This window comes from Drosophila ananassae, chromosome 2L, assembly GCF_017639315.1.
Source record: "Drosophila ananassae strain 14024-0371.13 chromosome 2L, ASM1763931v2, whole genome shotgun sequence".
Classification (NCBI taxonomy): Eukaryota; Metazoa; Arthropoda; class Insecta; order Diptera; family Drosophilidae; genus Drosophila; species Drosophila ananassae.
The window spans coordinates 29,346,266-29,922,981 of NC_057927.1; the positions used below are offsets into that span (position 1 = coordinate 29,346,266).

The 576,716-nt window shown below is 40.4% G+C and overlaps 3 protein-coding genes and 2 long non-coding RNA genes across 8 annotated transcripts; 2 read left to right on the forward strand and 3 right to left on the reverse strand.

Annotated features, from left to right (window-relative positions):
- Positions 1-28,215: 28,215 nt before the first annotated feature.
- On the reverse strand, positions 28,216-78,163 carry LOC123258390. The gene is made up of 3 exons (XR_006508050.1): positions 77,984-78,163; positions 77,791-77,915; positions 28,216-28,349 (listed from the first exon to the last, which is right to left on the reverse strand). It is a non-coding gene; the product is annotated as an uncharacterized LOC123258390 (long non-coding RNA).
- On the reverse strand, positions 38,742-39,681 carry LOC6505766 (arginine-hydroxylase NDUFAF5, mitochondrial). Its single transcript, XM_001964305.3, has one exon. The coding sequence runs from the start codon at positions 39,652-39,654 to the stop codon at positions 38,758-38,760; it is 897 nt and encodes a 298-aa protein (XP_001964341.1). The 5' UTR covers positions 39,655-39,681; the 3' UTR covers positions 38,742-38,757.
- On the forward strand, positions 77,869-439,262 carry LOC6505749 (acetylcholine receptor subunit alpha-like). Its single transcript, XM_044718328.1, has 11 exons — positions 77,869-77,901; positions 77,998-78,042; positions 139,731-139,840; positions 194,042-194,222; positions 280,220-280,335; positions 297,696-297,864; positions 297,983-298,119; positions 298,182-298,325; positions 341,125-341,238; positions 359,864-360,107; positions 437,655-439,262. The coding sequence occupies exons 1-11, from the start codon at positions 77,884-77,886 to the stop codon at positions 437,850-437,852; spliced, it is 1,476 nt and encodes a 491-aa protein (XP_044574263.1). The 5' UTR covers positions 77,869-77,883; the 3' UTR covers positions 437,853-439,262.
- Positions 93,948-105,357, forward strand: LOC123258389. 4 transcript variants are annotated; one of them, XM_044718324.1, is made up of 4 exons: positions 93,948-99,977; positions 100,036-100,294; positions 100,555-101,932; positions 104,665-105,357. In XM_044718324.1, the coding sequence occupies exon 1, from the start codon at positions 94,360-94,362 to the stop codon at positions 96,964-96,966; it is 2,607 nt and encodes an 868-aa protein (XP_044574259.1). In that variant the 5' UTR covers positions 93,948-94,359; the 3' UTR covers positions 96,967-99,977; positions 100,036-100,294; positions 100,555-101,932; positions 104,665-105,357. The 4 variants fall into 4 exon arrangements, with proteins under 4 accessions (XP_044574259.1, XP_044574261.1, XP_044574262.1 ...); XM_044718326.1 differs by having other exon boundaries at positions 104,678-105,357; XM_044718327.1 differs by having other exon boundaries at positions 100,555-101,887; positions 104,678-105,357.
- On the reverse strand, positions 135,434-136,507 carry LOC116654537. Its single transcript, XR_004309768.2, has 3 exons — positions 135,836-136,507; positions 135,536-135,758; positions 135,434-135,471 (listed from the first exon to the last, which is right to left on the reverse strand). It is a non-coding gene; the product is annotated as an uncharacterized LOC116654537 (long non-coding RNA).
- Positions 439,263-576,716: the final 137,454 nt, after the last annotated feature.

Genomic DNA, 576,716 nt, shown 5'->3' on the forward strand with positions numbered 1-576,716 from the left:
GCAAAGCTAACTTTGTGTCTTAACCTTTATGGGGGAGGAAAACTGTTCATTCCAGTTTTCTCTTTCCAGAGACTATTTTACGAGACTGGAACAGCATCAGGAGGGTTGCAACCAATTCCATAACTTAGTTTCAAAAGGCAAATCATTGGTCGTGGTTTTTAAAGCTAACAATATTTTACTTTAAATATTATTATATTATTATATAATGAATATATAATTTTACAAAAGAGTGCTTTAAAATAATTATAAAATACCCAAATAATTGTGAAACTGTGAAATTAATCATTTTGCTCTCCTTATAAAAGTATCTTTGTTGAATGTAATTTTGTTTACTTATCGGCTATGCTAAAAAATATACATACAAATGAATTACATGGTGTGTGCGGTAAACGTTTACGTGCTTTTTCATTAATTGTATTTAATGGATTTTAAGTAGCAAAGTTTTTCATACGTTTAACTTACAATGACGATATCCATATAGTGTAAGGCTTGGTGTAGTTTTCTTTTATAAATTGAATTTCTGGACTCACCAATAAAAAACACTACAATTTTTTACAAATAGTTTTACTTAATAATCTAATACATAAAATTAATAAATAAAAAAAAATAAATAATCTTAAATTTTATTACATTGTAAATTTATGTACATATCAACGCATTTCAGTCAAAGTATCGTAAGTCACTTAATCATACTTTACAGTAGTTTTGAAGTCTTTTGGAAAAGTAATGAAAAATTAAAATTGATTCTTATTTTTTTCGTGAATAACAGCTTGGAATGCAAATATAAATTTCGGTAATACCTCGTTTAAATATTATGTACAAGGTTGAAATAATTATTTTTGTTTAAAAGAATATATTTTATGTAAAAAGTTAAAATAATTATTTTTATTTCAAAGAAGAATATTTTTAAAAGAATATTTTGTAATCCTATTTTGTAACAAAAATGTTTATTAAAAATTATAACTTTGAATATTGTTTTATTAAAGTTTTCATTCACATTATTTCAAGTCCTTACATAAGGGACCAAAAAATCTTGGTAGTAAAAATTTGACGTGAAATAAAATCAGTAAAAACACTGACACGAAAGCAGAAAATTAAAATTGAGTTTTATTTTGAACCAAAAATGTATCATATAACTCAACGATCGGAAATTATATACATTTATTGTTTATTAAGTTAGAAGTATGGGATCGACTCATCCGATCGACTAAATAAAAAAAAAAAATTACTATTCAAATTCAAGAGTTTTGTAATAAGTCGATTTCATCATCCCAGTCCACCATCCCGCTGGCACTGCTGGCCCTGTAAAAACTTTGTGCCGCCTGGCATCAGTTTCTGCTGTAATTTCTCGTAGGTCTAGTCTCCACTTCTGTTGCCACGATTGTCTTCCTGTATAGGACGAAATGAGGTCGTTCATGAGACAGAATGCGGCTTTCAAATATTTCGGTATAAATGAGCAATTGTCGGATATGTCCACTGTGGCACCACTTCCAGTGATGCTGGACCTCCAGACCCATTAATACAAACCTCCATTAAAATCACACAACAAAATAAGACCCCCGGTACCGACTGATGTTTTTATTAGTAAGTGCGACTCAAAAACCTTTACAGGAGATCCCACCATCAAGACACATATGAGATTAATATCTCGTTGCATTAAAAAATGCACTAAATTTAAATGCACTTATTCTAGACACTCGACATCTTTTAAGATACGTGTGCCCGTGTAGATGTTCATTATAGTCTTTGGTTAAAGCCGGAGATCTTTAGCTACGAAGTTTTTTCACGTAAGTGTGATGTGACTTTTGGATGTGATCGACCTCTGCGTAGGAGAGGAGGAGTGTCTAACCGACCACATTAGAAATTCTTTAGGACGGCTGCTGGTCATTTTCATTTCAGGTCCTGAAAGAATTACTCCGTTCAGAACTTTGCTCCTTTCTAATCCTTAGGATCCATATCTTCCCAATCTTCAGGTTTTAATCGAAACCAATACTTAAATTGATCTTAAGTCTCCACTTAAAACTTATAAAGTATGTTTCTACCATAAGGGTAACTTTATGAAACTAAATAAGTTAATTTTAGATTTTGATTGGTTTGATCTACTGGCATCTACGTTAGAAATTCTTTAGGTTGGCTGTTGGACTTATGTTTCGTTTCTGATCCTGATGGAATTACTCTTTCCAGAACTTTGCCCCTTTCTAACCCTGAGGATCCATATAATCCCACTCTTGAGGTTCCAATCGAAATCAATTGCTTAATTGACCTTAAGTCTACACTTAAATCTCAAAAAGTTCGTTACTTCCTTTATGAAATTAAATAAGTTTTTCGGAATTTGATTGATCTGATTTACTGGCATGCGAGGATATAAACATCGTATTACATAAATTTTATTAAACTTTGAACATATTTTTCGACTCTTGCGTGCCGTGAAAGTATCTGTTCGCCTTTTAAAGAAGCTTTTAAAGATGCCTCCAGTTTGCTTGCGCATATCGGTATCTTCCATTTCTCTTTCAGAGTTCTGCCTTCCTAAATAAGTTTTATTATGATATTATTTTTCATGTTAAAGATATTCAAAAGTTAATTTTTGGCAATGTCTCCTTCTTGTGAAGGGTATGATGGAAGTTAAGGTGTCCTTCCAAGGTTCACCTGATTAAAAGCAGTTGGTTCATTGTTTGACGTTGATTGGAATACAATTTATTTTTCGTGTCACTTAAGTTAACAATGGATTTGGTTCTTATTTCTTGAAAGTTCTTATAGTCTAAAATAGACTGACTTCCCAGAGTTGTGACCCTCCAGTCGTCAGTTCGATATCGGCCGATCTCCCACTCCAACTCTAAGTGTGGTGTCAGCGTGTGCGGTGTCGGCGTGTGTGGTGGCAGCGGGTGTGGTGTCAGCTATCCGGTGTCAAGAGTCAGCGTAAAGCTTAGGGTGTGTGTCAGCTTTCTCGCAACATTGTAGTCAGCGTGCATAGTTGCACACTTGTGACATAGTTGCACTCTTGCGACATATCCGGGTGTAGTTGAACCCACAACACTTGAATGTCAAGTATTGCTTATGCTGTGGATTCGGGTTTAAGAGTCTGGGGTGGAGTTCAAGGCGTAGAAGTAGTAGGGGGCGAATAATGCTGAGCAAAGGGGGGCTCGAATGTGCCGGGTGATAACTCCTCCCCCTCTAAAAGTCTGCGTCCCGCAGATCAATTGGCAGAACGGTGAGCTGTTGCCGACATCTTCTTTGGGTTTTCCAGGTCCTCGATTATAACCCTCATGGTTGGCATTCCTTTGGTGGAGGTCAACTTCATCCAGATGATAAATAGTATTGAGAAGACTACCATTGTTAGTGAAGCCTCCAAGACAAGGAATTATTTCCCGAGCTCTGCAGGATGATGGCCTCATCACTCTGTTTATTCCGTCCGCTGCTTGCTCCAGGTAATGTCTCGATATTGTGCTAACACGTTGGTCCGTCAGGGTTGCCGCGTCCTGGCTAGTGTCGTCTACTAGCTGCATCATTCTTGATAGGTTGATGACGTGTACCAGTTTGGACATTCCGTTGATCCGCCATACTGCTCCTTGTTGCAGGGGAACGACGGGTGCGCCGTATTTGAATATGCGCGCGGCTGATGTGAGGACGATGATTGTGAGGCTTGTGGAGCATCGCGATCGAGAAGGAAAGGAAGGCTTGTGTATATACTATTCGCGCTTATAATATCTGTGTGTATAATATTTGTGTATTCATGCTTATATTATTTGTGTACTACGGTTAATGTTTTTTGTATGCGTGTTATAATAGAGAAATGTTTTGTGTGTATGTTAAAAAATAGAGAGGTTCATAAGGCGCTCTTCAATTCCTCAAGTCTTCTTTATGTAAGATTTTCCCTGATCTAGTTTTTATCGTCACTCCGCGATTCTCTTGGACTTCCTCTGATCTGAAACGTTGTTTTTCTTTAGTTTTAATCTGCTTATTAGCGACGAAAACCTTATCCCCTGACTTGTACTGTTTAGATTTGGTCCTATTTTTATTTTGTCCTATATTATAGTCTGGCCATAGTCTGGTTTCGCTCGGGCCCCTAACGTCTTCAAGCGTTTTTTCCTTGAAGTTTGATAATCCATGATAATTGATGCGCAACGCGCGGTTTAAAAATAGGTCAACGGGCTTTTTTTATGTATGTAAATGTACGGGACCTCTGAGGACCCTGCGATGTTCCCTTTCTATTGCCTCAGAAATCTGCTCCGAATCGGACAAATCCTTTACCAATCTCTGCGTTATTTGAATTTTATACAGCTAAAATTCTCAAAGCATGTGGATTGGAAGGATGGGAGGTAAGTTTCGGCAATCTTTACTCCATTAATTATGGAGGGTTTTAAATATTTTCCGAGTATATTTACTAAATCGGACATAGTCTCGTCGTTAAATGGGATTAAGTGACGGACATAACCAACATGTGGGTGCTCACATGAGTACTCAAGCTGGTTTTCATTAAAATCCAGTTGATTCCTAACTGGTTGTGGTTGTTGATCGGTATATACTTTGATTGACCCTGCGCCGTAGAGATAAGATCTAAGATTATCTAATGCCCATACTATCGCGGGCATTTCGTTTTCTATGGTAGCGAAACTTTCCTCGGTTTCAGTTAGTGAACGAGAAATATACGCTATTGGTCGATCCTTGCCCTGCTTCGCTTGAAGTCAATGACCATGCGATACTGTTTTTCACCATTTGGCTTAGGTTTTTTTGGGACAATCCAGAGCGGAGAGTTATATGGGCTGACAGATGGTCTTATTATTCCTCCGTCTAAGAGTTCCTGTACTTGCCTTTCAACATCCCCCCTTCATGTTCGTGGGGTATGGGTAACTCCGAGTGAAAATGGGGTCTTGAGTACTAGCACGTATTTCGGCCTTAATAGTTGTATTCACCGCTTCCCCTGACGAAAGTAGTTCAAAAATTGATGCAAATTCTTTAAGTAGATTGTCCAGCGCTCGTTTGGTGTCGTCATCATGATCACCATCAATCAGGGCATGGACATTGGTGGAATATCTTGCCAGGATGGGTAGTTTGACACCAGGGGATATTAACAGGAGATCGTTTTTCCGATCATAAGGGCTTTCGCTTCCTTGAGAGTATCGTCACCGATGATACCGTCAAAGGAATTCAGGTCAGGGAGGACGTAGAAGGTGGTAATCGAGTCATTGCCGATGGGCTCAAAGAATCGTCCTACTAAGCAATGCGAGATTCTAACATTACCAGCAGCAGATTCAACGTAAAAGGGAGTAGGTAATGGGATGGAGCCGGCGGAGTTTTTTTGGCTAACAAAGTTCTTACTCGCGCCGGTGTCGATAAAAAACCTTAACTTGTTGCCATTTCTCGCGTTGTATTTTATGTATGGCACGCTGGATAGGCGTCCGTCATAAAATGTACCTCATCGCTAGCGTTCTCGTCGTCTGCCTTATGGTATGGGACATCATACTCGAGGCTCGTGTCGTGGGCGCTCACCGCTTCGTGTTCGTAAGTAGTCTGACAAGCAGAATTTTGCGTGTCGTTTTCAGGTATTGCCACCACGCTAGACGGAACCGCCGTCATGTGGTACAATCGTTGTGCCTTCCTGAAGGGATTCGAACCAGGCGAAGTATTTTGGGACCTATCATCGTTTCCACGGCGTACGCCAAAGCCGAACTGATAAGACTGGCCAGACCGGTTTGACTCCATCTTAATGGCTGGTCGTGGTCCTTGGAATCTATTAAAACCTCGCGAGTTACTGGATGAGCTATCGTTAAAGTTCATGCCCGCCGGTGCCCTTATTGGTGGTTGGAATGAAGACGGATACAGTGGGGATGCTATTCGAGGCGCATAGCGTGATGCGCTTGTTGGGTAACGGGGTTGAAAAAATGGGGTGAACCTATTCGTGTGTTCCAGACGTGCATTTCCCCTGACCGATACATTCTGCAGCTCTAGGCAAAAGGAATATGCCTCAGGTAAATTTTTTGGGCCCCGAATAATGAGTAACTTAGAGGCATCGCCGTTGAGCCCCCTTACGAAAACATCCAGCGCCTTGTCCCTATACATTTCAATTAGGGCGCTGGCCACGTTAGGCGCATTCTCTGATTGTTTTAATTTATTTAGAATCAAGGAAAAGTGATTATTGACCTCATTATAGAATTGTTCCAGAGTTCTACCTGCTTGGGTCAATTGGCTTAGTTGATATTCAAGGGTTCGGACGTCTCGCTTGTCGGCGTAGTGAAGCGAGAGAACCCGCTTAATTTCCGACCAATTATCATCGTCTACATTGTAAGAAGAAAGCGCCAAATCGGCGTCGCCTCTTATTTTCTGCCTAATATAGAGAATGATGGTCCTATACAAGGGCTTGCCTATAATGATCTCATAGTCATTAACAATGGCTTGCACCCTGTTAACCAAGGACACATATTTTCTGGGCTCCCCCTCAAAAGTCAGAAGTTCCTTCACACAATCTGGCAGAGTAGACGTTTATTTTAGTTCGTATTCGGTACGCGGACGAACCAAAGGAACGGGTTGGGTTACCGTAGGGTTACGTTTTTCGTGATCTTGCTCCAGCGTGGCTACCCTCATCCCGACTCTCTTAATATCTTATTTTACTTCTATAACCTAGTCTAATAGGGTCTTAAGGCTCTCGTCGAATTTTTGTAAGGTAGATTTGATTTCTTCCATTTCAAGAGGGAGGGAAAAATATTTTATTCGGAAAAAATATTATAGAAACTGTGCCAAGGGGCCACAAGAGAATGACGTGTAAAGTCTTATAAAAATAATAAGTAAGTAAATAATCCAATTCTTTAAATTCTTGCAATATAGTTTAGAATTTGTAATTTTAATGATTATGGTTATAATAAAAGATAATTTTCAATCTTTATTTGACTTGAGGAGAAAGGGAGGAAACGCTTTACTCACCCTTTACAAGCGTAAGTGTATCAATATTGTAGTGTTCGTGTTCGTCTTCTTTAAATTCTTCTGATGATGAGAAAAATAGAAACTTTTTTAAATATGTGGAATAACACAATACAATATTAATTAATTATAATAGGGTGTAAAGTGAACGTGTATTACGGGTGCTGCTTTGTTGCATATTTTGCATATTTTGTTATATTATTTTTATTCTTTCTGTTGCATACTTTTAATTTTTCTTTTGTGTTGCATACTTTTAATTTTTCTTTGCGTTTTTTAGTTTTGGGTTTTTTTGTGTTCTTTTTTATACCCTTGCAGAGGGTATTATAATTTTGGTCAAAAGTGTGCAACGCAGTGAAGGAGACATCTCCGACCCTATAAAGTATATATATTCTTGATCAGAATCACCTCCTGAGTCGATATGAGCATGTCCGTCTGTCCGTCTGTCTGTTTCTACGCAAACTAGTCTCTCAGTTTTAGAGCTATCGAGTTGAAACTATGCACTCACCCTTCTTTCCTTTGCAGGCAGTATATAAGTCGGAACGGCCGGGATCGGTCGACTATATCCTATAGCTGCCATATAACTGATTGATCGGAACTGCCATAACTTTGGTGTTTTTTAAGTTAGAGGGTTGGGACTTTCCAAATTCATTTGACCAATATATTTTATGTGCAACATTTCATAAGGATCGGCCGACTATATCCTATAGCTGTCATAGAACGATCGAAATTGGCATAACTTTAATGTTTTTTAAGTTAGAAAGATGGGATTTGGTACAGATTCTATTTTGGGAAAAACAATCTGCCAATTTTCATAAGGATCGGCCGACTATATACGATCCGCTATATATCTAATGATATAAGATGCGTGGCGCCACCTAGCGGACTGCGACTGAACTGCAAGGGTATATCAACTTCGGCTCCGCCCGAAGTTAGCTTTCCTTTCTTGTTTGTTTTTTACTTTGAGAAAAATCTTTGCTACTTTATTTTTCTTCTTTTCTCCTATTTTTACACTTTTACCTTTACTTTCCTTTTACTCTTTATTTTTTCTATTTTTTTTTTTTATATTTTGAGCAAAAATCTTTGCTACTTTATTTATATATTTTTATTTTTTCCTATCCATTTTTCCTTTTTTTTTTTTTTAATTTTGAGAAAAATTCTACGTTACTTTACTTGTGCAATTTTATACTTTTCTGTATTTATTTTTCCTTTTTTTGACAAAAAAAAAAAAATGTTCATTTCTTTACTTTTATACTTTTTCGTTTCCATTTTCTCTTTTCTCTTTTTTTTATGTTGAGAAAGATCTTTACACTTTTATACCTTTTTCTATTGATTTTTCTATTTTTCTTCCTTTTGTTTCGGGAACAAAATTTTTTTAACATCCTTAATACACTTAAGGTGTCACTTAACAAACTTAAGTTAAGGTGTCCTTCCATGGTTCACCTGATGAAAAGCAGTTGGTTGGTTGTTTGACGTTGATTGGAATACAATTTATTGTTCGTGCCACTTAAATTAACAATTGATTTGGTTCTTATTCCTTGAAAGTTGTTATTTAATGAAAGGGAAAGTTGTTTTTAATATAACGATCGGGAATATTTGGAGTAGAATCAGCTTGGTGGTTCGGTGGTCAAAAATAGACTGACTTCCCAGAGTTGTGACCCTCCAGTCGTCTGTTCGATATCGGCCGATCTCCCACTCCAACTCTAAGTGTGGTGTCAGCGTGTGCGGTATCGGCGTGTGTGGTGTCAGCGGGTGTGGTGTCAGCTATCCGGTGTCAAGAGTCAGCGTAAAACTTAGGGTGTGTGTCAGCTTTCTCGCAACATTCTAGTCAGCGTGCATAGTTGCACACTTGTGACATAGTTGCACTCTTGCGACATATCCGGGTGTAGTTGAACCCACAACACTTGAATGGGTATTGCTTATGCTGTGGATTCGGGTTTAAGAGGCTGGGGTCGAGTTCAAGGCGTAGTAGGGGGCGAATAATGCTGAGCAAGGGGGGGCTCGAATATGCCGGGTGATAACTTGGATATAAGGTATGAAACTGTGTTTTGCCCAGTGTTGGGTTTTCTGGTCAATATGTAGTTTGATATCTAGCTTCTGGGGTGCAACTAGGAAAGTGTGTGTCTTGCACTGGTCGAAGTGCCATCTTCTTTTTTGAGATGGCCCATAGTTAAGGCTGATTCAGATAGGATTTTCCTAAGCCTCACGAAGCTACGAGGCTTTCAATGTCCGAACAGAAAGTGTTCCATGAAGAGCGCTTCGCTTTTCAGATGATCGTTTTGTAATAATCCAGGGACACCTTATATTCGGTTCAAAGTTGTTTTTTGTTTCCGGCTTAGACCTTTTGAAAAAATTAAAAAGAGAGTCACCGTGTCATTTGAGCTCGCCTATTTTGTATGGTTAGAGTTGTAGTCACATCCTATTATTAGGCCTATGTTAATCCTTTCGCTATCTTGTACTAGCCTCTTTACTAGCTCATCTTGGGGTTCCGCCCTTTCGTAGGCCAAGTAGGACGACAGTACCCGGACTGGAGTTGTCTGTAACTCTACGGTAGCTGCCGCGTTGTCTGCATCGCTGTAATTATGAAAATATGCCCTTCCTCCTGCTAGCCATGGTTCCTGGACTAGGACTATATCGGCTCCATCTTCAGCCGGATGGAGCAGTAGCGCAGCTGGGGCTACCTTACAATGGTGGAGGTTTTATCTACAGAATCCGTAAGGACTTCTGACAGTTTCCCCTCCACCATTATGATTTCAGCCTTTTCTTCGTCGGAGAGGTATTCATCAATGACCGGACTCGCTGCCTTCCTGCGTCTTCGGATTGGTTCCGCCTTTTGAGATCGATTTGTAGACCTTTATAGTCACTGAACTGAAATCGAAGCTAAGCTCCCATGAGCAGCCTCTATAGGAGCTAAACTCTCCTTATTGATGATCAGGACTACCTGATTGGTTGGTTCTTCCATTTCCTCAACCTTCGTCACTCGTCAGTCCGTAGTGGAAAGATGTGGATTGTACAATGAGTTGTGCAATGGGATCCCTGATGGAGGCCGGGACCCAGATCCGGCCGGGGCTCTGTGGATCGCTCGTCATCACAGTCAACTTTCACACAGCCTTGGCACCACCCCACGTTTTTGCAGACTGGAAGGCCTATTCTTTGGTATTCGCTTCCCTTTCCCGCACCTGAAAGAGGCACTAGCGCCCTTGCACCAGGAGATATAATAATAGCATCACTACGTTATAGTGCAATTCCGCCCTATTCCCACGAAATATTTATATTTGCAAAATAAGTATAGACAATTTTTAACCCAATATTATGTTAAAATCGGACTTTTTCAATTATTGAAAAATTTATTTATTTTTAATTTATATTTAAACTAATTTAAACATTTAATAATCAGTATGGCTTTACATGTGTAGATGTATACTAATGTGGAAAAAATGTAGGGTGAAGTTGTTGTATAAAGCAATGTAACGCTACCAGCTTTTTTTATAGTTTTAATTAATAATCCAAGGGTTTACTGTTAAACTTTAAATTTTATTTGGGGCTAATTCAGGTCAACAAAATCAGTTCGCGGCTGCTCCAAAATACAAGTGCATAACTAAGAGCGTGCTCGCAGAAGCTCCACCAATGCTCATAAAGTGCATGCGCTACAAAGAACAACAAAGTACATGCAAAGTAGTATCTGGGAGTATCAAAGAAGATAGAACTCCTGATAACGATCAATTAGGGGACAACGGTGGCTAGTTACACTGAGAGAATTAATTAGTGAAAAATACTATAATTGATGCTAGCACAAGTCCCTACATTCTCCTCCAGTTGGGAATTTAGTTTTCAACACAAATCCGCAAGGTGATGGGACATCACCATCAGATATGGTTGCTCATGGTCCCAAGGTCTATAATTCTCATTTGCAGGCTGTCCTGTCCATCCAGATCCAAAGTCATCCAGCAAATGCTTTTTGGGAGCCAGACGCTAATTCAATTTCCATTTGAGATATGTCCAACACACAACGTAATTGCTGACTGCGATGCAGATTGAAGCCGACTGCAGAATCCAAATCCTGGGAGAAGACTTGGTAACGGCCATCTTGACATCGGCCTTAACCTTTAACCCCTTAACATCAGCCTTAAAGCCTATCGGTTTGGTCAGCATCAGAAGCAAGTTATCGGGATTGTTGTTCAGATTTCGTTCCAGTTTCAAACCACGAGAAACCGATTGGATGTCGAAGTCTAGCGGGGAAGCCTGACTGCATGGGCGACATTTTCCAACAGACCACCTTTAACCTTCATAACCGTTATGGTTGGTTTTGTCATTGACAGTGCACTGGGACCATTGGTGCCGTAGAGGCGAGTGGAATGTGCAGCTAACCTTGTGCTTGGGAGTGCTTGGCCATTCCCACCTAAATGTCAACACGCACATAAGCGGCAAACTGGGAAAACTTCCAGAATAAGTCAGTCTCAATTTTACTAAAACACACTAGATTTCACTTGAATACATATCCACTAGTCACTCTAACTCATCCTTGAGCGTGGTTAATTTATCACGCAAGCAAATTTCCAAAGGCTTCAGTACAATGTTCGTGAAATCCTCTTTCTGCCCTTTCTGGTAGGTCACCTCTGCTCTACTCCGAAGAAGTCTTTCCCTGCTTGCTAAAACCGAGGCACTAGGTACGTCTCCAGACTCCAATATGTTAGGGTGTAAGGCGATGGGATGCATCAACAACAAGTCGTCACGTAGCCTTTTATTTTCCAAAAAAGCCTATAACGATCGCAACAACGCCTAAATAATATTCCTTAATAACAGTTTGGCCGACTGAAAGGCATTAGTTTTGCACCACACCACGGTAATCGAACAATACTGTCATTATTACCTTTGTTGAGCTATCAGCGTTTTGATAGCGACCGAATTAATAAAGAATCCACAATTTAATTTCAATAATTTTATTGGGTCAATTTAACCCCAAAACAACGGCAGCGGCCGATCCCAACAATGCCGAATTACAAGTGCAAAAACCTAAGAGCTTGCGCAGAAGCTCCACCAAAGCTCCCAAACTACATGCGCTGCAAAAGAACAACAAAGCGCATGCGAATCTGGGAGAAACAAAGAATATGGAGCAGCTGATAACGGGCACTAATTGACCGCTGCGGCTGGTTACACTGAGAGAATAGAAATATAAATAATTATGATTTTTGATGCTGGCACAAGTCCCAACATCCTCCCCCCGTTGAATTCCATCTTTCAACAAAAAATCCTTAGGGGCATGGGGCAGCTTCATCACATAATATTGCTGATGATCTCAAGGTCCATAATTCTCAGTTGCAGGCTGCCGTGTCCATCCAGATCCAGAGAGCGCTCGAGCCAAGCGTCAACAGAGTGGCGAGAGTGGAAGGAAACATCTTTCCGAAATTGCGCGTAGGCGCACCTTTCGATTGCAGGATCGGGAGCCTTCACGGATGGAGCAGCAGCCACCTTGGCAGCTGCAAACGGCGGCAGCAGCGATGCGGACGACCTCCCCCCATTGGAAGGGTGCAGGCTAGAGTTCCGAATGGAGTCAGACCTGGGTGCTGACTTAATCGGCAACGGTGACAATAATCCAAATCCCGAGCCAGATGAGGGATTAAGTTCAGCAGCTTCAGAAAATCCATCGCAGACAACTGCCAGATGCGACGTTGAAATAGCGACCACGGGGGGAGAGGTGGATAGCAGGGGCACTGATGAGACGCAATTGGACACGTCCTGGCTATCGTGATCCTTGTTCAGGTTTCGCTCCAATTTAAAAACCTGAGAACCCGATTGGATGTCGCAGTCCAGCGGGTAATCCTGACTGCATGAGCGACGCTTTTCCAACAGGCGATCCTGCACCTTCACCACCGCTATGGTTGGTTCTGCCATTGACGAAGCAGTGGGACCATTGGGGCCGTCGAGACAAGTGGAGTGTGCAGGTACCCTCATGGAGTGCTTTGCCATTCCCACCTGAATGTCAAAGCGCACATCAGCGGCAAGCTGGGAGAACTTCCAGCATAATTCACTCCCGAATTCAACAGAGCTCAATCGCTCTAACTCATCCTGGAGTGTGGTAAATTTCTTGCGCAACGCAATTTCCAACGGCTCCAGTACCATGATGGTCAAATCTTCCTTCTGAACTGCAGCCTTGACCTTGTTATGCAGGGCTTCCATCTCCTGGTAGGTCACCTCTGCTCTTCGCCGCAAAAGCCTTTCCCTGCTTGCAGGAACCGAGGCCCTAGCTACATCTCCAGACTCCATTATGCAATTTGTTTTTGTGCAAGGTGCAATGCAATGGAAACAACAGCAACAAGTTTTCCTTTGCAAGGTTTCCTTTAAGCACTTTAATGATCACAAATCAATTAGAGCGCGATCACGTCGGGGTCACCAATGTTGAGCTATCAGCGTTTTGATAGCGACCGAATTAATAAAGAATCCACAATTTAATTTCAATAATTTTATTGGGTCAATTTAACCCCAAAACAACGGCAGCGGCCGATCCCAACAATGCCGAATTACAAGTGCAAAAACCTAAGAGCTTGCGCAGAAGCTCCACCAAAGCTCCCAAACTACATGCGCTACAAAAGAACAACAAAGCGCATGCGAATCTGGGAGAAACAAAGAATATGGAGCAGCTGATAACGGGCACTAATTGACCGCTGCGGCTGGTTACACTGAGAGAATAGAAATATAAATAATTATGATTTTTGATGCTGGCACAAGTCCCAACAACCTTGATCTTTGACCCTTGTCCTCTTTGAAGATTTTTTACTACATATAATAATTTTTTTGCAAAATGGTAGTATTTCAAAAGTCTATCTGTAACATTCTTAACGTTTCCTCAGCCGAGAATGTACTCCGCAAGCAACATATTATGACACTTCTGTGTTCAATTAAATCGCACATTGTAAAAATCGAAACATGCACCCTTGGTTGTTTGGAAAACACAAACGTAAATATATTACTGATAATGAAAAGATTTCGTCCGATAGAGATTGTTATCTCTATTTACCACATTCTTTACCTAAGCTTAGTGGTAGTGGTTTGAGGTGTGTAATGTGTAAATGATTAGTGACAATGCTTCAGCTACCAATATTATCCTTTCTCTCATTATCTTAAAGAGGAAGGACGTATTTTTTTTGTGCGCACTGGTTTTTTAAAATCTCTAATAAGCTTACTAATTCGCGGTCAAGTAGCGAATTAAACTTTCGGTGTTTATTCTATACACAATTTTAAAAACAAAATTTTGCACTTTTTAGATCCGAATCGCTTCGCGTGTGTATCACAATATATCACTGATTGGAGGTAAAATAATAATTTGATAAATTTTTCTTCCAAACATAGCTCTGCTCTGCTTCTTCATCTTTTACGGTGTTGCTTCTATTCTCGCTCTATAGAGATTCTTATCTCTATTCATTGAATTTTACTAACTCACACTAACCGCTCTCTTTAATCTTTGCTTTTCGTTTCTCTGGTACAGTGGTTCAAGGTTCCTCAATAATAAAACAAAAAAAATAATAAATTAATTATTTCATTTTTAATATTTTGTAATAAATTAATTATTTAACTTTTAATAATTATGGAATTTAAACTTGTCTTTGCGTTGAATTAGACAATCTCCTCTTCCCAGCCTACCATCCACTGCTGGCTGTGTGAAAACGTTTTACATGCTAAGTACGCCGGGTTCACGTAGGTCTGGTCTCCACTTTTGCAGTGACGGTTGTCGTGCTGTTGAAAGGATGATGAAATGAGATCGTTCATGAGGCAGATTAAAAGTGGATTCAAGGAGTTGATCAGCGGTTTTCGTAAAATCAATGACCCACTCTGTGCGCTCGGTACACAGTTTAGTAGTCTTAAACTACTAAATGAGTCTCCAAAGCGTAAGAAATCCTTTTTTAGTGATGTGCTTGTGGCGAATAATCTTCATCCTACACCCAAAAATTATGCAGCCGCTTATATCTCTGGAAACCGCAAGGGCCAGACCTGAGAAAAATTTGGCTCCTGAATATCTCAGAATAATGTCCTCTGTGGCAGCGCTTCAAGTAATACCACCGGACCCAATTCAAATTCAACCCCCCTTAAGAGTCCCCGAACAGGGTAATCAACCGTCCGGACCCCCGGTACGAACTGATGTTGCAGTATTAGTTACGGCGGCACCAATACCCTTGCAGGTGATCCCACCATCGAAACACATTTTTGTTTCCCGGCTTGCGATTGATTCTTCTGAGAATGATATCTCGGCTTACATCAAAGCCAAAACAAAAGTCGACAAAAAGGTGGTGGATATTATGGTGTTCTTCTGGTGTCTTCATTTGTTGTGATAGTTGTCGTTTTCGCAAAACTAATCACGAACTCTGTGCGCTTGATTCACAGTTAAGTAGTCTTGAGTCTCTAAAGCGGAAAAAATTCGATGATAGAAATGTGCTTGTGTTATCCTGATCAGCCAAACCAAATGTTCATCCAAGTGATCGGACCCCTTTCATAGACTCCAATTTCACTTCTGATGAAAAATCACAAGAGTTTCGTGGCTTAGAATTCTTTGCATTAAAATAATCTTGCGGATCAATATTTATACATATATTACATTTTATTATATACTAATGTGGTCTAATGTTGTTATTTTACCCATCAGTAATTGTTATGGTGCATTAACTATTTTGTCATGGTGACTTCACCGCGGGTAGGTTTAACATGTGACTTGGTCACAACTAGCCATGTTAGAAATTCGGTCGTCAGCTTAAGTTTTCCTCAAAAAGTTTGTTTCTTTCGTAAGGCTGAAGTAGCGAAACTTAATAGATTATTCGTAAAATTTAAATGATCCGATCTATTGGCATGTAAAGATATAATATTGCCTTACATAAATTTTATTACACTTAAACATGTATCTTTTTCTCCTCTTCTTCTCCTTCACAATTTTTTCAAACAACGTATTCACCAATCTCCATTTCGGTTCAGCGCGGTCAATCCTTGTCTTCCACGTCAAACTTGCCATTTTTAAACTTCGCAAACCATTCTCGATACTTTATTCTATGGAATGCGGTATTCTGTCATCAAATTGATCTAAAGGCGGTATTCTAGTATTCTTCTGATAATTTTACTCACTCACATTTTACTCACTTACTTTAGGCGATAAAGTCTCTAAGATTCTTCTTGGCAATTCAGGCTAGAGACAGGAGATGAGGAATTCGCCAAACATTTTAAAGATACTATCCATCCAAGGTGAGGTTTTTTGAAGGATAAGATGGCACGGACCTTGTTTTATTTGACCAACAGATAAGAGCTCGAAAAATGACTTAGCTCCAATTGAAATATGAATCTGCTAATGGTCAGATCTTTGGTAGGTCCCTATTTCGCGTGGATCCCGTTCTCCGTAGATCCGAGAAAGTAAATGTATTAAGTATTACGAGGAAGAGTGTTACACAGATAATGCGATAAGGATAAAAAGTTTTAAGTTATACGTAGAGCATACTGATAAGATATGGTAGAGACCATTGTAGTCCGAACATGATACCCTAAAGGGATCGAGCAACTACAACGGCTAAAGGGTAGAGGACGAAAGTTTCTACTCCTTCTACTAGGAACGTTAACATTTAAGCCTGTTAGTAAATGCTGGCTGTCTACATTACCATTAATAAGATTACATAGAAACTTATACTTATTATATAGAAGGTAAGTTGATTAACTCACTCACATAAAAGTCTACTATGGTAAGAGGGAGGGTGAAGATTTGCATCCGAATTAAGTCCCAATTTAGTAAGTTTTTTGTACGGATTCTATAGTATCTCGGTTTACTCCGTATTGAGAACTCCAGGTACACAATCCATACTTACCCATGTACGGGTCATTAAAATCTTTTGATCATCTTTTAACACTCTCGGTGACCTGAAATGCCTTGTTAGTTCCTAAGGCTTCACCAGAGAGGCAAGAAATTAAATCATTAAATTTTTCGATAACAGAAATGTTCACATCTTTGATTTCTAATGTCTCGAAATGACTTATACCATTTTTTGCGTTCGGATAATTTACTCTGAATTTTGGTAATGCCAAACGGGGAAATCGAGATCGAGTTGAGGCTGTCAAAATTGCACTAGCTGGACGGGACTCTTCAGCTGCATTGAAGGCAGTTATTGCCAAAAGAATTTTACAAATTTCAATAGACACAGAAAATTAAAAAAATTCCAATCAATTGCCTAATTTTAACCCAAATTGTACCATACAAAATTTGGTACAAAATAACTTTTTAATCCCCGAAGACGGATTATTGAAAAATACAATTGCCAATTAGACTGCAAAAAAAGGTGACTGACAGCTTCATTTTATGACTCGATACCATAAAGCAAAGCAGGTGATCAGAATAGATCAAAATCAGAATAGATGTCGATCAATTGGGTAGGGAAAAATGTTTTTAATGTTTAGATCTTGTTACGCTATTAATAGTTTTAAATAGCGGCCGATTCAATAAACAAGTCGCATAAACAAATGTTTATTTAATATTTATTAGGTTATGTTAATAAAAAATATTTATATTTATTAGGAGTTTAACCATTTTAAACCAATTTAACCGTAAAGTATTCAGCCGCTCAAATTAATGCCCAATATACAAGTAAAGAACAAAGCTTATTCCTCCAGCTAGCGTATTCCAGAAGCTTCTCCCTAACTAGAGGGTCATAATGGTCGAATCTTTGGTTTGCGCCCCAGGCTTAACCTTCTGGTGCAGCAACTCCATTTCCTGATAGTTCACCTCTGCTCGTCTCCGCAGCATTCTTTCCCTGCTTGCGGAAGCAGATCCTTTAGCTTCAACTCCAGACTCAACAATCCGCTGCGGCTAAACATATTATAATTATTGTCGACTCAGGCCGCGGCCACGGCATAGATTAGATCACTAAAATATATTAACTATAGTTTGTCTTATTTTTATTTATCTTATCGCTTTTGTTGGTCGCAAGCCGACTCTTCTCGGTCGTTTGGCTTCAACGGGCTTTATCTTTAGCATTAAGCTAGCAAGCTTTCGCTCAGCCAATGTTCAAAGGCGTGCTCATTCTTGTCTCTCTTTGTCTCATAAATTAGAGATTTTGTCTCACTCAATTTCATATGATCCCATAAATAATCAATATTATAACGTTCAAAAAATAATTAATTTCTTTTTATTACATATTTGGATAAAAAGTCATTTAAAAATCTCAATGACCAAACAATTATTTTAAATGGCCGCAGCCAAATAAGTAATGAAAACTTAGATATACCCTCACCATAATTAATATGGTAACATAACTGAATATAATGGGTATACGCCAAAATTAACTATCAAACTAAGAAAATTTAACACATACTATTTTAAGGATAAAACCGTACATATGTATATGTTACGAAAAATATCTTAATAATACAAAGTTAGTTTTCAAAAGAAGGCATGCACTCATTTCACTGGTACTTCTCAACTTCCACACACATAAATGCACTTGAATGTACTAACATATACATGTAATATATACAGTAGTAACGGCGCATTTATCGTCGTCTCTGCCGGCCCAGCTGTCCAGTATATAGATGTGTAAATGTACATCCCTTTTTTAATATAAACTGGCAGATAATTCAATAAAAATGACCCAAACGGAACAGACCTAAAACAAGGTAAATTTATTTTGCGGTTTACATTATAATAATCACTTCCAACCAACTTTTTATCGATTGCGACGGCCCGTTATCCTCAATTTTCAAAATCGATGTAAAGAATTCCGACATCATTTTGAGAGAATCTCAAAATTACTCGATGGCTTGGTCACCAGACCGGTGAACCATGGACACATCAACTACACGTCTTTTGTGACGGAACTTTGCAAGCACAAGATCCGTGTTTTCCTTTGATTACAATATCAATCCGGGAAAGTAAGCACGGCCCTATTGATACAACGGAGTCAAGTCCCACCCACTAAGTCAATAAAAAATCCTCGTATCAAACTCTAAGGGGCTCTGTTGGCTACCCAATTGGAAACTACAGAAATTTTGATCCACCGACATTCCCAGGTCCGTTAATTCCTCGACTTATGCATCAATCAACCTCTATTGAATTGAAGGGAACCCAACACGTTGGAAAACTTTCGTCTCCACGGCCTAATGGAGACATGTACCCCAGAGGAAAACCCAATCAATTGCGCCTCAAAAGGTTTTAAGCTTCAATAGTTAGCCTGGCATGATATCTGGTGGTTCGGAGCAAAATCAAGAAGAAAGAAGACATTCGACCAACGTCACATTACATGTTTGTTCAGTTAATAACTTACTAATCACCTCGAATTTATCACATACCGACTGTTATTCGTTCGATTCAAACATCGCTCAACGCCTGATTCACAGTTAATAGGGGATCTGCCTCAACATCGCGTTATTCCCTCTATTTCAAATATTTTACCTAACGGCCTCCAGGATTCATGGGCATCATACATTCAAGACTTGGTCAAATTTTAGTAAACAAGGCAATACATTTAGAAGCAGTCACAGGACTATCTACTCAATAATTCCTTTGGTTCTTAACGCTTCATCTGACATGGAGCTTTGGCATTGGGAGTACCCAATTTCATCGGAGCAGACAACTCTTTTTGCAACTTGCAAAAGAAATTTCGCAATTCCATGGTCGCGGAATACAATGAAACTTTAATCCACCTCACAATCCTAATTTTGGTGGACTGCACCCGGCTAACGTAAAGGCCTTTAAGACCTATCCGTATCATTCCTTCAAAACAACTGCAATGACCTATGAAGAACTGTCCAAGGTGCTCAACCAGACCGAATCATGTTTACTCACGTTCAATGTACTCGTTATCGCTATCCAAACAATATGTCTTCACTCACTCTCGGCCATTTCCCGATAGGAAGGCCTTTATTGGCCCCCCGGAGCCTTCTCTTTCAGAAGAGTTCATCAACGCACGCTACTGAGACAATACTGGCATCGATGGAACGCACTCTGTTTCTCACATCTGGGTATTTCCAGAAAATGGTCCACCAGGGGTGAATGTTGAATATCATTAATTTTTTTTAAATATTCTTACAAGTTTTTTTTCGAAAATATTGCCCTGTGCATTGTAAAATGAAAAAATGATTTTTAGCTACTTTAAAGGCAGTTTTATATTTAATTATTTCGCATAGAAAACATTTGATACGTTTCTAGTCGTAATAAGAGGGGTAAAATTAAACAAAAAAAAAAAAGTTGTTCAGTTAACAGATAATGAACAAATAAGATCATGGAAATTGCTGTACCGATCGGGGTGTATCGTTAATAATTGAAAAAAAATGCTAGATGTTGAAAACTGTCTGATTCTTTTGTGACATTAGCACGTCTGAAATGAGTCTCATAATGGATTTACATCCTGGATAAGGTACAGTATTTCGCGTCGCTTTACTAAAGACTGTCTCCGAATCCTACAAGAGATCACTTTCTGATTAACAGAATATAATGGGTAAACGCCAAAATGTGTATAAATCTAAAAATATATTTGATTGGTCATTGATATTTTTTAATGACGTTTTATCCAAATAATAACACTGAATTTATTTTTTTTAGAAACTTATAATTTTGTTTATTTATGGGCTCATTTGAAAGAGATAATGAGAAAGAGATAATGAGAATTTGAATGAGATAAAGTGAGCCCCAATATAGGGTGAGCGAAAGTTCGCTAGCTTAATGCTGATGATAGAGCCCGTTAAAGCCGAGCGGCCGAGAAGAGTCGGCTTGCAACCAACAATAGCGAAAAGATAATTGGTTATTGGACGGAATATCTTTCGACGGTTATTGAATCATTTCTGTAAAAGATGCACAGCGACATCATAATTCTCCTCCGAGATTTCCAAGAAACCAAGCCTTTAAAGCTGAGTCCCGAAGGCAAGATTGCAACCTCTGAAACTTTTTCACCTTACTTATATGAGGATTACTCAGCCCAGGACTTACTCAGTAAAACTCAGCCCACTCCGAATATCCTCCGCTAAAAGTAGGAAGAGGAAGAGGAGGTAAGGTTTAAAAAGTCCGACTGAGCGCTGGGTTCACCTGAATTCTGGAAACTCCGTTGGCAAGGGTGGAATCGGCAGCAATTCGAGCAGAGCACAACGACGTCTCATGCTCGATTTCTGCATGCATCATCGCTACAAGCTCAGAGACGGTCAATCGCAAGTTGCTGCTGATCTCCGAAATATTCAATTTTCAAGCTCCCCGTGGATGGCCTTGAAGTCCTCGTTCATGGCGACCAGCTGGGCATGACGCACATGGAGCATGGCATCCTCCACCTTGGACACTGGCTAGAGAGCTCCCTGGAATATATTCGTACTGGTTCTAGTTTATGTTCGTGAAATTTTTAATTTTATTTATTTATTTAATCACGTCGGGGTCACCAATATTTCAATGACGGTTCATCCAAATAATAGGTTAGGTTAGTTTAGGTCCGACGCTGGCGTTCACCTTTTGTGGAGGCAATCGCCACACTTAGATTGTATTCGGTCCATTGTGATACCGTCGGATCTAAAATATCCCTTATTCGCAAAAAAAAAAATGTTGGGACAGATTTGGCAGGCCAGCCGGTAGTAGCTGGGACGGAGTCCCAGTAGAGTTGGGTTTCTTTCTTGTTAGCTTCCCTGAGTTGGAGCTCTATTAGAACACCGGTACCCTCCAGTTCTCCCTGGAGCGGTGTGGTGATGTCTAGGCGCTCCAATTCGTCTACTATGCAGTTGCCTGATGGAAGTACAGTAGTCGATTAGTAGAATGGTGGAGGGGCCCTTGTTAAGGTGGCTCCATTGCTGGGTTTCCCTTAGCCTGATTGCCGCTACTTTCGCTTGTTCTATTCCAGCTACTCCTATTCCAGCTTCATTTGGATTTAGGGGTGCTCTCGGTGGATTTTTTCCAGCTTCTTAGGGACGTTTTTGAGGGCTGGCCACCATACAGTTTCTTCAATGCTGGAGTTCCAGTTTAGCTTCCTATCCAATATTAGCCCTAGGCATTTGGCACTATTGTTAAAGGAGAGCCTTTTATTGTTTAGTCTTCGTCGGTCGTCCGCGTGTGCCACTATCCTGCAGCCTTCCTTTTTTATCTTGAATAGAATCGAGGTGACAGCTATGGGGAGGGAAAAGGACTCCACCTTGCCGTATGCTACTGCTGCCGGCCCTTGTCAAAGAAGATGTGCTTAGTGAGGACGTCACTGTTCTGCAGGTTAGCAGCTGATCAATGAGTTCCATTAGGTGGTCTCTATTGGTCTAAAATCTATTGGGGTCGTATGCGATGGTTTACCCGCTTTGGGTGGTTGGGCCGCGATTTGAGCCACTGCTTTGCCTAGTGCAAGGAATCTTTTAAAGATATTTATGAGCCAATTTGTGGCAATGTCTCCTGCTTGTTGGATTTGGACAGGTATCGTCGGGACCGGCCAATTTGTTTTCTGGCCAATATTCAGTTTGAAGTTTGTTGGTGGGGTGCTTGTGTTTGGCGGTGCGTCCGCTACCGTGGTGCAGGGAAGCTAGGGATTCTTCACTTGTATTTGTCCAAGTGCCATCTGCTTTTTTGAGATAACCTAGAGTTGTGGATGATTGGGATAGAATTTTTCTAAGCTTCGCAGCTTGGGTTGTGTTTTCGATGTCCGAGTAAATGGAGTTCTATTGGGAGCGCTTCGCTTTACGCATGGTCTTTTTAGATGAGGAAAAAGAGATATTTTAGTTAGTTCAGAGTGTCTCCTCGTTTTTAATGCTCCCCGGCATTATTCCTATATTGAATAGGGCTTTCCTTGCCGTCTGGAGAGTTGCTAGCTCTGTAGACCACTAGGGTGTGAATTCTTGTGCTAGTTAAGACTTTCCACTTATGGATAGCCATTACTGTAATGGTGCTTGAGAGGATTTGGTAATACTTGGCCCAGTCGGTTTTTTTAGGGTTTTGAAAAACTGCTAGTTCTGTGTTTTTAAATTTAAGAGAGGTTTCTTTGTACTTGTGGTCGGAGAAAAAGTGTTTCTCTAGGACCTTCCATAGAGTTTGTGTTTTAATACATGCGTGAGGTCATAGAATTCTCAACGTAACAAGGGTGGGGTCATCTTCCTTATTGCACAGGAGGAGGTTTGATCTATGAATAAAATTGAAAAGAGACTCACCGCGGTCGTTCGTGTTGGAGCTCGCCCATAGTGACACAGTGATGAGCGTTGGAGTCGCACCCTATAAGGAGGCCTATGTTGAGCCATTCGCTGTCCTTTGCTAGCTTTTCTACCAGCTTGTCGGGGGTTCCAGCCTTTCATAGGTCATGCTGGACGGCAGTACCCGGATTGGAGTCTACTGTGACTTCACGGTAGGTGCCGCGTTGTCTGCATCGCTAGCAAGAATATGCTGAGGTGTTTTTTAGCTAATATGCAGGCTCTGATTTTACTTTCAGTGTTAGCTAATAGTAGCTTGTCGCTAGTCCGGAAACCCTACCTCATGCTATCCATGGTTCCTAGACAAGGACTATGTCGGCTCCATCCTCGGCTGATGGAGCAGCAGTGCAGCCAAAGTTTAACTTCCCGTGATCAGCCTCTATGGGAGCTAAACTGTCTTTATTTATAATGAAGACCGTCTGATTTGTCTGCGTCTCTATCTCTTCTAATTTCGCCATACGCCAGTGGCGAAGATGTGGGTTAATCTTTATAGCATTGTGAGTAACTAGCTTGGTTTTCTTAAGGAGGCCGGGATCCAGATCTTTGCTATGGGTCAACTTGGAACGTCTCGCCAGCGCAACAAGCTTGGCGTCCTCGTAGACCGCACCAAGCTTTTCTACCGCTTACATTGGTCGCAGACTATTACTTTTACGCTGCTTTGAAACCACCCGACGTCTTTACAGACAGGAAGGGGGCCTGGTTCCTTAGCCAGGAGCTCACTTTGCCGCCAGGGCTGCTTTTACCCATCTCCACTTGTACCTTGGGACTTTGCCGTCGGGGTTACCCTGTCGATAACCCCGAGTAGAATTCTGCGAAGGACCGTTTTGGCTGTGCGCGCAACCGCTTTGCCATTCGTCCTCCGAGCACATCCTGGGATCTCTCTCTTTTGGGATGTGGTTTTGGCTCCTGGGGATCTGGGTCTATCGGCATCTTGCCATATTGTGAAAGGACTCCTTTGGCGCTCTGACCCAGGACTCCTTTGGTGGTGGCGTTGGCCGCCCCGAATTTTGGGCGGCGGCCACCCGGACCCTGCCTCTCTTGCTTGACGGGACTGGTGGGTTCACTCGCCATCTGCACCGTATTCGCCAGTTGGCCAGACTCACTCGACATTGCCAGTGTATTAGGTTTATTAGCGATCTAATCTATGCCGTGGCAGCTGCAGGAAACCCGACACGTTGGAAGACTTTCGTCTCCAACCGAATTGGCTAGATTTTGGAGCAGAGTACGACGGTCTAATAAAGACATGTACCCCAGAGGAAAACCCAGCCGATGGCGCCTCAAAAGGTCTTAAGCTTCAATAGTTCGCTAGGCATCACATCTGGTGGTTCGGAGTAGATTCAATAAGAAAGAAAACATTCGACCAACGTCACATTACATCTTTGTCCAGTAAACAACTTACTAATCACCTCTTATTTATCACATACCGACCGAACTTACGGCATCCGCAAAGGTTTCGTATTGTGGGCGTAGTTCGAGTAGAATAATTACGAAAGGCTTTCCATCAAACTGTAAGGATGATGTAGAAAAGAGCCGTTTAAAAAGATATCAGCCGACCCCAGCCCATAAAATCGTTATCCAGACACAGCGCCCTGCCTTTGCCTTTTTAGACGCCCATCTACGGTCCAAAGCAGAGAAAACCGGATTAATTGATGATCTTTTCAGAACGCCTGCTTCACAGCCTCTGCCTTTACATCGCGTTATTCTCTCAATTTCATTTAGAAGCAGTTACAGGACTATCTACTCAATAGTTCCCGGGCTTTTAAAGGCTTTATCTGACATGGAGGTTTGTGCAAGCAGCCATTGAAGCGGCGTTGGGTGGAACCAATTTCATCGGAGCAGACAAATTCTTTTTGCATCTTGCAAAAGGAATTTCGCAATTCCATGGTCACGGAATACAATGAAACTTCAATCCACCTCACAATCCTAATTTTGGACATGCTAACCACTGCTGTGACCTATGAAGAACTGTCCAAGGTGCTCCACCAGACCGAATCATGTTTACTCACGTCCAATGTACCCGTTATCAGCAGATCCTTCTGCTGAAGAATTTGTCTAAGTTTCCTGATAGGAGGGCCTATATTGGCCCCCCGGAGCTTTCTCTTTCAGACAAGTCCATTAACGCACGCTTCGTCGACGGGTAACGGCTACTGAGACAATACTGGCATCGATGAAGCGCAGACTGGCTCACACATCTGGGCATTTGCGTCAACGCAGCCACACTGCTATGAGCAGTTCGGCTGTGATGCTGATACAGAATATATGTTATGTATTATCATAAAGGGATCGGACAACAATATACGCTTGAACTATACGGGAACTGGGAATAAAATAACCAGAATTATTGGATTCCAATCAATAAGTTATATGGCAACTATAGAAAGTAGTCGACCAATTCCGGCCGTATAAGATATCTTTTGAGAATACAGTTAGATCAATAAAATCAATTGGTCATTAAAAAGTTTAGAAATTAAAGACACATCTTTTTTCAATTCGTTCAATTCTCGGAGATTAATTTGTTCCAGATCGAAAAAGAAAGTTTTTAGTATACACTCCCGCGAATTGATTGGCGGCCAAGGCTCCAGAGAAAATTGATTTCTGTGGTGCCAGTTTTGCAGCAGCAGACGTGACCGAAAGGCTATAGGAGAAAGTTGCAAATTGTCTTGTGTTCGTAGCTGCGACCTGGCAGGCTTTTAAAATCGAAAAAACTTTGGCTGTGGAAACTGGTTACATGCAGGAAGAAGACCTTCAGTGATCATGTTGTGTTCACTAATAACAACAAAGAACGTTGCTTCAGAACTATTGGAGCCGTCCATTTAAAGCCACAGTTTTTTGGCGATAGCCATATATACATATATGTATATAAAAGAAAAAGTATATAATAAAAATAATTGCCCAGTTGAGCCACACCCAAACTAATAAAAAATATGTAATTCAAAAAATGATTTACATTTTCTACTCCTTTACTTTACTTTTTTAATAATACTGTTAATACTACTACTGGTTATAGATACAATAGCTGCCATAACTGAACTATCAAATATGCCAAAATTTAACGATTTTTCAGATGGAAGAATTTTATTTTTTACCCTTCATACCCCTTCTCAACAAAAATTATAAGGTCCAAATTGCAGAACTTAGTTAAGAAGACATTTAAGAACCGATAAAATACATATATTCTGGATCAGAATCACCTCCTGAGTCTACTTAAGCATTTCGTCTATCTGTCCGTCTGCCTGTTTTTAAGCAAACTAGTCTGCCCATTTTAAAACATCAACTTTAAACTTTGCAGACATCTTTTTTTGCTTTGCACGCAGTATTAATGCTAGAATTTATTTTCCATATTTCCATGATCAGAAATAAGAAATCTTTGTCGTTTTTATACCCTTAGTTTTTTGTCAAAAGTGTGCAACGCAGTGAAGGAGACATCTCCGACCCTATAAATTATTTATATTCTTGATTCTTATATTTTTTCTTTTAGCATATCCGTCCGTCTCTCTGCCTGTTTCTACGCAACCGAGTCTCTCAGTTTTAAAACTATCGAGTTGAAACTTTGCACACACCCTTCTTTTGTTTGCAGGTAGTATATAGGCCGGAACGCCTGGGATCGGTCGACAATATCCTATAACTGTCATATAACTCATTGATCGGAAATGCCATTACTTTGGTGTTTTGTAAGTTTGACCAAAATATCGGCAGACTATATCCTATGGCTGTCATAGGACTGAATGATCAAAATTGGCATAACTTTGTTGTTTTTTAAGTTAGATGGATGGGACTTTTTACGGATTGCATTTGAACAAATTAATCCGATATGCCAAATTTCATAAGGATCGGCGGAGTATATCCTATAGCTGCCATGCAACTGAACGATCGAAAATGACACAACCTTGCTATTGTAACGAACTGTTTTTGCTAATACTTGCTCGCAACAAATGCCGCGGCTAGCTCACAGAGTTTAGGGGAACGTTCCACCGAATTTATATATTCGATTGCCCGAGCCCAGAAATAACACAGGGTGCTTCGATTAACAAATATCAGCTTTATTTTCGATAAAGTTACATAAGGGTGAATCTCACCGGCTGCTTGGCTCAGCCGATCACCGCTCCGGGTTGGTGCCAATACACACGCCCTCCCAAAGCTTGCGCCCAGCATGACGTCTGGTCTTGGTGCCTGGCGCCGAAACGGCTCACGGTTCCCTCCGTTTGGACTCACGTGCTCCAGCTGCGGGGCCTGTGCTGCTCTTCTGTCGGCGCTGCTCGTCGTCGCCGCTGCTTCCTCGTCGTCGCCGCTCCTTTGGCTGCTTCTCCTTCGCGGGTGCCGTGGGCTTTCGGTATCCTTGGCTCACTGGGAATGCCCTTTCGCCGTGGCCGGCACCTAATCCGTGTTAGCAGACCGATAGGCTCATCTTCCAGGCATACGCCGGGGCAGGATGCGTTTCTCGCTGTCTGTCGGCCGGATCAGGGCACGATGGGCCTACCTACCCCCAGGACACGCCCCGGTTGCGTTCGCCAGGATCCATGGTAGACCAGAGGTTTTAGCGTCGCGTCTCCTTTAACTCCAGGTGATACGCTGTGCATACGCCCCAGCGCCTGGATCAGGATTCTATTGACTTTCCCGGGGTGCCCCTGCTTGGTTTCACTGTTGGGCTTGAGTTCCCGTGCTGGCTACCCCTCGCTTTACAGGATCACACCTGGTCTTAACGGTCAGGAATCGACAAGGCGTACGCCAGGCCGATCCGTCACTATCGCTATGACACTAGGATACCTGTCGTGTCCGGGAACAATCCAACCCGACTCGTTTTACCCTTGGGCTTCAGTTCCGCCGCGGATCCTTGATCCTTTTCCCACTTGCTCCTTGATTTTTACTATTTGACTGATTCGCGTACCGCCGCCGGACTTACCCACAGGGGATCCTTAAGCTTCTGATCGCAGATCCTTGCGCATTCGCTTTAAATCCCGCACTTGAGACGGTCGGACTTACCCACGGGGGGTCCTTCAGCAAATACTCCTAATTCCTCCAAGGACACTTTCCCGCTTGAATGTCAGACTTACTCACGGGGGTCTTTCACTCGACTCTTCCAGCTTCCCAAAAAGACTCGGTCCCGATTTGCTTCAGGGGCCCTCCTTATATAGTGCCAGAGGCGCCCGTTAATCCTTGCAAATCTCGTTTCCTGCCGTTAATCCTGCCGTATTTTTATTGTGCTGGTCATCGGTCTTCGTCCAGATACCCGGGGGGGCACGGCCCCACCCGGACATTCCAAATGCATTTATGTGTTTTTCTGCATCGGCCATCTATAAACGATCCAATACATATTAATATATACATTAATAATATAAGCTGCCACCTGGCTGCAAGGGTAAATCCACTTCGGCTTCGCCCGATGTTAGTTTTCCTTTCTTGTTTTTATAATTATTTAGATTAAAAAATTAAAATATTTTTACAATTTTTTTTTTATTTCAGATTCTAATATAAGAAAGATTAATAAATAAAATCTATGTGAATATGAAGCTGATTATGGAAATTTTACGACTGTTTTTAAGAAAGCAATCGTCAGGAGAAACTTTCAGAGCATGGATCTTATCAGCGCTAATGGTACATGGAGCAGTAGCGGGAAATCCAGACGCTAAGCGGCTTTATGATGACCTTTTAAGTAATTATAATAAATTGGTTCGTCCAGTAGTCAATACTACGGACGTCCTCAAAGTTTGCATAAAATTAAAACTTTCTCAGCTCATCGATGTGGTAAGTTTTAAAAAAACTAAAATTATAAGAAACCTAAATGAAAAAATAAACGTGCGCAAGGCAGTGAACGAGACATATCCGACCCCATAAAGTATATATTTTCTTGGTCAGGATCACCCCCTGAGTTGATATACGCATGTCCGTCTGTCTGTTTCTACGCAAACTAGTCTCTCATTTTTAAAGTTATCAGCTTGAAACTCCCGGAACGGCCGGGATTTGTCGACAATATGAATTGATTTGATGGAAAATGGCAGCGAGTTCCATAACACTGTTCGACCCAGCGGGGCTAGCAACTGGCACCGTCTCTTCTGCTATGCCTTTCGCATGAATTCCTGTACTTCCCCGATTTTCTTTCCGCTATATACATATGATAATATAAGCTGCTACCTAACTGCAAGAGTTTATCAACATCGGCTGCGCTCAAAGTTAGCTTTTCTTTCTTGTTTGACTTTAATTAAGTAAAATCGTTCTTGTTCGATTTTCAAGAGTGTCTGGCTTAAGTACATAATTTTTGGGTTTTCTCTGAATGAACACTCAGCAAAATCGGACGATACTTAGAGGATTAACAGTTTTATTTTTCCGATTTCCTACTGTGCTGTCGTTGAAAGTTTAATTTGTGGGTTAAAGAGATGAGTTACCGGGTATCCTACAGTGGAGAATCTTGAGTCGTGAATAGTCCTCTTTTCTTTTTTTAGTTTTTAGCTTTGTACTTCCAAATACATATTTTTGTAGTACCTAAATATATGAAACAATATGTAAATTAAGGACTGCAAATAAAAATTAATTAAAAATAGATCTGAAAAAAATTAAATCAATTCACATATGTATGTATTTGATTATGGCGGAGAGCAAGAAAAAATGTAATTAAAAAAACATTAATTAAATTATTAAAAAATTAAGGATTAAAAAAAAAATTGTGTGCGTGGAGTCCCTACGCGCGAAAGAAGTGAAACTTCTTAGCGATATTCCAAAAAATGCATATTATTTCGTATAAAAGAAAAATAGCGGGAGGGAAAGGATAAAAATAAGGCATCCCAATTAAGTCCCCTAAGCGCAAAAGTAAGGAAGTTTTTTTGTACAGATTCAATGTGATCTTGGTGTACTCCATATTGAGGACTCCAAACACACGATCCATACTCAAGAATCGGACGGACCAGTGATGTATATAACGTTTTAGTTATGTACGGGTCATTAAATTCTTTTGACCATCTTTTAATAAAACCAAGCACACCCATAGCTTTATTAACCATGGTAGATACATGGTCGGTAAATTTAAGTTTCAAATCTAATAGGACACCTAGATCGTTAACCTGAGTTAATCGTTCTAAGGCGTTCCCATAGAGAAAGTACATAGCCTGGTGAGGACTAGATCGGTAAAAAGACATAAGTTAACATTTCGATCCATTAAGCTTTAGGTTATTTGCTAAACACCAATTTTGAAGTTTATCCAAATCGGATTGAAGTCTAGACTGGGCGCTAGTGAATTTATACTGAAGGCATAGCTTAACGTCATCAGCGTACATAAGTACAAGTGAATTAGTTAAGGCAAGGGGCAAGTCGTTAATAAACAGAGTAAAAAGTAGGGGTCCAAGATGGCTTCCTTGGGGCACCCCCGATGTGGCGCGGACTAAACGCGAGGTAACATCTTTAAAGAAAACACGTTGGGTTCTTCCTGATAAGTAGCTCGAAATCCACATAAGAAGGTCAGTTGGGAAACCCAAAAGACTGAGTTTACTTATAAGAAGCGAATGGTTAACAGAGTCAAATGCTTTGCTGAAGTCAGTGTATATGACGTCTGTTTGTAAGCCATTCCGGAAGCCATCCGTGATAAAAGATGTTAGCTCCAATAAGTTGGTAGTGGTGGAGCGGCGCTTCATGAAGCCATGCTGGCACGGAGTTATTATTGAACTACATAGGTGTTGCAAATGTGGAGTGATAAGTTTTTCAAAAAGCTTTGGAATTGCTGACAATTTAGAGATGCCTCTATAATTAGCAGCGTCGGATTTTTTCCCTTTTTTATGCAGCGGAATAATGAAGGATTCCTTCCACATAAGGGGAAAGATCGAAGTTTCCAGCGAAAGATTAAAGAGTTTAACAAGCGGTTTGCACAGTGCCTCGGCGCAGTACTTCAGAACACATCCTGGTACTCCATCAGGGCCTGGCGAATACACGGGCTTAACATTAAGAAGATCCGATAACACACCACTTTGATCGAAAGATGGGCAAAATATAAGGTTGGCTGATTGGATATTATAAGTGTAAGGCTGAGCTAAACTGCTGCTAGGTGAATAGGTAGTTTGAAAAAACTGTGCAAAGAGATCGGCCATTCCCTGATCGGTGTTCGCATAAGAGTTCTCAAACGTAAGCAGAGGGGGAAAAGATACATGTTTACGCTTAGTGTTTACAAAGTTATAAAACTGCTTCGGATCCTGAGTAAACTGAATCCTGCAGCGGCGAATATAACTCCTATAACATTCTGCGTTATGCACGGTGAAATTGGACCGAGCTACTAAGTATCTTGAATAACTAACTGTACAGCCAGATAATCTATGTTTGTTTAAAAGTCTACTCATATTATTCTTTAAATTTATAAGGTGCCTTGTATACCAAGGCGGATACGTTGAAGCGGACGGATATTTCCACGGCACGCAAGCGTCGAAAAATATGTTCAAAGTGTAATAAAATTTTTGTAATGCGATGTTTATATCCTCGCATGCCAGTAAATCAGACCAATCAAATTCCAAAATTAACTTATTTAATTTCGTAAAGTCAGCCTTACGAAAGAAACGAACTTTCTGAGATTTAACTGTAGACCTAAGGTCAAAAAAGTAGTTATTTTCGATTGAAACCTCAAGAGTGGGATGATATGGATCCTCAGGGTTAGAAAGGGGCAAAGTTCTGGAAAGAGTAATTCCATCAGGATCAGAAACGAAACATAAGTCCAACAGCCGACCTAAAGAATTTCCAACGTGGTTAATTTGCCCGAGTGACATGTCAAACATGCCCTCAGGGAAGTCATGGTGGGAGTTAAGCTGTAAAGACGGTGAATTATCAACATTTGACCACATAAGTTCTGGGATATTAAAGTCACCCAGAGCTATCAGCTGGTCACCATCAGACAGACGATCGAAAACCAAACGAATAGCGGACAAATGTTGCCAGTATGTTGGCGGTTCGGACGAAGGTGGTATGTACGAACAGGTAACATACAAAGATTTATCGGACAAAGTGATTTTGATGCAAAGAAATTCAATGTTACCAAACTCTTGTGATTTTACCTCTTCAGAAGCGAATTTGGAGTCTACAGAAATTAGCACTCCTCCTCCCCTTCGCAAAGTTCTATCACATCTAAAAGTGGTGTACCTACTAGGAAAAACTTCGGAGCTTAAGATCTCCGGCTTTAACCAAGTTTCTGTAAATACTATAATGTGGGATGCAAAAAAAGAACTATCAGAATACAGTTTGGGAAGTTTACTACGTAACCCTCTTGTATTCTGATAGGTAAGTGTTAATAAAGATATTAGTTTTTTGAGATTGAGGAAGATGAGGTGGAAGGTTGATCAGTGGCCTTAACATGTGGGAGTTTTACACCCACAGGTTTGGTTGTCTTTTTTTTCACCGTACTTGGTTGATGTTCTTGGACGAAAATGTTCTCTGGCCAAAAGCTGGCGGAACAGATCGTCTTGAACATCTGCAAGGGCACACGTATTTTGAAAGATGACGTGTGCCTGGTGTAAGAATATTTGAATTTTGTAATATCCACCACCTTTATGTCGGCTTTTGCTTTGGCTTTGATGTAAGCCGAGATATCAATCTCCGAAGTATCAGGGGTAAGCCGGGAAACAAAAATGTGTTTCGATGGTGGGATCACCTGCAAGGGTTTTGGTGCCGCCGTAACTAATACTGCGGCATCAGTGCGTACCGGGGGTCCGGACGGTTTATTACCCTGTTTGGTGACTGTTACAGGAGTTTCAATTATTGGGTCTGGGATCACTTGAAGCGATGCCACAGAGGACATATCGGACAATTGCTCATTGATTCCGAGACATTCGGAAGCCGAATTTTTCTCAGGTCCGGCCCTTGGGGTGGCCAGAGATATAAGCGGCTGCATAGTTGTCGGCTGAGCAGGCTGAAGATTATTCGACCCGAGAACATCACTAAAAGCGGATTTCTTACGCTTTGGAGACTCATTTAGTAGTTGAAGGCTACTAAACTGAGTATCAAGCGCACAGAGTTGGTCATTGATTTTTCGAAAACCACTAATCAACTCCTTGAAACCGCTTTTAGTCTGCCTCATGAACGACCTCATTTCGTCCTGAACAGCACGAAAACCATCACAGCAAAAGTGGAGACCAGACCTACGCGAGATTGCATCCGAAACTGAGGCCGTGAACCCGGCACACTTAGCGTGTAAAACGTTTTCACAGAGCCAGCAATGGATGGTAGGCTGGGAAGACGAGATTGTCTTATTGCAAGACTTTAATGCACAGACCAATTTAAAATCCATAATTATTAAAAATTTAAACAATTAATTTATAAAAAATTATTTAAAATTAAATAATTAATTTATTAAAAATTAAATAATTAATTTATTAAAAATTATTAAAAAAATTAATAATTAATTTAAAAATATTATTTGATTTTATTAATGAGGAACCTTGAACCACTGTACCAAGGAAAAGAGAAGGGGAGATTAAAGAGAGTAAGATTTAAAGAAATAGAGATAAGAATCTCTATTGAGCGAGAGTAGAAGCAAAAGAATAGCAACAACACCATAGGAGATGAAGAAGCAGAGCAGGGCTATGTTTGGAAAGTAAATTAAATAAATGATTATTTTACCTCCAAATATATCACTGCACACGCGAAGCGATACGGATCTAAAAAATTGCAATTTGTTTTTATATCAGTAAAGAAATAAACACCGATTGTTTATAGAAAGCTTATTGCAAGTTTTACAAAAACGTAGTGCGCACAAAAAAAACACGTCCGTCCGCTTTAAGATAAATAGAGGAAGTGAGTGAATTAATTATGGGAAACACTTTAATAACAAAATACGAGATAAGAATAAGAAAAAGAATTTTCGACACATAGGACGCTTGATGCACTCACGCATAGGCACTAATATTAGTCTAGGCAGCTGTTACGCGCTAAGTGTATCGCCATAGCAGCGCATGCGCCTGGCGATACCTTACTCTCATTCACTCTCTCTCTCTCGCACTCTATCTTTCTCTTTTCCTCTTCTCCTTCCGAGTTGCGTTAAGCGTTCAACGCTATTCCCCCTCCACTGGAGCGTTAAACGTTTAACGCAACATTTTCCGGCGTCGTATAAGAAGTTTCACTTCAAAAATTAGTAATTATGATTTTAAAAATCAAAAATTTAAATTATCCCGGATTTATTGTAAAAGTCAAGAAAAAATAATATTTATTATAATTTATGATTGCTATTAAGCACGATTACTGTGAGGAATAGCGCTATTGCGATTACCAGGACGTACAGAAACACACATTTATTTGATGCAGTGATGAAAATCGGAGAAAACTTATTAGCTATTATGTTGTTTATAACAACAGAAAAAACTGGATAGATAACAACTAGATAGATAATTAGATAACAAAGTCTAACAGAATTATATGAAACTTTTCGTTGCGTTATGGAAACCCAAGATGACCTACCCTTACCGACCGTGCTCCTCCGAAAATTCTGGAGACAAACCAAGACAGAACGAGATTTTAGAAACAACAATAGAGAAATAAGCTACGAGAAGTTGGGTCAGGTGAAATGATATTTTTTGGAAAAAAAGGGTGCAATCGATTGCCCATCAAATGACGACAAATGACCATCAATATTTTGAAATGACCACCTCCCGTTTGGAAAATATTCAAAAATGAAAATTTTCGAAAAATTTTCGAAAATATTAAAATTTGACTTTTTGAATTTTTTTTTTTTAAATTGAAATAAACCAAAATTACCACCAATGGTCATCTTTTAGAATTTTGAAAAAACTTTTAGTTTTTGAAATATTTAAGTGTTCAGTTTAGCTCATTTTTTTCACAGGTAAACCAAATTAAAAAAAAAAAACTACTGAATTCGTTTTCCACTAGTGTGATAAACAATGACTATCTTTTGAAATTTTAAAATAACATTTACCTTTCGAGATACTTGACTCTCATAGTCTTAAAAATAAAAAAAATTAAAAATCCAAAAGATGACTTTCATGGCCCATAGCCTAAAACATATAAATTAAAAAAAAATTGATTTGTTTTCCACCATTGCCCATCCCTTAAAACTTAAAAAATTAACAAAAAACTATATGCCCACCATTGCCCACATCTTAAAACTTACATATTTTACAAAAAAAACTATGCCCTTCATTGCCCATCCCTTAAAAGTTAAAAATTTAACAAAAAAAATCATGCCCACCATTGCCCATATCATAAAACATAAACATTTAACAAAAAAATCATGACCATCATTGCCCATCCCTTAAAAGTTAAAAATTTTACAAAAAAATCTATGCTCAGCATGGCCCACATCTTAAAACTTAAAAATTTTACAAATAAATCTATTCTCAGCATGGCCAACAGCTAAAAACTTAAAAATTTTACAAATAAATCAATGTCCATCGCTTAAAACTTAAAAACTTAAATAATTTGTAGGTTCTTGCAATTTGAACATTGGAATTATAATATTAAGAAGGGTTATGTTAGGAAAAATACATCATCTAATTTGTATTGCTTAAAAAGTCTAACACGTAATTTTTGGAAAATTTTCAGCTTATACCTGTCATGGGGAAATCCAGAAAATGTACACACACAGTTCATAAAAGAAACGGTTACAGTAGTTTGGGAAAACACTTAAAACAAAAAAAGTTAAAAATCATGCAAAATACATATGTATGTATGTAATACCTATGGTACATTGAACCAGTACACCATAAAGTTTCAATTGCATAATTATAAGTTTGGAAAAAAGGGATCGTTTTGGGAAATGCATATAACCGCAAAATTACCGCATAACATATGCAAAATAAGTAATATATCAACAAAATTTCTTTAAGTGTATATCAGTAAATTTTGTAAACCGAAGCTGAAGCCTTTTGTATTGAAATTCGTAATCCAGCTGCAAATAGCCTCATTCCAATTTTTGTAAAAAACATAAACATTTAATTATTCCAATTCGGCTGAAAACAGCCTCATTTCAGATTTCCAATCTCTAAGAGTCACTTCAGATTGAAAAATAAAACAATATTTTGGTAAACAGAATCCCGACTCAAATCTTTCTCACTCCTTTTAAGTGAATTAAAACTAAACAGATCATACCATTCTTAAATGGGAACCCACTTCACAGGACTCGTATTTGTTGCCGTACATTTTTTCGCTTGCTTCGTAAAATCATAGTTTATAAGGGCATAACAAGGAAAATCTGTGACATATCCTCATCTGGGACATCTTGATTGGTTACATCTTTGGGTTTTGAACCCTTTCCAGTTAGGAAAACCCAAAAAAAATTTGCGGTAATATGCATTTCCCAAAACGATCCCTTTTTTCCAAACTTATAATTATGCAATTGAAACTTTATGGTGTACTGGTTCAATGTACCATAGGTATTACATACATATGTATTTTGCATGATTTTTAACTTTTTTTGTTTTAAGTGTTTTCCCAAACTACTGTAACCGTTTCTTTTATGAACTGTGTGTGTACATTTTCTGGATTTCCCCATGACAGGTATAAGCTGAAAATTTTCCAAAAATTACGTGTTAGACTTTTTAAGCAATACAAATTAGATGATGTATTTTTCCTAACATAACCCTTCTTAATATTATAATTCCAATGTTCAAATTGCAAGAACCTACAAATTATTTAAGTTTTTAAGTTTTAAGCGATGGACATTGATTTATTTGTAAAATTTTTAAGTTTTTAGCTGTTGGCCATGCTGAGAATAGATTTATTTGTAAAATTTTTAAGTTTTAAGATGTGGGCCATGCTGAGCATAGATTTTTTTGTAAAATTTTTAACTTTTAAGGGATGGGCAATGATGGTCATGATTTTTTTGTTAAATGTTTATGTTTTATGATATGGGCAATGGTGGGCATGATTTTTTTTGTTAAATTTTTAACTTTTAAGGGATGGGCAATGAAGGGCATAGTTTTTTTTGTAAAATATGTAAGTTTTAAGATGTGGGCCATGATGGGCATATAGTTTTTTGTTAATTTTTTAAGTTTTAAGGGATGGGCAATGATGAAAATTAATTTTTTTTTTTAATTTATATGTTTTAGGCTTTGGGCCATGAGTCCATGGGCCATGAGAGTCAAGTATCTCGAAAGGTAAATGTTATTTTAAAAGATGGTCATTGTTTATCACACTAGTGGAAAACGAATTCAGTAGTTTTTTTTGAAATTTTTTTTTTACCTGGCCAAAAAACGACCAAAACTAAAAACTTAAATATTTTAAAAACTAAAAGTTTTTTTAAAATTCTAAAAGATGACCATTTGTGGTCAATTGCGTTTATTTCGATATTGAACAAAAAAATTCAAAAAGTCGATTTTGAAATTTTTAAAAAATTTTTAACTATGTTCAATTTTAAATAATTTCAAAACGGTAGGTGGTCATTTGAAAATATTGATGGTCATTGTTTATCACACTATTGGAAAACGATTTCAGTAGTTTTTTTTTGAAATTTTGTTTTACCTGTGCAAAAAATGAGCTAAACTGAACACTTAAATATTTCAAAAACTAAAAGTTTTTTCAAAATTCTAAAAGATGACCATTGGTGGTCATTTTGGTTTATTTCGATTAAAAAAAAGAAATCAAAAAGTCAAATTTTAAAATTTTCGAAAATTTTCATTTTTGAATATTTTCCAAACGGGAGGTGGAAACAACTTCTGTAAAGCTTTACTAAACAAGCTGAACCTGCACTAGATACGTTTTGAACAAAGAAACAGTTTTAGATAGCCATGACTTTTTGAAAATATGAGATTAAAAACTCCAATTTAATTGAAGAAAATATTGTTGAACCACCTATATTAAATTCAATAAAATTATTTCGAGTTTTTCCTTAAATCCAAAATTAAAACATGGTATGATCTACTGATTTCAATAAGAAAATAAAAATCTTCCATAGAAAAATGTTTGGGGAAAAATCATAGAAGACCAAAAATTAATGTAGAAAATCTGAGATTTCAACTTTGGATGAGTATTCCAAAGATATGGTAACTGCTAGATACCATTTATTAATTTTAGTTGGTACACATACATTTCAAAAATGATATGGGTGATAAAATGACTGTAGGTGATAGAACCTATGTTTGTTCTGAACTAATTTCACCTGCTCCATAATCTTTAGGCTCCCCTGAACGTAAGTCCAAAACAAACATAGGTTCCATCACAGACAGTTTCCGCGTGCACCTAAGAGAAGAAATTGATCAAATTTTACCATATATTGAATTATGTAGGCCGTGTAATGGCGATGACCATCATTGTTTCTAGTATATATCATTTTTGAAATGTATGTGTACCAACTAAAATTAAAAAATGGTATCTAGCAGTTACCATATCTTTGGAATACTGATCCAAAGTTAAAATCTCCGATTTTCTCGTAAATTTTTTGTCTTCTATGATTTTTCCTATAAACATTTTTCTATGGAAGATTTTTATTTTCCTCTTGAAATCAGTAGATCATACCATATTTTAATTTTTGATTTAAGGGAAAACTCGAAATAATTTTATTGAATTTATTAGAGGTGGTTTTCGTCACAAACAAGATTTTCGTCAATTAAATTGGAGTTTTTAATCTCTTATTTTCAAAAAGTCATGGCTATCTAAAACTGTTTCTATTTTCAAAACGTATCGATTGCAGGTTCAGCTTGTTTAGTAAAGCTTTACAGAAATTTTAGATATCCATGATTTTTTTTTTTTTTTAAGTTACTCAGCAAAAGGAATTATGTTTATTTAAGTTTAATTTATGTTCAAGCAAGTTTCAAATAAAACTGTACAGCTCCTGCTCCTACAGGAGCTCCTAAAACTTGCGTACAGCTCCTGGTATATGGCACTCGCCGCCAGCATCGTCTCCCGACTAAGATGTACTGGCCTGTTGAAGGCGGCATTATTCTCGGCCATTCCTTTAAGATCCCACATTAACTCGAACATGCTGGGGTAACCGATAACCAGTTCGTCCGTATCTATGGTTAGCATTGTAAAGCCAGCGCGGTTGAGCAGAGAACCTATGTCCCGTATCTGGGTAAAGGGCGAGATGTGCGAGGAAATTCCTCCTTTTCGCTCCAACTCCGCCAGTTGAAGGGAACAGCACAGTTCGTACAGCGTGTCTCCTCCAAACATAGAAGCTATAAAGACTCCGTCAGGCTTTAGGCTGCGCTTAATGTTGGCAAAACAGCCGAGCAGGTCATTTACCCAATGTAGACTCAGACTGGAGATGACCAGGTCCAATGAGTTTTCCTCGAAATCTAAAGTTTCTTCATCCTTCACTAACTTCCGCATTTTGAGGCCAGGAGTGCCCTGGGCCTGCTCCAACATGGTGGCACTGGAGTCCGTCAGCGTCAGATGCTCCACGCTCTCTGCAAGAATGTGTTTCGACAGGTACCCACGACTGCATCCAATGTCAGCGGCTGCCTTAAACTCTCGTTTAATGTCGAATACTCGGTCCGCCAGTCGAAAGCCCACCTCTTCTTTTAGGTAATCATAAAGTCCAACATTTTCACTGAGGGCAGCACGCTCCTTTTGCAACCGCTTGGCATTTCTGTCAAAGATGTTTTGGGAGGTCTGTGTAAGCGAAGAAAGGGATCGCAGCTCACATCTGACCTTTAAGGTCGATAACTTAGTTAATTTTCTCAACATAATCCGGTGGAGATGTTTTTAATGCTGTAATAAGCCACCGGCATAGGCAAGTGAATGAAAATGTGATTTGGTCATTTGGTCATCATAATACACGACCTACATAATTCTATATATGGTAAAATTTGATCAATTTCTTCTCTTAGGTGTACAGCGGAAACTATGGGTGATAGAATCTATGTTTGTTCTGGACTTTGGTTCAGGGGAGCTTAAAGGTTATGGAGCAGGTGAAATTATGCGTGGAGATTTTTTGCTGTTGGCCTGTGTTTTTAACATGTACTCAATTTTATTTCTCCTTTGGTTTGTAAGTAATATATTTATAATATATACCGTTAAATTAATTTTAAATGAAGTACATTTACAACAGTAAATTACATCAGTATCAGTAAAATTCGAAAATTGGCTGTTGTTTCTCAGAAGGAGTTTCAGAATGAATTAATAGCTCTAACATAAATGAAACATTACCCGATTTTTTCGCCGAAGACAAAATGCAATAGGATAAAATAGGATAAAAAATACCTTTTAAAACAAAAAAGGGGAGTTAACTTCAGGCGAAGCCGAAGTTGCTACACCCTTGCATATTTATACTTATACATATTTATTTATATGTATTGTTGGCACCTAGTGCCAAGGCCTACTACCCTATAAGCACACTTAGTAATTTAATCCAATCGCATATTGATCAGCATTAGCTAAGCCGAAATGCATGTACAAGCTGTACATGAACAAACAATCTTAGTCAGCAGACTCAGAGGTAGGTGGGATTATCCTTAGTTTTAGCAGATTATTAGCATCTTATATAAGAATTGTTCTTCTGAAATAAAGATAGTTGCGAAATCAGAGTGAATCGTCTCGTTACTCAGTGTTTGAACCACGGCACTTAAAATCAACCTACTTCGAGTGATCCTGTGTAAAACGGTTCACAAGTAGGACTCTCTGAAAGCTATCTACTTCGCGCGTCATCCAGCCTACTGCGAGTAATCCTGTGTGAACGGATCACAAGTATAACCCGCGGCATACCAGTCTACTTCGAGTGTTGCTCCCGTGAAACGGACCACGGGTAGACCCCGCGTCATCCAACCTACTGCGAGTGGTTCCTATGTAAACGGACCACAAGTAAAACCCCCTGAATACCAGTCAACTTCGAGTGTTGCTCCCGTGAAACGGACCACGAGTAGACCCCGCGCTACCCAACCTACTTGGAGTGTTGCTCCCGTGAAACGGACCACAAGTAGGACCGACCGATGCGGAATCAGCCGAACCACCATACCATCTGTACTTGAGGAGAACCAGCACTGGACTTCAAGTACCCCATCATCAACTCCAGCCTGATCACATCAAGCACCTGGTCAACCGATCAGTCCCTTGCAGAATCCAGGTAATTTAGTTAGAACCTTAATACGTTCCTTTGACTACGACTCCAGGACCGACCGTTATGCCCGCGAGTTCAAGTTCGACGTAGTGGCCGCATAACGCTCTACGGACAAACACTGCCTATCTTTCTATGTTTTCCATGAAATGCTGCTCGCATAACTGCACATCAGTGGGAAATGCCCTTAGATTCCTCTTCAGTGTGTCTTATTTCCAAAATTTCTCGAGCTTCTTGGAATGCTTGGCTTTATCCATCGTGGATGCGTGGCTGCTTATGTCTTGATTCGTCTGTATGGTGGGTCCAAATTCACCGAGTAATGTTTCCGAATCCGTATCCGTGGGATCCGTATGTTTCCCAAGGAAACGTATGTCTGACGGAAGGTCTTTGGGGCGTTGAATTGTCTGAAAGGGTTGGTCCAAATGCACCACTGTAAGAATAAACGCAACCCCCTGTTTTTAAATCAGTGATTAATGATAAAAGATAGAACACTGCTTGGGCATTAGCTCGGTTAGTCCCTCCAATGCCTGTAATGTTGAGGTCGGACCGTGCTGATTGTAATACCAGTTGTTTCGCCAGTTCCTAGGAAATTAATTTCATTCGTAACACTTGTGGTTTTAGAGGTTGGCGTTGTGCCGATCGCTAGTTCGGTTTGGTGAATAATGTAACATTGTGTAATGTAACTTGATCTTCATGCAGTGGATGTGTGGTGTGGATATAGACTATTTGTGCAGGCTTAAAGTCTTTTTATTTTTTATGTCCTGTCGCTTGGAGTTATGCTGTGCATACAGCGTAATTTTCATCTGAATGTTCAATGGCATCGTTTTTTTGGTTTTAAAGTTTGATCTGCTTTGCTGCCAGGCTGCTCTGCTGAGGTCAGGCTTAGGTTTGATGGCCGGGAAAATGGGACCGATGTCCTGTGCAGGTGGACGGCTTTAGGTGTGTGTTGGTTGTAAATAAGTTTTCTACTATTTCTCTAAAAACACTTCAAGAAATCCGAATTTCTACCGCCTTCGAAAATCGAAAATACTGCAGTGCGATATACCTCGATGATCCCCAAGCGTTCTACAGAGTTTGCCTCATGTCTAAAATTAAAACATAGTGCCAGAACGTGCCATAAACGTACAAATTACTTGTGTCCAATCTATACAAAAGAAAGATTTTGGTGAGATGCAATGCAATAGTATTTGAGGATGTACATAATAGAAGCTGGAGACCTACATAATTCTATATATGGTAAAATTTGATCAATTTCTTCTCTTAGGTGTACAGCGGAAACTATGGGTGATAGAATCTATGTTTGTTCTGGACTTTGGTTCAGGGGAGCTTAAAGGTTATGGAGCAGGTGAAATTATGCGTGGAGATTTTTTGCTGTTGGCCTGTGTTTTTAACATGTACTCAATTTTATTTCTCCTTTGGTTTGTAAGTAATATATTTATAATATATACCGTTAAATTAATTTTAAATGAAGTACATTTACAACAGTAAATTACATCAGTATCAGTAAAATTCGAAAATTGGCTGTTGTTTCTCAGAAGGAGTTTCAGAATGAATTAATAGCTCTAACATAAATGAAACATTACCCGATTTTTTCGCCGAAGACAAAATGCAATAGGATAAAATAGGATAAAAAATACCTTTTAAAACAAAAAAGGGGAGTTAACTTCAGGCGAAGCCGAAGTTGATACACCCTTGATGTACATAATAGAAGCTGGAGATCCTCAAAAGAGATCCACACTCTTTGTACTCCACTCAGCTGACATCTCCATTTATAATATATTTGACTTATTACATCCACGTTCGCTGACGACACCACCGATGGTGGGTTAATTTTCCATCGTGTGACGCTATTGGCACATTTAGCACTTAACTCGGCGAATGTGGATTTTAACTATGACCAAATCAGAGACTGCGTGTGGGATATATTGACATGACGCGTAGCTGCCTGTCTCGATCCTTGCTACGCTTGCTTCTAACACCTGCATCCTATATATGAGTTTCAGTTGTCGTCCTTCGTATTATATTGATGGTGGTGTACAAGATTGATGTTTGGTTCTCCCCTATTTGATCTGAATAACTTTTTTCAGCCTTTAATATCTCTATGAGCTACTCTATACATTTTGCATACTGATCATCCAACACTCCGAAAAAATCATTTTCGATATTACCAACGATGTTCAGCGCCCCGCGTTTTTGTCGTTGATGGTGCATTAACTGGTCGGTATCTTGGATCTTGGCTACCTACTGTTCTAAGATGTATAATATTGTCGGACAGACCTTGTTGCGGCAAAAATGTGTTGGCTCGACCGACCAATAAGTATTGACAAAGTTTTTTAAAAAATAAACTTTTAAAAACTTTGTCTTTAGGAGGAGGAAATAGCCATAGCTCTGTATAAGCGTCTCTAGTCCAAAAATAGTAAATTGCAAATTCGAAATGCTTTAGATTGGTTGATGCTTTAGAATGCTAGATAAGAAAGTGGGGCCCTTTAATCCATTGAGAAGCCTTTGGAGCTCTTAAAAAATGTGTTGCTGAGTCTGCTTATTTTCTTTTGTTGCAACTTAGCGCCAATGATTAATGGTAGTGTTATCAACGATGCCACCAACTCGGTGCATGACGAAGGGTTGTAAATTGCGTGGGTCGATGTTTAGCCACTGAAGCGGCGCGAACTTGCATTTAGCGGCTCCTATATCGACATTGTTTTCCCTTTTTATACGAAGATATAAAACTGTGGCATAAAAGTATTCGATGGCGTCTACAAAGGTATGTAGATCAATTTGCTCTGGGTCTGGAAGCAAACTGGAGTAGTGACGGGGAAGTTAGAATTTAGTGGCTTGTAGAAAGATCCATTGCATCCAAAATTGAAGTAGCTCTTTGTGAAGTTCCAGTCTATGCCTGACCGCCACACATTTTGAAGTAGCGTCTTTAGGCCGATTGAGTAGCAAGAGAATGGGCCCAGTGGATCACAGACGGACACGAGTACCTGCAGGGTTTTTCGCTTGGTTGGTGTAGCGTTTCCATTCAGGACATTTCTTTTAAGTCTTGCGAACGTAAATATATACTTAAAAACGTCGTGTTTTGGATCCCAATACATACCGAGAATCTTTTCGGGTCCACCAAGCTATTTTGTGAATCCATTCGCATGAATATTCTTGACTACTGACTACTCGGAATCATCATTACAGGTTTGAGAGATGAGATCGTCCAAATAGTGTGCCTTGGTTATGGACTCGTATGCTCGAGGATTTTTGTCTTTGAATGCTTGAAGAGGACAAACAGAAGTGCTATGTTCATGCATGTATACGTGTGCTTCTTTGTTCGATCTGCGTTCGATCTTACCTAGCTTTTCTTTCTAGGGCAGCCACGCCTTTACCTCTGCCTTGATCCGCAAGAGTCTTTTCGTTTCTGTAAATACGTGATTAACTCGACCTAGCTGTTATCTGCAAGAAATCCGACGCTTTGATCCGTAGGTAACGAAGTTTTTCAGAACGAGGTTTTATAGAACGAAGTTTGTCTGTTAAGAGTAAACATTATATGGTTACACTTTTGCTCGATTATTTTAATGCGCCAATCGAACCAGAAGCAGAAATCAGCATTATCAGCGGGAAGAATGACCGACTGACCGAAGCAAGCAAAAACCAAGCAATGCATGAACAAGCAATCTGAGTTAGCAGACTCAGAGGTGGATGACCCTGGCATAAACATTAGTTTAGCACGTCCATAACATTGACCTTTCTTAGATTTAATTATTTATAATTTAGCATCTTATCTAAGAATTTTTCTTCTGAAACAAAGATAATTGCGAAATCAGAGTGAATCGTCTCATTACTCAGTTTCTGAACAACGGCACTTAAAATCAACCTACTTCGTGTGATCCTGTGTGAAACGGTTCACAAATAGGACTCTCTGAAAGCTATCTACTTCGCGTGGCTCCAGTGTAAACGGAGCAAGAGTAGAACTTTCATCATCGAACCTACTTCGAGTGGCTCGTGTGTAAACGGACCACAAGTAGAACCCGCGGCATACCAGTCTACTTTGAGTGTTGCTCCCGTGAAACGGACCACAGGTAGACCCCGCGTTACCCAACCTAATTCGTGACGCTCTACGGACGAACATGTATAAATAAATGTTCTAATAAACATGTTCGAAATAGCCCCAAGGGTCTTTAAAAAAAGCACGGTGGTATCATTTTCGATCATTTAGTTATGTGTCAGCTATAGGATATAGTCGGCTGACCTTTATAAAATTTGGTAGATCGAATTAGTGGATTCCATTTTTGCCCAAATGGAATCCGTAGAAAGAACCATCTATCTAACTTAACAAACATAGTAAACAAAGTTTTGGCATTTCCGATCAATCAATTATTTGGCAACTACAGGATGTAGTCGACCGATCTGTGTCGTAAATAAAAGAAGGATTTGTGCAAAGTTTGAAGTTGATAGCTGTAAAACCAAGAATGGAATATTGCTTATATGCTTATATTGATTCTCACTTTTATCCCATCGGGGTTGCCAGTCCTTCTGCAGCAATGGCAGCCCCTTCTTGAGCTTGTAGCTTACGGCTCTATAGAACTGCGATTGACTCCTGTCCGCGATCGCTTTGATGGACCAGCAACGCCGGTCCGCAAATAAAGTGTTAAGTGTCAAATTAAAAGAAATAAAAAAACATATCTATACATTGCGATTCATGGGTTAATACAGTAACAAAAAACTCCCTTTAAATACACAAACATATCGAGGACGTACTGGGAGTTGCTGGATCTCACTTAGAGTCCCTAACGCTCCTTAAAGCATCATCCACACACCTCCCCTCGCGGTGCCCCGCAAACATAGAGTCATTCGCACTCTAAACCCACCCATTCAGACATGCAACTTGCTCATTCACGATATGTGCCGCCGTTTCTTTCACATAATACCAATGAAGGGGCCAATTCGTTCCACGAAAGCGGATAGTGGTCACTCACGCCAGGACCCCCAGTACACTCCACTGAAATACACACACCCCAAATACACACACCATCCCAATACACACACTCTCATCGCTGCCTTATTTACAAGAGTAAATCCTGGGTAATCACCCATTCGGCCAGCGTCTCTCTTCGATCATAGTTTGGATGGCCAGGGGTTTGCTGGACATCTTACTAAACCAGAGGGGGGAGACGCGTTCGCTTTAATGCCAAGAATGACAGGTATGCTTCTCACCTGGAGTAGTGTAGTATTGAAGGTACGGATCTATGGACTCGGAAAAGATACAATACATACTGACTGTTGGGCTAAGCAGCCACCAGATAAGCCGATTAGAATATAGATAATTTGTTTAGCTGCAGCGGCATTTAATCTTCTCTTCTGTCTCCCAGTTTCGCACGCACTTTGTTGTCATTTGTAGCACATTTGGGCGGGAGCTTTGGAGCTTTTTCGCCAAAGCTCTTGTATATTCGGCATAGCTTGGATCGGCCCCTGCATTTGTCTTGGGGTTCAATTGACCATAATAAAAATTGAAATATGAATTGAACCTCGTCTATTTAATTCAGTCGCTATCAAAACGCTGATAGCGTAACACTGACAACAAATCACTTACCAAAAGTTCATTCTAACCCCACACATGCAGTCGTTAGATTTCACCAACAGTGCACTCCACGCCTGGGTCCCTCAAAACTACTGCGGTGTGACACATGCTGTCAGGGAACCTGAATTTTTGCATTTCGCCATAACGGACGTACGGTTTCTGCAATAGGGCCACGACCCAGCCCCTCTCGCACGTAACAGCGTACGAGCCCTGGCAATTAATTTTCAAAAGCCGAGATATATTAGTGTCTTGCCTTCTCTCGTGCCAAAACCGCTCTGTAAGCCGGGCAGGCCGCCGAGAACATGTTATGCCCCGATTTAGCTCCTTAAAACGACAATTTCGAAGTCTACCTGATTGGTGCACTTCGCCGCTACATGTGCAACTTGTCCGCATTGGCGACAAACACTCACTTGGAGCCCTACACTCCCCTGAACCTGGGACCTGCAGCGGCTAGTACCTTCTCGCCGACCTCCAGAGTCTTGCCTCTATTGTGCCTCTATCAGCTGCGGTCTTGAAGTCAACCACGGCCATCTCCTCCTTCTGGTGGTTTTCCCACAGCTCCTCCATGAACACCTCAGGCTCGATCGCGGCCTTGTTGCGCTCCACGCTGAGTTCGACTGGATTTAGCACGTTGGCAGCACCAAAGTTAAAAGCTTTATTGTTTTGCAAAAAACCACGTGGCGTATTTGCGCGACGGAAAATCTTAATTTTCCACGAAAATAGGTGAGCTACAGCAACCCAGTTCGGCCCAGGTCGCATACAAAACGTACTTTTAATTGTCTCGATAGGCAGCGTATCTCAGCTGACATGAATTTTTTCCACAGAGCGCACAGAAAAAACGTCCGTTCTCTCCAAGAATAGGAGCTCAAGGGTCTCAATATAATATTTGAATTTAGAGTGAGATGGTGACTGTCCGGCCCCTGGCCTCAGTGGACGTATTTTAATAAAGTAACTGCAATGGCCGGAGTAATGTTTGTGCTCTTTATTCAATAGATATAAACAGAACTGAATATTCATTATTCTTTATTTGGTCGGTAACCCTAACGCGCATAGCATAGTCTGCTAACAAATGCACTCGTGCATAAGCCACCACGCCTGGAACCAGTCGGCTATCCCCCAAAGTCGCATATGCTGACTCCGCAACTAGGCTCACTAGGAGAAAAAATACACTGACATTAAGTGCCTGTAAATTTCTACCAGAATAACTGTAATATTGTGGAAATAATAATCAGTTTAAGAAAATTGCCTGCAGAATAAAAATATTTTAATAAATGATGTTACCCTTAGTAATAAAAAACTTTCTTATTAAAAATAAATTATTTTATATATTTTTTGAAGAAACGAACAATTTAATTATTTTGGCATTGAAATAATAACAAAAAATTTTAATTAAAAATATTTCATTTTTCCCTTTTCCTTTTTATGGTATTTTTACCAGAGATTAAAGGAAAAAAATTGTGTGCGTGGAGTCCCTACGCGCGAAAGAAGTGAAACTTCTTAGCGATATTCCAAAAAATGCATATTATTTCGTATAAAAGAAAAATAGCGGGAGGGAAAGGATAAAAATAAGGTGGAGTGACCAACACTTTCTTCAATTCACATTTTATAAATTTATTATAAAGCAAAGTCCAAGTTCTGCTTTCTTTCGTGCTCGGTATTCACGATAATATTGTGCTCTGTTCCCTCCTCTTAAAACACCGGCTGCACTGTCTTTTTCCGCTGTAAAATCAATTCAAAATCAAACCATTAAAATTTTTGCCAATCCAATTGATATTAATTTCAAGATGATATGATCCACAAGGTGCATCTGTTATGGACAATTGAAATATTCAAGAGAAACGTACCACCACATAACCTGGAATCCGCTGTGTTATGCGTATTTTCACTGTCACTCATTTTATTGTTTGTTTGAATCACTATTCACTGTACTAATACTACAAGTAGTGCGTCAATATTATATAGAACACGAATTTTTTTTTTTTTTGCGCGGTTCCCACTGCATACGTACAGCCCACCTCCCGTCCAACCGACCGAGGGACGCTGCCGCGTAACGTACGGCTCGAATCGCGGGAATAGATCCGAGATAGATAAGCGAGGATTAGGAGAAAGATATTACGAGGAAAAGCGTTGCACAGATAAGGCGGTTAATATAAGCGATTTAAGATTGTTAGTAGGGCAAAGTGACAAGATGTGGTAGAGACCATTGTAGTCCGAACATAATACCCTGAACGGATCGTGTTGGGCATATGTCGAACTACAATGGCTGAGGAGCAGAGGACGAAAGTTTCTGGTCCTTCTACTAGGAATGTTAAAATTTAAGCGTGTTAGTAAATGCTGGCTGTCTATATTTCCATAAATAAGATTATATAAAAACATGACACCCAGCATCGTTCTACGATTAGTTAATGATGGTAAGTTGATTAGTAAAAGTCTACTATGATAAGAGGGGAGGTAAAGATTTGCATCCCAATTAAGTCTCCTAAGCGCAAAAGTAAGGAAGTTTTTTTGTACAGATTCAATGTGATCTTGGTGTACTCCATATTGAGGACTCCAAACACACGATCCATACTCAAGAATCGGACGGACCAGTGATGTATATAACGTTTTAGTTATGTACGGGTCATTAAATTCTTTTGACCATCTTTTAATAACCAAGCACACCCATAGCTTTATTAACCATGGTAGATACATGGTCGGTAAATTTAAGTTTCAAATCTAATAGGACACCTAGATCGTTAACCTGAGTTAATCGTTCTAAGGCGTTCCCATAGAGAAAGTACATAGCCTGGTGAGGACTAGATCGGTAAAAAGACATAAGTTTACATTTCGATCCATTAAGCTTTAGGTTATTTGCTAAACACCAATTTTGAAGTTTATCCAAATCGGATTGAAGTCTAGACTGGGCGCTAGTGAATTTATACTGAAGGCATAGCTTAACGTCATCAGCGTACATAAGTACAAGTGAATTAGTTAAGGCAAGGGGCAAGTCGTTAATAAACAGAGTAAAAAGTAGGGGTCCAAGATGGCTTCCTTGGGGCACCCCCGATGTGGCGCGGACTAAACGCGAGGTAACATCTTTAAAGAAAACACGTTGGGTTCTTCCTGATAAGTAGCTCGAAATCCACATAAGAAGGTCAGTTGGGAAACCCAAAAGACTGAGTTTACTTATAAGAAGCAAATGGTTAACAGAGTCAAATGCTTTGCTGAAGTCAGTGTATATGACGTCTGTTTGTAAGCCATTCCGGAAGCCATCCGTGATAAAAGATGTTAGCTCCAATAAGTTGGTAGTGGTGGAGCGGCGCTTCATGAAGCCATGCTGGCACGGAGTTATTATTGAACTACATAGGTGTTGCAAATGTGGAGTGATAAGTTTTTCAAAAAGCTTTGGAATTGCTGACAATTTAGAGATGCCTCTATAATTAGCAGCGTCGGATTTTTTCCCTTTTTTATGCAGCGGAATAATGAAGGATTCCTTCCACATAAGGGGAAAGATCGAAGTTTCCAGCGAAAGACTAAAGAGTTTAACAAGCGGTTTGCACAGTGCCTCGGCGCAGTACTTCAGAACACATCCTGGTACTCCATCAGGGCCTGGCGAATACACGGGCTTAACATTAAGAAGATCCGATAACACACCACTTTGATCGAAAGATGGGCAAAATATAAGGTTGGCTGATTGGATATTATAAGTGTAAGGCTGAGCTAAACTGCTGCTAGGTGAATAGGTAGTTTGAAAAAACTGTGCAAAGAGATCGGCCATTCCCTGATCGGTGTTCGCATAAGAGTTCTCAAACGTAAGCAGAGGGGGAAAAGATACATGTTTACGCTTAGTGTTTACAAAGTTATAAAACTGCTTCGGATCCTGAGTAAACTGAATCCTGCAGCGGCGAATATAACTCCTATAACATTCTGCGTTATGCACGGTGAAATTGGACCGAGCTACTAAGTATCTTGAATAACTAACTGTACAGCCAGATAATCTATGTTTGTTTAAAAGTCTACTCATATTATTCTTTAAATTTATAAGGTGCCTTGTATACCAAGGCGGATTCGTTGAAGCGGACGGATATTTCCACGGCACGCAAGCGTCGAAAAATATGTTCAAAGTGTAATAAAATTTTTGTAATGCGATGTTTATATCCTCGCATGCCAGTAAATCAGACCAATCAAATTCCAAAATTAACTTATTTAATTTCGTAAAGTCAGCCTTACGAAAGAAACGAACTTTCTGAGATTTAACTGTAGACCTAAGGTCAAAAAAGTAGTTATTTTCGATTGAAACCTCAAGAGTGGGATGATATGGATCCTCAGGGTTAGAAAGGGGCAAAGTTCTGGAAAGAGTAATTCCATCAGGATCAGAAACGAAACATAAGTCCAACAGCCGACCTAAAGAATTTCCAACGTGGTTAATTTGCCCGAGTGACATGTCAAACATGCCCTCAGGGAAGTCATGGTGGGAGTTAAGCTGTAAAGACGGTGAATTATCAACATTTGACCACATAAGTTCTGGGATATTAAAGTCACCCAGAGCTATCAGCTGGTCACCATCAGACAGACGATCGAAAACCAAACGAATAGCGGACAAATGTTGCCAGTATGTTGGCGGTTCGGACGAAGGTGGTATGTACGAACAGGTAACATACAAAGATTTATCGGACAAAGTGATTTTGATGCAAAGAAATTCAATGTTACCAAACTCTTGTGATTTTACCTCTTCAGAAGCGAATTTGGAGTCTACAGAAATTAGCACTCCTCCTCCCCTTCGCAAAGTTCTATCACATCTAAAAGTGGTGTACCTACTAGGAAAAACTTCGGAGCTTAAGATCTCCGGCTTTAACCAAGTTTCTGTAAATACTATAATGTGGGATGCAAAAAAAGAACTATCAGAATACAGTTTGGGAAGTTTACTTCGTAACCCTCTTGTATTCTGATAGGTAAGTGTTAATAAAGATATTAGTTTTTTGAGATTGAGGAAGATGAGGTGGAAGGTTGATCAGTGGCCTTAACATGTGGGAGTTTTACACCCACAGGTTTGGTTGTCTTTTTTTTCACCGTACTTGGTTGATGTTCTTGGACGAAAATGTTCTCTGGCCAAAAGCTGGCGGAACAGATCGTCTTGAACATCTGCAAGGGCACACGTATTTTGAAAGATGACGTGTGCCTGGTGTAAGAATATTTGAATTTTGTAATATCCACCACCTTTATGTCGGCTTTTGCTTTGGCTTTGATGTAAGCCGAGATATCAATCTCCGAAGTATCAGGGGTAAGCCGGGAAACAAAAATGTGTTTCGATGGTGGGATCACCTGCAAGGGTTTTGGTGCCGCCGTAACTAATACTGCGGCATCAGTGCGTACCGGGGGTCCGGACGGTTTATTACCCTGTTTGGTGACTGTTACAGGAGTTTCAATTATTGGGTCTGGGATCACTTGAAGCGATGCCACAGAGGACATATCGGACAATTGCTCATTGATTCCGAGACATTCGGAAGCCGAATTTTTCTCAGGTCCGGCCCTTGGGGTGGCCAGAGATATAAGCGGCTGCATAGTTGTCGGCTGAGCAGGCTGAAGATTATTCGACCCGAGAACATCACTAAAAGCGGATTTCTTACGCTTTGGAGACTCATTTAGTAGTTGAAGGCTACTAAACTGAGTATCAAGCGCACAGAGTTGGTCATTGATTTTTCGAAAACCACTAATCAACTCCTTGAAACCGCTTTTAGTCTGCCTCATGAACGACCTCATTTCGTCCTGAACAGCACGAAAACCATCACAGCAAAAGTGGAGACCAGACCTACGCGAGATTGCATCCGAAACTGAGGCCGTGAACCCGGCACACTTAGCGTGTAAAACGTTTTCACAGAGCCAGCAATGGATGGTAGGCTGGGAAGACGAGATTGTCTTATTGCAAGACTTTAATGCACAGACCAATTTAAAATCCATAATTATTAAAAATTTAAACAATTAATTTATAAAAAATTATTTAAAATTAAATAATTAATTTATTAAAAATTAAATAATTAATTTATTAAAAATTATTAAAAAAATTAATAATTAATTTAAAAATATTATTTGATTTTATTAATGAGGAACCTTGAACCACTGTACCAAGGAAAAGAGAAGGGGAGATTAAAGAGAGCAGTTAGTGCAAGTTAGTAAGATTTAAAGAAATAGAGATAAGAATCTCTATTGAGCGAGAGTAGAAGCAAAAGAATAGCAACAACACCTTAGGAGATGAAGAAGCAGAGCAGGGCTATGTTTGGAAAGTAAATTAAATAAATGATTATTTTACCTCCAAATATATCACTGCACACGCGAAGCGATACGGATCTAAAAAATTGCAATTTGTTTTTATATCAGTAAAGAAATAAACACCGATTGTTTATAGAAAGCTTATTGCAAGTTTTACAAAAACGTAGTGCGCACAAAAAAAACACGTCCGTCCGCTTTAAGATAAATAGAGGAAGTGAGTGAATTAATTATGGGAAACACTTTAATAACAAAATACGAGATAAGAATAAGAAAAAGAATTTTCGACACATAGGACGCTTGATGCACTCACGCATAGGCACTAATATTAGTCTAGGCAGCTGTGCTAAATGTAGTCTAGGCAACGCGCTACGTGTATCGCCATAGCAGCGCATGCGCCTGGCGATACCTTACTCTCATTCACTCTCTCTCTCTCGCACTCTATCTTTCTCTTTTCCTCTTCTCCTTCCGAGTTGCGTTAAGCGTTCAACGCTATTCCCCCTCCACTGGAGCGTTAAACGTTTAACGCAACATTTTCCGGCGTCGTATAAGAAGTTTCACTTCAAAAAATTATTACTGGGGATATAAAATAATTATAGGGAAATAAAACAGGAATTTCAGAGTAACGGCGAAGCTGCGGTAGCGCAGTAGGAACTGAGTTTTAAACTCAAATTAGCGCCGTTAATTGGCAGCTTCTAAAGGGCGTGTAGAAGCGGCTCAGATTGAAACATTAAAAAGAATTTCATTGCACATATTAAAATCTAGGAGTAGATTTAACGGAGAACTGGACAAATACGTTAAATTCAGATGAAAGCCATTGCCGATCAGTGACCTAACTCAAGTATTCCTCTAATTCTAGCAAACTTGTAGAAGTCCAAACTAGATCTAAAATCAGGGTACTATCAGATCAAGACAAAAAAGTCCTCGAACAAGAAAGGAAAGCTAGCTTCGGGCGAAGCCAAAGTTTATATACCCTTGCAGATAGGTAGCAGCTTATATTTTTATATATATATCAGATCGTCTATATATAGCTGGCCGATCCTATTGAGGATTTCGCCAAATCAATTACACGGTGCGACAGTGAAAAAACACTTGTGAAAGTGTTGTGAAACACTTGTCGATTTTGTTGAACAAAAAGGACAAAATTGTTACACCTGAAACTGAAGTTTTCGACTTTTATTCGTGTTTTTCGGATTTTGATGCCAGTTTTTTGGTACAACTTACAAAAATTCGGCCATTTTTGATACATATCAATGTTGTCTCATTCATTCTGAATAAAACGAGACAAATTTCATCAAAAAATAATGAAAATTGGTGAAGTTATAACGCTTTTCCCAAAAAAAATTCAACTCAACCTAGCGAGCGCTTCGGAGGAACAATGTGTATAAAAATAAGAGTATATTGCTTTCTTCTGACAAAAATTCTGTCATTTATGCCACATATTAATATTGTCTCATTAATACTGAATAAAACGAGACAAATTTCATCAAAAAATAATAAAAATTGTTGAAGTTATAACGCTTTTCCCAAAAAAAGTCAATAAAACCATGGGAGCACTATAAGAAGAAGAGCATATTCCTATCTTATACACACAGGTACTCCGGAGCGCTGGCAGGTACCGAAAAACTGGCATCGAAATCCGAAAAACACGAATAAAAGTCGAAAACTTCAGTTTCAGGTGTAACAATTTTGTCCTTTTTGTTCAACAAAATCGAAGATATCGTTTTTTTTCAAAAGCTACAACATTTAACTATTGAAAAACACCGAAAATTTTGAAATCGGTTGAAAAAAAACGCCTTCAGGAATTTTTAAGCGCAAAAAAGTCCCGAAAAACGGTTTTTTTTAAATAAATAAAAATTGGAGGGTTCCAAAAATATAAAAAAAAATATTTTTGAGTTCTCTTCGACCAGATTAACAACCTACACTATCTCGTTTCCCAAGTGTATTTCGTTTTTTTTTTTTGTCGCACAGTGTTATCTAATTAATATGTTTAAAACAGAACAAAGCATCTTTAAAATTAGCAAGGTTGTGTCATTTCCGATCGACCAGTTACATGGCAGCTATAGGATACAAACGGCTGATCCCTATATAATCAGACAGAATCAGATTCGGTTGCCCAAAATGGAATCCGCAAAAAGTCCCATGCAAAAACAACAAAGCTATGTTAGTTCCGATCATTCAGTTATATGACAGCTATAGATATAAACGACCAATCCCGGCCGTTCCGTCTTATATACCAAGTCGATAGCTTTAAAACTGAGAGACTAGTTTACCTGGAAACAGACAGACCTGATCAAGAATATATATACTTATAGAGTCGGAGGTAGGTGTCTCCTTCACTGCGTTGCACACTTTTAACCAAAATTATCCCTCTGCAAGGGTATAAAAATGCCTTTCTCTATAAATGGAGGAAAATACGAATTTTTTCGGCTTCTCAAATGCAAATACCTTTTAATCTATCTACCGATGCATCCAGTTATGTCACAAAACGGTAGACCAATGACAATGATTTCTCGCACGTATTACGCTTCGAACGAAAGGGAATTCGAATCCATATGGCACCGATATGGCACACATAAAATTCGAATTCGGGGCACTAGCCCCTTATCAACGCACAGAAAAACCTCAAAATTGGTTCAATCCTGGAGGATTCACGGAAAGGTTTTTTTAATATACGGAAGCAATATATAATTTTAAGAACAAAGACAAAACTCTCGAAAGATTTAAGGCCAATAATGCGATCTCCCAAGAACCAACATGATTGAATTCCCAGCAATGAAGTTTTGACACTTTAAAAACTTTATTATTGATATTTTCGAGGTCTTTCGTGAACTGTCGTGGATCCATATTAAAACTAAATAATGCGTTCCTCAATGCAAAGATTATGCGACCATGAAACAGCTTTCAATTCAGATACCATAATTTTCTTGTTGAAATGTCAGTAGGGCAAAAATAAAATCAATGAATCAGTGAATTTATACTATTATATACTATACTGTACTGTACTATATACTATACTATAATGTTGGAATGTTGGAATGTTGGAAACATGTTCTCTTGCCATAAGCTGGCGGAACAAATCGACTTCAAATTTTGCAAGGGTACACGTATTTTGACAGATGATGTGTGCCTGGTGTATGAAAATTAAAATTTTGTAATATCCACCACCTTTTGTTTTGGGTTTTGTTTTGGCTTTGATGTAAGCCGGAATATCAATCTCAGAAGTATCAGGGGCAAACAGGGAAACAAAAAAGGTGTTTCGATGGTGGGATCACCTGCAAGGGTTTTGGTGCCGCCGTAACTAATACTGCAGCATCAGTTCGTACCGGTGGTCCGGATGGTTGATTACCCTGTTCGGTGACTCTTAAGGGGGTTTGAATTGTTGGGTCTGGTGGTATTACTTGATGCGATGCCACAGAGGACATATCGGACAATTGCTCATTTATTCTTAGATATTCGGGAGCCGAATTTTTCTCAGGTCCGGCCCTTGGGATGGCCAGAGATATAAGCGGCTGCATAATTTTCGGCTGAGTAGGCTGAAGATTATTCGCCACAAGCACATCACTAAAAGAGGATTTCTTACGCTTTGGAGATTCATTTAGTAGTTGAAGACTACTAAACTGTGTATCGAGCCCATAGAGTTGGTCATTGATTTTACGAAACCCACTAATCAACTCCTTGAATCCACTTTTAATCTGCCTCATGAACGATCTCATTTCATCATCCTTTCAACAGCACGACAACCGTCATTGCAAAAGTGGAGACCAGACCTACGTGAAATAGCATCCGAAACTGAGACCGTGAACCCGGCACACTTAGCGTGTAAAACGACTTCAAAGAGAATCTGGCTCTTATGTTATTACAAGTCTTCAACGCACAGACAAGTTTAAATTTCAGAACTATTAATGAATTAATTTATCAATATTTTTTTGTTTTTATTATTGACCGGATCTATAAAATGCAAAAGTTGGTTTTAATAATTGTAATAAAATAACAAGAAAGGAAAGCTAACTTCGGGCGGAGCCGAAGTTTATATACCCTTGCGGTTGATTCGCTATCCGCTAGGTGGCGACACGCATCTTATAATATATATTATATTATATAGCGGATCGTATATGGTCGTCCAATACTTATGAAATTTGGCATATCGAATCGAATGGCCCATAGAGGAATCCCATCCTTCTAACTTGACCAAGTTATGGCATTTCCGATCAATCAGTTGTATGGCAGCTATAGGATATAGTCGGCCGTTCCGAATTATATATTGTCTGCAAAGGAAAGAAGGGTGTGTGCCAAGTTTCAACTCAATAGCTTTATAATTGCGAGACTAGTTTATAGACTCAGGAGGTGATCCTGATCAAGAATATATGTACTTTATAGGGTCGGAGATGTTTCCTTTTTGGCGTTTCACACTTTTGACCAAAATTATAACACCCTCTGCAAGGGTATAAAAAATATATTTGGCGACACATGGCGATATTTTTTCTTAACCAAGTACGGTAAAGAAAAAATTACCTAACCTTTGGGAGAGAAACTGTTAGCCTCAAAAAACTAATATCGTCACTAACATTTACCTATCAGAACACTAGAGGGTTATGTAGTAAACTTCCCAAACTGTATTTTGATAGTTCTTCCTTTGCATCTCACATTATAGTCATTACAAAACTTTGTTAAAGCCGGAGATCTTAAGCTCCGTAGTTTTTCCAAGTAGGTACACCACTTTTAGATGTGAAAGAACTTCAACCGAGTCAAAACATGTCAATACATGAGTTAACACCCAATATGTCAAACACTAGATAATATTAATAAAACGCAAAGTCCAAGCACATAAGTTCTCAATAACAACTGCAAAAGAGCTTACATCAACGCATTGAGTGCACCGTGCACCGCATGCAATATGATGCCGTGGCACCAATAAGGGTCACACGGATCGAAAGACACGTGCGCTGAGTAAGCATTGATTATGCTTGCGATCGTGGGAAAGCCAAAAGAAAGAAAACACCCAAATATTTGGCAAAGCTCACTGAACTTAATGGCAAGTGCATCCACCAACAACACAATGCACTTGCATTGACCAATCAGCAATGAAGATATGGACTTAAGCTACAGCAACAGCATCAGCTACCAATGACATCGAGGGACGCCAGCAGCAGCAGCAACCGGGACCGAGATCGCGGCAGCGATGGAGCAACGCATAGGTGTAATTATTAATTATAAGAATCATAATTGTCAGTTCTAATCCGATACTCAAATAAACAAAATGTGAAAAAGATTAATTTCTTTTTTTTAAAGAATATTAATAAAATATTTTTAACTGGCGCCCGAGCAGGGACCTGGTGAAAAACCGCGAAAGGATACAAGTTCCGAATCTCGTTCAGATCGGTAAAAAAATCCCGACGTTCGGCTATATCTTCAACTAATTAAGAAAACTCCAAACACCGCGATTCGGAAGTGCAAAAGTGCCGTTAAAAAAGAAACGCTACAACGCACTCCTAAAGGAATTGTACCTAGCGGAAAAACCAGGCTCCAACTTTTATCGCCGTGATCCCTTCAGTACCCGTTCAGAGGGAACGTGATCCAGGTATAGAGGAGGCTCCGTAGTAGACCCACACACAGGAGGAATCGTTGCTGCGTGGGACAAAAAGGAATCAGCCGAACCTATCGTCACGATAGCACGCCGAAATGATTTTAATGTAAGCTAGTTAAGAAATATTTGAAAACATAAAAATCCATAAGAAACCATGAGTAAAACACGAACAAAAAATTAATAGTTCAAATCAAAAGTAAGAGGAAAACCTCATCAAGAAATTAAACAAAAAAAAAAAAAAAACATTTTAAGAATAATATTAAAAAGGATATAAAAATTAAGTTTAAGGAAATCCCAATCAAATCATACAAATTAATAACATATGCTCCAATTGAAACCTTACGAAGATCTAAACTAGAATTTTTAGAAAAAATTAAATATAATTCGTTTGACATCCAAACAACTAACCTCATTAAAATGACTGAACAGGACTTAGTAGATAGGATGGGAAATCTTGCAGGACCTTCGTCCTCTGTAAGGACGAGTTCGAAACTACTGACGAAAAAAGACATTGAAGAGAAAATTTGAGACATACTTCAAGAGAACCTAGCTGGGTTAGTAAAGGAAATCATTAACCCAAATAAGGACTTTTCAAACTTTTCAGACCAAATAATTAAAAGGGAACTAGCCCACAATATTGGCGAGTTAGATAAACTACCGGACATAATGCGGACACTTAGAGATTTTTCTGGAAACAAGACCGAATATTCGTCTTGGAAGAAAAGTGTAGAAAGGGTTTTAAAAATTTATGACAGTAAAAAGGGAGAATATCAGTTGTATGCACTTAACCAAGAAAGCAACTCGATAGTCGAATTCTATCAAGCCGTATACCAACAACTTTCTTTGATTTTGAACCAAATTGGGAATCTTGAGGCATCTCAGGAAAGTATACAGGCACTAACAGCACTGTATAGAGAGAAAGCACTGGATACATTTGTAAGAGGCCTGAACGGCAATCTTTCCCAACTTCTGGCTATTAAAAACCCCACGACTTAGGACATGCATTACATCTTTGCAATCTAATAGAGAATCAGAACACTAGGAATGGCCAAACACCAAAAAACATTTACCCCAGAAGAGATAACTTAGTACCCACTAAAGGGTATCCGCCACAAGCCCTACCCCGAATGACCAAACCAAATTTTCAACCAAATCTGTACTATTACCCAAGCCAAGTAAAAAAACCCGCAATCCCACCAAGGGTATTTGAAACAACACCAAACCGACCTAACCCACTCAACCAAACTCAGACAAATCAACCAGGAGCGCAAGCTTTCTTTAACCCCAACCCACCCCCCAGACCCCAACCAAAGCCAACACCCATGGATGTAGACCAGTCTATTCGTTCACGCCACGTTAACTATATGAATAGACCTCAAGACAACAATTTTGTAGGGAAACGACCCCTGAGCAACACAAATGTTCAAAATACTAATAAAATGCAACGCCAGTTCAATATACAACCAGAGGTAGATGAGAAACAAGAATATTTTCAGTCACCGGAAGAGAATGGAATAAACGAGCTGGATGAAGAAGCTTCATGGCAAGCGGAATCCGAACAACAGGAATCCATTCATATGTCAGAATTATATTTTTTAGAATAAACCTTTCCTCCTTACCCTATTTTAAGGTAACTATCGGGAACGGCAAAACTCTAAAATTCTTAATTGACACCGGCTCAAACCAAAATTACATTCAAGCGAAACTAGTACCAAGCCCTAAACCCAATAGTAACAACTTTACAGTAAGTTCAGTAGGAGGGAATAACGAAATAAAACAACATACAATAGTTAAACTTCCCAACATATCAGATACCCCACTAAAATTCTTTCTATTAGATACACTGAAAACCTTCCATGGAATTCTAGGTAACGACACTATGAAACAAGAAAGGAAAGCTAACTTCGGGCGGAGTCGAAGTTGATATACCCTTGCAGTTCAGTCGCAGTCCGCTAGGTGGCGCCACGCATCTTATATTATTAGATATATAGAAGATCGTATATAGTCGGCCGATCCTTATGAAATTTGGCAAATCAGATTATTTTGTCCAAAATAGAATCTGTACCAAGTCCCATCTTTCTAACTTAAAAAACACCAAAGTTATGCCAATTCCGATCGTTCTATGACAGCTATAGGATATAGTCGGCCGATCCTTATGAAATTTTGTACATAAGATATGTTGATCAAATATAACATGTTTGGAAAGTCCCGACCTCTATCTTAAAAAACAACGAAGTTATGGCATTTCCGATCAATCAGTTATATGGCAGCTATAGGATATAGTCGACCGATCCCGCCGGTTCCGACTTATATACTGCCTGCAAAGGAAAGAAGGGTGTGTGCAAAGTTTCAACTCGATAGCTTTAAAACTGAGAGACTAGTTTGCGTAGAAACAGACAGACAGACAGACAGACGGACAGACGGACAGACGGGCATGCTCATATCGACTCAGGAGGTGATCCTGATCAAGAATATATATACTTTATAGGGTCGGAGATGTCTCCTTCACTGCGTTGCACACTTTTGACCAAAATTATAATACCCTCTGCAAGGGTATAAAAACTAGGGGCAATAATAGATGTTAAAAATGATATTCTGCTGTTAGAAAATAATAGGAAAATTAAAATCCATCAATTAGAGGCACAAGCCGTAAACAAGATCGGACCAACAGACGAACATATGACAGAAACTCAAAGAGAAATAATCAAAAAATTTATCAACACCCATAAAAACCTTTTTGCCGATCCTGAAACGAAACTAACTTACACTACCAGAGTTGTAGGTGAAATTAGGACTTCCTCCGATACCCCTGTCTACGGAAAGCACTACCCATATCCGGCATCGCTTAGGCAAGAAGTAGAACAACAAATTCAAGAAATGCTGCAGGATGGCATTATTAGACCCTCACGGTCACCCTATAATGCACCAGTTTGGGTAGTCCCGAAAAAAACCGACTCTAATGAAAAACAAAAATACAGGCTAGTTATTGATTACAGAAAGCTCAATGAGGTAACAATATCCGATCGGTACCCCATTCCTGAAATAGGCGAAATAATCGCACAATTAGGAAACAACAGATTCTTCTCAGTACTAGACTTAAAAAGTGCATTTCATCAAATACCACTTAAAGAGTCAGACATGGAAAAAACTGCATTCGCAGTAAATGGAGGCAAATACGAATTTACCAGATTACCATTTGGATTAAAAAATTCACCAGCCATATTTCAAAGAGCTTTAGATGACATTTTGCGAGAACACATAGGGAAAATCTGTTATGTGTACGTCGATGACATCATCGTTTTCAGCAAAACAGAAAACGACCATGCCGAAAACTTGAACAAAGTGTTTCTAACATTACAAAAAGCCAATATGAGGATACAAATCGACAAATGCCACTTTTTCAAAAAAGAAGTTGATTTTCTGGGATACACGATTTCAGAAGAGGGAGTTAAAACCAACTTCGAAAAAATCAAGACAATTAAAAACTTCCCAATACCTAAAACACTAAAGGAACTTCGATCATTTCTAGGAATGACAGGCTATTATAGGAAATTATAATAGGAAAAACAAAAATACAGGCTAGTTATTTTTTTTTTTATTAAACTTTGCTTTTATTTATTGGATCTTCTCTTAATTTTGAGACTAACAATAAGTTTTCAATTCTTAACATTAACATTTAACTAACAGTAGACTAAGACTGCATTCTGGTTGCACGTTCCTCAAGACGGTCGCTGGGTGGGTAGGTCATTCCGACGAAGTCGTGATTGGTTACTCAACCTTGTTAGACCTCTCGCCAGGTGGTTAGGGTGCGACAATAGCTTGCTAAAGTACTTTTCCTTCTGTTCTGCGATCACATCTTTGACTGGAAGAATGTTTAAGTCGCGATGTATGTTTTCGTTGCGAACGTACCAAGGTGCCCCGGTGATTGTTCTCAAGATCTTCGACTGAGCTCGCTGGACTATGTCAATATTGCTATTGCTGGCATTCCCCCATAACTGGGAGCCGTACATCCATATAGGTTTAAGTACCGAGTTATACAGCAGGACTTTATATTCAAGGCAAAGGGGAGACCGAGCGTTGATAAGCCAATGAAGGCTGCTGGCTTTTAGCTTTAGGTGGGTTCTTTTAGCTTCTATGTGCCGACGCCATGTGAGTCTTCTATCGAGGTGTACTCCTAGATATGTTACCTCGTTTGCTTGCGGGAGTAGGGTGTTGTTTAGCGTAAGGGGCGGGCAGTTTTGCCTATTCAAGGTGAACGTAACGTGCTTGCATTTTTGTTCGTTTACTTTAATTCGCCAGTCTGATAGCCATTTTTCAACATCCACCAGATGAAGAGCTAGCTGCGCAGTTGCTTGCATCGGGCATTTTGAGCGGCTAAGAATAGCTGTATCATCAGCAAACGTAGATGTTGTTAATCGTGTGCTTGTCGGGATGTCTGCTGTGTAGAGAACATATAATTTTGGTCCGAGTACGCTTCCTTGAGGAACTCCAGCTCCAACAGTGAATTCGTCAGATATATCAGTGTTGCACCTCACAGCGAATTTTCTGTCGTAGAGGTAAGACTCTAAAAGCTTGTGGGTATTACAAGGGAGCATTGTCTTGATTTTGTACATTAGACCTTCTAGCCAGACTCTATCAAATGCTTGAGAGACATCTAGAAATATTGCGGTACAGTACTCGCGTTTTTCGAATGCATTCCGAATTTCTGCTGTTATCCGGTTGACCTGCTCAATTGTACCGTGCTTTTCACGAAACCCAAACTGATGTGACGGGATTCCTTCCTGGATCCTTAGGTATGTGTTTATTCGAGTCAGAATGCATTTCTCAAAGAGTTTAGATAAGCATGAAAGTAGGCTTATAGGTCTATACGACGTGGGAATTGTGTGGTCTTTTCCCGGCTTTGCTATCATTATTATAATTGACTTTTTCCATCTCGCTGGAAAGTGGCCAAGTTTTGCGATGGCATTGAAGAGCTGGGTGATAGTGCAGACGGCGCAATATGGAAGCTCAATGATCATTTTGGGAGTTATGAGGTCGCAGCCTGGTGATTTTTTCGGATTTAGTTGGTTTTTGATGATATTAGCGATTTCGTTTGGGCGAAACTCGATTGGTTCATGTTGAAGCTGAGGCTCATATGGTAAAGTCGGCAGAGTAAAGGCACTAGTGGCCGGATTTGGTTGGAAGATATTTTTGAGGTGATTGGCAAACGTGCTGGCTCTGTCTGCATCGCTGCGCGCCCAGCCGCCTGTGGGATTTCTAATAGGCATCACTGTTTCTTTCGGTGAGCTTAGAGTTGGGTGAGCTCTCCATAGTGAGTGTTTTGTACTAGAAGTTGACAATTGCTCTATATAGCGGCGGTGGACATAAGCTTCTTCTTGCTGTAGGGCTTTAGTAAGTTGACGTGCGGCATGTCTAAAGCTTTGCTTAGTAGATGGCGATCTGTGGAATTGCCACTCGCGACGTGAACGCCGCTTTTCGAGGACGAGCTGTTCAATTTGTAGATTTGTCTTTTTATTACTTTGTGTATTTATAGTTTGCGATGTTGAGGCTCGAGCTGCAGAGACGAGTACAGACTCAAGTGAATTAACAAAGCTGTCTACGTTGGCTTCATCGTGGAGATGAGGACTTAGCTCAATGTGTGAGCTGATATATTTTCTGTACTTAACCCAATTGGTTTTCTGTGAGGTCAATTTTAATGGTTGTTCCAATGTTCCTGGATGTCGCAGTAGAATGAACAGGACAGGCGAGTGATCAGATGAAAGATCCGATAGGCAATTGGCGCTTATCAGATTTTTAGGGATGTTTTTGGTAATCGCAAAGTCTATTAAATCTGGTAGTTTCCTTGGGTCTGCCGGCCAGTATGTTGGTGTGCCAGAAGAAACATAGTCGAGCTTGTTCTTGGCTTTGATAATTGCATTATAGAGCTGCTTCCCTTTTGGAGTCACGAGACGGGATCCCCAGTGTGTGTGCTTGGCATTGTAGTCTCCTGCTGCTATGAAGTGGTCTCCAAGTGTGTTGAAAAACTGCATAAACTCATCTTCAGCTATATTGAAGCGAGGGGGGCAGTATACGGCGGCTAGTGTAAGTTGGTTGCCAGTATTTAGTTGTATATTTATAGATGTGGCCTGTAGGTAGTTTTTAGCAAATTTGTTTTGATAATGGTGCTTTATGCGGCTTCTGATTAGAATTCCAGTCCCACCATGTGCTTTACCATCTGGATGATTTGTTCCGTAGAATGAATATCCTCGTAGTTGAAAATTGTATTTGTTTGTGAGGTGTGTTTCCGAAAGCAGCATTACATCGATGTGATTGTCGAGTAGGAATTGAGCTAACTCAAGTTTATGTTGCGAAACGCCGTTAGCGTTCCACGTAGATATCCGTAGGAAAGCCATTATTTGGATTGTTGTGAAACCAGCATTTGAATCAATAGATTTTGGTTTCGCATTAAATCTTGCATAGTTGTGCGCATAAACGACATAAATTCCGTCAGGCTTTGTTGTAGGCTGCATATCATAGCTTCAAAGTTGCTTTTTGGCTGCTCTGTTGGTTGATGTTGCTGAGCCGTGTTCGGTTCTTGATATGCTGATTGCAGAAATGAGCTTCTTGAGGCAGGTGTCGCCGGTCCTGATTTTAAGGCGCTTGCGTATGTCACATTTTTGTCAACGTTAATGGGTCCTAGTGAGGATCTGGCTGCAGTCGAGAAGAAGACTTCAGGGTTTGATCTGGACGCCGTGAACTGTCCATTTTGGGTGCGGGCAGCTATTCCTTTCTGGTGGATGCGACTTTTCAGCTCCTTATAGACTGGGCATCCTCTATAATTAGCAGTGTGATTGCCACCGCAGTTGCCGCACTTTTTCGAGTTGCTGTCATCTTTGCTCGCTGGGCAGTGTGCGGAGTCATGAAGTTCTCCGCAAACTACACACACCGGGCGCAGTTTACAGTATGACCTTGTATGGCCATATTCCTGGCAGTTCGCACATTGTACCGGGCCATTGCGTTTGTGCGGTTCCTCAACTGTAATTCTGCGGTGCAGCAGGTACTGAAGATTGTATATTGGGTGCACTTCGTATTTCTTCAGGAGCTTGGTTTCTGGTTCAAGCTCAACCTTAAAGAGTGGCTGCGGCTTTCTATCCCTGTTAAGGATATTAAAGACTGTCTTGGCGCTAAAACCCTTCTCCTGTAGCGCCTTTTTTATCTCTGCAGGCGTTACTTCGGGCTCTATGCCCTTAAGTACGACTTGCAGGCCCTTGCTGCTTTTTAGCTGGTACGTGTAAAAGTTCTTTTTATTCTCGGTAAGATATTTTGATAATACTCTATAGTTATCTTCAGACTTCATTTGAACTTTTGTTTCTTGAATGTTGCCCTTTACAAGGGGTATTATGTGGAAGTTATCCTTACCAATAAGCTCAATAATTTTGTTGACAAGAACATTGGAACTTTTTTCGCGTATATAGATAGGCGGAGGTTTTGGCTTCCTTTTCCCAACTTCAGTGGATTCGACCGCCTCAACCTCATCGGCGTCTGCCAAGATTTTAAATCGGTTTGAGTTAATGGGCGTTTCTTTTGCTACTAGGCTAGCATTGCCACGGGTTATTTTGCGTTTGGAATTCAGGGGGCTCAGCTTCCTTTTGATTTGGATGTAGCGATCCATGCCAGTCTGCACAGCCGGCTTAATATAGTCATTGTTTTTGTTTTTGTTTTGGTTTTCGGGCAGCGCGGACGTATTACTATTTGCGCTGCTAGCTGATGACGTCGTTAAACGCGCTGTCGATACAGTTGCGGTTGTTGTTGTTGTTACTGTTGACGTTGTCAAAGAAATTGAGGTGCTAGTTACTGCACTCTTTGGCTGCAGAGACATCGATGGTATCGAGGGGGAGCAGGAACGCGCTCTCTCGCTCTCTACGTTTAAGAATTCGGTCAAGTTGGGGGTAATTGACCGAGCTTGATCGGAGCTTGCATGGTTTTCGGTTGCTTTAAAAGAGAAGTACGCGTTGTTTCTTTGTACTGAGAGCCGTCTCTCGTCTAGCTCACGTTGACGTTGTGTGCGAACGTCGTTTGAACTCATTGCAGTCGAGGTTGATTTAGTTTGAGTTTTAAGTGTTGTGTTTTATACTAATTAATTAATTAATTAATCAATATAAACATTAGCGATTTCATCGCAAAAAGCGTCTTTTCGCGTTATTGTAGATTTCTTAGAGCAGTCACTGCACTTTTATGATTTTATTGAATTTTTTTTTTTCCCGGAGCACAATAAAAAAAACACGTCTGCATGCGACGACTGCAATCGAAAGAAACTGAAACAGGCTAGTTATTGATTACAGAAAGCTCAATGAGGTAACAATATCCGATCGGTACCCCATTCCTGAAATAGGCGAAATAATCGCACAATTAGGAAACAACAGATTCTTCTCAGTACTAGACTTAAAAAGTGCATTTCATCAAATACCACTTAAAGAGTCAGACATGGAAAAAACTGCATTCGCAGTAAATGGAGGCAAATACGAATTTACCAGATTACCATTTGGATTAAAAAATTCACCAGCCATATTTCAAAGAGCTTTAGATGACATTTTGCGAGAACACATAGGGAAAATCTGTTATGTGTACGTCGATGACATCATCGTTTTCAGCAAAACAGAAAACGACCATGCCGAAAACTTGAACAAAGTGTTTCTAACATTACAAAAAGCCAATATGAGGATACAAATCGACAAATGCCACTTTTTCAAAAAAGAAGTTGATTTTCTGGGATACACGATTTCAGAAGAGGGAGTTAAAACCAACATCGAAAAAATCAAGACAATTAAAAACTTCCCAATACCTAAAACACTAAAGTAACTTCGATCATTTCTAGGAATGACAGGCTATTATAGGAGATTTATTAAAGATTATGCGAAGATTGCCAAACCTTTAACTGCCCTTTTAAGGGGAGAAGAAGGACGCGTATCCAAATACAAGTCAAGCAGAATAGCTATTAACCTAGACAAAGAAGCAACGGGTGCATTTGAACAACTTAAAAACACACTTATATCTAGGGATGTAACATTAGCGTACCCAGACTTCACGGAGGAATTCCAATCGACCACAGACGCATCAAATTTTGCCATAGGAGCCGTTTTAGAACAGAACCATAGACCAATAACATTCATATCCCGTACCCTCTCGAAAACCGAGGAAAATTACGCAACGAACGAAAGGGAAATGTTAGCCATCGTATGGGCTCTCCAAAGCTTAAGACATTATCTGTACGGATATTCGAAAGTGACAATTTATACAGACCACCAACCACTGACCTTTTCAAATAGTGCAAATAACCACAATGCCAAGCTAAAACGCTGGAGGGACATTATCGGCGAATACAGCCCAGAAATTAAATACAAGCCCGGTGTAGCTAACGTAGTAGCAGACGCCCTATCCAGAGCCCGACCAGAAGTTAATTCAATCCATTCAGACTCTACAATCCACAGCGACGAAAGTTCTTCACATAATCTAATATTCTCAGTAGAAGCCCCGATCAACGCATTTAAAAACCAAATTTTTTTATTAAAAGAAAACACTGATGCCTATAACTTCGAAATTCCATTTTCAACTTTTCATCGCCATATAATAAAAAAGATTTCTTACACAGAACAGGAAATCATTAATATACTCAGAGCCCGATTAGATCCCAGAATTATCAATGGTATCTACACTTCAGAAGAAATAATGGGAAAAATTCAAACTATTTATCCTACGCACTTCAAGTCTTACAAAGTTAGGTTTACTAGTAATCAAGTTGAAGACGTACCATCAGAAACAACCCAGAATCAGATCATTACATTAGAGCACAAAAGGGCACCCAGAGACGCAAAAGAAAACAAAATACAAATTCTTAAAAATACTGCTTCCCACAAGCTCAAAAGAAAATTCAGGCAATAGTCCAATCCTGTCAGACATGTAGAGAATCCAAATACGATAGACACCCACCGAAGGGGGCAATCCAACCAACTCCCATCCCTAAGTACCCAGGAGAAATCATCCACATAGACATTTATATTACAGAAAAAAATAATATTCTAACTGGTCTCGACAAGTTCTCAAAATACGCCTAAATCAAGATATTAAAATCAGGGGCCTCCGAGGACATTAAAGCGCCTTTGAGAGAAATGCTGATAGCATTCGGCATGCCCAAGTGGGTAGTAATGGACATCGAACGCGCTTTAAACTCTACAGCGATTCGATTCCTTTTAGAAGATCAACTTAAAATATCAGTCCATACAACAGCCCCATACGCTTCAACCAGTAATGGTCAGGTAGAACGATTTCATTCAACACTTTCAGAAATCATGAGATGCATTAAAAAGACAACGGGAGTATGACATTCGAAGACCTAATTTTCAAATCAGTCGAAGAATATAATGGGTCCATCCATTCAGTAATAAAGGAAAAACCAGTTGAGGTGTTTTTCAGGAGGTCCACTCCGAACACCACAGAGGACATAGAGAAACAGCGGACCGAAATCAGGGAAAAAATAAAAAAAAAAACAGGTAGCCGACATAGAATACCATAATCAGGATAAGATACAGCCAAAACAATATGAGGAGATACAATTCATGTAAAAATCGACAAAAGACTAGGTACCAAACTTACCCCACGCTATAAAAAAGAAACAGTCAAAGAAAATAATAACACTACAATAAAAACTCAATCCGTTAAAATAATACACAAGAATAACATCAGAAACTAACTCTCAGACTATTCATACCAACTTGCCTCAGCCTGTCCACGGTCCTTGATTATTCAAATTCACAAGTGATCTCACTTGAGACTGGACTTGCGGCCAAACAAGAGGGAACATTCAAAATCATCCATACATTCGACCTAAAAGAATACGACAATACATTTGACGAACTTAACAAAGGACTAAACAGCCTCACACCAACACACCATCTATACCCCTACCTGTCTTACGAATTAAATCAGATAAAACAAAACCTTCTCAAACTAAAAACAAGAAAGGAAAGCTAACTTCGGGCGGAGCCGAAGTTGATATACCCTTGCAGTTCAGTCGCAGTCCGCTAGGTGGCGCCACGCATCTTATATTATTAGATATATAGCAGATCGTATAAAGTCGGCCGATCCTTATGAAATTTAGCATATCGAATTATTTTGCCCAAACAGTGATCTGTACCAAGTCACATCTTTCTAACTTAAAAAACACCAAAGTTATGCCAATTTCGATCGTTCTATGACAGCTATAGGATATAGTCGGCCGATCCTTATGAAATTTTATATATAAGATATTTTGGTCAAATATAACATGTGTGGAAAGTCCCAACCCTCTAACTTAAAAAACACCAAAGTTATGGCATTTCCGATCAATCAGTTATATGGCAGCTATAGGATATAGTCGACCGATCCCGGCCGTTCCTACTTATATACTACCTGCAAAGGAAAGAAGGGTGTGTGCAAAGTTTCAACTCGATAGCTCCAAAACTGAGAGACTAGTTTGCGTAGAAACCGACAGACAGACGGACCGACGGACAGACGGACAGACGGACATGCTCATATCGACCCAGGAGGTGATCCTGATCAAGAATATATATACTTTATAGGGTCGGAGATGTCTCCTTCACTGCGTTGCACACTTTTGACCAAAATTATAATACCCTCTGCAAGGGTATAACAAGCAATAGACAAAAAAGAGCAATAGAAATCCTAGGATCCTAGGAGGCATGGAAATGGTTGGCAGGAACACCGGACCACCATGATCATGAAATACTAAAGAACAAAATAAACGGACAATTAGAAAATAATAATAAGCAGGTCATAATAAATAAAAAATTAAGTGAGAAAATTAATCAAATAAGTAACGTAACGAATGCCATTTTAAAAATAACTAAAAATTCAAACGAAATATTTAATGAAGAGGCAAATATCCTCAGATATAGAATTCAAATAATAAAAGAAATATCTAATATACTACATGCAATAACTTGGGCCAAAACAAATATTATAAACTCTTTTATATTCTCAACAATAGAAACCAATATTTTAGAACAAATTTTTAATAAAGGAAATAATCTGTTTATTAATATGGAAGAATTACTAGAATTTTCAAAAGTCAAACTTGCATCGAATAATAAAGCTCTTCTGTATATCATAAGTATCCCAATAATAAGTAATGAAATCTGTAGAACCCTATTAGTCAAAGCAGTAAAAAAAGCCCATATAATATATGACATAAAATATGAAAACTTGTTAGAATGTAAGAAGGAACTATTCGCGATATCAAAACCATGTGAATGTGTGTTAAGGATAAACTGTTAGACTTAAGCAACGACACTTGCGTAAGGGCTCTATTAAACCTAAGACCACCGGAATGCAAGGCAATCAACAGCCAACATGTGCCTAATTTTGAGGAATTACTACCAGGAACACTGATGCTGAACGACTTTAACGGAATGGTATCTTTGGACGGAAAGAACCTTAATCTTCAAGGATTCTTCATCATCCAGCACAGGAACTCCACGGTACAGATCGGCGAAAACATCTACAGAACGGAAGAGGTCATTGTGGTAGTCCCCGAACCTCCGCTATTCCAACTGTCAGCGGTAAACCCTAAAATTAACGAAGTCCTCTCCCTTCAATTAATCAAAGAATTAAACATAAATAACATTAAGATTCCGGAAAAAATTAAAGAAGATAAGACAATCGATGCTTCCGAGAATTATACGTCAGCCACTATACTGCTCATAATGATCGTAAGTCTGATCATAATGCTAGTTAGAAGGTGCATACCAAAAGAAGCCGCCCCGAAAACGACAAAAACACCGGCGGATTCAACCCCACCTAACCCTGTTCTCTTCTACGTTGCGAACGAGGACGCCCGCGTTTAAGGGGGGAAGAGTTAACACCCAAAATGTTAAACACTAGATAATATTAATAAAACGCTAAGTCCAAGCACATAAGTTCTCAATAACAACTGCAAAAGAGCTTACATAAACGCATTGAGTGCACCGTGCACCGCATGCAATATGATGCCGTGGCACCAATAAGGGTCACACGGATCGAAAGACACGTGCGCTGAGTAAGCATTGATTATGCTTGCGATCGTGGGAAAGCCAAAAGAAAGAAAACACCCAAATATTTGGCAAAGCTCACTGAACTTAATGGCAAGTGCATCCACCAACAACACAATGCACTTGCATTGACCAATCAGCAATGAAGATATGGACTTAAGCTACAGCAACAGCATCAGCTACCAATGACATCGAGGGACGCCAGCAGCAGCAGCAACCGGGACCGAGATCGCGGCAGCGATGGAGCAACGCATAGGTGTAATTATTAATTATAAGAATCATAATTGTCAGTTCTAATCCGATACTCAAATAAACAAAATGTGAAAAAGATTAATTTCTTTTTTTTAAAGAATATTAATAAAATCTTTTTAACTCATGTTATATGCAATATAGGTATACAAAATTACACAACAAAAAATAATCTTACTCGGCACGTGCAAGAAAATCAATATAACAAAGACACGTGCTGTGTTGAAAAAAAGGTGGGGATAAAAGAGAAGATTCTGTGGTCATATAGTCGAACAACTCGAGCCGACCTTTTTGTTTTTATACCCTTGCAGAGGGTATTATAATTTTGGTCAAAAGTGTGCAACGCAGTGAAGGAGACATCTCCGACCCTATAAAGTATATATATTCTTGATCAGGATCACCTCCTGAGTTGATATGAGCATGTCCGTCTGTCCGTCTGTCCGTCTGTCCGTCTGTCTGTCTGTCGGTTTCTACGCAAACTAGTCTCTCAGTTTTGGAGCTATCGAGTTGAAACTTTGCACACACCCTTCTTTCCTTTGCAGGTAGTATATAAGTCGGAACGGCCGGGATCGGTCGACTATATCCTATAGCTGCCATATAACTGATTGATCGGAAATGCCATAACTTTGGTGTTTTTTAAGTTAGAGGGTTGGGACTTTCCACACATGTTATATTTGACCAAAATATCTTATGTACAAAATTTCATTAGGATCGGCCGACTATATCCTATAGCTGTCATAGAACGATCGGAATTGGCATAACTTTGGTGTTTTTTAAGTTACAAAGATGGGACTTGGTACAGATTACTCTTTGGGCAAAATAATTCAATATGCCAAATTTCATAAGAATCGGCCGACTATATACGATCCGCTATATATTTAATAATATAAGATGCGTGGCGCCACCTAGCGGACTGCGACTGAACTGCAAGGGTATATCAACTTCGGCTCCGCCCGAAGTTAGCTTTCCTTTCTTGTTTATTTATATTTTTTTTTATTTATATATATATTGTTATACCCTTGCAGAGGGTATTATAATTTTGGTCAAAAGTGTGCAACGCAGTGAAGGAGACATCTCCGACCCTATAAAGTATATATATTCTTGATCAGGATCACCTCCTGAGTCGATATGAGCATGTCCGTCTGTCCGTCGGTCCGTCTGTCCGTCTGTCTGTTTCTACGCAAACTAGTCTCTCAGTTTTAAAGCTATCGAGTTGAAACTTTGCACACACCCTTCTTTCCTTTGCAGGCAGTATATAAGTCGGAACGGCCGGGATCGGTCGACTATATCCTATAGCTGCCATATAACTGATTGATCGGAAATGCCATAACTTTGGTGTTTTTTAAGTTAGAGGGTTGGGAGTTTCTACACATGTTATATTTGACCAAAATATCTTATGTACAAAATTTCGTAAGGATCGGCCGACTATATCCTATAGCTGTCATAGAACGATCGAAATTGGCATAACTTTGGTGTTTTTTAAGTTAGAAAGATGGGATTTGGTAGAGATTCTATTTTGGGAAAAACAATCTGATTTGTCGAATTTCATAAGGATCGGCCTATAGCTGCCATATAACTGATTGATCGGAAATGCTATAACTTCGTTGTTTTTCAAGTTAGAAGGATGGGACTTTCTGTGCATTCTAATTTGGGCCAACTTATATGATCTGCTAAATGTCATCAGGATCGGCCGTCTATATCCTATAGCTGTCATATAACTGATTGATCGGAAATGCTATAACTTCGTTGTTTTTCAAGTTAGAAGGATGGGAGTTTCAATGGATTCCTCTTTTGGCAAAATAATTCGATTTTCCAAGTTTCATAAGGATCGGCCAACTATATACGATCCGCTATATATCTAATAATATAAGATGCGTGGCGCCACCTAGGGGACTGCGACTCAACTGCAAGGGTATATAAACTTCGGCTCCGCCCGAAGTTAGCTTTCCTTTCTTGTTTTTTTTATATTTTATGCACCAACCGAAAGTTAACTGCGTGCATGACGCTTCGGTATTAACGTCGGCAGAGAAATTTCCTGTGCCCCTAGAATGAAGCCTTGCCGACTACTGATATATAGCATATGTATGTTAATTTATTTATACCATATGACATATAGCATATGCAACTAAAGTTATCTCTCTATTTATACCCTTGAAGAGGGAACCCTTATAATAACTTTGATAAATGCTACAACGCGGTAAAAGGAACATCTTCAACCCTAAAAAGTATATATTCCTGATTAGGATCACTTCCTGAGCCAATATAAGCACATCCGCCTGTCCGTCGGTCCGTGTGTTCGTCTGTCTGTTTCTCCTCAAGGTAGTCTCACAGTTTGAAAGCTGTCGACTTCAAACTTTGCACACATTCTTAACCATTCGCTGCTTATAAGTAAACTCAGTCTATTGGGATTCCCAACTGATCTACTCATCTGGAAGAACGCAACGTGTTTTCTTTAAAAATGTTACCTCGCCTTTAGTCGGCGTCACATCTGGGGTGCCCCAAGGAATCCATCTTGGACCCTTACTTTTAAGTCTAGACTTCAATCCGATTTGGATAAATTTCAAAATTGGTGTTTAGCAAATAACCTAAAGCTTAATGGATCGAAATGAAAACTCATGTCATTTTATCGATCTAGTCCTCACCAGGCTATGTAATTTCTCAATGGGAACGCCTCAGAACGATTAACTCAGGTTAACGATCAGGTGGGTGTCCTATTAGATTTGAAACTTAAATTTACCGACCATATATCTACCATGGTTAATAAAGCTATGGGTGTGCTGGCTTTATTAAATGGGAACTTAAATGGGAATATGGTCAAAAGAATTTAATGACTTATACATAATTTTATATACACTTTATATACATCATTGGCCCGTCCGATTCTTGAGTATGGATCGTGCGTCTAGAGTCCTGGAAACGTAGTACACCGAGCTCACATAGAATCTGTACAAAAAAACTTCCTGACTTTTGCCCTTAGGGGACTTAATTGGGATGCAAATCTTCACGTCCCCTCTTATCATAGTAGACTTTTATTAATCAACTTACCATCATTAACAAACCGTAGAACGATGCTGGGTGCCATGTTTCTATTTAATCATATATATGAAAATGTAGACAGCCAGCATTTTCTAACACGCTTAAATTTTAACGTTCCTAGTAGAAGGACTAAAAACCTACGTCCTCTCCTCAGCCATTGTTGTTCGACATATGCCCCACACGATCCGTTCAGGGTATTATGTTCGGACTACAATGGTCTCTACCACATCTTGTGACTTTGCTCTACTAACAATCTTTAATCCCTTATACTAAACACCTTATCTGTGCAACTCGTGATATCTTCCTTCCTACTCCTACTCTTTTCTTAAACTATCTCGGATCTATCCCCGCGATTCGAGCCGTATGTTACGCCGCAGCGTCCCTCGGTCAGTTAGTCGGGACTCCCGACTCGAGAGGTGGGCTGTACGTATGCATTATAGAAAGCCCGGCCAGGTTTTCCGGCGGTTGCTTGACCCGACATACTCCCCTGTTAAAAGATGAGATTTTAATCGAATCTTGATAGGGCAACAAGTAAAATTTGTTGATTGCCCGTCCTTAGCAGCGCCACCCGACACACTCTTGCCAGGGCCCACTCTTGCCAGTATTGGGCAGCTGGAAACGTGTCGATCCTAGAAGATCCAGGGTGCGCACTGGTGGCAACTGAAGATTGCCAGAAAGGGAGGCCCCAGCATAGCCCACGGATGAAGTTGAGTGTGCTGACATGCTCTTTAAGTTACTCTTCAACTTCCTTTGATCCTTCAAAATCGGATGGGCGAAGAAGTTCATCGTGGCGCTCATCTAAACGACTTTGGGGGTTCTAGTCGCGATGGTTCAGCTGCCATAAGGACCTTGACATTATCACGTCCTTCGCCTCTACAAACAACCTCCACATACTCGAAAAATAATCCACCTCAAAGTAGCAGATGAACTCACTGAGTCTGGTGAAAATGAGGATCTGCTACGCTGCTACGTCGAGCATCGCTGAACGAGAAACACCGTCGCTGGATGCGGAAGCCTCGAGAGAGGGGTTTTGGCCTTGGATACCAGTTGAAGAGTTGCCACCAAATTCAGCAGACTATGATGCATGAGTGCACACGCACGGCAGCTTGAAGCATTGTAATGTCACTTATACTGTGTGGCATCATCCACCTTCTGCAACAACAGTTGGGTTATAATGCTATAATGCAGCTAGCAATCAGCTCTGCCCATGCTTGCCAGGGCTTGCATATGCGAATTAAATTTATCCCAAAGCTCGTAAAGCCTTGTCGCCAATGCACATGACATGACCTTGAAAAATAAGCCGGCGATTTCTTCTGAGTTCCGCAACATCTAACTCAGACAGCGCTTTGTGCGTGCTCTTGAAATCCGCGACTTTGCCTACCATGCAGAGATGACGGACTCTGGAGAGCATAGATTTGCCAACGTCGGCATATGCACCAAACCCGGTAGGACGGCCTACTAGAAGGGTCTACTTTAATCCAGGTAACTCTGAATTTATGATTACAAACTCGTCCACATGCATGATCTGTGATGGCCATTCCCACATAATAAACTCTTGCCAAAGGTTTTTAAGTTTGCCGCCTGAGGATCATTTAGGTGATGTTAGGCGGCTGGACTTATGCCGTAAGATACTTGGATTTGGTCACCCATCTCGACATTGGAATGGTTCAAGCTGCCGTACGTGTGGACGCAGGCATCATAGTCTGCTGCATTTTGGTGGCAACTCTTCAGCTGGTATCCAAGGCCCAAACCCCTCTCCCGAGTTTACCCCATCCAGCGACGCTATTTCTCGTTCAGCGCTGCTTGATTCTGGCTCGCGGGTACTTTTAGTCACTTCCAGATTAGCAAACCAGCAGCGGACGATAAGGTCTCCGGTGTCTGTATCCGGTATAGGTTACACAGGGTTCTCTACGGATGGGTTTTCTTTGAAAGTCTGCTTGAAATCCCAATGCTCGGACTACTCGGCGCAGTTAACTGCGATCGTAGCTTTCAACATCACTGACCTTCAGCCCAATTTTTCATTGGATGCCAGCTCTTGTTGGATTCCCGCTAATGTAAAGCTAGCGGATCCTCATTTTCACCAGCTAGTTAATTTTCTAATTTGAGCTAGATTAATTTACAAGTTGCTTTGTGTGGGGAAAATTCATTTATCTCCTGGTTTGCCCTCCATCCAGAAAACTCGGTTTGGATGGGTTGTTTTTTTATGGAGGCGGAGGCCGAACTTTGTGCGGTTAAAAGGTAGTGCTTATACAATCAGGTTGTCAATTAAACATAACTCCGGGGTAATGGGCGGCTCGTTTTCACAACCTCTACGTCGTTTTCCTACCGTTTTCCTACCTAACCCTGTAGCAGCAACGATCGAAATGGCGCGTCGCAGGTCAAGGCATAGCTGACATCGTTCTGGTGAAGGACGAAAACTTGTCGCCAAGTGGCTCCAGGCAAGAGTACCGGAAATGGTCGTGGGAGATGACGGAGTATGTGGGGTGGCGCTAGTGAACACGGTGTCCGAAGCTACAAGGCGGGCAGTTAACAAATTGTGCTTTCTGCCCCTTCAAGATGCTGTGTAAAGCTCATCTTCCAACGGGGGAGTATGTCGGGTCGCCCACTCTTCGCGTCGCCCAATCTCGTGCATTTGATCGGCCACCTACATCTGTCATGCGCTTTCTTTGTCTCGCTCTTCCGCAGTATCTCTGTCGCTTCGCAGCATCAACATTGAGCCGCGCCCCCGTGTTTTACTTTACTTCTTCGGCCGGTCTTCAACCCTTTAAACCTACCAGAAATTTGTAATCATCATTTATTTACATATGGTATTTACATCTACCAGAAAACGCTCGGTAACTTAACCCACACTTTTAACCAAAATTATAATACACTCTGCAAAGTAATAAAACTGAATACGTGTAGTTAACATACCTATAAGTTTTAGTGCGAAATATTTTAACTTTAGCAAGGCTGAAATTGGAAGAGTAACTTACTTATGGAATACTCTTCGCCCCAACGTCGTAGCTATGAGACTTCAGATTTTACCTACCTGGGTCCCGCCTGATGAGGATAGAAATGTGTCACATCGATTTATAACTCAAACATTTTGTATCACTTTTTGTTTCGGTTGTAATCTTTAAAAATGGGTGTCTTTTTTACTGTAAGTTAATTTTCCTATAAATTGAAAAAAATGAATCCTCCAATAATAAGAAATATAAAAAATAAAATGACTCATTTATTACCTTTTTTGTTTCAGAATTTAAAAAATCAAATTATGACGACGAATCTTTGGGTCGAACAGGTACGTCCACTGGCATCCAATTTGACTTTTATATAAAATTTAGGTTCATTGTTTATATTGATCCTTCAAATGTGAAAGGAAAAAGTTAAGACAATAAATAAAAAAAGTTTTCGTCATAATGTAATGTATTAGTATTTAATTATAATTACACAGGCCAACAGCAAAAAATCTACACGCATAATTTCACCTGCTCCATAACCTTTAAGCTCCCCTGAACCAAAGTCCAGAACAAACATAGGTTCTATCACCCACCGTTTCCGCGGTACACTTAAGAGAAAAAATTGATCAAATTTTACTATATATTGAATTATGTAGGCCGTGTAATGGCGATGACCATCATTATTTCCAGTACATATCATTATTGAAATGTATGTGTACCAAGTAAAATTAAAAAATGGTATCTAGCAGTTACCATATCTTTGGAATACTCATCCAAAGTTGAAATCTCAGATTTTCTACATTAATTTTTGGTCTTCTATGATTTTTCCCCAAACATTTTTCTATGGAAGATTTTTATTTTCTTATTGAAATAAGTAGACCATACCATGTTTTAATTTTGGATTTAGGGAAAAACTCGAAATAATTTTATTGAATTTAATATAGGTGGCTAAACAATATTTTCTTCAATTAAATTGGAGTTTTTGAAAAGCGCAATTGATACTGCTTCACTACTGGATTGTTTGGTATTTTTGTCAATAACACAGGCCGACAATTTCCAACTTTTTTTTTCCTCCACGCATAATGTTATGTCAGGTGTGAAATATCCTAACCTACCATATAACTGATTGATTTGATTGAAAATGGCATAAGTTGTTTTTATTTGCACCAATATTGCACCGCTGAACCAAATTGAATTAGGCCGGCCGATATTAGCCTAGTCCGGGGTAAAAACATGCTTAATCACACTTAAAAGAGATATTAGTAAATCAGAATATTTACAACGGGGTAAATTACAAAACAATAAACATCGCTATTCTTTGCAAGGAACAACGCATTATATTTTAAACAAACATGACTCTCAACCTAGAATGGTACCGCATAGTTTTTTCTGATGAAAAGAAATGTAATCATGAAGTTCCAGGTGGATATTCTTAAAAAGTTACACAGGCGGTGTAATGAGCTACGTAGAGGTGGGCATGGGCTCGTGTTTTCGTCGTGGCACGCGTGCGCACGCGTGGCCACGCGTGTTCGTGTTGAAAATTAAAATTTAACACGCGTGCGTGCGTTTTCGTGCCGACCTTCCAAAACACGACAAAACACGAAGCATTAAAAATTTTGTATTTTCTAGAAATTTCGAGAAAAAAAAAATTTTTTGTAATGTAAATATTATTTTTCGTGTTGGGCCGTGTTGGCAAAATTTTTGGCCGTGCGTGTGCGTGCGTGCTAAAAAAACTAAGCTGTCGTGTCGTGTTGGGCCGTGTCGAAAAATTCAGCCCATGCCCACCTCTAGAGCTACGTGAAGTTGGGCCGGGTAAAATTATATTTTTTTAAAAATAGTGTGAAATCAGTGATTATCAAATGCTCATCAATATTGTCAAGCGCCCACCTCCCGTTTGGAAATTATTATTTTTGAAAAACTTTGCAAAATTTGTATAATTTGAATTTTTTAGTTCGATCATATTTTTTTAAACCGCATAATAGTGCAATAGAAAGTTTATGGTGTATTGGTTCTATGTAGGTATTACATAAACCTCTTAATATTATACTTGAAATATAATATCTTGCAATTAAATTGCATTAACATAGAAACTATTTAAATTTTTAAGTTTTAAGATTGGGCATCAATTTTTTTGTACAATTTTTCAAGATTTAAGGGATGCGCAATGATAGACACCTGGAGAATCGAGTATCTCAAGTATATCAAGTAGTAAATGTGATTTTAAAAATCTAAAAAATGGGGCAAGGGTAAAAGACGTGCTTGTTTTCATAAAAATGAATATATTCAACTTTAAATTATATCAAAACGGGCGGTGGGAGTTTAAAAATATTTATGAAAATTGTAACGTGAATCGTTTTTTTATAAAAAAAAGTGGTGGAAGGATCTGCACTCGCGGTCACGCTGTAAGTTTCCGGCTCTGGTACGATAACTTTAATTTTTCTATATAAGAGAGTGTGCGTGCTGCGACAGAGATATGTGATCTCAGCTAGAAATCAGAACCGGTATTTTAAGTCATTAAGTTCGGAGGAAAGATTATAAAACTGGATAGAAATTTGTTTCGAGTGATTCGAGGAAGGAGCACTGCTGTTGGTGTGATCCTTGTCTTTTTCCCCAACCCTACCATTGGCCACAGAAGAGTGACACTCTTGTGGCCTCTTTACTCCTCCTACACCCGAGGACTTATCGACGAAGTTAAATTTAAGCTATCATTTTATTCAGAATGTTTTCTTTTGTAGGCCTTAACAAACATAACTACAGTATTCCTAATATTTTATTACAAAGGTGCAAGGAAAAGCAAAACCATACTTGTTATATAATATAACTAATTCGAAAGAAAAACTTATTAACCTATTTATTAATTTTATTTGTCAAACTTAAACTATGTGGGTATTTATAGATTAGATTTAAGTGCAAAGATTTGTATACATAAAAGCATTACTAGAATTTTAGAAAAATTTATTTATTCATTTTTTTTTTCCAGTTTTCAATCTAGTGTTGTAAGAAGGGAGAATAACTGTTGAATTAATAAAAGAAAAAGGAAATTTAACCTTTGGGGAAAAACCACTATTCATTCAAATTCAAAAAAATTTGGATTCGCTTATGGCTAATAGCTTTCACATAAATATTTCTCTTTTCCTTTTAATCGGTATGGAAAATGTCTCTGTCACTTACATTTCTTTCTCCTCGGCGCAAAGGTCGACCTCTTGGCGTTGGTTGGCTGCGAAGACTGCAGAGATAGATTATCGCTTGATTCATTCACATTGAAATTTTCCATACATACACAGGGTGCGCCATCTAGACAGGACCTATTGAAATGTTTAATAACTCCGCCATTTTTCAGCCTATTTTAACAAGCCAGCCAGATTCTGAAACTTTAGCCTATGCCATTTTAGACATGGATCGACTTAAAAAAAAAAAATCGGGCTGAAATTGTAGCGCTGTACATCGAAAGCAATCGTTCAATTGTGAAAACTGTGCGTGCCTATCGTAAGAAATATGGGAGTGGCCTCGTTCGCCTCGTTCGCCGGATTTGACGGCACCGGACTTTTTTCGGTGGGGCTACTTGAAGAGTAAGGCGTATGTCAGCAAACCGAAGACTATTGAACAACTAAAAGCTAATATCAAAGCGGAAATTGCTGCTATTACGCCCGAAATGTTGCGAAAAGGCCAAAAAAGGGCCGCTTTTTGTATTTCTAATGAAGGCGGTCATTTGATCGATATTGTATTCTGAGTGAATTGTCAATAAATGGCATTAAATGGAGTTATTCAACATTTCATTAGGTCCTGTCTAGATGGCGCACCCTCTATATTTTTTTTGTTTATATAAAAGCGATCAGAGTTGCAATATTATTTTATTTTATTTAATTTTAGTATTTATTTTTTTTTTAAAACTAAGATTTTATGATTTTTTAACACTGAGCTTATTACAGCTCTCGACTCTCTCTCTCTTCACTTAACCCAACAAAAAAATTATAATTAAGTTTCGTTTTAACTAAAAAAAATTCATTAAACGACACAGTTCAATTGCTCTTTCATTTGAATTAAAAAAAAAAATCAAAATTTCACATACACAGCTGGCCAAAATAATAAGTACACAGGTATAGTGTTTATTTGTTTCGATATAACTCGATTTTTATGCAATGCACACCCGCCATTTTTTTTATATTGATAAGATACAATGTTACACAATTTCTAAAACAAGAATGAAATATGGGAACCTCGTGTATTCAATACTAAGCTTAATTTTCTGCTGGGTGGGCGATTTTGGTCTGGTCAAAATAATAAGTACACCTGTGTATTTGATAAATTTTAAAGGATTAAAGCTAGATTCGAGTTAAGATATGTAGGTTTTTATTATATCCTAGCATATTTAAGTGTATCCCAGGAAAAAAAAATTCTATAGTTGGGCAAAAAAAAGAGTTGTACTTCAGAAAAAAGAAAAATCGCTTTAATTCTGCAAAAGGAAGGATAGAATCTTCGGGAAATCGCTAAAAGACTTGGGCAGTCATTATGTTTGGTCCAGAATGCCCTAAAATTCAAGGTTCAATTCGAAACTCGAGGTCGGAAGAAGAAATCCTGTCAAACGACCGACACCCGAATCCTAAGTTTTTACTGCTCATCCATTGCTGCTCATATTGACCATGAAATATCGTCTAGATCAGTTCGTCGAAGACTTACTAATGCTGGCTTACAAGGACGCATAGCCAGAAAAGTTACTCTCCTTCGAGGGAGTAATTTAAAGATGAGGAAACAGTTAGCCCAAAATCATTTGGCATTATCTGGAACAGAGGGTTCCAAAAAGTGGAATAACGTCCTATGGAGCGACGAAACAAAAATAAATCTATTTGGTAACGACTCCAGAAAGAATGTACGACGACCCAAAGGCAAAGAATTCGACGCCCGGTACTCGAAATAAACCGTTAAACATGGAAGCGGAAACATTATGATTTGGGACTGTTTTTCTTTGCATAGAGTCGTCCCGATTCATCGGATTACCGATACTATGATCCGATTTGGGTATAAAAATATATTGTCTGACATAATGCTGAGGAAGACATGCCCTTGAGTTGGGTCTTTCTACAGGACAACGACCCAAAACACACATCAAAGCTGGTCAAGGCTTAGTTCACCGAAAACAAGGTGGACATTATGAAGTGGCCAAGTCAAACTGCAGACTTAAACCCAATAGAAAACCTACGGGGAGAGCTTAATCGTCGGATTGGCACAAACAAATTTCAAAATATAGAAGAATTGCAGCAAAGACAAGGTACGAGAGTTGTTTGGAGACGTGCCGTAAATTAAATGCATGCCGAAACGGATAACAAAAGTTATACAAAATATGGGGGGATATACTGGGTATTAGATAAGCATAAGATTACTATAAAAAGAAAAAAATTGAGAAAATGTTTTTTATTTTTAAGTTAGAGGCTTTGAAGAATTGCTGTACTTATTTTTTTGACCAACCCTTTTTTATGTTTTTTAGGTTTAATCGACAATAAATTCTACAGATTTCGTGAAATATTCTTATGTTAAGTATTTTTATAATCAACATTATGCCAGAAAACTAGAAGAAATTAGAATTGGTTCGTTACGGTTATCAAAAAAGATTTACGTGACATAGAAGAAATCTTATGAGCGTGTACTTATTATTTTGGCCAGCTGTGTATGTTTCCTTCATATACTTTTTTTTATTTCCAGCACACATCTTTCTTTTGAAACTTTTCTATACTTATTTTTTCCCTTTTTTTTGTTAGGGCATAACTACACTTAATTTCGGCAAAAACAAATAAAAAACAGTGCAATTGGACATTCGTCTCGCACCATAGCTTATTCATAATAACTTAAAATTTATTAAATTCTTTTTTTTTCGATTTTTCCTTAAGTTCTCTTTCAATCTTCACATTTTCTTTCAATATTCACCTTTTACACAATCTCAAATTTTTTCTTTAAAATTTTCGTATAATTTCGGCTTCTTGCCTTTCCTCTTTTTCAACACGTGTTCTCTTTCTCTCTTTTCACATTTCAGTCTTCTTCTTTAAAAAAAAAAACTTTGCTCGATTCCAATTCTGTCTTCCTTTCTTATCGCGCTCCGTCCTTTTTTTCACGCCGTTTCCTCTTTGCGCGGTTTACTTGATGAATTTGCTGTCTTCCTCACTTAGAACTCCCTCGCCGTTTTTGGCGATTCTCTTCTCTCCTAGTTATTCCTCTCTCCGGTTTCGGCCATTTCCAACGTCGTCGTGTAGCGTTTTCCCGTTCTCTCCTTGAAGACTCTCTCAAGCCCTGCACGAGCGGGACTCCGTAGAGGATACGTGCGAGCCGGCCCTGAGGTTAGCCGGGTAATTCTCCGTGTCGAGGCCCGCTTTTTCCCAATAAGTTGGGAGGAAAAAGCGTGGGCTCCTTTCGTCGACCGCTTCTCACTCTCCATCACGTTTCTGATGTCGCTCTCGTGGGGCCCTTTCGCCACGTGCTCCTAAGGGCCACTTCTTCCCTGCGGTTAAGGCATGCGAACTCGCGGCTCGTTCACGATCCCGCGGATTAGCAGTTTTCTTTTCCGCTCTGCCAAGTGCGACACTGAAATTGCGACCACTAAAAAAAAGGTTTTTTCGCTAACTCTCACTCTGCACGTCCGGCTCGACTCAGTCCCAAAATCGAAAAGACCAGCTGCCCTCTCCCGCGCTATTTGCTCTCCTCTCTTAGACAGACCAGACTAGATTAATTCTCGATCAGCTGGCCGAAGATTCGCCTAAGTGGTAACCCTCAATGAAAATAGGTTTTTTTTTCTGATTTATCGCTGATTAAATTTAAGTCATATTATATAATATTGTACAAAGTACCAGGCCAGCTGAACCCCCGCAATCCTGGGACTCGACGCGAATGCAGCATCCCCCATGTGGTTTAGCAAACTCCCTCGGAACCCCGAGGGACATGCTAACTACAACCGGGGTGAGCTGCTGTCTGAGTGGATGCTGGAGAATGGAGCCGTTGCCCTCAACCAGCCCAGCCCGGTGTTCACGTTCGTGCGCGTAGCGATATCGACGTGACAATTGCCAACGACGCAGCATCGATGTGGGCCACATTCGAGTGGAGAGTGGGAGTTGAGTGACCATAACATGATTACTGTTGTGGTTACTCCAACGACTACGCGCGCAGTTGAGAGCCTAGCTCCTGTGCCGTCCTGGAACATCTCCAATGCTCGCTGGCAGTTGTTCGAACAGGAGATGGTGAGTCGGGCAGCCGATATTCCGGAAGACTTCTCACAGTCGCCGTTGGATCAGCAAGTTTCGACCCTGCGCGGCATGGTCCACGATGCGTGTGACCTTGCAATGGGTAGGAGGACGCCGAGATCGCCTAGGAGAAGGTCGTCAGGTTGGTGGACCGCCAACCTGAACACGGCGAAACGCGAAGTGAGGAGACTTCGCCGCCGGCTTCAAAACGCTCGCCGTCGAGGAGACGACGATGCGGCTGAGCTAATGGTGGTCGCGCTGAGGCAAGCCTCAGACGATTACAAGAAGCTCATCCTAAGGGCGAAGGAGGACAGCTGGAGACGCTTCGTGGGAGAAAACGCACACGATCCCTGGGGGCGCGTCTACAAGATCTGCCGAGGACGCAGAAAGTGCACGGAGATTGGGTGCCTCCGCGTTGATGGCGAGCTGGTCACCGATTGGGGTGACTGTGCGCGTGTGCTCCTCCGTAACTTTTTCCCAGTTGCGGAGTCCGATGCACCGATTGCCGGAGCGGAGGAGGTCCCACCGGCCCTCGAGGAAGTAGAGGTTGATGCTTGTGTCGCCAGGTTGAAGAGCCGTCGCTCTCCCGGCATGAACAGCATCAATGGCACTATCTGCAAAGCAGTGTGGCGCGCCATACCTCAGTATCTGACGGCGCTTTATTTCCGTTGCATCCAGTCGGGTTACTTCCCCCGAGAGTGGAAGTGCCCACGTGTAGTGGCGCTACTCAAGGGGCCCGACAAGGATAGGTGCGAACCCTCGTCGTACCGTGGGATATGCCTGTTGCCAGTATTTGGCAAGGTGCTTGAGGCCATCATGGTTGATCGTGTGAGAGAAGTTCTTCCGGAAGGATGCAGATGGCAGTTCGGATTCCGCCAAGAACGATGTGTCGACGACGCTTGGAGGCACGTTAAGAGCAGTGTCGCTGCCAGCCAGATACGTGCTCGGCATCTTCGTCGACTTCAAGGGTGCGTTCGACAATGTCGAATGGAGTGCTGCACTGCGCCGGCTCGCCGACTTGGGATGCCGTGAGTTGAGCTTGTGGCAGAGCTTCTTGTCAGACAGAAGAGCAGAGATCCGAAGCAGTTCTGGGACTGTTAATGTTCCAGTAACTAGAGGCTGCCCTCAGGATGCCCTCAGGATACCTGCCGGTATGCCGTACAGTGTCAACCCTGGCACTGCAGGTGCTTGCTGGAGCCCCGCTTCTTGACTTGGCTGCTATGAAAATAGCCGTCAAGTACAAGTTGAAGCGTGGATACCCGTTGGAGGGGAACGACTGGCTCTATGGCGAGGACCTTTCAGGTCTGAGCTGGACGCAACAAGTCGCGCGGGTAGACGAATGCCTTCTGTCGGACTGGCAGAGCAGATGGGATGATGGTGATTCGCCTGGTCGGGTGACTCACAAGTTCATCCCAGGTGCAGGGTTCGTCTATCGGAATCCGGATTTCGGGTTCTCCATGCGCGCGGGATTCTTGCTGACAGGGCACGGGTCGTTCAATGCATTTCTGCATAGAAGAGCCCTTAGCGACACTGCTGCATGCTCATGTGGCGATCCTAATGAGGACTGGGAACACATTTTATGTGCTTGCCCCCTTTATGCAGACTTGCGAGACCTCGATGGACTCGGTTTGCAGCACGTTGGCGAAACCTGGACATTTGGAAGGATTTTGGAGAGCGGCGACAGGACCAGAAGACTCACGGAGTTTGCTGAGGAGGTGTTTCGGAGGAGGAGGGGCTTGCAGTAGCCCATTTTTCTCGCCGTGTGGTAGCGGCGTAGAATACTGCCACAGCTCCCCATAGCTTGTCGTAGGAGGCGACTAATATGGGAAGGTACCCCATCCGAGCTTGTCGGAGCTAAAGGGGTGGGTCACCGAGCCCACAAACTTCGGTACCACGGGTTGGATAGTGTCCAAGCACTACCATTTGAGGTAGGCCCCCTTGTGGGAGTATCGTGGTGGCTGTGGTTGATACCCAAATCGTGGGTAGAGTCCTCGGACTCGACGTGGAGTTGCGTTATACAACTCGGGCGCTGTGACCCATAGATCAGCAGAGGTGATAGATACACGTCGCTCCTCACCAAGGGGAAGTTTTCTGTCCGACTCGCAGATACTTAAATTGGTACCGGGCTAGTTGCTATGTATTTGCTATAGCTTCTATTCCGGGGCGTTGGCAGGCGTACTATCCGTGCCCGTGCACTATATGCCTACTCGTAGGTATATTCGAGTGCCGTGGTTGTAATCCCTTCAGTGTGGAACACGCCACGTTAAACAAGATCGGAGAGATCCGAGACACACCACCTGTACAAAGTACCTCTTTAATTTAAAGATCATGAAGAATAGAATCTTAAATAAACATAATGTTAATTGTTGGGCCGAGCAGCCACCACAAAATGCATGAAAAATAATTATAATACGCTTAGCTACAGCTGTTGCTATCAGCATGTATTCTTGTCTGATTTGTCTCCCACTTTCACATGCGCTTGTTGCATTTTATTGCATAATGGAGTCTGGAGTAGAGGTGGAGAACTATCGAGAGTCGGTGCCATCGATAGCCGGTTTTTTTCAAACCGTCGATAGTGCCATCGATTGTTACCGATACTATGGTCCGACATTAAAATTTTTTTTTTAAGTTTTCAAATATTTGAAATATTTCCAAACATGTGAAATCTTACTCCTTTTTGAGTTACTCTACTTATTGGGTGCAAAATCCTTTTCAGAGTCTGTGATGGTGAAATCGCATGTTTGCATTTCTGGACTTGGCGCAGTAGGCGTTGCGGAAAATTGTTAAATTTTTACACAAGCGAATGTTTAAATTATTTTAGCGATCTGAGACGCTATCGAAGTCACCATCGACACTATCGATTGCGGCTCGATAGCGGCCAACCATCGATAGTGTCGATAGCGCCATTGATAGTTCTTCACCTCTAGTCTGGAGCTGAGACTATTGGAGCTGCTGCCGCAACCCGGAAAAGGATGCTGCGGAGAAGAGCAGAGGTGACCTGGCAGGAGATGGAGACGCGGCATCGTAAGGTGAAGGCTGCGGCGCGGGATGAGGATTGCATTATGGCGCAACAAGAGTTGGAGGAGCTTAAATTAAGCTCGCAGCTGGCGACTGATGTGCAGGTCGACATTCAGGTGGAGGTTGCCAAGCGCTCCATGAGAATTGCTGCCCACTCCACACTTCTCGACGGTACCAGTGTATCGCCAATGCCATACAAGCCAGCCGTTGCCGATGCGAAATTTCAGCGAGTGGGCGGATTTCTGCGCCTTTTTAAGACCACGATTGGCAGCTATCCTCACCTAACGAAAATGGAAATGCTCCGGTGGCTCATTTTATGCCTGCGGGAGCCTTGGATACGGTGAGAGCTCTGGAAATTACTGACGCGAATATGCGGAATCAGCTGCCGAGATCCAAGGATGCTTGCTTATCCAGATAATCCTGCAGAAGTTGGATCCTGCCACAAGGCCAAATGGGAAGAAACTCTCGCCGGAAACAACGATAGCCATCTTGAGAGTCCATGGCACGATTCGTAGAGAAAATGTGTCGGACTCTCGAAAGCGTTGACTTTTCCTTGGCGGCGTATTCAAAAACTAACCAAGTGGGCCAAGGTAGATCGTTCAATAACCGATCTTCGTGCATGTTTTTAACCATGCTAGAGTGCATTTCTGACATTCAGTTCCAGTCTTGTTATTAAATAACTGGAATTCGCATCTGCTGTCAACATTGTATGTCGCTAAGTGATGAAAACAAATATGCTGCTCAATTTTTATAGTTGTGCATTTTTTAAATTCGTCCTTTTAAAATAAAACCAATACAACTATCTCTATGGGCATTGACAGCTATGATAGTTGTGTGAAGATCCAACCTTTCGATTCCCATATTGGAATGGGCATGATACTGAAGACATCCAATATCTCTGACGACACCAGTGGTATTGTTATTCGAAAAATGGCGGGAGTATCAGTTATACTGCCTTGGGCAAATATTATTTTGTAGAGCTGAAGGACATCAGTGGTAGCGACTAGCAAGATTTATTTGGGTGGCAAATGATTCCGAATTTGGTTAAGTTGATCTCGTAGCTGTGTATGTGATAATAAAGTTGGGCTGATTATTCTATGGCGAATATTAGTTATCATTAGTTATCTTACTCTGCATTCGCTGTAAACCATTTGCAAGAAGATTCATTAGTGTGGTGAGGATCATTAATGCTGGCTCCATGTTCGTCCGTAGAGCGTTATGCGGCAACTACGTCAAACTTGAACTCGCGGGAGTAGCCTTAGGTCCCGGAGTCGTAGTCAAAGACCGTAAATAGTCTGACTAAATTACCTGGATTCTGCAAGGGACTGCTCGGGTTGACCAGGCGCTTGCTGTGATCAGGCTGGAGTTAATGTGGGGTGCTTGAAGTCCTGGGCTGGTTTTCCTCAAGTACCGGTGGTATGGTGGTTCGGCTGATTCCTTATCGACCGGTCCTACTGGCGGTCCGTTTCACGGGAGCAACACTCGAAGTAGGTTAGGTAACGCGGGGTCTACTGGTGGTCCGTTTCACGGGAGCAACACTCGAAATAGACTGGTATGCCGCGGGATCTCATCGTGGTCCGTTTCACGGGAGCAGCACTCGAAGTGGTTATGTAATGCGGGGTCTACTTGTGGTCCGTTTCATGGGAGCAATACTTGAAGTAGACTGGTATGCCGCGGATTCTACTTGTGGCCCGTTTACCCTGGAGCCACGTGAATTAGATAGTTTATAGAGAGTCCTACTTTGTGAATCGTTTTACACAGGATCACATGAAGTAGGTCAATTTTAAGTGCCGTAGTTTCAGCACTGAGTAACGAGACTATTGACTCTGATCTCGCAACTATCTTTATTTCAGAAGAATCATTCTTATATAAGATGCTAAATTATACATACTTAAATCTACGGAAGGTCAATGTTGTGGACGTGCTCAAACTAATGTTAATGCCAGGGTCACCCACATCTGAGTCAGCTGACTCAGATTGCTTGTTTATGCATTGCTAGCACATGCTTGGGTTTAACTTGGGTTTTGGACAGTCGGTCATTCTTCTTGCTGATAATGCTGATTTCTGCTTCTGGCGCCGTCTACTAGTGCTGGGTTATTAGGTTGGATATTGTTTATGCTTATTGCTAATAGGCTAGTGGGTTTGTATATTGCTGCTGATGCATATTGATTGGATCAAATTACTAAGTGTGCAATAGGGTAGTAGGTCTTGGCACTAGGTGCCAACACTCCAAATGTGCGCCTTGAGGAAAGTATTCCTCGATGTTTATTTAAGAGGATCATCTGTTGTTCCAACGATCTGAAGCGGTTGTTGGTAGCCAAACTTCATTTTCGCACCAAATTGATGGTGGAGTCAACAATGGATGTCTGGTTCTAAAGCAGCTTTAGGAGGAAGTCTTCGTTACCCTTAACTTTTGTTATAGTTTTGGCCATATCTTCTGCGTCGAGTACACCAAATAATGAATTGGCTATAGTTCCAACAATATTAAACGGTGATCTACGTTGCCGCGAGTGATGCATTAGGTTATTTCCTGCCTCAAGCTCTGCAAACAGATTTTTAAAGTGGTCCAGAATGGAAGTTCATGCTGCTACGTTTGTCAATTTCTGGCACTAGTGTGCGAGCTCTGTTAATCCAACTGAAAGTACCTTCATATCATTCCAGTAGGGATCCAAGTCGTAATATATTATATTGTTATATTGTCTATTCTGAAACTACAATTCTTGTGGTTCTCGTGGTAAAATATTCCTGACTTGTAACTGAACTCCTATACTTTAATAGGCTTTGTCATCGCTAGTGGAAATAGCGCTAGAATTACAGGCATTGATGATTTTTTTTTTCTTTTTTGCTTTGTAAAGACTGCTCCGCCTCGACGGGTGTCGACTAATGGGCGCTTGTTGTTAATTTCTTCTGGGAACTGTGGAGCTTGCCGAGTCACTGGTCTCTTAAAAACTCCAGATGACGTTTTGATTTCCCCTACCCAAACGAGGTTGTCCGGTCCAGGATACGTTTTGAGAATTGTTTTCCTTTATAAGGACTAGCAATCTCTCTTTAATATTTGAAGATAGTTTGCCGCACGGGATGATTTTTGTATCAGGAGGAGCAGTTATTGGTTCTCCAATTAGGAAGTATCCTGGCGTTAAAGCTGATTCGTCAGTGGGGCCTGACATGGGAGTGTAGGACGTGAATTAAGGATCGCCTCGACCTCGCCGTTGCTGTAACTGATACTAGCAGCCGTTTTGCGAATTTCATAGGCCACCCAAGGACGGTGCTCTTGGGGGACTGAATTTGAAGTCTATTTTGTTGCAATGCTGAACTATGGTGTCCTTCGCTTTCGTTGAGAAAATTGTGGTTTCGATCTTTTTTAATTTATTGTTGGCTCTAATAAAATTTGTTGCATTTTCGCAATCCCATTCCCTCGACGTCCAAGAAACCGGCGGAGAGCGGCCAAAAAGGCGTCTGTTGTGAGATCGGATACCAACTCCAAATGAATTGCTTTCATGAAGAAACAACGGAACACTGCGATGTAGGCCTTTTCAGGACGTTTTCCTCGAATCTTGTGATGAATCCATATGGGGCCACAGAAAATTAATCCAGAGTTAAAGAACGGGCAAGCCCGCGTGACTCTCTCGAATTTCCGATAATTTGACTCATTAATTTGGGCGATTCTGTTACATCGCACGCAGCTGTGTACTATGCTTCTCGCTATTGTATTTTCATTGATGATCCAATATTGTTGCCGAGCAATGGCACGCAAGGCTTGGGCACCGCTATGAATGTTGGTCTCATGAAATTCTCTTAGGATCATTTTTACATTTGTGCCATTATAGGGGAGCATAACTGGATGTTTTGCGTCCTCGGATACGTTTGAATGTTCGAGTCTGCCTCCTACTCGAATTAACCCATCAGTTCTTAGCTCACCCAGAGATAGTGCCTTTATTGACGCTCTATTAGCCTTACAACAGAATCGCAGAATGTACGGAACAATCCGGTTTAATTTATAAAAGGAGTTTCTGTGCCTAGAGTTGCATACCTCCCTCCGAATGTGTTCGTCCATGCTGACGAATTTTGTTTTTTTGTTCTTAATTCGTCGAAATAATGGCTGGCATTTTTGTCCAGTCCTCCCTTGATTCATGTAAGAACGTAAGGGGTCCATAAAATCACATACTGTTGCTCGAGAGTTTGCTAGATGTTGTTCCTCTGGAAAGACGTCGGCTGCATTGTTGACGGATGATACGTGACGCCATTGAGACGGTTCCGTCACTTCTTGAATCTTGGCTATCCGATTTGCCACAAACATGTGGTAAGTGGAAGCCGTTGCATTAATAAACCCTATCATGACGGATGAATTCGTCCAAAGGAACCCAGCAACCTTGTCTTAAGATAAGCGTAAATCTTGTCTGGGACTGCTGCGCACAACTCTAGTCTGCGCAAGGATTGCTTCGCTGTGTGTGCCACTGTAGACTTGGAACATAGCAGTCTTACCGAGGCTTGCCTATTTTTGTACATTGCTCGTACGTATATTGGTGCGTCAAAGGCCCTTTCTGAGGCGTCCATGAAGGTGTGTAATTCTTGCGAGACTGGAACCTTTCTATCAAATATGTGTCTTCGAATTTTCAATTTATTTAGAAATTTCAGGTTAGAACAATAGTTTTTCCAGTCTGATTGAAGTTCTAAGGGCAATTCATCATCCCAAGCCATTTTCAATTCCCAGAGGTGTTGCATGAATATCTTTGCCTTGACGACAACTGACGCCAAACAAACCCATTGGGTCAAAGATTTGTGACGACCAGACCTTAGCTTTGCTGCGTTCGTCCGCAAAGTTGGTCTTTATTGGGCATCCATATGAGGCCGAGGGTTTAACAATGTATTGGTCCAAGGTCTCACCCAATTTTACATCGCTCATGGTATCCTCATTGGGTATTCCTTGCTGTAGTTTTGCATTATTTGAGCACCACTTTCGTAGTTTGAAACAGTATGGTAGTAATATTTTATTCACTTTGGATTTTAACTGCTTCTGCCACTGAGTCAGCACCCATCAATTTATCGTCTTCGTAGAAGTCATTGTCAAGCGCCGCAGTCCCCAACGGGTAGTTGTCCCGTGACCGGATTGCTAATATTAAGATTGCTTTAGATCCTCGGATAGATTGTTGCTCCAGACTAGAAGCTGATATTTTTAATTGGTATGATTTGGGGAAGAACAAAGGACACAAATCAAATTGATCTGTGATCCTGAGTCAAGCAGGGCTCAAAATCTAGCTACTTGTCAGTTCTCTGCCTGAACCACTACCTTTGCTGTTGCAAGAAGGTTGTAATTCTTGTTAGCCGCGGCACCGACAGTTTCGGAATGAAGGCTGTGGACTCCAGGTGTGGTCTGATGCTACTTCAAAAACTATGGCAGTCAGGCAAAGACTGGGATAGCTCTTCTTGAAGAGCTACTTCAGAAGAGCTACTATTTTGGATGCAATGGAAAATCGTCTTTCTACAAGCCACTAAATTGGAATTTCCCGGACACTACTTCAGTTTGCTACCAGACGCAGAGAAAATTGATCTACATACCTTTGTAAACGCTAGCGAATACGCTTTTGCCGCAGTTTCATATCTTTGTATAAAACGGGAAAACAATGTCAATACAGTAATAGTAGCCGCCAAATACAAGGTCGCGCTGCTGAAACCCGACCCCATTCCACGTATGAAACTCTTGGCAGCCGTTATGGGAGTTGGACTACCAAAAAAAATTAAAAACACGCGAGGTTTACGAATAGATAACTGCAGTTGGTGTTCCGATTCTAAGACTGTTCTTCAGTGGCTAAACATCGACCCACGCAATTTACAACCCTTCGTCATGCACCGAGTTGGTGAGATCGTTGATAACACTACCATTAATCAGTGGCGCTGAGTTCAAACAAAAGAAAATATAGCAGACTTAGCCAAAATTTTTGTAAGCTCCAAAGGCTTCTCGATAGATTAAAGAACCCCACTTTCTTATCTAGCCGGAGGTGAATGGTCAGAACCGGACGTGTCCTTCTGTTGAGGAACGGAATGCATTTGGGCAACTTTGTATCTATTCATGTTGCTGAGATTTAGGCAACATGAATCTTATTTTCCCTTAATCATATTGTAAGAAGTTCTATATACAAATAACCATGGCAACGCTGATCGACGCGCCGCCATTTTCTTATATACTTAATAATTTCCCTTTCTCACACATGTAAATCTATGTATGTATACCTAAGGCATCATTGTGCTGCGTCGCATTTAGTTTATTCAGTTATTTCTTAACCGTCAATCAATAAACACCACAAAATTCATATACAGTCCACTGAGAAGCAGTTTCATTTCTGACCATAGTAAACTTTTGGTCCTTCGAGCCGGATTGACTGGAGGAATAATTCACCACTACACGGAATATTGCCTTAAATGGAGGAATACAAGTTGCTGGTTGTAGGCCGCCGCAGACTGAAGGGTACGATCACGAGGATCGTGTCCTTAGCTGAGCGTTTACCTGCAACACAAACGAAGGATGGAATCGATGTCTTGTTGGATCGACTGGATTTGGCATGGAGCGAATTCGAGAAGATTGGCGACAAGATATCGCATCACGATGCGGTCGATGGGTACGTAGATCCAGCCAACGACTACGAGGAGTACGAAGGAAGGTACCTGAGGGCAAGGGAGTTACTTGTCTCAGGAAAGCGCTCACTGGAGCCACAAACAAGCACTCAAAGCAATGAGTCAATGCCAGGTAATGCAGATGCACTTTTCCGGTTACTACAACAACAACAACAGATGCTAGAACGAATGGCGGTTTCTGAAGCAGCAAGTACACCTATTTCACAAGATGACGCAATGAACGCGGTAGCAACGCATAATGAACTACCGAAAATTCAAATCAAACGTTTTTCGGGAGACTACAAGGAATGGTCAGCATTTTGGGATATCTATAAAAGCACTATCCATAAGAAGCGACAACTATCAGATACACAGAAGTTTCACTATTTAAAATCACTATTGACCGATGAAGCAGCGAATCTAATTGCACATTTGCCAATTACTGACAGCGCATATGAAACAGCAGTGTCGCGTTTAAACGAGAGGTACGACAGACCACGCCATATTGTGTTTTCACTATTGGAACAGTTCACAAAGCTACCGGAAACAACAAAGATTGATGTATCAGGGCTAAGGAAAGTGACTGATGGAGCAAACGAAATAGTTCGTGCATTGGACGCAATTGGGGAAAACACACGTGATTGCTGGATCATTTTTCTAATTTTGCAAAAAATGGATGCAGAAACACGTCGCAAATGGATCGAGGACAGCCGCGATCTAAACTCACCAACAACCAAGGATTTGTTCAAGTTCCTGGATACACGCTGTGAGGAGTTTGAACTCAGTCAACGACAAAGCATCGGGGATGGCAAGATCAAGCAAGTTGAAAAGGCGAGAAAACCTATGCATATTATGATGGCTGTCGAGAGAAGCAATGACGTCAAGGGCAACATGAACGGACCCAATCTGGTTGGATCTGCGGATTTTCTGGCGCTTAGTTGTGAACAACGAAGAGCAACGGCAAAAGAGAAATCGGTATGTTTTAACTGTTTGAAGCCTGGACACTTTACCAGGCAGTGTGAATCCAAATTCAACTGTAGGATATGCCATGCTCGGCATCATACTTTATTGCATGTACAACCGGCTGGAAACGCGCAAGGCTTTGCAGCAACCACGATCAATTCGCAGGATACGGCACAGACCGTGTCAACAGGAAGGGAGGACCAGCGTAATCAGGACGCTTCTCACACTACATCGGTGACAGTCAGTCACATCGCACGAGCATACGGCTCACAATCGGCTGCAGACGCACAAGGTTCTGTAGCAATTCCCAACAATTATGGGCGTCGCCAAAGCACGCTGCCGACTGCATTGGTATATGTCCAAAACGCAAATGGGATATATACAAGCTGCCGGCTACTATTCGACAGTGGATCTGAATTGTCGTACATTTCGGAACGTTGCATCAACGCACTTGGGCTAGCACGTTCATCATCACGAATTCTAGTGTCAGGAATTTCTGCCATCAAGGCTGAGGCAACCAGAGGGGTCACTCAGCTGCATCTCAAATCTAGAGTTTCGGACAACACTCTTAAGATTACCGCACACGTTCTAAGTAAGATCACATCTTCGCTGCAGAGACACAATGTCGATCCATCATCGCTCAATGTGTTGAATGGATTCCTGATGGCGGATACCAACTTCGCATCAGTGGCCCCGATAGACATTTTATTGGGGAGCGACTACGTTTGGGCCACCCTAACCGGCCAAAAGATGCACGACAACATGGGCAATCTTATTGCCATTTCTTCAATATTTGGATGGGTCACTACATCGGTTGGAGTTAATCATTCTCCAACAACTACAACTCTATTCTCCACATGCAACATTGACACTACACTACAACGATTTTGGGAGATAGAAGAAGTAAGCTGCTACGCACACAAGGATCCAGACGAAGACAAGGTGGAGAAACATTTCCTCGAAACTCACAAAAGGGATGACACTGGAAGGTATATAGTTGAGCTACCTTTCAAAATAGCAAACCCGAAATTTGCAGACACGCTCCAGGGAGCGCAATCCCGCTTCATGGCTGTAGAAAGACGACTACAGCACAATCAGGATTTACGAGAAAAGTACATCAAGTTTATGCAGGAATACATCAGTCTTGGCCATATGCACGAAATCAGAACACCAAGCTTCGATTCAGGCAATTTCTTCTATTTGCCGCATCATCCTATAGTTGGGCGAAAACTTAGGATCGTATTCGACGGGTCATTTAAAGACGCCAACGGAGTTGCACTAAATGACGTATTACACATTGGGCCTAGTATTCAACGCAATCTCTTTTCCGTATGCCTACGCTTCAGAATGTATTCTCCGCAGATATCGTTAAAATGTTTCGCCAAATTTGGGCCCCGATCATCAAAACTATCAACGTATTGTTTGGCGAGAGCATCCATCAGCGCCTCTTAAGCACTATCAATTAGACACTGTAACTTATGGAACCGCTTGTGCACCATACCTGGCTGTACGAGTGTTAGAACAACTGGCATATGATCACAAGGAGCAATATCCTACTGCATCGAAAATCCTTTTGGAGGATTTCTACGTAGACGATGTACTTACTGGATCGAACAACGAGAATGAGCTAATAGCTATTAGGAATGAGTTATTAGAACTCATGTCACACGCCAAATTGGAACTCGACAAGTGGGTGTCCAATTCATCAAGTATCTGCAGACGCGAATCCAGCACCGAACGAGAAGAAGAAGCAGTAAAAGTACTTGGAATTTACTGGAATTCAATCGACGATCAGCTGATGTACAAGACAGGCTTGACATCAAATCCGAATTGTACAAAAAGGCAAATCCTATCAGATGTTGCGCGTATCTTTAACCCTCTTGGCTTATTATCGCCGATTGTGGTTCAATTTAAAATCATGTTTCAACAGTTATGGCTATTGGACCTGGGCTGGGACACGAAGCTTCCACCAAACATTGCCGAACCATGGCTCAAGTGCAGAGCAGATCTCGACACGCTAAAAAAGCTGAGAGTATCACGATTTGTTCCCAACAGGGAGGACTCAATTGAACTACACGCCTTTTCCGACGCATCAACCAAGGCATATGCTGCTGCTGTTTACTGTAGGTTTCGACATGAAGACGGAACATATTCGGTTTCATTGGTGGCTGCCAAAACTAGGGTAGCACCACTGAAACAACAATCACTACCACGGCTGGAGCTTTGTGGAGCATTGCTGCTAAGTCGCCTGGTACGATCACTCAAGGATGGTTTACGACACAAGGATATACAAGTTTATGCATGGTGTGATTCAACAATTGTATTAGCCTGGTTATCATACCCACCATCGAAGATGAAAACATTTGTCGCAAATCGCACATCGGAAATTCTTGAAACGTTGCCACGACACGCCTGGCATCACGTAAGCTCAAAGGAAAACCCCGCAGATTGTGCATCGAGGGGAATGACGGCTACTCAGCTCATGGAATTTCACCTCTGGTGGAACGGACCAACTTGGCTACACGATGAAGATGAGTATACAGTCAAAATTCAAAACTCAGAACTCTCTTTGAATATTTCAGAAAGCCATGCACAAGGCGAATTGAAGACCACAGCCATGCTCACCTTGAAGGAGATGGACAATTCATTATCAGAATTTGACGAACTAGTCCATCGCGCCTCATCCTGGCGAAAGCTGGTACATACCGTGGGCTATGTTTTACGTTTTATTCAAAGACTGAGAGAACCACGAAAACGAGTCGAATCCACGATACTGTCATTTGAAGAAATCAAGGCAGCACAAGTAGTATGCCTGCGGAACGCACAGGCGTGCTTTGGAGATGACAGAAGGCTTCTACAAAGGGATCAACCACTGCGAAACAGGTCGCAGTTATTCAAGCTAACCCCGTACATTGGACAGGATGGTCTGCTACGAGTTGGAGGCCGTTTGAGGCAGTCCCAATTACCAGAAGAAGTCAAACACCCGATATTACTCCCTAAGGCACACCACATTACGAAGCTAATCCTGGAACACGATCACTGGGTAAACTTACATCCAGGCACATCTGCACTGTTTGTAATAGTTCGCCAACGATATTGGATAATTGGAGCACGCAACCTGATTAGAAAGGTCAACCACAACTGTATCAGATGCTTTCGTCAAAGACACCATACTACGAATCAACTCATGTCCGACTTGCCAAGTATCAGAATCACACAATCACTTCCCTTTGTCAATTCTTGATGTGATTACGCTGGACCAATTACTCTCAAGGATCGAAAGGGTCGCAACGCTAAGAAGTCAAAGGGATACATATGCCTCTTCGTGTGCCTCGTCACCTCGGCACTACACCTGGAACTAGCCACTGATCTCAGCACGAAGACATTTCTAGCCGCTCTGAGAAGATTCATGTCGCTCCGAGGAAAATGTGCACAAATCTACAGTGATAATGGCAGGAACTTTGTCGGAGCAAGGCGAGCATTGGACGAGATGCAACAACTTCTGGCATCTTCACAGCATAAGGATCGAGTCTCGCAGACATTGGCAGATGAAGGCACCTCACTGGGGAGGAAAGTGGGAGTCTTCCGTAAGATCAGTCAAGCTTCACCTGCGCCGCGTCATTGGCAACACTATCCTAACGTTTGAACAGATGCACACCCTATTAGCACAAATAAGTGCAGTGGTAAACTCAAGACCACTGTACTATACACCGGACACCGACGTCACATATCTGTCTCCAGCACACCTGTTCATAGGCAGATCATTCACAACAATTCCCGAAGGCGACATGAGCCACATACAGGAAAATCGACTGGACTACTGGCAGGGAGTTCAAGCACTATACCAAGGATTCTGGAAGCGCTGGCACCAGGAATACCTAACTACGCTACAGCATCGCCAAAAGTGGGGAACCCCGCAACCCAATGTGGAATTGGGATCAGTTGTTCTCATCAAGGATTCGAATACTCCGCCAGCAGCCTGGCCACTTGCAAGGGTCATCTCAACTCACACAGGAACAGATGGTAGAGTTCGTACTGTCAAATTGAAAACTACTTCAGGAGAAGCCCTATAACCAAGATCGCAGTTTTACCAAATTCAGAAACGATGTTTCAGGGCGGGCCGGGATGTTGAGGAACGGAATGCATTTGGGCAACTTTGAATCTATTCATGTTGCTGCGATTTAGGCAACATGAATCTTATTTTCCCTTAATCATATTGTAAGAAGTTCTATATACAAATAACTATGGCAACGCTGATCGACGCGCCGCCATTTTCTTATATACTTAATAATTTCCCTTTCTCACACATGTATGTATGTATACCTAAGGCATCATTGCGCTGCGTCGCATTTAGTTTATTCAGTTATTTCTTAACCGTCAATCAATAAACACCACAAAATTCATATACAGTCCACTGAGAAGCAGTTTCATTTCTGACCACCTTCTATGAACAAACAAACAAGGTTAAATTGCGTATGCATGTAGTTATAACAACCAATCTAAAGCATTCCGAATTTGCAGTTTACTATTATTCGGACTTTAGACTCTGTGTAGAGCTGTGGCTAATTTCCTCGTGTTGGAAAAACCAAAAGTCACACTGATTCACATACACATTGTGTGTGTAGGAAGGGGAAGAGCAATGTTGATCTCAGGGAGAGCCAAATCTCTCTCTCTCTAATTGTTCTTTCTCCTTTATGCTTTTTGAACGTTTTTTGTTTTTTTTTTGTATGCATATGCGTACGCTTACTTACTTCCTTAACGACAGCGAGAGCGTGCAGACGTAAAATAAATTAACTAAAATAACAATCAAAGTGTTTTTACTATTTGGACAATTTGGCTGGTGTATGGAAGTTATATTAACTCTGTTAATATAAACTTAACAAATCTCATAGGTTATGGGCCCAGTCACAATTTGCAACTAAGCGCTATAGTGGAATACTTTGATTGTTAACGAATAATAAAAGTGATATACATATAAAAATAAAAGTGAACAACGTACATATACATATATGTACATACATATGTATAACGACGCGCCAGGTTGGCGTACATTTTTTTTTGCTTTCAGTGTGAGTGCAGACTAGCAACAAAAAAAATTCTAAGAAGCGCATAACAATCGAACAGAAGAACAGTTATTCTCGTATGATGGAAAAAGGAAAGAGAAACATAACACCTTTTAACGGGGAAAAATATTCCATATGGAAATTTAGAGTCAGGGCTTTGTTGGAGGAAAACGATTTACTAAAAGTAATTGACGAGATACCAAGTGGTGATAGAAGTGACGAAGTGAAGCGAGCAGAGAGAAATGCAAAGAGTCTCATAATTGAATATTTGAGTGACTCTTTTTTAGTGTTTGCTAACAACGGGAACTCGGCTAAGGAGATTTTTGAGAATTTAGATAATATTTACGAGCGTAAAAGCCTGGCATCTCAACTTTCATTACGCAAACAACTATTGGCTTTAAAATTGAAAGGTGATTCTCCGCTAGTTAACCATTTTCGATTATTTGATGATTTGGTTACTGAGTTAGTTGCGGCGGGAGCCAAAATAGATGAAATGGACAAAGTGTCTCATTTGCTTTTAACACTCCCAACTAGCTATGATGGGGTAACAACAGCGATAGAAACTCTCTCTGAGCAAAGTTTAACACTAGCTTTCGTAAAGACTCGGCTCCTTGATCATGAAATCAAATTAAAAGGAGTTAGTAAGGACACAAGTGCAAAAGTGTTGCAGGCTATAGGCAATCGAGAGCCTAGGAATAGCACATACAAAAACAAAAAAACAAAATTTGTGAAGAAACAATTCCAGAAGAAGTTAATCCCTAAGCTAAAGTGTTTTCATTGCGGCAAATTAGGCCACATGAAAAAGGACTGTTTCTTCTTAAAAAGGCAGGCAGGGGGCAACCAGAATATTCATGTCCAAAGTAATGTCAGAGAGACACAAGCCCAGATGGCAACAGCAACGCAGCCAGAACGCTCGTTTGCATTCATGACGAACGTAGCTGTTAGAGAGAGACAGACTCAGATGGCAACCGCGCAGCCGGACTGTGTTTTTGCTTTTATGATGAAATTAGCTAATTCCAGTGAACAGACAGATGGCGTAGATTTCATATTAGATTCAGGGGCGTCAGATCACATAGTAAACGATATAACTTTATTTTCTGAGTACGAGAATGTAAACCCAAGTGTGGCGATTGAGATTGCAAAGCGTGGAGAATTTGTGTATGCTACTGCGAAAGGACTAGTTAGTCTTAACAATTCCGGAAACAACATTGCATTAAAAAATGTGCTATATTGCAAGGAAATCCCGCACAATTTACTATCCGTGAAGAAGATGCTAGACGCTGGAATGTCCGTCCAATTTAATCCGGATGGTATAAAAATAATCAAAGATGGTAACTTGGCATTTGAAGGTTTTTGTAAGTATAATGTACCGACTGTGAAATTTTATTTAAATAGTAAAGTATATACATCCAAAAGTTTAAATGATGCAGAGTATCGCTTGTGGCATGAAAGGTTAGGACATATTAGTGTAGGAAAATTCTTAGAAATTAAACGAAATAGCTTGTTTGAAGATGTTGAACTTATAAAAAACGTACAGCTAAACAAAAATGAAATATGTGAGGCGTGTATTAACGGAAAGCAATCTAGGCTAAAATTTGAGAAATTTAAAAACAAAGAAAATATTGACCGCCCATTGTTCGTAGTTCATTCTGACGTTTGTGGTCCAATTACGCCCTCAACTATTGATAATAAAAACTACTATGTAGTTTTTGTTGATCAGTTTACACATTACTGTGTGACATACTTAATAACTTATAAATCAGACGTGTTTTTTGTATTCAAAGACTTTGTGGCAAAAGGTGAGGCTCATTTCAACTTAAAATTGGTAAATCTATATATTGATAATGGCAGGGAATACCTCTCAAATGAAATGCGTGATTTTTGTGTAGAAAAAGGTATCAGCTATCATTTAACGGTTCCTCATACCCCACAATTAAATGGTGTTGCAGAACGGATGATTAGAACAATCACCGAAAAAGCTCGCTCTATGATTAACTGTACTAAACTTAATAAAAGTTTTTGGGGTGAAGCCGTTTTAACAGCAACTTATTTAGTTAATAGGTCCCCAAGTAGAGCTTTGGAAAATATAAGAAAAACACCATATGAGATGTGGCATAAAAAGAAGCCAATATTAAAATATTTGAAAGTATTTGGATCAACTGTATACGCACTAAATAAAGTGCGTAAGCGAAAATTTGATGAGAAATCTATTAAGACTTTACTCGTCGGGTATGAACCAAATGGCTATAAATTGTGGAATGAGGAATCAAGAAAATTCATGATAGCTAGAGATGTAGTGGTGGACGAAAAAGGCATAAAATCGATGACTTTAAATGAAAATGACTCTGTGGTAAAACATAATGATGTTAGCAGAAGTCATGATTCTCCAATTGAAGAGAATGAAGAGTTAGATTTTCCATCACAGGAAATGAATCAATCAATGGATTCAAAGTTTGGTGAAAACTCAAATGAAAATTCCACTTGTCTCAAGAATACCGATCCAGAAGTTGAAACTGGTGATAATATACAAGAAAATGAAAATCAACAAGTCAGACGCAGTGAGAGAAATAAAGATAAACCAAAATTATCATATAGATTTTTAGAAAAATGTCTTATGAATACCCAAATATGTTTAAGTGATATTCCCAATACTTATGAGGAAATTAAATTTCGTGATGACAGAGCCTTGTGGGAGGAAGCCATTCAAGATGAACTAAATTCGCACTTTTTAAATAAAACATGGTGCTTAGTGAACAGGCCTATGAATAAAAACATAGTAGATTGCAAGTGGGTTTTTAGTTTAAAGCAAGATGAAAATGGTAACTTACTAAAACATAAGGCAAGACTAGTAGCGAGGGGCTTCACCCAAGAGTATATGATGGATTATGATGAGACCTTTGCACCTGTTGCACGAATTTCTAGTTTCAGATTTCTTTTAGCATTTTCTAATCAATATAATTTACTGATCCATCATATGGATGTAAAAACAGCTTTTTTAAATGGAACTTTAAAGGAAGAAATTTACATGAAGGTTCCAAAAGGTTTAAACCAGTATGATGAAAATAAAGTATGCAAACTAAATAAAGCTATCTATGGCCTTAAGCAAGCTGCCAGATGCTGGTTTGAGGTTTTTGAAAATGCACTTAAAAATTTTGGATTTCAGAATCTAGAGGTAGACCGATGTATATATATTTTAAATAAGGGAAATATAAGTAAAAATATATATTTACTATTATATGTTGACGATGTGGTAATTGCTACCAGTAATTCCGAAAGCATGTCTAAATTTAAAGCTTTTCTTTCAAGCACATTTCAAATGACTGACTTATGTGAAATACGACATTTCCTTGGTATAAAAGTTGATCGAAAAGATGACCAAATTTGTCTCAGTCAATCTGCATATATTAAAAATGTTTTAAAGAAATTCAATATGCAAGATTGTAACCCAGTTAGTACCCCTCTTCCAAACAAACTAAATTATGAGGACTTGCAAGCTGAAGAATCATGTGAAGCACCATGTAGGAATTTAATTGGCTGTTTAATGTACATAATGTTGTGTACACGCCCGGACTTGAGTACATCGATAAGTATCTTAAGCCGGTATACTAATAATAATAACAAAGAATTATGGCAATATCTTAAACGAGTTTTAAGATATCTAAAGGGAACTGTTGACTTGAAGTTATCGTTCAAAAGGAGTCCTAAAGTAGATAATATCCTTATAGGATATGTCGATTCAGATTGGGCTGGAAACGAGACTGATAGGAGAAGTACGACAGGATATATATTTAAAATGTTTGGAAATTGTTCAATATCCTGGAATACTATGAAACAAAAATCAGTTGCTGCTTCATCTACCGAAGCTGAATATATGGCCTTATTTGAAGGTGTTAGAGAAGCATTATGGCTAAAGTCATTAATGAATGAAATGAAATTAAAATCTAATGGCCCAATAGATATTTTTGAAGACAACCAAGGTTGTATTAGCATAGCCAATAACCCTACCTGCCACAAGAGAACTAAGCACATAGATATTAAATATCATTTTACCAGGGAACAAATTGAAAACAAACTAATCTGTGTCAAGTATATTTCCACAGATTTCCAGTTGGCTGATATTTTAACGAAGCCGCTACCAACAGCTAGATTCACTGCACTGCGAAACCAACTGGGGCTTACTGGACTTGCACCCTGAACCTTTATATGAAGTTATTTTGTTTTCTTTTAACCAAGACAAACTGGATCTCTTGGCATATATATATATACATATATTTAACAATAATCAAACCAAAATAATTTTTAGTCTAACCACTGTTGTTTATAAAGAAGTGAATCTTGTTAATTTATGTTTTTTTTGATTGATCTGATTGGGTTTTACTGGGTTTCCCCAATTCCTTGCAGCAAATGCTGGATCAGAAAAGAAAGAGACCCCAGACAAGAAAAGAAAAAGAAAAGAAACAACAACAATTTGAATATGCACGCACTCGTCTGAAAAATATTATTTTTTGTTAATCCTTAATTTGTATCAGTGTAATTTTTGAGGTGGCGTGTTGGAAAAACCAAAAGTCACACTGATTCACATACACATTGTGTGTGTAGGAAGGGGAAGAGCAATGTTGATCTCAGGGAGAGCCAAATCTCTCTCTCTCTAATTGTTCTTTCTCCTTTATGCTTTTTGAACGTTTTTTGTATTTTTTTTGTATGCATATGCGTACGCTTACTTACTTCCTTAACGACAGCGAGAGCGTGCAGACGTAAAATAAATTAACTAAAATAACAATCAAAGTGTTTTTACTATTTGGACAATTTGGCTGGTGTATGGAAGTTATATTAACTCTGTTAATATAAACTTAACAAATCTCATACCTCGTATATATCGAGACGCTATATGCCTAATGCTGTGGCAACCCTTTGCCTAAACGTCTAAGCCCTGACATCGTTCGCTCAGCCAAGACATGGCTATTTAAACAGACGCAGTTCCGCTGTTACGCTGCCGAGATTACTTCCTTAAAATGCAGATCATGCATCAATAAATCCAGCCCGCTTATTTTTTGCGCGGTTCCCACTGCATACGTACAGCCCACCTCCCGTCCAACCGACCGAGGGACGCTGCCGCGTGACGTACGGCTCGAATCGCGGGAATAGATCCGAGATAGTTAAGCGAAAAGTAGGAGAAAGATATCACGAGGAAGAGTGTTGCACAGGTAAGGCGGTTAATATAAGCGATTTAAGATTGTTAGTAGAGCAAGGTGACAAGATGTGGTAGAGACCATTGTAGTCCGAACATAATAACCTGAACGGATCGTGTTGGGCGTATGTCGAACTACAATGGCTGAGGAGTAGAGGACGAAAGTTTCTAGTCCTTCTACTAGGAACGTTAAAATTTAAGCGTGTTAGTAAATGCTGGCTGTCTATATTTCCATAAATAAGATTGTATAGAAACATGACACCCAGCATCGTTCTACGGTTTGTTAATGAAACACGATCCATACTCAAGAATCGGACGGACGGAATGATGTATATAACGTTTTAGTTATGTACGGGTCATTAAATTCTTTTGACCATATTTTAATAAAACCAAGCACACCCATAGCTTGATTAACCATGGTAGATATACATATGGTCGGTAAATTTAAGTTTCAAATCTAATAGGACACCTAGATCGTTAACCTGAGTTAATCGTTCTAAGGCGTTCCCATAGAGAAAGTACATAGCCTGGTGAGGACTAGATCGGTAAAAAGGCATGAGTTTACATTAAATTAATTAAACACCAATTTTGAAGTTTATCCAAATCGGATTGAAGTCTAGACTGGGCGCTAGTGAATTTATACTGAAGGCATAGCTTAACGTCATCAGCGTACATAAGTACAAGTGAATTAGTTAAGGCAAGGGGCAAGTCGTTAATAAACAGTGTAAAAATTAGGCGTCCAAGATGGCTTCCTTGGGGCCCCCCAGATGTGGCGCGGACTAAACGCGAGGTTTACTTATAAGAAGCGAATGGTTAACAGAGTCAAATGCTTTACTGAAGTCAGTGTAAATGACGTCTGTTTGTAAGCCATTCCGGAAGCTATCCGTGATAAAAGATGTTAGCTCCAATAAATTGGTAGTGGTGGAGCGGCGCTTCATAAAGCCATGCTGGCACGGAGTTATTATTGAACTACATAGGTGTTGCAAATGTGGAGTGATTAGTTTTTCAAAAAGCTTTGGAATTGCTAACAATTTAGAGATGCCTCTATAATTAGCAGCGTCGGATTTTTTCCCTTTTTTATGCAGCGGAATAATGAAGGATTCCTTCCACATAAGGGGAAAGATCGAAGTTTCCAGCGATTGATTAAACAGTTTAACGAGCGGTTTGCACAGTGCCTCGGCGCAGTTCTTCAGAACACAGTCTGGTACTCCATCAGGGCCTGGCGAATACTCGGGCTTGACCTTAAGAAGATCCGATAACACACCACTTTGATCGAAAGATGGGCGAAATATATGATTGGCTGATTGGATATTATAAGTGTAAGGCTGAGCTGAGCTGCTGCTAGGTGAATACGTAGTTTGAAAAAACTGTGCAAAGAGATCGACCATTGCCTGATCAGTGTTCGCATAAGAGTTCTCAAACGTAAGCAGTGGGGGAAAGATACATGTTTACGCTTAGTGTTTACAAAGTTATAAAACTGCTTTGGATCCTGAGTAAACTGAATCCTGCAGCGGCGAATATAACTCCTATAACATTCTGCGTTATGCCCGGTGAAATTGGACCGAGCTACTAAGTATCTAGAATAACTAACTGAACAGCCAGATAATCTATGTTTATTCAAAAGTCTACTCATACTATTCTTTAAATTGATAAGATGCCTTGTATACCAAGGCGGATTCGCTGACGCGGACGGATATTTCCACGGCACACAAACGTCAAAAAATGGGTTTACTGTGAAATAAAATTTTTGTAATGCTAAGTATATATCATCGGCCAGTAAATCAGACCAATCAAATTCCGAAATTAACTTATTTAATTTCATAAAGTCAGCCTTACGAAAGAAACGAACTTTATGAGATTTAAGTGTAGACTTAAGGTCAATTAAGGAATTGTTTTCAATTGAAAGCTCAAGAGTGGGATGATATGGATCCTCAGGGTCAGAAAGGGGCAAAGTTCCATCAGGATCAGAAACGAAACATAAGTCCAGCAGCCGACATAAATAATTTCTAACGTGGTTAATTTGTCCGAGTGACATGTCAAACATGCCCACAGGGAAGTCGTGGTGGGAGTTAAGCTGTAAAGACGGTGAATTTTCAACATTTGACCACATTAGTTCTGGGATATTGAACCCAGAGCTATCAGCTGGTCACCATCAGACAGACGATGGAAAACCAAACGAATAGCGGACAAATGTTGCAAAGGAATTCAATGTCACCAAACTCTTGTGATTTTACCTCTTCAGAAGCGAGTTTGGAGTCTACAGAGATTAACACTCCTCCTCCTCTTCGCAGAGTTCTATCACATCTAAAAGTCTTGTACCTACTAGGAAAAACTTCGGAGCTTAAGAAATCCGGCTTTAACCAAGTTTCTGTAAATACAATAATGTGAGATGCAAAGAAAGAACTATCAGAATACAGTTTGGGAAGTTTACTAAGTAACCCTCTTGTATTCTGATAAGTGTTAGAGAAGACATTAGTTTTTTAAAACTCAGGAAGATGACCCACAGGTTTGGTCATTTTTTTTTCACCGTACTTGGCTGATGTTCTTGGACGAAAATATTCTCTGGCCAAAAGCTGGCGAAACAAATCGTCTTGAACATCTGCAAGGGCACACGTGTTTTGAAAGATGACGTGTGCCTGGTGTATGAATATTTAAATTTTGTAATGTCCACTACCTTTATGTCGGCTTTTGTTTTGGCTTTGATGTAAGCCGAGATATCAATCTCAGAAGTATCAGGGGCAAGCCGGAAAACAAAAATATGTTTCGATTGTGGGATCACCTGCAAGGGTTTTGGTGCCGCCGCAACTAGTACAGCGGCATCAGTACGTACCGGGGGTCCGGACGGTTGATTGCCCTGTTTGGTGACTGTTACGGGGGTTTGAATTATTGGGTCTGGGATCACTTTAAGCGATGCCACAGAGGACATATCGGACAATTGCTGATTAATTCTGATATATTCGGAAGCCGAATTTTCCTCAGGTCCGGCCTTGGAGTGGTCAGAGATATAAGCGGCTGCATAGTTGTCGGCTGAGCAGGCTGAAGATTATTCGCCACAAGCACATCACTAAAAGAGGATTTCTTACGCTTTAGAGACTCATTTAGTAGTTGAAGACTACTAAACTGTGTATCTAGCGCACAGAGTTGGTCATTGATTTTACGAAAACCACTAATCAACTCCTTGAATCCGCTTTTAGTCTGCCTCATGAACGATCTCATTTCGTCCTAAACAGCACGACAACGGTCACAGCAAAAGTGGAGACGAGACCTACGCGAGATTGCATCCGAAACTGAGGCCGTGAACCCGGCCCACTTAGCGTGTAAAACGTTTTCACAAAGCCAGCAGTGGATGGTAGGCTGGGAAGACGAGATTGTCTTATTGCAAGACTTCAATGCACAGACCAATTTAAATTCCATAATTATTAAAAATTTGAATAATTATTTTATTAGAAATTATCAAAATTTCAATAATTAATTTATTAATAATATTGATGAACCTTGTAACACTGTACCAGGGAAACGAAAGCGGGAGATTGAAGAGAGCGAGTTAGCAAAGAATAGAGATAAGAATCTCTATTGAGCGAGAAATAGGAGCAATAGAATAGAGGCAACACCGTAAGAGATGAAGAAGCAGAACAGGGCTATGTTTGGAAGAAAAATTTATAAAATTATTATTTTACCTCCAAATATATCACTGCACACGCGAAGCGATACGGATCTATAAATTGCAATTTCTTATTATTTTTATTTTTTTAAGTGAATAGAAATAAACAACGATTGTTTATGGAAATCTAATAAGCAAATTTTATGACAACGCAGTGCGCACAAAAAAAACACGTCCGTTCGCTTTGAGATAAAGAGAAGAATGAATGATCGCTATGAACGTCTAATTGGATGCATCAGGTGTCATACGTATGCAATGCAGATTGGACCAATTGAACCCATCAGATGACGCCATCATACTGCAAAAAAAAATCACAGATTACCTTCTTAATCGCCAAGGATTATCACGAAAAATCTCATCACATGCTCCATGAGGCAACAACTTATTTGATACAAAGCGATTTCTACATTCCACGTCTGCAAGGTCTTTTTAAGGAAGTCCGAAAGTGTTGGCAAAAAGGCAAAGTCGTAACTTACCTAAACACCAACAAATGGCCCCTCTACCAGCTGCAACACTCGCTTCCTTCAAGAGACCCTTTACGTATACCGGAATAGACTACTTTGGCCCGATTCTCATCAACGTTGGAAGGCACAAGGAAAAGTGTTGGGGAGTTCTGTTCACGTGCTGAATTTTAAGAGCAGTGAACTTAGAAGTGGCTCACAAGCTTGACGCTAGTTTCAGCATTATGTGCCTAAAAAACTTCATGGCACTTCGAGGAGCACCGAACGAAATTTACTTAGACAACGGCACTAATTTTGAAGCCACAGAAAAGGTAGTGAAGAAGGAAAATGGATTACCTTACCGAACCGAAAGAAATTTATTCAGGCAACGGCACTAATTTAGTGAAGGAGAAACTAAAAAGGATTAACTTGGATAATATAGCCATACTACATGACGAAACCAAATGTAAATTCAACTCTGCTCTGTTAAATCAGTCCTAAAATCGATCTTCCCAACAAATAACTTTAACGACGAAACTTTACGAACTGCTTTAATGTAAGCCTAAACTTCTTAATTTCCAGACCATTAACATTTGTTTCTCTAGATTCCAAAGACGAAGACGCTTTAACACCAAACCACCTACTCATAGAATCACCTAGCGGTTATAAGCCAATGTTAGAAGACAACCTGAGGCTGGAATGTTGCCGTCGATATTAAATACTGCTTCGATCCCTTCAATATGGTTCTATTACGCAAAAAGGGATTTTGGCATATATTTTGGCACACAACTGATCTACATTGTTACATTGCAACGGCAATCAACCGAGGAAAAAGACAATGATAGTAATCAACCGGGGAAAAAGACAACGTTTTTAATTTTTTTTTTCCAACTTCCACTAAATAAAAAATTTACTAAAGAATTTTTCAATGCTTATTGGTAGGTTGAGCCAACATATTGTGCAGCAGCAAGGTCTGCCCGACCCTATTCCACACCTTGGTAGCCAAGATCCAAGATACCGCCTAATCAATGCATCATCAACGACACAAATCCGGGGCGCTAAACATCGTTGGTAATATCGAAAATGGTCTCTTCGGAGTGCTGGATGATCAGTATGAAAAATGGATAGAGGTTATAGAGATTTTAAAGGCTGAAGAAGATAGAACACATGAAATAGGGGAGAACCAAACCGAAACCCTATTCGTCTGTACTACAAAGAAGTAAGTTTTTCTTTCCCAAGTATCTTGCTGGGCATCAAGGAGGCCTTGAGCGCTCGCCTCATCAACGGCTGGCTCTATAATAATTTGAGGGGCAATATTCTCCCTTTACATCTGTTCGTTCTTCGTTTCTGACCTTTGGGAGTGTTTTATTTGCTCTAAAGTGCTAGTAGCTGGATGCGCTCCGTCGGAGTCACCCAAATGTTAATCTTTAATGATTAAGTTTAAGCAAGGGGTACTTAAATTGATTGCTGATTTTTTATCGCAGCTTTTACTTGAACAAATTGGACTTGAAGAAATAAATAAATTCAGAATAGCTTTGTCTGAGACTGACTTTATTAATTAGAAAGTTTAATAAATAAAGCTAATTTGATACATGGATATTGCTCAGGTGAAAAATTAATGAAAATATAGCAAAAACGTTAAAATTATATGTTAACAATTCACAAGTGTAATATTTAGCAATATTTTGTTGATTTCATTAAATCGGAATGTCAACAGTTTTTGCTGCTGTTTTAGTTTGGTATTGCTGTAATGTTTGCTTCTTTAAGTTATCGTTCTTTATGTAGACACATAAAATAACTGGTTGTACATTTAGTTATTCAAGATACTTAGTAGCTCGGTCCAATTTCACTGTTCATAACGCAGGATGTTATAGTAGTTATTTTTGCAGCTGCCGGATTAAGTTTACTAAGGATCCGAAGTAGTTTTATTATTTTTTGTTATTATATTACTATTACTATATTTTTTGTTTTATTATAACTTTGTTAACACTAGGCATAAACATGTAACACTAACGTGTGAAAACTCGTATGCGAACATTGATCAGGCAATGGACGATCTCTTTGCACAGTTTTTTAAAACAACGTATTTACCCAGCACCATTCTAGCTCAGCCTTTTATTTTTCCCATCCTTCGATAAACATCGTTTATATCGGCTTTTCTTAAGGGTAGTTCTTAAGGGGTGGAGTTCCAGGTTGTGTCCTGAAAAACTGAGCCGAGGCACTGTAAAATCCTTTCCTTAAACTCTTTGTCGGGTCACGCAGCCGCCGGAAAGTCTGGCCGGCAATAATTTATTGAACTCGTGACTTCAAACTTCGTGACTTCGTCACTTTTTTTTATCTTTATGTCCCTATTCGCGTTGCCTGCTCTCGTACATTCGATCGGCCTGCATCTATCGTCATGCGTTGGCGCAGTCTCGCTTTCTCGCGGTATCTCTGGGTCGCTCCGCAGTATCAAGCGTTAAGCCGCGGAAGTAATATATATTATTGGTCCGTCCGATTCATGAGTACGGATCGTGTGTCTGGAGTCCCCAAAATGGAGTATTTATCATAGTAGACCCACCTCTTATCATAGTAGACTTTTATTAATCAACTTACCATCATTAACAAACCGTTTCTTTAAAATCTTATTTATGAAAATGTAGACAGTCAGAATTTTTACTAATACTCATAAATTTTAACGTTCCTAGTAGAAGGACTAGAAACTTTCGTCCTCTACTCTTCAGACATATGCCCAAAACGATCCGTTCAGCGTATTATGTTAGGCCTACAATGGTCTCTACCACATCTTGTCACTTTGATCCACCAACGATCTTAAATCCCTTATACTAAACGCCTTATCTGTGCAACAATCTTCCTCATGATATCTTACTCCTATTCTTCTTTTAACTTTCTCGAAAATGTCCCCGCGATTCTGTACGTTATGCGGCTACGTCCCTCGGTCGGTTGGACGAGAGGTGGGCTGTACGTATGCAGTAGGAACCGCGCGAAAATATTTTTATATACCTAGAATTTGCTCGAATACGCGTCGATTGGTACCTGAACCAACCCGATCGGAAAAAATTTCCCAAATGAAGATGTTTCTCAAATTTTTCTCCGGAAAATACTTCGATAGAAAGTACTTTCAAATACCACTTTCTTTAAGATCAAATTTCTAAATTGTAAGAAAAAAAATACACTGAAAACAAATTTCCAAAAAAATTGTTTTTAAAATTGGCTTTAACTATTCTATTCATATTGCATTTGGAGGTTAGCCCTCGAGATGACGCAACTTACCGCCGAGACCGCAAAATATCCCAAGAAATTTGCAGCTTCTGTTTTTCCCTGGAGGGTCTTTTCAGGCGACACGAGTGGTAGGCGATACGCATTTCCTAGCTTCATCTTCAAATTCGTAATGGACAGGGGATATATGAATACCGCTCTTTTTTTTGTGAGCTTGAACAATGTTAGGAGGCGATCAGTTAATATAAGACGTAAATAGTATTTGTTTTGATTTTTATGTAATCAAACATATATGGACGACTCTTTAAACACCAAACACCACAGCTATGCCAATTCCGATCGTTCTATGACAGCTATAGGATATAGTCGGCCGATCCTTATGAAATTTTGTAGATAAGATACTAATATAACATGTGTGGGAAGGCCCAACCCTCTAACTTAAAAACACACCAAAGTTATGCCATTTCCGATCAATCAGTTATATGGCAGCTATAGGATATAGTCGGCCGATCCCGGCTGTTGCGACTTATGTATATAAAAGGCAGTATCCTGCAAAAAAAAGAAGGATATGTGCAAAGTTTGAAATCGATAGCTTTAAAACTGAGACACTAGTTTGCGTAGAAACAGACAGATAGACGGATATGCTCATATCGACTCAGGAGCTAATCCTAATCTAGAATATATATAATTTATAGGGTTGGAAATGTCTTCTTCACTGTGTTGCACACTTTTGACCAAAATTGTCATACCCTCTGTAAGGGTACCACAAAAAAGGAAAGCTAACTTCGATCGGAGCCGAAGTTGATAACTTATATAATATTATTATATAGATAGCTTATATTATTATTATATATAATATATTAATTAATCATATATTTTCCGATCCTTAAGAGAATTTCACCATCAAATCCATTTTCTAATAAAAATGGTGAAAAACAGCCCCAAGCATCTTTAAAAATAGCAAGGTTGTGCCATTTTTGATCGTTCAGTTATATGGAAGCTATAAGATATAGTCGTATGATCCCTATGAAATTAGGCAATTGGGCTTACTTTGCCAAAACGAAATCTTTATCAAATCCTATTCAAATTACATCCGACTCTTGGAAAAACAAAAATAAACTATATAAACACTTATTAATATGTTTGTTCAGTTACCGAGCGTTTTCGGGAGCTATATTCAATGTTCTAAAGCTTGGTTTTAGTAAAAAACAAGCACAGTTCAATTTCATACAATTTATTTGAAATTTTTGGGTTTATACAAATGATATATGTATAGAAGTGACTGCGAGGGGGTAAAGACCGAATTAGAATACAAACGCGGGAGCGCGGCTCAACGCTTGATGCTGCGGAGCGATAGAGAGAACCCGGGAGAAAGCGAGACAAACGCTAGTGCATGACGGCAGATGCAGGTGGCCGATCGAATGCACGAGAGCGGGCGATGCGAACATAAGTATAAAAGAAAGTGACGTCACAAACTCAATAAATTATTGCCGGCCAAACTTCTTTCCGGCGGCTGCTTGACCCGACAATATTCATTTTGGGCAGATATTTTGGGCGTTAAAAGGTTTTTTATTTGATGAATATAATGAAAGCAAATTTGGTGGACTTGAAAGAATTCATTGAAAATTTTATACAATTATATGTCCAGTAAATATGCCAAAAAGTTAACATTAAAACAAGTAAAACTTGACCATCCGCACAAAAATTTTATCACATAATTTTTCCGATAGTTTCCTTTTAGGTCGGCCTAGAAGTTAAAAAAAAAGTTAAAATTGATTACCCACTATAAAGAGTAAAGTGTAAAGTTTTCAGCAATCCAACAACAAAAAATTCAGGGACATTTTCCAAGTTTAGCATCTTGTTAAAAAATTAAAAAAACGAATAATTTGGGCTAGGATAATAATTAGGTAAACGTAGTATGAGAGATCTTTTGATTATTAAAGGATTGGCATAAAAATACGTATTCTTTATCATCATTATCATCATATCATTAAGAGCTTGCTCAGAAGCTCTACCAATGAGCATACGCTTCAAATAACAATAAAGCGCATGCGAAACAGAGAAGAATACATGCTGATAACAACAACTGCAGCTATAAATATTATGATTATTTTTCATGCAATTTTTGGTGGTTGCTTGGCCCAACAAATTAAGAAGAGAATTAAATTCAGAACCAAATAAATATTCATGAGTGGTTCCCAAAGTGGTTCAGGTGGACCCCTAGGGGTCCAAGGGAGTCTCGACGGGGGTCTACGTTGGGTGTAACAAAAAATGGGGGTCTACACTTTTTTTCCAAAACTGTTGATTCGTCGTTGATTACGAAAATTGATAGTTATTTAGCTGCAGGGGGTCCACCGGATCCAGCAAAGTTTTGAAAGTGGTCTATGAGAGAAAAGAGTTTGGGAACCACTGGTCGAGACTAGAAATTTCCAATTCAAAATGATTAAAAAATGGTTAAAAACTGATAGTCATCCAATTCTGAATATATCCCATAATCCAAATTAAATGTTTGTTTTTACGTTTATATTTTTAAAGATAAAGTATTAAATAAGAATGGAGTAAAGGACGAATTAGCAAGGGCAGTGATTACCAACCCTCTCCTTCCAACCCGGAGAAAGAACTAGTAGGCATCCCATGTTGCAACTTAAATGCTGGAGTACTTTGACATGGCAGACCTTAGGAAATAGAGTGGTCCCCAACCCTGTAAAACTTTGCGCATGATCTGGGCCACTCGCTCTGGAAAAAAAATCCAGAACTTCTCATTTTCCTTAACACGCGCCAGTCTAGCGGTAAAGGCAATTATTAGGCACTGGCTGATAATCGCACACGCAGCCCGGCATTCAGTGCCTCCCAACGACTACTGCAGGTTCTGCAAGGGCATGGTGAAAGAGGAGTTGCGCACCTCCAATGACCCTGCTCGGCACTTTGGCTAAGCCGACGTAAGCTCTTTGGAGCCACTACATTAACCGACCTATCTGACCTCACAGAGATCTATCCACGCGGAGAGATCCGCGTAGCCTTCATCAGGAAATTCGGTTAAGATCCCGAGACGGTATAATTAGGATATGCACATTGTTGGATCCCTTGCCCTAGCGACAAGCACAAGGAGCCTTAGAAGGTGGCTCTTCTATGACCCCCGCATCACCGCCTTCACCTAACCTAACCTAAATAGTTTTTAATCTAATATTTGTAAAAAGTCATGGCTCTGTGAGGAGATTAAATCTCCCACACGCCAAGACAGGTGGAAAGAGGGGGCAGTCAAGCCGGCACGGTTGGGCGCACGGATAAAGGAGAAAGAGAAGATGGCGTGGAACGTAGCGGTTCCGGGTGGACCAGCGCGGCTGTGTTTAGAAAGTGCGAAAGGAAAGAAATGAGTTTAGAATACCGAAGGCATGAGGGGGCAGCAGCGGGGGCGGACAAACCAGCAAGACTACGCGCAGGAAATAAGGCGGCAAGCGCAGCCGCGCTCGAAAAACGTAGGAGAGTGCGGGGAACGTAGCGGCCCACGACGACGGCTGTGTTTAGAAAAATAATTTACAAGAATTAACGGGAGCCTCTGGCGCTATATAAGGAGGGCCACTGGAGCGAATCAAGGCCGAGTTTTCTAGGGAAGCTGAAAGTCATAACGCAAGGAAAAAACAAGGAGCAAGTGGGAAAAGGATCAAGGATCCGCGACAAAACTGACGCCTAGGGTAAATTAAGTCGGGTTGGTTTATTCCCGGACCCGAAAGGTATATTGAGAACGGAGTAATAGCGACGGATCGGTCTGGTGTATGACTTATGGATTCCTGACCGTTAGGACCAGGTATGATCCTGTAAAGCGGGGGTGACCAGCTCGGAAACTCAAGCCGCATATAAAACCAACCAGGGACACCCCGGACAAGTCAGGAGACTCCTGATCCAGGTGATCACCTGGAGTAAAGGAGGCGCGACACCAAACCTCTGGTCAGCCATCCTGCGGAGCGTAGGCACGTAGGTGTTTTGTGGCAAGTGGCAAACGGGGGTGTGTCCTGAGCGGTAGGAAGGCTCTTCGTGCCCTGATCCGGCCGCCAGGCTTTAAGGAAGCATATCCTGCCCGGCATATGCCAGGGAAGTGTGCCAACAACGGGAGCGGATCAACGGCGACATAAGCGAAAGGGCAGACTTAGTAAGCCAAGGGTAACGACGATCAAAGGTGCCATAGCAATAGGAGCAGCGACGATGAGGGGGGACAACAACGAGAGCGGATCAACGGCGACACCAACAACAGGAACAGAAGCAACAAAGGAAGCGGATCAACGGCAACGTCAACAACAGAAGCAGCAACAACAACGGGAGCAGCGACAGCTGTAGTTGAGGAGCAGCATAGGCCCCTAGGCAGTCACGTCGGATATATAAATTCAGTGGAACAACTCAAAAACTCTGTGAGCTAGCCGCGGCATACACACAAGTGAAACCATACAGAAAATCGTAAAAGCTCAAATACAAAACTCTGGACTATTAGACTGTTGAATTGTATAAATATAATAATCTAGAGTTACTTATATTTTAGCTAGTGTAAATAAGATATTCCGTATAGTATATAATATTATAATAAGCTATTGTGAATTAGACCTATAACGATTGTAATTAAGCTTTACTTTATCTTCATTAAAAGAGCTTGAAAGAATAAGATCAACTTTTCCTTAATAAAAACTCGAATCTCAACAAAAAACATAGACTCAGTGAAAGCCTGAGGAAGAACATCTGCATTAAAGTGAAGAGTGTTTGAAGGCATTTAATTAAATCGATCATCATAGTAAGCAAATACTCACATGCATTACAAAGGAACACGTGGATCCGAACAGATTAAAAAATTTTTGAAAAAAAAAGAAACGTGACAAAGACCAAGTGAAGAACTACAACTAAAAGCGAAAGAAATATAAAAGACAATAAAAAAAAACAGAACAGCTATAAAAGTGCTTTAGGAATTCAACACTGAATTCAAAAACCTAACCAATGCAAGGTGTTGCTATAAAAATTGAAAAAGACATAGACGAAAACAATACAGAAACTAAAAAGGCAATAACTATGGCTGCTCAAGCAAGAATTGAAGACACCCTAATACCCGTCTTCGATGGAACACAACTTCACAAGTTGGAAACTGAGATTGATGGTACTGCTGGAATACAAAGAATGCAAACAACAAGCAACAAGGATGAAGACCGATAAGGAAGCTGAAGCGGACTGGACTAAGAGAGACCTCAAAGCGAGGATGATGATTATGAGTACAGTCACTGACAGACAGTTGGAATACATAGGTGAATGCAAATCAGCCTATGAGATGATGAAAAAGTTTGATAGTATTTACACAACGAAATCAATGGCGCTCCAGATCATACAAAGAGGCAAAATAGAAGAAATAAAACTAAGAAATTATACAGAAGTGGACGACTTCTTTCTTGATTTTGAAAAGTCAATAAATGATTTTAAAGCAGCAGGTGGAGTTTTGGAAGAAGCAGAAAAATCTTCTAAAAGCATTGCCTCCGAACTACAGCTATATTGGTGATTTTATAGATATTGTACCAGAGCAACAAAGAACAGTTGAATATGTAAAAAGCAAAATAAAAGAGAAGAATATCAACAAAAGTGAGACGTCTAAAAGATCAAGCGTGAGTACATTCAACGCAAATGCTAAAGGAGTCTGTTTCAGATTTGGCAAATATGGACACCAACAAAAAAACTGCTATCTAAATCAAGGAAATCAAGCAAGCCAAAATGCTATTCAAACTGGACAAAACAGAGGTTTTTATCACAGCCTGAGCAGAGGAAAACGGGCAAATTTCCATGGCAGATCAAGAGGCTACAGCAGAGGCAGGGGATCTCACCGAGGATACGTGAACGATACATCAGGCAACGAATCGAGCGCAGCATGGTCTGTCGAGTTACATCATCCTGCAGCTAATGGACCAAGTGGACGTGACTTCAAGGACGCAAGAGAAAATGCTTATCAAGTAAATTGGATCAGTGGACAGTGGCTGTACGGACCATTTAATCAAAAGCGACAAATATTTCGTGAGTTATCAGGATCTAAAAATTGCTGTCGACGTTATGCTGCCAGATGGCAAAACTTTAAAAGCTACCAAAATTGGTAATATTGTTACGAGGCGTACGATGTAGCCACGAAGTATCGGGCCAATTTGAATTTGTCGGTGTTGTATAATTTAATTTGAATGCAGTCATGCCCAACACTAAATAGGAAAATAGTGTAAGAAAAGTTTCAAATGCCATTAGTAAATGTAAAGAGCGGCAAACCACAAGTGTAAGCAAGAAAAGCTTCTATTTTATAATTTTCTACATTTATAATTTTTAAATTTAAATAAAGATTTCAGCGTTTCGTTCATAAAAGTCGGCTTGATTTACGTGGAAGGCTCTAGGGACCTGGGAGTGTCCCAACATTCTGAAATACTTTGCCATCCGGAAAACCACGCTGCAAGAGTGCACGGCTTCTGGAAAGCATTCCTTTACCAAGGGTGTGAAAGGAGTGAGGACGTAGTATACAGGACTATCTGAATCAAGATCTGTTGACGCATTACCAGCCAGTGAAGAGTGGCGTCAAATTTCTGAAATGGATGATGAAATTAGAAATGAGTCTGGCGATTTAAATATTGGATTTGAAGACGGTTCATGGAGAAGCTCTGGGTGTAGTCTCACTGGACCGTTCGCAGGATTCGACAATGGAACATTGTCAGGACAAACAGTGACAAACTCAGGTCAGTTCGTGTCGCTTGAAGGTACAAGCACGCCAATAAGCACGAACCCAACAAATCACGTTGTGTCTCAACCACATGGTGAAATAGCTACACAGATGTTCGAGCATCACACGAACACGGGTATAGCTCGAAATGTTCATTGGGTAACAGCTCCTAATATGCAGGAAAGAACTGCGCGAAGTCGAATCCCGACCAGGGTTATCGGTCAAAGTATCTGTTGGGACTTGTGCCAGCATCAAAAATCATAATTATTTCTATTTCTATTCTCTCAGTGTAACCAGCCGCAGCGGTCCACTAATTGCCCGTTATCAGCTGCTCCATATTCTTTGTTTCTCCCAGATTCGCATGCGCTTTGTTGTTCTTTTGTAGCGCATGCAGTTTGGGAGCTTTGGTGGAGCTTCTGCGCAAGCTCTTAGGTTTTATTACTTGTAATTCGGCATTGTTTTGGACCGGCGGCGGAATTAGTTTTCGGGTTAAATTGACCCAATAAAAATATTAAAATCGAATTGTGGATTGTGTATTAATTCGGTCGCTATCAAAATTCTGATAGCCCAATAGTATCGATGCAGTGCAAGCAGCACCAACAATGAGCGCAGCCGGATTTATACCAAGCAATGCAACACAAACAGTTCCAATGTGGAATACGGCTGGATACATGGAAAATTATGTTGTACACACTGCACCTCCCAAGGGCGCGGCTGTATGCATATCGTATAGTGCTGCGCAGACGGCGCCACCTCAGAATGCCGCTATATGGATGGAAAACAACGCAACCAAATTTGGATTCCAAGGAAATTCAGCAGGATTTGTACCGTCAGCTGCTAGAATAGGTCTTACACCGAATGTCAATCCAAACACGGCGGGTTCAAACCCTTACAGTGCAGCATTTAATACTGGTGGAATAGGCGGTCACATGCCGCCGTTTTCGAATACTCAGTTCGTTCATGCAGGGTCATGTCATGACGCCAGCCCAAGTAGCGGCGCGACAAGTCATATCGCGAGAATTACCTGTATTTACTGGAAAGACGGAAGAGTGGCTGCTTTTTATAAGTAACTACGAACAATCGACGGAAAGATGTGGATTTAGCAATGAAAAAAATCTTATCAGACTTCAAAAGTGCCTTTAAGGAGCTGCTCTCGAAGCGGTACGAGGAAAACTCATGGTTCCAGCCATGGTACCATATGCGATCGGTACTCTAAGAATGTTGTATGGACGTTCAGAAATCGTACATGCTAGTTTACAACGTAAGCTGAAAGATGAGCCAGCAATCAAACCAAACAACCTGGAGTCTATAATACGACTAGCACTCGCTGTGCAGAATTATTGTGCCACAATGCTTTCAGTGGGGCTACAGGAGTACCTAAACGACTCTACCCTATTGAGTGAACTTGTTGCTAAGCTGTCCAGTGATCTAAAGCTGGATTGGGGCAGACATCGTTTAGCAGCAGGTGGGGGCAATCTAGTTACCTTCGACAATTGGCTCTTTGGCGTAGCAATGTGTGCTACAATGGTGACGCCGTACGATTACCAAACAACGGAAAAAGATAAAGGAAGCAGACATATTAAGGAGCGCTTGCTAGTGCACAATATAGCGGAAGGTTCTAGCAAGGACAAGCAGAAAATTGATGATCCAACAAAATCATTGTGCCCGGTATGTGACGGCGAGCACGATCTGTCTGAATGTGAAGGATTTTTGAGTATGACAATCAGGACTAGACTTGAAGTCATTAAGGCTAAACGACTATGTTTCTGCTGTTTTGGAAACCATACTGCTCGAAACTGCAGAGTGAAGAAGCCGTGTAATTTTGGTGGATGTAAATTACTGCACAATGAGCTTCTGCACTTCTGCCCTACGATAAAGCTCGACGTCGATTCGGAGGAACTCAAAAAGGAAGAAACAAAAGAGTCGGCACTGTTCTTTCATGGCAGATCGACAAAACGGGTACTGTTCCGTTATATACCCATAACCTTGTATAGTAAAACTAAAAGAGTGAATATTTTTGCTCTCCTGGACGAAGGATCCTCCTGTACTCTGAAGGAGCGACAATTAGCTGATGAGTTAGGCTTGGACGGACCTGAAGAGCAGCTTTGTTTGAAATGGACCGGTGATTTGACACAGACTGAAACCAAATCAAAGGTTGTCTGTACCAGTGTTTCCTCCGGTGATCACCCGCACTTAAGGTATGTGCTAACGTCGTTCTGAGAGAGGAAGTACTACGCGGGGCATTTGCGGATGTTGAAAACACGTTGAACTCAAGACCGTTGACATATATTCCCTTGGAATCTGAAAACTCCGACGCCTTGACGCCGAATCATTTCTTAGTTGGAAACTCAAGCGGTTTGCGTGAACGTGGAATGATGGAAGTCACTGGACATGGATTAGCAAAGCAGTTTCGAATCGCAGGACAATTGGCGGATCGCTTCTGGAAAAGATGGATTCGAGAATATCTACCCACGTTAACAAGAAGGACGAAATGGTTTCATCCGAACCCAACTCCGCTTGCAGAAGGTGACCTAGTTTTGGTCGTGGATGAGACGAGCAAGCGGAACACTTGGCCAAAAGGAGTCATTATGGATGTTAATTGTGCTAAGGATGGCCAAGTTCGGAGTGCTGTAGTACGTACTCCTGATGGACTCGTTACTCGACCTGCAGTAAAGTTGGCCAAATTGGACATCGTGAGAGATGGTAATTCTCGGCGTGGACACTCAGAAGAATTACGAGGTGGGGAATGTTAAGAGGCGTACGATGTAGCCACGAAGTAACGGGCCAATTTGAATTTGTCGGTGTTGTATAATTTAATTTGAATGCAGTCATGCCCAACACTAAATAGGAAAATAGTGTAAGAAAAGTTTCAAATGCCATTAGTAAATGTAAAGAGCGGCAAACCACAAGTGTAAGCAAGCTTCTATTTTATAATTTTCTACATTTATAATTTTTAAATTTAAATAAAGATTTCAGCGTTTCGTTCATAAAAGTCGTCTTGATTTACGTGGAAGGCTCTAGGGACCTGGGAGTGTCCCAGCAAATATCAAACTAACTTTTAAAACGTACTATAAAAATAAAACTGTAGAGTTAAAAAATGTTTACTATGTAAATGGAATTCAGGAGAATTTATTAAGCGTATCAAGAATAACGAAAAACAATATCATTGTTGCAAAAAACAGTAATGCAAAAATATATGATCGGCATAATGAATTAGTAGTCGTAGCTAATAAAGTAAACAACTTGTATGTGATAAAAGGTATTGAAAAAGATACTGGTAGTATTAAATAAGTCTATACAAATGTGTTAAAACTAACAAATAAAGAAAAATGGAAAAGGGCACTTGCCAATATAAACTTTAAATATTTAGATAAATTAGTTACGGAAAAATTATTAGAAGGTTTGCCAGATAAGCTAGAAAAAACTGAGATGAAGTGTGCGAATTGCTTACAATCTAAAGTGTCCAATAAATCATTTGAAAACAATAGAATAAAATCTAAAGAAATTCTCGAAATAATTCCTAAAGACTTAAATGGACCGCATACTACAGGCTATGGTGGAGAAAAATATTTTCTAACATTCGTAGATGATTATAGTAAGTGCACTAGGCTATATTATATCAAAAACAAGAAAGGAAAGCTAACTTCGGGCGGAGCCGAAGTTTATATACCCTTGCAGTTGAGTCGCAGTCCGCTAGGTGGCGCCACGCATCTTATATTATTAGGTATATAGCGGATCGTATATAGTTGGCCGATCCTTATGAAATTTGGCATATCGAATTATTTTGACAAAATAATTCGCATCCTTCTAACTTGAAAAACAACGAAATTATAGCATTTCCGATCAATCAGTTATATGGCAGCTATAGGATATAGTCGGCCGATCCTTATGAAACTCGACAAATCAGATTGTTTTTCCCAAATTAGAGTCTGTACCAAATCCTATCTTTCTAACTTAAAAAACACCAAAGTTATGCCAATTTCGATCGTTCTATGACATCTATAGGACATAGTAGGTCGATCCTTATGAAATTTTGTACATAAGATATTTTGGTCAAATATAACATGTGTGGAAAGTCCCAACCTTCTAACTATAAAAACGCCAATGTTATGGCATATCCGATCAATCAGTTATATGGCAGCGATAGGATATAGTCGACCGATCCCAGCCGTTCCGACTTATATACTGCCTGCAGAGGAAAGAAGGATGTGTGCAAAGTTTGAACTCTATAGCTTTAAAACTGAGAGACTAGTTAGCGTAGAAACGGACAGACGGACATGCTCATATCGACTCAGGAGGTGATCCTGATCAAGAATATATATACTTTATAGGGTCGGAGATGTCTCTTTCACTGCGTTGCACACTATTGACCAAAATTATAATACCCTCTGCAAGGGCATAATAAATCAGACACGGTAAATTGTTTCAAAGATTATATTAACTTCGTAGAAAATAAATTTAAAAATGTGTGAAAAAATTACAGTGTGATAACGGAAAGGAGTATTTAAGCTGCGACATTTACACTTTCACAAGGGATAAAGGAATAGAGTTACTAACTTATCCTCTATATGTACATGAACTAAATGGCGTAGCAGAAAGATATAACAGGTCAGCTATGGACATGGGCAGATGTCTTATGCGGGAAGCTAAAGTAAATAGGCAGTACTGGCTAGAAATTATGAAAGCAGTAGCCTATTTAAAGAACAGATCAATAGCCAACACACAAGAAAAACACCTTTCGAAATATTCTTCAGTATTAAGCCAAATGTTAAGAATATAAAAATCTACGGCAGCAGAGTATTTGCTAGAATACCAGAAGTTTTAAGAAAAAGCAAATGGGATGACAAAGCTAAGGTCGAAGTACTTGAAGGTTACAATGAAAACGGCTATCGAGTACTAATGAACAATAAAGTTATTAATGTTAGACATGTGGATATAATCGAAGACAAAACGGAATTAATTTGCTTAGAAAAATACGAGGAAGTATATAACAATGGTAAAGATAATGTTCTTAGTGAGACAGAATATGAAATATGTGAAGATGAGCAATCTGAAAAAGAAGCAAAGTCAGAAAACAAAAATCTGAATCAGAGTCAATCCAATTACGTAGATAATATTCAAACATTGAGAAAATCAAGTAGGAAAAAAATTCCGGTAGATAGATATGGTAGTCCAACAACCCATTACATATATGTTAATCATATCGATGCGAATGTTCCAAATACATTCCAGAAGGCGATAAGCTCTAAGAATAATGAAGACTGGATCAGAGCAATGGATTGTGAAATTAAAAGTCTGAATAAGAACGAAACTTGGATAGCTGTCGATAGACCTAAAAATAAAGAAGTCATTGATGTGAAGTGGGTTTTCAAAAGAAAAGGTGATGACACTTTCAAGGCTAGACTAGTAGTTAGAGGTTTTCAACAAAAAGAGCATATTGATAATGTATATTCGCCAGTAGGAAAAATTCAAACTTTAAAAACACTATTATCATACAGCTGTGTAAATAATTTATATATAGAACAAATGGACGTAGAAACAACTTTCCTAAATGGCAAAGTAAAAACCGAAGTCTATATAAACATGCCGCCAGGGTAAGAAATGAGTGAAGACAAAGTATATAAATTACAAAAGGCACTGTACGGTCTTAGAGAAAGCCCAAGAGCTTGGCATGATACGATAAATGAATTCTTAACAGGCCTAGGATTTATAAGAAGTAAGTACGATTATTGTTTATATGTAGATATTGCAGAAAAGGATCCAATTCACTTACTAGTTTTTGTAGATAACTTGTTAATTTGTTGCGAAGACTTGACCAAAATCGAAGAAGTAAAAGCTAGTTTAAAGAAAAGGTTTTCTATGAAAGACTTAGATAAAATTTCAAGCTATATTGGCATAGATGTAGACTATAATAATGAAAGAACTAAAATGACATTATGTCAAACGAATTATATAGAGTCTTTAGCGGAAAAATACATGTTAGAAAATTCAAGATTATACGATACACCCATGGAAACAAATTTAAAGTTAGAATTACTATACATAAGTATAGGCACACGACCGGACATACCATATAGTATGAATTATCTCAGCAGATTCCACAACGAAACTCATTTTAAATATACTTTAAGAGTATTTAAATATTTATATAGGACAAAAGACTTAAAACTGACTTATTGTGATAATTTAAATAATGATATTCTAGACTGTATGGTAGATTCTGATTTCGCAGGAGATTGTATTGATAGAAAATCAACGACGGGTTTTGTTATAAGGTTCCAAGGAAACGGTTTGTGCGGCTGTGTTTTTAGGGTTAATTTGAACCCCTATAATAAATTTAAAATCTGAACTAAAACCCTTCTATTTATTCGGATGCTATTAAAAACAATTAATAGCGTAACAATTGGATTAAACCAATAAGTATAATTATATTTGTAGGATATGCCTACTGTTGAGCTATCAGCGTTTTGATAGCGGCCAAATTAACAAGATGAGGTTCAATGTTTATATTAAATTTTGTATGGGTCAATTTAACCCCAAAACAAATTCCGCTGGCGATCCAAACCAATGCCGCATAACAAGTGCATAAAACCTAAGAGCTTGCGCAGAAGCTCCACCAAAGCTCCCAAAATGCATGCGCTACAAAAGAACAACAAAGCGCATGCGAAACTGGGAGACAAAAGAGAAGATTAAATGCCGCTGCAGATACAAATTTTATCAATATTAATTAGCCTATCTAGTGGCTGCTTAGCCCAACACTTACATTAATTTTTGCTTGAATATTTGGTAATTGAGATTTTTCAATGACGGTTCATTTAATTAATAACAAGAAGTTAATTACTTTTAGAACTTTGACGCATATGAAATGGAGTGAGGCAAAAGCTTCAATTTATTATGCGTGTGCAGTGAGATAAAGTGAGCCCGCATTAGAATATAGGCTGAGCGAAAGCTCTTAATGGTAACAATCAGCTTAATGGTAACAATAGCTTAAAGATAATAAAAACTATACTTATTATATTTTATTGATCTAATCTATGCCAAAGGCTGCTGGCTAACCCGATTTTTGATAGAATTGAAATTTCAGACTCATTTTGAATTCCGATTCGTGACATTGTCGTTAACCACTGGTTCGTACCGTTCGTAACATTGACCATCCCTAGACATAGCATCGTATATAAGAGTTGTTCTTCTTTAGAGTGAATCGTCTCGTTACTCAGTGTTAAGTTATGGCACTTAAAACCAACCTACTTCATACCAATGATTTCATACTTCGAGTGTGGCTCTATTTACGTAACCTACTTCGAGGGTTTCTCCGACTCCGTAACAACGACTCCGGGACCTCCCATTACGCCCGCGAGTTCAAGTTCGACGTAGTGACCGCATAATGCTCTACGGACGAGCAGCTTACTAACAATAACAAAAAGATTATACAATTTATTGTAAAAATATGAATCGAAATTGTAAAAAACATTATTCGTAAATCATTGAATTTTTTTAATAACATAAAAACAAACAACGTTTTAAATATATTACAGGTTGAAAACCTTACCCTTCTTGACGGGGGCTCAGAATTAATTTGGTATCCCTACTTGGTGACATATTATTATTATACTTTGTAGATTCCGATTTTGATTAACGATTATAATTAACCATGATTGAATCGCCTTAATGTATTATTCTATGGAGTTTTTATAAAATTCTATCATACAATATATTACTGCTTGGCATGATTTTTGTTTGTTTTTAAAGTTTTCCTGCCTAATGGAAGCTTTTCAGGCCGTTTTAAAATACATCCCAAAATTCAAATATTTTCTTTATAATTACCATCCCACTTCCTCTCTTTATCTTAAAGCGGACGGACGTGTTTTTTTTGTGCGCACTACGTTTTTGTAAAACTTGCAATAAGCTTTCTATAAACAATCGGTGTTTATTTCTTTACTGATATAAAAACAAATTGCAATTTTTTAGATCCGCATCGCTTCGCGTGTGCAGTGATATATTTGGAGGTGAAATAATTATTTATTTAATTTACTTTCCAAACATAGCCCTGCTCTGCTTCTTCATCTCCTACGGTGTTGTTGCTATTCTTTTGCTTTTACTCTCGCTCAATAGAGATTCTTATCTCTATTTCTTTAAATCTTACTAACTTGCACTAACTGCTCTCTTTAATCTCCCCTTCTCTTTTCCTTGGTACAGTGGTTCAAGGTTCCTCAGTAATAAAATCAAATAATATTTTTAAATTAATTATTTAATTTTTAATAATTTTGAATAAATTAATTATTTAATTTTAAATAATTTTTAATAAATTAATTATTTAAATTTTTAATAATTATGGATTTTAAATTGGTCTGTGCATTAAAGTCTTGCAATAATACAATCTCGTCTTCCCAGCCTACCATCCATTGCTGGCTCTGTGAAAACGTTTTATACGCTAATTGTGCCGGGTTCACGGCCTCAGTTTCGGATGCAATCTCGCGTAGGTCTGGTCTCCACTTTTGCTGTGATGGTTGTCGTGCTGTTCAGGACGAAATGAGGTCGTTCATGAGGCAGACTAAAAGCGGTTTCAAGGAGTTGATTAGTGGTTTTCGAAAAATCAATGACGAACTCTGTGCGCTTGATACACAGTTTAGTAGCCTTCAACTACTAAATGAGTCTCCTAAGCGTAAGAAATCCGCTTTTAGTGATGTGCTCGGGTCGAATAATCTTCAGCCTGCTCAGCCGACAACTATGCAGCCGCTTATATCTCTGGCCACCCCAAGGGCCGGACCTGAGAAAAATTCGGCTTCCGAATGTCTCGGAATCAATGAGCAATTGTCCGATATGTCCTCTGTGGCATCGCTTCAAGTGATCCCAGACCCAATAATTGAAACTCCTGTAACAGTCACCAAACAGGGTAATAAACCGTCCGGACCCCCGGTACGCACTGATGCCGCAGTATTAGTTACGGCGGCACCAAAACCCTTGCAGGTGATCCCACCATCGAAACACATTTTTGTTTCCCGGCTTGCCCCTGATACTTCGGAGATTGATATCTCGGCTTACATCAAAGCCAAAGCAAAAGCCGACAAAATGGTGGATATTACAAAATTCAAATATTCTTACACCAGGCACACGTCATCTTTCAAAATACGTGTGCCCTTGCAGATGTTCAAGACGATCTGTTCCGCCAGCTTTTGGCCAGAGAACATTTTCGTCCAAGAACATCAACCAAGTACGGTGAAAAAAAAGACAACCAAACCTGTGGATGTAAAACTCCCACATGTTAAGGCCACTGATCAACCTTCCACCTCATCTTCCTCAATCTCAAAAAACTAATGTCTTTATTAACACTTACCTATCAGAATACAAGAGGGTTACGAAGTAAACTTTCCAACTTGTATTCTGATAGTTCTTTTTTTGCATCACACATTATAGTATTTACAGAACTTGGTTAAAGCCGGAGATCTTAAGCTCCGAAGTTTTTCCTAGTAGGTACACCACTTTTAGATGTGATAGAACTTTGCGAAGGGGAGGAGGAGTGCTAATTTCTGTAGACTCCAAATTCGCTTCTGAAGAGGTAAAATCACAAGAGTTTGGTAACATTGAATTTCTTTGCATCAAAATCACTTTGTCCGATCAATCTTTGTATGTTACCTGTTCGTACATACCACCTTCGTCCGAACCGCCAACATACTGGCAACATTTGTCCGCTATTCGTTTGGTTTTCGATCGGCTGATAGCTCTGGGTGACTTAAATATCCCAGAACTTATGTGGTCAAATGTTGATAATTCACCGTCTTTACAGCTTAACTCCCACCATGACTTCCCTGAGGGCATGTTCGACATGTCACTCGGGCAAATTAACCACGTTAGAAATTCTTTAGGTCGGCTGTTGGACTTATGTTTCGTTTCTGATCCTGATGGAATTACTCTTTCCAGAACTTTGCCCCTTTCTAACCCTGAGGATCCATATCATCCCACTCTTGAGGTTTCAATCGAAAATAATTACTTTTTTGACCTTAAGTCTACAGTTAAATCTCAGAAAGTTCGTTTCTTTCGTAAGGCTGACTTTACGAAATTAAATAAGTTAATTTTGGAATTTGATTGGTCTGATTTACTGGCATGCGAGGATATAAACATCGCATTACAAAAATTTTATTACACTTTGAACATATTTTTCGACGCTTGCGTGCCGTGGAAATATCCGTCCGCTTCAACGTGGTATACAAGGCACCTTATAAATTTAAAGAATAATATGAGTAGACTTTTAAACAAACATATATTATCTGGCTGTACAGTTAGTTATTCAAGATACTTAGTAGCTCAGTCCAATTTCACCGTGCATAACGCAGAATGTTATAGGAGTTATATTCGCCGCTGCAGGATTCAGTTTACTCAGGATCCGAAGCAGTTTTATAACTTTGTAAACACTAAGCGTAAACATGTATCTTTTCCCCCTCTGCTTACGTTTGAGAACTCTTATGCGAACACCGATCAGGCAATCGGTGCACAGTTTTTTCAAACTACCTATTCACCTAGCAGCAGTTTAGCTCAGCCTTACACTTATAATATCCAATCAGCCAACCTTATATTTTGCCCATCTTTCGTTCAAAGTGGTGTGTTATCGGATCTTCTTAAGGTTAAGCCCGTGTATTCGCCAGGCCCTGATGGAGTACCAGGCTGTGTTCTGAAGTACTGCGCCGAGGCACTGTGCAAACCGCTTGTTAAACTCTTTAATCTATCGCTGGAAACTTCGATCTTTCCCCTTATGTGGAAGGAATCCTTCATTATTCCGCTGCATAAAAAAGGGAAAAAATCCGACGCTGCTAATTATAGAGGCATCTCTAAATTGTCAGCAATTCCAAAGCTTTTTGAAAAACTAATCACTCCACATTTGCAACACCTATGTAGTTCAATAATAACTCCGTGCCAGCATGGCTTCATGAAGCGCCGCTCCACCACTACCAACTTATTGGAGCTAACATCTTTTATCACGGATGGCTTCCGGAATGGCTTACAAAAAGACGTCATATACACTGACTTCAGTAAAGCATTTGACTCTGTTAACCATTCGCTTCTTATAAGTAAACTCAGTCTTTTGGGATTCCCAACTGATCTTCTTATGTGGATTTCGAGCTACTTATCAGGGAGAACCCAACGTGTTTTCTTTAAAGATGTTACCTCGCGTTTAGTCCGCGCCACATCGGGGGTGCCCCAAGGAAGCCATCTTGGACCCCTACTTTTTACTCTGTTTATTAACGACATGCCCCTTGCCTTAACTAATTCACTTGTACTTATGTACGCTGATGACGTTAAGCTATGCCTTCAGTATAAATTCTCTAGCGCCCAGTCTAGACTTCAATCCGATTTGGATAAACTTCAAAATTGGTGTTTAGCAAATAACCTAAAGCTTAATGGATCGAAATGTAAACTCATGTCTTTTTACCGATCTAGTCCTCACCAGGCTATGTACTTTCTCTATGGGAACGCCTTAGAACGATTAACTCAGGTTAACGATCTAGGTGTCCTATTAGATTTGAAACTTAAATTTACCGACCATGTATCTACCATGGTTTATAAAGCTACGGGTGTGCTTGGTTTTATTAAAAGATGGTCAAAAGAATTTAATGACCCGTACATAACTAAAACGTTATATACATCATTATATACATCTGGAGTCCTCAATATGGAGTACACCAAGATCACATTGAATCTGTACAAAAAAACTTCCTTACTTTTGCGCTTAGGGGACTTAATTGGGATGCAAATCTTTACCTCCCCTCTTATCATAGTAGACTTTTACTAATCAACTAACCATCATTAACAAATCGTAAAACGATGCTGGGTGTCATGTTTTTATATAATCTTATTTATGGAAATATAGACAGCCAGCATTTACTAACACGCTTAAATTTTAACATTCGTAGTAGAAGGACCAGAAACTTTCGTCCTCTGCTCCTCAGCCATTGTAGTTCGACATATGCCCAACACGATCCGTTCAGGGTATTATGTTCGGACTACAATGGTCTCTACCACATCTTGTCACTTTGCCCTACTAACAATCTTAAATCGCTTATATTAACCGCCTTATCTGTGCAACACTTTTCCTCGTAATATCTTTCTCCTAATCCTCGCTTATCTATCTCGGATCTATTCCCGCGATTCGAGCCGTACGTTACGCGGCAGCGTCCCTCGGTCGGTTGGACGGGAGGTGGGCTGTACGTATGCAGTGGGACCCGCGCAAAATAATTAAAACACAACGCAGTGCATTAGTAATGAGACACAGTTACCCTAGATTATCTTTTTGGGCTCGTCAATTTATTTGGTTTTACCACATAGCCATATTAATTATCCTTTTTATGTTTGGCGCGGCGCCCGCGGCAGATTCCAAACACTAACGTCCAATCTTCCCGCCCATCCGACTCCGTGGCGCTGCCACATAATGTGTAGAATCGCTGGTATAGATCCGAGAGTGAAGGAAGGAATGATTTACCTAAATTATAAATTGGTAGGTAGGGTGTTTTTTTAAAGAATGTAAGTTAGTATAGACCTCAAAGGGAAATATTAAAAAATTAGAAATTTTGTTTTTTATTATTGAAAACTCCAGACACACGATACTCAAGTATCGGATAATGCTAAAGGAAAATCTAAATCTCTTTTAAGGGGGTTCATCCAGAATGGCGGAATGTTTTTGTTTTTTATCGAGCCGTTTTTTAGTTGTGATACAATTGATGAAGTTTGATAGTACGACGGTTTAATCACGCCAACAAACATACCTTCCTCGATAGTTTCCTAAATTAAAGTATAGAAAATTCAGACATTAACTTTGCCAACAGCTTGGCTCCAGCATGTCCGACGGTTGAATCGCACCAACAAACATACTTTCCTCGATAGTTTCCTAAATTAAAAGATAGAAAATTCAGACATTAAACTTGCCAACAGCTTGGGTCCAGCAGTTTGTGTATAGCTATTTTCTTGAGAGGAGAAACTTACTTCGAGCACAGAAGTCGCCGGACTGCTTCGATGCCACATATAAGTTAACACGAGCAGAAAGTATTTGGGAAAAGTGCCGAGTTGCATACTGGATCCCGTGGACCGCACGCGTCCTCGGGAAAAGAGCTGACCTTGAATTCTAGGGGCAACTGTCTGCGGACAGTCTCGAGGATTTCCACAACGAGAGATCGTTGCTGACCGGATACGGAATGCTGACACTGCAATAAACCATCTTAAAGACATTCAAAGACAATCGCAGTACAAAATATTTTTTACATACAAACGTGTGAGAAAACAATACATAAAAAAAATAAAGTGCATAATAATTTAAAAAAATAAAAAGTTGCGTAAAAGATCAACTAAACGAAAACAATAAAGGAAAGCTAACTTCGGGCGGAGCTAAAGTTGATATACACGTGCAGTGAAAACAGTCCCAAGCATCTTTAAAAATAGCAAGGTTGTTGAATTTCCGATCGTTCAGTTAAATGGCAGTAACACCGTTTCGCAGAGATTATCCGTAGCTACAAAAAAACTTACAGGAGAAGAAGAATACGAACTGCCTATGGCTGGTAGGACCTCTGAAGCAAAGAACGGCCCTTGCATGTCAGATGTAGGAGCGCCGCCAAAGTGCAGCCGGCTGCACTCATGCGTAAGTGTTCTCGCCACAGACCAGGCTTTGTAGGGGAGTTTGTTATTATTGAAGATGAATTAACTTGGGGTAGGTGCGTATGAGGCCGTCAACAGCTCAAGGGTCTAAAATGTCTTGCTTATTTGCTTCAGGAAGCTAGCCATTGACTGCCGCGGTGGAACGCAATTCAATGCCGCAGCGTGCGCCTGGATCTCTTTTCAATTGGCCTGGGTAAGCAGGCCAAGCTTTTTCAACAATACTAACGCAAAAAAATGGGAAACAACGATTAAAAACTGGCAAAGAAGGCAATGACTGGAAGCAGGGCAACGTTGTATCTTATGTCCGTCAATTCTAACAACCGAACAGTTTCGAGGGCGGATTCCCGCAAACAGAAGCTCTGGCACTTCCCCCTTTTTTATTACACTTTTAAAGGGGTTAATGCCCAGCATCGTTGAAAACGATCGGAACTCCAGGCACTCTAAATAACCCACGCTAAAGGTAGGAAGTGGCAAAGAAGGCAATGACTGGAAGCTCCATCTGAATGAGGAGTCAAAATCTGGAGAAGATGAAGAATTTACTAGCGTAGAATGGGTGGGAAAAAAGAAGGAGCGCCGACTCCGCTTCTGTTTTATGATGAACCAAGCCTCTCTCGCTAAATCATTAAGCTTATAGCGCAGCTCGCTCTTGAACTCGGAAATATCCAGCTCCCACAGTTCCTCCTCAACAAACATTAGGGAAACCTGAAAACTGTCTAAATGTTCAAATAGTCCATATTCTATATTCCATATAATAGTCTCGCTTAAACTCTTAAACTGACGAATTTCTGGGGAAGCAGCTTCCACTGATTCCAGGAAAGGGTTTATTTAAGTATTTCTTTATTTAAGCGACGCAGAACTTTGTCGTATTTAATTATGCGCTAGTGCGCAAATTTTTTCGTCTCTATAGGTTACAATAATCGGTCAACGCACGGGTACAATAACAGACCAAAGAAACGCACAAAAGAATAGTTTTTAGTGTTCCAAAACTAATTTTTTTTTGCGTACAAGAAAAAAAATTTGGTATGCGTTTGCATTGTTTAAACGTTAAACGTTCTTAAATGTTATTATATTTTTTCACAGCGCTAGCTTAATTTCGTCGCAATTTTATTATGCACGATTTTCGGGAGATTTTTCACACATAATCACGTCGGGAAATAATGTTCATTATGGAAATAATGTTCAATGACTGAGCGTTTTCAGTTACAAGCTGAAAAATTTTGATCTTATAAAAAATAATAACAGCGAAAGCTCGATTCATACAACAAATTGGGTTTTATTTACGAAGATTTGTGGCTGATAGTAATTTGATGCATTCGTGCGGAAAGATGAGCGAGATAAGGAGAAACAAAGCGAACGAGACCAGGAGAAAGCGTTACCAACGGCGCCGAGATAGCGAAGAAACGGGGGTTGAAATAAATCGACTGAGTGCTATTTAAAGCCAGATTTTCCATCGGCAACATGAATCAACAATGCCCTTCCCTGGTCATTCGATAATTCTCGATGTATTGATATTATTTAGGGAAGCTTTGATATAGACACAACTTCTTAAAACTACACATTGAATCTAAAATTTACTTCTCTCACTCTCTTCATTGCGGACGGACGAGTGTGCGCTTGCGTTTTTAAAATTTTGTTGTTGACGACCCAAATTTAAATTTTGATCTGTTTCTGAGTTCAGTTCTGAGTTCCTATAGCTACCATATAACTGAACGATGGGAAATGACACAACCATGATATTTTTAAAGATGCTTGAGGCTGTTTTGAACATTTTTATTAGAAAATTGATTCGATGGTGAAATTCTCACAAGGATCGGCCAACTATAAACGATGCGTTATATGTGTAATAATATTATGGCCAACTATATACGATGCGCTATATGTATAATAATATTATATAAGCTACAACGGTACTGCAAGGGTATATCAAATTTGGCTTGACTGCTAGAAGAACTTAAATTGATATCAGTACATTTAGTGAAGAAAAAAAAAACTTTAAGACTGTTAAATTATTATTTATTTACTGGCAAATACACCTGAAAGAACAGAGTTGTTAGTCAATGATTTCATAGGCAAAACTCTACGAGCGTACTGACTTACAAGGAGAAGGTTTTGGAAATTGTCTTCAGTTTTCACTTGTCCCAAATACTCGTGAATTATTTAAAAAGAATCATTTAAAAAGAGGAATGTCAGGACCAGAAGACAATGCCACTGTCACTTCATAAATACCCTTCAGGACAACTTTAAATATATGACGTCGACAAGCTTTGTATAATAAATCACGGGATCCTTTCCAACATCACACAAGCACCAATAATGCAACCTTGAAAAAAAGTGGCAACTTTACCTTAATATCGTTCTTCTTATTAAAAATAATCGAGAAATGCCCAGCTAACATACCTGTATTTGATGCAGTTGTATTTGTACACATTGCTTCGACATCGCTCTGTGTTCGATTCTCCATTTATCAAGCATCTCTTTTACGGCCCAAGCCTGCACTTCACCTGAGCCATCATTATACTTAGGTTCTCCAAGCAGCTGATTTTCAAGGCCATAACCAGTGATAAGAACTGGCAATCCTTCCTCTATTGTAATGCTCAATTTCATCTTCTCCCGTCCCAGTGAACAGTTAGCCAAATTCTTGTTTCACTTTTTCAGCATTTTCAGTCCGAAGGCGAGTTTAAGCACGATGAAATTAACTCGTATTAACATTCACTTCTTTCATTCACTTCAATTTCATCTTCTCCCGTCCCAGTGAACAGTTAGCCAAATTCTTGTTTCACTTTATCAGCATTTTTAGTCCGAAGGCGAGTTTAAGCACGATGAAATGAACTCGTATTAATAGTCACTTCTTTCAGGTTAACATTTATGCAGATCCTGCAGCATTAACGAGAGCAGTGGACTTTCTCACACTTAGTTTGCATGCATGAATAATAACAACTTAGTTAGGTGTCAAAACGTTTCTTCTCGTTCTGTTATTTTTATGTGAATTGGAGTCTAAATCGAATTCATTACTTGGTATCTGTTGGTTGTGTTTACTTCGAAAGTCATCAGATTCATCTGTTTCTGAAAAACTCAGATGTTCAGTAATCCTTTCATTGATGACGAACTACATTAACTAAGTAAATGCCGTTGGACATACTGCGGTATATATTTTTATATTACATATGAATGAAAAGGCAGAAACGTGAAATATAATATAATTAATATAATATAAAATGTAATATATTAAAAAAAACGTGAAACTTCGAGTGCATTGAGAAAGGGTATTCGTTTTTCCAACAGATTTAAAACTTTGAAGGTTGATCCAACTTATCGAAGGTAAAAAAAAATTGTGTGCCTCGTTGTAATTCTTAATATTTCATTTTAAGAGACACCCTTATGGTGATGTAGATAAACAGCATCTACTTACTCGATTTAATTTTAACATTCCTAAAGAAGAACTAGAAACTATAGTCTTCTTAGGGTTTTATTTTCGAACTACAATGATCTCGATCGCTTTCCTCTCCTTTAAATCTAAAAGCAAAAATCCTTGATCCTTGCGCGGTTCCCACTGCACTGCCCACCTCCCGTCCAACCGACCGAGGGACGCTGCCGCGTAAAGTACTGCTCGAATCGCTGAAATAGATCCAAGATAGTTTAAGCGAAGAGTAGGATAAAGATATCACGAGGAAGAGTGTTGCACAGAATAGGCTGTTAATATAAGCGATTTAGTGGTTGCAAAGTGACAAGATGTGGTAGAGACCATTATAGTCAGACTATAATACCCTGAACGGATCGTGTTGGGCATATGTCGAACTACAATGGCTGAGGAGTAGAGGACGAAAGTTTCTAGTCCTTCTACTACGAACGTCAAAATTTACGCGTGTTAGTAGAAGCTGGTTGTCTTAATTTCCATAAATAAGATTATATAGAAACATGACACCCAGCATCGTTCTACGTTTTGTTAATGATGGTAAGTTGATTAGTAAAAGTCTACTATGATAAGAGGGGAGGTAAAGATTTGCATCCCAATTAAGTCCCCTAAGCGCAAAAGTAAGGAAGTTTTTTTGTACAGATTCAATGTGATCTTGGTGTACTCCGTATGGAGAGCTCCAGACACTCGATCCATACTCAAATATCGGACGGACCAATGATGTTTATAACGTGTTAGTTATGAACGGGTCATTAAATTCTTTTGACCATCTTTTAATAAAACCAAGCACATCAATAGCTTTACAAACCATGTTAGATGTATGGTCGGTAAATTTAAGGCTCAAATCTAATAGGACACCTAGATCGTTAACCTGAGTTAATCGTTAAAGCGTACCCATAGAGAAAGTACATAGCCTGGTGAGGACTAGATCGGTAAAAAGACATGAGTTTACATTTCGATCCATTAAGCTTTAGGTTATTTGCTAATCACCAATTTCGAAGTTTATACAAATCGGATTGAAGTCTAGACTGGTCGCTAGTGAATTAACGCATAGCTTACATAAGTACAAGTGAATTAGTTAGGGCGAAGGACAGGTCGTTAATAAACAGTGTAAAAAGTGGGGGTCCGAGATGCCTTCCTTGGGGCACCCCAGATGTGGCGCGGACTAAACGCGAGGTAAGATTTTTAAGAAGACACGTTGGGTTCTCCCAGATAAGTAGCTCGATCCAGATAAGAAGATCAGTTGGAAACCCCAAAAGGCTGAGTTTTCTTATAAGAAGCGAATGGTTAACAGAGTCAAATGCTTTACTGAAGTCAGTGTATATGACGTCTTTTTGTAAGCCATTCCGGAAGCCATCCGTGATAAAAGATGTTAGCTCCAATAAGTTGGTAGTGGTGGAGCGGCGCTTCATGAAGCCATGCTGGCACGGAGATATTATTGAACTACATAGTTGTTGTTAATGTGGAGTGATAATATTTTCATAAAGCTTTGGAATTGCTGACAATTTAGAGTTGCCTCTATAATTTGCAGCGTCGGATTTTTTCCCTTTTTTGTGCAGCGGAATAATGAAAGATTCCTTCCACATGAGGGAAAAGATGGAAGTTTCCAGCGATAGATGAAAGAGTTTAACGAGCGGTTTGCACAGAGCCTCGGCGCAGTTCTTCAGAACACATCCTGGTACCCTATCAGGGCCTGGCTTATACACGGGATTGATCTGTTGGTCTGCAGCCTAACGTACGGCTCGAATCGTATGCAGCGGCAGACGCGCAAAAAAAAGCTAATGGAATCTAGTCGATGTTTTTGTATACTGCTTGTTTCATACCCTTTCAAAAGGTATTACAATTTTGGTCCAAAGTGTGCAACGCAGTGAAGGAGAAATCTCCGACCCTATAAATTATATATACTCTTGATCAGGATCACATCCTGAATCGATATAAGCACGTCCGTCTGTCTGTTTCTCCGCAAACTAATCTCTCAGTTTTAGAGCAATCGAGTTGAAACTTTGCACACATCCTTCTTTTGTTTGAAGACAATATATAAGTCGGAATGGCCGGCATCGGTCGACTAATTGATTGATCGTGGCCAAAATAACTTATGTACAAAATATCATAAGGATCGGCCGATTATATCTTATAGCTGTCATAGAACGATCGGAATTGGCATAAATTTGGTGTTTTTTAAGTTAGAAAGATGGGATTTGGTACAGATTCTATTTTGGGAAAAACAATCTGATTTGTCGAATTTCATAAAGATCGGTCATATAACTGATTGATTGGAAATGCTATAACTTCGTTGTTTTTCAAGTTAGAAGGATGGGAAGGATGGGTTTCAATGGATTCCTCTTTTGTCAAAATAATTTGATATGCCAAATTTCATAAGGATCGGCCAACTATATACGATCCGCTATATACCTAATAATATAAGATGCGTGGCGCCATCTAGCGGACTGCGACTCAACTGCAAGGGTATATAAACTTCGGCTCCGCCCGAAGTTAGCTTTCCTTTCTTGTTAGTAAATTGATTCGATGGTGAAATTCATAAAAGGATTGGCCAACTATATACGATCCGATATATATATAATAAAGTAAGCTACTACATTATGTAGTAGTAGTATAACTGCAAGGGTATATAAACTTCGGTTCCTCCCGAAGTTAGCTTTCCTTTCTTGTGTTCTTTATTATTGTGTTATTGTGGGCGGTGTTATTTAATCCATCTAGCATTAAGTAGTTCATGGTAAAACTTAAACAAATAAAAAATGAGGAAAAGAAAACTGGACCACTACAAAGTTGCTGTTTTGGAAACATTTTAAAAATATTAATATATCTTATAATATTTTCAAATACAAATATAAATTCATATATACTTATAAATATTTACAGTCTTGGTATGACTACAAACTACGATGGGAACCAAAGGAATATGGTGGTGTCCACATGCTACACGTTCCTTCTGATCATATTTGGAGACCAGATATAGTTCTTTACAACAAGTAAGTAATTAAAGTAATGGAATTCAAAACTTTTGTATTTTAAGAATTTTAAGCTTTTATGTTAAGTAGGAAATTAATGGATTAAAAAATATTATATCTTTTAAAAACGTTAAAACTATTTTGTATAGATTAATTTGTATAAGAGTACCAGCAGTAGTCAGGATTATATAAATATATTTTTATACCACATAATGCATGCTATTTTTTGTGTATTCGATATCTACTCCAAATTTTTTTTTACATCCTTTTACATTTTACCCGTACTACGATATAAGTTTTTACAGTATACGAGTCTATTCGTCCGAAATTAGTAAATTACGTCTTTAAACTGCTATATAACTGATGCATATATATGAACTTTTCTCTTTTTACAGATAAGCCTTTAATATCTAAGAAGAGATTTTCTTTAGAACGTATATATTTTGGAACTTTATATATTTTAACAGAAATTTACTGGAATATGTAGCTGATATTAGAAGAGTTTGTAATTTTAAGAAAATTGGGGATGCTTTACTGCGGAGCTTATTTACATTGCTACTTGATCTAGGAATGTGCAAATACAAGAGACAAGCTTCGACAATTTTGATTGGTGCCCTGTTTATGAAGATACTCTGAAAAAAATGCAGTGAATGAACCGGTGAACAAGGGGTTCACAAATGCGTACTTATAATAAAAACTTAAAATAAAAACTTATAATAGATAGGCCCGTTTTGCTTCACAATCAGTAATTTCGACCGTACGCAAACCATGAGTTACACACCTAAAAGCAGTGCGGTCATAATATTGACTACAAGAGAGTACGATGGATTCTGCTCTGATACAGCCTATTCTGCCTATTGTCAGCGGACAATGCGCTGACATATTCCCTTTGGTAATTTTTAACGCCACAAAGTAGCTTGAATTTTAATTTTTGAGTTGTCAAGTAACTTTAAGTGTGGTCGGGTCCAAATAAAAGAAACAAATTATTTAAAAAAATAAATAAATTTTTTACCCAATGAAAAAGAACTTGTTAAGAGGAGCCCCTTATAATAATGGTGTTACTTCAATGAGTTCCGTTTAAAAACTGTTTTTATTTCATTCACTTCTCTTACAAGAAAGATACATAAAAGTCTTAAATCTATTTAAAACTACTTATCAACGAACTGCACTTTGACATGCTATGTAACCCTTTCTTAAGTGCTTCAAGTGCACCACATAAATATTTGTTTAGACTGCAGGAGAACGTTTTCAAACCATGCTGTTAATCACTTATTCCCATGGGTCCGATCTCTTGACATTCTATGATTGGAATTCGTATTGTCTTCAATGCTTGAACAGAACTGAAAAACCATGGTTCTGCAGCTACGAGAAGATGGGTCGGGTGAAATAATATTTTTTGGAAAAAAGGCTGCCCATCAAAAGACCATCAATATTTTGAAATGACCACCTCCCGTTTGGAAAATATTCAAAAGTGAAAATTTTCGAAAATTTTAAAATCTGACTTTTTGAATTTTTTTTTTTAATCGAAATAAACCAAATTGACCACCAATGGTCATCTTTTAGAATTTATAACTGCACCGATAGAACTTCAAAACTTTTTCTTTAAAAAGTTTAACATTACAAGGTGTCAACCCAGAAAATAGATTTCTGAAAAGGTTTGCGATTTGCTTAAAACTCGTAAATCTTGTCTCACCGCTTAAATTTCGAGCGGAATTGTTTTGAGATGAATAAATTCAGCTTGCGATTTATGTGTTACCGCAGATACTTTTGTGTTGATTACATGCGTTAGAAGTAATTATACAGTATTTTAATTTTCTTAATATTTTCGATGTTGGTTGTAAAGCCTTCTTCACCCTGCCTTCTTCTGAGATTGTATATCCCAGAAAACTTCAAACCATAAAATCGTGACACTTTTCGAGTTTTATCCGTAAGTTAGACATTTGGTCCATAAAACCTCATGTAAAATTCTATCTATGTATACAAAATTACACATTCTACAATATTCTTATACGGCATGTGTTCAATTGTATTTCTTGTACGTGCCGATTAAGAATGTTTATAATGTCTAAGTTTCTGTACCTACATAGCAAGTTTTTATCACAAGAGTTGATATCGGATATTTTTGGAATGCCATGATCGTTTGTCATCGATAGTTTATCTTTTCTAGAGGTTTTTATACCCTGTACTGTATAGTAAAATGGTATTTTGTACTAGTGTGAGTTTATGTAACATGGAAAAGGAATCATCTACGGCCATCTAACATCAACAACGTCGTCGATATATCCATGTCAGTCTGTTCGTCCATCAATATGTGGATACGTGGCTCAGAGATAGATCTATAATATTTTTCAGAAAGACTCCTATAATACAAACACAATTAATTTTTGTTCAAATTTTTGCTCGAGTTGGCTCGAGCCTCAAAAATGGTATTTATGTATCGCTGGGTACTCCACTGTAGTCGTCTGCTTATTGCAGTGGTGGGCAAACTCGCGAGTATAGGGCCAAAAATTCTGGTGCAGCGCTGCCGGCGCACGCAACGTGTAAGTGAGAGATCATTTGGCCTCTCTTGAGAGCCTAAGCTTAAGAATCAAATGCTGTGTTTTTCGCTGCTTACGCACACATTTAAATGTTTACATGTGTGCATTTTGCCCACCACTGGTTTACGGAGATTATTTTATATCAAATTTATCACGAAATAAAGAGAAACAAGAAAGGAAAGCTAACTTTTATATACCCTTGCAGTTGAGTCGCAGTCCGCTAGGTGGCGCCACGCATCTTATAGTATTAGATATATAGCGGATCGTATATAGTTGGCCGATCCTTATGAAATTTGGCATATCGAATCATTTTGCCCAAAGAGGAATCCATTGAAACTCCCATCCTTCTAACTTGAAAAAAAAACGAAGTTATAGCCTTTCCGATCAATCAGTTATATAGCAGCTATAGGATATAGTCGACTGATCCCGGCCGTTCCGACTTATATACTGCCTGCAAAGGAAATAATGAAGTGTGAAAAGTTTCAACTCGATAGCTTTAAAACTGAGGGACTAGTTTGCGTAGAAACGGACAGACGGATAGACGGTCAGACGGGCAGACGGACATGCTTATATCGACTCAGGAGGTGATCCTGATCAAGAATATATATACTTTATAGGGTCGGAGATGTCTCCTTCACTGCGTTGCACACGTTTGACCAAAATTATAACACCCTCTACAAGGTTATAAAAAGGTGGCTGTATATATCACTAAATTTCAAGAACTACGACAAAAAATGCCAATAAAAAGAAATCAGTTGACAAATCGGAAACTATATCCAAATTAACTGCCTTGGACGCAAAAAAACAAAAAGGGTAATGTAGGGTGAACTTGTAGGGTGGCCTACCAAGAATTTTCAATGGCGTCTCAATATGGCCACTGAAATCCACGCCACATATGGAGAATGGGCGGTGAGCACGGATTCGATCTAAGGGTAAATCTCCCATGATTTGAGGCATCAGATGAGGCTTACATTTAAAACAGCGTATGCCGTACTATCTGCCTGCGGACTTCCTGCGCGTTTACTATTCAAACACGCTGTCGCAGGAGACTGACCAGTGCTTGTGGACCCACATGAAAATTCGACTCGTGCAAGTATCGGACCTAGCTCTAAACAAATTGACAGCGCGTTGTCAACAATACTGGAAACTTGGCATCGTACGATATAGGATAATTAGCTAGTCGCCCCCCGACCCGCAACAACGAAAAGGCAAGCCCAGCCTGAGAAGCTTCATAGACCAATGGATTTAGCTTCTGTAGACTTGGACTGACAACCAGGTTTTTTCCAATATTTTTAATTTCCTCTTGATACTTGTACTCTTAAACTATCTGAACAATTTTATTAAAAGCTTCTTGATATTCGACAGGTGAAGGTACACCATCAAAAGGAAGTACTTATTTTTTACACTTCTTTATAAAGCGGAACATGTAAACGGACACTCGCAGCAGTTTTAAGTGAGAGTAAAATCGTTCTATCACTTCCAATAAATATGAGGTAGAGACCATTGCGGTGCTACTTTGGACTTTGCAGTCAACGACGAGATTTTAATACCTTCTGCAGATTTGCAACCAATATAGAAGCAGGCTCCATAGGCTCTCATCGATGCGTCAAAAAAGGCATACGTTTACATTGGTGACATCGGCTTACTCTTCACAAATCTCGCTATTGAGATATCCTCTAACTATTCCAAGTTCTAGCTTATAAAGCCACAGTTCCTGCAACAGGATCTGTCTTTTAATAAGTATTGGGCTTAATAAGCCAAGGGAGTCAAATAGCTTTGATGTCACCGAAAGAATGTACCTCTTAGTCGCCCTTTGACCTACGACTGAAGTATGCATTTTAAATTTTAATACGTCATCTTTAGGAACCCAAGCGAATCCTAATGCCTTAGTCAGCTCTGAGGCCGAAAGTGTTATTGACTTAACGGTGCTCTCGGATGCAGTAACTTCAGGCAAGTTTGAAAACAACTTACTCATTTCAAACCCAGCGTTTTGAAGAACTTGAGTTACTTCAGACTTCAGACGGAATCAGCACCCGTTAACATATCTTCGACGTAAAAGACAGACAGACTAACGTAAGCAGCTCGAGGGAATGTATTTTTAGCGGATTCACTCAATCTCTTCAAACCCCTTATGGCCAGGAATGGGTCTGGTGCAGTGCCATTTGTAACGGTGTGGCGCTTGCACAATTTTTAGGGCTCAGATGGGTCTTTCCTTCACACAATCAACTTCATTCACCATTACTTGGCGATACATATTTTTGAGGTCGGGTGTCAGAGCGAATTTGTGTAGCCGGAACCGAAGAAAAGTTGAGTACAGCTTTTTCTGAATTGTTGGACCCACCATCAACAAATCACTTAAGCATTTTTGTGTGGATGTCTTACAGGACGCATCCAAAACGACTCGTAGTTTTTTTGTTGTTCTTTGAGGCCGTAAGACACACTGGTGGGGTATAACGTAGTGTGGAGTAGTAAGAACATCATTGTTTGCAGGTGAAATAATACCTGGGAATTCAAATTTTGCCATAAATTCCAAATACATTTTCTTTAAGTTCCGATCTCGAGATAATCTTCTCTCGAGCGACAGAAAACGGATTTTGGCTATCGTGAATGAGTTGCCGACAGTAGTTTTTCTTTAAGAGTCGAAAAAAATGTTTTTTCAACAATTTTTTTTAAAGTAAAGAAAATGATTGTGGTAATCGATCATCTAAAAAAACCGCTTGACGAGGTAAAATACCGGTGATGAACCTGCATGCCAAGCCCAAAATATTATATCCAATATCAATTTTGGTGACGAAAAAATTGTATATAGGTGTACAAAATTAAAATAATACGCTTATTCGGCACGTGCCGAGAAAAAATCAGGCACGTGCCGGGTAAGAGTATTTTTTATGAGCAATTTTGCGTCGAATCGGATAGCTCTATCTCAAAAAAATCCGAGTGTTCAAAAATTCAATATGAGAATCAGAAAAGACATATACATCCTCTCATAAGACATCCAGACATAAACACCTCCGCCAAACTTTTGATTTCCTTTATTCAAATAAAGTGAGCTCAAATAGAGTGAGCGGACGAGAGTTCACTATGCTCTCCGCCTCAATCAGCAGGTTCTCCAGTACGTGCTCCTTGGGCGCAAGTTCTTTCATCGTGTGCGCCAGCACCTTCTTCACACACTGCACCATCCTTTCCCAGACGCCACCCTCAGCTGGGTTCGCCGGGCAATTGAAGACCCATTGGACTCCTTTGGACGACAGCTCGCCCTGGATCTGTGCAGGCTCGAACACTTCGCTGGCTACCTCCTGGCTTCGCGGTCGGCTCCAACGAAGTTCTTCCCATTGTCGCTCCTAATCCTGACGACGGGTCGGCACATAAAGTTCCTCATAGCGATTATGCAGGAATCGGTGGACAAATCATGAGCCATCTCCAAGTGGATAGCTCTTGTGGTTAGACACGTAAACAGAGCCACCCACCTCTTCTCCGTGCGTCGTCCAACCGTCACAAATAGCGGTCCAAAATAGTCCAATCCAGTGAACTTAAAGGACCATCCGTTGGCCTCCAGCCGGTCCTCTGGTAGGGGACCCATCTCGGGCTGAGTTGGTCGTGCCCTTCGCAGCTTGCAAACGTTGCATTTGCTCACCACCCTTCGTAGCAGCCTCCGTAAGTTCGTAATCCAGAACTTCTGCCGGATCGCTCCGATGGTTGCCTCCGTGTTTTGGTGGCACATCCTCTCGTGGTAATGCTGCACGATCATCTCCGCCAGTGCCTCATCGTGACACAGTATGATCGGTCGACGTGCGCTGTATGGCACACACGTCGCGTCGTCGATCCTTCCGCTGGCTCGCATTACTCCGTCCTCGTCGAAGTATAGGGACAGTCCATGCAATCGGCTGCCCTTGGCGGCCTTCCCTTGGTCGTTCTCAGCAAACGCTTCTCGCTGCGATTGCCGTACTAGTGCGCGCTCAGCTTCAGCGCACTCCATCGACGTCAGTCCGTGATCTTCTCCATCGTATCGTAGTCCACGGCACCGACGAATAAATCTGAGCACCCATGCGGTGCTCCTCAACAGTCGATTGTAGTTCGACAATCTCTGCAAGGATATGAAGTTTACCATGTCCAAAGCAAACTCACATTTCATTTCCTCTTCGTCGGGCGCCGGAGGGATCCACCCCTCGCTCGATCTTGGCCAGCTCTCCTCTGGTCCTCGAAGAAATGGTGGACCGCTTAGCCATCTCGAACCGATGCTCAGGTCCACGGCCTTGCGCGGCCTCGTCGCGTCGTCTGCCACGTTTTCGCCAGACGGAATCCATCTCCACTGGGACGCCTACGTGGATTCCAAGATCTCCGCCACTCGATTACCGACGAACTGTTTGTATCTCCGGTGGGTGCTGCTTATCCAGTGCAACACAGTCTTAGAGTCCGTCCATAATACGCAGCTGCTGATCGCCACACCGTGCTCTTGCTTGACGGTGTCCATCAGTCTTGTGCCCAATACTGCTGCCTGAAGTTCCAGTCGCGGGATCGACATAGTCCTCATTGGAGCGCATTTCGTCTTGGAGCTTATGAAATGCGCCTGCACGTCTCCGTTCTCGTAAGTGGCCCGCCAATAGGCCGCTGCTGCGAACGCCGACTGACTGGAGTCCACAAAGATGTGCAGCTGTAGCATCCGCACGCGTCCACCGCCGAAGTAGTAGCGCGGACATCGGAACTCTTCGATCTTGCTCATTTCTTGCCGCCAATCCTCAAAGGCTGCGGCCAAATCAGCTGGTAGCGGCTCGTCCCAGTTGACTCCTTTCCGCCAAATCTCCCTCATTAGCAATTTGGCAGTCACCATGTAGCAGCTCAGGAATCCAATCGGGTCAAACGTGGACATGACCAGGCTTATCAACTCCCTCTTGGTAGGGACGCGTTCCCCTGTCATCACGATTCTCGGGACTCGATGATATTTGATGCCGAACTTGAAGTCATCTGTAGCCGGCTGCTAGTACATTCCTAGTACCTTCTCCTCAGCTTCGGTCCATCTGACGCTAGCGATGGATTCAAGTGGGTTCAATGCTCTGACCACACTTGCCGAACTGGAAGTAAATCGACACAAGTCAAATCCTGCATCTGCGTGAATTTCTCTCACCCGTGTCGAAACGGCGATAGCTTCTTCTTCACTGGTGAAACTGTCGACGTAGTCGTCCACGTAGTGGTATTCCTTGATGGCCAGGGCTGCTCGCGGGTCTGTGCTGCTGTATTGCGATGCATTCAAGGTCTTCACATAGTCCGCCGAACATGGTCATCACTTGCATCTCGTATGTGTCTGGCTCCCGCTGGTCATCTCCGTTCCTCCACAGGAACCTCTGGGAACCTCTATCTTGTGGCTGCATCAGTACCTGGTGAAACATCTCCTTGATGTCTGCACAAACCCCAACTGCTCCTTCCCGAAAATGGAAGAGCACCGCTGGGAGTGGTTTGTAGCGCTGTGGGCCTTTCAGCAGCGCTGAGTTGAGAGACACTCCGTTCACCTTGGCAGCCGCGTCGAAGACCAGCCGGATTTTTCCAGGTTTGTTCGGGTTTTCCACCCCGAAATGCGGCAGGTACCATAGCTTGCCTTCCTGGAACCTCTGGACTTCCTGGGGCTCCAGTCGTCGTGCATACCCCTTCTTCACGTAATCGTCCATCAATCCTTTATAGGCCCGCGCGAAGTCCACGTCGCGTCTCATTTTTCTTTCAATGTTGACGAGTCTCTTGAGCGCCATATTGTAGCTCTCCGGCAGTCTCACCTCGTCGTCTCTCCATAGTAGCCCGGTTTCATATCATCGACCTACTCGCTTAGTCGTCTCCTCCAGGATTCTCAGGGCCCGTGCGTCGCCGCCATCTGCGACTGACGGCGCCAGCTCCACTCCGTCAGCTGTGACTGGCTGTGCCGGCTTTACTCCGAAATTCTCGATCTTGAAATAATCGCTGACCATCTTCTCCAGAAGATTATCCTGCGGCACGGCTAGGAGGCACGAACTCTGAAGCGGTGAGCTCACCTTTCCGCTCACCGGTCCATACACCACCCATCCAAGTGCGGGGGCTGCTGCAAATGGTCCTCCAGATCCATAGCTTCTTGTTTTGAGGGGTATTCCAAGATGCGCATGATCCATTCCAATTAGGATCCTCGGTGTCGCATTGTTGTACGGCTTCACAGGCAGGCGCGCATTCGCCTTCACTGCCTGTACATCTGGCTACTCCTGCAGGCTGACCACTTTCGTGTGCTCTTTGGCAGATTTCCCACCAAACCATTGCACGTTCCGTTGGCGACTCTCGCCTTTCAGGTTCAGGCTGCGGATGAGTTCGTCGTCGATGAGCGTGACAGACGATCCTTCATCCAGCAATGCATAGGTGTCGACCTGCGTATTCTCCCCGTACAACGTCACGGGTAGAATCCGGAATAGCAGGTGGCATCCAATCGAATCAACGCAGCTCAGGTTCCGGTGCGTCAAATCGTGGCGGTCACACGTCGATCGCCTTTCCTCCTGCTCACGCCCTGTGTCTATAACTGCGGCTGACGTGGGACGGCTCCTCTCGTTGGAATCCACTGGTCGTGGCATTCCACTCCGTTTGCTGCTGCTTCTCTGGTCGCTCCTGCGGCCTCCCTATGCGACGTACGGCTGTCTAGAATGTCCAGGTGACTCGTGGAGAAGGTAGTGATGCCTCATTTGGCATCCGTGGACGTTGCATCCGCGGCTCTTCCTGCAGAACCGGGACATGTGTCCGGGCTCCAGACACGAGAAGCATAGCCTCAACTTCCTCGCTGACTCGATCCGCGTCGTCGTAGAAACGCCGTTGAATTCCTTGCAGTCCTTGATCTGGTGTTGTCCCTCGCATATAGGGCAACATCTGGGCGGTCGGCATACAGCTCCTCCTCGCGAACACTATTCGCGTGCAGGATCCTTCGCTTCGGTTGCTCCTTGGCTCCAACGTCCGTGACATTGCACACTAGTCTTGCGAATTCATGAAGCCATTCGCTCAGATGCACCACTGTCGGATACGGTTGTATCGTGACCGCGTGCCTCGCCCAGTCCAACCTCTTGCTCAGCGGCAACTTGGCGATCAGCTCCTTCATTAGGGTTGGGTTCCCTAGGTGCTGGCTGCCGATCGTGGTTGACTGCAGGAACGCTGCCAGGTTGCTCACCTTCGTTGCGAACGGGACGATCCTTGCGATGTTGGCTGCACATCGCGCACGCTATCCAGTTGGCTACGGATGAGTAGCTCCGGACGTCCATACCGAAATTGAAGCTGCTCCATAACGGCTTCTACGTTGCTGGGATGGATGAGCAACGACTTCACTGTCTCTCGGGCGTCGCCTTTCAAGGCTTTCACTAGCCGCTGGTTGTTTTCCAGTTGTGTACACCGGTAGGCTGCCGTTGTCTCCGTGAACTCGCACAGGAATATTGGCAATTCCTCTGGCTGACCCTCAAAGTCGGGAAGATCAGGCAATCTACGTGGCGTCCATCCAGGTATGCTCGCCGTCGCCACTTCATATGGCAGGTGCGATGGTGCAGATACCTCCAAATTGTGTGTCGGCTCCCGTGGCGGATGGACATAACCTAGCCCAGGCTGCGCCGTGCCGGTCACACAAAATGTCAGAGAATAGCCCACTGATGCTGTTGGTGTGTATGTCCGTGTGACAGGTTGCCCGTTTGCATAATGGCCGCCCAGCGTCGGCGCCAAATTTCCACTCAATTGTGGCGGCAAACTTGCACTCAATTGTGCCGGCACCTGCAGCGATGACTTCACACCAAGCTCCGTTTGCATCATTCCACTCAAACATGGCGGTGTATTCGCCGCACCGCTCACTCCAACGGCGCGTGCCCCGATTCCAACGGGATCCCTGGCGGCCTGTGCTTGTCCTCCACTTGCCCTTGCCTTTTCCAGCTCCGACTCGAGACGTGCGATCCTTTCCATCAGGGCCGCCACTTGTAAAGTTGTGGGGTCTGTAATCTGCCCCGTTGCTTCGGGCTGCAGGTTACTTGCCGCTTTCCTGGCGGCTGTTCCACTTTCCTTCGGAGTCTGGCCGCTGCCGATCACCAGCCACACTCGCAGAGCTTGCCGGGGTGCAAGTTGCTGTGGCCGTGGTGGTCGCAGTTGCGGGAACACCCGAGGCTTCCAGCCTGGGGCTCCGCCGGGGCGAATGCTTCGTGGGCATCATGTTGCAGAGTGCGAATAAAAGAAAATGTCGCCGCTTGGCCGATCACAGGGAATGCCTTTAAACTTCAAAACACTAGTGCTGGACAACAGTTGGAGTTCTGTGTTGTTGATGGCTTTATTCGCAGTTTCTCTTCCCTCTTATCGTGATGGCGCAAATCGGTCTAATTCCGCCAAATTGTTTCCCTCTGTTTACCTTTTTTTCGTGGGACCAAATAATCTAAACTTAAATACCAAAGCTATCGATACAAATAATACTGCGGCGCTGAGTTTAAACTTAACTAACTATCGATAACCCTAATCCGTTCCGCGACAGTTAGTTTAAAAATTTTAATTAAAAATTTGCCCAAAAATGTATTTAAAATCCAACATTTTTTCGTAGTTGTGGGACACCAAATTGTTTTAACAAATTAACAGATGAGAGGCCTATCCTTATGAGAGTTCCAATATATAATCTAATATATAAAATTCTCGTGTCACAGTTTTCGTTACCGTACTCCTCCGAAACGGCTTGACCGATTTTGATGAAATTTTTTGTGATTATCCGGTATCTATGAGAATCGGCCAACATCTATTTTTCATTTGTTTGACAACTTCTCATTGTTCTCTGCTCAGTTAATTTTATGTGACAAACCGATATTGTGTTCTTTGAAAAATTGTGAAAAATATTGGAAAAATTTTAATTTAAAACCATCATATCAATCACGTGTATTGTGGAAATTATTTTTCAAATTCATTTGTCTTCAGCCAGCAACAAGTGTATTGTGATAGTGACACTTTATGAGCGGGAAATTTTCTCACTTTGATTAATTACAAAAACAAGCAATGCCAAGAAAACGCAAAGGGGTTGATATGAGCCGCAGTACAAGCAGAGCTCGAAGGTTGCAAAATAGCAGATCCGAAAGAACAGAAGAACAAATCCAGCTACAAAATACTGATGCACGTGTCAGAATGACGCGATTGCATCAAGAAGAGCCAGAAGATACACGAGATGAACGCAATGAAGTCAGAAGATTAGAACAACGACAATCACGCCGTTTCACAGTCAATAGACGAAGAACAAATAACCAACAACGACAACAGGTACATCGAGCATTTATATCTGATTCATTCCTGCGTCTAGCATTCCAGTATGAGCCCGATATTGAATATTATGCTCATTCAAAAGTGGTAATTGGTGCTATGGACAAGGAATGTCCGCGTTGTCATGCTCTGAAATTCAAAAATGAGCCAGCTGGGATGTGTTGCGCGTCAGGAAAAGTGCAACTACCTGAAATTGAAACACCACCTGAACCATTGAACGGCTTACTTAACGGCACGGATCCAGATTCTAACGTGTTCCTGAAGTCAATTCTAAGATTCAATTCATGCTTTCAAATGACATCGTTCGGAGCAACAGAAATAGTTCGAAATACTAATGCAAATGGTCAACAATTCAATTCTACATTCAAAATCAGAGGCCAAGTTTATCATAAAATGGGCTCACTGCTGCCAATGCCAAACGAACCACATAAATTCTTACAAATTTACTTTATGGGCGGCGAGGATTCCGGGAGCGCACTTGCCAATCGCGTGAATGCACGTTGTAATTATAATAACCTTGATTCACTTTATGCCAGGCGCATCGTCAGCGAGCTAGATGCTCTTTTGAACGAGCACAACGAGTTGTTGAAAATATTCAAATCACATATGCACCAATTACAAAGCGATAATCACGCTATCGTCATTAATCCTCATAAAACACCAGCTGGAGAGCATATTCGTAGATTCAATGCACACGTTGTTGATGATGTTGCTGGAATCATGGTTGGCGATTCTACAGCTGCACGAGAAATTGTGATTCGTAGAAGAAATAATAATCTTCAGTTCATTTCTGACACACATCGTTCATATGACGCTCTCCAATATCCGCTAATATTCTGGAAGGGACAAGACGGATATTGCATAAACATAAAACAACGAGATACCGTATCAGGTACTTCATTGATTATTAATTTGATCATTAATCATTTAACAAAACAATTAAATTATTGAACGTAATAAATTTAAATTATTTTTTATGAACAAATTTTACAGGAGCTGAAACAAACAAGAACGTTAGCTCAAAGGATTATTATGCGTACCGATTAATGATTAGACGTGGCCTGGACAACGTCATTTTACGATGTCGTGAGCTTTGTCAACAATTCATGGTCGACATGTACGCGAAGATTGAGAGCGAACGACTACGATACTTACGATATAATCAACAAAAGCTGCGCGCGGAAGAGTACATTCATTTGCGAGACGCTATCAACAACAACGCCGACGTCGCCGAAATTGGTAACCATGTCATTTTACCATCATCGCACGTAGGCAGTCCACGTCATATGCAAGAATATATACAGGATGCTCTGACTTTCGTGCGCGAATATGGACGACCATGTTTATTTATCACGTTCACATGTAATCCAAAATGGCCAGAGATTACATCTTTGCTACTGCCTGGCCAAAATGCAATACATCGCCATGACATTACAGCACGTGTTCAAACAAAAGTTGAAGTCTTTAATAAGTTTCATTACTAAATCACATGTATTTGGTCCCACACGTTGCTGGATGTATTCGGTTGAGTGGCAAAAGCGAGGATTACCTCATGCACACATTTTGGTTTGGTTCATCGACAAAATCCGTCCTGAAGAAATCGATAGCATCATTTCTGCGGAAATTCCAGATCCATCCACTGACCAACTGCTGTTTGATATTGTTACAACAAACATGATTCATGGTCCATGTGGTACTCTTAATAGTTCATCGCCTTGCATGGCTGATGGAAAATGTACTAAAAATTTCCCTAAAGATTTTACCAATGATACGGTCACAAATGTCGACGGATACCCAATATATCGTCGAAGAAATCCTGAAAATGGCGGACAATCATTTATTAAAAATATCATCAACACAGACATTGATATTGACAATCGTTGGGTGGTGCCATATTCGCCTCTGCTGAGCAAGACATATAATGCTCATATTAATGTTGAGTTCTGCAGTTCTGTGAAGAGCATCAAATACATTTGCAAGTATGTCCATAAAGGCAGTGATATGGCTGTGTTTAGAGTGGAAAATACTAATGTGAATGCTCCTCCAGTGAATAAAAACGATGAAATAACGCTCTACCAAATTGGTCGGTACATTTGGGTACAAACGTGTTCACAAAAGAAGATTCTGAACGCAACAAAAAAAACAACAGCTGGCAGTGCGAAGTCTGCCGGGTAAGCTAGTAAATTATAAAAAAATAAAGGAAAGCTAACTTCAAGCGGAGCCGAAGTTGATATACCCTTGCAATTAAGCAGAAGCTTATATTATTATTATATATATCGGATCCTATATAGTTGTCCGATCCTTATGAGAATGTCACCATCAACAAAATTTCTTATAAAAATATTGGAAACAGCCCCAAGCATCTTTAAAAATAGTAAGGTTGTGCCATTTCCGATCGTTCAGTTATATGGCAGGTATAGGATATAGTTGGCCGATTCTTATGAACATAGGATTAGATTGCCCAAAACGAAACCGTAGACGGTCCCATCATTCTAGCTTCAAAAACAACAAAGCTAAGCCAATTATCCTAATAAAATTTTGCAAATCGGATAAGATTTCCCAAAATGCAATCTGTCCCATTGCACTAACTAAGTCCCATCCTTCTAACTTATAAAAAAAAACAAAGTTATGGCATATCCGATCAATCATATAATAAACATGTATTATATATAAAATAAATGCGCAAAGATAAAAAATTAAAAAAAAAACTGGAAATTACGTTTTTCGAGTTTTTCTAGTTAAACTAATTGTTGAATGTAACAATTAATTTTGGGTGTGCGATATAAAATAATAAATATTAGAAAAGTATTGGCGGAGTTGGTTTGCCTGGTTTTTTTTTTAGCTTTTAGCACCAAAACGGTGGTGTTAAGTAAAGCAGAGTTTTATTTATATGCATTTTATGCTCAGTGGGGGCAAATGCATATAAAGCTTTCTACTCATAAAATTTTGCATTCTTCTCATTAAGACATGAGACACTGAAACACAAAGCAGAATTACATCAAAATTTTCCATCAAGCAACAAAGTTCGAGGTTAGCCGAGTGGAGAGCGTCGTGGTTCCTAACACGGAGGGCCTGGGTTCGAGTCCAAGTTGAGTCAATATTTACGTTTTACTTTTTTAAGCCCTTTTTTATTTGGATTTTATTTTTAAATAAATAAACTAAAATCTGAAAAGATATACTCCATATTTTTTAGGGTATTGACCAAATATATGCAGACTCCAAAAAGCAAAGTTGCCAATCAAATACACACACATGTATAAGTAAATGCAAGCTTCACAGGAGGCTGCACAAAATGGGTAGCTGCACTTACAGGACTATATCTTGAGTTAACGGATTTTGCCAGATATGAGCGATATATCAAAAGTTGCGTCATCTCAAAAGCTAACTCCACGTGCAATATAAAAAGAGTCAGTCGAGCAAATTTTAAAAAATAATTTTTTTTCTTAAAAAATAAGTTTTTTTTCAGTGAATTTTTTTTTTGTTTACTATATAGACGTTTGGTCTCAAAGAAAGTGAAATCGATATTTAAAAAACCATTTCAACGGTGTAAAGCTCTTTTTAAAATCTTTCTTAATTATAAAGTTATGAATTTTTTCATTAACAAAGTTTTTTTAATTTTTTGAAGTAAGCTTAAAGTATTTCAAAAAGTTGTAGAACAATAGTTGCTCATATGATAGTAACAAACATTTTCCAATTTTTTTCAGGATTTTTAAGGAAAAAATAGTGCAAACAGACAAACCGACGCAAACTGGCTTAATTTTGAAGAAGAAGAAAAAATCGAATTTTACGAATAACTTCTGAATGAAATGTCGGATTCTGTCGATTGAGGTACCAATCGACGCGTATTTAGCTCTAGAATGCGAATATATTCTATCTGGGGACTAACAAGAAAGGAAAGCTAACTTCGGGCGGAGCCGAAGTTGATATACCCTTGCAGTTCAGTCGCAGTCCGCTAGGTGGCGCCACGCATCTTATATTATTGGATATATAGAAGATCGTATATAGTCGGCCGATCCTTATGAAATTTGGCAAATCAGATTATTTTGTCCAAAATAGAATCTGTACCAAGTCCCATCTTTCTAACTTAAAAAACACCAAAGTTATGCCAATTCCGATCGTTGTATGACAGCTATAGGATATAGTCGGCCGATCCTTATGAAATTTTGCACACAAGATATTTTGTCAAATATAACATGTGTGGAAAGTCCCAACCCTCTAACTTAAAAAACACCAAAGTTATGGCATTTCCGATCAATCAGTTATGTGGCAGCTATAGGATATAGTCGACCGATCCCGGCCGTTCCGACTTATATACTGCCTGCAAAGGAAAGAAGGGTGTGTGCAAAGTTTCAACTCGATAGCTTTAAAACTGAGAGACTAGAGAGACGGAGATGTCTCCTTCACTGCGTTGCACACTTTTGACCAAAATTATAATACCCTCTGCAAGGGTATAAAAATATTCTATCTGGGGACTAAAATGTGTCCTCCAGCCCCACTTTAGTGGTGAAAAATTTTTTTACTTTCACCCTAATTTCTCCCAAACCAAATAACTTTTGGAATATGTTTCGACAAAAATTATTTAATTGAAACAATACCTTTCGATTGGTATATCATTCATTTAGATCGGTTGCCTACAGAAAATTTTTAATTCTTCGGCTATATATAGAGTTTTCTCGTGCACGCCTAGGCATGCAGGTCGTCACCTCGTGGACTTCCGTCCACAGTGATACAGTCTCCTCCGCATATATGCGAAGAAGATTCCGATATGACACTGAACGTTTTGCCATCAAGCATGGTCATATGGAATTGGTGATCAATTCTAAAGCCACCCAATAATGTTGGTAAAATATTTGAAATTTGGCTTTTAATATCTTCACTTTCTCTACGAATTAACTCTGCCGATTCTTTCTCACAAAGTATCTTAATGGGTCGACAACATCGAGTAGATGAAGGTCTTTTGTTTTTCCATAAAACTTTCAGTTCTTTCTAAACTGTCAATGGCACTATACAAATTGAAAATAAATATTGATCTATCATGTTTCCATCAAAGTCATCAAATTGTTGTCTGTACGTTGAATGGCCGCTGCTGCCATCACAGCCCCATTTGTATGTAGCAGTTAATTGGATGTCTTTATTGTTTTCAATATGGGTTGGGAAACTTTCTGGGTGTGCTTCAATAATCCTAGCAATCGTATGGTCCACTAAGCTTTGTAGTGCTACTTCAGCGAAATGATCAGTGACCGTGATGACACTGGGATAGCATTTTTTTTCGCACAACGCAGTTTATCATAACATGGACATACATCAGCGTTTTGTCCTTTGGCAGCTCTCTTTGACAAATTCCATGTGTACTTGGTATGTCCAACATCTACAAATAGGGCCAGTGCTTTTTCATCGGAGAATTTTGTCGGTAGACGCTGTGGGGTAGTCAAGGTTTTCATTATATTTCCGGTAAGCTTTTCGTCGGCGTTTACTATTGAAACCAACTTTGAAGCACTGCGTCTTCCAGCTTTATACAAGCTGCTACTTGCAGCTACCAACAATGCATCTGATGGGATATCTTCAGTAAGGTCTGACAATTTGTTGACTTGCATTTTTTTGCAACAATCCGCCAAATCTTTTTGTGGACGACCAACATTTTTTAAATTTGAAATTTCCATTAATACCAGCGGCGTATCTAGCCATTCATGGTCTTTAGTTTCGAAAAAATCCTTATTTCTTCCACAGTCTTTCCACTTTACTATTAGCCTACAGATAAAATTTAGCAATTTTTTACCAATCTCGGTCTGCTCTTCCAGAGTAAATGTAATGTTTTTCAAAACGCTAAATATAAAGTTTTTTACGGCAGCAAAATTCTTCGTTGGGATGACTTCTGAGTGCCATACACTCCTAAAAGTACCATATTGTTCCTAAGTACCATAGCTTGAAGGCTAGCAGGTAATAGCAGTTGATATTACACATTTTGGACGGCACTGATTCACACTTTTGGCTAATAAAAGAGTTAGACTGAATCCACTTGAATCCGGTAAGTTCTACTCCACGAAAGACAGGTGTACGCTAATCCAGGATAGTTGTTAATACACAGAATTACCACTGTTGTTTTATGAGCTACACATTTATAGACCGGTCACAAACATTGACTTTTTTTGTAATACATACCTTGAAGATAATAAAAAGCCAAACTTTCAACAAATTCACTATAAATTGTAAATTTCCGAGGAACTCAAATTCAACGCGCGCAAAAAAAAAAATTGTGTAAAGCTCTTTGCAAAATCATATGGTGTGTTTGACCGCTCACAGCTGATGATCAGCTGATCGTAGAGCTTTTAAAACGCTTTTAAAAATCTAATCAAAGTATTTGCTATTGATATGTGAAAAAATATTAAATTTTTTTTAAGTTTGAAAATTTGAATTAAATGCCGCTAGCGGGACCAAATTGCCCACTGTGAGACGGTTGGGAAATATTCGGAAGGCTTGACTTATTTGGTTCGCAAAGATGGTTCGCTTCGTTATCATCGAAGACTCTTTTAAGACTAGCGATAGTTTTGTCATAATTACTCTCGGTGACTTGGAATGCCTTAATAGTTCCTAAGGCTACACCAAGAAATCAAGCAAGAAATTAAATGATTAAATTTCTTAATAACAGGAATGTTCACATCTTTTAGAAACAAGGTCTCGAAAAGGCTTGTAAAATGTTGGGCTCCGGAAAATTTCCACTGAATTTTGGTAATACCAAACAGGGAAGTCGAGCTCGAGTTGAGTAGGAAGTCTTCAGCTGTATTGAAGGCATTACATAAGGACATATTCCTTGCCTTGGTTGTTATTGTTAATTCTTGCAACTCGACTCCAAATTCATCCATTTCGAGTAATTGCTCGATCTGGTCTTGCAACTCATTTGCTTTAGAAATTGTCTCATTTAAAACCTGAAGCCTGCATTCTAGCTCGGTCTTTTCTAGAGGAAGTGATCCAGCTTCCAAACGTTTCTCTAACCAGCGAATGCTTTTTACTTTAACATTTAATCTTCTTTTTAAATCATTGAAGGCGGAATTAAGTTGCGGTTTATTAATCTCCATTTTATAAAAACTTATTTATTTTTCAATAAAGAAGCGAAAGCGATATAAATTTTAATATATATAGTTAATTATATATATATATATTATATATTATATATTATATATATATAATATATTATATATATATTATATATTATATATATATGGTATATATATATATAATTACACGTTTCAAAATATAACTGTGGAAAAAAAATTAGAGGAAGGGGGGTTAGAGGAAGAGAAAAGCGTATGTGGATCAAGAAAAATTTGTGTGAGATAATTTAGTTGTTTATATTAATAAATCAATTTTATACATTTATTTTTGTTGAGATCATTCTACATAAACATAAACGTAAAAACATGAAAAACGTGTCATTTTCCCAAAAAAAAATTATTTGCGCATAGCAAAAACACTAGTACGCTTTGAATAACGCGAAATAAACTCATTTACGAGTTTTTCCCGATCGAGCTCGTCGGTCATACTTGAATAAATATGTGGAAGAGCGACGTTGTTCAGCCGATTTTGTGACATTGTCGACCTTAAATATGTTTTCAGTCGACGAAGGACCGAAAAACTTCTCTCATTTGAACAGGATGACCCTGGAATTGTTATGAACAGACGAACAAAACGAAAAAAATCTGGGATGAGCCCTCTTGCCCATTCGTATTTTTTCAAGAAATTCACAACTCCTCCCAAATTGTTCGCTTGCTCATTTTGCTGCACAAAAGCTGCAAAAACCTGTCACGGTCACGAATATAAACATATGGTTATACACAGCTTTTTTTTTTTTAAATTCGTATTTTATTTATTTGCTCTTATGTTAAATATATACTACCAGTACATTATTTACATTACTTTTAATTTAATTTATTATTGGGGCTAGAGGAGCTTGATTCTGCTGTGTTGGACGGTACGGCCGTGAAGCAATGGCTTCCCATTTGCGGCCCGACTCCAGCATTGGTGGCACCTGCTCTCCGGTAAGAAGGTCTCCTCCAGGCTCTCCTCAAGGTTGGTGCGTTCCTCGTCGAAGCGCCAACAGTCGAAGAGGACATGGTAGGCGTCCTCCATGACCCCCCTGCCACATGAGGGGCAGCCATCCTCTCTTTCGTGCCCGAATCGCTTCAAATAGCTTCTGAAACACCCGTGTCCACTAAGGGCCTGAGACAGGTAGAAATCCACCTCGCCGTGCTTTCTTCCAGTCCATATGCCCACATCAGGAATGCGCCTGTGCGTCCAACGTCCCTTTGTAGAGTTTTCCCATAAGCTCTGCCAGTTGGCCAGGCTTCTGGCTCTCGCCGCTGCCTTCCTAGCCGACGCCGACGCGGTTTTGTCCTGCGCCGTCTCGGCCAGCCCCCTAGCGGAATGAGACCGGCGATCACGAGTGCCACGTCGTCCGACACCGTTCTGAAGGCGCATGACGTGCGTAACGCACAAAGCCGATAATCAGCCTCGATGCCCCACACATAAGACCGGTCATTGCCTCGGTCCACACCGGGGCGGCATAGAGAATCTGCGAGCTTACCACACTGGTGATGAGCTTACGCCTTTCTTGCCTCGGGCCTCTAATATTGAGCAGCATGCGTGAGAGTGCCCTTATCGTCTCACTTACCCTCTTGTGAGCATACTCCAAGTGCTCCCGGAATGAGAGCCGCGTGTCCAGCATCACTTCTAGTTATCACTCTCTTTGAGGTGATGGCCACTCCTCCTACGCGGACCGTTGCTGTTTCCACTTTTTTCCACTAGATTAGCACTGCCTCCGTCTTGTGCGGTGCCAATTGTAGGCCGGCGGTGGACAGCCAAGCCTCCACTTTTTCGATCGCAGGGTTCGTAGTAGCTTCCACCTCCCCGACTGTCTTCGCCACGACCACCACTGCAACGTCATCGGCGAATCCAATTACAGATGTTCCCTCGGCCATTGGAATCCGAAGAACACCATCGTACATCGCGTTCCAGAGCAGTGGCCCGAGCACTGAGCCTTGGGGCACTCCAGCGGTGACCTCGCGCTCTTTGCGTGCCTCTAACGTCCGCGACCAGTTAAAGGCGTTCTTGATGTCGAGTGTTGTTACCAGGCAGTACTTTTTGGTGCCCTCTTCCCACCGTTATACCAGGTTATAACGGTGGGAAGAGGGCACCAAAAAGTACTGCCTGGTAACAACACTCGACCGTTATACCAGGTATACCAGGTTATACACACCTATCGTTGGCAGTGTGTTATATGTGCACGTACACCATGCGCATGCTCCGAGCGCGCATGTTTCCCGCGTGAAATTCAAAATGTGTAAATCATCAAAGTTGACGATATATGGTATTCGATTATTTCGAGTGGGTAATTTTAATACTCGGGATTTCTCGAGAGGGTCTAGCTACCCACTCAACCCACTACTCCTGCCGGGCCTGTGTCTGGCATCCAAAATTTTTTATTGATTTTGGACGTGGGTCCTTCAGGACGTGCCTGAATTTGGGGTTTGTATTCAATTGTTTAGTACGTGTACGTGATTACATATAGCATACAGCAGATAACGGTGGGAAGCGAAAACAATAAGTTTTCCGATGCATCTATTCGCATGTATACCACATAATTTATGCACAAAATATATAAAGTAGATTTTGCTGCACTTTATTTATTTGGCAAATTTTTATAATACCGAGAAGGATGGGTAGGGGGCGACAGTGATTGTAGAATAATTTGAATAACCATACTACATTTTGCGTGGTTAGTGATAATATATAATTAAATCCATATCTTCTCCAAAATAGTTAAAAAAAATATATATATTTATTTTTTAGTTCCGATTTTGATAAAGTGTGATCTATAAAACTGCTTTCAACTTTAGAATTTCAGAACTAACTTAATTTTTGGGCTCTCAGTTCTTTTTATTGCTACACTTCCTGATGCTTTTTGCAGATCAAAGCTCGAAAGCAGCTTTTCTCTCTGAGAGGCTTTAGTTATTTCATGTTATTATAATGTTGGGTTCAATTTTGTAGATGGGGGTTTTGATAATAGTACGAGGAATATGAGAAATTATTAATATTTCCTTAGTATTAACTTGTAACCAAGTATATGATTTAACATTTAACAATTTTTCTGAATTTATTTATTTTAGCGGTTCATGTTTTAGGCGCTTAGGGTTGAATATTCCTAATATTATAAATTGTATTCCTATTTCCAAATCTTCTATGTATTCTGTAAATTCTTGCATATTAAAAATAAGGTTTGCTAACCTTTGGTTTTCGTTTCGGATTTCATTTAAACGATCAACTGCTTCTATTCATTGATTTATTGCGTCAATTACTTAATTTAATTCGTTAATATGTACTATGTACTTTTTCGGACAAGTTACAAATTTTTGATTCTTATTCTTTCAAATAAATATTTGATCCTCACTCGAACTACCGAACTGAGCGGAAGTGCTTTGCCCGAGCTCCGGTAACACTGCAACATAATAGTTGCTATAAAAAAAATCTGGCGTAACCCAATATATGCGAAAAGACGCTTAACCACAATTTAAAGGAAAGCAATAGACAAGCTTTTTTTTAACAGTTTCGATGTGCTAAAACAAAAATTAGTGCATTGTTTTAAATAAATAAGTGCCACGCAATGAGCTTATTGAGCAACGATCAAAAGAACGAGCGTAGAAGCTCACTGAACCAAAGAAACGGCTTCTACTCTTACTATTCAACTCGCGATATCGAAATTAAAAATCTGCAATTAAGAGCAACCCGGCTCTGTCTTTCTCAACCGCTCTGCTCACCCCGACTCCCGCGTCATGGAGTTTGCAGGGTGAAACCCCCCCTCCAATGGCGGAACCAAATTTCGCACCAAAAAAGCAGTGCTAAAATTTCTGCAACCACAGCGACAACCACTGAAACTCAAAATACCGCGACGTAAACGATTACAGCGAGTACAAAAACAACTACTTCGGAAAGTGCCAAAGCGGCCCCGGCCACACATACTGGAATGGATCGCTACATCCAATTTAAGCGCAAGCTCAGCCAGCAAATTAATCAAGCAGGAAATAAAACAAAAATTAACCCCGTCCAGAAGATCGACGAAGAACCAGGCAAATCCAGTAGTAACAGATTTGCCCTACTAGCTAAAAAGCAGCAAGGGCATAACAGTGGTAGTAAAGGGAATCGAACCCGATGTTACCGCCGCGGAAAAAACCCCCTTAAAGAAAAGGTCTTCGACGCCAAGAACGTTATTAACATTCTAAATAAAGCCACAACCCCTTTTCAAGCTCGAGCTCGAGCCAGAAAGATGGTCTCTGAAAGCAGGAAAAACAACGAACTCCACCCAATTTACAAGCTGCAATATCTTTTGCATCGGTGAATCACAGTTGAAGGGCCACATAAACGTAACGGTCCAGTGCAATGTACTAACTTCCAAGAGTATGGACACACTAGGTCATTCTGCACAATTCGGGCTGTCTGTGTAGTCTGCGGGGACTCACAAAACTCCACTTACTGCACTACAAACAAGGACAGTATCGCGAATATGTGGAAACTGCGGAGGCAACCATACGCCAAACTATAGGGGATGAGTGGTGTACAAGGAGTTGAAGAGTCGCATGCGTCAAGAGACCCCAACGCGCAACCAAAGTTCACAGAATGTGTACATTGGATCAAAAGCTTCGTCAGACGTCTTCTTCGCCAAAGCTGCGAGGTCCTCATTCGGTCCCCTAAATACCACCAACGGCTTCTCCTATGCCGATGCTCTACGATCTGGAACGAAAAATCCAAATCAGCCTAACTCAAAAAGCGCTCAACAGGCCCCAGAACAGCCACATAGCAAAACGGAAACTATGATGCTTACCCTCCAACAAAGTATGATGGAGCTTAAGTCATTCATGAAAACGACCAAGCAGCAGCTCGTAGCACAAGAGTCTAAATAATCTATGCAGACTCTACGAATATCATTATGGAACGCCAATGGTGTCTCACGGCATAAACTAGAATTGTCACGATTCTTGATCGATACCCATATTGACGTTATGCTACTGGTGGAAACGCATCAAGCGAATACAACTTTCAAATAAAAGGCTATACAATCCACCGCACAGATCATCCAAATAGGGGAGCCCACGGCTGAACTGGAGTTCTAATTAGAGAACGTTTAAAACACCATTTTCACAAAAGATTTGCAATAAACTTCTTGCAGGCCACATCGATACAAATTCAGTCAAGAAACGGAAGCCGTTCAATTGCCGCCGTTTACTGCCCTTCTCGTTTCTCAATCTCGGGAGGACAATTTATGGATTCTACAATTCACTTGGGGATCGTTTTATAGCCGCAGGAGACTACCACGCCAAACACACGCACTGATGATCACGTCTAGTGATTCCTAGAGGAAGGCAATTTTACAATGCAATTATAAATGTGAGAAATAAGCAGGACTATGCTTCCTCTGGAAGTCCCACATACTGGCCAACCGACCCACGCTCCCAGATCTTATTGATCTCAGCCTGACCTCACCTAAAACGAACTGGCTCAAATACACTAAGTACGTGAGTGCCCACAAAGAATTCGCCCCGAAGTTTTACATGAAATCGGACATCGACTACACTACGAGCTCTCTGGAAGAAGTACTCGTTGCGGCAGCTAAAATCTCTACTCCTCAAGGGAAGGAAGTAAACCGAAACAAATACCACAAATCTTATCAGCAAATCGTACAGCTCGTTCGAGAAGACAGGCACAAGCGAAAAGAGGCGCAAGCGTCATTGGCAAAACAGCAGATCACCAGCTTCAAAGCAACGCCTTAAAGAAGCAGCACGATCACTCGACCAGGCTTTTCACCAACAAGCACAAAGTATCCTCTGTGGAGGGCCCACCCAAATTTTAGCGCCTCAATCGAAACGACCACCCTGATAAAAAACTCTTCGGGAAGCTGGGCTCGCAGCGACGAAGACCGAGCTGAAACATTCGATACACATCTCTAAACTGTAGTCCAGCCAAACCCTGCCTCAAATTCATTCCTTCTGCCAGTCATTCAGCCAGAGGCCCTCATCCAACTGCACCTTCATTCCGGCCGAACGAAATCGAAAAGTGGAAGAAATGCATCATTATAATGATACCGAAGCCTGGAAAAGACCACACAACACCGTCATCGTACAGACCAATAAGCCTTCTATCTTCTTTGTCTAAATTGTTTGAAATATGCTTGCTAACTCGAATAACACCACATCTGGAAGCTTGCAATTTGGCTTCCGAAGAAACCACGGAACCATCGAGCTATTTTTCTCGACGAGTTTCATGCTTTCAACCGAGTTTGGCTTAATGGGCTCTTGCACAAAATTAAAACGTATTTGCTAACATACACCCACATGCTAATGCAATCATACCTCTACAATAGGGTATTCTCAGTGAGATTCAACGCACCTACTTCAGGCGACTACATCATCGAAGCTGGAGTTCCACAAGGAAGCGCACTCGGCCCGTGTCTATATATTTTGCATACTGCGGATATTCCTATAAACGCAAAACTAACGACGTCAACGTTCGCCGACGATATTGCTATCCTTAGTCGCTCTAGATGACCAACGCAAGCTACAAACCAACTGGCTAATCATCTAATAGTAGTGGAAATAGAAATCTAATATTAGTCATCTAATAGTGGTGGCTGTCTGATTGGCGTATTAAAATAAACGAACAAAAGTGTAAACATGTAACGTTTACTCTTAATAGACAAAAATACCTTCCGCTTTTACTAAACGTACGTTGGCGTCCACCTTGATAGACGACTAATCTGTCGTAAGCACATCGAGTGCAAGAAGGTGCACCTAAAACTGAAAGCCAGCAACCTCCCCTGGATTATAAACTTACGATCGTCACTGTGCTACACTGGACTACAAGCTACTACTCTACAATTCAGTCCTAAAACCAATCTGGACGTATGGCTCTCAGCTGTGGGGGAACGCGAGCAGCAGCAACATAGACATAATACAGCGCGCACAATCAAAAATCCTGAGAACTATCACTGGGGCACCTTGGTATGTTCGCAACGGAAATATCCACCGGCTGGGCATCCTCGCAGTGAAAGACGAAATTCAGAAGCAAAAAGAGTCCTACAAAGAAAAACTGTCTTCGCAAAATAAATAAACATTTATAAAAGGTACCTACGAAATTTTCAAGTCCCCTTTTGTTTCTTTGATCAATTTTGATTCGGTTCATTTCTCTATTTAATTTTTCTTTTAAATATTAAATTTGATACAAATGTTCAAATTTTCGGGTTTTTTCCATTAGATTTTTCTAAGTTTTTTAAGTTCTAGTTAAATTTACTGTGAGACAATGATATTCATAATTAGTGGGAAAATCTATGTTACCTGTTTGGAAAATTAAATATACATTTTTTGCTTGAATTGAACATTATAAAGTTGAACATTATAAAGTTATTATATTTTTTAGTTACTGAGCAATTCCGGTAGCTTTATTTTTGTCTTCTAAATATTGTCTTAAAAAAAAAAACAAGCACAGTTCGATTTATAGATATTGATACAATTTATTTAATTGTTTTGGCGTTCCTACAAATGATATATTTACATATGTGATTGAATAGGGTTGATGACCGAATTATAATAATGACGCGTGAGCGCGGCTCAACGCTTGATGCTGCGAAGCGACCAAGAGATCCCGCGAGAGAGCGAGACAAACGCTTTCGCATGACGCCAGATGCAGGTGGCCGATCGAATGCACGAGAGCGGGCGATGCAAACATAAATATAAAAGAAAGTGACGTCACGAATTCAATAAATTATTGCCGGCCAATAATTTGCGGCTGCTTGTCTCGACATATACGAGGTGTGTTCAAAAAGTAAGGTGACTTTTCAAATTTCGCTGGCAACATATTTTCGATTATCGATTTTTTTATTTTGTTATGTTGGTACACTCTTCCCTAACATCTGTACCAAGTTTCAATGGAATCCCCTCTTTTGTTTGGTTGTGAGAGGCGTAAAGGTTACAGGTTGTTTTGACCAAAAGAACCGTCACATGAGCATCGCTCAAGAGCTGTTGAATGACGTCAACGACGACCCAGATTTACTCAAAAGGGTCATAACTGGTGACGAATCATGGGTATATGGTTATGATATCGAAACCAAAGCCCAATCGTCCCAATGGAAGAGCCCAGGTGAGCCCCAAGACCGAAAAAAGCACGCCAAGTTCGATCAAATGTCAAAGTTTTGATCACTGTTTTCTTTGATTACCATAGCGTGGTGCATCAGGAGTTCTTCCCATATGGTCGTACGGTCAATAAACAGTATTACCTGGAAGTTATGCGCCGTTTTGCGAGAAGCAATACGAAAGAAACGTCCAGAATTGTGGAAAAACAATTCATGGCTTTTGCATTACGATAATGCCCCTTTGCTTGTGAGAGATTTTTTGGCCAAAAACGACACCACAATAATGCCTCAGCCACCATATTCACCGGATTTGGCCCCATGTGACTTTTTCTTGTTCCCAAAACTGAAGATGACTTATGAAAGGACGGAGATATGCAACGATTGAAGAGATAAAGACTGCATCCCTGCAAGAGCTCAAGGCTATACCGAAAAGTGCTTATGGGAAGTGCTTTGAGGATTGGAAAAACCGTTGGCATAAGTGTATCTGAGCGGGATTACTTTGAAGGGGACAACATAAATTTTTTTTCTTGAAAATACAAAGTCACCTTACTTTTTGAACACACCTCGTATAAAAGAAAATTGTATTGAGCTGGGTTGGCTTCCGTTGGAAATCTGGAATTATTATATTTGCTGGTATTAATTTCCTTCTCTAGCTCTATTTTTTCTACATAATGTTTTTCATCAGTTTGTGTAATTTGGCCTGTCTTCCTAAAAGGATTTTTTTTTTTTTTTAGATTTTATAAGTGGGGCTTGTCTATACTTAGTGTCAATATCGAATGTATGACGATTTGTATTAAGTATGTTTATTTTCTGTGTTTTATTCAATTGAGTATTAAAATTTTGAATTCCGGCGAAAATAAAAATGTCAGATGTGTTGTTTAATGTTTAATTTATTTTGGTTTAACCATTTATTAAATGCGGGTGAAATTTTTAACCTTGCTAAAACAGACCACAGAGATACCAAACTTACATTTGAATTAACCCCATTACGCATTTAACGAAATTTTGAATTAATCTCTGTTAATTGGGAAAATAATATTTTTCTTTAAAAAAGACTTGTTTGTTTTTCTATTCCTGGATGTAATAATTCTAGGTGAGCTTTAAGGCCAATTTCCTTGAATTCAGCGAATGTTTGGACATCTGTTAATATTGTACTGGTTTTCATAACTTTGGTACAGTTATTTTGGCCGATAATTTCTATATAAATGTTTTGAAATATTATATGAATATTAAGTCCATTTCACAAGGAAAATAAGCAACACTTTTTTGGAGCAGAAATATTTTGTAAAAAATTATTTTGCATATTCATGGGTCATTTCTTTCTAAAATAATTATTTTAAGGTTGGTTTTGTGAAAGAATTGGATTAATTTAACTTCATTTGAATTTCCTCTATGAAATTCAATTTGTCAATTGTAATAGTTTAAAGTAGAGGTGGAGAACTATCGATGGTTGGCCGCTATCGAGCCGCAATCGATAGTCTCAGACACGTTCGATAGTGACCCAACCACTATCGATGGTGCTTTCGAAAGCTGGCGTCTCACATCGCTAAAATAATTGCAACATTTGCGTGTGTAAAAATTTTGTGTAAAATTATCGGAAATTTAAAAGGAACTAATAAATATGGATCGCTTTTTAAAAAAAGGTACGTTTAATGTATTCTGGAAGAGTAAGGAGGAAAATATTAACATTCTCTTATTTTTAAATCAAAACTTTTGGTTAAAATAAAACATTTTTCTTGAAAACTTAAAAAAAAAGATGTAATGTCGGACGATAGTATCGGTGATTATCGATGGCACTATCGGGGGTTTGAGAAAGAACAATCCCCGGCCATCGATGGCGCCGACTATCAATAGTTCTTCACCTCTAGTTTAAAGGTGTGTCCGTTTTTTGTATATAATTCTGATTGACTTTTTATGCACTATGTACTGTTGCTATTGTGGGGAATGACTGGGTACTACAGGACGATTCTCCTAAAAAGTTTTCTTCTAGCTTCACTCTTGACCGAGCATCAGCTACCTGGTTTTCCTTTCCCGGAAAATATTTAATAGTGAATTCAAACTCGTTAGATGTTATTCTCCATCTCTGCAGTTTCATATTTGGTTCTTTTTTATTAAGAAACCAAACTACACTAACTTTATATTATGATCTCAAAGAATTTCCAATTTTCTACCAAAAAGATAAGACCTAAAATATTTAGTGCCCCAGACTACAGCAAGAAGCTCTTTTTCTATTGCTGAATAATTAATTTCATGTTCATTAAGAGTTCGACTAGCATAACAAATGGGTTTATAACACTGTGCGACAAAATTTAACAAAATCGTTGTTTAAGTTACTTTTTGGATTGTTTTCGGTTAAGGGGCATTAATTATACACAAAAATATCTATGCTACCTTTTAAGTGATAAGATTTCTCTTTATATGCACATTCAAATGCCCAAAAAACCCCCGTTTTGGCATATTTCAGGGCCTTATAATTTCATATTGGGAAAATATTTTTTTTACCGTTATAAGCATTTATGCAAGTTAAATGTCTATTATTTAAAATGTATAAAGCAAATATACCGTTAGACTTTTATAACAATGCTTACAATTTTTTTCTCCCAGCTCTATAGAAAAAAGCGACTATGAAACTTGCTACGCGCGGATACCTCTAAAAAAACCAGAAAAATCGGGAAAAATATTCAATTTTAAAAGAATAATAGTTTATTATAATATATATATAGTATATATATATAATATAATATATATATATATATATATGTATAAAAAATTATAATATAAAATATTTTAATAAATAAAAAATTAATTTAAAAAAAATATTCTATTTTTTACGTTCAATAAACTATTATTTCTTTAAAAAGGAATTTTTTTCTTGATTTTTTTGGTTTTTTTTAGAGGTATTCTCGCGTAGCAAGTTTCTAACGGTGTATTTTCTTAACACATTTTAAATAATAGTTATTGAACTTGCATAAACGCTTATAATGGTAAAAAAATATTTTCCCAATATGTAATTAAAAGGCCGTGAAATATGCAAAAACGTGCGTTTTTTTGACATTTCAATGTGCATAAAAGCTGATTGGCTATTGATATTAACAAATCCATAAACTTGTATTCTTATTTTGATTAGTAGAAGTGAAAAATAAGAAAAATCAACTTAAACATTTTTTTGTCGCACAGTGTAATTATACCCTTGCAGAGGGTATTATAATTTTGGTCAAAAGTGTGCAACGCAGTGAAGGAGACATATCCGACCCTATAAAGTATACATATTCTTGATCAGGATCACCTCCTGAGTCGATATGAGCATGTCCGTCTGTCCGTCTGTCCGTTTCTACGCAAACTAGTCTCTCAGTTTTAAAGCTATCGAGTTGAAACTTTGCACACACCCTTCTTTCCTTTGCAGGCAGTATATAAGTCGGAACGGCCGGGATCGGTCGACTATATCCTATAGCTGCCATATAACTGATTGATCGGAAATGCCATAACTTTGGTGTTTTTTAAGTTAGAGGGTTGGGACCAAAATATATTAGACCAAAATATCTTGTGTGCAAAATTTCATAAGGATCGGCCGACTATATCCTATAGCTGTCATAGAACGATCGAAATTGGCATAACTTTGGTGTTTTTTAAGTTAGAAAGATGGGATTTGGTACAGATTACTCTTTTGGCAAAATAATTCGATATGCCAAATTTCATAAGGATCGGCCAACTATATACGATCCGCTACATATCTAATAATATAAGATGCGTGGCGCCACCTAGCGGACTGCGACTGAACTGCAAGGGTATATAAACTTCGGCTCCGCTCGAAGTTGCTTTCCTTTCTTGTTTTATGATAATACTGCGCCTATGGTAATACGGAATACTTGCTTACTTGCTGGTAATACTTGCTTATGTCAGGAAGTTTTCTGATTATTAAATCTTTAACAGTATTATTCATGGCATTTAAATTATTGTTTTCTAACGACAATTTGTTTGTTATGACAACTATTTTATATTTTAGTTCGTCGACGAACTTACGAATGCTTACATTGAAAAGGGTGTTGGTAATTTAAACACTTGGTTTTTAATACTAATATTGTGTCTTAATATTAAAGTTATACCCGTATCGCTACGCGCTTGTGCAGTGCCATATTTGGGTGAGCATTTAATAAAATTAAACAGTCGCAATCCAAATATAGCTCTGCTTCTTTTTCATTCTCTGCCTTTGGAATTTTTGCAGTTAATTCTGCTCTTATCTTTTTGCGCGCATTTCTTTACACTTGCGCTCTCCCATAGCTCTCTCTTTACTAACTCCCTCCTCTACCTACCTTTTATTACCTTAGTTGGTACAGTGATTGAAGGTTAATTTGTTTAAAATAAAAAAAAAAAAATAGAAAATTTAAAAAATTATTAATTCATTTTTGCTAATTAATATTTTAAAATGGAATACAATGTTGTCTGCTCATTAAAATCGTGCAATAAGCCGATATTTGCGTCCCAGGCCAGCATCTATTGTTGGCTGTGCGAAAGTGTCTCATATGCCAAATGTGCTGGCCTTACTGCATCTGTCTCGGATGCCATATCCCGCCGTGTTGGCCTCCATTACTGCTGCAGTGGGTGCCGGGCTGTCTAAGATGAAATGAGATCTTTCATGCGACAGACCAAGAGTGGGTTTAAAGATTTGATCGTCGGTTTCCGAAAAATCTATGATCAACTGAGTGCGCTGGATGTTCAATTCAATAGCCTTCAGCTGTTGAATGAATCTCCTAAGCGGAAAAAATGTGCTACGAGGGAAGTCGCAGCTCCAGAGATCGCGGGACAGCTGGATCCTCCCGCAATAATGCAGCCGCTCATTTTCCTTGCTACTCCAAGAGCAGGGACGGTAAATGAAAAGACAGCACCCGAATTTACCGTAGCAGATCATAACTTGTCCGCTTTGTCCTCCATGGCATCACTCCAAGTGATTCCCAGGAATACCCTAGAATTAACCCCCATTGCTTCCACTAGAAATGGTAACCCGCCGCCCGGACCCCCGGATGCCGCGGTATTACCGACCGTGGCACCAAAACCATTACAGGTTATCCCACCTGTTAGACAAATATTTGTCTCACGGCTAGCCCCTCGGAGATTGATATCTCGGCTTATATCAAAGCCAAAATCAAGGCCGTTATTCGAGTGGAAGACATTAGGAAATTTAAATACTCCTACTCGAGCCGCATGTCATCCTTCATGATACGTGTGCCAGTGCCGATGTTTGTGACGCTATGTTCGCCTGGCTTCTGGCCAGAGGACATATTTGTACAAGCGCATCAGCCGAGTAAGGTTAAGAAAAAAAATTCGAAGCCTGCTGGAGTCAAGCTCCCAAAATCTGTCCAATCCGACTCTTCAAAAAACTAACATCTTCTATCAATCTTACCTATCAGAATTGTCGGGGTCTACGTAGCAAGCTCCCTAGACTCTATTCTGATAGTCTTTCCTTTGCGTCCCATATTATAGTCTTTACTGAAACTGATAGTCTGATGATATAGATAGATAGATGAACTGATAGATATAGTCTTTACTGAAGTCACATTGTCTGCTCAATCTTTGTTTATTACATGTTCTTACATCCCACCATCTTCCGAGCCGCCTACATACTGGTATCACTTGTCGGCTATACAGTCTGTTTCCAATATTATGTCAGATTTTGACCTTCTGGTAGTTCTTGGCGACTTTAATTTACCAGAACTCAATTGGTCAATTACTGAAAATGTAACTTTCTTATCACTTTCCACCCATCATGATTTCACGGTGGGCATCTTTGACTTGTCCCTAGGCCAGATCAACCATGTTAGAAATTCGTTAGGTCGGCTTCTTGACTTATGTTTTGTATCTGTTCCAGATGGTACCACACTTTCCAGAGCTTTGCCCCTCTCAACCCCTAAAGATCCATACCACCCTACGCTTGAAGTTTCAATTGAAACCAATTCTGGTGTCAATCAGAAGCCTTCCCGCGAATCAAAGAAGATTCGTTGTTTTCGTAAGGCTGATTTTCGTAAACTTTATTTATTAATTGATACTTTTGACTGGTCCGATATTCTGGCATGCCCTGATATAAATATCATCCTAGATAAATTTTATTTGACATTAAATTCATTTTTTGACTTAAGTGTGCCGTGGAAATATCCGTCCGCTACAAATAATCCCCCTTGGTTTACAAGGTGCCTAACAAGATTAAAAACAGACAAAGACACGCTTTTAAATAAATATAAAAGAACCTGTAGCAGCATAGATTTCTCAAGATACTTAATAGCTCGGCTAAATTTCACCGTGCATAACACCGAATGTTATAAAAATTATATTCGCCGCTGTCGGATTCAGTTCACTCAGGATCCAAAGCAGTTTTATAACTTTGTAAACACGAAGCGTAAACATGTATCTTTTCCTTCCCTACTTACGTATAAAAATTTATCAGCGACTTCAGATCAGGCCATTGCTGATTTATTTGCAAAATTTTTCCAAACAATGTATTCACCTCCTAAAACTTCAGATCAGCCATACGCTTACAACATTCAACCAACTAATCGTATATTTGTTCCATTTCTTTCTGAAAACAATATATTATTGGATATTCAAAAGGTAAAACCAGTTTATTCGCCAGGCTTCGACGGACTACCAGGCTGTGTGCTAAAATACTGTGCTAGGGTTGCTAGGGCAAACATCTTCAAAAACTTTTCAAATTATCTTTGGAATCTTCGATTTTCCCCTTTAAATGGAAGTAATCTTTCATAATTCCTCTGCACAAAAAGGGGAAAAAAATCCGATGCTGCCAACTACAGAGGCATCTCAAAATTGTCAGCGATTCCCAAGTTATTCGAAAAAGTAATAACTCCTCATTTGCAACACCTATGCTCATCAATAATGTCTCCATGTCAGCATGGTTTCATTAAGCGTCGCTCTACCACCACTAATTTATTGGAGTTGACATCCTTTGTTTTAGATAACTTCCAAAAGGGACTTCAAACCCATGTTATTTACACAGACTTTAGTAAAGCATTTGATTCAGTTAATCACTCACTCTTGTTGAGTAAACTAAATCTTTTGGGATTCTCAACCGACCTCATTACGTGGATCTCCAGCTATTTAAATGGAAGAACACAGAGAGTCTTATTTAAAAATCAATACTCCCGCTTAGTCCGTGCCACATCTGGACTCCCTCAAGGAAGCCATCTTGGCCCATTACTATTCACTCTTTTTATAAATAACTTGCCCCCATCCTTAACGAACGCGCTGGTACTAATGTACGCAGACGATGTTAAGCTTTGTCTGCAATATAACTTCCCGTCTGCCCGAAACAGACTCCAGTCCGATCTTGATAATTTTCAAAAATGGTGTTTAGCTAATGACTTAATACTTAATGGATCAAAATGCAAACTTAAGCTAAAAGTGTCCATGTGTTCATGTGTCTGGTGTCCCCAATACGGTGTTCATCAAGACCGCATAGAATCCGTACAAAAGAACTTCTTATTATTTGCTCTTAGAGGACTTAACTGGGACGCGAATGTTCACCTACCTTCGTATAATAGAAGACTCCTACTAATAAACTTACCCTCCTTAACAAATCGTAGAACAATGCTGGGTGTCGTTTTCCTACACAACCTTATTAATGGTAATGTAGATAGCCAGCACTTACTAACACGCTTACAGTTTAACGTTCCGAATAGAAGGACCAGAAACTTTAGTCCTTTATTCTTAAGCCGTTGTAGATCGACATATGCACAGCATGATCCCCTTAGGATTTTATGTTCGAACTATAATGGTCCGTATCATATTATTTCTCTTTCATCCCTGTCAAATATGAAAACTTCCATTTTAAATTACCTTCAAGAGCGCACTAATTCTTCCTCGTTTTCTTTATAATCCTTATATTTAAACTTATATTTACTAACTCGAATTTATTCCCGCGATTCGGTTAGGCGGGAGGTAGGCTGTACGTATTTCCAAATTCTAAGCTTATATTTATTTGCTTTCAGCCTAAATTGCTTGGGCGAATAACAACGTTCAGCTTCTACCACTTTGGCTAGACTTCCATATATGCATCGATTGCCTCACCAACGTGATCGATCAGGTGGAGCTTGTTTGATTTTGGTACGAGCACCAGTTTCCGAGTCTTTTATCTTTGTGGGACCCTACTCATGCGGAGACATTGCGGGAAGGTATTCGCAAACACCTGAAGTTATTGCTAATTGCCAGTTAGATCTCAACGTTGGGCTCTGGGGACTTACCCACTCTTATGTCTTGTGCCATTTCACGGACCATCAACGGCAAGACCGACCGGGGAGGTCATTCTTGCGGCGTATAATATTTAATATATAAAAATTCCGCTCCATCACACATTTTTTGGGGACAACAGTTTTTTCTCGAGTTTATGAGCTTTTTCGTTGAACCTTCAGGTGCCTGACTGGCTTCAGGTGCCTTAATTTTTTTTTTTTTTGTATATTTTTATCTTTTATTTGTTGGGTCTTCTCTTATTAAGAGACTAACAATAATTTTAAAAATCTTAATCTAATATATCATTAGTTTATCTTTGTAAACATCTATACTATGGGGCCTCCGATGTCAAGGTATAGAAGGTCATTTCTTCTTAATCGGGATTGTTGACTAACTTGGTTTAGCGATCTGGCTAGAGGATTTTGGTGCGTGGAGAGTTTCCTTTGGTAGTTTTCCTGGAGTTGAGAACTTGACGAGAGGTATATCTAGGTCTCTATGGATATCTTTATTGTGAATATACAATTGAGCTGCTGTGATGGTTCTGAGCACTTTAGACTGTGCCCTTTGGGTAACGTCTGTATTGCTACTGCTTGCATGGCCCCAAAGTTCGGAGCCATACCTCCACATAGGCTTTATGACTGAATTGTAGAGTAGTACTTTATATTCCAGTCGAAGTGGGGAACGAGGGTTGATAAGCCAGTGCAGTCCTCTGGATTTATGTCTTAATTGGTCCCGTTTCGCCTTAATATGTTTTTTCTATGTAAGACGCCTGTCCAGGTGGACGCCGAGATATGTGACCTCATTCGCAAAGGGGACTATGGTATTGTTTAGAATTGGAGTGGGGCAGTTTTGTCTGTTGAGAGTAAATGTACTGTGTTTAGATTTTTTACCGTTTATCTTTATACGCCAGTCCGCCATCCACTTTTCTCTTAGTGCAAGGAGAGGCTTCGGGATGCCTCCAGTGGGCATGTAGATCTTTTTAGTATGGCTGTATCGTCGGCAAATGTTGACATAGTTAGACGCTGGTCTGTTGGGATATCTGCTGTATATAGAAGATATAGGGTGGGGCCGAGGACGCTTCCTTGGGGTACGCCCTGCCTTAATTTCGAACTCTTCTGTTGTAAAGTTTTTTTGTTTTACAGTGAACACTCGATTAAACAGGTATGTTTTGAGCAGCTCAAGATTGTTTTGTGTGAGCAATAGTTTTATTTTATACATAAGTCCTTGCAGCCAGACTCGGTCAAATGCCTTGGATATGTCCAGAAATATAGCAGAGCAGTATTCTCGCTGTTCATAGGCGGGCTCTATGGTGCCATGCTTTTCTCGGAAGCCAAATTGATGTTCAGGGATTATATTATTCGAAATCATATGAGGCGTGATACGGAGCAGTAGAAGTTTCAAAAAGGTTTGATAAGCATGAAAGTAGACTTATTGGTCTATATGAAGACGCCAAAGCTTTGTCTTTCCCTGGTTTCGGTATCATTATAATAATGGATTTTTTTCATTATTGGGGGAAGTAGCCACGCTTTGTAATAGAGTTAAATAGAATTTTTATACAATTGATGGCGCACGCAGGGAGCTCCATAATCATTTTCGGTGCAATGAGGTCATACCCTGGGGACTTATTTGGCTTGAGGTGCTCTTTGACGACCTTAGTGATTTTGGTTGTTTGAAATTCTATAGGTGGAATTGGATCTGGAATTGGTAGCTCTGGAAGAATGGAAGGAGAGGCTCCTTGATTTGGAGTAAAAACTTTACAAAGGTGACTAGCGAAGACGCTTGCTTTTTCTTCATCGCTGCGCGCCCAAGATCCATCTGGTTTTCGAAGGGGCATATCTGCTTCTATGGGCGGCTTTAAGTTAGGATGGGCTTTCCATAGAGAACACCTGTTACTTTTTGGGGAAAGCTGTTCTATGTATAATTTTTGAGCAAGTTCTTTTCTGCTCCTTAGAACCTTTGTGAGCCTTCGTGTCGCTGCTCTTAGCCTTTCCTTTGAAGAAGGGGATCTGTGTGCTTGCTATTTACGGCGGAGCTGCCGCTTTTCTCGGACTAGATTTTCTATATAGGAATTTGTGGCGGAGTATGGAGGTTTTTCTGTGGTGGCAGGAGTCGAGAGCTTTGCTGCTGCGGTCATCATGTCTTCCAGGTGGTTGACTGCATCTTGAATGTCCTTGCTACAGTTAATTGACGGTCTTATTATTATATGAGAGCTTATGTACTTTTTGTACCTAAGCCAGATTTTTTCTTTTTGTTGTGAGATAAATTTGATTATTTTGTAATTCGGCATGTTGAAATAGATGAAGAAGGACAACTGAATGGTCAGACGATAGGTCATCCAAAGGTTCGGCTCGAATGATGCTTCGTGGAATTTTTCTGGTGATCGCAAAGTCAATTATGTCTGACTTCTTCCGTGGGTCCGCTGGCCAGTATGTGGGCCTTCCCGGTGATAGAAAGTCTATTTTATTTCCTGGCTGTATCAAAGCGTTGTATAGTTGTCTACCCTTTGGGTTGGTTAGGCGAGAACCCCAGTGTGGGTGCTTGGCATTGTAGTCGCCGCCTGCTATAAAGCAATCGCCTAGTGAATCAAAGAATTGCATAAACTCCATATCAGATATGCAGAAACGTGGTGGGCAGTATATTGCAGCTAGATTTAGATGACCTCCCACAGTCTGAATTCGTATTGAAGTTGACTGCAGGGAATTTGGCAACTCGTTGGAGGGAATGGTGTTTTATGCGCTGCTTTATGAGGATCCGAGTTCCTCCATGAGCCTTCCCATCTGGATGATTTGTTACATGAAATATATAGCCCGTCAGATAGAAGTTTTTTTGTTCGTTAGATGAGTTTCGGATGCGAGCATAATATCGATATTATTATCATCAAGAAATGTCTTAAGTTCATTTTTGCGCTTTGAAATGTCGTTAGCATTTCATAGACAGATTCTCAAATAAGCCATCTAATTGGATTTTTGTTTGACTGAAAGCTCCATTAGTCGATTTTGGTTTCGCATGAGCTCTTGCATATTATTTTGCATTGTGACCATTAAACTTATAAGGGCGGACAACATTCCTTCGATACCCTTTATTTCGGGAGTTGCAGATTCTTGGCCTACTCTTTCCCTCGTTGTACCCGTAGGCGGAGGTGGATATCCTATAGTTTCAGGTTCCAGTGGTACTGAACCTACACTATTTAGTAGTCCTGGCCATCGTAGAGCGCTAGAGAAAGAAACTCCAGGTGTAGTCAAAGATGCCGTGGTGGTTTGGTGGTTAGTGTGATTGGCAAACGAACGTTGTTGTAAAGGTTTTTTTTAATTCATACGATATTTTAGCTCTTTATAAACTGGGCAACCCCTGTAATTGGCAGTATGAATTCCACCGCAGCTGCCACATTTCTTAGAGTTATGGTTATATTTTATTTATGGAACAGGTGGCAGTGTCATGGAGGCCGCCACAAGCCACACAGACTGCACGCAAGGTGCAGTACGACTTTGAGTGTCCATATTCTTGACACTTGGCAGTTTGAATACCGTAGAGGTTGGTTGCGCTTATGAGGTTCCTCTACCGTGATTCTTCTATGCAGAAGATACTGTAGTTTGTATATGAAATGAATCATATTTTTAGGAGTTGTTTTCGTTTCAGGTTGCAGCTCAACTTTGAACATAGGCTGGGGGACTTTTTGTCTGTTGATGACATTAATGGCTCCCTTAACTTTTAAACCTGCGCTTGAAAGGGCATCGATGATTTCTTTTATTGGTACCGACGATTCAATACCCTTTATGACCATTTGAAGGCCCTTGCTGCTCTTAAATTGGTAGGTGTAATAGTTTTTCTGGTTGTCGTTTAGGTATTTCGTGTTTCGTATATTGTTTGCTCTTGCAGTGTTGTCGCTTGGTTTGATTGAATGGGCTCTGCTGAGGCCGGCTGCTCTAGTGTAGGTGACACTCGCTGAGAGACAGCTACCGATGTTGCTGTTGTTGTCTACGCTCTGTTTCTGGGACAGAGAGCTTACTTTCGTTCATTTTGTTGGTGTTTATGTTAGGTACTGCAGGCAGAGGGGCTGCTCTTATTTCTTTAAATGAATGTGCACAAGCTGTTGGTTTAATTTGTCGTGATGGCATTTCAATTTTTGAATTTAATAAATTTTGATTTTGTGTTAGTTATTGGACCCTATTAGCTCGAGACTTATGTGTGTCCAAAAGCGTCCTTTCGCGATTTCTAGAGCACACCAATTCTTTTTCTTTTTCACTGAGTTTTCTGGTATTTGCTTAGCGGCTGGCGGAGCAGCACAGAAACACGTCCACTCTCACTGACATTTGAAATCCAATTCGTATTTGGTATCTAATGACACCTTTGTGCCATCCGAAACAGGTACCATTAAGTTTATCGGCTTTGCCAAGAACTGATTCCCTCTTCTCCTCTCAATAGCCTGCATATAATTAGCACGAATTGCTGTCGGAACTATTCGAGAGGGACACACAAACAGAATCATTGAAAGCCCTTTGAATCGCCCATTTTCAGCGGAGCCCACAAACAGATTCGCTCGAATTCGGGAATTTCAAACGAATGCCAGCACTGGAGTTCTCCTTCCTCTAATAATGGCTCTTGAAAGGCCTGTGTTTTCCACATACAGTCAGCTCATTAATGTTTAAGCCCCTAAACCTTACACCCGACTGCTAATAATTTCTATGGCTGGTGTGTCCTGCATCGCTTTCGCCGTCGTCTTCATGGCCTGGGCTGCCATTTTGCATTTTTAGCTGGAAGCCGATTTTATAATCTTAAGGACCACCCGGGAAGTGCGGTCAAAGCACCAAACTATCGTCCATGGCCTGTTTATCGCGTGGCCTGTTTAGGTGAATTTTGCGCTCTTCGTTTTATAGAACACATCTTTGGGTCCCGTGACAGTGGCTTGACATCCGGGATGTCCAAGTGTTGTCCAGGGTTGCGTTTTAAGTCGGCTTTTGTTTTGGGAATTTTATCTGTTAGGAATCCATGACGATTCGCTTAAGCTCGCCTTGGGTGGAGCTTGGCTTAACAGGTTGTCCAGAATTTCGCGATTTTAACATTCCAGTTCCTACAGCCAGGTGAAGTATGTACACTGCCGGCCACTTCGAGTGCTCCAACGTAGGGCTGTCACTCAGTCCGAATAGCTCATCTCTAGAGAAAAAATAACAGTCAATCGCTTTCCGATCAAGCTTCTTCAAAATCAACCTGTGCATTTATTCTTTATCGTATGAACAATAATTTTTAATTCGTGAATCGTCGCATTTCCAAAGTTATTGTATGTTGAAAAGTCAAACGTGGAAGCCTTTAATGACAAAAGTTGTTTAGAAAAGTAATGGAAAATATATAATCAAATCTTTAATTTTTGCGAAACTACATGATGCGTTCAAAACTAAAAAGGACTTACAAAAAAATAACAGAACAAATGGTTTTTTTTTCAGTAAAATCCATTTATTTAAGTAGTCTTCTGTTTCAATACAGCTTTTTGCTCGATCCAAAATCATGGCGATCGAGTGATTTAGCTCGTTGGGCGATATTGCCGCCTTTGTGCCAGTGCAAGCCTTTTGAATGGCCTCTAGGTTTGCATTAACTTTCCTTTCATGGCCAAATTCATTTTTCCGAAAAGGAAGAAGTAGTTGTTTTTGGTCAAACAATCGGTCACAAGCGTCGACAGTTTTTGGTCGTCAGTCAATTTGTGCAGAAATGAATGATGATATCGGATGATCACGCCCACTTTCGCGCGGCTCTCACTGCATACGAACAGTCCACCTCCCGTCCAACCGACCGAGGGACTCAGCCGCGTAACGTAGGGCCCAAGTCGCGGGAATATATCCGAGATAGTTTAAGAGAAGAGGAAGAGGGTTGCACAGATAAGACGTTTAGTATAAGGGATTTAAGATTGTTAGTAGAGCAAAGTGACAAGATGTGGTAGAGACCATTATAGTCCGAAAATAATACCCTTAACGGATCGTGCTGGTCATATATCGAACTACAATGACTGAGGAGTAGAGGCCGAAAGTTTCTAGTCCTTCTACTAGGAACGTTAAAATTTAAACGTGTTAGTAAATGTATGGTGGGTAAATTTAAGTTTCAAATCTAATAGGACACCTAGATCGTTAACCTGAGTTAATCGTTCTAAGGCGTTTCCATAGAGAAAGTACATATCCTGCTGAGGATTAGGTCGATAAAATGACATGAGTTTACATGTCGATCCATTAAGCTTTAGGATATTTGCTAAACACCAATTTTAAAATTTATCCAAATCGGATTGAAGTCTAGACTGGGCGCAAGTGAATTTATACTGAAGACAAAGCTTATCGTCATCAGCGTACATAAGTACATGTAAATTAGTTATGGCTAGGGGCAAGTCGTTAATAAGCAGTGTAAAAAGTAAGGGTCCAAGATAGCTTCCTTGGGACACCCCAGATGTGGTGCGGACTAAACGCGAGGTAACATCTTTAAAGAAGACATGTTGGGTTCTTCCAAATAAGTAGCTCGAAATCCAGATAAGAAGATCAGTTGGGAATCCCAAAAGACTGAGTTTACTTATATGAAGCGAATGGTTAACAGAGTCAAATGCTTTACTGAAGTCAGTGTAATCGTCTGTTTGTAAGCCATTCCGAAACCCATCCGTGATAAAAGATGTTAGCTCCAATAAGTTGGTAGTGGTGGAGCGGCGCTTCATGAAGCCAAGCTGGCACGGATATGTTATCAAACGTCATAGGGGTTGTCTTTAAGTCTTTAAAAAGCTTTGGAATTTCTGACAATTTAGAGATACTTCTATAATTTGCAGCGTCAGATTTTTTCCGTTTTTTATGCAGCGGAATAATGAAAGATTTCTTTCACATAAGGGGAAAGATCGAAGTTTCCAGCGATAGATTAAAGAGTTTAAAGAGCGGTTTGCACAGAGCCTCGGTGCAGTTCTTCACACACCTCCTCTCCGCTCCCGATGGGTGCTGGATGTATCACGATCTTTTCGAAATACTTCATAAAAGCTGGACTCTAAGAGCTTGGAGGTATGAAAGTTGCAATTGATCCCCGTTCCCTCAAGAAAAATCAAAGAATGAAGATTTCAAGAGCACCATGAGGGTCTTGGTCGCAGTTCCCGATATATTGGAATAAAACTTTTAAGCTCTTATTAAAGCCCAAGGCAGCAAGATCTTTATTTTCCTTTATAGGAATAAGGCTGGTCGGTAATGTTGACAGATTAGTCAAGGTTCTGTTGCAAGTGTTCCAATATTCCAAACGCATAGCTTCGATGATAGCTAACGAGGACACACATATATTTCTTAATTAAAAAATATATTAAATTTAGCGAATCTAGTGACAAGTAAAGACATAGAGTAAATAAAGTCTGGAATGGCCTAGCGAAGCAATGCTCTACGCCCAAGTCCAATATATAAACAAAAATTCTCTCCATACGCCAAAAAGTGAGCTTGAACGGTCAGCCTCCCTATGGACAGCCCATCGAAAAAAGATAAGAAGATGTACAAAGAGGCGCTCCCGACATCACAATTTCGAACCACTTGTTGTTACTGGAGATCCACAAGTGGAGAAAATATGTAAACAGCCCACCTTAGAATCAGCTGTTGTTATTGCAAATTATGTTTGTTACTTAATTAAGGTGAATTTCCTGAAGACAGATTACTTTTGGTTATAAGATTTCCGTAAATATTTCAGTTGATCATAATTATTTATATATTCGATAAAGTTCCATTGAAAAATTAGAACCATATTTCGTTATATCATCATTATCAGTATCCATTAAATCACAATTGGCGATGACTTTCTTACTGGGATCCTAGAGCTTCTGTCGATTTTTACGTTTCGATATGGGTGTAGAGCATGTTTTATTTTGTCTGGTTGGAAGCATTCTTAATTTCATACCTTCAGTGGTTTGGGTACTAGTCGAAGGCTTTAATTTAGAAGACATAGTGTCATCATAGGAATTTTCATTTCTACCTTGGTATGATACTACAAGTAGTCGACAAGTGAACTAACAGGAGGTTTAGCAACAACTTCTGAGCAAGAAGTTTGAGAATGGTTGAATAAGGCGGATGTTTACGGGTTCGTAGTCTATCCACATCATTTCCTTCCATCCTTTGGAGTTTTCGAGTTGGTTGAGTAATCTTTTAATTATGATATATTTTGGCTATTTAGATTAAAAAAATGTTGTTGAAAATCTATCGGGAACACGAGAAATGGTGGTTGTTAATAGTTGATCAAAAGGCGGTATGAAATCACGAGAGATGAGAATATAAAAGTAAAATAAAAAAAAAAATTCGTGGTCAACTTTTTATATTGTGCTATTATTAATTGAATTCATTCCTTTGGAGACTAGCTATCAAATCTGACAACTACTACCTAACCAGCTGATTGACAGTTTTTACTAAAAAGGGCGTCTAGTTCGAGTTTTTTTGGATGTATGTCTGTTTGCTTCGGTAGGTCGCTTTGAACCTTGATATCTCGACTGAAACTGACGGGATGCCAAGATCTCTCTGGATGTTACTTTTCGAACATACTATCTCTCTCTCTCTCTCTCTCTCTCTCTCTCTCTCTCCATCTCTGTGATAGTTAGAAGAATTTTTGTTTGTACCCTCTTTATAATGTATCCATATTAGCTTAAGGATAGTGTTGTAGGGCCGGGCCTTGTTGTCTAAGCGCATGGGAGTACGGGAATTCATGATCCATTGTAGACTGAGTGCCTTAAGCGTAAGATAGATATTAGGATTTGTGCCAGCATCAATTATTATAATTATCGTTATAACTACTTGGGCTTCTGCCCAAGATCTTAGTTAAGCACTTGTATTTTGGAGTTAATAATAACCGGCCGCTACCATGCTTTGTTAAGCGGAATTAACCCCAAATAAAGATTGAAATTGAACTTTGAACCCTTGGATTATTAATTGAAGCTATCAAAAAACTGGTAGCGTTACAATGGAATTTTTCACACTCAATATGCCTCTGCTATGCTAGACGCTACCCAGATGGACACCTAAATAGTTATTTTACTTACTTTCGGGATCTGATGTGGTTAAATTTTATAGTTGTTTATGGTAAGGGCATGGTTGTCTTTTCATCGTAAACATTATGTGCATATACTTTTGTTGGTTAATTTTAATAAGCCGTTCAGATAGCCACCTCTCGACTAACACTATGTGATTCGCTAGTTACTATGTTGCTCGAGTCAGGCATTTCAAGCACCATGGGACGGCGGTGTCGTCAGCGGATGTAATTAGACAAACATATATGGGGATGTCAGTTGAGTGGAGTACGAAGAGTATGGATCTCTCTTGAGTATCTCTAGCTTCTATTATGTAGTCCTCAAATACTGTTGCATTGCATCTCACCAAAAACTTTCTTTTGTATAGATTTGATATAAGGAATTTAAACGTTTACTCTGGTACTATGTTTTAATTTTATACATGAGGCAAACTCTGTCGACCGCTTGGAATTCATCGAGAAATATCGCACTGCAGTATTTTCAACTTTCGAAGGCGGCACGTATTTATGCTGTTATCCGGTTAATTTTCTTGATGGCGCCATGACTTTCGCTTAAGCAAAATTGACGTGCCGAGGTAATGTTTGGGCTCTGATGTATGGTGTCATTAAAAATAAAATGCATTTCTCGAAGTTTTTTCAGAGAAATAATAGGAAACTATTGTTCTGTACTACAAAGAAGTAGGTTTGTCTTTCCAAAGTTATGGAATCCTTATAGTGATAGAATTTTTCATTTTTCTAGCTACTAGCCGTTTGAGAGTTTACAGATAACAACTATAGGGCTATAACCCAGTTAGGGTTATTAGATCTTAGGTTTCAGTTGATCCTAGATGAATTCAGTGGGATGGAAGTGGTTGCGTGAAGTTTCTTGATTATGTTGATAAGACGTAGTAACACAGCATCAAAAGACGTCGCCTACTTATGCTATACCCGGGTCGAGAAACCAAATTTAGCAAAATCTGCGGTGTAATAAGGATCGAATTGTTGATTACTGACATAAAAATCCAGCTGCAAAAGACGGCGCCTACCTATTCCTATACGAGCAAAACCAGCGATCTGGTTTGGAAGATGGAAGAAACCCCATTCCAAGCAATCTGAGTCTGCAGACTCTGAGGTTGTTAGCCTTACGATGACCCTACTGTGCGTACTTCATTGACTTTGACCTTCTAACCGTAGTTAAGCCACAATATATGAACCATAAAGAACTTGAAGTTGCAAGACGATAAAGATTGGTAATAAAAAAAGACAATTTCTCTCCTTTGAAATGACCCTCAGACGTATAATAGCAGTTTATCCCGGGAAAGACGAGAAAATACGTATAACACGGGAAGTATAACAAGGGCTTCCATCGATTAACAGTATTATCAAGAAAAGGGACACTTACTACTAGCTAGCTACTACTTGCTAACGGATCTTCCCCCATTTAGTGGTAATCCAGAGGAAAGGCCCATTCTTATAAGTATGTACGAAAACAGTTGAGCAATTGCAGGCTTTTGCAGAAAACAAGATGCTGCTTTAAAAATGCTTAAAGGGAAAACTATACGAGTTGGTGCGTGATAAACTGCTGATACCAACACTGGTTCCCGAAGTCATCAGTACGCTGAAAACATTTTTTGGACGACCTGAGCAAATCCTAGATCGACTGATAGATAGGATCCGTAAAATCAACGTGCACAAAGATAAGCTGGAGACACTAATAAACTTTGCCATAGCAGTCCGCAACGCCTGCGCCACTATTTAAGCTTGCCGGCTACATGGACAATCCAATACTGCTACGGAAACTCGTTTTTATTAAGCTGGGATATGCATCAATGCTGCGATTAAATTGCCATAATAAAATCTTTCAGCGACCCACTATATAAACTAGTGGAAGCATCCTTTACCGTACTACCAGGATCAAGCGCAAGGACCAACAGTGTCAACACCCATTCACAAACTCGCCGAGGATCGGAGACGGAGCAACTAGTTTTTATAGGCACGACTGCGGAGTCGACAACTGCCAGTCCAAGCATCACCCTTTACTACCTAAATCAGAGATCTACCTAAGAGAGCATTATGGAAGAACAATACTTCCGAATTCAGCCAGTCACTCTGTATGGAAAAGGAGTTTCCATCAATACCTTGCCTTTCTGGACGAAGGGTCATCAGTAACTCGCATCGAAAGCGGACTTCTGAAGGATATAACAATTGCCACAACAAATGAACCGCTATGCCTACAGTGGACCGACGGCATCACCAGGATGGAGGATACTTCCGAGAGAGCGCAACTTCAAATATAAGAGACTGGAAATTCGAAAAAGATGTGACCTAACAAAGTGCATTCTGTTAAAAGGCTGTAATTCAAAGCAGACCGTTGATACAGACAAATTTTGCAAAAGGTTTAGATATTTACATGAATTGCCTCTGAAATCGTATTATAACGCAGAGCCTTTGGTTCTTATTGGCACGAACAACTGGACATTGGCGGTTCCCCGAAAATCTGTGAAGGAAGACGCAACGAACCCATCGCCTCAAAATGTGCTCTAGGCATCCAAGGAATCTAGACCATCGCAATCGGCATCAGCAATTTTTATCATCTTAAATCCTAACAAACCTAATGAAGTACGATGGGTTTGGGACGCAGCTGCGAAAAATGACGGGAAATCTCTTAACGATTTTATTTTAAACGGACCCGACTATCTAAATCCATACGCAGAGGTTCTTATGGCATTTAAAGTTGGCCACATCGCCGTGTGGGCCGACATTGCAGAGATGTTCCATCAAATTCCATACAAGAAAGCGATATGCAAGTTCAAAGCCTCTTATGGTTCCATAACGACAAAAAAACTCCAAGGACCTTCGCCATGCGTTCGATAACATTCGGAACTTGCTGCGAATGTATCGTCCATTATGTACGCGACAAAAACGCAGAGGCATTCAAAGACACAAATCCTCGAGCATACGAGTCCATAACCAAGGCACACTATTTGGACGATCTCATCGACACCTGTAATGATGATTCCGAGGCGGTTTCAGTGGCATCAGTAGTCAAGAATATTCATGCGAATGGATTCACAAAATAGCTTGGTGGACCCGAAAAGATTCTCGGTATGTATTGGGATCCAAAACACGATGTTTTTAAGTATATATTTAGGTTCGCAAGACTTAAAAGAGATGTCCTGAATGGAAACGCTACACCAACCAAGTGAGAAACCCTGCAGGTACTCGTGTCCGTCTGTGATCCACTGGGCCCATTCTCTTGCTACACAATCGGCCTAAAGACGCTACTTCAAAATGTGTGGCGGTCAGGCATAGACTGGAACTTCACAAAGAGCTACTTCAATTTTGGATGCAATAGATCTTTCTACAAGCCACTAAATTCTAACTTCCCCGTCACTACTCCAGTTTGCTTCCAGACCCAGAGCAAATTGATCTACATACCTTTGTAGACGCCATCGAATACTTTTATGCCACAGTTTTATATCTTCGTATAAAAAGGGAAAACAATGTCGATATAGGAGCCGCTAAATGCAAGGTCGCGCCGCTTCAGTGGCTAAACATCGACCCACGCAATTTACAACCCTTCGTCATGCACCGAGTTGGTGAGATCGTTGATAACACTACCATTAATCATTGGCGCTTAGTTGCAACAAAAGAAAATAAGCAGACTCAGCAACACATTTTTTAAGAGCTCCAAAGGCTTCTCAATGGATTAAAGGGCCCCACTTTCTTATCTAGCATTCTAAAGCATCAACCAATCTAAAGCATTTCGAATTTGCAATTTACTATTTTTGGACTAGAGACGCTTATACAGAGCTATGGCTATTTCCTCCTCCTAAAGACAAAGTTTTTAAAAGTTTATTTTTTAAAAAATTTTGTCAATACTTATTGGTCGGTCGAGCCAACACATTTTTGCCGCAACAAGGTCTGTCCGACAATATTATACATCTTAGAACAGTAGGTAGCCAAGATCCAAGATACCGACCAGTTAATGCACCATCAACGACAAAAACGCGGGGCGCTGAACATCGTTGGTAATATCGAAAATGATTTTTTCGGAGTGTTGGATGATCAGTATGCAAAATGTATAGAGTGGGTCATAGAGATATTAAAGGCTGAAAAAAGTTATTCAGATCAAATAGGGGAGAACCAAACATCAATCTTGGACACCACCATCAATATAATACGAAGGACGACAACTGAAACTCATATATAGGATGCAGGTGTTAGAAGCAAGGGTAGCAAGGATCGAGACAGGCAGCTACGCGTCATGTCAATATATCCCACACGCAGTCTCTGATTTGGTCATAGTTAAAATCCACATTCGCCGAGTTAAGTGCTAAATGTGCCAATAGCGCTACACGATGGAAAATTAACCCACCATCGGTGGTGTCGTCAGCGAACGTGGATGTAATAAGGCAATCATATTATAAATGGAGATGTCAGCTGAGTGGAGTACGAAGAGTGTGGATCTCTCTTGAGGATCTCCAGCTTCTATTATGTACATCCTCAAATACTATTGCATTGCATCTCACCAAAATCTTTCTTTTGTATAGATTGGGCACAAGTAATTTGTACGTTTATGGCACGTTCTGGCACTATGTTTTAATTTTAGACATGAGGCAAACTCTGTAGAACGCTTGGGGATCATCGAGGTATATCGCACTGAAGTATTTTCGATTTTCGAAGGCGGTAGAAATTCGGATTTCTTGAAGTGTTTTTAGAGAAATAGTAGAAAACTTATTTACAACCAACACACACCTAAAGCCGTCCAACTGTACAGGACATCGGTCCCATTTTCCCGGCCATCAAACCTAAGCCTGACCTCAGCAGAGCAGCCTGGCAGCAAAGCAGATCAAACTTTAAAACCAAAAAAACGACGCCATTGAACATTCAGATGAAAATTACGCTGTATGCACAGCATAACTCCAAGCGGCAGGACATAAAAAATAAAAAGACTTTAAGCCTGCACAAATAGTCTATATCCACACCACACATCCACTGCATGAAGATCAAGTTACATTACACAATGTTACATTATTCACCAAACCGAACTAGCGATCGGCACAACGCCAACCTCTAAAACCACAAGTGTTACGAATGAAATTAATTTCCTAGGAACTGGCGAAACAACTGGTATTACAATCAGCACGGTCCGACCTCAACATTACAGGCATTGGAGGGACTAACCGAGCTAATGCCCAAGCAGTGTTCTATCTTTTATCATTAATCACTGATTTAAAAACAGGTGGTTGCGTTTATTCTTACAGTGGTGCATTTGGACCAACCCTTTCAGACAATTCAACGCCCCAAAGACCTTCCGTCAGACATACGTTTCCTTGGGAAACATACGGATCCCACGGATACGGATTCGGAAACATTACTCGGTGAATTTGGACCCACCATACAGACGAATCAAGACATAAGCAGCCACGCATCCACGATGGATAAAGCCAAGCATTCCAAGAAGCTCGAGAAATTTTGGAAATAAGACACACTGAAGAGGAATCTAAGGGCATTTCCCACTGATGTGCAGTTATGCGAGCAGCATTTCATGGAAAACATAGAAAGATAGGCAGTGTTTGTCCGTAGAGCGTTATGCGGCCACTACGTCGAACTTGAACTCGCGGGCATAACGGTCGGTCCTGGAGTCGTAGTCAAAGGAACGTATTAAGGTTCTAACTAAATTACCTGGATTCTGCAAGGGACTGATCGGTTGACCAGGTGCTTGATGTGATCAGGCTGGAGTTGATGATGGGGTACTTGAAGTCCAGTGCTGGTTCTCCTCAAGTACAGATGGTATGGTGGTTCGGCTGATTCCGCATCGGCCGGTCCAAGTAGGTCGACTCCAAGTAGGTTGGGTAGCGCGGGGTCTACTCGTGGTCCGTTTCACGGGAGCAACACTCGAAGTTGACTGGTATTCAGGGGGTTTTACTTGTGGTCCGTTTACATAGGAACCACTCGCAGTAGGTTGGATGACGCGGGGTCTACCCGTGGTCCGTTTCACGGGAGCAACACTCGAAGTAGACTGGTATGCCGCGGGTTATACTTGTGATCCGTTCACACAGGATTACTCGCAGTAGGCTGGATGGCGCGCGAAGTAGATAGCTTTCAGAGAGTCCTACTTGTGAACCGTTTTACACAGGAGCACTCGAAGTAGGTTGATTTTAAGTGCCGTGGTTCAGACACTGAGTAACGAGAAGATTCACTCTGATTTCGCAACTATCTTTATTTAAAAGGAACAATTCTTATATAAAATTCTAAATTATGCATAATTAAATCTAAGAAAAAGTCAATGTTATGGACGTGCTACAACTAATGTTACTGCCAGGGTCACCCACCTCTGAGTTTGCTGACTCAGATTGTTTGGTCATGTACTGCTTGTACTCGCATTTCGGCTTAGCTAGCTGGGTTTTAGCTAGCTAGCAGAAAACGCAAGACAGGACTGCTATCAACAAAAGGCTGAACCTCAAGCGCTACTATGACCATCAGCCGGTTTCAGGTATTGTCGGGCCCTTCCTAAGTTGTTGAATCAAATAATAAGTCACCATTCAACCATTGATGACCCATTACAAGGTCCGTTAAAATCTGTCTGTTTTCAACAAACAAATTTGACCACCCAAGCATTCCTGCCTTAAAAAGGACCTTCGTGCCTAAAGGAGCGCCAAATACCGCCTCACCATAAAGACCGTAAAGAACTTGAATCGCTCTAAGTAGAGAAGGAGCTGCAAGACGGTAAGAATTGGAAATAAAGAACTTCTCTCCTTTGAATTGACCTTCGGACGCATAAAAGCAGTTTATCCCAGGAAACGGGAAAATACATATAACACGGAATAAAAACCAATAATAATTTAATTTGGTGATACTGTAATAATTTAATTTACTAATAATGTCTGATAACCTCGTCTAATATGTCTGATACCCACGCTGTCTCTGCCATCCTCAAAAAAACAACATAAAATTCTATCATCATTACGTCAATAAGCAACATTACTTGAACCATTATAGAAGGTGTTGATCGGATTTCGATTAAATCCGCCGAATGGACACTCATCACATTATTCAACCTCAGTCATTTGGCATGAGAAATCGAGGCACTCAAGCAGGGTATACAAGCGTTAAAGCAATGGTGCCCAAGTAGAAGGCCTGTCCGATAATATTCCACACCTTATCAAATCAATATATCTCACACGATGTTCCTGAATTGGTCATAGTTGGAAACCACATTAGCCGAGTTAAGTGCTAAATGTGCTAATACGGTCACATGATGGAAAATTAAGCCGCAATGGGTGGAACAACTAAGGCAAGGTATTAAAAAAATACAAATAAAAATGAAAAAACAAAAATGACGACGCTTACCAGTCACAGTGGAGATAGTTTGGTCAGGTACAAAAGGCCGATAACTTATTAATGATCAACACCAGCATCCCGCTGGTAGAGGAGGATGAATTAACAGTATCTCATATGAGGATGATACCGCAGGAAACTAGGGAAGGACTGACAAATACAGAAACAAGGTATGTAGCGCTGGACGATCACCAAAAACACGACTTTGCAATAAGTAAAAACCAGTTACAGTTACCGCGTACAATGGCTGCGTTGTCAAGACATAAGACCAGAGCCATTCAACGAATTACTCACTATTACCTCACTATTACGAATGTATGCTCCGCCAACTGCCGGACTGCGTAATCCACAGTCCCACTACTACGGCACTAGGACGAGCACAACTCAATTTGTTATAGACGGAGATGATATCAAAAGCATATTTACATGAATAGACAATTTCATATACAAATACATAACATAAGAGTTACATGACGCAATCTTCCTCACTAAAAAGAAGTGGTAGTAGCCCATCGCATCCAGGGACCAACCATCCAAATTGCGTATTCTGCCCAATGGGAAGGTTCGCCAGAACTATATTGTCAAGAATCTTCCATTTCGAGACATAGATGTTATGGCTGGGCTGACTTTCTGTGATATGAGCAGCTGTCTACGTTCGCAGAATATATGGATAGGCCAGACTTCAAGCAATACCAACCATAGAGCATTTTGAGCAGCGAAGCTGAAGTTGATTAGCCAGCCGCGATGAGATGGACTTTCAAACCAGAGTCCATCCTGATCGACCACGGACGAGGATATCGGCGGTTTGAGCACTAGTTTTTCATGGCGATCCTGCGATCCGGCAAATCCATCAGTAGGACAATTGCTAAAGTTTTGGGCAGCGGAAGCGATAGGCAGCCGCAAGCGAAATCATAAGCTGTGCCCATTCTCTATTGGCATGGCAATGAATCTTGGACAACTGGGCAACACGTGCTCAAGGACAACGCACACGGAGCAGGATTAACATAAACCGACCGACTTGTTAAGCTGGTGGATGCGTAGCCAAAGCACAGTTCCCGCTTTCAAGCTTCCGACACCTTTGCTTTAGAATTCGAACCGAGACTTCCCACGTCTATTGGAAAGATGGATCCTTCTAGAAGATGATTTAGATAAGCAAACACTTAAATATCGGCAGCTGATTCGGAACTCATTAGGGCCCTCTTATGAACAATGAAGCGGTCCGTTAATTCACGAAAAGTAGTCACGAAACATGGTCAAACTACTCGTAGCTGGACGATCTCTTTTATATGAGCCTGAAAGATTAAACGGTGATTTAAAAGATATTGTAAGAGATCAGGAGCCGTATCAAAATAAGCGTCATTCATTTCCAGCGGTGAGTCCCGTAAGCCGGTTCGGAATAGCCGGCGCTGAAATTAAGCATCGAAAACGGAGACAAAGATGGAGGCTGTATAGTACTGGTGGTGCGTTGGTTAGAAAAAGAGTGGAGTGTGCAGCGAGCCTCAATATTCGTTTGGCCGTTTCCACCTGATTGTCGACACGCAAATCAATGGACAGCTGGGAGATCTTCCAATACAAGTCGCTCCGAATTTCACTAAAATTCTGTTCCTCTAGCTCCTCCTGGAAGGAGGTGAATTTAACACGCAACCGCATTTCCACAAATTCCACGGTAGAAATATTCCCTTGGCACTGCAGCATTGACTTTGTTATGGAGGGCTTCCATTCTCCATTCAGGTATTCTTTTTCCGTTTCATACTCATTCTGCTGGCGGCAACAGATGAACAAGATTCGGCTTTAGACTCCATTCCTATGTAACTCAGAAAGTGTAGAAGGCGATGGAAACTATAATAACTGTACAGCACATTAAAATATCGCCGCAAGAACGCGCAAAATCATGTTGGGGTCACGATAAAATGTAACGCTACCAGGTTTGTGGGCAACAAACAATTGCAAACCCAACTTCAAATATTTATTAGCGGGCTAAGTTTACCCCAAAGTAACGCAGTCGGTCGAAATAAAATTTCATAGATTTCCAAAGCTCCCAAAGGTGCATGCGCTAGGAATAATAACCAAGCGTATGCGATACTGGAAAAGACAGACCGGGAGAAAAGATGAGTATAACAAACAGCTGCTACTTAACTATGAATGCTATAATTTGTTGGGTAGCAAAGTAGTAATATGATATTTGCTTCATATATATATATCTCAAAATTCATATTCCTATACGTCAAAAATATAAATTGCCATTAAACTGTTTATATTATATTATATATAGGTAAATTACAAGTTATATGTATGTTGATCTTATGAAGAAAGCAGCGATAAAAATGGTTGTCAGATCTTATAACATTTATTAAAATGTGTATGTGCTCAAACATTTTCAAAATAAGAATAAATTTAAATCTATAATACAATTCTTAATAGATAGGATAAAAAACAATTTTAAGTGTTTTTCAAATAAAAAATGTAATCGTATAAAATTAATAATTTTGTTTGCTTCATACATTACGTTTCCAATATTGGCTTTTAAATCTAATTCAACTTACCTAGTATTAAAAAAAATTATTACTTTTTTGTATAAAGTTTTACTGTAAAATTTTTACTTCATTCTGCAAAACTATCATATATAATTAAGTTTATTAAATATATTTAATTTACAAGCTTTAAAAATAATCATAATTTGTACGGATATTAAAAAATATAATGTAGTGCTGATGGTAACTTCGAAGTGACTCTTGCAACAAAAGCCACAATTTACTCTGAAGGATTAGTTGAATGGAAGCCTCCAGCAATATACAAATCATCCTGTGAAATAGATGTAGAATATTTCCCATTTGACGAACAAACCTGTGTTCTTAAATTTGGCAGTTGGACTTATGATGGGTTTAAGGTAGGTCTTCTAATGTCCGTATAGCTTATTTTTATTTTAATTGATTAATTTTTTTTATATTTTGATTGCATATTATAACAAATCATATTTAAGTAAACTTTTGCAAACATAAAAATATAAATTGGTTTAATTTTGTATCATAAAAGCATATTCTATGTTGACACTTGGAAGAGCATAAAAATTTGAAAAATTTATTATAAACATTCATAATACGAATAATCCGTTATTAAGTAATTATAAAAAATAATACAAACCTACAAACTTGAAAAATATGTCTATTCTATTTAGAATTTAAAACCTATATCCCATAGATTTTATTGACTTCGAAACGCATTCTAAATTTTCTGATTACCAAAAGTTTTTTTTTTTTGCAATTTGTTTCAAACTCGCTTAATTTCACATCATAGGTAATTTCTGATGTATGCGTTTTTTAATGGTTTCATCGTATTTTATAAAATGTTATTTTAAATTAATATTTATAAATAAAAGTATAAATATCCTTAAAAAATTAAAACATATAAATATATAATATATATATATATGTATATATATTGTAATGTATTAATATATAATAATTGATCATTAAATTCTCTGCCATTTTCTCTAAAATAGTTTTCATTGGACTCATTCAAATTTTTTGGGCTATTCATAGACATGGATAGGATTGCCAGCACGCTGGCTACGGGTACTTAAATGGCTGGGGTATTAAAATAAACGAGTTAGAAAGCTAACTTCGGCCGCAGCAGATATTTCTATAGCATTACCAACCTTATAAATTTAAAGAATAGTATGAGTAGACTTTTAAATAAACATAGATTATCTGGCTGTACAGTTAGTTATTCAAGATACTTAGTAGCTCGGTCCAATTTCACCGTGCATAACACAGAATGTTATAGGAGTTATATTCGCCGCTGCAGGATTCAGTTTACTCAGGATCCGAAGCAGTTTGTAAACACTAAGCGTAAACATGTATCTTTTCCCCCACTGCTTACGTTTCAGAACATTTATGCGAATACTGATCAGGCAATGGCCGATCTCTTTGCACAGTTTTTCAAACTACTTATTCACCTAACAGCAGTTCAGCTCAGCCCTACACTTATAATATCCAATCAGCCAATCTTATATTTCGGAAGTCATTTACAAACAGAAGTCATTTACACTGACTTCAGTAAATCATTTGACTCTGTTAACCATTCGCTTCTTATAAGTAAACTCAGTCTTTTGGGACTTCAGACTGATCTTTTTATCTGGATTTCGACCTACTTATCTGGAAGAACCTAACGTGTCTTCTTGAAAGATGTCCCAAAGAAACCATCTTGGACCCTTACTGTTAACACTGTTTATTAACACTTAATCACTTGTACTTATGTACGCTGATGGCTTAAGGTTTTTTAAATCCTTAAGTTTAATAACACATCTACCATGCGTTAATAAAGCTATGGGTGTGCTTGGTTTTATTAAAAGACGGCAAAAAGAATTTAATGACCCGTACATAATTAAAACGTTATATACATCATTCGTCCGTCCGTTCATTGAGTACGGATCGTGTGTCTCAGTCCTCAATACGGGGTACACCAAGATCACAGTGAATCTGTAAAAAAAAACTTCCTGACTTTCGCCCTTAGGGGATTTAAGGGGACCTTCCCTCTTATCATAGTAAATTTTTATTAATCAGCTTACCATCATTAATAAACCGTTGAACGATACTGGGTTTCATGTTTCTATATAATCTTATTTATGTCTACTTTATGTAGACACACGCTGTCTACTTTATGTAGACAGCCAGCATTTACTGACACGCTTAAATTTTAACGTTCTTATTAGAAGGATTAGATACTATCTGACCCTACTCCTCAGCCATTGTAGTTCGACATATGCCCAACACGATCCGTTCAGGGTATTATGTTCCGACTACAATGGTCTCTACCACATCTTGTCACTTTGCTCCACTAATAATCTTTAATCCCTTATTGTAGCGCTACCAGCTTTTTGATAGCGACCGAATAAAAACAATTTCAAATTCCGGTTTATACTTTATTGAGTGTTTATTCCGCGCAATATAACACAGTAGCGGCCCGTCAATAACAACTCCAAAATATGCTAGTAAGCTTTAAAAGCTTTGGCCTAGAAGCTTTTCCAAAGCTCCCAAAAGCGCATGCGCTACAAATGACAACAAGGTGCATGTGAAAGAGACAGACAGAGTAGATTAAATGCCGCTGCACCTAAAAAAATGATCAATATTCTAATCGGCTTATCTGGTGGCTGCTTAGCCCAACGTCCTCCCCCCCATTGAAGGGTGGACCTTCAATAACAATTCTGAAAGGGCAGCAGACACATCTTGTATTGAATTTTTCCACATGTTGCATAGTTTCATTAAAACGATTTAATTAATAGCATTCGTCCCATCTGGGAATCATGCTGTGCGAACAAGGCACACCAACTTCTTCCAAACCTTTGACCATGCATTGCTCCCCCAATAGACCAATGTGGGAATCGAGTTCTCGTCCCGGAACGTTGATTCTTCTCTGCTTCTCCTTCTGCTTAGGGAAATCCAGCCTCCCGCTGTTGTCCATTGCGTCCAGAGACCACCCAGCCAAATAGTGTATTTTGGGTAATTGGAAAGCAGTGACCTAAATGGATTTGGCCAACTGACAAAGGGTTCAAGAACAGGCTGGCTCCAATTACAGGTCCACACCCTGCGGTCTGTGGAAGTTGGGATCAACCAGAGCTACGTCGTGAGGAATCTTCCATTTCGAAATATAAATTTTAAGGCTGGGGTGACAGTCCGCAATATGAGAAACTATAACAGCCTCTAGGTTCGCAGAATATGTGGTTAGTTGAGACTTCACACACACATTAACGGAGGATCCACCCTTAGCAAACTCAATGCCGCCGCGACAGGCGACCGCTACACAGGATTTGGAGCGACGAAGCTGAAGTTGACTTGCCAGCCGCGATGAGATAGGGTGAACTTGTGAACCAGAGTCCAATAACACTCTGCAAGGCAGGATGCAAGGCAGGATGGACCCGATCGACCACGGTTGAGGATCAAAGTCTGATATTTTTAACGTGAGCACCTGCCATGTTGGCTTAATTACGGTTGAGGATATTGGCGGTTGGCAGAAGCACTTCAGTATGGCGATCTTGAGTCAAGACGGTGTTGCTTAGCTGATGTAAGACTGGAAAATTAAACGCCGATTACTAAAACGATTGCGCAATAGCAAGGGCTACATCGTAGTTACAGCCACCGGAGCTTTTCCATGGTTTTAAAAAGGGCGCAGAAATCCGTCCAGTCGGCATAGCCGCCGCTGAATGTTGGCATCAGCAATGGTGGCAAGCAGGGAGCTGGCTTGTATGGCATTGGCGATACACCGCTGACTCCTCTCCATAATGTTGCAATCCTCATTCCGCGCCGCAGCCTTCACCCTATGATACTGTGCCTCCATCTCTTGGCAGGTCACCTCTGCTCTTCTCCCCAGCATCCTCTTCCGGCTTGCGGCAGCAGATCCAATAGTTTCACATCCAGACTCCATCCCGTAAATTTCGAGCGCGAGTGATGCAATACGAAAACCAAGCAAAATTTTTTTTTTTTTTGTCACGCAGTTTTTTTAGTTTCTGGGGCAATTATGCTGATTGAAGGTCGGCCGCGATCACGTCGGAGTCACCAAATGTAGCGCTACCAGCTTTTTGATAGCGGCCGAATAAAAACAATTTCAAATTCCGGATTATAAATTATTGGGAGTTAATTCCGCGCAATACAACAAAGTAGCGGCCCGTCAATAACAACTCTAAAATATTCTAGCGATAGAAGCTCTTCCAAAGGTCCCAAAAGCGCATGTGCTACAAATGACAACCAAGTGCATGCGAAACTGAGAGACGGACAGAGAAGATGCCGCTGCAGCTAAACAAATTAGCAATATTTTAATCGGCTTATCTGGTGGCTGCTTAGCCCAACATTTATACTAAATGCCTTATCTGTGCAACACTCTTCCTCTTCTCTTAAATATCTCGGATCTATCCCAGCGATTCGAGCTGTACGTTACGCGGCAGCTTCCCTCGGTCGGTTGGACGGGAGGTGGGCTGTACGTATGCAGTGGGAGCCCCGCGAATAATATGTTCATTAAACGACAGCTTGTGGTCGGAACGAACACCAAGATCGTTCACTAAGGAAACAAGATCTAAATTGTAATTCCCAAGTGAGTACGATATGACATGAGGCATGCTACGATTAATCGACATTGCACTTTTAGCAGCTTAGTGAGAGGAGATTGTTAGAGCACCACAAGAAGACTTTATCAAGGTCATCATCAGCAGCTTCATCAGTATACAGTGGTGTAGTAGCATAGCTTAAGACACTAGGTAAGTCATTAACAAAAAGGATAAACAAAAGTGGTTCTAAGTGACTGCCTTGCGGAACACCAAATGTAAGGTTTATAACTTGTGATATGTTTGCATGCGTTTCAGATAATATTTGTGGACGATCGAAGAGAATTCAAGTAGATTGGTTGTAGTAGAGCGATGCTTGACAAACCCATGATGAGTGGTGTTATGTGATGTTACAAGTTTATTCTGCAGCTTGGAAATCGCAGATAGTTTAGCAATTCCGCGAAATTTTTCAACAAGCGTTTTAAATACTTTCTTATGAAGCGGAATAATAAATGAATCATTGAATTGGGAAGGCATGAAAGGTTTAAATATAAAATGAATAGGGTAGTAAGAGGATAGCATAGGATATCAGAGCAGTACTTAAGAATAAAGCTAGGGATATTATCAAAACTAGCAAAAATTGAGATATCCATGGTTGAAAGAGCATTACAATTCACGGTGTAACGTTTATAAAGTTGATAATTCAGAGAGATAAACTGGTGGCGAATTTAAACAAAGTTTGTTTGGTGAATCTTAATAATTATTTTGTAACCTCTTCATTTCCTGTTCTTAAGACGAGAAAGGTGCATATTTAACCAAGGCAGTATCGTTGATGATGACGATGAGACTTCAGAAACAAATTTGTTTAATGCGTTGTGAATTACATCATTACAAAAACCAGTATCTGCTTCAATAGAGCTAAAAGATGAAAGATATTTCCAGTCAAGTCTAGCCCAATGATTGGGAAGTACGAGGCTTCCCTTACAGTTAGCATCATATTAGGGACATGTTAATACAGAAACCTATAGTGTAGGATGTAGAGGTGGAGAACTATCGATAGCGCTATCGACACTATCGATGGTTGGCCGCTATCGAGCCGCAATCGATAGTGTCAGACACGTTCGATAGTGACCCAGCCACTATCGATGGTGCCTTTGATAGCTGGTGTCTCACATCGCTAAAATAATTTCAATATTCGCTTGTGTAAAAATTGAAAAATTTGGTGTAAAATTGACGGCAATTAAGAAGGAACTATTAAATATGGATCGCTTTTTAAAAAAAGGTATGCCTAATGTATTCTACAAAAGTATTTTGATGGTTAAAGTGGCGAATTTTAGGTATACGTCGGAGGTCCGCAAAGCCTATTGCGCCAAGTCCATAAAAGCAAGACTGCGATTGCACCAGCACAGAATCTGAAAAGGATTTTGTTTCCAATAAGCAGGGTAACTCAAAAAGGAGTAAGATTTCACATTTTTGAAAATTTTTTTTAAAATTCCGACGACCAAAAACTTGCCAAATGCCTTGAAAAAAAAGATGTTAATGTCGGACGATAGTATCGGTGACTATCGATGGCACTATCGACACTATTGAGGGCTTAAGAAAAACAATCGCCGGCTATCGATGGCGCCGACTATCGATAGTTCTCCACCTCTACTAGGATGGTGTAAGTCCTCTGGAAGCGATAATGTTGAAGTCGGAATTACAGTCAGAGGATATTATGTTATAGAAATCTAGTTTCGGGGGGAGCCGAAGTTGATATACTCTTGCAGTTAAGGTTGTTTCATTTCCGATCGTTCAGATATATGGCGTTTATAGAATATAGTCGGCCGATCCTTATGAAATTTGGCAGATCGGATTGTATTGCCCAAAATGGAATTCGTAGAAAGTCCCATTTTTCTAACTTAAAAAACACCAAAGTTATGCCAATATAACATGTGTGGAAAGTTCCGTCCGTCTAACTTACCAAAGTTATGGCACTTCCGATCAATCAGATATATGGCAGCTATAGTCAACCGATCACTGCCGTTCCGACTTATATACTACCTGCAAGGAAAATAATGATGTGTGCAATGTTTCAACTGAGAGACTAGTTTGCATAGAAACAGACAGACCGACATGCTCATATCGACTCAGAAGGTGATCCTGATCAAGAATATATATGCTTCATTTTTTATTTTATTTATTTTTTTTTCATACTTTTATCTTTTATTTGTTGGATCTTCTCTTATTAAGAGACTAACAACAATTTTAAAAATCTTATTCTAATACATCATTAGTTTATCTTTGTAAACTTCTATACTATGGGGCCTCCGATGTCAACGGGCTGAAAGGTCATTTCTTCTTAATCGGGATCGTTGACTAACTTGGTTTAGCGATCTGGCTAGAGGATTTTGGTGCGTGGAGAGTTTCCTTTTGTATTTTCCTAGAGTTGAGAAATTTCGACTTTGACGAGAGGTATACCTAGGTCTCTATGGATATCTTCATTGCGAATATACCATGGAGCTCCTGTGGTGGTTCTGAGCACTTTAGACTGCGCCCTTTGGATAACGTCTATATTGCTACTGCTTGCATTGCCCCAAAGTTCGGAGCCATACCTCCAGATAGGCTTTATGACTAAATTGTAGAGTAGTACTTTATATTCCAGTCGAAGTGGGGAACGAGGATTAATAAGCCAGTGCAGTCCTCTGGATTTATGTCTTAATTGGTCCCATTTCGCTTCAATATTTTTGTTCCATGTAAGACGCCTATCCAGGTGGACGCCGAGATATGTGACCTCATTCGCAGAGGGGACTATGGTATCGTTTAGAATTGGAGCGGGGCAGTTTTGTCTGTTGAGAGTAAATGTAATGTGTTTCGATTTTTCACCGTTTTTCTTTATACGCCAGTCCGCCATCCACTTTTCTATTAGTGCAAGGTGAGAGGAGAGGCTTCGGGATGCCTCCAGCAGGCATTTAGATCTTTTTAGTATGGCTGTATCATCAGCAAATGTTGACATAGTTAGACGCTGGTCTGTTGGGATATCTGCTGTATATAGAAGATATAGGGTGGGGCCGAGGACGCTTCCTTGGGGTACGCCCTGCCTTAATTTCGAACTCTTCTGTTGTAAAGTTTTTTTGTTTTACAGTGAACACTCGATTAAACAGGTATGTTTTGAGCAGCTCAAGATTGTTTTGTGTGAGCAATAGTTTTATTTTATACATAAGTCCTTGCAGCCAGACTCGGTCAAATGCCTGGGATATGTCCAGAAATATAGCAGAGCAGTATTCTCGCTGTTCATAGACGGTTCGAATTTCAGATGCTATGGTGCCATGCTTTTCTCGGAAGCCAAATTGATGTTCAGGGATTATATTCTTCGAAGTCATATGAGGCGTGATACGGAGCAGTAGAAGTTTCTCAAAAAGCTTTGATAAGCATGAAAGTAGACTTATTGGTCTATATGAAGAGGCCAAAGCTTTGTCTTTCCCTGGTTTCGGTATCATTATTATAATGGATTTTTTCCATTGTTGGGGGAAGTGGCCAAGCTTTGTAATAGAGTTAAATAGAATTTTTATACAATTGATGGCGCACGCAGGGAGCTCCATAATCATTTTCGGCGCAATGAGGTCATATCCTGGAGACTTATTTGGCTTGAGGTGCTCTTTGATGACCTTGGTGATTTCAGTTGTTTGAAATTCTATAGCTGGAATTGGATCTGGAATTGGTAGCTCTGGAAGAATGAAAGGAGAGGCTGCTTGATTTGGAGTAAAAACTTTACATATATATACTTTATAGGGTCCGAGATGTCTCGTTCTCTCTCAGATTGCTCATTAAGTGGAGAAAATTTCTTACGGACATCTCGAAAAACATTTCTCGTCTGCTTCATGCAGGTCCGCATCTCAGTCTCAGTCTCTCTACAGGCAATACAAGACCATGTCAGGCCAATATTCTTTGTGATAAGATCACTTATCCGCCCATTGTTTCCACCCCCAGCATTTAATATGTGAGTAGTTTTTGCAAAGCCTGCATGACTGGTAAGAGTCACCAATCCTCCAAACTCTCATTTTTTAACAGTGCAAATTAGACTCATTATTGACGGATATTTGCCCACTGTAGTGAGAGCGAGAAGTGTTCAGTTAGAAACTCTTTAGCTGAAAAGCACGTAACAAAAAAAAAATATGCGTGTAAGGCTGAACGATTTGACGAATAACCGCTTCAGAGTAACAACTATGTAACGAGTTACACTTCCAGACAATGGAACTCAGGAAGAGAGTATATATATGAATATTCCTAAAGCGCGGCGGAAATAATATTGTATTTAAAAAGTAAATCGTTCACTGAACTATATAAGTGAAATATTCTCCCAAAATGATTCAATATATTTTAGGTTGTCGCGAAAAGAGGAAGCTTGTATCCAAGATTAAAGATATAGGCAATCTGATGAGAGCAATCAAAAAAATACCCTGATAGCCAATTCATGATAGCCAATTGAATTCGAGTAAAATTTGTAATGATTCTGCTGCATAGATTTGGCTGAATCTGATCGATGGACTGCGTTATGTGACTTTCAGAGAAACGGTCGATTGGGGCATAGCCAGCGATGTCAGAAAACTCCAATACTGGCCAATTCACGTCTATCACGTAATTCACGTAAAATTGCACGTTGCTCAACCATTTAACTTGCCATGATTTAACTTCCCATGGTAATTTGTTAATTAACAGATGCCAAAAACCAAAATATTTGAAGTGCGCTCCTTTAGGGCACTCGGCAATACAACCTATCCAATTATATCCTATCCTATTTAACTGAATAATCGAATGTGAAAAAACTTGGATGTTTTTCCGTAGAAATTAGGAATTTCATCAAGTGGCGAATCGCTTGCGAGGAGACACTACATGTATATAACCGAAGAATTACAAATTTTATGAGTGTGTTCGATCTGAATTAGTGGTCTTGATGAGATTGGTTGTGCCGCTGATCATCAGCGAAGCAAGGCACGTGTAATTGATTGTCCTGTTTTGCATGTTCTTCTTTGGCGCACTCTTCGTGAGCAAATCATAAACATTGCTCTTTTTCAGTGTTGCTCATTGTCTTGCTCAGTGTCGGCAGTTGAACAACAATAAAAATTATCTATAGCACGATGAGTCTGCATGCTTACCCGTTGGGCATATCGCTCCTCACTTAGGCCTTCAAGAAACTAAGCAAAGACTTTAGCTCTTTGTGCATAGATGAAAAAAAAATGTTCTAACTCTCAGCTTAGCAATAGGCAAATTGATTACGAAAATGTGTAACCTGTTGCTGTAAAAACACCCTTTGGAGATCAGGGAAGATACACTCAGTGCTCAACGCACACTGGCTTGAGACTCAAAACCAACCTCAAAACCACCGCAAATCGTTTATAATCTTAATGATTTATTGTATCTCACTTCGGATGTTATTAGCTTAAAAATGTAACATCAGCAACAACAGTCAACTCGACATCAACAAACTCAGCAAATGCCTAATATTTCTACAACCAATAGTGGAAGTTATCGTATGCCTCAATAGTAAGAAATTAAAATTAGAAATTAAATTAATTAGTCACAAATCGAAGGAAAATGTTCAACAACAATATGCTACTGATTAGTAGACAATACTAGTGCAAAGTGACTAGTGCTTTTAAGTGAAATAAGGGTCTATCAAGAAAAGATTTTCCAAATTGATGGATATTTCTTTCATCCAGTAAATAAACAAACACGGAACAATCACTGCATCGGATAAGCGGCGGTTTTTCCACAAAGTGTTCTTGAAACACATTTATTTAAATGTCCTCCATTAAAGTTGCCACAGACTTGGGTTATATAGAGGTAAGCGTAATATACTGTCCTCCAAAGCAAAAACTCGTTGAAAAACATTTCACTGACATATTCGCTTCTTTTAATGTGTTTTGAGGTGACTGGAATGCTAGACATTGGATGTGGGGCGATACTTACAACTCACACAGAGGGCGTGAGCTGGCTGAATCTATTTCAGTCAGAGAGGCTTAAACTCTTTCCACTGGTCTTGCCATGCAGCTACTTGTGTAGACTTTGCATTATACCATGATGTAACAAATGATGTTCAGATTAGACCCAGCCTTCATTTAATCACAAGCTGTATATATGATATATATCAATACCAATAATACCAATATCTTCTAACTATAAATAGGACATCGAGAATGCAGTCATCATTCTTACTGATAACATATGTATGTATATAAAGCTGAAATTTCTTTAACGCCATCTGAACCTCATCTTCGTCCTATAAGCTATGCAATTGTTCTTAAAAGGGAAGCCAGAGAATTAATCAGAGGCCTTCGAAGAAGAGCAATTCGTTCCAGAATTCTTTTGCACTAAAATATATAGCATCAGGCAGAGAGACAACTACGAAATTTTTTAGGGGAACTCCAAAGTGATTTTTCCAGCAAACATTTTCCTTCATGGACTACAGCGTTAGTACAGACTACTACTACTCACTATGAAAGTGGACAAAATCGCTTAAACGAGAAACTTTCAGACAGGTTCCAGTCCTGGTCGTCAAAGGCCTGTAAGATATCTGTGCGATGACGGCATGCGATTCTCTTGACCAAAATCATTGGCCTGCTCTAATTAATTTGTTGCCAGTTCACCCTCAGAATACCGGACTGGAACCTGTCTGAAAGTTTGTCGTATATTTAAAGGCAGTCATTATGAATATGCAAGCCTTCGATAAGGTGTGGAGTGAAGGCTTATTGTATAAAATTAAAAATCTTTTACCTGCTCCTTACTATGGACTAATAAGGTCATATCTCGATAAACGAGAGTTTAAGGTCATCGCAGTCATCTCCAATTGCAGCTGTCATATACAAGCTTCTAATGGAATACGGGAGTATCTTGTTACTCTTGCAGCTTGGTGTAAACGGTGAAATTTAAAGATCAATCCGATGAAAACAACGAACCTCTGTTTCATACTGAAGGCGTACAGCAGAGGGTGTTATCATCAAGCAGCCTATGGAACGAAATATGTCTTATTGTTTTATTTTGTCTTCATTTCTAGACAAGCGACTTACTTTTGAGCCACATATTCAGACCACGTTTAAAAAATGTAACATAAGGATTCAGCAACGGGGTTGGTTGGTAAATAGAACAAGCACCATGTCGCTTAGATACAAAAGGGATGCACATATGTGCATTGAATCCTGCAAATTTGGCTTTATGGCATAAAAATTTGGGGGATCACAGGAAAATTGAATTATAAACACATCCTTAGTGCATAATCGAATGTTTAGTATAATAGGGTTTCCCTGGTACGTTTGCGGTACCCCTCTTCATAGAGATTTAAAGTTGTATACTGCCGATACAGCGACAAACTCTTAAACATCGCAGCCTACTTGCTAGAAAATTACTTCCAGCTAGCCCATTAAGGCGCCGCCTTAAATGGCTACGTTTTCTTCAAAAAAATTCGACACCAATTTGTTTGTTGCTTTATTTTGCCTTCCAATATTTTGATAATTTGGGGATGTTTAGGTAACTTTTGTTTTATAATTTTTTCAATTATTTAAGGTTATAAAAAATTTGTAAAAAAAACTTTGCATAATTAAAATTATTATAACTTTACAAACAAATAAGGCGTTTACAAACGCCTTGTCGAATAACTTTTAGTATATTCTTGGTAAATATGTGATAAATTTTTTTTTCTTGCGAAAAGTAGGAGAAAGATATCACGAGGAAGAGTGTTGCACAGATAATGCGGTCAATAAAAGCGATTTAAGATTGTTAGTAGAGCAAAGTGACAAGATGTGTTAGAGACCATTGTAGTCCGAACATAATACCCTGAACGGATCATGTGGGGCATATGTCGAACTACTATGGCTGAGGAGTAGAGGACGAAAGTTACTAGTCCTACTACTAGGAACGTTAAAATTTAAGCGTGTTAGTAAATGCTAGCTGTCTATATTTCCATAAATAAGATTATATAGAAACATGGCTCCCAGTATCGTTCTACGGTTTGTTAATGATGGTAAGTTGATTAGTAAAAGTCTACTACGATAAGAGGGGAGGTAAAGATTTGCATCCCAATTAAGTCCCCTAAAAGCAAAAGTAAGGAAGTTTTTTTGTACAGATTCAATGTGATCTTGGTGTACTCCATATTGAGGACTCCATACACACGATGCATACTCAAGAATCGGACGGACCAGTGATGTATATAACGTTTTAGTTATGTACGGGTCATTAAATTTGTTTGACCATCTTTTAATAAAACCAAGCACACCCATAGCTTTTTTAAACATGGTAGATAAATGGTAGGTAAATTTAAGTCTCAAATCTAATAGGACACCTAGATCGTTAACCTGAGTTAATCGTTCTAAGGCGTTCCCATAGAAAAAGTACATAGCCTGGTGAGGACTAGATCGGTAAAAAGACATGAGTTTACATTTCGATCCATTAAGCTTTAGGTTATTTGCTACACACCAATTTTGAAGTTTATCCAAATCGGATTGAAGTCTAGACTGAAAAAGTAGAGGTCCAAGATGGCTTCCTTGGGGCACCCCAGATGTGGCGCGCTCTAAACGCGAGGTAACACCTTTAAAGAAAACACGTTGGGTTATCCCAGATAAGTAGCTCGAAATCCAGATAAGAAGATAGTTGGGAATCCCAAAAGACTGAATTTACTTATAAGAAGCGAATGCTGGCACGGAGCTATTATTGAACAACATAGGTGTCGCAAATGTGGAGTGAGAAGTTTTTCAAAAAGCTTTGGAATTTCTGACAATTTAGAGATGCCTCTATAATTTGCAGCGTCGGATTTTTTCCCTTTTTTATGCAGCGGAATAATAAAGGATTCCTTCCACATAAGGGGAAAGATCGAAGTTTCCAGCGATAGATTGAAGAGTTTAACGAGCGGTTTGCACAGAGCCTCGGCGCAGTACTCCATCAGGGCCTGGCGAATACACGAGCTTAACCTTCAGAAGATCCGATAACCCACCACTTTGATCGAAAGATGGGCGAAATATAAGATTGGCTGACTGGATATTATTAGTGTAAGGCTGAGCTCAACTGCTGCTAGGTGAATACGTAGTTTGAAAAACTGTGCAGAGAGATCGGCCACTGCCTGATCAGTGTTCGAATAAGAGTTCTCAAACGTAAGCAGTGCGGGAAAAGATAAATGTTTACGCTTAGTGCTTACAAAGTTATAAAACTGCTTCGGATCCTGAGTAAACTGACATTCTGCGCTATCCACGGTGAAATTGGATCGAGCTACTAAGTATCTTGAATAACTAACTGTACAGCCAAATAATCTATGTTTATTTAAAAGTCTACTCATACTATTCTTTAAATTTATAAGGTGCCTTGTATACCAAGGCGGATTCGTTGAAGCGGACGGATATTTCCACGGTTCACAAGCGTCGAAAAATGAGTTTAAAGTGAAATAAAATTTTGGTAATGGGATGTTTATATCCTCAGAAGCCAGTAAATCGGACCAATCGAATTCTGAGATTAACTTATTTAATTTTATAAAATCAGCCTTACGGAAGGAACGAACTTTATGAGATTTAAGTGTAGACTTAAAGTCAATTAAGACCGTCAATACAATCGAATATATAGATCCTCAAGGTTAGACAGGGGCAAAGTTCTGGAAAGACTTCCTTTTCTCTTCCTTCACTTCATAGCGAACGGTCGTGATTATTTTTTGCGCTTGCGATAAATTCTATTTTTGCCAAACGCGGGTTTGAAACCTTAATTTAAACCCTTGGTCGTAAATACTAATATTGTGTCTTAATATTAAAGGTTTACCCGTATCGCTAAGCGCTTGTGCAATGCCATATTTGGGTGAGCATTTAATAAAATTAAAAAGTCGCAATCCAAATATAGCTCTGCTTCTTTTTCATTCTCTGCCTTTGGAATTTTTGCAGTTAATTCTGCTCTTATCTTTTTGCGCGCATTTCTTTACACTTGCGCTCTCCCATAGCTCTCTCTTTACTAACTCCCTCCTCTACCTACCTTTTATTACCTTAGTTGGTACAGTGATTGAAGGTTAATTTGTTTAAAATAAAAAAAAAAAAATAGAAAATTTAAAAAATTATTAATTTATTTTTGCTAATTTGCTAATTAATATTTTAAAATGGAATACAATGTTGTCTGCTCATTAAAATCGTGCAATAAGCCGATATCTGCGTCCCAGGCCAGCATCTATTGTTAGCTGTGCGAAAGTGTCTCACATGCCAAATGTGCTGGCCTTACTGCATCTGTCTCGGATGCCATATCCCGCCGTGTTGGCCTCCATTACTGCTGCAGTGGGTGCCGGGCTGTCCAAGATGAAATGAGATCTTTCATGCGACAGACCAAGAGTGGGTTTAAAGATTTGATCGTCGGTTTCCGAAAAATCAATGATCAACTGAGTGCGCTGGATGTTCAATTCAATAGCCTTCAGCTGTTGAATGAATCTCCTAAGCGGAAAAAATGTGCTACTAGGGAAGTCGCAGCTCCAGAGATCGCGGGACAGCTGGATCCTCCCGCAATAATGCAGCCGCTCATTTTCCTTGCTACTCCAAGAGCAGGGACGGTAAATGAAAAGTCAGCACCCGAATTTACCGTAGCAGATCATAACTTGTCCGCTTTGTCCTCTATGGCATCACTCCAAGTGATTCCCAGGAATACCCTAGAATTAACCCCCATTGCTTGCACTAGAAATGGTAACCCGCCGCCCGGACCCCCGGATGCCGCGGTATTACCGACCGTGGCACCAAAACCATTACAGGTTATCCCACCTGTTAGACAAATATTTGTCTCACGGCTAGCCCCTCGGAGATTGATATCTCGGCTTATATCAAAGCCAAACCAAGGCCGTTATTCGAGTGGAAGACATTAGGAAATTTAAATACTCCTACTCGAGGCGCATGTCATCCTTCATGATACGTGTGCCAGTGCCGATGTTTGTGACGCTATGTTCGCCTGGCTTCTGGCCAGAGGACATATTTGTACAAGAGCATCAGCCGAGTAAGGTAAAGAAAAAAAATTCGAAGCCTGCTGGAGTCAAGCTCCCAACATCTGTCCAATCCGACTCTTCCAAAAACTAACATCTATCAATCTTACCTATCAGAACTGTCGGGGCCTACGTAGCAAGCTCCCTAGACTTTATTCTGATAGTCTTTCCTTTGCGTCCCATATTATAGTCTTTACTGAAACTTGGTTAAAGCCGGAGATCTTTTGCTCCGAAGTTTTTCCAAGTAGGTACACCACTTTTGGACGTGACCGACCTCTGCGAAGAGGAGGAGGAGTCTTAATTTCTATTGACTCAAATTTCGTTTCTGAAGAGGTAAAGTTACCAGAGTTTGGTGATTTCGAATTTATTTGCGTTAAAGTCATATTGTCTGCTCAATCATTGTTTATTACATGTTCTTAAATTCCACCATCTTCCGAGCCGCCCACATACTGGCATCACTTGTCGGCTATACAGGCTGTTTCCAATCTTATGTCAGATATTGACCTTCTGGTAGTTCTTGGCGACTTTAATTTACCAGAACTCAATTGGTCAATTACTGAAAATGTAACTTTCTTATCACTTTCCACCCATCATGATTTCACGGCGGGCATCTTTGACTTGTCCCTAGGCCAGATTAACCATGTTAGAAATTCGTTAGGTCGGCTTCTTGACTTATGTTTTGTATCTGATCCAGATAGTACCACACTTTCCAGAGCTTTGCCCCTCTCAACCCCTGAAGACCCATACCACCCTACGCTTGAAGTTTCAATTGAAACCAATTCTGGTGTCAATCAGAAGCCTTCCCGCGTATCAAAGAAGATTCGTTGTTTTCGTAAGGCTGATTTTCGTAAACTGAATTTGTTAATCGATACTTTTGACTGGTCCAATATTCTGGCACGCACTGATATAAAAATCATCCTACATAAATTTTATTTGACATTAAATTCATTTCTGCCCAAAACAGACTCCAGTCGGATCTCGACAATTTTCAAAAATGGTGTTTAGCTAATGACTTAATACTTAACGGATCAAAATGCAAACTTATGTCTTTTTATCGTACTAGTCCTCACTAGGCTTCGTACTATCTCTCTGGGATTGCCTTAGAAAAATTAACTCAGGTTAATGATCTTGGTGTCCTTTTATATATATTTCTTCATATACATATTTCTTCAATGGTTAATAAGGCTAAAGGTGTTGTAGGTTTTATTAAAAGATGGGCTTAAGAATTTAACGACCCTTATATTACTAAAAGCTTGTTTATATCCTTGGTCCGTCCGAGTACGGTTCATGTGTCCCCAATACGGTGTTCATCAAGACCGCATAGAATCCGTACAAAAGAACTTCTTATTATTTGCTCTTAGAGGACTTAACTGGGACGCAAGTCTTCACCTACCTTCGTATAATAGTAGACTCCTACTAATAAACTTATCCTCCTTAACAAATCGAAGAACAATGCTGGGTGTCGTTTTCCTACACAACCTTATTAATGGTGATGTAGATAGACAGCACTTACTAACACGCTTACAGTTTAACGTTCCGAATAGAAGGACCAGAAACTTTAGTCCTTTATTCTTAAGCCATTGTAGATCGACATATACACAGCATGATCCCCTTAGGATTTTATGTTCGAACTATAATGGTCTGTATCATATTATTTCTCTTTCTTCCCTGTCAAATATGAAAACCTCCATTTTGAATTACCTACAAGAGCATACTAATTCTTCCTCGTTTTCTTTATAATCCTTCTATTTAAACTTATATACTATACTCATTATACTAACTCGAATTTATTCCCGCGATTCGAGCCGTACGTTATACGGCAGGTGCCCGGTCGGTTGGGCGGGAGGTGGGCGGTACGTATGCAGTGGGAACCGCGCGAAAAAAACTAATTCCATCAGGATCAGAATCGAAACATAAGTCCAACAGCCGACCTAAAGAATTTCTAACGTGGGTAATTTGTGTCGCATATGCCCGCAGGGAAGTCGTGGTGCGAGTAAAGCTGTAAAGACGGTGAATTATCAACATTTGACCACATAAGTTCTAGGATATTAACAGACAGACGATCAATAACGAAACAATTAGCGGACAAATGTTTCCAGTATGTAGGCGGTTCGGACGAAGGTGGTTTGTACGAACAGGTAACATATAAAGATTGACCGGACAAAATGATTTTAATACGAAGAAATTCAATGTCACCAAACCTTTGTGATTTTACCTCTCAGAAGAACTCCTCCTCCCCTTCGGAGAGTTCTGTCACATCTAAAAGTGGTGTACCTTCTTGGAAAAACTTCGGAGCTTAAGATCTCCGGCTTTAACCAAGTTTCTACTATCAGAACTATCAGAATACAGTTTGGGAAGCTTAATACGTAACTCTCTAGAATTCTGATAGGTAAGTGTTGGTGAAGACATTATTTTTTTGAAACTTAGGAAGATGAGGAGAGGATGGACGATTACCTTGTTCGGTGACCTTTAAAGGGTTTTTGAATTATTGGGTCTGGGATCACATGAAGCAATGCCATATCAGACAATATCAGGCACATCAGACAACTGCGCATTTATTCTGAGATGTTCGGGAGCCGAGTCCGTCCCTTGGAGTGTGCAGAGCCTGCATTATTGTCGGCTGAGAAGGCTGAAGATTATTCGCCACAAGCACATCACTAAAAGAGGATTTCTTACGCTTTGGAGACTCATTTAGTAGTTGAAAACTACTAAACTGTGTATCAAGCGCCCAGAGTTGGTCATTGATTTTACGAAAACCATTAATCAACTCTATGAATCCTAAAGGTGGTCTGTCTCATGAACGATCTTATTTCGTTCTGAACAGCACGACAACCGTCACAGTAAAAAAAAGAGACCAGACCTACTTGAAATAGCACCCGACTGAGGCCATGAACCCGGCCCACTTAGCGTGTAGATTGGAGATAGTCTTATTACAAGACTTCAACGCACAGACAAGTTTAAATTCCATGATTATTAACTAATTAATTTATTACAATTTTTTTTTTTTTTATTATTGACGTACCTTGAACCACTGCACCAGGGATACGAAAGCGATTAGTGTGAGTTAGTAAACTGCAAAGAATAGAGATAAGAATCTCTATTGAGCGAGAATAGAAGCAACGTGCTGTGTTGGAAGAAAGGTGGTGATAAAAGATAAGAGTATAGGGTATCATATAGTCGAACAACTCGAGCCGACCTTTTTGGTTTTTATTTAAAATTTTTTTTTTCCGGATCCCCCGACTATATAACCATATATAAAACAACCTTAATTATTTTGACCATAAATTTCATATTTTGACAATAAACTCTAAATTAAAAATTTGTTCTATTACTTTAAAGAAGACGTGCAATTTGGTTATGAGTAATGTGCATGTGAACAACACACAAAAATGTAAATTTATTGAATTTTATCAACAAAAATTTAGACCTAACAATCTATACAGAATACCCTCCTACGGGAGGGTAAAAATCTTTTAATATCCGTAATTTTTAATAATTTGTGGCAAAAAAATATTTAGTTTGTAAGAGCACCAACCGAAAGTTAACAGCGTGCATGACGTTTCGGTCTAAACGTCGGCAGAGAAATTTCCTGTGCCTTTAGAATGGGGCCTTGCCGACTACTGATATATGTATAGCATATGTAAGTAAAGTTATCTCTCTTTTTGTACCCTTGCAGAGGCTACCCTTATAATAACTTTGGTCAATGCTACAACGCGGTAAACGAGTCATCTTCGACCCTAAAAAATATATATATTTCTGATCAGGATCACTTGAGCTATTAGCATGTCCGCCTGTCCGTCTGTTCGTCTGTCTGTGTCTTTTCAAACTAGTCTTTCAGTTTTAAAGCTGTCGACTTCAATCTTTGCACACAACCTTTTTTTTTTGCACGCAGTATCCATATAAGTCAGAACTGTTGGGATCGGTCGACTATCTCCTAATGTATATTCTTTATTGGAAATGCTATGGCATTTATGTTTTTATAGTTAGAGTTAGAGAATGGGACTTCCTGCGGAATTGACTTTGTGCCAACTTATCCGATTTCATCAAAAATCCTATCAAATTTCATTAAGTTTCATAAAGGAACGATTGGAAATGGAACAACCTTAACTGCAGGGGTATATCAACTTAGGCTCCGCCCGCAGTAAGCTTTCCTTTCTTGTTTAATATTTTTTTTATTTTGAAATAAAATTCATATTACCAACTATTATCCAGAGTGGTACTCGGAGAGTAGAATGGTATTCGTATGAATGTATTTTAACAGGGAGAAGAAATCATCTCATCATAAAGGATTGATAATATGATTAAAAATAATACAGCAGCAACAGCTGTCTGTATATGTCGCCGATCATGGGGAATGCCTTTAAACAAACACTCTAGTGTTCGACAATAGTTGTTGGTGTTAATGTTTTATACTGGAAGAGTTACATTAATTACTTAGCTCTTACAACTACTTAGTCTTTAACCTACCGCTGTTTCTCTTCCCTCTTGTTGTGATGGCGCAAATCGGTCTAATTCCGCCAAATTGTTTTCATCTGTTTATTCTATTTAATGGGACCGAATAACCTGAACTTAAATACCAAAGCTATCGATACATATAATACTGCGGCGCTAAGTTTAAACTTGACTAACTATCGATAACCCTAATCCGTTCCGCGACATCCCCACCCCCGTGAAGCAGCCGCATTCACCACATCCAGGACAGCTAACTTCGAAGCGGGACGCATTATTGTCTTGGTTCGATCGTTAGTCCGCACTGCCGCTCGACGAGGTACTTCATCTTTCCCGGTGAACACCTCTTCCACGACGCTTCGTTTCCACTCCCTTCGTGGTATGGTGACCAGGACACCAAGTCTCCTCGGCGAATTGGCTCGACATGCTTGAACCATCTCTCCCTGCTCACAAGTGTAGGCAGGTACTCATGCACCCATCTCTTCCAGAATCGATCCCGCATCATCCTCGCTATGCACCACTGCTTCCTGGTAGCGCATCTCACGAACTCCTGTCCGTCATCTTTGGGAAGATCTGGGACATCGGGTGCTCCCTTCAGCAAATCGTTGGGTGTCAGTGGAGCCTCCTGGTCCACCCTCCTTCCTTCATCGTGTGTGCCAGCACCTTCTTCACGCACTGCACCATCCTTTCCCAGGCGCCACCCTCAGCTGGGTTCGCCGGGCAATTGAAGATCCATTCAACTCCTTTGGACGACAGCTCGCCCTAGATCTGTGCAGGCTCGAACACTTCGCTGAACCTCTTGGCTTCGCGATCGGCTCCAACAAAGTTCTTTCCATTATCGCTCCTAATCCTGACGACGGGTCCACGTCGGCACATAAAGTTCCTCATAGCGATTATGCAGGAATCGGTGAACAAATCGTGAGTCATCTCTAAGTGGATAGCTCAGTGCCACCCACCTCTTCTCCGTGCCTCGTCCAACCGTCACAAATAGCGGTCCAAAATAGTCCAATCCGGTAAACTTAAAGGGCCATCCGTTGGCCTCCAGCCGGTTCTCTGGACCATCTCGGGCTGAGTTGGTCGTGCCCTTCGCAGCTTGCAAACGTTGCATTTGCTCACCACCCTTCGTAGCAGCCTCCGTAAGTTCGTAATCCAGAACTTCTGCCGGATCGCTCCGATGGTTCCGATGGGGACAGTCCATGCAATCGGGTGCCCTTGGCGGCTTTCCCTTGGTTGTTCTCAGCAAACGCTTCTCGCTGCGATTGCCGTACTAGTGCGCGCTCAGCTTCAGCGCACTCCATCGACGTCAGTCCGTGATCCTCTTCATCGTATCGTAGTCCACGGCACCTTAGAATAAATCTGAGCACCAATGCGGTGCTCCTCAACAGTCGATTGTAGTTCGACAATCTCTGCAAGGATATGAAGTTTACCATGACCAAGGCAAACTCACATTTCATTTCCTTTTCGTCGGGCGTCGAACGGATCCACCCCTTGCTCGATCTTGGCCAGCTTTCCTCTGGTCCTCGTAGAAATGGTGGACCGCTTAGCCATCGCGAACCGATGCTCAGGTCCACGGTCTTGCGCGGCCTCGTCGCGTCGTCTGCCACGTTTTCGCCAGACGGAATCCACCTTCACTGGGACGCCTCCGTAAATTCAAAGATCTCTGCCACCCGGTTACCGACGAACTGCTTGTATCTCCGGTGGGTGCTGCTTATGCAGTGCAACACAGTCTTAGAGTCCGTCCATAATACGCAGCTGCTGATCGCCACACCGTGCTCTTGCTTGACGGTCCATCAGTCTCGTGCCCAATACTGCTGCTTGAAGTTCCAGTCGCGGGATCGACATAGTCCTCATCGGAGCGCATTTCGTCTTGGAGCTTATGAAATGCGCCTGCACGTCTCCGTCCTCGTAAGTGGCCCGCCAATAGACCGCTGCTGCGAACGCCGACTGACTGGAGTCCACGAAGATGTGCAGCTGTAGCATCCGCTCGCGTCCACCGCCGAAGTAGTAGCGCGGGCATCGGAACTCTTCGATCTTGCTCATTTCTTGCCGCCAATCCTCAAAGGCTGCGGCCAAATCAGCTGGTAGCGGCTCGTCCCAGTTGACTCCTTTCCGCCAAATCTCCCTCATTAGCAATTTGGCAGTCACCATGTAGCAGCTCAGGAATCCAATCGGGTCAAACGTGCACATGACCAGGCTTAGGAACTCCCTCTTGGTAGGGACGCGTTCCCCTGTCATCATGATTCTCGGGACTCGATGATATTTGATGCCGAACTTGAAGTCATCTGTAGCCGGCTGCCAGTACATTCCTAGTACCTTCTCCTCAGCTTCGGTCCATCTGACGCTAGCGATGGATTAAATCGACACAAGTCAAATCCTGCATCTGCATGAATTTCTCTCACCCGTGTCGAAACGGCGATAGCTTCTTCTTCACTGGTGAAACTGTCGACGCAGTCGTCCACGTAGTGGTATTCCTTGATGGCCAGGGCTGCTCGCGGGTCCGTGCTGCTGTACTGCGAGGCATTCAAGGTCTTCACATAGTCCGCCGAACATGGTGAGCAAGCTGCTCCGAACGTCATCACTTGCATCTCGTATGTGTCCGGCTCCCGCTGGTCATCTCCGTTCCTCCACAGGAACCTCTGGGAACCTCTATCTTGTGGCTGCATCCGTACCTGATGAAACATCTGCTTGATGTCTGCACAAACCCCAACTGCTCTTTCCCGAAAATGGAAGAGCACTGCTGGGGGAGGCTTGTAGCGCTGTGGGCCTTTCAGTAGCGCTGAATTGAGCGACACTCCGTTCACCTTGGCAGCCGCGTCGAAGACCAGCCGGATTTTTCCAGGTTTGTTCGGGTTTTCCACCCCGAAATGCGTCAGGTACCATAACTTGCCTTCCTGGAACCTCTGGACTTCCTGGGGCTCCAGTCGTCGTGCATACCCCTTCTTGACGTAATCATCCATTAATCCCTTATAAGCCCGCGCGAAGTCCACGTCGCGCCTCATTTTTCTTTCGATGTTGACGAGTCTCTTGAGCGCCATGTAGCTCTCCGGCAGTCTCACCTCGTCGTCTCTCCATAGTAGTCCGGTTTCATATCATCGACCTACTCGCTTAGTCGTCTCCTCCAGGATTCTTAGGGCCCGTGCGTCGCCGCCATCTGCGACTGACGGCGCCAGCTCCACTCCGCCAGCTGCGACTGGCTGCGCTGGCTTTACTTCGAAATTCTCGATCTCGAAATAATCGCTGACCATCTTGTCCAGAAGATTATCCTGCGGCACGGCTAGGAGGCACGAACTCTGAAGCGGTGAGCTCACCTTTCCGCTCACCGGTCCATACACCACCCATCCAAGTGCGGTGGCTGCTGCAAATGGTCCTCCAGATCCATAGCTTCTTGTTTTGAGGGGTATTCCAAGATGCGCATGATCCATTCCAATTAGGATCCTCGGTGTCGCATTGTTGTACGGCTTCACAGGCAGGCATTCGCCTCGTCTTCACTGCCTGTACATCTGGCTACTCCTGCAGGCTGACCACTTTCGTGTGCTCTTTGGCATATTTCCCACCAAACCATTGCACGTTCCGTTGGCGACTCTCGCCTTTCAGGTTCAGGCTGCGGATGAGTTCGTCGTCGATGAGCGTGACATACGATCCTTCATCCAGCAATGCATAGGTGTCGACCTGCGTATTCTCCCCGTACAACGTCACGGGTAGAGTCCGGAATAGTAGGTGGCATCCAATCGAATCAACGCAGCTCAGGTTCCGATGCGTCAATTCCTGGCGGTCACACGTCGATCGCCTTTCATCCTGCTCACGCCCCGTGTCTATAATTGCGGCTGACGTGGGACGGCTCCTCTCGTTGGAATCCACTGGTCGTGGCATTCCACTCCGTTTGCTGCTGCTTCTCTGGTCGCTCCTGCGGCCTCCCTCTGCGACGTACGGCCGTCTAGGATGTCCAGGTGACTCGTGGAGAAGGTAGTGATGCCTCATTTGGCATCCGTAGACGTTGCATCCGCGGCTCTTCCTGCAGAACCGGGCTCCAGACACGAGAAGCATAGCCTCAACTTCCTCGCAGACTCAATCCGCGTCGTCGTAGAAACGCCGTTGAATTCTTTGCAGTCCCTGATCTGGTGTTGGCCCTCGCATATAGGGCAACATCTGGGGCGGTCGGCATACCGCTCCTCCTCGCGAACACTATTCGCGTGCAGGATCCTTCGCTTCGGTTGCACTTTGGTTCCAACGTCCGTGACAGTGCACACCAGTCTTGCGAATTCATGAAGCTATTCACTCAGGTGCACCACTGTCGCATACGGTTGTATCGTGACCGTGTGCTTCGCCCAGTCCAACCTCCTGCTCAGCGGCAACTTGGCGATCAGCTCCTCCATTAGGGTTGGGTTCCCTAGGTGCTGGCTGCCGATCGTGGTTGACTGTAGGAACGCTGCCAGGTTGCTCACCTTCGTCGCAAACGGCACGATCCTTGCGATGTTGGCCTCCTGAATTGGCTGCACATCGCGCACGCTATCCAGTTGGCTACGGATTAGTAGCTCCGGACGTTCATACCGGAATTGAAGCTGCTCCATAACAGCTTCTACGTTGCTGGGATGGAGGAGCAACGACTTCACTGTCTCGCGGGCGTCGCCTTTCAGGGCTTTCACTAGCCGCTGGTTGTTTTCCAGTTGTGTACACCGTTAGGCTGCCGTTGTCTTCGTGAACGCGCACAGGAATATTGGCCATTCCTCTGGCTGACCCTCGAAATCGAGAAGATCAGGCAATCTACGTAGCGTCCATCCAGGTATGCTCGCCGTCGCCACTTCGTATGACAGGTGCGACGGTGCAGATACCTCCAAGTTGTGTGTCGGCTCCCATGGCGGATGAACATAACCTAGTCCAGGCTGCGCCGTGGCGGTCACACAAAATAGCGGAGAGTAGCCCACTGTTGTTGCTGGTGTGTGTGTCCGTGTGACAGGTTGCCCGTTTGCACAATGGCCGCCGAGCGTCGGCGCCAAATTTCCACTCAATTGTGGCGGCAAATATGCACTCAATTGTGCCGGCAACTGTAGCGATGACATCACTCCAAGCTCCGTTTGCAGGTTGTCACTCATCGGCCTGGGCAGGTTTCCACTAAAACTCTGCTGTTGCGCTGCTCCCTGGAGTGGCAGCATTCCACTCAAACATGGCGGTGTATTCGCCGCACCGCTCACTCCAACGGCGCTTCGGGCTGCAGGTTACTTGCCGCTTTCCTGGCGGCTGTTCCACTTTCCTTCGGAGTCTGTGGCCGCTGCCAATCACCAGCCATACTCGCAGAGCTTGCCGGGGTGCAAGTTGCTGTTTCCATGGTGGTCGCAGTTGCGGGAACACACGCGGCTTCCAGCCTGGGGTTACGCCAGGGCGAATGTTTCGTAAGCATCATCGCAGAGTGCGAATATAAGATAATGTCGCCGCTTGGCCGATCACGGGGAATGCCTTTAAACAAACACTCTAGTGTTGGACAATAGTTGTTGGTGTTGATGTTTTATTCTGAAAGAGTTACATTAGTTACTTACAACTACTTAGTCTTTAACCTACCGCTGTTTCTCTTCCCTCTTGTTGTGATGGCGCAGATCGGTCTAATTCCGCCAAATTGTTTTCATCTGTTTACCCTATTTAGTGGGACCGAATAACCTGAACTTAAATACCAAAGCTATCGATACATATAATACTGCGGCGCTAAGTTTAAACTTGACTAACTATCGGTAACCCGAATCCGTTCCGCGACAGTATAAAAGCGAGGATCTTAGAGAATATAAGATATAAAGCTATTCAATATTACCTCTTAGACTCCTATTATCTATAGCCTTTCTGTTTCCCTATTGGAATTTTTAAGTTGTTCGATTTCGAGTTTTTGTTTGACCACCTATACTATGAAAGGTTCACTATAATGTGAAATTAAGAGATGAGTGCCCTGTACACTCGATTGTAGCCGTCCGTTAGGCTTTGTACAATTAAAAATTAAAATTGGGCTCCGCTATCAAAAAGCATATATTAATGATATCGTTCATATAAACTTTATATGATTGTTTACGCCTATGAAAAGATTTTTAAACGGTCAGGGAAAAGCTGATAAAGCAAACTGAGCACCAGGAATAAAATAAGAAAATATGGTCGTGCAATTTATGGATAGCTAAATAAGTGCCGGCTATTCCTAAACAGATACCTTCGTTTAGCATCTGGAGCGATGTAGTATATTCGCAAAACCGACATCCCCTTTCTTGGGGACGTTCTAAATGATGTTGGGGACTTCTCAAAAATGATATACTACCAAATCACTATTGTTTTCAATGACATCAGTCCGAGCTGGTAAAGATTTGTTTTGACCATTGAGAGCAAATAGTTGATATGCATTGATACATTGATATACATTGATATGCTTATGTACAGATTCAATGCAATTTTAACTCCAGAAACAAAACCAGTATTACAATGTCGGATGGACCAAGAATATAGATCAGCTTTTAGTTACATTGCGATCATTAAAATCTTGGCTAGGTAGAGATGCTAGATACCGTCTGATGCCGCCGTTCTAAGGTGAAGTCTCATTGCGCCATTATTGACAAATTCTTGTTTACTGTGGCTGATTCTCTAGCTGATATCTCGCGATGAATGTTTGTGGGCTTGGCTTCGATGTGGCTCTCTTCCCGTTACTTTTGAGTTACCCATGATTGAGGATGTCTATCCCATCTTTGTGCAATTAAATTAGCATGTGAGCCGGAATCTCGGATTGAATGGAATTGCGGAGAGTATCGAACCGGTTGAAGGGTTAGGTTAGGTTGAAAGGGCTGTCGGATTTAAACTAGAAAATCCGAAACACTTAGACCGTGTTCGTTCCATTGTGCTACCATATTAGTGCATATTTGCCAAGTGAAACGGGTATCTTTCGGACTGAATGGACTAGCAGTTTGCCCACTCTGAGGAATGGGTGAATTTCTGGTCCTGATAAGATCCAAGTCTGACACCTGCGAGACGTCGATTCAGAATAACATTCGTAAATATTTTAGTCTGAGAAACTGTAGGGCTGGGCAGTGACAAAGAAGATGTTCTACATTTTTTCTTTGATTCTTGTCTTTGCAGCTAGCTTCGCCTAGCATGTGTTCCAACAAGCCAGTACCCTATGATGACTCTGATAGCCGTGCCGATGCAATTGCTTTCCATCTTTAATAGTTCGGATGTTATTTTCTTTAAGATAAGGGTCCAGAGTTAGCGGGACATCCGGCAATTCCCCCCCTACATATAGAAACCCTACATTTCTGATAGCGAAAATGTGGACATTTTATTGAGGTAGAGGGTCTGGCGATAGGAACTCGATTCCAAGAGCCTTATTATTCTTGCAAGAATTTGTTCTTTGGCCAGATACTAGGCGAACAAATCATCACTAATATTTATTTCACAGGTGGAATCACTTGTAATGATGTTAGTGCCTTGGTCGGAAAATCCGCGTCATCAGTCCGTATCGCGACATTACATGAACCGATATAACGGCCTTTGTTTTGACTTTGATCAGGCTTTGCCAGACAAATACATTTGTGCTGCAGGTACAATTATCTTTGGTTTTGGTCGGTAAGAACGCGACATACCGCAATATGTGAAGCAATGAAGAAATTTAACTCGCGGAATAACATTGGGAAGCCGAAGTCCGTACCGCTACATGTGAAGCAATTTAGCTCGTTTACGGAAGAATATTCGGAAGTCGTAGAAAACTACTTACCTGTTATTATAGTGACAAGATTGTATAAAGAATCCGGTCGTCTCAACGTTTTGTTGCTTTGGATTTGTCGCCAAGATGTACACTTCCCCTCTCTGTCAGCGGGAATCCAGCGTACTTGGCTCGTCGGTTGACTGTCGAACTGACTTGGGAAATTTCACTTTCCTTACTGGGGGACTTAAAGAGTGCCTCCTGCAGACTTAAATGGTGTTTGGGATCCCCACAATAACCCGATATTGTCATTACTTATAATCTTTCCATAACCCCGCCACTTTCACGTTGGTGGGACCCTTTCTCTACTCTTCGCCGCTCATCTTCAACCTGCCCGTTGTCCATTTTGGCGCACTTCCAGGACGGCTACTTTTCTGGGTGTATATTTTATTCGTGTGAACAGGGAGAAGAAATCATCTCCGACCACTTCAAATATATATATTTTCGATCTGCATCAACAACTGAATGCATATAGCCGTGTCCATCCGAGAATATAAACGAGTGCATCTTAGAGACTATAAAAGATAAAGCTATAAGATTTGGCACGTTGACTCATATAAAACACCCGCAGTTCATATTTGTTTCAAATTTTTTTCCCGCCCCCACAAATGGCATATTTTTGTTGGGCCATTTCAACAAAATTTTTTTGAAAAAGTTTTGATGCGGGACTATACTGATGGCTAATTTCTTTCTTCAAAATTTAAAATATATGTGAGTTCCCACATAAGGAATCGAACATCAACAGCATTACTGACAATTGAAAAAAAAAAGGTAAAAAAGAAAAGAAATTGGCGAATCCGATAATTTCTAGAGAAGTTATAGAGTTTTTATTCAATCTTCATCATATAAAAAAACCTCTTGACGAGGTAAAGTACCGGTGACGAACCTGCATGCGAAACCCAAAATATCTGATATCAATTTTAGTGACGAAAATATGCTATATAGGTGTAAAAAATTGCATATAAAAAATATTTTTGTTCGGCTCGTGACTGTTTTTTTTTTTGTTTTTCTTGCACGTGCCGAACAACAATATTTTTTTTATATGCAATTTTGTACACCTATATAGCATATGTTCGTCACTAAAATTGATATCAGATATTTTGGGTTTCGCATGCAGGTTCGTCACCGGTACTTTACCTCGTCAAGAGGTTTTTTTATATGATATCAGTTGTTTTTTTGTATATATGTATTAATCTTCAATTATTTAAAACAGAACGCATAATATATAGAATATATATATATGGAAGTAACCTCTGGACAGGCGATTCACAGGCGTTTTTTTAGCTTTTAATCCATGATTTGGCCCAAAACGGTGGTGGCTGTAATTTAAGTAAAGCAGAGTTTTATTTATATGCATATAAAGCTTTCTACTCATAAAATGTTGCATTCTTCTCATTAAGACATGAGACACTGAAACACAAAGCAGAATTACATTAAAATTTGCCATCAAGTAACGAAGTTTGAAATTAGCCGAATGGAGAGCGTTGTGGTTTCTAACAAGGGAAGGCCTGAGTTCTAATCCTAGTTGAGTCCAATGTTTATGTTTTACTTTTTAAGCCCTTTTTTATTTGGATTTTATTTTTGAAATACATATTTGAAAATATCTTATGTACAAAATTTCATAAGGATGGCCCGACTATATCCTATAGCTGTCATAACGATCGGAATTAGCATAACTTTGGTGTTTTTTAAGTTAGAAAGATGGGACTTGGTACAGATTCCATTTTGGGAATTTGGCCAAAATAATCTTATTGGCCAAATTTCATAGGGATCGGCCAACTATATCCAATAGCCGCCATATAACTGAACGATCGGAAATGGCACAACTGTAAGGGTATATCAACTTCGGCTTCGCCCGAAGTTAGCTTTTCTTGTTTTTCTTTGGGACCTCAAGATTGGTACCTCAACCGACCCGTCCGACATTTCTTTCAGAAGTTATTCAAGAAATTAGATTTTTACAGCTTTTTCAAAAAGTTGTAGAACAATAATTGCTCATATGACAATAACAAAAATCTCCAATTTTATTCAGGATTGCCAAGAAAAAAATACAGACAAACAGACAAACTGGCTTCATTTTGAAAAAACTGTAAAAATCGAATTTCTTGAATAACTTCTGAAAGAAATGTCGGACCGGGTCGGTTGAAGTACCAATCTTCTGAGTCTTCTCATTAAGACATGAGACACTGAAACACAAAGTAGAATTACATCAAAAGTTGCCATCAAGCAACAAAGTTCGAGGTTAGCCGAGTGGAGAGCGTCGTGGTTCCTAACACGAAGGGCCTGGGTTCGAGTCCAACTTGAGTCAATGTTTACGTTTTACTTTTTAAGCCCTTTTTTATTTGGATTTTATTTTTAAATATATAAACTAAAATCTGAAAAGATATACTCCATTTTTTTTAGGGTATTGACCAAATATATGCAGACTCCAAAAAGCAAAGTTGCCATTCAAATACACACACATGTATAAGTAAATGCAAGCTTCACAGGAGGCTGTACAAAATGGGTAGCTGCACTTACAGGACTATATCTTGAGTTAACGGATTTTGCCAGATATGAGCGATATATCAAAAGTTGCGTCATCTCAAAAGCTATTTACACGTGCAATATAAAAAGGATCAGTCGACCAAATTTTGAAAAATAATTTTTTTTCTTAAAAAAAAAGTTTATTTTCAGTGTATTTTTTTTTTTTACTATATAGACGTTTGGTCTCAAAGAAAGTGGAATTTATATTTAAAAAACCATTTCAACGGTGTAAAGCCCTTTTTAATATCTTTCTTAATTATAAAGTTATGAATTTTTTCATTAACAAGGTTTTTTTAATTTTTTTTGACGTAAGCTTAAGGTATTTCAAAAAGTTGTAGAACAATAGTTGCTCATATGATAGTAACAAACATTTTCCAATTTTTTTTTAGGATTTTTAAGGAAAAAATAGTGCAAACAGACAAACCGACGCAAACTGGCTTCATTTTGAAGAAGAAGAAAAAATCGAATTTTTCGAATAACTTCTGAATGAAATGTCGGATCGGGTCGATTGAGGTACCAATCGACGCGTATTTAGCTCTAGAATGCGAATATATAATATATATAAATATATATATAAATATTCTATCTGGGGACTAAAATGTGTCCACTTTAGTGATTAAAAATTTTTTTACTTTCACCCTAATTTCTACCAAACCAAATAACTTTTGGAATATGTTTCAACAAAAATTATCTAATTGAAATAATACCTTTCGATTGGTATATCATTCATTTAGATCGGTTGCCTACAGAAAATTTTTAATTCTTCGGCTATATATAGTTTCCTCGCGCACGTCTAGGCATGCAGGTCGTCACCTCGTGGACTTCCGTCCACAGTGATATACTTTAAAAGGTTAGTTAAATTTGATATGCTGTATAGAAGGTAATTCAGTCGATGTCCGATTTCTTATTAAGCTGTGCGGCGAGATCTATGTGGGAATTCACATACATTTTAAATTTAAGCCAGTTAATTTTTGGCGGATGGTTTTTTATACCCTTGCAGAGGGTATTATAATTTTGGTCAAAAGTGTGCAACGCAGTGAAGGAGACATCTCCGACCCTATAAAGTATTATATTCTTGATCAGGATCACCTCCTGAGTCGATATAAGCATGTCCGTCTGTCCGTCGGTCCGTCTGTCTGTCGGTTTCTACGTAAACTAGTCTCTCAGTTTTAGAGCTATCGAGTTGAAACTTTGCACACATCCTTCTTTTCCTTGCAGGTAGTACATAAGTCGGAACGGCCGGGATCGGTCGACTATATCCTATAGCTGCCATATAACTGATTGATCGGAAATGCCATAACTTCGTTGTTTTTAAGGTTGGGACTTTCCACACATGTTATATTTGACCAACATATCTTATGTACAAAATTTCATAAGGATCGGCCAACTATATCCTATAGCTGTCATACAACGATCGGAATTGGCATAACTTTGGTGTTTTTTAAGTTAGAAAAATGGGACTTGGTACAGATTCTATTTTGGACAAAATAATCTGATTTGCTTATGAAATGATCGGCCGACTATATACGATCTTCTATATATGTAATAATATAAGATGCGTGGCGCCACCTAGCGGACTGCGACTGAACTGCAAGGGTATATCAACTTCGGCTCCGCCCGAAGTTAGCTTTCCTTTCTTGTTTTTATATGTTCTTTTTTTATTTTTCACTTCTTATTCTAAATTTAACTGCTATACATTTAAGGTTCCTAATGGTGATTAGAAGATGTTTTCTGTATTGCGCGGTACAACCGTGAAGTAATGCATCGCACAATTCCCGCGCCTTACTTCTTCCACTTATTACGCGCCCTCTTCTGGGCTCTGAACTTCTTCATCGCCTTAGCCATAAACTCGGCTATTGCTATCCACTTCTCCGACGTCTGGAGCATTTGAGGCAGCATGCTTGCGGGTGTTAGGGCCTCCGCCAGATTAATGCGAGCCTCATCGATGCACCGGCATTCGAAGAGATTACAACACGCTGATTACAACAATAATGGTTTCACACAAATGAACCATTTATGTGCATTAAACTTTATCTAAGGTCTCTTCTTACGATGCATTATGGAATCATGGATTCATTTTTGGAACTCCAAATGCCCCTGGTACGACTGGCAAGCATCGTGTTTTGAATTTTTCAATACTTGCGATATATTCTGATCACGCTGCTACAACATTTTGATACAAGTCCGTTGCGCAATAATAGTTGCCAAGTTAACACGTACTTCCTATACTTTAATTTTTACTTGCTATTTTTTTTTGCTATCATAGTGATTTCTTGATAAGCTAACTGCCATTTCGGTCCCTTTCTTGTGCTCTACTTGAAATTCGAAGAGCTGCATGAATGACCACCATCGATGCACTCGCTGTGTCAATTTTCCTTTTTCTTGGAATTGCAATATGTGTATACTCAAAACTTTCTTCCGCTTAAATAATGTCGGAAATGTCTGAATGTTGTATACCGCCAATGTCATGAGTTCATACGTATGGTATTTTAATTCTGATATTGTGGTGCATTTGCGGCCGAAATTAACTACGCAACATTTTCCATCCTTACCTTATGCATTAGCACAGCGCCACACTTGGCGCTTGCATCCGTATGCAACTCTATTGGTAACTTAGGATTAAATATAATCAACACAGGGATTAGTTAAAACCTTGATGATTCTTTGTCGAATTTTCTCATGCTTTTCTTTCCAATTAATTTTATTTTGAAGATAGCTGATAAAGTAATCACTTCTGAAAAGTGAGGGTCAAATTTCCTTAATAGGATACCAAACCTTGGGAAGTTGGGTCAGAGCTTGGATTTTTCGAGGATTGGGTTTAAGCTTGCCATGCTTTATGAGAAAATCTAATTACTCTACCTCGGTGAATAGAAATTGGAACTTTTTAAAATTGAAGGAAAAAAAGAATTATTTCTATGCATAATGTTTCGCTCTTGTAATTTTTTCCCTAGAAACATTGGGCTAGAGAAGGGGAAACTACTCGCCCGAGTCAAGTGGGCTTCTAGCTTTCTCTATCTCGCTATAGCGATGTAGTCGCCTCTGATTGGTACTACTTCCGTCTAGCAAACGGACTTACAGCTGTTTACAAACATGAAAGGGATAATCGAAAGGTATTGAAGATTGAATCAAAACTCTGGAATTCACAAGCGACCTAAGTTCAAAAATAATGTAATTTTTGAGAATTGAAATTTTCAAAATTAGTCGAAAATGTTTGTATTTTGGTAAAAAGTATCTATTGAATGGTAAAAAGTGCAGGAACGTGGAATTGCGCGAAGGAGAGTTGAAATAGTATGAGTGTGACAACTTTACAAGGGAAAGTCGTTTAACATGAAAGGTTTAATACCTATATAAATTTTCGGTGAATTAGAATTATGTATAACGAGAAAGGGAAGTAGATGTTGATATACCATTGCAGTAAAGTGGCAGCTTATATTATAAGATATTGTATATCGCAAATATCGAATATACATAGTTGACCGATGTATAAGAGAATTTTATTATTAATTTAATTTTTATTCTATGTATTTAAAAAAAAAGTCAGTCGCAGAGTTATGTATTTTTTTATACCCTTGCAGAGGGTATTATAATTTTGGTCAAAAGTGTGCAAAGCAGTGATGGAGATATCTCCGACCCTATAAAGTATATATATTCTGGATCAGGATCACCTCCTGAGTCGATATGAGCATGTCCGTCTGTCCTACTCAAACTAGTCTCTTTGTTTTAAAGCTATCGAGTTCAATCTTTGCACACATCCTTGTTTTGTTTGCAGGCAGTATATAAGTCGGAACGCCCGGGATCGGTCGACTATATCCTATAGCTGCCATATAACTGATTGATAGGAAATGCCATAACTTCGTTGTTTTTCAATTTAGAAGGATGGGACTTTTTATGCATTTTAATTTGGGCAAACTTATACGATCTGCCAAATTTAATAAGGATCGGCCAACTATATACGATCTCCTATATATCTAATATTATAAAATGCCACCTAGCGGACTGCGACTCAACTGCAAGGGTATATAAACTTCGGCTCCGCCCGAAGTTAGCTTTCCTTTCTTGTTGGCTATAATTTTAACTATAGGACGTACATAGTCCTCCGAACTTTATGAAATTTGTATATCGGATCAGTTGGCTCACAATAAAATTTATATCAAGTCTTTAAAAACACCAAAGTTGTGTCATTTCCGAATGTTCAGCTTATGGCATTAGTAAGATAAAGTCGAACGACGATTACGTCGTTTCGACTTATATACTTAATGCAAAGGAAAAAAGTATGTGTCTAAAGTTTGAAGTAGATTGTTTTATTCCCATTCGCGCAGTGGTGATTCTGATCAAGAAAAGATTCACTTTAACAAGTTTTTTCTGCATATTAAAAAAAAAACGAAACTGTGTTGCAAGTCCATTGACCCTGTCGAAAGGCTTGAAAATACAATTTTTTTTTGAAAAATGAACAAACGTTCATTCTTGAGTGACGGCATCCCCATGTAAATTTCTGGATTTTTTTTGCGTTTGATCTGAGTAATTGGCCGAACTTTTTAGGAAAGAATAATATTTGGTATGCATCAACCATGATTTTCGATGTGAGCACTCGGCTTAACTCAATACACACGCCCTCAAACAGAATAGCTACCATTGGAATTTTCATATTAAAAATGGAGGACCGGTTAGAAAATACTTCTATACTACTATTTTAAATAACTATTTTAAATAATCACTTGCTTAATAGGTAAGAGGTAATACGTAATCGGTTTTTTTGTCAATTTCGGTAGATTTATGGATGAATAATCTATTATTTTTCATTTAATTTGAACCAGAGCTATCACTTTGTAAAATTTGAAACGGAGAAGGGCAATTAATAATTAACATTTAAAAGTCGGACCCTGCTGGTATATGGACATTTTCCAAAGCTTGCAAATAACAGTTAACCCAAAATAAGTTAAATTGCACTTTTTGCAAAAATTGTCAGAAAATACCTAATTCAGTTGGTTTTTGAATAAAAGGGTCTCACTCAGAAAGGAGCCGATTTTTATCAATTTAATTTTTTGCTTCGATTTATTCGTTGTGACTGTGTTGACGCCAAACAAAAAGGTGCATAAACTGCTTAAGAGTGATGCAATTGAGAAAAATCCACATGCAATTTTGCCGGATTAAAACGAAACTTAAACTTAAAAAGGCACTTGGTAGCAAAACATGATGAGTTATTCAAGGATATCGATATGGTTTTTGAGATAAAGGCGAGCTGCGACTCGTCGTGTGTGTGTCGAAAGGGCACATTAAACTCCCAATCAGGCAAGCTCAATGATAAATAAAACAATTGGTTTATTTTTGGCGCCATAAATTCGAATGTGGCACAACAGTTGAATTCGAAAACGGAACTTCACTTGTTACGCACTAGGCTATCCCCAATTTTTTTTTCGAGAAAATTATTTGAAAGTTAGTTTTGAGTTTGAATTGAGTGTTTTTTATTCAGTCTTTTCAAAAACTCAAAAACTTTCAGTATTTGAGAACTCAATTGATTCACAGACCCTAAAAAATACAACTCATCTAAGAAAGCTCAACCGCAAATCAAAAGGTTTTTCTGATATAAAACTAAAAATAAAAAACGGTTAAAAATTATTTGCAAGCTATTTTTACAGCCCTGCAATAAAAACCAAAAATTGTTTTAACTTTTTAATGAATGCCAAAGTCAATATTTGACGCAGCTTAAAATCCTTAAGGCTAATTTGGAGTTTAAAAAATAAAGCTAATAAAAGATTTAAAGATCTTTACCAAATACAAATCTTATTCGTTTCTTATGCCAAAGTCAATATTTGACGCAGCTTAAAATCCTTAAGGCTAATTTGGAGTTTAAAAAATAAAGCTAATAAAAGATTTAAAGATCTTTACCAAATACAAATCTTATTCGTTTTAATAAAATTATTTTAACTATATATATATATATGTGTCCTTTTATGGCTATGAGTAATTAGAGTATTTAAAAAAGATTTGGTTAAAAGTTTATTATTATGGGGTTACTAAAATACATAAAAATAGATAATGGTAAATATAATTCATTGAGGACATTCAAACATAACGAAGAATACAGAAATTTAAGAAATTTTTGGTCTGCTATATATACATACATATACTATAACGGGAGTTATGCTAAAAAATGTATTTTTCAGTGCTGATGGTCATTATGAAGTAACACTTATGACAAAAGCAGTAGTCTTTAGTAATGGACTTGTAATTTGGCAACCACCCGCTGTCTATAAATCCTCTTGTTCAATCGATGTTGAATATTTTCCGTATGACGTACAGACCTGCATCTTAAAATTAGGAAGTTGGACCTATGATGGTTTTAAGGTGCTACTATATTATTAATATAATATCTTTGAATATTTATTTACTTAAGATTGAGAATCGCTTTAACTATTATAAAATTATGTTATACCGCTTGAAGTTAAAAAAAATATTTTTATTATAATTGCATGATTCTTTAATCATTTTGCAAGGAAAAATTTTAAATTCTGTTATCGTGTACTATTATTACTTAGAAATTCACAATTTAAATACAAATTTCAAAAATTTTGTGTGAAATTGCCTTTGTTAATCATTGAGAGAATATTTTTTGTTTTCTTTGGGATAAGACACTCAATAAATAATTACCGTTCGTTGTAGTTTTAGTCACTTACTTACAAATTTGATTGTTTAAAAATAGTGGAGTATTTTAAGAATGATTCAACCAAATTTTAAACACAAATTTAAATATTTTAACGGAGAAACTGTATGTTGGCTATCCATCGCATCTTTTAATGTACCAAACACATACATAATTTATACCTTCTCTCTGTGAATCTTATATGCTAAATGATTTCCATTTACATACTTAGAATGCATGCAGAAAATATGGTCGCCTGTTTTTAAGAATGCTTGATAATTATTAAATTGTGGACGTTTATTTTTTTAATAAAAATATATATTATAATGAGAATAATAAGACAGGCCGACACAATCATTTCTTTTTACATCATTATTTTACCTTATCCTTTTGGCTCGCCTGACCCCTGAGCACAAAAAGGTTCAAAGAGGTTTCATCACCCTAAGTTTCCGCGGTACACCTATGAAAATAAATTTGTCAAAATTGTATTCATAAATTTTAAACGGATTTGAACACGGAAACACTTTTGATAGCCATGAATTTAAAAACAATGAGACAAAAAGTAGTTTTTATACCCTTGCAGAGGGTATTATAATTTTGGTCAAAAGTGTGCAACGCAGTGAAGGAGACATCTCCGACCCTATAAAGTATATATATTCTTGATCAGGATCACCTCCTGAGTCGATATGAGCATGTCCGTCTGTCCGTCTGTCCGTCTGTCCGTCTGTCCGTCTGTCCGTATCTACGCAAACTAGTCTCTCAGTTTTAAAGCTATCGAGTTGAAACTTTGCACACACCCTTCTTTCCTTTGCAGGCAGTATATAAGTCGGAACGGCCGGGATCGGTCGACTATATCCTATAGCTGCCATATAACTGATTGATCGGAAATGCCATAACTTTGGTGTTTTTTAAGTTAGAGGGTTGGGACTTTCCACACATGTTATATTTGACCAAAATATCTTGTGTGCAAAATTTCATAAGGATCGGCCGACTATATCCTATAGCTGTCATAGAACTATCGAAATTGGCATAACTTTGGTGTTTTTTAAGTTAGAAAGATGGGATTTGGTACAGATTACTCTTTTGGCAAAATAATTCGATATGCCAAATTTCATAAGGATCGGCCAACTATATACGATCCGCTACATATCTAATAATATAAGATGCGTGGCGCCACCTAGCGGACTGCGAGTGAACTGCAAGGGTATATAAACTTCGGCTCCGCTCGAAGTTAGCTTTCCTTTCTTGTTTCTTTATAACACAGGCCGACAATTTCCAACTTTTTTTCCTCCACGCATAATTTTACCTGATACATAACCTTTAGGCTCCCCTGCACCAAAGTCCAAAACAAACATAGGTTCTATCACCCACAGTTTCCGCGGTACACCTAAGGAAGAAATTTGTCAAATTTTACCGTATATTGAATTATGTGGGCATTGTAATGCCGATGACCATAATTGTTTCTAGTACATATCATTTTTGAAATGAATGTGTACCAACTAAAATTAAAAATTTTTATTTAGCAGTTATCATATTCTTGGAGTACTCCGTTTAGTTTTCTTAGAAATCGTTTTATAGATATTTTTGAAAATCGTGTTTTTGTGGTCCTATTTCAGTTTTTTGGTAATATGTCATAAAAAATGTTTACAAACAAAAATGGGGATTGATCGAAAGGTATTGAAATGATGTTTACGTGGATATATAATATATAATGTGCAGATTAAGTCAAATCTCTGGGAAAAACAAACGACCGAAGTACAAAAATAGTGTCATTTTCAAACAACGTTAAAAATTTCAATTTTTGAAAATGACACTATTTTTGTACTTTCGACCTGAAAAAGGAGCACAAAAACACGATTTTAAAAAATATTTCTAAAACGGTTCTTAAGAAAACTATACGGATGTCGTTTTCATGTTCTCCGGAGGTTTTTATGGAGGTTCATTGTTTGTGTAAACTAGTGAAAGTAGTTTTTTTAAATATAAATATCGCATCGGATATATTTGGCCGATCCTTATATGAACTTAATTATAAAACCAATTTCTTAAAAAGTCCCAAGCAGCCGACTTCAATAAGGTTGTATCATTTTCCATTGTTTAGTCATATGGCAGGATATAGTCGACCGATCTCGGTCCGACTTACATATGTACTGCATACACAGGATGTGTGCATAGTTTCAAGTGCATAGATTCAACACTGATAGATTACTTTTCGTAGAAACAGACAGACAGAAACCTATTGTATGTGTTTATGTAACAGACTTTGGTAAGAGGATCCCAAATTTAAGAAGCAGGTAAAATTTTGCGAGATCATTTTTTGCGTAATATTTCAAAATACCAGTAATAATATATCACATAAACAAGGATATAAATGAGACTACCTGAATACCTGAAGCCCTGGTGATTCTTTTTATTTTATTTCAGTCTGTAATGAGATAAAAAAAAGTTTTAGATAAACTAATAAGAAAAAACGGAACAATGAATTATGTCTTTCATGCCAATATCTGTGCTTTTAGTGCTGACTAGTCTCAGCATACCCTTATTTACCGGCTTTTAAACAAACTGCGAAATTTACTCCGAAGAAATCTTTATTTTCTGTTTTTTAAAAGTTGTATATTATTTGATTTTAATAGTTGAAATACATTTGAGTCAATAACGGAAATTATTTCCACCGCGGTTTATATAATGAGGGAAACGTAATAGTGGCTGCATACGAACATGGAGGATAGCTGTTTTTAAATAACAGGAATTATTACATATATGGCTTTGGAAATTTTTTGAGACTTGGGTGCCGTTTGTTTAATTAAACAGTATGTTGGTAAGTGTTCATTCGTATTTGGTGCACTATTTTTCCTATTGCAAAAACCAATGGTAAAGGTGTAATCAAAACTCAATATTAAACGTCGAAAAAATATTAGTTTTATCTTTCCTCTCCTTTACAGGTGACCTTCAGCTACATCAATAAACATTTTATGATCAGCTTTATTATAAATAAAGTCTTAATTAAAATGAAGTGCCTTAATATACTGCTAGACAGAATATTCTTAGAATATAAGAATCACGGAATCAATTTCATTATTTTATCGGGATTAGCAATCTTTTTATATCAGATTGATGATTCCTATTGTACTTGTTCATTAGCTTTGGAGCGGGAGCGATCGTGGGAAAATTTTGATAAACTTGATCTGCATAGGTACCGACTCGGTACCCGGTAGGAATATAATATCCAACTCGGCTCAGCTTTATCTAAACCTGTAGCAAAGCAAAAATCAGGTAAATAGAAATCAACGACTGCGCTATATTTCATATTGGCTTCTTGGATTTTTGCTTCGACTGTGGTTTCGAAACGAAGAAAGTGCTCAAAAAAGTCGGGGCAAGAGGCAAACACCGAGTTTATGCTTTGCCACGTGAAATGCACTAAAATTTGTTGAATACGACTTATTGATGATAATTAAGCAGCTTAGGCTACAAAAACCAAGGTAGCCGTGCGTATGTATAGGCGAAATTCCGATGAATAGGAGTCAAAAATCCATAAAAAATATGTATAAAATTGGAAATTGGAAAAATTTTCCGAATTCGTAGACCTGTGTCATTAGTATTTCTTATCTTATTCCTCAGTATCATCAAACGCACCGAAATGGATTTTGTTCATGTTTGTATTTTGGATAAATATTTTTTGGTATAAGTTTATAATTTTGGTCAGAAGTTCAAAACGCAGGGAATACATCTTCGACTTTATTAGGTATATATATCTATAGGTATATATACCAGGACCACCTCGCACAGCGTGTCCCTCTGTCCGTCCGTCTCTCTGTAAACTAGTCTTTCAGTATATAAGTCGGAACTATAACCCTAAATTCTTAAAGTTCCATTTTTAATGTCTGGTTTTTTCTTTAATAATTATTTTGTTTTACTAAGGTACTACAAGTTTTATTTATATCTCAGAAACATCTCCTATTTTTATACCCTTGCAGAGGGTATTATAATTTTGGTCAAAAGTGTGCAAAGCAGTGATGGAGACATCTCCGACCCTATAAAGTATATATATTCTGGATCAGGATCACCTCCTGAGTCGATATGAGCATGTCCGTCTGTCCGTCTGTCTGTCGGTTTCTACGCAAACTAGTCTCTCAGTTTTAGAGCATCCTTCTTTAGTACATAAGTCGGAACGGCCGGGATCGGTCGACTATATCCTATAGCTGCCATATAACTGATTGATCGGAAATGCCATAACTTCCATAACTTTTTTAAGATAGAGGGTTGGGACTTTCCACACATGTTATATTTGACCAACATATCTTATGTACAAAATTTCATAAGGATCGGCCGACTATATCCTATAGCTATCATACAACGATCGGAATTGGCATAACTTTGGTGTTTTTTAAGTTAATAAAAATGGGACTTGGTACAGATTCTATTTTGGACAAAATAATCTGATTTGCCAAATTTCATAAGGATCGGCCGATTATATACGATCTTCTATATATCTAATAATATAAGATGCGTGGCGCCACCTAGCGGACTGCGACTGAACTGCAAGGGTATATCGACTTCGGCTACGCCCGAAGTTAGCTTTCCTTTCTTGTTTAATGGTGATACGAGTACATTTTGTGGTGACTTTTTTATTTGTGCAATTTTTTTATGTAAAAAAATTAATAGTTAGAAGCTTCTTGTTAGGGTTAAAAACAATACCTCATGAAAATATACTCACGTATAGGTTAGGTTAGGTTGGGATGGCTGTTAAGGGGGCAGGATGGTTTGAGACTTCAAAAAAAATTTTTTTCAGAAATTTTTTATATAATAGAACATTATCTTAGGAATATCCTGTGAAAGTTTCATGTCGATCGGACTAAAACTTGCTGAGATACCGATTTTCTAGTTTCTTTCTCCCCATATACTTTCCATTGCTTTTAAAACTTTAGACGCGTTTTTCTCAAAACAACTTTTTCAAGTCGGTGCGTAACGTAACTCAAAAAGTAATGCTCGGATCTAAATAAAATTTTGCACACATCTTTAATACAATAAATACTTGCGGATGAACGAATGCTTTTTTTTTTTTTTAATTTTTTTTCACCATTTTTACGGGCAATAATGGGCGGATTTTTATGTAAAAATGGTTCCTCCGACTTTACAACCGCGCCAAAAATTCAAAATCGCATATTTTTTAAAATGGTTTCGTTCATCCGCACAAGAAACTAATATTTTAAGTAAATCAATTCAATTTTTGTATTTCCGATAACACTGTAAGGCCAGACTTTACGCACCGCAAGAGACCAATTTTTGGAAGCGACTCCGGCCGACTGCCCGTTACGGGATAAATTATAATTATTTCTTAAAAATAAAAATTCCTAGATACTCTCCAAATATAGCCATTAATTGTGTAAAAAAATTGAATTGATATATTTACTCAGACATAACAAAAAAAAATCGCAAAAAACTGCTATTTTTCAGCCTCTGAAACCATCCTGCCCCCTTAAGTTTTTACCCAAAGAAATCCGACACACTTAGACCGGTCCGTTGTGTTATTGTATTTGTGGATCTTCCCCTTTCCGTGTTCAAGAAACTTCCGGACTAGCAGTTCATCATCCTAAGGTTTGGATGAATTCCTGCATCCGTTTAGAATCTCTCTTATGTCGATTATGAATCTATTTCCTTGTGCTTGTCTGAAAGATTGTAGGACCGAGTAGGGGCAAAGGAGATGTTTCCACTTTAAACTCGTCCCTGCAGCTGTGGCAGTAGTCGTTGCTCTGATAGCTGTGCTGATGCGGGTCCTATCCATCCATAATAGCTGGTTTGTTATTTTCTTTAAGATAAGGGGCCAGAGTTGATGGGTCAACCGGCAATTTTTTCAAAAGCTTCTTTGAGTTTATGTTTTCGTGAGGCTATTAGTATAATAGTACCCTCTATTTCAGATTGAAGCGGCGTTGTCGTGACTGTGCGAGCCAGTTCGTCTGCTATGTAATGGGGCACAGTTGAGGCTGCTGTGGAATGGGGCACAAACCTTAGGAATGGGGCACAGTTGAGGCTGCTGTCAAACTGTTGGGCTATCTCATGTAGAGAGAATCTACAGTTTGAGACTCTTTTCGAATCGCTTGTGATCGAGCCGATCGTTTTAATGGCCGCTTGTCTGTCACTGAAAATTTTTACTTCACCGTTTGTGAAGCAGGATGTTTTTAGGAGTTTTAGTGTTTCTTTAATTTTTTAATTTTTAATAAAATGTTTATTTTTTAATTTTGAGGCATCTGTGAATGACGGAGGTTTGACCGTTTCATTTCTGCCTTTTGGGAATAATGGTGCAGTCTGTGCTGGTGGGAACTTTTTCTTTTAGTCTCTGACTTCTTTATGTTGGTTTTCTTTTTGAGTGCTGGCCACCAGGGCGGGTGTGTACTCCTTACAGTAGTATGAGTTTGATGGCAGTGTAGATTCAGCTCACAATGTAGTGGGACAAACCCAATTTGAGACCTTTTGCTTTTTTAAAGGCGAAGCGTGCTATTATGACCTTCTTCGATCTTTCTTCTATGTTTAGATTCCAATATAGCTTCCTTTCTAGTACCACCCCTAGGTACTTTGAGCTCTGGTTTTTTAGCTTTGGTGGGATTTTATATCTCCTACTAAAAAGAAAAAGGCCGTTGCAGCTTTTTCAGTTGGCTAAGGCATGTAGTTTGGCCCGCATGAGGTCAAAAAATGACTGAGGGTATTTTCCTGTGAAAACTAACTTGAGGACTCTTCCTTTCGGGGTTGCATCTGCAGACGGCCCTAGTAAGGGATGATGTGCATAGTGAAGACTTCACTGTCCAGCAAAGTGATAGTTGATCAATAAGTCCCACAAAGTAACCATCTTCCCCCAGAGATATACGAGCGTCGGATATATATTTATTTTTAGTCAAAATATTCCTTAAAGTTTGTGGGAAGGATGCTTGTAACGGACAGAGCGTCTGTTTCTGGTCAACATCCACGGAAGTGTGCATGCAGCAGCATAGCTCGACATTCCTAACTTGTAATATTCCAAGTGCCATCTTATTTCTAAAGATAGCCTACGATTGTGCCCGACTGTAAAAGGGTATTCTAAGCCTTGAAGTTTTAGGTGTGTTTTCTATGTCCGTTCAGAAAGATTATCACAAAAAGCGCTTTCCTCTTCGGATGGATTTTTTGAAGGTGGGCAGAGAGGAATTATAGTCGGTCCAAAGTATTTCCTCGTTTTCGGCCTTCGCTCATTTGAACAAGGTTTTGCTTGCCGTCTGGAGGGTTTCTAGATCTGTCGAGAACCTAAGACCTTTATAAGTAATTTTTTATTTTGTTCTGGCCGTGTTCTTATTCAGGGCATTATTGCAGGCTTGAGTAAATTCTTTTTAGAATTTTCCACTGTTTGAGGATAGTCAGGTGGATATGATGTGACATTGTTGGATAGGAGTTGGAAATATGATAAAAGTGGGTCATTTCCTCTAATGCAAAGAAATAGGCTTTAGCTTCGTTTAATGTTAAAAAAAAGTCTGATCGACCTTCGCCACACGCAAGTTCGTTGTGGGAAAGTGCGGGATGCAACGTTGGAGCAGTGGTAGGATGTGGCCCGGCTCTTTGATTGTCAGAATCCAGATTCCATCTCAGCACAACGAGTTTGGCGCCAACGTGTGCTTTTCCAAGCTCTTCTAATGCTGACTTGAAAAGCTTTAAAGACTGCTTATTCTTACAGAGCACAATCTTGACGCAGCCCTTGAACCACTCCACGTCTTTACAAACAAATGCGGTTCCCGGTTCCCTGCCAATATATCGATACATTTATGACGCAACGATATGTTATTTTGGTTGGCTTTCCTCTAGCTCCCCAATTTTGGTCGGGGCCCTACCGGACCCGGCTTACGAATTTTTTGGGCTCACTCGCCATCTTTATTCCACGGACTCGTTCGCTGATTTCCTAAGTTTTTTTGGAGATCCCGACTCCAAAATTTTAGCTTCCTTGAAAATTTTTACGAGCGGATTAGAATTAACGATCCGCCTGGGCGTAGATCCGCGGCACCCTGGTAAGGCTTAAAACAGGTTATGGCCAAGTACCGTACCGTACCGACACCGTAGTCCGACCTAGTAGTGTTTTAGGATGGGAGGTGGGTGAGTTATGTTGTGTGGGAATAAGAAACTGTGTGAGGTTTTTATAAGGGGCGGCAATACAAGCGAATGATCAGAACCTCTCCATTCTCAGCGAAAACTCTCTAGCTGTCTGGGGTTGTTTATTTACGACTTGGGTCCCGCGAGGAAGGTCCCCTACGGGACTCTTCTCTTTATTCACAGCTGACCAAGAGAGCCGTATAAGTAGATCCAACTATTGCCACCTAAGTGACCTGAGCTAATGTGACAGTGATACGAAGGTCGACTAAAACGTATATATGAACTAAGACCACTAAAATTCATAGTTTAAAAGCTGACGTTATAGGCTCGGAAGGCAAGTCCTTTAATAAATTTGATTTTGAGGAATGGCGAAAGCAGGATTTGGCTATTTTTTCTCGGAAGATTTAAATATTATTAACTCCATGGCTTAAAAAAAAGCACTATGATGAATTCAAATTAGGATAGAACGGGCAAATCTTTAAGTTAGTCCACGCCTGTTCATTTAGTGTATGTTACAGGAAGCACAATTTTTGTTTGATCTTAACTATGAAATGAGATTTCGGCATTTGATCTTTTTATTTCTCCTATAAAAGGATAATTCTGAAATACACAATTTTTTACTGCTTTCGGAAGTACAAAAAAAATGTGCTAGCATATATTTGGTATACTCAATAAAACATTGGAAAATGCTTTAATCCGGGTGAAACATTATTATTTATGAACAGCTTGTTGGTTTTTGTGGAAGAAACCCATTTACGCAATACATCCCAATTGTGGCTCTAACTTAAACCTGTCTTAATTCATGTGTCACCGTTCAGAAAATCCTCATTCCTAGTCTATGTACCATTCGGTAGATCCTTCGCTGGTGGCGTTCACATCGCCGTGAAATGATTCCTAGGAGTTGCAGCCGAGAGTTGATTTCTTTTTATAATACACCTGAAAACGAACCAGTGCCTAAGATTCCTGCTGGTTTTTTTTTGGTTTTTTTTTTAATTGATGTCATTTTTTGTTACCAAATTTCCGAACTTATTTCATTAATGACTTAACTTGGCTTTTTTGCAAATTAACCAGATTACATTTTTCGTGAAAAATGAACACCATAACTTAGACATTTTTTCGAGCATACGCAGTGAAATTTTTTTTCAGTTTTTATAATATATTATACGTGCCTCCGTAGATTTCTATGAAGTTCATATTAATTTTTCAAAAAAGTTGGTGCCTGAATTTATAGGTTACACAGAAGGTTTTTAAATTCAGGATCTTCACTTGGTTATACTGAATACACGACAGATCGAAACCGCTCTATTTATCTAAACAATATTGGCTGCCAGTTTTTCCAATACGAGTAAAATATTTAATCCTAAGTCAATAAGTCATAAGTCATTACAGTTTTTGGTTAGTACTAAGCGTAAGTTTACACGTTTTCCACTTTATCTTAATTTAATTAATACTTCCTTTTTAATAATATTTCCTTCTTCACCTTTGCACAGACAATTCCTTACAAATCCGTAGATTCAATTTAGATAGATTCACTAAAAAATATAACAAACTATCATAATCACTGAATCATCCTTATATATAAATATATTCAACTATATTAGTTTCAATTTTAAATATAATTTTTTTTTGTTTACGTCTTTCTCTTGATCTTAACATCTTAAGATTCTTTAGTAAGATGGACCGAACCTCTTGAAAGGGTTTTCGTTATGTGCTGTAGAACAACCCTAAGACCTAGGGCGCGTTTCACATTTGGTTTTCTAGGCGCCACCATGCAGAAAGCTTAACAGAATATATAATTATTGAACAATGCGTCGGCCTCAATTTTTTATATTCTTTCTTCTAACACTTGTTTTATTTTGTCATGATACTACCCTATGCATACATTTATACACATTATACATTTATTGACGTCCAAAACGATGTTAAGCTAGGTAATTGGCACGTACTGTTATTTTCATTATTATTTAATGCTTGTTCCAAACTAGGAATTAACTTTTAATCATTCAAGTTTTTTTTATCAGAGGACCTTATCTTCTGATGATCAGTTCTATTAAACCATTGGCCTAAGGTGAGGAAATAAGAATATATTGGATGGTTCAAAAATGCCAATACAGCCACTTCATTTCATAAAGATTCTGCTCCCTAATTTAGTGTTAATGGCTAAGTCAGATCGGCCGGGTTCAATCGTCTATCGTGATTGATCGGAAATGCCATAACTTTGATGTTTTTTAAGTTAGAGAGTTGGGACTCACCACAGATTTTTAGCCAACATATCGAACCACAAAATTTTTATAAAGATCGGCCGATTATATCTGATAGCTGACTGAATGATTGGAATTGGTAAAACTTTGTTGTTTTTTTAGCTAGATGGATGGGACTTTCTACGGATTGCATTTGGGCAATCTAATCCGATCTGCAAAATTTCATAAGGATCGGCCGGCTATATCCTATAGCTGTCATATAACTGAATGATCGCCCATAAACGTACAAGTTAGACGCCTATTTATATGGAAACCTCGATATTTCGCTAACTTAAAGGATCTGAGTATTCATCAAGGTTATGGGAGGGAATGATATGTTCAATGTGAATGTGTTTACGCTTTTGGTTGTTAGTTTTATTACTCTAGTCCGATAGCGCCCGTTCATACTAAGTAATCAGCTGAATGAAATATGCAGAGTGTGGCACCCATGGCGATATCTTAGATTAGACTCAAGTAATTTATGCGTATACTGTGGCAGTAGGTTTTAATTTTTTGCATGATGCCGTTTAGCCAGACTCTGCCGATCGCTTGGGAAGCTTCGAGAAATCTTGCACAGCAGTTTTCTAGATTTTCAGAGGCGGTGCGTATTTCTGCTGTTATCCAATTAACTTGGTCAATTGTACCATGACTTTCGCGGAAGCCAAATTGTATGGTGTCATGCGATACAAAGGCATTTTGCAAAAGTTTTAAGAGCCATTCTAACACAGTTATTGGTTTGTACTACCGTAACCTTGCGCTCGCAAGGTTGAGTTGACTTTTTTTCCATGTACTCGTCATGAGGGTTTTAGCGGATTGTATATAGTTGGCCGATCCTTATGGAATTTGGCATATCGAATTATTTTGCCAGAAGAGGAATCCATTGAAACTCCCATCCTTCTAACTTTAAAAACAACGTTAACTTGAACAACAACAAAATTATATCATTTCCGATCAATCAGTTATATGACAGCTATAGGATATGGACGGCCGATCCTTATGAAATTCGACAAATCAGATTGTTTTTCCCAAAATAGAGTCTGTACCATATACCATCTTTCTAACTTAAAAAACACCAAAGTTATGCCAATTTCGATCGTTCTATGACAGCTATAGGATATAGTCGGCCGATCCTTATGAAATTTTGTACATAAGATATGTTGGTCAAATATAACATGTGTGGAACCCTCTAACTTAAAAAACACCAAAGTTATGGCATTTCCGATCAATCAGTTATATGGCAGATATAGGATATAGTCGACCGATCCCGGCCGTTCCGACTTATATACTGCCTGCAAAGGAAAGAAGGATGTGTGCAAAGTTTCAACTCGATAGCTTTAAAACTGAGAGACTAGTTTGCGTAGAAACGGACAGACGGACATGCTCATATCGACTCAGGAGGTGATCCTGATCCAGAATATATATACTTTATAGGGTCGGAGTGTGTCCTTCACTGCGTTGCACACTGTTATTATACTGTAACTTATAATACCCTCTGCAAGGGTATAAATATTGGAAACAGCCCCAAGCATCTTAGAAATAGAAAGGATGTGCCATTTCTGATCGTTCAGTTATATGGCAGGTATAGGATATAGTTGGCAGATTCTTATGAAACATAGGATTAGATTGCCCAAAACGGAAACCGTAGATAGTCCCATCAAAGTTAAGCCAATTATCCTAATAATATTTTGCAAATCGGATAAGATTGCCCAAAATGCAATCTGTAGTAAGTCCCATCTTTCTAACTTAAGAAACATGCCACAGCATAAATATATGACAGCTATAGGATATAGTCGGCCGATCCTTATGAATTTTGCCCATAAGATGTTTTGATCAAATATAACATGTGTGGAAAGTCCCAACCCTCAAACTTAAAAAACACCAATGTTATGGCATTTCCGATGGATAAGTTATATGGCAGCTAAAGGTCAGATCAGACAATTTTTCCCAAAGTGGGATCCATAGAAAGTCCCATCCTTCCAACTTAAAAAAAAAAGTCAAAGTTATGGCTTATCCGATCAATCATATAATAAAAATGTGTTATATCTAAAATAAATGCGCAAAATTAAAAAATTAAAAAAAAGGTTTTTACAGTTTTTATAGTTAAACAAATTGTTGAATGCAACACTTTATTTTGGGTGTGCGATATAAAATAATAAATATTAGAAAAGTATTAGCGGAGTTGCTTTGCCTAGTTACACTCTTGCAGAGGGTATTATAATTTTGGTCAAAAGTGTGCAACGCAGTGAAGGAGACATCTCCGACCCTATAAAATATATATATTCTTGATCTGGATCACCTCCTGAGTCGATATGAGCATGTCCGTCTGTCTGTCTGACCGTCTATCTGTCGGTTTCTACGCAAACTAGTCTCTCAGTTTTAGAGCTATTGAGTTAAAACTTTGCACACATCCTTCTCTCCTTTGCACGCAGTATATAAGTCGGAACGGTCGGGATCGGTCGACTATATCCTATAGCTGCCATAGAACAGATTGATCGGAAATGCCATAACATTGGTGTTTTTTAAGTTGGAGGGTTGAGACTTTCCACATGTTATATTTGGCCAAAATATCTTATGGGCAAAATTCATAAGGATCGGCCGACTATATCCCATAGCTGTGGCATGTTTTTTAAGTTAGAAAGATGGGACTTACTACAGATTGCATTTTGGGCAATCTTATCCGATTTGCAAAATATTATTAGGATAATTGGCTTAACTTTGATGGGACTATCTACGGTTTCCGTTTTGGGCAATCTAATCCTATGTTTCATAAGAATCTGCCAACTATATCCTATACCTGCCATATAACTGAACGATCAGAAATGGCACATCCTTTCTATTTCTAAGATGCTTGGGGCTGTTTCCAATATTTATACCCTTGCAGAGGGTATTATAAGTTTGGTCAACAGTGTGCAACGCAGTGAAGGACACACTCCGACCCTATAAAATATATATATTCTGGATCAGGATCACCTCCTGAGTCGATATGAGCATGTCCGTCTGTCCGTTTCTACGCAAACTAGTCTCTCAGTTTTAAAGCTATCGAGTTGAAACTTTGCACACATCCTTCTTTCCTTTGCAGGCAGTACATAAGTCGGAACAGCCGGGATCGACCTACTATATCCTATAGCTGTCATAGAACGATCGAAATTGGCATAACTTTGGTGTTTTTTAAGTTAGAAAGATGCTACTTGGTACAGATTCCATTTTGGACAAAATAATCTTATTTGTTAAATTTCATAGCGATCGGCTAACTATATCCAATAGCCGCCATATAACTGAACGAGCGGAAATGGCACAACTGCAAGGGTATCCTTTTTTGTTGTTCTTTATAATTATGTTGCATATAAAAAGCTTCAGTGGTTGTTGTTGTGGTTTTTCAATGTTGTATGTATGTGTGTTGCATTCGGGGCTCCTTGTGTTAGCAAATTTCACCTAGCTCTGACACGGCCTATTTCTCCTACAAATTTTTAGCTGAATGATTCAGTTCTGATTAAACTTTGATTCAGTTTGGATTCGGTTTGGGATGCAAATTTAGAATTTTTTATTAATTAAAGTTAGCCAAGTAGGTAACAAAAATTTACCTTTAAAATTAAGGACGAAGTAACTAAAAATAAACGATTCTGCAATGATAGAACTTTAAAAGTTGTCAAAGATCTTTGTTCAGTTCTTTCGAAAAGATTTGTGACTTGTCTAAAAACCTTAATTACTGTGGCAACACTGAAATAATTTTAAGTTAATCCCTCTAAAACGCCATATCCAACATTGATAGCTTTGTGAAAACATTGGAGTTATCAAAGTCACCACACTTATTAAAAACGGTCCAACCATCAAATAAAAGAGCTCAATCTTGAAAAGCGTTGCTTACGTAAAGAATGAGCATCACCAGCACAAGAAATGTAAAAAAACACCACATTTATACCACTTGTGTAAAAAAGTTCTAAAACATGAAAAAGATTAAATGTTAAAGTTATACCCATAACGCTACGAGATTCAACAAAGTATCCTCTCCTTCCCGATTATTCGGAGTGCATATATGCCTATTCTTCCTGAGGCGGCTCGTAGTCCCAACCAGCTTTCCAGATAAAGGATACCAGTCCTCGCGGAGAGATCTCTGTGAGATCGCTGATCGCTCTGCCAGTTCAGCGGATTCAAAGAGCACTGCCGAGCAGTGGCATAGGAGGTGCGTAACCATCTGAAGCTCCTGCAGCAGTCGTTGTGGGGTACTGACAGACGAGTTACGTATCAGCCTATCAGTCAGTGCCCGCAAATTTCCTTTACCGCCAGGCTACAGTCTGATTCCTTACATACTTGCAGTTAATCTTATTTATTAACACTTCTCGCTCTCTCCCCTTTACCAAGTCTCACCTTTATTTATCTTTTATTGACCGTATTGGTACAATGGTGGTAGTTAAATTTGTAGTAGAAAAAGGTATAATATAAATTATTATATTGTTTATTATAATACAAATATTATTAAAAAAAATAATTATAAAATAAAAATGGAATATAACGTTGTCAACTCGTTAAGATCGTGCAATAAGCCGACTTTATCGTCCCAGGCCACCATCTATTGTTGGCTGTGAAAATGTCTCACACCGTAATGGTATTGTTTCAGTGGGTGTCGGTGTTAATGATGAAATACAATCCTTTATGCGATAGACCAAGATTGGGTTTAAAGAGTTGATCATTGGTTTCCGAAAAATCAACGATGAACTCTGTGCGCTGGTTACTCAATTCAACAGCCTTCAGCTTTTGAATGAATCTCCCAAGCGACAAAAATCCGCTACTAGAGAAGTTGCTGCTTCAGAGATCGCAAGACAGCTTGATGCACCCGTAATCATCCGCTTCTCATTTCCCTAGCTACCACAAGAGCACGAATGGTAAAAAAATAATTCAGTCTCCAAATTTTCCCTTTATGAGCAAAACTCGTCCGCCTTGTCTTCCTTGGCATCACTCACAGTGATTCCAAGGAATGCCCTAGAACTAACGGCAGTAGCATCCACTCAGCAGGTAACCCACCGTCCGGAATGGACTGATGTCGTGGTATTACTGACTGCGGCACCAAAACTCTTACAGGTCATCCCACCTGTTAGAAAAATATTTGTCTCGGTTAGCCCCTGATACCTATGAGATTAACATCTCGGCTTATATCAAAGCCAAAACCAATGCCGTTATTAGAGTGGTAGATATAAGGAAATTCAAATATTCCTACTTGAGGCGCATGTTATTCTTCTATGACTATGTTCGCCTGGCTTTTGGCCAGGAGCCTACGCCGAGTATGGTAAAGAAAACAAATTCTAAGCCTGTTGAAGTAAAACTCCCAGCATTTGTCCAATAAAAATACTTCAGAAAACTAACACATACTTTTAATCTTACCTATCAGAATTGCAGGGTCCTACGAAGTAAGCTCCCTAGACTCTATTTTGATAGTCCTTTTTTTGCTTCCAATATCATTGTTTTTACCGAAATCTGGTTAAAGGCGGATATTTTAGGCATCGAAGTTTTCCCAAGTAAGTACACCAATTTTAATGCAGTAGGAAATGTGTTCATTTCTGTAGACTCCGAATTCGCTTCTGAAGAAGTAAAATCACAAGAGTTTGGAGACAAATTCATTTGCACGTAAATCATTTTGTCCGGCCACTCTTTTTATGTTACCTGTTCCTATATACCACTTTCGTCGAACCGGTCACATACTGAAAAAATTTGTCCACTATTCGATCCGTTTCTAATCTTCTGTCTGATGGTGACCAGCTGGTATTTCTGGGTGACTGGGAATGTTGATAATTCACCGTCTTTATTGCTTAACACCCACCACGACTTCCCGGAGAGCATGTTTGACATGTCACTCGGTCATATTAATTACGTTAGAAATTCTTTACGTAGGCTACTGATGGAATTACTCTTTTCAGAAGTTAGCCACTACAATCCTGAGGATCCATATCATCCTCCATTTGAGGTTTTAATCGAAACCAATACTTTAAATTACCTTAAGTCTCCACTTAAATCCACTTTGAAAGTTAGATTAAACGTAAGACTGACTTTATGAAACTAAATAAGTTAATTTATATAGTAAAAAAACATAAAACAAGAAAGGAAAGCTATTCCCTTGCAGTTTCAAAATCATCAAATCAGTTTTCTACAAAAAATGTTAGACACAGCCACAAGCATCTTTAAAATTAGCAAGGTTGTGCCATTTCCGATCGTTCAGTTATATGGGGGCTATAGGATATAGTCGGCCGATCTTTATGAAATTTGATCGAATTCGATTGCAGAAAATGGAATCCGTAGAAAGTCTTATCATTCTAGCTTACAAAACGCCAAAGTTATGCCAATTCCGATCGGACAGACGGACATGCTCATATCGACTCAGGAGGTGATCCTGATCAAGAATATATATACTTTATAGGGTCGGAGATGTCTCCATCACTGCGATGCACACTTTTGACCAAAAGTATAATACCCCCTGCAAGGGTATAATAACTGGCTGTATAATTGGTTATTCAGGATACTTAGTAGCTCGGTCCAATTTTACCGTGCATACCGCAGAATATTATAGGAGTTATATTCGCCACTACCGGATTCACTTTACTCAGGATCCAAAGCCGTTTTATACCTTTGTAATCGCCAAGCGTAAACATGCTAATCTTACCTATAAATTACTTACCTATATGCCAACATTGAACAGGCAATGACCGAACTCCTTGCACAGTTTTTTCAAACAACGTATTCGCAGCACCATTCCACCTCAGCCTTACACTTATAATATTCATTCAGCCAACCTTATATTTTGCCCATCCTTCGATAAACATCGTTTATTATCGGACCTTCTGAAGGCTAAGCTCCCCCCGATGGAGTACTGGTTACTGAATAACTGCGACGAGTCACTGTACAAACCTCTCTTTCATCTATCGTTGAAGACTTCGATCTATTTCCTTATGAGGAAGGAAACTTTCATTGTTCCTCTGCATAAAAAAGGGGAAAAAACCGACGCTGCCAATTATAGAGGCATTTGGCTCTTATAACTATTCGCTACCACTCTGTTAACCTTCTTATAAATAAATCTTTCTAAAATCAGTCTTTTGGGATTCCTTATTTCCTTATAACTGATCTCCTTATCTAGATTTCAGGCTACTTATCTTCTTATTTTCTTTAAAGATGTTACCTCGCGTTTAATCCGCATCACATCTGGTGTACCCTAAGGAAGCCATCTTGGACCTTACTTTTTACATTATTCATTAATGATTTTCCTCTTGTCTTAACTGATTCACTTGTACTTACGTACACTGGTGATGTTAAGCTTTGTCTTCAGTATAGATTTACCTGTGCCCAATCAAGACTTCAATCTGATTTGGATAAATTTCAAAATTGATGTTTAGCCAATACCCTAAAACTTAATGGATCGAATGGGTCATGTCATGTTATCGATCTAGTCCTCACCAGGCTACTTACTTTCTCTATGGGTTCGGCTTAAAACGATTAACTTATGTTAACGATCTGGGTATCCTAACAGATTTAAAACTTGGGATGCAAATCTTCACTTTCCCTCTTACCATAGTAGTCTTTAATAATTCAACCATAACTATAACTTACCATACTTAACAAACCGGCGATGTAGGCAGCCATTTACTAAAATTTCTAAATTAAGCTTAACATTAAGCCTTAAATTTTAACGATTCTGGTAGAAGGACTAAAAACTTTCATCTTACTCATTGTAGTTCGAAATATGCCCAACATGATCCCTTTAGGGTATTATGTTCGGACCAAAATGGTCTTTACGTCATCTTGTCGCTTTTTTCCACTTACAACCTCGGTTGGGCGGAAGCCCCGAGAACAAAATCTTTCGTCGAATTCTAACCATCTCGCCATAGACTTTACAAGGTTATCCCCACACTCTCGTTTTACATAACGATCTACCAACAGACCATTCGCCTGCACTTAAAACTTATCTTCAAAACCGCACCCTCGCGCCCAGAACCAAGTATCTTATGTACAATATGAATATCTGTTCCCACATACATAGAACTCGCCCCGGAGCTTTATATGGAATCAGACATCGACGTGTATGCAGGAAAAAGGAGTTTGCGACGTGCTTGGCTGACCAGCAGATTCAAAACAACGCAAAGCGGCAAAGCCATTTCAAATAACTTTTTAAAAAAGCCGCCATTAAGGCTCTTTAGAAACAGGCTGAAAATATACAGCTGCGGTACATCAATCAATTTTCGCAAACAAATGGAAAAAATCCTCTTTGAAGGGTTTACCACCAATTATGCGCTCGGATAGAAATGACTAAGAAACTTTCCAGGATGCTAGGGCCAGAAGCTGAGTTAAAACATTCGTTTTATATCTTCAAAGTGTCTTCCAGTCAAAATCGTGCCATAAACTCCTGCCACAATCTCAGCCAAAAACCTTTACTACACCTTCGTTTCGTCCGATAGAAATCAATGAAGTCATCATGTAATTTCTGTATAAACAATGTTTACAATATTATTTCCGATTTCCATTTATTCCATTATTATATTATATTATTTCCAAATTTGGCTTCCGAAAAAATCATGGAACCATCAAGAAACAGAATAATATCAGAAATTTGTTTGCTTTTGAGCATCAAGAATACTGTAACACTATATTTCTCAATGTGCGATCCTACGTAGTTCCATCTATTTTAGGGAATGAAGCGGCATCCTCTATTTGCTTGTTATCAGCATTCAACAAACTTTCACTTGCTCAATAGCCTCTCCTAACCAAAGACCAAAACAAACAGGTTCCATCTCCCGCGGTACACCTAAGAGAAGAAATTGATAAGCAGTAAAGCAAATAAAGCAGACCGAAATTGCGTTAACCACCATTTTTTCAGAAGATATAATTTTCAAGGTATATGTACCAAGAAAAATAAAAAAGTTACATCTAGAAATTATCATATCTTTGTAATATGTACTCTTTTTTTTTTTTTAAGCTTGATTTTTATTTATTGGATCTTCTCTTTATGAGTCTTGCAATAAGGTTGCAAATCTTAAAATAATACGTTAACTAACAGTTTAATTAACTAACAGCTGAATAGAAACTACATGGTCCTAATAATTAGCGCTGGATTGGAAGGTCGTTGCGGTGTAGGCGGGAACTGCTAGAAATTCGCGTGAGGGCTCTCGCGAGATGATTTGGATATACTGATAGCCTGTTGTAGTACTTTGTTGTAATTTGTGCTATCTCTTCTCTGACGAGTGGTATGTCAAGGTCTCTGTGAATGTTTGCATTCCGAACGTACCACGGTGCCCCGGTGATGATTCTGAGAATTTTTGACTGTGTTCTTTGCATTATATTCACACTGCTGTTACCTTACCTTATTCTCCAGGCTAAGGGGCGAGCGGCTATTGATAAGCCAGTGGAGGTTGCTGGCTTTGAGCTTTAGATGAGTTCTTTTGGCTTCAATGTGGCTGCGCCAAGTAAGACGTCTATCGAGGTGTACGCCAAGATATGTCACTTCATTTGCTACCGGAACCACTGTGTTGTTTAGAGTAAGTGGGGGGCAGTCTTGCCTGTTAAGTGTGAACGTTACGTGTTTGCATTTTTGTTCGTTAACTTTGATTAGCAAGTTTGTTTAGCAAGGTGTTTAGCAAGTTGCGCCGTTTCTTGCTTGGGGCATCTCGATCTGCTTAGGATCGCTGTGTCATCAGCAAAAGTGGATGTGGTGAGTTGCATGCTCGTTTGGATGTCCGCAGTGTAGATAGGGTAGAGTGTTGGTCCTAACACGCTGCCTTGAGGGACTCCGGCATTGATGATGTAATCATCGAACATGGCAGCATTACATCTTACTGAGAATTTCCTGTTGTAAAGGTATGACTTCAGAAGTTTATGATTGTTGGTTGGGAGCATTTCTGATATTTTGTGCATTAAACCTTGTAGCCATACTCAGTACAAAGCTTGTGATACGTCCAGAAATATCGCAGTCCAGTTCCCTCTTTGTTTGAATGCATTTCGGATTTCTGAAGTTATGCGGTTGACTTGCTCGATGGTTCCATGTTTTTCTTGAAAACCGAATTGATGAGTCGGGATTTTGTTGTGTGTTCTGAGATGTGGGGTAATATGTGCCAAGAGGCATTTTTGGAAGAGTTTTGATAGACACGTTAGTAAACTAATTGGTCTATATGATGAAGCAATTGTGCGGTCTTTGCCAGGTTTTGGTATCATTATGATGATCGACTTTTTCCATCTCTCTGGGAAGTGTACATGTCTCGTTATTGCATTGAAGAGTTGGCAAATAGCTTGAACTGCGCAGAGAGGAAGTTCGATAATCATTTTTGGTGATATTAGGTCGCATCCTGGGGATTCTTTTGGGTTGAGTTGTTCATTTATGATTCTGAGCAACTCGTGTGGTCTGAATACAATTGGATCATACGTAGATGTGTCGATATCTCATGTTGCTGACAGTAAGATCCAGTTTGATGCTGTGTTGGGCTAAAATACATTTTGAAGATGTTCTGTAAATCTCTTGGCTCTTTCTCCGTCGCTGCGCGCCCAGTTTCCTGTGGATGTCATAATTGGTATTGCAGGTTCTATTGGTGCGCTGAGTGATGAGTGTGCTCTCCAAAGTGGGAACTTGGAGCTCGTTGGGGATAACTGCTCTATGTAATGTTTTTGGGACCTTTCTCCTTCTTCATGGAGTGCAGCTGTGAGTCTTCGTGTAGCATCTTTAAACCTTTGTGTTGCAGATGGTGATCTGTTGGATTGCCAGTCTCGCCGTGAGCGTCGTTTTGCTTGAACAAGCTGATCTATTTCAACGTTCGTGTATCTATGATTGTACGAGGTTTCTTGCATTTGTGGGGTTGCCATGCGAGCTGCTGCGACCAAGACGGATTCAATGGCGTTTGTGGATAAGTTGATATCAGCTTCGTGGATTCAACTCGATGTGCGAACTAACATATTTTTTGTTTTTGAGCCAGTTGGTTTTATTCGTTGTTAGTCTGAATGGTTTATCTACCGCAACTGGATGTAGATTGGAGGAGTACAGGCGAGTGGTCAGACGATAGATCTGGTAAGGAGTTGGCGCTTATCAGGTTGCGTGGAATGTTTTTTGTGACTGCAAAGTCTATCAAGTGTGGCAATTTTCTGGGATCTGTTGGCCAATATGTAGGTGTCCCAGGTGATAACAGTCTAGCTTGTTGCTTGGTTTTATTATTGCGTTGTACAACTGCCTTCCTTTGGAGTCACCAGTCGTTATCCCCAGTGCGTATGCTGGGTCAGTAAAGTCTCCTGCTGCTATAAATTGTTCGCTCAGAGAGTTGAAGTAGTCCATGAATTGGGATTCGGATATTGTAAGCCGAGGAGGACAGTATACGGCGGCAAGCTTTAGGGAACGGTGGTCCATCTGTACCCCTATAGATGTAGCTTGCATGTAGTTAGTGGCGAAACTATTGTGGAGCAGTGCTTAATGCGTTTTCTAATCAGAATCCCGGTGCCTCCGTGTGCTTTCCCGTCTGGGTGATTCGTGTTGTAGAAGAAGTAGTCTCAAATTTGGAAATTGTATTTATTTGTAGTAACATTGCATCGAAAAGTTGTTATTAAGGAATTGAGATAACTCAAGTTTACGCTGTGAGACGCCGTTGGCGTTCCACAGTGATATACGAAGTGGAGCCATTGATTACTTTGCCTGGTTTTGAGCAACAAGCAGCTCAATCAAAACGTTCTGGTTTCGCACAAGTTCTTGTATAGTTGTCTGCATGAATGACATGAGGCCATCAAATAATAATTTGTTGAAGATTACATTATTACATTATTGCTTCAAATTTGTTCGTAGACTAATCACCTGGTTGGTGAGGGAAAACTGATGGTCGTGGCTTTTCAGGCCCATTTTTAGAGCAGCTGCAAAGCTTTCGGGTTTGTCGGTGAACTCATTATAAGCTGAAGGTTTCACGGCTGTAGGGGGGAAGACATCACGCGTTGATTTCATAGGTGTAATGTGTGAGCGAGCAGTGGTCACTCTTTGGTGTGTACGACTTTTCAGTTCCTTGATTTTAAATCTCCAATTTCATACAGTTATTTAAAACAGTTCGATATATAGCCATTTAACAAAACTTATCCAAACCAAGAACATGGTGATTGGAGGTGGAGAACTATCGATAGCACTCCATCCACTCGATACTCCAACAAAATGGATCGTTTTCTTCAAATAGGTAAGATGTTGTTATTTTTTTGTTATATTGATATCTTGTATTATAAAGTGCTAAGTGAATACGTGAATGCTGCTATTATATTTTGTTGTGAAATACATATGAATATATGTATGCATCTACATACCCATAGCCCAGCATGGCATACGCCTTAGGCGTAAAGGTTAAGGGGCTGGAAAATTATATATTCTCAAAAAGGACGCCTAGATCAAGCACCACCACTTTTAAATGCAACTTGTAGAATAATACTTCTATATATTATATATAGCATACGCAGTTATTATATATAGCATACGCAGTATGTAAAAATCAAGTGACATTTCAATAAGTTTAGTAGAAGAAGATTAAGAGTGCACCGAGAGGAGACTCGGCGCAATTCCTTCGGAAGCACTTAGGGTGTATTTAATGCAGCCAATGGCCTTATGAACGTTGACGTCATCCGCGTAAGCAAAAGGAGATGTCGTAAATAAGTATAATAAATAGGAGCGGTCCAATGAAGGGACTAGAGGTGGTATCTCCAATAGGAACGTGGCATGGTCGGTCCGCCAAATAAGATTCAAGCCAAATTAGCAAGAAGGAATAAACGACTAATCTCAACTGTTGGGCTGCGTGCAAACTTTCTTAAAGGCTTTAAAGAAGTATAAATAGGATCAACCTGACATCGATGCGCAAAGGCTTCAAGACAGTGCTTAGAGAAAACCATTAAGATAGTTGTGGTGGATCACCCAGCTAAGAATCCATGCTGCTTGAGTGATATAAAGTTACGGAACAAAAATGTTGACTTTTTGGTGACTATACGCTCGAGTAGCTTGGCAATGTTGCTAATCTTGGTGATAGGTTGATATACGACCTACCGCCACCTTTATAAATGGGCGTGGTCGAGGTAATTTTCCATAGAAAAGCACATGTTTCCGATGATAGCGATAAGGAGAACAGGGTTTGAGGTAAAATATTCAGCAAAAAGGTATGAGATGCCCTTATCAGAGTTAGCATCCAAACCTTCATAACCCATGGAAGAATGTATGTAAGAGGATGATTTTATACTATTGAAAAACCGCCAAAACGCGGTTGGATCTAAGGGATAGCTTGAATATCGGATATATATTTGTTGAAGAGAAAATTATTAAGGAATTCAAATTCTCGCTTGAATTACCGGTACATCTAGGAACTCCCCTGTCTTTAAAAATCGTATATAAAATAAGTTTCTTCTATTCCTTAAGTTATTTAAGCCCTTTGTGTACTAGGGAAGCTTGTATGCTTGTATCTTCGTACCCTAACAGAGGCATTGTTGTCAATAATATTGTCAATACTGTTGTCAATAACAGAGCAATTAAAATCTTAGTTTAAAAATCGTCAATTGAGCTATTTGAAAAAAAAAGAAACCCGATCAAAAGATGCAAAAGAGGCATTAATAAATGAAATTTTCATTCTATTGATAAAACGGGTGAAGTGGAAGGCAAAAAAAAATAAAAAATTCAATATGTATTAACAATGGCTTATGGTGCAAATTAGGTGGACTTAATGGTACATTGCATAATTCTACTTTACTATTAAAGATATTATTTAAAAAATATATAATCAAGAATTTAAGATAAATAATTAAAACTACTATTTACTTGGGAGAGTCCCATACTAAAGATATCAAGCAAGACCACTATGGTTACATTTAGACTGACTCCGTGTTCCGAGACAAAACAGGGGTTCTAGCACAGACACTGGTGATTTTTCCATATGCGCATATGAGGATTGACAACCGGAAGGCATATCACTGTCTTCGCAGAGCTCATGATGGGTGTTGCGGTCTTTCCCAAATAATTCATAAAAGTTGGACTCAAAGAGCTCGGCGAAACTAAAGTTGCGATTAAACACCAAGCACCATGCGGATTTGGTTCCCATTCCCGATATATTTTGGAATAAAACTTGTAAGCTTTTATTAGAGCCCAAGGAAGTAAAATCAATACTTTCCATTATATGAATTAGGCGGCTGGGTGGTAATGGTGGAAGAACAGGCAGGGTCCTGTGCAAGTGACTGCATATTCCAAACGCATAGCTTCCAAAATAGCCATCGAGGTCACACATATATTTCTCTTAACTGTAACGATTGGACCTGTTTTCCGTGCGAATTTAGTGACAGGTATCCCTGCGCAACAATGCTCTACGCCCAAAATGTAAACAAAAATTCTCTAAATAAGCCAAAAATTGAGAAGGTGCGGTCAGCCTCCCTGTGGACAGCTCCTTGCGAATCTTGTGACAGGTAGCCCTGCGCAGCAGTGCTCTACGTCTACGTAATGTAAACAAATATTCTCTAAATATGCCAAAACTACGGGTTACGGCTACTGAGATAATTCTAGCATCGATAGAGCGCAGACTGGCTCTCACATTTGCATATACAAACAAAGCACGTACAAAATGGCGCCAATAACGAACATACTTAAAAATCGATGACTAGTTGAAGGCTGCCTCTGTTACATACATACGATCGCTTTCTAAGTGTCCATTGCCAATATCCACTTATATTAAGTCGAAAATTTCGCTAAAATTTGAGACATTAAATTCTTGTGCTTATGTTTAGGCGCAGCATATTTTGTTGTTTCTGTATCCCCAAACTTATTGGCGCATATAAAAAACTGGTCAAAGCCAAAACTACTGGTGTAAATACACCAGCAGATCTCTGACATTAAATGCAGTAGCATTTTTTTTTAGATTTAATTTTCACAAGATTAACTTTATGCACTTGATTGTAAGTTCAGCCTTTAGCAGTTGAATGAGTCGACCTTTTCATGTATTTCCAAACTTTTTGAGAAATGTCTTCTATCTTGCATAACACCATATTCAAAGCCAAAAAAAAATATCCCGGCACATAAATTGAACTTCATATGGTTTCATTCAATTATTTGGCTTCATATATATTTTACATTTGGTCGCTTCTGTCAGAGCAATGCAATATCTAAAGACTACACTATAGAATCTGGTGTTCCTCAAGGTAATGCTTTGGGTCCCACACTATTCGTTGTCTACACAACAAACGTCCCCACTACGGCATTCAGTAGATGTAAAGGTAGATGTAAGGGAGATGTTCAGTAGATGTAAACATCCGCACTACGTCATTCAGTAGTGGGACTCGTTCGCTGACTTCATACTCGTTCGCTGAAAGCAATCCTTATCTCCTTAAAAATCTCCTTACCCTTCCCAAAAATGTCGACTGGATGTAACGCTGAACAATGTCAGGCGGCGATCAGCTAAGATAAGAAATAATAGGTATGTGTTTTAATTTTTAAGTGATCAAACATACATATATGGGCGACTTTTTATAGAGTGTTGCGTTACCAGCTTTTTGATAGCGGTCGAATAAAAACAACTGCAGTTCCGGTTTAAAATTTATTGAGAGCTAATTCCGCGCAATATTACAAAATAGCGGCCCGTCAATAACAACTCCACAAAATGCAAGAAGAAGAACAGCCTTGGCGCAGAAACTCTTCCAAAACTCCCCAAAGCGCATGCGCTAGAAATGACAACAAAGTGTATGCGAATTTGGGAAACAAAAGAGAAGATTAAATGCCGCTGCAGCTAAACAAATTATTAATATTCTAATTGGTTTATCTGTTGTCTGCTTAGCCCAACATCGTCCCCCCTATTGAAGGGTGGGCCTTCAATAACAATTCTGGAAGGGCAGCAGACACATCTTGTATTGGATTATTGCACGGGTTGCGTAGTAGCATTAAGACGATTAAGCTTTGACCATGCATTGCTCCCCCCGATAGACCAACGCGGGAATCGAGTTCTAATAACGAATGCAGGGGGTCCGGAACTTTGATTCTTCTGAAGAATAGGCTGGCTCCAATTAGCATGTCCATACCCTGCGGTCTGTGGAAGAAGGGATCAGCCAGAACTACGTCGTGAGGAATTTTCCATTTTGAAATATCCATTTTAAGGCTGGGCTGACAGTCCGCAATATGAGACACTATAACCGCCTCTAGGTTCGCACAATATGTGGTTAGTCGAGACTTCACACACACTTTAACGGAGGATCCATCCGTTGCTAACTCAGTGCCAACGGGACCGGCGACCGCTACACAGCATTTTGAGCGACGAAGCTGAAGTTGACTTGCCAGCCGCGATGAGATAAGGTGAACTTGTAAACCAGAGTCCAATAACACTCTGCAAGGCAGGAAGGTACCTGATCGACCACGGATAATGATATTGGCGGTTGGCCGAAGCACTTCAGTATGGCGATCCTGAGTCAAGGCGGTGTTGATTGACTGGGAAGGTGGGGTAGCAACGGCAACACCAGCGGTGCAAACCAAGCCTCGTTCTGGTGGGGAATTGTTAGGGATGGACAGCTGCCTGCAATGGTGCAACAAGGCATGATGTCGGCGATTGCACGTTAGGCAACGGGAAGCTGAACATCCGCGTGCAAAATGGCCATCCTCCAAACATACAAAACAGCGGGTCAGCCGTCGCACTTCGTCGTACCGTTGACCAACTGGCAAGGCAATGAAGCTTGGACAAGTAGGAAGCGCGTGCGCCAAATCACCACACAGGACGCATAGAGCTGGACGGGCGTTAATAATCATGCACGAAGATCGGTTATTTGAAGATCTACCTCGGCCCACTTGGTTAGCTGGTGGATACGCAGCCAAAGAAAAGTCGACGCTCCACTCCACGCTCCACTCCACGATGCTTTGCTCCAAGAAGGCTGTCCAAGACAGAAGGCTGTCGATGTTTCCGGCAAGAGTGTCTTCCCACTTGGCTTTTGTGGCAGGATCCAACTTCTGAAGGACAATCTGAATGAGCAAAGATCCTTGGATCTCGGCAGCTGATCCGGAACTCATGAGAGCCCGCATTTGCCCATTGAACCGATCCGACGGCTCCCGCAAAGGAGCAAAAGACCCTGGCTCGACCACACAAAGCTGCAGGATCTCATTGATGTGAGATTGAAAAATTAAACGTCGATTACTAAAACGATAGCGGAATAGGTCAAGGGCCAAGGGCCAGCACTCTCACCGTCTCCAAGACTGACTCCCGCCGGCATGAATTGAGCCACATGAGCTTTTCCATTTTTGTTAGGTGAGGATGGCTGTCAATCGTGGTCTTAAAAAGGGCGTAGAAATCCCGCCAGTCGGCATAGCCGCCGCTGAATGTTGGCATCGGCAACGGTGGCAAGGAGGGGGCTAGCTTATATGGCATAGATGAGACACCGGACCATCGAGAGTGTGGTAGCGCTACACATAAAAAAAACCTCTTGACGGGGTAATATAACGGTGGCGAACCAGCATGTCACGCCCAAAATATCTGATATCAATTTTATTGACGAAGTAATGCAATATATGTATTCAAAATACATATATTGTTGAGAGACTAGTTTGCGTATAAACTGCCAGGCGGACAGCCTGGACAGCCAAGCGGAGACTAGTTTGCGTAGAAACAGCCAGGCGGACATGCTTATATCGACTTAGGAAGTGTTCCTCATTAAGAATATATATATATTTTATAGGGTCGGAGATATCTCCTTCACTGCGTTGGACACTTTTGACCAAATTATAAAACCTTTTGCAATAGTATAAAAAGAGCGGTATTCATATAACCCCTGTCCATTTGAATAGTATTAACGTTTGGCTATTATGGAGAAAAAAATCGATTACTAAAAATTTTTTACTTTTACAGAGTAAAAAAAAAATAAAATTTTTCGACACTTTGGGCGTTATAATTCAAGTGAGGATGATCCAATGATCATATAGATGTATATTTGTAAGTATAGCAGTTAGAAGCTTAGGCATGCGTGTCACCATCTAGCGCTCGTGGTGCCTGAAAAGACCCTCTTCCGGGAAAAAAAGAAGCTGAAAATTTCTTGGCATGATATTGCTGATTGCGCGTTGCATAGGCCGCTAATGCAAAGCGCAATCAGCTGTTTGTGAATTGTTTGGGATTATTTTTTCGCATTGAGTTCGCTACCAAGGGCAAGTTTTTAACAAAGAACATCTTATTTAAGCAAAATTAAATGCATTAATTCTATTTATTTTTTATGTTTTTTATGTTCGCAAACTAAAAAAGCAAATCCGCAACCCAATAAGTTTATATAATGCTATGAATATGTACCTAGCTTCACAGCCAGCACCATAGTTACATAGCTCTTCTTATCGGACTATATTTTGAGTAAGCTTTTTCCAGATATGAACGTTATGTCAGAAGTTGCGTTATTTCAAGGGCTATATTAATAGGGCAATATTAATAGAATCGTTACAGCCAATTTTGAAAAAAAAGGTTTTGAAAATGTATTTAGTACAATAAATTAAATAAGGCAACACGGACAGTACTTTTTCTAACATCTTCATTTGGGAAATTGGGAAATTTCTTTAAAAGTTCTCTTTTGGCCAAACTCTTTTGGCTAATGTTTGGATAAAATTCCTCTAATGAAAACAATACCTTTCATTTGGTATATCACATGTATAGTGTTTTCACGCGCCTTCTACATGCATGGCACGCGTATCGCCCCATAGCGGACTACCGTCCGCTGTGATAACATCTCTTCTGTTGATGTGTATCTATCCGGGAGATCGAGTAAGTGGTATCTTTTTAGTCTTCTTACTGATAAGCTGTTACCTACTAGACTTAAGGCTCAATTATTTTCATGATTATGAAGTCTGTTAAGGTGTTTCTTACTAATTTTGATTGTTTCTTCCTTAATGGTTGGAATATTAAGATCATTGTAAATTTTTAAATTTGTTACAAAAAAAGGAGCATTGACAATTTGTCGCAATATTTTTGACTGGTATCGCTGAAGTATCTCAATATTTGAGTTGCTAGCAGTTCCCCAAAGCAAGAGTCTAACAGGCTTTGTGGTATAGATTTTTAGAGACGAATTTTGTTTTCCAGTGAGGTTTCCGATTTTCGACTTGTCAACAACGAAATTTTTGATGTTTTGAGTCTGAGTTGCTGACATTTGGCTTTTATGTCCTTTTCCATGTTAATCTGCGGTCGAGATGTAGGTCCAGATACTTGACACAGGTACTTTGTGGAATTGCCGAGCCATTAAGTGAGACATTTGGATTACTACCTACCTATCTACCTACACATATTGCAGATGTTGTGCTAATGCTTCACTTGTTCATTATTAGACCTACACCAAGTTCCATTGCTGTTACGAATATTTTAACGCTTTTAGCTGGTCTCTTTAGGTATTTAGTCGCCCTCCATCCATAGGTTGTGTTCATTGTTGCAGGATTTACGATCTAAGTTTCTTAGATACGCATCTAGAGATTCATTGCGGTAATTCGACAGCAGTTGACTAAGCTCAGATGCAGCCTTGTTGTATAATTTTTGTCTGCAGGGTAGTGAGTTTCTTGCCAGCGTTTTCGCAGTTTTCTTCTAATGTTTTTTTTTGAATTTCGATTGAAAGGTAAAATTGGTTTGGGTGTTGATGATTAAGAGCATGATTCGTGTTTCTGTAGCTCGCTTTATGAATTGTATTTGTGAAAAGCTCCACAGCATAGTCTATCTCCTCTCCTATTTTTAACGAAATATCCAGGGTTTTAGAAAAGTCTAGGTAGCTCTTGAATGCGTTAATGACCGTAGAGGCTGAAATGACTTTGTAGGGCTTTTCCAACATATGGGCTATTGTGCTGTAAGTAGCTATTAGTGGAAAATGATCTGAGTTTTGAAAATCTAGTTAATTTATTGTGAATCTATGAGGTAAATTCGTTATTATTGACTGCGTGCATACATTTTAGCTTAATTGGTCAGCTCTTGCTGTGTTGTATCCAATAATTCTAAAATAAGATTTGCTGGTGATATGTTTTTAAGATAATCATGACGTCAATTTCATTCGTTTTTAAAAATAAAAATATTAAAAAATATTAAATAGTTTAGATTTATTTGCATTGCCTATTTACAAGTAACATCATCATATTGAGTAAATTATTGGTAAGTTCCAATTGCTTTTCTAGAAGTGGTTCTATTCGTTTTAAAGACGTGTTCGAGATACTATTTTCTGCAGCAGCTTGAGCGTATGAATGGTTGTTGAGTCGAATTATTAGGCGGAGCAAATGATTGTGTTGTAGCATAGTAAATTTCTTTGTTTTCATCTTTGGTGTTTGTCAGGTGATTGCTTCCGCTTACTGTTTTTTTTATATAAGTTCCTGATAAACTTTACGCTCTTTGTAACTAACAGTATGATCTTCATTGCAGTTGGCACATTTTGCTGGTTGCTCGTTATCTTTTGGACAAATGACTGGGATGGCTAAGAGAGCATTTCACACATCTGTGAGTGTCCAAATTCCTGGCAACGGTAGCACTGAACGATTTCTTTGGTTTTATTGGGGGGGGGGTCCTATATTAACAATTGCGTTCCCAATGAGTTTAACTTTGTATATATCTTTGTTCCTATTGGTAGTCTCGATGTCTAATTAGAACAAGTTCAAAGGCTCTTTGGGGACGCGTCTTTTAATATTACTAATGTTTCTAGCAGCTTGACCTTTGGACTCTACATCTTATTTAATTAAGTCAATATCCCTTAAGAAGTGCAAGTTCTTAATAACAACTCTGAATGCCCCCTCATGTATAAGGTGGTATGTGTGAAAATTGACAAAATCTCCAGTAAGAGTTTTCTAGTACAAGTTTTCTATATAAAGCCCCCTATATTCTGCGTGCAAGCTTAGCTTGAGTTTAACCGGAGTATGCACTTATTTTGGGCTGAAATTGTATAAACAAATAAATAATAACATTGGACTTAACATTTTTAATTTCGGTCGCTAATGGCCTGGCCTCCGTTATTGTTGCAATGTATGTCAGGATGTTCAGGATGCAACATGATCCTTTATGGGATAGAACAAATCCTTTTGATCCTAATCCTAATGGACTACTGAGTTTTTTCTTATAAATAAATCCGAATTTGTTAATAAGCAAAATAAGTCTGCTTTGTCGTTCATGGCATCAATCCTAGAGATTCCACTGATGCTAACTGCATTCTCGGATCCCCGCCTGAACCCTTTGTGCGGACTCATGTTGCGATCTTACCGTTCGCAGCACCAAAATCGTTACAGGTGATTCCACCTGTAAGAAATATTATTTTTCTCTTCAAAGTTATTTATAAGCTGTCGGAGAACCAAGAAATCAGAGATCTTCCAAGTTTTTCCAATTGGATACACTACTTTTAGACGGGATAAACCTCTGCAAAAAGGAGGAGGAGTCCTTTCTGTATACTTAATTTTCGTTCCTGAATAGTTAAAATGTAAATTGTTTGTGGACATTAAGTTTCGAACATCTATACGTGGGCTGCTGGACATGTGTTTTGTTTCCGATCCAGGCGGAATCGCTCTTTCCCTTTGGATGTATTCTTACATAAAAAACTGTAGAGGCATTTTAAAATTCTTAGAAAATGCAAATCTTAAAAAAAAAAAGAATTACTCCATATTTGCAACTCCGTTGTAGTTCAATAATCTATCCATGAACCATCTTGGAATTGCATCTTGCCTTAACAAGCACACTGGTTTTTTTTGCCTTCAATATAAATTCGCAGAAACCTAATTAAGACAACAATCCGATTCCGATAATTTTAAAATATCGAGTTCGGAAATTACTTAAAGTTTAATAAGTTCAAGTATAAAATAATATCATTTTATCAATCTAGCCCATACCAGGTTACCCATTTTCTCATTAAATTTAAAACTTGAATTTTCCGACCATATATAATAATGATTTAATCACTCAAATTGTATAAAAACTTTATACACATGTATCTTTAGTCCGACCGATACTTGAATGTGGATCGTGTGTCTGGAGTCCTCAATACAGAGTACAGCTGATATTACATAGTATCTGTACAAAATCTTCCTGATTTTCGCTCATAGGAATAAATTGTTATAAAAATTGTTGAACTTTCCTTCCCACCATATTCGACATTTTATAATTATCATAGCTTCATTTACAAACCGTAGAACTCTGCTGTATGTCGTTTTCCTACATAAGCTCAAGGTACATATATTAATGGTGAAGTAAATATCCAGCTTTTACCAACATTTAAAAGTTAAGTATTTTAGTAAAAGGTCTAGAAACGTGTATCCTCCACTCCTTTCTCCACTGACGTTTGATATTTAATATACTGACTACGTTGGCCCACCAGATTCACCGAAGGATGAATCTGGGCGAAGGACATGGCTAAAGCCGAATCCACGGTTAGCAACCGTGATCTGTCACAATCTAATATGCCCAAGCTTCTAACCTCAAGAAGATCAAAAATTTTTCGAAGTACTTCCTGCTCATCCCAAGAGTCCTTCGGTTCCAGGTTTCAGGCAAAATATTTAGCAAAGAGGTCTGAGATGCCCTCAGTGGTATAAAAATCGTCAATCGAGCCATCCGTGAAATCCATCTAGTGAAACCCAATATAAACATTTAACAGCGACATTTATAAGTAAAAGGGTAGACTTGTTCAAGTGATAAAATTAAATGGGTGAAGTGGAAGGCAAAAACTATAAAATTCAATATGTATCAACAATGGGTTATTGTAACATATCACACTTAATGGAACACTGCACAATTCTACTTTACCATTAATAACATTATTTAAAAAATGAAAGGAAAGCTAATTTCGGGCGGAGCCGACGTTGATTATACCCTTGCAGTAAGGTAGCAGCTTATATTTATATATATATATATATAGCGTATATATATTTGGCCGATCCTTATGAAAATTTCACCAAAAATCAATTTTTTAATAAAAATGTTAGATACAGCCACAAGCATCTTTAAAAAGCAAGGCTGTGCAATTTCCGATCGTTCAGTTATATGGCAGCTATAAGATTTAGTCGGCCGATCCTCATGCAATTTGACAGATAACCCAAAATGGAATTTGACCCAGAGAATTTCCAGCTTCTCTGTCATTAGGTCGCACAGAGTTTGCGGGAATTTTCCGACAAAGGCAAAAGCAACACTGTCCGTGTTCGCAAATACTCTGCAGCCTCCACCCTGTAAGGACCGGAGTTAGTTGTTTATTACCACGTTCCTTCTTGTGTGGTGAACCTCTTGACGATCCTCCTAGAGTAGCCTCGATAAGCTGTTGACCAGAAGTTGTTGCATTAGGTGATCGAATCGATCGTCTATTCCTAGTCATGGTAGTATTATGGTCAGGTGCAGATGGACACCTATCAGCCTTTCCATTGTCTTAAGAAAAACAGGACGAGAGACTTATTAGTCTATTGTCCTTGGGGGTGCAGTGAGAGGGTTTCCCTGCCTTGGTCATGAAAATATCCTTCTCAATCGAGGAAATTGACTCGTTGTTGGAACCTGGTAGTAAGAAGATATTAAGTTTTTTTTTTTTATTGCGAAAATGTTTGTTTGTTTTTTACCTGTTATATCGGCGGTACAAAGCCTGAACTCCGACGCCCCCGAAACAAGAATCCTGTCTTCATGGATTAGCTCCACTGTTAGCAAGGTGAAGTAGGGGGCAGCGGATTCCTCCTTACTGTGGTGAAGATTTATCTGTAGGAATATCAGAGACATCCTTAAGATTTTCCACCACAGTATCTTCCGCCTCAGTGTCAGATCCCAGAAAAGAGTCCTCCTCTTTCCCGACGGCTCTTAGCCAACTCCCCTCTGAGGTGTACCCTTCCAGAATGTCCTCCTCTACATCCGACATTCCCTCGGGGCGCCCTTCTTTGGTGGGTTCATCCAAGTCTGGCTCCTGGACGTCTGTCTCCAGACTTGCCTTCAGAGTTGCTTCTCGCATCCGACTTATAGATCCTAATCATAACGTGCTCGAAACCGTATTTAATCCGGTTGTCGGCAACTTCCAAGATATTTACGGTTTCCTCGTTCAGTGTGACGACCATCTGACGTCGTTGACCCACTTCATCTTCTACCTTGACGATAGGGTTACACGCCAGCATAGCCAGAGTTGTGGTAGGGTCCGACGGTTTCTCTGTCAGCCATACGCGGGCCCTCGGTTTGCTGGGGACTTTGCCCCAATCTACCGCCTCCAATCTGGCTTCTGAGTATACCTCTCCCAGAGATCGCTATCATGCGCGTATAGACCCATATGCAAGATGCAAGGTCAGCATTTTGGCACGGTATTACCTTGATGCTACCCTGGTACCCCGCTAGTAGCATCATTTCCATGAAGCGCCCGTGCAGTTCGTTTACAACCTTCTACCAAGGTTTCTTGGACATTAGACCATCCTTGGAGCCATTGTCAATGGCTCCAATAATGATCCTACACTTCAACATTTCGGCGAAAGATTTGTTGACCGTCTGTGTCTGCACATTCTTCTTATTAGCTTGAGGCGCTCTACTTTTGGTCGACTTCTATCTTTTCGCACTCTGTGCGACCTTCTTGAAAGAGGCGCCTTTGATTAGCTTCTTTGGATCCAACGCGCCTTTGCCGGCTGCCATGTTTTTTTTTTGGCCCATCTTATGATCTCGGCTAGGTCCGGCAAAGATTCCACCAATGGGTCCGCCCTCATTAGGATGAAGACTGCTCCTCTCCTATCTTTGTAGGAGCCTTGCCGCTGTTAGGAGTGAGTAACTGCCGGACCAGGGCTTACCTTTGAAATGCCCTAACTTTTGTGTTTTTTAAGTTTGAGGGATGGGATTTTCAGTTGAATTGATTTTAGGTCGACTACCAAGTTTTATCTTATGTTTATTCTATAGCTGCCACATAAATGATCGGTTCGGAGTAAAAACAGATTACATTAGAGGAAAAATAATCCGTTCTAGCAAATTTCATAAGAATCGGCCGACAACCTTGGCATTTAAAAAAAAAATTTTTTTTTTAAATTGATTTAAAAGTGTAATTCTCATAAAGATCGGAAAACTATATATATTTAATAATATAATATATTCCAACTACATCTTGTAATATTGAAAAAGCTAAAAAAGTATCAATATAGAAAAAATTATTATTGCCTATTGTAACTCAAACTAAATCAAATAAGAAGTATTATTAATAATAATAAATTATATATTAATCTACTACTTAATCTACTAATTACATTTATTGAATATTTTGAGAAATCTTAATTTTTAATATATCCTTTTCAAATTTTGCATAAATTTTGCATATATATCGTTTACTAATATAGTATATCTGACCAGATGTATTTGAAAACATCGGCTATAGTTGGCCTTCCATTCCGGTAGAAGCTCATGTATATAAACGATGCGAATATACTACGGTAAAAGTGGTCGCACTTTGCTCTCCCAACCTATAATCTCCATTCATCATATCAATTATAGTGACCCTTTTGAGCTTTGAGAGCCAGGTCATCAGTTTAGTTCAGATTAATAGGGCTAAATGTTACAACAAGGTTTTTGACAGCACCGAATTAATTTATAATTAATAAAATACGGCCGATCAAGATCAATGAATTTATTTGCGAACGGCTGTCACAATTAGTGCAATTATCTTTGTATAGGAACTTGGGCTACAGTTTATCTACGAATCAGCTGCCGGTCAAGGTTGAAAACATAATCCGGAGGCACAGCTGAGTAAGAGCAGGACACAGCATAGAATCCCAACAAATAACGTTTAAAAGTAGTAATATTTATAGAAATGGTATTCAACAAGGTTATAAAATGTAGAATGAAAAAAACATGGTCCATGGAAGGCTCATGAGGAGCACTGCCCAAAGCATCATAGTTGAGGGAGAACATGGCGCTGGGCACTATTATCAAACTTGGACTTGCGGGAGTAACGGTAAGTCACGGAGTCGTAGTCAAAACCTATTATAGTCCTGACTACTGTTATCCTGGATTTTCCTTAGGCCGCTCTGAGTTAGGCGCGGCTTGCTAAGGTCAGCATAAGGAGAGAGGTGCGGGATAAGAGTTGAGGTCCTGGTACGGATGGCTGGACTCGGGTATGTGTAGATTGTGATTAGGTTTGATTTTAACTGCCACGGGATAATACTGAGTAACGAATCGATTAACTCTGTATTCGCAACTGTCTTTATTATGGATCAGATGAACTTTTATAAGATCAGATAATTACATACATATAAGGTCAATAAGTAAAGTCAATATTAAAGAATGTACGTGCTAGGTAAACTAGTTCTGGGTCTGCTGACTCAGATCGCTTGGTATTGGGTTTCTGCTGAGTGCTCGCCTCGGTCAGTCCAATGGGCATTAGGTGGAAGAGATAATGCAATATCTTTATTGGTATTGGTAAGAACAAATTCAATATTTTACCACAATAATTTTGTATTCTTTTAATGCCATAATAAATTTACTATTTAATCTTAAAAAAAAACAAGAAAGGAAAGCTAACTTCGGGCGGAGCCGAAGCTTATATACCCTTGCAGTTAGTTGGTCGATCCTTATGAAAATTTCATTGATCCGATAATCAATTTTCGCATAAAAATGTTGGAAACAGCCCCAAGCATTTTTAAAAACAGAAAGGTTGTGCCATTTCCGCTCATTCAGTTATATGGCCGCTATTGGATATAGTCGTCCGATACTTATGATATTTGGCAAATCGGATTACTTTGCCCAAAGTAAGTCTGTACTAAGACCCATTTTTCTAACTTAAAAAAACACCACAGGTATGCCAATTCCGATCGTTCAATGACAGCTATAGGATATAGTCGGCCGATTCTTATAAAATTTTGTACAGAAGATATTTTGGTCATATATAACATGTATGGAAAGTCCCAACCCACAATCTCAAAAAAAACCAAAGTAATGGCATTTCCGATCAATCAGTTATATGGCAGCAATAGGATATAGTCGACCGATCCCGGGCGTTCCGACTTATATACTTCCAGCAAACAAAACAAGGATGTGTGCAAAGTTTGAACTCGATAGCTTTATAACTAAGAGACTTGTTTGCGTAGGACAGACGGACATGCTCATATCGACTCAGGATGTGATCCTAATATAGAATATATATACATACTTTATAGGGTCGGAGATGTCTCCTTCACTGCGTTGCATTCTTTTGACCAAAATTATAATACCCCCTGCAAGGGTATAAAAAAATAATAATAACATGTAAGAGTTGACTCTAAATTGTCCATTCTGCAGGCACAGCAAGTTCTATACAAGCTTTAGTCTTTTATCTGCAATTACTTAGCAGCAGAAATTGTATCTTTCTCTCATCTGCAGTGCGCTCTTAGAACAGTTAGAAACGTGTCGACCATTAAAAACGTACAGACTTGTAAAATGTTCGAACCATGGCCAGATTTACCATTCTACGACAATGTCTTCCTGACAAATCACAAGTTCTTGTGTGAACAGTTTTCCTCTCATTGTCATCAATCTTGTAAGAGGTACAAAACACACGGAAACCCATACTGGTGACACATCAAACTTGGTCCATCGAATTATAGACTAGGCACGACTAATAAAGAAACAATAGATTTTACAGCTTTAAAACTGCTTCCGGTATCTATATTCAATGTATGATAAAAGTAATCAAATTTTGTAAATGTATTAATTATAACGATAACATATTCTTTAAGATCATTTTTAAAACTCAATTTTGTTGTTATATTAATATAAACTGTGTGCCATGGTATATTTATTTTAGGAATTGAGTGTAGCTCGGCCTGTTCAGGTGGTTTTGATGTTTTGTATGTGATACAATTTTCGATTGATACAATCGGATATATTTAGACATATTTTGAACTCACCATATATACCTTATCTAAGTTTTTTTCCCATCCAAGTTGTATTTCTCATTCATGGACATGTTTATTATGGCCTATCGAAACGATCGAGAAATTACAGATTGACATTTGGTTTTACCATTTTGTATGTATTATCTATGATGTATCTATGTATATATCTATGTAAATACCTTTACGCAATTCATTAGACTTATCTAAATTAGCTGACAATTCATTATTCCTTAATTTATTTACAATTTCTGAAATCTCACAAACCTTACCTCTGTCAAATTTTTTCGCATTTTAACCCTTCCAGTACTCTATGTAAAGGTGAAACAATTGAAAAAATGACCACCACCTATGTATCCTCGTTAAGTCTACCTTTATGAGTACCACGAGTAGCCTTTAAGAAACAACAGTCCGTATAAACAAAGAAGGCAGCAACGTAGCAAGTAGTGGCGAAAATGTCTGATATCCTCAACTACCGATAGCGTTTCTAACCCGTACGAATTATATTTTTCTTTGCTTTTGCTCGCAACAAATGCCGCGGCTAGCTCACAGAGTTTGGGGGATCGGTCCACCGAATTTATATATTCGACGTGATTGCCCGAGCCCAGAAATAACACAGGGTGCTTCGTTTTATAAATATACCCTTTATTTCGATAAAGTTACAAAAGGGTGAATCTCACCGGCTGCTTGGCTCAGCCGACCGACCGCTCGTCCTCCCGTCGATCCCCGATCACCGTTCCGGGTTGGTGCCAATACACACGCCCTCCCAAAGCTTTGGACTCACGTGCTCCAGTTGCGGGGCCTATGCTGTCACTGTTGTTGTCGTCGCTGCTCTCTTGTTGTCGCCGCCGCTCCTGTCGTTGGCGCCGCTCCTGTTGCTGCACCCGTTGTCGCCGCTGCCGCTGATCCTGATCCAGTGGTTGATCCTGTCGCTGCTCCTTTCGCGGCTTCTCCTTTTCGGGCGCCGTGGACCTTCGGTATCCATGGCTCACTGGGATACACTGGCGGCCTGACGCTCCGCAGTATCTATGGCAGACCAGAGGTTTTGGCGTCGCGTCTCCTTTAACTCCAGGTTCTACGATGTGCATACGCCCCAGCGCCTGGATCAGGATTCTATTGACTTGACCGGGGTGTCCCTGTTTGGTTTTACTGTTGGGCTTGATACCTGGATACCTGTTGTGTCCGGGAATAACACAACCCAACTCGTTTTACCCTTGGGCTTTTTCCACTTGCTCGTTGATTTCTACTCCTTGGCTGATTCGCGTACCACCGCCGGACTTACCCACAGGGGGTCCTTTAGCTACGAATCGCAAGTCCTTGTGCACTCGCTTAAAATCCCGCACTTGAGTCTGTCGGACTTACTAAAGGGGGGTCCATCAGCCTATACTCCTAATTCCTTTTTCGCTTGAATGTGAGACTTACCCACGGGACGTCTTTCACTCAACTCTTCCAGCTTCCCTAGAAGACTCGGTCCGGATTTGCTCCTGAGGCCCTCCTTATATAGTGCCTGAGGCGTCTTTTAATCCTTGCAAATCTCGCTTTCTGCCGTTAATCCTTCGCTCCTCTGCTCTCGCCGTTAACTTTCTCTAATTCCCGTTGCATTTCTATCGGCGGGCTTTTTTCGTTGCTCCCCCCATTTGCCCCACTTGGGCCTCCGATTCGGATTGTTATTGTGCAGGTCACCGGACTTTGTTCGGATTTCTATGAGTTGTCGTAATTGGGTCAGAGATTGTGAGGGCGGTGAGTACAACAGCCGTTACTTTATGTGCGTTCGGTCTAACCATAACCCTTTAACCATAAATTATATTAAAACCAAGATAGATACTCTATACTAGTTTATAAAAAGAAACATTTATTTACATTAAATGAAAATCCCGCCTTACTCAATAGTTTCGGAAATTACCAACACGTCATCGATATAAACGAAACGAAATATGTGCATATTTCAAGCCATTTCAAAAACTCGTACTGGCCCTCTGGCATCTCAAACGCAGTTCGCTCAGTCGAATCTTCGTGTACTGCAATTTGGTAGAAACTACCAATCATATCTAGGCGCGAGAAATACTTTGCACAACAAAGCCAGGAAATCTGATCTGCGATAACAGGTAACGGATACCTATCAGCAACGGTATTATCATAAAACTTGGACGAATAATATTTTCTTTCAACAATTCATCAATTTTTCAATGCGTAAGCTTTTTTTATTCTTCGCCAAGCCTATAAGGGCATCGCTGAACCATCTTTTGCAGATATATTTATTTAATTTCCAACCACCCCGTCGAGACTCGAGCAGCTAATTAATAGTTTTGTTAAAGCCAATTTATCAGACTCGTCTAATACAGTATCAGAATTTATAAAGACCCTTGTCGTTTTAAAATTTTAAAATTTATCAGCTTTGATAGTTACGCGGAAGTCCTGGAAATGTGTGCGATGCCTTTCCACAGTAATTGCATATCATCACCGATGGAAATTTGAACTTCATGCGGTCCGAACCAGCTGCATCGCCCATTATTGCATAACGAGTGGGAGGAACTTTCATAATATCCCTGATTAAAAAAGATAAATCATCCGATGCTGCTAACTACAGAGGCATCTCCAAATTGTCGCATAACGTACGGCTTGAATCGCTGGAATTAATTCAAGCTAGTATATGTAAAAAGAAAGATTTTAAAGATAACGAGGAAGAATTTCTATGCTCTTGTAGGCTCTTCTATGTTTTTTAAAATGCAGGTTTTCGTATTTAAAAGGGATGAAAGTGAAATAATGCGATACACACAATTATAGTTCGAATATAAAATCCTAAGAGGATTATTATGTGCATATTTGAACGAAAATTTGAGTTTTATATCTAAAAGGACAGCAAGATCATAAACCGGAGTTAATTTTTCTAAGGCAATTCCTTAGAGATAGTACATAGCCTGGTGAGAACTATTACGATAAAAAGACATAAGTTTGCATTTTGATCCATTATGTATTATCCCATTAGCTAAACATCATTTTGGAAAATTATCGAGATCAGACTGAAGTTTGTGATGGGCAGACGAGGATTTATATTGATGACAATGCTTAACATCGTCTGCGTACATTAGTACCAGCGAGTTCGTTAAGGATGGGGCAAGTCATTAACAAATAGAATGAATAGTAACAGGCCAAGATGGCTTCATTGAGGGACTTCAAATGTAACAAAGCGGGAATATTCATTTTTAAATAAGACTCTCTGTGTTCTTTCATCTAAGTAGCTTGAGATCCACATAAGAAGAGCTGTAGGAAATCCTAAAAGATTTAGTTAACTCAATAGGAGTTAGTGGTTAGCTGATTCAAAAGGTTTACTGATGTCTGTATATGTAACAGCACAAAGATTGTCAACTCCAATCAATTAGTGGTGGTGGAGCGACGCTTAATGAAACCATGCTGACATGGAGAAATGATTGAAGAGCAAAGGTGTTGCAAATGAGGAGTTATTAATTTTTCGTGTAACTTTGGAATCGCTGACAATTTGGAGATGCCTCTGTAGTTAGCAGCATCGGATGATTTCTCTTTTTTAATCAGGGATATTATGAAAGTTCCTTCCACTTAAAGGGGAAAATCGAAGATTCCAAAGATCCGTTGAAAAGTTTTTGTAGAGGTTTGCACAGAGCCCTGGTGCAGTATTTTAGGTACTCCATCGGGTGCTGGCGAATAGACTGGTTTAACCTTTTGAAGATCCAATAATTTGATGATTGAATGTTGTATGCTTATGGCTGATCTAAGATTTTAGGAGGTGAATAAGTTGCTTGAAAAAATGTTACGAATAAATCAGCAATGGCCTAATCTGAGGTCGCTGAAGAATTTTAAACGTAAATAGAGAAGGAAAAGATACGTTTTTACACTTAGTGTTTACAAAGTTATAAAACTGCTTTAGATCTTAAGTGAACTGAATCCGACAGCGGCGAATATAATTTTTTTAACATTCGCCGTTTGAAATCTAACCGGCCTGTTAGGTATCTTGAGAAATCTATTCTGCTACAGGTTATTTTATATTAATTGAAAAGCCTGTTTTTATTTGATTTAATTTCGTGAGGGACCTTGTAAACCAAGGAGGAATTTTTAAATCGGTCGTATATTTTCACGGCAGACTTATGTATTGACTTATGTCAATAATGTATCTAAAGTATAATAAATACTAAAATGATATTTATATCGGTGCATGCTAGAATATCGGACCAGTCAAAAGTATTCATTAACCAATTAAGTTTGTGAAAGTCAGCCTTACAAAAACAACGAATCTTTATTGACGGAAGCCTTCAGGAAGGCTTGTGTGATCGACACTAGAAATGGTTTCGATTGAAACCTCAAGCGCTGGGTGATAAGAATCTTCAGGGGTTGAGAAGGGTAAAGCTCTGGAAAGAATGGTACCATCAGGATCAGATACAAAACATAACCTGACCTAAATTAGCTGACCTAAAAAATTTCTAAGATGGTTGATCTGACCTAGGAATAAGTCAAAAATGCCCATCATCAAGAGAAATGAGCGGCTGCATCATTGCGGGAGGATCAAGCTGTCCTGCGATCTTGGGAGCTGCAACTCCCTTGCAGAGTTTTTCCGTTTAGGAAATTCATTCAACAGCTGAAGGCTATTGAAATGAGTTTCCCACGCACTGAGTTGATCGTTAAGTTGATCGTCGATTTTTCAGAAATCAACGATCAATTCTTTAATCCACTCTTGGTCAGTCGCATGAAGGATCGCATTTCATCTTGGACACCCGATGCCCACTGCAGCAATAATAGAGGCCAACACGACGGGATATGGCATCCGAGACAGATGCAGTAATGCCAGTAAATTTGGCATTCTTTCGCACAACCAACAATAGATGGTTGCCTGGGACGATTAAATCGGTTTATTGCAAAATTTTAATGAGCATATAGCATTGTAATCTATTTTATATTTTTTGTTTTTTTTTTACTAGAAAAACAATTTTTCCTTAAGGGGGGGTTTTAAAAATTTTTTTTTTCGATTTTTTTTTTTTTTTATTTTCTTATTAAAGAACCTTTCAAGAATACTGTGTCCAAATTTTAGATGGATAGGTTCATTATTAACAAAGATACAGCGATTTTAGCAACCCCACCTCCGAGCCAGGCCAACGGAGAGAAAAACTTCAAAGCGTTTTTCCCAAAACTCACTTTTTCAAAGTCGGTGCCCATCATAACTTCAAAACTACTGAATCGATCGTTTTGAAATTTTTACCACTTCTTGCCAACATAATTGACCAGGTATCCCTGGAGAGTTTTTTCCAAATTTGTTTAAGGGGGCAGGATGGTTTCAGGGGCTGAAAAAAAGCACATTTTTGCGATTTTTTTTCTCATTTCTGAGTGAACGAAATGATCCAATTTTTTTACACGATAAATGGCTATATTTGTAGAGTATTTAAGAATATTTTTTATTAAGAAATAATTATTATTTATTCCGTGACGGCAGTCGGCCGGAGTCGCTTCAAAAAATTGGTCTCTTGCGGTGCGTAAAGTCTGGCCTTACAGTGTTATCTAAAATCAAAAAATTGAATTGATTTACTTAAAATATTTGTTTCTTGTGCGGATGAACGAAACCATTTTGAAAAATATGCAATTTTGAATTTTTGGCGCGGTTTCAAAGTCAAAAGTGCCATTTTTACATACAAATCCGCCCATTTTTGCCCCTAAAAAAAGTAAAAAAAATTTTTTTAAAAAAAAAGGGCTCGTTCATCCGCAAGTATTTATTGTATTAAAGATGTGTACAAAATTTTATTAAGATCCGAGCATTACTTTTTGAGTTACGTTACGCACCGACTTGAAAAAGTTGTTTTGAGCAAAACGCGTCTAAAGTTTTAAAAGCAATGGAAAGTATATGGAGAGAAAAAAACTATAAAATCGGTATCTCAGCAAGTTTTAGTCCGATCGACATGAAACTTTCACAGGATATTCCTAAGATAATGTTCTATTATATAAAAAATTTCTGAAAAAAAAATTTTTTTGAAGTCTCAAACCATCCTGCCCCCTTAAATTTCTATTTTTTAAATAACAAATTAGCCGATTTTTTTCCTCAAAAATCACGTTTTTCACTTCAAAGTGTTCCCAAAAATTTAAAAATCGGAACTTCTAAAAACCCTCCCAGGGTTACCTGGGAAAAATGTCTATCTAACGATAGAACTTTGATTTTTTGATTTCAGATAATCTACAACCGATATATGAGGGGCACTGCAATGCAACTTTTTTTCGAGGAGCCTGCTAATAATGGTCGCCATTGCCGTAGTTCTTATTATTTTTTTCTGAAAATTTTACAAAACATTCTTCAAATGTTGTACTTCAATCTAAAAATAGTTTAAATAAATAGATGTTTACCAGATCCTCAAAAAAAAAACATGAAAATGTGTCTTTTTTTGCTTGCTCAGACCCTAACCCCCCCTTAAGCAATTTACGAAAGCAAAAAGATAATTGCTTAATAAACTGTAAAAGCCAGAAAAAAAAAATATTCAGAGTTATATTTGGATTGAAACTTTTTAAATTGATAAAGCCAAATATATATAATTGCCCAAATATGACACTGAACAAACGCGCTGCGATACGGTGTTTAAGTTAAAGTTTCAAACTCGCGTCGACCTTTTAACAATTTCAATACCTTATCAGCAGCGGTTTCAATACCCACGAAATATTGGCCAAAACGTTCCTTGAATCGATCTCATGTAATCCCGGCGAATCATATTTCTGAAATTCTGATATTCCAATGCCTTAATTAGGGCTACCTGGTTAGCAGCAATCTGGTCTGCTTTGAAGACCGTTGTCAGCAAAGATGAGGTCAACCGTGCTACACCAAGATGGGGGCTCCACTTCAATGATGCTTTTCCATCGAATTGCGGCGCCCTTAGAGTCTGCATGATTTTAATTATTTTCATTAGGTTACGGTTTTGCATTTCCAACGCTGACAAATATAATTCAATGATATTACCAGTAGGCAAAGCCGATTCCACTTCTGATATCGGAGGAGGCTCTAAATTGTCCATTCAAGGCACAGCAAGTTCTGTTCGTTTCGGCGGTGCGTCTCTTAATGATCTTGCTATACAAGCTTCAGTCTTTTCTCCGTTGCCATCGAACTATAGCGAACTATTGCCATGCCTGTCTACGTCCTTAAGATCAGACCTTACTCAGCAGCAGAGATTGTCTCTCTCTCAGCTGCTGAGCGTTTTTAAAACCGTTAACGAGAACGTGTCGCCCTTAAAGGGTTAGGTAAGTTTGGCGGCTTCAAAAAAATCGATTTTTTTTTTATTATACCCTTGCAGACGGTATTATAATTTTGGTCAAAAGTGTGCAACGCAGTGAAGGAGACATCTCCGACCCTATAAAGTATATATATTATTGTTGAGGATCACCTCCTGAGTCGATATAAGCATGTCCGTCTGTTCGTCTGTCTGTCGGTTTCTACGCAAACTAGTCTCTAAGTTTTAGAGCTATCGAGTTGAAACTTTGCACACATCCTTCTTTTCCTTGCAGGTAGTACATTAGTCGGAACGGCCGGGATCGGTCGACTATATCCTTTAGCTGCCATATAACTGATTGATCGGAAATGCCATAACTGTTGTTTTTTAAGATAGAGGGTTGGGACTTTCCACACATGTTATATTTGCCCAACATATCTTATGTACAAAATTTCATAAGGATCGGCCGACTATATCCTATAGCTGTCATACAACGATCGGAATTGGCATAACTTTGGTGTTTTTTAAGTTAGAAAGATGGGACTTGGTACAGATTCTATTTTGGACAAAATAATCTGATTTGCCAAATTTCATAAGGATCGGCCGACTATATACGATCCTCTATATATCTAATAATATAAGATGCGACTGCGACTGAACTGCAAGGGTATATCAACTTCGGCTCCGCCCGAAGTTAGCTTTCCTTTCTTGTTTTTTTATAAAATTGTACAGAATGTTGAAAATATTCTCCCAAATTTTCAAGTCGATTCGAGGTCAGGTATAGGCAGGGCGCAAACTTTAAGCGCGTTTTTCTCAAAACTGTGTTTTCGAAGTCGGTTGTCAAGATTTCTCGAAAACTACTCGATCTTAACGAAACGACCGATCTTGATAAAATTTGGCACAGGCCTTCAAGATGCGATTAAATTTTCACCAAAATTTTAATTTTTTTGCAAAAAAGTGTCCCAAAAAGGAAAAAAAAATTTTCACTTGTTTTTTTTTTCCTTCGTTCAGTTTCTAGTTTCAGGTTTGTACTAAAGGAAAATATGTAGTTTTTTCATTTGAGATGATTCCGTCAGGAATTGTGCTGTCAACGCGGCAGCACCTTTTTTTTAAAGGGGTCATGGGAAATGACGTCTCAATTGCTGACTGTTAAATATTTTTTTCTGAAAATTTTCCAAACTCTTCTTTAAATATGTATATTTAAGAAACTTACAAGTTTTAATAAAAGTTTTCATTGTTTATATTAAAAAAATTTTTTGAAAATAGTCCTAGTTTTGGACGCGAAAACTCACCTAACCTCTTAAAAATTGTACACACTTGTACAGTGGTCAACCATCCCATGCCACAAACTAACCATGGGCAGACTTATTATTACATACAAAAATGTGTATGCAAATTTTTGTTGTTCGACACATTCTTCTGCGCGGAACTTATCGAATCACAAATAAACTTGAATAACTTTGGTGTTTTTAAAGTTAGAAAAATTAGACTTGCTATAGATTCCGTTTTGGGCAAATTAATCCGATTTACCAAATTTCATAAGGATCGGCCGACTATATCCTATAGCTTTCATATAACTGAACGATAGGCACAACCTTGCTAGTTGTAAAGATGCTTGGGGCTGTTTCCAAATTTGTTTATAGAAAACGGATTTAATGGTGAAACTTTCATAAGGATCAACTATATTCGATCTGATATATATGTATATAATAATATAAGCTGCTACCTAACTGAAAGGGTATATCAACTTCGGCTCCACCCGAAGCTAGCTTTCCTTTCTTGTTTTTTTTTACACCTTTTCTTTTTAAGTCTGTTCGAACTTGTGAACTTTTGATCATTTTGATCATACCCTCTGCCTAACTTTGTCCTAAGATAAGTTTATCCCCCAGCACTGTGATTTACCAGCGCAGCTTCCCGAATACCAAATAGGCAGTCCGCTTAGCCTTTTTTTTACTCCTTTTCTTTTTAATTCTGTTCGAACTTTTGAACAAAATGATATAGCTTTCTCTGCAAAGCTATGAGAAGAAACGAAAGTTAGTTTCGAGCGGAAGGTGATATACTCTTGCAGTTAAGAAGCAGCTTATATTATGAAAATTATATCGAGCCTTAGAAGGCCGATACTTATACGAAATTCACTTTTAAATTAATTTGTTCTTTTGTAAAGTTGTAAACTTTTAAAAGTTTTGCCATTTGCGTATATAGGCGGACGATCCTTCTGAAATTTGGCAGATTTAATTAGTGTGCCTATCCAAAACACCAAAGTTATGGAATTATGGAAGTCGGCATCAATCAGTTATATGACACCTGTAGGGTTATAGTCGACCGACCCCGGTCGTTCTGACCTTAAGGTAACTTTAATGTGAATACAGCATTAATCAGATAAACGCATCCATATTTTCTTTATTCATATCAAATAAAAAAACCTTCTAAAACGATGTAAAATACCGGTGAGGAACCCGCGCGTCTTGCCTGAAATATCTGATATGAATTTTATTTTATTTACATTTGTATACAAAATTACACGTTAGAAATATTCTCACCCAGCATGTATCTGTGTTTCTTTTATTTCTTTTTTTTTGCACGTGCCAAATTAGAATATTTTTAATTTGTTATTGTGTATACCTTTATTTTGTTAACATCTTAGCATCCTACCAATTTTATTTTTGCTAAAAACCTAGTACCATAGAGAGAGTACATCGAGTAACATCACATTATGCAACATTCAAAATCAAAGAGCTTTTGAGGATGTTCTAGGATTTTTCGCAGGTATTCGTTCGATTTTAGCTAGAGAAACTTTTCTTTTACATCATTCAGTATAACATCGAAAATTATCAACTTTTAAAAACGAAGAATGTGCCAAAAAACTTTGAGGCACTGCCAGCAACAGTAATATAGGAAAATCTCAATCTCAAAAGTTTCGAATAAAACCTTAGAAAACAAGGAATTCAACTAAACATAAGGACTTTTGCATTCCCCTAGTCTGCTTGTAGAATTCAACCCATATAGTTGCCATAGAAGAAAGGTTAAAACCATAAATTTTTATTTTCATAATATCTAAGATTGAGATTTGAAAGCGTGTTATTTGCCTCTTCACATTGAGATGATCCAACAAATAAATAAAGTAAAAATAAAAATTTTATATTTTATTTGCTTAAGACTTTGTACTTTCAAAAATTTAAGAATTGCAATGTGAACAAAATACACATCCGTTTTTCTTTAATGGCAAAAGTGGAATAATGCAAATATGATAGCAATACTTAATTAATATTACCAAACGCAAATCTAATGTTTTAGATCCGACCGTTGCATTTTTTGAATTGGGTTGCCACAATCGATTTTTTACGAATCTTTTTTGGCTCGACCCTGGGCTAATATCACTATGCCGGTTGGAGGTCCCATGGGTAAGGATTCCTTGGCATCGCCGCCTACATCGTTGCGATCTGCCTTGGGATGGGAATTTTAGGGAGCCAGCAGCTCTTTCGCTTTTATACGTCTAGAGGGAGATCAAAGGTCAAATTTACTGAATTTGTGTGTGTTCACAAAACACAATTTGTTAAAAGAAACCAGAAAATGTATATATTTTACAGATTTAAATAGGCGTGAAGCCCAGATAAATTACACTGTCCCAAAATTTCATCCGCCAATTTCAAACGCATCAAATGCGTTTTTGGTCATTTTTAAAAAATTGTACCACAAAATTCTGACATGCTACGAAATTGAATAATATTGGAAATGAAAACTTGATTTGCGATCTTTAAAACGAATCTTTTTGCATGCGCCATTAATGCAGAGGCGAATTTCGATTCCGGATTCGTGATCAGCACAAACAGCGGTTCAGAAACACTATACCCCATCTTATTTACAAAACCAAAACCAGTGCAGGGCAGTATTATTGATGAGCTATTAAAATCCACTATGTAGAAATGATTATTTCCATATAAGATGCTCACCATTATAATATTCATGTTTCTCATAACGATCGTCTATTTTTTAGACGTTGTGCAGTCATACGATAGTACTTAACAAATAAATTAGTTTCGCAAACATTATTTGCAAAAAGTTTATTCACTCTTTATAGTAAGATAGTCGAATTAATTTACTAAAAAAGTTACTCGCATGATTTTAGAATTTTAATTGTTGCAACATTTGTTAGTTTTATTTGTTTTTATTGAATTTTTTTTTTATTTGTTTTTCTAAAATTGTTTTTATTATGAATTTATTAATAAAGTAATTTTTTTAAATCTGCTTTTCAAGGTTGACCTCAGACACATGGATGAACAACAAGGCAGTAACGTAGTTGATGTTGGTGTGGATCTATCGGAATTTTACATGTCTGTCGAGTGGGATATATTAGAAGTACCAGCAGTAAGGTATTAATACAACATAACATATAAAAAGTTAAAATTCAATTAATATATTCAAAAAAATTATATTTTAATTATTTTGGTTGAATTTTTAATTTGACCTTTAGCTGAAAATTTGCACGAATAATTTGACCTGCTCAATAACCTAAGCCAGTTCCCAGGCTAGCGAGTTTATCTTATGTTGATGTGTTTCTGACCTATCGAAACCTATATGGTGATGCTTTGACGTGGGATTGGAAAAAATTAACGTATTTTTAACAAGGCGCGACTTTTACGCAGGGCTCCCGCTAATATGAACATCTGTAACGTCACAACTGTAACGTTATAAGTATTACACAGTATTGAAAAAATATATATATTTGCGGGGCACACTAATATTTCAGCTCAGCTCAGTTTTTGAGGTGGTGGTCTTGATAATACAGATTTGGCAAAGGTTTATTATTATTAAAAGAGAACTTGAGCTTGCATACGACTGTATTCGTCACCGGTATTTCACCATTTATTTAGAAAAGAACACTAATATACCAAAGATGGGAGGCTTTTTTTTTATTGAATTTTGGAACGTTAGTTTGCTAAATGCTATCTAAAAACAAGAAATGAAAGCTTACATCGTGCGGAGCCGAACTTTATAGTAAATATATTACTGCGTTGCACACTTTTAACCAAAACTATAATATCAAATAAAAAAAAAATTTTTTTGACGGTTTAAAGGAAACGAATTAAAACGAATTTATGGGTTCGACCTGATTATCCGAGCCCAGAAATAATAAAAAAGCCAATAAAAGTATCTCCTTTATTGGAGTTTTACGGTCCATTCAATGTGACTGATTCTTCTAAACATTCGTCGTCGGTGATACCACAGGCCGAAAATTTCCAATGTCATGGTATATAAAAATGTAATGGCTGAACCTGCAAAAGATACTATTTGAACATAGAAACAGTTTTAGATAGCCATTATTTTTTGAAAATATTTCAACTTTAGATGAGTATTCCAAAGATATGGTAACTGCTAAATCTTGAGCGGCAGAATTCGAAGCGACAAAATTAAAACACCGTGTGTATGCTTCGGAACTTTATTTGTGACTGAGGAAAAATTGATATACATATTTTCATATTCTCTATTTCTTAGAGCGGGACAATTCTAACTACTCCAAGATCTCTTTCTCCTTCCTATAACTATAAAACAATAACAATCCGCGTCCACGTATCCAAAGAACGATTGACCACATTATCGGTAGTGTAGTTTCATGTCAATCGTAGATGAGAGATATCTAAAGACGTGCTTTCTGCCTGCCATGTGTTCAGCATGCGGGTTTTGATTCCGTTGTGCCAATTTTGACACCGAATGCAATATGTCTGGCCTTGTTATAAGAGCTAGCCACATAAGCTCTCCTACTACGGACTGAAGTAGGATAAGAAGTAGGATCCACCTTTTTGCATTGGGGGCTTGTGCAATCTATTTGAAAACCAGGATCCAAAGGTGTCTTCGGCGATTTGCAAAAATCAATCCCATGGGTATGCAATAAGTCATTGATATATTGTCCTAATATTGATATCCCTATATATATCTATATATATATATATATCCCTATATATTGTCCTATATGTCCTAAAGTAATTGCTCCAAGATCGCCGTCCCGTTCGATTTCCATGCCCAGGAAATGGTTAAGCTGACACTTGTCAACGCACTCGAATGATCGTGAGATGCTGCTCTTGATTTTTAGCAAATCCTCGTGCGATTGGCTGGCTATAAGTATATCGTTAACATATACAAGCATTAGTACAAGATTAGCTTCTCCACAATGTTTGTACAAACATGGCTCGTTATTACAGGCAACGAATCCCATATTAACCAATACGCTATTTAGCTTCTCGTTCCAGGCCCTTCCGGATTGCTTCAAGCCATATATTGCTCTTTTCAGAAGCAATACCTTGTCAGGAGTACCCTTCCGGCTGCTTTATGTAGACCGTCTCACTTAGATCGCTGTTGAGATACGCGGTGCATTCATCCATTTGATGAAGATGTAGCTTGAGCTCCGTCATGGTAAATGGAATGGAACATTTTTCGAAAGAAGGGCGCCTAGAATATTGTACTGCTTCTTTGGGCGTCCAGGTTTTACACTCCGAATGATCTTAGGACGACCGGTCCCCTGCGTTCCTCCTCCACGACATGCTCACCTTTTTCTTCGGCACTCTCGTACTGATCTGTACTCTCATCGGAGCTGCCGGCGTCGATGGATAAGTCAGAAACGATTCCTGCATCTCCGGGTCCATGCTGCTGGTGGGCCTCCTCCAGTTCCTCCAGATTGATCGTCACGGCATCAGCCTTGGATGCCACGTCATGATGTTCATCAAATATCACATCCCTTTTCTCGACCAATTGTCGAGTTGATGGATCATAAGGTCGATAACCTTTTGCTGCCACAGAGTACCCAACCATTATGTACTCTTTGCCTTTAGGTTGAAATTTGCTGCCGTACTTCGGACCCTTGCCAGAGCAACTGCAAGAGATCCAAAAACCTTTAGGTGTTGTACATAAGGTTTCTTACCCGTCCACGCTTCCATAGGAGTCATACTCTCTAATGCGCTAGTAGGGGAGCGGTTTCGCAAATAACCGAAGTGTTGACAGCTTCTGCCCAAAACTGATCTCCCAGTCCCACCTGGACCAGAAGGCATCTTGACATCTCCACTAGCGTACGATTTGCCCGTTCCGCAACTCCATTTTGCTGGGAAGTATACGCTATTGTTAGCTGTCTGTCGATTCCATGCTGCCTCAGACATTCGTCAAACTGTTTATTGACAAATTCTCCGCCATTATCACTCCGCAGGCATTTAAGTCTCCTTCCTGTCTGCCGTTCCACCAGGTTCTTGAAATCGATGAATTTGGAAATCAATGATTTGAAATCAATGTTGTTGACGTCACAGGCGTGCAGCAGGCTGCTTTGGCGATTCACCACATTTCTTGATGCCATGCGGTGATCTCCCTCACCCTCATTTTGACACTGGGACTTAATTTGCCCTTGTTCACCACACTTGAAACAAACGATATTCCTTCTTTTCTTCTGCCCATAGGTTTTCGTCTGTGAGTTGTGCTTCTGCGTTGCAGCGAATGCCTTAGTGTCGACTCGTTTATCTGCTATTCCTTTTCTTTCGCTCTCCTTCTTTAACTTTATGCTGAGAACTTCGAACGAAGGCAACTTATCTCGTGTCTCCATAGCGACCACGAAATGTTCAAATTGCTCTGGAACGCTTGATAGCAAAACGATAGTGCGAAGTTCGTCGTTTAGCTCTATTCCAACTCCAGTTAGACCATCCAGAATTTCCACAAATTCACTTATGTAGGTCGTCATACTCTGCCCTTGCTCCATCCGTTTATTAAGCAGTTTCTTGTATAACTGTACCTTTCGTACAGGTCCGCTTGGTTGATGAACCTCCTTCAACTTGGTCCATGCCTCCACAGCCGTCAAGCAATTCTTGATGTAGGCCAATTGAGATGACTTTACTCGCAATGTTATTGTTGGTCTTCTGGAACATTCGTTTCAGTTAGCTCTCCAGACGTAACACTCCACAAACCGGAATGCACCAATACAGATCGCATCTGTATTTTCCATGTGTCATAGTTCGTCTCCTCTAACTTATCAATTTGATAAAGAGCACTCATTGTTCTTAATATCGAGTCACACACCGAATAACTTGAATTCTCCAATGCCTGGGCCCATAACCTCTTGAGGGGCAGAACTCGAAGCGACAAAATTAAAACACCGTGTGTATGCTTCGGAACTTTATTGGTGACTGAGGAAAAATTGATATACATATTTTCTTATTCTCTATTTCTTAGAGCGGGACAATTATAACTACTCCAAGATCTCTTTCTTCTTCCTATAACTATAAAAGCGTGCATTGTAACATACCAAAATATACAGGGTACCTTATTTTCTACACTAAATGCCATTTTTTTAATTTAAGTTGGTATATATACATTTCAAAAATTAAATGTACTGAAAATAATGATGGTCAAAGCAATTACACGGTCTACATGATTCAAGATTTTTTTCTGTTGGCTTGTGTACTCTATCTCTGCTCATCATCCATGCCGTCGTATTCCAGTTGCCAAAAAATACCTACTCTAGGACTATGCCAGCAATAGTCCCGTGTCAAACTGGTGTCTGGCACCCAGTTTGATTTGTTCGGGGACTTGTGATTTACTCTTTTCTCTGCTTTTTCGTCTGACTGTTTCCTCTGATCGCTGTTTCTGCAAACCTCCTTGGCGTACGCTGGGAAGAATGTGTCAACCTGGTGCCTGGCAACAGAGTGGCAGCCAAGTGATGCTAATAAGTGATGCGGAATAAGAGTAAAGTTGCAACTTTTTCTCTGCTCATCAGAGCTCATCATTTCTCAGAGAATTTTTTAAAATATGTATTTTTGTTTTTGCGCGGTTCCCACTGCATACGTACAGCCCACCTCCCTTCCAACCGACCGAAGGACGCTGCCGCGTAACGTACGGATCGAATCGCGGGAATAGATCCGAGACAGTTTAAGCGAAAAGTAGGAGAAAGATATCACGAGGAAGAGTGTTGCACAGATAAGGCGGTTAATATAAGCGATTTAAGATTGTTAGTAGAGCAAGGTGACAAGATGTGTTAGAGACCATTGTAGTCCGAACATAATACCCTGAACGGATCGTGTTGGGCGTATGTCGAACTACAATACCTGAGGAGTAGAGGACGAAAGTTTCTAGTCCCTCTACTAGGAACGTTAAAATTTAAGCGTGTTAGTAAATGCTGGCCGTCTATATTTCCATAAATAAGATTGTATAGAAACATGACACCCAGCATCGTTCTACGGTTTGTTAATGATGGTAAGTTGATTAGTAAAAGTCTACTACGATAAGAGGGGAGGTAAAGATTTGCATCCCAATTAAGTCCCCTAAGCGCAAAAGTAAGGAAGTTTTTTTGTACAGTTTCAATGTGATCTTGGGGTACTCCATATTGAGGACTCCAGACACACTCAAGAATCGGACGGACCAGTGATGTATATAACGTTTTAGTTATGTACGGGTCATTAAATTCTTTTGACCATCTTTTAATAAAACCAAGCACACCCATACCTTTATTAACCATGGTAGATATATGGTCGGTAAATTTAAGTCTCAAATCTAATAGGACACCTAGATCGTTAACCTGAGTTAATCGTTCTTAGGCGTTCTCATAGAGAAAGTACATAGCCTGGTGAGGACTAGATCGGTAAAATAACATGAGTTTACATTTCGATCCATTTAGCTTTAGGTTATTTGCTAAACACCAATTTTGAAGTTTATCCAAATCGGATTGAAGTCTAGACTTGGCGCTAGTGAATTTATACTTGAAGGCATAGCTTAACGTCATCAGCGTACATAAGTACAAGTGAATTAGTTAAGGCAAGGGGCAAGTCGTTAATAAACAGTGTAAAAAGTAGTGGTCCAAGATGGCTTCCTTGGGGCACCCCAGGTGTGTCGCGGACTAAAGGCGAGGTAACATCTTTAAAGAAGACACGTTGGGTTCTCCCTAATAAGTAGCTCGAAATCCAGATAAGAAGATCAGATGGGAATCCCAAAAGACTGAGTTTACTTATAAGAAGCGAATGGTTAACAGAGTCAAATGCTTTACTGAAGTCAGTGTAATCGTCTGTTTGTAAGCCATTCCGGAAGCCATCCGTGATAAAAGATGTTAGCTCCAATAAGTTGGTAGTGGTGGAGCGGAGCTTCATGCCATGCTAGCACGGAGTTATTATTGAACTACATAGGTGTTGCAAATGTGGAGTGATAAGTTTTTCAAAAAGCTTTGGAATTGCTGACAATTTAGAGATGCCTCTATTATTTGCAGCGTCGGATTTTTTCCCTTTTTTATGCAGCAGAATAATGAAAGATTCCTTCCACATTAGGGGAAAGATCGAAGTTTCCAGCGATACCTTAAAGAGTTTAACGAGCGGTTTTCACAGAGCCTCGGCGCAGTTTTTCAGAACACAGCCTGGTACTCCACCAGGGCCTGGCGAATAAACGGGCTTGACCTTAAGAAGATACGATAACACACCACTTTGATCGAAAGATGGGCAAAATATAAGGTTAGCTGATTCGATATTATAAGTGTAAGGCTGAGATGAACTGCTGTTAGGTGAATACGTAGTTTGAAAAACTGTGCAAAGAGATCGGCCATTGCCTGATCAGTATTCGCATAAATGTTCTGAAACGTAAGCAGTGTGGGAAAAGATACATGTTTACGCTTAGTGTTTACAAACTGCTTCGGATCCTGAGTAAACTGAATCCTGCAGCGGCGAATATAACTCCTATAACATTCTGCGTTATGCACGGTGAAATTGGACCGAGCTACTAAGTATCTAGAATAACTAACTGTACAGCCAGATAATCTATGTTTATTCAAAAGTCTACTCATACTATTCTTTAAGTTGATAAGATGCCTTGTATACCAAGGCGGATTCGTTGAAGCGGACGGATATTTCCACGGCACACAAACGTCAAAAAATGAGTTTACAGTGAAATAAAATGTTTGTAATGCTAAGTTTATATCATCGCATGCCAGTAAATCAGACCAATCAAATTCCGAAATTAACTTATTTAATTTCATTAAGTCAGCCTTATGAAAGAAACGAACTTTATGAGATTTAAGTGTAGACTTAAGGTCAATTAAGGAGTTGTTTTCAATTGAAAGCTCAAGAGTGGGCCGATATGGATCCTCAGGGTCAGAAAGGGGCAAAGTTCTGGAAAGAGTAATTCCATCAGGATCAGAAACGAAACATAAGTCTAACAGCTGACCTAAAGAATTTTTAACGTGGTTAATTTGCCCGAGTGACATGTCGAACATCGAGTGACATGTCGAAGTCGTGTTGGGAGCAGTGAGTTTTCAACATTTGACTACATAAGTTCTGGGATATTAAAGTCACCCACAGCTATCAGTTCGGACGAAGGTGGTATGTAAGAACAGGTAATATACAAAGGTTGTTCGGACAAAGTGATTTTAATGCAAAGAAATTCAATGTCACCAAACTCTTGTGATTTTACCTCTTCAGAAGCGAATTTGGAGGCTACAGAAGTTTCGGAAGTTTACTACGTTACCCTCTACTATTCTGATAGGTAAGTGTTCGAGAAGACATTAGTTTTTTGAAACTGAGGAAGAGTAGGTGGAAGATTGGTCAGTAGCCGTAGCATGTGGTAGTTTTACACCCACAGGTTTGGTTATTTTTTTCTTCACCGTACTTGGCTGATGTTCTTGGACGAAAATGTTCTCTGGCAAAAAGCTGGGGGAACAAATCGTCTTGAACATCTGCAAGGGCACACATATTTTGAAAGATCACGTATGCCTGGTGTATGAATATTTAAATTTTTTAATATTCACCACCTTTATGTCGGCTTTTGTTTTGGCTTTGATCTAAGCCGAGATATCAATCTCGGAAGTATCAGGGGCAAGCCGGGAAACAAAAATGTGTTGATGAAATCACTTGAAAGGATTTTCCGCCGTAACTAATACTGCGGCAACAGTACGTACTGGGGGTCCGAACGTTGACTGTTTGGTGACTGATACGGGGGTTTGAATTGTTGGGTTTGGGATCACTTGAAGCGATGCCACAGAGGACATATCGGACAATTGCTCATTAATTCTCAGATATTCGGAAGCCGAATTTTCCTCAGGTCCGGCCTTGGGGTGTCGGCTGAGCAGGCTGAAGATTATTCACCACAAGCACATCACTAAAAGATGATTTCTTACGCTTTGGAGACTCATTTAGCAGTTGAAGACTACTAAACTGTGTATCGAGCGCACAGAGTTGGTCATTGATTTTACGAAAACCACTAATCAACTCTTTGAATCCGCTTTTAGTCTGCCTCATGAACGATCTCATTTCGTCCTGAACAGCACGACAACCGTCACAGCAAAAGTGGAGACCAGACCTACGTGAGATTGCATCCGAAACTGAGGCCGTGAACCCGGCACACTTAGCGTGTAAAACGTTTCCACAAAGTCAGCAGTGGATGGTAGGCTGGGAAGACGAGATTGTCTTATTAAAAGTCTTCAACGCACATACCAATTTAAATTCCATAATTATTGTTGGGCCAAGCAGCCACCAAAGATTGCATATAAAATAATAATAATATTCTAAGCTGCAGCTGTTGTTATCAGCATGTTTCGTCTCTATTTTGTCCCCAGTTTCGCATGCGCTTTATTGTTATTTGTAGCGTATGCGCTTTGGGGAGCTTTGGTTGAGCTTTTGCGCAAGCTCTTGGTTTGGCGTTGTTGTGATTTGGAGTTGATTGGAGCCGCATATATTAGGGTTAAATTGAGCCCAAAATAAATATATTGAAACTATAATTTGAAACGCGTATAGTTATTCGGCTGCTATTAAAAACTATTAATTGCTCAACATTTGGTGACCCCGACGTGATTATTATCCCGTTCAATTCTTGTGATCTTGTGAAGTGCCACTAAAACACCGTTGTTGTTTTTGTTGTCGCAAAGTTGCATTATAATTTAATTGCACAATGCAATTAAATCTGGAGCTGAAGCTACTGCATCTGCTGCGTCAAGCCGTGAAAGGATGTTGGGGAGACGCGCAGAGGTAACATGTCAGGAAATGGAGGTACTGCATCGGAAGGTCAAGGCTGCGATGCAGACCGACGATTTAACCATTCTGACCCTCGAGTCTATGGAGAAGCGTCTGCGCGACCGTTTCACCATGCTGCAGGAGGAATTGGAGGAGCTAAACTACAGAGAGATCGGCAGCGATTTATATTGGCGATTCTCTCAGCTGGCTACGGACGTGCACGTTGACATCCAGGTGGAGGTGGCCAAGCGTTCTATACGGGTTGCTGCTCACTCTACGCTGTTGGATGCTACCAATGGTGCTGGGATTTCAAACGCTCCATATAGGCCTGCTCCCTCATTGCCCCCGTTGCCAATGCCAACATTTAGCGGCGGCTATGCCGAGTGGCCGGATTTCTGCGCCCTATTTAGGACAACCATTGACAGCCACCCGCACTTGACCAAGATGGAGAAGCTCAGGTGGCTAATTTCCTGCCTGCGGGACTCAGCCCTGGAGACTATGAGGGCGCTTGAGATTACCGACGCTAACTATGATGTTGCCCTCGACCTTTTGCGCAACCGTTTCAGCAACCGTCGCTTAATCTTCCAAGCTCACATCAACGAGATCCTGCAGTTAAGGGTAGTTGAGCCGGGATCCGTTGCTACTCTTCGAGAATTAGCTGACCGCTTCAATGGACATATGCGGGCCCTTATGAGTTCTGGAACGTCGGCCGAAATTCAAGGATGCCTCCTCATCCAGATCATTTTTCAAAAGCTGGACCCTGCCACAAAGGCCAAATGGGAAGACTCTCTGGCAGGAAACACTAATGATAGCCTGCCAACTTGGGAGTCTATGGCACGATTCTTAGAGCAAAGGTGCCGGACTCTCGAAAGCGTTGACTTTTCTTTGGCGTATTCACCAGTTAACCAAGTAGGCCGAGGTAGATCCTCCAATAACCGATCCTCGTGCATGGTTATTAACGCCAGTCCGGCTCTATGCGCCCTGTGTGGTGTTTTGGCTCACGAGCTTCCTGCTTGTCCAAAGTTCAGTGCTTTGCCAATTGAGGAACGGTACGACGAAGTGCGGCGTCTGGCTCGCTGTTTTGTTTGCCTGGAGGATGGCCATCTAGCTCGCGGATGCTCAGCTTCCCGCTGCTCGACTTGCAATCACCGTCATCATATTCTGTTGCACCCTCGCGGGCAGGTTTCACCCGCACGAGTCTCACGTCCCATCGGTGCAGTTGCTGGTGCGAACCCATCCCGCTCAATGAACACTGTTGTGACCCAGGATCGCAATGCTGAGCTAGTGCTCCTGCCAACAGCAAATGTACTCGTTCGTGGTCGATCTGGAACCTTCCTGCCTTGCCGAGTTTTATTGGATTCCGGTTCATAAGTGCATCTTATCTCGTAGCGGCTGGCGAATGAACTTCAGCTTGGCCGCTCCAAATGCTCCACAACGGTGGCCGGTTTCGGCGGCGCTGGATTTGAAACAGATGGAGCACATATCATATATGCTCCATCAGCCTCACATAGCACATATTCAGTGGAAATTGAGGCTGTTGTAGCTTCACATATAACGGACTATCAGCCTAGCCAGGACATAGATGCTTCGGGCTGGAAGATTCCTGGCAATATGGACCTAGCTGACCCCAACTTCCACAAAACGCAGCGAGTGGACCTGTTGATTGGAGCCGGCTTATTCTTTGACCTGTTGTCGGCTGGCCAAATCCAGTTAGGTCACGGGCTCCCAATTGCTCAAAACACTCGATTTGGCTGGGTGTTTTCTGGCCACGGTGGACTATCACGGGATGTTTCGGCGCTCTGTGGTAGGGAGGACAACCCATGAAATAACCTCTGCAATAATGTGACTGCTGCCCCTTCCAAAATTCTTATTGAAGGCCCACCCTTCAATGGGGGGAGGATGTTGGGCCAAGCAGCCACCAAAGATTGCATATAAAATAATAATAATATTTTAAGCTGCAGCTGTTGTCATCAGCATGTTTCGTCTCTATTTTGTCCCCAGTTTCGCATGCGCTTTATTGTTATTTGTAGCGTATGCGCTTTGGGGAGCTTTGGTTGAGCTTCTGCGCAAGCTCTTGGTTTGGCGTTGTTGTGATTTGGAGTTGATTGGAGCCGCATATATTAGGGTTAAATTGAGCCCAAAATAAATATATTGAAACTATAATTTGAAACGCGTATAGTTATTCGGCTGCTATTAAAAACTATTAATAGCTCAACAATTATTAAAAATTTAAATAATTAATTTAATATAATAATTATTTTATTAATAATATTGACGTACCTTGAACTACTGAACCAGGAAAACGAAAAGAGATTAAAGAGAGTGTGAGTTAATAAATTGCAAAGAATAGAGATAAGAATCTCTATTGAGCGAGAATAGAAGCAATAGAATAGGAGCAAGAGATGAAGAAGCAGAGCAGAGCTATGCTTGGAATGAAAATTAATCAAATAATTATTTTACCTCCAAATATATCACTGCACACGCCAAGCAATACGGATCTAAAAATTGGAATTTTTTTTTTTTGTTTTTTTGTGTATAGGAATAGCTTATTACAGATTTTATAAAAACGTAGTGCGCATAAAAAAAACGTCCGTCCGCATTAAGATAAAGAGAGGAAGTAATGATTATCAATGCTCGATAATCGTAATCATATATTTGTATAAGATTTTAATATACCTCTCATCACTTGGCTTCCATGTGGCGACGATAACTCTTTGTTTCAAAATTCCCAAATGATTTAATTAATGACTTAACCCTCTATCAAATGAATCCCCTGGGATACACACTTAGACTGGAATCAATTTTCTCCAAAATCATGTTGAATTTAAAGACAAATTTTCCAAATCATAGTTTTAAATTTCGAAGAGCAATAAGAATTTCCTAAGTGATCCTAAGTTATTCTATTCATTCGTCAATACTAAGCGTAAGTCTACAGATTTTTCCTCTTCTTCACCTGGGACTGTTGTTTATCTCTTTGCCTTGGTCTTCAACTATACATATTCTTCTGATACTTATAATTTATCTTACATATCTTATCTTATATAATATGTATCTTACGTCATCTATCTTACGTCTTACCACATACTAACAACATAAATTTATAATTATACTTAAGTTTTGTAGACAAATAAAATCAGAAAAGGAAATCTCTATATTAAAGCTTATGTATATGCCTTACCCAACCTTACATCTTTAAAAACACCAACGTCATTGTTATTGTCACGCCCCGAATAAGATTATTATATCCTTGCAGAGGGTATTATAATTTTGATCAAAAGTGTGCAACGCAGTGAAGGAGACATCTCCGACCCTATAAAGTATATATATTCTTGATCAGGATCACCTCCTGAGTCGATATGAGCATGTCCGTCTGTCCGTTTCTACGCAAACTAGTCTCTCAGTTTTAAAGCTATCGAGTTGAAACACACCCTTCTTTCCTTTGCAGGCAGTACATAAGTCGGAACAGCCGGGATCCGTCGACTATATCCTATAGCTGCCATATAACTGATTGATCGGAAATACCATAACTTTAGTGTTTTTTAAGTTAGAGGGTTGGGACTTACCACACATGTTATGTTTGACCAAAATATCTTATATACAAAATTTCTTAAGGATCGGCCGACTATATCCTATAGCTGTCATAGAACGATCGAAATTGGCATAACTTTGGTGTTTTTTAAGTTAGAAAGATGGGATTTGGTACAGATTCTATTTTGGCAAGGGTATATCAACATCGGCTCCACCCGAAGTTAGCTTTCCTTTTTTTTTTTTGTTATCTTAGGGCTCGTGTCTTTAGGGGCATTGCCCTGGGTCAATTTTGGGTCATACCCAAATAATTTTCCACACGCTTAGTAATTTTTCATCAGCGTGCTTAATTTTATTTATATTAGGACTCGTGTCCTCTCATTCGCTTTTATTAGTTTTCGTTGTCTCTTTCGATATTTTTTTCGGAGTGCGATAGCGGCCAGTGGCATCCACATTTGTAAAAAAAATACTAACAAGAAAGGAAAGCTAACTTCGGGCCGAGCCGAATTTGATATACCCTTGCAGTTGTGCCATTTCCGATCGTTCAGTTATATGGCGGCTATTGGATATAGTTGGCCGATCCCTATGAATATAGGGATCGACTAATCCCTATATTTATCCAAATCGAATTGAAGTCTAGACTGGGCGCTAGTGAATTTATACTTGAAGGCATAGTTTAACGTCATAGGCGTACATAAGTACAAGTGAATTAGTCAAGGCCTGATCAGTATTTGCATAAAAGTTCTGAAACGTAAGCAGTGGGGGAAAAGATACATGTTTACGCTTAGTGTTTACAAACTGCTTCGTATCCTGAGTAAACTGAATCCTGCAGCGGCGAATATAACTTCTATAACATTCTGCGTTATGCACGGTGAAATTGGACCGAGCTACTAAGTATCTAGAATAACTAACTGTACAGCCAGATAATCTATGTTTATTCAAAAGTCTACTCATACTATTCTTTAAGTTGATAAGATGCCTTGTATACCAAGGCGGATTCGTTGAAGCGGACGGATATTTCCACGGCACACAAACGTCAAAAAATGAGTTTACAGTGAAATAAAATGTTTGTAATGCTAAGTTTATATCATCGCATGCCAGTAAATCAGACCAATCAAATTCCGAAATTAACTTATTTAATTTCATTAAGTCAGCCTTACGAAAGAAACGAACTTTATGAGATTTAAGTGTAGACTTAAGGTCAATTAAGGAGTTGTTTTCAATTGAAAGCTCAAGAGTGGGCCGATATGGATCCTCAGGGTCAGAAAGGGGCAAAGTTCTGGAAAGAGTAATTCCATCAGGATCAGAAACGAAACATAAGTCTAACAGCTGACCTAAAGAATTTTTAACGTGGTTAATTTGCCCGAGTGACATGTCGAACATCGAGTGACATGTCGAAGTCGTGTTGGGAGCAGTGAGTTTTCAACATTTGACTACATAAGTTCTGGGATATTAAAGTCACCCACAGCTATCAGTTCGGACGAAGGTGGTATGTAAGAACAGGTAATATACAAAGGTTGATCGGACAAAGTGATTTTAATGCAAAGGAATTCAATGTCACCAAACTTTTCTGATTTTACCTCTTCAGAAGCGAGTTTGGAGTCAACAGAGATTAACACTCCTCCTCCTCTTCGCAGAGTTCTATCACATTTAAAAGTGGTGTACCTACTAGGAAAAACTTCGGAGCTTAAGATCTCCGGCTTTAACCAAGTTTCTGTAAATACAATAATGTGAAATGCAAAGAAAGAACTATCTGAATACAGTTTTGGAAGCTTACTACGTAACCCTCTTGTATTCTGATAAGTGTTAGAGAAGACATTTGTTTTTTAAAACTGAGGAAGATCAAGTGGAAGGTTGGTCAGTGGCCGTAACATGTGGGAGTTTTACACCCACAGGTTTGGTAATTTTTTTTTTCACCGTACTTGGCTGATGTTCTTGGACTAAAATATTCTCTGGCCAAAAGCTGGCGGAACAAATCGTCTTGAACATCTGCAAAGGCACACGTGTTTTGAAAGATGACGTGTGCCTGGTATATGAATATTTAAATTTTTATATAAGCGGCTGCATAGTTGTCGGCTGAGCAAGCTGAAGATTATTCACCACAAGCACATCACTAAAAGATGATTTCTTACGCTTTGGAGACTCATTTAGCAGTTGAAGACTACTAAACTGTGTATCGAGCGCACAGAGTTGGTCATTGATTTTACGAAAACCACTAATCAACTCTTTGAATCCGCTTTTAGTCTGCCTCATGAACGATCTCATTTCGTCCTGAACAGCACGACAACCGTCACAGCAAAAGTGGAGACCAGACCTACGTGAGATTGCATCCGAAACTGAGGCCGTAAACCCGGCACACTTAGCGTGTAAATCGTTTCCACAAAGCCAGCAGTGGATGGTAGGCTGGGAAGACGAGATTGTCTTATTACAAGAATTCAACGTACAGACCAATTTAGATTCCATAATTATGAAAAGTTTAAATAATTAATTTATTAACAATTATTAAAAATTCAATAATTAATAATATTGATGAACCTTGTACCACTGTACCAGGGAAACGAAAGGGGGAGATTGAAGCGAGCACTTAGTGCGAGTTAGTAAAATGCAAAGAAAAGAGATAAAAATCTCTATTGAGCGAGAAATAGGAGCAATAGACCGTAAGAGATGAAGAAGCAGAGCAGGGCTATATTTCGAAGAAAAATTTATAAAATTATTATTTTACCTCCAAATATATCACTGCACACGCGAAGCGATACGGATCTATGAATGGCAATTTGTTTATTATTATACCCTTGCAGAGGGTATTATAATTTTGGTCAAAAGTGTGCAACGCAGTGAAGGAGACATCTCCGACCCTATAAAGTATATATATTCTTGATCAGGATCACCTCCTGAGTCGATATGAGCATGTCCGTCTGTCCGTCTGTCCGTCGGTCCGTCTGTCCGTCTGTCTGTTTCTACGCAAACTAGTCTCTCAGTTTTAGAGCTATCGAATTGAAACTTTGCACACACCCTTCTTTCTGTTGCAGGCAGTATATAAGTCGGAACGGCCGGGATCGGTCGACTATATCCTATAGCTGCCATATAACTGATTGATCGGAAATGCCATAACTTTGGTGTTTTTTAAGTTGAAAGCATGGGAGTTTCAATGGATTCCTCTTTTGGCAAAATAATTCGATATGCCTAATTTCATAAGGATCGGCCGACTATATACGATCCGCTATATATCTAATAATATAAGATGCGTGGCGCCACCTAGCGGACTGCGACTCAACTGCAAGGGTATATCAACTTCGGCTCCGCCCGAAGTTAGCTTTCCTTTCTTGTTTTTATTATACCCTTGCAGAGGGTATAATATTATAATTTTTATGGACCGATTGTTTATGGAAATCTAATAAGCAAATTTTATGAAAACGCAGTGCGCACATAAAAACACGTCCATCCGATTTGTGATAAAGAGAGGAAGTCGATTTAATCCTCTTAAATTTAATCCGATTAAATTTAGTTGTTTTGGGATTTCTACAAATGATATAAGTGACTGAGTAGGGTTGGCGACCGAATTAGAAAAATGACGCGGGAGCGCGGCTCAACGCTTGATCCTGCGGAGCGACCGAGAGATCCCGCGAGAGAGCGAGACAAACGCTAGCGCATGACGGCAGATGCAGGTGGCCGATCGAATGCACGAGAGCGGGCGACGAGAATAGAGCGGGAGACGCGAACATAAATATAAAGAAAGTGACGTCACGAATTCAATAAATTATTGCCGGCCAAACTTATTTCCGGCGGCTGCTTGACCCGACACATACATATTCGGCAACCGAATATTTTTCTGTAATGTTATGAATATGCACCTTAGCTGCGCAGCCAGTACCATGGGAACATGGGAACACTTATCGAACTATATCTTGAGTAAGCGACTTTTCCCAGATATGAGCGATATATCAAAAGTGGCGATGTCTCAAATGCTATCTCCACATTTAATATAAATAGGATCGTACAGCCAATTTCGAAACAAAATGTTTTGAAAATTTATTTTTACTGTGTTTCTTTTTCCTTAAGATTTAGACATTTGATCTTAAAGAAAGTGAAAAACATATTTAAAAAACCTTTCTAACGAATTATAGCTTCATTTGTTGTAAAGTTATGCTTTTTTAAATTTAAAGGAATTTTTAATTTTTTAAGGTAACCTTAACTAATTTATAAAAATCGTAGAACAAACGTTGTTCGAATTTTAATAACGAACATACACAAATTTTTACAAAATGTGAAAAAATAAAATAAGGCAAACGCGGACGGTACTTTTTTCAAATTGTCCCCACTATCTTCAATTTAATGAATCAAAAGTGTTTTACATTTCCGCAAATTTCTTCCAAACGAAACTACTTTTGGCTAATGTTTGCATAAAATCCCTCTAATGAAAATAGTACCTTTTATTTGTTATATTACTCATTCAGATTAAATGCACACTGAATATTTTTAATACTTTGGCTATATGTAGTGTCTTCACGCACCTGCTAAAAGCAGGGCATGCGTGCCGCCGCTGTGATAAAACCAAGCACAGGTAGATATATGGTCGGTTAATTTAAGTTTCAAATCTAATACGACACCCAGATCTTGATTTGCTATACACCAATTTTGAAATTTTTCGGATTGAAGTCTGGATTGGGCACTAGTAAATCTATACTGAAGACAAAGCATAACGTCATCAGTGTACGACACAAGTACGTGTGAATTATTTAAGGAAAGGGACAAGTCTTTAATAAACAATGTAAAAAGTAAGGGTATAATATGGCTTCTTTGTGGCACACCAGATGTGACGCGCCCGTGCAAAGCTTCAACTCGATAGCTTTTAAACTGAGAGACTAGTTTGCGTAGAAACCGACAGACAGACGGACAGACAGACGGACATGCTTATATCGGAGGTGATCCTGATCAAGAATATATATACTTTATAGGGTCGGAGATGTCTCCTTCACTGCGTTGCACACTTTTGACCAAAATTATAATACCCTCTGCAAGGGTATAAAAAGCGAATATTTGTCTGATAGGTATAAGATATATCCGACCACGGCCGTTCCGACTTATATAATTCATGCTTATATCGACTCAGGTGTTAATGCTGATCAAGAATATACATAGGTCCCAAAATAATTGAGGAGGATATTATATATAATATAACATTAAATAAACATTTTTATAAAGAAATTATATAAATAATATTAACGATAATATTAAAATTTTATATTTTGCAGAAATGAAAAGTTTTATACTTGTTGTGATGAACCCTATCTCGATATTACTTTTAATATTACAATGAGAAGAAAAACTCTTTTTTATACTGTTAACATAATTATACCCTGCATGGGTATATCCTTTTTGACAGTTTTGACTTTTTATTTGCCATCCGACAGTGGAGAAAAGGTTTGTATTAATAAAGTAAATTTTAAAAATATTTTTAAAAGAAAATGTGTTTCTTACAATGGTCATTATTTTACCAATTTTAATTAATTTTCTTTACATTCACTAACAAATTTTTTAGGTCACATTATCTATCTCTATTCTGATCAGTCTGCATGTGTTCTTCCTATTGGTAGTGGAAATAATACCTCCTACTTCACTAGTGGTTCCTTTATTAGGAAAGTATCTTATATTTGCGATGATACTTGTGTCTATAAGGTAATATGCTGTTTTTGGGTATGTTATATGTATTTAAACTGTATTTCAATCTGTCTTTGTAGTATTTGCGTAACAGTCGTCGTATTGAACGTTCATTTTCGTTCCCCTCAAACACATAGAATGGCACCTTGGGTAAAACACGTGTTCATCGACCTTTTACCACCGTTTTTATTCATTAAAAGACCAACATATAACTTTGAAACGGGGTAAGCATTTTAATTTATTTGTTAATTTATTATTATAACCCAAACTTGTTTTTGTACCCTTGCAGAGGGTATTATAGTTTTGGTCAAAAGTTTGCAACGTAAGTGCCATGTAACTGAACGATCGGAAATGGCACAACTTCGCTATTTTTCTATTAGAAAATTAATTCGATGGTGATATTCCCATGGTGATATTAAGCCAACTATATACCACCCGATTTATATATAATAATATAAGCTGCTACCTTACTGCAAGGGTATATCAACTTCATCTCCGCCCGAAGATAGTTTTTTTTATCTTGTTAAAAAATGGAGTATTTGTAAAATATACATGCAAAAGGACAATGACTTCTGAAGTTCAGAGCATATGACTCCCTTAAGAGCATATAATAAAAATTTCTTTTGTATTGATTTAATGCGGTCTTAATGAACTCAATATTGGTGACACATACTCCGTGCGGACACATACTCCGGACACGAACCGTATACAAGAATTGGATAAAACAATTATATGGGGTTTATTAAATTCTTTTGAAATCTTTCAATAAAATCAATAACATCATTAGCTTTATTAACCCATGAGGAGATAATGTCAAAAATCATGAATAATAGTTAATTTTTCTAAAGCAAATTAAGAACTATAACAATAGAGTCTAGGAAGCTTACTATGTTAACCTCTACAATTACCCGGATAGGTAATAGTAAGACAATTAGAAAAAAAAGAAGAAAAGGAGTTAGTTAGAAAAGGAAGAAGCGTATGATCGTCGAGCTGTGTAGACATTTTTGTTTTTTAGATCTCTCCACAGAGTAAGTTCCAAATCAGCAAATAAGCCAAGTGCTCCCATCCAAAAATAGCGAAAAGACATTGGCAGCTGGGCCATATATCCACGAAGATATTCTGAGTATATATCAAAATAACGAAGGGTATCACTAATTTCTAACTAATTGCAATGTCAAGTGCCGCAAATAAAATGTTAACTTCAACACCTGTCGCGGATCGATTATCGATATTTAGTATTTAAGTAGAATTTTGTTATTGTGCACTCGTGAAGAGATTGGGAACACTAGGATAGAAAATAATGGCGCGTGTGGTGAATTTTTCGTTGATGCCATAGAGTGTGGGAGGTTAAACTGCGGTAAGATTTTGTAATTTTATCATTCTTTCTTACTCTAACATGTAATCCCCATTAGAATAAAACATACGAATACACATTGGCTTGTGTTTTAGAGGCGGGTTGCCCCATCGCCGCCGTACATATGTTGAAGGCATCTCCCACCCGAGAGACGACGTCACCTATTTGCACGTGATCGACAACAGGCACAATTTGAAGACACCTGCACAAACGAAACGGCCCTTTTCAGTATACAAACTGTCAGTAGTACGGGCACACAAGAAGCTAACGCACCCTGCGACTGTTCTGTTTTTTCTGTGGTGACCTTCACTGCATAGAAGCATGTCTGGGTAATAAATATGACCCAGCTTTGAGGAAATGCAGCAACTATGGCGGAAAAAATACTGCAAGCTATAGGGGTTGTCCTTTATAAAGACCTTAGGCCTTGGATTTACAACATCGAAGCTGGTGGTTGATATATAAGACGCTGTAGGTGCTGATGCTTGGAAAATTGATTTAATGGTCGAATTTTCAAAAGGAAAGATACCTTCGGGTGGAGCTGAAGTTTATTTACCCTAGCAGTTCAGTATCAGCTTTTATTATTAGATATGTATCGGATCGTATATACCTGGCCGATCCTTATGAGTATTTTACAATAAAATTCATCTTCTAATAAAAATGTTGGAAACAACCCCAAGCCTCTTTAAAAATAGCAAGGTTGAGTTTATAAAATTTGACAGATCCGTAGAAAGTCCCAACCCTCTAACTTAAAAAACACCAAAGTTATGGCATTTCCAATCAATCAGTTATATCTCATAAATTTCTCACAGAAATAACGAAAAGGGGTGGCGCGTAGATTATAAACTAAAACAAGAAAGGAAAGCTAACTTCGGGCGGAGCCGAAGTTTATATACCCTTGCAGTTGAGTTGCAGTCCCCTAGGTGGCGCCACGCATCCTATATAATTAGATATATAACGGATCGTATATAGTCGGCCGATCCTTATGATCTTATATATTATATGATCTTATATTTGGCATATAGAATTATTTTGCCCAAAGAGGCATCCGTTGAAAATCCCGTCCTTCTAACTTGAAAAACAACGAAGTTATGGCATTTCCGATCAATCAGTTATATGGCAGCTATAGGATATAGTCGACCGATCCCGGCCGTTCCGACTTATATACTGCCTGCAAAGGAAAGAAGGGTGTGTGCAAAGTTTCAACTCGATAGCTTTAAAACTGAGAGACTAGTTTGCGTAGAAACAGACAGACAGGCGGACATGCTCATATCGACTCAGGAGGTGATCCTGATCATGAATATATTATTGGGTCGGAGATGTCTCCTTCACTGCGTTGCACACTTTTGACCAAAATTATAATACCCTCGCGTGCGTCCACGCAAAAATGCGTGCACTCGGCTGTACGGTTTAATTCGATCTATATTTACTAATAAACTTAATCCGGCTTCAACAAATGGACAGCCTCGCCAGCTTGTTAACTGGTCTCTTGAACACCGCTCCATAGCTAGTTCTCACGACAGCGACCCAGTCCCATCCGTCTTCGCGGGCGTGAGTTTCGACGACCCTGGCGGTGCTCCATTGTTGGGGCGGGTGGTGTAACCTGTACCAGATCGCCCTTCGCGATGTCCTTCTGCTCCCGATGCCCCTTGTAGGCCCAAGACGTATTCCCGGGACCATCGCTGCCAAAACATTTGCTTGATTGACGAGACAAGCCGCCATCGCCGCAAGCACATTAGACCCTGGGTCTAACACGTTAGAATCCGGGGTCCGCGGTGCTGGTGGGGTGATGAGCCGCCTGTCAACAAGCGCCTCGAATTCATAACGGCCTCGATTCCAACAAGGACGGCCTTCAGCTCCTCTGCAGTCAACCTCGCGCTACCCACCGCTCGTAGGAGTAGGTGCTTTGCATATTTGACACCTGCCTCGCATAGTCCACCCATGTGCGGAGCCCGCGGCGGTATAAACACAAATACGCATCCTTTTTTTGATGCTTATTGTCGTCCTTGATTTTCTGTTGCAGTGCCGCGAAGTGGCGACACGCTCCGACGAAGTTCGTCGCGTTGTCGCAGTGCACGATCTGCGATCAACGAACCTTTGAAATGCCAGTAAAATCAGACACTGATAAATAAGACACTACTTTTAAATGAACTTCCTTGGACGCAAAACAAATAAAAGGACAATGTAGGACTTATAGGGTGGCTTACCACGAATTTTCAATGTCGTTTCAATAGGGCCACAGAAATCCACGCCACATATGGAGAATTGGCGGAGAGCACGGATTCGATTTAAGGGAAAATCTTCCATGATTTGAGTCATCGCCTCATCTGATGACTCAAATCATGAAAGATTTTGAATTTCGAACAGCGTATGCATGGCCGTACTATCTGACTGCAGACTTCCTCCGCGTTTACTATACAATCGCGCTGTCGCAAGAGACTTACCAGTGCTCGACTCGTGCTATGTCCGACATAGCTCTGGACGAATTGAGAGCGCTTCGTCAACAATACTGGAAACTTGGCACCGTACGATATAGGAGCATTAGCTAGTCGCCCCCGACCCGCAACAACGAAAAGGCAAGCCCAGCCTCAGAAGATTAATGGACAAATGGATTTAGCTTCTGTAGACTTGGGCTAACAACCAGGTTTTTTTGAATATTTTTAATTTTACTCGTGCTCTTGAACTATCTGAACAATTTGATTAAAAGTTTCTTGATATTCAACAGGTGAAGGTACACTATCAAAAGGAACTACTAATTTTGTACACTTCTTTATAAAGCGGAACATGTAAACGAACACTCGCCGCAGTTTTAAGTAAGAGTAAATTCGTTCTATCACTTCCAATAAATATGAAGTGGGGACCATTGCGGTTAATCCGACCGCATTCTTTTTTTGAATCTCAGCAACTTTATTTAATACGAACGTTGACAACGACGATGGATGAGAACGTATCCAATGAAGACAAACTTCTGAATCTGACAAATATATTTTGCGTTCGATCGGTATTTTAATAAAAGGCTTGATTTTGCGGCAGAGGTCTGCAATATATTCTGCGTTCGATCGGTATTTTAATAAAAGGCTTGATTTTGCGGCAGAGGTCTGCGAGAAGGTGAGCAGCACATAATTTAAGATGGGGGAGCGTCTTTGTCTTGAGCGGCGCTACTTTAAACTTTGCAGTCAACAACGAGACTTTAATACCTTCTGCAGATTTGCAACGAATATAGACGCAGGATCCATAGGCTCTCATAGATGCGTCAGAAAAGGCATGAATTTGAATTGTTGACATCGGCTCACTCATCCCAAATCTCGGTATTGAGATATCTTCTAACTGTGACAAGGCAAGCTGAATTTTCCACGCGGATTTCAAATGCAGTGGAATCGACTCATTTCAAATGCAGTGGAATCAACTCATTCCAATTTAGCTTATTAAGCTTATTTAGTTCCTGCAGCAGGATCTTTCCTTTAATTGGGTGTTGGCCAATTGGGATTGGGCTTAGTAAGCCAAGAATAGCTTTGATGTCACCGAAAGAATGTTCCGCTTAGCCGCTCTTTGACCCATGACTGAAGTATCAATTTAAAATTTCAATACGTCATCTTTGGGTCCGAAAGTGTTATTGGCTTAACGGTGCTCTCGGATGCAGTAACTTCAGGCGAGTTTGAAAACCACTGTTTTAATTCAATCTCACCATTTTGAAGAAGCTGAGTTATTTCTGACTTCAGTGTCTTTAGCTCCTCCAAGCAAACCAGCACCCTTTAACATCGTCGACGTAAAAGTCAGACTCAATAACTTTAGCAGCACGAGGGAATGTATTTTTTGCGGATTCACTCAACCTTTTCAAACACCTTATGGCAAGGAGTAACTCACATCGCCTATCTACTTCATTCACCATTACTTGGCGGTTCATCTTTTTCTTTTCGGCCTTCAGAGCGAATTTTTTTTAGCCGAAACCGAAGAAGAGTTGAGTACAGCTCTTCCTGAATTTTTGGACCCACAATCAACAAATAATTTAAACATTTGTGTGTGGATGTCTTACAGGACGCATCAAAAACCACTCGTAGTTTGGTCGTTGTAATTTGAGGCCGTAAGACACACTGGTGGGCTATAACGTAGTTCGGAGTAGCAAGGACATATTACCTAGGGATTTGTATTCTTCCATAAATTCCCAATACATTTTCCTTTCCAATACAAGCTCGGATCTCGAGATAATCTTCTCCCGAGCGACAGAAAACGGCGTTTGGCTATCTCGAATGAGTTTCCCAAAACGCTTGGGCACGTCTTAAATGCAAGTCTGATTTCAAATCTACCTGAAGGCAGTATTCAGTAGTCTTTCGGTTATGTTCCTCACACAACTCCTGCCTTGCCGACAATTTTTTTTAGAAGATGGAACTTCTTTCAACGACCAGAATTTTTACAAATTGTAGTCTATTGATTGTAATATTTCTTCTTGGCAATTCAGGCTAGAGACCGGTTATAGAGTAGTTGAGGAATTTGCCCGATACTATCCGATACTAAGGAGCGCATTTTGAAGTATGGAATGGTTCGTACCTTGCTTTGTTTTTGGTGCATAAACTCTAGTTTATAAGATATTGACTTGAAACTTTTTTTGTTGTATTATTTAAACTACAACAAAATTTTGTTGTTTTTTTTTTTAATTGCGTACCGCACAGTGGTTAAAAATTCACTTTTATTTAAGAAATTATTACAAATTATAATTTGAATCACATTTGGTATTACATTATAGAAAAATAAAATTAAACTCTATTACGTATTTAGAATCCATTGTTAAATTTTACAAACACTGAAAAAAAATTGGATTACATTTTTTTAATAACTCAACAATTGTAACTTACTCTTTTCCTTGTGTTTTAGTTTTCAATACCGTCAGGTACCTCTTCCTCTAATTCGATTTAAAAGTGTCACTTACATCATCGTTGCCATTTTCTGCATCTGAGTCTTCTGCGCACGAGTTTTGGGATGTACTTCCGTCTTTGTGGCCAACACCTGGGGATATGATTGGCGAATCCAAAAGATCGACAACCTCTGCTGGCAGAGGCATCCTGTTGGTTTTTGTGAACCAAGAACTAGAAATTAAAGGATCAGACGAATCCATAGCTCTGTGAAAGACATCTGACATATTGTCAATCCGGCTACATTTGCTGGCATGATTTTTTCGGTCAGCCTTGAAAAGTTGGTGCCTTGCTTCTGATGCACTTTCTGCCAAGGAGCCAACAGGAACAATTGATTTTTCAATGATGATGTATCCATGTACTAAAATGTTGTGTACTGTTGGCGACATGGGGTACCATAAGTAAATGGTCCTATATATAGTAAAAGTTTCAAAACAGAATAATTGGAATTTTTCTGAATTTATAGGGAAATGAAAATTTATGGCTATCAAAATTACATGTAGGCGATGAATCAAATTGTGATCTATTCCTAATATAGAGGACAATAATTTTGGGTTGGAGAATGCCCGCCTCGCCGTATTTCCGTCATTTGTATTGCCACTGCCATTTTGTCTCGGCTTGTCTACACGAAGCCCCATATCTTTCCAAAATCTTTCCAAATCCAATTCGACTTTGTCATTTCCTTTAACATGCCACTTTCTAAGCTCAATTCTGTATGATATTTTAAGGAAGAATTCAAAAAAGCGAATCCATGTATGAAGGGAACTTAATCCATACTGATCCGTATGTGGCTTCATATCAAATATTTTGGAATGAAAATCACTTATAGTAAGAAGCTGGGTGCGCTTTGCCCCACACATTGGACACGACTGGCTGGATTTTGTTCCTGTTATTATATTTAACACCTTGCCGTCTATAAGTGTTAGGTGCCCATCGAATTTTACAAAAATTGCATTCGATTCGATAGCATGCACGTATAAATCGAGGTTTTTAATCTAATTGTCCAAGTTTTTTTTTTCTTCTAATATAAGAGACTTTGTTTCCTTTAAGTATGCCATTTTTAGAGGACGGCAAAATCGTATGGACTGAGGCGATTTATTTAACCTCTTTGTTTTTGATCTATCATTTTTATGGGAATAATTGATGTAACAAATAGAGAATCATCTAAAGATTGAGACTCTACGATGCTTAATTTTTGTTTGTATAAACTGTGACCAGTTGACCCATCAACCCCATAGCTAAACATAAGAGTACACTGAGTAACATCTGAAAGTATTTCACAAACTTCCTTTTGCATCAGTAATATTCTTGAAGCGGTATGGTTCAATAAGTTTTGCAAGGAAACTTTTGCTTCATTTTCGGTGCATGCTATTCCAGCAGGTATACATTTTAATTTCTCCTCGGCTATTTTCGAATAAGAGGGGTAAATATCGCAGCCATGTAGTTTAATAAGTTGTTTTACATTTATGTATTGCTGCTTAGTGAACCCATTTTCCATAAAAAAAGCGAATGCCTTTTCAGAAGTTATTGGAATCGGAGCCAGCAATCCAGTTCTATCAGTTTTTTTTATAACTTAATTTTCAGTTGATTTTCTGGCAGAAATGTTAGCAGCGTGTAATAACAAAGGGGTTGAATTTTGATTTTCTATCGCAACTTCAGATGCCAGCTTTATTTTAAGTCGTTTACCAGCAGCTTCATATGTCAATTTCGGACGACCACCTTTCTTCTGTGGGGATTCATTTATATCAGAAAGTCGTATAATCATATTGCCGGATAGCCACATGGCGTGTGTTTGTCTAAATCGCTTTATGTTTCGGCAGCATCGTGGCAAATGTTTATTAATGTAATTAATAAAGTTAGTAATTTTATGTGATATTGTTTGGTTTATTGTTTCGATTTGATGATCGCCATTCAATTTGTCGAATATGTAAGTCCCCAAGGCTTCTCGCGAGCGTTTGTTGCTTTCCCAAATTGCAAGAAGAGCCCCGTGACCAAACACATATGTGCCTGGATAAACGCAAGTTTATCGAAAAGGAGCAAAAATGAGCAAAAATGGTTAATTGTATGACAACAAGGAAACTTTTGCAGTTAATTTCTCGTTCTTACTCATTTGCAATTAATAAGTTATTCTCCAAAAAACACAAACACAATTGTTAGTTCAAATCTATAAAGATACATATATAAAACAGTTCACAGTTGGACAACAAGACTTATAATAACAAATGTTTAAGCTAATTTGCATTAATAATTACCTTCGTAAAAAATTTCCACTTTTAGATTTTTCAAATTTTTTTTTCACACAAAGCAGCAAGCACTCAAAGTTTACTTGTTTTTTGCGCCAATTTAACAACATTGCAGAGTCTCTCAAGTACTTGACTTTGTTTGGAAAGCGGATTTTTTCAAATGAAGATATCAAAATTCGATTAGTATGGGCCATTCATAAAAATTAATTAGGAAAAAAAATAGGTTTATGCACCAAAATCGGATTTTTTACCCATTGTGCAACGGACAAAAGTGTGAAAAATGACTCAGCTCCAATTAACATATCTATCCGCTGAAGTTTATAAAAATATGGGTCTGGTAATGGCAAGTTCTTTGGTAGGGTCCAATCTTTCACGTTCACTGACTGGTCAGGCCTGAAATTCTTTTTAAAATCAAAAAGTCGAACGGAAACTCGCTACCATTGATTCTCGACTTCACCACGGTAAAACCAATTCCAAGCAAGTTGATGCACGATTACTCCCTACGGATCTGTAAGCGTTCAGCAAGATCATCAGTAATGAAATTCATTTGTGACTCTGAGTTATGTAATGCTCGGGCCAATATGTGCTCGCCATTTTTTGTTCGAATGCTTACGATCGACTTCGCTAACAAAACCCTTTCTAGAGACGACGCATGCGAAGCATATGAAGTAGAAGGGCCATCATTCGGTAACCCTGCTAAGTTATTTTTAGTCACTGTAAGTCGGTGCAGAAGTTTATGCGATTTTGCACAGATTTGACATCTAGCCGATTTGCTGTGACCTTTTCGCAAACAATTTAATTACTCGGTGACCAGGAAAGCCTTAATAGTTCCTAAGGCTTCACCAGAGAGGCACATCTTTGTGTACTAAAATCTCGAAAAGATTTATAAAATTGTTGAACTCCGAATAATTTCCACTGAATTTTGGTAATGCAAAACTGAGAAGTCGAGCTCGAGTTGGGGCTGCAGAAATTGTAGTAGCTGTACTCCCGTATGTATTGAAGGCATAACATAAAGACATAATCCTTGCCTTGGTAGTTATTGTTAATTTTTCCAACTCGGCTCCAAATTCATCCATTTCGTGTAATTGCTCGATCTGGTCGAGTTGCAAGACCTGATTTGCTTTAGAAATTGTCTCATGTAAAACCTGAAGCCTGCATTCTAGCTCGGTCTTTTCTAGAGGAAGTGATCCAGCTTCCAAACGTTTCTCTAACCGGCGAATGCTTTTTACTTTAACATTTAATCTTCTTTTTAAATCATTAAGGGTCGTGGAATTAAGTTTGGGTTTATTACTCTCCATTCTATAAAAATTATTTCTTATTATTAAAATTATTTATTTAAATATGTTTTAATTAATTTAATTTTAATTTTAATTTCGATAAAAAACGAAACTAATTTATTAATTTAATTAATATTTATTTTAAAGTAATACTGTGAATTAAAAATTTTTGTTTTATAATAAACAAGAAAGGAAAGCTAACTTCGGGCGGAGCCGAAGTTTATATACCCTTGCAGATGAGTCGCAATCCGCTAGGTGGCGCCACGCATCTTATATTATTAGATATACAGCGGATAGCATATAGTCGGCCGATCCTTATGAATTTTGGCATATCAAATTATTTTGCCGAAAGAGGAATCCAATGAAACTCCCATCCTTCTGTACCAAATCCCATCTTTCTAACTTAAAAAACACCAAAGTTATGCCAATTTCAATCGTTATATGACAGCTATAGGATATAGTCGGCCGATCCTTATGAAATTTTGTACATAAGATATTGGTCAAATATAACATGAGTGGAAAGTCCCAACCCTCTAACTTAAAAAACACCAAAGTTATGGCATTTCCGATCAATCAGTTATATGGCAGCTATAGGATATAGTTGATCGATCCCGGCCGTTCCGACTTATGTACTGCCTGTAAAGGAAAGAAGGGTGTGTGCAAAGTTTCAACTCGATAGCTTTAAAACTGAGAAGCTAGTTTGCGTAGAAACAGACAGACGGACATGCTCATATCGACTCAGGAGGTGATCCTGACCCTGAAAACAGTAGTCCACCCGGCGGCGCCAAAATGTTTAATGAGAATATTTTATCTCATAAATTTCTCACAGAAATAACGAAAAGGAGCCTCCCCTGCGTAGGTTATAAATTAAAAAACGACGAAAAAAGAACAAAATGAGTGCACTCGGCTGTACGGTTTAATACCATCTATATTCTATAATAAAATTAAGCCTAGCCTATCTATTGCAGCAATGCGGGCCAATTCACAAGAGAGCGCAACTGAGCGCTCCGCCCTATGCTAACTTATACTAGACTTCCAAATAAATTCAGTTTATTTTTCATTTTCCATTAATTTCTATCTATTATTGATGTTGAGCTATCAGCGTTTTGATAGCGGCCGAATTAATAGACAAGGTTCTATTTTATTATTCAATTTATTGTGGGTCAATTTAACCTCAAAACAAATTCCGCGGCCGAACCAAAACAATGCCGAATTACAAGTGCCTAAAACCTCAGAGCTTGCGCAGAAGCTCCACCAAAGCTCCCAAAGTGCATGCGCTACAAATACCAATAAAGCGCATGCGAAACTGGGAGACAAAACAGAGAAGAACACACGTTGACAACAACAGCTGCAGCTAAGCATTTTATGATTATTTTAAATGCACTTTTTGGTGGCTGCTTGGCCCAACAATTGATTTATTAACGCTACGAGATCTGTAGTTCCGACAAATATTCTGTGAGAAAAGGAAAGAAGGATGTGTGCAAGTTTTAAGTGCATACCTTTAAAACTGAGCGACAACAGACGTACAGATGGACATGCTTGTATCACTTAGGAAGTGATATATATTACAGTGGTTGTTGCCGCTCCGATCTCATGGGAGTTTCTCATTTTACAAATTTACTTAGGAGTTAAAGGAGGTCTAAGTCTCGTAGCTCCGCTGCCCAAAGCGGCAGCGAAGAGACGGTTATGTATTCTTAAGTATATAGTTATGTTATGTAATAATGTTCGCTTAGGCGGAGGTATGTGGACATGCATAAGATCCACTCGTGTTACGTATATGCGGACATATGCACTTTTCGGCGTACAACTAAGGCACAGCGGGCGATTCATATTTCGGTGCACTTAGGTTTATGACCGAGACCTTGAATAACGTAAACACTGCGACAAAGTGTTATAGTGTGTACCCTTTAACTACTCTTGGTACAGTGGGTGGTCGATATATATATATAAGATATTAATTGTGCATTAGGGTGGGTCGATTTAAAAATCGCTTAGGCACATATGATTTTCGGATTCTAGGGATCAAAATAAGAAACTTTGCTCAAGAGACCATACCTCTAAAGTGAATTCTGATGTCCCTTGTTTTAACGAGTAGGAAAAATCCTGGTTTGACCCATTTAGAGTGCCCCAATCGAGTCCAAATGTATGAAAGACCCACTAGCTTTGGAGGGTCGACCCACCCATTCAAGTGGTACCCCCATGGGGCCCTGTAAGCGTTCTTCTGTAAGCGTTGACCCTGAAACTGACCCTGAAAAAGTTTAGACGGTGAATTTAGAATTTTTACAATTTTAAATGCATCTTAAAATTTCTGCAAAAAATGTTTAGACATTTATTACCTTTAGAGCCAGGCGATCACATTGGCATACAACTTACTTGTGGATTTTTGTGGGGTTACTGTAAATGTAAAATGACGTGAAAATTAATATAACAAGAACAGTTTAACAAGTAGGTTTTTTTTATATCTCCAACAAAATATCTCAACAAAAATTTGATTTCATAGCGGCCACGCAAACGTGCTGAGCTCGCCGGCTATGCATGCGCATCCGACCACACGCTGCATCCGCAGTTGTGCCGGAGCGGGCTTTTGGAGGATCGGCCATCGCCGTCGCCTGGTTAACTTAGTTAAGTACACCCCCCTTAGAAATGAGGCCGGCCTCGGCCGACCCTAATTCATCTCTTTTGGCTGGGCCTCAGTACTTCTGGGTGACTCGTCGATAGGTTAAACCGATCAAAGCGCAGAATATTGCTCGTGCAATTAGTACCATCTGATGTTATCGATAGTTATTGACCTTCTCCCCAAATTGCGTTCACTCAAACGGTGAAGCTTTTAATTAGTCCGTGACGTGTGCCGATGTTATGGATCAAAGGAATAGCAGGTTTATGCATGTAAACCTGTAATTCGGATATACTGTAATGTTTGTTCAAAATGGGGGAGCCCACCAGCGAAACAAAAGAAATATAGCATGATAAAAATGATAGTAATTAAACAACTTATGCAAAAGGGTTATCCCCAGCCCTTAGCAATTAAGCAATTAAGAGAAATTATCATGGCATACCTAAGGTTTTCCCTGTGGACCACCCTCCCTTAATAAGGACTGTGGTCTCCATGTCCGCTTCTATAGTTTTCTCTTCACACAACGGTGAGAGTTTGTTGCCTAGTCGCCTGTGTGACTTCAAAAGGACTTTTTCGCCAACTTCGAACCCTATTCTGTCAGGAAGCATTTTTCCTGTCTCTGAGCTTTTATTGGGCGTGCTCTATTCTATCCTATCCTCGCAATATAGGTCATTCGATTGTGTTTGAACCACGTCGTCTGGCCTGTTGTCGATGACCGAATGGATAGATTTGTTATATCTGGCAGTGGCCAGCAAAATTAACTTAACGGTGTCACTGATGCCGTTATCAATTTTAAGGCACCCAGCAAGCTCTTTCAGAGTGCTGTGAAAACGATCCACTTGTCCGATTAAGACACTGTGGATGGGCGCTGGATTCGAGATGCTACCGCCGAAGTGGTTGTCCAAAATGGAGTATATTATATAAATACTTATATGAACTCCAAATATATACATATTATTGCGGTTGGAAAATATTTTACTTAGTTAGAAAAAGTAGAATTTTTCCTTAGTAGAAAAAGTTTGCTTCATTTGTTGTAAAGTTATGCGTTTTTTTAAATTTAAAGGTTTTTTTAGTTTTTTGAGGTAACCTTAGATAATTTAAAAAATAGTGGAACAAATTTTTTCAAAATTTTAAAAATTAAATAAATTTTGTCTGGCAACACCTATGTCCCCACTATCTCCAATTTAGTGAATCAAAAGTGTTTCCGCAAATCATCCCAAATCAATCTTCTTTTGGCTAATGTTTGCATAAATTCCTCTAATAAAAACAATACCTTTCATTTGGTATATCACTCATTCAGATTGAACGCACACAGAATATTTTTAACTCTACGGCTATATATAGTGTCTTCATGCGCATGCTAAAAGCAGGGCATGCGTGTCGCCACCTAGTTGACTACCGTCCGCTGTTATGTAGCATTTCTCCTACATGAGATGGGACTGGTGTTTTGCCAAGCTCATGTTTTTCAGGTCTTTGCTTAGCGCATGTCCTGCAATTAGCGACTACTTCGCTCGGTAGCTTGGCCAATTTTAGGAACTAGTACTCTGCTTCACATTTTCTTGGGCCGATCTGTGTGCCCTGTTGTGCTCGACAGTTAGAATTTCTCGCCTCGCAGCGACCGAAAAAATATTCGTTACACGGTTTTTGGAATACCAAAATTTGATGGCTGGGAATTGCCGAAACAATTTATCCTGAATCATCGCTAGAGTGTGTAAATCGCAATGAATGGCATTTATGCCTTTAGGGACAATAATTTTTGCGGGCTCCTCAAGCAATGACTCCTTGCATGTAAAGTCAATGTCATGATAGAGACCGTGCTTCCTACAGAGTTTTCTGGTTGTAGAAGTATTTCAAAGGCTTGAGAAGACATCCGCAACGAGGTTGTCTTTTTTTTCTAGTCTCCGTTTCTTTGGCCAGCGTTGGCTGCGATATGCATTTAAAATGTCGATCTTCATGTGTCCAGAAGTTTGCTTCGTTCTTTATCGACCCATGTTTTTTTTTTTTTTGTGTTTTTTATTTGTGGATCCCTTGACGTTGGAGATCCTTCGATGTCGATGTCCTGAAGGGTCCTGTCACGGGCGCCATGTATCAAAAAGCAGCCGGAGTTTAGTTTAATCTTCTTTATTTTATTTAGGTCAGGAGCAGTGGTTGTTGCCGCTCCGAGCTCATGGGAGTTTTTCATTTTACAAATTTACTTAGAAGTTAAAGGAGGTCTAAGTCTCGTAGCTCCGCTGCCCAAAGCTGCAGCGAAGAGACGGTTATGTATTCTTAAGTATATAGTTATGTTATGTAATAATGTTCGCTTAGGCGGAGGTATGTGGACATGCATAAGATCCACTCGTGTTACGTATATGCGGACATATGCACTTTTCGGCGTACAACTAAGGCACAGCGGGCGATTCATATTTCGGTGCACTTAGGTTTATGACCGAGACCTTGAATATCGTAAACACTGCGACAAAGTGTTACAGTGTGTACCCTTTAAGTACTCTTGGTACATTGGGTGGTTGATATATATATAAGATATTAATTGTGCATATATGTATGTGCATATTACATCTCCCTCCTTTTGAAAAATAACTTAATTTCATGGAGTTATTTTCTAACATAGATTGTACAAAATTTAATAAATGATATTACCAATAAGATAAAAATAAAAAAATGTTTTTTGTGAATCCCCTATTTTTTTGTTTTCTTCTAGATATGCTTCTATTATGTGGGGTTATTTTCGGTATGCTTATTTTTCTCTTTTTATACCCTTGCAGAGGGTATTATTTTGGAATTTTGGAAAAAGTGTGCAACGCAGTAACGCAGTAAAGACGCAGTAAAGAACGCAGTAACGACCCTATAAAGTATATATATTCTTGATCAGGATCACCTCCTGAGTCGATATGAGCATGTCCGTCTGTCTGTCTGTCGGTTTATACGCAAGCTAGTCTCTCACTTTTGGAGCTATCGAGTTGAAACTTTGCACACATCGTATATAAGCACACATAGTATATAAGTCGGAACGGCCGGGATCGGTCGACTATATCCTATAGCTGCCATATAACTGATTGATCGGAAATGCCATAACTTTGGTGTTTTTTAAGTTGAAGCGTTGAGACACATTCCACACATGTTATATTTGGCCAAAATATCTTGTCTACAAAATTTCATAAGGATCGGCCGACTATATCCTATAGCTGTCATAGAACGATCGAAATTGGCATAACTTTGGTGTTTTTTAAGTTGGAAAGATGGGATTTGGTAAAGATTCTATTTTGGGAAAACCAATCTGATCTGTCAATTTTCATAAGGATCGGCCGACTATATACGATCCGCTATATATCTAATAATATAAGATGCGTGGCGCCACCTAGCGGACTGCGACTGAACTGCAAGGGTATATAAACTTCGGCTCCGCCCAAAGTTAGCTTTCCTTTCTTGTTTTTTATTAAGACCTTATCTCCCTTTTTCAACTCAAAATCTTAACTATTTTTGTCGTAAATAATTTTTTGTTCTATTTTGTGAGATTCTAATTTAAGGTGGCTCTCTTAAATGCCTGTTCTAATCTGAATTTTGATTTCTTAGCATAATCTTCTATATTATAAAGAGGTTTTTTGTTTTCTATGCTATTAAAATGCTTTGGTAAATTTGAAGTTTTACCAAAAACTAGCTCGTATGGACAACAGTCATGTGCCTTAGAGGGCACATCGTATTAAAACAATAGACGAAGTATTGTAGCCATACATCCCAATCCGTTTTGTCAACTGAGATGTATGAACGAATGTACTCATTGAGTGTTCTGTGGCTCCACGATACCTACAGTTTGGTGATGATGTGCAGTCGAAGTTATGTTTTCAATATTTAAATTTTTATATAGACCTTCAATAATTGAATTTTTATATTCCGTTCCCAAGTCCGTAATGAAAGTCTACATTCGACCGTACTTTAGAATAAAATCTTCAAATATAGCTTTTGCTACTGTATTTGCACTTTTATTTGGTATTGGTGTGGCTATCAGGTATTTAGCTAAGTCGGATATGTTTTTCCGCGTACTCGTTTCCATTTTTTGATTTTGGTAGTGGACCAACCGTATCCACAATTACTCTATCGAAAGCTCTTTGTGGAGTTTCAGTTATAGTTAATGTGGTCTTAGTGTGTTTAGTTGTTTTTGACTTTTGGCATTTAGGACATTTCTTTATGTACTCTTTTATGTATTTGGACATATTTTTCCAGTAATAATGCCTCTGGACCTTGGCCAAGGTTTTAGTAATGCCTGTATGAACACCTTGTATTGGATCATCGTGAAATGTAGACAATATAGCTTCTTTTTCTTTATTATTTTTTATTACGGTCACCGGGTTGAGTAGCCCTACTCTTAATGATTTCAATATATAATTGCCCATATTTTTAAAATTATCAATTGAAACATGTTCAAAGATATTTTCCCACGGTGCCACTTTAAGTTGGCTGATTTTGTGCGTACCGGCTTGCTTTTCAAGCCTTTGAAAGAATTGACCTAAGTCAAGGGTTCCATTAGTATACAAGTCGCTAACATTATATCTTGCTTTAATTTTCCTTCCGTGCTTAAATAAACACATATTGTTATTTACATGCAAGGTCACTACTTTACGTACTTCATGATTATTAATGCCTTCATATACGTGGGGCTTTGAAGCTTTTTCTATGGATTGCTTATGCAATTCTATTTTTTCTTTTCCTGCGCAGGATTTTTGTCTACTTTGGTTTCTGGTAGTGACTTTCAGAATTTTAATGTTTAAATGTATGTTTTCCAAGTCGGTGATTGTTATTCTAGACAGCGCATCGGCTACATAATTATCTTTACCCTTTAGATACTCTACTGTAAAATTATATTCCTCTAATTCAAGTCGCATTCGTCTTAGTTTGGAACTGGGATTTATCATTGAAAATAAATAGGTAAGTGCTCTGTGGTCTGCTTTGACAGTGAAGTGTCTACCATAAATATATGGTCTGAAGTATGTTATTGCCCAATGAATAGCTGCTAATTCTTGTTCTGTAGTGCTCTTGTTGCTTTTACCTTTCGTAAAGGATCTTGATGCGTATGCAACTGGAAGCTGTAATCCATTTTTATTTTGAGTTAGTACTGCTCCACAAGCGTATTTGCTAGCATCTGTAATTATGCAAAATTCTTTGCTAAAATCTGGGTATTGCAACAGAGTTTGGTTTATTAATGCTGATTTTAGATGTTCGAAAGCGTTTTGACATTCTGTTGTCCATTCGAATTTTACATTTTTCCTACATAATCTTGTTATGTGACGGGAGTATCCTGCAAAATTCTTTATGAAACGTCTGTAATAATTGCAAAATGCAACGAATCTTCCATCATGTGGGACTGGGTAATTTTGAATGACGTCATGTGGTTTTCGGAGCAACCTATAACTATTAAGTTATCCATATAAAGAAATGCTCGCGAAGGTTCCAATCCAGAGAAAGCTATAGTCATCATTCTCTGAGAGGAGTTTGGAGCTATCTCGTGAACCTTTTTCGAGTTCAATTAAGTCGAGGCATAAGAAACATTTTGCTCTATCTAGTTGATCTAAAATGTCATCGATTCTAGGAAGTGGAAATTTATCAGATAAGAGTTTTTTATTAATTTGACGATAGTCTACTAATCGCCATTTTTTATTTTCTAAATTTGGGAGTGACTTTTTTGGTACTAGCAAAAGTGGGCTATTATAAGGTGATACAGAGGGTTCCACTATTTTATCGTTAATGAGTTTTTAGACTTGTTTATGAATTTCGTCTTGTTGACTATGAGGATTTCTGTAATTTTTTGTATATGCGGGTTCATTATCACTTAATCTCAGTTTTTGTTTGTAGAAATTATTTGTAATGATCGCTTCGGTTTCTAGTCCGAATACATCACTATACTGGGTGATGTAAGTTGATCATTGAATTGAGGGGTGAAGTTTTTTGAAAGTACCAATAATAATACAAGTTTTTGACGGTTTTCTAAGTCTGGTTTTACTATTTCGTAGTTTAAAAGTGGTTCATGATGAATATTTTTAATATAAACTACCTGATCTATATTTGTGGTATTTAGTAGTCTTATATATGCATTCTGGACTTTTGCTATGGTATTTGTTATATAGATACCCTTATGAATTTCTTGATTCGGAGATTCGGAACTTGAGATCTTGCTGGCAGAATTAAGGAGTTGTTGCCAGAACTGTATGTTATTGGAACATAAGGTTATTTGAGGTTATTTGGTCTAATTACAAGCCAGTCTTCAGGCGGCTCGAAATCTAATTGACAAATGTATTTTTTGATAAAATCGATTCCCAGTATCCCATCACAAGGAATAGCGAATTGCAAATTTGCTATATGGAAATCATGTGGAATAATGTACTTAGAAGTTTGAATTTCGATAGAAATTATGCCTTTTGATTTGGTAACTTCCTGGCTTATACCCTGTATTTTTATGATGTGATTATCTTAAATGGTTTGGAAATTAACAGAATTTTCCTTCGATATGGATGTTTCCGCACCTGTGTCTAGTAGAAAAACTAATTCTTTTCCTGTTGCTGCGTTTATGAAACTGACGAATGTACTTTGACTGAGATTTATAGTGTCAACTTTGTTGTTCTTTACTGTCGTGTATCTAAAGGCGTTTGAAAGTTTTCCGAATTCGTTTGGGCTATCCTAATGTTGTTTTTTTGGTTATTGTTATTATTGCCGTTACTATTGTTGTTTCCCCCACGCTATTGCCGCCGCGTTGTTTCCACCGCGGTTGGTGTTTCTGTAGTAACTGTTATTCTGATTATTGTTATTTCTGTAGTAACCATTGTTTTGATTATATCCGTTATTTTGGTAATATCCGGTATTACTATAATTACCTCGATTATTACCTCTACCGCGGTAATTGTTTCAGAAATTATTACCGCGATAATTATTTCTTCTTGGGTGTACAATATTGAATTGGCATTGCCTGTTATTTCAGTACTGCATTGTATGTACTTTGTGACGACTTCATTCATAGTTGCGAAATTGCCTGCTTCCGATATTGTTTTGAGGCGGCCATGCTCACAGTTTTTAACCATTGTGGCGATGGCCTCCTTGGTACTGAATTTGTCAGCGTGTTCGGCTGATAGGCCGAATTTGGCTTTAACAATGTCAGATGTTTCTCCGACTATAGTATCTTGTAGTTTTCTGATTATTGCTTCAATCGTGGTTTCATTTTGAACTCTGTATAAAGTTGATCCAATTATTTTGGATTTAATTACTTCTTCAGCCAAACTCTCGAATGTGCTTTTCGTTAGGTTAACTAACTTCAAAGCTGTTATGAATCATTGAAGGTGTATCCTTTGCCCGTTAAATTCAGGGATTGCATTCGATATTTCTTTAATGTATGCCCTTTAAGCAATACTCTCATCAGCCATTGTGGTTGGTTTTAATTCTACAATGCTGTCGTTAAAATCGGAGTCGGTCAAGTCCTGGTCTGATAATTCAGATTAAAAAAGGACTGCCGAAATCGTGAGGTTGTTAATATCTCTTTCTTCTATTTCTTGTTGGTCAATAACTTCTTTTGGTTTTGGTTCGTCACCAGCTTCAATTTTTTTATATCTCAAACAAAATATCTCAACAAAAATTTGATTTCATAGCGGCCACGCAAACGTGCTGAGCTCGCCGGCTATGCATGCGCATCCGACCACACGCTGCATCCGCAGTTGTGCCGGAGCGGGCTTTTGGACGATCGGCCATCGCCGTCGCCTGGTTAACTTAGTTAAGTACAACCCCCTCAGAAATGAGGCCGGCCTCGGCCGACCCTAATTCATCTCTTTTGGCTGGGCCTCAGTACTTCTGGGTGACTCGTCGATAGGTTAAACCGATCAAAGCGCAGAATATTGCTCGTGCAATTAGTACCATCTGATGTTATCGATAGTTATTGACCTTCTCCCCAAATTGCGTTCACTCAAACGGTGAAGGAATGGAATACCTTGGACACTGCGTTCCATGGAGATGTGCAGGAAAGGTGAGCTGGCAAATCGGGCTTCCTGGTGCCTCTAGCAGGAGCTCCTGCGCGCACGAAATAAAACATAGCCTCTGGCGTTAAGGAGCAATTCTCCACCGTGTGGATCACTCCGTTGAATTCCGCTATTACGTTATATATAGGGGGTCACGGGAAAAATGGTAATCTTAACCAACCTCAAAAGTTGATTGACAGTTGTGATGATTCTATTGATTTGGTCCTGTATTTTGTTATTTATATATACTTGCCTATTTTTTGCATTTATTAGTTGAAATTCATAAAGAGTCGAAAAAAAGGCGCAGGTGACCGACATCAACGCTCAAGAGTTTTTGCTTGTGCAACAGGGGAAACAAGATGTTCATTCTATTAGTTTCTTCTACTACTCGCCCGTACTCTGGAAGATTCGCTGAGTGTTTTACAAATGCTAATTCCTCCCATACCAGAATTTGACCATCAACGATGGGAATGTAATTAGCTTTTAATTAGTGCGTGACGTGTGCCGATGTTATGGATCAAAGGAATAGCAGGTTTATGGATGTAAACCTGTAATTCGGATATACTGTAATGTTTGTTCAAAATGGGGGTGCCCACCACCGAAGCAAAAGAATTATAGCATGATAAAAATGATAGTAATTAAACAACTTATGCAAAAGGGCTGGGGATAAAAGCAATTAAGAAAAATTATCATGGCATACCTAAGGTTTTCCCTGTGGACCACCCTCCCTTAATAAGGACTGTGGTCTCCATGTCCGCTTCTATAGTTTTCTCTTCACACAACGGTGAGAGTTTGTTGCCTAGTCGCCTGTGTGACTTCAAAAGGACTTTTTCGCCAACTTCGAACCCTATTCTGTCAGGAAGCATTTTTCCTGTCTCTGAGCTTTTATTGGGCGTGCTCTATTCTATCCTATCCTCGCAATATAGGTCATTCGATTGTGTTTGAACCACGTCGTCTGGCCTGTTGTCGATGACCGAATGGATAGATTTGTTATATCTGGCAGTGGCCAGCAAAATTAACTTAACGGTGTCACTGATGCCGTTATCAATTTTAAGGCACCCAGCAAGCTCTTTCAGAGTGCTGTGAAAACGATCCACTTGTCCGATTAAGACACTGTGGATGGGCGCTGGATTCGAGATGCTACCGCCGAAGTGGTTGTCCAAAATGGAGTATATTATATAAATACTTATATGAACTCCAAATATATACATATTATTGTGAAGGCGGTTGGAAAATATTTTACTTAGTTAGAAAAAGTAGAATTTTTCCTTAGTAGAAAAAGTTTGCTTCATTTGTTGTAAAGTTATGCGTTTTTTTAAATTTAAAGGTTTTTTTAGTTTTTTGAGGTAACCTTAGATAATTTAAAAAATAGTGGAACAAATTTTTTCAAAATTTTAAAAATTAAATAAATTTTGTCTGGCAACACCTATGTCCCCACTATCTCCAATTTAGTGAATCAAAAGTGTTTCCGCAAATCATCCCAAATCAATCTTCTTTTGGCTAATGTTTGCATAAATTCCTCTAATAAAAACAATACCTTTCATTTGGTATATCACTCATTCAGATTGAACGCACACAGAATATTTTTAACTCTACGGCTATATATAGTGTCTTCATGCGCATGCTAAAAGCAGGGCATGCGTGTCGCCACCTAGTAGACTACCGTTCGCTGTGATGTAGCATTTCTCCTACATGAGATGGGACTGGTGTTTTGCCAAGCTCATGTTTTTCAGATCTTTGCTTAGCGCATGTCCTGCAATTAGCGACTACTTCGCTCGATAGCTTGGCCATTTTTAGGAACTAGTACTCTGCTTCACATTTTCTTGGGCCGATCTGTGAGCCCCGTTGTGCTCGACAGTTAGAATGTCTTCAAATTGGATTCCGACTCTGTGAAGGTCTTTCTTTAAGCGCATATAAATAATGGCGCAAAGAGCCAGTGCCCAAACTATGGCTACAGCTCTCTTTCCTTGGTAGCATAGTTAACTTCTCTGTCCTTTAAGGTTCTAGAGATCATAGTTATGGGTCGCCCTTATTGGGATAGAACCGCGCTAATGCCGTGCGCTGAGGCATCCTTCGTTAGATCACATGCCTTTTTGTAGTGTTTAAAGCCTCGAAAGCCAGCCATCTTTCGCAGCTTTTGGAAAGCCAGCCGTTGCGGCTCACTGAACTGCGCCAGGATATATCTAGATCTGTGCCTACTGACACTTCCCTCTGAAAAAACGATAACATCATCGACATAGACAAAATTGCCGATCTGCTTTCCCATATCGTCGATTGTTCTTTGGAAAATGCTGGCTGTCCAATTAGCAATCTGCGAATCTATTTCTTTCCCCCGTTAACGGAAAAGGACGTTTTTTTACGGTTGCGTTCTGCCTGTGTGATCTGATGATAACCGGACTTTAAGTCCAGCGTTATAGGAAATACTTTCATTATCACTTCGAAATCTTTTATTATTCCTCTGCATAAAAATGGCAAAAAATCCGACGCTGTCAATGATAGAGCATTTCTAAAAAATGAATCACCCTAACTTCAATCACTTCAATCCGATTTGGATAAATTTCAAAATTGATGTGTAGCCAATTACCTAAAGCTTAAAAGTTCGAATTGACATGAGTTTATGCCATTTTATCGCCGGAGTACACCTAAATCACATAGAACCTGTACAAAAAAAATGTACTAATTTTCGCCTCAGAGAACTAAATTGGAATGCCAATCTTCACTTTCCTTCTTAGGTTATGTTAGACGGCTGGCGGTCACCTCCTGAAGAGGCGACCACAACGCTTAGACCGCATTCGGTCCCTTGAAAAACCGGGGCCGGATCTGAAATTCCCATTATTCGCGGAGAAGGTCTTACAGTTCACTCTAACAGTGGTCTAACAGTTCACCCACCCTGAGGATTTGGTGAATCATTCTATCCTATTTAGATCTATTTCTGACATCATTGAGATATTGTTGATGAACCGGTCGTCTAGGTGTTGAAGTCTGAGAGGATGCAGCGCTTCCTCTTCTTCGTCCTTGCAGCTGCGGCAGTAGTCGTTGTGGGAATAGCATGTGTTCCCACTAACCAGTGCCCCATGAAGACTCCATGCTGATTCGGGTTCTTTCCATCCTAAGTAGTTGCAATGTTCTTTTCTTTGAGATTTTGGGCCAGAGTTGTTTAGCCAGCCGTTGGGAAGGGAGTCCCAGCTGCGCTGGTTTTCCTTTTTGCTGGCTAAGTTGGAGCTTGTAAGAGGCTCTAAGTATTCCGGTACCCTCTAGTTCTCCCTGGAACGGTGTCGTGGTGCCTATACGCCAATTCGTCTGCTATGCAGTGGCTTGTGATGTCCCTGTGACCAGGGACCCAGATGAGGCTTATTGAGTTACCCTTGCAGAGGGTATTATAATTTTGGTCAAAATTGTGCAACGCAGGGAAGGAGACATCTCCGACCCTATAAAATAAATATATTCTTGATCAGGATCACCTCCTGAGTCGATATGAGCATGTCCGTCTGTCTGTCGGTTTCTACGCAAACTAGTCTCTCAGTTTTAGAGCTATCGAGTTGAAACTTTGGGATGGGTCAACTATATCCTTTAGCTGCCATATAACTGATTGATCGGAAATGCTATAACTTTGGTGTTCTTTAAGTTAAAGGGTTGGGACTATTTGGCCAAAATATCCTATGTACAAAATTTCATAAGGATCGGCTGGCTATATCCTATAGCTGTCATACTACGATCGGAATTGGCACAACATTAACTGCAAGGGCAAGGCAAGCTTTCCTTTCTTGTTTTTTGTTAAATTTTTAAGTTTTAAGGAATGGACAATGATGGGCATAGATTTTTCTGTTAAATTTTTAAGTTTTGAGGGATGAACAATGATGGGCATAAATTTTTTTATAAAATTTGTACTTTTAAGAATCTCTTAATTTTTTAAGAGATGGGCAATGATGTACATTTTTTTTTTTTTTTTTTAATTTTTTTTATTTTTAAGACTTGGAGAATCAAGAATTTCGAAAGGTAAATTTTATTTTCAAATTTTAAAGGAAGGTCATTGTTTATCACACTAATGGAAAAAGAATTGAGTATTTTTTTTTTTGAAATTTTGTTTTACCTGTGAAAAAAAGAGCTAAACTTAACACTTAAATATTTCAAAAACTAAAAGCTTATTCAAAATTCTAAACGATGGCCATTGGTGGTCAATTTGGTTTATTTCGCAAAAAAAAATTTAAAAAGCAAAATTTTCGAAAAATGTTTCAAAAATTTTCATTTTTGAATAATTTTCAAACGGGAGGTGATCATTTCAAAATATTTATGGTCATTTGATGGGCAATCGATTGCACCCTTTTTTTCCCAAAAAATATCATTTCACCCGACTCAACTTCTCGTAGATGGCATTTTGACCTTCCTCCCACTTGGCCTGGGTAGCTGGGTCTAACCCTCGAAGGGGCACTTGGACAATGATGGTGCGGACGATCTGAATTGACGTATATTTCTTATAATTTTTTCGATTATATTTAATTATAATTGTGCGCAGCGAACACTATTTATCCCACTGTGCGCATATGTACATACATATGTTTAGACACTGCTCAAAACTAAATAAAATATATATTTGCACTGTTTCTATTTTATGTTCATGAAATGTGTAATTTTATTAATTAAATCACGTCGGGGTCACCAATGATTGGGCCTTGAGAGTTTTCAATGACCTTTAATCTGAAACTTAATTATTTTTAGAACGTTATAGTGGAGTGAGACAAAAGCTCCAAAGGGCACGAGTAAGCCCGCCTTTGAACATTGGCTCAGCGAAAGCTCGCTATCTTAATGCTACAGATAACTCCCGTCGAAGCCGAGCGACCGAGAACAGTCGGCTTGCGACCAACAATAACGATAAGATAAATAAAGATAAGAAAAGCTATACGTATTTTGTGTTAGTGATCTAATCTATGCCGTGGCTGCTACCTGACCAGACAGTAAGCATAGCATGCTGAACATCAGAGCTTTAGGTGGGGTTAAGAGTTGATCTTAGATAAAGACCTATTACTCTTTCTAGCGTTTTAAGCAGGAAGGATGAGAGACTGATAGGTCTGAAATATTTTGGGGTCGGGGTGCAACCTGGAAAGTGGATTTTTAGTACTAAGAGTACTAAGAGTAGAATTTTCTTAAGCCTTGCGGCTTGGTCTTTTCTACTAGCTCGTCTACTAGGTGGTTTCGGCCTCTCATAGGCCATGTAGGACAAAAATAAACAGACTGGAGTCGTTTGGGACTCCAAGGTAGCTGCCGAGTTGTCTTTGCTGTAAGTATGGAGCAAAAATATGATAGGGTGCTTTTAAGCTTAAATGCAGGCTATAATTTCACCTTAGTAATAGTAGCTTGTATTTCTTGGTCGCTATTCCAGAAATTCTACCTCCTGCTATCCATAGTTCATGGACTAGGACTATATCGGCTCCATCCTCAGCCAGATGGAGCAGCAGTGCAGCTGAGGCTGCCTTACAATGGTGGAGGTTTATCTGCAGAATCCGTAAGGACATCTCCAACCTCCACCTCTTTTTGGCAGCCTGGAGTTCTCTTTTCGCCGTATGTGTATTTATTTTGGCCAAGTTTGCCAGCCGCTTCCGGTTCGCTGCCTTTTCCCGCACCTGCAGGAGCCAACAAGCCATCTTGGGTCGGGGGATGCCGCCATGGTGACGGTAGTGAGTCTTGGCCGCCCCGGGCTTAGGGCGGGGACCGCCTGGACACTACCTGGCTTGCTTGGCCGGACGGGTGAGCTCACCTTCCATCTGCGCCGTCTTCGATTTTTGGCCAGACTCACTCGATGTTGCAAGAACTGTGGGTTTTTTGGGAGATACCGACTCCATCCTGCTATGGGATCCTTCACCTTATTCACAGCTAACCTTAACTGAGAAGGCCATTCTCTATACTCGTGATACTTACTACTCTTACTATTTTGAGCCGTCAATTGTCAATCAATTAATGAGTGTTAAATATGTCATTAATATGAAATATTAAAATACTGCTGCAGAAGGTTTTTTGGCAGGGTATATTAATTTTCACAAAACGAATGCAGATGTAGGAGATGTTAAGTCAAAAAACTTAATAATAATTCACAAAAGACACAAATGTATAAACAAAAAAAAACAGAGACACAAATATACATAAAAAAATAAAATATTAGGTCATAGCCTATAACCCAAACGATGACTTAAAGAACCACACACTACCCCAACAACAAACTGACACGGCAGCAAGAACTGCTGACATGCAGTCGACAAAATAATGTAACACGATACGACCTTTAAAACTATTAGTTTACCATTTTTACATTTTGCTATGTTTCCATTAATTTACCACCTCAGCAATTTTCATGTAAAAAATTAGCTATAAATATTGTGTTGGGACTTGTGCCAGCATCAAATATCATAATTATTTCTATTTAAGTCTCTCAAGCTTTCTGTCAGAAGCTGCTCGCATGCAGACGTGTTTTTTATTGTGCTCCGGGAAAAAATATTCAATAAAATCATAAAAGTGCAGTGACTGGTCTAAGAAATCTACAATAACGCCAAAAAGACGCTTTTTGCGATGAAATCGCTAATGTTTATATTGATTAATTAATTAATTAATATAAAACACAACTCTTAAAACTCAAACTAAATCAACCTCGACTGCAATGAGCTTAAACGACGTTCGCACACAACGTCAACGTGAGCAAGACGAGAGACGGCTCTCAGTACAAAGAAACAACGCGTACTTCTCTTTTAAAGCAACCGAAAACCATGCAAGCTCTGATCAAGCGCGGTCAATTACCCCCAACTTGACCGAATTCTTAATCGTAGAGAGCGAGAGAGCGCGTTCCTGCTCCCCCTCGATACCATCGATGTCTCTGCAGCCAAAGAGTGCAGCAACTAGCACCTCAATTTCTTTGACAACGTCAACAGTAACAACAACAACAACCGCAACTGTATCGACATCGCGTTTAACGACGTCATCAGCTAGCAGCACAAATAGTAATACGTCCGCGCTGACCGAAAACCAAAACAAAAACAATGACTATATTAAGCCGGCTGTGCAGACTGGCATGGATCGCTACATCCAAATCAAAAGGAAGCTGAGCCCCCTGAATTCCAAACGCAAAATAACCCGTGGCAATGCTAGCCTAGCAGCAAAAGAAACGCCCATTAACTCAAACCGATTTAAAATCTTGGCAGATGCCGATGAGGTTGAGGCGGGCGAATCCACTGAAGATAACTACAGAGTATTATCAAAATATCTTACCGAGAATAAAAAGAACTTTTACACATATCAGCTAAAAAGCAGCAAGGGCCTGCAAGTCGTACTTAAGGGCATAGAGCCCGAAGTAACGCCTGCTGAGATAAAAAAGGCGCTACAGGAGAAGGGTTTTAGCGCCAAGACAGTCTTTAATATCCTTAACAGGGATAGAAAGCCGCAGCCACTCTTTAAGGTTGAGCTCGAACCAGAAACCAAGCTCCTGAAGAAATACGAAGTGCACCCAATATACAATCTTCAGTACCTGCTGCACCGCAGAATTACAGTTGAGGAACCGCACAAACGCAATGGCCCGGTACAATGTGCGAACTGCCAGGAATATGGCCATACAAGGTCATACTGTAAACTGCGCCCGGTGTGTGTAGTTTGCGGAGAGCTTCATGACTCCGCACACTGCCCAGCGAGCAAAGATGACAGCAACTCGAAAAAGTGCGGCAACTGCGGTGGCAACCACACTGCTAATTATAGAGGATGCCCAGTCTATAAGGAGCTGAAAAGTCGCATCCACCAGAAAGGAATAGCTGCCCGCACCCAAAATGGACAGTTCACGGCGTCCAGATCAAACCTTGAAGTCGACTGCAGCCAGATCCTCACTAGGACCCATTAACTCTGACAAAAATGTGACATACGCAAGCGCCTTAAAATCAGGACTGGCGACACCTGCCTCAAGAAGCTCATCTCTGCAATCAGCATACCAAGAACCGAACACGGCTCAGCAACATCAACCAACAGAGCAGCCAAAAAGCAACTTTGAAGCGATGATATGCAGCCTACAACAAAGCCTGACGGAATTTATGTCGTTTATGCGCTCAACTATGCAAGATTTAATGCGAATCCAAAATCTATTGATTCAAATGCTGGTTTCACAACAATCCAAATAATCGCTTTCCTACGGATATCTTCGTGGAACGCTAACGGCGTTTCGCAACATAAACTTGAGTTAGCTCAATTCCTACTCGACAATCATATCGATGTAATGCTGCTTTCGGAAACACACCTTACAAACAAACACAATTTTCAACTACGAGGATATTCATTCTACGGAACAAATCATCCAGATGGTAAAGCACATGGTGGGACTGGAATTCTAATCAGAAGCCGCATAAAGCACCATTATCAATATAAATATACAACTAAATACTGGCAACCAACTTACACTAGCCGCCGTATACTGCCCCCCTCGCTTCAATATAGCTGAAGATGAGTTTATGCAGTTTTTCAACACACTTGGAGACCACTTCATAGCAGCAGGAGACTACTATGCCAAGCACACACACTGGGGATCCCGTATCGTGACTCCAAAAGGGAAGCAGCTCTATAATGCAATTATCAAAGCCAAGAACAAGCTCGACTATGTTTCTTCTGGCACACCAACATACTGGCCGGCAGACCCAAGGAAACTACCAGATTTAATAGACTTTGCGATTACCAAAAACATCCCTAAAAATCTGATAAGCGCCAATTGCCTATCGGATCTTTCATCTGATCACTCGCCTGTCCTGTTTATTCTACTGCGACATCCAGGAACATTGGAACAACCATTAAAATTGACCTCACAGATAACCAATTGGGTTAAGTACAGAAAATATATCAGCTCACACATTGAGCTAAGTCCTCATCTCCACGATGAAGCCAACGTAGACAGCTTTGTTAATTCACTTGAGTCTGTACTCGTCTCTGTAGCTCGAGCCTCAACATCGCAAACTATATATACACAAAGCAATAAAAAGACAAATCTACAAATCGAACAGCTCGTCCTCGAAAAGCGGCGTCTACGTCGCGAGTGGCAATTCCACAGATCGCCATCTGCTAAGCAAAGCTTTAGACATGCCTCACGTCAACTTACTAAAGCCCTACAGCAAGAAGAAGCTTATGTCCACCGCCGCTATATAGAGCAATTGTCAACTTCTAGTACAAAACACTCACTATGGAGAGCTCACCCAACTCTAAGCTCACCGAAAGAAACCGTGATGCCTATTAGAAATCCCACAGGCGGCTGGGCGCGCAGCGATGCAGACAGAGCCAGCACGTTTGCCAATCACCTTAAAAATATCTTCCAACCAAATCCGGCCACTAGTGCCTTTACTTTGCCGACTTTACCATATGAGCCTCAGCTTCAACAGGAACCAATCGAGTTTCGCCCAAACGAAATCGCTAATATCATCAAAAACCAACTAAATCCGAAAAAATCACCAGGTTGCGACCTCATAACTCCCAAAATGATGATTGAGCTTCCATATTGCGCCGTCTGCACTATCACCCAGCTCTTCAATGCCATCGCAAAACTTGGCCACTTTCCAGCGAGATGGAAAAAGTCAATTATAATAATGATAGCAAAGCCGGGAAAAGACCACACAATTCCCACGTCGTATAGACCTATGAGCCTACTTTCATGCTTATCTAAACTCTTTGAGAAATGCATTCTGACTCGAATAAACACATACCTAAGGATCCAGGAAGGAATCCCGTCACATCAGTTTGGGTTTCGTGAAAAGCACGGAACAATTGAGCAGGTCAACCGGATAACAGCAGAAATTCGGAATGCATTCGAAAAACGCGAGTACTGTACCGCAATATTTCTAGATGTCTCTCAAGCATTTGATAGAGTCTGGCTAGAAGGTCTAATGTACAAGATCAAGACAATGCTCCCTTGTAATACCCACAAGCTTTTAGAGTCTTACCTTTACGACAGAAAATTTGCTGTGAGGTGCAACACAGATATATCTGACGAATTCACTGTTGGAGCTGGAGTTCCTCAAGGAAGTGTACTCGGACCAACATTATATGTTCTCTACACAGCAGACATCCCGACAAGCACACGACTAACAACATCTACGTTTGCTGATGATACAGCTATTCTTAGCCGCTCAAAATGCCCGATGCAAGCAACTGCGCAGCTAGCTCTTCATCTGGTGGATGTTGAAAAATGGCTATCAGACTGGCGAATTAAAGTAAACGAACAAAAATGCAAGCACGTTACGTTCACCTTGAATAGGCAAAACTGCCCGCCCCTTACGCTAAACAACACCCTACTCCCGCAAGCAAACGAGGTAACATATCTAGGAGTACACCTCGATAGAAGACTCACATGGCGTCGGCACATAGAAGCTAAAAGAACCCACCTAAAGCTAAAAGCCAGCAGCCTTCATTGGCTTATCAACGCTCGGTCTCCCCTTTGCCTTGAATATAAAGTCCTGCTGTATAACTCGGTACTTAAACCTATATGGATGTACGACTCCCAGTTATGGAGGAATGCCAGCAATAGCAATATTGACATAGTCCAGCGAGCTCAGTCGAAGATCTTGAGAACAATCCCCGGGGCACCGTGGTACGTTCTCAACGAAAACATACATCGCGACTTAAACATTCTTCCAGTCAAAGATGTGATCGCAGAACAGAAGGAAAAGTACTTAGCAAGCTATTGTCGCACCCTAACCACCTGGCGAGAGGTCTAACAAGGTTGAGCAACCAATCACGACTTCGTCGCAATGACTTACCCACCCAGCGACCGTCTTGAGGAACGTGCAACCAGAATGCAGTCTTAGTCTACTGTTAGTTAAATGTTAATGTTAAGATTTGAAAACTTATTGTTAGTCTCAAAATCAAGAGAAGATCCAATAAATAAAAGCAAAGTTTAATAAAAAAAAAAAAAAAAAGTCTCTCAGTGTAACTAGCCGCAGCGGTCCACTAATTGCCCGTTATCAGCTATTCCATATTCTTTGTTTCTCCCAGATTCGCATGCGCTTTGTTCTTCTTTTGTAGCGCATGCACTTTGGGAGCTTTGGTGGAGCTTCTGCGCAAGTTCTTAGGGTTTATGCACTTGTAATTCGGCATTGTTTTGGTTCGACCGCGGAATTTGTTTTGGGGTTAAATTGACCATTAATAAATTGAATTATAAAATTGAACCTGGTCTATTAATTCGGCCGCTATCAATACGCTGAAAGCTCAACATATTGAACTTTTATATTAATAAAGTCAGTCTCAGACAAACCTATTCTGAACCCATTTATGTCTTCACGTCCTATTTGTTCAAGTGCATGTTGCGGCATCAAACCAGCAATCGGTAATCGGTACCCTTTGCTCCCCTTAATCATTGCAGATTAACTTATGGATTTGCTCATTTACGTGGTTCTCTAACCTTATTGTAATGGGATTTTACGTTGTGTGACAATTAATTTATTTGTGGTGAGGATAGAAGACCCTGTAGCCGTCGCTAGGTGAAAGTTGCTAGTTGACCGAATCAACTTATTTATTGTGGTGAACGTTGCGGTCGTCGGTAAGTGGGTTTTGTCAGTTGACCGGATGACATCTATTATAGAATTAGCATGTTTATGTTGGAAGGGTGAATGCCCTTTTTAACCTCAGGGACTCAGACTGTTTATAATTTAACCGTGTATATCTCTGTGTGGTATATAAACATACATTTAAGGAGTCATTTGACCGCGGAGCAAACTTCCTGATGATGCGCTTCTCTGCAACGTCTCTGAAACCCCAAAAAGTTCAATAAAAGTATGAGCGTTAGAATGAGCGTACAAAAGAAAGTAAGATTCAGAATTCTGATAGACCCTGAATCTTCTGAATACAGAATAAGAAAGTTCATCTGAATAAGAAAGTGCTAAGCAAATCATGGTCTGGAAAAAATATTTTTTTTTATTTTATTTTTATTATATATTTTATATTTCATTTTATTTTTTACAAAAGAAAAAAATTGGTTTAGAATAAATTTTTTATCGGAGACTAACTTTATTGATATAAAACTCATTTTAATATCCAAATAAATACAAGTTAATTAAATTAGGTGGTAGTAGTAGTTGTTGGTCCGTTGCTGATGACGATCTCTTCAGGTGCGGGTAATGTGTTAGTTAATTATGTTAGGCGGTAGTAGTAGTTATTGGTCCGTTGCTGGAGAGGATGTCTTCAGTTTCGGGTAATATGATTGTCCCTGGCGGTTGCCTAGGATTCTTCCTTCTTGCTGGAAGTTACGGTGGGAGTTATTAACTCCGTTGTTACCGCCCTTGAGGCTGAGTAACCAATTTTACGGACTTTTACGGCTTGTGCCTGAGTTTTGATATAAGAGATCTTTATTGTATGAAGCTCAAGCATAAACTGAAACTTAAAGCTAACAAAAATATATTTCATAGCGGCCACGCAAATATGCTGTGTTCGCCGGCTATGCACGGGCATCCGGCCAAACGCTGTGTCAGCAGTTTGGCCAGAGCAAGCTCTAAAGCAATCGGACATTGCCGTTGCGCGGTTAACTTCAGTCAACTACTCTCCCTTCAAGAATGAGGCCGCCCTCGGCCGACCCTATTTGGGCGATCATTTCCTTTAGTTGGGCCGCGGTTCTTCGGGCCTGAGTGATCCTCCGATAGGCCAAGCCGATGCAAATCAAAGCGCAGCATATTGCTCCCGCTATGAACACCATCTGATATATTTGATGATGGTTGATCTTCTCCCCGAACTCCTTGATGTGTTCCAAGTTACGTTCACTCAGCCGGTAAAGGTAAGAAAGACTGAGAACGTTGCGTTCCATAGTGACGTTTAGGGAAGGCGAGCTGGCCACTCCTGGAGCCCTCTTCTGGGCTTTGTCATGATTGACCAATCGGGTTTCGTTGACGGTGGCACCGTCTTCAAAGGTGACGAGGTATGTGCCCCTTATTTGGGCACAGGTGCTATTATCCACACACACTCGAGCTGGGCTATCATTTATGATTACAATCCCCTCATCAACATAGGTGATGGGGTGTAAATCGCTTTGCTGGATCTCGCAATGTGCCGTGCCTCCAGCGTGGAGCTTTTGAGCGCATGATCTTCTTCGCGCCAGCCGACAAAACGTAGCCCCTGCTGTCAAAGAGTAGTTGTCTACCGTGTGGATATTGCCGTCGCATTCAGCAGTAACATTGTCCTCCAGCCTTAGTATGGTGTCGTGATGTGACACCTGGAAAACGGTGATCTTGTTGCAGGCCGACTTAATTTTTGAAAACTTAATAATTAAGTGTAAGATGTTATTGGATTGTAAGATCCCTAATCGAGGTCTCGGTGGGCTCTTCCATCCACACACCTTCCAGGTCTGCATGATCTAAGATGCTAGGGCTAACAACATTAACTTTGGAAAGTGCTACTGCCAGTATTAAACCCTGCTGCTCCATTTTTATCAACCTTTTTCGAGTTAAAAGCATCTCGAATAGGTGCCCTGTTTCAATTCTCTAAATTTAATTTTCTTGAAGTCTTTCGCGTCCGGCGTTCCTGCCATTACTTTCAACGCGGTCCCTAGGAAGTCTAAGCTTCTTGCTACCCTATGATGGATGTTTAACGAGTCGAGCAGGTCGCGCAGATGGGTGATATCAACAATCAAGATTTTCTGCATATGAGACTGAGGGAACATGTCGGACATACCGTTAGTTTCTTCTATGACGCGCCTATATTCCGAGAGATTCGCTGAATGTTTCACAAACGCAAATTCCTCCCATACTAGAATTCAGCCATCAACGATGGGAATGTATTTGGCTTTAGAATAGTCCGTGACGCGTGCCGATGTTGTGGTCAACAGGAAAATCATGGATATGGTTGTGAACCTGTAATTTGGATGTGCTGTAAGTTTTGTTGAAATTGGGTAGCCCACCACCAAAGCGTGATTAAAATAATAATGGAAGCAAAACTTATGCCAAATGGTTTCAAAAAATGGATAATAAAAAATTTAAAAATTATCAGGCGAGGGATAATATAGGCGAGGGTTGTCTTTGTGGACCACCCTCCTTTTAATGAGGACTGTGGGCCCCATGTCCGCTTCAACGGTTTTTTCTTCACACAAAGGTGAGAGTTTGTTGCCCAGGCGTTTGTTGGACTTCACCCGGACTTTTTCGCCAACCTCGAACACTCTATTTTGTCGGGAAGCGTTTTCTCTGTTTTGGAGCTTTTCCTGGGCTATTTTTAACTTATTATGTATTTCGTATTGTGGTCCATTTGATTGAGTCTGAGCCACGTCAGCCGGCCTCTTGTCGATGACAGAATGGTATTTAGTTGTAGCCAGTAGGATCAGCTCTACGCTAATGCCTTTGTCGATTTTAAGGTATCTAGCAAGCTCAACTAGAGTGCTGTGGAAGCGTTCCACCTGTCCGTTTGAGACACTGTGGCGGAGCATTTGAAATGCTAACGGTGAAATGGTTTTCCAGCATGGCCACGATGGTAGGCGAGTTTATCGATGGGAGAATTTGTCGATGCACGTAAGGAAATACTTTTTATCAGTGGAGAAGATGTCTATGTGTAGCATTTCTCCAACACGAGATGGGATTGGTGTTTTGCCAAGCTCCTGTTTCTTTGGATGTCTGTCGTATTTAGTCTTGGCCCTGCAGGAATCGACTATTTCGTTCGCCATTTTGGTCATTTTCGGGAAGTAGTACTCGGAGAGTACTTGCTTCACGTTTTCTTGGGCAGACCTGTGAGCTCTGTTGTGCTCGACAGTGAGAATCTCCCGCCTCTCGCCAATTGCAAAAATATCCTTTACTCGGTTTTTGCCGTGGCAAAATTTGGTGGCAGGAAATTGCCGAACCAATTTGTACAGTATCATTGCTAGCGTGTGCAAATCGCAATGGATGGCGTTTACGCCTTTAGGATAAGTTTATCACGTCCGCGCCTCTAGCAATAACTCCTCGCAAGTGAAGTCAATATTATTTCGTCTTTTGTTTCCAAAGAGAACGAAGATGCGTTTCGACGCTGTTCGTCCCGTTTGGCTTCCTCCAAAGTTATCTACCCATCCATCCTACCGTGGATGGGATAGTGTGGGTTAGCGACAGCTCACTGTGAATTGTGGCCGCGCTTGAAAATGCCTCTTCCTCTTCTACAACGTTGAGATGTTGCCTCGAGAGGGTATCTGCATCGAGGTTGTCTTTGCCATGTACTGTACCTGGATGTTTCTGGATCTGTATCTGCTGACATTTTCATGTTCCCCTTTTAGGATGCTCGAAATGGGATTAGCTATTGATGCAAAATCTTTGATATAGCACCTATAGTAGCTAGCCAAGCCCATGAATGACCTTACTTCAAATACGTTTTTAGGCTTCGGGAATTCCTTGATGGACCGGACCTTTTCTGGGTCTGTTCTAGTCCCTTCGCTGGTGACTATACGCCCCAAAAAATTAACGCTTTTTCTTTAAAGAAGACCGATTTCTGCGCCGACACTCTCATGTTGGCGTCGTACAGGCTCTTTAGTACCCAGTCTACGTGCCGTATGTGGGCGTTTTCGTCTTCTGAGAAAACGATAACATCTTCGACATAGACATAGCAAAATTGCCAATCTGCTCTCGCACTATGTCGTCGATGGTTCTTTGAAAGATGCTGGCAGCATTCCTCAACCCGAATGGCAGTCGGCGAAACTCGTATTTTCCCCCGTTTACGGAAAAGGAAGTTTTTTCACGGTCACGTTCCACCAGTGTAATTTTGTGGTAGCCAGACTTCAACTCGAGCGTTGTGAAGTATTTGGCCTTGCCTAAATTCCCTAGTATCATAGAGCTAATTTACATGGGGTAGCGATCCGGTATTGTCCTCTCATTTAACTTTAAAAAGTCTAATACCAGCCGCTTTTAACAGTTGCCAGATTCGTCGATGCCCTTTTTGTCTACTACCCATATTGGGTTATTGTAGGGGGATCTCGATTTCTGGATTATGCCGTTTTTTAGTAGGTCTTGAATTTCGCCATTGATGAAATCGGCTGCCCCTATCGGGGACTGGCATAAATGGGCTCCTCATCAACTGTCCTGATGGTGGCCACCACTGACGTGTTGTAAGGAAACGCCTCATTTGGGTTCGCGAAGGCATTTTTCCTGTCGCATAGCATTTTTTAAAATGCTTTTCTGACTGAAGGTGGTGCACTGGAGCAGTCCACTTCAGTAAAATTTACGTTAGGGCATGCTTGGAATTGTAGCTTTTCTATTTCGGAACCCCATTTGAGATGTCCGGAAGCTAGGCAAAGCGTCGCCCCTGCCTGTTTTAACAGGTCAAGGCCGATGATGGCATCAAAGAAGGACAAATCTGGTAAAATGAAGAACGTGGCCTTCAAGTTGAATAGGGATACGAAGCATTTTTTTGTGATCGTGGTAACGCCGTGGATAGAATGTATCGAAAATGGTGAATCCACGGGGCGAACGCCTTTCAACCCCTCGTATGGACGGATGCAATTTTTTGACGCGCCCGTGTCTATTAGATTAGCTTCATTTCTAGCCCCGCTACTCTTCGTCTGATGACGGGTACCAGGGACTTTCCCCTTAAAAATTAATGACGTCCGAGTCGTATTCCTTAATGACGTCGTCGTCAATTTCTTGAGCCGCGTCTGAAGCTGCGGCGGTATATTTCACCCCGGATTCACCTGCGCCCTGCACGATGTGGTTAACCCTCTGCCTTTTGTGTGGGCCCGATCGATCAGACTCTGCCGGCTTCCTGTTTTGGTATGCCGGGGCTAGAAACGGTTTGAGCATCCTGGAAAGTGATGGGTCAATGTCCATGGGTTCAGGGGTGCTTCCGCTGTATGGGGCAGAGTGCACTTGTGCCTTGTATTGCTTGGCGTAGTACGGATTTTTTCCAGTATTTGTCTGGGCATTCGCCGGCGCAGGAGCCTGACGGTGGTCTTGTGTTTTTGGATATTGTTTTTTATCCTTGTCCTCCTGGCTTCTGGCAAACGAAGCCGCGAAGGAGTACCTCTCGTGGTAAGATTCTATTTCTTGTGCCAAAGCGAGGGCTGAAGGCATATCTTTCGGCTTTGCCGAAAAAAGGACATCCGTAAGGCTACGCTTAAGTCCCGAGATAAATACTCGAAGTGCGTCGTCCCGTAATTTGTCACACCAATCCTTTGCCGCCGAGGCTTCGTACGACATGGTGGCTTTGTTGGTGAGCAGGGTCAGTTTTTTTTCGACCTTGTCATAGTATTGCAGTAGGGTCATATTTCCTTGCCTGAGAGTAGCCATCTCCTGCTCGATAACGTGAATCTGACGCTTATCACTGTACGTAAAGTCGAGTCGATTTATAATCGCGTCGAAATTCAGCACAGTGCCAAACGAGGATAGCACGGCATCGGCAGGGCCTCTTATTTTACTCCTAATAATTATAACGGCCTGATAATGGCGCGAGCTATTTACGTAGTTCCTAAAAATATAATATGCGGCTACCGCCGCTTGCCGCCAGGAAACGTATGCTTCCTGCGCTTCCGTAAATTCGGGTAGGCACTTGACGGCATCTAGGGGCTCGTAACATTTGACGTCACGTTGTCCCTATTTTCTATACGCTTTGATTTTGGGAGCTTCCGCTTGCGCGGAAGCGATTTGTACTGCGTTGACTTGTTCGGTCAGCCGCTGTATAGCCAGGCGAAGTTCATTTTCCCTACGTTGGCTCTCAATAATGGCTTCTTGAACTGCATGTTGAACGGCCGCCTGTATAGGGGCTGTCATTTGTTCCATGCTGAAAGCCATTTTCGCGTGTATGAGTGCTCTAGCGTTTGCGCTTTTTGGGGTGGAAGATCTGGCCGGTCTTTCGGTTTCGGACTCAGAATCATTGGAGAATTGTCTTACGCTTCTATATCGTCGGAAGGGATTGCTCATGTAGAGCTGTAGCTATGGATAAAACCGCCGAAAAAAAAATTCATGCTCGAATTGCATGCCCACAGAGGCAATTGGTAGGGTGAGGGGGCTCGCGAGGGCTGAGCCGTCGTTTTAGTTATGTGTGCGGTCACATCGAACTGCACTATTGCTTTGCCAAGTAGAGGCAAGGTGAGTGGTAAGCGGGGACTGAGCCTCCGCTATGACACAAAGAGAAAAATAAAAATAAGAAAGTGCCACACACTGTATGCGCGGCCGTATCGTATTCCCAAAAATGGAGTGGGGAAACAAAACGGAAAAAGAAAATAAATAACCAAGACTGCGCAGCTAATACCAAGAATTTTTGTGTAACAAAAGAGACATATAAAAGCTGAATTAAATGCACACAATTATATGAATTATTTTTGATTGGAAATTAAATTTTGAGTTAGTGACTTTTTTGTCTTGGTTAAGAATTTTCTATTCTGCAACTTTTGCGTTGTTGTATAAAGATGTTTATTTATTTATTCATACAGAAAAAAGAAATGCAAACAATATTGGGAAGTAAATATCCCAAAAATGGCTTATAAAAAAATTTGTATAAAAATACAATGCTAAACCATCAGCCAATTAATGGAAATTAATTAATGTAAAAAATGTTAAGTTTTTGGGCTTCAGTTTTTTAGCTGTCAGTGTAAGGAACACAATTTTACTACTACTACTACTACTTTACTACTACTACTACTACTACTACTTTACTACTACTACTACTACTACTACTACTATTTCACTACTTTTTTTTATTTTTTATTTAACAAAAACCTAATGCAGACGTGAAGGATTTATGGGTGAAAGTGCTCACTTACATGATTTTACGATGGGCGCCAGCTAATTAAATTAGGTGGTAATAGTAGTTCTTGGTCCGTTGCTGGAGAGGATGTCTTCAGTTGCGGGTAATACAAGGTGTGTGTCAAAAGTTTCCAAATTTTTCAAAAAGAAAAAAAACTACAAAATAGTTTGGAATGAAACTTTGCATTTATTCAAAATAGGCTCCCTCCGACTTAATACAACGATTTGCACGATTTAAAAGTGATTCGAATGAGTGTTTTAGCTCGTCAACCGGGATGGCCTAGAGTATGTCGGACGTCGCCTTTTCAAAGGACTTTATGTCATCAAAATATCTTCCTTTCGTTGCCAATTTTAATTTTCCGAATAGGAAAAAGTCACACGGAAAAAGTCACAAAATTAGGATCTTTTCGTGCCGTTGTTACCGCCCTTAAGGCTGAGTAAAATATATTTCATAGCGGCCACGCAAATATGCAGTGTTCGCCGGCTATGCAAGGGCATCCGGCCAGACGCTGTGTCAGCAGTTTGGCCAGAGCGAGCTCTAAAGTAATCGGACATTGCCGTGGCGCGGTTAACTTCAGTTAACTTATATGCATATTTGCTTAACTAGTTAGCATTGCTTAAGCATTTTTCTTTATTGGTTATAATTTTTTGTAACGTGATGTTGAATGCTAATGCGTTCACATAGTATTTGCAGAAAACAAAGCCGAAGATATTTAGCTCCGAAGTTTTTTCAAGTAAATTCACCTTTTTTAGACGTGATTGACCTTTCCGAAGAGGAGAAGGAGTCCCAATTATACAATAAAGTACTGGTACTGGTGCTTCTATAGAGGTCGAAACAGAAAAATTCTATCGAGAAGGTCGAAAGCCTTAACACTATCTGCACCGACTTTGCACCGAGGTATGTAGCTTCCAGGTGCAACACGGTAAGGTCCGTTTTGTAGCACTTAAAAACAATTAATTTTTTCGTACCTTTTAGGTTAGCATAGGTTAAAGCGGCGATGTGGGAGACCATGGAAAACCACGCAAATCCATTTGAGTTGCTATGGCTTCCTGTGATACCGATCAGGCAAGGGATCTAACAAGGTATCCCTCCCTTTCTGTCTACTGGAGTGCTTATCACACTACTGAAGGTCAGATATGTCCTTTGGTATAGTCCCACGTAGCGGGGGTGATTGCCTTTACTGCTAGACTGCCGTCTTGCACGTTAAGGGCAATAAGCCTTATGGATATTTTTTAGAAGGAGTCGGCCAAACTCGAGTTTGTGCAGGTCTGGAGATCACTCCATTTCCTAAGGGCTGCCAGGCCGAAGTACTTCCTGTATTTGAGCCTGAAAGTTGCTAAGGGGATGCCTACCAGTTATTTCTCCGAAGGATGTTTGGATGTATTGTTCCGCCATCCCGTTAAGAGATGTTCGACTGTCCAAGAATTGGATAAGAAATCTGCTGCAGTTAAGTGCTGCTTGACTGTCCGATAAAGTGTAGTTTTTATTGATTGTCCGCAAGTGTTGGAGATTAAAGATTTTCCTTAATAGGTATGACTTTATCTTGTAAAACACTACAGAGATCTAGGATTCTAAAAGACTCGCTGAGATAACTACGCTTGCAGTAGAAAACTCCTCCAACCTGGACATTGTGCTTCGATCCTTTGTGTAGGGAGCTCACTGGTCCCGGGATTTGTCCATTCCATTTCTCTCTAGAGAAGATGGAGTCTTGGTAGTTTGCGATTGGATGATCGACAAGTATAAAGAAGTCCAAATTCCCAGTTGGCGTGAAGTGGTATCCAGCTTGGTGTGTTCAAAGCTTGTTCTTTTCCATAATTCCCCCTCTCGTAGCCTTAGCCGACAGTGTGGTTACCTTCACCCCATTATTTCTACTGCTAGTAAGGCAAGGATAAAGTTAAGAGCGTTACTTGGGGTGGTGCGTAGGCTGCCTGTTGCGCGTAGAACAGAATTGGTCATCTATAATATGGTCATCATAATATAGTCATCTAAATATTATTGACTTTCCGTCTTCCTAGCTTTTCCGTCATAAGGTCGCCTTATTCTTAGAAAAATTTCTTAGCGAAGGCAATTGCAAAATCGACAGCATATGCAATAACTATTCAGCCATAACTCTATAAGGATTGCAGTAGGCTATTAACCGCCAAGATCCAAAGGAGTGGGGAGATGGCACCTTCTTGCGGAGTGCCTCTCCCAACGTATCTCTGAATAGTACCTCCTAGTCAGTGCATATGCTATTAGAATGAAAAGATCTTTGCTGATCAAGGCTGATTATTCAAAGCCGACGGATATATAAAAATTAATAAAATTTTGTAATAAAATAAAATATTTAATAAAATTTATTTAAGACAATGTTTATATCTTCATATCCAGTCAAAATTCAAAATTAATTTATTCAGTTTCGTAAAGTCATCCTTACGACATCAACGAACTTTATGAGATTAAAAGGAGACTTAAGGTCAATTAAAGTATTAGTTTTGATTAAAACCTCAAGAGTGGAATGATATGGATTCTCCGGATTAGAATGGAGCAACATTTTGGAAAGAGTAATTTTATCCGGATCTGAAACGACAATCCCAAACGTCCAACAGATTGAATAACCAATTGAACATCCAATTATTTTTGTTTATCAAAGAAAGGAAAGAGTAATTCCATCAGCAGCCGATCTAACGAATTTTTAACGTGGTTAATTTGAACGAGTGACATGTCGAACATGCCCACGGAAAAGTAGTGGTGCGTGTTAGCAATAAAGACGGTGAATTATCAAAAATAACCCACATGAGTTCTGGGATATTCAAATCACCTAGAGCTACCATCTGTTCAGAATCAGACGGAAGATTATAAACTACGGGTCGTAATCATTAAGATTTTTATTGTAAGAATCACAAAATAGTTATTATTTTCTGAGCGAAAAAATAAAAATCAAAAACAATCATTATTCTCGAAGCGAAAAAAAAAATGTTCCTTTATTTGTGATTTTTATTTTATACCCTTGCAGAGGGTATTATTATTTTGGTCAAAAGTGGGCAAAGCAGTGAAGGAGACATATCCGACCCTATAAAGTATATATATTCTTGGATCAGGATCACCTTCTGAGTCGATATGAGCATTTCCGTCTGATCGATTCTACGCAAACTAGTCTATCAGTTTCAGAGCTATCGAGTTGAAACTTTAAACACATCCTTCTATTGTTTGCAGGCAGTATATAAGTCGGAACGGCTGGGATCGGTCAACTATATTCTATAGCTGCCGTATAACTGATTGATCGGAAATGCCATAACTTTGTTGTTTTTTAACAACAAAGTCGGCTCCGCCCGAAGTTAGCTTTCCTTTCTTGTTTTCGCTCAAAAATTTTACTTAATTTATGATTGCGGGCTTTGGACATATGATTATGATTAAATTTTTTGGACATATCAGTGCATATCTCCATAGACCAAGTGTATAGGTCCAATTTAACAACATGATTTTCTGGCAATCACTTCTCCTAACCATTATTAATTTTAAAAACAGAAAGTCTTGATTTTTTGCGATCACTCCTCAAAACCATTAAGAATTTAAAAAAAAGAAACAAGAAAGGAAAGCTATCTTCAGGCGGAGTCGATGTACCCTTGCAGTTCAGTAGCAGCTTATATTATTATATACAATGTAGCGGATCGTATAAAGTTGTCCGATCCTTATGAATTTCACCATTAAATCAATTTTCTAATAAAAATTTTGGAAACAGGCAAATTAATCCGATTTGCCAAATTTTGTAAGGATAGGCTATATCCTATATAGCCATATAACTGAACTATCGAAAATGGCACAACCTTCGGCTCTGCCCGAAGTTAGATTTTCTTTCTTGTTATTAATTAATTTACCTCCATTTACTGAGCCGTTGGCTGACATGCTGTTTCAGCTAAATTTAGCTATTTGTTTATATGTTTATATATGTGCATTTTATTCTGATATATTTTTTAATGTTTCAGTAAAATGCTGTTGAAGGATACACACGCGTGTTTTTATCCCTATTATTCTGCGACGAACATTGATCGACTTGTGTTGTCGGGATACAGTCAGTCAAAGGAACAATTATCCCACAGGAAAGTATATAAAAAATAACATATTTTCTTAAAAAATAATTTTAAGTTCATTCAATAAACTACGTTCACAAAACTAAAAGTAATGTTCAATATTGATGTTTTTATTTAAAGTATACCTGTCCTATACCTTTTGCTAATTTCAAATTCTTTTCCTACATCATATTATTATATTATTATTCTTTATAATTTGCTGCCTATATAATTAAGTATCCTTGGTTGTTTTACATCATGAAGCTATAAAGCATTAAAGGTCTAATTATTTCCGATTGGAAACTATTCTTAAAAAAACGCTTGGTAGTGCACCAAAAATGTTCCAAACCAAGAAGTATATATTCTAAGGCATATATGGAATCGCATACAATAAAAATATCAATAATGTTCCTTCCTATCAAGCAGATCCTTATAAGGATTTCAGTGTCAGACCAATTTCTTAAAATATGATTATTTAAATTTGTCACATGCCTCTACATATTATGACCCAAATTATGTAATTCCAGCCATTACTATTGCTTTGTGCAAAGAAAACAAAAGTGTTTTCTATGTTTTTTGGAAGTTGGAATTCCAATTTATAAATCGCTAGACCACTCCTAGTAATAGTTCCCCAGACTAGAATTTAGTACTAGTACATAATTATATTAGTAACACTTCTCTATAGCCTCAAAATAATCGACCACCACCCTGATTTTTTTCATCTTGACCACTTGATTTATAACCACAGCTTAACTTCGACGAAGAAATCGACGACTCTTCGACCCCTTGCAAAGGGTATTCTTATTTTAGTCAAAGGTGTAAAACAGAAACCTTCATTGAGTATGATCGATTCAGTTTAATCAGCCTCGCTCTACACGATCACAACACAGTGGTTCGCTAAAAAAAATTGTTCGATCCAGTTTTGTGTACAACGAATTCAATTGGTTTAAATACTTTCTAACAGATTCAAACTGGTTTTTAAAGAAAAACATATGATTAAGTCCAATGATGCACGAAAACTCAGACATCGATCAAGTTGCATTTGTATTGATTGTAAGTGAAGGAATCAGATCGAGATGACATTTGACATTGCCTTTGATATAAACCGAGATGTTTATATCAAATCGGGGTATGAGGGGCAGAGAAATATCTATTTTACAGGCGGAATTTTTCTGATCAACGGAAAATTCGGGAGACGATAAATATGATTCCCCGTTCCTGGTCTAGGAGTGGCAAGGGAAATAAGCGACTGCATGTTTCCGGGTAAATCAGGGTGTCCAGCGATTCGTGAGATGCAATATCCCTAGAAGCGAATTTTTTAAGCTCATTCATCATTTGAAGGCTTTTGATTTGAATATCGAGTGCACTTAGTTGATCTCAGATTTAGCCATAGCCATAGCATGTGTTGTCTGACGTGTGTGGACACTTCCCGTCCTTCGGTTGCACAGAAAGTCTTCAGTATCGTCTAATCGTCCTTCACGTCTTCGTTTTATTGATCTTAATCGAAGGTCTTGTCCTTCATTTCCTCGTGATGATTGTACCTTTGGCTCGAGATTTTCGACTTTTTTCTGGGACCATTGTGACGGGCCTGACACTATCTCATCAGTGGCTGACTCAGATTGCTTGTTCATGCATTGTTTGTTCATGGATATCGGCTTATCTAGCTGGCTTTGCTTGCTTCGGTCAGTCGGTCATTCTTTCCGCTGATACTGCTGATTTCCGCTTCTGACGGCGTCTACTAGTGCTATGTTATAAGGTTGGATATTGTTTCATACTTATTGTTAATTATTACTAGGTGTGCCAATAAGTTGAAGGTATGCCCTAGGTGTGCCTTGGGACGATGAAATCGGCCGATGAAATGAAAGTTGTGTAGGTCCAGCCTGGTGTTACCAAAACTAGCCCTGCTCCGTAGATTCGCTTCTTGCAGTTTTATTGCAGCCAGTATGGTTATCTTTACCCCCATCACTAGTATTTAGGTATTAGGTTTACGATAAAGTCTACGGCGTCGCTACGCCTAGTACGCCGACTACGTGTGATGCAGACCTCTGCCATACGCTGCGTTCTCCTCAACCTTTCTCTGCATAAGGAGTTATCCAGTGAATGCCACCAGGCTACAGCCCCGTAGAATAGAATTGGTCTAATGATCGCCGTTTATAACCATCTGACTATCATCGGGGACATCCCCCATTTTAGGCCTACCGCTTTGCGGCAGGTATAGAGCGAAATTGCCGTTTTATTTTCCCTATGGAATTGAGATTTCAGTCCAGATTCCGCCTAGTATGATGCCTAGGTATTTCGCACTACCACTTAGGATAAGAGATTCCTTTAGGAGCCTTGGAAGCTTCAGATTATGTAGTTTGTACTTCGTAGTAAATAGAACGAGCTCTGTCTTGGACGGATTAGCTCCAATCCCATTCAAGCACCTTCAAAGACTAAAAAGGCAGTTAGTGTATATTTCTTGCTATTGAGCGCTCTTTCGGCGATCATAGTAATCTCGTGTAGAGCTGTATCTGTGGATCGGCCCTTCCTGTAGGCATGCTGTGAGCCCGAGATGACATTTGGGTCAGATGAAGATGAAGATACAGGGGCCTCTCCATTGTCTTAAGAAGGAAGGACGAGAGACTTATAGGTTTTTGTCCTTGGGTATAAAAACAACCACACTTCTGGCACTAAGCCAGTAGTGAAAACTGTGCTGAAAATCTTCTTGATCCATTGCCTAAGATAAGCCCCGGCCATTGATAGTTGACCCTTTAAAATACCGCCCGGCCCGGAGATTGAAGGGTTTAAATCTATTTATCGGCTATTTAAAATTCCTATTACTTAGAATTTATTGCTGGCTAAGCATCTCCTGGGATCATGCAGAAAACTGAGAAGTGTGTGTTGATAGAAGCTTTAAGGGATTCCCGGCTTGATGTAGTCCACTGCCCATCTAGAATCTTCATATATTTAAGAGAATTTTTCTCTGATGTCCCCTGGATGTTGGTGCAGAAATTGTAGGTGATTCCCCAAAGGATCTATCTAGTATCTTGCTATAGAGCTCCCAGTTTGCCTTCCTAGGATTGGGTACTACTAGCTTAGTAAAGTTTTCCAAATTAACCTCCAACTGGTGACTGCGTCAGCCGTACTCCCTACGAGAATAGGGTAATGTCAAGCACTTCTCTCCTGTTCAGCTGAGCCTCTGTTACCCACTAAGAGCTTAGAGCTAAGGATGAAATCCAAAATTGACTTACCCCTCTCATCTGCAGGCCTTGATGTCTTAATGCCAGCCCATTTATTAACTGGTGGTCAGTCAGTCAGCTCCATCGAGCCTTATCTCACAAAGCTGAATTTCAACCGTATGGACAGCTGGCAGCATGAGTCTTTCCTACAGCAGCCTTTTTGGGCCCGTTGGAAAGAGGAGTATTTAAGCCTCCGTTAGCAGGGGTCCAAATGGCGCGAATCCCGCCTTGGCCATTAAAGACGTGGTGCTAGTCATGGACGGAAACCTACCCATTTTTTTTTTTTTTTTTGCGCGGTTCCCATTGCATTGTACAGCCCACCTCCCGTCCAACCGACCGAAGGACGCTGCCGCGTAACGTACGGATCGAATCGCGGGAATAGATCCGAGACAGTTTAAGCGAAAAGTAGGAGAAAGATATCACGAGGAAGAGTGTTGCACAGATAAGGCTGTTAATATAAGTGATTTAAGATTGTTAGTGGAGCAAAATGACAAGATGTGGTAGAAACCATTGTAGTCCGAACATAATACCCTGAAAGGATCGTGTTGGGCGTATGTCGAACTACAATGGCTGAGGAGAAGAGGCGTGTTAGTAGAAGCTGGTTGTCTTAATTTCCATAAATAAGATTATATAGAAACATGACACCCAGCATCGTTCTACGATTTGTTAATGATGGTAAGTTGATTAGTAAAAGTCTACTATGATAAGAGGGGAGGTAAAGATTTGCATCCCAATTAAGTCCCCTAAGCGCAAAAGTAAGGAAGTTTTTTTGTACAGATTCAATGTGATCTTGGTGTACTCCATATTGAGGACTCCAGACACACGATCCATACTCAAGAATCGGACGGACCAGTGATGTATATAACGTTTTAGTTATGTATGGGTCATTAAATTCTTTTGACCATCTTTTAATAAAACCAAGCACACCCATAGCTTTATTAACCATGGTAGATATATGGTCGGTAAATTTAAGTTTCAAATCTAATAGGACACCTAGATCGTTAACCTGAGTTAATCGTTCTAAGGCGTTCCCATAGAGAAAGTACATAGCCTGGTGAGGACTAGATCGGTAAAAAGACATGAGTTTACATTTCGATCCATTAAGCTTTATGTTATTTGCCGTGATAAAAGATGTTAGCTCCAATAAGTTGGTAGTGGTGGAGCGGCGCTTCATGAAGCCATGCTGGCACGGAGTTATTATTGAACTACATAGGTGTTGCAAATGTGGAGTAATAAGTTTTTCAAAAAGCTTTGGAATTGCTGACAATTTAGAGATGCCTCTATAATTCGCAGCGTTTTTCCCTTTTTTATGCAGCGGAATAATGAAGGTTTCTGTGCAAGAGAGAAAAAACTGTGCAAAGAGATCGGCCATTGCCTGATCGGTGTTCGCATAAGAGTTCTCAAACGTAAGCAGTGGGGGAAAAGATACATGTTTACGCTTAGTGTTTACAAAGTTATAAAACTGCTTCGGATTCTGAGTAAACTGAATCCTGTAGCGGCGAATATAACTCCTATAACATTCTGCGTTATGCACGGTGAAATTGGACCGGGCTACTAAGAATCTAAAATAACTAACTGTACAGCCAGATCTAATCTATGTTTATTCAAAAGTCTACTCATACTATTCTTTAAGTTGTTAAGATGCCTTGTATACCAAGGCGGATTCGTTGAAGCGGACGGATATTTCCATGGCACACAAACGTCAAAAAATGAGTTTAAAGTGAAATAAAATTTTTGTAATGCTAAGTTTATATCATAGCATGCCAGTAAATCAGACCAATCAAATTCCGAAATTAACTTATTTAATTTCATAAAGTCAGCCTTACGAAAGAAACGAACTTTATGAGATTTAAGTGTAGACTTAAGGTCAAAAAAGTAATTATTTTCGATTGAAACCTCAAGAGTGGGATGATATGGATCCTCAGGGTTAGAAAGTGGCAAAGTTCTGGAAAGAGTAATTCCATCAGGATCAGAAACGAAACATAAGTCCAACAGCCGACCTAAAGAATTTCCAACGTGGTTAATTTGCCCGAGTGACATGTCAAACATGCCCTCAGGGAAGTCATGGTGGGAGTTAAGCTGTAAAGACGGTGAATTATCAACATTTGACCACATAAGTTCTGGGATATTAAAGTCACCCAGAGCTATCAGCTGGTCACCATCAGACAGACGATCGAAAACCAAACGAATAGCGGACAAATGTTGCCAGTATGTTGGCGGTTCGGACGAAGGTGGTATGTACGAACAGGTAACATACAAACATTGATCAGACAAAGTGATTTTGATGCAAAGAAATTCAATGTCACCAAACTCTTGTGATTTTACTTCTTCCGAAGCGAATTTGGAGTCTACAGAATTAGCACTCCTCCTCCCCTTCGCAAAGTTCTATCACATCTAAAAGTGGTGTACCTACTAGGAAAAACTTCGGAGCTTAAGATCTCCGGCTTTAACCAAGTTTCTGTAAATACAATAATGTGGGTAACCCTCTTGTATTCTGATAGGTAAGTGTTAGTGAAGTGTGGCCGTAACATGTGGGAGTTTTACGCCCACAGGTTTGGTTATTTTTTTCTTCACTGTACTTGGCTAATGTTCTTGGACGAAAATGTTCTCTGGCCAAAAGCTGGCGGAACAAATCGTCTTGAAAATCTGCAAGGGTATACGTATTTTTAAAGATGACGTGTGCCTGGTGTATGACTATTTAAATTTTGTAATATCCAAAATTTAGCGACTTTTGTTTTGTCTTTGATATAAGCCGAGATATCAATCTCAGAAGTATCAGGGGCAAGCCGGGAATTATGCCGAGAATTATGGACTAGTCCCTGGTCGAAATGGAGCGTCAGTGATTACAACCGCATCTTGAATTACCAAGCGCACAGTGTCTAAACTTTGTCTATTGCCCCTAAATGTCGGGTCAAACAGCAGATCCTGCATAAATTTGTCACTAAAACATAATTAATTTAGTTTATCTTTTCTATATTGATAGTATCGCAATTTTTAATCGCCACACCCACCGAGCCCAAAGCTGACCCTGCCTGAGTACGTTTATCAACGACGTAGAATAAGGTCCCACGCCCGTAGCCACGATGCACATGCAAAGCCAACGACGCAGGTAGCAAGAAACAGCGACAACAAGGAAAACCACAAGGAATTTTCAACGGAACTCGGACGCGAGAACAAGCGGTCAAAATAGTGGACGAAGTCAGACGAAAACACGGCGCCACTGCATAGGCATACTGCCGACGAAGAAGCGAAAAGGGGACCACGCAAAAAACTTGAGCATAGCATTATTTTGAGCTGCGTCTTAGCCCACGACATAGGAGCCAGGTGGAGAAGCGTACCAGTAGGGTTTAAAAGCCCTGATAGTAGGCATTTCCACGCCCTCAACGAGTACAGCGACGGAGGGCGCTGATCAGAGGTACGACTCAGCGACGTGGGTCCACCGTCACAGCCTGAGGAAGATAAGTTTTTCACCGCGCTAGGCAGAAAATATACGATGTGCAGATCCGAGAGATTCCTCCTTTAGACCTTCTTTAGGCTCCTTTAGATGCCACTACTGCTCGGGAAATCAATCCTTTTCGACGCCGTCCGGCCATACCATATGAAAGGCCCGCCAACAGGAGCGGGATGGAACAGCAACAGGTGCCTGCACGCCGTGGCACCGCTTCGCAAAGAACCACACAGAATCGCTCCGGGGCACCAGGAGAATGCTCTCATATATACATATTTAGCCACACTAGTGGAAGACCCGCTGCCGTCCAAAGTTATCGAGGACCCACTCGATGCGCGGACCGTCCAGTTTCTAGAGGAGGAGCTCCAACCATTTGAGGAACTCATCGGCCCCACTCACATCGCTGAGCATTCGATCACTTTGCGACACGACAACACCATTGAAACAGCGTTAGAACCCAAGAACCCAGCCATAAAAAAGACCTTAAAATTATTACGTTTTTAAAAACATAATTTCGAACAATGGGTCCGAACGATTTCTGGGCTCGGGCAGTCACGTTGAATATTATAATTCGGGGGAACGTTGCCACAAACTCTGTGAACTAGCCGCAGAATTTGTTGCAAGCGAAGGAACAATAACAACAGATCGTTACACCTGTCGTCACACCTATTTTGACGTCCGGAGGTGTCGCCCGAGTTCGAGATGATGTACAAAGATATACAAATTAGCACCGCGATGACAGAGAGAAGAATCCTGTCTACCCGGAACATGAAAGAACAACAGGAATTTAGACCAAGGTGTCAGAGATTTGCAAAACCTCACAAATGCCCGCCGGAGCAACAAAGCACAACAGAGCAATGGGAACAGATGCAACGACACGCTTTATCTCGGAAAAGTTAGCGAATGGCCCAAAAATGGACAAGAAGTCTGGTAAAGTTGACGATTTCTGTGGAGAACTCTGCGGTCGAAAGTGACCTGGGGATCATCGGCGCGCCCAGCTGACAAATAAAAAAAATATTAATAGAAAAAATGTACTACGAGAAATGAATGGGAGACAAAAAAGAAAGGGAAGACAAAAACAGGAAATTTGGCAAATATATATAAAAAACATAATATAAAAAATATTAAAGAATGGAAAGCTAACTTCGGGCAGAGCCGAAGTTGATATACCCTTACAGTTGAGGTTGTGCCATTTCCGATCTTTCAGTTATATGGCGGCTATAGGATATAGTCGGCCGATGATTATGAAATTTAGCAGAACAGATAAGATTGGTATGGTATCCCAAAATGATATCCGTAGAAAGTCCCATCATTCTAGCTTAAAAGACACCAAAGTTATGACAATTCCAATCGTTCAGTTATATGGCAGCTATACGATATAGTCGGTCGATCCTAATAAATTTCGGTAAATCAGATAATTTTGTCCAAAATATAATCTGGACTAAGTCCCATCTTTCTAACTTAAACGGCAACAAAGTTATGCCAATTCCGATCGTTCTATAACAGCTATAGAATATAGTCGGCCGATCCTTATAAAATTTTGTAAATAAGATATTTTGTCCCAACCCTCTAACTTAAAAAAAGTTATGGCATTTCTCATCAATCAGGTATATAGCAGTTATAGGATATAGTCCTATAGTTCCCGGCCATTCCGACTTATGTACATCCAGCAAAGAAAAGAAAGATGTGTGCAAAGTTCCGACTCGTTAGCTTTAAAACTGAGAGACTAGTTTGTGTAGAAACAGCCAGACGGACAGCACCGGAGGTGGTCCAGATAAAGAATATATATACTTTACAGGATCGGATATGTCTCCTTCACTGCGTTGCACTTTTTTGACCACAATTATAATACCCTCTGCAAGGGTATAATAAGGGAAAAAATGTAAGAAAAAATAATAAGAAAATCAAATATAAACAAATAAAAAAACGGGAACCACCCTTTCGTTCCCTGAAGAGAGGGGAAAAGTGGACGAAGGGATCCACACACAGGCAGCAGCGAGTATATAAAACAATTTTTTCCGAAGATGGGGGAAGTGTAAAGAGATTAGAGCTCCCCACACGCCAAGGTGGCTGGGACGGGCAAAGCCAGGGAAGGGCTTTGAGGTGTTGAGGCGGGTCATTCAAGCAAGGAAGGTATCAGACTTAGGGTTCTTGGAGGGCCATCGGAGGAGCAAGGAATGGAAGATGGTATCCCTGGAAGGGATCCGGAATCCCGCATAAGAACAGCAGTAGTGCAGGAGCAACGAGGATCGAAAGGGCATATAAGGGAGCCTACCCCTTGAAGGACCATCATTGGAGAGTCCGACAGCTTTAAAGTCAACTGGGGGAGGATTCGTGCGATACGTGATCCGTGGCGTAGGTGAAGCCCAGGACATGCGAGTTAAATTGGGCCATTGCCAAACCACAGTATGTAGCCTAGTCGCAAAGCGCACAAATAGACTGGTTAGGCGTCCGTCTTCTGGCATCCTAATAGCGATGAAAAAGCGTGACCCTGCAAAGCGAAGATCCTTGAGAACTCAAACCTGTCAAGAAAACCGATCGGGGACACCAAGCTCCAGTCAAAAAAATCCTGATCCAGGCTCTCTGGTGCGTATGCACAACGATCTCCTCCATAGCAGAGGTATGGAGCAAAAGGCAGAGGCAAGCATAGTTGGAAAGTAGGTATGCTGGAATGACGGAGCAACACTCAGAGGCAGAAGAAAAGGAACTGATGTGCATGGGTTATCGTACTCAGTAACGAACTCTGTTTGGTTGTTGTTCGCGACTATTTTTATATATATATATATTTTATGCTATATTTGACAAAAATATTTTATGTACAAAATTTCATAAGGATCGTCTGACTATATCCTATAGCTGTCATAGAACCATCGAAATTGGCATAACTTTGGAGTTTTTTAAGTTAGAAAGATGGGATTTAGTACAGATTCTATTTTGAAAAAAACAATCTGATTTGTCGAATTTCATAAGGATTGGCCGACTATATCCTATAGCTGCCATATAAATGATTGATCGGAAATGCTATAACTTCGTTGTTTTTCAAGTTAGAAGGATGGGAGTTTCAATGGATTCCTCTTTTGGCAAAATAATACGATTTGCCAAATTTCATAAGGATCGGTCAACTATATACGATCCGCTATATATCTAATAATATAAGATGCGTGTCGCCACCTAACGGACTGCGACTCAACTGCAAGGGTATATAAACTTCGGCTCCGCCCGAAGTTAGCTTTCCTTTCTTGTTATTATAAATAATGTGACCCTTTTAAAAGAGGTTCTGTGGCAATGTTTGTATTTTGACGAATATGTAGCTAAGCATAAATAATTGAGTGTATTGTATCAATGTATAAATACGAGCATTGTTACTCCGCCGCTAGATAAGTTACAAAATGTAGGGTAGCTCCCAGAGCATAGATCATACCTCTCAGCCGGTCTTGGGGCGGCTCGTTTCGCTATAGTAGGTATGTTTTAGTACTTGGTGCCAACACCGTTCTTTCTTGTTATACCCAGTACTCATAGACTATGTAAGTTAACTAAGTCAACCGGGCGACGGCAACGACCGATCGTCCGACAGCTCGCTCCGGCCAAACTGCTGACCCAGCGTCTGGCCGGAAGCTCGTGCATAGCCGGCAAGCACTGCCCATTGGAGTGGCCGCTATGAGTCTCACTTTTGTTAGTTCTTAAGTTCAGTTCTGTTTTGACAATTATGAAATAAAGAGCCATCGCTCTCATACCGAAACTCCGACGATCCGTCGTAAAGCATTTATTATTCTAAATCTGACTGAGTCTCTAGGCCAGCAGATAAAGAGGGACAGTCATCCCTCCAACCTAATCTTCCTAACTGGATATTCTACGGCCAGCCGGCTAGAAGACATCAAAGGGCCTGTTGCCCCACCCTTACAACCCAACCTCCAATTACATATACTTTCCTATATCTGCATTAGTTTAGCTTCAAAATAAATAAAATAAATCGCTGCCGGAATAATTTTTTCTGCAGCTCCACTTTAATATTTTTGTGTTAACTTTGTATTAAATAAAAACTAATTAACTCATTATTTGATTGACAATTTAATGGTGAATTATATGTGCGATAATAATATCTGTTTTATGCTGTCTGTGTATTGTTTGCATTTTACTGCCAAAAATAAGTACGGATATTAAATATCTCTAAAGCACTAGGCCGTCGCTAACGAACAAATTTGTCGTGAATTTGTTTAAAATTATTTTTCACTTAATATCGGCGTTTAATTCTGCAGTTTGGATATTCATAAATTGTGAATTTGTTTATATAATTCGTTGTGCCTCTTTGCTTAGACCCTAAATTCTTAGTATTTGCCTCGCAATACATTTTTTTTTTATTACCCCCACCCGGCCACTGCTGGAAATCCGATCCCGCTGCATATGCATTTGTATGGCAAATTCTTGCTATTCATTTCTTTGTTTCTCATAGCGGAGGCTCAGTCCCCGCATACCCTTGACCCTATCGCTGCTTGGCAGGGCACCGGCTCGATTTGACGAGCTCATTTACTTGTCGCTAGAGCGCCGGCTCCGACCCCGCACACCCCTTGCCATGCCAACAGCCTTCATGGGCAGAATAGCTTCAGCAAACATTCCCCTACCGGTGCAATTTAACTTGGCCACATATGAGCTCTCCATCCCAGCGGTGCAGGGAGAATAAACAATACGCTAGTGACTCAGAATCTGATAGCGAAGGGCCCCCGCGTACTAACCCCACAGTAGGAATTATGGACCCAGAACAACTTAAAGTTGTAATTCAGGCCGCGGTTAACCATGCCTTGGCAGAAAGGGTCAACAAGGAGCAGGAATTGCGCCAAGCCATAGAGCAGTTGGCCGCTCAGGTGGCAGCGGTGCAAGTCGCACCCGCACAAGCAGAGGCTCCAAAAATCAAGGTTTATGAGCCCATTGACATCAAAGACAATGTTCAATGCAATGAGCCTTTAGATGCCGTTAAATGCCTGCCCGAATTTACGGGGGCACAAGAAACGAACGTCTCTTGGCGGCAAGCGGCGGTAGCTGCGTATTACATTTTTAGGAATTATGTTAATAGCTCACGCCATTATCAGGCGGTAGTCATAATTAGGAGTAAGATTAGGGGCCCTGCCGATGCAGTGCTATCCTCGTTTGCCACAATATTGAATTTTGATGCGATTATAGACCGCTTAGATTTCACATATAGTGACAAACGACAGATTCATGTCATCGAGCAGGAAATGGGCACCCTCAGACAGGGAAGCCTCACGCTTCTGCAATACTATGACGAGGTCGAGAAGAAACTCACCTTGCTCACTAATAAGGCAACTATGTCGTACGAAGCGTCGGCGGCAAGAATTTTATGCGAAAAGTTCCGGGATGATGCGCTCCGTATTTTTATTTCGGGCCTCAAACGCAGCCTCTCCGATGTCCTTTTCTCGGCAAAGCCGAAGGACATGCCAACTGCGCTGGCATTGGCGCAAGAAGTTGAATCAAACCACGAGAGGTACACCTTCGCAGCATCGTTCGCGAAGAGCCTGGAAGACAGGGACAGGAAACAAGTTCCAAAGGCGCAAGATCGCCAACAAACATCATATCAAGGGTACTCCCAAGGGGGTGCGGGTAAAAACCCGCACTTCACCAAACAACACAAGGCTCAGGTGCACTCCGCTCCGAGCGGTGACAGGCGTCACGAAAACACGCCAGAGCCCATGGACGTTGACCCTTCAATGTCTAGGTTGCTCAAGCCATCTCAAGCGCCGGCCTACCAAAATAGGAAGCCGGCCGGATCCGATCGGTCCGGCCCGCCCAAAAGGCAGAGGGTAAACCACATTACCCAAAGCCCAAATGGAACTGAGGATTATACCGCCGCAGCTTCAAGCGCGGCACAAGAGGTCAGTGACAATGCTATCCTTGAATACGACTCAGAAGCAATTAATTTTTTAGGGGAAAATCCCTGCTACCTGTCATCAGACGAAGAGTAGCGGGGGTAAACATGAGACTTTTAATAGATACGGGCGCGGCAAAAAATTTCATCCGTCCGTACGAAGGATTGAAAGGTGTCCGCCCAGTAGAATCGCCATTTACGATACATTCGATCCATGGCGTCACCACTATCACTAAAAAGTGTTATGTTTCCCTGTTTAACTTGAAGGCCACGTTCTTCATATTACCAGATTTGTCCTCCTTTGATGCAATAATTGGTCTTGACCTGTTAAAGCAGGCAGGGGCATCCCTTTGTCTAGCTTCCGGCCACCTCAAATGGGGCTCCGAAGTAGAAAATTTAGAGTTCCAATCGTGCCCCGACGTCAATTTTACCAACATTGATTGCTCGGACGCGCCACCTCTAGTTAAAGATGCCTTTGTCAAAATGCTTGGCAAACGAAAGAAAGCCTTCACAAACCCCAACGAGGCCCTGCCTTACAACACGTCGGTGGTAGCTACCATCAGGACGGTAAGCGAGGAGCCCATTTATGCAGAGCTTTACCCATACCCAATGGGGGCTGCGGATTTTGTCAACAGCGAAATCCAAGAGTTGTTAAAGAATGGCATAATACAAAAATCAAAGTCCCCCTACAATAACCCAATATGGGTAGTAGATAAAAAGGGCACTGACGAAGCGGGCAACTGAAAAATGCGACTCGTGTTGGACTTTCGCAAATTGAACGAGAGGACGATACCCGATCGCTATCCCATGCCAAATATCTCTATGATACTAGGGAATTTAGGCAAAGCCAAATACTTCACGACACTTGATCTGAAGTCGGGCTACCACCAAATCACTCTGGCAGAGCGTGACCGCGAAAAGACTTCCTTTTCCGTTAACGGAGGAAAGTACGAGTTTCGCCGTCTTCCGTTTGGCTTGAAGAATGCTGCCAGCATCTTCCAGAGAACCATCGACGACATACTGCGAGAGCAGATTGGCAAATTTTGCTATGTCTACGTTCACGATGTCATCGTTTTTTCAGAAGACGAAAACGCCCACATACGGCATGTGGATTGGGTTCTTAAGAGCCTGCTCGACGCCAACATGAGGGTGTCGGCCCAAAAACCGCGTTTCTTTAAAAAGAGCGTTAGTTTCTTGGGCTTTATTGTCACTAATAAAGGTGCCACAACAGACCCAGAAAAAATCAAGGCCATACAGGAATTCCCTGAACCCAAAAATGTATTCGAGGTGACATCGTTCCTTGGCCTGGCCAGTTATTACCGATGCTTCATCAAAGATTTCGCATCAATAGCTAGGCCCATATATAAAATACTTAAAGGGGAGCATGGAAGTGTCAGTAGGCACAGATCCAGGAATATCCAGGTGCAATTTAGCGAGCAGCAACGGCTTGCTTTCCATAAGTTGCGTAACATTCTGGCTTCAGAGGATGTCATCCTCAGCTATCCCGATTATAAATTGGCATTTGATCTAACGACAGATGCCTCGGCATACGGCATTGGCGCAGTGCTTTCTCAAAAGGGACGACCCATCACTATGATCTCCAGGACCTTAAAGGACAGAGAGGTTAACTACGCTACCAACGAAAGGGAGCTGTTAGCCATAGTTTGGGCACTAGGAAAGCTGCGTCACTACCTGTATGGGATCAAAGACATAAATGTCTACACTGACCACCAACCTCTGACCTACGCGGTGTCGGATTCTAATCCGAATACGAAAATTAAAAGGTGGAAAGAACGCATCGACGAGTATGGTGCCAAGGTTCATTACATGCCTGGCAAAGACAACCTCGTTGCAGATGCCCTCTCGAGGCAACAACTCAACGTTGTAGAAGAAGAGGAGGCGTTTTCAAGCGCGGCCACAATCCACAGTGAACTGTCGCTAACCCACACTATCCCGTCAACGGACAAGCCTCTAAATTGCTTCCAAAACCAGATAACTCTGGAAGAAGCCCGCTGTTCGTCGAAACGCAGCTTCGTTCTCTTTGGAAATAAGAGACGGCATAACATTGACTTCTCTTGCGAGGAGTCATTGCTGGAGGAGCTCGCGGACATAATAGTTCCTAAAGGCGTAAACGCCATCCATTGCGATTTGCACACGCTAGCAATGGTACAGGACAAATTGGTTCGGCAGTTCCCTGCCACCAAATTTTGGCACTGCAAAAACCGAGTAACGGATATTTTTGCAATTGACGAAAGACGGGAAATTCTCACTGTCGAGCACAACAGAGCTCACAGGTCTGCCCAAGAAAACGTGAAGCAAGTACTCTCCGAGTACTACTTCCCGAAAATGGCTAAACTAGCAAGCGAAATAGTCGCTAATTGTAGGACATGCGCTAAGGCGAAGTACGACAGACACCCCAAAAAGCATGAGCTTGGCGAGACGCCAATCCCATCGCATGTAGGAGAAATGCTACACATAGACATTTTTTCCACGGACAAAAAACATTTCCTTACGTGCATTGACAAATTCTCGAAATTTGCCATAGTCCAACCAATTTCCTCTAGAACCATAGAGGACCTGAAACCGGCATTACTACTGCTGATGAATGTTTTCCCTAAAACCAAGGTCATATATTGCGACAATGAACCATCGTTAAAATCGCACACCATTTTGACCATGCTGGAAAACCATTTCGGCGTTAACGTTTCAAACGCACCGCCCCTCCACAGTACCTCAAACGGACAAGTAGAGCGCTTCCACAGCACTCTGGTGGAGCTCGCCAGGTTCCTTAAAATTGATAAAGGCATCAGTGACACCGTCGAGCTAATCTTGCTGGCCACAGCCAGATACAATAATTCTATCCATTCGGTCATCGACAAGAGGCCGGCCGACGTGATACAAACACAATCGGAAGAACCATTGTATGAGATTCAGGATAAGATTAGGATTGCCCAAGATAAGCTCAGAAACAGGGAAAATGCTTCCCGACAAAAGAGGGTGTTCGAAGTTGGCGAAAAAGTCCTGGTAAAATCCAACAGGCGACTAGGCAACAAACTCTCTCCATTGTGTGAAGAGAAAGTTGTGGAAGCGGACATGGGGACCACAGTCCTCATTAAGGGGAGGGTGGTCCACAAGGACAACCTTAGGTAGACGAGGCATGGTCATGTTGACTTGATTCGTCTGATAATTTTTACTACTTTTTTTCACATTTTTTAATCCTAGCCACTTGGCATAAGTTTTCTTATTTTTTATTTGTCATTACCATTGTTTTTACTTAGGCTATTCTACGCTTTATTTTATATGCTTGGTGGTGGGCTTCTTAAATTTGGCAAATCCGAAAATTACAGGTTCACTACTATACCTCTGTTATTCCTTTTGACCCTAACATCGGCACACGTCACGGACTACTCGCAGGCCAAGTACATTCCCATCATTGATGGTCGAATATTAGTATGGGAAGAATTTGCATTCGTGAGGCACACGGAAAATCTCTCAGAATACAGGCGCGTGGTGGAAGAGACTAATAACATGATTCACATGTTTCCCCAGTCACACATGCAGAAACTTTTGAGCGTAGATGTCGCTCACCTGCGTGACCTGCTCGAGTCACTGAGCATCCACCATAGAGTAGCTAGGAGTTTAGACTTCTTGGGAGCGGCGTTAAAGGTAGTGGCGGGAACGCCAGACGCGGAGGATTTTGAAAAAGTTAGGCTTACCGAATTCCAGCTCATAAATGCAAACAATAGACAGGTCAATATTAACAGTAAAGTACAAGAACAGATAAATAACATTACCAACACAGTCAATCAAATTCTGAGGTCGGCTAAAGGATCCCAAATCGATTCGGGACACCTATACGAGATGTTATTATCTCGGAATAGGATGATTACAATGGAGCTGCAAAATTTATTGCTTGCAATAGCGCTCGCCAAAATCAATATAGTTAGCCCTAGCATATTAGATCATGCAGACCTGGAAAGTATGTGGATAGAGGAGCCCACAGATACCCCCATCAAAGATATATTGTCCGTTGCGTCCGTTAAAGTTTTACAATCCGCTAACATTATTCATTTCATTATCAAGTTTCCTAAAATTAAGTCAGCTTGCGTCAAGATTACAATTTTTCCCGTGTCACATCACGACACAATGCTCAGACTGGAGGACAAGGTCATAGCGGACTGCGATGGAGAGATCCACACTGTAAAAAACTGCTCCATGTCATCGGGAGTAACGTTTTGCCAACTGGCGTTGAGAAGATCTTGCGCCCAGGAACTCCACGCGGGTGGGATTGCGCACTGCGACATCCAGCATAGCGACCTGCATCCCATCACGTATGTGGACGAAGGAATCCTCATCATAAACGATCGCCCGGCTCGTGTGAGTGTCGACAAGGGCACTTACATCTACCTACAAGGAACACACCTTATCACCTTCATCGAGAGTGCCACGGTTAATGAAACCCGTTATATCAATCATGATACGGCCCAGAAGAGGGCACCAGGAGTAGCCAGCTCGCCTTCCCTGAACATTTCTCTGGAGCACAATATTCTCAGCCTCCCTTACCTTCACCGCTTGAGTGAACGTAACCTGGAGCATATCAAGAGATTTGGGGAAGACGTCAACAACTACCGCTCGCGCCAGATAGCGCTAGTCGCGGGAGCAGTTTGCTGCGCGTTGATTTGTATCGGCCTCACTTATTGGCGAGTCACCCAGGCCAAGAGATCTACGGCCCAACTAAAGGAAGTGATTGCCCAAATAGGGTCGGCCGAGGGCGGCCTTAATCTGGAGGGGGGAGTAGTTAACTAAGTCAACCGGGCGACGGCAACGACCGATCGTCCGACAGCTCGCTCCGGCCAAACTGCTGACCCAGCGTCTGGCCGGAAGCTCGTGCATAGCCGGCAAGCACTGCCCATTGGAGTGGCCGCTATGAGTCTCACTTTTGTTAGTTCTTAAGTTCAGTTCTGTTTTGACAATTATGAAATAAAGAGCCATCGCTCTCATACCGAAACTCCGACGATCCGTCGTAAAGCATTTATTATTCTAAATCTGACTGAGTCTCTAGGCCAGCAGATAAAGAGGGACAGTCATCCCTCCAACCTAATCTTCCTAACTGGATATTCTACGGCCAGCCGGCTAGAAGACATCAAAGGGCCTGTTGCCCCAACCTTACATCTCCAGGAACAATCCTTGGCGGAATAGAAATTGTCAACGGCGAATCATCACCGCACAACATCTTATTAATTTGTACAAGGGTAAATTGTACTCGTGTAATCATCTCCGACTCCATAGAGTATATATATTCTGGATCCGCATCAACAGCCACCGCAACAGCCGCGTCGATATTGTCATGTCCGCCTGTCTGTATTCTGATTTCCTACTGTATTGTAGGAGATTTTTATATAGCCGTTCTTGCATAATTTTTTCAGAGTTTTTCTTAATTGTTTGTTCCCCAGGACACGATTGTTTAATCCCAATAATTTGTAAGGTTTTCTAAACGCATATTTGATAACAAATTTGCAATAGTTTAAAACCTTTTTAAAATTGTCTAAATGAAAATGTGGTTAAAGTTCTTATAGTTCACGGGTAAGCAATATGCGGTTAGTGATATAACGCACATATGTATAACATTAAAGTGTGCCCAGGTGCCCATAGACCCGGGCGTGCTGTGGTCCATCGTGGCGTCACTATTTCCAGCCACCAGCCTTGTGCCTAGGGACGAGACATCAACATATAGGTCAATCTAGTATCAGACTGGTACAAGTCGACAATGACTTGGGCACGGAGACCCACGACGTCATAGCAGGTGTGCCACAAAGATCAGTTCTAGAATCATTGCTGTGGAACGCCATGTACGTCTTGCTGCTTCCGGAAAAAGCTTTGAGCCAAGAGCGATTACACTTCGGGTGTGCCACTTCCCTTGCAGCAGTTTTGGACCATATGGTCCTTGTGTGTTATGAAAAATGAAAAATGAGTTGAACTGATCAAATCTCAGGATTTTACCCAAAAGGGTATGATCCATTTTTATTAATTTTGTTTATTAATTAAATTTAATTCTGCTAACAAAAATCCAATATTTAGTATATTATACTTAATATTTTTTTAACCTTACAGTCTAACTGCTAATGGACCATTTGGTGGAAGCTGTCAAGTGCATGGGTCTCTTCCGCCACTAACTCATTGTAACTCCGATGAAATAGGAGCCCCCGACATTGATATAATGTCTTCTGGAATGAAAAGTCCGATATTGACCAATCCAGCATTTTCCCATTCGAAGTGCCCGCCCAAAATTCATAAAAGTTGTTTTTGTGTGCGTTTTATAGCCGAACACACTAAAATGCAAGAGGATTCAACAAAAGTAAGTCCAAATATGCTTATATGGAATTTTTAATTTTATTTTTTAGTCGAAAAAACGGGAGTCGCAGTCAAAGCAAAAGCAAAAATGTCATCAGCCAAAATAAAAAAAATGAACCAAAATAAAAAAGTAGCGAACCAAAAAAAAACAGCAGCTGAGCTGAGTTATATGAGGATGAGCCGGCAATGACGGGGCCGCGGTAGGATGCATGCTGTCTAAGTGATTAGTTAACAAGAAAGGAAAGCTAACTTCGGGCGGAGCCGAAGTTGATATACCCTTGCAGTTCCGTCGCAGTCCGCTAGGTGGCGCCACGCATCTTATATTATTAGATATATAGCGGATCGTATATAGTCGGCCGATCCCTATGAAGTAATCTGTACCAAGTCCCATCTTTCTAACTTAAAAAACACCAAAGATATGCCAATTCCGATCGTTCTATGAAAGCTATAGGATATAGTCGGCCGATCCTTATGAAATTTTGTACATAAGATATTTTGATCAAATATAACATGTGTGGAAAGTCCCAACCCTCTAACTTAAAAAAAACCAAAGTTATGGCATTTTCGATCAATCAGTTATATGGCAGCTATAGGATATAGTCGACCGATCCCGGCCGTTCCGGGACTTATATACTACCTGCAAGGAAAAAAAGGCTGTGTGGAAAGTTTCAACTCGAGAGCTCCAAAACTGAGACACTAGTTTGCGTAGAAACCGACAGACAGACAGACAGACAGACAGACAGACAGACAGACAGACAGACAGACAGACAGACAGACAGACAGACAGACAGACAGACAGACAGACAGACAGACAGACAGACAGACAGACAGACAGACAGACAGACAGACAGACAGACAGACAGACAGACAGACAGACAGACGGACATGGTCATATCGACTCAGGAGGTGATCCTGATCAACAATATATACACTTTATAGGGTCGGAGATGTCTCCTTCACTGCGTTGCACACTTTTGACCAAAATTATAATACCCTCTGCAAGGGTATAACAATTGACGACCGGATAATAATGCCGCTCCTAGAGCTCTGATGACGTGGTTCCGGAAGGGTTCGGAGCTATTGCAACAATTAAAGTTTTACGATGAGATGGTGGCGATGGAAGCTTATGAACTTATGCTTTCCTTATTATTTTTTCTTATATTTTTTCCCTTATTATACCCTTGCAGAGGATAATAACATTTTTGGTCAAAAGTGTGCAACGCAGTGAAGGAGACATATCCGACCCTATAAAGTAAATATATTTTTGATCTGGACCACCTCCTGAGTTGATATGAGCTGGTCCGTCTGTCTGTCTGTCTGTTTCTACGCAAACTAGTCTCTCAGTTTTGAAGCTAACTAGTTAAAACTTTGCACCCATCCTTCTTTTCTTTGCTGGATGTATATAAGTCGGAACGGCCGGGAGCTATAGGACTGTATCCTATTACTGCTATATACCTGATTGATGAGAAATGCCATAACTTTTTTAATTTAGAGGTTTGGGACAAAATATCTTATTTACAAAATTTCTTAAGGATCGACTGATCCTATAGCTGTTATAGAACGATCGGAATTGACATAACTTTGTTGTCGTTTAAGTTAGAATGATGGGACTTTCTACGGATACCATTTTGGGCAGTCTTATTCTGCTAAATTTCATAAGCATTCTGTTCTGCTAAATTTTAAAATCACCGACTTTATCCTATAGCCGCCATATAACTGAACGATCGGAAATGGCAAAACCTCAACTGTAAGGGTATATCAACTTCGACTGCGCCCGAAGTTAGCTTTCCTTTCTTATTTTTCCTTTAATATTTTTCATATTGTTTTTAAAGTTTTATAATTGTTTTGCAGAGGGTATTATAATTTTGGTCAAAAGTGTGCACCGCAGTGAAGGAGACATCTCCGACCCTATAAAGTATATATTCATTCTTTATCAGGATCACCTCCTGAGTCGAGATAAGCATGTCCGTCTGTCCGTCTGTCTGTTTCTACACAAACTAGTCTCTCAGTTTTAAAGCTATCGAGTTGAAACTTTGCACACACCTTTAATATCTTTCCCTCCAGTTCTTGATCGAAATGGCTGCATTTTCATTGCTGCGCCGCTTTTATAGACCGACTTCTTTCTGCTATCGACCGACTAGCGTTATAAGCGCTACTTAATAGCTCGATGCACCCTTCCTCTAGTAGTTCTTCCATATTCGCGTCTATCCCCCCTAGTATTTTTGGGTTTACCTGTTATTATTGGGATGTCGTCCTTCTTGAAAATCCCGAGAACGCTATTTTTTTTACAATCTTCCAAGGGTCTCATGTCTAATGAGTTCTCCGCAGAAATCGTCAACTTCATCAGACTTCTTGTCGCTACACGTTTCCCGGCGATTTTTTTTGGCCATCCGCTAACTTTTCCGAGATAAAGCGTGTCGTTGCATCTGTTCCCATTGCTCTGTTGTGCCTTGTTGTTCCGGCGGGCATTTTTGCGGTTTTGCAAATCTCTGACACTTTGGTGTCCATTCCTGTTGTTCTTGCCTGTTCTGGCTAGGCAGGATTCTTTTCTCTGTCATCTCGGTGCTGATCTTTCCTGATGTTTTTGCGCTCTTGCTCAAGTCAGGCACAGCCCCCAAAGGCGGGTATGCTGAATTGGCATCTAGAAACACTAGGGTGATCCAAGAATCTACCGGTTGTTTGTTCATGTTACCCTACTCCCTCCTTAAAAGTCGACAACCTGTCGCATTTCCCATGCAGCTCGTTTTCTCCTCCACACGAGATAGAGTAGGATGAAACTGCTGGTTAAAAAGTTTACTCCCACGCCGACTGCGATCCAGATATCCGATGATCCAGATGACTTTACTTCATTTTTGATGTGAAGCATTGGCATACTTAGCATTTGGTTATGGCCAATTATGTTTAGCAGAGTCTTTCTTATGCTTTCACAATGATTAATGTATTTGGTGACATAAGTATTATATGCGTGGAAAATTTTTTTACATTCCGAAATTGCGGTCAATAAAAAGGCTACGCTACTGGCAAATCGGTGGTGTGCCTTTAATGCGGATAAAATATTTCTAATTACGGTTAATTAACGTTTAACAACTTTCGCATGTATGATTATGAAACACAACCATGTTTCGTATATCATAACTGATAAACCGGGCATGAGTGTCTGTCTGCCACTGTACCGTCAACTACTGCTTATATCGTTCCATCGTTCACCTGTCTTTCGAACCGTTCGAACGCATTTCGGAAGTACTCCACAGTCCTGGGAAATTAACTGATCGATCAGCAAACAACTCGCGTTAATTCCTGCTGAATCTAATATGAAATAACATTTGCAGAAAATAAGACAATTAATTTAATTTTCTTGCAAGGAGAAGGTGCATTATTACACACACACACACGCCAATCGTGCCTGCGCATCTGCACATACGGTGCGGTTATCTATCTGGCCTATACACACACAAACTATATACATAATTCATAAACTATACATAATCATCACGTGACATCCAACCACTCATATCTGTGTGTAAGCTGCAGTGCTTAGTGCTAGACTTTCCTAGAGCTGCTGCTTCGCTGCGGCCGATCCCAATAAATGAAAAAACTCTCCGGCACAAAAATCAAAACTATCTAAAAACGCATAAAAATTTAAAATTGTGAATCTGACTAGCAATTAAATACTATACATTTAACTGGTATAGTCAGTCAAAACATACAAAATCCCAATAAACTAAAATTCACAAATTATATTCTCATTTAAATGTAATTATGCTGGAAATAGATATTGGTGAATTCTCAACAGCCGCGATAGGATCTCCCGCTTATCCTTACCCTGATTCGAATGACAACTTAGACTTGACCACTCTCTCAGCCAGGATCCTAAATTCCCCCAACAACTGGAAATGTCCTAGCACAACCACCATAACAACAACCTTGGCAACGACTGCCTCTACTTCGTCCTCCTAGACAATCATCAGTTCATCGGTTCAACTGACCCCTTTCTCGCAGTCTACAATCTCAAGTGTTCTCGGTCAAGAGACAAGGATTTCCAAGACTGCCACTTTCACAGTCTACCTCCCGCCAACTATTTCCTGGAAAGCAGAAGTTTTTGGGGATCTCCTGGTTGAGGCAGGAGAAAAGTTCATTGTTGGAGGCAACTTCAACGCCAAGCACTGCTTTTGGGGAAGCTTCGCAGCGGACAGAACTGTTAACGCTCTGGGTGAGGCCTTAAACCTGAGCCCTGTCCAGGTACTGGCACTGGGAGTCCAACATTCTATCCTCTCTGTAGAGAGGGTCTCCTCCTCTCCGAAGTCTCCCTGCTCTGCTTGCACCAGGAACAGATTACAGAAAGTTCCGTCAAATACTTTGCGATACACTGCATCTTTAACTGAAGATTAACTCGCCCACAGACCTGGATGAAGCAGCTGGTCTCCTGCTCGATAAAATCCCAGCTGAATCAGCTCCATCAACTCCTCCTGCTGGAGCGACACACAGACGACAAACTGAACCTCTCCCAGCTGAAATCCTTAAAATGATCAGACTTAAACACCGGCTCAGACACGATTTTATCCGCACCCAGAAGTTGGAGGTGAACAGGATTCATCGCAGGCTGACGAACAGGGTTCGGAAACTCCTCAAGGCCTTCAGGCAAAATTCCTTAGATAAGAAGCTCGAAGGAGCTACTCCCAATCAGGACTCAAACTTCACCTTGTGGCGGTTAACAATTCGCTTCAAGAGGCAGGCATCTTCAAAGTTCCCTAACAAGCAAGAGGACGGTTCCTAGGCACGATCCCCGCAGGAACGAGTAGAGGCTTTTGCTGAAAATTTAGAAGAACGCTTCAAGCCAATCCAGACCGCTTCTTCGAGCAGGTGCGTAATAGTAGAAGACTTTCTTCATTCTTCCCTCCAGCTCTCCCTACCAGTGCATCCTGTCACAATGAAGAAGTCGATGAACGTGACAGCCAAACTAAAAAAAGGGAAAGATCTTGGTTCTGATGCCATCACAAACCTGAAATCCTTTCCTCAGCGAATCATTTTGTTTCTGGGTTTGCTTCTGAATGGCGCACTCAGACTGGGCCACTTCCCGAAGACTTGAAGAAAGCAAATGTGGTAATTATTTTTTTTATTAAGGCTTGGTTTTATTTATTGGATCTTCTCTGTAACAATAAGGTTGATAAATCTAAAAATAATACATTATCTAACAGTTTAATTTTACCTGAATTGAGACTACATGGTCCTAATAATTAGCGCTGGATTGGTAGATCGTTGCGGCGATGACGAGAACTGCTGGAAACTCGCGTGAGGGCTCTCGTGAGATGATTGGGATGTACTGATAGCCTGTTGTAGTACTTTGTTGTGATTTGTGCTATCTCTTCTCTGACGAGTGATATGTGAAGGTCCCTGTGAATTTTTACATTCCATACGTACCATGGTATAGAAGAACCTTATAGTCCAGGCTAAACGGCGAGCGGCTATTGATAAGCCAGTGGGGACTGCTGGCTTTGAGCTTTAAATGTGTTCTTTTGGCTTCAATGTGGCTGCGCCATATGAGACGTCTATCGAGGTGTACGCCAAGATATGTCACTTCATTTGCTATCGGAACCACTGTGATTTTTAGAGTAATTGGAGGGCAGTCTTGCCGGTTAAGTGTGATCGTTACGTGTTTGCATTTTTGTTCGTTAACTTTGATTCGCCAGTCGGATAGCCATTTCTCCACTGCCACCAGGTGTTTAGCAAGTTGCGCCGTTGCTTGTATGGGGCATCTCGAGCGGCTTAGAATCGCTGTGTCATTAGCAAAAGTGGATGTGGTGAGTTGCATGCTCGTTGGGATGTCCGCAGTGTAGAGTGTTGGTCCTAACACGCTGCCTTGAGGAACTTTGGCACTGATGATGTAATCATCGGACATGGCAGCATTACATCTTACTGAGAATTTCCTGATGTAAAGGTATGACTTCAGAAGTTTGTGAGTGTTGGTTGGGAGTATTTCTGTTATTTTGTGCATTAACCATTGTAGCCATACTCTGTCGAAAGCTTGTGATACGTCCAGAAATATCGCAGTGCAGTCATCCCTTTGTTCGAATGCATTTATGATTTTAGAAGTTATGCGATTGACTTGCTCGATGGTTCCATGTTTTTCTTGAAAACCGAATTGATGAGTCGGGATTTTGTTGTGTGTTCTGAGATGTGGGGTAATATGTGCCAAGAGGCATTTTTGGAAGAGTTTTGATAGACACGTTAGTAAACTAATTGGTCTATATGATGAAGCAATTGTGCGGTCTTTGCCAGATTTTGGTATCAATTTGATGATCGACTTTTTCCATCTCTCTGGGAAGTATTCATGTCTCATTATTGCATTGAAGAGTTGGCAAATAGCTCGAACTGCGCAGAGAGTAAGTTCGATAATCATTTTTGGTGATATTAGGTCGCATCCTGGGGATTTTTTTGGGTTGAGTTGTTCATTTATGATTTTGAGCAACTCGTGTGGTCTGAATACAATTGGATCATACGAAGATGTGTCGATATCTGATGTTACTGGCAGTGAGATCCCGTTTGATGCTGTGTTGGGCTGAAATACATTTTGAAGATGTTCTGCAAATCTCTCGGCTCTTTTTTCGTCGCTGCGCGACGGAGTTGCCTGTGGATGTCCATTTGGTATTGCAGGTTCTATTGGTGCGCTGAGTGATGAGTGTGCTCTCCAAAGTGGGAACTTGGTGCTCGTGTCCCAGGTGACACACAGTCTAGCTTGTTGCTTGCTTTTATTATTGCATTGTACAACTGCCTTCCCTTTGAAGTCACAAGTCAAGATCCCCAGTGCGTATGCTTGGCATTAAAGTCTCTTGCTACTATAAATTGTTCGCTCAGTGAGTTGAAATAGTCCATGCATTTGAAAAAAAAGGAAAGCCACCTAGCGGCGTGAACAGCTATCGCCCAATCTAGTAAATAATTTCCCCATTTTTATATCCTCGCAAAGGGTATTATAATTTTGGTAAAAATTATGCAACTCAGTGAAGGAGACATATCCGACCCCATAAAGAATATATATATTCTTGATCCGGATCTACTTCTGAGTCGATATAAGCATGTCCGCCTATCTGTCGGTTTCGACGCAAACTAGTCTCTCAGTTTCAGAGCTATCGAATTGAAACTTTGCACACATCCTTCTTTTCCTTGCAGGTAGTATCTAATTGGTCTTGTATTGCCTGTAGAGAGATTGAGACTGAGATGAATCGAATAAATAGACGCGTTTCAAATCAGATTTTCAATATTTTTATTTGCGATCAGTTTAACCCAAACGCAAATTAAGAGCTTGCGCAGAAGCTCTACCAAAGCTCCCCAAAGCGCATACGCTACAAATAACAATGAAGCGCATGCAAAACAGGGAGACAATTGCAGCTACGCATATTGAGATTATTTTACATGCATGTTTTGGTGGCTGCTTGGCCCAACAATGTCCGTAAGTAATTTTCTGCATTTAATGAGCAATTTCTTGCACGGTTATTAAGTGAATATCTAAGGAGAAAAATTCCGAACAACAACCCGAATTGAATTGGCGGTGAATTTATTGGATACCCCTGCTTCTCATGCGGTTCATTCGGATACATTTTTAACGCCTAATACATCATTGCCTACTGTTGTTTCTGTGGAAGTGATTCGTTCACCAAGTAGCTAATGAAATCGTCGAGGAGTCTTGGTCCACCTATCGTCTTCGATCCTCCATCGTTGGGAGACCTGCAAGTTCCTGTGGTACCGTCTCCTAGGCCTCTCACTGGTGTGGTGCCTAAAATAATATCTTCTGGGCTTTCGCTTAGAGCTGTTGCACCTCGGAAAGCCATATTTGTATCCCGCCATATTTGTCCCCCGCTTAAACCATCTTAAGGTAGCTTCTAATAAATTAATAGTCTTTAAGTTTAATTTTAAACATAAGCGTAGCTTATGTTATCTTCTTTCAAAATGGTAATACCTGAATCCTACCTTAAAAAAGCACTTGAACCGTCAGCCTGGCCTGAGCATAGTATTATTCATGAATTTTTCAAAAGACCCTCTAAATACCAACTATACCGATTCAGCTCCAAAAAACTGAGTAATAATGTATTTTCTTGCTGCTACCAAAATGCTTGAAGTATTCTGGGTAAATTGAGCAAATTTTTTTTACTAAGAGTGCTTCTTTTGATTTAGATGCTATTGCACTTACTGAAACCTAACTTAATTCCTCTGTCTCTGATTATGAAATTTTTATTCCAAAGTACACTGTGTTTCGAATGAATAGGCCATCTTTCGCAGGCGGTGTCCTCATTGTTGTTAATAATTAATACTCAGCTGAACTAATCTCTTCCCGAATCAGTTTGGAATCGAGGTCATCGCTGTAAATATAGCTGCTGTCTCATATTTTTATGACCTGTTCCTGTATACCTCCATCGGTTGAGGATACTGTATATTTTCTCCACCTTAAGGCTATTAAGTTTGATTTATCATAAGTCAATGACTCTGATTTTGTCCTAATTATCGGTGATTTCAACCTTGCCCAAAATTTCCTGGATCCCGTGTGAACATGACAATTCCCTGCATGACAGTTATCATAAGACTTTATTGAAGAATTAATTGAAATGGCTCTTTTCCAAATTAACCCCATGATATTCTCTATACTGTGATTCGCGCGGTTCCCACTGCATACGTACAGCCCACCTCCCGCCCAACCGACCGAGGGGCGCCTGCCGCATAACGTACGGCTCGCGGGAATAAATTCAAGTTAGTATAATAGTATAGTATATAAGTTTAAATAGAAGGATTATAAAGAAAACGAGGAAGAATTAGTATGCTCTTGTAGGTAATTTAAAATGGAGGTTTTCAAATTTGACAGGGAAGAAAGAGAAATAATATTATACAGACCATTGTAGTTCGAACATAAAATCCTAAGGGGATCATGCTGTGCATATGTCGATCTACAATAGCTTAAGAATAAAGGACTAAACTTTCTGGTCCTTTTATTCGGAACGTTAAACTGTAAGCGTGTTAGTAAGTGCTGGCTATCTATATCACCATTAATAAGGTTGTGTAGGAAAACGACACCCAGCATTGTTCTGCGATTTTTTAAGGAGGGTAAGTTTATTAGTAGGAGTCTACTATTATACGAAGGTAGGTGAAGATTTGCGTCCCAGCTAAGTCCCCTAAGAGCAAATAATAAAAAGTTCTTTTGTACGGATTCTATGCGGTCTTGATGAACACCGTATTGGGGACACCAGACACATGAACCGTACTCCAGTACCGGGCGGACCAAGGATATAAATAAGCTTTTAGTAATATAAGGGTCGTTAAATTCTTTAGCCCATCTTTTAATAAAATCGAGAACACCATTAGCCTTATTAACCATTGAAGAAATATGGTCGGAAAATTTAAGTTTTATGCCTAAAAGGACACCAAGATCATTAACCTGAGTTAATTTTTCTAAGGCAATCCCAGAGAGATAGTACGAAGCCTGGTGAGGACTAGTACGATAAAAAGACATAAGTTTGCATTTTGATCCGTTAAGTATTAAGTCATTAGCTAAACACAATTTTTGAACATTGTCGAGATCCGACTGGAGTCTGTTTTGGGCAGACGGGAACTTATATTGCAGACAAAGCTTAACATCGTCTGCGTACATTAGTACCAGCGCGTTCTTTATGGATGGGGGCAAGTCATTTATAAAAAGGTTGAATAGTAATGGGCCAAGATGGCTTCCTTGAGGGACACCAGATGTGGCACGGACTAAGGCGGGAGTATTGATTTTTAAATAAGACTCTCTGTGTTCTTCCATTTAAATAGCTGGAGATCCACGTAATGAGGTCGGTTGAGAATCCCAAAAGATTTAGTTTACTCAACAAGAGTGAGTGATTAACTGAATCAAATGCTTTACTAAAGTCTGTGTAAATAACATCAGTTTGAAGTCCCTTTTGGAAGCCATCTAAAACAAAGGATGTCAACTCCAATAAATTAGTGGTGGTAGAGCGACGCTTAATGAAACCATGCTGACATGGAGAAATTATTGATGAGCATAGGAGGAGTTATTAGTAGGATAATTTTGCGAATAAATCCGCAATGGCCTGATCCGAAGTCGCTGATAAATTTTGATACGTAAGTAGGGAAGGAAACGATACATGTTTACGCTTCGTGTTTACAAAGTTATAAAACTGCTTTGGATCCTGAGTGAACTGAATCCGACAGCGGCGAATATAATTTTTATAACATTCGGCGTTATGCACGGTGAAATTTAGCCGAGCTATTAAGTATCTTGAGAAATCTATGCTGCTACAGGTTCTTTTATATTTATTTAAAAGCCTGTCTTTATATGTCTTTAATTTTGTTAGGCACCTTGTAAACCAAGGGGGATTATTTGTAGCGGTCAAAAAATGAATTTAATGTCAAATAAAATTTATCTAGGATGATATTTATATCAGTGCATGCCAGAATATCGGACCAGTTAAAAGTATCAATTAATAAATTAAGTTTACGAATATCAGCCTTACGAAAACAACGAATCTTCTTTGATACGCAGGAAGGCTTCAGATTGACACCAGAATTGGTTTCAATTGAAACTTCAAACGTAGGGTGGTATGGATCTTCAGGGGTTGAGAGGGGCAAAGCTCTGGAAAGTGTGGTACTATCTGGATCAGATACAAAACATAAGTCAAGAAGCCGACCTAACGAATTTCTAACATGGTTGATCTGGCCTAGGGACAAGTCAAAGATGCCCACCGTGAAATCATGATGGGTGGAAAGTGATAAGAAAGTTACATTTTCAGTAATTGACCAATTGAGTTCTGGTAAATTAAAGTCGCCAAGAACTACCAGAAGGTCAATATCTGACATAAGATTGGTAACAGCCTGTATAGCCGACAAGTGATGCCAGTATGTAGGCGGCTCGGAAGATGGTGGAATGTAAGAACATGTAATAAACAATGATTGAGCAGACAATATGACTTTAACGCAAATAAATTCGAAATCACCAAACTCTGGTAACTTGACCTCTTCAGAAACGAAATTGGAGTCAATAGAAATTAAGACTCCTCCTCCTTTTCGCAGAGGTCGGTCACGTCTAAAAGTGGTGTACCTACTTGGAAAAACTTCGGAGCAAAAGATCTCCGGCTTTAACCAAGTTTCAGTAAAGACTATAATATGCGACGCAAAGGAAAGACTATCAGAATAAAGTCTAGGGAGCTTGCTACGTAGGCCCCGACAGTTTTGATAGGTAAGATTAATAGAACGTGTTAGTTTTTTGAAGAGTTGGATTGGACAGATGTTGGGAGCTTGACTCCAGCAGGCTTCGAATTTTTTTTCTTTACCTTACTCGGCTGATGCTCTTGTACAAATATGTCCTCTGGCCAGAAGCCAGGCGAACATATTGTTACAAACATCGGCACTGGCACACGTATCATGAAGGATGACATGCGCCTCGAGTAGGAGTATTTAAATTTCCTAATGTCTTCCACTCTAATAACGGCCTTGGTTTTGGCTTTGATATAAGCCGAGATATCAATCTCCGAGGTATCGGGGGCTAGCCGTGAGACAAATATTTGTCTAACAGGTGGTATTACCTGTGATGGTTTTGGTGCCACGGTCGGTAATCAGTCCGTTCCGGGGGTCCGGGCGGCGGGTTACCATTTCTAGTGGAAGCTATGGGGGTTAATTCAAGGGTATTCCTGGGAATCACTTGGAGTGATGCCATGGAGGACAAAGCAGACAAATTATGCTCTGCTACGGTAAATTCGGGTGCTGACTTTTCATTTACCGTCCCTGCTCTTGGAGTAGCAAGGGACATGAGCGGCTGCATTATTGCGGGAGGATACAGCTGTTCCACGATTACTGGAGCTGCAACTTCCCTCGTAGCAGATTTTTTCCGCTTAGGAGATTCATTCAACAGCTGAAGGCATCGGCTTATTGCACGATTTTAATGAGCAGACAACATTGTATTCCATTTTTAAAAAATTACAAATTAGCAAAAATGAATTTATAATTTTTTAAATTTTCTATTATTATTATTATTATTATTTTTTTTTTATTTTAAGCAAATAAGCCTTCAACCACTGTACCAACTAAGGTTTATAAAAGGTAGGTAGAGGAGGGAGTTAGTGAAGAGAGCTACGGGAGAGCGCAAGTGTAAAGAAATGCGCGCAAAAAGATAAGAGCAGAATTAACTGATGAATTGATTGGGATAACTGGGATAACTGAATGATTGGGATGTACTGATAGCCTGTTGTAGTACTTTGTTGTAATTTGTGCTATCTCTTCTCTGACGAGTGATATGTGAAGGTCCCTGTGAATTTTTACATTCCATACGTACCATGGTATAGAAGAACCTTATAGTCCAGGCTAAACGGCGAGCGGCTATTGATAAGCCAGTGGGGACTGCTGGCTTTGAGCTTTAAATGTGTTCTTTTGGCTTCAATGTGGCTGCGCCATATGAGACGTCTATCGAGGTGTACGCCAAGATATGTCACTTCATTTGCTATCGGAACCACTGTGATGTTTAGAGTAATTGGAGGGCAGTCCTGCCGGTTAAGTGTGAACGTTACGTGTTTGCATTTTTGTTCGTTAACTTTGATTCGCCAGTCGGATAGCCATTTCTCCACTGCCACCAGGTGTTTAGCAAGTTGCGCCGTTGCTTGTATGGGGCATCTCGAGCGGCTTAGAATCGCTGTGTCATTAGCAAAAGTGGATGTGGTGAGTTGCATGCTCGTTGGGATGTCCGCAGTGTAGAGTGTTGGTCCTAACACGCTGCCTTGAGGAACTTTGGCACTGATGATGTAATCATCGGACATGGCAGCATTACATCTTACTGAGAATTTCCTGATGTAAAGGTATGACTTCAGAAGTTTGTGAGTGTTGGTTGGGAGTATTTCTGTTATTTTGTGCATTAAACCTTGTAGCCATACTCTGCCGAAAGCTTGTGATACGTCCAGAAATATCGCAGTGCAGTCATCCCTTTGTTCGAATGCATTTATGATTTTAGAAGTTATGCGATTGACTTGCTCGATGGTTCCATGTTTTTCTTGAAAACCGAATTGATGAGTCGGGATTTTGTTGTGTGTTCTGAGATGTGGGGTAATATGTGCCAAGAGGCATTTTTGGAAGAGTTTTGATAGACACGTTAGTAAACTAATTGGTCTATATGATGAAGCCATTGTGCGGTCTTTGCCAGATTTTGGTATCAATTTGATGATCGACTTTTTCCATCTCTCTGGGAAGTATTCATGTCTCATTATTGCATTGAAGAGTTGGCAAATAGCTCGAACTGCGCAGAGAGTAAGTTCGATAATCATTTTTGGTGATATTAGGTCGCATCCTGGGAATTTTTTTGGGTTGAGTTGTTCATTTATGATTTTGAGCAACTCGTGTGGTCTGAATACAGTTGGATCATACGAAGATGTGTCGATATCTGATGTTGCTGGCAGTGAGATCCCGTTTGATGCTGTGTTGGGCTGAAATACATTTTGAAGATGTTCTGTAAGATGTTCTGTGCGCCCAGTTGCCTGTGGAAGTCCTAATTGGTATTGCAGGTTCTATTGGTGCGCTGAGTGATGAGTGTGCTCTCCAAAGTGGGAACTTGGAGCTCGTTGGAGATAACTGCTCTATGAAATGTTTTTGGGACCTTTTCTTCTTCATCTTTAAACCTTTGTTTTGCAGAAGGTGATCTGTTGGATCGCCAGTCTCGCCGTGAGCGTCGCTTTGCTTGAACAAGCTGTTCTATTTCATTGATTGTACTATTGATCTATTGATTGTACGAGGTTTCTTGCGTTTGTGGGGTTGACATGCGAGCTGCTGCGACCAAGACGGATTTAAGGGCGTTTGTGGATAAGTTGATATCAGCTTCGTCATTCAAACGTGGATTCAACTCGATGTGCGAACTTACATGTTTTTTGTACTTAAGCCAGTTGGTTTAATTCTTCGTTATTCTGAATGGTTTATCTACCGCAACTAGATGTAGATTTAGTTGGAGGAGTACAGGCAAGAGATCCGACGATAGATCTGATAAGGAGTTGGCTTATCAGGTTGTGTGGAATGATTTTTGTGACTGCAAAATCTATCAAGTCGGGCAGTTTTCTGGGATCTGTTGGCAAATATATAGGTGTCCCAGGTGACACACAGTCTAGCTTGTTGCTTGCTTTTATTATTGCATTGTACAACTGCCTTCCCTTTGAAGTCATAAGTCAAGATCCCCAGTGCGTATGCTTGGCATTAAAGTCTCTTGCTACTATAAATTGTTCGCTCAGTGAGTTGAAATAGTCCATGAATTTGAAAAAAAGGAAAACCACCTAGCGGCGTGAACAGCTATCGCCCAATCTAGTAAATAATTTCCCCATTTTTATATCCTCGCAAAGGGTATTATAATTTTGGTAAAAATTATGCAACTCAGTGAAGGAGACATATCCGACCCCATAAAGAATATATATATTCTTGATCCGGATCTACTTCTGAGTCGATATAAGCATGTCCGCCTATCTGTCGGTTTCGACGCAAACTAGTCTCTCAGTTTCAGAGCTATCGAATTGAAACTTTGCACACATCCTTCTTTTCCTTGCAGGTAGTATCTAATTGGTCTTGTATTGCCTGTAGAGAGATTGAGACTGAGATGAATCGAATAAATAGACGCGTTTCAAATCAGATTTTCAATATTTTTATTTGCGATCAGTTTAACCCAAACGCAAATTAAGAGCTTGCGCAGAAGCTCTACCAAAGCTCCCCAAAGCGCATACGCTACAAATAACAATGAAGCGCATGCAAAACAGGGAGACAATTGCAGCTACGCATATTGTGATTATTTTACATGCATGTTTTGGTGGCTGCTTGGCCCAACAATGTCCGTAAGTAATTTTCTGCACTTAATGAGCAATTTCTTGCACGGTTATTAAGTGAATATCTAAGGAGAAAAATTCCGAACAACAACCCGAATTGAATTGGCGGTGAATTTATTGGATGCCCCTGCTTCTCATGCGGTTCATTCGGATACATTTTTAACGCCTAATACATCATTGCCTACTGTTGTTTCTGTGGAAGTGATTCGTTCACCAAGTAGCTAATGAAATCGTCGAGGAGTCTTGGTCCACCTATCGTCTTCGATCCTCCATCGTTGGGAGACCTGCAAGTTCCTGTGGTACCGTCTCCTAGGCCTCTCACTGGTGTGGCGCCTAAAATAATATCTTCTGGGCTTTCGCTTAGAGCTGTTGCACCTCGGAAAGCCATATTTGTATCCCGCCATATTTGTCCCCCGCTTAAACCATCTTAAGGTAGCTTCTAATAAATTAATAGTCTTTAAGTTTAATTTTAAACATAAGCGTAGCTTATGTTATCTTCTTTCAAAATGGTAATACCTGAATCCTACCTTAAAAAAGCACTTGAACCGTCAGCCTGGCCTGAGCATAGTATTATTCATGAATTTTTCAAAAGACCCTCTAAATACCAACTATACCGATTCAGCTCCAAAAAACTGAGTAATAAAGTATTCTCTTGCTGCTACCGAAACGTTTGAAGTGTTCTGGGTAAATTGAGCAAATTTTTACTTTTACTAAGAGTGCTTCTTTTGATTTAGATGCTATTGCACTTACTGAAACCTAACTTAATTCCTCTGTCTCTGATTATGAAATTTTTATTGCAAAGTACACTGTGTTTCGAATGAATAGGCCATCTTTCGCAGGCGGTGTCCTCATTGTTGTTAATAATTAATACTCAGCTGAACTAATCTCTTCCCGAATCAGTTTGGAATCGAGGTCATCGCTGTAAATATAGCTGCTGTCTCATATTTTTATGACCTGTTCCTGTATACCTCCATCGGTTGAGGATACTGTATATTTTCACCACCTTAAGGCTATTAAGTTTGATTTATCATAAGTCAATGACTCTGATTTTGTCCTAATTATCGGTGATTTCAACCTTGCTCAAAATTTCCTGGATCCCGTGTGAACATGACAATTCCCTGCATGACAGTTATCGTAAGATTTTATTGAAGAATTAATTGAAATGGCTCTTTTCCAAATTAACGCCATGATATTCTCTATACTGTAATTCGGTCTTCAACATTATCGCTTCCTGAGGTCTTACACCATCCTACACTACTGGTTTTTGAGTTATTTCATGTCCCTAATATTGATGCTAACTATAAGGCTGCGAGGTCCTCATTCGGTCCTTTAAACACCACCAACGACTTCTCCTATGCCGATGCTCTACGATCTGGAATGGAAATCCCAAATCAGCGTAACTCACACAGCGCTCAACAGGCCCCAGAACAGCCAAATAGCAAAACGGAAACTATGATGCTTACCCTCCAACAAAGTATGATGGAGCTTATTTCATTCATGAAAACGACCATGCGCACTTGTTCAAACACTTGTTCAAAACCAGAACATGTTAACACAGCTGCTAGTTGCACAACTGTCGAAATAATCTATGCAGACTCTACGAATATCAATGTGGTGTCTCACGGCATAAACTAGAAATGTCACGATTCTTGATCGATAACCATATTGACGTTATGCTACTAGTGGAAACGCATCTTACAAGCAAATACAACTTTCAAACAAGAAAGGAAAGCTAACTTCGGGCGGAGCCGAAGTTTATATACCCTTACAGTTGAGTCGCAGTCCGCTAGGTAGCGCCACGCATCTTTAATTATTAGATATAAAGCGGATCGTATATAGTTCACCGATCCTTATGAAATTTGGCATATCGAATTATTTTGCCCAAAGAGGAACCCCCATTGCAACTCCCATCCTTCTAACTTGAAAAACAACGAAGTTATAGCATTTCCTATCAATCAGTTATATGGCAGCTATAGGATATAGTCGGCCGATCCTTATGAAATTCGATAAATCAGATTGTTTTTCAATAATAGAAATCTGTACCAAAAGTCATGGCATTTCCGATCAATCAGTTATATGGCAGCTATAGGATATAGTCGACCGATCCCGGCCGTTCCGACTTATATACTGCCTGCAAACAAAAGAAGGATGTGTGCAAAGTTTCAACTCGATAGCTCTAAAACTGAAAGACCAGTTTGCGTAGAAACAGACAGACGGACAGACGGTCAGACGGACATGCTTATATCGACTTGGGAGGTGATCCTTATCAAGAATATATATACTTTATAGGTTTATAGGGTTTTATTTATAAGGGTTAAAATTATAATACCCTCTGCAAGGGTATAATAAAAGGCTATACAATCTACCGCACAGATCATCCAGATGGGAAAGCCCACGGCGGAATTGGATTAGAACTGGATCGTTCTCTGATTAGAACGTCTAAAACACCATTTTCACAAAAGGTTTGAAACAAACTTCTTGCAGGCCTTATTGATACAAATTTATCGCTGCCGTTTACTGCCCTCCTTGTTTCTCAATCTCGGAAGGACAATTTATGGACTTCTACAATTCACTTGGGGATCGTTTTATAGCCGCAGGAGACTACAACGCGAAACACACGCATTGGGGATCACGTCTAGTGACTCCCAGAGGAAGGCAATTTTACAATGCAATATAAATGTGAGAAATAAATTGGACTATGTTTCCCCTGGAAGTCCCACATACTGGCCAACCATCCCGCGCAAGCTCCCAGACCTTATTGATTTTGCGGTGACAAAAAACATACCTTGCACTCTAATAAGTGCCAAAGAAGTCTCGGACTTATCATCAAACCACTCGCCTGTGCTTTTAACGCTTCTTCAAAGCCCAGAAATAACTGAACGCCCCCTCAGCCTGACATCGCCAAAAACGAACTGGCTTAAATACACAAAGTACGTGAGTGCCCACATAGAACTCGCCCCGAAGTGTAACATGGAATCGGACATCGATTACACTACGAGCGCCTTGGAAGAAGTACTCGTTGCGGCAGCCAAAATCTCTACTCCTCAAGGGAAGGAAGTAGACCGAAACAAATACCACAAATCTAATCAGCAAATTGAACAACTCGTGCGAGAAAAGAGGCACACGCGTCGTGATTGGCAAAACAGCAGATGGCCAGCTTCAAAGTAACGCCTTAAGGAAGCAACACGGTCACTCGACCAGGCTCTTCACCAACAGGAAGAAAATGCACACCTGAGGTACATCCAAAATCTTTCACCGACAAGCACAAAGTATCCTCTGTGGAGTGCCCACCCAAATCTCAGCGCCCCAATCGAAACGACCACCCCGATAAGAAACTCTTCGGGATGCTCGGCTCGCAGCGACGAAAACCGAGCTGAAACATTCGCTACACATCTCGAAAATGTCTTCCAGCCAACTCTGCCTCAAATTCATTCCTTCTGCCAATCATTCAGCCAGAGGCTACCCCTCAGTCAACTGCACCTTCATTCCGGCCGAACGAAAGCGAAAAAGTCATAATAGGGCTAAAACCAAAAAAGGCGATTTACCGGTGGTGATTTACTGACGCCAAAGATGCTGATCGAACTTCCAAAATGCGCTATAGAGGTCGTCTGCAAACTATTTAATGGTATCATTAATCTTGGCTATTTCCCAAAAAAGTGGAAGAAATCCATCATTGTAATGATACTGAAGCCTGGAAAAGACCACACAACACCGTCATCGTACAGACCAATAAGCCTTCTATCTTGTTTGTCTAAATTGGTTGGAAAATGCTTGCTAACTCGAATAACACCACATCTGGAAGCTTGCAAAATTATTCCGGCACACCAATTTGGCTTCCGAAGAAACCACGGAACCATCGAGCAAGTGAACAGATTAACATCCAAAATACGCTCAGCCTTCGAACAGCGAGAATACTGTAGCGCTATTTTTCTCGACGTATCTCAAGCTTTCGACCGAGTTTGGCTTAATGCACAAAATTAAAACGTATTTGCCAACATACACCCACAAGCTACTGGAATCATACCTCTACAATAGGGTATTCTCCGTGAGATGCAACGCAGCTACTTCGGGCGACTACATCATCGAAGCTGGAGTTCCACAAGGAAGCACATTCGGTCCGTGTCTATATATATGGCATACTGCGGATATTCCTATAAACGCAAAACTAACGACGTCAACGTTCGCCGACGATATTGCCCAACGCAAGCAACAAACCAACTTGCTAATCATCTAATAGTAGTGAAAAGTGGCTGTCCGATTAGCGCATTAAAATAAACGAACAAAAGTGTAAACATGTAACGTTTACTCTTAATAGACAAACATGCCCTCCGCTTTCACTTAATGCAGATCCCTCAAGCTAACGAAGTAACGTACCATGGCATCCACCTTGATAGACGACTAACCTGTCGTACGCACATCGAATGCAAGAAGGGGCACCTAAAACTGAAAGCCAGCAACCTCCCCTGGATCCTAAACTCACGATCGCCACTGTGCTACACTGGACTACAAGCTACTACTCTACAATTCAGTCCTAAAACCAATCTGGACGTATGGGTCTCAGTTGTGGGGGAACGCGAGCAGCAGCAACATAGACATAATACAGCGCGAACAATCAAAAATCTTGAGAACTATCACTGTGGCACCTTGGTATGTTCGCAACGAAAAAATCCACCGGGATCTGGGCATCCTCGCAGTGAAAGACGAAATTCAGAAGCAAAAAGAGTCCTACAAAGAAAAACTGTCTTCGCACCCAAATCCCCTCGCTAAGGGATTGACTCTGGTTTCTAGAAGATCCCGCCTGCAACGCAATACCTTCCAACCCATCAATCGATTTTTAGGGCCTTCTAACTCTGTATCAGTCAACATGACTGTTAGTTAAGCTAAAAATATATGATTTAATACACCACTTGTTAGTCTCCCAAAGAGAAGATTCAAGAAATAAAAGCAAACAAAAAATCAAAAAAAAAACTAGGATTTAATTCACAACGCATTGGACAAATTTGTTCCTGAAGTCACATAACCAGAATATACTTGTCCCAATTTTATCATCTTGATATTTCTAATGCTCTTTTAACCTTGGATATCTCATTTTCTGCTGGTCATGATTATGTCCCGAGCTGTATTCTCAGGTACTGCTCCGATATTCTATTCTATCCTCTTACTACCCTATTCAATTTATAGTTTACCTTTCATGCCTTCCCAAAAGATGGAATGAATTCAATTATTATTCCACTGCATAAGAAAGGTTCAAAAATACTTCTTGAAAACTACCGCGAAATTGCTAAACTTTCTGCGATTCCCAAACTGCTGGAGAAACTGGTAACATCGTAACTGCAACATTATTGCGAAAGCATAATTTCCTCCGCACAGCATGGTTTTGTCAAGCATCGTTCTACTACAAATAATCTGCTGGAATTCACTTCGATCGTCCACAATGGTTATCTAAAACGAATGCAAACCGATGTTGTTTGTACCGATTTTAGCAAAGCTTTCGATTCTGTTAATCATTGTCTCCTTCTCCGGAATCTTTATCTTATGGGTTTTCCTCCTTATACAGTGGAGGAATTCATATGTATTGAATCGTACGCAGCGGGTTTGGTATCTCAAGTTATAAAAGTTACATCTGGTATCCCGCAAGGCAGTCACTTAGGACCTCCTCTGTTTATCATCTTTGTTAACGACTTACCTAGTGTCGTAAGCTATGCTATTACACTTATGTATGCTGATGATGTCAAGCTCTGCTTTTCCTGCTCTGACCACTTCCTTCATAGACATCTGCAATTTGACCTTGATGCTGTCTTCTTTCTCCTCTCACTAAACGCCTCAAAGTGCAGTTATGACGTTTAATCGTAGCATGCCTGATGTCAAATCGTATTCACTTGGGAATTACATTTAAGATCGGTTTTTCTTAATGAATGATCTTTGAGTTCTTTTCGACCACAAGCTGTCGTTTAATGAACATAATTCTGTAACAGTTAATAAACCCTGGGGTGTACTAGAAGATCCCTTCACCACTAAAACACTGTATGTCTCTTTGGTTCGACCTATCCTTGACCTAACTTTGCTGTTCATGCATTTGGAGTCCGCTGAACATGGTTCATCAAGGGAGAATTCAATCTGTGAAAAATCTGTTTATTTTATTTGCTTTAAAATATTTAAACTTATGCTCCTATAGTTTTTTTCCACCATATCGTTTTCGGCTAAAATTATTAGACCTACCACCATTGCAGGTACGTCGTACTTGTGCTGGAGTCATGCTCCTTCATATCATCATTTTTGGGCAAGTTGATTCGAAATTTTAAGTTGATAAGATACTATTTGTTGTTCCAAACAGGTTAAACAGGTTCTTCCGACACCTTTGATTAGCAATTTGTAGATCAAATTTTGCGGATCATGTTCTCTTTCTTAAAAATGTTAGCCTATTGTTGCATTTATTTTCCCCTGAATTATTCCTAGATGTAATTAAATGTAATAATTAAATTACTTACTTGCTCTTAATTAGAATTTATAATAACAGATATGTTCGCGGTCACTACGTCGAAGTTGAACTCGCAGGCGAAATGGTAGGTCCAGGAGTCGTAGTCAAAGAACGAATAAAATGTTTGACTAAATTTATCTGTGTTCTGCAAGGGTCTGCTCCGGTTGAACAATCGCTTGCTCTGGTCAGTCAGAGGTTGATGTGAGATACTTAAAGTTCTGCATAATAGTCCTCAAGTATAGGTGGTGGGGGTGGTCCTTCTGGCGGAAGAGATGTCATATAGTTAGGTCCGACTGGCGGTCCGTTTCACGGGAGCAACAGCCCGACACGTCAATATAAGCTTTACCACTTTTAGTACTATATCCACTGAAATCTAAACTTCGTTCATGCGATTCAGAAATATCTCTAGGCCGCTAACATGAGGTAACATCAGAATCCGACATAAGGGCGGCCAATCACCCAAAAGGTTCCCAGGAAATCGGCCGCCTAGCCGATACAAAAGCAATTTTGAGCATGTGTTTATCGTCGAGTCTCTCATGAGATCCGGGTTAGAACCCCCAGCGCGGAAATATTATTTTTTTCCCCTTTTTATATACTATAGATTATAATTGTTCCATCCGGAAAGAAACTATTGCATATCAATTTATACATTAACTATCTTCTTAAATGTGAAATTGCTCGTCAATATCATGAAAATTAAGTAAAAAATACACATTTTTTAATTAATTTATTATAAATGTTTACTTAGTGTATATTTAAATTAGTTTACCATTTAAAGAAATATCCATGTATTCATTTAGCTATAAATCTTGAATTTTTATATTTATAATGTCTGCTCATGTTTTGGTTTCCACTTTTGTTGTGATAGTTGTCGGGACATTGTCGTGAGACAGAGTAGGAGTCAATTTTTTGAAAAATCAATGACACACTCTGTTTACTTGATTCACTGTTCCGTAGTCTTAAGCTAATAAATGAGTTGCTGTAAATGCTGTGCTTGTGGCAAATAATATTCAGCCTGCTAAACCGACAATTATGCAGCCTGGCTACCCCAAGGACTAGATTTGGGAAAAAATCGGCTTCCGAATATCTATTCCTAATATCAATCAAATGAAACCCCCTTGAAAGTCTCTCAACACGTTAGCCCTTTGTCCAGATCCCCACTGATGTTGCAGTATCAATACATGCGACTCCGACCATCAAAATATTAATTTGTTTGTAGACATCTTACACTTCTGAGATTGATATCGCTGCTTACATTAAAAACACAACAAAATCCGACATAAAGGTGGCAAACATTACTAAATTTAAATACACCTATACTGGCCATTCATCATCTATCAAGATACGCGTACCCGTGCAGGTGTTCGATTACGATTTGTTTAGCCAGAGAACATTTTCGTTCAAAAACATCAGTACGGTGTACAAAAAGTACGGTGAAGGAAAAAATTTGCAAATTCTATAATATAGTTTTGTAATTATATAAGTTCGATATTCGATATTATAAATTATCTTAAGTAAGGAGCGCCTTTAAAGTGGATTGTAAACTTTTATTGCTATTATTAGTATTATGTCCATAAGGTAGAGCGGTAGAGAGGTAAGGTCTGTGCGTTCATTTTGAAGTATGGCTGCGAACTGCCTTTATTAAAGTGTGTCTCTCTATTTTCGAATTTACAGAATTGCCCATAATGTTGGTGATTACAATGTTTGGTAACGTTAGTATAAGAGAAGAGAGTGTAGGTTTTATTTTAAGCATACATATATGACATATCTCCTCCTTTATTTAAAACTATGTTAGTGTTTTGGTTTTCTAAAATCCTTTGGCTAGAAACGATCGACGGCTTGGTGATTTCAAGTGCTTTGGCGAACAAGCATTCCCGACAAGCGTCGTGCTGGTTGAATTTGCCTTGGTTGTTGAGTTACCTCTTCTGGCATATCAGGAACAGGTTGAATAGATGCCGAAATCTCGGCTGACGGTTCGCCTCGGCTCTGAGGTTCGCCTCGGCTCGGAATTTCAGGTACAAATCTTTGAATTTATCATCGCAATGGTTAGCTGAGGACCTGGATTTAAGCTGATTTACATGGCGCTTGACATAGAGATTTTTGGTACGAACCACGTACAGCATCTTCCCGATTGAACGATCAATTATTCCTTCGATCCACTTTTCTCCTTTCGAAAAACTCCGCGTGAAGACTGGCTGATTAACGGAGTATTTGGTATCTGCTTCTTTATTTATTGCAGGCTTCTCAAATAGTTGACTAAATATGATTCGTACTGATCGACCGTGTATCGATTCGGCTGGAGTTTTTCCTTGTGCATTAGGAGTAAACATGTACGATGCAAGGTATTTAGTGACTGCCTCACGAAAGTTTGGACAAAGCGTTCTGCCAAACCATTTGACGCTGGATGTGCTGTATTCCATGTTGCTTGCAAAATACTGCAAAGCCGTCGGCAGTAAAATGGGGCCAGCGAAATCAATGTGAATACGCTCCCAAGCTGATGTTGCTACAGGCCAACTGTGGTACTCTTTCGGCGGTGCTGGATTATTGCGTTTGCAGTTAACGCAAGAGCTTGCAAGATATTTTATATCTTGATCAATGGTAGGCCACCAAACATGTTGCCTGGCTAATTGTTTCATGCGGACGATGCCCCAATGCCCTTCATGCAGGAGTTTCAGAATATGGGCGCGAAGTTCAGATGGAATTATTACACGATTCGAACCTGTGTATAAGCAAAGAAGTTGTTGGTTAGTGGTAATCGCAAACCTTCGAAAATGGCAATAAAGCTTCCTGGCTCGGTTGAAGTTTTTGAGGCCATCCTAGTGTAACCAAATGCATGACTTGTCTGAGAATTTCGTCGGAGCCTAGGTGCTTGCGAATTGTGTCATCATTAATAGGCGGTGTCCATTTCAGTATAGTGTTGCAGGCCTCTTCTTCTTTGTCAAAATCTGGATCCATACCTACTGGAACACGTGATAGAGCATCGGCGTTGCCATGCCGATACCTTATGTCGAAGATGTTGGCCATGAGAATGATGCCCCAGCGTTGCGGTCTGTTTGATGTCATCAGAGGAAGATGCTTGCCTGGATTGAAAATTGTTACCAGCGGTTTGTGATCTGTAATCAAAATAAATCATCTTCCATATAGATATTGGTGAAATCGTTTCACTCCGAATATTATGGAAAGTCCTTCTATTTCGATCTGGCTGTATTTTACTTGGTGCTTATCTAAAGTTTTTAGAGCAAAAACTATTGGTCTTTCGGTTCCATCGTTCTGAAGATGAGAAAGCACTACTCCAATACCAAAGGATGAAGCATCAGTAATAAGTATCAGTGGTAATTTTTCATCGAAATGAGCTAGGTCTTGAAGGATACCAAGAACTTGATCAAGTCTTTTTAAATGTTCTGCCCTAGTCGGTGCTGAGATGATGATGTCATCAAGATAGTTTCCGCAGCCTTCTATTTCTTTCAGGAGTTGTTCTACGTATCGTTAAAAGATCGCCGGAGCGCTGGCTATTCCCTATGGAAGACGTTGATATTGAAAAGGACCCAGCGGTCTGTTCACGACCATAACGACCTGCCTCTGCCCTAAATTTTTCTATTTGTGCAAAAGGAATTTGGCGGCTTTTATAAAACTTTGTTGTTGCTGTCGATTTTAAAATCACACTGGCTTTGAAGTCATTTATCTTTCCCATTGCGGGCTCAAAAACGTTTTTATATTTGTTGTGTATGTCAGTCACATTGACACTGTGCACCTCGTTAATGTTCGATACTGGCATTATATCAAAACCGAATGTTTTGAATAAATCCAAACCGAAAAGATTGTTCGAATTTTCCACGTTTGCCACTATTAATATAATTGTGTTTGAGTTTATTACGGATGCGGTTGCTCCTGAGCCCATTTGAAATGAAACCCCTCTGTTTAAGATTTCCAGATCAATGAATTTTTTGTTCCTATCATTTTTCATTAAGCCTGTTACACTGTACACTGCTTCAATCATTTCTATATCGTTTGCTTCGTTTTTACCTTGCTTTTTAACTTGGTCTTGATTTCGCCAATTACTTTTGTCTTGCTTTGACATACATACGACGGTAATATGTCCCTTTCTACTACACTTGTAGCATACGGCATCGCGAAACTTCCACTTTTCTCCTGAATGAGAATGACCACAGCCAGAGCACGATTTTAATGCGTTTTTGTTTGATTTCCTTACTGGCGTTTCTTTTTGATAACTATTAATTGCATTTAGTGGTAAATTATTTTCTACATTTTCTTTTAGCATTGCTACGGTTTTTGTTGTTGTCTCGTAAGTTTCTGCTATTATGAGCACATCTTCAAGAGTTGGTTGCGTCTTTTAAGGAGCAGATGCGCGAACTGCATCATATGGCGTATGTACTATGATTTGATCGCGAATCATTTCATCTACATAGTTTGACAAACAACCTTCTGCGTTGCACACAAACTTGCATTCACGAGCGATCCCGCGCATGTCGGCTACCCACTCTCTATGTGATTGTGAATGTTTCATCTCTCTTTTGAAGAACTCGTAACGAGCTGCAACAATATGAAGTTTGGATGTGAAATGCTCCGTGAGCTTGTCTATGAATTGCTTGTATGTAAATGTGTTCAAATTGCTACTTCCCAAAAGATTTTTTAGAAGTTCAAATATTGATACACCACACCACGAAAGGAAGTAAGCTTTTTGTTTCAGATCTGCACTGACCGACTATGCATTAATATGTTGTGATAATTGTTCAAGATGTGCGTTCATTTTGTGCGTTCAATTTGAAGTGTGGCTGCGAACTTCCTTTATTAAAGTGTGTCTCTCTATTTTCGAATTTACAGAGTTGCCCATAATGTTACCAGACATTGTGATTACAATGTCTGGTAACGTTAGTATAAGAGAAGAGAGTGTAGGTTTTATTTTTAGCATAGCTTGCAAATAACTGTCAACCGATTCGAGCGGTCTCAAAATAAGTGTTTGTCACTGAGACTTTGAGCAAAAAGTCTGAGAGCAACCGATTGAGTTGCTCGTATACAAATTTTGCTCGCGCTCAGTCAAAGCACACTTTTTTCTGTTTTCGTTTGGTCTGCTCAGTCTAGGACCCTTTGCTTGCGTTCGACGATTCAAAAAGTCTTTTGTGCATGTATGTGTGTATGTAAAGTTTAGTGGGCTCAACTTGTCAATTTGCTTTGTAAATCTCTCGTGTAAACAGTGATTTATCAAATTTATTGAAAATGGGACGAGAACTTAATAAAAAAATGCATCAATTTTTTATATTTAACAAAATGGACAACAAAGTTGTCCAAAGTTTAGTTGTTAAGCTTATTAACTCAAAATAAATGAATTTAAAAGGAATTTTTTTATTTTTTAATTAAAATAATCAATATATTAGTTTGAAATTGGAAAATTCACTTTTAAAATTTTAATAAGTTTTTTCGTCAAATTTCATGTACCATGTACCACTGTGCAACGAAACGAAAACAAATTATTGAAAAGACTTTTTGCGCTGACTTTTTCAGTCAATCGGTCTTTTACTGAATCTCTCAGTGCGAGTGAAACTTAAATCTCTCATTGAGCGATGTTCGGTAGATGAGAGTTTCATGATTTGCTCATTGTAATTCGTTCAACAGAAAACCGAAACAAAACAAAACAAAGCCTGCTGCTCAGAGAGGAACCGAAACGGCATGCTTTGTTTCGGTTGCTCTCGCAAACAGAGCGTAAGCAAAAAAACGGTTAACAGTTATTTGCAAGCTATGATTTTTAGTATACATATATGACAATTAGATTTGCCGTCTAATTGATACTGAACAAAATTTGCGAAGTTGTCAATATGTAATAGTATATATCATATAAAAAAACCTCTTGGCGAGGTAAAGTTCCGGTGACGAACCTGCATGCGAAACCCAAAATATCTGATATCAATTTTAGTGACGAAAATATGCTATATAGGTGTACAAAATTGCATATAAAAAATATTCTTGTTCGGCACGTGCAAGAAAAACAAAAAAAAATCAGTCACGTGCCGAACAAGAATATTTTTTATATGCAATTTTGAACACCTATATAGCATATTTTCGTCACTAAAATTGATTGAATTATAGTTGTCCGATCCTTATGAGAATTTCACCATCAACAAAATTTCTAATAAAAATATTGGAAACAGCCCCAAGCATCTTTAAAAATAGAAAGGTTGTGCCATTTCCGATCGTTCTGTTATATGGCAAGTATAGGATATAGTTGGCCGATTCTTATGAAACATAGGATTAGATTGCCCAAAACGGAAACCATAGATAGTCCCATCATTCTAGCTTCAAAAACAACAAAGTTAAGCCAATTATCCTAATACAATTTTGCAAATCGGATAAGATTTCCCAAAATGCAATCTGTACTAAGTCCCATCCTTCTAACTTATAAAAAAAAACAAAGTTATGGCATATCCGATCAATCATATAATAAACATGTATTATATCTAAAATAAATGCGCAAAGATAAAAAATTAAAAAAAAAACTGGAAATTTCGTTTTTCCAGTTTTTCTAGTTAAAGCAATTGTTGAATGTAACAATTTATTTTGGGTGTGCGATATAAAATAATAAATATTAGAAAAGTATTGGCGGAGTTGGTTTGCCTGGTTTTTTTTTTAGCTTTTAATCCATGATTTGGCCCAAAACGGTGGTGGCTGCATTTATTTATATGCATTATATGCTCAGTGGGGGCATATGCATATAAAGCGTTCTACTCCTAAAATTTTGCATTCTTCTCATTAAGACATGAGACACTGAAACATAAAGCAGAATTACATCAAAATTTGCCATTAAGCATCAAACTTCGAGATTAGCCGAGTGGAGAGCGTTGTGGTTTCTAACACGGGAGGGCCTGAGTTCTAATCCTAGTTGAGTCGTCAATGTTTACGTTTTACTTTTTAAGCCCTTTTTTATTTGGATTTTATTTTTGAAATATTTGAAAATATCTTATGTACAAACTTTCATAAGGATGGGCCGACTATATCCTATAGCTGTCATAGAACGATCGGAATTGGCATAACTTTGGTGTTTTTTAAGTTAGAAAGATGGGACTTGGTACAGATTCCATTTCAAAATAATCTTATTGGCCAAATTTCATAGGGATCGGCCAACTATATCCAATAGCCGCCATATAACTGAACGATCGGAAATGGCACAACTGCAAGGGTATATCAACTTCGGCTTCGCCCGAAGTTAGCTTTCTTTTATTGTTTTTCTTTGGGACCTCAAGATTGGTACCTCAACCGACCCGTCCGACATTTCTTTCAGAAGTTATTCAAGAAATAAGATTTTTACAGCTTTTTCAAAAAGTTGTAGAACAATAATTGCTCATATCATATGAGTCATATGACATTAACAAAAATATCCAATTTTATTCAGTATTGCAAAGAAAACAAGAAAGAAAAGCTAACTTCGGGCGGAGCCGATGTTGATATACCCTTGCAGTTCAGTCGCAGTCCGCTAGGTGGCGCCACGCATCTTATATTATTAGATATATAGAAGATCGTATATAGTCGGCCGATCCTTATGAAATTTGGCAAATCAGATTATTTTGTCCAAAATAGAATCTGTACCAAGTCCCATCTTTCTAACTTAAAAAACACCAAAGTTATGCCAATTCCGATCGTTGTATGACAGCTATAGGATATAGTCGGCCGATCCTTATGAAATTTTGTACATAAGATATGTTGATCAAATATAACATGTGTGAACATGTAACGAAGTTATGGCATTTCCGATCAATCAGTTATATGGCAGCTATAGGATATAGTCGGCCGATCCCGTCCGTTCCGACTTATGTACTGCCTGCAACAGAAAGAAGGATGTGTGCAAAATTTCAACTCGATAGCTTTAAAACTGAGAGACTAGTTTGCGTAGAAACAGACAGACAAACAGACAGACAGACAGACAGACAGACGGACAGACGGACATGCTCATATCGACTCAGGAGGTGATCCTGATCAAGAATATATATACTTTATAGGGTCGGAGATGTCTCCTTCACTGCGTTGCACACTTTTGACCAAAATTATAATACCCTCTGCAAGGGTATAAAAATATAGACAAACAGACCCACCTGGCTTCATTTTGAAAAAACTGTAAAAATCGAATTTCTTGAATAACTTCTGAAAGAAATGTCGGACCCGGTCCCGGTTGAAGTACCAATCGTCTGAGTCTTCTCATTAAGACATGAGACACTGAAACACAAAGCAGAATTACAACAAAAGTTGCCACCAAGCAACAAAGTTCGAGGTTAGCCGAGTGGAGAGCCTTGTGGTTCCTAACACGGAGGGCCTGGGTTCGAGTCCAAGTTGAGTCAATGTTTACGTTTTACTTTTTATAAGCCCTTTTTTATTTGGATTTTATTTTTAAATAAATAAACTAAAATCTGAAAAGACATACTCCATATTTTTTAGGGTATTGACCAAATATATGCAGACTCCAAAAAGCAAAGTTGCCAATCAAATACACACACATGTATAAGTAAATGGAAGCTTCACAGGAGGGTGTACACAATGGGTAGCTGCACTTACAGGACTATATCTTGAGTTAACGGATTTTGCCAGATATGAGCGACATATCAAAAGTTGCGTCATCTCAAAAGCTATATCCACGTGCAATATAAAAAGGATCAGTCGACCAAATTTTGAAAAATATTTTTTTTTCTTAAAAAAAAAGTTTATTTTCAGTGTATTTTTTTTGTGTACTATATAGACGTTTGGTCTCAAAGAAAGTAAAATTGATATTTAAAAAACCATTTCAACGGTGTAAAGCTCTTTTTAATATCTTTCTTAATTATAAAGTTATGAATTTTTTCATTAACAAAGTTTTTTTAATTTTTTGCGTAAGCTTAAGGTATTTCAAAAAGTTGTAGAACAATAGTTGCTCATATGATAGTAACAAACATTTTCCATTTTTTTCAGGATTTTTAAGATAAAAATAGTGCAAACAGACAAACCGACAAACCGACGCAAACTGGCTTCATTTTGAAGAAGAAGAAAAAATCGAATTTTTCGAATAACTTCTGAATGAAATGTCGGATCGGGGTACGATTGAGGTACCAATCGACGCGTATTTAGCTCTAGAATGCGAATATATAAAAATATTTTATCTGGGGACTATAATGTGTCCACCAGCCCCACTTTAGTGATAAAAAAATTTTTTACTTTCACCCTAATTTCTCCCAAACCAAATAACTTTTGGAATATGGAAAATTATCTAATTGAAACAATACCTTTCGATTGGTATATCATTCATTTAGATCGGTTGCCTACAGAAAATTTTTAATTCTTCGGCTATATATAGAGTTTCCTCGCGCACGCCTAGGCATGCAGGTCGTCACCTCGTGGACTTCCGTCCACAGTGATTATTAAAATCTTATGTCTAATGAGTACAGAAAATAGCTTAATTAATATTCAAAGTTCATTAACATCTCGGCCCGCCTAGAAATGTGGGCATTATACTTTTTTTTGGAAAAAAAGGGTACAATAAATTGCCCATAAAATGTCACCAAATGTCCACCTCCCGTTTGGAAATTATTCAAAAATGAAAAATGAAAAAAAGGATTTGTTTTCAATTTCAGGAAAAAAAATTGTAAAATTTAAAATTCTAAAATCTAAAATTTTTTTCAAGTTTAAACAGGAAGTGGGCATTTTAAAATATTGATGTGCATTGCTTATCACACCATCCACACTATCCAATTTCTGTCAAAAAAATAACAAAAACTTAAATATTTCAATTAAAAAGATGAATGAAAAAAATCAGTTAAAAAAATGAAAAACATATAAAAGATGCCCATTGGTGGTCAAATGACTGTTTTTCTATATGGGCAATCGATTGCACCCTTTTTTCCAAAAAATATTATTTAACCCGACATAACTTCTCGATGCTCAGGGAGCTTTTTGAAATTTTCAAAATTTTTCATTTTTGAATAATTTTCAAATGGGAGTTGGGCAATTAAAAATATTGATGGCCATTTGTGGGCAATTGATTGCACCCCATTGTTCAAAATATATCATTTCACCCGACCCAACTTCTCGTAGCTCCCTGAAACACACTGATCGGGATAGCTCTACAATATTTGTTAGAGGCTTGGTCAGCTCTCTTGATGCCGTTTTAAGCCTGACCGCTCGAATCATGAACTTTCTTGAATAGGTTTCAATCACCTTCGCTAGGTGCCATGATAGTAGTGGACCCCTTGAGGCTGCCGATTGAAATGTTGGGTTTTGTTGTCGTCCACCTAGGACGCCACCTAGGACTTGTCAGATACTCTTGGAGCCATTGTTTCCAGAAGCCTTGTACATAGATTTAATACTCTGCCAGTATCCAAGATCGGCTCCGGTATAGTCGTTAATAGTCGCGCGATAAGAAAATGGGCTGGTTATAGATAGAAGTCAGCTGTTGTAGCTTAAGTGTGATGTCGAAGATGCAGTTTTATGCATGCAGGTGGGAATGCGAAGTATGCGATGGGACGAATGTCCCTTGGATCACTCGGTCGGCAAGAGTGTTCACGATGAGATTCTTGTGTTGTAATGAACTTAAAAGTTGCTGCATTACATCGAGGAATCGCTTCGCTCCGATAAAATTAGTACCGTTATCTATATACATGCGGGTGCATTTGCCTCGTATATAAAAATACCCATTGTGTGTTGATGCTGTTCGTCCGTAGAGCGTTATGCGTCCACTATCGATCGTAACGATAGGTCGCGGAGTCGAAGTCAAAACCTGTAGAAGGACTGACAATGTTATCCTGGCTTATTCAAAGGTCTGCTCGGGATGAACTCGGGACCACAGCAGGCGACTGGTCAGGCTGAGGTTGATGTAAGATAATTGAGGTCCTGGTTGGTTGTCCTCAAGTATACGGTGGTGGTGCTGGTTTGGTTAAGGTAAAGTTGTGGTCCTGGTTGGTTAGCCTCAGATATATGGTGGTTTGGTTAGAGTTTCACCGTCGGTCCTCCCGGCGGGAGCAACACTCGGAGATTATGAGTATAGGTGGTTCCCACAGGCGGTCCTTCAGGTGGGAACAACACTTAGCGGCGATTACGTATAGGATGTTCCTACTGTTCCTTCTGACGAGAGCATCACTCTAAGTAGGTTAATTTTAAGTACCATGAGATGATACTGAGTAATGAACCGATTCACTCTGAATACGCAACTATCTTTATTATGGACCAGGTCATCTTATATATGATTAGAGGATTAAGAATAGCTGATATTGCTGATTTATGTTTCTGGCGTCTATTAGAGCTGACTTCTTAGGTCTTGGCACTAGGTGCCAACATTCGGCATTAAAAAACTTGGGTTTGTGGTTTAATGTCCTTCTGAGGCTCGTTTTGTTGATCCGTCAAAGGATTGACGAAGTCCCAGTATTTCAGCCTTTCTTCTGGAGATTATGTTAACCTGTTATCCAAAATCCAGGAGAGTGTGGCATAGATGAAGTGGTCCGGCAGGTCCATGGAGTGCCACTTGGGCGGTTGGTTGTTACCTTTATGATAACGGCGGGTTTATTTGTAAAAAGGGCTGAGGCTTAACACTTGAGAGGCTTGAGCTGGACTGACGTGGCGCGGTAGACGTATCTTTCCGCATTGTTACTTGACTGGTTGCCGGACGCTCAAGTTGTTCCTACATCTGCTTCATAGATTGTCCAGTAGTTGGATCGGTGATGGCTAGTTCTAGAGATGTCAGCGCGTATGGGTCCAATCATTCCGCAATTGTGGGTATCAATATTGGATCCCAATTGACTGTTGACACATTGAGTGCGTTGAGAGTGGCGACTGGTCCGCTGATCCATTAGTTCTGGGGTGCAGCGTCAGATTTATACTAGGTGCATTTGGTGCTCAGGCACTGGGCGGCAGATTTCAAAGAGCGGCAAAATTTTAATCTTAGGAAAAGAATTTTTTTTTCAATCACAATAATATATTTGAATGCGTAAGTAACGCGTGATACATAAAACAATTCAAACTCATTTTTATCACAGTCATAATTATTATAGGTGACAGCTTACTTAATTCCACACACGTTCGATCATAATTTTAAGTATTTTGGATTTTCTCATCTTTGAATGTTGTCTATATAGTCAATATACAATATCAACCAACGGTGTTCAGAAAAAAAAAGCTACAGGCTGACGAATCACGATACGGAGAAGTTCAATTGTCTGGTAAAGATTATTTCCGACTGAACACTTTCAATGTCATTCTTGGTAATCTCGATTCTGAATTGTGGAAAAGATGCCAATCATATGAAACGATAAACAAAAAATTCTCAGTTATCACTAAATTTGCTGATCTGAGTACCAGTGAAATTCGCCAAAGGTCAGCAAATTTGTTGAAAATCTATATCTCGGACCTCGAGTTTTCATTGGATGACGAACTAGTGCCCTTTCACGCGTAATTTACCATCTAACTATTACCGACGAACGAGTCCGTAACTCACTGAGTTCCTAAACGTGGAGATTGCATATCGGATATTCATTAAATTATCTGTTACAAATTGTAGCACAGAACGTTCTTTTTATACCCTTGCAGAGGGTATTATAATTTTGGTCAAAAGTGTGCAACGCAGTGAAGGAGACATCTCCGACCCTATAAAGTATATATATTCTTGATCAGGATCACCTCCTGAGTCAATATAAGCATGTCCGTCTGTCCGTCGGTCCGTCTGTCCGTCTGTCTGTCGGTTTCTACGCAAACTAGTCTCTCAGTTTTAAAGCTATCGAGTTGAAACTTTGCACACATCCTTCTTTTCCTTGCAGGTAGTACATAAGTCGGAACGGCCGGGATCGGTCGACTATATCCTATAGCTGACATATAACTGATTGATCGGAAATGCCATAACTTCGTTGTTTTTTAAGATAGAGGGTTGGGTTGGGTTGGGTTGGGTTGAGGCTTTCCACACATGTTATATTTGACTAACAAATCTTATGTACAAAATTTCATAAGGATCGGCCGACTATATCCTATAGCTGTCATACAACGATCGGAATTGGAATAACTTTGGTGCTTTTTAAGTTAGAAAGATGGGACTTGGTACAGATTCTATTTTGGACAAAATAATCTGATTTGCCAAATTTCATAAGGATCGGCCGACTATATACGATATGCTATATATCCAATAATATAAGATGCGTGGCGCCACCTAGCGGACTGTGACTCAACTGCAAGGGTATATAAACTTCGGCTCTGCCCGAAGTTAGCTTTCCTTTCTTGTTCATGCTTAAAAAGGATCAAAAACTATTTACGTTCAACTATGAGTGGAAATCGGCTAAATAGTCTAGCAATTCTGTGCATTGAGTCCGAATTACTCGAACGCTTGGAATATGAAAATTTGATAATCAGTTCGCCGAAAAAATATTCTGAAGTGCATTTGTCATCATCAATCATCTTGTTTGTTTATTGAAGTATTCCGATACCGATTTTAATTTTACTTTTTCTAATGATTTAATTGATTTGTTGATTATTGGATTTGGTTTATCTTAAGGTGATGCAAAAGGGTTTACTATATCTCATCCTCTAGCCTCACGCGTTTGTCATGTTTGTTATTTGAGAATTTGGTTAACTTAAAAAAATGCAGGTTATATGTGACATTTTTTTTCATGATTGAACGATGAATATACATACATACATGTATGTCAATATATCAATTATGTGTTTTGCATTCATAACAGCTGTTAATTGTGTGATTAACGATTTTTTTCCAATGTTATATATTTTTTCTATAAAAGAGCATATTTCATAACACTCAGGGCGGCATTTGAAGTAAATCCGGCCCTGCTGGGGTGTACGAAAAGCTCTTGGATCGTGGACTAAATCAACAGCCGTTCATTATGGTCGATTTAGCGAGTCTTGATTGTATATGAATTCCGGGAAAATTTCGTAAAATCAGAGCCATTGCCAAGGACTAAAGAAGTCAATATACATATAACCATTAGAAGAACAGTTGAGATTCAAGTGGTTTCCCTATAGAAGATCCTAAGATTAAAAGCCTTTGGGGCTTCACTAGAATTTATGAAATTTTGTAGCAATGGGTACCAAACCATAAAGAAAACAAAAAAAAATTGTACTTCCTAATTCATTCAACTTTGAGCTTTGCCAAGAACATTCAGAACTAAGGTACATACAGTAGAACTCCAATTATCCGAATTAAAGGGGACCGGGACCCATTCGGATAATCAAATATTCGGATAATCGGATTTTCGTTTTCTTTTCGAAGCCATGGTATAAAAACAATACAGTATTGTACACGCACAAACAAACGTAAGCCATAGCGAAAGAGTAGCGTCCTCGAGCAAGGTCAATAGCACACTGGCTAATCAAAACAAACAATCGCGGGGGGAAGTCAGTGTAGGCACAACTGCAAGTTAAGACAAGTCAAGTCAAGACTTTTGATTCGGATAATCGGCGATTCGGATAGTCGGAGTTCGGATAATTGGAGTTCTACTGTATATAATTTCCAGGTATACTCGCTGTAGATCTTAATACTCGTGAATTGTTCTGGCTTATGGTAGAAATACCACTTTTCCACCTTTGCATCGGAATTATTTTTCTTAGCCTTCGCCAGTTTATAGTCAGATTTTCAATAAACCCTATCGTTTTTTTTAATTTTAAAGTTTTAAGGGATGGGCAATGATGAAAATCAATTTATTTTTTAATTTTTATATTTTAGGCCATGAGCCATGATGGTCATCTTTTGGTTTTTTAATTTTTTAAGACTTGGAGATCAAGAATCTCGAAAAGTAAACTTTATTTTAAAATTTACAAGATGGTCATTGTTTATCACACTAATGAAAAACGATTTCAGTATTTTTTTTTTTTGAAAATTTTCTTCACCTGTTCAAAAAATAACCAAAAATAAAAACATAATTTTTAACTATGTTCAACTTTAAATAATTCGAAAACGGTAGGTGGTCATTCGAAAATATTGATGGTCATTCTTTATCACACTATTGGAAAACGATTTCAGTATTTTTTTTTTTTTTAATTTTGTTTTGCTTGTGAAAAAAATGAGCTAAACTGAACACTTAAATATTTCAAAAACTAAAAGTTTTGTCAAAATTCTAAAAGATGACCATTGGTGGTCATTTTGGTTTAATTCGATTTAAAAAAAGAAAATCCAACAAAGTCAAATTTTTGAATATTTTCCAAACGGGAGGTGGTCTTTTCAAAATATTGATGGTCATTTGATTGGCAATCGATTGCACCCTTTTCTTCCAAAAAATATCATTCACCCGACCCAACTTCTCGTAGCTAACTTCAATCCATCTGTGTAGATGTGTAAAGGACCTACTGATGCAGGTACTTGTGTGTTCCATTCCTTTTTTTAAGGGATGGTGACGTGATTAATTAGTGGTGAGATAGGTAGGTAGGCCTGAAACCCCAGGTGATGTGAGGTGGTGAATGTCTAATCTGGTGTGACCATCGTAAGTCCTAACAAAAACCTGCTTCTCGTAGCCTTACTGCTGAAAGTGACCTCCAATAATTCTTTCCCTGCAAGAAATATTCTCTAGGGCGACCCCAGCCGCAAAAAAAAAAAAAGAATGGGACGAATGATGGCCGTTTATAGTTAGTATTCTCCATTTCACCTCTAAAGTCTTCCGACAGGTATTCAGAGCCATCGCTGGATAATTTTCTATTCATTTTATTAATTAAGCTAATTTAATTTAATTCATTTTATAAAAAATACTATTCGATTTATGTATTACTCGTTCGCATAAGGAAAATTGTATGTGTAATTACATATATTTCTCGCTGGGTAATTTATGTCGTCTGAAAATGCTAAAATGTATCTGCAATATATTTCATTATAGCAAAAACGGTTTCGGTTAATTACGCACCTCAGGATGTTGTTATGTCTTTCAGGCTAGCCTGCAGTAACGAAATGCATGACTTGTGTCATCATTAATAGGCGGTGTCCATTCCAAAATAGTTTTGCAGGTTTCATCTTCTTTGTAAAAGTCTGGATCCATACCTAATGGAAGACGTTATAATGCACCTTTTATCGAAGATGTAGGCCATGAGAATGATAACCCAGCGATGTAGTCTGTTGCGATGATGCCATCAGAGAAAAAAGCTTGAGTAATCCACCAGTAAAAAGCGGCTCGTTATCTGTAATCAATATAAATTGTCTGTTGAAGGAATTGACTGTTGAAAGTTCTCAGGAGGCTTCGACAGTTTTACAGCTTCAATTCCTGACCTACCCCGAAGAACACCGTTTTCGGTTATTCTTTTTTCCAAATATCCATGTTTGAGGAATAATCATCTTTGAGGAAAAAGCATTTCATCTTTTTGCATATTATACCGTAATCCTGTAGATTACCAAGATCTTGATCAAGTCTCTTTTAATGTTCTTCCTTAGTCTTCCTTCTATTCCTTCCTTTTGCTGAACTGCTTACCATGAAGAATTATGTGAAATAGAGTCTCCTTTGTAGGCAAGGGTACTGCTCGATTACAATTTGTGCGTTTAAGCATAAAGTCACCACAAATTCAAATCTCTCCACCTGACTTAAGTACGAAAAAAATTGGGATGCCCAGTTGCTAAAATCCACAAGTTTCGAAATTTCTGCTTGGATTTATCTTTCTTCTTGATTTTAATCTGCCTTTAATATTTCTATTTGTTCAAATGGAATTTATTTTAAATATCATTAACACTGTGCACCTCGTTAATGTTTGACACATGTAACTCTCGTGAGCAATTATATAATAATGGTTTCAGAATCGCTTATGTAATTGAGTTTATTACAGATGCGGTGCTCCTGAGTCCATTTGAAATAAAACCCCATTATTCAAGATTTCTATATGAATGACTTTTTTGTTGCTTTCATTTTTCATAAAGCCTGTTTTACTGTAGACTTCTTCATATCTATTGCGTTTGCTTCGTTTTTGTCTTGATTTTTAACTTGGTCTTGATTTCGCCAATTTTTTTATTCTTGCGACGGTTATATGCCCGTTTCTACCGCACTTGAAGCATACGGCGTTGCGAAACTTTTGCACTATTCTCTTGCGTTACGCTCGATTTTAATGCGTTTTTGTTTGATTTTGTTTTTCCAAGTCTTTTGAAAAACTGTAAGTAGCATTAAGAGGTACATGTTTTTCAAAATTTTCTATAAGTTGTTTCTGCTATTAGGTTTAAGAGTTGGTTCTTTTGAAGAGCATATGCGCAAACTGCAACATATGGCGTGTGTGATATGATTTGATCCCGGATTATTTTATCTACATATTTGGACAAACAACCTTCTGCATTGCACACAAACTTGCATTCACGAGCGTTCCCGCCTATGTCGGCTACCCACTCTCTATTTGTTTGTGAATGTTTCATCTTGTTTTGTTGTGAAATGCTCCGTGGGCTTGTCTGTAAGTTGCTTGCATTTAAATGTGTTAAAAATGCTATTTCAAAAAAGATTATGTATGTAGGGTTGTACAAATTATAATTTATTATATTCTTTTGGGTAACGTATACAAAGAAATGAATGTTTTATTTAATAATAATCGCGACTTTCGCACTCGATGGGCTTCGGTAGCTTTTTTCGCGTATTCTCTTTTCTGCGTTCAACTCTCTTCTTCTTCCCAAACGTCAGTGTTGTATATCATTTTCTTTGGATTGGTGTTTGGCAAATTGGTATTTTCTTAAGTGTGGCCCTTTCTATATGTCCTAATATGTCCCAATCCCACATTCGGCCATCCTGATTTTTCATTTGACCCCGAATGAACTCCATTTTGAACGCCGAAAAATTTTGGCCTAAGCTTCATGCCTGTTCCGTATTGTGTCCTTTTTATAGCTACTAACTCGCCTACTTTATAATTCGACTCTTCCCTTCTTTTCTCATTGAAATATTTTCTGTTTTCTTGCTGAACCTTTTCAATATTTTGTTGCGCCTGCTGACGTATATCTTCCCTATTATCGTTTAACTCTTCAATTTGCATCTCCTCAAAAGGTTCTCTTAGCTCGCCGTCTTTCTTTCTCATTGTTAATCCTGTCAGTATTTGAAATGGGCTGAATCTTGTAGTTCGAGGTGGCGAGTTATTTATTATTTGCTGAACTCTATCTACATGGCGATACCAATTCCCTGGATTGTCTTGACACAACTTGCTTAGCATTGGTATAGCGATTTTTTGGATTCGCTCTACTTGACCGTTTCCTCTGGGCATCCCTGTGGTTATGTGAAGCAATTGAATGCCTTCGCAGCTACAGTACCCCTGAAACGTGACTGATGTAAACGCTGTACCTCTGTCTGTAACAATTCTACGAGGATTACCAAAAATTGCTGCCTGTTTTTCAAGTTTGTTTACTACTTCGTCTGTTCCAGTCGACTTCGTCGGATAAAGCCAGGAAAATTTAGAAAATCCGTCCACTATTGCTAGTATATGATTGTATTTTTTCTTCGTGTCCGTTAACGGTCCAACATGATCAATGTGATATGTTCCCAGAGGTTCCAGAGCTTTATCGATTGGTGATAGTAAACCTTCTTTTTTCCCTCTTTTTGAATCAACTATTAGGCATTCTACGCAACCTTTAACAATTCTTTCGACATTTTTCTGTATCTCTGGTATGAAGTAAAACCTTTCTAGCATGTCTCGCGTTTTTTTATATCCGAAGTATGTGCCATACTGATTATTTCGTTCTGCATTGAATCGGGTACCACTAACAATTCCTTCACTGTATCCTTGTATAGTATGTCATTATTAAGGAAATAGTCTTCATACTCATTCCCACTTTCCAGAATAGTTTTTACTGCCTTGATCCACTTGTCATTATCCTGTGCTTCAATTATTCTAGATTTTGTTGAATCTTCAACACGGTAATCTTCTACGGTAAATTTAAATTCTTGTAAGGCCATAATCCACCTTTCAATCCTGGGTGGTATTTTCTCTTTTTTTACTGTCATCGAAAAAGCACTGCAATCTGACACTACTTTGAACTTTTTATCTAGCAAGTATACCCTCCATTTCCTAAGAGCATTCACTACGGCTAAAACTTCTAACTCGTATGCACTATATTTCTCTTCGCAAGCATTCGTTTTGCGACTCATATACTCTACTGGGTGGAACTGCTGATCTTCTGAGTCTTTTTGCATCAACGCGGCGCTGATATTTGCTTGCGTCTGTATGAACTTCAGTATCTGCTGACGGATCGAAGAATTTCAGCACGGGTGCTGAGACTAAAAGATTTTTTAGCAAACTAAAAGCTAATAATCCTTGGTCATTCAGCTCTATTTCTTCTCTAGGTTTGTCGCTTTTCTTCCTTAGCAAGTCTGTCAGTGGCTTGGCTGCCAATGAGTAGTCCTTGATAAATGCATGTATGAAGTCAGTCCTAAATACCTCTGTAAAGATTGCCTATTTTTTGGGGCTGGAAAATTAACAATAGTCCGTCGACGCTATTGTCTCGTTTTCTATCTTATATCCCAGGAAGTTTATGCTACTTTGTAGGATCTGTGCCTTTTCCCATTTTATTCGTAGTCCTGCCTTGGATGCAACTTCTAAAACCTTCTCTAGTGCCTCAACTCCTGCAGCTTCAGTCTTCGTAGGAACAATGATGTCGTCCATGTAGACCACTATTGTTTTAGCTTGGATAAGCTCCCTTAACACAGCAGATATATAGCGACAAAAAACTGCTGGCGAGTTGGATATATCAAACGGTACAAAGGTAAATTCGTATTGTCCATTGTGCGTCACGAATGCTGTGAATTTCCTAGAGTCAGCCTCTACTGGAACGTGAAAGAATCCGTTCATCATGTCAAGAGTTGTAAATACTTTTGAACCCTGCAGTCTTTCGAGAACGTCGTCTATCAATGCCATCGGAAAATTATCTTTCTTGATCTTCAGATTAAGCTTACGGTAGTCACAGCAAAGTCTTTTTGAACCGTCCTTTTTTGAAACAAGTACCACTGGTGATGCGTACTCAGAGTAACTTGGCACAATAATTCCTTCCTCTAGCCATTTCTGTATTTGAGCCTCAATCACGCATCTGTTCTCATACGAAGTGCGTCGTGGGCGTTGGCAAACCGGAATGTCGTCTTCTAGAATAATTTTCATACTAACGGGAGATTCGATTGATTTACAGGGCTTGTATTCATTTATCATCATCTCCACCCTATCTTTCACATCGTTCTTCAGATGCGATAGTTTGACTTTATCTACTACTGTCTCCATTTCAATAATTTCCGTTGCACACAACCCTTTGAACACAAATTCATTTTCCTTCTCTTTAAATTTTACGCCGTTTGAACTAAACATCAGATCCACTGTTTCTAAAACGTCATTTCCCACGATTGCTGGATAATCAAAATCATTGTGCTTTACAATGTGAAAAGTTACAGGGAAGCAAACTACATCTGCCTCTAAATTGGTTTCGAAAGATCCTATCGTCCGTAACTCGCCCTTACCGATACCCTTGAGATATCTCACTTCTGGCTTTATGCTTAAACCGTCGAGAGTTTTAAAAATGTCTTCTCTTATTAAGCATAAATCGCATCCCGAGTCAATCATGGCCGTGAAAACTACTCCTGCCGCTGTTACTCCTGTTACTTTCTTGTAGGTTAATCTCTCTGATCTTCTAACTCTTAGCATATTAGCCGGTTCATTCTTAATGGAAATATTTGGCATTTTCTGTTCACAGTTTTTCGATATGTGACCCCTTTTATTGCAGTTATAGCACACTACTTCCCCCTTGCAGTCCTTGGCAATATGGCCTTCTTTGTTACACTTGAAACACTTTTTCTGAGAATTTGAGTCTTTCCCTTGAGTCTGTTTACTTTCTTTATAATTAGTCGTCTTATTCTTATCTTCTCATATACTGTGATCTCATATTTAAGCTCCTTAGTCGTTTTTGCCCGATATAATCCTGCCTTGTTCATTCTCCCATCGGGTATTCTAAAAAATAGGATATTAAACTCTCCTCATCGAGTTTAATCGGCTTGCCTATCTCCATTAAGCTGTAAAGGTATTCGATACATGTGTCTCTTGCCTGCTTCTGTCTTTGCTTTAGAATCTTATGAATTTCGGCAGCGCACAACCTTTTGCCGAACTCATCTTGTAGCACCTCTTTAAGTTTAACCCAACCTCTAACACCCGTCTGACTCTTAATGTAAAGCTTAGCAGCCCCAGCTAAAAGCTGTTTCGCGTATATAAATTTTTGTAGCTCATCCCAGCCAACAGTAAATGCAACGTCTTCAAACTCAGACACCCAATGATTTACGTCTTCTTGTTCCGACCCTGAAAACGAAGAAACACTGTCCTGCACATCTCTTAAAGTAAACCTTGAACTAAACATCTGCGGTGCTTCTTGGTATGCCGACGAGTTTACGCTCTCTGCATCTTCATTACTTCATTCTTCCACGTTATTCATTGCTTCAAGTCCAAAATGCTCAAACAACCGATCTTGCAATGCTCTCTTTAACCCTGTCGTTTGCAAGTTCAGTTCAGAGAGTTTTGCTCTTAAGTTTTGCACAGTCATTCTTAAAATTTCCTCAGCATCCATCGTAATGCGTTTAAGTCGTTCACAAAAGTCTTATGATTACGAATTTTACAGAAGTACAATTTTTTACAAAATTTCTTTTCTTAAAATTAGCGTTTAACAAAAAAAAATGAATGTATTGATTGAGTTTCTAGATTTTCGCTCGCTCACCCAAGCTAATTGGATTTGGCTGACTTCATCGATGTCTGTCGTTTCTTTGGAATAAATGTGGTCACCGAGCTCTTTGTTGCTCGCCGTTGGATTGATTCTCGGACTTCCTTTCCCGTGTGTGTACCCCGCGTTGCACTCGTTGATGGTTCTGCTTTTCTTCTCGTCGTCTCGTCGTTTGCAGCTTCTTCTTTCTTCTCGTCGTCCAATTCGTTTGCGGCTTCTTCTTTCTTCTCGGAACCGAACTTCGTTTCTGTTTTCTCATCGTATTTTCGTTTGCAGCTTCTTCCTTCTTCTCGGAACCGAACTTCGTTTCTGCTTTTCGTCGTATTTTCGTTTGCAGCTTCTTCCTTCTTCTCGGAACCGAACTTCGTTTCTGCTTTTTCGTTTTGTGGTTTCTTACTAAATTTTATCCGTTCCTCGTGTGGATAAAACTTAGCCGTCGTAGTTTTCGATACCGAGGGCCATCAATTGCCCAGATCTATGTATTCTTCCTCGTTTCACAATTGCTCTGCCATCAAATTCCTTTTAGAGCATTCTCGTCTCTGCAGATCCCTGACTCCTTGATCTCTGCCTGATCGTGCTCCTGCGTGATCGTCCTTTTCTTGTTCTTCTCCGGTGCACAGCCTTTCGTCGAATTTTCGTTGCGGAATATGCGCCTTTCCTCGTCGTCGTCGCCGGCGGCCACTCTCGTTTTTCCTCGTATGTGCGGCTTCCACGCTGCGCAATTTCCAAGATGGCGGTTCACAAGCTCACACACACATAAATTGATGTTCTTGTGTGTGTGTAGTTTTCATGCACCGGTGATCACCTTCGTTGCACTTATATTGTTTATCGAGTCAAAAATCTTTTCCACTTTCACGTTTTCTTCTGCTTTTGATTGTACTTTCATTGCATCGTCTACTTTCCGCGATTATTATTCTGTGTTAGCGCACTGATCTTTTTTTTGTAACGAATTCCCGGATGAGCCCCCAAATAATTTGTAGGGTTGTACAAATTATAATTTATTATATTTTTTTGGGTAACGTATACAAAGAAATGAATGTTTTATTTAATAATAATCGGGACTTTCGCACTCGATGGGCTTCGGTAGCTTTTTCCGCGTCTTCTCTTTTCTGCGTTCAACTCTCTTCTTCTTCCCAAACGACAGTGTTGTATATCATTGTCTTTGGATTGGTGTTTGGCAAATTGGTATTTTCTTAAGTGTGGCCCTTTCTATTAGTCCTAATATGTCCAATCCCACATGTATAAGCTCCCATATTAACGACAATCTAAAAATGCGTGTAAAGTTTAAATTGATAGCATCAGAGTCCGTAATGCCGGATATCCCATCCTACTGTCCTACTGAAATAATCAACCACGCCCATAAGCTGACGTCACACAGAACTATCTGCCGTTGATTTAAGCCCCAACTTTATTTCGATTTTATTTATTTCGAGAACGACGTTGACAGCTCTAGCATTGCTCTGTAATCAGTACTTGTTCCTGCAGTCAACAACAAAAATTGGCGTATGAATTTCCAAATCCGCGCCTAAGTTGGTAGGAAATGGGGCCCGTAATGCAAAAGACCTAAAAAAAAATTCGCGCAGCAACTTCGAACCCTTATTAGCCCAACCCTGCATCATATTCGTTCACTCTAACAGAAATAAACATAGCAGCCGTGACGAACTCGTTACTCTTCCGGTCCACCGAGATTGCTAAAATCATCAAGGTTTAACTAAAACCTAAAAAAACAATGAGACAAAAATGTAAATAAACCTTTCAAACTGCCCTACAGATGTAATTTAAACTTTTAACCGGGATAACACAACTTGTTTACTACCCAGAAAAAAATCGATCAACAGCAAAAACCTCCACGTTTAATTTTACCTGCTAAATATCCTTTGGGGTCCCCTGAAACAGAGTCTAGAACAAACATGGGTTCCATTACCCAAAGTCTCCGCGATAAACCTAAGAGAAGAAATCGATCATGTTTTACCATATATTGAATTATGTAGGCCGTGTAATTTCGTTGACCATCATTATTATTATCACATATCATTTTTGAAATGTATGTATACCAACTAAAAAAAAATTTCATCTAGCAGTTACCATATCTTTGGAATAATCATCCAAAGTTGAAATCTCCTATTTTCTACATTTATTTTTGTCCTCTGATTTTTCCCCAAAACATTTTCCTATGGAAGATTGTTTTCTTATTGATGTCAATAGATCATACCAAGTTTGATTTATTTATTCAATTAAACAATTAACTTTTATTTGGGAAATTTTTAAAATTAATTATAATTTAGGCAAAATTTTTAATTGAGAAACAATAAATTTACATTTTATTACATATAGGGTTAATTCAGAGTAAAATAAATGTGACAAAAGGTTAAAATTTTTACAGATACCACGAAAAGGATACAGATATCACTTCCTCTCTTTATCTTAAAGCGGATGGACGTGTTTCTTTTGTGCGCACTACGTTTTTGTAAAATTTGCAATAAGCTTTCTATAAACAATCGGTGTTTATTTCTTTACAGATATAAAAACAAATTGCAATTTTTTAGATCCGTATCGCTTCGCGTGTGCAGTGATATATTTGGAGGTAAAATAATAATTTATTTAATTTACTTTCCAAACATAGCCCTGCTCTGCTTCTTCATCTCCTACGGTGTTGTTGCTATTCTTTTGCTTCTACTCTCGCTCAATAGAGATTTTTATCTCTATTTCTTTAAATCTTACTAACTGCTCTCTTTAATCTCCCCTTCTCGTTTCCTTGGTACAGTGGTTCAAGGTTCCTCATTAATAAAATCAAATAATATTTTTAAATTAATTATTAATTTTTTTAATAATTTTTAATAAATTAATTATTTAATTTTTAATAAATTAATTATTTAATTTTAAATAATTTTTAATAAATTAATTATTTAAATTTTTAATAATTATGGATTTTAAATTGGTCTGTGCATTAAAGTCTTGCAATAAGACAATCTCGTCTTCCCAGCCTACCATCCATTGCTGGCTCTGTGAAAACGTTTTACACGCAAAGTGTGCCGGGTTCACGGCCTCAGTTTCGGATGCAATCTCGCGTAGGTCTGGTCTCCACTTTTGCTGTGATGGTTGTCGTGCTGTTCAGGAAGAAATGAGGTCGTTCATGAGGCAGATTAAAAGCGGTTTCAAGGAGTTGATTAGTGGTTTTCGAAAAATCAATGACCAGTTTAATAGCCTTCAACTTCTAAATGAGTCTCCAAAGCGTAAGAAATCCGCTTTTAGTGATGTGCTCGGGTCGAATAATCTTCAGCCTGCTCAGCCGACAACTATGCAGCCGCTTATATCTCTGGCCATCCAAAGGGCCGGACCTGAGAAAAATTCGGCTTCCGAATGTCTCGGAATCAATGAGCAATTGTCCGATATGTCCTCTGTGGCATCGCTTCAAGTGATCCCAGACCCAATAATTCAAACTCCTGTAACAGTCACCAAACAGGGTAATAAACCGACCGGACCCCCGGTACGCACTGATGCCGCAGTATTAGTTACGGCGGCACCAAAACCCTTGCAGGTGATCCCACCATCGAAACACATTTTTGTTTCCCGGCTTGCCCCTGATACTTCGGAGATTGATATCTCGGCTTACATCAAAGCCAAAGCAAAAGCCGACATAAAGGTGGTGGATATTACAAAATTCAAATATTCTTACACCAGGCACACGTCATCTTTCAAAATACGTGTGCCCTTGCAGATGGTCAAGACGATCTGTTCCGCCAGCTTTTGGCCAGAGAACATTTTCGTCCAAGAACATCAGCCAAGTACGGTGAAAAAAAGATAACCAAACCTGTGGGTGTAAAACTCCCACATGTTAAGGCCACTGATCAACCTTCCACCTCATCTTCCTCAATCTCAAAAAACTAATGTCTTCATTAACACTTACCTATCAGAATGCAAGAGGGTTACGTAGTAAACTTCCCAAACTGTATTCTGATAGTTCTTTTTTTGCATCCCACATTATAGTATTTACAGAAACTTGATTAAAGCCGGAGATCTTAAGCTCCGAAGTTTTTCCTAGTAGGTACACCACTTTTAGATGTGATAGAACTTTGCGAAGGGGAGGAGGAGTGCTAATTTCTGTAGACTCCAAAGTCGCTTCTGAAGAGGTAAAATCACAAGAGTTTGGTGACATTGAATTTCTTTGCATCAAAATCACTTTGTCCGATCAATCTTTGTATGTTACCTGTTCGAACATACCACCTTCGTCCGAACCGCCAACATACTGGCAACATTTGTCCGCTATTCGTTTGGTTTTCGATCGTCTGTCTGATGGTGACCAGCTGATAGCTCTGGGTGACTTTAATATCCCAGAACTTATATGGTCAAATGTTGAAAATTCACCGTCTTTACAGCTTAACTCCCAACACGACTTCCCTGTGGGCATGTTTGACATGCCACTCGGGCAAATTAACCATGTTAGAACTTCTTTAGGTCGGCTGCTGGTGTTGTATTCCATCGAAAGGGCTCCGCAGATTTGTTGTTGTGTTGTCGTAAGTATTAACTACATCAGTTGGGTTTAGGTTGTTTAGTATAACTTTATTCAATGTCTTCTAGTTATTCGGAGCAGCCGTTGTTGCCGCTCCGAGCTCATGGGAGTTTCTCCATTTACAATTATACTTATGAGTTAAAGGAAGTCTAAAGTCTCGTAGCTGCGCTGCCCAAAGCGGCTGCGGAGAGACGTTTATGTATTTCTTAAATATTTATATATGAATATATATTTATGTTATGTTCGCTTAGGTGGAGGTATGTGGACATGCATAAGGTCCACTCGTGTTACGTATATGCGGACATATGCACTTTTCGGCGTGCAGCAAAGGCACAGCGGGCGATTCATATTTCGGTGCACTTAGGTTTATGACCGAGACCTTGGACAACATAAACACTGCGACAAAGTGTTACAGTGTGTACCCTTTAAGTACTCTTGGTACAGTGGGTGGTCGATATATATATAATATTAATAGTGCATATATGTGCATATTACATCTCCCTCCTTTTGAAAAATAACGTAATATAGTGAAGTTATTTTCTAACATAGATTGTACAAACTTTAATAAATGATGTTAACAATAATTTTTTTTGGTGTTTTGGTGTTATATTTGGTATGCTTATTTTTCTCTTTTTTTTTTGTTTTTATTTGTTTTATTTGTTTTTTTTTTTTTTATTTTTTATGTATGGCCATACGTGATATATTTATAGAATGTTGATTGATTATGAAATAAAAAGTTTTAATCTATCTTTATGTACTATTTGTTTTTTATTTTTATTGTCTAATATAGTTATATTATCCCTATCTCCTATCTGTTCTACCTTATAGGGGCCTGTATATTTAAAATCTAGCTTATGTCCAGTTTCATTTTTTAATAAGACTTTATCTCCTATTTTTAACTCAAAATCTAAACTAGTTTTGTCGTAAATAATTTTTTGTTTTATTTTATGAGCTTCTAGCATTAGTCTGGCTCTCTTAAATGCCTGTTCTAATCTGAATTTTGATTCCTTAGCATAATCTTCTATATTATAAAGAGGTTTTATGTTTTCTATGCTATTAAAATGCTTAGGTAAATTTGAAGTTTTACCAAAAACTAGCTCGTATGGACAATAGTCATGTGCCATCGAGGGGGTCGTATTAAAGCAATAGACGAAGTATTGTAGCCATACATCCCAATCTGTTTTGTCAACTGAGATGTATGAACGAATGTACTCATTGAGTGTTCTGTGGCTTCGCTCCACGGTACCTACAGTTTGGTGATGATGTGCAGTAGAAGTTATGTTTTCAATATTTAAATTTTTACATAGACCTTCAATAATTGAATTTTTATATTCCGTTCCCATGTCCGTAATGAACGTCTTCATTGGACCGTACTTTAGAATAAAATCTTCAAATATAGCTTTTGCTACCGTATTTGCACTTTTATTTGGTATTGGTATCGCTACCAGGTATTTGGTTAGATCGCATATGAGTGTTACTGCATATTCGTTTCCATTGTTGGACTTTGGTAGTGGACCAACCGTATCCACAATTACTCTATCGAAAGCTCTTTGTGGAGTCTCAGTTATAGTTAATGGGGTCTTAGTGTGTTTAGTTGTTTTTGACTTTTGGCATTTGAGACATTTCTTTATGTACTCTTTTATGTATTTGGACATATTTTTCCAGTAATAGTGCCTCTGGACCTTGGCCAAGGTTTTAGTAATGCCTGTATGACCACCTTGTATTGGATCATCGTGAAATGTAGACAATATAGCTTCTTTTTCTTTATTATTTTTTATTACGGTCACCGGGTTGAGTAGCGCTACTCTTAATGATTTCAATATATAATTGCCCATATTTTTAAAATTATCAATTGAAACATGTTCAAAGATATTTTCCCACGGTGCCACCTTAAGTTGGCTGATTTTGTGCATACCGGCTTGCTTTTCAAGCCTTTGAAAGAAGTGACCTAAGTCAAGGGTTCCATTAGTATACAAATCGCTAACATTATATCTTGCTGTAATTTTCCTTCCGTGCTTAAATAAACACATATTGTCATTAACATGCAAGGTCACTACTTTACGTACTTCATCATTTTTAATGACTTCATATACGTTGGGCTTTGAAGCTTTTTCTATGGATTGCTTATGCAATTCTATTTTTTCTTTTCCTGCGCAGGATTTTTGTCTACTTTGGTTTCTGGTAGTGACTTTCAGAATTTTAATATTTAAATGTATGTTTTTCAAGTCTGTGATTGTTATTCTAGACAGCGCATCGGCTACATAATTATCTTTACCCTTTAGATACTCTACTGTAAAATTATATTCCTCTAATTCAAGTCTCATTCGTGTTAGTTTGGAACTGGGATTTATCATTGAAAATAAATAGGTAAGTGCTCTGTGGTCTGTTTTGACAGTGAAGTGTCTACCATAAATATACGGTCTGAAGTATGTTATTGCCCAATGAATAGCTGCTAATTCTTGTTCTGTAGTACTCTTGTTGCTTTCACCTTTAGTAAAGGATCTTGATGCGTATGCAACTGGAAGCTGTAATCCATTTTTATTTTGAGTTAGTACTGCTCCACAAGCGTATTTGCTAGCATCTGTAATTATGCAAAATTCTTTGATAAATCTGGGTATTGCAACAGAGTTGGGTTTATTAATGCTGATTTAAGATGTTCGAAAGCGTTTTGACATTCTGTTGTCCATTCGAATTTTACATTTTTCTTACATAACCTTGTTATGTGACGGGAGTATTCTGCAAAATTCTTTATGAAACGTCTGTAATAATTGCAAAATGCAACGAATCTTCTAGCGCTGTCCACATCATGTGGGACTGGGTAATTTTGAATGACGTCGTATTTTTTGTCGTCGGGCAAGATTCCTTTATTTGTGCATTTATGTCCTAGGAAGGTGACTTCATGCATGAAAAATGAACATTTTTCGGGATGTAACTTTAGGTGGTGTTTCCTACATTTCTCGAAAACATCAGTTAGGTTCTTGAGCATGTGGTTTTCGGAACAACCTATGACTATTAAGTCATCCATGTAAAGAAATGCTTGGGAAGGCTCCAATCCAGAGAAAGCTATAGTCATCATTCTTTGAAAGGAGTTTGGTGCTATTTTTAAACCGAATGGTAATCGCGTGAAACGATATGAACCATTGTTCGTTGAAAAGGATGTTATATCTCGTGAATTTTTTTCGAGTTCAATTTGGTGAAAACCGGACATTAAGTCGAGACATGGGAAATACTTGGCTCTACCTAGTTGATCTAAAATGTCATCAATTCTAGGGAGTGGAAATTTATCAGATAAGAGTTTTTTATTAATTTGACGATAATCTATTACTAATCGCCATTTTTTATTTTCTGAATTTGGGAGTGACTTTTTGGGTACTAGCAAAAGTGGGCTATTATAAGGTGATACAGAGGGTTCTACTATTTTATCATTAATGAGTTTTTGAACTTGTCTTTGAATTTCGTCTTGTTGACTATGAGGGTTTTCGTAATTTTTTGTATATACTGGTTCATCATCACTTAATCTCAGTTTTTGTTTATAGAAGTTATTTGTAGTGATCGCTTCGGTTTCTAGTCCGAATACATCACTATACTGGGTGCATAATTTTGTAAGTTGATCATTGAATTGAGGTGGAAAGTTTTTTGTAAGTTGGGATAATACAGTTTTTTTACGGTTTTCGGGGTCTGTTTTTACTACATCGTAATTTGAAAGTGGTTCATGATGAATATTTTTAATATCAACTACCTGATCTATATTTGTGGTATTTAGTAGTCTTACATATGCATTCTGGACTGTTGCTATGGTATTTGCTATATAGATACCTTTATGAATCTCTTGATTCGGAATCAGTACACTATTTTCTTCGGAGTTTATCTTAATTTTTCGGATGACTTGGGATCTTGCTGGCAGAATTAGGGAGTTGTTACCAGAACTGTATGTTATCGGAACATAAATTGGATATTTGAGATTATTTGGTCTAATTATAAGCCAGTCTTCAGAAGGCTTGAAGTCCAATTGACAATTGTACCTTTTGATAAAATCTATTCCCAGTATCCCATCACAAGGAATAGCGAATTGCACATTTACTATATGGAAATCATGTGGGATGATGTATTTAGAAGTCTGAATTTCAATAGAAGTTATGCCTTTTGATTTGGTAACCTCTTGGCTTATACCCTGTATGTTTATGATATGATCATCTTGAATGTTTTGAAAATTATCAGAATTTTCCTTTAATATGGAAATTTCTGCACCTGTATCTAGTAGAAAAATTAATTCTTTTCCTGTTGCTGCGTTTATGAAACTAACGAATGTACTTTGACTGAGATTTATAGTGTGAATCTTGTTATTTTTTACTGACGTGTATCTAAAGGTGTTTGGGAGTTTTCCGAATTCGTTTGGGCTATCCTTATATTGTTATTTTGGTTGTTATTATTATTATTATTATTATTGTTGTTTCCCCCACGGCTATTTCCGCCGCGGTTGTTTCCACCACGGTTATTTCCGCCGCGGTTGTTGTTTGTGTAATAACTGTTATTCTGGTTACCGTTATTTCTGTAGTAGCCATTGTTTTGATTATAACCGTTATTCTGGTAATATCTGGTATTATTATAATTACCTCGATTATTACCTCTTCCGCGATAATTGTTTCTGAAATTATTACCGCGATAATTATTTCCTCGTTGGGTGTATAATATTGAATTGGCATTACCTGTCATTTCAGTACTGCATTGTATGTACTTTGTGACGGCTTCATTCATAGTTATGAAAGTGCCTGCTTCCAATATTGTTTTAAGGCGGCCATGCTCACAGTTTTTAACCATTGTGGTTATGGCCTCCTTGGTACTGAATTTGTCAGCGTGTTCGGCCGATAGGCCTTCGTCAATGTACGAAGCTTCTAGGAGCTTTCTTAGGTTGTCTATTTCCGTCGTGAATTTTTCTGCAGTTTTGCCTTTCTGGGTTGTTTTCGCCATTTTGGCTTTAATTATGTCAGAGGTTTCTCCGGCTATAGTGTCTTGTAGTTTTCTGATTATTGCTTCTATTGTTTTTTCATTTTGGACTCTGTATAAAGTTGATCCAATTATTTTGGATTTAATTACTTCTACAGCCAAATTCTCGAATGTGCCTTTCGTTAGGTTAACTAACCTCAAAGCTGTTATAAATCTTTGAAGGTGTAACCTTTGCCCGTTAAATTCAGGGATGGCATTCGATATTTCTCTAATGTATGCCCTTTGGGCAATGCTCTCGTCAGCCATTGTGGTTGGTTTTAATTCTACAACGCTGTCGTTAAATTCAGAGTCGGACAAGTCCTGGTCTGATAATTCAGATTGAATAAGGACTGCCGGAACCGTAAGGTTGTTAATATCGCTTTCTTCTATTTCTTGTTGGTCAATAACTTCTTTTGATTCTGGTTCGTCACCAGCTTCAATTGTTATTGAAGTATTTAGAATAGTAGGTATTGAAATATCGAGCTTGAACCTTTCTTTAACAGAAGTTAGATTAGATCTTAGTCTGATCAAAAACTTTGATACTCGAGACCAGTGATCCGGATTTAACTTTTCTCTGTGTTCATATATTAATATTCGAGCTTCATTAAAGCATTTAACTAATATTTCTACGTGTTTATTGACCGTTGTTTTTTGTATCGGTCTATTTTGTGTTAGTGATTTATGAGATTTGTCAAATTCTGCTTTAATGGTTGATAGTTCCTTTGATAATTCATTCCATTCCATTATATTATGGGTGTGGATTATCTTTTTGACACCATCATCACAATTGTTCTACCTAAAAGTAGATGCTCGTCTATTCTTGATTTCACTAGCACACCCGGAACTGTTGTTAATACTATTCCTTTTTGGGTTGCCGTGCAGTGAAACAATGGTGAAACATGGCAGTTAAATGTTTCTATATAAAGTATTTCTGGCTCATACACACTAACTGGGTTTGTCGATACTAACTGCCTGATCCTTTCTTTGAAATAGGGGTCCTTTTCATATGTTTTTTCTATGGCTCTCTGAGTACTCATACTTGAATTATTTTCTTTTTAAACTTTCTTTATTTTATTTATTTTTTTTTTTTATTTTCATTGTACGTAAAGATAGGGTTATTCATGAACATATGAAATCGTTTTTTTTTTTTTGTATATATCATAGGTGCATTCTTAATATATCAGCATTTGGCATGGAGCGTTTTTATTATTTTTTTTTTAAATGTATAAAAATTAATTTTTATTTTTCGTTATTTTTTTTTTTATATTTTGTCCAGATCGATAGCCTGGCTTTTATTAATCGCTCTTTTTGCTATACATTTATTGTGAAAAATGTATGATTTATACAAAATGAATGCAATCAAAATAAATACAATAATTGATAAAAGTATATTTGTCAATTCGGTGTTAGTAGTGCTGGACTCAATTTTATTTATTACATTTGCTGTGAAGTCCACTTGTTTTACATCTACTAAACCCATTTTCTCTTGAATTGGTATATAAATTTTTTTGTAAATTGTATGATTTAATTTATTATTTATTTGCCATTCAATTTGGCTCATTTAAAGACTTGTCTTATTTGGCTATATGCATATTGCGTTTATTTATATTTTTTTTTTTATAAAACCTGCCTATAATTTTTTTTTATATATATATTAGTTGTTTTTCTTGGTTGTTCATTATTTTTTTTTTACATAAAAACCTGCCTATTTTTTGTATGGTTTTCAGGCCACACGCTAATCGGGCAACTTTAATGTCGCTCAATTTTACAAATGATTCTTTATACTAAAAAAAAATATGCATCGCAGTGCAATACAAAAAAATATGCAACGCAGTGCATGGGGAAAAAAAAATATTGCGCTCTTGGTAGCGCTGTCGGTTCACTGATCCGGGCTTAGCTTGGAGGGCTAAGCGGGGCCGGTGCTGGCTGCACAGGCTTTCCTTCTTAGTTGGTTGTTGGGGCACCGGTGCTGGCACAGGTTTGCTCGCAGAACGGTGATTCCAGGGGTCCTCTGCAGTCATTGGGGCATTTTCTCTTTAATTTCGGTAATTCCTGTTTCGGTGGTGGACTAAGTATTATCTTGTCTTTGCATATATTCGTTATTGCAGTGTATGTGGATGTGCGAGTGGCTGTGGTTTTAGTATTTCTTTGCGTTAATAGGTTTTTTATAGGTTCAACTTCGGCGTGTATTTTCACCGAGTTGTTCCACTCTAATCTACTTCCGCTATTTAGTAGCTTCAGTAATTCAGCCTTTCTGGCTTTCAAACGTTTAACCACGCCACCACGTTTAGCACACATCACACTCTACTTACTGCGATATTCTGTTTTTTTTTTTTCGTAGGAATTCCATTTAAGGGTGGTTGCTGCTGTGTGTGTTATTTTGTTTCGTTGATCCTAGTTGTGTTGATTTGATGTCCAGTTGAGAAATAACGGTTGGGGATCCTTTGATGTCCTTTAGAGTCCTGTCACGGTCGCCATTGTTGTATTCCATCGAAAGGGCTCCCCAGATTTGTTGTTGTGTTGTCGTAAGTATTAACTACATCAGTTGGGTTTAGGTTGTTTAGTATAACTTTATTCAATGTCTTCTAGTTATTCGGAGCAGCCGTTGTTGCCGCTCCGAGCTCATGGGAGTTTCTCCATTTACAATTATACTTATGAGTTAAAGGAAGTCTAAAGTCTCGTAGCTGCGCTGCCCAAAGCGGCAGCGGAGAGACGTTTATGTATTTCTTAAATATTTATATATGAATATATATTTATGTTATGTTCGCTTAGGCGGAGGTATGTGGACATGCATAAGGTCCACTCGTGTTACGTATATGCGGACATATGCACTTTTCGGCGTGCAGCAAAGGCACAGCGGGCGATTCATATTTCGGTGCACTTAGGTTTATGACCGAGACCTTGGACAACATAAACACTGCGACAAAGTGTTACAGTGTGTACCCTTTAAGTACTCTTGGTACAGTGGGTGATCGATATATATATATAATATTAATAGTGCATATATGTGCATATTACACTGGACTTATGTTTCGTTTCTGATCCTGATGGAATTACTCTTTCCAGAACTTTGCCCCTTTCTGACCCTGAGGATCCATATCGGCCCACTCTTGAGCTTTCAATTGAAAACAACTCCTTAATTGACCTTAAGTCTACACTTAAATCTCAGAAAGTTCGTTTCTTTCGTAAGGCTGACTTTACGAAATTAAATAAGTTAATTTTGGAATTTGATTGGTCTGATTTACTGGCATGCGAGGATATAAACATCGCATTACAAAAATTTTATTACACTTTGAACATATTTTTCGACGCTTGCGTGCCGTGGAAATATCCGTCCGCTTCAACGAATCCGCCTTGGTATACAAGGCACCTTATAAATTTAAAGAATAGTATGAGTAGACTTTTAAACAAACATAGATTATCTGGCTGTACAGTTAGTTATTCAAGATACTTAATAGCTCGGTCCAATTTCACCGTGCATAACGCAGAAGGTTATAGGAGTTATATTCGCCGCTGCAGGATTCAGTTTACTCAGAATCCGAAGCAGTTTTATAACTTTGTAAACACTAAGCGTAAACATGTATCTTTTCCCCCACTGCTTACGTTTGAGAACTCTTATGCGAACACCGATCAGGCAATGGCCGATCTCTTTGCACAGTTTTTTCAAACTACCTATTCACCTAGCAGCAGTTTAGCTCAGCCTTACACTTATAATATCCAATCAGCCAACCTTATATTTTGCCCATCTTTCGATCAAAGTGGTGTGTTATCGGATCTTCTTAAGGTTAAGCCCGTGTATTCGCCAGGCCCAGATGGAGTACCAGGCTGTGTTCTGAAGTACTGCGCCGAGGCACTGTGCAAACCGCTTGTTAAACTCTTTAATCTATCGCTGGAGACTTCGATCTTTCCCTTTATGTGGAAGGAATCCTTCATTATTCCGCTGCATAAAAAAGGGAAAAAATCCGACGCTGCTAATTATAGAAGCATCTCTAAATTGTCAGCAATTCCAAAGCTTTTTGAAAAACTTATCACTCCACATTTGCAACACCTATGTAGTTCAATAATAACTCCGTGCCAGCATGGCTTCATGAAGCGCCGCTCCACCACTACCAACTTATTGGAGATAACATCTTTTATCACGGATGGCTTCAGTAAAGCATTTGACTCTGTTAACTATTCGCTTCTTATAAGTAAACTCAGTCTTTTGGGATTCCCAACTGATCTTCTTATGTGGATTTCGAGCTACTTATCTGGGAGAACCCAACGTGTTTTCTTTAATGATGTTACCTCGCGTTTAGTCCGCGCCACATCGGGGGTGCCCCAAGGAAGCCATCTTGGACCCCTACTTTTTACTCTGTTTATTAACGACTTGCCCCTTGCCTTAACTAATTCACTTGTACTTATGTACGCTGATGACGTTAAGCTATGCCTTCAGTATAAATTCACTAGCGCCCAGTCTAGACTTTAATCCGATAAGGATAAACTTCAAAATTGGTGTTTAGCAAATAACCTAAAGCTTATTGGATCGAAATGTAAACTTATGTCTTTTTACCGATCTAGTCCTCACCAGGCTATGTACTTTCTCTATGGGAACGCCTTAGAACGATTAACTCAGGTTAACGATCTAGGTGTCCTATTAGATTTGAAACTTAAATTTACCGACCATGTATCTACCATGGTTAATAAAGGTATGGGTGTGCTTGGTTTTATTAAAATATGGTCAAAAGAATTTAATGACCCGTACATAACTAAAACGTTATATACATCACTGGTCCGTCCGATTCTTGAGTATGGATCGTGTGTCTGGAGTCTTCAATATGGAGTACACCAAGATCACATTGAATCTTTACAAAAAAACTTCCTTACTTTTGCGCTTAGGGGACTTAATTGGGATGCAAATCTTTACCTCCCCTCTTATCATAGTAGACTTTTACTAATCAACTTACCATCATTAACAAATCGTAGAACGATGCTGGGCGTCATGTTTTTATATAATCTTATTTATGGAAATATAGACAGCCAGCATTTACTAACACGCTTAAATTTTAACATTCCTAGTAGAAGGACCAGAAACTTTCGTCCTCTGCTCCTCAGCCATTGTAGTTCGACAAATGCCCAACACGATCCGTTCTTTTATTATGCATTATGTTCGGACTACAATGGTCTCTACCACATCTTGTCACTTTGCTCTACTAACAATCTTAAATCGCTTATATTAACCGCCTTATCTGTGCAACACTCTTCCTCGTAATATCTTTCTCCTAATCCTCGCTGATCTATCTCGGATCTATTCCCGCGATTCGAGCCGTACGTTACGCGGCAGCGTCCCTCGGTCGGTTGGACTGGAGGTGGGCTGTACGTATGCACTGGGAACCGCGCAAAAAAAAAACAAAAGGATCATGATCCGCAAGGATCATGACCACCGGAGTCCCAGTTTAAATATTTTAAAGCAAATAAAAGAAACTGTTTTTGCACTGATTCAATACTCCTTTGAAGGAAATCCAGGAAAATTTGGGCAAGGTTGAAACACCGGTAATTAGGACAAAATCAGAGTCATTGACTAATGATAAAACAAAATTAATAGCCTTAAGGTGGCGAAAATATACAGTATCCTCAACCGATGGAGGTATATAGGAGCAGGTCATAAAAATATGAGACAGCAGCTATATTTACAGCAATGACCTCGATTCCAAACTGATTCGTGAAGAGATTAGTTCAGCTGAGTATTAATTATTAACAACAATGAGGACACCGCCTGCGAAAGATGGCCTATTCATTCGAAACACAGTGTACTTTGCAATAAAAATTTCATAATCAGAGACAGAGGAATTAAGTTAGGTTTCAGTAAGTGCAATAGCATCTAAATCAAAAGAAGCACTCTTAGTAAAAGTAAAAATTTGCTCAATTTACCCAGAACACTTCAAACGTTTCGGTAGCAGCAAGAGAATACTTTATTACTCAGTTTTTTGGAGCTGAATCGGCATAGTTGGGTTTAGAGGATATTTAGAGGGTCCAGGCTGACGGTTCAAGTGCTTTTTCAAGGTAGGATTCAGGTATTACCATTTTGAAAGAAGATAACATAAGCTACGCTTATGTTTAAAATTAAACTTAAAGACTGTTAATTTATTAGAAGCTACCTTAAGATGGTTTATGAAGCGATTCCTGACATCATCCACAGTGGCATCCGGCATAGACGGGATACAAATATGGCTTTCCGAGGTGCAACAGCTCTAAGCGAAAGCCCAGAAGAGATTATTTCAGGCGCCACACAAGTGAGAGGCCTAGGAGACGGTACCACAGGAACTTGCCGGTCTCCCAACGATGGAGGATCGAAGACGATAGGTGGACCAAGACTCCTCGACGATTTCATTAGCTACTTGGTGAACGAATCACTTCCACAGGAACAACAGTGGGCAATGATGTATTAGGCGTTAAAAATGTATCCGAATGAACCGCATGAGAAGCAGGGGTACCCAATAAATTGACCGCCGTCGGGTTGTTGTTCGGAATTTTTCTCCTTGGAGATTCACTTAATAACCGTGTAAGGAATTGCTCATTAAGTGCAGAAAATTGCTTACGGACAGGATGCAGGACAGATAAGAGTCACCAGTGATGGAGGATCCAAACTCGCATTTTTTAGCATAGATACGCAAACTCGCATAACAAAAGAGATACGCCGTGACGAATAACCGCTTCAAAGTAACAATGATGACGGCCCCGAGACCGGGTTACACGACCAGAGAATATACATCAGGAAGAGAATCATATATAAATATTATAAAAGCGCGGCAGAAATAATATTGAAGAATAATATTGTATTTACGAATATATGGTTCAATGGACTATATAGATTAAATATGCTCCGAAAATTATACAGTTTATGTAGCTTGTCGCGAAAAGAGGAAACTCGTATCAAAGATATAGGCAATCTAATGAGAGAAATCGCAAAAACACGTCCGGATACGGTAAAGTCAGATTAACGATTGCCAAAAACTTGTTGAAAAATGTTCATCCGCGGTCGTTATGCAGCCGACGAAGTTGGACTCCTTAAATTTGGATGGCGATCCAGTTTCGCTCAAGCGGGTGGAACCGGCTTTCGGAATAAGTGAATAGAATATAGAGCGTTTGGACTGGTAACAATGAAGTTGGGAAGGCATCCTGCCTTGCTTTCTTCCGGCAGATTCCAAAATCCTTGTTGGGCTTTGGTAGAGCTTCTGGGCCAAAGTTTTTTGTTCTATACTTGTATTTTGGAGATGATATTGACCGGCCGCTACCTTGTTTTGTTGAGCGTATTTAACCGCAAAAAAATATTGAAATCGAACAGTGAACCCTTGGCTTATTAATTAAAGCTTTCAAAAAGTTAGCGTTACAATCCTCTTACCAGAAAAGCTCACACGAGCTACATTCATTCACATAGCTGACATTCCGACAAGGCGCCAGACACTCTTCTAAACCTTCACTGATGACACTGCTTTTGACAGCCGCTGAAAATGTTGAACATCAGTAACAGTACATCTAAAAGAAGCAGAACACTGCTAACAGACTGGCACACTAAAATCTGGAGAGCAAAAGTGTAAGCACTTTTTATTTAAAATTAATAGGAAAAATATTTTATTATAAGATTAATTTTCTACGCTCACTGAGTGTTAAACTCCGCCCCGTATGGGCTTAGTTTAATTGCTATGCGTATTTTTAAATTATTAGTGATTAGCTGTGAAAATTAACCTATACGCTAACTTTCAAATTCATAATACATGTTCAAGTCCTGAATATTACCCAAAAAATTAAAAGCAAAAATAACCGGAAGTATCCGCACACCCAACGAACTGCTGATCTGGAGCAAGCAGCCTTCTGCCGTCCTCCAGTCCAAGCCCTCAGCAAAATCAATCGTTTCCGTCTCCACAACAGCCCCATGTAATAGTGAAACAACGAAGATCTCCAACTAATCAAAAAACCAGAACGCGATCCCGGCTATTCAGACTGGCTTAAACAGTTACATCAAATTAAACAGAAACCTTAGCCCGCAACGGGCCAAGGCCGAGAATCAACCCACAATAAATCGTTCAAACTTGAACAGTATGGCTATTTAGCCAATGACACTGACACAACATAAACCAAAGCGCACACCAATTTATATGAAAAAATATATTTAATGCACATGTCATCGAAATTGCAGAGTTTTTCGGAAAAGGCAAATTCCGCTTACAAAGGGGAACATATCTGCTGCTGGAGCTGCTTCGAAATACATAAATGAACTGAACAAAAACTATTACACATACCAGTAGAACAGCAGCAAAGTATTTCAAGTGGTATAAAAAAGGTTTTAAGCCTGACGTTCCGGTTGGCGACATTGGCTCTACTTACAAAAAATATATTAAGATTAATTAAAAAAGGAGAGGGTGTGTCCTGCCCACTTCGCTTAGTTTGCGTAGCTTTTGGATATTATCACAACACCGATAACTGCCCTGCCAACAAAGCTCATTTTAGTATCAAAAAATGCGGAGGAAATCACCCTGCTTAATAAAGAGACTGACCTGCATACAAGGAACTCTTAGTATAAGTTGACTTAATCCTATAGTTGCCATGTAATTGATTGATCGGAAATTTCATATGTTCGGCCCAGCAAGCCAAGGGGAAAAGCTGTTTAGCATAATCGAAGTAAATTATTCTTTGTGTTCTGTTTATTTCTCCCAGTTTCGCATGCGCTTGGCTTGTATTTGCAGGGAATGCGCTTGTAAGAGCTTTCGTAGACGTGCACACTAGCTTGTCTTGCAATTGAGTGTGTTCGCTTCTCGTCCTTAGAATGATAGAGAACTACATTGCTTGGAGCTTCCTTTGCTAAGCTTATATATACCCTTTTTTTTTTTTAATTAAACTTTGCTTTTATTTATTGGATCTTCTCTTAATTTTGAGACTAACAATAAGTTTTCAAATCTTAACATTAACATTTAACTAACAGTAGACTAAGACTGCATTATGGTTGCGCGTTCCTCAAGACGGTCGCTGGGTGGTTAGGTCATTGCGACGAAGTCGTGATTGGTAGCTCAACCTTGTTAGACCTCTCGCCAGGTGGTTAGTGTGCGACAATAGCTTGCTAAAGTACTTTTCCTTCTGTTCTGCGATCACATCTTTGACTGGAAGAATGTTTAAGTCGCGATGTATGTTTTCGTTGCGAACGTACCACGGTGCCCCGGTGATTGTTCTCAAGATCTTCGACTGAGCTCGCTGGACTATGTCAATATTGCTATTGCTGGCATTCCCCCATAACTGGGAGCCGTACATCCATATAGGTTTAAGTACCGAGTTATACAGCAGGACTTTATATTCAAGGCAAAGGGGAGACCGAGCGTTGATAAGCCAATGAAGGCTGCTGGCTTTAAGCTTTAGGTGGGTTCTTTTAGCTTCTATGTGCCGACGCCATGTGAGTCTTCTATCGAGGTGTACTCCTAGATATGTTACCTCGTTTGCTTGCGGGAGTAGGGTGTTGTTTAGCGTAAGGGGCGGGCAGTTTTGCCTATTCAAGGTGAACGTAACGTGCTTGCATTTTTGTTCGTTTACTTTAATTCGCCAGTCTGATAGCCATTTTTCAACATCCACCAGATGAAGAGCTAGCTGCGCAGTTGCTTGCATCGGGCATTTTGAGCGGCTAAGAATAGCTGTATCATCAGCAAACGTAGATGTTGTTAGTCGTGTGCTTGTCGGGATGTCTGCTGTTTAGAGAACATATAATGTTGGTCCGAGTACACTTCCTTGAGGAACTCCAGCTCCAAGAGTGAATTCGTCAGATATATCTGTGTTGCACCTCACAGCAAATTTTCTGTCGTAAAGGTAAGACTCTAAAAGCTTGTGGGTATTACAAGGGAGCATTGTCTTGATCTTGTACATTAGACCTTCTAGCCAGACTCTATCAAATGCTTGAGAGTCATCTAGAAATATTGCGGTACAGTACTCGCGTTTTTCGAATGCATTCCGAATTTCTGCTGTTATCCGGTTCACCTGCTCAATTGTTCCGTGCTTTTCACGAAACCCAAACTGATGTGACGGGATTCCTTCCTGGATCCTTAGGTATGTGTTTATTCGAGTCAGAATGCATTTCTCAAAGAGTTTAGATAAGCATGAAAGTAGGCTTACAGGTCTATACGACATGGGAATTGTGTGGTCTTTTCCCGGCTTTGCTATCATTATTATAATTGACTTTTTCCATCTCGCTGGAAAGTGGCCAAGTTTTGCGATGGCATTGAAGAGCTGGGTGATAGTACAGACGGCGCAATATGGAAGCTCAATGATCATTTTGGGAGTTATGAGGTCGCAGCCTTGTGATTTTTTCGGATTTAGTTGGTTTTTGATGATATTAGCGATTTCGTTTGGGCGAAACTCGATTGGTTCATGTTGAAGCTGAGGCTCATATGGTAAAGTCGGCAAAGTAAAGGCACTAGTGGCCGGATTTGGTTGGAAGATATTTTTAAGGTGATTGGCAAACGTGCTGGCTCTGTCTGCATCGCTGCGCGCCCAGCCGCCTGTGGGATTTCTAATAGGCATCACGGTTTCTTTCGGTGAGCTTAGAGTTGGGTGAGCTCTCCATAGTGAGTGTTTTGTACTAGAAGTTGACAATTGCTCTATATAGCGGCGGTGGACATAATCTTCTTCTTGGTGTAGGGCTTTAGTAAGTTGACGTGAGGCATGTCTAAAGCTTTGCTTAGCAGATGGCGATCTGTGGAGTTGCCATACGCGACGTAAACGCCTCATTTCGAGGACGAGCTGTTCGATTTGTAGATTTGTCTTTTTATTGCTTTGTGTATTTATGGTTTGCGATGTTGAGGCTCGAGCTGCAGAGACGAGTACAGACTCAAGTGAATTAACAAAGCTGTCTACGTTGGCTTCATCGTGGAGATGAGGACTTAGCTCAATGTGTGAGCTGATATATTTTCTGTACTTAACCCAATTGGTTTTCTGTGAGGTCAATTTTAATGGTTGTTCCAATGTTCCTGGATGTCGCAGTAGAATAAACAGGACAGGCGAGTGATCAGATGAGAGATCCGATAGGCAATTGGCGCTTATCAGATTTTTATACCCTTGCAGAGGGGTATTATAATTTTGGTCAAAAGTGTGCAACGCAGTGAAGGAGATATCTCCGACCCTATAAAGTATATATATTCTTGATCAGGATCACCTCCTGAGTCGATATGAGCATGTCCGTCTGTCCGTCTGTCCGTCTGTCCGTTTCTACGCAAACTAGTCTCTCAGTTTTAAAGCTATCGAGTTGAAACTTTGCACACACCCTTCTTTCCTTTGCAGGCAGTATATAAGTCGGAACGGCCGGGATCGGTCGACTATATCCTATAGCTGCCATATAACTGATTGATCGGAAATGCCATAACTTTGGTGTTTTTTAAGTTAGAGGGTTGGGACTTTCCACACATGTTATATTTGACCAAAAAATCTTGTGTGCAAAATTTCATAAGGATCGGCCGACTATATCCTATAGCTGTCATAGAACGATTGAAATTGGCATAACTTTGGTGTTTTTTAAGTTAGAAAGATGGGATTTGGTACAGATTACTCTTTTGGCAAAATAATTCGATATGCCAAATTTCATAAGGATCGGCCAACTATATACGATCCGCTACATATCTAATAATATAAGATGCGTGGCGTCACCTAGCGGACTGCGACTGAACTGCAAGGGTATATAAACTTCGGCTCCGCTCGAAGTTAGCTTTCCTTTCTTGTTTAGGGATGTTTTTGGTAATCGCAAAGTCTATTAAATCTGGTAGTTTCCTTGGGTCTGCCGGCCAGTATGTTGGTGTGCCAGAAGAAACATAGTCGAGCTTGTTCTTGACTTTGATAATTGCATTATAGAGCTGCTTCCCTTTTGGAGTCACGATACGGGATCCCCAGTGTGTGTGCTTGGCATTGTAGTCTCCTGCTGCTATGAAGTGGTCTCCAAGTGTGTTGAAAAACTGCATAAACTCATCTTCAGTTATATTGAAGCGAGGGGGGCAGTATACGGCGGCTAGTGTAAGTTGGTTGCCAGTATTTAGTTGTATATTTATAGATGTGGCCTGTAGGTAGTTTTTAGCAAATTTGTTTTGATAATGGTGCTTTATGCGGCTTCTGATTAGAATTCCAGTCCCACCATGTGCTTTACCATCTGGATGATTTGTTCCGTAAAATGAATATCCTCGTAGTTGAAAATTGTATTTGTTTGTAAGGTGTGTTTCCGAAAGCAGCATTACATCGATATGATTGTCGAGTAGGAATTGAGCTAACTCAAGTTTATGTTGCGAAACGCCGTTAGCGTTCCACGTAGATATCCGTAGGAAAGCCATTATTTGGATTGTTGTGAAACCAGCATTTGAATCAATAGATTTTGGTTTCGCATTAAATCTTGCATAGTTGTGCGCATAAACGACATAAATTCCGTCAGGCTTTGTTGTAGGCTGCATATCATAGCTTCAAAGTTCTATGCAGATGGCGATCTGTGGAGTTGCCATACGCGACGTAAACGCCTCTTTTCGAGGACGAGCTGTTCGATTTGTAGATTTGTCTTTTTATTTCTTTGTGTATTTATGGTTTGCGATGTTGAGGCTCGAGCTGCAGAGACGAGTACAGACTCAAGTGAATTAACAAAGCTGTCTACGTTGGCTTCATCGTGGAGATGAGGACTTAGCTCAATGTGTGAGCTGATATATTTTCTGTACTTAACCCAATTGGTTATCTGTGAGGTCAATTTTAATGGTTGTTCCAATGTTCCTGGATGTCGCAGTAGAATAAACAGGACAGGCGAGTGATCAGATGAAAGATCCGATAGGCAATTGGCGCTTATCAGATTTTTAGGGATGTTTTTGGTAATCGCAAAGTCTATTAAATCTGGTAGTTTCCTTGGGTCTGCCGGCCAGTATGTTGGTGTGCCAGAAGAAACATAGTCGAGCTTGTTCTTGGCTTTGATAATTGCATTATAGAGCTGCTTCCCTTTTGGAGTCACGATACAGGATCCCCAGTGTGTGTGCTTGGCATTGTAGTCTCCTGCTGCTATGAAGTGGTCTCCAAGTGTGTTGAAAAACTGCATAAACTCATCTTCAGCTATATTGAAGCGAGGGGGGCAGTATACGGCGGCTAGTGTAAGTTGGTTGCCAGTATTTAGTTGTATATTTATAGATGTGGCCTGTAGGTAGTTTTTAGCAAATTTGTTTTGATAATGGTGCTTTATGCGGCTTCTGATTAGAATTCCAGTCCCACCATGTGCTTTACCATCTGGATGATTTGTTCCGTAAAATGAATATCCTCGTAGTTGAAAATTGTATTTGTTTGTAAGGTGTGTTTTCGAAAGCAGCATTACATCGATATGATTGTCGAGTAGGAATTGAGCTAACTCAAGTTTATGTTGCGAAACGCCGTTAGCGTTCCACGTAGATATCCGTAGGAAAGCCATTATTTGGATTGTTGTGAAACCAGCATTTGAATCTGAAAATCAGCAATTTAAGGCACTTGCGTATGTCACATTTTTGTCAGAGTTAATGGGTCCTAGTGAGGATCTGGCTGCAGTCGAGAAGAAGACTTCAGGGTTTGATCTGGACGCCGTGAACTGTCCATTTTGGGTGCGGGCAGCTATTCCTTTCTGGTGGATGCGACTTTTCAGCTCCTTATAGACTGGGCATCCTCTATAATTAGCAGTGTGGTTGCCACCGCAGTTGCCGCACTTTTTCGAGTTGCTGTCATCTTTGCTCGCTGGGCAGTGTGCGGAGTCATGAAGCTCTCCGCAAACTACACACACCGGGCGCAGTTTACAGTATGACCTTGTATGGCCATATTCCTGGCAGTTCGCACATTGTACCGGGCCATTGCGTTTGTGCGGTTCCTCAACTGTAATTCTGCGGTGCAGCAGGTACTGAAGATTGTATATTGGGTGCACTTCGTATTTCTTCAGGAGCTTGGTTTCTGGTTCGAGCTCAACCTTAAAGAGTGGCTGCGGCTTTCTATCCCTGTTAAGGATATTAAAGACTGTCTTGGCGCTAAAACCCTTCTCCTGTAGCGCCTTTTTTATCTCAGCAGGCGTTACTTCGGGCTCTATGCCCTTAAGTACGACTTGCAGGCCCTTGCTGCTTTTTAGCTGATATGTGTAAAAGTTCTTTTTATTCTCGGTAAGATATTTTGATAATACTCTGTAGTTATCTTCAGTGGATTCGCCCGCCTCAACCTCATCGGCATCTGCCAAGATTTTAAATCGGTTTGAGTTAATGGGCGTTTCTTTTGCTGCTAGGCTAGCATTGCCACGGGTTATTTTGCGTTTGGAATTCAGGGGGCTCAGCTTCCTTTTGATTTGGATGTAGCGATCCATGCCAGTCTGCACAGCCGGCTTAATATAATCATTGTTTTTGTTTTGGTTTTCGGGCAGCGCGGACGTATTACTATTTGCGCTGCTAGCTGATGACGTCGTTAAACGCGCTGTCGATACAGTTGCGGTTGTTGTTGTTGTTACTGTTGACGTTGTCAAAGAAATTGAGGTGCTAGTTGCTGCACTCTTTGGTTGCAGAGACATCGATGGTATCGAGGGGGAGCAGGAACGCGCTCTCTCGCTCTCTACGTTTAAGAATTCGGTCAAGTTGGGGGTAATTGACCGCGCTTGATCGGAGCTTGCATGGTTTTCGGTTGCTTTAAAAGAGAAGTACGCGTTGTTTCTTTGTACTGAGAGCCGTCTCTCGTCTTGCTCACGTTGACGTTGTGTGCGAACGCCGTTTGAGCTCATTGCAGTCGAGGTTGATTTAGTTTGAGTTTTGAGAGTTGTGTTTTATATTAATTAATTAATTAATCAATATAAACATTAGCGATTTCATCGCAAAAAGCGTCTTTTCGCGTTATTGTAGATTTCTTAGACCAGTCTCTGCACTTTTATGATTTTATTGAATATTTTTTTCCCGGAGCACAATAAAAAACACGTCTGCATGCGACGACAGTCGGCCGAATATATATATACCTGTGTTGGATTTTGTTTTGATCGGCAGCGAATTTTAAATTTAAATTCAACTCCGAAATAAAATTAAAATTTGAACTGCGCTTTTTATCTTTTATTCGTCCTTTTATTCGGCTATCAAAAATTTATAATAGCGTAACGTGTAATCGCCGACATCATGCTTTGTTGCATCCTTGCGGTCAATTATCCATCACTACCTACGTTTCCGCTTCCAGCTTGGATACTGCCAATTAAGTTGTAGTTTCGACCTCTCAGGCTCTCAGCCTCCAGCTAACACGTTTTTTACCCAGGATCGCCACGCTGAAGTAGGATTTTTGATAAACGCCAACATTCTGATCCGTTGCCTATCAGGAGCTTTCCTTCCATGCCGAGCGCTACTTGACTTCGGCTCACAATTTCACCTCATTACAGTTGGCTGACTAGCCAACTTAAGCTTTGTCGGGCGAAATGCTCAGTATTCGTGGCTAACCTTGGGGACACAGAGTACCCTACCGATGGAGCCTCGGTTAATGTTTTCCTGAAGTTTCATCTATCCACGTACTCTGTATACATTGTGGCGACTAACATTACAAAACGTCAGCCCGGCCTAAACATAGACGTCTCCGACTGGAAAATTCCTGTTTTTGCTTTCCTAGCTTTCCACAGAGCGCAGCATTTCTTGGAGCTTCCCTAGCTAAGCTTACATATTCTTTCATATTGTTGAGCTATTAATTGTTTTTAATAGCAGCCGAATAACTTTTTTCGCGTTTCAAATTATATTTTCAATATATTTATTTTGGGTTCAATTTAACCCTAATATATGCGGCTCCAATCAACTCCAAATCACAACCACACGCCAAACCAAGAGCTTGCGCAGAAGCTCAACCAAAGCTCCCCAAAGCGCATACGCTACAAAGAACAATAAAGCGCATGCGAAACTAGGAGACAAAACAGAGACGAATCATGCTGATAACAACAGCTGCAGCTTAGCATATTCGAATTATTTTATATGCATTCTTTGGTGGCTACTTGGCCCAACATCCTCCCCCCATTGAAGGGTGGGCCTTCAATAACAATGTTGGAAGGGGCAGCATTCACATTATTACAGAGGTTATTCCATGGGTTGTCCTCCCTACCACAGAGCGCCGACACATCCCGTGATAGTCCACCGTGGCCAGAAAACACCCAGCCAAATCGAGTGTTCTGAGCAATTGGGAGCCCGTGACCTAACTGGATTTGGCCAGTCGACAACAGGTCAAAGAATAAGCCGGCTCCAATCAGCAGGTCCACTCGCTGCGTTTTGTGGAATTTGGGGTCAGCTAGATCCATATTGCCAGGAATCTTCCAGCCCGAAGCATCTATGTCCTGGCTAGGCTGATAGTCCGTTATATGTGAAGCTACAATAGCCGCAATTTCCACTGAATATGTGCTAAGTCGGGACTTCAAGCACACATTAACGGCAAGGCAATAAAACTCGGCAAGGCAGGAAGTCTCCAGATCGACCACGAACGAGTACATTGGCTGTTGGGAGGAGCACTAGCTCAGCATTGCGATCCAGGGTCACAACAGTGTTAATTGAGCTGGATGGGTTCGCACCAGCAACTGCACCGATGGGACGTGAGACTCGTGCGGGTGAAACCTGCCCGCGAGGGTGCAACAGAATATGATGACGGTGATTGCACGTCGAGCAGCAGGAAGCTGAGCATCCGCGAGCGAGATGGCCATCCTCCAGAGAAACAAAACAGAGAGCCAGACGCCGCACTTCGTCGTACCGTTCCTCAATTGGCAAAGCACTGAACTTTGGTCAAGCAGGAAGCTCGTGCGCCGAAACACCACACAGGGTGCATAGAGCAGGACTGGCGTTAATAACCATGCACGAGTATCGGTTATTGGACGATCTACCTCGGCCTACTTGGTTAACTGGTGAATACGCCAAAGAAAAGTCAACGCTTTCGAGAGTCCGGCACCTTTGCTCTAAGAATCGTGCCATAGACTCCCAAGATGGAAGGCTGTTGTAGCAGGGTCCAGCTTTTGGAAGATGATCTGAATGAGGAGGCACCCTTGAATTTCGGCCGACGTCCCGGAACCCATGAGTGCCCGCATATGTCCATTGAATCGGTCGGATAACTCCCGAAGAGTAGAAACGGATCCCGGCTCAACCACCCTTAGCTGCAGGATCTCGTTGATGTGAGCCTGGAATATTAACCGACGGTTGCTGAAACGGTTGCGCAAAAGGTCAAGGGCAACATCATAGTTAGCGTCGGTAATCTCAAGCGCCCTCACAGTCTCCAGGACTGAGTCCCGCAAGCAGGAAATGAGCCACCTGAGCTTCTCCATCTTGGTCAAGTGCGGGTGACTGTCAATGGTTGTCCTAAATAGGGCGCAGAAATTCCGCCATTCGGCATAGCCGCCGTTGAATTTTGGCATCGGCAACGGTGGCAAGGAGGGGGCTGGCTTGTATGGCATTGGCGATACACTGGCACCGTCGAGAAGTGTGGAGTGGGCAGCGATTCTCATGGAGCGCTTGGCAACCTCCACCTGAATTTCCACTTGCACATCAGTCGCCAGCTGCGAGAATCTCCAATATCTGTATTGCGCTCCAATATTGCACTCCCGATCTCGCAAAAATTAAGCTCCTCCAATTCTTCTTGAAGCTTGGTGAACAGCTCACGCAAACGCTTCTCCACTGACTCCAGCGCCATAATGGTAAAATCCTCAGTCCGCGCCGCAGCCTTCACTTTATGATGTAGCGCCTCCATCTCCTGGCAGGTCACCTATGCTCTTCTCCGCAGCATCCTTTCCCGGTTTGCGGCAGCAGCTCCAATAGTCTCAGCTCCAAACTCCATTATTCGATTAAAATGCAACTTGTAACAACAACAACAAGGGCGTTTTCTTTGCACTTTTAATGCTGATCACAATAATCAACCGGGATGAAATCGCATCGGGGTCACCAAATGTTGAGCTATTTTTAATGTCAAATTATATTTTCAATATATTTATTTTGGGTTCAATTTAACCCTAATATATGCGGCTCCAATCAACTCCAAATCACAACAACACGCCAAACCAAGAGCTTGCGCAGAAGCTCAACCAAAGCTCTCCAAAGCGCATCCGCTACAAATAACAATAAAGCGCATGCGAAACTGGGAGACAAAACAGAGACGAATCATGCTGATAACAACAGCTGCAGCTTAGCATATTATAATTATTTTAAATGCATTCTTTGGTGGGTGCTTGGCCCAACACATATTATTTTGTATTAATTGTAGACTGTAGACTTTGTGAGCTAATTTTAACCCCGAATAAAAATTGAACTGTGCATTTTATCTTTAATTCCGCCACTATCAAAAAACATTAATGGCGTAACAGCATACAGGTGCTTTTTGAGATAGAAGATTGGGACTATCCTTTGGGATAAATTAGATTTAGACAAATCCGTCAAGTCTCATAAGGATCGGATCTATAATGATTCATAAGTATTGGCTGACTATATCCTAAACCGGTCATATAACAGAACGATAAAATATAACACAACCACAAATTGGTATCTTTGAAGAAAAAAGCTTGGGTCTTTTTCCAAATTTTTTGGTTTTTTTAATTGATCTGATATATATCTAGTATAAATAATATAAACTGTTAACACAGTTAAGTAAAATTCTTAGGGTCTTTCAATTTCAGCTTCGTCCGAAGTTAGCTTTCCTTTCTTATTGCTCCCGATACTCGTAATATAGAAGTGTATATTGTAGTAGTATGAATGTGTTTAAACTTCCTCTCTTTATCTTAAAGCGGACGGACGTGTTTTTTTGTGCGCACTACGTTTTTGTAAAATTTGCAATAAGCTTTCTATAAACAATCGGTGTTTATTTCTTTACTGATATAAAAACAAATTGCAATTTTTTAGATCCGTATCGCTTCGCGTGTGCAGTGATATATTTGGAGGTAAAATAATAATTTATTTAACTTACTTTCCAAACATAGCCCTGCTCTGCTTCTTCATCTCCTACGGTGCTGTTGCTATTCTTTTGCTTCTACTCTCGCTCAATAGAGATTCTTATCTCTATTTCTTTAAATCTTACTAACTTGCACTAACTGCTCTCTTTAATCTCCCCTTCTCGTTTCCTTGGTACAGTGGTTCAAGGTTCCTCATTAATAAAATAAAATAATATTTTTTAATTAATTGTTAATTTTTTTAATAATTTTCAATAAATTAATTATTTAAATTTTTAATAATTTTTAATAAATTAATTATTTAATTTTAAATAATTTTTAATAAATTAATTATTCAAATTTTTAATAATTATGGATTTTAAATTGGTCTGTGCATTAAAGTCTTGCAATAAGACAATCTCGTCTTCCCAGCCTACCATCCATTGCTGGCTCTGTGAAAACGTTTTACACGCTAAGTGTGCCGGGTTCAGTGTCGGATGCAATCTCGCGTAGGTCTGGACTCCACTTTTGCTGTGACGGTTGTCGTGCTGTTCAGGACGAAATGAGGTCGTTCATGAGGCAGACTAAAAGCGGTTTCAAGGAGTTGATTAGTGGTTTTCGAAAAATCAATGACCAACTCTGTGCGCTTGATACACAGTTTAGTAGTCTTCAACTACTAAATGAGTCTCCAAAGCGTAAGAAATCCGCTTTTAGTGATGTGCTCGGGTCGAATAACCTTCAGCCTGCTCAGCTGACAACTATGCAGCCGCTTATATCTCTGGCCACCCCAAGGGCCGGACCTGAGAAAAATTCGGCTTCCGAATGTCTCGGACTCAATGAGCAATTGTCCGATATGTCCTCTGTGGCATCGCTTCAAGTAATCCCAGACCCAATAATTCAAACTCCTGTAACAGTCACCAAACAGGGTAATAAACCGTCCGGACCCCCGGTACGCACTGATGCCGCAGTATTAGTTACGGCGGCACCAAAACCCTTGCAGGTGATCCCACCATCAAAACACATTTTTGTTTCCCGGCTTGCCCCTGATACTTCGGAGATTGATATCTCGGCTTACATCAAAGCCAAAGCAAAAGCCGACATAAAGGTGGTGGATATTACAAAATTCAAATATTCTTACACCAGGCACACGTCATCTTTCAAAATACGTGTGCCCTTGGAGATGTTCAAGACGATCTGTTCCGCCAGCTTTTGGCCAGAGAACATTTTCGTCCAAGAACATCAGCCAAGTACGGTGAAAAAAAAGATAACCAAACCTGTGGGTGTAAAACTCCCACATGTTAAGGCCACTGATCAACCTTCCACCTCATCTTCCTCAATCTCAAAAAACTAATGTCTTCATTAACACTTTCCTATCAGAATACAAGAGGGTTACGTAGTAAACTTCCCAAACTGTATTCTGATAGTTCTTCTTTTGCATCCCACATTATTGTATTTACAGAAACTTGGTTAAAGCCGGAGATCTTAAGCTCCGAAGTTTTTCCTAGTAGGTACACCACTTTTAGATGTGATAGAACTTTGCGAAGGGGAGGAGGAGTGCTAATTTCTGTAGACTCCAAATTCGCTTCTGAAGAGGTAAAATCACAAGAGTTTGGTGACATTGAATTTCTTTGCATCAAAATCACTTTGTCCGATCAATCTTTGTATGTTACCTGTTCGTACATACCACCTTCGTCCGAACCGCCAACATACTGGCAACATTTGTCCGCTATTCGTTTGGTTTTCGATCGTCTGTCTGATGGTGACCAGCTGATAGCTCTGGGTGACTTTAATATCCCAGAACTTATGTGGTCAAATGTTGATAATTCACCGTCTTTACAGCTTAACTCCCACCATGACTTCCCTGAGGGCATGTTCGACATGTCACTCGGGCAAATTAACCACGTTAGAAATTCTTTAGGTCGGCTGTTGGACTTATGTTTCGTTTCTGATCCTGATGGAATTACTCTTTCCAGAACTTTGCCCCTTTCTAACCCTGAGGATCCATATCATCCCACTCTTGAGGTTTCAATCGAAAATAATTACTTTTTTGACCTTAAGTCTACAGTTAAATCTCAGAAAGTTCGTTTCTTTCGTAAGGCTGACTTTATGAAATTAAACAAGTTAATTTTGGAATTTGATTGGTCTGATTTACTGGCATGCGAGGATATAAACATCGCATTACAACAATTTTATTACACTTTGAACATATTTTTCGACGCTTGCGTGCCGTGGAAATATCCGTCCGCTTCAACGAATCCGCCTTGGTATACAAGGCACCTTATAAATTTAAAGAATAGTATTAGTAGACTTTTAAACAAACATAGATTATTTGGCTGTACAGTTAGTTATTCAAGCTACTTAGTAGCTCGGTCCAATTTCACCGTGCATAACGCAGAATGTTATAGGAGTTATATTCGCCGCTGCAGGATTCAGTTTACTCAGGATCCGAAGCAGTTTTATAACTTGCCGCTGCAGGATTCAGTTTACTCAGGATCCGAAGCAGTTTTATAACTTTGTAAACACTAAGCGTAAACATGTATCTTTTCCCCCACTGCTTACGTTTGAGAACTCTTATGCGAACATCGATCAGGCAATGGCCGATCTCTTTGCACAGTTTTTTTCAGACTACCTATTCACCTAGCAGCAGTTTAGCTCAGCCTTACACTTATAATATCCAATCAGCCAACCTTATATTTTGCCCATCTTTCGATCAAAGTGGTGTGTTATCGGATCTTCTTAAGGTTAAGCCCGTGTATTCGCCAGGCCCTGATGGAGTACCAGGCTGTGTTCTGAAGTACTGCGCCGAGGCACTGATGGAGTACCAGGCTGTGTTCTGAAGTACTGCGCCGAGGCACTGTGCAAACCGCTTGTTAAACTCTTTAATCTATCGCTGGAAACTTCGATCTTTCCCTTTATGTGGAAGGAATCCTTCATTATTCCGCTGCATAAAAAAGGGAAAAAATCCGACGCTGCTAATTATAGAGGCATCTCTAAATTGTCAGCAATTCCAAAGCTTTTTGAAAAACTTATCACTCCACATTTGCAACACCTATGTAGTTCAATAATAACTCCGTGCCAGCATGGCTTCATGAAGCGCCGCTCCACCACTACCAACTTATTGGAGCTGACATCTTTTATCCGGAATGGCTTCCGGAATGGCTTACAAACAGACGTCATATACACTGACTTCAGTAAAGCATTTGACTCTGTTAACCATTCGCTTCTTATAAGTAAACTCAGTCTTTTGGGATTCCCAACTGATCTTCTTATGTGGATTTCGAGCTACTTATCTGGGAGAACCCAACGTGTTTTCTTTAATGATGTTACCTCGCGTTTAGTCCGCGCCACATCGGGGGTGCCCCAAGGAAGCCATCTTGGACCCCTACTTTTTACTCTGTTTATTAACGACTTGCCCCTTGCCTTAACTAATTCACTTGTACTTATGTACGCTGATGACGTTAAGCTATGCCTTCAGTATAAATTCACTAGCGCCCAGTCTAGACTTTAATCCGATTTGGATAAACTTCAAAATTGGTGTTTAGCAAATAACCTAAAGCTTATTGGATCGAAATGTAAACTTATGTCTTTTTACCGATCTAGCCCTCACCAGGCTATGTACTTTCTCTATGGGAACGCCTTAGAACGATTAACTCAGGTTAACGATCTAGGTGTCCTATTAGATTTGAAACTTAAATTTACCGACCATGTATCTTCCATGGTTAATAAAGGTATGGGTGTGCTTGGTTTTATTGAAAGATGGTCAAAAGAATTTAATGACCCGTACATAACTAAAACGTTATATACATCACTGGTCCGTCCGATTCTTGAGTATGGATCGTGTGTCTGGAGTCTTCAATATGGAGTACACCAAGATCACATTGAATCTGTACAAAAAAACTTCCTTACTTTTGCGCTTAGGGGACTTAATTGGGATGCAAATCTTTACCTCCCCTCTTATCATAGTAGACTTTTACTAATCAACTTACCATCATTAACAAATCGTAGAACGATGCTGGGCGTCATGTTTTTATATAATCTTATTTATGGAAATATAGACAGCCAGCATTTACTAACACGCTTAAATTTTAACATTCCTAGTAGAAGGACCAGAAACTTTCGTCCTCTGCTCCTCAGCCATTGTAGTTCGACAAATGCCCAACACGATCCGTTCAGGGTATTATGTTCGGACTGCAATAGTCTCTACCACATCTTATCACTTTGCTCTACTAACAATCTTAAATCGCTTATATTAACCGCCTTATCTGTGCAACACTCTTCCTCGTAATATCTTTCTCCTAATCCTCGCTGATCTATCTCGGATCTATTCCCGCGATTCGAGCCGTACGTTACGCGGCAGCGTCCCTCGGTCGGTTGGACGGGAGGTGGGCTGTACGTATGCAGTGGGAACCGCGCAAAAAAAAAAAAAGAGAAGAAGAAATCATCTGCGACCCCATAAAGTATATATACTCTTGATCAGCATCAACAGCCGTGTCGATATGAACAGACCGTGTGGATCCTAAAGACTATATGAGACGGAGCTACCCGATTTGGCTCATAGACTCTTATGGTTTGTGTAGAAATTCTCCGAAATCCTCTGGCCCCCCAATTTAAACATTTTCTTTTTGGTGGGTGGATATACAATCGGGAAACTCGACTGCAGCCATCTGTCGGGTCAAGCAGATGCCGGAAAATCTGGCCGGCATTAATTTATTGAAAAAAAATCCGTGGCGGCACTCAGTCCTACCGCCTGTTGTGCACCGTTGTTATGCCTCTCCGTCCCCTCGCGCTCGCTCTTTATGTCTGTTTTCGCGTTGCTCGCTCCCGTGCATTCGATCGGCCACTTGCATCTGGTGTCATGCGCTATCGGTAACACGCTCTCTCGCGGTATCTCTCGCTCGCTCCGCAGCATCAAGCGTTAAGGGGGCAGGATGGTTTCAGGGGCTGAAAAAAAGCACATTTTTGCGATTTTTTTTCTCATTTCTGAGTGAATGAAATGATCCAATTTTTTTACACGATAAATGGCTATATTTGTAGAGTATTTAAGAATATTTTTTATTAAGAAATAATTATTATTTATTCCGTGACGGCAGTCGGCCGGAGTCGCTTCAAAAAATTGGTCTCTTGCGGTGCGTAAAGTCTGGCCTTACAGTGTTATCTATCGCCCATTTTTGCCCCTAAAAAAAGTAAAAAAAATTAAAAAAAAAAAAAAGCGTTCGTTCATCCGCAAGTATTTATTGTATTAAAGATGTGTACAAAATTTTATTAAGATCCGAGCATTACTTTTTGAGTTACGTTACGCACCGACTTGAAAAAGTTGTTTTGAGCAAAACGCGTCTAAAGTTTTAAAAGCAATGGAAAGTATATGGAGAGAAAAAAACTAGAAAATCGGTATCTCAGCAAGTTTTAGTCCGATCGACATGAAACTTTCACAGGATATTTCTAAGATAATGTTCTATTATTTAAAAAATTTCTGAAAAAAATTTTTTTTTGAAGTCTCAAACCATCCTGCCCCCTTAAGCCGTGCCCCCACTTTCTTTCTTGATCGTCCAAATTATTGTATCAAAAGCTGATCAAATAAATTACGCCTATATTTTAATCGAACAGATTTTGTATTTTATTAATAACTGGAATTATGAACATTAATTATTCCAGCCAACCCACTTTAGAATGTTGGACAGAAAACCCTACAATGACAGTTATTGGATATATAGCTCGGAGTCAAAAGCTTTGCTGAAATCTACTTAAATTACATGAATTGGTAGAAGGTTCAGAAATCTACGATGGGCAGATGACGAAAATTTCAAATTATTGGGTGTGGAACGATGTTTAATAAAGCCATGCTCATTTGCAGAAATGTTAAAGTTGGGAAGTAATCAATAGTAAACCAATGAGGTTTAGATAACGTTGGGACAAAGATTCCGTATTCAGTACGGATTCTAAACATATTTTATTACAATTTGGCATCGAAATCTCAACTTCAGTTAAAGAAATGAATACAACTTTGCAGAAATGCGTCGACATAATTAACTCTTTCCGTAGATTGCAGTAAAACCCACTCGGCCACAAAAGCCTCAGTAAACCCTCTAAAACCTAAAAAACTGTTTTTAGTTTTTTTATAAATTAAAAAATTATTTTATGATAGCCAAAAATTTGAATTTATTTGTAAGCTATTTTTTTTGAGCGGCGAAAGATGACTTTTTTTATTAATATATTATACTTTTGTGTTTACTTCTTTTTAAAGGTTAAGGAGGATTGGAAGTACGTGGCAATGGTTTTGGATAGACTTTTTCTGTGGATATTTACATTGGCTGTTCTCGCTGGAACAGCAGGAATTATTTTGCAAGCGCCTACATTGTATGATGACCGCATTCCAATTATTGAACAGAAAGCGTTGGATTTTTCAGGAACGACCGCTGGGCGCTGCAGGCCCCCACAATAGCATGATTATTTCCGAATTCTGAAACAACATTTTTTATTATAATAAGTTTTATTTATTTTTAAGCTTATTAAATAGTTTTCAAATGAATACTTTATATTTTATATATTTAATGGTAAATATACTTTAAGTAATTACATATTATTGATACATATGCATGCATAACTGGAAATACAGTTTAATAGTTAAATACTTTTTTTATGTAGATTATTTATAAACATTACTTTTTGAGCACGTAAAGGGAAACAGAAAATTAAATTTTTTCAGAAATCAGAAAATTAATAAAAAGTGCAAATATATTTATATGTATGTATACACATATGCGTATGTATACTTTTTGATACAGAAGTTTAACCCCTATTTCGTTGCACAAAATTCCGTGACCCATCTGTCTACCAGGACATCCTGTTTTTTTAAGAATTTTGCTTATTCAGTTTACTAGCTGTTGACTTTCTAATTTGATCCGCTATTTCTAGTTTAATTTATTACGCCAAAACGTCTTTTTGTACCTATGCATTGTTCAGTTGGTCCAGGTGCTTCAATTGCATTGAAGAAATAACCTCTGATCCTAATGAGTATATATAATCTTTATCAGGTCCATGTGAAAGGATTGTTTCTAAACTGTTTCAGAACTTCCGTGTGTATGTCTATATATTTGTAAACAATCAGATACAACTTGTTACAAGATTTAATAGGAGATATATAATACATACATATATGAAATGTAAAATGTAGAGCTTTTATTAAAGACACGTGTTTATTATCAAACTAAAAGGACAGTGTATAGTAAATTAAAAATTCTATTATAGTAGGGGAACTCAAGAGCCGATTTCGCAGTTACTAATACGCGGCAGATTAATAGCTTATACAGTTTATACAGCGCAGAAACCTATTTAACTTAAAAACAAAATTATTTAATACAAATTCGCAATTCATAATTAAAGATTATCATTGCGTTTCTTCAACAATATTTTTAATATTATTTTTCGAAGTGTATGCATGGCCCAATGTGAAACGACAGCTAACTTCTGATTTTTACTCTCAGGAATTTTTATTAAAAAATATTTTCCCGACTGATTTTTACTCTACCGAGTGGTATTTTTTTTTCACTCATCACTCACCCAACACTAGTCCGCACAGTGTGCTATGGGTGACGACACTGTTTGATTCGTACAGTAGTTTGGTTTGAAGTGATTTACCATTCACACAATCTGAGTTGGGTAGTACGTGAAGTGATTTGAATTGTTGGACTAGTGATGTGATTTGATTTGATTCGTTTTTCGTCAAGGGTGTTTGTATCATAACACAATCATACTCGTTGCAGTTCTCTGATTCAAATGCACAACGTTGTATATGAATGGAGTGGACTATAAATGCAGAACCGACTAACAAAGAATGAGCGAGTGCGGGTGTGTAGGTCTCACTTTCGGGGGGAAAAAAAATGAACTGAATGAGTGACAGTTAAGGTTAACATTTGAATTAATTCGAATGTATTTATGAATAAACGATAAAATTACACGTGACTAATTTTTGTTTTTGTTTTTCTTGCACATGCCGAACAAGAATATTTTTTATATGCAATTTTGTACACCTATATAGCATATTTTCGTCACTAAAATTGATATCAGATATTTTGGGTTTCGCATGCACGTTCGTCACCGGTACTTTACCTCGTACAAAAATGTAAAAAAAATGTATTTAAAATCCAAAATTGTTTCGTAGTTGTGGGAAACCAAATTGTTTAAACAAATTAACAGATGAGAGGCCTATCCTTATGAGAGTTTCACTATATAATAAATTATAAAAAAAAAACAAGAAAGGAATGCTAACTTTAAGCAGAGCCGAAGTTGATATACCCTTGCAGTTAAGCAGGAGCTTATATTATTATTATATATATCGGATCGTATATAGTTGTCCGATCCTTATGCGAATTTCACCACCAACAAAATTTCTAATAAAAATATTGGAAACAGCCCCAAGCATCTTTAAAAATAGAAAGGTTGTGCCATTTCCGATCGTTCAGTATGACAGGTATAGGATATAGTCGGCCGATTCTTATGAAACATAGGATTAGATTGCCCAAAACGGAAACCGTAGATAGTCCCATCATTCTAGCTTCAAAAACAACAAAGTTAAGCCAATTATCCTAATAAAATTTTGGATAAGATCAAAATTTTAATCCCAAAATTTAATCAAATCGGATAAGGTTGCCCAAAATGCAATCTGTACTAAGTTTCATCTTTCTAACTTAAAAAACATGCCACAGCATAAACATATGACAGCTATAGAATATAGTCGGCCGATCCTTATGAATGTTTAATCCATGATTTGGCCCAAAAACGGTGGTGGCTGTAATTTAAGTAAAGCCGAGTTTTATTTATATGCATTATATGCTCAGTGGGGGCATATGCATATAAAGCTTTCTACTTGTAAAATTGTGCATTTGTAAGACATGAGACACTGAAACACAAAGCGGATTAGATTATAATTTGCCATCAAACAACGAAGTTCGAGTTTAGCCGAGTGGAGAGCGTTGGGGTTTCTAACACGGGAGCCTGAGTTCTAGTCCTAGTTGAGTGAATGTTTATGTTTTACTTTTTAAGCCCTTTTTCTATTTGGATTTTATTTTTAAATAATTAAACTAAAAGCTGAAAAGATATACTCCATATTTTTTAGGGTATTGACCAAATATATGCAGACTCCAAAAAGCAAAGTTGCCAATCAAATACACGCACATGTATAAGTAAATGCAAGCTTCACAGGAGGCTGGACAAAATTGGTAGCTGCACTTACAGAACTATATCTTGAGTTAACGAATTTTGCCAGATATAAGCGATATATTAAAAGTTGCGTCATCTCAAGAGCTATCTCCTATGAATATGATCAAATGAGCCAATTTTGAAAATATTTTTTAATCCTTTGGTACCTCAGCCGACCCGATCCGACATTTCTTTCAGAAGTTATTCAAGAAATTCGATTTTTACAGCTTTTTCAAAAATTTTTGGAACAATAATTGCTCATATGATAATAACAAACATCTCCAATTTTTTTCAGGATTGTCAAAAAAAAAATAGTGCAAACAGACAACCAGACAAACAGACAGACTGGCTTCATTTTGAAAAAGCTGTAAAACGGATCGGGTCGATTGAGGTACCAATCGACGCGTATTTAGCTCTAGAATGCGAATATATAAAAATATTCTATCTGGGGACTAAAATGTGTCCACCTTTACTTTAGTGATAAAAAATTTTTTTACTTTCACCCTAATTTCTCCCAAACCAAATAACTTTTGGAATTTATACTTCGTTGTATTAAATGATTGAGTCAAGGGCATTGATGCCCCTTGAAACTGGATTTTGCCTCATTCTGTCAAGACATGTAAAACATCATCTTAGAATTAAATGGCATCCCAATAAAATAGACTTATATGCACTGAAATTTTCCAGTAATCTGGTAGTTAACGAATTTACCTATTTTTGTAGTTTTAGTTATATTGTAAAAAGAACTAAGCGAATCTGTATTAAATAATTATTTTTATAATCAAAATAATTTTAAACGCAGAGCATTCTTCGAGTCGCTCACTTCGATTTGCTCTTTAAAACCCTCACTTATGTTTTGCCCTCTTCGTGCACACCCCTGCTATAAAGTACCTTATTCTTGATCAGCATCACCTCCTGAGTCGACATAGACATGTCCGCCCGATTGTCTATTCCTATTCAAACTAGTTTCTCAGTTTTGAAGTTATCGCCTCTACACTTTGCATATATCCTTCTTTGTTTTACAATTGGAAACAAGATGACTTTATGCATATAACTCAGTGGTTCCCAAAGTGGTCCAGGTGGACCCCTAGGGGTCCACGGGAGACTCGACGGGGGTCTACGTTGGGTGTAACAAAAAATGGGGGTCTACACTTTTTTTGCAAAACTGTTGATTCGTCGTTGATTACGAAAATTGATAGTTATTTAGCTGCAGGGGGTCCACCGGATCCAGCAAAGTTTTGAAAGTGGTCTATGAGAGAAAAGAGTTTGGATACCACTGATATAACTGATCGGAAATGCCATTGCTGTTGATGTTTTTTAAGCTTGAAGGTGGGAACTTGATGTAGACTGTACTTTTAGCCAAGGGGCTCTGCAAATTATAAAATCCATTATAAAAACTTATAAAATTTGTATTATAAGAAATTGGTTTTATAATGAGGTTAATGAAGTTAGCTTTTCTTTCATTTTTTAAATTCAATTTAAAGTAAATCATGCACTGCACCATATTTACCAACTGTTTTATGTTACTTTCATTGCTGTTCTTGGGAAAACCATAGTGACTGTTTATAAGATAACAATAATTAAAATTTTTTTTTCCATGTAAAAGAAAGGTTAACAAGAAAGGAAAGCTAACTTCGGGCGGAGCCGAAGTTTATATACCCTTGCAGTTGAGTTGCAGTCCGCTAGATGGCGCCACGCATCTTTTATAATTAGATATATAACGGATCGTATATAGTCGGCCGATCCTTATGAAATTTGGCATATCGAATTATTTTGTCCAAAGAGGAACCCATTGAGGAACCCATCCCATCCTTCTAACTTGAAAAACAACGAAGTTATAGCATTTCCGATCAATCAGTTATATGGCAGCTATAGGATATAGTCGACCGATCCCGGCCGTTCCGACTTATATACTGCCTGCAAAGGAAAGAAGGGTGTGTGCAAAGTTTCAACTCGATAGCTTTAAAACTGAGAGACAAAGGATCCAGCTTATAAATGGACTGTCTGCGCTGCTGGCCTTTTCGTCTATCGTCTTCATGGCCCTCCTGGGTTGAAGTTCTTTTTGCCAAGTCCCAGGTGATGTTGTTGTCAGCGAGTTCGCGCACTGTTGATCGGCGCCAGGTTAGCTTGGGGCGTGCACTCCAAGGCCATCCTAACTATGCTGTCTCGATCTTTCAATCCATTTCCATTTATCTTTCTTTATCTGCTGCTAGATTGGTACTTCGTTTGTGCAGCGCCACAGATCATTATTGGTTATTCCATTTGGCCAGAATATACCACATATGATCCTAAGGCACATATTGACGAAGGCTTGCAGCTTCACTATCATTTTTTGCGATGTCAGCCAGGTTTCCGATCCGTATAGCAGTACGGATTTGATGCACGCATTGAAGATTCTTAGCTTTGTTTTTCTGCTGATCTGTTGGTTTCTCCATATGCGTTGCAATCTCCCGAAAGCAGATCTGGCTTTGCTTAGACGGTTCTCTTTTTCCACTCCCGCGTTTGCGGATATAACGGTGCCTAGGTATACAAAGCTGTCGACATATTCGACACTTTTTCCCCATATGGTGATCCTACTTTGGTGGGAGTGGAGGATCCGCATTAATGGAGAGCCCAGCTGCTTTGGCCCGAGTTTCGAGGTCACTGCATTTGGCTTGGATGTCGGTGAACCTATGAGCTAAGAGGCAGATGTCGTTCGCGTAGTCCAGATCCTCTAGGTGTCTGGTGAGGCTCCATGTTATGCTGCGGTTCGAACTGCACACTTCACTCATAATCTCATTGATCACCAGTTTGAACGATTTTTTCCAGTAGACGTTCATTTAGTAAAGTGGCTAGCATTTTGTAACTGGTGTTCAGCAGGGTGATTCCTCGCCAATTATTGCAATCACTGAGGTCTCCTTTCTTCGGTAATTTTACGATGATGCCTTTCTTCCAAGATGGGGGGATTCGCTCGTTCTCCCATATGCTCTCGAAATGCGGGTGCAACGTTTCGGCCATTAGAAGCGTGTCAACTTGGAGTTCTGCGGGTAAACCGTCCTCTCCAGCTGATTCGTTGTTCTTCAATTTCTTGATTGCATCTCGAATTTCTCTAACAGATGGTGTCGTGTGAGGAATTCTGGTGTTGCTGTTGGGTACAATACTTCTGAAGTCGTTATCTGCGCTGCGCTATCTGCGCTGTCCGCCTTATAGGTGACTTTAAATTGGTAGGATTGGCCTCCAAATTTTTGTGGTCGGTCACAAGTTCGATGTCGAGTCCTGTCAGGTAAAAGTAAAATCTTTTTCTAGCTACCAAACTAGAGCTAGACTTTCCTTTTCTGTATCCAAATAACGTTTCTCTATATCTGACAAAGCTCTGCTAGCGAATAAAATTATTAAAGGGACACCATTACGTGAGAACTGCAGAAATACCACTCCAAGTGCTATTGAACTAGCATCTGCTATTATCCGCGTTTGTCTTTTAATTTGGTCATGAAAGACTGAAATGTCGGTAACGGGTAATTTTCTCGGCTTATTGCTTGCCGCATATCAACACACAACCTCACATCACCGTTTTCTTTGAATTCCAGCATAATGGGAGAGATCTACTTTCTCTTCGAGTGCTACCGGAATCCTTTGGACTGGCTGTTGGCCTAGACGAAGAACGTTGAGTTTAATGGCGGTTTCTCGGCCTAATAATGTCTGCCGTCCATTTTTATTGACAAAAAAAGTAGCAATCACCTCCGCATTTGGCACAGCTGATATGGGTGCATCAAAAACGCAAATTACTTCAAGTAATCGTTCGGATACGTATCCACGATATAGTTTCTGTGAATGCTATCTAACGTTAAAAAGGGTTGTATTACCGCGGTTAAGCTTCACCCAATCTATTTGGCTGATCAGGTTAAATTTCGATCCCGAGTCAATAATAATCATCATCTCCTATTAGGCAATTTATAAGTCTCCGTTGCTGCATATCTTAAATCAATTCTCACACGTTCTCTTCCCTTTGAACCCAGCGTTCTTCCACGCATCGAACATTATTCTGCCGCATCTTAAGATTCCCATTTCTTGTTTGAGAATACTGTTTTGTTCTGCATTTCTGTGCATAATGACCTATCTTGGAACATCTGTTACATTTTGCAACTCAACATCCGCCTTTCCAAGCCGTGTGTGTTCCACCGATGGAATCGGTGTTGGTGTTGGTAGCTTTTATTAGCATGGCTTCGGATTGCTTATTTATTTGCTCATCAACCTGGTAAGCTTCTATGACCTCTTCCAAGTAATACTCCCTCTCTAGTTTCTTCTTCAAATCTACCGGCGCCGAATTTATTATTTTGTCTTCTAGAACAATCTCCCCGGTTTCCACCTTAGATTGGACAAACGAACATTTACAGATTTGCTGCCGCAACCGTAAAATAAACTTTGAAAAATTCTCATTCTCAAGCGGTGCTAACTTCCGAAACATATGCCTTTCAAAAGTTTAATTTCTTTTCGGCGAAAAGTAAGCAGTCATAATTTTCTTGGGCTTCGTCATACTCCAGCAGTGCACCTGGTATCGAGAACGCGACAGTCTGCAGTTGGACACCACCCATGTGACGGAGTTTAGTTCTCTTCATCTTGGGTGCCTCGATCTGCTCGACCTCCAATGAGATAGTGAATGCTCTAAACCACATCTCCCATTCATTTCGAAGTATCGGCTTTTTAATGGTGTCGCATAGAAAAGGTTTAAAACATTTTCAGCCATTCTGAATCCAGACAAACAAAAAAAGTATTTGTTTTTAGTACAATCTTGGCTTGTTTGAACGCAGCCTCGAATTATATTATTTTATTTCCTTTCTTTTTTTCCGACTTGTATCTCTACAGTGTAGAGTCTACATAGTCAATTTGGCTTACGTAGGGCGAAACTCTTACGCACGGCCTCTTCTTTATTCATAAGTTTTCTTTATTGCTTGTCAGGCTTTAACTCTTCCGCGCAGCTTCTCTTGGTCTTACAATAAATTCTGTTTAATTCAATACAATTTCGGCTTGTTTGATCGAAGCCTCATATTTGCATCTATAAATCTCTTCAGATCAAATCTGGCTTGTTTCCTAACGCAGCCTCTCTTCGTGAAGCTATTTTTCAAATTAAAAGAGAACACAAAGTCTCTCATGCCGGCAAATCTATCGCGTTTATGTCCTACCTCCTGTGTCGATCCCCAATTTATTGGGCTGGCAATGCCATGCGACAAAGAAAATGCTTTTCTATATACGTAATGTTATAGCATACTGTCAATTATTTCATATAAATTCCAATAGCCGCCTTATAACTGAACGATCAGAAATGGCACAACTGCAAGGGTATATCAACTTCGGCTCCGCCCGAAGTTAGCTTTCCTTTCTTGTTTAAATATAAGTGTTTAAATTAATCTTGTTGTTTAAATTATAGTTTAATGTTTAATTTATTGAAAATAATTGTATATAAATTTGTTCAAACAATTTACATTTAAATTCTAAAAAAAGTCCTACATTTTTAATAAGGAACAGTATATTTTTTAGACTTGTACTTTTTCATATGATGTGCTCTAATATGGCATATGGAGTAAGTTTTAATAAAAATTTCACATATTCATATATATTGATATAATTAAATAAATTATCCTCCGTCGGGTTTTAGGTTGAATATACAATACTTACGTTCATGTTTTTACAAATTGTATAAACAAAACTTAATATTCTATAATTTTATTGCTTGTCCATAAATTTGCAAACGTAAAAATATAATAGTAAAAAAATCGTGAAATAAAAAGTTAACATTGTAGAAACTAGAAAAAAATTGTTGCGAAAAAAATAAAATGCATGTATGGGAAACGTCTTGATTAAAAAAAATAATAGAAAAAAATAAGAACCTCTTTATTTAAAGTTATAAAAATATTTTGAATTAAAAAAAAAAAAACCTTTTATTTCTACCGTAGTGATTATTTTTATTATTTATTAATTCTGCATATTAGTTATTTACTTAAGAGAGATGTTAAATGTTTCTCTATATTTATATCCACTAAGAAGTTCATACAGATAGAAAAACGGTTAGAAATAATGAATGTCAGTGAGGCGTACGTACAAAGATAGGCTTGGCTGATTTGGATCAAGGTTACTGTATTTACTATATATTTAATTTACTGTACTTTGTTACATAAACTGCTCAATATTTAAAAAAAATCATTAAGCGCAATAACTAAATTATATTTTAAAAAATTTCAATTTCTTTTACCATCGATCAATGTCTTATTAAAACTAGAACAACAAATTAAATAATTAAAATTTTGTTATTAGAGTATTTATTTTTTGTGAAATGTAGAGAAATATGCAAATACACTGAAATATTAAATTTAAAATATTAAGCAATTTAATAATTTTAATAAACGAAGTTAACATTTTAAAAACTAGGAGTAAAAATACTGTTGCCAAAAAATTGCAAAAATGTTACGAATGAATGTATTCTTTATAAATAAAAATGTATCAAAAAATTATTTGGAGAAATTTGTCTGTTAAAGGAATAATATAATATTTAAATGGATAATTATTTAATATTTGACATGGATGAATAGTGGAAGGGCTTACAATCAGACGTCATTTACACTGACTTCAATAAAGCGAAGGAATGTATTTTGGAGCCCTAATGTTTTCATTTTTTATTAACTTGTCACTTATGCACTTGTATATTTCACTTGTACTTATGCCTGCTGATGATGTCAAGCTTTACCTTCAGTCTAGATTCACTAGTGCTCAATCCAGACTTCAATCCGGTTTGGATATATTTTAAAATTTGCCTTTAAGAAATTACCTAAAGCTTAATAGATCGATATGTAAACTCATGTCATTTTAGCAATCAAGCCCTTAACAGGCTACGTACTTTCTCTTTGGGTATGCGTTATAACAATTAACTCAGGTTAACGATCTTGGTGTCCTGTTAGATTTAAAACATAAATTGACTGACCATATAATTATAACAAAAACTTTATAAATTCTTTAGTCCTGAATATAAATAAAGCTGAATATGTCTATTTTATCATATCGATACAGACCATAGTATTGGTCGAAAGCAGTCTCATTCTCGACCGCTCGACTTCAATGCAGCTAGCTATCTACAGCATCATTAATTTGCGTGCTTTCAGGCCGCCAGCTGTCTAATGCGAGCGTCTCTCTCATTTCTGATCGTTTTGCAAAAGACTTAAATTGGAATTGGAACCTTAAATTGATAGATAGTTGAAGATAATCATCTTGTATCGCCCAATGTCACATGCGCGCAAAAATAAATATTATTGAAACGTTTTAATTATCTCATTCTTTTTTGGTGGAGCTGATGAAGGATCGTCCTTAAAATAGAACAATGACCGAACGCCGGCTGCGATAAATTTATATAATTAATAATTTAATTTAAATAAAATAAAAATTTTATCAGAAGCGATTTGTTTGTAGTGCATGCTTGTTCGGGAGCTGATTCTTGGGTGTTAATATTGACCGTCCGCTGTTTTGGTTTGTTGAGCGGATTTAATCCTAAATAAAGATATTCAAATTGAAACTGCGATTGAAGCTATCAAAAAGCTGGTGGCGATACATTTTAGCGACACAGAAATAAACTTTATTATTTATGATACTATCTATATATATAAAAGAAAGTCGTGTTAGTTACACCACTTATAACTCAAGAACGGCAAAACAGATTTGGCTGAAAATTGGTAGGAACGGACATAGGATACTTTTTATCCCGTTTGACAGCGTTCCCGTGTGACTTGACATGAATCGTCAGTCACTATAAAACGTGGTATAACAAAAAAGAATCAGACTTGGAATAACAAAACGCAAATGACAGCTATGTAATTGAAGTTATCATGGAAGCAGCAGAAAGGCGTGGAGTCAACAGCAATAGATTTAATTCGCTCGCAAAGACATGAACACTATAGGGCAAGGTCTGTTGAATTCCGTGCACAGATAACAGTAGATCGAACTCAGCCGTTTCGTGCATTTCGATATGATCCAGCTGTTGATTATAGCTCCAGTCGCCATGTCGTCATTGGGTAGATAAACCACGTCTGCACTTGCTGCCAGGCTCTGAAGTTCAATAATGAAACGAAAGAAATGTGTTGTTCTGGCGGGAAAATCAAATTTCGTCAACATGAAACACCACCAGAGCCACTGCGAACTCTGCTAGCTGGAGCCACTGCTGAATCTAATCATTTCCTATTAAATACTAGGAAATATAATTCTTGCTTCCAAATGACGTAATTTGGTTCGTAAATTGTAACTGACGAATTCATGCCAACTTTCAAAATTAAAGGGCAAATATATTACAAAGCTGGCGCCCTGCTCCCGTTCCCAGACCGTGAACATAAATTTCTTCAAATGTACTTCAACATCAGGTATGGGAAAAGAACTGCGAGCATGTAAACTCATTGTTTGGGATGAAGTACCAAGGCACACAAAAAAGCGTGTCTGTCGTGTTCTTCATTTCTTGATCGTCCAACCACAATATGCCACAGAGAAGCGTGGCAGGGTACAGCTAGTATAATTATAATAGAAAAAAGTTTCAAACATCCGTAAATAAGCAATACAGGTATTAGTTGTTATACGATACGTTGCCTACTACATATGTACATACATACGTTGCAATTCACTTCACGAATGTATTCGTTTCACATTTCGGCTTGGAGCTTGTGTGCAAATTAAAACACATCAAGCGCGCGTAAATAAAATTTGGTGTAAAAATAATTCTGCCATAATTTTTTCCATTTTAATTTATTTTTTGATGGTCTTGGTCATGAACTCCAGCGGCTCAGTCACAGGTAACCCACTCCAGCTCCAATTGCTATTTTAAAATGCAAGGCCAGGTGCGAAATGTCACTAACCATACAACATATGGACTTCTCATTTTATACAACGAAAATGGGCGCAAAAATTTCTTGCTACAAGCCCCAGCTGGCCCCAGAGAGAATCTTACTCCCATTCTTACGCTCTTAATATTGAACTTTTTTGGTTGCAGAGAAGCGCATCATCAAGAAGATTGTTCCGCGTTTAAACTTATCTTTATATGTATGCGTGCTCATACATTCACATTCACGGTTTAATGTGTGTGCGTTTGACTTCGTTTTAAAGCCAGCTAAAATTTTTGAATTTTTTAACTTTTTAGGCATGCTATCCTAAGAAATTTATATTTTATATTATATTATTCAAAAATTTCAGCTCAAAACAATTTCAGGTGTCAGGTGTCTCCTCTTCCACACGATCATGGGCGGCAGTCTGCACATAAGTAAGGTGAAAAAGCTGCAGCGGTTACAATCCTGCCTTCGCGACTCAGCCTTAGTAGCAGGTCGGTCCTTGGAAATATACAACGAAACTTATGATATCGCACTGAATCTTTTAAATAACAATTTAGTAATCGGCGTTTAATATTTCAGGCTCAAGTGAACAAGATTTTAGGCTTTAGTGTCTTAACCAACGCTTCAGATCGACTGCTGCATTATTGTGTGGGAATGGCTAAGTGGGAAGAAAGCCAAAACACATTAAACTAGGACTTCATTCATACTTTTGGGTCTATGGCAGATTTTCTGGAGGAGCGATGCAGGACTTCAGCGGTTGTGTTTGTAGCCATGGCTGCATAAGGTCCGAGCACTCGGGTGGGAAGAGGTCGAGTTGCAAATAACAGTAGACCTTCTGCCTTTATATTATGCGGTGGATTGTCCCATGAAGTGTACTCATACCGCAGATTTTTTTTTAGTACAATGAGAGCAGGACTCACACGGTGAGCAGAGATTTATAAGGCGGTCCCCTGTCAGAGTTAAAGCAGTTTTAACATAAGTAAGTCCGTTAGATTAGGACCCTAAGAATTAGCTCGAGCAGAAGCAAGAGCAGCTGAGGGAGGAAGATGCCATCGAACACGGTCCATGGAACGAAGAAGAGTAGCACCCAGAGAAAGTGCATCTGCAGAAGGAACTGGAACCAGATCAGAAGTAGGCGCTGGAGAACATGAACAATAGTAAGGCTATTTGAAGCGGAAGCTAGAGTTTCTTTGTAGGTTAGGTTAGGCTAGACGGCTGGCGGTCTCCTTCTGAGGCGGCGACCACTGCACTTAGACCGCAATTGGTCCCTTGAGATACCGTGGGCCGGATCTGAAATCCTAAGTAGTTGTGATGTTCTTTTGTTTCAGAGTTTGGGCCAGAGTTTGTGGGCCAGCCGGCAATTGGGAACGGATTCCCGGAAGGGAAACGGATTCCAGATGAGCTGGTTTTCCTTTATGTTGGCTTCTCTAAGTTGGAGCTTGTAGAGGCTATAGGTACACTGGTACCCTCTAGTTCTCCCTGGAGCGGTGAAGAGATGACCTGCATTCTTAGACTGTTTTGGAGTTGCTGGTGATCGAGCTGATCGATTTTATAGCCGCTTGGCTGTCGCTATAAATATTCACTCCTCATAGTGAAGAGTGTTTAGGTATTTTAGTGCTTCCCTTATTACTATCACTTAAGCTTAAAATACGCTGCAGTGATCTGAAAGAGTCTTTAATGCCTACTTGTTCGGAGTATACCCCTCCTCCTACATTATTGTTTCCTTTGGAGCCATCAGTATAGAAGCATAGTGCGTTTTCAGTGCCTGGAATTTGATCCTCCCACTCCTCTCTATTTGGAATGAGGGTCTGAAAGAGTGTTTGTGGGTACTCCCTAGGAGTTCAGTAGTCTGTACTGCTGGGGATGAGAGGGTCGTTTAGAAAAATGGTGGAGTGGCCCTAGTTAAGGTGGGTTCATTGGTGGACTTAACCACAGATGCCTCAGCGTGTGGAGAAGGTGTGGTATTATCTCAAACTAAAAGACCCATTACCATGATTTCGCGTACACTCAAAGACTGCGAAATAAACTACGCCACAAACGAAAGGGAATTGTTGGCGATTGTCTGGGCAATAGGCAAACTTCAGAATTACCTATAAGCTACCAAAGAGGTAAGGATCTTTTACAGACCACCAGCCTCCTACATACACGGTATCCGTCAAAAATACCAACGCTAAGATGAAGCGATGAAAAGCCGTTATTGATGAGAACAACTGGAAAGTGTTCTGCACACCCGGAAAACAAAACATAGTAGTTTTGTTTGACGCGCTTTCTCGGCAACCCCCGAACAACTTAGAGTCTGAGGCCCGGTCCGATGCAGCCACGGTGCATAGTGAGCTTTCGCTCTCATACACCATAGAAAAAAGTAAAAAGAAACCAAATGAGAATGAGAACTCACCACATCATTAACTTTAATAATAAAGACATGTTGAATCCGGTAAAGAGATAATCAACAATATCGTTGTGAATGCAATTCACTGTGATTTCCCTACCTTGGCTTGCATTCAACATGCCTTGAGACAGGAGTTCCCTGCAACAATGTTTTGGCATTGTAAATCCTTCGTCAGCGACATTACCAATGCCAATGAACAGCTTGAAATCCAACACCAAGCACAATCACGCCCATTGGGATGCGCAGGATAACGCAAAACAAATCCTGCGAGATTATTACTTCCCGAACTTGTCAAGATTAGCTAGAAGCAGGAATTAAGAAATACGACTGTCCCTTAATACGTTTACTATCGTACAACCGTTAGTTTCTAGTACAATAATAGATGTAAGAGACCCTATTTTCCAATTGGTATACTTAAACTAAAACCTTCCTAAACCTTATACTGCGATAACGAGGCCTCTTTCCACAACGAAACAATCACATCATTGCTGAAAAACCAATACAGCATCGATGTTGTCAATGCGCCACCGCTACACAGCTCCAATGACCAAATAGAAAGATTTCACAGTACCCTGGCAGAAATCGCCAGATGCCTCAAAATTGATTAAAAAAATCAAGGATACTGTGGAACTGATATTGCGGTTTACTGTGGAAAACAGTAGGTCGCAACATTCGGTCACAGAATTTAGGCCAGTGTAGGTCATCCACTTCACGACGAGATCAAACTGGCAATTAAAGCCAAAATTGACAAAGCGCAACAATCTAACCTGGACCGAATTAATCCCTCCAGACAGAGCCAAGTCTTCCAAGTTGTTGAAAAAGTGCGCCTACGTAATAACATGAGATTAGGGAATAAGCTGACGCCGCTTTATTCGGAAGAGCGTGTAGAAGCAGATCTGGGAACATCTGTTCTCATTAGGAGGACGATGGTCAATAACGACAACATTATCTAGACATTTTTCCTGCCACATTCGCCCGTATCTCAACACTCAATACTTGCTATAATTTCCACAGGCTTGCCGTAATCCATCGTACTGCTGTTCACCGCAAGCTCGCGGATCACCGACTTCTCGCATGCGAAACACATCCCGGTGTTAGACGGGAATGTTTTAGTATGGGAACAGCATGGCCTGGCTAGGCACTCGACAAATTTGTTCGAGTTTTCCAGCATAATTGACTCCACGGTCAGAACTCCCGAACTGAATGCTCCCACAATCCCACATGAGGAAGCTGCTGGAATTTGACATCGAACATCCCCAGAATATTTTGGATGAGCTCAAGATATACCAAAGAATGGCCAGGAGCCTTGATTTTTTGGTCCCAGCCCTTAAGGTCGTGGCAGCCATCGCTTATTTAGGCTAACAACAGGTTGTTATTAACACAGAAACACAAAAACACAGTCAATAGGATCCTCAAGGAGAAAAGGGACGGGCTTGTTGATTCAGGTCAATTGTTCGAAACACTCCTCTCCAGGAAAAGGATGCTAATTCCGAAATTCGAAATTGAATGCTAACTATTATTCTCACTAAAAATATCATTATAAATCGTACTATATTCAATACTAATGACCTAATCTTTGATGAGCAGTCGTAGATGACGGGGTAATAATCGTCAACGAAGGACGAACGAGGGTTACCATTGACAACAGGCCCACTATCAGCATAAAAGGGGCCCATCTTATCACCTTCGAGAGAAAAGCGAATAATAAACGAATCTGTCTACCCAAACATCAACAAGTCGGTTAAGAGTCCGGAAATTGCGGCCTCACCCGGGACATGACATATACTAAGCTCTCCGCTACTACTGCGGATGAACGAACCCAACCTTATGCAGGAGCTTAGAGACGACGTATCGACCGGGGGATCCCAGAGGATTTTATAGGCCATAGGAGTCGCGGCTTGAAACGAACTGTTTTTGTTAACTTTTGCTCGCAACAAATGCCGCGGCTAGCTTACAGAGTTTGGGGAACGTTCCACCGAATTTATATATTCGACGTGATTGCACGAGCCCAGAAATAACACAGGGTGCTTCGTTTAATAAATATCCCCTTTATTGCGATAAATTTACAAAAGGGTGAATCTTACCGGCTGCTTGGCTCAGCCGACGAACCCGCTCGTCCTCCCGTCGATCCCCGATCCCCGCTACGGGTTGGTGCCAATACATACGCCCTCTCAAAGCATGCGCCCAGTAGGACGTGTAGTCTTGGTGCCTGGCGCCGAAACGGCTCACGGTTCCCTCCCTTTGGACTCACGTGCTCCAGCTGCGGGGCCTGTGGTGTCGCTGTTGTTGTCGTCGCTGCTCCCTCGTCGACGCCGCTGCTCCCTTGACGTCGCCGCTCCTGTTGCTGCTTCCTTCGCTGATCCTGTCGCTGCTTCTCCTTTGTGGGTGCCGTGGACCTTTGGTATCCTTGGCTCATTGGGAATGCCCTTTCGCCGTGGCCGGCACCTAATCCGTGTTGGCAGACCGATAGGCTCACCTTTCAGGCATACGGCGGGTAGGATGCGCTTCTCGGTGCCTGGCGGACGGATCAGGGCACGAAGGCCCTACCTACTCCGCAGGACACGCCTCCCGGTTGCGTTCGCCCCCAAACACCTGCGTGCATACGCTCCGACGGATCTATGGTAGACCAGAAGTTTTTTTTTTTTTTTTGCGCGGTTCTCACTGCATACGTACAGCCCACCTCCCGTCCAACCGACCGAGGGACGCTGCCGCATGACGTACGGCTCGAATCGCGGGAATAGATTCGAGATAGTTAAGTAAGCGAAAAGTAGGAGAAAGATATCACGAGGAAGAGTGTTGCACAGATAAGGCGGTTAATATAAGCGATTTAAGATTGTTAGTAGAGCAAGGTGACAAGATGTGGTAGAGACCATTTTAGTCCGAACATAATACCCTGAACGGATCGTGTTGGGCATATGTCGAACTGCAATGGCTGAGGAGTAGAGGACGAAAGTTTCTAGTCCTTCTACTAGGAATGTTAAAATTTAAGCGTGTTAGTAAATGCTGGCTGTCTATATTTCCATAAATAAGATTGTACAGAAACATGACACCCAGCATCGTTCTACGGGTTGTTAATGTTGGTAAGTTGATTAGTAAAAGTCTACTACGATAAGAGGGGAGGTAAAGATTTGCATCCCAATTAAGTCCCCTAAGCGCAAAAGTAAGAAAGTTTTTTTGTACTGATTCAATGTGATCTTGGTGTACTCCATATTAAGGACTCCAGACACACGATCCATATTCAAGAATCGGACTTTTTAGCTATGTATATATAACTTTTTAGTTATGTACGGGTCATTAAATTCTTTTGACCATCTTTTAATAAAACCAAGCACACCCATAGCTTTATTAACCATGGAGATATATGGTCGGTAAATTTAAGTCTCAAATCTAATAGGACACCAAGATCGTAAACCTGAGTTAATCGTTCTAAGGCGTTCCCCTAGAGAATGTACATAGCCTGGTGAGGACTAGATATGACGGTAAAAAGACATGAGTTTACATTTCGATCCATTAAGCTTTAGGTTATTTGCTAAACACCAATTTTGAAGTTTATCCAAATCGGATTGAAGTCTAGACTGGGCGCTAGTGAATTTATACTTGAAGGCATAGTTTAACGTCATAGGCGTACATAAGTACAAGTGAATTAGTTAAGGCAAGGGGCAAGTCGTTAATAAACAGTGTAAAAAATATGGGTCCAAGATGGCTTCCTTGGGGCACCCCAGATGTGGCGCGGACTAAACGCGAGGTAACATCTTTAAAGAAAACACGTTGGGGTCTCCCAGATAAGTAGCTCGAAATCCAGATAAGAAGATCAGTTGGGAATCCCAAAAGACTGAGTTTACTTATAAGAAGCGAATGGTTAACAGAGTCAAATGCTTTACTGAAGTCAGTGTATATGACGTCTGTTGACGAGCGGTTTGCACACAGCCTCGGCGCAGTTCTTCAGATCACAGCCTGGTACTCCATCAGGGCCTGGGGAATACACGGGCTTGACCTTAAGAAGATCCGATAACACACCACTTTGATCGAAAGATGGGCGAAATATAAGATTGGCTGATTGGATATCATAAGTGTAAGGCTGAGCTGAGCTGCTGCTAGGTGAATACGTACTTTGAAAAAACTGTGCAAAGAGATCGGCCATTGCCTGATCAGTGTTTGCATAAGAGTTCTCAAACGTAAGCAGTGGGGGAAAAGATACATGTTTACGCTTAGTGTTTATAAAGTTATAAAACTGCTTCGGATCCTGAGTAAACTGAATCCTGCAGCGGCGAATATAACTCCTATAAAATTCTGCGTTATGCACGGTGAAATTGGACCGAGCTACTAAGTATCTTGAATAACTAATTGTACAGCCAGATAATCTATGTTTATTCAAAAGTCTACTCATGCTATTCTTTAAGTTGTTAAGATGCCTTGTATACCAAGGCGGATTCGTTGAAGCGGACGGATATTTCCACGGCACACAAACGTCAAAAAATGAGTTTACAGTGAAATAAAATTTTTGTAATGTTCGCACTAATATCATCGCACGCCAGTAAATCAGACCAATCAAATTCCGAAATTAACTTATTTAATTTCATAAAGTAAGGTCAATTAAGGAGTTGTTTTCAATTGAAAGCTCAAGAGGGGGATGATATGGATCCTCAGGGTCAGAAAGGGGCAAAGTTCTGGAAAGAGTAATTCCATCAGGATCAGAAACGAAACATAAGTCCAGCAGCCGACCTAAAGAATTTCTAACGTGGTTAATTTGCCCGAGTGAGATGTCACACATGCCGACAGGGAAGACGTGGTGGGAGTTAAGCTGTAAAGACGGTGAATTTTCAACATTTGACCATATAAGTTCTGGGATATTAAAGTCACCCAGAGCTATCAGCTGGTCACCATCAGACAGACGATCGAAAACCAAACGAATAGCGGACAAATGTTGCCAGTATGTTGGCGGTTCGGACGAAGGTGGTATGTACGAACAGGTAACATACAAAGATTGATCGGACAAAGTGATTTTGATGCAAAGAAATTCAATGTCACCAAACTCTTGTGATTTTACCTCTTCAGAAGCGAATTTGGAGTCTACAGAAATTAGCACTCCTCCTCCCCTTCGCAAAGTTCTATCACATCTAAAAGTGGTGTACCTACTAGGAAAAACTTCGGAGCTTAAGATCTCCGGCTTTAACCAAGTTTCTGTAAATACAATAATGTGGGATGCAAAAGAAGAACTATCAGAATACAGTTTGGGAAGTTTACTACGTAACCCTCTTGTATTCTGATAGGAAAGTGTTAATGAAGACATTAGTTTTTTGAGATTGAGGAAGATGAGGTGGAAGGTTGATCAGTGGCCGTAACATGTGGGAGTTTTACACCCACAGGTTTGGTCATTTTTTTTTCACCGTACTTGGCTGATGCTCTTGGACGAAAATATCGTCTTGAACATCTGCAAGGGCACACGTATTTTGAAAGATGACGTGTGCCTGGTGTATGAATGTTTAAATTTTGGCGTCGCGTCTCCTCTAACTCCAGGTGAAACGCTGTGCATACGCCCCAGCGCCTGGATCAGGATTCTATTGAATTTCCCGGGGTGTCCCTGCTTCGTTTTGCTGTTGGGCTTGAGTTCCCGAGCTGACTACCCCTCGCTTTACAGGATGACACCTGGTCTTAACGGTCAGGAATCGGTCAGGCCGATCCATCGCTATCACTATGACACCAGGATACCTGTCGTGTCCGGGAATAACCCAACCCGACTCGTTTTACCCTTGGGCTTCAGGGACGCCGCTGATCATTGATCCTTTTCCCACTTGCTCCTGACTTCTACTGTTTGGCTGATTCGCGTACCGCCGCCGGACTTACCCACAGGGGGTCCTTAAGGTACTGATCGCGGATCCTTGCGCACTCGCTTTAAATCCCGCACTTGACACTGTCGGACTTATCCACGGGTGGTCCTTCAGCCTATACTCCTAATTCCTCCAAGGAAACTTCCCGCTTTAATGTCAGACTTACCCACGGGGGTAAGTCTAACGCCTTACAATATTTAAAAATTGTTTTCATTTCCCCAATTGTTACCGATTTGTCGGCACAATAATCAATTGCCGGATCATAGTGGAATGCAGCTCGTTCAAGAATCACAGGAGCACTGCGTCTGCGGATTCGCTCAATTTCATTATGTCTATCTTGCTATTGTTGTGTTTGATGTGCACGAACTCGTTGCATTCTATGCCTATCTCCTACATTGTCCCTCACTAAAGGACGCAATTCAGATATAGCAATATGTCTATTGTCTTGATCTTTCTGTCTCTGGTCATCAGTGCGGTTAGCACGTGAGGTAGCTCTTCGCACATTTGATTGACTACGACGACCTAAGTCAGGCCGTCCTCTCCTCGGCATCGTAAATTGTAATTAATCAAAGTGAGAAAATTTCCCGCTCATTAAGTGCCACTATCACAAACAAGAGCACATTACTTGGAATGCCAGTATTACAAAGGATCACCAAAGTAAATAAAGTTCTCGCGCACGTAGCCATAAAGATAGAAGGATGCACTCATAGATATCGTACCCTAAAATACTTTTTTCCGTGCTCTGAAATGCGACAGGATGGATTGCCATATTAGTTGGTTGTCAAATCTAATTTCAAATATTATGATTGCTATTTATGTACTACGTATTTTGTGAATTTTAACTTCATGCAGCGGTAATAAATTACAAATTGACTCTCCATTTTATTTAGAAAACGTTTGTATGGGAAATAGAAAAATACTGTTTAAGGATTTTCCCGGCAAATATTCGAATTTTTCTCACCTTTTAAGCCTTCCATAGACCTCCACGAATAATTCAAGACCAAGATAAGATAAATTCGTTCAGACGTTCTCGAGTTTTAGCGAACAGCAATTCATTTTTTTATATATAGATAGATTTTCAATTTGAATATGTTTTCGCAAATGAGTGTTTAATCGAGCACTTTTTAATAATTTGAATTATATTTGTCAGTCCACAATAAACATGTGAGCTTATAAGTGTAAGCTTTGAAAGCTCTCCGAAGCTTTATAACGGGACTTTTTCGTGTTGTATGATTCGAATTGTGTCTTTCTCAATTAATAAAAAAGTAAAATAACTTCCAAATCAGCAAAATAAAAATTATTTTTCTTGAAGGTAAGATATTATATAATTACACGGAATTCAGTAACACGCAAGGAATATTCTAAGAACGACTGGGAACCACACGTTTAAGACTTCGATCCATAAGATATCTTATGGAGTTACTCATAACTCTCGGCTAGGGTAGGTGTAATGGGTAATACAAAGGTAATGGTTTTATCGTCTTGTTCTAATGCTGCTCATATTAAAGAATTAGAGGCGTCGGTATTTAGTTGGGACTCCTTTTTAAAGTCTGGATTGGCTATTAGCATGTCACTTGAAGTGTGTGGTCGCTTTAATTTGTTGATTTAAATTAAATTTTAGTTGGTAATTTGTTTAATAAGTCAACCTTTTACTTTGCAAGTGATTTTTCTACTTCACAAATTAATCGTCTTTTATATCCAGAAAATCCTTTGAACTTGGGGAAATCTTATATTTACATTGTAAATCTTATATTTACATTGTAAAAATTGATTAATTTCATATTTATAATTATAATATTATATTCATAACTCGCACTTGTAGAATTTGCATATTGTTAAGCCATAAAAACTTCTTCTAAGTCATTGGCATGATCTGTTTTAGTTTTTCTAAACTCCATTATATTGTCAATATAGGCGTTGCATATCTTACTCGTATGCTCCTAGAATATTGATGGTGAATTCTTCAGGTCGAATGGTAGCCTTGGCAACTTAAATTTCCTTCCATTGACGGCGAATACAGTTTTTTTTTATATATCTTTCGGACATCGGAATTTGATGAAAAACACTTTTAAGATGTATGGCTGAAAATAATTTATTTTGTGCTGTCGGGACAGGGCTGCACACCGGCGAACAGGCTTCTTGTCTGGGTATGCAAAATAGATCTAAGAAAGTTTCTGTTAGTGTCGTCACTCGGGTGGAGATTGCCTACAACATACCGGAGGCGATGTGGCAGCAAAGGCCTCCTCCTCGACGCCTTTCCGCCAGTCTCGGTAAGACTGCTTCGCAAATGAATTCCACGTTTTCTCGACGAAGCGGCTTCTCTCTGCGCCACCACTTCACCATCCGTGTTAGCGTGGGTAGGTACTCCAAGGCAAACCTCTTCCAAAAACGGCTTCTCAGTGTCTTTGCTATGCTCCACTGTTTCCGCGTAGCTCCTTCCTAAATAAGGTCTCCATCCAGGTCGGGGGTATCCGGCGGGTTAGCTGCTCCAATGTTCTCCGCCTCTATCCAAGACATGCCTCCTCCTTCACTGTGTGACGCAGCACTCTCTTCACTTTCTGACGTGTTCCCTGGCCGATTAAAGATCAATTCAATGCCCTTACTTGACAGTTCCGCCTCTCGGGTTCAAAGACCTCCGCAAATTTCTTGGCCTCCCAGTCTGCTCAAACGAAGTTCTTTCCGTTGGTGCAGCGCAGTCTATGTACTGGCACTTGACGGCTGATTAAATTCCTGATCACAATTATGCAGTTTCTAATGAATCGCCCTGGTGGTCAGACTCGTAAACAAGGACACCCACCGCTTCTCTTAGTGTCCAGCGGCGTGCACGTTTGGATGCTTCATCCTCACGCGGGCATCTCGCACAATCATCTCCGTGAGACTGTGCCGGTGCGAAACCTGGTCTGCGGACCAACAAGTTCTCAGTTTCCCCACACTTTGCCACAGTGAGGCCATAGTCCTCAATCTCATCTTAACCTTAGGACCAGGCCGTAGTCCTCAACAATCGCGTGAAGCTTGAGAACCTCTGTAACGATATAAACGTATCACTTGCCCCAACGAGCACAAACTCACTCGGTATATTCTTTTCATCTTTTACATCCGCTCCGTCGGCGGGTGCAGTTTCTGGTCAGCTAGCCATCTCCACTGGGCCACCTTTGTTGACTCCAGAATATCGGCTACTCTATTTCCTAGGAACTGATTTAGCACCTGTGCATGCTGCCAATCCAACGCATCACTGTCTTTGAGTCTGTCCATAGTACAATCTCTGCAATGGGCACACCGTGATTCTGCCTGACTGTGTCCATCAATCTCCTTCCTCGAACGGCTGCCTGCAGTTCCAACCATGGAGTTGTCTCGTTCGCCTCGGTGCACACTGTGTCTTCGCGCACACGAACATCACTTGCACGTCGCCGTCCTCAGACGTGATTCTTCAGTAGATCACTCCCGTGAATGCCGACTGAGTCGCATCCACAAACACGTGCATATCAATAGTCTTCATCAGCCCAGATCCAAAATAGTGTCGTGGGCTCCGAAATTGTTTCACTTTGTCCATTTTCTTAAGCCAATCCAAAAAGGCGTTGTACTTCACTCGAAACCTGTCGTCCGTGGCTGGCTGCCACCGCGTTCCCAAAGTCTTTTGCTCGGCTTCACCCCATCCAATACTGTGGGCGTGATCGCTGGGTTCGAACATCCTCTCTACTGTGGGCGAACTAGACGAGAACTTGCACAGCTCAAATCCGCCTATTGCATGTATCACCTTCACTGTGGTAAATACATAGATAGCTTCGCTCGATTCGAAACCAGGAATTGCTTGGCATTCCCAGTCTTCAGGTGAAGCTCCGCACTCTGTGAGAATGCAGCTCCAAACGTCTTTACTCACATCTCATAAACATCGGGGTCCCGTTGGTAAAACCCATCTCTGCACAGAAATCGTTGCTGCAGACTCCGACAGCACCTTCCCTGAAATGGAAGATAAGAGATGCACCGGGTTTGCGTTGCGGCCCCTTGCTCAGCACAGAATTCAACGACCCTTCTCCAGCTCGTGCCGCTGCATCAAATACCAATCGTATCTTCTACGGCTTGTTGGGATTCTCCACTCCAAAATGTGACAAGTACCAAGTCTTATCGCTTCCCGTAGCGATCTCCTCGTAGCAACGACGTAATCTTTCGTAATCCTTCATAATCTTTCTAAATATTCCTGATCAGCCTATTTTACGCCATATCATATATATGTGGCAGCACAATGTTACCCTTCTTCCACATTAATCCCGTCTGTGTCGCAACTCGCACCGTAGAGTCCTCCAAGATCTGATAAGCCCTCAGGTCGTCGCTCACTGCAACCGCTGGCGACGCCTTCAAACCAAAATTATCGATCTCGAGGTGTCCTCGACCATCCGTTCCACGTTATAATTCAAGGCCTCGGTGATTGTTGTCCTTCTACAGGCCCAAAAACAACCCATCCTAACGGTCCCCCTCTGGCAAACCGTATCGTTCTCAATGGCAATCCTAAATGCCCATGGTTCAATTCGATAAGCAGCTTCAGTACTGCATTATCGTTGGGCCATCCTAAGTAATGTGATATTCTTTTCTTTGAGATTTAGGTTAGAGTTGGCGGCGCATCATCAAGAAGGTTGTTGCAGCTAGCGTTTTGAAGCCAGCTAAAATTTTTGGTTTTTGTACAGCTAATGGTGAAAGAAAATATGTTTTGTTTACTTAAATTTATATTTGTGTGGGAACAAATTTAGTTTATGTCTTACTGGTTTGCCATCTAGTGAAGAAATGACCTGTAGTCTGAGGATGTTTTGGAGTTCCTGGAAATCGAGCTGATCGATTTTATAGCCGCATGCTTATCACTATATACTATATATTGACTCCTCGTAGTGTAGTGTTATATGTCTTGAGGTGCTTCTTTTTGGTGCTTTCCTTATAGCTATGACTTCAGCTTGAAATATGCTGTAGTGATTGGGTAGTCTAAAAGAATCTTTAATGCCTAGTTGTTCGGAGTATATCCCTCCTCCAACTTTATTGTTTCATTTGGAGCCATTAGTATAGAATCATACTGCGTTCTTAGGGCCTGTAACTTGATTCTCCCACTCCTCTCTATTTGAAATAAGCAACTGGAAGGGTGTTTGTGGATACTCCCTGGGAGTACAATAGTCTGTACTGTTTTGTAGAATTGTGGAGTGACCCGTTTTAAGGTGGCTCCATTGTCGGGTTTTCTATAGCCTGATAGCCACTACTTTTGCCACACTTGCTTCCTACGGCTTTTTTGCAGGTAAAGAGTGATACAGCAGCCTTTTTTGACCTTTTATCAATATTGGAGTTCCAATTTACCTTTCTATCCAGAATTAGCTCTAGGTATTTGATGCTTTTACTGAAGGAGAGCCTTCTTTGTTTAATCTTGGTGGGACGAGGGGTGGGGGTTTGTATTTCCTGCTGAACAGAACTAACACTGTTTTCTGCGCATTTATTCCCAGGCCATTACTGCAAGGTTTGCAATTTTGCGCTCATAAGGATTGTGACGTCGTCTACGTAAGCCACCATTCTGGAGGCTCCCTCTTTCATCTTGCATAGAATCGAGTTTCTATATTCCATTGGAGAAGGGAAAGGACTCCGCCTTGCGGTGTGCCTCTACTGACGGTCTTTGTTAAGTAAGATGTGCCTAGTGAGGACGTCATTATTCTGCTGGTTAGTAGCTGGTCAATGAGTCCTACCTGGTTATCGTCTACTCCAAGAGTCCTCAAGGTGCTGGATGTCCAGAAAGGCTACCAGGTCGTATTCCTTCTGAGAAAATGCTTTCTCTATTTTGGAAATGATCGCTTGGAGGGCCGGCTCGGTGGATTTACCCTTTTTGTAAGCATGCTGTGCATTCCGAGATTTGGATAGGTCGGATATCTTTTGGGGTCGTTTGTGATGGTGTGCCCGCTTTGGGTATGAAGACGATAGGACAAGGGATCTGTTGAAGATATTTAGGTTAGTTGGGCAAGTATTATCCTGTCGGGACGTGCCGACTGATAGGTTTTGAAACTGTGTATTGCCCCGTATAGAGCTTTCTGTTCATTATCCAGTTTGAAGTTTATGGGAGAGGCATTTGTATAGGGCGGCGCATCCGCATCTTCGGGGTGCAATCTGGAAAGTGGGTTTCTAGTAGTGTGACTAGAGATCCTTCACTTGTATTGGTCTTGTAAGTGCCGTCTTCTTTTTTTGGTTCAGATGGCTTTGCTGAAAAAGCGTTCGACAAGATTTGATAATACTTGGGCCAGTTATTTTTTTTAGGGGTTTGAAAAACCGCTGGTTCTGTGATTTTCAAATTAAAGGATGTTTAAATGTAAATGCGATCGGAGAAAGAGTGTTTCTGTAGGACCTTCCAAAGGGCTATATGGCTAAGTATCTGTTTCGATACAAACGTGAGATCAATGGATTCCCTGCGATTAGCAATAATGAAAGTGGGATCATCTCCCTTATTGCAGAGGAAAAGGTTTGACCTAAGAATAAAGACCTAAGAATGTTATGAGGCTCACCGCGGTTGTTTGTGTTTGAGCTCGCCCATTGTGAGTGGTGAGAATTGGAGTCACATCCTATAAGGAGGCCCAGATTTCCTTGATTCGTTAGGGTCGTATGTCGATAGTAACCGAATAGGAGTCGTTTGGGACTCCAAGGTGGCTGTCAAGACAATGCGTATTCGTTGCTGTAATTATGGAGCAAAAATATGCTAAGGTGCTTTTTAGCTAGAATGCAGACTCTAATTTTATCTTCAGTATTAGCTAATAAATTCTTGGAATTAGCTTACTAAATTCAATGGTGGAGGTCTACCTGCAGAATCCGTAAGGACATCTGACAGTTCCGCCTCCACCATTGTGATCTCCGCCTCCTCGTCGTCGGAAATGTCTTGGTCGATGACTCGACTTGCAGCCATCCTGCGCAGCAGCGACGCATCCGTGCTGTAGCTGTCCTCGCTATGTAAGGACTCTAACGCCAGTTCCTCCTCAGTTGCGGCCTTTTTCGTACCTTCACCCGAGTACGATTTGTATACCTTTATAGTAACTGAAGCCGACATTCCTAGCTAGACTTTCCTAGACCCGCCAGTTCGTTGTGGGAAGGTATGGGATACACCTCTGCAACATTGTAAGGATATGGCTTGGCTCCTTTATAGAGGCAGAGATCCAGATCCTTGCTCTAGGCCAACAAGGGACGTCTCACCAACTCAACGCAACAAGCTTTGCGCCCTCCAGCTCTTCTACCACCGTCCTGTACAGCTCTGCAGACCTTTCGTCATCGCAGGCTATTGCCTGCCCTGGTACCACCCAACGTCTTTGCAGACAGGAGGTGGGCCTGGTTCCCGGACCAGGAGCTCAAAGCATTTTGCTGCTTGGGTTGCTTCTACCCATCTCCACTTATCCTTTGGGACTTTACCATCGGGTTTTCGAGCTTTTCGAGATCTCTACGAAGGACCGCTTTGGATGTGTTGCCATGGTGGCGGTAGTGGGTGGCTTGCCATTGGCCGCCCCGGGCTTGGGGCGGGGCCCCCCTTGATCCTGCCTGGCTTGCTTGGCCGGACGGGTGGGCTCACTTGCCATCTGCGCCGTCTTCGATCTGCAGTGGCATTTAATCTTCTCTTTTATCTCCCAGTTGTCATTTGTAGCGCATACGCTTTTGGGAGCTTTGGAAGAGCTTCTCCGGCAAAGCTGTTCTTCTGCTTGCATATTTTGGAGTTGTTATTGACGGGCCGCTATATTGTTATATTGCGCGGAATTAGCTCCCAATAAATTATAAGCCGGAACTGCAATTGTTTTTATTCGGCCGCTATCAAAAAGCTGGTAGCGCCACAATGTCATTAAATTGTATTAAAGTTTCGGTACCTATCATGCCATGGAATGTTTTTAATGTAGGCAGTATGAAATATTTGAATATATTTTAGGTGGTATGGAGTTCGCGGAAAATGGTTCATTATTTAATTTTAGATTTATTAGAAAAAGAGATTCTGTGTAATTTTTGTTGGGCATGGTATAAAAAATTGTTATCTGGACCCGTCTCTTGGTACCCATTCGATATATGGTAGCAAGGAACTGTTATTCTCAAAAATTATCATATAAAAAATTTGTAAATCCCGTATTTTGCTTTCTAATTAAGAAGGTATTCTAAGAATTTGCCACTGCTTATACTTCTCCAATTATCTTGTTATAAATTGCGATTATGAGATGTTAGTATATATGGGTCAGGAAGACACCCTTCGTAGAGAGCAAGAAGTCACCCATTAAACATTTTTAAATATACATACCTTTGCAGAGGGTATTATAGTTTTGGTCAAAAAGTGTGTAACGCAGTGAAGGAGACGTGTCCGACACTACAAAGTTCTTTATATATCAGGGCCATCTTGATCAGGACCACCTCCTGAGTCAATATGAGCATGTCCATCTCTCTGTCCCTCTGTTTTTACGCAGACTATATGACCTTCTGCCTAGCTGTAGCTAAGTTCTCTTTTGGGAGATGGGGTGGGTTTTGCTAAAATCCAGTACATTTGATCACGTTAAGAATAAATAAAGAGTCCCTACGAAAACAAAAACAAACTAGAAAACTTGGAGGTCATTGCCCCTGATTGCATAATAGCAGAAGAGACTGAAATAACAACAGAGCAAAAGAGAAAAAAAAATGTGCCGACAATGATGTTAAAATTCGGACACGGTTTCACTACCCACCCTACCTTAGTCTTAAGAAAATGGTTGTTAAGACCCCCAATTAGAATTTCTACTCACATTTCCAAGATTACGGAAATAAGAACTTACTCACTCATACTTCTATTTTAAAGTAATATATATTCACAAATCATAGCTTACTCTAGGGTCTTTCAAGTATGATCCTAGAATTTTTGTAAATTAACATTATTGGCTAAACTCATCTTATATATATAATTGAATAATAAGGTGGTTCATTCATTATTTGAACTTTAAAATTTTACAACAAATTTCAAGATGCTAAATTACTCTATTCGATTTCGAATGCACTTTAAGGTTAAGGCTAGCAAAAAAAAAAACCAATGACTAAAGCAAAACAAAGAAGCACCTGCTGTCTGCAAGCTTATCTGCTTGTCAGATAACACGATGGTTATTTAGATGTGCATGGCAGAATAGCATAATTTCCCGATTGATAAGTAATTTGTTTTTATACATATTTTTTTTTTTAAATCTTTCAAATTTGTTCTTAGAATTTTAAACTCCTCCACATTTTGATCTTTTAAAAATTTAACTTTTAGGTGGTTAGTTAGCACGTACGGCTCGAATCGCGGGAATAGATTTGAGACAGTAGCCCTTCTACTAGGAACGTTAAAATTTAAGCGTGTTAGTAAATGCTGGCAGTCTATATTTCCATAAATAAGATTGTATAGAAACATGACACCCAGAATCGTTCTACGGTTTGTTATTGATGGAAAGTTGATTAGTAAAAGTCTACTACGATAAGAGGGGAGGTAAAGATTTGCATCCCAATTAAGTCCTCTATGCGCAAAAGTAAGGAAGTTTTTTTGTACAGATTCAATGTGATCTTGGTGTACTCCATATTGAGGACTCCAGACACACGATCCATACTCAAGAATCGGACGGACCAGTGATGTATATAACGTTTTAGTTATGTACGGGTCATTAAATTCTTTTGACCATCTATTAATAAAACCATGCACATTCATAACTTTATTAACCATGGTAGATTTATGGTCCGTAAATTTAAGTTTCAAATCTAATAGGACACCTAGATCGTTAACCTGAGTTAATCATTCTAAGGCGTTCCCATAGAGAAAGTACATAGCCTGTTGAGGACTAGATCGGTAAAAAGACATGAGTTTTCGATCCATTAAGCTTTAGGTTATTTGCTAAACACCAATTTTAAAATTTATCCAAATCGGATTGAAGTCCAGACTGGGCGCTAGTGAATTTATACTGAAGGCATAGCTTAACGTCATCAGCGTACATAAGTACAAGTGAGTTAGTTAAGGCAAGGGGCAAGTCGTTAATAAACAGTGTAAAAAGTAGGGGTCCAAGATGGCTTCCTTGGGGCACCCCAGATGTGGCGCGGACTAAACGCGAGGTATCATCTTTAAAGAAAACACGTTGGGTTCTCCCAGATAAGTAGCTCGAAATCCAGATAAGAAGATCAGTTGGGAATCCCAAAAGACTGAGTTTACTTATAAGAAGCGAATGGTTAACAGAGTCAAATGCTTTACTGAAGTCAGTGTAAATGACGTCTGTTTGTAAGCCATTCCGGAAGCCATCAGTGATAAAAGATGTTAGCTCCAATAAGTTGGTAGTGATGGAGCGGCGCTTCATGAAGCCATGCTGGCTCGGAGTTATTATTGAACTACATAGGTGTTGCAAATGTGGAGTGATAAGTTTTTCAAAAATCTTTGGAATTGCTGACAATTTAGAGATGCCTTTATAATTTGCAGCGTCGCATTTTTTCCCTTTTCTTCCACATAAAGGGAAAGATCGAAGTTTCCAGCGATAGATTAAAGAGTTTAACGAGCGGTTTGCACACAGCCTCGGCGCAGTTCTTCAGAACACAGCCTGGTACTCCATCAGGGCCTGGGGAATACAAGGGCTTGACCTTAAGAAGATCCGATAACACACCACTTTGATCGAAAGATGGGCGAAATATAAGATTGGCTGATTGGATATCATAAGTGTAAGGCTGAGCTGAGCTGCTGCTAGGTGAATAAGTTCTTTGAAAAAACTGTGCAAAGAGATCGGCCATTGCCTGATCAGTGTTTGCATAAGAGTTCTCAAACGTAAGCAGTGGAGGAAAAGATACATGTTTACGCTTAGTGTTTACAAAGTTATAAAACTGCTTCGGATCCTGAGTAAACTGAATCCTACAGCGGCGAATATAACTCCTATAAAATTCTGCGTTATGCACGGTGAAATTGGACCGAGCTACTAAGTATCTTGAATAACTAACTGTACAGCTATTCTAACAACAACTACACACAATGTTGTACATATATGTACAACATTTATTATTATTGGATTGAATTGTAGTCAACTGAGGAAGGTCAGCTCTGTGCAGGAGCGTATTGTGGCGCCCTTCATTCCGGAAAGTTGCCTTCAAACTCCATACCAAAGGAGCAGTTAAAGGACCTTCCCAGTTTTACATGGGCTGATCCTTCGTTTTTCGAGAGCAAATGCAACTTGGCTAAGTTGCCACCATCGGAGGATTACATAGATCGTTTTTCAGACCTAAGTCGTGCCCTCCGGGTGACCGTTTATGTCCTGCGGTTCCTAAGGCGTTGCAAGGTACCATCTACGGTCTTGCCAACTGAAATCAGTACCGCCGAAATCCGAGAGGCACAGGAGTGTCTTCATGTTCTGACCCAACGGCAAGGGTATCCAAAAGAATACAGTTGCTTGTTAAAAAAGCAACAGATCCCATCATCCAGCCCTCTCAAGAACCTGAATCCCTTCTTAGACCACAGAGGGGTACTGCGAGCATCGGGCAGGCTTGTTGCGTTTGACACGCTTTCCTACGATGAGAGACATCCGATTATAATACCATATTCCAGTCCATGGGCCCGTCTACTGGTTCGATTTACTCACCGCATATCCTTGCATGGTGAGAGTCGGCTCCTAATGCGACTCATTCGATCCAAGTATTGGATTCCAAAGCTTAAAACTTTGCTAAAAGCTACTATTAGTGCATGCAAGTTGTGCTTGATCTACCGAAAGCGGTTGCAGACCCAACTCATGGGGGAGCTGCCCGCGGAACGGGCCACTTTCTCACGTCCGTTTACACACACTGGCGTAGATTTTGCCGGTCCCTTTGAAATTAAAAATTATACGGGCCGTGCGTGCCTTATCACAAAGGGCTACGTGTGTGTATTTGTCTGCTTCAGCACAAAGGCAATCCACCTTGAAGCTACGTCAGACTTGACGAGTGAGAAATTCCTGGCGGATTTTGCGCGCTTGGCTGGTAGAAGAGGCTGCCCACAGAAATTATATTCAGACAACGGTAAGACATTTGTGGGTGCCTCAGCCATTATCACGCGGGATTTCCTACAAGCAACGAGAGAGATGGTCACTGCACACTACAGCCACCAAAACCTATCCTGGTACTTCAATCCGCCAAGTGCGCCACATATGGGAGGACTGTGGGAAGCAGGAGTGAAGAGCTTTAAGGCGCATTTCTACAAGTCTGCTTCCTCAATCAAATATACGTTTGAAGAACTTTCGACATTATTAATAAAAATCGAGGCGTGTCTTAATTCACGGCCCATTTCTCCAATGTCAGAGGATCCTACTGACTTATTAGCCTTGACTCCCGGGCATTTTTTGATCGGTGGCCCACTGCTAGCTCTGGCCGAACCAGAAATTAAAGCTAACGCAGTATCCATCATCAACCGTTGGCAACGTTTAAAGGGCCTTCATCAACAATTTTGTGTCCGATGGAAGGAAGAATACCTAAAGGAGCTCCACAAACGGAATAAGTGGCAGTCACCAACTACGAATCTCCAGGTCGATGACATGGTTGTCCTGCCCACGAACGAATGGCGCCTCGGCCGAATTCAGAAGGTTTGCTCAGGTGCAGACGACAAGGTCCGAGTGGTGGATGTTCTTACGTCAAGAGGCGTAATACGTCGGCCGATCGCGAAATTAATACTTCTTCCACTCCTAAAGTAACTCCTACGCTATGCTTCTTCAATGTTCGTTTGTCCATGTTCACGTCTAGTCATATGTTTTAGGATACCACTAATTCTACTTCTCTTTCCTTATCATACAGAGAAAATGGCACCGCGTCCGAAGGCCCAGAAGCCAAACTATCCGCCGCAGGGAACCGCTTCCTATCGGTGCCGAGTGTGGAGAGGAGTTCATGCACTGCGGAAGTGCCAGCAATTCCTCAAGCTGACGGCCGAGAAACGCCTGCGAGCAGTACTTATCAATAAGTACTGCAGCAATTGCTTAGCCCATGAGCATTCCGGGCGCTCTTGCCGCAGTGCGGGAAAGTGTCGACTTTGCCAAAGGGACCACCACACGCTTCTGCATCTGCACAATGAAGGGGGCCGTCGAAGACGCTCACTTCAACGTTCCCGCTCCTCCCGTAGGCGGTCACCATCCAGATCCCCTCACCGCCGTCCTGCTAGTTCTCCTGCTGCGCTTCAGGAGGATCAGCGTGGCGCCTATACCACCACGCTGTCTACCCTCCTGCAACATAAGGCCACGAGTGTCTTGCCTACGGCTGAGGTGGTTATCAACACCGGAGTCAAGAAGTTCGAATTGAAGGCCTTGATCGACCCTTGCTGTCCTACCAGTCGGATCAGTGCATCCTTGGCAAGGTCCTTGGGCTTCTCCGTCACAAGCGTCGGGACCGATGGTGTGTGCACAGCGAGGCTCCAGTCGATCAGGGGGCCGTTGGACGAGGAAGTCATCTTCCACGTTGATTCCCAGCTACAGCAGAGATCGCCTGCACGGGAAATCGATCCGACGGCATACGAAGCCTTCGCAAACCTCGCCCTGGCGGATGAACGCTGGTTTAGGCCGAGTACCATATTCTTGGTATTAGGGGCCGAAGTGTATCCTCACATCATCCGTTCGGGATTCATTGCTGGTCAACGAGGATCCCCTGTCGCACAAAATTCCGCCTTTGGATGGATTTTGTCGGGCCCGTGCGGCCATTGACAAAAGGCCCAAATTTGCACCTGCGTTGCAAGGGGGCCGGGATGTTCATGCTGAATTCATAATTTACAATATATAATCACATATGTACATATTCATAGTATTTACTAACATATCATACATATGTATATCGATAACCACCGACTGTGCCATCACTAGAGAATTTTACCATCTCTGGAATGATTTGAAGTTTTTGGAGTTATCTCTTGCCGCTAAACTTCGTTTTTTATAATAAAGAAAGGAAAGTGAATTAAACCTAACCCGAGTGTCTTTAAAATCATCCTCAAATCCTTTTTTTTCCTACCGTTCGCCTCATTCCTGGCACTACATTGTACAACATATAGTTAGTACAACTAACTATACTCATGCTATTCTTTAAGTTGTTAAGATGCCTTGTATACCAAGGCGGATTCGTTGAAGCGGACGGATATTTCCACGGCACACAAACGTCAAAAAATGAGTTTACAGTGAAATAAAATTTTTGTAATGCTAAGTTTATATCATCGCACGCCAGTAAATCAGACCAATCAAATTCCGAAATTAACTTATTTAATTTCATAAAGTCAGCCTTACGAAAGAAACGAACTTTATGAGATTTAAGTGTAGACATAAGGTCAATTAAGGAGTTGTTTTCAATTGAAAGCTCAAGAGGGGGATGATATGGATCCTCAGGGTCAGAAAGGGGCAAGGTTCTGGAAAGAGTATTTCCATCAGGATCAGAAACGAAACATAAGTCCAGCAGCCGACCAAAAGAATTTCTAACGTGGTTAATTTGCCCGAGTGAGATGTCGCACATGCCGACAGGGAAGACGTGGTGGGAGTTAAGCTGTAAAGACGGTGAATTTTCAACATTTGACCATATAAGTTCTGGGATATTAAAGTCACCCAGAGCTATCAGCTGGTCACCATCAGACGGACGATCGAAAACCAAACGAATAGCGGACAAATGTTGCCAGTATGTTGGTGGTTCGGACGAAGGTGGTATGTTCGAACAGGTAACATACAAAGATTGATCGGACAAAGTGATTTTGATGCAAAGGAATTCAATGTCACCAAACTCTTGTGATTTTACCTCTTCAGAAGCGAGTTTGGAGTCTACAGAGACTAACACTCCTCCTCCTCTTCGCAGAGTTCTATCACATCTAAAAGTGGTGTACCTACTAGGAAAAACTTCGGAGCTTAAGATCTCCGGCTTTAACCAAGTTTCTGTAAATACAATAATGTGAGATGCACAGAAAGAACACTCAGAATACAGTTTGGGAAGTTTACTACGTAACCCTCTTGTATTCTGATAGGTAAGTGTTAGAGAAGACATTAGTTTTTTAAAACAGAGGAAGATGAAGTGGAAGGTTGGTCAGTGGCCGTAACATGTGGGAGTTTTACACCCACAGGTTTGGTCATTTTTTTTTTCACCGCACTTGGCTGATGCTCTTGGACGAAAATATTCTCTGGCCAAAATCTGGCGGAACAAATCGTCTTGAACATCTACAAGGGCACACGTATTTTGAAAGATGACGTGTGCCTGGTGTATGAATGTTTAAATTTTGGCGTCGCGTCTCCTCTAACTCCAGGTGAAACGCTGTGCATACGCCCCAGCGCCTGGATCAGGATCCTATTGAATTGCCCGGGGTGTCCCTGCTTCGTTTTGCTGTTGGGTTTGAGTTCCCGAGCTGACTACCCCTCGCTTTACAGGATAACACCTGGTCTTAACGGTCAGGAATCGGTCAGGCCGATCCATCGCTATCACTATGACACCAGGATACCTGTCGTGTCCGGGAATAACCCATCCCGACTCGTTTTACCCTTGGGCTTCAGTTCCGACGCTGATCATTGATCCTTTTCCCACTTGCTCCTGACTTCTACTGTTTGGCTGATTCGCGTACCGCCGCCGGACTTACCCACAGGGGGTCCTTTAGGTACTGATCGCAGATCCTTGCGCACTCGCTTTAAATCCCGCATTTGACACTGTCGGGCTTATCCACGGGTGGTCCTTCAGCCTATACTCCTAATTCCTCCAAGGAAACTTCCCGCTTTAATGTCAGACTTACCCACGGGGGTAAGTCTAACGCCTTACAATATATAAAAATTGTTTTCATTTCCCCAATTGTTACCGATTTGTCGGCACAATAATCAATTGCCGGATCATAGTGGAATGCAGCCCGTTCAAGAATCACAGGAGCACTGCGTCTGCGGATTCGCTCAATTTCATTATGTCTATCTTGCTATTGTTGTGTTTGATGTGCACGAACTCGTTGCATTCTATGCCTATCTCCTACATTGTCACTCACTAAAGGACGCAATTCAGATATAGCAATATGTCTATTGTCTTGATCTTTCTGTCTCTGGTCATCAGTGCGGTTAGCACGTGAGGTAGCTCTTCGCACATTTGATTGACTACGACGACCTAAGTCAGGCCGTCCTCTCTTCGGCATCGTAAATTGTAATTAATCAAAGTGAGAAAATTTCCCGCTCATTAAGTGCCACTATCACAAAAAAGAGCACATTACTTGGAATGCCAGTATTACAAAGGATCACCAAAGTAAATAAAGTTCTCGCGCACGTAGCCATAAAGATAGAAGGATGCACTCATAGATATCGTAACCTAAAATACTTTTTTCCGTGCTCTGAAATGCGACAGGATGGATTGACATATTAGTTGGTTGTCAAGTCGAATTTCAAATATTATGATTGCTATTTATGTACTACGTATTTTGTGAATTTTAACTTCATGCAGCGGTAATTAATTACAAATTGACTCTCCATTTTATTTAGAAAACGTTTGTATGGGAAATAGAAAAATACTGTTTAAGGATTTTCCCGGCAAATATTCGAATTTTTCTCACCTTTTAAGCCTTCCATAGACCTCCACAAATAATTCAAGACCGAGATAAGATAAATTCGTTCAGACGTTCTCGAGTTTTAGCGAACAGCAATTTTTTTTTTGTATATATAGATAGATTTTCAATTTGAATATGTTTTCGCAAATGAGTGTTTAATCGAGCACTTTTTAATAATTTGAATTATATTTGTCAGTCCACAATAAACATGTGAGCTTATAAGTGTAAGCTTTGAAAGCTCTCCGAAGCTTTATAACGGGACTTTTTCGTGTTGTGTGATTCGAATTGTGTCTTTCTCAATTAATAATAAAGTAAAATAAATTCAAAATCAGCAAAATAAAAATTATTTTTCTTGAAGGTAAGATATTATATAATTACACGGAATTCAGTAACACGCAAGGAATATTTTAAGAACGACTGGGAACCATACGTTTAAGACTTCGATTCATAAGATATCTTATGGAGTTACTCATAACTCTCGGCTAGGGTAGGTGTAATGGGTAATACAAAGGTAATGGTTTTATTAACTGTTCTAATGCTGCTCATATTAAAGAATTAGAGGCGTCGGTATTTAGTTGGGACTCCTTTTTAAAGTCTGGATTGGCTATAAGCATGTCACTTGAAGTGTGTGGTCGCTTTAATTTGTTGATTTAAATTAAATTTTAGTTGGTAATTTGTTTAATAAGTCAACCTTTTACTTTGCAAGTGATTTTTCTACTTCACAAATTAATCGTCTTTAATATCCAGAAAATCCTTGGAACTTGGGGAAATCTTATATTTACATTGTAAACATTGATTAATTTCATATTTAAAGAACTCGCTTTTGTAGAATTTGCATATTGTTAAGCCATAAAAACTTCTTCTAAGTCATTGGCATGATCTGTTTTAGTTTTTCTAAACTCCATTATATTGTCAATATAGGCGTTGCATATCTTACTCGTATGCTCCTAGAATATTGATGGTGAATTCTTCAGGTCGAATGGTAGCCTTGGCAACTTAAATTTCCTTCCATTGACGGCGAATACAGTTTTTTTCGATATATCTTTCGGACATCGGAATTTGATGAAAAACACTTTTAAGATGTATGGCTGAAAATAATTTATTTTGTGCGGTCGGGACAAAATAGTTCTGAGAAAGTTTCTGTTAGTGTCGTCACTCGGGTGGAGATTGCCTACAACATACCGGAGGCGATGTGGCAGCAAAGGCCTCCTCCTCGACGCCTTTCCGCCAGTCTCTACGCGGCTTGACTGCTTCGCAAACGATTTCGATGTCTGCTCAAACGAAGCTCTTTCCATTGGTGCTGCGCAGTCTATGTATTGGCACTCGACGGCTGATTAAATTCCTGATCACAAATATGCAGTTTCAAATGAAACGAGGCCACCCACCGCTTCTTCTAGTGTCCAGCTAATCCAGAACCTTTTCCGGATCTACTTCATCGTGGCGTGCACGTTTGGATGCTTCATCCTCGCGCGGGCATCGCGCACAATCACCTTCGTGAGACTGTGCCGGTGCGAAACTTGGTGCTTCCTTTAGCGACTTTCAGGACGTTCTTTGCGGCCAGAATCTCATCAGGGAACGCCTCACGTTGCGCTCTGCAGACCAACAAGTTCTCAGTTGCCTCTGTGAGGAGATTAGAGGAGATTAGATCTCCCACACACCAAGACAGGTGGCAAGAGGGGCAACAGCGGGGGGGAACATGCAAGTCAGCACTGCAGCGTCGGATGGGTCAGCGCTGCTGTGTTTAGGAATACGGAAGAAGAGAAAGGTATCAAGGGAGAAATGCGTCGAGCACAGACGGCATGCGGGGGCAGCAGCGGGGGCAAGAGGAACCAGCACGGCGTCGCGCACGGAAGAGGGCGAAAGAGGAGTCACCGTGGAACGTAACGGTCCCGGCCGGGCCTCCGCGGCCGCGCTCGAAGGTGGGAAACAGCGGGGACGGCGGGGAACGAAGCGGCCGGCGGCCGTGCAGCTGTGTTTACAAGATGCACAAAAACACAGAAATGCATTTGAATGTCCAGGGGGGGATCGCGGGGTATCGGGACGAAGTCCGATGACCGGCACAAAATAATGCGGATCGGAGGCCCGAACGGGGCAATCGGGGGGGAACAATAAAGAAAGCCCGCCGATAGAAAGACGGCGGGCTTGGAGAAAGCTAACGGAGAAAGTGAAGGAGCGGAGGATTAACGGCAGGAAGTGGATTCGCAAGGATTAACGGGCGCCTCTGGCACTATATAAGGAGGGCCCCTGGAGCGAATCGAGGCCGAGTCTTCTAGGGAAGCTGGGAGAGTGAGTGAAAGACCCCCCGTGGGTAAGTCTGGAATTCAAGTTGGAAAGCTTCCTTGAAGAGTTAGGAGTACAGGCTGAAGGACCCCCCGTGGGTAAGTCCGACAGTCCTTAGTGCGGGCGATTAAAGCGAGTGAGCAAGGACATACGAAAATAGCTTAAGGACCCCCTGTGGGTAAGTCCGGCGGCGGTACGCGCATCAAATCGAGCAAGGAGTCAGGGGAAAAGGATCAAGGATCCGCGGCAAAGCTGAGGCCCAGGGTAAAAGAGTCGGGTGGAGTTGTTCCCGGACACGACAGGTATCCTGGTGTAGTGGCGGCAACAACGGATCAGCCTGGCGTACGCCTTGTCTGCTCCTGACCGTTCGATCCAGGTATGATCCTGTAACGCGAGGGATAGCCAACCCGGGAACTCAAGCCCATTTGTGAAACCAGGCAGGGACACCCCGGGAAGTCAAAAGAATCCTGATCCAGGCGCTGGAGCGTATGCACAGCAAACCGCCTGGAGTCAAAGGAGACGCGACGCCCAAACCTCTGGCCTACCATAGATCCTGCGGGGCGTATGCACGCAGGTGTTTGGAGACGAGTGGCGAACGCGACCGGGGGCGTGTCCTGTAGGGTAGGAAGGCCCTTCGTGCCCTGATCCGGCCGCTAAGCAGCGAGGAGCATATCCTGCCCGGCGTATGCCTGGGAGGTGAGCCACTCGGTCTGTTAACACGGATTAGGTGCCGGCCACGGCGAAAGGGCAAGTCCAGGCAAGCCAAAGGTTCCGAGGTCCACGGCGTTCCCAAACGGAGGAGCAGCAGCAGGAGAGCGGCGACGACGAGGGAGCAGCGGCAACCGTAGAGCAGCGACGACGAGGGAGCAGCGGCAACCGTAGAGTAGCGACGACGAGGGAGCAGCGGCAACGGTAGAGCAGCGACGACGAGGGAGCAGCAGCGACGGACAGGCAGCGGCAGCAGAAGACATCAACAACACAGGCCCCGCAACCAGAGTCCGTGAGTCCGAACGAAGGGAACCGAGAGCCGTTTCGGCGCCAGGCACCAGGACCGCACGACCTGCCGGGCGCAAGCTTTGGGAGGGCGTGCGTATTGGCACCAACCCGGAGCGGGGATCGGGGATCGACGGGAGGACGAGCGGTCGGTCGGCTGAGCCAGACAGCCGGTGAGATTCCTTTTATTGCTTTGTAAACTATTTACAATAAAGGGGATTTATTTGAAAAGAAGCTTTAACGTGTTATTTCTGGGCTCGGGCAGTCACGTCGAACTATAAATTCGGGATCCTCTCGAGTTCGTGGACCGAGTAGCATGGTCTGCCAAAACATACGGGATGGATATAAACACAATTCCGCGAGCGATGCCCGAACTACTCCAGGGCAGAGCGCAAAAATGGTTCCTAATGAACGACGAGGAGTGGCTCACATGGAAGGAGTTCAGAAGGAGCTTCGAGGCCTTTTTCCTGCCAAAAGGATACTTCGAAAAACTGGCAGACCAGGTAAAGCAGCGGAAGCAACAGCGAGGAGAGCCTTTCAAAGAGTACATGGTAGACCTTCAGGCGCTTATGAAGCCGTTGGGAAAGTCAACAAAGGAGGTCATCGATAGGCTCGTGGAGAACTGCATGCCACGCATGAAAATGTTCATGCGACCCTACGCATGTGCATCACTCGAGGAGGTCATGGGTCTAGCCGAAGAATTCGAGGAGCTGGCTTTGGAAGAGGAGGTCTTCAATAGACAGTCCCCAGCGATAGACAGAAGATGGCAAAAGGAGGAGTTGCACCATAAACCACCGGAGCAACAGAACTATCCAGGACAGGGGTGGGGGCAGAGATGGCAGCCCGAGGAGCATCGCCAAATGCCGCAGCAACAGCAGCCGAGCCAGCAATGGGCAGGCCCAAGGCAACAACAGCCGAACCAACAATGGGCAGCAATCCAAATCCAAAGGCAGCCGAACATACAGCGGGCAGCGACGCCTGGACACGTAGAAAACCCAGCACAGGCGTGCAACAGATGCGGAGGCATGGGCCATTGGGCCAGCGGGTGCAGGAACCCCAGAATGTTGCTCTGCAGGATGTGCGGCGCAGTGGGGGTAAGAAGCACGGAATGCTGCCAAAGAGCGGGAAACGTGCAGCGATCCCAGCCATAGAGAGGAAGGCGGAGATCGCGAGGTGCTGCCTCTCAGAAATAGTTGGAGGATTAACCGGAGACGATCAGCAATTGGCGGCGGTCATCAAGGTCGGAGGAGCAGAAGTGAGGGCCATGGTGGACACCGGGGCAACGGCTAGTTTCATTTCAGAGAAGCTAGCAGAGGACCCGGGAATCGCCGGAGAACGGAAAGCGACAAGAAGATTAGTGAAGTTGGCCAACGGGAGCCACATAGAAACTCAAATGGTACTCCTAACAACTGTAAGCTTTGGCAACAAGAAAAAGGACTTGAATATGATAGTGTTGCCAGGCATGGGAGACAGCGCGGTGCTTGGATGGGATTTCCTCGCAGAATTCGGCACAACAATCAACTGCGCAGGCCACCAAGTCACGATCCCGAAAAGAGAGAGATGGAGCGGATGCCTGGAGGATAGGCTGTCCATAGCCATAGCGGGACCCTCGGGGAATGGGAGCGCGAGCGGGACAAAAGGTTCATCGAAGAAGAGCTGGCGGCGTTCAGGAATCAGAAGGGTTGTTCAAACATAACCCAGCATAAAATCACGATGAAGGACGACATCCCAATTAAACAAAGATACTACCCAAAGAACCCCAAAATACAGGGGGAAATCAATGAAAAGGTGGAAGAACTGCTGGAGAAGGGATGCATCGAACCGTCAAACAGCGCCTACAGCTCACCCATTGTCATGGTGAAGAAGAAGACGGGCCAGTGGAGGATGTGCGTAGACTTTCGGCAGATAAACGCAAAGTCAGTGAAGGATGCGTACCCCATGCCCAGAATAAACTTCATTTTGGAGCAATTGAGGGAGGCAAAATTTTTCAGCAGCCTCGACCTGAAGGACGGCTATTGGCAAATCCCACTGGAGGAAGGGAGCCGGAAATACACGGCCTTTACGGTACCAGGGAAAGGTCTGTACCAGTGAAAGGTGATGCCGTTTGGACTACACTCGGCTTCGGCAACTTTTCAAAGGGCCTTAGACCAGGTCATAGGCCCGGACATGGCTCCCCACGCATTCGCGTACCAGGACGATATAATAGTGATCGGACGCACGAGGGAGGAGCACATGGCAAATTTGAAGGAAGTGTTCCGAAGACTGAAGGCGGCGAACCTAAGGATAAACACAGAGAAGTGCCATTTCTTCAGGGAAGAGCTTTTGTACCTAGGCCACCGGATAACGAGTCACGGAATTGGTATGGATCCGGGAAAAGTCGCAGCGATCACGGAATTGGAACCACCAAAGAACGTGAAAGGGGTACGGCAGTTCATAGGAATGGCGTCGTGGTATCGACGGTTCGTTCCCGATTTCGCGGGGGTCGCAAAACCCTTGAACGATCTCCTGCGAAAGGGAACAAAGTGGGAGTGGACGTCGAGACAGCAAGAAGCGTTCGAAAAGTTAAAGTCGCGGTTAGCAGAGGACCCGGTACTGGCATGCCCAGACTTCACGAAGAAGTTTGTACTGCAAACGGACGCCAGCGATTACGGCGTAGGCGCAGTGCTGACGCAGGACACGGATGAGGGCGAGCGAGTGGTCGCTTACGCCAGCCGAACGCTAATAGGCGCGGAGAAGAACTACTCGGCAACAGAGAAAGAGTGTCTTGCAATAATCTGGGCAATTCGGCAAATGAGGCCATACCTGGAGGGATACCAGTTCGACGTGATAACGGATCACATGGCGCTGAAGTGGTTAAACAACATAGAGAGCCCACTTGGAAGGATCGCGAGATGGGTTTTCGAGCTGCAGCAATACGATTACGTAATCAGCTATAGGAAAGGCAAGCTGAACGTAGTCGCGGATGCACTTTCCCGCCAGCCGATCTCGAGAAGCTGAGGAGTGCCACAGCAACGGAAGACGCGGAATGCGTTTGGGTTGGCTCGCTGAAGAAGAAACTAAAAGAAAACCCACAGAAGTATCCGGAATACGTCGAGGAGGCAGGCCTGATTTACCGACATGTTCCACACAGAGCCGGAAGCGAGGAAGTGGCATCGTGGAAATTATGTGTTCCAATGTACATGAGGCAACAGGTGCTGAAGGAGAACCACGACGCACCAACAGCAGGACATTTAGGCGGAAGAAAAACAATTGCGAAGGTAGCAGCAAGGTACTTCTGGCCAGGGATGCAGAGGGACGTGAGGAAATACGTCAGGAAATGCGAGACATGCCTGAGCTATAAACCAAGCCAGATGCAGGCCGCGGGGAAGATGTTAACACAGGTCCCAGAGGAGCCGTGGGCGACGGTATGTGCAGACTTCGTGGGACCGTTGCCGAGGTCCAAGCATGGGAACACCATGCTACTAGTGATGATCGATCGGTTCTCAAAATGGACAGAAATGGTCCCAATGCGGAAAGCCACAACAGAGACGCTGCAGAAGGCAGTTCGTGAAAGGATCATCGCCAGGTACGGGGTGCCAAAGGTAATGGTGACGGACAATGGTGTTCAATTCACCAGCCGGAGCTTCAAAAAATTCCTCGAGGAGCTCGGAGTTCGCCACCAGTTCACTGCACCATACACGCCTCAGGAAAACCCGACGGAAAGGGCAAACCGGACGGTGAAGACGATGATCGCCCAGTTTGCAGGAAAAGACCAAAGGACGTGGGACGAGCACTGGCCAGAATTGATGCTGGCGGTGAACTCGAGCGTGTCGGACTCCACGGGATACTCTCCGTGTTTCATCACCCAAGGCAGAGAGCCAAGAATGCCGAAAGCAATTTTCGACCAGGGGGCATTGGGGACAGGAGAAGCCCAAGCCACTCCCTCAGAAAATGCGGAAAAATTAAAAGAAGTGTTCGAGCTGGTGCGGAGAAACATGGAGCGCGCGGCGCAGGAGCAAGCTCGGCACTACAATCTGAGGAGGCGAGAGTGGAGCCCGAAGATCGGCGACACAGTATGGGCAAAAGAGCACCATTTGTCCAAGGCGGCCGAAGGATTCGCTGCAAAGTTAGCGCCAAAATCCGACGGGCCGTACACGGTGGTGAACTTCGTGTCACCAGTGATTGCTGTGCTACGGCACGCTGGCACAAGGAAGGAAAAGAGGGCCCAAAAAAAAAAAATGTGGGGGGAAGTGTGAGGAGATTAGATCTCCCACACACCAAGACAGGTGGCAAGAGGGGCAACAGCGGGGGGGGGAACATGCAAGTCAGCACTGCAGCGTCGGATGGGTCAGCGCTGCTGTGTTTAGGAATACGGAAGAAGAGAAAGGTATCAAGGGAGAAATGCGTCGAGCACAGACGGCATGCGGGGGCAGCAGCGGGGGCAAGAGGAACCAGCACGGCGTCGCGCACGGAAGAGGGCGAAAGAGGAGTCACCGTGGAACGTAACGGTCCCGGCCGGGCCTCCGCGGCCGCGCTCGAAGGTCATGGGAAACAGCGGGGACGGCGGGGAACGAAGCGGCCGGCGGCCGCGCAGCTGTGTTTACAAGATGCACAAAAACACAGAAATGCATTTGAATGTCCAGGGGGGGATCGCGGGGTATCGGGACGAAGTCCGATGACCGGCACAAAATAATGCGGATCGGAGGCCCGAACGGGGCAATCGGGGGGGAACAATAAAGAAAGCCCGCCGATAGAAAGACGGCGGGCTTGGAGAAAGCTAACGGAGAAAGTGAAGGAGCGGAGGATTAACGGCAGGAAGTGGATTCGCAAGGATTAACGGGCGCCTCTGGCACTATATAAGGAGGGCCCCTGGAGCGAATCGAGGCCGAGTCTTCTAGGGAAGCTGGGAGAGTGAGTGAAAGACCCCCCGTGGGTAAGTCTGGAATTCAAGTTGGAAAGCTTCCTTGAAGAGTTAGGAGTACAGGCTGAAGGACCCCCCGTGGGTAAGTCCGACAGTCCTTAGTGCGGGCGATTAAAGCGAGTGAGCAAGGACATACGAAAATAGCTTAAGGACCCCCTGTGGGTAAGTCCGGCGGCGGTACGCGCATCAAATCGAGCAAGGAGTCAGGGGAAAAGGATCAAGGATCCGCGGCAAAGCTGAGGCCCAGGGTAAAAGAGTCGGGTGGAGTTGTTCCCGGACACGACAGGTATCCTGGTGTAGTGGCGGCAACAACGGATCAGCCTGGCGTACGCCTTGTCTGCTCCTGACCGTTCGATCCAGGTGTGATCCTGTAACGCGAGGGATAGCTAACCCGGGAACTCAAGCCCATTTGTGAAACCAGACAGGGACACCCCGGGAAGTCAAAAGAATCCTGATCCAGGCGCTGGAGCGTATGCACAGCAAACCGCCTGGAGTCAAAGGAGACGCGACGCCCAAACCTCTGGCCTACCATAGATCCTGCGGGGCGTATGCACGCAGGTGTTTGGAGACGAGTGGCGAACGCGACCGGGGGCGTGTCCTGTAGGGTAGGAAGGCCCTTCGTGCCCTGATCCGGCCGCTAAGCAGCGAGGAGCATATCCTGCCCGGCGTATGCCTGGGAGGTGAGCCACTCGGTCTGTTAACACGGATTAGGTGCCGGCCACGGCGAAAGGGCAAGTCCAGGCAAGCCAAAGGTTCCGAGGTCCACGGCGTTCCCAAACGGAGGAGCAGCAGCAGGAGAGCGGCGACGACGAGGGAGCAGCGGCAACCGTAGAGCAGCGACGACGAGGGAGCAGCGGCAACCGTAGAGTAGCGACGACGAGGGAGCAGCGGCAACGGTAGAGCAGCGACGACGAGGGAGCAGCAGCGACGGACAGGCAGCGGCAGCAGAAGACATCAACAACACAGGCCCCGCAACCAGAGTCCGTGAGTCCGAACGAAGGGAACCGAGAGCCGTTTCGGCGCCAGGCACCAGGACCGCACGACCTGCCGGGCGCAAGCTTTGGGAGGGCGTGCGTATTGGCACCAACCCGGAGCGGGGATCGGGGATCGACGGGAGGACGAGCGGTCGGTCGGCTGAGCCAGACAGCCGGTGAGATTCCTTTTATTGCTTTGTAAACTATTTACAATAAAGGGGATTTATTTGAAAAGAAGCTTTAACGTGTTATTTCTGGGCTCGGGCAGTCACGTCGAACTATAAATTCGGTGGAACGTACCCTCAAACTCTGTGAGCTAGCCGCGGCGTTTGTTGCGAGCAAAACATAGCTAAAACAGTTCGTTACACCTCACATAACAATCTTATCTGAACCTTAGGACCTAGGCCGTAGTCCTCAATAATCGCCTGAAGCGTGAAACGATATAAATGTATCACTTGCCCCAACGAGCACAAACTCACTCGGTATATCCTCTGCATCTTTTACATCCGCTCCGTCGGCAGGTGCAGTTTCTGGCCAGCTGCCCGCTAGCCGCCGGAATGCGGGTCATTCAAACCAGCATGACTCCTCACTTACGTCCAGTACGCTGCAACGTTTTCGGCAGACGGTAGGGCCACCTTTGTTGACTCCAGAATATCAGCTACTCTATTTCGTACGAACTGATTTAGCACCTGTGCATGCTGCCAATCCAACGCATCACTGTCTTTGAGTCTGTCCATAGTACAATCTCTGCAATGGGCACACCGTGATTCTGCCTGACTGTGTCCATCAATCTCCTTCCTCGAACGGCTGCCTGCAGTTCCAACCATGGAGTTGTCTTGTTCGCCTCGGTGCACACTGTGTCTTCGCGCACACGAACATCACTTGCACGTCGCCGTCCTCAGACGTGATTCTTCAGTAGATCACTCCCGTGAATGCCGACTGAGTCGCATCCACAAACACGTGCATATCAATAGTCTTCATCAGCCCAGATCCAAAATAGTGTCGTGGGCTCCGAAATTGTTTCACTTTGTCCATTTTCTTAAGCCAATCCAAAAAGGCGTTGTACTTCACTCGAAACCTGTCGTCCGTGGCTGGCTGCCACCGCGTTCCCAAAGTCTTTTGCTCGGCTTCACCCCATCCAATACTGTGGGCGTGATCGCTGGGTTCGAACATCCTCTCTACTGTGGGCGAAATAGACGAGAACTTGCACAGCTCAAATCCGCCTATTGCATGTATCACCTTCACTGTGGTAAATACATAGATAGCTTCGCTCGATTCGAAACCAGGAATGGCTTGGCGTTCCCAGTCTTCAGGTGAAGCTCCGCACTCTGTGAGAATGCAGCTCCAAACGTCTTTGCTCACATCTCATAAACATCGGGGTCCCGTTGGTAAAACCCATCTCTGCACAGAAATCGTTGCTGCAGACTCCGACAGCACCTTCCCTGAAATGGAAGATAAGAGATGCACCGGGTTTGCGTTGCGGCCCCTTGCTCAGCACAGAATTCAACGACCCTTCTCCAGCTCGTGCCGCTGCATCAAATACCAATCGTATCTTCTACGGCTTGTTGGGATTCTCCACTCAAAAATGTGACAAGTACCAAGTTTTATCGCTTCCCGTAGCGACCTCCTCGTAGCAACGACGTAATCTTTCATAATCCTTCATAATCTTTCTAAATATTCCTGATCAGCCTATTTTACGCCATATCATATATATGTGGCAGCACAATGTTACCCTTCTTCCACATTAATCCCGTCTGTGTCGCAACTCGCACCGTAGAGTCCTCCAAGATCTGATAAGTCCTCAGGTCGTCGCTCACTGCAACCGCTGGCGACGCCTTCACACCAAAATTATCGATCTCGAAGGTGTCCTCGACCATCCGTTCCACGTTATAATTCAAGGCCTCGGTGATTGTTGTCCTTCTACAGGCCCAAAAACAACCCATCCTAATTCGGTTGCGGCCGCGTACGGTCCCTCTCTGGCAAACCGTATCATTCTCAATGAAAATCCTAACTGCCCATGGTTCAATTCAATAAGCAGCTTCAGTACTGCATTATCGTAGGGCTACATCGATAGTCATGCGTCCTTGTTCACTCTCATCACATCTCTTCGATGCAGGTCCTGCATCGGCAAACTCAAACTCGAAACGGCATACACGTTTCTCAGCACATGTCGGTAACACTTGCCAAATTCACTAATCTGCAGGCGTACCACGTTAGTGGGCTCTTTTGTGGTCATACCTCTGAGCCATTGCCACCTTGCTGTGGCGGTCTCTTTAAGCCATTTTTCATAAAAAAGACGGTGATGCTTCATGCAGCATGCATGCATTATTCCTCGTGAAACTGTGCACGTTAACGTTTGAGATTTGCTTCAACCTGACGGTCTTTCTGACGCCGCATGACAAACACTTGTTGGGTTAGTTACGTATTCGCCCGTAGAGCGTTATAAGTACACTACGTGGAACTTGGACTCGCGGGCGCAATGGTAGGTCCCGAAGTCGTAGTCAAAGAACGTATTAAAGTTCTTACTAAATTTACCATGGTGCTTCAAGGGTCTGCTCGGGTTGAACAGGTGCTTGCTGTGATTAGGCAGAGGTTGAGGTGAGATACTTGAAGTCCTGGTTGGTTGTCCTTAAGTATAGTTGTTGGTGGTGGTAAGGGGTTTTGGCTGATTCCGTATCCGCCAGGTCCTACTTGTGGTCCGTTTTCATAGAAACGACAGTCGAAGTAGGATGGTTAAGGAGGGTGCTACTTGTGGTCCGTTTCACGGGAGCAACACTCGTAGGTTGGTTTTATGTGCCGTAACTTAACACTGAGTAAAGAACCGATTTATCTGCCTTATTTTGGACCAGGTGATCTTTTATAAGATCAGATAATTACATAAGTTGTGGCTTGACTATGGTTAGCTGGTAAGGTCAATGTTTAAGACAATGTTAAAACTATGCACTATTTCAGGGTCTACTGACTCAGATCGCATGGTATTGGGCTTCTGCTGAGCTCGCTGTCAGTCAGTTGGTCATTCTTACCGCTGATATTGCTGATTCTGGCTTCTGGCCCGATTCCGGTGATATCTAGGTGCCAACAGTACGGTCAGGCCGATTGCAAATGGCGGCTAACCTACCACAACCTCACTCGACGTAAAGGGATCGCTCCGTAATATCGCTGCGAGCGCTCCAAATCCTTCTCCAGTTTGGCGATCCTCTCCAAGAGGTCGGCTAACTTTGGTTTCTTGCCGGCTCCTGTAACTGCCGGCTGAGCAGATGACACCGGGGCTTAAATGCCTCGTACGCCATTTTATGACTTCCCTACATTGCGGAACCAATGCGTTGCCATCCAGTTGCGGCGTCACTATATGCTGTCCATCGTTCAGATGATGACTCCTTCTTGGGAGAATGCTGCATCATCTCGACCAGCCACTTTGCGCTGTCTGCGCCAGATCGACCCTCTCACTAGGGTGCACTTTCAGTCCGTCCGGAGATTCTATATCCTTCGCCCAAGGCGTGTTCGGGGAACGCTCTACAAGGGGCAGCGAAGGGGTCCCACGCTCCAGCGTATTCCGGTAACTCTCTAACTAATGGCCGCTAAATGCAACAGCCATTAGTGCGACTCTCGGAATATCGCCAGTCGCCTGACTGCGAATAAAAGCTTCTGTCTTCACTCGGGAGGAAGTTGCCTACAATATACGGGCGGCGATATGGCAACCCACCCCCAACATATTTATCTATCTAGTGTGCCCAATATCTTCATGTGGGCACAATACCAAAATTCCAATTCTAAAGTATCGATAATCGACCCATGAAGGCAATGCCATCGTTCGCTTATGTGGAGGTGTCATGTGTTCAGAGGGAATATCAATAGTATTTAGGTTAGATTAGGTTAGATGGCTGGAGGTTTCCTCCTGAGGAGGCGAGCACCACACTTAGGCCGCATTCGGTCCCTTGTGATACCGTGGCCCGGATCTGAAATTCCCTTTATTCGCGGAGAAGGACTTATGGACTAGCAGTTCACCCACTTTGAGGCTTTGGAGAATCTTTCTATCCTATTTGGATCTATTTCTGACATCTTTGAGATGTTGTTGATGAACCTGTCGCCCAGGTCTTGAAGTCTGAGATACTGTAGGGCTGGTCAATGGCAATGGCCCTGCAGCTGCGGCAGTAGTCGTTGTGGGGTGAATTCATTCACCTGTTCCCACTAGCCAGTGCCCCGTGATGACTCTTATAGCCGTGCTGATTCGGGATCGTTCCATCCTAAGTAATGTGCTGATCTTTTCTTTGAGATTTAGGCCAGAGTTGGCGGCTCACCATCAAGAATGTTGTTCCGCGGTTATACTGGTCTTTATATGTATGCGTACTTACACATTCACATACACGGTTTCATGTGTGTGCGTTCGATTTCGTTTTGAAGCCAGCTAAAATTTTTTGATTTTTGTAACTTTTTAGGCATTCTACACTAAGAAAATTGGTGTGTACATTATATACAGTATACGGCTAATGATGATAAAATATGTTTTATTTTTTAATATTTCAGCTTAAATTTGTATTTGTGTGGGAACAAATTTTGTTTATGTCATACTGGTTTGCCATCTCGTGATGAGATGACCTGCAGTCTGAGGATGTTTTGGAGTTGCTGGTAATCGAGCTGATCGATTCTATAGCCGTATGGCGTTCCAATACACATGACTCCTCCTAGTGTAGAGTTATGTGTGGTTAGGTATTTTAGTGCTTTTCTTATATGCTTGAAATATGCTGCAGTGATTGGGTAGTGTGAAAGAGTCTTTAATGCCTAGTTGCTCGGAGTATATCACTCCTCCTACTTTATTGTTTTGTTTGGAGCCACCACTATTGTTGTGTTCCATCAAAGGGCTCCCCAGATTTGTTGTAATAAGTATAAGGCACATCATTTGAGTTGGGTTGTTGGTTTGCTTTATTCAGTGTCAATGTTTAGTTATTCGGAGCAGCCGTTGTTGCCGCTCCGAGCTCATGGGAGTTTTTTCAATTTACAATTATACTTATAACTTAAGGAGGTCTAAAGTCTCGTAGCTGCGCTGCCCAAAGCGGCAGCGGAGAGACGTTTATGTATTTCTTAAATATTTATATATGAATATATATTAATGTTATGTTCGCTTAGGCGGAGGTATGTGGACATGCATAAGGTCCACTCGTGTTACGTATATGCGGACATATGCACTTTTCGGCCTGCAGCAAAGGCACAGCGGGCGACTCATATTTCGGTGCACTTAGGTTTATGACCGAGACCTTGGACAACATAAACACTGCGACAAAGTGTTACAGTGTGTACCCTTTAAGTACTCTTGGTACAGTGGGTGGTCGATATATATATAATATTAATAGTGCATATATGTGCATATTACATCTCCCTCCTTTTGAAAAATAACGTAATATAATGAAGTTATTTTCTAACATAGATTGTACAAACTTTAATAAATGATGTTAACAATAATGTTTTTTGTGTTATATTTGGTATGCTTATTTTTCTCTTTTTTTTTTTTGTTTTTATTTGTTTTATATTTTTTTTTTTTATGTATGGCCATACGTGATATATTTATAGAATGTTGATTGATTATGAAATAAAAAGTTTTAATCTATCTTTATGTACTATTTGTTTTTTATTTTTATTGTCTACTATAGTTATATTATCCCTATCTCCTATTTGTTCTACCTTATAGGGGCCTGTATATTTAAAATCTAGCTTATGTCCTGTTTCATTTTTTAATAAGACTTTATCTCCTAGTTTTAACTCAAAATCTAAACTAGTTTTGTCGTAAATAATTTTTTGTTTTATTTTATGAGCTTCTAGCATTAGTCTGGCTCTCTTAAATGCCTGTTCTAATCTGAATTTTGATTCCTTAGCATAATCTTCTATATTATAAAGAGGTTTTATGTTTTCTATGCTATTAAAATGCTTAGGTAAATTTGAAGTTTTACCAAAAACTAGCTCGTATGGACAATAGTCATGTGCCATCGAGGGGGTCGTATTAAAGCAATAGACGAAGTATTGTAGCCATACATCCCAATCTGTTTTGTCAACTGAGATGTATGAACGAATGTACTCATTGAGTGTTCTGTGGCTTCGCTCCACGGTACCTACAGTTTGGTGATGATGTGCAGTAGAAGTTATGTTTTCAATATTTAAATTTTTACATAGACCTTCAATAATTGAATTTTTATATTCCGTTCCCATGTCCGTAATGAACGTCTTCATTGGACCGTACTTTAGAATAAAATCTTCAAATATAGCTTTTGCTACCGTATTTGCACTTTTATTTGGTATTGGTATCGCTACCAGGTATTTGGTTAGATCGCATATGAGTGTTACTGCATATTCGTTTCCATTGTTGGACTTTGGTAGTGGACCAACCGTATCCACAATTACTCTATCGAAAGCTCTTTGTGGAGTCTCAGTTATAGTTAATGGGGTCTTAGTGTGTTTAGTTGTTTTTGACTTTTGGCATTTGAGACATTTCTTTATGTACTCTTTTATGTATTTGGACATATTTTTCCAGTAATAGTGCCTCTGGACCTTGGCCAAGGTTTTAGTAATGCCTGTATGACCACCTTGTATTGGATCATCGTGAAATGTAGACAATATAGCTTCTTTTTCTTTATTATTTTTTATTACGGTCACCGGGTTGAGTAGCGCTACTCTTAATGATTTCAATATATAATTGCCCATATTTTTAAAATTATCAATTGAAACATGTTCAAAGATATTTTCCCACGGTGCCACCTTAAGTTGGCTGATTTTGTGCATACCGGCTTGCTTTTCAAGCCTTTGAAAGAATTGACCTAAGTCAAGGGTTCCATTAGTATACAAATCGCTAACATTATATCTTGCTGTAATTTTCCTTCCGTGCTTAAATAAACACATATTGTCATTTACATGCAAGGTCACTACTTTACGTACTTCATCATTATTAATGACTTCATATACGTTGGGCTTTGAAGCTTTTTCTATGGATTGCTTATGCAATTCTATTTTTTCTTTTCCTGCGCAGGATTTTTGTCTACTTTGGTTTCTGGTAGTGACTTTCAGAATTTTAATATTTAAATTTATGTTTTTCAAGTCCGTAATTGTTATTCTGGATAGCGCATCGGCTACATAATTATCTTTACCCTTTAGATACTCTACTGTAAAATTATATTCCTCTAATTCAAGTCTCATTCGTGTTAGTTTTGAACTGGGATTTATCATTGAAAATAAATAGGTGAGTGCTCTGTGGTCTGTTTTGACAGTGAAGTGTCTACCATAAATATATGGTCTGAAGTATGTTATTGCCCAATGAATAGCTGCTAATTCTTGTTCTGTAGTGCTCTTGTTGCTTTCACCCTTTGTAAAGGATCTTGATGCGTATGCAACTGGAAGCTGTAATCCATTTTTATTCTGAGTTAGTACTGCTCCACAAGCGTATTTGCTAGCATCTGTGATTATGCAAAATTCTTTGCTAAAATCTGGGTATTGCAACAGAGTTGGGTTTATTAATGCTGTTTTTAGATGTTCGAAAGCGTTTTGACATTCTGTTGTCCATTCGAATTTTACATTTTTCCTACATAATCTTGTTATGTGACGGGAGTATTCTGCAAAATTCTTTATGAAACGTCTGTAATAATTGCAAAATGCAACGAATCGTCTAGCGCTGTCCACATCATGTGGGACTGGGTAATTTTGAATGACGTCGTATTTTTTGTCGTCGGGCAAGATTCCTTTATTTGTGCATTTATGTCCTAGAAAGGTGACTTCATGCATGAAAAATGAACATTTTTCGGGATGTAACTTTAGGTTGTGTTTCCTACATTTCTCGAAAACATCAGTTAGGTTCTTGAGCATGTGGTTTTCGGAACAACCTATGACTATTAAGTCATCCATGTAAAGGAATGCTTGGGAAGGCTCCAATCCAGAGAAAGCTATAGTCATCATTCTTTGAAAGGAGTTTGGTGCTATTTTTAAACCGAATGGTAATCGCGTGAAACGATATGAACCATTGTTCGTTGAAAAGGATGTTATATCTCGTGAATTTTTTTCGAGTTCAATTTGGTGAAAACCGGACATTAAGTCGAGACATGAGAAATACTTGGCTCTACCTAGTTGATCTAAAATGTCATCAATTCTAGGGAGTGGAAATTTATCAGATAAGAGTTTCTTATTAATTTGACGATAATCTATTACTAATCGCCATTTTTTATTTTCTGAATTTGGAAGTGACTTTTTGGGTACTAGCAAAAGTGGGCTATTATAAGGTGATACAGAGGGTTCTACTATTTTATCATTAATGAGTTTCTGAACTTGTCTTTGAATTTCGTCTTGTTGACTATGAGGGTTTCTGTAATTTTTTGTATATACTGGTTCATCATCACTTAATCTCAGGTTTTGTTTATAGAAATTATTTGTAGTGATCGCTTCGGTTTCTAGTCCGAATACATCACTATACTGGGTGCATAATTTTGTAAGTTGATCATTGAATTGAGGCGGGAAGTTTTTTGTAAGTTGGGATAAGACAGTTTTTTTACGATTTTCGGGGTCTGTTTTTACTACATCGTAATTTGAAAGTGGTTCATGATGAATATTTTTAATATCAACTACCTGATCTATATTTGTGGTATTTAATAGTCTTACATATGCATTCTGGACTGTTGCTATGGTATTTGCTATATAGATACCATTATGAATCTCTTGATTCGGAATCAATACACTACTTTCTTCGGAATTTATCTTAATTTTCCGGATGACTTGGGATCTCGCTGGCAGAATTAGGGAGTTGTTACCAGAACTGTATGTTATCGGAACATAAATTGGATATTTTAGATTATTTGGTCTAATTATAAGCCAGTCTTCAGAAGGCTTGAAGTCCAATTGGCAATTGTACCTTTTGATAAAATCTATTCCCAGTATCCCATCACAAGGAATAGCGAATTGCACATTTACTATATGGAAATCATGTGGGATGATGTATTTAGAAGTCTGAATTTCAATAGAAGTTATGCCTTTTGATTTGGTAACCTCTTGGCTTATACCCTGTATGTTTATGATATGATCATCTTGAATGTTTTGAAAATTATCAGAATTTTCCTTTAATATGGAAATTTCTGCACCTGTATCTAGTAGAAAAATTAATTCTTTTCCTGTTGCTGCATTTATGAAACTAACGAATGTACTTTGACTGAGATTTATAGTGTGAATCTTGTTATTTTTTACTGACGTGTATCTAAAGGTGTTTGGGAGTTTTCCGAATTCGTTTGAGCTATCCTTATATTGTTATTTTGGTTGTTATTATTATTATTATTATTATTGTTTCCCCCACGGCTATTTCCGCCGCGGTTGTTTCCACCACGGTTATTTCCGCCGCGGTTGTTGTTTGTGTAATAACTGTTATTTTGGTTACTGTTATTTCTGTAGTAGCCATTGTTTTGATTATAACCGTTATTCTGGTAATATCTGGTATTATTATAATTACCTCGATTATTACCTCTACCGCGATAATTGTTTCTGAAATTATTACCGCGATAATTATTTCCTCGTTGGGTGTACAATATTGAATTGGCATTACCTGTCATTTCAGTACTGCATTGTATGTACTTTGTGACGGCTTCATTCATAGTTATGAAAGTGCCTGCTTCCAATATTGTTTTGAGGCGGCCATGCTCACAGTTTTTAACCATTGTGGTTATGGCCTCCTTGGTACTGAATTTGTCAGCGTGTTCGGCCGATAGGCCTTCGTCAATGTACGAAGCTTCTAGGAGCTTTCTTAGGTTGTCTATTTCCGTCGTGAATTTTTCTGCTGTTTTGCCTTTCTGGGTTGTTTTCGCCATTTTGGCTTTAATTATGTCAGAGGTTTCTCCGACTATAGTGTCTTGTAGTTTTTTGATTATTGCTTCTATTGTCTGTTCATTTTGGACTTTGTATAAAGTTGATCCAATTATTTTGGATTTAATTACTTCTACAGCCAAATTCTCGAATGTACCTTTCGTTAGGTTAACTAACCTCAAAGCTGTTATAAATCTTTGAAGGTGTAACCTTTGCCCGTTAAATTCAGGGATGGCATTCGATATTTCCCTAATGTATGCCCTTTGGGCAATGCTCTCGTCAGTCATTGTGGTTGGTTTTAATTCTACAATGCTGTCGTTAAATTCAGAGTCGGACAAGTCCTGGTCTGATAATTCAGATTGAATAAGGATTGCCGGAACTGTAAGGTTGTTAATATCGCTTTCTTCTATTTCTTGTTGGTCAATAACTTCTTTTGATTCTGGTTCGTCACCAGCTTCAATTGTTATTGAAGTATTTAGAATAGTAGGTATTGAAATGTCGAGCTTGAACCTTTCTTTAACAGAAGTTAGATTAGATCTTAGTCTGATCAAAAACTTTGATACTCGAGACCAGTGATCTGGATTTAACTTTTCTCTGTGTTCATATATTAATATTCGAGCTTCATTAAAGCATTTGACTAATATTTCTACGTGTTTATTGACCGTTGTTTTTTGTATCGGTCTATTTTGTGTTAGTGACTTATGAGATTTGTCAAATTCTGCTTTAATGGTTGATAGTTCCTTTGATAATTCATTCCATTCCATTATATTATGGATGTGGATTATCTTCTTGAAACCATCATAACAATCGTTCTACCTAAAAGTAGATGCTCGTCTATTCTTGATTTCACTAGCACACCCGGAATTGTTGTTAATACTATTCCTTTTTTGGGTTGCAGTGCAGTGAAACAATGGTGAAACATGGCAGTTAAATGTTTCTATATAAAGTATTTCTAGTTCATACACACTGACTGGGGTTGTCGATACTAACTGCCTGATTCTTTCTGTGAAATTGGGGTCCTTTTCATATGTTTTTTCTATAGCTCTTTGGGTACTCATACTTGAGTTATTTTTTTTGAACTTTCTTTATTTTATTTATTTTTATTTTATTTTCATTGTACCTAAAGACAGATTATTCATAGACATTGGATTATTCATAGACATATGTAATCGTTTTTTTTGTTTTTTTTTTTTGTATATAACATAGGTGCATTCTTAATATATCAGCATTTGGCATGGAGCGTTTTTATTATTTTTTTTTCTCGTATAAAAATTAATTTTTAAATTTTTTTTTTTCGTTATATTTTTTTTATATTTTGTCCAGATCGTTAGCCTGGCTTTTATTAATCGCTCTTTTTGCTATACATTTATTGTGAAAAATGTATGCTTTATACAAAATGAATGCAATCAAAATAAATACAATAATTGATAGAAGGATATTTGTCAATTCGGTGTTAGTAGTGCTGGACTCAATTTTATTTATTACATTTGCTGTGGAGTCCACTTGTTTTACATCTACTAACCCCATTTTGGGTATTTTCTCTTGAATAGGTATATAAATTTTTCTGTAAATTGTATTATTTAATTTATTATTTATTTGCCATTCAATTTGGCTCATTTAAGGACTTGTCTTATTTGGCTATATGCATATTGCGTTCATTTATATATATTTTTTTTTATAAAACCTGCCTATAATTTTTTTTATATATTAGTTGTTTTTCTCGTATTTTCTCGTGGCTTGTATTGTTCATTATTTTTTTTTTTACATAGAAACCTGCCTATTTTTTTTGTATGGTTTTCAGGCCACACGCTAATCGGGCAACTTTAATGTCGCTCAATTTTACAAATGATTCTTTATATTAAGAAAAAAAAATATGCATCGCAGTGCAATACAAAAAAATATGCAACGCAGTGCATGGGAAAAAAAATATTGCGCTCTTGGTAGCGCTGTCGGTTCACTGATCCGGGCTTAGCTTGGAGCGCTAAGCGGGGCCGGTGCTGGCTGCACAGGCTTTCCTTCCTAGTTGGTTGTTGGGGCACCGGTGCTGGCACAGGTTTGCTCACAGAACGGTGATTCCAGGGGTCCTCTGCAGTCATTGGGGCATTTCCTTTTTAATTTTGGTAATTCCTGTTTCGGTGGTGGTTTGAATATTATTTTGTCTTTGCATTTATTCGGTATTGCAGTGTAGGTGGATGTGTGAGTGGCTGTGGTTTTATTGCTTCTTTGCGTTAATAAGTTTTTTATGTGTTCAACTTCGGCATGTATTTTCACCGAGTTGTTCCACTCTAATTTACTTCCGCTATTTAGTAGCTTCAGTAATTCAGCCTTTCTGGCTTTTAAACGTTTAACCACGCCACTACGTTTAGCACACATCACACTCTACTTACTGCGATATTCTATATTTTTTTTTTTTGTAGGAATTCCATGTAAGGGTGCTGCTGCTGTGTGTGTTGTTGTTTGTTTTTTTTTTTGTCTCCGTCGATGGTTTTTTTTTTTTGATGTTGTTGATCCTGGATGTGTTGATATGGTGTCCAGTAGAGAAATATCAGTTAGGGGATCCTCTGATGTCCTTAGAGTCCTGTCACGGTCGCCATGTTGTGTTCCATCAAAGGGCTCCCCAGATTTGTTGTAATAAGTATAAGGCACATCATTTGAGTTGGGTTGTTGGTTTGCTTTATTCAGTGTCAATGTTTAGTTATTCGGAGCAGCCGTTGTTGCCGCTCCGAGCTCATGGGAGTTTTTTCAATTTACAATTATACTTATAACTTAAGGAGGTCTAAAGTCTCGTAGCTGCGCTGCCCAAAGCGGCAGCGGAGAGACGTTTATGTATTTCTTAAATATTTATATATGAATATATATTAATGTTATGTTCGCTTAGGCGGAGGTATGTGGACATGCATAAGGTCCACTCGTGTTACGTATATGCGGACATATGCACTTTTCGGCCTGCAGCAAAGGCACAGCGGGCGACTCATATTTCGGTGCACTTAGGTTTATGACCGAGACCTTGGACAACATAAACACTGCGACAAAGTGTTACAGTGTGTACCCTTTAAGTACTCTTGGTACAGTGGGTGGTCGATATATATATAATATTAATAGTGCATATATGTGCATATTACACTATAGAACCATAGTGCGTTCTCATTGCCTGGAATTTGAACCTCCCACTCCTCTCTATTTTGAATGAGGGTTTAAAAGGGTGTTTGTGGGTACTCCCTAGGAGTACAGTAGTCTATACTGCTGGGGATGAGAGGGTCGTTTAGTAGAATGGTAGAGTGGCCCTAGATAAGTGGCCCTGAGCACAGTAGTCTGTACTGCTGGGGATGAGAGGGTCGTTTAGTAGAATGGTGGATTGGCCCTAGTTAACGTGGCTCCATTGGTGGACTTAACCACAGATGCCTCAGCGTGTGGAGAAGGTGCGGTATTATGTCAAAATAAAAGACTCATTACCATGATTTCGCGAACACTCAAAGACTGCGAAATTGACTACGCCACAAACGAAAAGGAATTGTTGGCGATTGTCTGGGCTATAGGCAAACTACAGAATTACCTATAAGGTACCAAAGCGGTAAGGATCTTTTACAGACCACCAGCCTTCTATATACGCGGTATCCGACAAAAATACCAACGCTAAGATGAAGCGATGAAAAGCCGTTATTGATGAGAACAACTGGAAAGTGTTCTGCACACCCGGAAAACAAAACATAGTAGTTTTGTTTGACGCGCTTTCTCGGCAACCCCCGAACAACTTAGAGTCTGAGGCCCGGTCCGATGCAGCCACGGTGCATAGTAAGCTTTCGCTCTCATACACCATAGAAACCAGTAAAAAGCCCCTAAACTGCTTCAGAAACCAAATGAGAAGGAGAGCTCGCCACATCATTAACTTTAATAACAAAGACTCGTTGAATCCGTTAAAGAGATTATCAACGATATGGCTGTGAATGCAATTCACTGTGATTTCCCTACCTTGGCTTGCATTCAACATGCCTTGAGACAGGAGTTCCCTGCAACAATGTTTTGGCATTGTAAATCCTTTGTCAGCGACCTTACCAATGCCAATGAACAGCTTGAAATCACTAACACCGATCACAATCACGCCCATAGGGCTGCGCAGGAGAACGCAAAACAAATCCTGCGGGATTATTACTTCCCGAACATGTCAACCCTAGCTAACGAAGTTGTCGCAAATTGCAAAGTCTGTAATAAAGCCAATTACGACCGTCATCATAAGAAGCAGGAATTAAGAAATACGCCTGTCCCTTAATACGTTTACTATCGTACAACCGTTAGTTTCTAGTACAATAATAGATGTAAGAGACCCTATTTTCCAATTGGTATACTTAAACTAAAACCTTACTAAAACCTTATACTGAGATATCGTGGCCTCTTTCCACAACGAAACAATCACATAATTGCTGAAAAACCAATACAGCATCGATGTTGTCAATGCGCCACCGCTACACAGCTCCAATGACCAAATAGAAAGATTTCACAGTACCCTGGCAGAAATCGCCAGATGCCTCAAAATTGATTAAAAAAATCAAGGATACTGTGGAACTGATATTGCGGTCTACTGTGGAAAACAGCAGGTCGCAACATTCGGTCACAGAACCTACGTAATAACATGAGATTAGGGAATAAACTGACGCCGCTTTATTCAGAAGAGCGGAAGCAGATCTGGGAACATCTGTTCTCATTAGGGGGAGGGTGGTCAATAACGACATCATCATCTAGACATATTTTTTGCCACATTCGCCCTTATCATAACACTCAATACTTGCTATAATTTTCACAGACATGCCGTAATATCCATCGTACTGCTGTCCACCGCTAGCGCGCGGAAGTTGACATTGAACATGCCCAGAATATTTTGGATGAGCTCAAGATACACCAAAGGATGGCCAGGAACCTTGATCTTTTAGGCTCAGTCCTTAAGGTCGTGGCGGGTACGCCCAACGCGAGTGATCTTAGTAGAATTAATACCAATCAGGCATCAGACAAAAACACAGTCAATAGGATCTTCAAAGAGAAAAGGGACGATCTTGTTGATTCAGGACATTTGTTCGAAACACTCCTCACCAGGAAAAGGATGCTAATCTCCGACTGGGACAGCTATAAAGAGACGGCACAACAAAGAGAGCCCGCCAATAGAAATGCGGCGCCTAAGGCCTATATAAGGAGGGTCCCTGGAGCAAATCGGGACCGAGTCTTCTAGGGAAACTGAAAGAGTTGAGGGAAAGACCCCCCGTGGGTCTCCCCCTGGGTTTCCTTGAAAGAATTAGGATTATAGGCTGAAGGACCCCCCGTGGGTAAGTCCGACAGTCTTAAGTGCGGGATTTAAAGCGAGTGCGCAAGGACCTGCGATCCGTAGCTAAAGGACCCCCTGTGGGGTAGTCCGGCGGCAGTACGCGAATCAGCGAAGGAGTAGAAATCAAGGAGTAAGTGGAAAAAGGATCAAAGATCCGCGGCGGAACTAAAGCCCAAGGGTGAATCGAGTCGGTTTGGGTTATTCCCTGGCACGACAGGTATCCTGGTGTATTAGCGATAGCGACGGATCGGCCTGGCGTACGCCCTGTCGATTCCTGACCGTTAAGACCAGGTGTGATCCCTCAACGCCGCTTCCACGATGGGTGAGCTGGATGAAAACTGGCATAATTCGAATCCAGCCTCCGCATGAATCTCCTTCACTCGGGTCTCCTTCACCTCAGTAGCTTCGCTCTCCGTGGCGAAACTGTCTACATAATCATCGACGTATTGGTGGTCCATGATGGCTTTGACTGCCCTCGGATCTAAATCCCGAAACTTCAGGGAATTCACCGTCTTCAGTGCTAATTCGCAGTGCTCGGTGAGCAGGCTGCTCCAAACGTCATTACGTTCATCTCGTACACATCCGGGTCTCGATCGTCGTTACCATCTCTCCAAAGGAATCGATGGGAACATCGATCCTCGGGTCGGATCAGCACCAGGTGGAACATCTCCTTGATGTCACCGCAGACTCCGACTGCTCCTTCCCTGAAGTGGAAGAGCACGGCAGGCAAGGGCTTGTAGTGCTGAGGCCCCTTGTCCAGCGCCGAATTTAGCGAGGTTCCTCCAACCTTGGCTGCAGCATCAAACACAAGCCGGACCTTACCGGGCTTGTTTAGGTTTTCAACACCAAAATGTGGCTAATACCACAGCTTGTCGCTCTTCACCGCGACCTCATCCGGCTGCAGCTTCCTTGCATATCCTTTGGACACTTAGTCCTTGATGATCCGATCGTATTCCAGAGCAATCCCGTCTGGTAGTGACGCCCCACTTTCAGCGTGGTGTCTTCAGGATCTTTTGGGAACGCGCGTCGTCGCTGGCTGCGACAGGTGGCGCGAGCTTCACACCAAAGCTTTCAATCTCGAAGTAGTCCTCCACCATCTTTTCCATCGCATCGTCCATTGACACGGCTAGAAGGCAGGACCTCGGTGACGGCGTAGTCGATTGTCCACTTACTGGCCCAAACACAACCCATCCAAGCTTGGTTGCGGCCGCATACGGTTCCTTTCTGGCAAACCGCTGACCAGCTCCGTACAGCGTTACTGGCAGTATACGGAACAAAAGTCGGCCTCCTTCGACGTCAATACTTAAATTCCTCTGCACGGGTGCCTCCGCTGGCTGCGGGGCCCTTCTCTCCAGGCTGTTTCTTAGGACAGCCGACTGCTGGCTCCTCTCGTGGTCCCCTTAACCACCTCGTGGCGAAGGCTTCTTTTCCGGACTGCGTCTGAAAACTGCCGACTGCTGGTTTCCTCCGTTGTGGCGCCTAAAGCCACCTTGCTGCTCCGGGCATCTTCGCCCTTCGTCCGCTCCTTGTAGCAGACGGTGATGCAATCTGCGGCATCCGTTGATCTGCCACTCGCCATGCACATCGCAGGCTCTGACCGAATGACCACTCCGTAAGCATGTGAAGCAGAGCCGATGCCTCTTCACCATGCTCCACCTGCCCGGTGGCGAAGCTCCGATGAACTCCCTTGTCGTAGCATGTTTCCATCCACAAATTCGACAATCTCCATGCCGATCATCCCGCTGCTCGTATCCGTTCTGGTCGACGCTCGCATGCAGAACTCAACGCATCGGCTCCTTTCCCTCGCTGTACAAAATCGTACACACGATGTTTGCGTACTCCTGTAGCCACGCGCTGAACTGCGCCACAGTGGGATAGGGCTCGATCGATGAAGCGTATCTGGCCCAATCCACTCCCTTGCTCGTAGGAAGCTTTGTCACAAGCTCCTCCATGAGGGTGGGATTCCCCAGATGCTGCTCCGCCTTCGCCGACTGCAAGAAGGCCATGAGGGAAGGCGTGGAGGGAACGATCCTCGCCAGGTGCTGCATCTCGCAGGCTGTTCAGCTAGCTGCGTATAAGCTGCTCCGGGCGTCCAAACCTAAAGCGCAGATGCTCCATCACGGCGCTGACGTTCGCAGGGTGAATCAGCAGTGACTTCACTGTCTCACGTGCTTCATCCTTCAGTGCCTTCAACAACCTCTGGTTGTTCTCCAGGTCCGTGCAGTTGTACGCTTAGGTCGTCTCCACAAACGCACTGTAAAAGATGGGCCACTCCTCGGGCTGCCCTCTAAATACAAAATTCGCTCCTTGGGCTTCATTCGGCGTCATCGAGGCGTAGGATCCAACAAATGGCGATGCAGTTGCCATGTTGTGGATGCTCCCGCCCGGTAGCACGAATCCATGCGCTGTCTGCGCAGCACTTGTAGCACACAGTGGCTCCACAAGATGATTGCTGGTCATTAGCAATGGGGGGTCCACTCCAAGATGGCGGCAGCGTGCAGGCCGCACTGCTCCCGTTAGTTGGGGCCTCACCGTTTGATGTGGCTAATGGCGGTCCGCCCCAACATGGCGGCCGCCCCGACGCTCCACTGTTGGCGCTTGGGCCAACTGCGATTGGCGCGCTATTGGCGGTGCTCACACTGTTCATGGCTTTAACCTTCTTTAGCTCGTTCTCCAACGCCGTAATCTTTTCCAACAGGTACGACGTGAGTGGCTGGCCCACCTCCGGCTCTGAACGCGCAGCTGTGACAGCCATACTCCTTGGTTGAGACGCTAATGTAGTCACCGTAGTGGCTGGGCGAGAAATGGCCGCCGCCGTGGTTATGTTCACCCGCGGCCGGTTTTCTGCTCCATTACTCCCTGGCTGCTAATCCGCTCGCGTTGTTGTAGGGGTGGCTTCCCCTCCGTTCAGCCGGGAACTCTTCCTAGGGGAATGCTGCATCTCAAGTCCAAATATGGCGCTGCCCCAGCGCTCCAAAATGGCGGCACTGTGCCTTCTGGCCGCTGGCTGCGGCCGCTGATGCTTGGCGCTCCTTGCGCTTCCTGACCGCTGGCTGCGGTCTCCTCAACTGACGCTGGCTGCGTCTCCCGCTGGCTGCGACTCCGTCCGTACACAGTGTTCGGCGCTGACTGCGCCCTCTATGTCGCTGGCTGCGACTCCTCTACTGGTACGGGAAATTGCGCTCCGTCCTCCAGCGCAAGTTGCTCTTGCAGTCTCCCTAGGACTGCAAATAAAAGATGTTGTCTTGCCTCATGCGGAGTTGCCTTAAACGGCTCCTCACACGCGTAGGTCTAAGGGAAAGGGTAATACTTTAAGGGCCTATGGCCGTGGGGAATCTTAATCTAAATCTTACCGCAGTGTGCCCTCCTACAATTCACAAGACAATGAAAGCGCACTTTTTGGCGGCATTCACATTACCGAGATCAGTAGGCCCGTACTTCAAAGGTCCAAGAATCGGATAACTTAAAAAATACTTAATTTTCCTACCAATACTGATTCTACCTATCGATTACAATGTTTGACCGTAAACACATATTATAGAATTAAAGGCGTCGGTATTTAGTTGGCACTCTTTTTTAAAGTCTGGATTTATTGATTTAAATTGAATTTTATTTGATAATTTGTTTAATAAGTCAACCTTTTAATTTGCAAGTGATTTTTCTACTTCACAAATTAATCGTCTTTAATATCCAGAAAATCCAGAAATTGTCAACATTGATTAATTTCATTATTATTATGTTGTCAATATAGGCGTTGCATATCTTACTCGTATACTCCTAGAATATTGATGGTGAATTCTTCGGGCCGAATGGTAGCCTTAAAAACTTAAATTTCCTTCCATTGACGCCGAATACAGTTTTTTTCGATATATCTTTCGGACATCGGAATTTAATGAAAAACACTTTTAAGATCGGGGCCGGGCTGCACACCGGCGAACAGGCTTCTTGTCTGGGTCTGCAAAATAGTTCTGAGAAAGTTTCTGTTAGTGTCGTCACTCGGGTGGAGATTGCCTACAACATACCGGAGGCGATGTGGCAGCAAAGGCCTCCTCCTCGACGCCTTTCCGCCAGTCTCTACGCGGCTTGACTGCTTCGCAAACGATTTCGATGTCTGCTCAAACGAAGCTCTTTCCATTGGTGCTGCGCAGTCTATGTATTGGCACTCGACGGCTGATTAAATTCCTGATCACAAATACGCAGTTTCAAATGAAACGAGGCCACCCACCGCTTCTTCTAGTGTCCAGCTAATCCAGAACCTTTTCCGGATCTGCTTCATCGTGGCGTGCACGTTTGGATGCTTCATCCTCGCGCGGGCATCGCGCACAATCATCTTCGTGAGACTGTGCCGGTGCGAAACTTGGTGCTTCCTTTAGCGACTTTCAGGACGTTCTTTGCGGCCAGAATCTCATCAGGGAACGCCTCACGTTGCGCTCTGCGGACCAACAAGTTCTCAGTTGCCTCACATAACAATCTTATCTGAACCTTAGGACCTAGGCCGTAGTCCTCAACAATCGCCTGAAGTGTGAAACGATATAAATGTATCACTTGCCCCAATGAGCACAAACTCACTCGGTATATCCTCTGCATCTTTTACATCCGCTCCGTCGGCAGGTGCAGTTTCTGGCCAGCTGCCCGCTAGTCGCCGGAATGCGGGTCATTCTAACCAGCATGACTCCTCACTTACGTCCAGTACGCTGCAACGTTTTCGGAAGACGGTAGGGCCACCTTTGTTGACTCCAGAATATCGGCTACTCTATTTCCTACGAACTGATTTAGCACCTGTGCATGCTGCCAATCCAACGCATCACTGTCTTTGAGTCTGTCCATAGTACAATCTCTGCAATGGGCACACCGTGATTCTGCCTGACTGTGTCCATCAATCTCCTTCCTCGAACGGCTGCCTGCAGTTGCAACCATGGAGTTGTCTCGTTCGCCTCGGTGCCCAGGCCCAAAGGCTCGGTGCACAGGCCCAAAAACAACCCATCCTAATTCGGTTGCGGCCGCGTACGGTCCCTCTCTGGCAAACCGTATCATTCTCAATGAAAATCCTAACTGCCCATGGTTCAATTCAATAAGCAGCTTCAGTACTGCATTATCGTAGGGCTACATCGATAGTCATGCATCCTTGTTCACTCTCATCACATCTCTTCGATGCAGGTCCTGCATCGGCAAACTCAAACTCGAAACGGCATACACGTTTCTCAGCACATGTCGGTAACACTTGCCAAATTCACTAATCTGCAGGCGTACCACGTTAGTGGGCTCTTTTGTGGTCATACCTCTGAGCCATTGCCACCTTGCTGTGGCGGTCTCTTTAAGCCATTTTTCATAAAAAAGACGGTGATGCTTCATGCAGCATGCATGCATTATTCCTCGTGAAACTGTGCACGTTAACGTTTGAGATTTGCTTCAACCTGACGGTCTTTCTGACGCCGCATGACAAACACTTGTTGGGTTAGTTACGTATTCACCCGTAGAGCATTATAAGTACACTACGTGGAACTTGGACTCGCGGGCGCAATGGTAGGTCCCGAAGTCGTAGTCAAAGAACGTATTAAAGTTCTTACTAAATTTACCATGGTGCTTCAAGGGTCTGCTCGGGTTGAACAGGTGCTTGCTGTGATTAGGCAGAGGTTGAGGTGAGATACTTGAAGTCCTGGTTGGTTGTCCTCAAGTATAGTTGTTGGTGGTGGTAAGGGGTTTTGGCTGATTCCGTATCCGCCAGGTCCTACTTGTGGTCCGTTTTCATAGAAACGACAGTCGAAGTAGGATGGTTAAGAAGGGTGCTACTTGTGGTCCGTTTCACGGGAGCAACACTCGTAGGTTGGTTTTAAGTGCCGTAACTTAACACTGAGTAAAGAACCGATTTACTCTGTATTCGCAACTGCCCTTTTTTGGACCAGGTGATCTTTTATAAGATCATATAATTACAAAAGTTGTGGCTAGAATATGGTTAGCTGGTAAGGTCAATGTTAAAGACAATCTTAAAGCTATGTACTAGTTCTGGGTCTGCTGACTCAGATCGCATGGTATTGTGCTTCTGCTGAGCTCGCTGTCAGTCAGTTGGTCATTCTTACCGCTGATTTTGCTGCTTCCGGCTTCTGGCCCGATTCCGGTGATATTTAGATGCCAACAGTATCCTACCACAATCTCACTCGACGTAACGGGATCGCAACCCACCCACAATACATAAGTCACCAGTGTACATTCAAACGCAAATATGTATGTTTTATTCTAGTGGGGGAATACATGTTAAAAAATAATGCATCCTAATACAAAAGATCTCTTACCGCACTATAACCTCCACCGCTTTTCACAATAAAATCACCACGAGCACGCCATATTTATCTATCTAGTGTGACCAATATCTTCATGAGGGCACAATACCAAAATTCTAATTCTAAAGTATCGATAATCGACCAACGACAGTAAGGCCATCGTTCGCTTATGTAAAGGTGTCATGTGGTCAGAGGGAATATTAATAGTATTTAGATTAGGTTAGGTTAGATGGCTGGAGGTTTCCTCCTGAGGAGGCGAGCACCACACTTAGGCCGCATTCGGTCCCTTGTGATACCGTGGCCCGGATCTGAAATTCCCTTTATTCGCGGAGAAGGACTTATGGACTAGCAGTTCACCCACTTTGAGGCTTTGGTGAATCTTTCTATTCTATTTGTATCTATTTCTGACATCTTTGAGATGTTGTTGATGAACCTGTCGCCCAGGTCTTGAAGTCTGAGATACTGTAGGGCTGGTCAATGGCATAGAAGATGCTCGACAGTTTCTTCTTCTTCTTCGTCCCTGCAGCTGCGGCAGTAGTCGTTGTGGGGTGAATTCATTCACCTGTTCCCACTAGCCAGTGCCCCGTGATGACTCTTATAGCCGTGCTGATTCGGGATCGTTCCATCCTAAGTAATGTGATGTTCTTTTCTTTGAGATTTAGGCCAGAGTTGGCGGCGCACCATCAAGAATGTTGTTCCGCGGTTAAACTGGTCTTTATATGTATGCGTACTTACACATTCACATACACGGTTTCATGTGTGTGCGTTCGATTTCGTTTTGAAGCCAGCTAAAATTTTTCGATTTTTGTAACTTTTTAGGCACACTAAGAATATTGGTGTGTACATTATATACAGTATACGGCTGATGATGAAAAAATATGTTTTATTTTTTAATATTTCAGCTTAAATTTGTATTTGTGTGGGAACAAATTTTGTTTATGTCATACTGGTTTGCCATCTCGTGATGAGATGACCTGCAGTCTGAGGATGTTTTGGAGTTGCTGGTAATCAAGCTGATCGATTCTATAGCCGTATGGCGTTCCCATACACATGACTCCTCCTAGTGTAGAGTTATGTGTGGTTAGGTATTTTAGTGCTTTTCTTATAGCTATCACTTCAGCTTGAAATATGCTGCAGTGATTGGGTGGGTAGTGTGAAAGAGTCTTTAATGCCTAGTTGCTCGGAGTATATCCCTCCTCCTACTTTATTGTTTTGTTTGGAGCCACCACTATAGAACCATAGTGCGTTCTCATTGCCTGGAATTTGAACCTCCCACTCCTCTCTATTTTGAATGAGGGTTTAAAAGGGTGTTTGTGGGTACTCCCTAGGAGTACAGTAGTCTATACTGCTGGGGATGAGCGGGTCGTTTAGTAGAATGGTAGAGTGGCCCTAGTTAAGTGGCCCTGAGCACAGTAGTCTGTACTGCTGGGGATGAGAGGGTCGTTTAGTAGAATGGTGGATTGGCCCTAGTTAAGGTGGCTCCATTGGTGGACTTAACCACAGATGCCTCAGCGTGTGGAGAAGGTGCGGTATTATGTCAAAATAAAAGACCCATTACCATGATTTCGCGAACACTCAAAGACTGCGAAATTAACTACGCCACAAACGAAAAGGAATTGTTGGCGATTGTCTGGGCTATAGGCAAACTACAGAATTACCTATAAGATACCAAAGCGGTAAGGATCTTTTACAGACCACCAGCCTTCTACATACACGGTATCCGACAAAAATACCAACGCTAAGATGAAGCGATGAAAAGCCGTTATTGATGAGAACAACTGGAAAGTGTTCTGCACACCCGGAAAACAAAACATAGTAGTTTTGTTTGACGCGCTTTCTCGGCAACCCCCGAACAACTTAGAGTCTGAGGCCCGGTCCGATGCAGCCACGGTGCATAGTAAGCTTTCGCTCTCATACACCATAGAAACCAGTAAAAAGCCCCTAAACTGCTTCAGAAACCAAATGAGAAGGAGAGCTCGCCACATCATTAACTTTAATAACAAAGACTCGTTGAATCCGTTAAAGAGATTATCAACGATATGGTTGTGAATGCAATTCACTGTGATTTCCCTACCTTGGCTTGCATTCAACATGCCTTGAGACAGGAGTTCCCTGCAACAATGTTTTGGCATTGTAAATCCTTTGTCAGCGACCTTACCAATGCCAATGAACAGCTTGAAATCACTAACACCGATCACAATCACGCCCATCGGGCTGCGCAGGAGAACGCAAAACAAATCCTGCGGGATTATTACTTCCCGAACATGTCAACTCTAGCTAACGAAGTTGTCGCAAATTGCAAAGTCTGTAATAAAGCCAATTACGACTAAGTATACTAAGTATACTAAAACTAAAACCTTACTAAAACATTATACTGCGATAACGAGGCCTCTTTCCACAACGAAACAATCACATCATTGCTGAAAAACCAATTCAGCATCGATGTTGTCAATGCGCCACCGCTACATAGCTCCAATGGTCAAATAGAAAGATTTCACAGTACCCTGGCAGAAATCGCCAGATGCCTCAAAATTGATTAAAAAAATCAAGGATACTGTGGAACTGATATTGCGGTCTTCTGTGGAAAACAGCCGGTCGCAACATTCGGTCACAGAATTTAGGCCAGTGGAGGTCATCCACTTCACGACGAGATCAAACTGCCAAATTAAAGCCAAAATTGACAAAGCGCAACAATCTAACCTGGACCGAATTAATCCCTCCAGACAGAGCCAAGTCTTCCAAGTTGTTGAAAAAGTGCACCTACGTAATAACATGAGAATAGGGAATAAGCTGACGCCGCTTTATTCGGAAGAGCGTGTGGAAGCAGATCTGGGAACATCTGTTCTCATTAGGAGGACGATGGTCAATAACGACAACATTATCTAGACATTTTTCCTGCCACATTCGCCCGTATCTCAACACTCAATACTTGCTATAATTTCCACAGGCTTGCCGTAATATCCATCATACTGCTGTCCACTGCAAGTGCGCGGAAGTTGACATTGAACATGCCCAGAATATTTTGGATGAGCTCAAGATACACCAAAGCCTTGATCTTTTAGGCTCAGTCCTTAAGGTCGTGGCGGGTACGCCCAACGCGAGTGATCTTAGTAGAATTAATACCAATCAGGCTGTTCGTCCGTAAAGCGTTATGCGGCAACTACGTCAAACTTGAACTCACGGGAGTAACGGTAGGTCCCGGAGTTGTAGTCAAAGACCGTAAATAGTCTTGACTAAATTTACCTGGATTCTGCAATGGACTGCTCGGGTTGGCCAGACGCTTGCGGTGATCACGCTGGAGTTGATGTGCTTGAAGTCCTGGGGTGGTTTTCCTCAAGTACCGGTGGTATGGTGGTTCGGCTGATTCCTTATCGGTCGGTCCTACTGGCGGTCCGTTTCACGGGAGCAACACTCGAGCAAGACTGGTATGCCGCGGGGTTTCCTCGTGGTCCGTTTCACGGGAGCAACACTTGAGTAGTTAGGTAATGCGGGGTCTACTGACGGTCCGTTTCACGGGAGCAACACTCGAAGTAGACTGGTATGCCGCGGGATCAACTCGTGGTCCATTTCACTCGAAGTAGACTGGTATGCGAGAAGTAATAAGGTGACGCGGGGTCTACTTGTGGTCGGGAGCAACACTAGAAGTAGACTGGTATGCCCGGATTCTACTTGTGAACCGTTTTACACAGGATCACTCGAAGTAGGTCGATTTTAAGTGCCGTGGTTCAGACACTGAGTAACGAGACGATTGACTCTGATTTCGGAACTGTCTTTATTTCAGAAGAATAACTCTTATATAAGATGCTAAATTATACATCAATAAATCTAAGAAAGGTCAAAGTTCTGGACGTGCTAAAACTAAGGTTAATGCCAGGGTCACCCACCTCTGAGTCTGCTGACTCAGGGGTTGTTTGTTCACGTACACTCATTTCGGCTTCGCTGGCTGGTTTCGGCTTGCCTCGGTCAGTCGGTCATTCTTCCCGCTGATCACGCTGATTCTGCTTCTGGAGCCATCGACTAGTGCCGAGTTAGTAGGTTGGGTATTGGCTTATGCTTACATTATTAATAGGCTAGTAGGTCTGATGCTTGTATATCGTGACCTGGTGATGCATCTTGATTAGGTAGTAGGTCTTGGCACTAGGTGCCAACATTCTCCCCCCCCATTGAGGTACTCAATAATAAGGGCTGTGCGTTGTTGTAGGACCGTCTTAGTGAACCGATGTGTACCCTTGCGCTAGAAAATATTGTGTATATTAAAACTAATTACAAAAAAACTAAAGTTACTACAAAAAAAAAATTGTTGAATCATGTGGGTGAGATCTCGACCAACGATAATTCTATCCGACCTTTTGTGTCCTTCGCCTTGTTGCGCGCCCTCGTAACCATTCTCCTTGGGCATCCCAAGAAGTACTACACCTTTTTTCTGGTTGGTCAGTGCGCATACAGGACTCTTGGTCACTTCTTGCCCTTGCTTCTTGCTCCCTTTCGGAGATGCATGTTACCCATGCCAGATAGGAGGTGACTTCTACTCCTTGAATTTCCGTGGTTACTTGCCCTTCCACTCTGTGCTCTTCAGTTGTGAGTTGACAACCTTGGGCTTGTGGATTGGGGTCCGTCTGCGGCTCTCTTTGTTGATCTTGTCGTGGCTCGTTAGCTTCTTGTTGATCCGCAATGAGTGGGGAACTATGTACTCTTCCGGATTTTACTATTTGCTCCTTGCCGATGCATGCAATCAAACTTTGTCGTGGCTCGTTAGCTTCCGGTGTCCAAGCCGTCGTATTACCGACGACTTGCTCTGCCTTGCTATTAGAAGCTGATTCCGGTCGCACTGGCCCCATCACAATCCATCCAAGCGCGGTATTTTTTAGTAGTGGTTGTCCTTCTCCCAAATATGTCTGTTGTGGCCTCATAAGCTGGGAGATGATTTCTGCGCCCAACAACAGATCAATATTCTGGGGCTGCGTAAATTCAGGATCGGCTAAGCGCAACTGAGGTGAGATATTTCTTGACGCTTGAATAGGGTGGGATGGTTGATTGGGCATTATTTCCGGTAGTACAACGACGTTGATTTGATCTTCGAAGTCAGTGGTTAATGATGATAGGGTCACCACAGCGTTTTTTCGTAATCTTGTTGTTGTTCCTCCCAGTGGAGCGATGTTCAGGGTTGATGGCTCCAATTGTAGTCCAAGTGTGTCAGCCATCCTTCTGGTGATTATGTTAATCTGTGATCCAGAATCTAGGAGTGTGCGGCATTGCTGATGGGTTCCGGCTGGGCCATGTATTGCCACTTGGGCGGTTGGTAACAGAACGGTGGGCTTATCTGTAAGCAGGGCTGTGGCTGAACACACCCATCGTGATGAACTGGATCGAAGTGGAGCAGCCGACGTATTTTTCTGCATTGTTACTTGACTGGTTGCCTGACGCTCAAGGTTTTCTAACATCTGCTTCAGAGATTGTCGATTGGTTGGATCGGTGACGGCTAGTTCTAGAGCTGACAGCGTGTGTGGATCCAATCTTTCCTCAATGATGTGTATCAAGATTGGGTCCCAGTTGTCTGTTGACACTTTGAGTGCGTCGAGAGTGGCGACCGTTCGGAGCACGGTATCATGTAAGCTGCACAGCTGGTCCGCTGATCCATTTGTTCTGGGGTGTCCGAAAAGCTCTTGAATCGCGGATTTAATCAACAGCCGTTCATTGTGGTATCGATTCTTTAGTCGTTGCCATGCATCCTGGTAACTGGTCTGTCCGCCAATCGACGTTGCGATAAGGTTTTGTGCTTCACCTGTTACATGATTCTCCAAATGACGGAATTTTACTGCATCACTGTAGTCTTGATCGTGGATGCATTCCGTAAAAATTTCGTAGAATCGTAGCCAATGCCGGTAGTCTCCGTCAAACTTTGGAATTTCTACTGGTGGTATTACAAACGGAGGTGCAATCGCGAGTTTTTGTGTTGATGCTGAAGTTGATTGCGATTTTTCGCTCAAAAACGAAAAGTATTCTGCTCGTACAACCTGAAATCTGTCATCGGTGTGTCCATCATTTTTTATGGCTGGTTCCAGGTCGATGAGATCATGGTATCCCAAGACGATTTCCTTCCATAGCTTCTTCATGTGTTGTCTGACGTGTGTGGACACTTCCCGTCCTTCGGTGCGGTTGCACAGAAAGTCTTCCATATCGTCTAATCGTCCTTCATGTCTTCGTTTTAATGATGTTAATCGAAGGTCTTCTCCTTCGTTTCCTCGTGATGATTGTGCCTTTGGCTCGAGATTTTCGCCTGTTTTCCGGGGCCTTTGTGACGGACCTGACACTGATGGGATTCCATCCGAAAATATTGCTTCATATTTTTTCACAAGCTCTTCTAGCGCTTTAGCCTTTGTGAAATACTCATTCTCAGGACTTAGTGCTAGCTCCTGGAGCTTGGCATCATTTTTTTTAAACTGGGTCCATAAGTGAGCCTTTGGATGGCTATGTTGCTTTCAATTTTCTCATCAATGAGCATTTGGATTACGGGGTCTGATTCTGATCCCATTGTTGCGATGTATCTCTCCTCTCCTTTTTTTTTTTTTCGTTGAGTTAAAATGCGTTGAGGTTTGTGTTCAAGTTGTGATCCTAAAGGATCACGTCGGGGTCACCAAATGTTCGTCCGTAGAGCTTTATGCTGCAACAACGTCAAACTTGAACTCACGGGAGTAACGGTAAGTCCCGGAGTCGTAGTCAAAACCTTAAATAGTCCTGACTAAATTTACCTGTATTCTGCAAGGGACTGCTCGGGTTGGCCAGACGCTTTCTGTGATCAGGCTGGAGGTCCGTTTCACGGGAGCAACACTCAAAATAGTCTGGTCTGCCTCGGGATCTCCTCGTGGTCCGTTTCACGGGAGCAACACTTGAAGTAGACTGGTATGCCGCGGATTCTACTTGTGGTCCGTTTACACAGGAGCCACTCGAAGTAGATTCGATGATGAAAGTTCTACTGGTGGTCCGTTTACACTGGAGCCACGCGAAGTAGATAGCTTTCAGAGAGTCCTACTTGTGAACCGTTTTACACAGGATCACTCGAAGTAGGTGATTGATTTTAAGTGCCGTGGTTCAGACACTGAGTAACGAGACGATTGACTCTGATTTCGGAACTGTCTTTATTTCAGAAGAATAACTCTTATATAAGATGCTAAATTATACATCAATAAATCTAAGAAAGGTCAAAGTTCTGGACGTGCTAAAACTAAGGTTAATGCCAGGGTCACCCACCTCTGAGTCTGCTGACTCAGGGGTTGTTTGTTCACGTACACTCATTTCGGCTTCGCTGGCTGGTTTCGGCTTGCCTCGGTCAGTCGGTCATTCTTCCCGCTGATCACGCTGATTCTGCTTCTGGAGCCATCGACTAGTGCCGAGTTAGTAGGTTGGGTATTGGCTTATGCTTACATTATTAATAGGCTAGTAGGTCTGATGCTTGTATATCGTGACCTGGTGATGCATCTTGATTAGGTAGTACGTCTTGGCACTAGGTGCCAACACAGGCAGCAGACAAAAACACAGTCAATAGGATCTTCAAAGAGAAAAGGGACGATCTTGTTGATTCAGGACATTTGTTCGAAACACTCCTCACCAGGAAAAGGATGCTAATCTCCGACTGGGACAGCTATAAAGAGACGGCACAACAAAGAGAGCCCGCCAATAGAAATGCGGCGCCTAAGGCCTATATAAGGAGGGTCCCTGGAGCAAATCGGGACCGAGTCTTCTAGGGAAACTGAAAGAGTTGAGGGAAAGACCCCCCGTGGGTCTCCCCCTAGGTTTCCTTGAAAGAATTAGGATTATAGGCTGAAGGACCCCCCGTGGGTAAGTCCGACAGCGGATCCGCGGCGGAACTAAAGCCCAAGGGTGAATCGAGTCGGTTTGGGTTATTCCCCGGCACGACAGGTAATCGCCTGGTGTATTAGCGATAGTGACGGATCGGCCTGGCGTACGTCTTGTCGATTCCTGTCCGTTAAGACCAGGTGTGATGCTGTAAAGCGAGGGATAGCCAGCTCGGGAACTCAAGCCCAACAGTGACACCAAACAGGGACACCCCGGTCAATCAATCCAGCGTAACACCTGGAGTTAAAGTTACACCCCCCAAAACATCTGGTCTGTCATAGATCCGGCGGAGCGTAGGCACGCAGGTGGTTGGAGGCGAGTGACGAACGCAACCGGGGGCGTGTTCTGTGGGGTAGGTAGGCCCTTCGTGCCTTATCCGGCCGCCAGGCACCGAGAAGTGCATCCTGCCCGGCATATGCCTGGAAGGTGAGCCTATCGGTCTGCTAACGCGGATTAGGTGCCGGCCACGGTGAAAGGACATTCCCAGTGAGCCAAGGATACCGAAGGTCCACGGCGCCCGCAAAAGGAGAAGCAGCGACAGGAGCAGCGAAAGGATCAGCGACAGGAGCAGCGACAGAAGCAACGACAGAAGCAGCAACAGGAACAGCGATAGGAGCAGCGGCAACAACGGGAGCACCAACAGGAGCGCCGCCAACGACAGGAGCAGCGGCGACGACAAGAGAGCAGCGACAGCACAGGCCCCGCAACTGGAGCACGTGAGTCCAAACGGAAGGAACCGTGAGCCGATTCGGCGCCAGGCACCAAGACCACACGTCCTGCTGGGCGCAAGCTTTGGTAGGGCGTGTGTATTGGCACCAACCCGGAACGGTGATCGGGGATCGACGGGAGGACGAGCGGTCGGTCGGCTGAGCCGAGCAGCCGGTGAGATTCACCCTTTTGTAACTTTATCGAAATAAAGGGGACTATTAAAAAACGAAGCATACGTGTGTTATCTCTGGGCTCGGGCAATCACGTCGAATATATAAATTCGGTGGAAAGTTCTCCAAACTCTGTGTGCTAGCCGCGGCATTTGTTGCGAGCAAAAGTTTACTAAAAAAGGTCGTTACAACCTTATGCAGGAGCTTAGAGACGACGTATCGGCCGGGGATCCCCGAGGGTTTTGTACGCCTTAGGAGTCGCGGTTAGCCTCACATTGTGCGGCTTAATCCTATTGCAACAACGCTGAAGTCGGAAGCGAACATCCATCAAGTTGCAGAAGGCCATCGACAAATTGGTAATCACCAAGGTCGGCGACAAACTTAAGGGGGGAGTAGTTAAAAACCAGATCCCAGCATAAGCTAATTGCCTGCCTAGCTTACATTTTATTATTTCATTTTTATAACCATCTTTATGTGTCATTTTTCATTATTATATATCACTTAATAATCTTTATATATTATAGCTATTTTTTTTTACGTATGACCACCATTACATTGTACCACTCTTATGGTGTCCGAGAGCTGAGCAAGCAAAGTGCACCGCTATGGACCGTTCCTTTTTGTAACAACTTTTGTGCTTGTTCAGCATTCGGCCATACGTTTTACTTTTTGTCAACTTAAGTTCAGTTCACTTTTTATTTCAATAAATATAGAGCCAAAACTTGCTAAAGGAAACTCCGGCAATCGCCGTTAACTATTTATTAACGTTTATTAACGATTTGTACCCCGTCTGATCTCATGCCAGGGGCCAACCGGCCACCTTCTACATCCATTGCGGCTAAGACTACTAGCTGCAATCACCGTCTACCAACCCCCCGCCACGGACGCATAGCCAGCCGGCTTCATCCCCCGCCACGGACATATAGCCATGGACAATTTGTATGTACCTCTCTGTATGTATGTACATATGTATGTATGTAGGCACAGTATGCAACCTTAACAACAGTTAATTTTCTTGCCGTATATAAACGGCGATCCCTTATGCATATACAATTTACTGTAATTAAACAGTTACATATCTCTACATATAAGACAATTTTTATAGATTTACCAAACTACTATTTATGTGTATTTATCTTTATATATAAAAGAAAGTCGTGTTAGTTCCACCACTTATAACTCAAGAACGGCAGAACAGATTTGGCTGAAAATGGGTTGGGTGGTAGCTTAAAGCCAGGAGACGGACATAGGATACTTTTTATCCCGTTCGACAGCGTTTCCGTGTGACTTGACATGAATCGTTAGTCACTATAAAACGTGGTATAAAAAAAAAGAATCAGACTTGAAATAACAAAACGCAAATGACAGCTATGTAATTGACGTTATTATGGAAGCAGCAGAAACGCGTGGAGTCATATATATATATATATATATATATATAACTAGCTGTACCACGCTACCACGCCTGCCACGCTTCTCTGTGGCGTATTGTGGTTGGACGATCAAGAAATGAAGAACACGACAGACACGCTTTTTTGTGTGTCTTGGTAGTTCATCCCAAACAATGAGTTTACATGCTCGCAGTTATTTTCCCATACCTGACGTCAGTTACAATTTACGAACCAAATTACGTCAGTTGGAAGCAAGAATTATATTTCCTAGTATTTAATAGGAAATGCTTAGATTCAGCAGTGGATCCAGCAAGCAGAGTTCGCAGTGGCTCTGGTGGTGTTTCAAGTTGACGTAATTTGATTTTCCCGCCAGAACAACACATTTCTTTCGTTTCATTATTGAACTTCAGAGCCTGGCAGCAAGTGCAGACATGGTTCATCTACCCAATGACGACATGGCGACTGGAGCTATAATCAACAGCTGGATCATATCGAAATGCAAGAAACGGCTGATTTCGATCTACTGTTATCTGTGCACGGAATTCAACAGACCTTGCCCTATCGTGTTCATGTCTTTGCGAGCGAATTAAATCTATTGCTGTTGATCTTCAAGCCTGACTCCACGCCTTTCTGCTGCTTCCATGATAACGTCAATTACATAGCTGTCATTTGCGTTTTGTTATTCCAAGTCTGATTCTTTTTTGTTACACCACGTTTTATAGTGACTGACGATTCATGTCAAGTCACACGGAAACGCTGTCGAACGGGATAAAAAGTATCCTATGTCCGTCTCCTGGCTCTAAGCTACCTCCCTACTAATTTTCAGCCAAATCTGTTCTGCCGTTCTTGAGTTATAATTGGTAAACTTTCTTTTAGATATATATATTATATATTTATATTTGTATTTTCAATTTGTATATGTTTTCGCAAATGAGTTTTTAATCGAGCACTTTTTAATAATGTGAATTACATTTGTCAGTCCACAATAAACATGTGAGCTTATGAGTGTAAGCTTTGAAAGTTCTCCAAAGCTTTATAACGGGACTTTTTCGTGTTGTTTACAGGCCCGATGAGAGGAGGGGTCAGCCGGGTAATTTTCCCGGGGCCCGCAATCGACAGGGGCCCGGCAGCGGGGTCTAATTTTTCTTTTCGAAAATTTAGATGGCCTAAATTGAGAAAGAAATATATGAATGTTTAATTAGAATGAATAAATATTGAAAATGATATTGGTGGTTGATCTAACTAACAAGTCATTTTATATTAACAAAACTAATTTACAAACGTCATTTATATAGCAAACAGATTATGCCCCGGGGCCCGACATGGATCTCGACGGCCCTGGTTGTTTATATGCATCATGCATTCGCGCGCAAAAATTGTGTAATTCGAATTGTGTCTTTCTTAATTAATAAAGAAGTAAAATAACTTCAAAATCAGCAAAATAAAAATTAATGGTTCTTGAAGGTAAGATATTATTTAATAACACGGAATTCAGTAACACGCTAGGAATATTCTAAGAACGCCTGGGAACCACACGTTTAAGACTTCGATCCATAAGAAATCTTATGGAGTTATTCATAACCCTTGGCTGGGTTGACATTTAATACTAATACCAAAATAATAAACACAACATATGGGTAATTCTCTAATGTCGAACGCCACATTCGTACGCATTCCAACTGAAAAAAAACAATGTGCCAAGACTGTTTTTTGTTTTTAAAAAGTGATTCTAATAGGTCTTGATAAGTTGTATAATTGGTACAAATATTAATTTTGGAAGACTTTTTGTTTTTAAAATATTCAAAAAAAACTAGGGCTGCCGCACGCGACAAAAAACAGAAGTTACTTTTTCAAAAACCATTTCAAACGCTGATTTTAGCGAAACCTGATGGAAAATTTGTCTGCAATCAATTTCAAAACGTTATTTATTATTTGATTTTAGTAATTCTTTTTGTTTCACTTAAAATTATTTGGTAGTTTTTTTTTTAATTCAATTTTATTCACTGTCGCACGCGACTGTTTCTTCCCTCATATTATTTTAGTTGTTTTTGTACTTTTAAAATAATAAAACGTGAATTTGGAGATTTTAAGTTTATTAGGAATTAATTTAGAGCTAAAAACTTAACAAACAAGGAGGAAAATAATATAATTATATGTAATATAATAATATATTTTTATATAATATATTTTTTATTTGGTGCCATTAATTTTTAAATTTTGTCTCCACCGCAAGCAGTTGACTTTATTATTATTTCCTTCATTTACCTGCATTAATGAAAAGCAAATAAAAAATTAAAAAAAAAATAAAAAAATTTATTACCATGTATTACCATGTGAATAACTTCTGAAAGAAATGTCGGACCGGGTCGGTTGAAATACCAATCTTGTGAGTCTTCTCATTAAGACATGAGACACTGAAACACAAAGCAGAATTACAACAAAAGTTGCCACCAAGCAACAAAGTTCGAGGTTAGCCGAGTGGAGAGCGTTGTGGTTCCTAACACGGAGGGCCTGGGTTCGAGTCCAAGTTGAGTCAATGTTTACGTTTTACTTTTTATAAGCCCTTTTTTATTTGGATTTTATTTTTAAATAAATAAACTAAAATCTGAAAAGACATACTCCATATTTTTTAGGGTATTGACCAAATATATGCAGACTCCAAAAAGCAAAGTTGCCAATCAAATACACACACATGTATAAGTAAATGCAAGCTTCACAGGAGGCTGTACAAAATGGGTAGCTGCACTTACAGGACTATATCTTGAGTTAACGGATTTTGCCAGATATGAGCGATATATAAAAAGTTGCGTCATCTCAAAAGCTATCTACACGTGCAATATAAAAAGGATCAGTCGACCAAATTTTGAAAATGAATTTTTTTTCTTAAAAAAAAAGTTTATTTTCAGTGTATTTTTTTTTTTTACTATATAGACGTTTGGTCTCAAAGAAAGTGGAATTTATATTTAAAAAACCATTTCAACGGTGTAAAGCTCTTCTAGTAAATGGTTTTCTTGACTTTTTTTGGGAAAAGCTTTATAACTTCAACATTTTTTATTATGTTTTAATGAAATTTTTCTCGTTTTATTCAGTATTAATGAGACAATATTAATATGTGGCATAAATGACAGAATTTTTGTCAGAAGAAAGCAATATGTTTTACTCTTATTTTTATACCCATTGTTCCTCCGAAGAGCTCGCTAGGTTGAGTTGACTTTTTTTGGGAAAAGCGTTATAACTTCACCAATTTTCATAATTTTTTGATGAAATTTGTCTCGTTTTATTCAGAATGAATGAAACAACATTGATATGTATCAAAAATGGCCGAATTTTTGTAAGTTGTACCGAAAAACTGGCATAAAAATCCGAAAAACTCGAATTAAAGTCGAAAACTTCAGTTTCAGGTGTAAAAATTTTGTCCTTCTTGTTCAACAAAATCGAAGATATATTTATTTTTCAAAAGGTTCAACATTTAACTATTGAAAAACACCAAAAATTTTTGAGCGCAAAAAAGTCCCGAAAAACGGTTTTTTTTTAAATAAATAAAAATTGGAGGGTTCCAAAAATACAAAAAAATATATTTTTGAGTTCTCTTCGACCAAATTAACAACCTACACTATCTCGTTTCACAAGTGTTTTTTCACTGTCGCACCGTGTTATAGATTAACAATTTCATTTTCATAGTTTTGTTCGGGTTGGGAAAGGGTGTGTGTAATGGGTAATACAAAGGTAATGGGTTAATCGTCCTGTTCTAGTGCTGCTCATATTATAGAATTTCAGTCGTATTTAGTTGGGACTCTTTTTTAAAGTCTGGATTGGCTATTAGCATGTCACTTGAAGTGAGTGATCGCTTTAATTTGTTGATTTAAATTGAATTTTAGTTGATAATTTGTTTAATAATTCAACCATTTAATTTGCAAGTTGTTTTTCTAGTTCACAAATAAATCGTCTTTAATGTCAAAAAAATCCTTAGGACTTGGGGAAATCTTATATTTACATTGTCAATATTGGTTTTGACTCCATCTACTGAAATGTTGACACCCAACAAGTTTATTTCATATTTAAAGAACTCGCACTTGTCGAACTTTCAAATTTACATATTGAAAAGCCATCAAAACTTTTTCAAAGTCTTTGGCATGATCGGTTTTAGTTTTTCTAAATTTGTTCGAGTAATTCTGAAGTCGGGTAACGGTCTGGAATTGCTACACTATTGAGTTTTCGTTAATCAAGAACACTAGCTTTGTCAGTCCAGATGCGTCTAATTTGGTTGGCACCATCCAAACGGGTTCAATGTAAAGAGACTGTGAAGGTCTAATTATGTCATCTCCTAGAAATTCTCGGATTTGGGTTTCTACTAGAAGCTTCGTTGTGAAGCGGGGCAAGGCTGCACACCTGCGTACCGGCTTCTTGTTTGGGTCTGCAAAATAATTCTGGAAAGTTTCTGTTAGTGTCGTCACTCGGGTGGAGGTTGCTTACAACATACCGGAGGCGATGTGGCAGCAAAGGCCTCCTCCACGACTCCTTTCCGCCAGTCTCGGCAAGACTGCTTCGCAAATGAATTCCATGTTTTCTCGACGAATCGGCTTCTCTCTGCGGCACCACTTCACCATCCGTGTTAGCGTGGGTAGGTACTCCAAGGCAAACCTCTTCCAAAAACGGCTTCTCAGTGTCCTTGCTATGCGCCACTGTTTCCGCGTAGCTCCTTCCTAAATAAGGTCTCCATCCAGGTCGGGGGTATCCGGCGGGTTAGCTGCTCCAATGTTCTCCGCCTCTATCCAAGACATGCCTCCTCCTTCACTGTGTGACGCAGCACTCTCTTCACTTTCTGACGTGTTCCCTGGCCGATTAAAGATCAATTCAATGCCCTTACTTGACAGTTCCGCCTCTCGGGTTCAAAGACCTCCGCAAATTTCTTGGCCTCCCAGTCTGCTCAAACGAAGTTCTTTCCGTTGGTGCAGCGCAGTCTATGTACTGGCACTTGACGGCTGATTAAATTCCTGATCACAATTATGCAGTTTCTAATGAATCGCCCTGGTGGTCAGACTCGTAAACAAGGCACCACCCACAAGGACACAGCTTATACTATTATATCTATATCGGGTCGTATAAAGTAGGCCGATCCTTATCAGAATTTCACCATCAAATCAATTTTGTAATAAAAATTTGCGAAACAGCCCCAAGCATTTTCACCAATTGCAAGGTTGGCTTTGCTATTGCAAATAGTTGGCCAACCTTGCAATTGGTGAAAGATATTTATGTTTAGATATTTTGGTTTACGTAGAAACAGACAGACAGATAGACGGACATGCTCATATCGACTCAGGAAGTGATCCTGATCAAGAATATATATACTCTATAGGGTCGGAGATGTCTTCTTCACTGCGTTGCACACTTTTGTGTCTGCGTTGCTTCTCTTAGTGTCCAGCGGCGTGCACGTTTGGATGCTTCATCCTCACGCGGGCATCTCGCACAATCATCTCCTGCGGACCAACAAGTTCTCAGTTTCCCCACACTTTGCCACAGTGAGGCCATAGTCCTCAACCTCATCTTAACCTTAGGACCAGGCCGTAGTCCTCAACAATCGCGTGAAGTTTGAGAACCTCTGTAACGATATAAACGTATCACTTGCCCCAACGAGCACAAACTCACTCGGTATATTCTTTTCATCTTTTACATCCGCTCCGTCGGCGGGTGCAGTTTCTGGTCAGCTAGCCATCTCCACTGGGCCACCTTTGTTGACTCCAGAATATCGGCTACTCTATTTCCTAGGAACTGATTTAGCACCTGTGCATGCTGCCAATCCAACGCATCACTATCTTTGAGTCTGTCCATAGTACAATCTCTGCAATGGGCACACCGTGATTCTGCCTGACTGTGTCCATCAATCTCCTTCCTCGGAACTGCTGCCTGCAGTTCCAACCATGGAGTTGTCTCGTTCGCCTCGGTGCACACTGTGTCTTCGCGCACACGAACATCACTTGCACGTCGCCGTCCTCAGACGTGATTCTTCAGTAGATCACTCCCGTGAATGCCGACTGACTCGCATCCACAAACACGTGCATATCAATAGTCTTCATCAGCCCAGATCCAAAATAGTGTCGTGGGCTCCAAAACTGTTTCACTTTGTCCTTTTTCTTAAGCCAATCCAAAAAGGCGGTGTACATCACTCGAAACCTGTCGTCCGTGGCTGGCTGCCACCGCGTTCCCAAGTCTTTTGCTTGGCTTCACCCCATCCAATACTGCGGGCGTGATCGCTGGGTTCGAAGATCCTCTATACTGGGGCGAACTAGACGAGAACTTGCACAACTTAAATCCGCCTTTTGCATGTATCACATTCACTCTGGTAAATACATCGATAGCTTCGCTCTCTGTTGCGAAGCTGTCCACATAGTCACCCACGTAGTGGTAGTCTATGATGGCCTTGACTGCTCGGAAATCCGAATCCAGGAATTGCTTGGCGTTCCTAGTCTTCACATGAAGCTCCGCATTCGGTGAGAATACAGCTCCAAACGTATTGACTTACATCTCATAAACATCAGGGTCCCGTTGGTAAAACCCATCTCTGCACAGAAATCGTTGCTGCAGACTCCGACAGCACCTTCCCTGAAATGAAAGATAAGAGATGCACCGGGTTTGTGTTGCGGCCCCAGCGGAAAATTCAACGACACTCCTCCAGCTCGTGCCGCTGCATCAAATAAAAATCGTATCTTCTACGGCTTGTTGGGACTCTCCACTCCAAAATGTGACAAGTACCAAGTCTTATCGCTTCCCGTTGCCATCTCCTCGTAGCGACGACGTAATCTTTCATAATCCTTAAATATTCCTGATCAGCCTATTTTACGCCATATCATATATATGTGGCAGCACAATGTTACCCTTCTTCCACAATAATCCTGTCTGTGTCGGTGGGCAACTCGCACCGTAGAGCCCTCCAAGATCTGCTAAGCGACGCCTTCACACCAAAATTCTCGATCTCGAAGGTGTCCTCGACCATCGAAGGTGTCCTCGACCGTTCCATGTTATAAATCAACAACGTGGCGAGCAGACAAGACCTCGGTGATTGTTGTCCTTCTACAGGCCCAAAAACAACCCATCCTAATTCGGTTGCGGCCGCGTACGGTCCCCCTCTGGCAAACCGTATCGTTCTCAATGGCAATCCTAAATGCCCATGGTTCAATTCGATAAGCAGCTTCAGTACTGCATTATCGTAGGGCCATCCTAAGTAATGTGATATTCTTTTCTTTGAGATTTAGGTTAGAGTTGGCGGCGCATCATCAAGAAGGTTGTTGCGGTTAAACTGATCTTTATATGTATGCGTGATCACACATTCACATACACGGTTTCATGTGTGTGCGTTCAATTTCGTTTTGAAGCCAGCTACAATTTTTGGTTTTTGTAACTAACCTAAGAAAATTGGTGTATGTAGTATACGGCTAATGGTGAAAGAAAATATGTTTTGTTTGCTTAAATTTATATTTGTGTGGGAACAAATTTAGTTTATGTCTTACTGGTTTGCCATCTAGTGAAGAAATGACCTGTAGTCTGAGGATGTTTTGGAGTTCCTGGTAATCGAGCTGATCGATTTTATAGCCGCATGCTTATCACTATATACTATATATTGACTCCTCGTAGTGTAGTGTTATATGTCTTGAGGTGCTTCTTTTTAGTGCTTTCCTTATAGCTATGACTTCAGCTAGAAATATGCTGTAGTGATTGGGTAGTCTAAAAGAATCTTTAACGCCTAATTGTTCGGAGTATATCCCTCCTCCAACTTTATTGTTTCATTTGGAGCCATTAGTATAGAATCATACTGCGTTCTTAGGGCCTGTAACTTGATTCTCCCACTCCTCTCTATTTGAAATAAGCAACTGGAAGGGTGTTTGTGGATACTCCCTGGGAGTACAATAGTCTGTACTGTTTTGTAGAATTGTGGAGTGACCCGTTTTAAGGTGGCTCCATTGTCGGGTTTTCTATAGCCTGATAGCCACTACTTTTGCCACACTTGCTTCCTACGGCTTTTTTGCAGGTAAAGAGTGATACAGGAGCCTTTTTTGACCTTTTATCAATATTGGAGTTCCAATTTACCTTTCTATCCAGAATTAGCTCTAGGTATTTGGTGCTTTTACTGAAGGAGAGCCTTCTTTGTTTAATCTTGGTGGGACGAGGGGTGGGGGTTTGTATTTCCTGCTGAACAGAACTAACACTGTTTTCTGCGCATTTATTCCCAGGCCATTACTGCAAGGTTTGCAATTTTGCGCTCATAAGGATTGTGACGTCGTCTACGTAAGCCACCATTCTGGAGGCTCCCCTTTTCATCTTGCATAGAATCGAGTTTCTATATTCCATTGGAGAAGGGAGAGGACTCCGCCTTGCGGTGTGCCTCTACTGACGGTCTTTGTTAAGTAAGATGTGCCTAGTGAGGACGTCATTATTCTGCTGGTTAGTAGCTGGATAATGAGTCCTACCTGGTTATAGTCTACTCCAAGAGTCCTCAAGGTGCTGGATTGGGAGTTCGGGGGACCATTGTTGAAGGTTCCTTCTATTTCCAGAAAGGCTACCAGGTCGTATTCCTTCTGAGAAAATGCTTTCTCTATTTTGGAAATGATCGCGTGGAGGGCCGGCTCGGTGGATTTACCCTTTTTGTAAGCATGCTGTGCATTCCGAGATTTGGATAGGTCGGATATCTTTTGGGGTCGTTTGTGATGGTGTGCCCGCTTTGGGTATGAAGACGATAGGACAAGGGATCTGTTGAAGATATTTAGGTTAGTTGGGCAAGTATTATCCTGTCGGGACGTGCCGACTGATAGGTTTTGAAACTGTGTATTGCCCCGTATAGAGCTTTCTGTTCATTATCCAGTTTGAACTTTGCAATCTGGAAAGTAGGTTTCTAGTAGTGTGACTAGAGATCCTTCACTTGTATTGGTCTTGTAAGTGCCGTCTTCTTTTTTTGGTTCAGATGGCTTTGCTGAAATAGCGTTCGACAAGATTTGATAATACTTGGGCCAGTTATTTTTTTTAGGGGTTTGAAAAACCGCTGGTTCTGTGATTTTCAAATTAAAGGATGTTTAAATGTAAATGCGGTCGGAGAAAGAGTGTTTCTGTAGGACCTTCCAAAGGGCTATATGGCTAAGTATCTGTTTCGATACAAACGTGAGATCAATGGATTCCCTGCGATTAGCAATAATGAAAGTGGGATCATCTCCCTTATTGCAGAGGAAAAGGTTTGACCTAAGAATAAAGACCTAAGAATGTTATGAGGCTCACCGCGGTTGTTTGTGTTTGAGCTCGCCCATTGTGAGTGGTGAGAATTGGAGTCACATCCTATAAGGAGGCCCAGATTTCCTTGATTCGTTAGGGTCGTATGTCGATAGTAACCGAATAGGAGTCGTTTGGGACTCCAAGGTGGCTGTCAAGACAATGCGTTTTCGTTGCTGTAATTATGGAGCAAAAATATGCTAAGGTGCTTTTTAGCTAGAATGCAGACTCTAATTTTATCTTCAGTATTAGCTAATAAATTCTTGGAATTAGCTTACTAAATTCAATGGTGGAGGTCTACCTGCAGAATCCGTAAGGACATCTGACAGTTCCGCCTCCACCATTGTGATCTCCGCCTCCTCGTCGTCGGAAATGTCTTGTTCGATGACTCGACTTGCAGCCATCCTGCGCAGCAGCGACGCATCCGTGCTGTAGCTGTCCTCGCTATGTAAGGACTCTAACGCCAGTTCCTCCTCAGTTGCGGCCTTTTTCGTACCTTCACCCGAGTACGATTTGTATACCTTTATAGTAACTGAAGCCGACATTCCTAGCTAGACTTTCCTAGACCCGCCAGTTCGTTGTGGGAAGGTATGGGATACACCTCTGCAACATTGTAAGGATATGGCTTGGCTCCTTTATAGAGGCAGAGATCCAGATCCTTGCTCTAGGCCAACAAGGGACGTCTCACCAACTCAACGCAACAAGCTTTGCGCCCTCCAGCTCTTCTACCACCGTCCTGTACAGCTCTGCAGACCTTTCGTCATCGCAGGCTATTGCCTGCCCTGGTACCACCCAACGTCTATGCAGACAGGAGGTGGGCCTGGTTCCCGGACCAGGAGCTCAAAGCATTTTGCTGCTTGGGTTGCTTCTACCCATCTCCACTTATCCTTTGGGACTTTACCATCGGGTTTTTGAGCTTTTCGAGATCTCTACGAAGGACCGCTTTGGATGTGTGCGCTTCGCTATGGCTCCTCCCGGCATGTCCTGGGATCTTTCCCCCTTGGGCTGTGGTTTTGGCTCTTGTTTCGGAGCGTGGGGTCTTTGCGTCATGCCATACAGTAGAAGGACTCCTATGACCCATTTCACCTTCTTGAGCCACTCTGCAGAGGTTTTCTCCTGTTTGCTCTACCGTGGCTGCGAACAATCTGCCCTGCAGTTCTCTTTTTGGCGTAAGTTTTATTTAGGCCAAGTTTGGCAACAAGGCCCTTGGGCCGGGAGATGTTGCCATGGTGGCGGTAGTGGGTGGCTTGCCATTGGCCGCCCCGGGTTTGGGGCGGGGCCCCCCTTGATCCTGCCTGGCTTGCTTGGCCGGACGGGTGGGCTCACTTGCCATCTGCGCCGTCTTCGATCTGCAGTGGCATTTAATCTTCTTTTTTATCTCCCAGATTCGCATACACATTGTTGTCATTTGTAGCGCATACGCTTTTGGGAGCTTTGGAAGAGCTTCTCCGCCAAAGCTGTTCTTCTGCTTGCATATTTTGGAGTTGTTATTGACGGGCCGCTATATTGTTATATTGCGCGGAATTAGCTTCCAATAAATTATAAGCCGGAACTGCAATTGTTTTTATTCGGCCGCTATCAAAAAGCTGGTAGCGCCATAATGTCATTAAATTGTATTAAAGTTTCGGTACCTATCATGCCATGGAATGTTTTTAATGTAGGCAGTATGAAATATTTGAATGATTAACCTTTAAAGCCGGGTTACAGAGTTTTAGGTGGTATGGAGTTCGCGGAAAATGGTTCATTATTTAATTTTTGATTTATTAGAAAAAGAGATTCTGTGTAATTTTTGTTGGGCATGGTATAAAAAATTGTTATCTGGACCCGTCTCTTGGTACCCATTAGATATATGGTAGCAAGGAACTGTTATTCTCAAAAATTATCATATAAAAAATTTGTAAATCCCGTATTTTGCTTTCTAATTAAGAAGGTATTCTAAGAATTTGCCACTGCTTATACTTCTCCAATTATCTTGTTATAAATTGCGATTATGAGATGTTAGTATATATGGGTCAGGAAGACACCCTTCGTAGAGAGCAAGAAGTCACCCATTAAACATTTTTAAATATACATACCTTTGCAGAGGGTATTATAGTTTTGGTCAAAAAGTGTGTAACGCAGTGAAGGAGACGTGTCCGACACTACAAAGTTCTTTATATATCAGGGCCATCTTGATCAGGACCACCTTCTGAGTCAATATGAGCATGTCCATCTCTCTGTCCCTCTGTTTTTACGTAGACTATATGACCTTCTGCCTAGCTGTAGCTAAGTTCTCTTTTGGGAGATGGGGTGGGTTTTGCTAAAATCCAGTACATTTGATCACGTTAAGAATAAATAAAGAGTCCCTACGAAAACAAAAACAAACTAGAAAACTTGGAGGTCATTGCCCCTGATAAGATAAGCTTAGGGGTTGCATAATAGCAGAAGAGACTGAAATAACAACAGAGCAAAAGAGAAAAAAAAATGTGCCGACAATGATGTTAAAATTCGGACACGGTTTCACTACCCACCCTACCTTAGTCTTAAGAAAATGGTTGTTAAGACCCCCAATTAGAATTTCTACTCACATTTCCAAGGTTAGGGAAATAAGAACTTACTCACTCATACTTCTATTTTAAAGTAATATATATTCACAAATCATAGCTTACTCTAGGGTCTTACACAATAAAAAAAGAGGTAATTTCCTGTTCATTTCAAGTATGATCCTAGAATTTTTGTAAATTAACATTATTGGCTAAACTCATCTTATATATATAATTGAATAATAAGGTGGTTCATTCATTATTTGAACTTTAAAATTTTACAACAAATTTCAAGATGCTAAATTACGCTATTCAATTTCGAATGCACTTTAAGGTTAAGGCTAGCAAAAAAAAAACCAATGACTAAAGCAAAACAAAGAAGCACCTGCTGTCTGCAAGCTTATCTGCTTATCAGATAACACGATGGTTATTTAGATGTGCATGGCAGAATAGCATAATTGCCCGATTGATAGGTAATTTGTTTTTATACTTTTTTTTTTTTTTTAAATCTTACAAATTTGTTCTTAGAATTTTAAACTCCACCACATTTTGATCTTTTAAAAATTTAACTTTTAGGTGGTTAGTTAGGACGTACGGCTCGAATCGCGGGAATTCGAGACAGTAGTCCTTCTACTAGGAACGTTAAAATTTAAGCGTGTTAGTAAATGCTGGCAGTCTATATTTCCATAAATAAGATTGTATAGAAACATGACACTCAGAATCGTTCTACGGTTTGTTAATGATGGTAAGTTGATTAGTAAAAGTCTACTACGATAAGAGGGGAGGTAAAGATTTGCATCCCAATTAAGTCCTCTATGCGCAAAAGTAAGGAAGTTTTTTTGTACAGATTCAATGTGATCTTGGTGTACTCCATATTGAGGACTCCAGACACACGATCCATACTCAAGAATCGGACGGACCAGTGATGTATATAACGTTTTAGTTATGTACGGGTCATTAAATTCTTTTGACCATCTATTAATAAAACCATGCACATTCATAACTTTATTAACCATGGTAGATTTATGGTCGGTAAATTTAAGTTTCAAATCTAATAGGACACCTAGATCGTTAACCTGAGTTAATCATTCTAAGGCGTTCCCATAGAGAAAGTACATAGCCTGGTGAGGACTAGATCGGTAAAAAGACATGAGTTTACATTTCGATCCATTAAGCTTTAGGTTATTTGCTAAACACCAATTTTGAAATTTATCCAAATCGGATTGAAGTCCAGACTGGGCGCTAGTGAATTTATACTGAAGGCATAGCTTAACGTCATCAGCGTACATAAGTACAAGTGAATTAGTTAAGGCAAGGGGCAAGTCGTTAATAAACAGTGTAAAAAGTAGGAGTCCAAGATGGCTTCCTTGGGGCACCCCAGATGTGGCGCGGATTAAACACGAGGTATCATCTTTAAAGAAAACACGTTGGGTTCTCCCAGATAAGTAGCTCGAAATCCAGATAAGAAGATCAGTTGGGAATCCCAAAAGACTGAGTTTACTTATAAGAAGCGAATGGTTAACAGAGTCAAATGCTTTACTGAAGTCAGTGTAAATGACGTCTGTTTGTAAGCCATTCCGGAAGCCATCAGTGATAAAAGATGTTAGCTCCAATAAGTTGGTAGTGATGGAGCGGCGCTTCATGAAGCCATGCTGGCTCGGAGTTATTATTGAACTACATAGGTGTTGCAAATCTGGAGTGATAAGTTTTTCAAAAATCTTTGGAATTGCTGACAATTTAGAGATGCCTCTATAATTTGCAGCGTCGGATTTTTTCCCTTTTTCCCTTTTCTTCCACATAAGGGGAAAGATCGAAGTTTCCAGCGATAGATTGACGAGTTTAACGAGCGGTTTGCACACAGCCTCGGCGCAGTTCTTCAGAACACAGCCTGGTACCCCATCAGGGCCTGGCGAATACACGGGCTTGACCTTAAGAAGATCCTATAACACACCACTTTGATCGAAAGATGGGCGAAATATAAGATTGGCTGATTGGATATCATAAGTGTAAGGCTGAGCTGAGCTGCTGCTAGGTGAATACGTACTTTGAAAAAACTGTGCAAAGAGATCGGCCATTGCCTGATCAGTGTTTGCATAAGAGTTCTCAAACGTAAGCAGTGGGGGAAAAGATACATATTTACGATTAGTGTTTACAAAGTTATAAAACTGCTTCGGATCCTGAGTAAACTGAATCCTGCAGCGGCGAATATAACTCCTATAACATTCTGCGTTATGCACGGTGAAATTGGACCAAGCTACTAAGTATCTAGAATAACTAACTGTACAGCCAGATAATCTATGTTTATTCAAAAGTCTACTCATGATATTCTTTAAGTTGTTAAGATGCCTTGTATACCAAGGCGGATTCGTTGAAGCGGATGGATATTTCCACGGCACACAAACGTCAAAAAATGAGTTTACAGTGAAATAAAATTTTTGTAATGCTAAGTTTATATCATCGCATGCCAGTAAATCAGACCAATAAAGTCAGCCTTACGAAAGAAACGAACTTTATGAGATTTAAGTGTAGACTTAAGGTCAATTAAGGAGTTGTTTTCAATTGAAAGCTCAAGAGGGGGATGATATGGATCCTCAGGGTCACAAAGGGGCAAAGTTCTGGAAAGAGTAATTCCATCAGGATCAGAAACGAAACATAAGTCCAGCAGCCGACCTAAAGAATTTCTAACGTGGTTAATTTGCCCGAGTGAGATGTCGCACATGCCGACAGGGAAGACGTGGTGGGAGTTAAGCTGTAAAGACGGTGAATTTTCAACATTTGACCATATAAGTTCTGGGATATTAAAGTCACCCAGAGCTATCAGCTGGTCACCATCAGACAGACGATCGAAAACCAAACGAATAGCGGACAAATGTTGCCAGTATGTTGCCGGTTCGGCCGAAGGTGGTATGTACGAACAGGTAACATACAAAGATTGATCGAACAAAGTGATTTTGACCTCTTCAGAAGCGAGTTTGGAGTCTACAGAGATTAACACCCCTCCTCCTCTTCGCAGAGTTCTATCACATCTAAAAGTGGTGTACCTACTAGGAAAAACTTCGGAGCTTAAGATCTCCGGCTTTAACCAAGTTTCTGTAAATACAATAATGTGAGATGCAAAGAAAGAACTATCAGAATACAGTTTGGGAAGTTTACTACGTAACCCTTGTATTCTGATAAGTGTTAGAGAACACATTAGGTTTTTAAAACTGAGGAAGATGAAGTGGAAGGTTGGTCAGTGGCCGTAACATGTGGGAGTTTTACACCCACAGGTTTGGTCATTTTTTTTTTCACCGTACTTGGCTGATGTTCTTGGACGAAAATATTCTCTGCCCAAAAGCTGGCGGAACAAATCGTCTTGAACATCTGCAAGGGCACACGTATTTTGAAAGATGACGTGTGCCTGGTGTATGAATATTTAAATTTTGTAATGTCCACCACCTTTATGTCGACTTCTGTTTTGGCTTTGATGTAAGTCGAGATATCAATCTCAGAAGTATCAGGGGCAAGCCGGGAAACAAAAATATGTTTCGATGGTGGAAAAATATGTTTCGATGGGGGTTATATTTTGTGTTTTATATTTGTTTTTGTTTTTTTTTGCACTTATTTTGATGATCTCGATGATGATCCTCGATGAAGGCCTTCATGTTAAAGTCTTGTAGAGGTTGTGCTGATTAGTTGAGAGGTTGAATTTCTTATATATATCTTACAACTACATTATTCCTATTTTTATTCCCTTGCGGAGAGTATTATAGTTTTGGTCAAAAAATGCAACGCAGTGAAGAAGACATCTCCGACCTTATAAAGTATATATATTCTTGATCAGGATCACCTCCTGAGTCGATATGAGCATGTCCGTCTGTCTGTTTCTACGCAAACTAGTCTCTCAGTTTTAAAGCTATCGAGTTGAAACTTTGCACACACCCTTCTTTCCTTTGCAGGCAGTATCTAAGTCGGAACGGCCGGGATCGGTGGACTATATCCTATAGCTGCCATATAACTGATTGATCGGAAATGCCATAACTTCGTTGTTTTTCCAGTTAGAAGGATGGGATGCCTCTTTGGGCAAAATAATTCGATATGCCAAATTTCATAAGGATCGGCCGACTATATACGATCCGTTATATATCTAATAATATAAGATGCGGGGCGCCACCTAGCGGACTGCAACTCAACAGAAAGTGTATATAAACTTCGGCTCTGCCCGAAGTTAGCTTTCCCTTCTTGTTTTGCATGCCTTTCCTTATTTACATTTTCTTTTCGATCTCTTTATTTTTGATTTAATTTCTAGTTCAATATAAGTTTGTAATATTTTCTAATTTTTTTTTTGTTTGAACAACAACAGAAATGTATTAAACGATTGGAAGGCGTCTCTCGGTCGCTATCTTACACTTTGATATCGTATTATAATTATAGATGATATCCGAAAATAATACTATCCTGCGTATCAATTATTGATTTGCGGATAAATAGACGGGATGGACTCAGTGGGTGTTGTTTTTTTTATTTTCGTTAGGGTTACTCATCCTGATCCATAAAAATTATGCGTCCAAGTGATCCAAGTATGGAGTCCACGTGGTGCGGGTCGGACTCTCGTTGATTCTCGGCCATAGAAGACGCCTTATGGAAACAAGGTTGGGATGAGAATTCGGCTGGCGAGCTTGAAAATCATTACCTGATCCCAGGCTAGGTTTTTTTGCGACTTAAATGATTTATTTGCTTTACTTCTTTGAATGATGTGTTGAGATTTTACAGATTTTATTTTGTTGTGATCAATTTGCACGTGCTGGACTCACTTGTTTTATATATATATGTTGTAGCTGTTTCTAAGGTGTGAGTCTGCTTAGCTTGACAAAAATCAATTATCTTATATTTTTTATCTTACATCTTATATTTATAATTAATTATATAAATTAATTATCAAAAAAGAAAAAGACTTATGCAGCCACCTAATAAGCTGATGGGGGCTAATGTCAAGGTAAGTACGAACACCTAGTATGCAAATGGGAAATGAAGAAAACAAAAAAATTGGTACCCCCTATCGATAAAAGTGGAGAGTTTCGTTAAGATTAGACGTTATTCTAATCTAATTTTTTGAAACTCGAATGGGCAGCACAGGTGACCATTACAACTAGTCTCTCAGATTTAGAGCTATCGAGTTGAAACGTTGCACACATCCTTCTTTTGTTTGCAGGCTGTATACAAGTAGAAACGGCTACCTTCTATAGCTTGTTAAATGAGATTATTTTATCTCAACGAAATATTAAAAGAAAGGTGACTGCCTTTTATAAACTTTCGAAAACGACGAAAAATAAAATGCGTGCACACGGCTATACGTTAAAATTCAACATGTATTCAATTATAAAACTTAAGCCAATCTTATATATTGCGGTGAAGTGGGGCAATAGCGCAACTGAGCTTTTATTTCGCTCTCGCTCCGCCCTATGCTAACTTTTACTAGACTTAAGTTTGTTTTCGTTATTCATTAATGAATCTATTTTTATCTAATCATGCTACACTGGCCCCGTTGACGGCCTCTATCCGGCTTCATCCAACTGGCAGCCTCGTCAGCTTATGAATTGCCATCTTAAATATCGCTTCAGAGCTAGTCCTCACGACGGGGACCCTGACCCTTCTGTCCGCGCCGGTGTGAGTTTCGACGACCTTGGCGGTGATCCATTGTTGGGGAGACTGGTGATCTTCTGCTACCAGGACCAGATCGCCCTTTCTGACGTCCTCCTGCTCCCGATGCCACTTCGACCGCACCTGTACTTCCGGGACGTACTCCCGGGACTATCGCTGCCAAAACGTTTGCTTGATTGACGAGACAAGCCGCCATCGCCGCAAGCACGTTAGACCCTCGGGCGATGAGCAGCCCGCCTGTCAATAAGAAACAGCGTATGCATGACCGTACTATCTGACAGCAGACTTCCTGCGCGATTACTATCCAAGCACGCTGACACAAGAGACTCACCAGTGCTTCTTTTTTTTTCATACTTTTATCTTTTATTTGTTGGATCTTCTCTTATTTAGAGACTAACAACAATTTTAAAAATCTTAATCTAATACATAATTAGTTTATCTTTGTAAACATCTAACTATGGGGCCTCCGATGTCAACGGGCTGGAAGGTCATTTCTTCTTAATCGGGATTGTTGACTAACTTGGTTTAGCGATCTGGCTAGAGGATTTTGGTGCGTGGAGAGTTTCCTTTTGTATTTTTCCTGGAGTTGAGAAATTTCGACTTTGACGAGAGGTATACCTAGGTCTCTATGGATATCTTCATTGCGAATATACCATGGAGCTCCAGTGATGGATCTGAGCACTTTAGACTGCGCCCTTTGGATAACATCTATATTGCTACTGCTTGCATTGCCCCAAAGTTCGGAGCCATACTTCCAGATAGGCTTTATGACTGAATTGTAGAGTAGTACTTTATATTCCAGTCGAAGTGGGGAACGAGGATTGATAAGCCAGTGCAGTCCTCTGGATGTATGTCTTAATTGGTCCCGTTTCGCTTCAATAAGTTTTTTCCACGTAAGACGCCTGTCCAGGTGGACGCCGAGATATGTGACCTCATTCACAGAGGGGACTATGGTATTGTTTAGAGTTGGAGCGGGACAGTTTTGTCTGCTGAGAGTAAAGGTAATGTGTTTAGATTTTTCATCGTTTATCTTTATACGTTTATCTTGAATTCGGCAGACTGTCGTCGCATGCAGACGTGTTTTTTATTGTGCTCCGGGAAAAAAATATTCAATAAAATCATAAAAGTGCAGTGACTGGTCTAAGAAATCTACAATAACGCGAAAAGACGCTTTTTGCGATGAAATCGCTAATGTTTATATTGATTAATTAATTAATTAATATAAAACACAACTCTCAAAACTCAAACTAAATCAACCTCGACTGCAATGAGCTCAAACGACGTTCGCACACAACGTCAACGTGAGCAAGACGAGAGACGGCTCTCAGTACAAAGAAACAACGCGTACTTCTCTTTTAAAGCAACCGAAAACCATGCAAGCTCCGATCAAGCGCGGTCAATTACCCCCAACTTGACCGAATTCTTAAACGTAGAGAGCGAGAGAGCGCGTTCCTGCTCCCCCTCGATACCATGTCTCTGCAGCCAAAGAGTGCAGTAACTAGCACCTCAATTTCTTTGACAACGTCAACAGTAACAACAACAACAACCGCAACTGTATCGACAGCGCGTTTAACGACGTCATCAGCTAGCAGCGCAAATAGTAATACGTCCGCGCTGCCCGAAAACCAAAACAAAAACAAAAACAATGACTATATTAAGCCGGCTGTGCAGACTGGCATGGATCGCTACATCCAAATCAAAAAGAAGCTGAGCCCTCTCAATTCCAAACGCAAAATAACCCGTGGCAATGCTAGCCTAGCAGCAAAAGAAACGCCCATTAACTCAAACCGATTTAAAATCTTGGCAGACGCCGATGAGGTTGAGGCGGGCGAATCCACTGAAGTTGAGAAAAGGAATCCAAAACCTCCGCCTATCTATATACGCGAAAAAAGTTCCAATGTTCTTGTCAACAAAATTATTGAGCTTATTGGTAAGGATAACTTCCACATAATACCCCTTGTAAAGGGCAACATTCAAGAAACAAAAGTTCAAATGAAGTCTGAAGATAACTACAGAGTATTATCAAAATATCTTACCGAGAATAAAAAGAACTTTTACACATATCAGCTAAAAAGCAGCAAGGGCCTGCAAGTCGTACTTAAGGGCATAGAGCCCGAAGTAACGCCTGCAGAGATAAAAAAGGCGCTACAGGAGAAGGGTTTTAGCGCCAAGACAGTCTTTAATATCCTTAACAGGGATAGAAAGCCGCAGCCACTCTTTAAGGTTGAGCTCGAACCAAAAACCAAGCTCCTGAAGAAATACGAAGTGCACCCAATATACAATCTTCAGTACCTGCTGCACCGCAGAATTACAGTTGAGGAACCGCACAAACGCAATGGCCCGGTACAATGTGCGAACTGCCAGGAATATGGCCATACAAGGTCATACTGTAAACTGCGCCCGGTGTGTGTAGTTTGCGGAGAGCTTCATGACTCCGCACACTGCCCAGCGAGCAAAGATGACAGCAACTCGAAAAAGTGCGGCAACTGCGGTGGCAACCACACTGCTAATTATAGAGGATGCCCAGTCTATAAGGAGCTGAAAAGTCGCATCCACCAGAAAGGAATAGCTGCCCGCACCCAAAATGGACAGTTCACGGCGTCCAGATCAAACCCTGAAGTCTTCTTCTCGACTGCAGCCAGATCCTCACTAGGACCCATTAACTCTTACAAAAATTTGACATACGCAAGCGCCTTAAAATCAGGACCGGCGACACCTGCCTCAAGAAGCTCATTTCTGCAATCAGCATATCAAGAACCGAACACGGCTCAGCAACATCAACCAACAGAGCAGCCAAAAAGCACCTTTGAAGCTATGATATGCAGCCTACAACAAAGCCTGACGGAATTTATGTCGTTTATGCGCACAACTATGCAATATTTAATGCGAAACCAAAATCTATTGATTCAAATGCTGGTTTCACAACAATCCAAATAATGGCTTTCCTACGGATATCTACGTGGAACGCTAACGGCGTTTCGCAACATAAACTTGAGTTAGCTCAATTCCTACTCGACAATCATATCGATGTAATGCTGCTTTCGGAAACACACCTTACAAACAAATACAATTTTCAACTACGAGGATATTCGTTTTACGGAACAAATCATCCAGATGGTAAAGCACATGGTGGGACTGGAATTCTAATCAGAAGCCGCATAAAGCACCATTATCAAAACAAATTTGCTAAAAACTACCTACAGGCCACATCTATAAATATACAACTAAATACTGGCAACCAACTTACACTAGCCGCCGTATACTGCCCCCCTCGCTTCAATATAGCTGAAGATGAGTTTATGCAGTTTTTCAACACACTTGGAGACCACTTCATAGCAGCAGGAGACTACAATGCCAAGCACACACACTGGGGATCCCGTCTCGTGACTTCAAAAGGGAAGCAGCTCTATAATGCAATTATCAAAGCCAAGAACAAGCTCGACTATGTTTCTTCTGGCACACCAACATACTGGCCGGCAGACCCAAGGAAACTACCAGATTTAATAGACTTTGCGATTACCAAAAACATCCCTAAAAATCTGATAAGCCAATTGCCTATCGGATCTTTCATCTGATCACTCGCCTGTCCTGTTTATTCTACTGCGACATCCAGGAACATTGGAACAACCATTAAAATTGACCTCACAGAAAACCAATTGGGTTAAGCACAGAAAATATATCAGCTCACACATTGAGCTAAGTCCTCATCTCCACGATGAAGCCGACGTAGACAGCTTTGTTAATTCACTTGAGTCTGTACTCGTCTCTGCTGCTCGAGCCTCAACATCGCAAACCATAAATACACAAAGCAATAAAAAGACAAATCTACAAATCGAACAGCTCGTCCTCGAAAAGAGGCGTTTACGTCGCGAGTGGCAACTCCACAGATCGCCATCTGCTAAGCAAAGCTTTAGACATGCCTCACGTCAACTTACTAAAGCCCTACACCAAGAAGAAGATTATGTCCACCGCCGCTATATAGAGCAATTGTCAACTTCTAGTACAAAACACTCACTATGGAGAGCTCACCCAACTCTAAGCTCACCGAAAGAAACAGTGATGCCTATTAGAAATCCCACAGGCGGCTGGGCGCGCAGCGATGCAGACAGAGCCAGCACGTTTGCCAATCACCTCAAAAATATCTTCCAACCAAATCCGGCCACTAGTGCCTTTACTCTGCCGACTTTACCATATGAGCCTCAGCTTCAACATGAACCAATCGAGTTTCGCCCAAACGAAATCGCTAATATCATCAAAAACCAACTAAATCCGAAAAAATCACCAGGCTGCGACCTCATAACTCCCAAAATGATCATTGAGCTTCCATATTGCGCCGTCTGCACTATCACCCAGCTCTTCAATGCCATCGCAAAACTTGGCCACTTTCCAGCGAGATGGAAAAAGTCAATTATAATAATGATAGCAAAGCCGGGAAAAGACCACACAATTCCCACGTCGTATAGACCTATAAGCCTACTTTCATGCTTATCTAAACTCTTTGAGAAATGCATTCTGACTCGAATAAACACATACCTAAGGATCCAGGAAGGAATCCCGTCACATCAGTTTGGGTTTCGTGAAAAGCACGGAACAATTGAGCAGGTCAACCGGATAACAGCAGAAATTCGGAATGCATTCGAAAAACACGAGTACTGTACCGCAATATTTCTAGATGTCTCTCAAGCATTTGATAGAGTCTGGCTAGAAGGAAAGAACTTTTACACATATCAGCTAAAAAGCAGCAAGGGCCTGCAAGTCGTACTTAAGGGCATAGAGCCCGAAGTAACGCCTGCAGAGATAAAAAAGGCGCTACAGGAGAAGGGTTTTAGCGCCAAGACAGTCTTTAATATCCTTAACAGGGATAGAAAGCCGCAGCCACTCTTTAAGGTTGAGCTCGAACCAAAAACCAAGCTCCTGAAGAAATACGAAGTGCACCCAATATACAATCTTCAGTACCTGCTGCACCGCAGAATTACAGTTGAGGAACCGCACAAACGCAATGGCCCGGTACAATGTGCGAACTGCCAGGAATATGGCCATACAAGGTCATACTGTAAACTGCGCCCGGTGTGTGTAGTTTGCGGAGAGCTTCATGACTCCGCACACTGCCCAGCGAGCAAAGATGACAGCAACTCGAAAAAGTGCGGCAACTGCGGTGGCAACCACACTGCTAATTATAGAGGATGCCCAGTCTATAAGGAGCTGAAAAGTCGCATCCACCAGAAAGGAATAGCTGCCCGCACCCAAAATGGACAGTTCACGGCGTCCAGATCAAACCCTGAAGTCTTCTTCTCGACTGCAGCCAGATCCTCACTAGGACCCATTAACTCTTACAAAAATTTGACATACGCAAGCGCCTTAAAATCAGGACCGGCGACACCTGCCTCAAGAAGCTCATTTCTGCAATCAGCATATCAAGAACCGAACACGGCTCAGCAACATCAACCAACAGAGCAGCCAAAAAGCACCTTTGAAGCTATGATATGCAGCCTACAACAAAGCCTGACGGAATTTATGTCGTTTATGCGCACAACTATGCAATATTTAATGCGAAACCAAAATCTATTGATTCAAATGCTGGTTTCACAACAATCCAAATAATGGCTTTCCTACGGATATCTACGTGGAACGCTAACGGCGTTTCGCAACATAAACTTGAGTTAGCTCAATTCCTACTCGACAATCATATCGATGTAATGCTGCTTTCGGAAACACACCTTACAAACAAATACAATTTTCAACTACGAGGATATTCGTTTTACGGAACAAATCATCCAGATGGTAAAGCACATGGTGGGACTGGAATTCTAATCAGAAGCCGCATAAAGCACCATTATCAAAACAAATTTGCTAAAAACTACCTACAGGCCACATCTATAAATATACAACTAAATACTGGCAACCAACTTACACTAGCCGCCGTATACTGCCCCCCTCGCTTCAATATAGCTGAAGATGAGTTTATGCAGTTTTTCAACACACTTGGAGACCACTTCATAGCAGCAGGAGACTACAATGCCAAGCACACACACTGGGGATCCCGTCTCGTGACTTCAAAAGGGAAGCAGCTCTATAATGCAATTATCAAAGCCAAGAACAAGCTCGACTATGTTTCTTCTGGCACACCAACATACTGGCCGGCAGACCCAAGGAAACTACCAGATTTAATAGACTTTGCGATTACCAAAAACATCCCTAAAAATCTGATAAGCCAATTGCCTATCGGATCTTTCATCTGATCACTCGCCTGTCCTGTTTATTCTACTGCGACATCCAGGAACATTGGAACAACCATTAAAATTGACCTCACAGAAAACCAATTGGGTTAAGCACAGAAAATATATCAGCTCACACATTGAGCTAAGTCCTCATCTCCACGATGAAGCCGACGTAGACAGCTTTGTTAATTCACTTGAGTCTGTACTCGTCTCTGCTGCTCGAGCCTCAACATCGCAAACCATAAATACACAAAGCAATAAAAAGACAAATCTACAAATCGAACAGCTCGTCCTCGAAAAGAGGCGTTTACGTCGCGAGTGGCAACTCCACAGATCGCCATCTGCTAAGCAAAGCTTTAGACATGCCTCACGTCAACTTACTAAAGCCCTACACCAAGAAGAAGATTATGTCCACCGCCGCTATATAGAGCAATTGTCAACTTCTAGTACAAAACACTCACTATGGAGAGCTCACCCAACTCTAAGCTCACCGAAAGAAACAGTGATGCCTATTAGAAATCCCACAGGCGGCTGGGCGCGCAGCGATGCAGACAGAGCCAGCACGTTTGCCAATCACCTCAAAAATATCTTCCAACCAAATCCGGCCACTAGTGCCTTTACTCTGCCGACTTTACCATATGAGCCTCAGCTTCAACATGAACCAATCGAGTTTCGCCCAAACGAAATCGCTAATATCATCAAAAACCAACTAAATCCGAAAAAATCACCAGGCTGCGACCTCATAACTCCCAAAATGATCATTGAGCTTCCATATTGCGCCGTCTGCACTATCACCCAGCTCTTCAATGCCATCGCAAAACTTGGCCACTTTCCAGCGAGATGGAAAAAGTCAATTATAATAATGATAGCAAAGCCGGGAAAAGACCACACAATTCCCACGTCGTATAGACCTATAAGCCTACTTTCATGCTTATCTAAACTCTTTGAGAAATGCATTCTGACTCGAATAAACACATACCTAAGGATCCAGGAAGGAATCCCGTCACATCAGTTTGGGTTTCGTGAAAAGCACGGAACAATTGAGCAGGTCAACCGGATAACAGCAGAAATTCGGAATGCATTCGAAAAACACGAGTACTGTACCGCAATATTTCTAGATGTCTCTCAAGCATTTGATAGAGTCTGGCTAGAAGGTCTAATGTACAAGATCAAGACAATGCTCCCTTGTAATACCCACAAGCTTTTAGAGTCTTACCTTTACGACAGAAAATTTGCTGTGAGGTGCAACACAGATATATCTGACGAATTCACTGTTGGAGCTGGAGTTCCTCAAGGAAGTGTACTCGGACCAACATTATATGTTCTCTACACAGCAGACATCCCGAAAAGCACACGACTAACAACATCTACGTTTGCTGATGATACAGCTATTCTTAGCCGCTCAAAATGCCCGATGCAAGCAACTGCGCAGCTAGCTCTTCATCTGGTGGATGTTGAAAAATGGCTATCAGACTGGCGAATTAAAGTAAACGAACAAAAATGCAAGCACGTTACGTTCACCTTGAATAGGAAAAACTGCCCGCCCCTTACGCTAAACAACACCCTACTCCCGCAAGCAAACGAGGTAACATATCTAGGAGTACACCTCGATAGAAGACTCACATGGCGTCGGCACATAGAAGCTAAAAGAGCCCACCTAAAGCTAAAAGCCAGCAGCCTTCATTGGCTTATCAACGCTCGGTCTCCCCTTTGCCTTGAATATAAAGTCCTGCTGTATAACTCGGTACTTAAACCTATATGGATGTACGGCTCCCAGTTATGGGGGAATGCCAGCAATAGCAATATTGACATAGTCCAGCGAGCTCAGTCGAAGATCTTGAGAACAATCACCGGGGCACCGTGGTACGTTCGCAACGAAAACATACATCGCGACTTAAACATTCTTCCAGTCAAAGATGTGATCGTAGAACAGAAGGAAAAGTACTTTAGCAAGCTATTGTCGCACCCTAACCACCTGGCGAGAGGTCTAACAAGGTTGAGCAACCAATCACGACTTCGTCGCAATGACCTACCCACCCAGCGACCGTCTTGAGGAACGCGCAACCATAATGCAGTCTTAGTCTACTGTTAGTTAAATGTTAATGTTAAGATTTGAAAACTTATTGTTAGTCTCAAAATTAAGAGAAGATCCAATAAATAAAAGCAAAGTTTAATTAAAAAAAAAAAAAAAATCTTTATACGCCAGTCCGCCATCCACTTTTCTATTAGTGCAAGGTGAGAGGAGAGGCTTCTGGATGCCTCCAGCGGGCATTTAGATCTTTTTAGTATGGCTGTATCATCGGCGAATGTTGACATAGTTAGACGCTGGTCTGTTGGGATATCTGCTGTATATAGAAGATATAGGGTGGGGCCGAGGACGCTTCCTTGGGGTACGCCCGCCTTAATTTTAAACTCTTCTGTTGTAAAGTTTTTTGTTTTACAGTGAACACTCGATTAAGCAGGTATGTTTTGAGCAGCTCATGACAGTTTTGTGGGAGTAATAGTTTTATTTTATGCATAAGTCCTTGCAGCCAGACTCGGTCAAATGCCCAGATATGTCCAGAAATATAGCAGAACAGTATTCTCGCTGCTCATAGGCGGTTCGAATTTCAGATGTGATACGGTTCACCTGCTCTATGGTGCCATGCTTTTCTCGGAAGCCAAATTGATGTTCGGGGATTATATTATTCGAAGTCATATAAGGCGTGATACGGAGCAGTAGAAGTTTCTCAAAAAGCTTTGATAAGCATGAAAGTAGACTTATTGGTCTATATGAAGAGGCCAAAGCTTTGTCTTTCCCTGGTATCGGTATCATTATTATAATGGATTTTTTCCATTGTTGGGGGAAGTGGCCAAGCTTTGTAATAGAGTTAAATAGAATTTTTATATAATTGATAGCGCACGCAGGGAGCTCCATAATCATTTTCGGCGCAATGAGGTCATACCCTGGAGACTTATTTGGCTTGAGGTGCTCTTTGATGACCTTAGTGATTTCAGTTGTTTGAAATTCTATAGCTGGAATTGGATCTGGAATTGGCAGCTCTGGAAGAATGAAAGGAGATGCTGCTTGATTTGGAGTAAAAACTTTACAAAGTTGACTAGCGAAAACGCTTGCTTTTTCTTCATCGCTGCGCGCCCAAGATCCATCTGGTTTTCGAAGGGGCATATCTGCTTCTATGGGCGACTTTAAGTTAGGATGGGCTTTCCATAGAGTACTTTCCTGGTACTTTTTGGGAAAAGCTGTTCTATGTATGATTTTTGAGCAAGTTCTTCTCTGTTCCGTAGGACCTTTGTGAGCCTTCGTGTCGCTGTTTTTAGCCTTTCCTTTGAAGAAGGGGATCTGTGTGCCTGCCATTCACGGCGGAGCTGCCGCTTTTCCCGGACTAGATTTTCTATATAGGAATTTGTGGCGGAGTATGGAGTCGAGAGCTTTGTTGCTGAGGTCATCATGTCTTCCAGGTGGTCGACTGCATCTTGAATGACCTTGCTACAGTTAATTGACGGTCTTATGTTTATGTGAGAGCTTATGTACTTTTTGTACCTAAGCCAGTTTGTCCTTTTTGATGTGAGATAAATTTGATTATTTTGTAATTCGGCATGTTAAAATAGATGAAGAAGGACAACTGAATGGTCAGACGATAGGTCATCCAAAGGTTAGGCTCGAATGATGCTTCGTGGAATTTTTCTGGTGATCGCAAAGTCAATTAGGTCTGGCTTCTTCCGTGGGTCCGCTGGCCAGTATGTAGGCCTTCCCGGTAATAGAAAGTATAGTTTATTTCCTGGCTGTATCAAAGCGTTGTATAGTTGTCTACCCTTAGGGTTGGTTAGGCGAGAACCCTAGTGAGGGTGCTTGGCATTGTAGTCGCCGCCTGCTATAAAGCAATCGCCTAGTGTATCAAAGAATTGCATAAACTCCATATCAGATATGCAGAAACGTGGTGGGCAGTATATTGCAGCTAGGTTTAGATAATCTCCCACAGTCTGAATTCGTATTGAAGTTGACTGCAGGGAATTTGTAGCAACTCGTTGGAGGGAATGGTGTTTTATGCGCTGCTTTATGAGGATCCCAGTTCCTCCAGGAGCCTTCCCATCTGGATGATTTGTTGTATGAAATATATAGCCCGTCAGATAGAAGTTGTTTTTGTTCGTTAGGTGGGTTTCGGAGAGGAGCATAATATCGATATTATTATCATCAAGAAATGTCTTAAGTTCATTTTGCGCTTTGAAATGCCGTTAGCATTCCATAGACAGATTCTCAAATAAGCCATCTAATTGGATTTTTGTTTGACTAAAAGCTCAATTAGGCGATTTTGGTTTCGCATGAGTTCCTGCATATTATTTTGCATTGTGACCATTAGGCTTATAAGTGTGGACAACATTCCTTCGATACCCCCTTTCCCCCTTTATTTCGGGGGTTGCAGATTCTTGGCCTACTCTTTCCCTCGTAGTACCCGTAGGCGGAGATGGATATCCTACAGTTTCAGTTTCCAGTGGTGCTGAACCTACGCTATTTAATAGTCCTGGCCATCGTAGAGCGCTGGAGAAAGAAACTCCAGGTGTAGTCAAAGACGCCGTGGAGCTTAGTGTGAGTGGCAAACGGGCGTTGTTGTAAGGGTTTTTTTGTATTCATACGATCTTTTAGCTCTTTATAAACTGGACATCCCCTGTAATTGGCAGTATGATTTCCACCGCAGTTGCCACATTTCTTAGAGTTATGGTCGGTTTTATTTATGATACAGAAGGCAGTGTTATGGAGGCCGCCACACAGACTGCACGCAAGGTGCAGTACGACTTTGAGTGTCCATATTCTTGGCAGTTTGAACACTGTAGAGGTTGGTTGCGCATATGAGGTTCCTCTACCGTGATTCTTCTATGCAGAAGATACTGTAGTTTGTATATGGGATGAATCATATTTTTAGGAGTTGTTTTCGTTTCAGGTTGCAACTCAACTTCGAACATAGGCTGGGGAACTTTTTGTCGGTTGATGATATTAATGGCTCCCTTAACTTTAAAACCTGCGCTTGAAAGGGCTTGGTACCGACGATTCAATACCCTTTATGACCATTTGAAGGCCCTTGCTCTTCAATTGGTAGGTGTAATATTTTTTCTGGTTGTTGTATAGGTATTTCGTGGCTAAGCGATGATTTTCCTCCGTGTAGACTTGGAGCTTGGTCTTCCGTATATTGCCCTTGGTCAGTGGCATTATATGAAAGTTGTTATTTCCAATTAGCTTAGCGAGACAGTTTACCATATCGCTGCAGTTTTGATCACGTATGTAAATGGGTGGGGGCTTTTGCTTGGCTTTGGGAACTTCCGTATTCTCTTCATTATTACTGTCTTCGCTTAATATAGAAAATCTGTTTTCAGACAGAGAATTAATCGGTTCGTCTTGATTGTTGACTTTCATTGCTTTTGCAGCGTTAGCATTTTTTTCGGCTGAGGACTGAGCTTTCGTTTTACTTGGATATATCGGTCAATGCCCGTTTGGATTGTTGCTCGGGGGGGCTGAGAGACAGCTACCGATGTTGCTGTTGTGGTTGATGTACACGATGTGGTAATCAATGTAGTAGTGCTCGTTGTAGGCAAATATAACGGAGTTGATAGACCAGAGGGTGATAGTGCTGGGGAGGTGCACTGCGCACTCCAGGTTACTGCACTGCTTGTTCCTGGGAGAGCGCTCTTCGTTTGCGACGAATGAGAAGTAGGCATTGGAAGATCGTCTACGCTCTGTTTCTGGGACAGAGAGCTTACTTTCGTTCATGTTGTTGTTGCTTATGTTAGGTACTGCAGGCAGGGGGGCCGCTCTTATTTCTTTAAATGAATGTGCACAAGCTGTTGGTTTAGTTTGTCGTGATGTCATTTCAATTTTTGAATTTAATAAATTTTGATTTTGTGTTAGTTATTGGACACTATAAGTTCGAGACTTATGTGTGTCCAAAAGCGTCCTTTCGCGATTTCTAGAGCACACCACTTCTTTTGCTTTTTCACTGAGTTTTGTTGTATTTGCATAGCTGCTGGCGGAGCAGCACAGAAACACGTCCACTCTCTTTCGCGACTTATTACTGATTCATCCAGTGCTTCTGGACCCACATGAAAATTCGACTCGTGCAAGTATCGGACATAGCTCTCGACAAATTGAGAGCGCTTCGTCAACAATACTGGAAACTTGGCATCGTATGATATAGGAGCATTAGCTAGTCGTCCCCCGACCCGCAATAACGAAAAGGATGGACAAATGGATTTAGCTTCTGTAGACTTGGGCTAACAACCAAGTTTTTTCGAATATTTTTATTTTCCTCTTGATACTCGAGCTCTTGAACTATATGGAAAATTTTATTAAAAGTTTCTTGATATTCGACAGGTTAAGGTACACTATCAAAAGGAATTACTAATTTTGAACACTTCTTTATAAAGCGGAACATTGAATGAACACTCGCAGCAGTTTTAGGTGAGTTTTAGGTTAACCATTGCGGTTAATCCGACCGCATTCATTTTTGCTTCCATCTGCAAGTCTGCTGACGGATCATGCCGGGGACTTGTTGGCTACTTATCTTCGCTCCGTTAAATGAAGACAAACTTTTGAATCTGACTAATACTTCGTTCGATCGTACTTTAATAAGAGGCTTGAATTTGCGGCAGACGTCTGGGTGAAGGTGAGCGGCACATAACGAAAGAAGGGGGAGCGTCTTTATCTTGAGCGGCGCTACTTTGGACTTTGCAGTCAACAACGAGATCTTAGTACCTTCTGCAGATTTGCCACGAATATAGACGCAGGCTCCATTGGCTCTCATCGATGCGTCGAAAAAGGCATACATTTGAATTGCTGACATCCGCTTACTCTTCAGAAATCTCGGTATTGAGATATCTTCTAACTAACCAAATGTAGTGGAATCGATTCATCCCATTCTAGCTTATTAAGCCAATTACACTAGTTTACACTCAAAATGCTTTTCGTTAATCATTATCATTTTCTGATGTATGTTGGTCTACTAAACACAAAAATGAATTCTAAATAATTATAAATAATTAATTTTGCATTTTAAATTCTGACAAAGGAGATACCAAAAATCCCAAATGTTAATCACTGGGGGAATTGGGGATTTCCATAAATAATGACTTTTTACCTTCGATTTTTTTAATCAAAGCTTACACTTTTACGGCTAAAATAAGATATTGATGATGAAAATCTTTAGAAAATTATGGATTTTATGGATTTTTGAGTAAATAACTCAATTTGAGCATTTTTACTATTCGATCGATTTTTCTCATTCTCATTCAATGTTAGGTATTTTGCTTGCATATAAACTCTAGCATTTGTATTATGTATTGTATATTATGTATTATACATCATGTATTTAAGTATTTCCTTCATGTTTATGTATTTCATGTATTTTCAATAAAATCGGTTCGTTAGAACGCGAGATATACCTAAAAAAGTCTGCACATCTCAAAAAATTCCCAAAACAATGCTTCAAAAGTGAATTAAAAAAAAATTTTACCATAAAAAAATTTATGAAAGTCATTTTTGTGTTTACTACACCTACGTGTATCAAAATATTATGGTGAGATGTAAAAGGCAGAAAGTTTTTGAAATTTTGTAAACTAGTGTTATTATTATTGGCTTAATAAGCCAAGGGAGTCAAATAGCTTCGATGCCACCAAAAAATGTTCCTTTTGAATTTTAAATTTTAATACGTCATCTTTAAGAACCCAAGGGAATCCTAATGCCTTAGTCAGCTCTGAGGCCGAAAGTGTTATTGACTTAACGGTGCTCTCGGATGCAGTAATTTTAAGCGAGTTTGAAAACCACTTACTCATTTCAAACCCAGCGTTTTGAAGAACCTGAGTTACTTCAGGCTTAAGTGTTTTTACGTTAGCAGCTCGAGGGAATGTATTTTTAGCGGATTCACTCAATCTCTTCAAACACCTTATGGCCAGGAATGGGTCTGGTGCAGTGCCATTTCCAGGACATTTCCAGGTGTGGCGCTTGCATAATTTCCAGGACTCAGATGGGTCCTTTCTCCACACCATCAACTTCATTCACCATTACTTGGCGATACATCTTTTTTAAGTCGGCTGTCAGAGCGAATTTCTTTAGCCGGATCTTGATATAATCTTCTCTCGAGCGACCGAAAACGGCGTTTGGCTATCTCGAATGAGTTGCCCAAAACGCTTGGATCCGACTTTAATGGAAACTTGACTTCGAATCGACCTGAAGGCTACTGAAAATTCTTTCTAGTAGTCTTTTTCTTTTTTTTAAATTGAAGTCTATTTATTGTAATATTTCTTCTTGGAAATTCAGGCTAGAGACCGGTTGTTGAAGAGTTGAGGAATTTGCCATATATTTTCCCGATACTATCCATCCAAGGAGTGTTTTTTGCAGTATGGGATGGTTCGGACCTTGCTTGAATTGGCCAACGGACAAAAATTTGAAAAATGACTCAACTCCAATCAACATATCTATCCGCTGAGGTTTATAAAAATATGGGTCTGCTAAGGGCAAGTTCTTTGGTAGGGTCCAATCTTTCACCTTCACTGACTGGTTAGAGTGATAGCCTAAATTTTTTTTTAAATCCAAAAGTCGAACGGAAACTCGCTACCATTGATTCTCGACTTTGCCACGGTGTGTGATCTTTTTCTTTACTTGTGAATTGGATTAGCCAATTCCAAGCAAGTTGATGTATGATTTCTCCCTACGGATCTGTAAGCTTCTGTAATGAAGTTTATTTGTGACCCTGAGTTTAGAAATGCTCGGCTCAATATGTGCTCGCCATATTTTGTTCGAACGCTTACGATCGACGTCGTTAAAAAAAAACTTTCTAGAGACGACGCTTGCAATGCATGTGAAGTAGAAGGGTCATCATTCGTTAACGCTGGAGGAGGATTTTCTGTTGGTGGTGGTAACGCTAAGTTATTTTCAGTCCCTGTAAATCGGTGCAGAAGTTTATTGTGCGATCTTGCACAGATTTGACATCTAGTTGATTTGCACTTCGCAACGGTGTGACCTTTTCGCAGACAATTTAGACAGAGCTGACTTGACAAACTCAAACCTTTGCATTATAGCAAGGCGAGCGAACGGACTGCACTGGGCCACAAAATGGTCTTGAGCGTTGCAATAACTGCAAGCTGGGTTGGCGTTAGCAGAGGAGCAAGCCAACAAACTTCTATTAAGTTGTTTGCTAAACCCAGTTTTCTCCTGTTTTGTTTTACCAGTCTCTTCAGCGGATAGACTCTGGTACCTACGATTTAATACCTTTTCGAAATCGGACCACAGCGGCAATTTCTCATAATCCAGTGACTCTTCCCATTTTTGCCTGGTCACTGGATCTACTCTACTCAAAACTAAATATATAATAATAAAGTTTGCAATTTTAGTGTCATCTCCTATGGATAATAATGATCCATAAGTCGATGACACAGTGTCGATGAGACCCCTCAACGACGACGCAGATGGCTGGGAAACTTTCGGAAGGCTGAACAATTGACTTATTTGGTTCGCAAAGATGAGACATTCGTTATTATAGACACTTTTTAGACTAGCGATAGCTTTGTCGTAATTACTCTCGGTGACTTGGACTGTCTTGATAGTTCCTAAGACTTCACCAGAGAGGCAAGAAATTTTTTTATTATACTTTTATCTTTTATTTGTTGGATCTTCTCTTATTAAGAGAGTAAAAACAATTTTTAATATCTTAATCTAATACATAATTAGTTTATCTTTGTAAACATTTATACTATGGGGTCTCCGATGTCAACGGGCTGGAAGGTCATTTCTTCTTAATCAAGATTGTTGACTAACTTGGTTTAGCGATCTGTCTAGAGGATTTTGGTGTGTAGAGAGTTTCTTTTTGTATTTTTTCCTGGAGTTGAGAAATTTCGACTTTGACGAGAGGTATACCTAGGTCTCTATGGATATCTTAATTGCGAATATACCATGGAGCTCCAGTGATGGTTCTGAGCACTTTAGATTGTGCCCTTTGGATAACGTCTATATTGCTACTGCTTGCATTGCCCCAAAGTTCCAAATAGTTCCAAATAAAGCCAGATAGGCTTTATGACTGAATTGTAGAGTAGTACTTTATATTCCGGTCGAAGTGGGGAACGAGGGTTGATAAGCCAGTGCAGTCCTCTGGATTTATGTCTTAATTGGTCCCGTTTCGCTTCAATATGGTTTTTCCATGTAAGACGCCTGTCCAGGTGGACGCCGAGATATGTGACCTCATTCACAGAGCATGCACCTATGGTAGCCTATGGTATTGTTTAGAGTTGGAGCGGGACAGTTTTGTCTGTTGAGAGTAAAGGTAATGTGTTTAGATTTTTCACCGTTTATCTTTATAGTCCGCCATCCACTTTTCTATTAGTGCAAGGTGAGAGGAGAGGCTTCTGGTTGCCTCCAGCGGGCATTTTAGTATGCACGGGCTTTTTAGTATGGCTGTATCGTCGGCAAATGTTGACATAGTTAGGCGCTGATCTATAGGGATATCTGCTGTATATAGAAGATATAGGGTGGGGCCGAGGACGCTTCCTTGGGGTACGCCCGCCTTAGTTTTGAACTCTTCTGTTGTAAAGTTTTTTTGTTTTACAGTGAACACTCGATTAAGCAGGTATGTTTTGAGCAGCTCATGACAGTTTTGTGGGAGTAATATTTTTATTTTATACATAAGTCCTTGCAGCCAGACTCGGTCAAATGCCTGGAATATGTCCAGAAATATAGCAGAACAGTATTCTCGCTGTTCATAGGCGGTTCGAATTTCAGATGTGATTCGGTTCACCTGCTCTATGGTGCCATGCTTTTCTCGGAAGCCAAATTGATGTTCAGGGATTATATTATTCGAAGTCATATGAGGTGTGATACGGAGCAGTAGAAGTTTCTCAAAAAACTTTAATAAGCATGAAAGTATACTTATTGGTCTATATGAAGAGGCCAAAGCTTTGTCTTTCCCTGGTTTCGGTATCATTATTATAATGGATTTTTTCCATTGTTGGGGGAAGTGGCCAAGCTTTGTAATAGAGTTAAAAAGAATTTTTATATAATTGATGGCGCACGCAGGGAGCTCCATCAATGCACGCAGGGAGACTTTTTTGGCTTGAGGTGCTCTTTGATGACCTTAGTGATTTCGGTTGTTTGAAATTCTATAGCTGGAATTGGATCTGGCATTGGTAGCTCTGGAAGAATGGAAGGAGAGGCTGCTTGATTTGGAGTAAAAACTTTACAAAGTTGACTAGCGAAGACGCTTGCTTTTTCTTCATCGCTGCGCGCCCAAGATCCATCTGGTTTTCGAAGGGGCATATCTGCTTCTATGGGCGACTTTAAGTTAGGATGGGCTTTCCATAGAGTACTTTCCTGGTACTTTTTGGGAAAAGCTGTTCTATGTATGATTTTTGAGCAAGTTCTTCTCTGTTCCGTAGGACCTTTGTGAGCCTTCGTGTCGCTGTTTTTAGCCTTTCCTTTGAAGAAGGGGATCTGTGTGCCTGCCATTCACGGCGGAGCTGCCGCTTTTCCCGGACTAGATTTTCTATATAGGAATTTGTGGCGGAGTATGGAGTCGAGAGCTTTGTTGCTGAGGTCATCATGTCTTCCAGGTGGTCGACTGCATCTTGAATGACCTTGCTACAGTTAATTGACGGTCTTATGTTTATGTGAGAGCTTATGTACTTTTTGTACCTAAGCCAGTTTGTCCTTTTTGATGTGAGATAAATTTGATTATTTTGTAATTCGGCATGTTAAAATAGATGAAGAAGGACAACTGAATGGTCAGACGATAGGTCATCCAAAGGTTAGGCTCGAATGATGCTTTGTGGAGTTTTTCTGGTGATCGCAAAGTCAATTAGGTCTGGCTTCTTCCGTGGGTCCGCTGGCCAGTATGTAGGCCTTCCCGGTAATAGAAAGTATAGTTTATTTCCTGGCTGTATCAAAGCGTTGTATAGTTGTCTACCCTTTGAGTTGGTTAGGCGAGAACCCCAGTGAGGGTGCTTGGCATTGTAGTCGCCGCCTGCTATAAAGCAATCGCCTAGTGTATCAAAGAATTGCATAAACTCCATATCAGATATGCAGAAACGTGGTGGGCAGTATATTGCAGCTAGGTTTAGATAACCTCCCACAGTCTGAATTCGTATTGAAGTTGACTGCAGGGAATTTGTAGCAACTCGTTGGAGGGAATGGTGTTTTATGCGCTGCTTTATGAGGATCCCAGTTCCTCCAGGAGCCTTCCCATCTGGATGATTTGTTGTATGAAATATATAGCCCGTCAGATAGAAGTTGTTTTTGTTCGTTAGGTGGGTTTCGGAGAGGAGCATAATATCGATATTATTATCATCAAGAAATGTCTTAAGTTCATTTTGCGCTTTGAAATGCCGTTAGCATTCCATAGACATATTCTCAAATAAGCCATCTAATTGGATTTTTGTTAGACTAAAAGCTCAATTAGGCGATTTTGGTTTCGCATGAGTTCCTGCATATTATTTTGCATTGTGACCATTAGGCTTATAAGTGTGGACAACATTCCTTCGATACCCTTTATTTCGGGGGTTGCAGATTCTTGGCCTACTCTTTCCCTCGTAGTATCCGTAGGCGGAGATGGATATCCTACAGTTTCAGTTTCCAGTGGTGCTGAACCTACGCTATTTAATAGTCCTGGCCATCGTAGAGCGCTGGAGAAAGAAACTCCAGGTGTAGTCAAAGACGCCGTGGAGGTTAGTGTGAGTGGCAAACGGGCGTTGTTGTAAGGGTTTTTTTTGTATTCATACGATCTTTTAGCTCTTTATAAACTGGACATCCCCTGTAATTGGCAGTATGATTTCCACCGCAGTTGCCACATTTCTTAGAGTTATGGTCGGTTTTATTTATGATACAGAAGGCAGTGTTATGGAGGCCGCCACACAGACTGCACGCAAGGTGCAGTACGACTTTGAGTGTCCATATTCTTGGCAGTTTGAACACTGTAGAGGTTGGTTGCGCTTATGAGGTTCCTCTACCGTGATTCTATGCAGAAGATACTGTATTTTGTATATGGGATGAATCATATTTTTAGGAGTTGTTTTCGTTTCAGGTTGCAACTCAACTTTGAACATAGGCTGGGGGACTTTTTGTCTGTTGATGACATTAATGTCTCCCTTAACTTTAAAACCTGCGCTTGAAAGGGCTTCGATGATTTCTTTTATTGGAGCCGATGATGCAGGCAAGAAATTAAATAATTAAATTTAGGGTTAGGTAAGTAAAGTTTGAATGTGAATATTTATAATTTATTCATGAATATTTCACAATGTAATATCGATCTTTCTTGGTTTTTGGGCCATTATACTCAATATTGCAACAGAGGTTACTTCCAGATCCCGGTGAATGTTCAGAAGCACCAATCCATTCAATCTTTGCTCTCCAGTCTTATTGCGTAAATATGTCTTCAATCTTCGTAGTGCAGAGAACGACCGTTCGCTCGAAGTCACTGTTACTTTCAGTGTTGCACCGATCTGAAGAAATCGGTATACCGTTGGATAGAATGTTTCATCGCAAACGTCCAAAGCTTCGATGAATGTTTTTATGGGCTTCTCTTTGGAAAGATTTTAACATTTTCTGTAATTAGAAAAATTTTTCTTTATAATGCAAGCATATTATGAGCCAATACGATTACCTTTTCAACAACTCAATTTCTGCTTCGAATTCTTCGGTGAATACAGGGATGTCATTTTGCCATTCTTCTTTCAAGGTTTGAACAGTATCGTGTAATTCAGACACATCAATGTCCGCACATTTCTCCGGAATGATGTTTTGTATCCTGGAGAGAATATTCCTATGTTCCAAAAATCTCGACTGGAGCTCTTCTGAGTATTTGTCCAAGAACGGAATGTAAATTGATCGACGATAGTAATCTTCAATACTCCCTTCGTAGTTGTCCCGATTTTTCTGTCTCGTCGAGGAACAGTCAGCTCAGCATCAATGGTTTCTGCAGCTTCAGTCGCTAAAATAAAGATTTCGCTGAATTTTTCTGTAGCTTGTACTCGCATCTGCTTGATTTGTTGGTGCACATCGTTCGCGTAACTGACGCATTGGCTCAAATCGCAGTCTTCCTGTTGGAGGAACAGGCTCAGATTTTTCGTCAAGCTGAAGATAGGTTTCAGCACAGTCAACGCTGTCAATTGTTAATTGAAAAATTGCTTCACAATTTCTCCCAAAAGTTCTTTTGCGAAGCAGGAGAACTTTTAGATGATTATTTTTGCACATTCTATGATTTTTATTCATATTCTACTTGTTACAACATCATTCCATATTCATTTTATTTTGTTAAATATCAATTTAAATGCTTTTCTTTATTTTTATCCCCGTTGTTTTTTTATGCGGTATTGATTTCAGATTTATCAATTTCATTTATTACGTTCATTTAACTGCAACCCTCAAAAGTGAATAATTAACGCTGGGGTGTTTCGAATGTACAAATTATTAATATGCTTTATTCTCACTCTTTTTGCTACTCCATCGCTCTGTGCGTGACATGCTGGATCTAAAGAATCTGAATCCTCTAATCTTGGTCTTTTCGCAGTGTTTTTCATGGCCTTTTCATTTTCATTTTGAACTTGTTCGGGAAATGAAGTATTTGGAATATTAGGGTCCAAAATTGGCGCATTTTTTGGTTTGAAAAATGATGTTATCTTTGCATTAGACATTTTGGTTGGGCAGGTCGTAAATAAACGTTACATTATTTTATAGGTTATCAATATGTCAATATAGTTACTCATTTTGTAAGTGGCGCTCTCGTGGTATCTGCCAGAACTATGAGCATGGCGCCATTTTTGAATGAACATGAAATTTATATTTTTATTTTCCCGTTAATTTTGCAATTTTTTCAACATTTCGGGGGGGGGTTCGAACCCCTCAAAACCCCCCCCCCTGCGTGCGCCCCTGACATAAGGACCTAATCCTTGCCTTGGTTGTGATTTTTAATTGGTCTAACTGATCGTCTTGGACCTGGTCTTGCAACTCATTTGCTTTAGAAATTGTTTTATCTAAAACCTGAAGCCTGCACTCTAGCTCGGTATTTTCTAGAGGAAGTGATCCAGCTTACAAACGATTCTTTAACCGGCGAATGCTTTTTACTTTAACATTCAATCTTTTTTTTTAATCATAAAGGGTGGTGGAATTAAGTTTGGGTCCTCTCCATTCTATAAAAATTATTTCTTTTCTAAAAAGAAGCGAATTCGATGCAATTTAAATATTTAAAAATTATTTATTTTAATATTTTTAAAATAAATTAATATATATAAATATAAATTAATTTTAATTTCGGTACAAAAAACGAAAACGATAATAATTAATTAATTTGATAAATATTATTTTTATTTTAAATTTTTGTTTTAAAGTAATACTGCGAATTATAATTTTTTATTTTCTATAATAAAAAATAATTTATTAATTTTCAACATAATTATTTTCAAAATAATTATTTAATTAATTAATAGTCGAATACATCTATAGTCGAGGCACTGAGTATTTAAATATTTCTTCGCCAGTGATACCGAAAACAATATACCCAACCAAATTGTAAAGTATCGAGTCACTTGGCTTTCCGTTGAGCGGAGGGAGGCGAAAACGATAGATTCACCGCTGCATCTATTTGTATGTACACCAAATTATTGATGCACAAAATATAATATATAAAATAATTTTTGACTGCACTTTATCTATTTTATTGGCAAATATTTACAATGTCGAGAACGAGTGGTAGGGACGACAGGGGTGATTTTTAAATAATTTATGCGTCTTAATTTTGTCCACAGGCAATTTTTCATTTATATTGGCAATATTTTAATGACAAAATTGTCTTTTCTCGACTTTCAATTTTGCACAAATACCTGCGGTTCTGAGTTCGGATCCTTTAATCCTGCAGCCACTTTCCTAGTACAGTCGATGCAGGTGCAGGGCATGGGGATGACGATGAATCCTTCCAGTTAATAAAGTTGCTGAATAAATCCCTTCAGTTGGCAGATGATAAATAAAATTGTTGTTTTGCTACGCGGACTTTAAATTGTTTTGTTTATTGTTTTAAATTTCACAGCACTACCGTGGCGAGAAACTTATTTATTTTATTAGAATATTGAAATATTGAATTTAGAAAGGAAAGCTAACTTCGGGCGGAGTCGAAGTTTATATACCCTTGCAGTTGAGTTGCAGTCCGCTAGGTGGTACCACGCATCTTATATTATTAGATATATAGCGGATCGTATATCGGCCGATCCTTATGAAATTTGGCATATTGAATTATTTTGCCCAAAGAGGAATCCATTGAAACCCCCATCCTTCTAACTTGAAAAACAACGAAGTTATGGCATTTCCGATCAATCAGTTATATTGCAGCTATAGGATATAGTCCACCGATCCCGGCCGTTCCGACTTAGATACTGCCTGCAAAGGAAAGAAGGGTGTGTGCAAAGTTTCAACTCGATAGCTTTAAAACTGAGAGACTAGTTTGCGTAGAAACAGACAGACGGTCAGACGGACAGACGGACATGCTTATATCGACTCAGGAGGTGATCCTGATCAAGAATATATATACTTTATAGGGTCGGAGATGTCTCCTTCACTGCGTCTTCCTTAAAAAAACGGAATTACATATTAATATTACGGAAAAAAACGGGTTCCTAACAAACAGAACAATCAACTAGCCAACTAATAGCTGTTAATAATAATTATAATAAACAAACCAATTACTCAATATTAGATTAAGATACTGTCATTGTAAACCAACATAGCCATAGGCCATCCATCCAGCGCTATACTATCTAAGTTAGCTTAGTTTTTTTAAAACTACTCTATCTATTATAAATAAATAATAATAAATCTTATGTACAACATTTAATAGGGATCGGCCGACTATATCCTATAGCTGGTATATAACTCATATAACGATCTGCCAAATTAGGGTCGTCTATCATAAGGATCGGCCGACTATATCCTTTACCTGCCATATAACAATCGGAAATGGCACAATGTTGCTATTTTTAACGATGCTTGGTGCGGTTTCTAACATTTTTATTAGAAAATTGATTTGATGGTGAAATTCTCATATGGATTGGACACGATCCAATATAATAATAAAAGCTGCTAATTACTGCAAGGGTATATCAACTTCGACTCCAATCGAAGTTATCTTTCCTTTCTTGTTCTTCCATTTACCGAACATGGTTCTGTCTCCAAGGAATTCCCATAATCCCTATTTTAATTCTTGTTTTCCACTAATTCTTGTTTCCGATTTATTCTCTAATTTTAAATATTTAGTATATTACTACATCAATGAATTTTAGCATATATAAGTTATGTAGGCCGTGTAGTTGCAGTGGCAGTAATTTTTTGTACTAAGTAAAACTTAAAAATGGCAACTAGCAAGCTGAAATCTCTAACATAATAAATAATGTTCTGGACTTTGGTTCTCCTATTCTCCTATTTCCTTCCTAAAAACTAAGCCTCCTGTATTGGTATGCACGCGGTCGTCTCTGTCTATTTCTTGCGTTCTGTCCGGATACTCTCCGAATAGGTTAATTTTTCCAACTGTTCAATTGTTGTCCAGATTAAAAATTAATGTTCTTTTGGTAAACTGTTTATTTTATTTTTTTTTTCGGCCAATCGGAGAATTTGTATATAATTGTTAATATAGTCTTATTATTGATTGTGTGTAAGTTCGTGTGGACGATCAATAATGGTCCGGTAGGTGTCTCTGTAAGAAGGAATTTGGATAGTTGGAGGTTTCTATTCATCAACAACTATTCTATATAGGTGGTGTTGGGCTAAGCAACCACCAGATAGGCTAATTAGAATATTCATAATTTGTTCAACTGCAGCGGCATTTAATCTTCTCTTTTGACTCCCAGATTCGCATGCACTTTGTTGTCATTTTTTGTAGCGCATGCGCTTTTGAGAGCTTTGGAAGAGCTTCTGCGCCAAAGCTGTTCTTCTTCTTGTTGTAGTTTGGGAGTTGTTATTGACGGGCCGCTATTTGTTTTATTGTGCGGAATTAGCTCAATAAATTGAATATAAACAATTGAATCTCGTCTTTAATTCGGTCGCTATCAAAACGCTGATCGCTCAACATTGTCGACCCCGACATGATCGCGCCCGAAGTTCAATCAGTTTAATTGCCCGAGAAATTGAAAAAACTGCGGTACGAAAAACTCAAAAACAAAAAAAAAATTACAAACATCTCTTGGTTTTCGATTTGATTCACTCGCGCTGGAGATTTGCGGGGTGGAGTCTGGATGTGGAACAATTGGATCTGCTGCCGCAAGCCGGGAAAGGATGCTGCGGAGAGGTGCCCTGCCAGGAGATGGAGGCGCTGCATCATAAGGTGGATGGCACCATTATGGCGCTGGAGTCAGTGGAGAAGCATTTGCGTGAGCGGTTCACCGCGCTTCAAGAAGAGTTGGAGGAGCTTAACTTCAGCAAGATCGGGAGTGAGCTTTATTGGAGATTCTCGCAGCTGGCGACTGATGTGCAGGTGGACATTCAGGTGGAGGTTACCAAGCACTCGATGAGAATTGGTGTCGGTGTCTCACCCATGCCATACAAGCCAGCCCCCTCCTTACCACCGTTGCCGATGCCAACATTTACCGGCGGCTATGTTGACTGGCCGGATTTCTTCGCCCTTTTCAAGGCCACGATTGACAGCCATCCTTATCTAACAAATATGGAAAAGCTCCGGTGGCTCATTTCATGCCTGCGCGAGTCAGCCTTGGAGACGGTGAGAGCGCTGGAAATTACTGATGCGAACTACGATGTGGCTCTTGACCTATTGCGCAATCGGTTTAGTAATCGGCGATTAATTCTCCAGTCTCACATCAACGAGATCCTGCAGCTTTGTGTGGTCGAGCCAGGTTCTGTTGCTACGTTGTGGGAGCTGTCGGATCGGTTCAATGGGCATATGCGGGCTCTCATGAGTTCCGGATCAGCTGCCGAGATCCAAGGATGCTTGCTCATCCAGATTGTCCTTCAGAAGTTGGATCCGGCCACAAAAGCCAAGTGGGAAGACACTCTCGCCGGAAACAACGACAGCCTTCCGTCTTGGGAGTCCATGGCACGATTCTTGGAGCAAAGGTGCCAAACTCTTGAATGCGTCGACTTTTCTTTGGCTGCGTATCCACCAGCTAACCAAGTGGGCCGAGGGAGATCTTCGAATAACCGATCGTCGTGCATGATTATCAACGCCCGTCCAGCTCTATGCGCCCTGTGTGGTGTTTTGGCGCACGCGCTTCCTACATGTCCAAGCTTCATTGCCTTGCCACTTAGTCAACGGTACGACGAAGTGCGACGGTTGACCCGCTGCTTTGTATGTTTGGAGGATGGTCATTTTGCACGCGGATGTTCAGCTGCCCATTGCCCAAAGTGGAATCGCCGACATCATGCTTTGTTGCACCATTGCGGGCAGCTGCCCAGCTCAAACAATTTCCCACCACTATGAAGCTTGTGTCAGCCCAGCCTTAAAATTGATATTTCGAAATGGAAGATTCCTCACGGCATAGCGCTGGCTGATCCCAACTTCCTCAGACCGCAGGGTGTGGACCTTCTAATTGGAGCCAGCCTGTTCTTCAACCTATTGTCAGTTGGCCAAATCCAATTAGGTCACTGCCTCCCAGTAGCCCAAAATACACTATTTGGATGGGTGGTTTCTGGACGCATTGGACTATCGCGGGAGGCTGGATTGCCCTATGCAGAAGGAGAAGAGGAGAAGAATCAACGTTCCGGACCCCCTGCACTCGTTAGGAGAACTCGATTCCCGCATTGGTCTATTGGGGGGAGCAATACCACTATCAAGGGTCAAGGGTCAAGGGTTTGGAAGAAGTTGGTGTGCCTTTTTCGCCCTGTGAGTTCTTAATCTTTAAGGGAATATCCCTTAAAAGATGTGTCTGCTGCCCTTCCAAAGGATGTTGGGCTAAGCAGCCACCAGATAGGCTAATTAGAATATTCATAATTTGTTCATCTGCAGCGGCATTTAATCTTCTCTTTTGACTCCCAGATTCGCATGCACTTTGTTGTCTTTTTTTGTAGCGCATGCGCTTTTGAGAGCTTTGGAAGAGCTTCTGCGCCAAAGCTGTTCTTCTTCTTGTTGTAGTTTGGGAGTTGTTATTGACGGGCCGCTATTTGTTTTATTGTGCGGAATTAGCTCAATAAATTGAGTATAAACAATTGAATCTCGTCTTTAATTTGGTCGCTTTCAAATCGCTGATCGCTCAAAAGGTGGTATATAGGTATACCCCTATAGGCATAGATTGAATTCCACCAAAAAATGAATGAATTTCGCTGTTTTTCGCGAAAACGTTGGCAGGGTCCATTTTAGTAGGAGACGTAAAAGTCGACGAGTTCTTGCTGGCTGTTATTTTGGGTTGTGTAACAGTAAGAGTTCTTCTTTCTGAGGTTGTTCCGTAACGTTTGGGAGGCTAAACCTAACTCCAGTCTAAGGCTGAGTCCTGGTAGGATTTCTTTACCTGACTCATTTTTAACACCTACCTAACGCTACTAAAACCTAAAAACTAAATTTGTAATATATAAATGTAACATAAATAGATGTATGATTTTATGTAGAATACAGAGATATAGACTTACACTGAAAAATTAGGAGCAAAGTTATGGACTTCAGATACAGAAACAACATCAGCGACCAATGAAATCGAGAGACGCCAGCAGAAGAAGCGACATAACAATCATAATTGTCAATTCTTAATCAAAAATCAAATAAACAATAAAGTGAAAAGTTTTGATTTCTTTTTAATAAAAAATATTAACATAATCTTTTAACTGGCGCCCGAGTAGGGACCTGGTAAAAACCGCAAAAGGATACAAGCTTCGAATCTCGTTCAGATAGGTAAACACTAAATACGCCAAACATCGCGATTCGGATATGTAAAAGTGGCATTGAAAAAGCGCTATAACGCATACGCAAGAGGAATCGCTACTGATTGGGACAAAAAAGAATCAGTTAATCCTATTGTTCACTCATTGAACACGATAAAAATTCCAAAGATAGAATGTCAAGCGATCGTACCCATGGGAATAAGTGATTAACAGCATGGCTTAAAAACGATCTCCTGCAGTCTAAACAAATATTTATGTGGTGCACTTGAAGCACCTAAGAAAGGGTCACGTAGCATGTCAGCGTGCAGTCCGTTGATAAGTAGTTTTAAATAGATTTAAGATTTTCATGAATCCTTCTTGTAAGAGAAGTGAATGAAATAAAAACAGATTTAAAATAAAACTCATTGGAGTAACACCAATATAACAAGGGGCTCCTCTTAACACCTATTGTCATGATAACACGCCGAAATGATTTAAATGTGAGCTAGTTAATAAATATCACCGGCCAACAGCAAAAATCTCCACGCATAACTTCAACTGCTCCATAACCTTTAAGCTCCCCTGAACCAAAGTCCAGAACAAACATAGGTTCTATCACCCACAGTTTCTGCGGTACACCTAAGAGAAGAATTTGATCAAATTTTACCATATATTTAATTATGTAGGCCGTGTAATGGCTATGCCCATCATTGTTTTTAGTACATATTATTTTTGAAATGTATGTGTACCAACTAAAAATAAAAAATGTTATCTAGCAGTTACCATATCTTTGGAATACTCGTCCAAAGTTCAAATCTCCGATTTTCTACATTAATTACATTACATACATACATTAATAATTTTCTACATTAATTTTTGGTCTTCTATGACTTTTTTCTATGGAAGATTTTTATTTTCCTATTGAAATCAGTAGATCATACCATGTTTTAATTTAAGATTTAAGGGAAAACTAAAAATAATTTTATTGAATTTATTATAGATGGTTAAACAATGTTTTCGTATTTAATCTCATATTTTCAAAAAGTATTGGCTATCTATAATTTCTATAATATGAAATTAAATTCAATTTAGTTGACGAAAATCATGTTTAACCACTTATTCAATAAAATTATTTCGAGTTTTCCCTTAAATCTAAAATTAAATCATGGTATGATCTACTGATTTGAACAAGAAAATAAAAACCATCCATAGGAAAATGTTTTGGAAAAATCATAGAAGACCAAAAATTAATGTAGAAAATCGGAGATTTTTACTTTGGATGAGTATTCCAAAGATATGGTAACTGATAGATAACGTTTTTTAATTTTAGTTGGTACACATACATTTCAAAAATAATATGTACTAAAAACAATGATAGTCGTAGCCATTACACGGCCTACATAATTCAATATATGGTAAAATTTGATCAAATTCTTCTCTTAGGTGTACCGCGAAAACTGTGGGTGATAGAACCTATGTTTGTTCTGGACTTTGGTTCAGGGGAGCCCAAAGGTTATGGAACAGATAAAAATATGCGTGGAGGAAAAAAAAAATTGGAAATTGTCGGCCTGTGTATTTGAAACTAAAAATTAAAAAAAAAAAAAAAAACAAACAAGAAAAAATATATGAGAAACTTTGATCCTAAAACAGGAACTAAAAATTAATAGCTCGACCTGAAATTAAAAGGAAAATCTTACCAAGAAATAATTTTAAAGTATATAGAGTTTTAAGAGGAAAGGATATTTCTTATTTAATAAGAATAAGAATAAGAATATTTAATAAGAAATTTTTAAGAAATCTTAAGCAAAAACCACAAATTAAGAAGTTAAAATCGAATTAAGAGGAAGCCATTACGTTTACAAAGGACGTGAAAATGAAAAGTAAGGACGAACTTCAAAAGAACTTAGGGTTGGTTAAGAAAATCCTTAATCCAAACAAGGACTTTTCAAACCAAATAATTAAAAGGGAACAAGTTCACATCATTGGCAATACTAGATAAATTACTGGACCCAACTAGAAGACCATCAACAGGATTAATAACCGAAACACAATCTACACACACCCGAGGCCAGCCATCCGTAGCAGAACCGCATCTATTTTCCCGCCCACCTCTCATCATGGCCTCAGCGAGCTGCGCCTAACTCTGAACGGCCCATAGGACAATTCAGGATGACATTAACTTCGAATGTAAGCTGAATCCGGCAACGGCGAATATAACTTCTATAACCTTTTGCGTTATGCACGGTGAAATTAAACCGAGTACCAATATCTTGAGTAACTTATTATACAGCCAGTTTGCTCTATGCTGATTTAGGAGTCTATTCCTGATTTTCTTTAAATTTAATAGGTGCATTGTATACCAAGGCGGATTTATCGAAGCGGACAGATATTTGCACGGCACGCAACAGTCGACAAAATATATTCAAAATATAAGAAAATATACTTATGGCAATTTCAAATCTTCACATTCCTGTAGATCAGATCAATAAAACTCCAAAATGAACTTATGAACTTATCATATCATAAGTATTTTAACGAGTTATATTTCGCGTTACAAGACGAGTTAATTGACAAACCGTTTGAGGATTTAAAGTATGATTTTTTTTAACGTTAGTTTAAAATAATTCTTCAAAAAAGCAAATAAACATTCAGACAGGAAACTTTTTCATTTAAACATAAAAGGAAACTTTTTATGGATTTAATAATATATAGAATTTTATATGAAATCTCTTGAACGGCAGAATTCGAAGCGACAAAATTAAAACACCGTGTGTATGCTTCGGAACTTTATTTGTGACTGAGGAAAAAATTGATATACATATTTTCTTATTCTCTATTTCTTAGAGTGGGACAATTATAACTAATCGAAGATTTCTTTCTCCTTCCTATATCTATAAAAGCGTGCATTGTAACATACCAAAGTATACAGGTACTTATTTTCTACACCCTTCCTCAATGCAAGCTTGTTTACAAAAATAAATATCAAAACAAATTAAACATATTTGTCAGCTCTTCGTGTTTCGTTTTAGGAAGATTTTTTGTCAAAATATCTGCTTCGGTTGTACATTTGTATTTCAACAAAACTTGCCCTTCCTTAACAACGTCTCTAACAAAATGATAACGTATATCAATGTGCTTTGCTCTGGAATGATGAACGGGACTCTTAGTTAGCGTCTGCGCTCTCAGATTATCCCCATAAACGACGATCGGGGTGTCGTTGTCTCCGCAACCAATTTCCATAATCAGCCTACGCATGACTATCGCCTCCTTAAATGCCGCCGATAGTGCCATGTACTCCGCCTCGGTACTGCTCAACGCCACACTTCGCTGCTTTTCCAAACGCCAAGAAATCGGACCACCTGCTAACAGGTAGATATAACCAGTATAGGACTTTCTGTCAAGCCTATCACCTGCCCAATCCGCGTCCACGTATCCACAGAACGATTGACCACATTGTCGGTAGTGTAGTTTCATGTCAATTGTAGATGAGAGATATCTAAATACGTGCTTTATGCCTGCCATGTGTTCAGCATGCGGGTTTTGATTCCGTTGTGCCAATTTTGTCACCGAATGCAATATGTCTGGCCTTGTTGTAAGAGCTAGCCACATAAGCTCTCCTACTTCGGACTGATAAGAAGTAGGATCCACCTTTTTGCATTGGGGGCTTGTGCAATCTATTTGAAAACCAGGATCCAAAGGTGTTTTCGCCGATTTGCAAAAATCAATCCCATGGGTATGCAATAAGTCCTTGATATATTGCGTATATCCTAAAGTAATTGCTCCAAGATCGCCGTCCCGTCCGATTTCCATGCCCAGGAAATGGATCGTAAGATGCTGCTCTTGATTTTTAGCAAATCCTCGTGCGATTGGCTGGCTATAAGTATATCGTCAATATACAATACAATATACAAGGATACATATACAAGGTATACATATACAAGGATTAATACAAGATTACCTTCTCCACAATGTTTGTACAAACATGGCTCGTTATCACAGGCAACGAATCCCATATTAACTAATACGCCATTTAGCTTCTCGTTCCAGGCCCTTCCGGATTGCTTTAAGCCATATATTGCTTTTTTCAGAAGCAATACCTTGTCAGGATTTGTTTCATCTGAATACCCTTCCGGCTGCTTCATGTAGACCGTCTCACTCAGATCACTGTTGAGATACGCGGTGCATACATCCATTTGATGAAGATGTAGCTTGAGCTCAGCCGCCAGTGCTATAATAAAGCGTACACTCTCTAATCGGCATAGCGGCGAAAATGTTTCTAGGTAATTTACGCCAAACTGCTGGGAGCATCCTTTTGTGGGAGCATCCTACCAGTCGAGCCTTGACACGTTCTATTTGGCCATCTTTATCACGCTTCACGTTGAACACCCACTTGCATCCAATTGCTCGCTGATTTTTGGGTAAATCAGTGATTTTCCAAGTCTGGTTGGCAACTAGAGAATCGTGTTCTCTTTCCATGGCTTCACGCCACTCATTTGCATATTTACTCTCCAGCGCCTCTTTGCAAGTTAATGGAATCGGAACATTTTCCGAAACAAGGGCGCCTAGTATATTGTACTGCTTCTTTGGGCGTCCAGGTTTTCCACTCCGAATGATCTTAGGACAACCGGGGCCCCTGCATGCCTCCTCTACGACATGCTCACCTTTTTCTTCGGCACTCTCGTACTGATCTGTACTCTCATCGGAGCTGCCGGCGTCGATTGATAAGTCAGAAACGATTTCTGCATCTCCGGGTCCCTGCTGCTGGTGGGCCTCTTCCAGTTCCTGATCGTCACAGCATCACCCTTGGATGCCACGTCATGATGTTCATCAAATAACACATCCCGTTTCTCGACCAATTGTCGAGTTGATGGATCATATAGTCGATAACCTTTTGCTGCCACAGAGTACCCAACCATAATGTACTCTTTGCCTTTAGGTTGAAATTTGCTGCCCTTCCTCGGACCCTTGTCCAGAGCAACTGCAAGAGATCCAAAAACCTTTAGGTGTTGTACATAAGGTCTCTTACCCGTCCACGCTTCCATAGGAGTCATACTCTCTAATGCGCTAGTAGGGGAGCGGTTTCGCAAATAAACCGAAGTGTTGAAAGCTTCTGCCCAAAACTGATCTCCCAGTCCCGCCTGGACCAGAAGGCATCTTGACATCTCCACTAGCGTACGATTTTCCGCCCGTTCCGCAACTCCATTTTGCTGGGGAGTATACGCTATTGTTAGCTGTCTGTCGATTCCATGCTGCCTCAGACATTCGTCAAACTGTTTATTGACAAATTCTCCGCCATTATCACTCCGCAGGCATTTAAGTCTTCTTCCTGTCTGCCTTTCCACCAGGTTCTTGAATTCGACGAATTTGGGTAGGACCTCATTCTTCCCACGCAGGAAGTAAACAAAAATCCTCCTGGACTTATCGTCAATGAACGTCAAAAAATACCTGGAACCTCCGAGGGACAATGTTGGGAAAGGTCCACAAACATCTGCATGTACCAGATCTAAAATCTCCTTGGCCCGATTACTTGTTGCTGATGGAAAGGGTTGAACATGGATTTTTCTAACCATACACGTTTTGCAACTAATATTCTCTGGCAACTGAATATTATCTATCCCTCGAACTAATCCTTTGGATACCATCTATTTCAAGCTAGAGAAATTAATATGTCCGTATCTCTTGTGTAGCAAAATCCCATCTACAGCTGACATGGCAAAACATTTGCTGCGACCACCCACAAACAAATACAAGTTGCCAAACTTTTTGGCTTTCACTATGCATTCTCCATCTCAAAGGTCACTTTGCACCTGTTCTGGACAGCACTGCTCACGGAATAGAAATTTCCGGTCATCTTCGGAACGTAAAGAACATTTTTTAGTGTCAACATGCACTGGCCTGTCTGTATCTTGACGTCACCTATACCTTCTCCTTGAAGGAAACCAGCATTGGCAAGTCCGATCTGTTCAGTGTGTTTCTCAAACTTTGTGAATAGCTCTCATTCGCAACACATATGGCTTGTTGCGCCACTATCCAAACAGCATGATGAATTGTCAATGTTGTTGACGTCACAGGCGTGCAGGAGGCTGCTTTGGCGATTCACCATATTTCTTGATGCCATGCGGTGATCTCCCTCACCCTCATTTTGACACTGGGACTTAATGTGTCCTTGTTCACCACACTTGAAACAAACGATATTCTTTCTTTTCTTCTGCCCATAGGTTTTCGTCTGTGAGTTGTGTTTCTGCGTTGCAGCGAATGCCTTAGTGTCGACTCGTTCATCTGCTATTCCTTTTCTTTCGCTCTCCTCCTTTAACTTTATGGTGAGAACTTCGAACGAAGGCAACTTATCTCGTGACTCCATAGCGACCACGAAATGTTCAAATTGCTCTGGAAGGCTTGATAGCAAAACGATAGTGCGAAGTTCGTCGTTTAGCTCTATTCCAACTCCAGTTAGACCATCCAGAATTTCCACAAATTCACTTATGTAGGTCGTCATACTCTGCCCTTGCTCCATCCGTTTATTAAGCAGTTTCTTGTATAACTGTACCTTTCGTACAGGTCCGCTTAGTTGATGAACCTCCTTCAACTTGGTCCATGCCTCCACAGCCGTCCAGCAATTCTTGATGTAGGTCAATTGAGATGACTTTACACTCAATGTTATTGTTGCCAACGCCTTACTGTCCAAGGCCGCAAACTGTTGTCCTTCTGGAACATTCGATTCAGTTAGCTCTTCCGACGTAACACTCCACAAACCGGAATACACCAATACATAGTCATAGTTCGTCTCCTCTAACTTATCAATTTGATAAAGAGCACTCATTGTTCTTAATATCGAGTCACACACCGAATAACTTGAATTCTCCAGTACCTGGGCCCATAGCCTCTTGAACGGCAGAATTTGAAGCGACAAAATTAAAACACCGTGTGTATGCTTCGGAACTTTATTTGTGACTGAGGAAAAATTGATATACATATTTTCTTATTCTTTATTTCTTAGAGTGGGACAATTATAACTACTCGAAGATTTCTTTCTCCTTCCTATATCTATAAAAGCGTGCATTGTAACATACCAAAGTATACAGGGTACCTTATTTTCTACAAAATCAATAAATAGCTTTTAAAAATTAAAATGATCAACAAAATTTACCTTTAGGGCAGGGGTCCCCAAGCACTGCTTGTGACTGAGCAAAATTCAATACCGATGCTCAAAATCGCAAAATCGATACAAAATCACAAATTCGATAGTTTTTTATACCCTTGCAGAGGGTATTATAATTTTTTTTTTCCTTCATGCTGTGAAGGAGACATCTCCAACCCTATAAAGTATATATATTTTTTATCAGGATCACCTCCTGAGTCGATATAAGCATGTCCGTCTGTCTGTCTGTCCGTCTGTAGTCTCTCAATTCTAGAGCTATCGAGTTAACACTTTGCACACATCCTCCTTTTTCTTGCAGGTAGTACATAAGTCGGAACGGCTGGGATCGGTCGATTATATGCTATAGCTGCCATATAACTGATTGATCGAAATGCCATAACTTTGGTGTTTTTCGCACCAAAAGCTGTGTAGTTGTCGCCGGTCTCGGCGTTACTGAGTTTGCTACGGATGGATCCTCCGTTAATGTGTGTGTGAAGTCTCGACTAACCACATATTGTGCGTACCTAGAGGCGGTTATAGTGTCTCATATTGCGGACTGTCAGCCCAGCCTTAAAATTGATATTTCGAAATGGAAGATTCCTCACGGCATAGCGCTGGCTGATCCCAACTTCCTCAGACCGCAGGGTGTGGACCTGCTAATTGGAGCCAGCTTGTTCTTCAACCTATTGTCAGTTGGCCAAATCCAATTAGGTCACTGCCTCCCAGTAGCCCAAAATACACTATTTGGATGGGTGGTTTCTGGACGCATTGGACTATCGCGGGAGGCTGGATTGCCCTATGCAGAAGGAGAAGAGGAGAAGAATCAACGTTCCGGACCCCCTGCACTCGTTAGGAGAACTCGATTCCCGCATTGGTCTATTGGGAGGAGCAATGCATGGTCAAGGGTTTGGAAGAAGTTGGTGTGCCTTTTTTCGCCCTGTGAGTTCTTAATCTTTAAGGGAATATCCCTTAAAAGATGTGTCTGCTGCCCTTCCAAAATTGTTATTGAAGGCCCACCCTTCAATAGGGGGGGGGGGAGGATGTTGGGCTAAGCAGCCACCAGATAGGCTTATTAGAATATTCATAATTTGTTCATCTGCAGCGGCATTTAATCTTCTCTTTTGACTCCCAGATTCGCATGCACTTTGTTGTCATTTTTTGTAGCGCATGCGCTTTTGAGAGCTTTGGAAGAGCTTCTGCGCCAAAGCTGTTCTTCTTCTTGTTGTAGTTTGGGAGTTGTTATTGACGGGCCGCTATTTGTTTTATTGTGCGGAATTAGCTCAATAAATTGAGTATAAACAATTGAATCTCGTCTTTAATTTGGTCGCTTTCAAATCGCTGATCGCTCAAAAGGTGGTATATAGGTATACCCCTATAGGCATAGATTGAATTCCACCAAAAAATGAATGAATTTCGCTGTTTTTCGCGAAAACGTTGGCAGGGTCCATTTTAGTAGGAGACGTAAAAGTCGACGAGTTCTTGCTGGCTGTTATTTTGGGTTGTGTAACAGTAAGAGTTCTTCTTTCTGAGGTTGTTCCGTAACGTTTGGGAGGCTAAACCTAACTCCAGTCTAAGGCTGAGTCCTGGTAGGATTTCTTTACCTGACTCATTTTTAACACCTACCTAACGCTACTAAAACCTAAAAACTAAATTTGTAATATATAAATGTAACATAAATAGATGTATGATTTTATGTAGAATACAGAGATATAGACTTACACTGAAAAATTAGGAGCAAAGTTATGGACTTCAGATACAGAAACAACATCAGCGACCAATGAAATCGAGAGACGCCAGCAGAAGAAGCGACATAACAATCATAATTGTCAATTCTTAATCAAAAATCAAATGAACAATAAAGTGAAAAGTTTTGATTTCTTTTTAATAAAAAATATTAACATAATCTTTTAACTGGCGCCCGAGTAGGGACCTGGTAAAAACCGCAAAAGGATACAAGCTTCGAATCTCGTTCAGATAGGTAAACACTAAATACGCCAAACATCGCGATTCGGATATGTAAAAGTGGCATTGAAAAAGCGCTATAACGCATACGCAAGAGGAATCGCTACTGCGTGGGACAAAAAAGAATCAGTTAATCCTATTGTTCACTCATTGAACACGATAAAAATTCCAAAGATAGAATGTCAAGCGATCGTACCCATGGGAATAAGTGATTAACAGCATGGCTTAAAAACGATCTCCTGCAGTCTAAACAAATATTTATGTGGTGCACTTGAAGCACCTAAGAAAGGGTCACGTAGCATGTCAGCGTGCAGTCCGTTGATAAGTAGTTTTAAATAGATTTAAGATTTTCATGAATCCTTCTTGTAAGAGAAGTGAATGAAATAAAAACAGATTTAAAATAAAACTCATTGGAGTAACACCAATATAACAAGGGGCTCCTCTTAACACCTATTGTCATGATAACACGCCGAAATGATTTAAATGTGAGCTAGTTAATAAATATCACAGGCCAACAGCAAAAATCTCCACGCATAACTTCAACTGCTCCATAACCTTTAAGCTCCCCTGAACCAAAGTCCAGAACAAACATAGGTTCTATCACCCACAGTTTCTGCGGTACACCTAAGAGAAGAATTTGATCAAATTTTACCATATATTTAATTATGTAGGCCGTGTAATGGCTATGCCCATCATTGTTTTTAGTACATATTATTTTTGAAATGTATGTGTACCAACTAAAAATAAAAAATGTTATCTAGCAGTTACCATATCTTTGGAATACTCGTCCAAAGTTCAAATCTCCGATTTTCTACATTAATTACATTACATACATACATTAATAATTTTCTACATTAATTTTTGGTCTTCTATGACTTTTTTCTATGGAAGATTTTTATTTTCCTATTGAAATCAGTAGATCATACCATGTTTTAATTTAAGATTTAAGGGAAAACTAAAAACAATTTTATTGAATTTATTATAGATGGTTAAACAATGTTTTCGTATTTAATCTCATATTTTCAAAAAGTATTGGCTATCTATAATTTCTATAATATGAGATTAAATTCAATTTTGTTGACGAAAATCATGTTTAACCACCAATAATAAATTCAATAAAATTATTTCGAGTTTTCCCTTAAATCTAAAATTAAATCATGGTATGATCTACTGATTTGAACAAGAAAATAAAAACCATCCATAGGAAAATGTTTTGGAAAAATCATAGAAGACCAAAAATTAATGTAGAAAATCGGAGATTTTAACTTTGGATGAGTATTCCAAAGATATGGTAACTGATAGATAACGTTTTTTAATTTTAGTTGGTACACATACATTTCAAAAATAATATGTACTAAAAACAATGATGGTCATAGCCATTACACGGCCTACATAATTCAATATATGGTAAAATTTGATCAAATTCTTCTCTTAGGTGTACCGCGGAAACTGTGGGTGATAGAACCTATGGTTGTTCTGGACTTTGGTTCAGGGGAGCCCAAAGGTTATGGAACAGATAAAATTATGCGTGGAGGAAAAAAAAAGTTGGAAATTGTCGGCCTGTGTATTTGAAACTAAAAATTAAAAAAAAAAAAAAACAAACAAGAAAAAATATATGAGAAACTTTGATCCTAAAATAGGAACTAAAAATTAATAGCTCGACCTGAAATTAAAAGGAAAATCTTACCAAGAAATAATTTTAAAGTATATAGAGTTTTAAGAAGAAAGGATATTTCTTATTTAATAAGAATAAGAATAAGAATATTTAATAAGAAATTTTTAAGAAATCTTAAGCAAAAACCACAAATTAAGAAGTTAAAATCGAATTAAGAGGAAGCCATTACGTTTACAAAGGACGTGAAAATGAAAAGTAAGGACGAACTTCAAAAGAACTTAGGGTTGGTTAAGAAAATCCTTAATCCAAACAAGGACTTTTCAAACCAAATAATTAAAAGGGAACAAGTTCACATCATTGGCAATACTAGATAAATTACTGGACCCAACTAGAAGACCATCAACAGGATTAATAACCGAAACACAATCTACACACACCCGAGGCCAGCCATCCGTAGCAGAACCGCATCTATTTTCCCGCCCACCTCTCATCATGGCCTCAGCGAGCTGCGCCTAACTCTGAACGGCCCATAGGACAATTCAGGATGACATTAACTTCGAATGTAAGCTGAATCCGGCAACGGCGAATATAACTTCTATAACCTTTTGCGTTATGCACGGTGAAATTAAACCGAGTACCAATATCTTGAGTAACTTATTATACAGCCAGTTTGCTCTATGCTGATTTAGGAGTCTATTCCTGATTTTCTTTAAATTTAATAGGTGCATTGTATACCAAGGCGGATTTATCGAAGCGGACAGATATTTGCACGGCACGCAACAGTCGACAAAATATATTCAAAATATAAGAAAATATACTTATGGCAATTTCAAATCTTCACATTCCTGTAGACAATTACTTATGGCAATTTCAAATCTTCACATTCCTGTAGATCAGATCAATAAAACTCCAAAATTAACTTTTTGGGACAGGCAACTTTTTCATTCAAACCTAAAAGGGAACTTTTTATGGATTTAATAATATATAGAATTTTATATGAAATCAATAAATAGCTTTTAAAAATTAAAATGATCAACAAAATTTACCTTTAGGGCAGGGGTCCCCAAGCACTGCTTGTGACTGAGCAAAATTCAATACTCAAATGCTCAAAATCGCAAAATCGATACAAAATCACAAATTCGATAGTTTTTTATACCCTTGGGTATTATAACTTTGGTCAAAAGTGTGCAACGCAGTGAAGGAGACATCTCCAACCTATAAAGTATATATATTTTTGATCAGGATCACCTCCTGAGTCGATATAAGCATGTCCGTCTGTCTGTCTGTCCGTCTTTCCGTCTGTCTGTCGGTTTCTATGCAAACTAGTCTCTCAATTTTAGAGCTATCGAATACACTTTGCACACATCCTCCTTTTTTCTTGCAGGTAGTACATAAGTCGGAACGGCTGGGATCGGTCGATTATATACTATAGCTGCCATATAACTGATTGATCGGAAATGCCATAACTTTGCCAAATTTCATAGGGATCGGTCAACTATATCCAATAACCGCCATAAAACCGGTATATAAACTTCGGCTCCGCCCGAAGTTAGCTTTCCTTTCTTGTTTTTATATCCAATCTAACAACAAAATCCCTTTGCACTTGGCCTAAAAACTAAAACTAAAAGTGTCTGTTTACTATAATTTTTAACAACGACGAAAAGAAAAACCAAGCGTTCGACTCAATGTTATAATTCGCTATATTTTCCCCAAAAGAACTTAAGCCTAGCTTATCTATTGCGGCGAAGCGGGGCGAATTCGCCAGAGAGCGTAACTGAGCTTATATTTGCTTCCGCTCCGCCCTATGCTAACTTGGACTAGACTTCAATTTTTTCTCGACTTTTAATTGTGCTACTTATCTAATCTAATTATTCTACACCGGCCCCGTTGAAGGCCTCCATCCGGCTTCAACTATCGTTCCACCGCTAGTCCTCACGACGGCGACCCTTCCGTCCGCGCCGGCGTATGTTTCGATGACCCTGGCTGTTATCCACTGTTGGGGCGGCTGGTGGTCTTCTGCGACCAGGACCAGATCGCCCTTTCTGACGTCCTCCTGCTCCCGATGCTACTTCGACCGCACCTGTAGGCCCAAGACGTACTCACGGAACCATCGCTGCCAAAACGTTTGCTTGATTGACGAGACAAGCCTCTATCGCCGCAAGCACGTTACACCCTGCTGGTCCGGGGTCCGCGGTGCTGGTGGGGCTATGAGCGGCCCGCCTGTCAATAAATGCCCGGGAGTCAACGCCTCGCCGTCACTTGGGTCCTGACTGAGGGCGCCCAGGGGCCGCGAATTCATCATCCAATGAGGACTGTCTGCAGTTCCTCTGCGGTCAATCTCGCGCTGCCCACCGCTCGTAGGAGTAGGTGCTTTGCAGATTTGACACCTGCCTCCCATAGTCCGCCCATGTGCGGAGCCCGCGGCGGTATGAACGCAAATACGCATCCTTTTTTTGATGCGAATTGTCGCAGTTCGTCCGCCTCGTCCTCGATTCGCTGCCGCAGTGCCGCGAATTGGCGACTCGCTCCGATGAAGTTCGTCGCGTTGTCGCAGTGCACGATCTGCGGACATCCTCGGCGCCCAACGAACCTTTGAAATGACAATAAAAAGGAATCAGTTGATAAATCAGATACTACTTCTAAATGAACTGCATTGGACGCAAAACAAACAAGAAGGGCAATGTAGGACTTTTAGGGTGGCCTACCACGAATTTTCAATGTCGTTTCAATAGGGTCACAGAAATCCACGCCACAAATGGAGAGTGGGCGGAGAGCACGGATTCGATCTACGGGTAAATCTCCAATGATTTGAGTCATCAGATTTTTTTTTTTTATTAAACTTTGCTTTTATTTATTGGATCTTCTCTTAATTTTGAGACTAACAATAAGTTTTCAAATCTTAACATTAACATTTAACTAACAGTAGACTAAGACTGCATTCTGGTTGCACGTTCCTCAAGACGGTCGCTGGGTGGGTAGGTCATTCCGACGAAGTCGTGATTGGTTACTCAACCTTGTTAGACCTCTCGCCAGGTGGTTAGGGTGCGACAATAGCTTGCTAAAGTACTTTTCCTTCTGTTCTGCGATCACATCTTTGACTGGAAGAATGTTTAAGTCGCGATGTATGTTTTCGTTGCGAACGTACCAAGGTGCCCCGGTGATTGTTCTCAAGATCTTCGACTGAGCTCGCTGGACTATGTCAATATTGCTATTGCTGGCATTCCCCCATAACTGGGAGCCGTACATCCATATAGGTTTAAGTACCGAGTTATACAGCAGGACTTTATATTCAAGGCAAAGGGGAGACCGAGCGTTGATAAGCCAATGAAGGCTGCTGGCTTTTAGCTTTAGGTGGGTTCTTTTAGCTTCTATGTGCCGACGCCATGTGAGTCTTCTATCGAGGTGTACTCCTAGATATGTTACCTCGTTTGCTTGCGGGAGTAGGGTGTTGTTTAGCGTAAGGGGCGGGCAGTTTTGCCTATTCAAGGTGAACGTAACGTGCTTGCATTTTTGTTCGTTTATTTTAATTCGCCAGTCTGATAGCCATTTTTCAACATCCACCAGATGAAGAGCTAGCTGCGCAGTTGCTTGCATCGGGCATTTTGAGCGGCTAAGAATAGCTGTATCATCAGCAAACGTAGATGTTGTTAATCGTGTGCTTGTTGGGATGTCTGCTGTGTAGAGAACATATAATGTTGGTCCGAGTACGCTTCCTTGAGGAACTCCAGCTCCAACAGTGAATTCGTCAGATATATCAGTGTTGCACCTCACAGCAAATTTTCTGTCGTAGAGGTAAGACTCTAAAAGCTTGTGGGTATTACAAGGGAGCATTGTCTTGATTTTGTACATTAGACCTTCTAGCCAGACTCTATCAAATGCTTGAGAGACATCTAGAAATATTGCGGTACAGTACTCGCGTTTTTCGAATGCATTCCGAATTTCTGCTGTTATCCGGTTGACCTGCTCAATTGTACCGTGCTTTTCACGAAACCCAAACTGATGTGACGGGATTCCTTCCTGGATCCTTAGGTATGTGTTTATTCGAGTCAGAATGCATTTCTCAAAGAGTTTAGATAAGCATGAAAGTAGGCTTATAGGTCTATACGACGTGGGAATTGTGTGGTCTTTTCCCGGCTTTGCTATCATTATTATAATTGACTTTTTCCATCTCGCTGGAAAGTGGCCAAGTTTTGCGATGGCATTGAAGAGCTGGGTGATAGTGCAGACGGCGCAATATGGAAGCTCAATGATCATTTTGGGAGTTATGAGGTCGCAGCCTGGTGATTTTTTCGGATTTAGTTGGTTTTTGATGATATTAGCGATTTCGTTTGGGCGAAACTCGATTGGTTCATGTTGAAGCTGAGGCTCATATGGTAAAGTCGGCAGAGTAAAGGCACTAGTGGCCGGATTTGGTTGGAAGATATTTTTGAGGTGATTGGCAAACGTGCTGGCTCTGTCTGCATCGCTGCGCGCCCAGCCGCCTGGGGGATTTCTAATAGGCATCACTGTTTCTTTCGGTGAGCTTAGAGTTGGGTGAGCTCTCCATAGTGAGTGTTTTGTACTAGAAGTTGACAATTGCTCTATATAGCGGCGGTGGACATAAGCTTCTTCTTGCTGTAGGGCTTTAGTAAGTTGACGTGAGGCATGTCTAAAGCTTTGCTTAGTAGATGGCGATCTGTGGAATTGCCACTCGCGACGTGAACGCCGCTTTTTGAGGACGAGCTGTTCGATTTGTAGATTTGTCTTTTTATTGCTTTGTGTATTTATAGTTTGCGATGTTGAGGCTCGAGCTGCAGAGACGAGTACAGACTCAAGTGAATTAACAAAGCTGTCTACGTTGGCTTCATCGTGGAGATGAGGACTTAGCTCAATGTGTGAGCTGATATATTTTCTGTACTTAACCCAATTGGTTTTCTGTGAGGTCAATTTTAATGGTTGTTCCAATGTTCCTGGATGTCGCAGTAGAATAAACAGGACAGGCGAGTGATCAGATGAAAGATCCGATAGGCAATTGGCGCTTATCAGATTTTTAGGGATGTTTTTGGTAATCGCAAAGTCTATTAAATCTGGTAGTTTCCTTGGGTCTGCCGGCCAGTATGTTGGTGTGCCAGAAGAAACATAGTCGAGCTTGTTCTTGGCTTTGATAATTGCATTATAGAGCTGCTTCCCTTTTGGAGTCACGAGACGGGATCCCCAGTGTGTGTGCTTGGCATTGTAGTCTCCTGCTGCTATGAAGTGGTCTCCAAGTGTGTTGAAAAACTGCATAAACTCATCTTCAGCTATATTGAAGCGAGGGGGGCAGTATACGGCGGCTAGTGTAAGTTGGTTGCCAGTATTTAGTTGTATATTTATAGATGTGGCCTGTAGGTAGTTTTTAGCAAATTTGTTTTGATAATGGTGCTTTATGCGGCTTCTGATTAGAATTCCAGTCCCACCATGTGCTTTACCATCTGGATGATTTGTTCCGTAGAATGAATATCCTCGTAGTTGAAAATTGTATTTGTTTGTGAGGTGTGTTTCCGAAAGCAGCATTACATCGATGTGATTGTCGAGTAGGAATTGAGCTAACTCAAGTTTATGTTGCGAAACGCCGTTAGCGTTCCACGTAGATATCCGTAGGAAAGCCATTATTTGGATTGTTGTGAAACCAGCATTTGAATCAATAGATTTTGGTTTCGCATTAAATCTTGCATAGTTGTGCGCATAAACGACATAAATTCCGTCAGGCTTTGTTGTAGGCTGCATATCATAGCTTCAAAGTTGCTTTTTGGCTGCTCTGTTGGTTGATGTTGCTGAGCCGTGTTCGGATCTTGATATGCTGATTGCAGAAATGAGCTTCTTGAGGCAGGTGTCGCCGGTCCTGATTTTAAGGCGCTTGCGTATGTCACATTTTTGTCAACGTTAATGGGTCCTAGTGCGGATCTGCCTGCAGTCGAGAAGAAGACTTCAGGGTTTGATCTGGACGCCGTGAACTGTCCATTTTGGGTGCGGGCAGCTATTCCTTTCTGGTGGATGCGACTTTTCAGCTCCTTATAGACTGGGCATCCTCTATAATTAGCAGTGTGATTGCCACCGCAGTTGCCGCACTTTTTCGAGTTGCTGTCATCTTTGCTCGCTGGGCAGTGTGCGGAGTCATGAAGCTCTCCGCAAACTACACACACCGGGCGCAGTTTACAGTATGACCTTGTATGGCCATATTCCTGGCAGTTCGCACATTGTACCGGGCCATTGCGTTTGTGCGGTTCCTCAACTGTAATTCTGCGGTGCAGCAGGTACTGAAGATTGTATATTGGGTGCACTTCGTATTTCTTCAGGAGCTTGGTTTCTGGTTCAAGCTCAACCTTAAAGAGTGGTTGCGGCTTTCTATCCCTGTTAAGGATATTAAAGACTGTCTTGGCGCTAAAACCCTTCTCCTGTAGCGCCTTTTTTATCTCTGCAGGCGTTACTTCGGGCTCTATGCCCTTAAGTACGACTTGCAGGCCCTTGCTGCTTTTTAGCTGGTACGTGTAAAAGTTCTTTTTATTCTCGGTAAGATATTTTGATAATACTCTATAGTTATCTTCAGACTTCATTTGAACTTTTGTTTCTTGAATGTTGCCCTTTACAAGGGGTATTATGTGGAAGTTATCCTTACCAATAAGCTCAATAATTTTGTTGACAAGAACATTGGAACTTTTTTCGCGTATATAGATAGGCGGAGGTTTTGGATTCCTTTTCTCAACTTCAGTGGATTCGCCCGCCTC

Excerpts from the sequence above, each read along its gene's own strand:
- LOC6505766 (XM_001964305.3), bottom strand. The coding sequence starts at position 39,654 with ATGTTGAGAAAATTAACTAAGTTATCGACCTTAAAGGTCAGATGTGAG.
- LOC6505749 (XM_044718328.1), top strand. Across the intron at positions 297,865-297,982 it reads CATCCGACAGTGGAGAAAAG|GTCACATTATCTATCTCTAT; the intron begins GTTTGTATTAAT and ends CAAATTTTTTAG. Across the intron at positions 298,120-298,181 it reads ATGATACTTGTGTCTATAAG|TATTTGCGTAACAGTCGTCG; the intron begins GTAATATGCTGT and ends CTGTCTTTGTAG.
- LOC123258389 (XM_044718324.1), top strand. The coding sequence starts at position 94,360 with ATGGAGGAATACAAGTTGCTGGTTGTAGGCCGCCGCAGACTGAAGGGT.